The sequence below is a fragment of the Nyctereutes procyonoides genome, unplaced genomic scaffold, assembly GCF_905146905.1.
Source record: "Nyctereutes procyonoides isolate TBG_1078 unplaced genomic scaffold, NYPRO_anot_genome, whole genome shotgun sequence".
In the NCBI taxonomy this organism is placed as follows: Eukaryota; Metazoa; Chordata; class Mammalia; order Carnivora; family Canidae; genus Nyctereutes; species Nyctereutes procyonoides.
Genome location: NW_026575036.1, coordinates 19,538,663 through 20,115,378, shown reverse-complemented (window position 1 = coordinate 20,115,378; position 576,716 = coordinate 19,538,663). Strand labels below are relative to the sequence as shown.

The 576,716-nt window shown below is 37.1% G+C and overlaps 1 protein-coding gene across 1 annotated transcript; it reads right to left on the bottom strand.

Moving 5' to 3' along the window:
- Window positions 1-137,070: 137,070 nt before the first annotated feature.
- PDZRN4 (PDZ domain containing ring finger 4) lies at window positions 137,071-492,577 on the bottom strand. Its single transcript, XM_055318726.1, has 10 exons — window positions 491,942-492,577; window positions 489,075-489,161; window positions 487,099-487,206; window positions 199,626-199,882; window positions 196,245-196,347; window positions 157,720-157,818; window positions 155,213-155,275; window positions 147,554-147,655; window positions 142,439-142,555; window positions 137,071-138,846 (listed from the first exon to the last, which is right to left on the bottom strand). The coding sequence occupies exons 1-10, from the start codon at window positions 492,575-492,577 to the stop codon at window positions 137,317-137,319; spliced, it is 3,102 nt and encodes a 1,033-aa protein (XP_055174701.1). The 3' UTR covers window positions 137,071-137,316.
- Between the last annotated feature and the right edge of the window lie 84,139 nt (window positions 492,578-576,716).

Here is a 576,716-nt window from a genome sequence, read left to right as displayed (position 1 = left end):
CCATTATCCTGACTTCAGTATCCTCTGTGATGACCTATTTAACAACTGAACATCTCAGTTCCTTAAAATAATCTCTTCTAGGGAGGCCTGAGTGGCTTAGCCAGTTAAGCATTTGCTTTTGGCTCAGGTCATGATCTCAGGGTCCTGGGATCAAGCCCTGGGCTCCTTGCTCAGTGGGGACAAGGGGAGCTCCTCCTGCTTGTGTGCACGTTCGATCTCTCTCTCTCACTGTCTTTCTCAAATAAATAAATAAAATCTTTTAAAAATTTCTTTCACCTTTGGGGTGGCTCAGCTGGTGAAGCGTCTGCCTTTGGCTCAGGTCATGATCCAAGGACCCTGGGATCGCGCCCCATGTTGGGCTCCCTTTTCAATAAGGAGCGTGCTCCTTCCTCTGCCTCTGCTGTTCCCCCCACTTGTGTGTGTTATCTGTCAAGTAGATAAATAAAATCTTCAAAAAAAAAAAAAACAAAAACAAAAAACCCCTTCCACCTTTTTTTCACATTAATGAATTCGTTTCATCACAAAGGGCCATACGGTGGGCCTTGCCACATATAAAACTACTCAGTGTTTGAAGTCCTCAATCTGGAAGTCCCTTTCTGCTTTCTTTTGCTCATTGCAACCAGTTCTGTAGCCTCATTTGCCATGAGTCCTTGCTATTCCCGAAATCTATCTTCCCTCCTACCTGCACCCATTTGGATCCATGAGAAAACACCTACATGACGCACTCACTGGTATCCCAGGTCCCGTGACCCTTCACTTCTCAGGTGCGCCTGCTTTCTTTGTCCTGCACTCAAGATACACCTCCAATCTTTGGTTGGCTTGTTACCCTTGTTCAAGACAACAGAACATGTTAGTGAAGAGTCACATAACTGGGGTCTTTGAATTACAGACATATGGTTTCAAATTCAGGTGATTCCATAACAATTTCCTCCTCTCCATTCTCTCTGTTTCTTTCCTTGTTCCTCCCTCCTGGCTGGATTCTTAAAACCACCTCACTGTTCTCCTTTAGTCTGCAATCTCTACTTCTGATACTATCTTTTTTCTAGACATACTTTTCCAAAATACAAATACTTCCCTGCTTAAAAAATCCCTGAGAGCAGTGTAAGATCTAAAATATCAAGTAGAAACTTCTTTGTATTTCACTTAAGAATCAGGACCCTCCATGATTTGGGCCCAGCCTGCCTGTCTAGTTGTATTTCTCTGCACTTCCAGCACTCCTTCACTTATTTTCCCACCCTGCACATAGCCCTTAGCCAGACTCTGGCTTTCCCCCAACATACCCTGTACTCACCATCATGCTGTTCCTCCTCCCTGGAATGAAAGCCTCTTTCTTCTCCTTATCTGTAAAGCTCTGTTTTCTAAGCTGCCACTTAAATGCTGCCTCACCTGAGAAGTCTCCTTGGCACATCTGTGCTTCCAGGTAAAAACTCCTCCCTTTGTGTGTCCACGTGCCTCCGCATGCCACTAGATCTGTGCTCACGGTGCTTGTTAGGTTTATGGACTTGTCTCATCTGCTCTGCTGCTATGCTGTGAGCTTCTTGAGCTTAGGGACAGTATGTTTATTAGCTTTGTATTCCCGAGGGTTTACAAACACGGTGGGTGTATAGGGGCTACTTGATAAATATTTATTAACTGAATGATGAAAAAATATATATGTGGCACTTTTTAACTTTTGGTGAAGGTAGCAGGATTTAAGAACATGGCTCCTGACTTCAAAATACTAAGATAACAGAGAGTCTAGATCCATTTCTAAAATACCTAAGAATATAAGGCAGACTATGGTACAGCCAAAGAAACAATGCAAAACAAGACAATGGCTCCAGGAGGACCTCAAAGGAAGAGAAGGCATCTTAGTCTGCTAAGTCTGCTTGGGCTCCCATACCATATAGTAATTGGCTTAAACAATAAAAAATAGAATTATCATATTCTTGAGGCTGGAAGTCTGAGATCAGGGTGTCATTATGGTTGGGTTCTGTGACAGCCTTCTTCCTGGCTTGCAGATGCCTGTCTTCTCACTGTGTCCTCACATGGTGAAGGATGGGGAGAGGGGTGGGCTTGAGTGCAAGCTTGCTGGTGTCTCTTCCTATAAGGGTACTGATTCCATGATGAGGACCTCAACCTTATGAACTGATCAAACCCTACTTCCCTCCCAGGGGCCCCCATCTCCAAATATCATAACATTAGAAGTTAAGTCTTCAATATAAGTCTGGGGGGGACACAATTCACTCCAAAGCAGGTGAGCTTCTAACAGTGCCAATTTGGGAACAACAACCTAGCCCTATAATGCCCTTTATTCCCGACAGACCCCATGAAAGACATCCTTTCCTGTGCTACCTCATTTCCCAGAATTACATGGAGGAAGAATTACAAGGTAGCCTCTGTAGACACCCCGGAGGAAAAGCTTTCGTAAATCAAAGTCTCCACCTCACTTCTCAAGGAATGCTTATTTCTATCACTTTGAGATTTGAATGTGAGCTGTGAAACAGGTATCTGTAAAAGGACTAAACATAGGAGCTGCATTTAAATGGCTTTTGGATTTCGGACTTCTTTTTTTTTTTTTTTCAGTTTAGCAGTTTCCCCCTCCACACTTGGGAAGGAGAAAGTGTGGCTGCTGCCCGTAGCTGGGTGAAATATTGAGAAATGTCACTTTCCACATGGCTGTCTCTAAAACTCTCAAAACCAGAAGCAGGGCTGGCCTTGCAAGAGAAGGGAGCTGGGGTTCGTGGCTGGAACCACAGTCCCCCCAAGTAACCAACTTCTTCCCTATCTTGTCCATATGTACCTGCTGCTTGCTTTAATTTTTCTAACACATTCCTTTGGGCCATTCCCATGTTAAATATTTCATTTGTGATGAAACCAACACTTGTTTTGTTTTTTTTTATTATAAAAGGAATAATTACTATTTTCAGAAAATTCAGAAAATGTAGAGGAACAAAAAGAAAAAGAAAAATGACTCACCACTCTATCTTCCAGAGGTTATTGGTATCCTTGTAGTCTTTTAACTCTGTGAGTACATACATGTTCTTTTTTTTTTTTTTGGTCTGAAAATAAAAATGGGGGATCAAACTATATATATATATACATACTATATATGTATATAGTATGTATATATATATATATATAATAGTATATATATATATACTATTGTGTATTCCACTTTTAGATTCTTTCAATGGCCTCCCCAATGCCCACAGAAGGAATTTCCCCTTGGTTTATACTCAAAGCCTTCAGAACTCTCTCCATCTGGCTTTTCTGGCCTCACTCAAACTCTCTTCCACTGCCAGATAAGTTGACTTATTTGGACCTTCCTGTGCTCCATGGCTAGTTATATTGCTGTTCTCCCAGCAATGCCCTTTTTCCTCCCAAATCCCAGAGACCAGTCATCTTTCTAAGCCTAGCCACCCTGCACCTCCCAGTGAGGTTTCCCTGGAAGCTAAGTCCTGGGTGATTACCACAGCCCACTCCCTTTGCCTGGCTCTCTTTCCCCACAGGTGGACATCTTCACATCTTGCAAGTCTTTGCCTCTTGAAACAAACTTCTTGAGAATTTGCAACTCCAATCGTATCCCAACAGGCCTGTTTCCCTTTCCTGCCTTCTCTGCCTTTGGAGCACTTATCATTACTTGATATTTAGCATGTTTTAAATTTTATTTTTTGATTGCCACCAAACTGTATGCTCCATGAAATCAGGTGTGATCTGTTTCCCTATTTCACTCACTGCTCTATCCCTAGCACCTAGCAGTGTGTGCCACATTGGTGTTCCATAAATATTTAAGAGAAGGAAGAAATAAGTCAGTGTTTATAATTTGGAGTTTAGGATAAATCACCCTATTTTTTGTGAATGTGTACCTTACCTCCTATTAAGAACACGTGTACACAGTATCTATTATCAAGAATGTAAACTTTTCTAAGGCAAAGACTTATTTCTATTTTTTGGTACATATGATGTCCTCTAAGACTTTATTATTTATTTATGTTTTAAAAGACTTTATTTATTTATTTGAGAGAGAGAGAGAGAATGAGCAAGGGAGGGGCAGAGGGAAAGGGAGAAGCAGGCATCCCACTGAGCTGGGAGCCCAATGCCAGGACCCTGGGATCATGACCTGAGCCAAAGCAGACACTTAACAGACTGAACCACCAGGCACCCCTCATGTCTGTTAAGTCTTTAGCACAGTACTTGGCATATAGAAGGAATTCCAGAATGTATACTTCACAAGGACAGGGATCTTTCTTATTGTCACTGATGTGTGTAGCCCAAGTGCCTAGAACAATGCTCACTACATAGTAGGCCCTCAAGACTACTTGCTAAATGACTATGCCTGAGTAATGAGCTGATGCTTTTTTTTTTTTTTTTTTTAACAAAGGCTCTTCCCTCCTCACTGGTTTCAAACATCTCCACAAAGGAACTCTGCTTAAAATTCCATTATAAAGTCATTCTCTTCAGTCTTCTTCTAGGGAAACATTTTCAAATGCAAGTGCCCTAAGTTTCTTTCGCAATGGGACTACGGCAATAGTTCTGAATCTTTTTCAGCCCTTGGAAGTCACCTAGAGCAACAAGAACGGTACAAAAATAAAATGCACAACCTACATTTTCAGTGAGACCAGAAGTCAGGGAAAATCCCATAAACTCCCTCTTAAGAATCAGTTTTACCAAAGAGTCAGGGGTGAAAACTGGGCAAGAAGTTGCAGCTATAGACTAGTGTTAAGGAAAGCAACTAAAGCACAAAAGAATATGGGTAGCGAGCCACCTTTCCTATAAGAAAGAAGTGGGTGTAAGGACATACTCAGTTATTTGCTTATACTTGTCAAAGCAGAATCAGGAAAGAGAAACCTGAAACTGAAGAAACTGGTTACCTACAGGGCAGGAGGGAACAAGGTGAGAAAGAAAGGAAATTGGGAAGAGGGTGGCTGGGATGTAGGGGAATGATACTCCTTGAGATGTCCTTCTGTACAGCTCCAGCTCTTAGAACCATAGCAATATTTCACACGCTTCCAGAGTGAACGAATGATGAAAACCAGCCAGGATCTGGGGGTGGGGAGGGAGCCCAAGGTGGAACACAAATGCTAACAAACCTGCCCATTCCGAAGGAGTAGCACACCCACATGGAGAGTGGTGAGAAGGAAGAGAGCTGATCTAAGTAACTATAGGAAACAGTGTCCTGGACCAGATCCTTGAGGCTAAAGCACAGAGAACTGTACTGTGTGGGCTGCAATCTCGTTAGTAAAAGTAGGGAGGTTCCCCATCCCCAGGGGAGGGGCTCGCAATTCTGAGGCTCTTTTATGCATGTCCCCGAATTGAATGAATGAATAAATAGATATGAGATAATGAAAGATGGGGTTCTCTCTACTAGAGAAAATGTTATGAATAAAGAAATTGGAAGGCTCAAATGAACCTTGGGGTGTGGGATTGGAATCAAAGATATCGGTATGCACCTGTGGTTTTTAATATACATCCAGATAAATAAATATATAAATATAGATGTGTGTGGGGGGGGGGGATGAGAATACATACATGTATTTCCTAGCTCTGTTAACTGAGAAGATCTTGGTTCTCCCATAAAAGGAGCCAGGGCTCCTTGGAGTCGTGGCTGATTCCAAGGCAATGCAGGGAAAATATGAACTGAGCCTGGGGTTGTCTTGTGGTGCCAGCAAGTATGGAAATGATCAAAAACAGATGGGGGGGGTTGCTTGTTCAAAGAACACGGGAGCCAACCTAAGAGAGCTCCTAATGACCAAAACTGAAACAGTTGGAGCAACAAAATGAATGATAATAATAGGAGGTCCTAATCCGTAGGATTAACTAACAAAGAGCCATGAGTTGGTGAGTCATTATTTACAATGAATGGACTAACTAATCCCATGGTGCGACTCTTTACTTTTGCCGTCTTGAGCAAGTCTTTTTAATCTCTCATTTGATCATTTATTTAATGTTTATCATGATATATTTATCATTTTTTTTTTGCTTTTGCTTGCGCATTCCCTACAGAGCCCACTCTCATATTTTTCACACGGTAGGTGCTCAATAATTATCACCGAGCAGGAGAGGGATGTCTCAACTTGGACTTGTAGAGGAAATAATGGGAAGTTTAACTGCTTAAAATCTCACTTCAGGCATTCTCATATCTTCTCTCCCTCCCCTCCTTTCTCTCTTTGGCCAGGGGACTTCTCTACTTGCAGCCTAGAGCAGTGACCTCTTTATAAAAATGCGGAAGGCCAAGTGTATTTTCTGATGACTCATATCTGGGGTAAGAGGGGTAAAGGTAAACCTTGGAATATCAATGAACTTTCAGTGGATGATCCCTGAAACGGTTTCATCTGGAGGGGTTAAGTTTCCTCTGACGATGCTACTCATGCCAACTATGCCTGCCAAATGCTGTACTGTCTCATTTGAAAATCTTACCTTTGATTTTAAAACACAGCATGAGGGATTTGTTTATACTCCTTTGCCCTCCTGTGGATTATCTGACTGCAGTGGGCTGCCTCATGCCACGAGGCCTGGCTTGGACTCCATGGGGTTGAGGATGATCAGAGCTGTTCTCGCTCTGTGAACCACACAGGGAGTGGTTTAAAAGCCCTCAAAATAGTGTCTTCCAAAGTCTCTTGTCTCCTAGGGTTCTTCTTTCATCTTTCCTCATCATATAGGAGTGAATACTCCAGATCCGACCGCTGGGGAGACTTCTGTGAAGACCATTTAAATACCCATCACCAGTTAGACTCCATTCTGAGAGGGGCATGTGAAGCCACGTCTGGAGATATGTGATATGTGAAATCTCACCTTTGAAATGGGATGAGCAGGACATCGTCCAGGCTCTCTTGCTGGTGCAAGCCATTAGCTATTGATTGGCTGGACACCTTGGAGTTTGCCAGTTTCAGGTGGTATTAGGTTTTATAAATGTGACTTTGAAAAAAACTTTTACACAATTTTAAGGGGTGATGCATTTTTCTTGGTAAAACAGCCAAACACTCTCAAAGAGTGATAAATCATCTGAGAGCATTAGCAGGTTTGAAAAGAAACATTTATTAGCTAACGCTGCCATTTCTTTTCCCACCCAGATTTCCTTTCAAAGAAAATTTATTGCTATGTCTCTCTGACGGAAATCTCTCCCATAACACAACTGGCTCGAAAATATAGTCAATCTATTGTTTTTTGCCTGTCTTAATAACGAAATTGAATTGACCATATTGTTGATCTCATGGATTGTGAAGAAGTCTTTTAAGTTGGCCGGAAAGACAAAACAAAACAATTAAGCTGAAAACCATCTGAGTCAGTGACCACATAAAAACATGACTTGGGTTCTTTGCAGACGGTCTGTCTTTATCGGTGTATCTAATTTGGAATGATATTTCTTTTTTCTTTTTTCTTTTTTTTTTTTTTTTGCCCTGAGACAGGCAAATACTTTAATGACAACAATGTTCTTTATTTCTGTGAAAGTTTTTGTAGTCTTTTGGATCCAGATTCTGGGTCACAGAATTTGTGATTTTTTTAAACTTTCCTTTCCAAATAAAAAGGCTGTATTAATTTTTGATTGGGGAAAAATGAAACTTTCTGATTCTAGCATAGGAATAGGATACATCAACTGCTGGCATTTTAAATCATTGAATTGCATTCTGCTGAAGCCTTAAGATTTTTTCCTAACCATTTATTTTTTTGCATGGTGCAGTTGAACGTCTGCTCCTGGCACTAGGAAGATTACTGGAGATTCAGGTAATCAAAGGCTAGATTCCTTGGACATTTCTGTTTCAAGGTAAAGAGAGAAGAAAATTTTGCTTATTATGAAATACACCAAGAAATGGTTTCAAATCAATTAAAATCATAGTTCTTAAGCTAGGCATAATAATGGATCTGACTCCATTTTTGATGGTTGTCCACTGTTGGTTTCCAAACCCCATGCCTCTTTCTTCTCTTCTTGCCTCGCATCTGGGCAAGCCAGTAAGAAAGCTCGAGTACTCCTTCCTATGGTGCTACTTTGGCTCTATTCTCTATCCATAGTAAAAATCAGACACTTCTCCCTTTATTCAAGCCATTCAGGACCAGCTTGGGTGTCTGCCCTGCTGTCCCCAGAAGTCCATATTATATGGATAAAGAATCTTGTGTATCTTCTTCCTGCAAGTGCTACATCAACAGTTTTGACATCAGAACCAGTTCTGGGGGAGACGGATTATTTCTACAATCTGGCAACCACAAAATGATTGGTATTATGAGCAGGATGGTCTGAATGGTGCCTCCCCCCCACTTGGGGGTCTTCTCTTGCTTTTGGCTTGCTGACTGGCCCTGCTGCCCACTGGCAAGCAAGCACACTGAGCTGCTGCCTGCTGGCTTGTGTGTGCTTTGAGCTGTGTTACTTTATGCTGCATTTGCCAAGTTCTACCAATCCTCTGTTACAGATTTCAGGGACCCATGTTAAAAGTTTTGGTAACTGGTACCTAAGGACAGGATTATAAGATGGGAGCCTTTCTCAAAGTGGCCCCAGGCTATGTGTTTTGGCCAAGACCTGTGTATGAGTCTTGGGATAAGCTATGTGTCTTGACTTCAGCTGGACTCTGGGATGACTTACCCTGTGATTGTGGGTTATATGTCTCAAGTAGGCATTGGCCTTTGTTCTGTAGACTGCTCAGGGGGGATAACCCTACTCTTGGCAGTATATGGCCCATCAGGTGATCACTCACATGAGGAAGAACGGTTATTACGTGGTGTTGAGGTCTACACTCCGAAAAGATGATGGCTTATTAGGACTCTATGAATGCTTCTTATGCTGCTGCTGCTTATGCCATTTTCACGAGAAAAGATGGTGATCCTCAGGATTTTTGGGGAATACACCTATTACCCACACTTTCTGAAAGGCAACTCTAGGTGCTTCACCCCAAGTCCTTTAAAGGGCCCAAAGACCATTGCTCTATGAAACAAATGCCAAATGGCCTGACAAAAGACTCTGGGTTCTATTGAGTGCTCTATCTTTTTTTTTTTAATTTAAAATTTTTTTAATTTTTATTTATTTATGATAGTCAGAGAGAGAGAGAGAGAGAGAGAGAGAGAGGCAGAGACACAGGCAGAGGGAGAAGCAGGCTCCATGCACCGGGAGCCCGATGTGGGATTCACTCCCTGGTCTCCTTGATCGCGCCCTGGGCCAAAGGCAGGCGCCAAACTGCTGCGCCACCCAGGGATCCCCTTGAGTGCTCTATCTTATCAACATAACAAAGGATTAATTCAAACTGAACTTAAACCCCAAATTCCTAAATTTAGTAAAGCACTGATTTCCATAGAAACTATTATCTTGCTTAAATTCCCTATGGTCATACTGCCCAATGTTCTAGAGTATCCCATAGTGGACATGGATGATTTGATCCAATGAGTAGTAAACTGAAATAAAATTATCTTTAACACTGACAATTAACTTGACAAAATGAGAGACCAAAGATCTTCCCCTGTTGTCCCCTTACCCTATTAAAATAGTGACTATGGCCCATTAAAGGTTGAAACAAGGAGTGCCTGGGTGGCTCAGGTGGTTAAGTGTCTGAGTCTTGGTTTCAGCTCAGGTCATGATCTCATGGGTCTTGAGGGAAGTAGGGAGTCTGTTTGAAAGTTCTCTCCCTCTGCTTCTCTCCCATTCCCCACTCTCTCTTATAAATAAATAAATCTTTTTTTTTTTTTAAATAGAGGTTGAAACAAGAACCACAGGAATTAAGACCCATCATTCAAAATCTACTGAGGAAAGGAGCCGTTGTTCCTACTGCCATCTCCTTTAATTGCCCAATTAGGCCAATGCTCAAACCTGGTAGGAATGAATGGCACCCAACATGGATTACTGTAACCTTAATGCCGTGGTACCCTATTAAGATCCCCACACCCAGTATTATCAAAATGATGACTCCATCCAATCAGCAACTAGAAAATATTTACTATTGTAGATTTGACTAGTATTTTCTATTCAGCACCAATTTAAACAGGCTTTCAGCTATAGGTTGACTTCATGTATGAAGGGACACAAGAGGGCATCTCAACAGCCTTGCAGTGCACACAATTTTTGCAGGCAAGAGTTCAGGCACATTCAGATTTCCCTAGGAACACAGGTAAGACATCATACTGATGACATTCTCCAAGGAGAGCCGTTGCACACACTCTTTAGGGACCTACAAATACTCACAAAAGAGCTCTCACAAAAGTGGATAAGCCATTCCTCACACAAAGTATACGATCTAGACACCTCAGTAAAATTCCTGCTAATTGTTTGGTCATGCCTGACATGTTCTATCACTGAAACTGTTGAGGAACAGCTATTGTTTTAATAGTTTCAGAATAATTTGAGTATATTTGGGTTCCTCTGTCCTTAAATCATAGTTTAGGGTTGGGTAGAGAGCAGAAAATAGGAGATGACTTTTATTTTGGTTTGTCCTTAAAAGGAACTCTTCTGTGTGAATAATCTAAGCTTAATAAAAATACCACCATCTCTGTGCTAGTGGCATCTCCAGAAAAAAAATTAAAAGGAGCTATTGTTGTTATCATCACTCCCAATGTTAAGAAAAACCCAATATCTTTTAGGCTTTTTGCAATTCTAGGAGCTACATATTTCTCATTTTAAAGGTTTACTTAAGCCCATTTATACTATCTCTCAAATCAGCTCATTTTGAGTGGGACCTTTTGCAACAACATTGATTTTGTATTAAGCAAGAAATTTTAGTGTGAAACAGGAGACTTCAAAGCAACTGGTGTCCTCAGGCCTCTTTGGGAACAGGTTCACCCTCTGCCATTAGAATTACTTCAAGGGGAAAGACTAAGATGTGCTGGTTCAAGATAATTTGGCTTCAAACCCAAGGTTGGATAATCAAGTAAGATCAGAGTCAGACTCTTCCAGAGGCAATGCCTCATAACCTGCATCATAAAAATTGACTGGCTTCTCTGGGCAGACAGGCCATCTTGGGTAATATCCACATTAAGAACAAGTTTAAACATGTATTTAAATATCAATTATGTCCATATGTACAGGGATTAAAATATTCTGGAGATTTCCATCCAAATAAAATCAATTTCGCTTCTTCTCTTTTTTAATATTAGTGTTTCATCAAAGATTCATAATAATTTGTTGAAGATCCTTGGATGACTGCTCCAGGAAATCTGCGTGCATGCATGTGTGTATATGTGTATGTGTGTGTGTTTAGAGAAAGAGATGGAGATTTAAAGTGGTTGAACTGAGATGAGAACAATTCCTGTGTTTTATTATCGGACACAAAGAATACATCTATGAGGCTGCATTGTTGCAAACTAAGCCAGAAACTTTTAGAATACGTTTTATCTTTTCAAAAGTCACTTTTTATGATATTTGCCTTTTTTAAAAAAATATTTTATTTATTTATTCATGAGAACACACAGAGAGGGTTGAGAGAGAGAGGCAGAGACACAGGCAGAGGGAGAAGCAGGCTCCATGCAGGGAGCCTGATGTGGGACTCGATCCCGGGTGTCCAGGATCATGACCTGGGCAGAAGGTGGCGCTAAACCGCTGAGCCACCCAGACTGCCCTGATATATGTCTTTCTGAATGCTTGACTGTAACCGGATTCATGGTAGAAAAGTAGACTTTAGAAGAGCCCTCAGGGAGCTGTAGAATCATGCTGAAGGAAGAAGCCCTGCTCTGCTGAGCACAGAGTTCCAACCTTGAGGAACTCACCATGAAGGCAGAGCCATTGTAGACAGTTTACACCAATGCTTAGGGTTGAAAGAGATGTCCCCAACCAGCATGGCATGCATTTTCTACTCCTATCCTCCCAACATATTTATCATTTCTTTAGAACACTCACTCTGCCACTGTCCCACTCCAGGCCTGATGGGAAATGGGATGAAGATGAGAGGAAATTTGGAGATGGGTTATGGAATCCCTTCAAATGACTCAGGCTTTTTTTTTTTTTTTTTTTTTAATTCTTACTAAGTGCAGCAAGTTTCCCTCTCATGAGCCACCTCAAATACCACTTGCGGTATGTCTTTTCCTGATCATCCAAACTTCAGCTTACAAAACTGTTTCCTTTGTGCTTTTGAGTGATTCTTAGCTATGCCATTCACCTAGTAATTGGTCATGCCTTCTTGAGTGACACTTAAATGTTTTGTATCCTTCACCTTATCAGATTTTAAACTTGATATCTCCATTCTGAATGAAGCCTTACTGAAGGCAGGGACAACATCTTAAGATTCTTTTCGTCCTCCATAAAACCAACCTGAATGATTTCAAACAGCAGTAGCTCTATAAGGGTATGTTGAATGAATAAATGTTAATTAATTTTTGACTAATTGGATATTTGCGAAAGGAGACTTGAGTTTCAGGAACCCCTCCAGCGAGTACCAGTGAGTGAGTTTGACTACACAAGACCATTTGTATGTAAAGGATGCACGTATGTATAGCTAATTCAATCCGAAATATATTTATTGAATGATTACTACATGCCAGGTACTAAAGTAGGTTTGAATAATGCAAAGATCACTAAGAAATGGCACAATGTCAACAATCTCACAATGTAATATGGAGACAGAGACACAAATAGATGACACTATACCATGGCATGAGTTCTAAGACAGAAGTACATACACAGGGATTTACAAACAAAAGAAAACCTTTGAAAGAGAGTTCAGGTAAGGTTTGTTTCTATCATTAAAACGACTGACAAAATCAAAAGATTCAACCAAACTAATTACTAGACAGATGACAGATTATGTTTTCCATCAATTTTTCACTCTGTATCCCAACCCTTTACTGTTGTTTATAGATTCAGTCTCCCCCAACTACTGCAGAGGACCAGGGACACAAATAAAGCTTGACTTCTTCTTCTTTCCCTGAGTGATTTTAACTAATCACTTATGGAATGCCATAGAAAAATAAGAACAAAATGAGAAAAACAGCTTTAAAAATCAAGCAAGTGGCATCCCCTTTTTATCTTTCAATTCCAGTGGTATAAAGTTGAATGCTTTCGCAGAAAATCTGTGCTAATAAGGAAGAACAGTTGTAGATTTTTTTTCCCTACCTTGATTTACTGTGTTTGAGATATGTTTAGATTGACTGTTTGGGGAATTCCCTTGACATATGACTCTGGTAATTAAGTGAGACATCTGGTTCTCAAAAGATCAGCTTCCGTGTGAGGGTGTTAACATGAAGCATCACCAATTGCTAAGTCCATTTATTGATTATATTGGGTTGTACATGGACTAATACTGTTTGCATCGAGGATGAGATGACCGTGGTTAAGCAGAACAAAGGGTACACAGGTACATCTTTGTTTTGTGACCCGTGATTAATTTTTAGAAGGACGCTGAGCAAATTGCTGCCAGTGTTCTTTTCATAAGGGAGGGGCCCTAGCCCCGCCATTTTGTTGTTTTTATACCCAATATTATTATTATTACAGTGCAAGGGTGCTTATGTGGAAGAAACTGCTGGTTTGGTAGGGGGAGCATATGTTTTAAAAAATAAGGCCTATGCATTTTTTATTAAAAATTGCTTTCACAACAGCAGCATAATCTGCAGATGGAGCAGCTGATATGGCCATCTTGCTGGTTGTTAAAGAGTTTATTCTACATTAAATTGACTCCCGAGGGCTGCATTTTTCAGGGCTGTTACGACCACCAACCTTTCTTATTGAGAAGGTCAATAGGCCTGATATGAAGTCTTGTAAATCATCAACTCACTCTTTCTGTAATATCTAATGTGTCCCAGTTCACATGCCTTAAAAATTATAAACCACAGCACATACTGTATATCAACCAAATAAATCAGCTGCTATAAATATAGGTTTTCTTTTGGTTCTGGACAGATTCATCCCATTGCATTTCACAGGTTTTAAATGCTTTTAGCTCAAAATACAGCATCTCTTTTAGTATTCAGGTATTAGGGAGTTGGAATATAATCTGTTTTAAATACTTTACGTGTGTAATTGACCCCAGAGCATTAAAAACAGTTCCCTGAAATTCTAAAGTATATAGGATACTTTCATAGATGTTTTGTTAACCACCATGTTATTAGCTGATGAAAAATGCTAAAGCTTTATTTTGATTAGAGAAAAAGGGAGACAACATACTATGAGTAAAAGTGCTTTGGCTTTGCGGCATGTAGTATGTACAAGTGTGTAACATATGGATTTTTTTATATGTGGTGTGAAGGGGAACCACAGTCCACCAGCCTTTTTTCTGGATGGGCTTAGGGAATTTCTGGTCAATTCGCTCCCTTTCTGCTAGGAGAACTTGTTCCATGTGTGTATCTTCTACTAATAGATCAGAAGAAACTAGACACTTTGAGAAATAGGGGTCAGTGATTGGGCTAGTGGCATTAATTCATTCATGCTTCTTTGCAATTTCTTTGTTATATTCTTTTTAAAATTTTTTTAAAGATTTTATTTATTCATGAGAGACACACACACACACAGAGCCAGAGACACAGGCAGAGGGAGAAGCAGGCTCCCTGTGGGATGCCCGATGTGGGACTCAATTCTGAGCCAAGGCAGACACTCAACCACTGAGCCCCCCTGGCGTCCCTCTTTGTTATATCCTTGACTGAACAGTGAAAAAGTTTGCATAAACTTGTAGCACTCTGGATAGCTTTCTACACGCTTTCCCAGCCAGTGCATCTTGGATGACTTTCTTTTGTTTCTGTTTTTCGTTTTTCAGAGTAATTTTGAGTTATAAATTAAGATAGAAACATATCCCTGCTTTTTTGGTCCTACAAGATGCAATAAAAAAAGAAGAGAGGATCTAGATGAGAGGACCTAAATTATGAAGGGCAGACAACAGCATGGAAACAGAAGGCAGAGATTCTGTTCCTAATTCTGTCACTGACAAAATGTGTCAATATGGACATTTGATTTCTTAGATATTGTAGATCTTCACTATTTGCAGATTCCATATTTGCAAATTCACTTACCTGATAAAATGTATTTGTAATGCCCAAATCAATACTCATAGTGCTTTTATTTTTAAAAGAATTTTAAAAAGTATTTATTTATTAGGAGGAGAGAATCTCAAGCAGACTCTCCACTGAGCACAGAGCCCAACCCACAGCTCAACTTCACAACCTGTGAGATCATGACCCGAGCGGAAATAATGAGTCAAATGCTTATGGGACTGAGCCACCCAGGCATCCCTACTCACAGTGCACTTATGGTTATTTGTGGACACGCACAGAACGATGTAAATTTTGAATCACCCTAAGTGCACGTTTCCAGCTGAGACCCAACAAGGTGACACTCTGCCTTCTTGTTCCAGCTGTTATCATGGAAACAAATGTCCTTTTGTAGTCTATTAGTGCCAATTTTTTTTCATTTTTGTTGGTGATTTTGCTATTTTAAATGACTCTCAAGTATAACGCTGAAGTCTAGTGTTCCTAAAGTCTAGAAGGCTGTGATGTGCTTTCTGGAGAAAAATGGTGGGTCAGTTAAGTTTCATTCAGGCTTGAGTTGTAGTGCTGCTAGCCAGGAGTTCGATGTTAATTAAGCGACAATATATGTTAAATAAGGTGTCTCTAAACAGAAACACACACAAAACAAAGTACTATATATTGATTAGTCGATGAAAACGGTCTTGGTCATAACCAAGGCTCACTGAACAATGGTTCAGTATTCACAAACTCAGTGTTTGTGATGACTTTATAGAACATAACTATCATGAGCAATGTGATTAGATTATATAATTGTTTTGTGAAGGAAGATGATAACATTACCACCTCACAATGTTATGGTAGTTCGTCTCAGAATTTTGAGATGTAAAGGTTCAGTCAGGAAAACATCAGCCACTTTAAGTATTTCAAATACAAAAAAATTAATAAGGAAATTAAAGTTTCAAGCAATGTTTAGGAAGACTGTGGGAATAAAGGTCAAGGAATTTTCCAGCAAGATTATCAGTCTGAAGCATTAAAGAGGGGGATCTTAAAAGCTTCCTTGAAAGCTGCTTAGAGAAGCTCAAACCTGTTTGCAGCTGTCTCTGGAGAATAGTGGCTTTTCCCTTCCTACCTTTCAAATCCGTATCTTCAAGTATCTCTTGTAAGTAGATGCTAAACTGAGAACCATACAGGAAGGGATATTGGAAAATGTGGCTCCTGGCTCCTCCACTGAGATCTTACAAGAAAGTGGTGGTGATTCTGGGTTGCCAGAAAACCATCTAGAACAAGTAGGACTGGTGGTAGTAGTGATAGTGGTAATTGTCTAGCAAGACTAATAACATTATTAAGATACAATAGCGTCTAATTGGGTCTTCTGTTATAGCTACTTGGCACAGACTCAGTGACCATTTACGGAAATTCTTCTCTGTTCAAGTACATAGAACCTTCAGGACCATAGCCACACCCTGCTTCAGAGCACAGGGCAAGATTTACCAGAACCCAGATGGTTTTCCTTCTAGTTTCTCACATGAGGGTCTGGTGATATATCTTTTTAGATCCGCAGAACAAAAAAGATTTGATTGTAACATCTCCCTCAGACAATGGAGCTCCTTGGGTCACCTTCCTGATGGCAGCCATTCTCAATGCTTTCAAGAGGGGCAGACACCCACTTTTTGGAGACAATAGCCCTCAATTACCTCAGGGATGATTTGTTCTCCTCAGAGTGACCAGGTATAACAATGGATGGTAGCCTAATAAATTCTTTATTCCAGATACTTCTTCATATTTTAACGTGGAAAAAATTTTAAGATCTTTTGTGGGGATGTTTGGAGGGAGGGTCCTTGTAGTAGACTGAGAAAGTATTAGTCTGGGAATGATCAGATCTGAGTTTTAGTTTCAGGGCCTTGACAGCTAACTAATGTAAAAGCCATCGTATGTTTTAAACACAGGATCTGAAGTCCTGATATATGTCCTCTTGGGGCTTTTGAATATTACTTCTGAAAGGTCACTTGAACTCATGGTTTGATTGCAATTTATAATGGTATAATTCTCTTAAATACAAAAAAGAGGGCTTTGGTATAAAGACCTAGATGACTCCCTCAAAGTAAGTGATGGGGTGGGATTTTTTTCTTTTTTTGTCTTTAGAGTTTAGTAGCAAGGCTATGGAATCTGGAATAAACAAAATCTTATTCAAATTTTGATTTTTTTTTAAATTATTACTTGTTTTTTTCCTAGATCAGTGAGTGACTACAGGTAGTTTACCTTGAGATTTGCTCACTTAACCTCAAATCATTTCAGAATTTAGAAGGTTACTTTATGTCAAATGTTTTGGTTGCATTGTAGGGTCAAAATATCTGCAAATGAGATCTGCTCACATGGAGAAGTGCTGGGTTTGTAACGGAGCCTCTTTCTTACGATCTTTCGGTGTGAGAAAGCCACTGGTTCCAGTTGTTTCCATTATAGGACCATAACTGGTTTCCTCTCATGGCTGATTACATTTTTATAGTTACCATCTCTATATATGTATGTAAATCCCTGTTCCTAGAAAGTCTCAGCTCAGCTGATAAAAAGCAGTCAGTTTGATTTCCAACCTTTTATGAGAGAATGATAAAAGCAAGCCTAGGAAGTGTTGATTATTCAAGTGAAACAGTAGCTCTAAATTCTTTGACTTTCCAGGCTTGTCCTTTAATAGAAAATAATGCTGTAAATAGAAGTGAGCCCGTTAGCTAGAAACAATTCAGGGATTGAATTCAATAAAAACTCCCCTGGGTTTCTGCATGAAAGCTATTGAATTTGGCTGCAAATGAGCACAAAGCACCTTCAAAAAATTTTTTTTCTCATCCTTTCTTATTGTTGAGTACTGGATTTAGTTTATTTGACGATACTGGATCTCCATTGACCTACCTAACTGGTCTATTGAAATACTTACTTCATTTAAAAATAGGTATTCAAATACCTATTTCATTAAAAAGTATGTTGAGAAAGAATGAAATAGCTTGTTCAACCATCCTTCTTAACAGCTCCTTTGGAGTCTCTCTGTGCTCTCAACTAAATCCAAACTTGCGGAATTTCATTATGAAAGAATATTGAGTCAATTCAATTACCCTTGGAATTTGTGGTGGTCTGTCATATTAGAGTTCCACTCGAGGGAACTGCATAGTGCATTCATTTTAATTTTGCTAAACCCACACGAGGCTATCCTGATTGAGGAAGTTTGGGCAGTGGGTCCTGATCATTTTTACTTTTGAAAACTGAAGCATACCATATACATAGTAATAAGTAGAAAGTGCACTGATTGTATATATATAGCTCAGTGGATTTTTACATACGTATACACCGGTTGTGACCACCCTGATGAAGACAGGAAATATTTTCTGCGTGCCAGAAGTTTCCCTGTGCTGCTTCCCAGGCAATACTCCCACTCCAAGAGGTAACCACTAGCTGAGTTTCCATAACCATTGATTAGTTTTGCCTCTTCTTCAGCTTCATGAAGTGAGTCCTAAGTGAACCCTGTACTATATGCTCTTTTGTGTTTTGTTTCTTTCATTCAATATAATGTCTGTGAGACTCATCCACGTTGTTGCATGTAATAGCTTATTCTGTTTTACTGTTAATATACCATTATGTGAATATACCAATGCTTATTTATCCATTCTCTTGTTGGGTGTTTGGGCTGTTTCCAGTTTGGAAATCTCGTGAATGAAACTGCTATGAATATTCTTGAGTATATCTTTTGGTGGATCTTTGCATTCATTTCTTCTGAATACATACTTTGGTACAGAAATGCTGGGTCATACGGCAGGCATATGATTAGTTTTCATAAATACCGCCAAGTAATTTTCCAGAGTGATTGTTCCAGTGTACATTCCAACTAGTAGTATAAAAGATTCAGCATGCTCCATATCCTTACCACCATTTGGTACTATCAGTCTTTAAAAAAAGTTACTATTCTGGTGAAAGATTGATGATATATTCCTAAATTCCACTTCGGAGACATTTCCCTGTTGAGTATTATTTAGCACCTTTTCATATGTTTATTGGTCTTGTATGTGTGTGTGCATAAAGTGTCCATCTGTCCAGTACTCACTTTGTTTTTTAAAAAGATTTATTTATTTATTCATGAGAGACACACACGGAGAGAGGCAGACACATAGGCAGAGGGAGAAGCAGGCTCCTTGCAGGGAGCCCGATGTGGGACTCGATCCTTGATCCTGGGATCACGCCCTGAGCCGAAGGCAGATGCTCAACTGCTGAGCCACCCAGGCATCCCTCTAGTACCCACTTTGAAAAACTTTTTTATTTAATCTCCTTCTCATTGGTGTGTGAAGTTCTCTCTATATTCCGAATGCAAGTCCTTTGTCAGCTGTGTGTATCACAATTTTTTTCCTAATCTGTGGCCTATCTTTCTACTCATTTAATAATTTCTTTTGATGATGAAAGCTATTTAAGAAAATCAAATTTATCACTTTTTTGTGGTAGTGCTTTTTGCATCCTATTTAATAAATCCTTGCCCATTATACGATGGAATTAGTTTTTTGATTGTGGCTTTGTGGATGCTTTGTAAGTTGCATTTAGGAACAAGCAACCTGAGTGGCTAATTCTCAAAACCCTATTCAAAGAATCAATTCCTTCATTTAATTATGGGGAGAGAGTTTTTATGTTTTGTTTTATATTTTTATTGACAATTTCGGTGCTGTGGATTGTTCTTACTCCTTTCCCAAAAGGGTATAGTGATTGTGTTTATTGCAGATTCTACTCATTTGCAGTGCATTAAAATCACTTCAATCCTTAAAATGGACTGATATGTCCTTTAACTTGATATTCAGAGCTGAATGAACTTTTCTGTACCCTGAGATGAACTAATAGAAACATCTCAGAATGTATATAAGAGAAGAGGGAAGGAAAATATGTCCATAACTAGATGACAGAAGGATTGTTGAGAAGGTATTGAAAACTAAAATAATTTCGGAAAAAAAATAAAAAAATAAAAATAAAATAAAATAAAATAAAATAATTTTGGACCCAAACTTTAGTAATAAAGAAGACTTTAGAGTTTGCCAGTGAGCCCTTTGTTGGAAAGATAGGTTAAGGAATAATCCTAATTCTTTCTAGCCTACCATGTGGGCCAATAGAATAGAGATAGTTCATAGAATAGAAGCCAATCTAGGGGCACAGATGTGGCACCAACTGTCTCTCCTCTGATTTCTTACCCCTGAAAGTAGAAATGTCTCAGGACAAGTTAGACCTTGGATTGGATGTGGCCAGTAATGGGTGCAATGACAGTGACTCTTTCTGGACCTTAACTTCACAGCGCTGGACCACTTGTCTTAGGTTCTCTGTCAAACAGCAAAGCTAAGGAGTAAAGTTGCGTCAACTTATCATCCATGCTGTCTATCTTCCATTTGCCTTTCCAGATCTACTCTCTACCTTTTCCCCACTGTTTCTTGTACAGTTTCTCTCTTGTTCTCTGGCTTTGGGTTGAGTTTGGCCAGTAGGTACCACTATCAAGAGATCAATGGGGTGAAAGAGGATAAGGTAAAGGTAATTATTCCCTTCCTTCAAAATTGAAGCAAGTTGGCCAGATCTCAGACCCTGAGGCCACAGCTCCTTTCAGCTGACTCTTTCCACAGAGCCCTTGTTCCAGATTCTGGTAACTGTTCTTTCCCTTGATGCTTCAGGCTTCGGGTACTTATAGCCTCCAACCGTTAGCTGTCCTAGAGCACTGCACTATCCCTGTGATTTCCCTATATATGGTCTTTATGAGTCCCTGCACATCGTCCCATTATTAATTTCTACTCCAATGACCAACTCATAGAGGAAAGAAATTAAAGTTGTCTGAGAGGATATGGGCATGAAGATTGCACTTTGATTAATACTTCATCTGAGAAAGCATAATGCACACTCTGGAAGTCCTACTCAACAAGCAGTTCCCATTCTATTACTATTTCTGCTCCTCCTAGCCTCAAAATTGGGCTTAATACTTTCTGACATGTTTCTTCCCTTTTCTTTTCACCTGACTCCATATTTTTCAATTCTCAGCTTGAATTTTTACTCCAAAGTTACCTGGAGAGGGTTATATAGTACTCATTCTTAGCAAGGAAAAATTTAGAGAATAGAGGTTAAAAGTTGAAATATTGGTGCTTTTTTTATATATATATACTCCTTCCCTATCATGTGAGATTTGTTCTGTTTTATTTACCATTGTAATACTATCACCTACCATAGTATTTGGTACTTTTGTGAGTGCCCAATAAATATTTGTTGAATAAATTAATGATTCATAAACAACTGAATAATAGCATTCAGCTGCACTGAATCTTTGCCAACAAATCGATCAGGTATTATTAAAAAAATCATTTAACTTTGGGATAAGAGAAAAATAACAGCAAAGGAAACAGAAAAGAAAAGCATTAACCAAAGTAAATCACCCAAAGTATCAAATCTTTATTTTTTTCTATTCTTTGCCAGTCTTCATCTTTCTTTGCACACAATTTGTGAAAAACTGCTACCATAGATACGATTTTGCTTTATCTTTGCATTTACAATGTTGTGTAAACATCCTCTCTATTGCTAAACAGTCTGAGTAGTTACCGTTTTTAACAGCTTCATATAATTGCATGGAGGTGTCATACCGCAATTGCTCTTCGCCCTGTTGTCTGACATTTAGGTTGTTTTCAGTATTTTACTATTATGAATCTAACCTAAATGAATTGCTTCATGACACTACTGTACAAGAAAGGTCACATTTCTTTGTTTTTCTAAATCAAATGATATCTGGCTAGGGCTCCCACCTGTGAAGGTTAATGAGAAATCCAATCTCAGTCATTTTTGAAACAGCTTCTGTGTCTTTCATTGGTTTTACCAGAAACCTAGGGCTAATGTGCCTCAAGAAAGTTGGGGAAGGCCTCTTCATCCTCAGTCCCCTTGGTTCCCTTTGGTTTTCATCACAATCCAAATGTGGAGAGTGAGTCCTCACTGTCTTGCAGTTAGGCAGGCTTTGAATGACAGCAGGGATGTATGTCTATTCTCAGAAGCCCAGCCCTTTAGTGGCAGTTGATAGGCAAACACCTTCCTTCTCCTTCTCCCAAGTTCTTGGCCCCTCTTGGAACACTGTACTCAATCACAGACATGGTTTCACACACAAAAATCCACAAACCCAAAAGTGTCTTTGTAGTCTTCCTCCATTTACTCTTCTGGTTGTTCCTGCTTCCATTTCCATCCTCTGTCAGACAATTGTAATTTCTTTCCTCTCTAAAATCAGACGTCTCAAACCAAGACCTCAGTGAGAGATTTCTATAGGGCAGCCTTCTGAAATTAAAACACAAACACCCTCCCCCCCCAGAAAAAAGAGCTGGTTAAGTTTCTTGGAACTCCACCCCAAGAAGAGCCTAGAACTTGTAATACAAATGCATACGTATCCTTTGTGTGAAGGAGGGAAGGGAAAAATATGTTACTCTTTTAAGCCCTCTGAGAATTAGGCTCACATTTGTACCTCAGTAGATTTTCCTGCTATGTATGTAATGTTACATATTATAGAGCATACTATTTTTTTCAAGAAATAGGATTAGTAGGTCAAATTTTCTGAGTCAATCTGAAAGTTAAACTGTTGTGATAAAGGGTTCCAAAAAGATAGACAAGGTGGCTTCTACCGCCATAAACTGGTAAGAAATAATTTAGGAAATTCATCCACTGAAGACAAGAAGAGACCAGGGAGCTCATGTGGTTAAGGAAAATTGGGGAAGGACACCTCATCCTCACCTTCTACTGTCACTGATGTTGCAGTGATGTTTTCTGCTTAAGAGTCTGCAAGACTGCTGCCTCCCCCCGTCCCCACCGATGCTGGGCTCAGAAGCTCTAAAGGGCAACAGAAATGTTCTCTATGAAGACGTCAGAGAGCCATCAAGAGGGCAGAGTTAAGTCAGACTAGAACCTAGGACAGAAACCCAAGGAAGTGAATTCTCTGTTCGTGACTGCTTTCCTTGGAAGGAGATAAGTTGTTGGTCCTAGAGAAAAGAAATAAGTGGCTGAGAGCCTGACTGCTGGTCTTGAAAGCTTTAAGAGGAAATATGAATTGCACTTCAGGGCTGGAAAGAGGGCAAATGGCCCTGGTGAAAATGTCTGGCTTTCGCACAGACTCCAGAGAGATCCAGCAGGAGAGGAGAGAAGCAATTAAACAGGAGTAATATTTAAAAAGATAATGTCAGTTTTCTCTAAACCTGACAAATCCAAAAATTTAAAGCAGTTAAGCAACACAAAACAAAACACAACAGATTGCTTTTAGTGGAGCAACATTCGGATTGATAATTATTGAGTGGAATCAATGGGAAGCAGAAAATAATGGAGTAATGTCTACAAATGCTGAAAGAATTCTATATGCAAAACCCTTAATAACAAAAACCAGTCAGCCAGCCAACTAACCAAGCACACTAAAAAAACAGAAACAAAAACAAACAAACAAACAAAAAAAAACCCCACACCCTCCAAGAAAGAAGGTGAAATAAAGGTATTTTTAGGCAAATAAATATGAAGCAGTATTATTTGACAGTAGATACATACTGCAAAAAGTAATAAAGAGTGTTCTTTAGGCAAAATGAAAATAATTTTATGGGGTGCCTGGGTAGTCATTGGGTTAAGCATCTGCCTTCAGCTCAGGTCATGATCCCAGGGTCCTGAGATCGAGCCCCATGTCAGGCTCCCTGATCAGCAGGGAGTCTGCTTCTCCTTCTCCCTCTGCCCTTCCCCCTTCTCTGTCTCTCTCCAAATGAATAAATAATATCTTAAAAAAAGAATAAAAATAATTTTAGATGGAGTATTGGAGTGATAGAAGGAGTATAAAGCAAATATGTGGGACTTTCCTTAAATCAGTTAAAAAATTAGCAAGGATACTAAATATCTGAATAAGATTATGAGAAAAGCTGACGTATATAAAAAAACTCACAAAATGTGAAGATTTCACATTCTTATAAAGTATATGTAGAATACTTATAAAATATGCTTATGATTTGAGCCATAAATTACATTTAAATATACTTAAGGCTCAATATCAAAGAGAAAATGTCCCCTGACCGTAATGATGTTAAACTAGAAACAACCAATAAAAGAAAATGAAAAAAAATCCCTATATTTTTTGCAAATTAAAAAATACAGTTATAAATAACCCGAGAGTTAAAGAAGAAATTAGAGTGGAAATTCGAAAATATTTTGGACAAAATGAAAAAAATATACTGCATATTAAAACTTCTTAAAGGAAAACATATATCCAAAGATGTAGAAAAAACACTAAAAGTAAGCTAAGATTTCAGACAAGAAATCAGGGGAAGAATATCATATATAACCAAAGAAAGTAGAAGAGGTAGAAAAAAAAAGGATAAAAGTAGGAATTTTTAGAGGCACTTGGCTTGTTCAATTGGAAGAGTGTGTGACTCTTAATCTCAGAGTTGTGTGAGTTCGAGCCTCATGTTGGGGTGTAGAGAGGACTTAAATAAATAAAACTTAAACAAAAGTGGAAAGTTTTAGAATAGACAGCATATACAACAAAGGAAAAATACAGCTCAAAGTTGGCTCTTTTTAGAAACTAATCAAATTCATAACCCTCTACTTCACTGATCAAGTAAAGAACAGCAATGGAACAAATAATAATAGAAATAAAAAATAAAAAGGACATTACTATAGATATTACCAAAATTATTAATATTCTAGTTAGATATTATGAACAATATTTTACCAATAAATTAGAAAATTTTAATAAAATAAATTTCTAAAAAATACAACTTAGAAAACTGGTACAAGAAAAAAATAGAAGATTAGAAGAGATTAGATCAGAAGATTATAGTAATTAAAGATTTGATTTTGGCTAGATAGTTTCAGTGGCTAATTTTAACAAGTATTGAAGAAAATATAACACCAACATTATACAAATGGTCCCAGAGAACAGAAAGAAGGAGCAATCCCTAATCACTTTGTGAGACTACCATATTCTTGATATCAAAACCCCTAACAATGACATTATAAGAAAGGAAATTACAGGCCAATTTTATTTGCAAACATAGATGTAAAAATTCTAAGCAACATGTAGTCAGATTGAAAACAGATCTACAGGGATCCCTGGGTGGCGCAGTGGTTTAGTGCCTGTCTTTGGCCCAGGGCACGATCCTGGAGACCCGGGATCGAATCCCACGTCGGGCTCCCGGTGCATGGAGCCTGCTTCTCCCTCTGCCTGTGTCTCTGCCTCTCTCTCTCTATGTGACTATCATAAATAAATAAAAATTAAAAAAAATAAATAAATAAATAGAAATCTTTAAAAAAAAAAAAAAAAGAAAACAGATCTACATACATGAAAAGTACATCAGGACCAAGTTGGGTTTGCTAAAAAAATTTAAGTTCAGTTTAACATGAAAAAAATCAATATAATTCCCAATATTAGAAAGAAATTAGTATATAGAAAATATATACGGAAATTATAGAAATATACAGGAGAAAATAATTTAAAGGTTGCTATTTATAATAAGATTTTTAAAATATCAAATACCTATGAATCAAACTATAAGATATCGCAGAAAGCTATAAAATATTATTGAGATAAAGTATCTATTTTATTTTTAATTAAGAAATTTTTTGAGATAAATAAAAGATCTTAAATAAATTGAGCATTTAGTGTTTGGGAGACTCCATATGTTAGGGCTATTAGTTCTCACATTGATCTAACGAATGAATGTAATTCCAATGAAAATCTCACATTTAGTTTTTTTCCTGTGTAGTACTTGACAAACTGATTTTTATAATTAGGTGAAAACGTAAAAGGCATTTCTCTGTTTATAGTTTGTCCTTTCAATATTCTCAATGGTATATTTTGAAGAATAGAACATTTTAATTCAATCCAGTCTTCACACTATACAGAAAAAATTAACTTGAAATGGACAGTAGGTCTAAGTGTAAAAACTAAAACTATAAACACAGCTAGAAGATTATATAGAAGAGATAGGTGGTTTTGGCTAGACAAAGGTTTCACAGATGTGACACGAAAAGCACAATCCCTAAAGAGAAAGCAATTAACAAATTGTGCAGTCCTATTTAAAATACACTTGTGTTCTTAGCTGGAGTCAGTCTGCGTTTCCCACACTCACTTATGCCGTTTAAAATTCACTTGCAATATAAAATTATTGTTCCATTTTGTATTATTTAAGATGATGAAATATGAGTGTGGAGAGGGATTTCTATAAAAACTAAGTTGAATGCTTCAGCAAGAATAAAGATTAATTGCTAAGTGAAAAATACCTTTGAATTTAGAGTGAGATATAACATTACAACATATGGAAAGATATTATAAACATTGAGAAGGATTTTTACTCTAATATTTAAAACAATTCTTATTTATAGAAAAATACCCTGAAAATCATTGTAGATGCATTGTGGCTGTGGTTTCTGCAAGAAGATGAACATGGAACTCCTATCCATGGGTGAATATGCAAAATGAAAGAGGTGATTCTATAACAAAAGATTCCTGAACAAGCACAGCTACAAGTTTTAAATTCAGCTGAAATACTTATGTACTTATGAATAATTTGAACCTGAACCTTTTGATGATCTCACTACTGTTCCAATGCCTCAGATAAGAGGATTTCTTTTATATACTAAATTATACCTATACTCTTTTGTATATTAGCAAGATGCATTTTTGCAGTGTTTTCATTTTTATTATTATAATAATTTACACTATGTGGATATTTAATGTCCATAGAATTTAATCTTTTAGTATTTTCCTTGTGATATATTTTTATCACTCCAATAGTTCACCAAGTTATTAATATGCATTTGTGATGAACACACAACACTGGGTTATATATATTTTAGTTTAATACTTTATATACCCAACCGATTTTTATGTATTTTAGTTTAAATGTTATTTAGTAGATATGTAGTTTGTTTGGTGATCTATTTTTTTCTTAAATTGCTTATCAGTGACTTCTGTTATCAATCATTGATTTTTTTCCTAACCCATTTTTGAGTGTAATTGTTGTGCATATCTTTAAAAGTTGAAATTCTTAGAAGACTTTTTTTTATTTTCCAAAGGAAGCAAGGTAAATTAGCATCCTTTTCCACTGAAAGAAAGAAGGAAGGAAAAAAAAGAAAAGAAGAAAGAAAGAAAATAAAAAGGAAGAAAGGAAAAAAAGTTGCAATGAATTACAACCTATTTCTGTAGAGTGAGCAGAGACTAACCAGGGGCCACTTTGTCCTCTAGGAGACATTTGGCAGATTGGGGCTATTTGTGATTCTCATACTCAGGAGTGCTTCTGCTGTTGAGTAGAGGCCAGAGATGCCACTGAACATCCTACAATACGTAGGACAGCCTCCGTAACAAAGGATTTATGTGACCCAAAATGTCAATCATGCTGAATTGAAAAAAAATTCTTGTTGCAAACAAGTAAATGGAATGCCTTGAGAAAACCAGAGACACACAAAAAACACTCAGAATTTAAGAATGTTTGAAGGAGGAAGGCACCAGCAAGTTTTCTATGGAAAAGAAGAGAATATATACAACATTGTTACCAGATAATTTCATAGGTTTAGAAAATGAACATGGTTATGTGCACTGAACTGCCCTCTACGCTTGCTCATTAAAAGGTCTGTCTGTGGGATATTAAGAGGATCTTGCTGCTGGAGAATTGTCATATTGATTGAGTAAAATAGTCTTTGGGGAAATTTCTCAGATGTTTGATACAAATGGCAGTTCCCAGGGCATGGGAAACATCTTGCAATATTTCCTTCAAGGGGAAGTCAGACCTTAATTATGCCAATGATCTACTCAAAGATATATAATCCATACTCTTCACTCTATGGTGCTCAGAAAATAATTCCTAACATTAGTTTTGCATGGTATTAGAGTTACTGGATTTAACAAATAAAAATACAAGATGTCCAGGTAGGGTATTCTTTGTTTAGCTGAAATTCAAAGTGAATTGACCGTTCTGAATTTTATCTGGTAAACCTAAGATGCATTTTAATTACCTAAGTTGCTTTTAACACAAAAAATATTTTTTGTTTAATTTTTTTCCAGCCTCTTTACAGTATCCTTCTTTAAAGAAAAGCCTTAAAGCATCTTTCTACCCCTCCATCTCTTTGCCTTCTCTACCTTACAAATTCCTTGTAATTAACATGGAATCAAAATTCTTGATCCACTAATTTTCTCTATATATTGGTTTTATGGGAATGATTTTAAGACTTAGTCCAAATATCAATTCTGAACTTAGTATATTAGTATTTCCCTATAAGAAGTTTGAATTCAGGGGCACCTGGGTGGTTGAGCATCTGCCTTTGGCTCAGGTCATGATCCTGGGGTCCTGGGATTGAGTCCTGCATCGGGCTCCCCATGGGAAGCCTGCTTCTCCCTGTGCCTATGTCTCTGCCTCTCTCTCTCTCTCTCTGTGTGTGTCTCTCGTGAATAAATAAACAAAATATTTTTAAAAAGGTTGAATTCAGCTATGGTACTGGGACAGTGAGATGTGTAGACTTAATAAAAAACAAACAAAATACTTACTATCAAAGAAAATCCACAGAGGAAAGAAGAGGAGAAAACCAAACCTGTCCTCAGGCCTGTCACCTGATATGGAACAATGTCTCTCAAGATACTATCTCTGGACCATTTTCTTTCAGAATCACATATGACATTTAGATGGGATTCCTGGGCCTGAATCAGAATCTACATTTTTAACAAACATCCCAGGTGAATCTTTTTTTTTTATTAATTTTTATTTACTTCTGATAGGCACACAGTGAGAGAGAGAGGCAGAGACACAGGCAGAGGGAGAAGCAGGCTCCATGCACCGGGAGCCCGACGTGGGATTCGATCCCAGATCTCCAGGATCGTGCCCTGGGCCAAAGGCAGGCGCTAAACCGCTGCACCACCCAGGGATCCCCCCAGGTGAATCTTAATGCAAATTAAAATTTGCAGCATCGCTAGGCTAGAATTTTCAATTGTGCAGTCGTGCCCGGTATTGGAAAGTGTTAAAAACTGATGGTTTCAACAATTTTATTTTAATTTTCTTTTTGTTTCATTAATTTTAGACTTCATTTGAAAAGATGGTTTTTGTTTGGCAAAACATTCTGGATCCACATTCATGAATTCCAATTTCTTCTTCATAGCCCATATAAACTCACCTCCGAATAACATTTATTTTTGTTCATTCATTCATTCATTCATTCAACAAACATTGACAGGTACAAGCCTCTGTGACTACTTTAAATGGAAATGTTATAAATATAAACCTTATCATTATCCTCCTGAAGGACAATGTCTTCATATTTTACATTTCTGTCTTTTTCTACATTGTTGGCAGCCAAAAAAAAAAAAATACAGCTTTATTTTACTTATTTGTTTTCCTGTCACCTGTGGCAAATATTTAATTTGTTACTAAATGACATTTATGGTCTTGAACTTGCTTGTTTCTGTGTCCTCCACACACACTGGGGTCCCAGTATGCATTGACAATATGTGTGTATGCTTATCAAAGTGCCCTTAGGAAATGAAATAACATGTGAAACTCATTTTTTATTTTCCAGCAAACTTCATAACATTCTCCTTGGTTCTATCCTTTGGATAGATTTCTAGTTTATCTTATATGTGAGAAATGACCTTATAACCTGTGTGTGACAGTTGTTTGGGTTTTATTAAGTGCCTTGCTAGCTGGCGATATAGGGGCATTACTCATAGATATTTGTTTGCTACCCCAGTAAGCCAAGAAAATTTATTTTTATATATTTAACTACAGTGTCTTTCTTCTCCTGCATGTCATTTAAAAATAGTTCATGGAATAAGGAGAATACGGCCAAGTCTAGGTTTAGATGTGAGAAGGAGATGGATTGCCATCATGGGTCCCAGAGGTGAAAGTTGGTAATATTCACATCTAGGACAAAGTGAGCTTGATGAAAATTAAATATAAATTCAAACCAAGAGGAGTTTCTAATTTTTTTCTATACACAGAGGAACAATCAACTCACCACCCCTTCTTCCACCCCCAAAGCATCCGTGGGAAAGGTCCTGAAGAATGCTTCCATCACGCCATCTGAGGGGGCATGCCCTACAAGAAAGCAAGCCACTGCCATATAGTGGGGAGGGCTTTTATTGCTGTTTTTAAAACAGTGACATCTTAGTGGCCACTTCAAAGTTCTGTCTAATTTCTGTCATGTGTGTATAGTCTATACAGCAAGGAAATTCATTAGGACTTAAAAAGCAAATTCTTAATCATACGCTCTTTTCCTATGCTGTACGGAGACTCAGATCAGATATTTTATTGATGATCTCACACTATCAAATAGGGTCAAACTTTAATAAAGCCGTATTATTTCAATGTGACTCTGTGCACTGATCCCAAAGCAAATATGATCATTATCCATTCTCACAAAAGATTTGAGTATTACACTCCACTTCTCTGGCAGTTAGATATGGCATTTTGGTTAAGCAAATGTGTGGATGTGTAATGAATGATCTTGTGTGTTAGGATGTGGCTGGGTAGGAGCAGAGGTTCAGCTAGTTCTGGCTGTAAGTTTCACCTTGGCCCTCTTCACATCCATTTGGATCTGAACATGCAAGTGGAGCCTTGCTCTTCTTCTCTTGTTTATTTGTTTGTTCTTGTTCACAAAGATACCCGGAAACAATACAATACAGAAAAGGTCAATGAAGGGGTGATGGGGATGCCTAAGAGGCACTGTACTTAGAAATTAACAGTAAAATTTAGGCTTCAGATCCCTCAATAAACTGAGGCAAATGACTCAGTTTCTCTGAATCTTGGTTTCATAATGTTAAAACAGATGGAATAATATCCTAGGTGTGTTGTGATATTTGAAATAAAAACAAAAGTGTTTGTGACAACCAAAATTTGGCAACAACACAGATGCATATTCATAGGGGTCTGAGCACCTAATGGGGCATTCTAGGCATAACTAAAGTAAGCCTTCCATGCGAATACAAACTGTCACAAATGAACCTACCTCTAAGCCAGCCTGGAAACATAACCGTACCCAGAGAAAAGACTGATTTCAAATGACTTTAGAACTCTGCTTACATTTACTGGTATATAGTCTAAGGACAATAAAACCTATGAAAAATGTTAAACATCGGTCAGTTTTATTTTTAGTATTAACAATGTTGGTATTGGGGCAGCCCGGGTGGCTCAGCGGTTTAGGGCCACCTTCGGCCCAGGGCATAATCCTGGAGACCCAAGATCAAGTCCCACATCGAGCTCCCTGCATGGAGCCTGCTTCTCCCTCTGCCTGTGTCTCTGCCTCTCTCTCTCTCTCTCTCTCTCTCTCTCAGTGTGTGTCTCTCATGAATAAATAAAATCTTGAAAAAAATAATGTTGGTATTGTTATTTTGAAATTATTTTTGTTGATGCCGTAGGATAAAGCAAGAATAAGATATTAAGGTTAGCAGGAAAGAGAATTTTAAGTATAAGTGAAAAGAGATACAAGTATAGAATCAAAGAAATGAAGTAAAAACTCTGAAATGTTACATTTGGATGGGAAATATCAATATGAACTTATGATGTTAAAAAAATATATATTTTCTAGCTTTTTCCCCTGAGAAAGCCTAGAGTCACGGATATCGCAGGAGCGATGAAAATCTTGGTGACTTCATGGTGGATTTTTCAAAAAAGATTTTATTTATTTATTTGAGACAGAGAGACAGAGAGAGAGAGAGATAGTGAGAGAGAGCAGGAGCAGGGGGAGAAGGAGAAGCAGGCTCCCGGGAGCCTGACAATGGGCTCGATCCCAGAACCCTAGGTTCATGACCTGAGCCCAAGGCACATGCTTAACTCACTGAGCCAGCCAGATGCCCCTTAACAGTGGTTTCTAAACACATATAGTATGAAAAATTCTTGGAAAAATAGCTGTTTCCAGGTTTAAGATATTTTGTACCAGAAAATAAGAAAGTAAGCAAAGAAATCATGTCAAAAGGATATGGGAACCAATTTGAAAGGACTCCAGCTGATCAAATTTAATCATCATAAATAATAAAATTGACTGAAATTTATTAAATATATAAAAATTTCATGAGTCTATATTGATACTAGCAACAACAATAAAACAGAAGGCTAAGCCCTCATTTGTCCCCATTGGCAAGTACAATTAAATTCACTCCTTACTTTGGAAGTTGGTAATTAAAAGGAAAGTATTAAACATTTATCTTACCTTTTGGCTAGGATCACAGTTCAGGGTAAGCAAATAGCTTCAGTTGAAATTCTCTCAGGAAGCTAACAGAACAATGCCAGCTGAAGTGCAGAAGGCATGATGCAATTTAAAATATCATTTTTAAACTCCTAATAAAATATTTGATTCAAACAAGCATTATTACTTGATGCTAAACCATTCGGCAGAAGATATCATATGATGCCAAAGTGTCACACTGTCCATAGCTGGCTAATCACACAGGGAGAAACTTATCTTGGTAATGGAGAGATCCAAATGTCACCACCTTCACCCTGTGATCAAACTTTCAGTGCTGCTGGGGAAAAGCAAACATCATGGCCCTTCCAGGGTGATGTAGTATGAAGTACATAGCATCCCTCCGAAAATACTTTTGCCAAACATAGTTAACTCGAATCCACACCTTATGTACAGAAAATATAGGGGCAATGAGTAAATGACATCAGAGGAAACAGTTGAACACGAATGGACTGTGGGACATTCATAAGACAAGTGGCCTGATGTCAACTTCCTGATGCCTAAACAGGTGTGATCTCACAGTTTCAGTGACTGGAGTACCCCTATAAACACAATCTCATTTGAATTCCCAGGTTTATGTATCTTGGGCTTATGTCCTGGGACACACTGGCATATAAAATGCATAGTCAGAGAACCTAAAATACTCCAAAATGGACCTAACACTAAGCCTTTCCTTTCTTAAAAATCAATAAAAAATATACTAAATATACTAAATCCTAACGCTACATCTTCTTTCTTCCTTTCTTCCTTCCTTCCTTCCTTCCTTCCTTCCTTCCTTCCTTCCTTCCTTCCTTTCTTCTTTCTTTCTTTCTTTCTTTCTTTCTTTCTTTCTTCCTTCCTTCCTTCCTTCCTTCCTTCCTTCCTTCCTTCCTTCCTTCCTTCCTTTTTTCTTTCTTTCTTTCTTTCTTTCTTTCTTTCTTTCTCTCTTTCTTTCTTTGAATGGTGCTATTTTGGTTAACATAATGACAGTTCAGAAATAGTTATAGAAGAGTAATAATTATGTAATCAAAACATGTTTAAACATACATCAATATCTTAATTTATATGTTGGTAAGACATTAAAAATGTAAAACATTTTTTATGTTTATAATTCTGAGAATGTTAAGTTTTGTGTCATGATTACAATAGAAGGGCTTTAATAAAGTTAGACTTTGTCTCCATATTCTTTCTTAACATTTTACTTTCTTTTATAATGTAATAAAAATATACAATATAATAAGTTTTGTATTTTTTATCATAAGATGTACACGTGTGCATTATTACTTCTAATGTATTTTAGATCCTTTTTCATGTGGGAATATTTCCACTAACCCTTTAAAAATTTAAAATTCAATCTTCTGAGTTGTCCAAGTATCAGTAACCTTTCCTTTGTATGTCTGTGTATTTGAGGCTTATTTTGTTAATTTAAAAATTTGTTCTTGAGGGCAGCAAAACCTCTGAGCACCAAAAATTGAAGTTATAAATAAATTTCTAAGGATAGATGTCTGAACAATCAATATAGTTTTAAATGAAGCCTAACTAATAGAAACCATTATGATTTCAAATGAGTTGAATATAAAAGGAGACAGGACAATAAATGAGATCCCTATTAATAAACATATAGTGATAAGGCTACTATTGCAAACACAAAGTCAACTTCATTCAGATCAAGCTTGCAGCTAATTTATATTTCATGCCTTTTATTAACTGATATCTAATGAGAATTACATTTTTCACAGTATCACATCAAACTCTCCTAATAAAACTCTGCTCTGTTTTGCATGTGAGTTGCATCATTTCATAAAATTTTCAGCAGTCTTTGACTCGCTAAATAAAGTTGTCACTTAAACCTCATTTCCTGTCTGAGCACAGGGAAGCTGAATGGACACTGCATTAATCCTGCATATTGTCTCCGCTTGATGAGGTCTCCAAGAGATCTTTGTCCTGTCACCTTTAATGGACTCTGTCTAATGGACTCATTAGTGAATTTCTTATCATTTTTAGGAGAAAGATGCAATCTTACAATGCTGTCCGTTTGGAAATTATTATAATTTATTCCTTCAACACTTATTCAAAAATTAAGAATGAGGAGAATCTACTTTATTTGGGTACCATAATATTGTAACAATGACATGCTGATTACAATGAGGGGTCTAAGAATACTATTTCATGCTGATTACTCATGTTATATTCAAAACTAGTCGTTAAAGCGGACAACACTCTTCAACTCAGGAGCTTAATATTATACCATACTCAGAAAATTTGCAGCTGGGAAATGGAGATTTTCTTGGCTTCATTTATCTATGAGTGCAGAAAACTAATAATAAATGACTTCTTGATATCATGCAAATCTCTCTAAGTTCATGCTAAGGCGATTTAAATTTTAATATTATTTTGCATTGCATTCCAATAATGAACATTCATGTTTGTTATCTCACACCACACTCTTCCTTCTCTGTCTCTTCCCCTCAGCTTCTCATGTTATTTCGGTTGATAAAATTCATATAGATGGATGGTGGAGGGGTGGTGGAGAAGGTGGATAAGATGGATATTGGCAAATATTTCATTCTGAAAAAATCGGAACCATTTACTATTTTTATTGTTCTTGAGTATGTTCTTATACCCTCAATTATCTTGTTTTTTCCCCCTCAATTAATTTGTAAAAACTTGCCACTCATAGGCTTATCACTTGAGAAAATATGCTAAAGTTTCATTATCTGGTTTTCTTTCAACTCCAACATTTAAATGGCTATTGTCTTTATATTTAATAAGAAAAATATCCATGTTAATGCTTTTGATAATTTAAACACATTCTCCCTTTGCTTGGAAACATGGTTTGACTTTTTATTGTTAATTACCTGACTCCATTCTCTGATGACTGAAGGCTGTGGAGAGTCAGCAGGTTACTGTTACAGAACCCCAGGGGAGGTGTGTGTGTGTGTGTGTGTGTGTGTGTGTGTGTGTGTGTGTGTGTGTGTGTCATGGGTGAGGTAGTAAGAGGAGGCATAAAGAACTGGAAGGGATAAACCCAAAGTCAAGTTCTGAAGAGAGATAAGCATGCAGACTGAGTAATCAGACCATGCAGGATGTCTTCTATAGAAGACAGTCTGAATGAGGGAAGTGGTAAATGTTTGGGCTCTCCTGGGTCCTGGAACAATTATCTGGGCAGGGTAATGGTTAGTTAGATAATGGTTTGGAGAAACTCCACACAAAATGCAAATCTTGCAGTGTTTATTTTTGTTTGTTTTAATATTTTTTAGCACACCATTGACTGAACGAACTTTCTAAAAGGGACTTGAGATGACCGTCATTGTTGGAATAAGTCCTTCACCAACTTGCCCTTATAATCTCTCCACGTGTTACAGAATTTTTGAACTTTTCACTGTTCATGAAAGAAACTGAGTCCTTCTCATTTGTTTGTTTTCTGAGTCTTGAATGAAGTGTTTTCTCTGATTAGAATGTTATTCCCCTTTTTACGTGTCTGATAAACTCTGATTCTTCCTTCATGATGCAACTCAAGTGTCACCTGTTCCATGAAGCTTTCCTTGAGAAAATCCTACACAAGTCCAAGCACAGAGTTACTCATTCTGGTATATTAAGCATTCTGTTAAAGTACTTAACTTTCTTTCTTAAAATGATACCACTTAAAAAAATGTTATCACTTATTATCATTGAAGAAGTCAGTAGGGTTAACCAAGTCTCTTATGACAACCAGCATATTTAATAATCTTGCTACATTTCCAACATCCTTGGTTTTTCTACTAATATGAAGGTGGGAGGAGGTACAAAAAATAAAATGTGAAGTGATGTTGCTAACTTTAGCCCTGTTAATTGTTATTTTTATTTTAATATTTCTTTTGTTGCATTGATACATCTGTGCTGCCTTTCCTAGATTGAGCTAACTCTGCCATAAATTTTAGAACAATTTTTGAACAGCTGAAATGTTTATTGCATTCAATGTTTATGCGGTGCACAGTGTAGAGAGTGTGAATGCAAAGAAGGAAAGGAGCAAACCACCATCTGGTAGGTATAAATGTCTGTGATAAGAGGTTAGTTAGTAGAAGCAACGTCTGAAAATGAGGAAGAATGGAATAGTGTACTTTGGGACTGTTGAGAAGTAACTGTGGGTGAATTAATGATCGTGGTTGCTTTCAAGCTGGTAGTAGAAGCAGATATTTCTATTTGGTGAAAATAAGGAAGCTCTAGTAGAGAGATCTATGTGCAGCTCATATTTCAACTAGATCTCTTTAGTCCTTCCTATAGAAATTTCTGTTCTTTTCCCAAGAGTGCTGAAAATTACTGAAGGAAGAAAAAAGATATTCTTATGATCAGTTTGGCTTTGATTATCTGCCTCCACTGAATCCTTGTTTTCTTCTATGTCTTCTGGTTATTTCTTTTTCCCTGTGTTGGTATTATGCCAAATATAGGGCTTAGACTCTAATTCATCTCATTGGAAAAACAAAATACTTTCAAGAGACAGGTAAGCAGCAGGTTTTACTGAGGGCTGGGGAAACAGCAGATTTACTTTTCTTTCATTAATGCAAAGAACTTAAAATGTTAGTCACTCTTGACCTTGAATGTTATTTAAACACTATTACACTCCTAGTTATTCCATCTCTCCGTTGTCCCCTCTTCTATTCCTTCTCCTTTCAAAATCCACCCTTGAATTCCTTGGTCATTGGTAACAGAAAGCAGTTTTACTGTTTCTATTATTGCATTGTCTCCTGTTAACTCATGCCTGTGAGTCTCATCATCTATCCTTAATGCTAACAAAGATAGTTCCAACCCTAAGGGGAATTTTGACCCTGGCATTATGGAATATTCATTTTTGCTCCAGAGTGAATGAAAAGATAACTAGGTAACTGAGCTTTATTCTTTTCTTTTATGGTCTTTATTTGAACAAATATTTTAGTCCTCATGATGAGTTAGCAATGGTGCTAGGTGATAGAGATACAAAAATGGAAAATAGAAAGAACATATTCCTTGACATTATGAACACCCAAAAAAGACAGAATTCATAATGTTTGGCATCCAATAAACAGTTGTCAAGCTTGTAAAGAAGCAGAAAAAATATAACACATAGTGAAAAGAAAAACCAATCAAACTGATGCAAAAATGAAAGAGATGAGACTCTTGATAAGATCATTAAAGAATTTTAACGTCATTTTATATATTTAGGAAATTAGACAAAAGGTTGAGCATGAAGATGGAATATATTCACTAGAGACATGGGAGATAGAGAACATACTCATGTCAACATTTTATTTTTTATTTTATTTTTAAAAGGATTTTATTCATTTATTTGACAGAGAGCATGTGAACCAGAGAACAAGCACAAGTGGGAGGGGAGATCACAGGGAGAGAGAGAGAATCAGGCTCCCCACTAAGCAGGGAGCCCCATGCAGCACTCTAACCCAGGACCCTGGGATCGTGACCTGAGCAGAAAGTAGATGCTTAACTGACTGAGATACCGAGGTGCCCCCCACCAAGTCAAAATTTTAGAGCTGAAAACAATAATATCTGATATGAAATATATACCTAGTGGTGCATGGCAGATTAGACATTCAAGAAAAAAAGATTAGTGAACTTGAGGAAATAACAAGAAACTATCCAAAATGAAACACAGAGAGAAAAGAGAAGGAGCAGGATTAACAGAGCATCAGTGAACTGTGAGAGAACTTCAGGCAGTCACATACCCATGTATTTAGAGAATCCAAAGGAGGTGAGTGAGAAATATGAAGGAAGAAAACATTTGAGGAAATAATAATGGCTCACACTTTCCAAATTTGATGAAAAGTATAAACTAACAGATGGAGGAAACCCACCAAACCTGAAGCACAAGAAACACGAAGGAAGCTAGGCTGACACTTCAAAATCAAATTGCTTGAAACCAGCGATAGAAATTAGTAGAAGCCGCCAAAGGAGGGAAAAGGGCACTTTACGTAGATAGTAACAAAGACCAGGATGAGAGCAGATTTTTCATGTGAAAGAAGATGAGCTAGAAGGCAGTGGTCACAACGTCATTAAATCAACCAAAGCCAAAACCCCCCAAGCTGTCAAACCAGAATCTTTACCCAGTAAAGATACCTTTCATTAATGAAGGTAACACTCCTAAAGGAAATAACCCATTTGTCAACACATAAATATGTGCCCAAATGTTCATAGGAACATTCTTTGTAATCACCAAAACCTGCAAACAACCTAAATGCTCATCAGCTGGTGAATGGAAAAGTGAAATGCAGTAGTATTTCCATATAATGAAATAATACTTAGCAATGAAAAGGCATGAGCTACTTCTACATAATGCAAATGATGAACCACAGAAACATTATCCCATATGAAGGTAGGCAGATACAAAAGACTGTATTGTAGCATTCCATTTTTATTGAGAAGGGACAAATTTAAGAGTGAAAGCAGATTGGTAGTGTTTAAGGCTGAAGATTAGGGCAGGGCTTAAAGGGGAATGATGGAGGTTTTTGGATGACAGAAATGTTTGAAACTGGATTTTAGAACAGTGGTGCAACTTTATAAATGAACTGAATTATAAAAAAACAACAACAATCCTATAATGATATAGCACTACTCATTTATTGGAATATCTAAAATTGAAAAGATTATACCAAGTTGTCAAGAATGATGTAACTAGAACTCTAATACCCTGTGTGTGAATAGAAAATGATGTAGCCATTTTGAAAAATAGTTGGGCGGTTACCTAAAGAGTTAAACATACACAGATCATATGGCCCAGCCATTCCACACCTAGGTATCTACTCATGAGAAATGAAGGTATATGTCCATACAAAGACTTATGCATTAATTTTTATTTGTAATAGCTAAAAATTGGGGTATAAGACCCTAAATGCTCATCAACAGGTAAATGGGTAAACTATTTTGGGCTATCCATGCAATGGAATACCATTCAGCAATAAAGAAGATTGAATTCCAATAGAATCTACAACAAAAGATAAATTTCAAAAGTTATGCTGAAAGAAATAGGCTAGACAAAGAAAGAGACATTGTATGATTTATTTTGTATATAAAATTCTAGAAAATGTAACCAATTTTGTATCTTCCGATTTTCATCTGCTTTTTGTAACAGAAAACAGATCAGTGCTTTCCTGGGTATGGAGTAGGGATCGTAATGCAGCAGGAAGGAATTACAAGGGACAGTGAAACTTTGTTAGTGATGGATATCTTCATTATTTTAATTGTGGTGATTATTTTATGGTTGTATACATGTCAAAACTTAACTGATATACTTTAAACATGTTCAACTTATTGTATCTTAATTATATCTCCACAAAGCTACCAATAAAACAAACATGGTGAATTATAACTCTACACCCACTAGAATGACAGTTTCATAAAATGCTAAAAGTATTATTATCATTTGACCTAGTGATTTCATTCCAGAGAAATAAAAACATATATCCATGAGACTTGTGATGCAAGTGTTCATAGGAAATGCATCCCTAATAGACAAAAAATGAAAACAATTCAATGTTCATCAACAGGCAAAGAGATAAAATGTATATTTGTACAAATACTACTCAATGATAAAAACGAAGAAAGACTATTCCATGCAAAAACATGGAAAAACCTAAAAATCACACTAAGTGAAAAAAAATCTAGACACAAAATACTTTGTTTTGTATCCTCCAATTTAAAGTTTCTAGAAAATGCAAAACTGTAAGAACAGAAAGCAGACTGATATTTGCCTGGGACCAGGAGAGGAAATGGAACTGACTACAAATGAGCATGATAGAACTTTTGGGGATGATAGAAATGTTCTAAATCTGTAATGCAATGATAGTTGTGTCACTATGTAAATTTACTAAAAATCATTCTGTATATTTTAAATGGGTGAATTTTGTGATCTATCCATGTATGCCTCAAAAAAACATTAAAAATCTCCCCCTAAAAAATGAGCACCTACCATGTGCCACAGATTGGGAGATACAAAGAAAGATATGATAATTGAAAAAATAAAAAGTTGGGTCAGTGGTTAACTAACTTCCTTCCTCTTCTCCCTAACTGAAATCATTGTTAGACAACTGAGATTTGAAGACAGGGTGCTGGGCACAAGGCTCCATGCTGTTGCTTGTTCTTAGCTCATTCAATAAATAAATGTCTTCCTTTTTGTCCTGCCAAAGGTATTTTTTTCCCTAATTCTAAAAAAGACATGGTGCTGCAGTTATTCCTGACTTGCATTGGCATCGGATGGATTTAGTAGATGACAGTCATAAAACACTCTGAGGTATTCAGAGAAAGGGGCTCGATACAGTCTATACAGATTTAATGACTGTCTGTCTGCTACTTCCCAACTGTCGCCCCTTCCCTGAGTTCATTAGGTTGTCTACTGTAAATGCAACCAGTCACATCAATGAGCCAGTGAGTAAACTCACAGATTTCAAAACTGCCAATTAAACCGAAGACAAGTTCAATTTCTTTGGGGAGAAATAATAAAGTTAGTACCATATTCCTGCCTGTTTTTTAAAAAATGTAATTAAAGAGGTTGTGCTCTTCCCCCCTCCCCTCAACATACCATTCTCTGAGAAGTCCTGTTTCTTCCCAGCACTTTAAAGTGCTTGATTTAGAAAGCTGTGAAACATTCCCAAGCCATATTTGTGCAGATCATTGTTATAAGTTGAAGAATACTGGTTTAAAAACTGGCTAATCTGATGTATCAGGGTGATGATCAAAATGACTTAAATCATTTCTCTTGGATAAATACCCAGGGAGGGAGTGGTTGAGACATATGGTAGGGATACATCTAACTTTATAGGAAACTTCTAAACAGTTTCCCAAAGTGATTGTACCATTTTACATTCCCATCAGCAGTGTATGACGGATCCAGTTATTAGAGCAAATGGCATGAGAGCTCTGAACAGTCAAATGTTATAACTAGAGGTACACACACACACACATACACACACACACTTATCACAGGAAGAATGACTTAAAAATCCAACTTTTTATATAATGTTATATGTCATGTACCTGAGTCACTTAGGGACTGCTGGCTTAGCTAATTGGAACACAGAATCCAGTGACCAGTTAGGTAATTAGCAACAGCATATGTGGAAACTAATGAGAATTTGAACTAAGAGAGCTGGGCCAAGAATGATCAAGAAGAAAGAAATAGGAGGCTGCATTCACAGCCTGCGGGATGAACTAGTTTGATGTGGAGGGTCAAGGAAGGGAAAAAAAGAACAATCATTGGGGTCTGCAATACCTAGAAAAGGTGTTTATAATGTAAAGAATTATCAAGAGAAGATTACTTGGGGGAAAGATACATATTGCTCAGATATGTTATTTTCATAAAGATTTCTAGAATGCAGATCTGGGATTTGAAGAAAATACAGGATTAGAATGCAGATTTAGGGAGTTGCATCTAGAGCATTATTCTTGAAGAGGTGAGGAATTGTTGAGACAGCAGAGGGAAAAATGTGGATTGCTGAGCTCTAGGCAGAACAGTGAACGGCTCTTATATAAATGAAACTGGAGAAAGAGGGATCACAGCAAGAGAGAAAAAAGATTAGGATCGTGAATTCCTTGGGAAGCTAAGGAAGAGAGAAACCAAACCAACCCAATGCTTTAGAAACCTGTTTTTAGTATACTTTGCAGAATAATTTGATAGAAAAAAAATACAATTCATGAATTTTATGTTCAGAAAGCTTTCTTATTTATTTATTTATTTAATTTTATTTTTTTAGATTATTTGAGAGAGAGCCAGCACACAAGCAGTGGGAAGCAGCAGAAGGAGAGGGAGCAGCAGGTTCCCTGCTGAGCAGGGATTCCCCACAGATACTGACACCAGGGCTCGACCCCAGGACCCTGAGATCATGACCTGAGCTAAAAGCAGACGCTTAACCAGCTGAGCCACCCAGGCTCCCCAGAAAGCTTTTCTTAAGAGTTAGATTCAAAGAAACTGATTATAGCTAAGTGATCTGTTTCTCAGCATTTTGCTCTGGAGTTATTTACAATTTACCAACCTAGGAAGGGTTTCAAACAAACATGGGGTCATGGCTGACTGAGACTGTGTAGCCAACCTTGGGAAAAAACCCACATGGCTGAAGAATGAAGCCTTTTATCAAAGTAAGATAACAGCGCCACATGGTTAAGAGACTTTTGTTGTTCCCAGCATTTTGATTAGTAATTATAAATAGAGTTGACAAAACCATAGTCTCAAATAATAAAATAAAACCATAGTCTCCAAGGTAGTGGTATCACCTACTGATGAAAATATTTGCTGAATCAGGCCTTATCACCCTCAGTGCGTGCTAGAGGATTGCCAGCAGGCTGCATTTCACCTCAAACTGTGTCGTCCCTAATTTAAGATGTTAATGCTTATGTCATCAGATGTTCTTATTTACTGACTGCGACCCTGTTAATTTGTAATCCGTGATTATAGTCATAATTTCTATTAGTTCATTTCATGAACACATAGCTTCCTTGCATTCCTTGTTTGTTGGTATCTTCACAGGATGATTTGACCAGTAGTCTTCCCTAAGCTTTAGAAAAATCTGTCCTGGAAACAGCTAAAGATGATCTGGGATAAACATATGGAACATATCTGAAAGTGTTACCCTTTTCAGAAGACTTTTGGATTAAATTTATTCATGTCTTATCCGTTTACCTTGTTCACCCCCAAAATACTGTTGAGCACCATGTGCCTGTCATTATGCTCATCAGGCATATGCAGATTGCCGGATGTGTGTGAAGACGAAGAAAGCAGTTTCTGACCTTTGAGATATTCCTAGAATAGCAGTTTGCAAAGTTATCTAATACAATATATATTTTTTTCCCACAATTTCACTTGAGGCAGTTGTTCAGAACTGCGAATGTAGTTTGCCATATAAATAGGACCTAAAGATTGTTAATGCAACAAGTCAGCCACAATCCTATATAACCTGTGACATATGCTGTTACTGGATCTAATCCTTCTGTGAAATAATATGTTTTTAAGGAAAATGCACTCGGAGGTGCCACTCAGAATGCCAAGATCACTCCTTTGCAGTAATAGAAAACTGGCTCTTCTTCTACTCCCCTTATCTTTTGAGAGAGGAGAGGGAAAATCACAGCTCCAAGAGGCTGGTGGGAATCCAGCTGGGTGAGCACTGGGCTGAGTTAGGGCCGTTGGTAGGAGAATCACGCGAGGGGAGAGCTGTGTACTCTCCGTGGGTAGGTTGCCTTAGCTTTTGAAAAGAAAGGGGGTAGTCTATCTCTCTTTCCATTGTCTCCAAAAAGAGTCAAATATCGGTAATGCCAAGGCAATATATTCTGATTTACACAGTACTGGATCTGTCAAGGAAATGTCCTTTAAGGCTAACCTGGCTAAATTTAGACAGAGCCTATTCAGTTTTCTCAGATTCCAGGAGCTCAAACCACTTATTAAAAACCTCTCAGTTGGAAATAAGACCGTAGATCTGTCGGCCTTTAGCTGAACCATTAAGCCATAGATACCGCTTTTACTGAGTAGGATATAACTTCAGTTGTTGAGAAGGAGATTATTTGCAGTGGTACATATCACCATAGTAACTGGATTTTTCAAGCAGGGCTGTCGAAATGGAACTTAAAAGTCACACAGAAACAGGTCTACCTTGCACTGGCTTCAAAAGGATCATGTTGGAGAGAGGCAGAGATTCATAGACTACATGCCATTTGATCTCTGATTACTCAAAGGCACAGAGGAAGAGGTAGGCAATATGCATGTTCCTATTAATGTGTTGCAACATTAAGACAAAAATAACATGTATCCCACCAGTGACTTGCTGTAAGCAAACAATCCGATGAACAGCCTCTTCTCTCATAACGTTGTGTCTTGAGTTAATGCAGCCTTGGTGAACACAAAACACAAAATGACATTAGATTGGCTTCTTTCAAAAATTTGAACTAGCATTCTAGAACGTACCTTAAAACAGCAAATATTTATTGTGCCCTACCATGTACCGTGTAGTCATTGTAGGTGAGAGCGTGCTTGATACTAAAGGTACGAGATATGTGTAGTAGTACTTTAGTGGGAAAATCAGGATCAAATTTTAGAATTAAAAGGAAATGTAGAGTTTAGGGTTCTTAAATCTTACATATGAGCGGGGTTTTAAGAGAGATCATTCGCAAGGTCTCTAATTGTCAAATGAGGAAGCAGAGTGCCACAGCAATTGAGCAACTTGATGAAGGTTATAGAGTTTGTTTTAGGTGGAATTGAAGCTAGAAGCCAAATATTCTGACTTTTGAGAGAATATTTTCTTTTTCTTTTTTCTTTTGGGAGAGAGAGACAATGTGCACATAAGCACATGCAGATGAGGAGGGGCAAAGGGAGAGGGAGAGAGAGAATCCCAAGCAGGCTGTGCTGAGCACGGAGCCCAACACGGGGCTGCATCCCATGACCCTGAGATCATGACCTGAGCCAAAAATCAAGAGGCCATTGCTTAACCAACTGGGCCTAGATGTTCCAAATATTCTGACGTTTGAATTAGGAGATTAGAAGAAACATGACAAATTAAAGATGGAGAGATTCTACCCAAGTTACAATTTAAAGAAAAAAATTAAATACACATGAAACAACAAGAACATAAATATGAGAGTGGCAAGTGTTTAGAGTTAAGGGTGAGGATGTTCCTATGGAATTTCTTTTTAAATTCCTTACGAATTTTTAAGGCACATGGCTTCTAAAAATACAGGTTGCAGAGACACCTGGGTGGCTTAGTCAGTTAATATCTGATTATTGATTTTGGCTCAGGTCATAATCTGGGGGTCATGGTATCAAGCCCAGGATTGGGCTCTGTGCTAGCATGGAGTCTGATTCTTCCTCTCCCTCTGCTCCTCCCCATGCCTGTGCTGCCTTTCTCTTTAAAATAAATAAATAAAATATTTTTAAAAATCAACAGTTGCAGTTTGTAAGGTTGCAGTTTTTTTAAAAAGGTAAACAATATAGAAGAATGTAAGGATGTTTATAAAAGACAGACATGGCCTAATTAACTGAGACTTGGTAACTTTTTTTCGTTTTTTCAAATCTTTTCTTCCCTCCCCTTTCCCCTCCACTCCTTTTTTGTTCTGTTCTTTCTTTCTAAATAAGAGGAGTATTATATTACAGATGAAATTGATAACCCTTGTTTCTCACTCCCTATCTAATTTCTCTCCCAGACACACTTCAAAGGCAACCACTATCCTAAACACATTTTTCAGTAAATATCTATGGATCTGCTACTATATGTCAGGTAGTGTTCAAGATGCTAGAGATACATCAGTTTAAAAGAAAAAAGAAACATTTCTGATCAAGAATATTTTTTTCATTTTAGAGGAAGAGTTTGATGTATATCCAATTTTAATTTGGGGGCCTATAAATATATGTATGCAGGAATAACATGTAATTTCTATTCTTGTTTTTAAATGCATGCAATTTGTATCCCACTCTGTGTATTAATCTGAAGCTGCCTCTTGCTTTCTCCACTCAGCACTGTTTTTGAGATGTACTAATGTACTAATGTTAGATAGAGATCAAGTTTATTATCAACTGCTTTAAAGTATTGATATATTTTATCTCTTCATTCCTCTATAGAAAGTCATTCAGAAAATATCAAGTGTCACCATTGGAATAATAATAATAAGTGTCTCCCATGCACATATGTAAGTTCCTTCAAGGTATTTTACCTAGATATGGGGTTGCTGGGGCTTCTGGTAAATTCATTTTCACTTTTCTAGATACTACTGAATTATTTATTCTAGTGGTCATACTATTTGATTCTCCTATCGGCAGTGATTTTCATCTAGAAAATGTCGATAGTCCACAGTCATTTAATCTTTTTTTTTTTTGACATACATCAGAATTGCATGTTTGTTTGTTTTTTTTCCAGGGAGGAGAGTATTTATGTGAAGAGCACTTTGAGAAATGTAAATCTGCAGTTATTGCTGAGTTAGTAAGGAATGACTTAAGATCAATATCCTAGAAAGTGGCTAGGAAAGTCATTTTTATGTAATGTGACAAAAACGTTAACTCCTAGTCTTAATAACTAGGAAAAACCTGGGCTCAGTCTTTAGTAGGTTAGTTAGCTGAAATAAAGCCAACTTTTAAAGAAGCAAAAGCATGGTTGATACAAAAATATTAGAAATAATACACTACCAGTGAGGGTGCAAGTTTATGTGAGAAACCTAAAATTGCAAGAAAATTATCTAAAAATTAGATTCCAGAAAGTATTTTCCAAGATGTTTTATAAAACTGACTTCTATAATTAAAACCATCTACCATGAAAAAAAAAAAAGGATTTCTTCTAAATAGTGGCAAACAGCTTTTACTAAGGAGTTTGAGAACAGATTTCAAAAAACAATTTTTTAAAAAATAACATGCTTTCTCCAATTAAGTAAGCACAATTCATATTTAAGTGGAAATTATTTGTATTTCAGAGAAAATTATCTATACAATTGCTAGTTACTAAGCTAGGACTATCTGATAACAAAATTAGTTGAAAGCTAAATTATATAAATTATGGTCTTCTATAGTCTTTTTATATGATCTAGTAAATCCTTGAATCAACTAATGATTTTTGGAATTCTGAGAGAGACAAAAGTTTGACAGAGGACTTTTTTGAGTGTTAATGCCTTTCATCTTTCCCATACCCAAATTTATTGACAAATATAATTGACAAGTATAATCATGTATATTTAAAGTAGACAATGTGATGACTTGATATACACACACATTATGAAATGATTACATAATGCCTTTTTTTTTGAGAGGCAGATTTTATTTATTTATTCATGAGAGACACAGAGAGAGGCAGAGACACAGGCAGAGGGAGAAGCAGGCTCCATGCAGGGAGCCTGATGTGGGACTCGATTCCAGGACCAAGGGATCAAGCCCTGAGTCAAAGGCAAACGCTCAGCCACTGAACCACCCAGGCATCCCTATAGCACCTTTTCTTTTCAATCTCAGAATCCATGGCTGTAGAGTATTCATGGTTAAGAATTTTTCCCATAAACATTGTTTTAAGAGAAGAGTCATGCAATGTCCCCTACCCTCAGGATACAAGTTCCACAGAGAGAAACTATGGGGCAGATCTTGACCAAGATCTTGACTAGCTTAGATGCTAGTGAATACCTTGGAAGAACTCAGTGTTTTCCTAGGTACAAGAAAATTAATAATGGATGTGTGCTATGAGGGTCTTGAGTATACAATGAATTTATAGTTATTAAAGAACAGTACCCAGTACCCTGAGGGCTGATACTTCCCAGCCATCACTCAGCCTCCCCACACTAATGCAGCCTGCTGTAAGCACATTCCTGAACTAGTCTTGGTGGAAGAAGAGTCAATTACCCAGATATCCTACAGAGTCACACTAAGACTGACCTAAGTCAAAGGGCTAACCCTTCATGTATCTGGTCAAAGAAGGATGGAGATAGCCTGGTGTGTTTCTCTTGTACCTGGAGGATTTTTGAGGAGCACCTGAATATTTTCCATGCTTCAGAGAGGGATATAGCAACAGTTGAGAAAGGTTTTGTAGACTGAGTAACATTGACTTTTTTAAGGAGAATAATACAACAGCTAGATGCCTGCAATCTGTGATTGGAGAGTGGATGAGGAATTAGATGTCCTCCAGATTCCAAACTCTGAAGACTATCCAGGTTCAAGAGCAGCTGGAGGAGCTAGCATGAGTAAGAGTCAATTGTGTGAACCTTCTCAAAACTATACCACAGGAACTGCAAGGGAAACAAGAATTGATTGAGAAAACTCTGAATTTTTCTTTTTTTTACTCTGAATCGACCAAAATTAAGTTACTATCATTGGGTAGAATGGAGGTTCAAGATAGAAAGTAAGCACAATTGTAGAAAATAAATTGACATGATTTGCACATTTGAGTTCATAGCCTGAGAAATTTGTATTCATCTCAGAATTTTAACTCTGAGAGCTTAATATTCTTGGTAATATATATTTATATGATAGGACTAAGAAAGATAAAAGAGTTGAAAGCACTGATTAGCTTTTGAAATGCTACTGAACTGAGTCTACTTAAAATTTTAATTTCCTAATTCCTACAGGTTAAAGGATAACATGAGCTAATACATTATTATGTGTTCTAAAGTCTAATAGCAGAAGACTGTAAAAATTCCAAATCAGTTCCAGTGAGTCACATTTTGGAAATGTGAATTTTTTATTGATTTTTTGAGAGGCTAGAAAACCTGATTTGCAAATATATAAGATGACTTAGAAATCCCAAAATATGCAACAACTTATTTTATAATGAATTTAAAATGGCTATGAGTTCCTTTTTATGCTCATTTATTATTCATTTTCACAATTATAAAGCAAGAATAGGAGTATATTTTTCTATTACTTGTATTGTTTTATCAATGTAAGTATAACAAATTGCAATACTTGTCTCTTTTTCTGAAACTATGTGCTCTTGATTTTACATAGCTGATAACATATCCATTTGGGAGCTTGGCTTATTATGATCATAATTTGAAAAATTCAATGGAGACTGTCAAAACTTGAAATTCAAAACAATATATATATAGATACCATCAGGAGAAACACTGCTTCCCTACTCCCTGCCCCTTAGTTCTTGTGATTCAGTTTCTGAGGCAAATACTCTTAGTTGCTTATGCGTTTTCATTATTCCCTTCTTTTGTCCTGAGGAACCCCAAGTTTGCATCTCCTATAAATCCACCAAATACAACACTAAGAATTGACATTTTAAGAAAATTTCCCGAAAAAAAAAAAAAAGAAAAGAAAAAAGAAAATTTCCCTGAAGACTTGAGGTTTCCAAAATAGGGTCATGCAACAGAACATGAAAATTCAGAGTTCTATGAGAAAAATCAGCACTCTCAGAGTTCATCCACTTTGGCCCTTCTAATGTTAAGAGTTACTGCAGACCAGCTTCTCAGCTTCAGGCCTCCGGATGTATGACTGTGGCCTATTCAATTCCCTGGGACTTGGCCTCTTCAAACATGTCCTCTCAACCTGGACTCCACAGTCCCTTGGCCCCTGGTTCCAGATCTTTATCAATCATATAGTTGTCATTCATTTTCTTCAAGGGAAACTGTCTTGCTCCTTTCACAGGATCTGACCAGGCCTCCAGTCTCCCACAAAGTATATCTCTACTATTTAGGAATGAGAACATAAAATGTTGTGCCATGGAATGGAAACCAAAAAGTTTTGACCAAAATGGATATGATATCTTTGTAGCATTTTTAAATATTAGCATTATTAAAAAAATAATTAGCATTATTTTCTCCCTAAAAACACATATTTAAAGTATATTCAATTTAATTTTTTTTAATTTAATGTAAGTTTAGAAATTTCATTATTAGGAAGGTCTGTACCTGTAAGTGTCGGTAACTAGTTGATAAGATTGAGAAAGGAAATTTGAAAAATAAAACCTAGATAGTCTCACTTCAAAAATGTCTAAAATGCCTGGTTTTATAATTTTAAGGAGCACTTTTATTAAAACCCTTAGTTTGAAATATCTCTAACCAAAGAAGATTAATAGTTGAGCTTTTATATTTATGTAAATACCATTTTGATATCAGAGATTCTTTTTTCAATGGCTCTAAGTAGTCTTCTGAAATGTGATTTGATTTGTGACTTGGTCTTTGAGTGCTTTGTGCAACGATGGGCATCAGTTATCCTTCCACAGAGACCTTCCATTAAAAGTAGTAAACGAGATTTTGGGTTTATAAATCAGATTCTCAAGAGTTCAGTTACTGAGAATCCATTTTCCAGAGTCTGATCACCTCTTGGTCAAGTTATTCAACCTCTTTGAGTTTCAGCACCCTATCTGTGAAATGTCAATTTGAAATACCATCTATTTTATTTATATCTTGCCTCATTTGAGAAAAAATTGAAAAACACTTCTAAAAGAGCAAATATTAAAAATAATAAAAATATAAACACTAAAAGAAAATATATATTAGGGAATTCAGGAGTACACATAGAGATCAGTCCCTGGAAAAGGAATAATACAGTAGACCTCCCCTTATTGACAGAGAATACATTCTAAGACCCCCAGTGGATGCCTGTAAGCACAGATATAGAACCCTATATACACTGTTTTTTTTTCCTATATGTACATGCCTTTGATAAAGTTTAATATATAATTTAGACACAGTAAAGGTTAACAACAATAACAAATAATAATAAAAAAAATAAAAAAATAAAAAATAAAATAACAAATAATAAAATAGAACAATTCTAACAATGTACTATAATAATAATAGTTATGTGAGCGTGGTCTCTCAAAAGATCTTATTGTACTGCATTCACACGTCTTGTGATGGTGCAAGATGACAAAATTTCCTGGTGAGGAGATGAAGTGGGGTGAATGATGTAGGCATTGCGATGTAGTGTTAGGCCACAATTGACCCTCTAATGATTTGTTAGGAGGATGATTTGCTTCTGGACTGTGATTGACCACAGGGAACTGAGATTGCAGAAATTGGGACTATGGATAAGAGGGGGACTACTGTATAGTCAATCTCTGAGTGTAAAATGATAAAACTGACTATTCCCTCTGTTTAAAGAGGCATAACGGTACCTGTTCTGTAGGGTTGATGAGAAGATTGAGCGATGTGATCTATGTCACATCCCTGGCACATGGCAGGGTTCATCAAATATAAGTTGCCTTCCTCCTGGGAAATTGAGAAGTGAGTTTGTCTTAGAACCTTGGACCTGTGGTGATATTAAAACACGGACCTTGGTGGGAGGCAGGGAAGGATAGTTCTACCACTAAAAGGATAAAAGGGGAGATAATGTATAAGAGCACAGTATATATGTTTGTGTAAATATTTGTTCAATGCATTAATCTGAGAAAGAAAGGAACACAGAACTGAGCAGAACAGTCATTAGGCTATGTGATCCTAAGAGGGAAGAAGAGGTCCAATGAGAAGAAGCTATAGGAGACTGATTTCAGCTAAGGATAAGGAAGACTTTCCTGGCATATAAAGTTCACCAAATGTGGCATATGATGCTTTAGGTAACAGGGAATATCTCATCCTGGGAGGTGTTTACATGTAATTCCCATTGGTTGGAATGCTGTTGAAAGAATTTGAGGAGTAGATGGCTGGATGAACAACTTAAAATACCTTGTTATCATGGTTCTGTGATTTTTCTGAAGAGACTCATTGAATAAAGTGAATTTTAAACAAGTTTTAATGTCAGGAATGAACATAGATCAATGGAGAACAGGAATAGGCATTATTACTGAACTCTGTGCTAGTCCTAATATTTATCCTGGCTTGTCATTCTTATCTGCTTGGAAACTCCCTATCTGTCCTGTTACTTTAACGTGCAATTTCTCCATTATCTCTGACTCCTTACAATTACCATTCTCTCCTCAAATGAATCTGGCTGACAAATTCAGATGTTGTTTCTTTATAACATGTCAGAATTGATTTGTAGGTTGCTTTTCTGGCTTCCAAGACTCTTACATAACTTTCTCTTTGATACATGCAAAATATAGCTATCCCAATCAGGATTTTATATAGTTTTCTGAAGTAGAGTCTTTAGTTTTATCTTTTTTATTTCTCAGTTGCCTTCAAGAACTTCTTTTCCAAATGCATGAAAAAACAAAAACAGTTTGCCAAGACTTCTTTTTGTAGTCTGGGTTCTATTTTTCTGTTTTGTTCTCTAAGCTTCTTGGGTCACCACATTGCTTCTTTCCTCACTTCATGACATTCTCTGGAGTCTTTCAATTTTGAAATAAGTAGATTTAATACCTACAAAGCCACCAATGACTTTTCTTTCAGGTTCCTGCTGAAATCTTATTCTTAAGACTTTTATTTTCTTGAAATTCTCTAAGGAAGAAAGGTCAGTTAAAATAAATACTAGTAGCAAATAGAATAATGAGTGAGTTCTCACGTGAGAGATATAATGACTGTCCTGCTGAAACTGGCGCTTGAAAATGGAGTTGATATTTTATTGTGGATGTCTTAGTGTTTGGAAATGATAGAGTTCATGATTTTGATTTTTAATATCAAAAACCTATAGAATATTTTATGTTTAAACATCTTTTTCTTTTTTTTTTTCTGTTTTTAATGCTTTATAATCTCTTGGTATGTTCACCATAAACCAAAGGGATGGGTGAAGCAGGTGTTATTAATCCCATTGACCAGATTAGATCACTGATGTTTAAAGAGATGAAGGGATTTTATGAAGACTGCAAGATTACACGCTACATCCACAACTCATATTCAAGTATCCTGTCCTCTAGCCCAGGAGTCCTAAAAATTTCAATATCATTTCATCCCAGTTCAGGCAGACCATTTTCTCTGTAATCGTTTTAAAATGTAAATCGTTTTCTCTGTAATCATTCTTAGGGTCACCTGGGTGGCTCAGTGGTTGAGTGTCTGCCTTTGGCTCAGGGTGTTATCCTGGAGTTTCAGGATCCAGTGCTGCATCAGGCTCCCTAGAGGGAGCCTATTTCTCCCTCTGCCTGGGTCTCTGCTTCTCTCTCTGTGTTTCTCATGAATAAATAAATAAAATATTTTAAAAAATAAAATAAAATGTGTTCTTAGAATTTATTTCTCTTGCCAATGTCTTTGAGTAAAAACCTATTATTAATTGCCATTTGTGGAAATCTTAAATGAAAAAAATCTGATGATCTCTAAATCTAGAGCACTTAATTTGATTACGAGTACAGTTTTATGTCACCTGCTTCTAGTTGTTTAACTGACTATCTGCAGCAGAGGGCCAGTTGATGGACTCTTGGGAGGAGTTCCTTAGTTTCAGTATTTCGTACACACTCATTTGCTGAAAGCATTGAGGGAGGTACACATTTTAGCTGACTGAGTGTTTAGGAGTGGAAAAGAGTAGCTCCAATCATAATTCTTTTTTCTATTTTAATTTCCACGTGCTGAGGAAGCTTGTCTATTTATCACCTATCTCAGACAAACAACCTTTCTACTTAAAGGATGTTTAACTTCTGAGAACCTGATGACTAATAAATCACTGTAAAGTTATTCCAACATGGAAAAGAAACATTCTTTATAACTCTGCAATACTTTTAACTTAACCCCAAGGTTCCCCCTTAATGAAATAGCAATTTTTTTCTTTTTTTTTTTTGAAATAGCAATTTTTTATAGGACTCAGAGAAGTTAGTAAGATTCGAGTGAAAATCAGAGTTGGAAGTTGACATATTTTCATGCTGACTATTGAACTAAAAACTGCAAACACAACTTCACTTTCTTTGTGTGAAACAAATACATAGCTTTTTTTAAAAAAAGAAAACTGAATATTGTGGTCCCCATGGAAAAAATAACAGCTTTGCCCTAATATTGTAAGTAAGGAGTTTCTGAACAATAACAGAATAAAATGTATTAAGAAAAAACACAAAAAGCTTTTACTCCAGGCTATTATAATGAAGAAAAAGTGTTCCAAATGTGAACTAATGAAGTACAAAGTAATGAATATTTAATTTGTATAATTTACCAAAGTGCTTTTAGAAATCAGAGCTACATTCTTCATAAACATAATGTTCATTAGGCCTTAACTGTAGCTTGCATGCAATTACCATATCGCTCCTGTACAACTTCAGCATCATGTGGCATTGAGTAAAACCCCTTTGAGACTCTCCTAGGGCAAAGAGAAAAAAGGAGCAGGAAAACTGTTGTGGCTGTGAAATTTGAATAGCTTACCTTTGCCATGGAAAATTTAGAAGATTTTGCATACCTGAAGGGTAGGCGGCTAGTACTTTCCACCTGGGCTCCCTACCCTTTGGGCAATAGCATTTTGTTTACCAAAACACAAGAATAGTTTGATGGCTCAGTAGGACTCATTATCACATTCTTAAAAGTAAGAGGAATGCTACTTAAAATCTGACTGATAACATATTAGTTCCAGCCGAGCAGTTTTCAGTAGAAACAAACCCACGATGGGATATGAATTTTAATATGACCACTAATGTAGCTCGCATAGACATTAGGGCCTGAAAACCTGCTCTCCTTGTCTATTATTATAATGGGAGATGACTTGTTTTTCTCTTGAAGCACATCTCCCCTTCCTCTCTATTATTTTATCAATTTCACAACAAAATGGCCCCTGCCATTAAGGGGTGAGGTAAAAATTTTAATTAAAAAATTTTCTGGAAATATCTAAAGAAAAATCAGTAAAATGAATGACTTTCCAATGTTTTTAAAGTCTGGAAATCACTTGAAATAAAGTAAATTTGACAAAAGAGATTTGATAACTTTGAAAACTCTTTCCTCACTCCCTTTGCTTTGTAATGTTTCTCTTCAATTATTCTGCCTCTACATAATTCAACATGCAAGAAGTCATTAAAAATCATTCCATAGTCAGTCTGGTCTATTATTACTAATTTCAGCACAAGCCATCCAAAGAGAGTCACAGAGCACTTTTAAATGTAACAGAGATATCCTCTTCCTTGGAAAATGGTCTACTTACGTGATTTATAATAAAAGAATAATGGCATTACCTTAGAGACATAGAGAGTTTGGGGATAAAAAAGAAGAATTGAGTACTGAATTAATATGGAAATCATTAGTGCATAGGCCTGCCAAAGATTTCCATTAAAATGTTTGGAGAAAAATGATTTTGACAAATTATGTATTTTATGAGCAAAAATATGCAACCTGCTGCATTTGGCACTTTGTCCTTCCATCCCCGAAAGAAAGGTAAATTGCCTTTGCTATGAGACACAGTAATTGGATTCCAATTCCTCCAACAGCACTGTCGATTAGCGGAGATGCCCACCTGGCAGCATTAGGTGACAGCTGGCAGGTATGGTCTTCAGGGAGCTCATGCCTATTGGACTTAGATCCTGTCCGAGTGAAGTGAGAATCTCCCAGGAGAGGATTTTGGCAACTTGAGGTTATCATTTAAGAAATCTATTGGCAAGGATCTTTCATTTAGCTTGTCATTTGGAGAAGCAGGGAAATTCAAGTTTCACTTTAGAGTAGGAATAAGCTCATAATTGAGATGGCCAAAGCGAATGCATTCTGGGACTAAGTCCTGCAGGAAGAATTTCATAGGGTGTTCAGCTCTACACAATGAAAGGATTATGGAGTTTTTGTGCCAGATATAGAAACAAACCAACCAACCAACCTTTTACCTATCTTGACTGGAATAAATGAGTTGGAGAATAAAGACAACCATTCAGATGATTTTATGGACCCACAGCATTTTATAGAATTAGAAGGACACTTAAAGAATTTAAAGATGTTGAGTTTAAAGCCTAAACAAAAAAAATCTAATTGAAGACACTCAGTGGTCAGATGACAACATAGGAGGGAAATATAGAAGTGAGACTTGTGTGCTGTTATCATGTAGGAATGAGATTGCCAAGGAGAAACAGAGAGGGGGGAAACCCTGAGGGAAGAGAAAAGTGAGGCAGTTGGAGGAATGATAGGTATGGTGGTTGAGTTCAGAAGACAATTCATACTGTATGGTCTTTATTTTCTCAAGGAGGAGGCAAGAATTCCATTTGCTGAGAGTGAAGGAGATGCACATGGATTTGGGAACATTTTGAGAGCAGGAAGAAAGTAGTATAACAAAAATTGCATGAAGTTAGAGTCAACTAGAGAGAAATAACTGCACAGCAATCTAGGTAGGCCAGCAGAGGTTGGACAATATGGCTTTGTTATAATGGCAGCTGGCATGATTATGTGCTTTTCCTATAACGTTCAACAGTCAATAGTAAGAGAGGAGTGATCTGATGATTGACATTACCCAAGGCTGGAAGTGGCTATGGTGGATATTTTCAGATTTGAATGACCTTTACAACACCAGATAGCAGGGGTGCCTGGCTGGCTCCATAGGTGAAGCATGTGACTCTTGATCTTGAAGTAGTGGGTTTGGGTCCCATATTAAGTATAGAGACTACTTTAAAAAAAAAAAAAAGACAAAAAAAAAAAAAAAAACCACACCAAATAGCAAGAATTGACATATGCGTAGGATGTACAGGGAAAAAAGATGCCCTTAGGCAAAATCCAACTGTCCTCACAAACAGTTCTGACAGTCATGTGTCTCATTTGCTTGACTTGTTTATTTTATGATCTTACACAGTAGAATTACCCTTAACTGATGTTATCGGGACAGTCATTTGATGGGGTAGTTGAAAAAAATTCTGTTAAAGTGAAAAATCATAACATGATGAAAGTATATAGTTTTTATTGTGTCTTTAAACATCTTCATTAACTCTTCAAAAGTTTAGTGTAGAACTCAGATATTTTTGAAGGGAAGTATAAACATAATCATCCTAAAAAGATCCTTTATTCTCTCTTTCACATAAGCCACACACATAACACATTATTTATAATTTCCATATACTAGATTTAGATTTAAATTCAGAATTCTTTCAGAATTTTCCAATTTTTAAAACAGATTTTATTTATTTATTCATGAGGAACACACAGAGAGAGGCAGACACATAGGCAGAGGGAGAAGCAGGTCCTGTGTGGGGAGCCCGATGGAGGATTTGATCCTGGGACCATGCCCTGAGCCAAAGGTAGATGCTCAACTGCTTAGCCACCCAGGCTTCCCCAGAATTTTCTAATTTTTACATAAATGCCACAATGATGTTGTAACGGTTAATTTTATGTGTCAATTTGATTGGACTATGGGGTGTCCAGATAGATGTCCAAATGTTACTCTTGCTGTGTTTGTGAGACTGCTACTGAAATAAACCTAGAAAGAAATGTTCATAGGATCCAAGCTAGAGATGGGGGGTGGGTGTACAACGGACTTAACAAAAAGGGAAGGGCCACGGGTTTTGTAAATGAAAGGAAAAGGTGATGAGGAGAAATTATGGTCTGAAAAGGATATTACCCTTTGAGACAGGAGAATAAATAATTTTCAGTGATGATGAGGACTGTAGGATGGATGCAGAAGCAATACTTGGAAAACATATTTGAAACATATTTGAAACACAAGGCCAAGGATTTGTGAGGCCAGTGTGTTTAATATTTCCACATGATGAACTTATTTCTGATTAAAAATTTCAGTCACTTTTGGGACCCCTGGGTGGCTCAGTGGTTGAGCATCTGCCTTTGGCTCAGATCGTGATACTGGGGTCCTGGGATCGAGTTGCGATCAGGGTTCCTGCAGGGAGCCTTCTTCTCCCTCTGCTGATATGTCTGACTCTCTCTATGTGTCTCTCATGAATAAATAAATAAAAATAAAAAAATAAATCTTTAAAAAATCAGTTACTTTTTATGCTAATTCTTTCAGTAGCAGAAAATATTTTCATCAAAATGTATCTGAAGATTTTAGATTTCTGGATCATCACCTCAGATCTCTATGACTAGCCTATTTGGAAGCCCAAACAAAATACATAAACAAAAAAAAGAAAGACAAAATGCCCAGAAGTGTTCATTTATTGTGAATTGCTAATCTAGGAAGAATATAAAGCATGATGCTTGAATTCACCTAATTGACCAGACAGCCCAAAGTTAGACCACTTGGAATGACATTCAAGAGAGGACTTTTAAGAGGGACGAGGAGGAGTTATTTTCAAATTAGTAATCTTTTAGTTATTCCCACACAATTCTTGTTCGTGGGTGATAAACAAGTGCAATCTATGATGTAAATGTACTAAATGTAGGGTTTGAATTACCTATTAAGGATATCGAGTCGCAAATATCTATTTCCCTCTTGCAGCAAATATATTGGTAATTAGTTAATGATGGTATAGAAAAGAATGAAGCCATTGTTAAAGAATAGTAAATAAAGCATCTGCATAATTGTCTTTAGGACCAAGCTTTTCTCCCATGGGGATCAGTACTAGGAAGGTGGCAGGAAATGCGAGAGGTCAATAGAATCTCCAACCTGGAAATCCTGAGAGCACAGGAGGACCAACCAACTAGTGATTTTAGTTGGTCAAATAGGCTGATTTTGTTTCTGGGACACTGGCACTTCCACCAAGCTAGGAACAACTTTCTTCCCAGTCTATCTCACAGCCTTAATGATATAATCAAAGACCTTCTTTTAGAGATACTAAGTCACCAATGCCCAAATATGACTTTACTTCCCGAATAAACCTGGTTCTGGTAGCTATAGAAAAGTGTAAAATTGCACTCTGATAATAATAAAAATCATCAACTAAACCTGCTGCTCACCTAATTAGCTCTCTTCTTGACACTGCAACTCTTGATAGAGTTGGCAGTTAGTCAGACAGGAGCCCGAGGCAAAGGTGGTGATAACTAGGTGACACATGAGAAGCCTAAGGGCACAACATCCTGACTTTGTGGGTTTTAACATCCTGGTTTTAGGCTTCCTAGACCCAGGGCTGCTGACAGACCAAGAACCACAGCGGGGCACTCTCCTCTTCAACCTCTGCCCGGGGTAACCTGTAGTTTCATTATAAGAGATTTACCTTGTGGTTATTGACCCTCCACCCCTACACACACACACACACACACACACACACACACACACACAGCCAGTAGAAGGAGTCCCTTAGATGACTGGAAACAACCTCATTCAGAGACTGCCCAAGTGATGATCCATTACCCTCGGAAACAGAAAGAAAAGATACCCCCTAATCCAGATGTGGTTGCCACCTCTGGACTTGCCTGGTCTCTCACCTTGAGACTGTACTGTTCTTAGTAAATTGCTTTGTTCTTGCTACTTTCTCTCTCTACATTCTATTCATGTGTGGATCCTCCTGTAAATCTTTCATGGGGAATCCAAGAATGGAGATTTCCATTCACATGACACAGACTCTCCCAGTGGTAACACTCACACTCACCTGCTGCCTCTGTTGACTCTCACTTTGTATACCCAGGGTGTATTGAAAATAGAGAATTTGAGGTGCTCTGGCTCCCAGACCAAAGCTTCAATAAAAACAATGCTCCATCATGCAGTCGAAACTTCTTTCTTTTGAAAGATACTTTTGAGAGTCAGGATCTTGGATCTGGATTTATCCCAGTTAAATGAAGAGGAGGAAGAAAACCACAAACACACACACACACGCACACACACACACACACACTCAAAAGGAAACATATCTGTATAATTGCTTTAAACTCCTACGTTATTGTACCAATATAAAAGACAGACCTGGTTTACATTTACCAACTTATAAAATAGAAGGGATAAAGTATTTATTCCCCTAACTGCCTTAAATCATAGCTAATGATAAGTAATTACAAGTAATCTCTCAAGATGAAAAACATCATTTAAGAACATAATTTTTATGACTTAAATTTTTCATTGCTCTAAAGAAGGTGCAAAAATGCACCTTACATCACTGCCGGGAAATCACCTTCCCTTAGATCACTCTGGTTAGAATGAATTTTGTCTCAAGCTAGTTTGAGAAAAGTTCAGCTACTACTGGAAGCTTTGACTGTTACTGTCTTTGTGTCTCTCAGAGAACTGCAGGAATTAAAGGCCAGTAGTACTTGCTCTGTGTCACAAAGTATTCATGGAACCTTTGTCATTAGTCTAACAACAAAATGAAGCTAGACCATATTTTGGAGAGGCAATAGTATATAATAGAGTTTAAGAGCACAGGCTTTGGAGTCAGATAGACTTTACTACCATAGAACACTGTATACTATTCCAAAATATCTGCCCCCTACAGACTTTTCCCTATGAGCCATGACTGTGGGGAGGCAAAGCCCAACATCCATGTTACTTTCTTCATCAGTGGAACGTGAGTGAAAATGGCAAAGCTTTAAGATCCATTTTATGGTCAGCCACACAAGCTCTTTTTCCCCTATTATGAGACCAACAATATAAAGGCTACTCTTTAGCTCAGATCCCTGGAGGGGATGTGAAGCAGGGCCAAAGTCCCCCTGCAGCCAACACTAACATAAGTGAAATAAACTTAAATAAATTTGGTTAGTGTAATCCATTGAGATTTTGGGATATACTTACCATCAAACTATCCTATTCAGAGTGAAACAGAAATTGTCTTGAAAGTAGAGTTCTCTGATGTGAAAAATAAAGAAAATCAAAAACTTCTAAAATATGTGAATTGTTTTGGGGTTGGCCAGGAGACAACAAAGAAACTGTTATTGCAGGCAGGAAGCCACTGAAGGACTAGTGAAAATTTTGCAATACCCCTTGCCCACAGTAGCTTGGAAAGCAGGTAATGTATTTAATTAACTTGTGGCTTTATGTGAAGGGATTGGAAAATAGGATGTTTGTAGAATAAATTGTTCACTGTAAGTTGTATTTGACAAGTTACAGAGACAAGCTTAGGAAAGAATTGACTATTTTGCAAGAAGTAAAAAGGAATGGAGAGAGTCCAGAAATTCTGGGATCTGTTGTGTTAAAAAAAAAAAAAAAAGATAAAGCTGAAAAAAATCTTTGAGCTACAAAGACTGATTAAACCCAGTTTTTTGGCAAAAACCAAACCAAGGGTATGGCTGCCATGTTCTTTGCTGAAATCTCTGAATCAATTCAGCTGGTGTCCAGGAAATCTTTTGAAATAGAAAACATGGCTCAGAGTAAAGAGACTTTCAGGCTCTCCCACAGGAGCCTGATCGGCTAGAATTATTAGCAATTAAAGAGGGGTATATGACTGGAAAAGAGCTGGAGGTGTGGCTGTTGGCATACGGAACTGACTGGGATTTGTTTAAATAGATACAGAACCAATTTCCTACGGGTAAGAAGCAGGCTACACAGCCACACCACTTCCAAGGAGGGCAGTGTCCAATGGGTATTTTAATCTTCTTTTTTTTTTTTAAGATTTTATTTATTTATTTGAGAGAGAGACAGAGAGATAGAGAGACAGAGATAGTGACAGAGATAGTGAGTGAGAGAGAGCACAAGTGGGGAGGAGAGAGAAGACCTGGGGCTCAATCCTAGGACCCTGAGATCAAGACCTAAGCCCAAGGCAGACACTTAAGCCATTTAGCCACCTAAGAGTCCCATCCAATGTATATTATAGATATAGCCAAGGGGAAAACAAAAACAAAGGATTACCCAGAGGGCAGAGGCAAGGTCACTGAGAACAGTAAGAACAGTAACCACAGCAGCTACTTCCAAGGTACTGAAGTAGTTAATAAAGGAATGATCCCCACCTGTGGGGCAGGCCGCTCTTGCAACAACTGCCCACTGTCATTCCCAGAATTCTTGTGGGTCAATGAGTGCTATGTGGTTTCCATTTGTCTTCTTTCCAAATAGCAGAATTTATTATCGTTATTCTGCTCCTATGTCACCAAAATATGCCAAATATACAGTGATATGTTGGTAAATGTATAACTCCCTCTAAGGAAAAAAGCCATGATTTATAGTATTTGCCCATTTCTGTGGTGTAAATAATTTCAGCCTTGGCCAACTTTAAGCTACTGATGTGACGTATGCAAAATTCCTGAAACAGTTGACCTACCTAAGGAGACACAAGTCAGCTCCTGCATAACACTGGTCTATACATGATCCAGACTTAATTTTGTGTATGATTGATTGGCTGTTCATGGGTCTCGAGGCATATCCAGACCAAATATAGAGACCCACAAAATCCTAGACTTTTAGTCTGGTCTTACATTAGGATAAAACTTTGGGGTTGATTCCAGTAAAGGAAGAAGTGAATATCTGTAATCCCATTATAGACTTTGGTGAAGTGTGAAGTGATAGTGTCCAAACTATGTGCTGCCTCTCTGTGCTCTCTCTGTATGGGGAGATGATATATCCTTATTCCACTCGGGTCTGACTCGCTCAGGTGGGTTGCTGTGGGCTGTGAGCGGAAGGCATATGAGTTTCTCAGATGAACCACGCAGTCCATTATAGTCTCTGCCATGATACCAGCAATGATCCAGGGAGGGATGCATTGATAGGTTGGATCCTGGAATGAGTAGGGCAGGAAGCAGAGCCAGCAAGTAATAAATGCACCATGAAGTTAAAAACCACAGAGGGTTTATTGTTTGTTTTTAACTTCTGATATAGTTACTTAATAGTGTTGTTAAGAAATTACTTCTCCTGGGGCGTCTGGGTGGCTCAGTTGGTTAAGTATCTGACTCCTGATTTTGGCTCAGGTCATGATCTCAGGGGTCCTGAGATGGGCGCTGCATGGGGCTCCTCATTGAGCATGGAGTCTGCTTAAGATTCTCTTTTCCTCTTTCTCTCTGCCCACCTCCACTCATGTGTGTGAGCTCGTGCGCACGCTCTCTCTCTCAAAAAAAAAAAAAAAAAGAGAGAGAAAAAGATAATTAATTCTCTCAGGCTCTTCTGTAGGAAGTGGGATAATGATACTTACCTCATTAGGGTTCCTGTGATGACTGAAAAAGCTAATATTTGAAAATGTCTGACGGAGGAGCCCATCATTGGCACTAATTGATACTCATGAGCTGGAGATGAAGGTGAAGATGATGTCCTATCATTAGAATTTCATACTGTGAGATGTTGTAGCATGAGTAGTTATGCAGGATGAAGCATTCATCTTCAGGAAAAATTCCAGGAGAGCTTTCTGTTTAATGAAATAATTGTTCATAAAAGCCTTCGGATAATAAACATCTTATCAATATTAAGTCTGGATGAAATCATAAGACCCGAGCTAGAGCCTAATATTATCCCTTAAAATCCACATAACCTCGGACACACAGCTTGACCTTTTTGAGCCTCTGTCTCTTTCATTAAATGAGCATGATAATATCTGCCCCTACCCAACTCAAGGATCACTCACAAAATGCATGGATTTTATCAGAAAGCACTGAATCAACTCTCAAGTGCTATAGTAATGTAAGAGCTTATGAATATTTTATAACTTACTATCTACTTAGTTTTCCCTATTTATGTTCTTTATTTCTTAACACCTCGCCATTTCCTGCTTTCCGAAGGGAAAGACTGCCTTTTCTCGACTTGTGAGTGTATGCAAAGAAAAATGCAATTTTGCCTCTGTTAGCTGAAAATATTACTCTAAATGCCCCAGAACAGGGATTTGGAGAGTGTACAGTGAATAGACAAGGCCGGGTTCCACGGTGCGCATTACACGATGATTCAGGCCCAGAGTGAATACTCCAACTTTTTGGTGAGAAAATTGCAGCCTTCGAAGCAGGCTAGTAACCACTGCTGACACTTTCCTGTGAGCTTCTGAGAGGCACAAGTTAAGTGGTACAAGCAAGTTTAGGAGCGAAAATAGGGAAATATTTTCAAATTGTGCACAAATTGTACCAATATATATCTGACGTTTAATGGGTGTGCAGTTTCGTTATCAGACTTAATACTATTCCGTACATTTTAAGAGGATTTTTTTTATAAAGAAAAAATGAATTTTAAGAAATGGTCTATTTGTAGAAGTCTAGAGTCAGACTGACTTGAATTTAAATCCTTTCTAGGCTGTGTGATCTTGTGCAAGTTACTTCCCCTCTCTGAACTTCTATCTCTACCTGTAAATTAGGAATAATAATAGGATCTATCTCATTGAATTATATGAGTATTAATGAGCAAGACAAAGTATTTAGCACATGCCTGGGTTTTATGGTTAGAGTTCAGTATAAATTCTGTTACACTTTACTGAGTGACTTGGCTTTGCTTATGCAGACTTGAGACAAGCATCCTTTTTAGACTTTCACCTCTTATTTGCTTCACTCATTCCTTTTTTCAAAAAAGCCATTTCTTCCTAGTTACTATTACTTGTACTCACAGCCACTAACTGGCCTAAACTGTTTTGTGAATAGACAACACTCCAGGCTGGGTCTTTCCTATTCTTAATTGTGTGATGAGACTCAGAAACACGCACTACTCACCCACACCAATGAGAATCTATAGAGAATGCATTAGAAAAATTTTCTTTCATTTTTGTCAATTGCTGCTCCCTGTTTATGTATTCATTTTATAGGTTGATTCGTCTTTATTGTTAATTAAACCCTTAAATTACCATCCAAATTGGAATTAAAGGAAAATGTCAAAGGCATTTACATTTCAAAACTAGATGTTCCACGAGTACAATTAATCTCAGAGCATGGAAAAGAAAAGAAAATCATATTAGTGTTAAAATCCTAGACCCAGCAAGAAAAGTAGCTTGTTAAATAAGCTATTTATGTGGTAGCAAACGTTAGCCAGGGCATGAAGCAAAAAGTTCTACCTATGGAGAGACCGTTGGAGGTCCCCTGCTGAATGAATGGGGCGTGAGAAAATAAATAAGGTTGAAGCAAATAATGAAAATGAAGCATTCCTCCCCACTTCATTTCCAGACCAATTATAAATTGTCTTTAATCATAATCTCCGGTATTAGAAATTTCATCAGTTTATTTTTTATCATGTGCTAGCATATTCTTGCTCCTTCCTGGGAATAAATGATCTGTTTTGGCCCAAGCCTTTTCATTTTGCAAAATTACTATTCCTTTTGCATCTCTCCTGCTGCTCCACATGACTACAGAATATTTGTTAAGTACAGGAAAAATTCATGTTTTCCCCCTGCTTGTCAGGTCTAATGTGGAGGAAGGACTAATGAAAACCATTTTTCATGCTTATTCAACAGAAGCTGGTAAAATGAAATGAATGAAATGCTTTTTGCTTAAATTGAAACCTGCCCAAATGTTTCTGTAGAGAATCTCTCTCTCTCTCTCTCTCTTTCTCTCTCTTAAACGACATAAGCTGACCTCCTATTTGTTTGGATAACAATTTCTCACATTTCCCCAGAAGCAAGTTACTCGGGATGGTAAACTCAACATGTTGACTAGGCCTTCACAGCAGTGTTAACCATCTGGACTGGGAAAGAATTGGTCCAATTTGAGGTAAGGAGCGCAGACTCTGTGATGCAGTCTGGCACCCCCATGTCACTCACGCTCCAAACTGCCTCTGAACTGGCTTGGCATGCAGCAGTAAGGCAGAGGAGGCTTCGAAAGCAGAGTGATAAGATGGGGTCCTGAAACCTCCAGCTTCTTCCCTTAGTGGGGGTCAATTCGTTCTGACTTTAACAGAGGATGGTTCTCTGTGGTAGGACTCTTGGCTCAAATTCATATCCTGAGCTCCCTGAATGAGAGTATGAGCCAGACTGTGGGGGTGGGGGGAATGGGGGGCTGCAGACATGGTTTAATGTGAAGACAGTGGGAGAGGCAGAGAAGTGGGAAGCTGGCTCAAGAGCCTGCTGATCTTGCACCCGAGAATAATTGGAACCGTGTCCTTCAAAGGTGAAGTGGGAAGGAGGTGGGCCCTAAGGCGGAACCTGGTATAGATAACAGGTTTGGAACCAAAGGAGTGAGAGTGAGTGAATTTAGACTAAATGGAAGGCAAAAAATTTAGTGATTCACCAACCTCAGGAGCATCTGTGAGAAAGGATACAGTCAAAATAATCGAGAATATTAACGCCAAGACTGTGATCAATGAAAGTGAGACTCCTTAAAACCCAATTTTCTTCCAATTTCACATTTGGCCCAGTCGCTGCTCAGCTCATCACGGCCTGGGAGAAGCAGGCAGGTGTGCTGACTGGTCTGACATTAAGCAGTCCCTCAGAAGAGTCTGGAAATCACATTCACTCATCTACAACTCTAGGTGAAAAGTCATCACCTTTTCTTTCTCCGAACCTTTCATCCTCATTCTAGTTGTTGACTTTATTTCCCTGAGAAAGTAGAAACACTCTGAAGAATGTCCCACATGTTCCCCAGCAGCATATCTTCCCACCTGCCTGCATTTGTAGCCTCACACTTTGGTATCTTTCCACTTCCATGGATGAAACCGTGATACTCCTCTCAGAGACAAACACTCTCCCCAGTGCATCACACAATCTTCCTTTTGAGTCGTTTGAGCAGGATTTACCCGCTCCCCCGTGTATGCATCCATTCTCACTCTGCTAGATCATCTCATCAGCATGAAGCCATGCTGAGTTTCCCTCACATCCCACTCCAACTACCACGTTTCTCTGCTCCTACAGAACTCCAGTTGGCTTTTGTCCTCACCATTCCACAAAATGGCACCTGTCAAGGTGAGTAACGGCCTCCACGTTGCTAAACCAAAGGCCATTTTTTAGCTCTTACTTAGCTTGGGCTATTGGGAAGATTTGACAGTGTTGATAACTTTCTCCTTGCAACACCCTTTTTACGTAGTTTCTGGGACACTACACACAGCTGATTTTCCTCCTAATTCATAGCTGCTACTTCCTAAGCTCCTTTGTCCCACTCATTTACCAAACTTACAAATATTGGAGTGCCTTGGACTGAGCTCTTCTCCATCTAGCTCACCCTTTAGGTATCTATCTTCTCAATCTATGTTCTCCCTTTAGGGATCTATCTCTCTTGTGTCAGATTCCTAAATTTATCTCTCTCCCGAACTCCAGACACATACATTCAACTGACTATTCAACATCTCAGTTTGGATGTCCCATGGAAAATTTATTGATTCAAAAATAAATTCTTTTTTTCTTTCAAATTTTTATTTAAATTCTAGTTGGTTAACATACAATGTGATATTGTTTTCAGAAGTAGAATTTAGTGATTCATCACTTACATATAATGGCCAGTGCTCATCATAGCAAGTGCCTCCTTAATACTCATCACCCATTTAGCCCATCCCTTCACCCACTTCCCTCCATCAACCTTGACTTTGTTCTCAGTCACTAAGAGTCTTTTATGGTGTTTCCCTCTCTCCCTCCCCCCAACATATGTTCATCTGTTTTGCTTTCTAAATTGCACATATGAGTGAAATCATATGATATTTGTCTTTCTCTGACTGACTTGTTTTGCTTGACATAATATACTCTAGCTCCATCACATCATTGCAAAAGGCAATATTTCATTCTTTTTGATGGCTGAGTCATATTCCACCATATATATATATATATATATATATATATATATATATATATATATTCTTATATGGATATATGGACATATTGGAATATATGGATATATTCTTTATCCATTCATCTGTCAGTGGACATCTGGCATCTTTCCCTAGTTTAGCTACTGTTGATAATGCTGCTGTGAACATCGAGGTTCATGTAGCCCTTTGGATCTGTATTTTTGTATCCTTTGGGTAAATATCTATTACCGCAATTGCTAAGTCACAGGGTAATTCTATTTTTAACTTTTTGAGGAACATCCATGCTGTTTTCCAGAGTGGCTGCACCAGTTTGCATTCCCACTAACAGTGTCAGAGGGTTCCCCTTTTTCCTCATCCTTGCCAACATCTGTTGCTTCCTATGTTAGTTTTAGCCATTCTGACAGGTCTTAAGTGTTATCTCATTGTGGTTTTGATTTGTTTTTCCCTATGATGAGTGATGTTGAGCATATCTTCATGTGTCTCTTGGCCATCTGGATATCTTCTTTGGAGAAATGTCATTGATGCCATCTGCCATTTCTTAACCAGATTGTTTTTTTGGGTGTTGAGTTTGATAGGTTTTGGGTACTAACTCTTTATCGTATATGTTGTTAGCAAATATCTTCTCCCATTCTGTAAGCTACCTTTTAGTTTTGTTGACTGTTTCCTTTGCGTGCAGAAGCTTCTTTTCTTGAAGTCCCAATAGTTTATTTTTGCTCTTGTTTTCCTTCCCTCCAGTGACATGTCTAGTAAGAAGTTGCTGCAGCTGAAGTTAAAGAGATTGCCGCCTGTGTTCTTCTCTAGGATTTTGATGGTTTCCTGGCTCACATTTAGGTCTTTCATCTATTTTTGAATTTATTTTTGAGTATGGTGTAAGAGAGTAGTCCAGTTTCATTCTTTTGCATGTTGTTGTCCAGTTTTCCCAACACCATTTGTGGAAAAGACTGTATTCTTTCCATTAGATATTCTTTCCTGCTTTATCAAGGATTAGTTGACCATGGAGTTGTGGGTCCAATTCTGGTTTTCATTTTTGTTCCATTGATTTCTGTGTCTGTTTTTGTGAGAATACCTACTGTCTTGAGAACTGGAGCTTTGTAATATAGCTTGAATCATGATGCCTCCAACTTGGCTTTTTCAAGATGGCTTTGGCTCTTTGGAGTCTTTTGTGGTTCCACACAAATTTTAGGGTTATTTGTTCTAGCTCTGTGGAAAATGCTGTTGGTATTTGGGTAGGGATTACATTAAATGTGTAGTTTGCTTTGGATAGTATAAACGTTTTAACGATATTTGTTCTTCCAATCCATGAGCATGGAATGTTTTTTGCATTTCTTTCTGTCCTCTTCAATTTCCTTCATAATTTTTCAGAGTACATATCTTTTACCTCTTTGGTTAGGTTTATTCCTAGGTATCTTATGGTTTTCGTGCAGTTGTAAATTGGATCCATTCCCTGATTTCTCTTTCTGTTGCTTCATTATTGGTGTATAGAAATGCAACAGATTTCTGTGCATTGATTTTATATCCTGTGACGTTGCTGACTTCCTGTATCAGTTCTAGCAATTTTTTGGTGGATATCTTTCAGGTTTTCTAGATAGAGTATCATGTCATCTGCAGATAGTGAAAGTTTAACTTCTTCCTTGCTGATTTGGATGCCTTTTATTTCTTTCTGTTTTCTGATTGTGGAGGCGAAGATCATAGAGAAAATGCTCTTAGTTTTTCCCCATGGAGGATGATATTAGCTGTGGGTCTTTTGCATATAGTTTTTATGATGTTGAGGTATGTTTCATCTATTCCTACTTTGTTGAGGGTTTTTGTCAAGAATGGATGCTGTACTTCATCAAATGCTTTTTCTTCATCTATTGAGAGGACCATATGGTTCTTATCCTTTCTTTTATTAATGTGATGTATCATGTTGATTGATTTGTGAGTATTGAACCACCCCTGCAGCTCAGGAATAAATCCCGTATGATTGTGGTGAATGATTCTTTTAATGTACTGTTGGATTTGATTTCATATCTTGTTGAGAATTTTTGCATCCATGTTCATCAGTGATATTGGCCTGTAATTCTCCTTTTCAGTAGGGTCTTTGTCAGGTTTTGGAATCAAGGTAATGCTGGCCCCATAGAGTGAATTTGGAAGTTTTCCTTCCATTTCTATTTTTTGGAAAAGTTTGAGAAGAATAGGTATTAACTCTTTGAATGTCTGATAGAATTCTCCTGGAAGCCATTTGGCCCTGGACTTCTGTTTGTTGGGAGATTTTTGATTACTGATTCAATTTCTTTGCTGGTTATGGGTCTGTTCAAATTTCTGTTTCTTCCAGTCAAAACCAAACTCTTGCTATTACCCCTGGAACATGTAACTTCTGAAGTCTTCTCCAATCAGTAGATGGCCACTCCATTCTCACAGTGTGCCTCCTCTCTACAATCCCTCATTCAATACATTAGACTATCTTACTGTTCCTACCTTCAAAATGCACCCAGAATCTGACTCCTGCTCCCAGCATGGTTCAAGCAGCTGTCATCTCTTTTTTCTGGATCTTTGTAATGTTCTTTTACCTGGCTTTGCTCTTTCTACACTTGCCCCCAGTAGTAAACATTACTACTGCTCATTGGAATCAGGTTTCTTTCCTTCCTAGGAGGACTGCATTTCCTGGGGCTTCTGACTAGTTTTTGGCAATGGAGTGTGAGTAGGAGCACAAGTCCCCTGTGGACCTTCCAGGTCACTTTCCCCCTGTCAGTGAAGATGTCAGCTGAGTGTTGAAATAATAAAGCCACAAATAGAAGTAGCCTGGATCATGAATCACTTATGCAGAAGACAGCTGCCTGGAGTATCACTGGACTGCTATCAAATTTTGAATGAATGTAAGTCAAATCATGTGTTTGTATTTCACTCAGAGTAAAACCCAAAGTCCTTAGAACAGCCTGCAAGAACCCTATATAATATTCACTATTACCTCTCTGTCTTTAACTTCTATTACTTTCCCCTTTGTTCACTCCACTCCTTCTGGGCTAGCCTTAGGACACAAAGGATATTTCTGCTTTGGGGTCTTTGTACTTCTTGTTTCCTCTGCCTGCCATGTTCCCAAGGTATCTATGTGGCTGCTCCTTCACCTTCCTTGGATCTATGCAAGGAATGATACTACTAACTTATTACCAGTTTTAACAGTTTATGTGCCCTTGGAACTCACCAGCTTTTTCTGTACCTTTGTTTCCTCTTAGTATGTATCGCCATCTGACATATTATATATTTCACTTGTTTGGTTATTTATTGTCTGTCTTCCCCAATTAGAATGGATGTCTCATGACAGCAGAGATATTTATGTTTTTTGTTGTTGCTCCCCCACCGCTCTATTGTCAGTGCCTCAAACAATGCCTCATATGTAGTAGGCAAGCAATAAATGTTTGCAGAATGGATGAGTTAATGAATGAAATTTCCTTTCTCCAACTGCAACATCAGAAGATGACAAATGCTTATTAATGTGCCATGAATGGAATGTGTCTGACATAACTTCAGAAATTCACAGGCTAGACTACCTAAAAAGCCAAAGTAATGCACAAAGAGTTGCCAGTGGGAATCAGAGCCCATACACAGCTTAGCTCTAACCCAAAGAGTGCATGTAAATTTTTAACTACTTACAATTAAAATAAACAGCGGTAGGCAAGGACTTGATTTTTTTCTATAATTGAATCTATTCATTTTTATAAAATACCTACAATGAAATCTGGGAAGGATATTACACAGCCCATTAGTATATAATAATCGATGCAGAAAATATATTGCACAATAAATAGAGTAGTGAATGAGGCGGAGATTATGTGTGTGGTGTGTGTGTATGTAAGTGGGAGGTCAATAAGTGATTATGAATGTCCACTTCATATTAAAGTTGTTACCCACTTGCAGTTATTTGCTATTCACATGTAGAGCTCTTTCATATCCAAAGTTCAATCAGAAAAGTTGAAGACTTTAATGTAAAAAAAAAATGACCCAAAAAAGAAAAGTTCTTAGAATACAACACGCCCCAAGTGCAAACTTACATCAAGTATTCTTAAATGAAAATAAATAAATAAATAAATAATAAAATTTAACTTGCCATTTTCTTAAAAATACTTAATAAATTTAGAACAATCTGCTAAAGGGTTTCTGTCAATATGAACAGGCTGCCATAACTAACCACTGGGAAAACCTGCTTGAACATTTTTCTTGGGTTTTGTTTGGATTCAGAATCTGAGTGGTAAAAATATGCATTTGAGTTGCATAGAAAATCAAACAGACAGCATAAGGCCTTCTGCATAGGAAATGAGACTGGATTTCTGTGGTCTACAACCCCAGAATTTACTTTTGACCAGCACTGCCTTTGTATTCACAGACCAATTTTCAGCTGAATTTTTCAGGTTGTGTGGACTGTGAAATTGAGATATGCCCTCGGGACCTTGTAAGTATGAGTTATTTTCCAGTCAAAAAAGACAATGCCTGTTTTTTAGAAAGTTAGCTATAAGGCAGTGTGGGAACAGTAGAAGGACACCTGGGTTCTAGAACTTGCTCTACAATGGGCAAAAATGATCACTCTTCTGACACTGTTTTGTCACTGAACAGAATGCAATGGCTACTCTGAAGTAACTGCTGGGTATTTAGTGAGCTCCAAATAAGGTAACGAATATCAAGGCTGTAAACAAATCTCTAGAAAAATCTGAAAACATAATATGTATTATTATATATGGTTGAAGATTTCAGTGATCCAGTTACTTTCCAGAGTAAACTTTCCCTCCAAACCTAGGCAGAGTTTCATCACCTTTACTCCACACACAAAATTTTGTTTGATGATTTGGGAGGACTGAGAGTTCATTTAAGAACATAAATTAGAAAGTAGTATTCATTAGCATCCCTTGAATTCAGGACAGATATGATTTCCAAGAACAAATGAAACCTTACAACACTTTGTATATTTATATGAGCAAATTTATGATTTGTTTTTTTTTTTTTCTTCATTTCTTGTTGGCTCTAATTATGGCTACTTGTTGAGTAATCATTAAGATCCTTGCTTGGTTATTCTGATGTGGTCATTCAATGTCGAAATGCATCAATTGGTTTCATACACGAACATTATCAGGTTTTTACATGTAAAGAAGACGTAAGGTTATAATTGGAAAACACTTGCCCGATGAGGGAGAGTATAACCTCCAATATGTCACATGAAAGTATTCAAGAGAAGAGTTGCTGGAGAGTTTAGAACCTATATTATTCCACAGATTTTTGTGTATAAGACCAGATAATTAGAGGAAAGTTTCTCTGCAGAGAATTTGCATCTAGTCTTGGCAATTTACCTATTTTCTGAAGCCTTTGGAAGAGGAGTAAATAAAAGAATTACCTCCCTAACTGTAAGAAAGATTATTTATTTATTTATTATTTATTTTTATTTTTTTTAAGAAAGATTATTTAAACTTACCCCTCCTCATTTCTCCCATTTGTTCTTTAACCTGTCCTAACTCTTCCCTGTTCTTTCTGCTTTATTATTTTCTTCCTCAGAAAGCTTTTTGCCTTTTCTAACATACGAATTCCTGGCTTTTCTGGACTTCTTTCTTTCTCCTCAGATCAATATGACAAAAGGTTCCAAAAGCAAAGAGCCAAGCTTACACAGTAACATCCAGGATAGCAGGGGAAGTCCCTCCATTCCCTAGACAATGGCCCTTCTGCAATTGGAAGTCTATAAACAAATACAGATTAATTTTTTTATCCTTGCTATATTTGTAAAAGACACAGAAAGCCTGAGAATTTTCCACTGTGGGCCTCACACCAGGCCTAGTTACCTGCCACTGCTCTTCATCTGCAAGTTGATCTGCACGTGATCTTAGTCACTATTTGTTTCCATCCCTCCAGGTAAAGGCCATACTGTGCAAACAATGGCACTAATCTACAGGAGCAATTCTTTCTCTATAAAGCACCATTTTTGACTGACAATTCCCAAAGCTAATTGTACTTCAACTGAGGCTTCCTCCTTCAGCCCTATTTAAAGTTACACCCCTTCCAAGTTAGAATATTCCTTTAAAGTCTTTTCGAGACTAACATTTTTGAATACAGGTTTATGGCAATGGTGCTTTGCTTGATTTTCTTTTGCATACCTATCTAAATACAATGGGAGCTGTGAGAAGCAGTGCAGGTGCCATGATGAGTACGGTAGGCTGAATGACAGCCCCAAAAGATATTGAAGTCCTAATCCTTGGCAAAAGAGAGTTTGCTGATGTATTAGGTTAAAGATCTTGAGGTGGGGACTTGGATAATCTGGGTGGATCCAGTATAATCAGAATAATTATTTTAAGAGTGAGACAATTTACAGGAAGAGGAGAAGGCAATGTGAACCCCAGAAGTGGTGTAACCAAGATCCAAGGACTGCTGGCAGCCACTGGAAGCTTGTAGAGGCCAGTAGCTTCTTCTCCCCTAGAGCCTCCCAAGGGTGTATGGCTCTGTTGACACCTTGAATTTGACCCAGTAAAACTGATTTTGGACTTCTGACATCCAGAACTATAAGAGCATAGATGTTATTTTAAGCCACCAGATTTGTGGAGATTTGTTGCAGCACCCATAAGAAACTCATTTATAGAAAGCCCTATTAAGTGGCAAACTACATATTTTGGAGATTGCATATTTATAAAACCAACTGTACGTAGCTAGGGACATTGTTTAGTATTTAATTACATTTTTATTTCCTTCCATGTTAGTCTATGTGGAATTATTTGTCATCGACAAGAAAAAAAAAGCTTTGCATTTCATGTTTTGTACAACATAGTCTGAAAAAAATATTCTCACACATCAAATGCCCAGCTTGTTATGTAAAGAGAAAGTAGTAGATTGTATCACTAATCTCCAATATCCATCCCCTTGAGCTCAGGCAGGGCCAGGTGACTTCTTTGACTAATGAAATGTGACAGGAGGTCCCATGTGTCCTTTCCATGTGGAAGCTTTAAGAGACAATGTGTCCTAAGAGGCAAAGTGTGCTTTCCCCTTCTCTTTTTTCTTCTACAAGAGTCAAGTATCAGCAATGTTGCTGTCCCTGAAGGAGGCAGGCAGTGAGGAGCAGAGACCCAGCTGACCACCACGGGCCTGTAGTGTGAGTGGGAACTACAAACAACAGTAACAACAAAAACAACATTGGTATTTTGAGCATAGGAGATTTGGGGACTGTTGCTGTAGCATAATTTAGAGGACCTCAACTGATATGCAGAAATAGCCTTTCTGTCCCCAAATCCACCTCCCTAGTTGTTAATTTTAGAATCATCTCAAGCATTCATATATATTAGAAAGCCCTGTTCCTGTTTCTTCCATAATATCTGGAGAAATACCCTTCCCTAGCCATGACCACTGCCAACAGCTGTGTTCAGCAACTTCTCTCTTTTTTTTTTTTTTTAGCAACTTCTCATTTTACTCCTGAGCCACTACGTTTGTTCTTGAAGTATGCCCCGACACTCAGACCCTTCTCTGTACAGTCTCTCCCACCGACAGGTAGCAATCACGCTTCAGAAAATGCTTCCCTAAGCAAAATCCATAGTGGTGCGCCATACTGAATGTTCGTTACCCCCCCCCAGCCCACCCCCTACCCAAATCTATATGTTGACCCCCTGCTCCCCCATCCCCCCAAATGTGATGGCATTAGGCAGTAGAACCTTCGGAGGGCAACTGTAAGGATGAGGCCCTCATGAATGGTATTAGGGCCCTTACAAGAGTCAGGAGAGCCCTTGCTGCTTCTCTCTGCTCTGTGACATGTGAGGATACAGTAAGTTGGCAGTCCACACTCCCGAGGAGGGTTCTCACCAGAATCTAGCCACGTGGGCATCTTCATCTCAGACTTCCTCAGGACTGTGAGAAATAAATTTCTGTTATTCATAAGCCACTCTTCTCTGGTACTTTGTTGTAGCAGCCCACACTGATGGGAAGGGAGACCCTCACTGTTTATAGATTAGATACTTCATCCTTACCTCCTCATACTATAGGCACAGCTTTCTGTTCTGATTTTATCAACCTTTTTACCTATCATTTCCTCCCACTGCAGCCAGGCAAGTCTCCTCCCTCTCGAAGAAATGTGTCATATGCCTTCAGTTTTCAGTTCTGTCCTTTGAATGTTTGTTATCTTGTTGTGTTTCATCCTAGTAATGGTGCATCACCTAGCTCTGGTGATATTATAAAGTTCGTTAGAAATATTAAGGAAAGCTTTTCTAGTTAAGCAGTTAATGTTGTTGCCTGAATGAGAAAGAAAAGAGAACTGGTCGGCAGATCAAACCCTTTGTGGGCTTGGAGCAATTTATCAGCCTTATGTGTGATGGTCCTCTCATTTCATGTAATCACAGTGCATATATATATGATTTATCAGAGCTGCCACAAATTACCGCTATGCTTAATTTATTCAGAATCTAGTTCCCTATTTATGTATCTAAATGACAAATACTAAACACGAGGAAGGAAAAAAAAATCTGTGTTCAATAAATTGAAACATGATTTGTTATAGACCTCATGAAGTTTACTGCCCTTTAGCTAAAGAGTCTATTTTTGATTGAATAAAGGCTTTAATTATTATAACCAACACCATTTCAACATTATCTTCCCTTTGAAAGATTGCAGTTAAAATTTTCAGTCCAAGCAATCAATTATTTGTAAAAAAAAAAAAAAATTGGCTACCTTTGAGGCTTGAATTAAAGATGATAAAATTATCCATCTAAAACCATTTCAATTTTATGAAAAATAAAATGGAGTGCAATGTTTCGGCTTGAAAGCTCAGATGATCTTTAGGGAAAATTAGTGATGTTGCTAATAGCGGTTCCAATTTACATGGCACTGGAAGGAAGCAATCAAAGAGGTGAAAACAAGATAAATAATCCTTAAAATGGATCAATTAAATAAATATCATTTATGACAAAATCACAAGATAACATTCCCAGACTTTGAAAAGCAATGTCTTTCTTTTTGTTAATTAGAGATAATCTGTATTTTGCAACATGTAACTATTTACCAGGTGATGGTGTGTTTTCTGTTGATACAAAAATGGATGTATTTCCAGATAGACTTCTATTCAATGGGGAAGGTGGCTAAGGTGATAATTTCTCATTTCTTTAGGTATAACTTTGATAATCTCTAGGCTCTCCATCATTTTCTTCTTCAAAATTAAACTACGTATATAAACCATGTGCATCAAAACTCAAACTAGTGCAATATATTTTTTCATTTGGTACAGATATTAAAATACCTGCTTATTTACACATATAGCTGAGTGTAAATATGAAATGAAAAATGTCACACGGGGTTCTCTCAGGCAGGTATTCCCCTTCATAATCCTCCTGCCTGTATTTCAAACCTCATGAAATGAATATTATACACTGTGAGTTTAACAGATGCTAAATGTGTTGCTGTTACCTCATTTACATACACAGATTAGACTGGTTCACTTTGTTATGCACTAGCTTGATCTCTTAATTTTGATGATCTCAAACTGTTTTTATTAGGTTTACAAGAAAAAAATAGTCAATTATTTCATAAAGAAATTTATCCACATAATGTGCATCTATTCATACATAGAATAAATTTTAAATGTATATATTACTTTACTCTCTGTCCCATTACAGAGTCAGAATGATGATGTTAGAGCTTTCTTGATTCATATTGCTTTAAAATTCATGCAAATGGGCATAAATACTGGTTTTGCACTTTTGTTTAGCATTTTCATGCATATTTATTCCCACATAAGTAAATATTTCTCACTTTCAAATTCCTTTTCTTCTTTCTGAGAAATTAGCAGGCCAGGAAATCAAACTGTAAGCAAAATAAATTTCTCGGCTCCGCCACATTTTCTTTATTGGGAAATAAAGTATTGCTTTCTGGTATAACCTGCTTTTCCCAGGATATAACAGCTATGAGAAAAACAATAAAGGCTTCACTTAAAACACTTGGCTCCAGATGGTCTTCAGTTTGTACCTAGCACGCCAGCACTCCCGGAGCCCTCCCCATCCCTGTCCCTGTCCCTGTCCCTATCTCCCTGGCTGGTTCCTGATATGAGGTCTTGAAGATACACACTTTATCCTCCATTCTTCTTCCTCACTTGTAGCCAGCAGGTGCTTTGTTTTGGATAGACCCCCGAAATCTTACAAGCAGAAGGAAATATTTCCAGATTTTACGAGGGCTCTTTCAAACATTCTTTGACTGCCTGGCCTTTTCAAAACTCCAGAAGGTATTTCTTCAGCTTTTAACTCCATTTAAAACAACACATACCAAATCCCCATGAGAAGCAGGTTGAACTGCAGCAAGGGTTAATTGTGAGACTCAACCCTGTATGATAGTCTTTGACTTAAAAATTGCCAAGGTGTGATTAAGGTGTCTCCACATATATTTTCTTCCTGAGAGAGTGCTTCCTGCCCTTTAGGCAGGGAATTGTCTTTCTCCTTGAAGATTTTTTCCTTTCTCTTTCTTATTTTAAAAGTCTTAATTCCAGAGAGACCTTTGTCTCCCTTGTACACCAGGGAGGTACTGGGAAAATTGTTCTACACTAAAACCTCACATGCCCCAGCAGTCACTTCCTACCCTTCCCTTCCCAGAATCTTTAGTCACATGCATTTAGGTCTTCAAGTTATTTTATCATGACAATCACTGATTGAGTTTCCTCTAGGAAGAAGGCACTAAGTTAAAAGACAGAGCTCTTAAGTAGATAATAATCTAAAGGGGAAGGAGGAAATACATGCTGACAAATACAAAAAACAAGGTTAGCATAGTCTATCTTATATATCAGAGGCTTGATGAAGACAATTAATGTGGCTGCTATTTAGAGGAACAAGAGGTCAACAGGGGCAGGAATGATTTTTTGATGAATTCTTAGGAAAATATGTATTTAACTGGAATTTTAAAGGAGAGATAACTTTTAAATAGGTCTAGTGAAGGTGGAATGCTTCTTCAGACCATGAAAAGTTGGAGAGAAAATGTGCTTAAGTAGAGGCCATATGTTTGGGAAACAAAGAATAATATGAATCCTGGTACGGCTGGAGGATTAGTCTGGTAGAAAACAACACTGAAGATATAGATGGGGGGACATATCATAGAAGACTTCACCTTCCAAGCATTTACACTATTAAGTCAGACTGTGTTCTAGTCCACTTGTGTTCCAGTCCCATGAGATCATAAATAATGATCCTCCCAAAAAGGTTCTAGAGCCAAAAATGTTTAAAAAACACTCAGTTACTTCTCTGTGTAGTCGCAGTACAGTTAAGCACAATAAAACCTCTGAGAAGTGCTGCAGTAAAGGAATCTGTTAGACATTGTTTAATGCAGAATTTCTCCAACTTATTTCCATGAGACCCACTTTTTTTTTCACAAAACAGTTTTTGCCTCTAGCAAAGCCATCATCCTAAGGACCAAAGCTGCTTTTGGCACTATGTGGATTTTGCAGGAATTTGAGGGAAAAACTATTTCCTTATACCAATCAAGATCCACAGAGAGGGATTCCAGCATAATCCTGGGACCATTTGACAGAGCAGCCATTTTTTAAAAAGTATTTTCTTTACAGAAAATCAGAGTCTAAATATTAAGGAATCAAGACATACTTATGACAAAACTTTCATGCACAAAGCAGTGGATCTAGGTGTATGTGGAACACACATATAAATAAGAATCAGTCACTACCCATAATGTAGTTATCAGCAATTGAGGCAGAAAAGACAAGTTTGTAAATAACTATTATACGAGAAAATAAAGTTACAATAGAGTGCTATGGGCTGAAGCTGTGGCAGAGGAGATGGACTTTCTCAAGAGTAGCCTTTGGAATGAGAATATGACTCACAGAGGAGCCAGGAGATACACTGGTGGAAAAGGTGTCTGTGAAGAAAGAATCTGGTTCTGACCGCAAATGTGACAAACCAGCAACCCAAATCTCACACTCAGAGGTATTGTCTGACCTACAGAGTGTTGCCAACATTTAAAAATTCAGAGATTTACAAAAAAATTTGAGTTCTAGCATCTATTGCAAATAACAAGACTTGGGAATGATAGATAAGCCAGAGCTGAATAGAAACTTCCCCTTCAGATAAGGTATGTGGGCTGTTGTTGGCCACAGTCTCCACTGTAACCCATTGTCCTGGAACCAAGTTGCTGGTACTATTTATCATCTACTTAAGCAGGTGACAGCTGCTTTTCTTACATTATAAGTAAGAAGAAAGCAAAATATTTCTTATATCCATGTTTACATCAAAAGTGGGAAAACAGAAAGAAGGCACGTGTGCCACATGTTTCAAGAACAATGGGAAAGACCACATTACTTGTGAAAGACAAGAATATTCTTAGATGTTTGTTAAAGGTATAAAATGTATCTGTGGTAAAGGAATTTAACATGAGACCATTAATTTATGTCATGGGCTTGGCCACTGTAGGCATTTGAGTTTTGACTCATGAGAGAACAAGGAGAGAGTTTCCTTATATATAAAAAGGATCATCCAGAAAGGTCAAGTCGGTTAAGAACTGAAAAGCAGCCATTGGACTTGAGTAGAGGCCATTTGTGTAAACTTAACGGTAGAAGTTTTAGTGGGATACGTGGGATGATTGAGGAATATGAAAGAGATGGAGGAACTAGACCCCATTCGAATTGCTTAATGTAGGGTTGTTTGTTTTTTGTTTTGATTATTTGTTTTAATTGATTAATTCATTAATCTTCCTGGCATTCCTCTTCCATCTCCCTTCCTTGCATTCCCTGACAAGGGATCTCATGGACAAAGAATGTGGTCAAATGGTAAAAGTATTGTTGTTTTTTTTTTTTTTTATTAATCTGAGTAAACTTCTCTGCCTTTAGTGCTGAGCTTTGATAAAAAATATATTACAGAATACAATTTAGGTCTAATGCCATATTTGAGCTTGCTATGTTTTGTTCCTTGTATCTATGCCTATTGCACATCTCAAACTTGAGGATGAGCTCTTGCCATTGCATTGCTACGAAAGGTGAATGTGAGTTTTATCTACTACATCAAAAGTAAAAGGGATCAGATAGCAAAAGACTAATCAATTTGCTCCAGTGCCTGGAACTGAGAGGTTGTAGGCTGCTTAGTCTATGTTTTGTAAATAGCCAAAAATAGTCTATATTTATCGGGAGGCTGCTTTTGAGAGATCAGAGAGGAGATAACCTATATATTTCCCTTAAAGGGAAAAAAGACTAGAGTCTTCTTGCCAGTCCTTGAGCTAAAAGTAAAAAGAGGAAGCAGGTATAGAAGGAGAAATAGCCTCATTTTAAACATTAGTACTATCACTTCATCCACTAGTAATACATAGCCTAGTGAATGTTTGGATCTGGGCAGGGGTTTGTCCCCATAAAAATGACTTGTATTCCATGTACATGACACTCCCTACCCCTCGTGACACTTCAAAAAAAAAATACCAGTATGTCCTTATTGAAAGGCAGTATGCTAAATGAAAGAAGCCAGTCACACAATGACAAATATTGCAGGATCCCACTTATAAGGTCTAAAATATTCAAATTCATAGAAGCAAATAGTGGAATGGTGGTTTCCAGGGTCTGGGAGAAGAGAGAATAAAATTTCAGTTAAGCAAGATAAATAATCTCTAGGGATCTGCTGTACAACACTGTGCATAGAGTCAACAATAATTTACTGCACATTTAAAAATTTAAGAGGGTAGATCTTATGTTAAGTGTTCTCTCCACAATAAATAAAATAAAATAAATAAAATAAAATAAAATAAAATAAAATAAAGAGACTGTGGAAAGACAGTATATTGTAGAGGCATGAGTAGAGCTCTAATAAGCAGCTGATTGCAGTTCTACACCTCAGGAGCTGTGCAGCTTGGCAAGCTCCCTAATGTCTCGAGGCGTCTGGCATCTACATTGAAAGACAGTCACGAGGATTAAATCTAACAATATATGTAAAGCATTTAATACAGTGGTTAGCACATAGTAGATATTCAATAAATTACACACATATGCATGCATATTTATATATGTTTTTTATAAACCTAAAGAGTGGGATTCCCCAAGCCCTATTCTATTTAAATCATTTATGGTAAGTTTATCTGAGAAAAATGGTTTCCGTTGTGGGAAACCCTGTGTTTCACTGGGGGAGGAAACTGAGGTTGAGAGAGACTAAACAACTAAATCAAAACCTGTAATTAATAAATGGCCGTGACGGAATTTGTAGTTAGAGCAGGGGTTCGCAAATTCCCATCTGTTGGCCAAATCCAGCCAACCATCTGTTTTGTAAATAAAGTCTTATTGGAACACACTCGTAATGACTATCTAGGGCTGGTTCCACACTACAGTGCCTCGGTGGAGTACTTGCTACAGAGACAGTATCATTTTCAAAGCCTAAAATATTTACTATCTAACCTTTTCAGAAAAAGTTTGCCTATCCCTTGTCTAGACCTGAAGTTTGTCTATCCCTGGTCTAGACTAGAGTAGCAACAAGGTATAGTGGACATTGGACTAAGACCTACTGCTACCAATTTTCTGAGAGAGTTCTAGTAATTCAACTGTTCTATATCTCCCCTTCTCATGTTAAAAAAAATCCAACCTTGAATTTTAACTTGGTTAACCACTGTGGTACATAGACGCGTATTTATATGCTCAGTAGGTATCTGAGTATTATGCCCTCAGAAGCAAAACTTTACACTGAATTGGAGTGGTTATAATAATTCATTTTCAGTTTCTGCTTTACTATTCAGTTCTACAAGTATTTTACTGCTGGCTCATATCTTGAAAGTCCTCTTGGGTACCACAATTATGTTGAAGATGCTTCCAAACATCATCATTCCTCCTCCTGAGACCCCGTTAGGATTGAGCCACCAGCCTTCTTTGTTTGTAGCTTTCTCTGAAGACTCCGTATCAAGGAGGGCACAGGGTGATCGGAGCGATGCATTATCACAAAGTCAAATCAGATCCGAGGCAAATGAAGAGTGAAAGAGATTAATGGACTCACTACTTAGAGCACATGATAACCCGGTGATTTGCAGTTTCCATTCAAAGGGGAAAAGTCGAGCTTGGAAGACTCCACGTAGCCTTGTGATAATTTTGCTATGGAAAAGATTTACTGTTCTGCCTTTTGCTTTTTTTTTTTTTTCTGGACAAATGGGATTGCATGTTACATGCTTGATTTAAGACTATTTAAATTTTCTGAATTTAGGACTATCTCCCCTTCCTTCACAATTCCTTATAAATAAATTTGCACAAAATCAAGGGCAGGCGCAGATTGATTTAGATCATTTGTTTCTTCGAAATAAAATAAAACTGCTCCTCCTTCCCAGAACTTCAGATAAAAGACACCTGTCTCTGATGGCTTTTGCCTGGCTGCCACATTAGGGGAGAGAAACTGAGTCCCAGGCCCATCACATACCAATGGTGAGACCTTAGTCAAGTTACTGTGCTTCTCTCAATTTCCTTATAAGAGGGCAATAAAAACAGTAGCTTTCTCATATCCTTGTTTTAAGAATTAAATGCAACAATGCGTGGAAGGTGCTTGGCACAATGTCGACCACAGAGGAGACACTCAATAACTTTACACTGGTACTTGCTTTCTCAATTCTTTGAAGGCTTGGCATAGCTGAGATGACTGAAATAATTTTTTTTTGAAATAATTTTCTTTCCATATAAAATTCAACTGGGAAAAGGTGCTGGGCAATTTATCCTTGGTTAATACAGGAAGATTAGGGACTGGAGCCCTATTTTTTTAACCAACAAAATCCAAACTGAAATGACCTTTGTCTTTGCTGCCATTACAGTGGTATATGTTTGTCCTCTCCTTCTTTACTGCATTAATACTTGAAAAAGTCAAGTGTACAGTATCAGAAAAGGTAATTGCTTTACATAATTTAACAAGAATTTTCAAAAGCCTTTACCTCAGAATTTCTTAACCTGGGCTCCCACAGAATAGCTTTCTGGGGATCCATGAAAGTCCTGGAGTTTTATGTAACATTCTCTGTTTAAGTTCATTTTATCATGAGAAGTTTCATAGCTTTAATAAGATTCTCACCATGGTCTTTGATCTGTAGATCAAAGATAAAATTCTAAGTAGTATCAAAGGGCCAAGAAACCTTTAGGAATTTTGGAATTTTGTGAGTAAAATGCCTTATCTAAGAACACCACAGTGTACAGTAATTTAACTTTTTTTTTTCAGGTCAAACTAATGAAAAAGCACTTTGTAATGTGTAAAAGGCAACACAACTGCTTAATAAAATAAATAATTACACATTTGTGGCACTGACGAGCCAGCTAAGTACATTCAGGTGACACTTCTGTGGAATGAAAGCTAATTCACGATAATTTAACAGCACTTTACAATAGATGCTTAACAAACCAGGTAATAAAACATAATCAGTAGAAGCCTTTTAGAAGCTAATGTCAAATATTACAAAAAAATGACTCATATTATTTAATGATTGTCTATTCTATTCAATTCACTGCTGCCACTCTTACGGAGAGGCCTCAGGAATATGTCAGCCCTCAACATTTTGCTCACGTGTCCATTATTTTTAGTTGAGTTCACCACACACACGTGCAGTCTGGTGTGAGAAGGTGCCTTGTCCCCTACTCTGAAGGAAGTTCCCTGCTTACTGAGGGTGTGCTGGAGGGGTAGGCGAGGGGCGGGCTGGGGAGGGAGTAGTAGCCAGAGAACTGATCTCCTATCTCCTCATCTACTGTGGTCCTGGAGAGATGGTTGGAGGGCCATTGCCTTTCTGGGACAGTCTTCCCCAGACCGAACTTCCTGTTATCCAGGTGTACAAAGCTGTGTTCTTAAGCTGTGGCAGCTCTCAAAAAAGCAACACAGCGTGTGGGGAGGACAGAGGGTGTGACCTAGTCTAGTTTAGTCATACTTGTGAACTTATATAAGGGACGGGTTCGTGGGTGGCTTTGGGCTTCTAGGAAGAGAATATTCCATATGCCCCCTTGTTTGGCCTCTTTCAGGTCTCCTAGCTGGGAGACCTGGGTTCCTTTCTGGGAAACTCCCCAGTAGCATGCAGGAAGATGTTCATCCTTCTTTGGCCCCATTTTGTGTCCCACAAAACCGAGTTTCAGATGTGAAGGTGTCAGTGGTGTGAGAGCGGGTGCTCTTATTCCTGTTCCAGCTCCCCCATGGAGAGCACTGCAGCTGGTTGCCTCATTAGTTTTCCTAAAAAGCCAGTACATTTTGCCATGTTTCTATTTATTTTCTCATTATATGAAGAAGGGTAGAGGTCCTGTGATTCTGCTTTTGACCTTGCCCCTAGCAAAACAATAGTATCACCATTATTGTGCTAATAGCGTAGAGGAGTGTCGTGCCCCAAACCCCTTCCCTCCCCTGCCCCATTTATTTTGTCACAAAAGGTCTATTTTCTGAGACCTGGAAACATTCGAAGAACAAGAACTATCACTGTCACAATTCACACGGGAACAGACTGAGGGATTATAAGTAGCTGTTATTTACTTTAAGTAGTCTCAGAGATCCAGAGTCTGAACTTACTCTAGAACCGCCTAACAATATTTTCTACTAAACTGTATTTGGAGACACGACACACACTATTAATCCCAATAAGAATTTTTTCTTTGAATTCAAAAGTCTTAGAAGGAAACTCTGTTCCTGTCTCTAAATTTTAATTTTCTGGTTAATACAGAAATGTGTTATAATGCGGCCAGAAGAGCAGTAGTTTGGTAGCCACACAGTCTTGGATTTAGACGTTGCTGGATGACAGAGGGGCTGTGACCTTGGTCAGGTTACTTACTTAATCTATCTGGAGTCTCAGTGACCCCCAGCTACCATGCTGATGATAGTATCTAGTAAAAGATGATTAAATGAAGTAACTGCTGAAAGTCGTGGGCACCCGATGCGCATTGCATAAATGTCATCCGATTCAATTATTATTATTATTATTATTTTTTTAAGAAAGGTTAGTGTCCAGCCTCTGTTGTTGCTGACATGGCCACAAGGCTAAGTCAAGGCCAATAGCACACGGTAGGAGACACGTGTACCACTCCTGGGTCCTGGCATTAAAAGGATTGTGACGTCCTTTCCTCACTTCTTGATGCCTAGGAGATGATGTGGACTAGAGTAACAACCAGGGGCACGCAAGCTGAAGCCATGTAGGAGAAGACAGAGCCATGTTACCAGATCCCTGTCAACTATGGACTGTTGAGTGATAAAGAAATAAACTCCCATCTAGGTTAAGCCACTGTATTGTCTTGTCTGTCTTTTATTTTCTCTCCCTCCCACTACCTCTACCTCTCCTTCACCGTTTCCTTCCTCCCTCCCTCTATCTTACTAGTAGCTTAGGCTGTACTCTATTACAAAGTCCAAACACCAGGTATAAGGAAGAGTAGTCAGGGAAGGTTCAGTTTTTCTTTTCTTAATGAGCTCACTTATTACCGAGACATCAAAAATACTTATTAAGAGTATGAAGCAGGGCAGCCCCAGTGGCCCAGCGGTTTAGTGCCACCTTCAGCCCAGGGCATGATCCTGGAGTCCCGGGATCGAGTCCTGCGTCGGGCTCCTGGCATGGAGCCTGCTTCTCCCTCTGCCTGTGTCTCTGCCTCTCTCTCTCTCTCTCTCTCTGTCTGTCTATCATAAATAAATAAAAATAAATCTTTAAAAAAATAAAGGTTATGTTGGGAAGAATACTTAATAGTAGAGAGGAAAGCTTGATGGTATACATGAAGTTAAAAAAAACAAGTTAAAAAGCATTCATATAGTACAACTTCAAATATATAAAATGTATATGGAAACAAGCTTACCTTCAGATAGCATCTGGGATTCTATATCAATATACAGAAACTGGATTCACACTAATTCCAAGACTTGTGGAGCTGAAATAAATTGACAGTTGATAGTGACACATGCATTGTCATTTCAAGGAGAGTAAATTTGCTATCCTAAATGATGATAAAGGTGTTACAAAATTAGCATAAAATTTGTATGTATCATAAGTGTACTTTAAGGGAATCCATCAACTTATTAATGTTAATTATCTCTTATTGGAGGCATGTTATGTGATTTTTATTTCCTTTTTTATGCTTTTTCTATATTTTCTAAATCTTTGCAGATTCAGACTTATTACCTTTATAATCAGGAAAATAAAAAAATTTTAAAAAGGAATCATAGTGCTATATAGTTCAAGAGAGGCAGATTCAAGTCATGGATGTTGGCTACCTGCTGATTTTTTAAAAAAAGATAAAACAATTCAACAATTCAATTTAAGCACTTGTATAACATGTACATGAGATAGACTATGAGTCATTTTTCTAAAATTTGGAGATAGATTTTCAAGAGTATATTCTCATTCTCTCACACTTCACTATTTAGTTGAAAAAACTGAAGCATAAATTAAAAAAAAATGTATGTATGTGGGCACAGGGACAGAGTCAGGAATGATTGATCCTGTCTTGGAGGGCCATGGAAAACTATAGAGAGAAGTAGCAGCATTTGAATTATCCTCGAAAAATAATGGGATTTGCTTGATAGAATGAATGAGATTCCATTCAATGGAATGACACTGTCATTTCAGTCAGAGACAACCCCATGAGCAAAGGCACAAGGTGAGTTTGGGGAATAGGAAGGTCCCTGGTGAAGCTGTACAATTTAGTACCAGGAGTGGGCAGTTCTGGTTGGTTAAAGAGAAAGAGAAGGTGGATGTTCAATAAGAAAAGCTGAATCCCATTCTAAGGTGTGGTACGTTCTCCAATAGGCTTTATACTGTAGGTGGGCAGGTGTGTGGAACGTTGTTGAAATAGCACAGTCGTGATGTCATGAAGGCCAGATCTGAGGAACTGAGGGTGGAATGAAAAGGAGGGAAGAGAAGCCAGGTGGTTTCTGAGGCAAAACTAGAAGTTCATCCATGGAGTGAGAGGAGTGACAAAATGAAGGAATCAAGGATGCTTCTGAAACCTCATCTGGGCAATTGAGTGGATGACCATGCCATAGGCAAACAAGTAAGGCAGGGGAAAAAGTCAAAGTTTGGGCCCCATGTGAAATTATGTGCCTCTAAAAATGCTGAGGCCCATGGCTCATCTTCACTATCTATGTATTGACCTTGACTCTGAATCCCAGTCCAGGCCCACCACTGCCCTATGGAGCCAGACTCACCATATGTGACACCAACAGTCTGCTTGTCTGTTTCTTTACTGAACATTTTTCGGGCATTTTCACCACTTACCTGTACCCACCAACTTCGTATCATGGCATCCTAGAATGCTCTGAATGAGCATGAAGATCAGCCCAATTCAGTGTAATAGAGAAAAACAAAAAACAGAGACATAGGAGCGATCAACAAAAAATCAACAGCTTTCATAAACACACATGGGAATTAAAATCAGCACAAAAGGCTAAGAAAAACCTTTAGTGTAAGCCCAGCATAATCCTATCCAATTAAAACGGACAAGAAACAAGCCAGCCCTATCAGCTGAATCTGCTATTCAAGGGAGGAAACACTTCATAGGGAGAGTTACAGATAAAGCCCCCCACAATTGAATTTCTTGAGGCCAGACGTAAGCACGTTTTATTGCGTGTAAGGGAGAAGTGACCCATTAGAAAATAGACATAGCAGGATCTTTTCCCTCTGGCCTCCCACAAATACAATTTCACACTAACAGCTACAAAAGACTTACGCAAAGTACCTCGTGACTTGGATGATCAGGCTATGTGGGGCTGCTCTCCAAGGTGCTAAGCCTTGTCGCAAGACATGACGTCGTGTAATCCTCACAGGGATGGCATGAACTAAGTGTAGTTAATGCTGCCATTCTAGAGATAGTGGCCTGAAGCTGAAAGGTTAAGCTTGTCCAAGACTGCACGCACACCTGACTATGAGGTCCCTAGCAAGAAATAGACAGTGAGCTCTTCCAGGGGGAGAGACAATGCCTTTCATCCTCCCACTTAGACTCCCAGTACAATACCTGGGACTCGCTCTTGAGAAAAGAACAAGTGCATAAAGGACTTAATTAAGGGCAAAAAGAAACTGTCCCCAAACGTGCACATATTTTTACCACAGGATGCTACTTCTTAAAAGAGAATGAGATAGTTTTAGTCAGGATGCTAACTTTGGACATTTTGTATTGCTTAAGGGAAAAATAAAAGGTTTCTTTTCATCTGTAGATGCCTTCACATTATCCTATCAAGGTCACATTTTCCCTTTCCACATCACTCAGTGCTTTTTTGGTTTTATATTAGCTTTGTGCTGAAAATTGAAATTGGAATATTAGAACTCAGTCGGGGAGCACACTAATTTAATTAAATATTAAAAGCCAGCTGGTTTTATGTTATGTGGGCAAATTAGAGAATTAATGATTTGGTACACTTTCTTGTTCCTGTCAGGCTACAAGAACATGAAGAATAGCTCATTCTTACCCAGTTACAAAAGGTGAGATTGAAAAATTAGGTCTGCGTTATTAAAGTGTTTCCATCTAGAGTCTTTTGAGAATAGGCTAACTTACTTATTTATAAAATGCCTCAGAAGGCACGAGCCCTGGGCCAGTGTGAAAGAACCTGACAGACCTTAGTATTAGGCACCTCTAGTAAAGCCTCACCTGAGAAATCTAATCCACTTGAGAATCTTGAAATACTATCATTTTGTGCAGCTTAGAGTCAACTGGGGTGCCTGTTGATGTCAGTTGATTCTGTTGGTTGATCTACTCCTATATGTCTTGAAAAATATTTTCTCAGAAACATGTAGTGTGAAATGAGGTAATGAGAGTAACATGCAGTTGGTAAAAATGACTTTTGGTCATTAATAGTTATCTACTGTACTACCGATTTCCCAGATTTCTTAGTCCCGTGAGTGTACACATATGTACATGGTATACAATGTAATACAATAAGAGCATAGATAACTCTCTTTACCCCAAGGACAGATGCCAGACTATGTGTCCAGAGTGCTCAGTTTTTAGGTTTATGATTGCTCTTATTCCATATCTTTTCCATTTTCCTCTTCCATTCCTTTCTTCTTGTCACTTTTTACACTAGAAAATTGAGAAGAGGGCCTTTTGAGTGGCTTTTGATGCTGTAGAACTCAAAACAAGTTCCCTATTCTGTTTCTCAGTTTTCATACCTGACACAAAATAAACGGGACTAAATAATAATAAGGTAATTATTATTGGACTAAATAATGAAAATTATTAATTATTATTATTACTTCTACCTCTTAAAGGATCATGATAAGTGCTTCAGTTATATATTGCTGTACAACAAAACTTTGTGGCCTCAAACAACAAACATTTTATTTGTGACAATTCTGCAACCTATGCTGGGCTCGGTAGCATGGTTCTTCAGATGATTTTTCCAATGGTCACTCTTGTGGCTGCATTTGGTTGTGGGCCATCCGGGGTTAGGTTTGGCTAGGCTGGTGGAATGGTTGGGACTCTCTTCCTGTAATCTCAGGACCTTATCTCCAGGCAGCCTCTCCACAGGGTCTATCTATTATGATCCCTTAAATAGAGTAGTTAGACATCTTGTGAGGTGACTAAGAACTGCAGACACAGAGGCTGTAAGTTCCAGAACTCACATAGCAATATGTTTGCTAAATTCTCTTGGTTAAAGCAAACCATAGTTTCCTTTCAAATAGAAGAGAAGGAGACTATATAAGGATGTGAACATGGAGGGGCTATGGTTCACCAGGGGCCAATGTAACCAATTACTTTAGTAAATTTAGAAAACATTCTGCTAGTTTAATATCTATATCTTCTACAAGTAGTGTTATTTCCAAAATCATATATTGAAAAGCTGTATTTTTTTAAAATGATCAACACTGACAAAAAGTTAAATTATTGGGCCTGGAGGTTGTGTGTTATGGTGTTTCCATTCATTAAGAAAACTCTTTTATAATATTTTCCCACATACTATAATAGTTTTTGCTTAAATTGACTATTTTAGATGGATAAAGCTTTGGAGAATTTTTAATTGGTAGTCTTAACTTTATTTAACTGAGGGATAAAGCTCCATGCATAAGAGCACATATCTTTTACATGACTCAAAGAACTCATTGTTAGAGCATAGGCAAACCTAGCATGACTTATTGACTTCTCTAAATAGCCAGTCATTTAAAAAATTTGTATATCTGATTATATTACTTCTCATAGCTTCTCATTTCTTGTGGATAAAGCCCATATCTTTTAAGATGGTTTCTATCACTACCCATGAGCTCCCCTCTCCTCTTTCATTTCTGTCTTTAAAAAAAAAAACAGAGAGAAAGACAAGGCACATGTACCCCTGTGGAGTAGTAGAGGAGAGGAACAGAGGGAGGGAGAGAATCATAAGCAGCCTCCATGACATGAGGCTCTATCTCATGACCCTGTGATCATGATCTGAGCCAAAATAGTCAGATGCTTAACTGACTGAGCCACCCAGGCACCCTCCCCTCCCTCTATATCCTTCTCTTTGACTAAAATATTTCTGATTTAATTCTCAAGTCTTAGCTTATACAATGTTTATTCTAGGAAACTCTCCCTGACTCTCAGTCATATGACATGCCTCTCATATGTACCCATAGAATCCTAAACTTCCCCTATACAAGCATTTAAGCACCCTATACTCTAACATTCTGTATATCCTCTGTACCTTTCTCCCCAACTCAGGACAGACACCATGTTTATTTTGTTCTTGCATTTATAACATTTAATATGAGTAGAGGAATACCATAAATACTTGTTGAGTGAATGAATGAATGAATACATCTTAGAACTACAGCATCAGCGACACAGTGTCTTTAACTCCTCTTACTCAAGTCTGCAATATGGAAATAATATTTGGTTTTCCTGTTGACTTTAACTTCTCACTCCCAAACCTCAAATCTCTCTTTTCAGTGCCAATGGTGTGAATAGTAAAGGATAGAAACCCTTTCAGGATATTTATTTTTAAAAAGAGAGTGCTTTGGAATCCACACAAATCTCTGGTTGGTAGATTTAGACAGTATAATAAAGGATAGTTTTAAAAAATCAGACAATGCCCAAAAGTTAAGGAGAAAGCATTTGGAGGGAATCTATTTGGCATATCGGATTAGAGTCTACCCTAATGACCGTATTCTAACTTGGGCAAGGAGTCTTCTCAGACCATTTAATTTTATCCAAAAGGTGTGTTCTTTATTGTCTATGTGCTGGTCTGTCCCAAGCTGCATCCTTTTCCCCTGACATGTACTCTTTACTATCATGGCATCACTAGGTTGTGGTCACCATGGAAGTCATTTGCATATAGATTCAAGAGATATTTTGTTTCTTGTGATCCTTTAGACCAACTTTCCAGATAGGAAAATCTATGTCATGGTAATGGACATTATTAATGATCATCCCAGGTGTATTCATGTACCAGGGCTGTTATTACAAAGTCCTACAAACTGAGTTATTCGACAATAGTCTATCATCTTGTAGGCTAGAAGTATGAGATCCAGGTGTCAGCCCATGTGGTACCTTCTGAGGACCTGGAAACAGAATTTGTTCTATACCTCTCTCGTCATTCTTTTGATGTTTTGCTGGCAATGTGTGGTGTTCTTTGGCTTCTAGAAGCATCACCCCAATCTTCCCCTTTATCTTCACATGATGTTCTTCCTGTACATAAGTCTGTCTCCAATTTTCTTTTTTTTTAAAGATCGATTTATTTATTTATTTATTTATTTATTTATTTATTTATTTATTTATTGAGACACACACACAGAGAGAGGCAGAGACACAGGCAAAGGGAGAAGCAGGCTCCATGCAGGGAGCCTGACATGGGACTCCATCCCAGGTCTCCAGGATCACACCCTAGGCTGAAGGTGGCGCTAAACTGAGCCATCGGGGCTGCCCTCCAACTTGTTTCTTAATAAGAACACCAATCGTATTGGACTAGAGTCCACGCTAATGACCACATTTTAACTTGATTACCTCTGAAAGACCCTATCTCCAAATACAGTCATATTCTGAGCTACTGGGGTTAGGGCTCCATCATACAAATTTGGTGGGAATGCAATTCAATCCATACCACCACGGACAGTTTCTTTTCATGCTGTCCTACTCATATAGAATCATGTCTACTCCTATGAACCTCTCCCACACAGATCATTAATTTGATTAATCTATAGGCCCATATTCTAAACCACAGTGGGCTTGAACCTGTCAGAGTTTGGCATTATTTTGAACACATATTGGTTGCACATTGATATGACCATGTGGCAAGAGATTTACTGACATTTGTGGGAAAGAAGTTTCCTAGTTCTCAAGAAAGAGCCACAAAAATAGCTGAAAGGCAAACTTTTCCTATAAAGGGGCAGGCAGAAAATATTTTAGGTTTGTGGGCTATGCATAATTATCCAACTTTGCTCTTACAGTGTGTGACAGTCATAGGCAAAATGTAAATGAATGAGAGTATGATCCAATATAAATTTCCTTATAAAAACATGTGACAAGCTGCATTTAGCATGTGGATTGTAGTTTGTAACCCTTATCCTGACTTAAGAGTATAAGAAGATGCTTTTCCTTCATTCTGAGGTTGAAACGGACATCCGTTTCCTATCCAGAGGAAGACGGGGATTATGAAAACAGAGAAGCTGCACTCCACTCAAGTCAAACCTGACTATAACTCTAACTCTGGACTTTTCCAGTTAGTCAATAGATGCTTTTTATTTTTTAATCCAGTTTGGAATGGATTTTTTTTTTTATATTTGCAACCCAAAGCACTCTAACTGATAAAGGAATCCAGCAAGTCCAAAATAACATGCAAAATCAAGGGCAAACATGAAAGCATAAGCTCGTATCCTGGGGCTCATAGACTCTTCCTAAAACGAGAATTTTCAGGTTGAACCTGAGACAAACTGAAATATGCATAGATTCAGAGAGGTTGGTACTTGAAAAAAAAATGTGGCAACATGTGAATTACTGGCATAATCATTTGGGCCCAAGTTCTTTGAAATAAACAAAAGCAGAAAACATCCATAAACACACGTTGGAGTTCCATTTCTTCCATATAATCACAGGAGATAGGCCAGGACCCAAAATAGAATCTCAATGTATACTTGGTGATGATTGATTTCTTGCTTCAAAATCTCCTTTGTATTTTGAAGTGAGGTTAAAAATATTTTTGCTACATATGATAAAAAGAGATATTCACTTTTATGTTACTGGATATAAAGAAAGTAAAGCAGACATCTTTACACCAAGATATATCATAGGTCAGAGAGAATATTTTTGCTTTTAAGATTATTGCCAGCATATAGCTGTATTTTAGGAGTTACTGCAAAAGAAAAATATAAGCAGAATACAAGCTTTTGATGTTTGAAAGACAAAGGAACTTAGAGGGAAAATAGAAAATATATATAATGTTAAGGTGATCATCTAAAAGCTGTGATGAGGATAATTGGATGACATTTTAAAATGAAAAGAGAAATCTAAGTCTTCTGGACAAGCATATTCTCAGCACTCAAGACGAAGAAAGCATTTTTTAAAAAAGATTTTATTTATTTATTCATGAGACACACACACACAGAGGCAGAGACATGGGCAGAGGGAAAAGCAGGCTCCATGCAGGGGGCCCGATGTGGGATTCGATCCCGGGTCTCCAGGATCATGCCCTGGGCTGAAGTTGGCACTAAACCACTGAGCCACCCAGGCTGCCTGAAGAAAGCATTTTTAAAAAGACTTTATTTTTATTTACTTATTTGAAAGAGAGCATGAACCAGGGGAGATGCAGAGAGGAAGGGAGAGAGAGAGAATCCCAAGCAGACTCCTTACTGAGTATTGAGCCTGGACCTGGACTTGATCTCATGACCCTGAGATCATGACTTGAGCGTCAACAGAGTTGGACACGTAACCAACTGAGCCACCCAGGTGCCTCCGAAGAAAACATTTTAGCTGGAAGTTACTCAAGAAACCCACATCATAAGAAGAGATACCCTACCTGACAATAAAAGAAAGTAGCCCACAAAACACCAAATTGTAGCAGTTTTTCTTTTAGACGTTGGGTTTTATCTTGAAGGGTTTAAGTAAAATCAGTGCAGAAGGGATTTGAAAAGTCAGTGATTCTGAAAAAACAAACAAAATCTGATTTGAGGAGGTGATTGTAATTCAAAGAGAAGTTCCACAGGTCTTCAGTAAGAGCTAGCTGGTGAGTTATTGGTAAAAGCTCCTTTTGCAGGGAGCTGCTTGCCAATCTGAGTCTGGCCACGGAGCTAGCCTCAACATCCCCTTCATGTCATGATCTTGGCATGGCTTTTTTTCCAAGGGGCCACAGAGCGACAGCCTCCTTTAATAATGCATTAACAGTAAGTCTTGGTTGGAGAAACCAGCTGTGCACATGAGCATCATAAGACAAGGCTTTGCAACTGTAGTCTTTAAGACTGAGCAGAATTATTAATTGAAGAAATTAAAGATACAGTAAGAAAAAATGTAATCATGCCTGGAGGATTCAGGCTTTAGCTGTAGTGTTTGTTGGAATAAAGCCACTGATGAAAATGTTTGAGTGGTGCACCTGTTGGGCACTGTTTCTCTCCATTTTCTGCTTTCTTGCCAAAAAAACAAAAAACAAAAAACCACCACCCAAAAAACCAACAACACCTGAATTCGGCTGTCATTTGGGAAATGTAGGGAAAGTGTCCATGTGTTTAATCGATTTATATTTTTGCACATGTATTAATTGCTGGGATCTCTGGAGTGTCTGCTCCGTTAGAAATCGCAGGTGTAGTCTACTTCACATTGTGAGCTGGGCTAGGCTAGCAAATTGTTAACTAATCTGAAAAAACTGGGTGCCCATAATGCACTTGTAAAATAATGATTTCCCTCATTATTCTTCCCAGTTCTCCTCCCCTCCTTACTTCCTATTGTTTTGCCTTCCTCCGGCTCTCCTTTTCTTCCTAAAACAGCCGTGTTGCTGAATACAAATGAGGCAATTTTTGGCCCTACCCCATTCATTTATTTTCAGGCAATTAATTCAACTTTCTAACATCTAGCCAGAATGTTATGCAGGTAATTTGTGGGTCTGCTTAATTTCTCAGGACCCTGTGGTTATCAGCCAGGAAAGCTCATTGTGTAGATGAGATAATCCAGCTGGTAGGCAAGTTTGATTTCCACTGGTAATACCATCCCTTCATTAAAGCCACTGAGTCCTTGAGCTTGGCAAGAATCCCTTGTTGCATACTTCACTTTCTGATTACAAATGGTTTGCAGCTTCTACATGTTTGCCTCAAGAGCTCATTTTCTCCCCTGAAGGACATCGGGCCTGATGGCATCATTAGCAGTTTTTCAACATAAAATTTCACAGGGCTGTGATAGCCCTTGCCAGCTCTCAGATGTTGTGTATTTGTGACCACGGCAAACCAGCGCATGCACTCATCCATCCTGAAAGCATATGGAAAACAGCATAATAGGTTCTTCGGGAGGCTGGGGGAAGAGGGGAAAATAAAAGGGAAAAAACAATTCCTGCTCTCGAGGAATCTGCTGTGACCTTGAAGCGGTGACCTATCTTGCTCTTTGCAAGCCATGTTAATAATAGGTGCTCATTAAATCTGTGTTGTTATTTCCTCTTGTGAATGAATGAGTCAGTTTGTGGGGTGGGAGAAAATAAAACATTTACATGTGAATTGTCTTAGAGAGTAATTAGGGAACAATGTATGATTTGTGGCAAGAAAATAGACCTTTAAAACATTTGCTGAGGGCAATTAAATGATGATGTGGGGGTAGTCAGGAACTCTTGAAGAATTTGGCAAAGATGAGCTGGGAAGAAGAGAATCTTTAAGGACAAGAAATGATTTGAGAAGACATGTAATGGAGGAACGAATGAAGTCAAATTTAAAAGACTTCAAGGAATTTAGAAGTTACAAATACAGAGAGAGGCAGAGAGGCTGGGTTTGAATAATTCCATCTTAGCCGTTTACTGGATGACTGATCATAGGAAGCTTAATTGCTTCTTTGGCCTCAGTTTTCTCATTTGTAAAGTGGGGATCAATCTATGTCACAGGACTGCTGTCATGATTAAGCAGAAGCAATAAGAGATACGTTAGCATATGCCTAAAATATAATAAACAATAAATAGCAGGTATAATTTTTATTAGTTTGGAATGAAAGGAGATTTTTAAAACATGAAGATGGAAAAGGATATTTAGGATAGTCATGAATTTTGAGGCATTGGGAACAAATATAATAGAAAGATGGGAAACCGCTGAATATTTCTGACCAGAGGCAGGAAACATATTTAAAGATAGTATTACTAAAAGACGCCAGGCTTACTTTACGTAGGCAGGGAAACCAGATAATAGGATGCAGTGATTGGTGGAAAGGAGAAAACAAGGCTAAAGAAACGAGAAAGAGAAGGTGAATGTGGAAGCTATTATAGAGGAAACATTCAGTAATTGATTGCAAATGAGATGGTGATGACCGAGTATGTAAGAAAAAGAGAAGTCAAAGATAGGGAGATAATGATTATCCGAATTACAAGAAAGGTGGTTCCACTGATAGTGATGGATTAATTAGTTAAGAGTTTATTTAGGGACAAAATAAGGCAAATGGAAATAAACGATGAAATACAAAGTAAGGTGAAATTCTTTTAAACTAGATCTCTGTGGATTTATTTTTAATTTGCTCCTATCAGAAAGCTTCTATATGTTTTGAAATATTCAGAGTCCTATCACTACTACTACAAACTCACCGCCCCCAAATCCCCTCATCCTGCCTTTTAGCTGTCGACACCTCTCCCCAACTTAACCTCTGGCAACAAGTGGTTGTCTCTGTCTTCATACAGTTGAACCTTTGCAAGATGGAACACAGAAGAGCCTTTTGAAAGTCTTTTTTCATCATACATGAGGCATTTCAGATCCATCTGTGTTGTACCATCAATTCCTTCCTTACTATTACTGAGTAGTTTGTTTATCCATTCACTGGCTGAAGAATTTTAGGGTGGTTTCCACTTTTAAGGCTATATGTAAGGTTGTTATAAACATCTGCATACAGGTTTTGTGTGACCATAATTTTATTTTTTCTTGGGTGAATATCTAGGAGGGGAGTTTCTGTGTCGAACAGTAAGTAAATATCTAACTTTGTAAGAAACCAACAAATCAAATTGCGAAGTGGTCATACCATTTTGCGTTTCTCCCAGCAATGTATGAGTGTTCCAATTGCTTTGCATCTTCATTAGCATTTGGAATTGTCAGTTTTGTTTCTTTTAGTCATTCTTTTAGTCAATAGATGTGCAGTAATATTTAATTGTGTTTTTAATTTGTATTTCTCTAATGATGAATTCTGTTGAGCATCTTTCATGTGCTTAATTGTCATCCTTGTATCTTCTTTGGTGAAATGTCTGTTCGAATCATTTCTACTTTTTTTTTTTCATTTCTACTTTTTAAAGGAGTTTCTTTTTGCAGAGTTTTGAGAGTTCTTTCTATACTCTTCTAATAAATCCTTTGTCAGATGTGCAGATTGCAAACACTTTCTTCCAGTATGTGGCTTGTCTCTTCATTTCCACAACAGTGTCTATCTAGAGCCAAAGTTTTAAATTTTGATGATGACCACCAGTCTATCAATGCTTTTATGGGTAATGATTTTGGAATGTTTAAGAAGTCTCATTGTTCTAATATCACTTGCTGCAAAGCATATCCTCTTATACATTTTAGTTGCCTTTGTACATTTGTCAAAAATCAATTGGCCATATTTGTATGCATCTATCTCTAGACTCGATTCTGTTCCATTGATCTATGTGTGTTTCCTTTCATCAATACCATGCTATGTTTAATGCTATAGCTTTAAAGTAAGTCTTGATATCAGGTGGTGTAAGCCCTCTAACTTTCAACATGTTCTGTTTTAAGGTTCTTTGCATTTTGATAAAAAAAATTTAGACTAGCTTATATGTAACAACAAAACATTCTGATGGGAGTTTGAATGGGATTACATTATATTTACAGGATAGTTTTTTGGAGATTGACATCTTAATACTATTAAGTCTTTTAACCTATAAACAAAGTATGTATATATATATAATACACATATATATAATACATACATATATATCCCTTTATTTGTTTAATCAACATTTTCCAGTTTTCAGCAGACAGGGCCTGAATATATTTTGTTAGATTCATATCTATGTATTTTTTGGTGCTATTTTAAAAAATATTATTTTGTAATTTTGATTTCCAATTCACATAACCTTGCTATACTCATGAATTCTAGAGGACTTTTTGTAGATTTTTTAAAAATATTTTATTTATATATTCATGAGAGACAGAGAGAGAGAGAGAGAGAGAGAGAGAGAGAGTGGCAGAGACACAGGCAGAGGGAGAAGCTCTCCATGCACTGGGAGCCCGACGTGGGATTTGATCCTGGGTCTCCAGGATCACGCCCTGGGCAGAAGGCAGTGCTAAACCACTGAGCCACCCAGGCTGCCCACTTTTTGTAGATTCTTTAGAATTTTCTACAGAGACAATCATGCCATCTGCAACTGAGATGGCTTCATTTTTTTCTTTCTCATATGTGTGGTTTTTCTTTCTTTTTATTGCCTTATTGCACTAACTAGCACTTTCGGTACAGTATTGAGTAGAAGTGATAAGAATGGACACCCTTGCCTTGTCCCAACCTCAGAGGGAAAGCATTTACATTTTCACCATTAGATATAGAGTTAGATGTAGATTTATGTAGATGCTATTGATCAGGATGAGGAAGCTTCCTATTATTCTTAGTTTACTGAGAGTATTCTATTCTTTTGTTATGAATGAATGTTGTCGTTATCAAATGTTTTTATTGCATATAGTGAGATGATCATATGGTTTTTCTTCTTTAAACTGTTAATATCCTGAACTAGGTTGATTTCTGAACATTGAACCAGCTTGCATTCTCAGCATAAAGCCCACTTTGTTGTAATGTATCATCCTTTTTACATATCGGTAAAGTCAATTTTGATAACATTTTGCTCAAGATTTTTTGCCCATTTTCATGAGGAATATTGATCAGTAGTATTCTCTCCTTGTAATATTTTTGTCTGGCTTTGGTATCAAGGTAATGCTGGCCTCACAAGATGAGCTGGTAAGTATTCCCTCCTCTTCTATTCTCTGAAAAAAATTGTTTAAAATTCATATGAACTCTTCTTTAAATGTTCAATATTTTCCAGTAAAATCATCTGGGCATGGAGTTTTCTTTGTTGGGAGGCTTTTAACTACAAAATCAATTGCTTTAATCGATTTGGGACAATTTGAGTAACCTATTTCTTCTTGAGTAAGTTTTGGTAGTTTGTGTCTTTTGAGGGGTTCATCCATTTTATCTAAGTTGTTGAACTTATGGGTATAGAGTTATTAACATTCTCTTATTATCTATCCTCTTATATTGTAATATTTATGAAGATATATCCTCTTTAATTTCTGATATTGGTAATTTATGTGTTCATTCTCGTTTTCTTGGCCACTCCAAGTAGAGATTAATAAATTTTATTGCTCTTTTCAAAGGACCACATTTTTTGCTTCATTTATTTCTCTATTTTCCTGGTTCTAGTTTTCATTTTTTTTCCCACTGTAACATTTATTATTTCCTTTCTCCTACTGGTTTTGAGTTTAATTTGCTCTTCTTCTAATTAATGTGTAAATTTAAGTTACTGATTTGGGAGTTTTCTTTTTCAATATAAGCCTTCATGCTAGGTGAAAATACAGCAGAGAATATTTGAATTGTCAGTATTACACAGTCAAACCTAAGCATATAGATATGGATTTCATTTAATCCTAATAAGAGTCTCCTTCAGTTAAGTGTTTCCCATAGTTTCAATTATACAAAAGCAGCACAGAATCATGTGAATTATATTCAAAAATTAATTCAAGTGCTTTCTTGAATATGAAAATAAGATTATCAGTTTGGAAAGAGACAAGAGAAATGAATCCCAGACACCTCAGTTGTGTCCACTAGACACAAAAACAGGCTCCTAAGGACATTTTCAGGATCAATTGAATCCTGAGGTTAAAAAACTTAAAACTGCAGTAATATGAAACTTATAAAAAATGATACACTTCATCTAGACTGTAGAATCAACAAGAATTTAATAAAGTTAATCAAATAATTGTAGTTCAATTGCACATAAATTTGAATTGTTTTCCCATTAAAGAGTGCTTGTCTTTAAATTATTGCAGGGAAAGCCATTTTCAAGTTAATGTTTCTACCATTAGAAAATACAAAGGGCATTTTCATTAATTAGACAGAGCTCTCTTTCCTCCTAGTTTATCATTACCTTTTGCTAGGTGGAATCAGTTTAGTACTCAAATTTATTGACATGTGTGATTCAATGACACTATTTGTTTAGAGTTCATCATATACCTGGTGGAATAAACTCATTAAGTATAAATGAATAGTTATGTAGTCATCATCTAAAATGAGTCAGTGCTGTTCTCCAGAGTCATTATAATGAATGTGAACACAGCTGGAATAAAAGTCTCTGTGAAGGTTACAGGCTTTATTCTGAAATATTTAAGCCTGTAGCTTTCTTCCTATTATTTGAAGTTCTCTTGTTCAGGAAAAAGAACTTGACCTCTTTTAAAGAGATTATTACATGCATTTACTTGCCATTTTATCAAAGCTACACACATTCTTCTGTGGCATACTCAGAAAGTATGGGAGCATGGAAAAGCTAGGATTAGACTGATTGTTTTTGTTTGGTAAATTTTCTGTATTTAAGAAAAGGTCTGGAGAAGAATGACCTTTGTAGGTTCTAATGGCTACTAAGTAATTGACATTGTCAGGATGCAAGATTCCTCTGTCTTTATCACTGTTCCTTAAGAATGAGGAATGGTGTGCAGCATGAGAGAATTTCACCTTTTTAATTTCAAGACTTACAGTCCAGAATGGAATTTGGTTCTTTTTTTTTTAAGATTTAATTTATTTATTCATGAGAGAGAGAGTTAATTTATTCATGAGAGAGAGAGAAAGAGAGAAGCACAGACACAGGCAGAGGGAGAAGCAGGCTCCAAGCAGGGAGCCCGACGTGGGACTCGATCCTAGGTCTCCAAGATCAGGCCCTGTGCTGAAGGCGGCGCTAAACCACTGAGCCACCCGGGCTGCCCGGAATTTGGTTCTACAATGCTTTTTAGTAGCTAAGTGTAGACGGGGGTATGACTAAGTATGTAAAAAAGAGTGGAGACTATTGTACACTAGTGAATAGAACTAGTGTCCTATAACTCTGCTTTGGAATTATGCAAATACAAACAGTATTCCAGAACCTTGCCTTTTGAACCAATGGTCATCAATATGTTGTTATGATGTGTGTGTTCCATACCAATTAAAGGAATGTTTTAGATCAGGAATTAAATCAATAATAAAATGAACTGCATTTCATCTGTACACAAATCTAGTCCATTTTTCCCAGAATTTGACAGCAGAGTAGCCCATTTCACAGGTAACACCAACGAGGAAGTGTCAGGAGTGAGATGAGAGTTCAACAGCTGATTCAGTATCATTTTGTTATGTGTTCTGTAACTGTACCACGCAGATCAAATTCTGGTTAAGAACGTGATGAAATGCTGTGGTTTGAAGAATTTCCTGGGATGCAGGATGACTTTCCCTTTCCTCCCCTTTCCCCTACCTTTCAAGCCATCTGACATAATTTGCTAGGCCATTTTTCAGAATACAGTGACAATCCGTTTATTAAGTAAGAAGGAAATAAAGTCAAGGTGTGAAGCTTCATTTAGGTAATGTTTTTCTTCTTCATGTTATGAAAAGCACGGACATTGTGTATCAAGCAAGTGAATGATTTATGCGTTTTGAATATTTGTTATTAAATATTATTTATTCAAGTGGTAATACTTCATTAGGCATAAAAATTAAACATTGAACTGAATAGAAATTAAATGTAAATAATTCCATCTATTAATGAAACAAATCAAGGAAAGGAAGGAGGTGAAGAATAGATCCTATAAGCAATTATTTTCTTTTATAAAAAGATTGTGATGTCGTGTTACCTGTATTCACTCTCACTGATGCCTTTAGTCTCTGTTCCCCTCCTTTCTCCCTCCTTTCTAGTTTTCCCTTCTTCCCACTCCCTAGGCCTGGTTCTTGTTGTCAAATACAGCTACAGATTAGTGCCTCTGTCCTCTCCTGAGACTTTCCACAATGCTCTTATCTTCCATGAGGGGATGAAAACTGCACCGATTACACTGTAAATATTCATGTATTTGATAAGTCATAGTTTTAGTGAGCTGAGTATTGAGTCTGTTGCTTAAAAAAATCAAACTGAAATACAAGAGAAGCTTTTCACGTGAATAGTCAGGTGGTAATGCACAGGGCAGAGGACCATTCATTGCTCATGATTCATTCATTCATTCATTCATTCAATAAATGTGTATGTTCATGGCACTGTGTGTTTAGCAGATGCAAAGTACTGGGGATGTAAAGAGAAATAAGGCTCAGTGGAAGATTACAGTGAGTTTTATAGTTCATTTTTCTTTGAGAAATCAGGACAAGCTTAAGAACAAACAGGTTGAAAATGCAATGAATGAATAGCCTGAAAGGACGTAAGTGTGGTTTCCAAAGTGAAATGTCCATTGTGGTCTCTCCTCTCTCCACAACACTTATTCAGAAGGTGTAAGGGGAGGAGAGTTGAGTTGGTTAAAGCCCTCAGGTGCTCCAGTCACTGGTGTATCCAAGTCCCAGTTCCTCATTTACTACCCACAAAATGGTAGGATTCCTAAGGGTGAGGATTTTTGTCTGTTTGGTTCACTAATATAGCCTAAGTGCCTGAAAAAGTAGGTGCTCAATAAATGTGCAAAGGATATTTGATGAATGGACGGACCTTGGGTTGTAACTTCACTTCTCTTTCTCCATTTCCTTATCTGTAAGTAAGGTTAATAATAGCAACTACCTAGTAGAGTTTGAGCATGATAGAAAGATGTAAAGCTCAGACAAGTGTCTGGCACAGCCTCAGGGCTCAACAACTGTGAGCTATGTGGCTCTTCAACAACTTTTTATTGTGCACCTACCAGGCATTATGATGGACATACCCAATATGGACATACTCCATATCCAAAAGGAATAGGGATGCATGGGTAGAGGTCCAAAGCAATAAAGAGATTGGTGTATTCAGGAAGGGGCACTATGTCTGTGGACTATGTATCTCCAGACTTTTTAAAATTTCTTTAAAAATTTTATTTATTTATTCATGAGAGACACAGAAGAGAGGCAGAGACATAGGCAGAGGGAGAAGCAGGCTCCCTGTAGGGGGCCTGATATGTGACTCCATCCCATGACCTGAGCCAAAGGAAGACACTCAACCACTGAGCCACTTAGGTGTCCCTCTCCAGACTTTTATATGAAAGAAAGACTCCTTTCTGATTAAGAATGCTGTTTTTGGGGGATCCCTGGGTGGCTCGGCCGTTCAGCACCTGCCTTTGGCCTGGGACGTGATCCTGGAGTCCTGGGATCGAGCCTCGCATCGGGCTCCCTGCATGGGGCCTGCTCCTCCCTCTGCCTGTGTCTCTGCCTCTCTCTCTCTCTTTCTCTCTCTCTCTCTCTCTCTCTCTATCATGAATAAATAAAATCTTTTTTAGAAAAATAGAAAGGACCTATATATATATATATATATAAAGAATACTGCTTTTGTTGTGTTGTGGTTATTAGCTGCCAAACTTAATACATAATTACTCTGCATGCACTTCCCCCACCTAGCCCCCAGGTTTTAACATCTTTAAAGTTTGGATGCCTCTTACAGTTAATTAATTAATGCATCTTACAACTATAATTATGGTGTTCTTATCTTTCTTGGTGGAACATATAATTATGTAACTTATTTTAATTGATGACAACTTCTATTTGATGAAATAGGGTGACACTGTAACTTATAATACCAAACATTGTAAAATGACACAAAGGTCAAAATAAATCTTGATGTAGAGAAAGTAAATATTTAAGTAAGTCAATTTAATATTTATTAGTGGCATAAACTTATTAGGTCTTATATTTGGAGAGAGCAAGTTGGTTAAGTATGTTTAATTATTTAAAAAATTTTATTTATGACTTATGATCATTTTAAATTTAAATTCAGTTTCTTTAAGTACTTGGTCTTATGTCATATTTGAGAAAGATACCTCACAAGGGTCTGTACATTTCAACTGAAAACATTCAAGATGGGCTGCACTTACTAAAGTGCAATACTCATTATTCTATCCCAGCCAACAGTTAAGCTAATATTTTTGCTTAAAGCCAACTCATAAATTTTCATCTTCCCTTATGTCAATCAGTTGTTTCTGGCAAACTAAACAGAAGATATTGAATTTTTACGTTGCTTTAAATTCAATATAATTCTATTTAGAAGGTTTTTTTTCGATGTTAGAAATTTGTTTCCAAGAGTTTTAAATATCTGCAAGTTTTTATAGAAGACAAACTTACATTATTATTGTCAACAAAAACTCAATCTATGTAAACATTTCCAGACATCCATTTTCAACATGCTGGCTTCATAACATAACTCTCTTTTGAAAAGCAGCTATATTTTTCATTTGTTGGCTGCCTTCTCTTCAGATTTGGTGAGATTGTCATTGTTTTCCCCTTGTAATGTGGCTATGAGCTCTTATCAGATGTTAAGAGAAGGATTAGCTCTGCCATTTTCTTGTTCACTTGGGCTGCATTTTAAATCCTCTATCTGATGTGCATGCGTGTGTGTGTGAGTGTGTGTACATGTGTATGTGCTCATGTGCATACCTGTGGACATTCTTGCTCAGGAATCACTTAAAACCTCTCATCCAATTTGGGAATATTATTTTAATTAAAATAACATAATAATGCAGATTTTTTAAAAAATAAAGCTTGCCTATATTTCAATACCCGGTGTGTATGAACACAGCCACTTGAATTATGGTTTTCCCTGCTACATACCTGAGTTGTAACCTGACAAGCAGATGAAGTGAGGGAGCAGCTGTCTATTTGAGTATTAAATATTAGTAAATCAAATTCCTTTATTTCTCAATAAAAATTAAATATAAATGAGTTATAAAATTTTCTTCCCACATCCTAGTGGATTGATTGCCTAACATATCCCTTGGGGTCAAGACACTCTAGTTTGGAAATTCTTATTTATTTATTTATTTATTTATTTATTTATTTATTTATTATTTATTTGAGAGAAGGAGAGTGCATATGAGTGGGGCAGGGAGGAGCAAAAGGAGGAGTAGGAGCATCTTTCCTCATCCCAGGACCCTGGGATCATGAAGCCAGAATGCTTAACTGACTGAGCCATCCAGGCACCCCTGGAAGTCCTGACTTACAAGATCAATTCCTTAGCTTTGAATTTATGGCCTTTCTCAAAGTATTTCCCACCCATGTTTCCATGTTTATTCTTCATTTCTCTCTTTCACAAACCTCCAGAATTCTTTAACTCATCTTCTTACTGTTATACAGGATACATCACAAAATAATAGTGCTGTGCTTCTCCAATTGATGTGTGTACAAATCACCTGAGGATCTAGTTACTGTGCAGCTTTGGAATCAGTAGGTCTGGGGTGGGGTCCGAGATTGTGAATCTTGTATAAGCTTCTAGGTGCTGCTGCTGCTGCTGCTGGCCCATAGATGACTCTGAGTGAAAAAGGAATAGAAAACACTGTCAGAAATACATGGTACTCATTCCTTAATTTGAGAAAGCCACACTTTGAGCCTCAGGTTTTTCATACCTCTTCTACAATGCTCACTCATTCAATAACTCCTTCATTCAATAGATATTTATTGAGCATCTAACATTACCAGCCATCATGCCAGTTGCTGACAAGGAGATGGTTTCAGGTATCGAAGAGCTCAACCAAGTGGACTGTGGATGAATTAAAAGACTTATACCGTAAACAGAAGTACATATCAATATATTTACATGCACGTATGAATTTAAGTAACATGGATGCACACATATGTGGGTGCATTTTCATAACATGCACACACATGTGCATGAACAGACACACATACACACGCACTCCTACCTGAGGCCTGTGGTTCATATCATCCCTTCAGCCTGCAGTACCCTCTAGCAATCTCTCTGCATGTGTAATCCTACTGACTTTTCTGTACCCAGCCCTTCCCTTCCCCTCTTCACTGAGCAAATGCTCTTTCTTCTTAGCTTTTATACCTGTTATGATGTGCATCACTCATTTGGCACATAACCAATGCTAAAAAGGCTATTATTTCTTTTTTCGATAGTAACGTCTGATTCCTAATCTCTTTAAGGAGAGGGATCATGTCTCATTCTCTTGAAATACAGTTCATTACATTTAGAAGCAGCTCAGTCAATATTTATCGACAATGGTCGTATTTAATGTTGTATGTTTAAATGTTATATAATGCAATGTCTTACACTAACTGTGATTTCTTTTATTATTCTTTATTATTTCTTGTCTTATTCACTAATTTTCAGTTAAGTGGTATTTTTGCTCACAAGTTAGAGTATTTACAGAATGAGTTGAATTCATAGAAACAGAAGGTAGAATGGTGGTTGCCAGGGGCTGATGGTGGGGAGAGAGGGAGAGGTTGGTAAAAAGGTATAAACTTTCAGTTATAAGATGAATAAAGTCTGAGTATCCAATGTAGAACATGGAGACTATAGTGGTGATATTGTATTGTACAACTGAAGTTTGCTAAGAGAATAGATCTTAAGTGTTCTTACCAAGGAGAAAAAGTAAATATGTGAGGTGATGGATGAGGTTTTCGGTTATTCCACTGTGGGATCCTCCTCACAATGTAAATGTACATCAAGTCATCATGTTACACACTTTCAATATATACTTTATTTACTGATAATACCCCAATAAAACTGAAAAGAAAGCTGAAAAAAAAAACAACTATAGATTACAAACAACAAATATTCCAGAAACTGCAATAAAGAGACTTTAAGGTATTGTTTTAATGGTTATGCATTCAATTCATTGTCCTATCACTGTTTCTTGATGATAAAGACCATATTTTATACTCTGAATAATTCAGTGTTCATTCCCCTCTATGTGGTAATCACTCAAGCCAATTATTAAAGAGTAAATATTAGAGGCTAACTTTTTTAAATCCCTCAAAATAAGGAGTTTTAGGCAATCCACACAGTTGCATCAGATCACTAAATTCAAATAATTAAAACTTGCATTCTTTCTACCTCTTTTAATTTGTCATATGTAAAAATCATACTATCACGATGATAGCACAGCCAAAAAGTCATACAAATTCAAGGTACGCCTCTTTAAAGTGTGTCTCACAAATTCTGTTTGGCTGAGGTGGGAATGGAGGCATGACAGGACTCTTTCCTCCTAACACACACCTTTATCACTAGAAGATTATCTTAAAATTCCACATAGAGGCTGGTCTGTATCTTTCTTGGTTTAGAATCACACTAGGTAGCTGGTTTAGATGTAGTTGGTTCCTATCTTGAGAGTTAGTGAATGCAAGGCTCATTTATTCTTTTAAAGATAATGATACCTAAAAATTGGTGATACCTGAACTTCATTAAAAAAAAAATAAGTGAGAGGATTCTGTAGTCCCTCTCAGTCCATCTTGATCCATACCAACCAAAATTCATACCCCAGGATAATCCTTGATGTCAGTCCTATGTATTCTTCTGTATCAGCTAGCTCTTGATACATAACAAATCATCCCAAACCCAGTCACTTAAAATAGTAAGTACCTTTGTTTTATGAATTGGCTGGGCAGTTTTCTAGTCTTGCCTGGGCCCGTTCATGTGTCTGTGGTTAGGGGGTTGTTTAGGCCATATGGCTGGCTTGTGATGACCTGGTGGGGATGAGTTGGATGTCAAGAATCTCCAATGTAGAGTCTTCTCATTCAGCAGGCTAAATTGGACTTGGTCTTATGGTGGTGATGACCAGAGTCTAAAAGAAAGAGAACAGAAGCACAGGACTCATGAGGCATGCGTTCTGAACTAGCAACCTGTCGCTTCTATCACATTCTAATATGTAAGGCCAGCTCAGATTTAAGGGGTGAGAGGATCACTCATCTCAATGGGAGGAACTGCAAAATCATTGTTAAAGCGGAGATACAGTGGGGATGAAGGATCAGAGACGCTTTTGTTATCAGTTCAGTCTACCTTTGAACTCTATATTATGTATATTAAATATATACATTTCTGCATGTAGGTATTTTTTCTTTCGTCTTTTTTCCTTTGCTTTAAATATTAACAAATTAATATTTATTAAGCACATGGTGCCAGGCAGTATTTTAGGCACTTTTCTTATGCTAATTGATTTAATCCTTCCAAAAACTCTAGAAGACAAATATTTATTCCCATTGAACAAGTAAAGATAAGGAAATGTTAAGTAACTTGCTGGAGGTCACCCAGATGGCAGAAGTTGGAGCCAGGATTCATTCAAGCAGACTAACATGACAACTTGAATTCTTAGCACTGTGGTCTTCTGCTTTCTGTGAACCTGATGCTGTGTAATACCATCCTTTACACATTATTCTGCACCTTGCTCTATTCACTTGGAAATAGATCTTTCAGTTTGTTAGGTAAGGTTTCTTCATTAGTTTCAATGAGTATACTATATTTGTATCGATATATATATAAATCATTTATCCAATCCCTTATTTATGGACCTTCACTTTATCTCAGATTTTTTCCAGTTACAAACTATATCTCATTAAATATCCCAGTATATTGGCTTATTAAATGAGACCAGAGGATCAGTTTTACTGTTGAAGATGCAGCTACCATGAATATTTACATTCTGAATAACATAGTATTGACATTTAAAAGCAAAAGCTAAGGTAATTATAGGATAAAGAATGGACAGAAATATGATAGCATTAGAAGCTTTCACAGAGTGTGCTTAGTTATTTTCACATAAAATGCTTACAGAATAATTAAGGAGAACATGGATGATCTGAATGATAGCTAACTTGTTTAAATTTATATTCATCAACTTTCAACTTTATACTATACAAACATCAAATACATTTTATTTCAAGTATCCACTTGGTCAGATATTAGAAAATACTCTGAACTGTATTCCATTAAAACTGAAAAAAACTAGTAGGAATATAAACAGAGAAAAACCTGAGTCTTTGGAAAACATTATCCTAACAAATTCTTAGGTAAAGGAGGAATTCAAAACTGCTTAAAATATAGGATATCTAGGAAAATAATTAGGAGATACAACCACGGCAGAAAATTCATAGTATTTAATGAGGAAAAATTATGAATTGTTATTCTACTCAAGAAATTATAAAAAAGAAGAAAAATATATCTATGCAGATCAAGTAGAATAATTAATGAACATAAAAGCAGAAATGAATTCATAAATAAAGAACATGAGCAGTAAAAAGCAAATTTAAGAGTAGTCTGTTTGATAAAACAGTTCTTTGAAGAACCATAAAAAAGATAACAACAACAACAACAAAAAACCCACATAAGAGACATAAAATACTAGTGAAACCAATCAAGTGAGAAAAGAAAAAAACAACCCAAAAGTAGAATAAAATAAGCATTAGAAATTAGAAATAACTGCAGATGTCAGGATTAGATAAATTATAAAGATATGTTTTTGTTGTATTTATGGTAACATATTTGAAAATTTGGATGGAATATCTAAGAAAATATAGATGACAAGATTTAATAATATCATGAGAGAGATTGCTAGAGTGATCCAGAGGATCTTCTTTAAAAATGTGCTGGTCAATACATACAGCTCCAAAGTGAAGTTGTTTTTTTTTTTGTTTTGTTTTTTTTTTTACAGTCATGTTGTTCTGTTGGCTCACATACTGAGCTATTTCAAATCACATTTTACTTCGCCTTGTCTTCCTATCCTGTATTTTTATACTCTTTTTTCTCTTTTTTTTTAAATTTCTTTTTTTTTTATCATAAGTGTATACTTTAATACCCTTCACCTATTTCCCCCATCCCTATCACCTGTCTCCTCTCTGGTAACCATCTGTTTGTTCTCTATAGTTAACAATCTGTTTCTTGATTTGTCTCTCTCTCTCTCTCTTTTTTTCCTGTGCTCATTTGTTTTCTTTCTTAAATTCACAAATGAGTGAAATTATATGGTATTTGTCTTTCTCTGACTTATTTCTCTTACCATTATACTTTCTAGCTCTATCTATGTTGTTGTAAATGGCAAGATTTCATTCTTTTTTATGGTGAATAATGTATTCACTTCTTTATCCATTTGTCTGTTGATGGACACCTGGGTTGCTTCCATAGTTTGGCTATTGTAAATAATGCTGCAATAAGCATAGGGGTGAATATATCCCTTTGAATTAGTGTTTTTGTATTTTTTGGGTAAATACCCAGTAGTGCAATTACTGAGGAACCTCCATACTGTTTTCCACAGTGGCTGTAACAGTTTGAATTCCCACCAGCAGTGCAAAAGGGTTTATTTTCTCCATGTGTTGGCCAACACATGTTTCTTGTTTTTTTTTTTTTTTATGTTAGCCATTCTGACACATATGAGGTAATATCTCATTGTAGTTTTGCTTTGCATTTCCCTGATGATAAGTGATTTCAAGTATCTTTTCATTTACCTTTGGCCATCTTGATGTCTTCTTTGGAGAAATGTCTGTTCATGTCTTCTGCCCATTTTTTAATTGGATTATTTTTTTATCAGTTCTTTATATATCTTGGATACTAAACCTTTATCAGATATGTCATTTTCAAATATCTTCTCTCATTCAGTAGATTGTCTTTTAGTTTTGTTGATGGTTTCCTTTGCTGTGTAGAAGGTTCTTATTTTGATGTAGTCCCAATAGTTTATTTTTGCTTTTATTTCCCTTGCTTCAAGAGACATATCTAGAAAAATGTTGCTCTGGCCAATGTCTGAAAGATTACTGCCTGTGTTCTTTTCAAGGATTTTTATGGTTTCAGGTCTCACATTTAGATCTTTAATCCATTTTGAGTTTATTTTTGTGTATGGTGAAAGAAAATGGTCCAGTTTTATTCTTTGCATGTGGCAGTCCTATTTTCCCAACACCATTTGTTGAAGAGAATTTTTCCCATTGTATATTTATTTTGCCTTTGTTGAAGATTAATTAACCATATAATAGTGGGCTTATTTCTGGGTTTTCTGTTTTATTCCATTGAACTATGTATCTATTTTTATGCCAGGACATTACTGTTTTAATTACCACTCCTTTGTAATATAACTTGAAATCTGAAATTGTGATACTTCCAATATTGTTTTTCTTTTTCAAGGTTGCTTTGGCTATTTGGAGTCTTTTGTGGTTCCATGCAAATTTTAGGACTGTTTGTTCTAGTGCTGTGAAAAAAGCTGTTGGTAAAGTTTTTTAAATCTCAAGGAACAGATTATTTTTACACTACCATAGATCCTTGACTCTCAGAATCAAGCCTCTCACAGTTCCATGGAACTGAAATCAGGACACATGTATAGCATATAATGCTACATTTAATGTTGTATTATTTTGATGTTTATATAAAATCACCTGTTAAATTAATAATGCATTGTATAATGAGTAAAGTCATAGAAGTTGAGTATGCTACTAAATAGAGATGCCAACAAATAATCCTGCTCCCTTCCCTCACCAACATGCACACTTCATATAAACTTACCTACCCCAAAGAAACTTTAAGAATAGTTGTTTCATAAATAACTGTATATTTTTTTCCCAGTAGACTGGAAATCTCCTTAGGTGGGGAACTGTGCCTTTTACTCCAATGTTTACCCACCATAGAACAAAAATAACATTTGGACAAATATGATACATGCTTTTAAGACAATGAATGTCAGAGGCAGTATAGTACAGGAAAATTTCATCCTAAAACCTGTTTGGAATTCTAGTTCTACCACTATATATCTGTAGAGTTAGGACAAATCACTTCACTTCTAAGCTTTAGTTATGTGTGCAACAACAATAATAATAACCTACAGGGAAAGTATTAATCATGATAATTGAAATATGTAATAGGAAAGCATTTGGTACAGTGGCGAGCATATAGTAAGAGCTCAATAAATGATCATGAAGATGGTGATGGACTCTTTATAATTTCATATTTACATCCCCTTAGATGGGAATCTCCATGAGGGCAGGGGAATTTATCTTGCTCATTGTTTTATCAGTGGTGCTTAAAGTAGTGGATATCACATAGCAGGGATCACATACACACCTGTTGAATGAATCAATAAATTTCCTGTGTTTGCCAAGCATAATTTGCCTAGTCTGTCTTAAAATAACTCACCAGTAAGTGTTTTCATCATTACAAAACTAAACAAGATTTTATTTCTTCCACTGTTAATAAAGGTTTGGTTTAAGAGGATTTGATAAGCACACATTTATCTTTTATATGGGCCATACCTTTAGTTCTTCTGGCAGTTTTTCTCATTTGGTGTCAAAAAGAAAATATGTGTTGGGGAAATTTTTCTATCAATATTTTGTAGTAATAAAAGAAGCTGAATGAAATACGCTGGAGACTGACAGAAGAAAAAATACAGCCCCGCATCTGGGTAGTGTGATTAATTTTTTTAACACAAATTTGTTCATTTAGTGTGTGCCTACATTCGTCTTCCATTACTCCACTCTAATAATATCAAAGATGGAAATAATTATTTCACCAAAAATATAATTTAGTGGAGGTGCCATATTAGTTTTAAAAAGGCACAAGCTATCATTTGCTTGAAATTGTCATCAAATTCCTTCAATTTAATGGTCATTTAAAAAGCTACCCTCCCTCCATTCACTCAGGATGAATGTGAATGTGCACATCCAGGGAGAGTACCAATCAATTTGGTAGTTAATGATTATTGTTTCCATTTCAGAGTGTTTACATTTTCCTTCAGCTTTTCCTAACGCGGTATTGTACCACTTACTGGCAAAGGCACCGCTCTCTCAGCACTGTGACATATGTGAGCATTTCTTTGCTTATTCTTCATGGAGGCATTTAGTTAGAATTTAACAGAGGAATGACAACAACTGGAAAGAACTTTGCCCACCCCAGTGAACACAAGAACGGAATCTCAGAGAGTCTGCGCTAACGCAAGACTGTGCACAATGCAAATATGGCATAAAGTCTATACATTTATTTGCAAATGTGTACAGATATGCTTCATATAAATTAATCCTCCATTTCATTATAAGGAAAGAATTACGTCTGTGGTCAAAAGTGATGGCAGAGGGGGAGAGTTAATCTGATTTAGCGCAGCATGTGAAAAATTAATTGGAAGTCAGAACTCCATAGTGTTTATTATAAAGTAATTTCACACCAGCTCAGGATTAGCATGGTAACGGGTGACAATAGGTCATCACTATGTTAATTGAAAGACAGCATGCTTTGTAAAGAAGGAGGGAGAAAGAGAAAGAGATAGAGAGGGAGACAGAGAGAGAGAGAGAGAGAGAAAGAGAGATGGATTGATTGATTTAGAGATTCAGGCTGTAATATGAGTTGGTGGTGGTTTGGGACAAGAGGTATAGGAAGGAAAGGACCTCACTGCAAAAGATAGCCTTTTGCAAACTCAGGTGGGTAGGCTAAGCAAACACTAAGTCTGGTGACAGGAAACTCTGACGTCCCTGAAGATTGAAATGTTTTCCAGTTGCTGCATCTTTTAGACAGCTGTCTTGTAACTGAAGACACTGCCCTGCTGTCTGGTGCAGATGCTGGAGCCAGAGAAAGGGAAAAGCCCAGGCCTGGGGTCCGGGGCTTTAAGTTCTCCTCATCTTTTGTTCTCCCAGGACACAGCTTGGCTCTCAGAGGCTCTGCACTCTCACCTGGAAAGATTAGTGCAATAGAATTAGTGCTAAAGTGAGGGCGTCTCTCATTTACCAGCCTTAGCGTTAATAAAGCCAACATTGGCAGACAAGGAACAGAAAATAACCTGTCATTTGGACATCATGCTGACTAAGCAGCCAAGTCAGGCTCAGCCTTCTAGTTGAGGGCAGGATCCACTGAACCTCTACCTGTGTGGCCACCTGTGGCCCAGCCCACTCCAGGATCCCATCCATGCTCTGCGGCCTGGTGTGGGCAGCATGGGCCCTCCACAGCCTGCAGTCCAGTGGCCGAAATAGGAAAGTACTTTTCCTGTGGTATTTGCATAATGGAGGGAGGTGTTAAAGAGGTTTTATGGCTTGAAAATCATACCACAGGCACAGATCTCATGTGACATGGTAAGTGAGAACTGTTATTAATCAGTCATCGCTGAAGTCCAGGCTAGTGTTTCGCTAGGGTTTAAATATGCATTTCCATCTAAACAGACAAAATGTAGAATGATGTGACATGTTTTTAATTGAGCTAGAAACCGACCCCAGCAAATGGAATTCACAGAATCAGAGGGAAGAGAAACTAGCTGTGGACTGTGGGGTAAGTGGTGCGTGTGGAAGTCTTGTGTATGGGCAGGAGGGGGGTGGTGGCTGGAGTGAGAGGAGTCAGTGACTTTTATGTGTAAAGGGAAGAAATCATCTTTTAGGATTCTGCAATTCTCTGTGGTATAAGCTGATGAGTGTGACCTTTCGGCCTACCCTTTTTTGTGGAAAGTTTGCAACCCAGGCTGACACAAGCTGTTGTAATATGTTAATTTTGACCCAGCTCTGCTACAAATACTAACGGTGATCTCTAAGACATTTTCAGTAAGAAATATGGTCCTTTGGGCATAACTTTCAGCGCTAAGTATCCCAATGAAGGGTACTAACCTTTCTAGTGAAGGTCAAAATTAAGAAAACAAAAAATAAAATGAAGAAAAAAATAAGTGGTTTGGAGAAATGGGAACACCACCGAGGTTGTCATCCCTGAGGTGAGCAGTCCAGACACAGTCCTTCATCCTGCATTCTTTCAGGAAGCTTTGTTCCTTGGAAGAGCATGGTGGGAGGTCAGCTGGAATTTATCTAGAAAAAATTGAGTGGAGATGAATTCAGACAGGATGGGATGAGTTTGGAAACTCCTGTCAAAGAGCTAGGTGTAATTTTAGAGGCAGGACAGAAATGGGCAAGACAGGCTTGCCCAGCAGAGAGTGTTCTGTGACACTGGGTCACCATTCATTTATTCCAGGGCTGACCACCGTGGGTCACATGCTCCAGTGCCTACTGGGGCCAGCCATGTACTAGAAATGCATGAAACAGTGAAGCCCGTGCTTCTGAGGATTGCAGTGACCTGGGAAAACAAATAGTGGCTACTCAGCCCCTCTTGATTAGTTGCTACTTCATTGTGGGCCAACTATGTCTGTGTCTTTTGACTGTTTAAGAGGAGACAGAAAAAATACTTTTACATGACATTTTCCAATTTTGAAGTGTACAACTAATTCCACACATAAAAACATATGTGTGGACTGAAGAAGAACTCTCTATGAGTGAGACACAGCTTTCTGCTCATAGTTGCCCCTGACCCACCTATTCTTCCTTGAAATCCGCTTGCCAGAAGGTGTGTTCCTGCTTTAGTGCACATGCTTGCAGAGTTAATGTTTATTATTATTATATATCATCACATCTTAAAATCTAAAGGTTAAATGAGTTTTTTCCCCTCTCTCTGACCAGTGACTCTCAATCGTCAATTCTCTGGTAAAATAAAAGGCAAATATGGAAAATGGGTTCTGTGATACATGTGATTGAAAGTGTCAAATAAGAAAGTATTTGATGAAACTCCAATGTTGTATGTTTTTGTTCATTCTTAAAGATAAAGAATAAATGTTCCTTGTCCTAGATTAGGAATTTCTTTCGTTTCTCATTTATTATTGAGGCATGATTGACATACAATGTTTATTATTTTCAGGTACATAACATATTGATTAGATAATTCTATACATTACTCAGTGCTCACCATGATAAATGTGGTCACCATATAATGTTATTATACTATTTTTGACTATATTCCCTATGCTGTATTTTCATCTCTGTGAATTACTTATTTTATAACTGGAAATTTGTACCTCTTAATACCCTCCATCTATTTTGTCCATCTCTCCCCTCACTTCCCTTTTGGAGTAGGAATTCTTAATACTGGGTTCACTCATGAACTTCAGTTGGGCTCTAAGATCTTTGAAATGGTACCCATAATGTTGAATGTAAATGTGGGTTGTATCCTTCTCTTTTTGGAGGCAGAGTTAATAGCCTTTCTCTGGCTTCAAAAAAGGAGTCCAAAATATTAGTATCTACTGTTCTAGACTCTATTGATGATCTTTAACTACTCATATTCCAGAAAAAAAAATGTGCATTTTCTCTGTTTCCACTGTAGCACTTGAGGTTCACAGTTAGGAAAATAAAAATGACAAAGAAATCTATAATTACCATAAAATTTAGAGTCATGTATTTGACAAATGTGTAAGGTCATCAAGACAGTCATTGGTAAGTTATTTCTGAACAGATCAGATTAGTTTTTATACATTTAACTAGATATATACTTAAGACTTGGTAAAATGCATACTTTATAGATTTTAGATAATATACTAGGTGAGCATTTGTCATTCATTTTAGCTGCCTAGAATCAGAACCCTCTTAGATTTTAAGAATCCATAGAATTAATTGAAGGACTTTATTTAAACTCCTAGTGCATAGAGTATAAGCAGTAAAGGACTCAGCCTTGCATCAGCTTAATCCATAATTATATTAAAGTAGTCTTACTGGCACTAAGTTTCTTTAAGAAGCTAAAGTAAATGTTCCCTGGAGCCATTATCTAGAACCTCAAGTTCTTTTGTAGTTTTTCACAAAAAATACATATAATCCAGAATTGAAAACAAGATAAAATAGGTAGAAATTGCCGAGAAGCCAAGAGAAAGAAAACCACACAAACTATTGAAAAAGGTCCACGGAAAATATAGGTTTTGGAATAGTCTTGAAATGAATGTTATTAATATAAGTTCTAGAAATTACATAACAAGGTGAAGAGTCTAAGAAGAGAGTAGAAATATACCCCCCAAGAATCAAATGGAAAATATATAACTGACAAATAAATACCCCAAATTAAGAGGTCAATGGGTGTGCTTAACTGCAGGTTGGAGTCAGCAGGAAAGAGAATTATTCAAGTGAAATACAGGTCAGAAAAAACATATCTTGACTAAAGTGGAGACAATAGACGGGAAAGTTCAGGAAAGAGCATTAGAGGCATATGAGATGCTAAGAAAAAGTCCAACATATATGTAATTGGAATAGAAAGAAGAGGTAGAGGGACAAAGTGAGGAAGAAAGAATGAATGGAGAAAAAAATTATTGGAGGGATTAATGTCAGAAAATTGTGCAAATGAAAGACATTAAGCAACAGATTCAATGTTACAATATGGATGAATTTTAAAGAAAATTAAGTGAAAGAAACCAGACCCCAAAACTGCATGTTGTAGGATTCAATTTATTTATTTATTTTAAATTATAAATTTATTTTTTATTGGTGTTCAATTTGCCAACATATAGAATAACACCCAGTGCTCATCCCATCAAGTGCCCCCCTCAGTGCCCATCACCCAGTCACCCCCACCCCCCACCCACCTCCCTTTCTACCACCCCTAGTTCGTTTCCCAGAGTTAGGATAGTAGGATTCAATTTATCTGAAATGTCCAAAATAGGCAAATCTATAGAGATAGAAAGTAAATTAGTTTGTTGCCTAGAGATGGGAAGACTTGGGGAAATTGCAGACTAATTTTTTTTCCTTCAGAGATGAAAATATTCTAAAACTAATATGGTTGGACAACTCTGTGTATACACTAAAAACCATTGAATTGTGTACCTTAAATAAATTGTGAGTTAAAAAAATATATTTATTTTATTTATTTATATTTATGAGAGACACAGAGAGAGAGGCAGAGACATAGGCAGCAGGAGAAACAGGCTCCCTGTAGGGGAGCCTAATGTGGGACTTGATCCCAGGACCCTGGGATCACGACCAGAACCAAAGGCAGACCTCAACCACTGAGCAATCCAGGTGCCCCAAACTGTGTATTTTATCTTAATAAAAATTGTCATTTTTAAAAAAGACAACCCAGTTTCCACCTGGTTCTCTTAGGAGAACAAGTTCCAACTTGCTCTTGGAACCCAACTGCCTTGTTGCAGGGAAGCCCAAACTAGCCACAAGGAGAGGCCACATGTAGGTGTGACAACTAACAGCTGTGGTTGAGGTCCCAAGTGACAGCATGCATCAACTTCCAGACTTGTGACTGCATCTCCTTCAAATTTTTAAGCCTCAGTCTAGAGTCTTCACAGTGACACTCCAGACTTTGGGCAGCAGAGAAGTCATCCCCGCTGTGCCCTGTCTGAATTCCTGACCTGCATAATCAGGGAGCATAAGAAAAAGGGTTTTTGTATGCCACACACAAAGAAAAAACAAGGGAATAATCATATGGCTTCACTTATATGTGGGTATAATAAATAGAGAAAGGGGCCGTAAGTGAAGGGGGGAAACTGAGTGGGGAAAAATTAGAGAAGAAGACAAACTATGAGAGACTCCTAGCTCTGGGAAACAAACAAAAGGTTGCAGAAGGGGAGAAGGGTATGGGGTTGGGGTAGCTTATATATATATATATATATATATATATATATATATATATATAGAGAGAGAGAGAGAGAGAGAGAGAGAGAGAGAGAGGGCAAAAGCATCTGTAGCCAAAAACTCTAAGAACTAATGATCCAAATAACATCTCAAAGATTACTATGTGACAAAGGCAAAGACATTTCAAATTAGTGGGAAAAGAATAAAGTATTTACTCTTGTTGGGAAAAAAAAAGAAAAAATGAGGGAAAAGAAAACCAATGTATAATAGAGATGATCAAGAATGACAAATTTGGTTTCTCAAAAAGAATAATAAAATTGATAAATTCCTGGCAAGACGGATGAAGAATAAAATGAGAGAAATTCCAAATTATCAAATGAGAAACATGAAAGGGAATATTGCAATAGATCTGACAGACATTAAGAAAGATAATAAGATGTTTTGATGCTCTTCAAACAAATATATTTGAAAATTTAATTGAAGTAGACAAATTCTTAGAAAAACAGTTTACACATACTGAAGAAATAATCCTATATTTATTAAAGAAATTGAATCTATAAATAAAAGCTTTACCACAGTGAGAACTCTAAGTCCCACTGTGTTCACTGTTGAATTCTAATAAACATTTAAGAAAGAAATAATGCCAGTTTTAGATGAAAATATTCCAGAGAACAAAAAATGTGCCAACAGTTCTCAACTCATTTTATGGAGGTAGCATAACTTTCATACCAAAATCCCATAACTAATGTCATAAGAAGAGACAATTACAGATGAATCTTTTTAATACACATAGATACAAACCTCCCCATAAAATATAAAACCAAGTCCAGAGAGGATAATACTCAAGACTATGTTAAGATTCTTTCAAGATTTCAAGAATGTAATTTTTCTTTAACTTTTGAAAATCACTTGATGTAACATGTTAATAGAGTGAGAAAAAAGGTTATTATTTCAATATATGCAGTATAAGCATTTGATAAAATTAAACATCTATTTATAATTAAGAACTTAGTAAAATAGGAATAGAAGCAAACATTCCTATATGGTTAAGATTACCCTAAAAAAGCAAAATTTGTAGCAAGCACATTACTTAATACTGAGATATTAAAAACTTTCCCTGTAGGTTGGGAACAATGAAGGGATGACCACAATTATTTCTGTTCAGCATATACTAGAGGTTTTATTTGGTGCAAAAACTAAGAAATGAATAAAGGGTGTAAGAGATGAAGAGTAAGATAAAAAAATGGTATTATTTATAAGCATCAAAATTATATACATAGAAAATCCAAAATAATCTACAATTAAATTATTATAATTAACAAATGTAGCAAGATCACCGGACAAAAGAACAAAATACAAAAATAAATCAGTTTTGCCATTATAAGCAAAATGCCTTCCAAAAAAATGAAATAAAATAATGATATACAAAGGCACTGAAAAGATTAAATACCTAGGATAAATCCAATTAAAGCTTGTGAAAAAGGACTATAAATATCATGTTCATGAATTGGAAAGTCAGATATCATAAAGAGGTCAAGTCATTACAAAGTGACAGATTCAATGCAATTCCAATAAATCATGATTTTTTTTTCCCTTTGTCAGAAAATAACAAGCTGATGGTAACTTTTCTTGTGAAAATGCAGATGGGCAAATCAAGGAGTATCGTGAAGAATGAAAGCCAAATTGTAAAACTATATCTACTAGATATAAATATGTACAAAGCTACATTATCAAGATAGTGTAATCTTGGTACAAGGATAGACAAGTGGGCAATAGAAAAGAATAGAGTCCCCTCCCCCCAAAAAGAATAGAGTTCAGAAACTGATCCACATGTAAAAAGCAGCATTTCAGGGTAAGAAAAGTATATTCATTTCAATAAATAATGATCAATCATTCAGATATCTTCAGGGAAAAAAATCCTTGTTCCTTACCTCACACTATATAGACAAATAATACCAGGTAGACTGCAGATCCAAATGTAAAAGCTAAAAAAATAAGATTCTGGAAGATAATGTAGAATATGACTTGATTTCAACAGCACTGATAAATTACACTAATTACAAAGAAAAGGATTGATTATATTATATTATATTATTACATTATATTACATACAACTGGAGCTTATATTTATCAAAAGACACTATGTTTTTGTTGTTGCCTGGCACATCCTAATGAATGCAAAACAGAGCAAGGTATAGATATACTCTGATTGACACAATAGACCTGATCCTGAAATTAAAGTGACTAACCAAGTCACCCTGTTCATGCTGGCTGAGTGCAACTACTGAGTGCAAAACCTGGGTATTATTTGAAATTACCCTGCCTATGTTTACACACAATTGACTCAATATCCTCCTATGTTTTTAAAATCCAGTTCCTGCCCTAATATTTCATAAGTTCCCAGAAGTTTGCATTCTTAAGCTCATTTCTGGGTCTGGGTTTCTGCTTCCATTGAACTCTTGATCTTATTCACATTGCACAATTCCCCAGGAATGTTCTCCTCCTTCTGTTGCTTATGAAACTAGATGTGGTCACCTGCTTTAATCTCCCCTAGTCAATGTGTGTGATAGACCTTACTGATGTTGGTTAAGGTTCACTGAGGATTTGAAGGCATAGAAAAGCAAACGTCTTAAAACTTGTTGAGATCCTTATTCTCAAAAGTCCTTCAGTCCTTTGATCACTAAGAATTTTTTCATTGGCCACTTGTCAAAGGTTCCTACTTGCTAGCATAATGGCTCCACTTATTCCCTCCCTCCCTCCCTTTTTTTTATAGCTTCTCTGTCTTCATTCCACATTTCCTGTTTTTATTCTATGGAGGGGGGTTTAGTTATCACCTGTCTGTTTCTATCTATGACCTAGGATCTCACCTTCTATTCTTCAAGGGCTTACTGAGCTCTGTTCTAAACAAATTCCTCTCTTCTGTTTTTATTTTTTCTATTAGCCAACAAGTACTTACTGAATATCTCCCATGTGCCAGTCATTTTGGTATCTATTTGACTTTTTATCTGGGTTGTTGCTCTGTGCCATTGCGACTTTCTCCCGTCTCTCCTTCCTATCCCTAATAGTTTTGCGTCCACATACAAAGGCTGTCACTTAAAAATCTTTTTCATAGAATGCAACACCTTTTCTTGGGATATAACTAAGAAATGTATCTCAAGATGGAAAAAATGTGTAGTCACAACGTTCCCTGTGTACAATATTAAATCTTTCTAAACATGCAATAGCTCAAGTGTTTCAACTTAACCATTTCATAGTTGCTATTGTAGCAATTATGTTCTTGGCCATAAGACTGAGGAAAGTGTTTTATGTTTATTACTTTATCCGATCTTCAATACCATGTACTCACATAGAAAGAGAAGAAGACAAATCACTTCTTTCCAGCTCTTGTCTTTCTCACCTCTATAAAAAAATAATCACAAAGTTATCTTCCTACAACCACTCTCATTTTGTGGTGTAGAAATGTATTCTTCAGAATGTGTGTGATATTCATTCTTTAACTCACCAAACATACGCTGAGTCCTACCGGGACTATGGCAGGTAACAGATCATAAAATCAGTCAGTAATGGTTTGTGTTGCGGGTTTGTGGCTTCTCCCCTTTCAGGATGGTTCTTTCACTAGTTTTGGATGATCTTTCATCACTGAAACAAATGACAAGGTTCAAATCAAACAATGTATCTACACATTTGATTGATAATAGCTTCAACTGAGAAAATTTTCACTTAGAAGATTGATGCCTCTATGACCAAAATATTCCTTTTTACATGACTATCTGTTGTTAAGTTGTTTGTATATTTCAGAATTCCCTAAAAGACCTACCAGAAGTAAAGACCATCATGTTAGACTGAGCTTTACTCCATGAGAAGGGAGCATCTACGAGCTAAATTCTCTTCCAGGCTAATGAAATTTCATGTGAGGCATTTGGTGTTCTGGGATTCAAAAAGGTTATCAGCCAAGCATTTATAATAAAAGTCCTCCCTGCTTTTCCCTTGCATGCACTGGGAAGGTGGGAGTGCTATCAGTTTGACATTTCTGTCAGAACTGGTATTTGAACCACTGGATGATTCTGACAAATGCCACTGCTGTCATTGACTCAGTTTTAATTATACCTGACTGAAGCTTTCAATGGCAGCAGCAGAAAACTTAATTAGTTGGAGTCTAGAGTGTGAGATGGCTGGAGGATTCCCAAACAGTATATAGGCTTTCAGTGGAGAAGTGACCCCACCCTTGGCAGGGAGCAGTCCCGGACGGACAGTTTTCAAAGCCTCTAAAAGTTATTGATCCATTTAGATTGATTTTGAGAACACATTACATTTATGTATTTGTTTTTCAAGGAAATTAGTAGTGTATGAGAGTAGGGTAAACAAGCAAATACAAAAAGAACAACAATAAAAAAAAAACCCAGCCTATTTAGAAAACAACTGTATCTCCGTGAGGACTGAAGAAAGGTGTGTGTGTGTGTGTGTGTGTGTGTGTGTGTGTGTGTGTAAGTGGAAGCTCTCTTGAAGAAGACAACAAAGCAGAATGGGATGACTGCCTCTAATATATCTTACCTGCTTAATATTTGCTTACAAGGTGTAAATGTGAGTATATTTTTTCCTTAACATTCGTGTAAAAACATGAATTGTGTTGGGGGTTTGTGGCTTCTCCCCTTTCACCCTTTCAGGATGGTTCTTTCTTGATGCTGTGACGTCAAACTGCTAATATGCTGCAATTAAAAGTGAGCATAACTCTTGCCCGCTGGTCAGAGAAAGGTTTCATTTCATTAGGAGAAGTGCTTTCTCAGAATCGCTGTTCTTCTGTACAGTGTTACTGAGATCCTGTTGGAGGCTACTACAACTCACTGTGCAACTCAGGGCCAGTTTACTCTTCAATTACATGTGGGTTTGAGGCTCCTCATTTGTCTTCACTCACACAGTCTAAGAGGTGCAGAAGAAGTTGTGCTGAATATTGAGTTTTGTCAAACGTAAAGGATGATATTCTGCTTCATTTTATAAATAAAATATGACAATGCTTGACAAGGATGACTGAACTTTTGTCTTGATGACTCAGCCAAGACTCAGGATCTCCCACTCTTGTCAGCTGTCTGGTTTGATTCTGCTGCCACTGTCACTGCTGCCTGTAAATCCAGTGACGCCTCTGGAACAGAACATTATTGGATACTGATTGACTACTTGGGTAAAATAACAGCCTAAGGGGAATTCTGCTTCTGAAGAAAGGCATGGCAGTGTCTGGCTTTGAAGTTTTCTCAAAAGGGTTCCTAAGGGAATAGCTGTAAATTTCTCACTTTCAGGAATACAAAGATCCTGCTCTTTGGCCTAAGTTATCCTTATTGCACACTGGTGTCATTGACCTTTGGACAATATCTGAGTGGAGTCTATTCTCAATATTTTTAGCAACGCTAAATAAAATAAATCTTAGGCTTGGTTGTTAAGTCTAGAAATATTAATTTCCAGGAGTGAAATTACTACTGAGTTAGGTCTCTTAATATTTAGCAACATGGGAGCTAGCTTTAAGCATTGTGCTTTCTTCATGGGTACATTGTATTGGAATGCGTGTGTGTGTGTGTGTGTGTGTGTCTGTGTGTGTGTGTGTGTGTGAGAGAGAGAGAGAGAGAGAGAGTAGGTGGAAGCTCTCTTGAAGAAGACAACAAAGCAGAATGGGATATCTTTTTGAAGGCTGATGTGATGAAGTACTTAATCTTGAAGTTTTCAAAGGACTGGCTCCTGTACCCCCATTTTCTGGACGCTGATGAACTAAAGTAGGAAATAAAGCTGATGGTGTCCTTTTTCATCATCTCTTTGAAAATGGAATGGAATTAAAATTGGTACTTAAAATTAAATGAGGTGAGGTTCCACGTATCAGGTAAATATAAAGTATTTAAAAGAAAATGCTACAGATGACAGAAAAGCACAAAAACTGTTCCTGACATGAATAATTCACTAATTCTTGGATGGTATAAGTCACCTACTAATGTGCGTTACTTGCCATTTAATGGTGGCTGTATCTGAAGAAATATGGAAATTGGAATATTTTAATAACTTTCTATATGAAAGATGATGAGACTGCCTAAATGATTAAGAGGAAGATATGTTATAATGAACTAAAGCCACTCGAGTGTAAGGTAATTTTAATTCAAATCTCCATCTGCTTATGTATAATTAAGACTCATTTAACAAGTTAATGCCTAACAGAGAGAACTGATAAGTTTGGTATTAAAGATCTTAAGAGAAGTAAATTAAACTGTCTGGGTTGAACTGGTCCTTAGTTTTAATTTCTTACACCTGAAACTTGGTATGAATTTCAGGGTCCACTTCTTTACCCTCACTATTCATTTAGCCATGGAGTCAAAGAAAAAAGGGGAGGGGAAATGGAATTATCCTTTTTATATTTTAATTTGGGAGATTCCATCCTGTCCAAGATGTGACAGCATCTTGACTGATATGAATATTTATAAACTTCATATTGCTCACTGTATAGCATCTATATGCCATTAAGATGGTGTTTTCAAAGCCACAAAAATATTTATGCACAGTTGAGACTGGCAGCAAGGTTAAATAACCTCAGAAAATAAGAGGAAAGCCTTTAAAGTGCCAAAAGGGACTGTTTTGATCTCTAGTGAATTTCATGAGCTTGTTGACTGCTCAACTTCCTACTTAATTTTTTTTCTGCAGTTTCTGCCAAAGAAAGTCCAGCCGTCATAAATATGGTGTCAACCTTTTTGTCTTCCAGCATAAAAAATTAATTCCCAGTGTATGACTCCTCATTTAGGAAGAAGATGAATGGATCTTCTATTTACATGCTTTTTAACATTTTCAGGACTAAATTCAAACGGCAGTCTTGAAGATTCACTCAGCCTTCTTGACAGGATTCTCACTGAGAAGTCATCATTTCTCAGCAATGCCCGGGTAATGCCAATGCCATGATGGAACCACAGAACTGAGCCTCAGTCTTCTTGTTGATTGTCAGCCATCACAGATAGCTTTTGTCAGGTCACCTAGAAGACAACTTAAGTCATAAGTTTCACAGATCGCAAATTAAATCACTGGAACTTTTTAAGTCCTTTCAAGAAATTCACAGCTCTAATCTCCTTTCAATATGCCTGATTCATTTCTTAGGACTATATCCTATTGCTTGGTTCTTTTATTTTATTGACCCTTTAACGGTCAAGTAATTTGCTCAAGTTCACAAAGTTTGTAGGGAGCTGAGTCTAGTATTTCGAAGATTAATTCAGTATACTTGCCAGACTTTCACCCTGCCTCTTAGAGCTACCAAATATACACTCTTTATTTCAAACACATATACTATATATACAAATATTTATCTCTTTTTTTCTCTCTCTGTGTGCATGTATATGTATATATAGGTATATCTGATATGTGTATATATATATATATATATATATATATATACTCACACAATTAAAATATCCCTCTATTAACAATGCCTTATTTTATCTTCCATTACTTAGAAATATATTTTGGAAGGAAAGTAAACATTTGTTAGAACTTCCAAACTATATATGAAAGCAAAACTGACATAAGAAAGTCTGATTACCCCTCTGGAGTTGTATACTATTTTTTGCTAAAAAGTATGTAGAAAGCAGTGTCTATAGCAAGTTTTCATCCATCTGATTATTGAAAATTTGACCACCCACTTAGCATGTTCATGTTCAATAGACCCATTTACCTCCAAATTGCTCCTGCAGTAATAGGCCTCCCTTGGCATATGTAGTTACTGCAACTGGAGATATTCCTCATAGTTAGTGAGATCCTAAGCAAATAATTATTTATTCTTGATACAACTGTACACTTTCATGCATTGTTGAGAAAGCAATTGTTAATAACTTTCTGGAGGATATTTTAAGAATATAATTCAAAAGTCTTATAGGTGACATCATTCTTTAACAAACTTACTCCTGGTTATTTATCCAATGGAAATAATCAAATTAGTATGGGTAGATATATGAAAAAGTGTGTTTATTGAATCGTTATATATTATACCAGCAGCAAAAAAACGAGAAAAAGGGGGAAAAAGGGCAACTGTTAAATAAATTATGGTTAATCCATGTAATAGATACTCTAAACACTGAAAATGCTACATATACACATTTATTGTTATAGACAGATATTTAAAATATATCAAATCAAACAATCAGGACATAAACAGTTTGTATTATATGATATAATTTTATTAAAAATCATACATATGCATAGAAAGAGGTTTATTTTATTTTATTTTTTTAACGGTTTATTTTATTTTTTTTAAATACTTTTATTTATGGGAATCCCTGGGTGGCGCAGCGGTTTAGCGCCTGTCTTTAGGCCCAGGGCGCGATCCTGGAGAAAAAAAAAAAAAAAAAAAAAAAAAAAAAAAAAAAAAAAAAAAAAAAAAAAAAAAAAAAAGGAAAAAAAAAAAAAAAAAAAAAAAAAAAAAAAAAAAAAAAAAAAAAAAAAGAATCCTGGATCCCTTTTACTCATTTTGTGTGTGTGTTGTGGGGTGGGGTGTGTTTTTTTTTTTTTTTGTTTGTGTTTTGTTTGGGTGGGTGTCCCCTTATCCCTTTTACTCTTTCTTATATTCCCCATATAAGTGGAACCATATGATGATTGTCCTTCTCTGATTGACTTACTTCACTCAGCATGATACCCAACTTTCACATTTCCCCTCATGTCACATTTCCCCCCTCATGTCATGTTGATGGAATGGCCATGGGCATTTTGGAGCTCAGACTACATTGATATTTGAGGCACAGACCAAAGAGGTGGATTACAAATTACACAATTACTTATGTATATACTTAAACACACACACAAAAGAGAAGGGCTAGAGCACACAGTTGTTGTAAATTTGTCCTACACTTCCTGGCAGGAAAAGCATATGGGTAACAGAGGAAAAACACGCTTTAAAATATAGTTAGAAGCAGGGACCCCTGTGTGGCTCAATGTTTGAGCATCTGCCTTTGGTTCAGGGCATGATCCTGGTGCCCAGGGATCGAGTCCCACATTGGGCTCCCTGCAGGGAGTCTGCTTCTCCCTTTGCCTATGTCTCTGTGTCTCTCATGAATAAATAAATAAAATATTTAAAAAATAAAGTAAAATATAGTTAGAAGAAAATTTAGGGTAAAATTTTCAAAGTTTTTTAGCTCATATATGAAACAAACTTGGAAAGTTTGGAGAAAAACTTGTTTTTCCAAATTTCACAATCCTAAAAATTCATTACCAATATAGGCTCAGAAGATGAAATGTTTTTAACTTTCAGAAATCAAATTTTGATCAACTATGCTAAAGAAAAGATTGAATTATCCTTCTATTCTCTCTATACAAATAATCACAAAACAATTGTCATGTAAAGAGGTATCTGGAGCATCTGAGTAGCTCAGTTGGTAAAGTGTCATCTGCCTTTGGTTTGGGTCATGATCCCAGAGTCCTGGGATCAAGCCCCACATCAAACTCTCTGCTCATTGGGGAGTCTGCTTCTCTCTCTCCCTCTGCTTGTGACTCCCGCTGCTTGTGCACTCTCTCTCTCTCTCTGTGTCAAATAAATAAATAAAATCTTTAAAAAAAAGAGGTGATATAATTGTAGGTATCCCAAAATACAAGAAGAATAGATATTAAACTTATGTGTTTGACAGATAATAAAATCTTAATTTAAAACGTTTGTGATGTTTGTAAGCTTCACAAAAATTTGTAGTTGTTCATATTTTCTTTTTACATTCTAATGAATATTTACTTTTATGCCTAATTTTGAGCTCATAATTTTTAAAAAAGATTTATTTATTTATTTTAGAGAGTGATCATGTGCACACATCGCACAAGTGGGGGAGGGGCAGAGGGATGTGCCCTGATGTGGGGCACAGGGATGTGCCCTGATGTGGGGCTGATGTGTGTACACTGAAGTGGGGCTCAATCCCATGACCCATGAGATCATGACATAAACCAAGGGTTGGGTGCTCCACTGACTGAGCCACCTAGGCATCTCTTGAACTCATAGTTTTTATTTTTTGTTTATTGTTTTAAAGACTATTTTTAAAAATATTTATTTATTTATGTATTTATGTATTTATTTATTTATTTATTTATTTATTTATTTGAGAGAGAGAGAGAGGCAGAGACACAGGCAGATGGAGAAGCAGGCCCCATGCAGGGAGGCCGATGTGGGACTTGATCCTGGGACTCCAGGATCATGCTCTGGGCCGAAGGCAGATAGATGCTAAACCACAGAGCCACCCAGGGATCCCCAAACTCATAGTTTTTAAATTTATTTTTTTAATTAGAACCTCTGAATTTTGAAGTCCCACAAAACCTAGATATTTTCCTGGAAGAGGGAAAATGCCATGGCTTTCCCTTCCCTTCCTTCTGCTCTCCTTTCTCCTGTCATTGCTTACATTGACCAAATCCAGCTGACATGAAAGCTTGGACATTTAGTCCAAAGGCATCTGCAGAGTATGGGAAGGGAAATGCATGAGGAGGCAAACTGGCCCAAAATGTCACAGCAAGGAAGGCCGGAAAATCGGTCCTTTTATATTCTGCTGGTAGGAATTGAAATTGTGCCACCTTTGTGGGGCAGTAGTATTTATGAGGGTAGCCATCAAAATCATAAATGTACCTACCCTTCGACTCTGCAACTCCACTTTTAGAAGCTTATCTGAGATGTACTCACTCATGCAGGAAATGATATAAGATTATTAATGAAGGCATCGATTGCAATAGTTAAAGATTAGAGACAATCAAAATATACTTAAATGGGTGATAGATGAATGCATTTATGGTATATCAATACAATGTAATACTATTCCCTTTAAAAAGGAGGAGAACAAACAAAAGAAAGGAAGCTCTTTATGGATTAATATGGAATTGTATGAAGTAAAAAGCGTTTGTTCCGTTATGCTATCACTGATGTAAGTTCATAATCCTTTAACTGAACTTCGAAAATTCATAAATCTCTGACTACCAAATATTTTTTTCCATAGATAATTGGGTTGTAAAATCTGATTTGAAGTTGCATGGGGTTATTTATAGTTTAAAGGCTCTTATGTTTCGATGAAGAAGATGAAGTTAATAAAAAAAAAAAAGAGAAGATGAAGTTAAGCATTGGGTTAGGGGTGTTTCCCCAGATTCTACTGGGAATGTTTCTAAAACCCATTCTCCAGACTTGAAAGTGGCTCCAGAGGAGCTGAGAGGACATGTGAATGGGATGTGCTTGCCTTCTACTTTTAATGAAGCAGAGATGTGACATTTGCAAACCACCCCCCCGTTCCCCAGGTAACAAGAGGAAGAAGGACAATGAAAACTTGATATATCCCTTACTTCCGTGACACTAGGTTTCTGTTCATTCCTCCTCTCTGGTAACCAGCCCTTTGTGGCCATAGAGAAAAGAAAGGAAACCAGTGGATGGTATGATTGGTGCCCCTAGAACACATTCCTCCAGTCCCTGCCTCCTACTCTGAATTTCGTATCTGCTTTTTCAATTGCCCATTAGACATTTCTTTTCAGATTGTTTTACTGGCACCTTAAAATCAACATACCTAAAACTGAATTGTTTACCTTTTCTTCCAGAGCATCTTTCTCAGGCTAAGTATGTTTTACTGGGTGGTACCGTCATTCACTTGGTAACATAACCAGAAACCTGCACAATAGGCTCAACTTCTTCCTCCCTCTGCTGATCTCCTATTCTATGTCCTGTTATTTCCCAAGACCTGGTTATTCTACTTTCCTAATAGGTTTGCCAGACAAATTACAGGATGTCTGATTCAATGAAAATTTCAGATGAACTGTAATTATTAATTTAAGTATGAATACTTACATTTGAAATGAATACTTACATTTAAAAAATTATTCACTGATTTTCTGAAATACAAATTTAACTGGGGTTCTGTATTTTACTTGCATCTCTAATCTGCATCCAAATCTGCATTTCTAGTTCCCATCATCTGTCAAATCCTCTTATTGTCTCCTTGTTCAGTTCTCTCTTCTCTCCCATGTCAGTGGAACAGCCTCCTAACTGGTTGTCCTTCCTCCAAATGTTTCTGCACCCAATACAAAGGCTAAGTTGCTAATAGACAAATCTTTCTAAAACATAAATCTGATCACTTTAACTACCCCCCAACTCTCTCATCCTTCTCATAACTTACATTCCAGCCATATGTTGTGTTAGAAACTAGCCAGTGAGTCTGCTGGTTGACCCACACTGGCTTCCTCCCAAGCAGCCCCACAAGCTTCCTCATGTCACCAGGGCTGTACCCTCACCTGCAAAGCCAAGAATTCTCCCAATGGTGCATGAGCCTGTCCACTTCCCATCTTCTCTATAAATATACAAGATTCCGAAGATCTAGGTCTCTCTTCTAAATCCCGACTCCTTGATGTTCTAGAGTGTGCTGTGCATATATAGTCTTTCAGAAGGTGGCAGCCACCATGCAAACTGGTTTAAAAAAATTTTTTTTTGGTGAATAATGGAAGGAATAGGTGGGCATTATTTTATAGCAATATATTGCTTTTTATTTTTCCTCTTGAAAATGTCCTTATTTGCTTCAGAGGCAAATGATGAAATTTACCTAAGATAACTCCATAACAAACTGTGGTATAGGTGCAACACAAGGAAATTTGGAGTAGAATGTTTTATTATTTGTTGCCAATTTTTAGAATGTTAGAAATAAAATGGGCTTTGGAGATCATTTATTCCAATATTAGCACTCTACAGATGAGAAAATAAAGACTCAAAGAAGGGAAATAACTTGCTTAAGATCATAGAAATGATGAGAACTGTCCCGTGGGTAAATCATCATTCAGAGCTATGAGGGCAGAGAAAGCTTTCCCTAAGGTGATAGCAGCCTGTAGGAAGAAGCCCTCACCTCTCTTAGCCCTCTTGTGTTCCTCATGGACTCCATGATTCTGTGCTGACTTCTCAATACAGTCAGATTTCAGGTGCTCATACTTCATTGCCTCAAGACAAGAAGTTTATTAATGATCCATGTAAGGCACCTAACACATTAACATTGTAGGCTCCCAAACATATTTCCTTCTCTTGTGTTTTATACCATTTCTATTTTTTTGTGTCCTCTATCCGATTGATTTTCCTGATTAGTGTCCTTTGTTTCAAACAAAGAAGTCAGACTAAATTAAATGGGCACAATTGAAATTCTACACTATATTTGCTGACCCTACCAAAATGATAACATCAGAATAGGGCTGGTGTATGGAAACATTTGAGTAGGTTTTGCTTCCTAGAGTGCCTCACAAATATTCCAGAATATGCTGGGCAGTTGCATCCCATTGAAGCTATTCTTATCGCCACAGCAGAGGTGAAGTTAAATAAATGTCTTGGTTTATTAATTTTTTTTGTTCAAACACATTTTAGGTTTGAATAGGTAGCATTGACTATGCTTCCTATTAAAATACCAGGCTGTAAAGACTAGTGACAGTTCTGTAAATGGATATCCAAGAGGTTCTTTACAACAATGGCACATTTCTGATTGTGGACGTGGCAAGCCACACAGTAGAAAGGGGTGATAATAAACTTGAAGCAGAATGTAGCTTTGTACTGGTTAGCCGAAACAAAAACACAACCTACCATCATAATTCCCCACCACAGACAACATGCAATTAAAAAAAGTAGGCTGACTGGTAAAGTAGAACCAAACGAGGAAAAGTCAGCATATTTGATGACACAAAGAAAATGGTGTCAAGTGTCTGGACTCCCATTTGAAGCAGAACTTACAGAGCTTAGGGAACAAGTTGCTTTTACCTCTAATGTCCATTCTTAATTAATGGGGAGGATGGAGGTAGTGGAAGGAAGAGAAACTTTGGGGACAGACTATCTTGAGGCTGAATCTGGAATCTATGGCTTAGTAGCTGTGCAACTCATGGCATATCAGCCACAGGTGATACACATCACCTATAAGCCAAAATAATAGTTAATAGTGCCCACTCTGTGCTAGTACTTATCTAGCTTCTTTATGTGGATTAACCCATTTAATTCTCAACCTATGAAAAAGGTTATAATTATGTCCACTGTACTAAGTAGCAGCAAGCTTAAGTAACTTGCCTGAGCCATATAAACCTAGTAAGTGGCAGAGTAGGGAGGCAGAAGATAAATAGTGGATATTAGTAAGTTAAAAACATGTAGTGGCATAATGAGTAACAAGCAGGACTCTAGCTTATAAATGGCCCATGAACCCAGAAGCAATGTTTTTTTTTTTTGCAATATAACACCATTGACTAGGATGTGTAAAAAATGCATGACACCCAAAATCCAGAGCAGCTGTTGTTTGGTAAAACAGAAGAAATGCCAGAAGGACATATGTGGCAATGGTTAGTAACTGTGCAACACACTATACTCATGACAGACACGTTATAGGAAAAAAAAAACATTAGACACTACTAGGTAGAAAGCCAAGTGAGTGTTTTTTTTTTTAAGATTTATTTATTTATATATTCAGGAGAGACACAGAGAGGCAGAAACATAGGCAGAGGGAGAAGCAGGCTCCATGCAGGGAGCTGGATGTGGGACTCCATCCTGGGTCTCCAGGATCACAACCTGGGCTTAAGGTGGCGCTAAACTGCTGAGCCACCTGGGCTGCCCAAGCCAAGTGAGTGTTAAGACAATAACATCTATGAGTCTCTAGAAATAAGAGTGGCTGCTAACAAGAGTTAGGGCAAATCTCCTGGAGAGATGGGAAGATAGGAAATAAACAGCGATGGAGAGATGGGCAAGAAGAAAAGAGAAGGTTTTGTCTAACATGCAAAACACAAGCGAAGAGTGGTGTTGGAAGTGAAAATGGTGTGTTTGAAAAACTGGAGGGAGGCATGTTTGACTAAAGTAGAAGCATAGTGGAGCTTCCATGTAAACTTGACTCTGCTTTGGCTGAAAAGGGGAGCCATCTTGGGTGGAAATAGCAAAAAACAAACAAACAAACAAAAAACCCAGAACAAAAAAATCTCAAAGTTCTCAGGAGGTGACTATTTCGGTCATTTATTTTTGTCAGTGCCTTCCTGTAGGCGGTATTCCCTGAAATTCTGAAACCATTTCATGCATATTTATAGGAAGAAATGGTTTGTTCTATCTAAAATCTAAGTCTGGGACCCCTGGGTGGCTCGGCAGTTGAGCATCTGCCTTTGGCTCAGTACTGGGCTCCCTGCATGGAGCCAGCTTCTCCCTCCGCCTCTCTCTGTGTGTCTCTCATGAATAAATAAATAAATAAACAAACAAATAAATAAAGTCTTAAAAAATAAAGTCTAAGTAGTCTAAGTCCTTTAATGTACTTCCAAAGACATGTATTTTGAAAAATGGTGATAGAAAACTGAAAACAGAACAAAACTTCCAATAAGTAAGAAAGAATTTGCTGGGGGAAACTTTTAACTGTTTTTCTTTTAGAAGTGAATCAGTCAAAAAAAAAAAAATAGAAGTAAGCCAGTCAGTGAACCTGTTACAGTGTTCAACTTTACTAATTGGAAAATAATAAAAATTATTTAATAATTGTTATGCTGTTATATTACACTGATTAATGATTATTAATAGAAGTAGAAAAATAATGGATATTAATAATAGAGTCTAATAAATTGTTAGAAAATAAATTTAATGAGAATTTAAAGAATATTGGTTTGAAGGAGCCTCAAATTATTCGTCTAGCACAGGTTTCCTGGGGTCTGAGTTAGACGTCCCTCCTGGAGAGAAGAGGTATGAGATCAGGTGGAGAAACAGGTTGAGGTTAAATTATGGAAGTCCTTAGATAAGTCTCAGGCACTCAGATTGTATCCCATGTTCAGGAAAAGACTCTTGAAGGTATCTAAGCACCATAAGGAAAGTGCCATTTAGGACGCTGCGTATTGCCACGAGATGTTGTAGGGGAGGTGGGAAAGGGCACACAGGGAGACCTGCTGAAGTAATTAGGCACAAAACCGTGACGGTGTTGCCAAAAGGTGATTTAGGGTACTGAAGATAACTTGACACATTTTAAAGAAAAAATAACACTGCTTTGTGACTGACCTGATAAAAAGGAAATTTGAGCAGACTTTGGGGATAAGCCTGAAAGAGCAGGTGAACAATGGCACCCATCACAAAACAAGGGATTTGAAGCAGAGAGGAGAAGCTCATTGGAGGGATAAAAAGAATGTGTGCAGGTGGAAGATCTAGACACACCACTAAGACATGGATTAAATCAGGATGGAGCTGTGGAAAGGCTAGGTCAGAGGAGTCCTCCCTCAGCCCACGTTATGTCTTCATAGAAGGATACTCTGCACAAAATAAGATGGCAACAATAGCCTTCTTCATGGCATGCAGCGAAGAGACGCCCATCAAATAGACATTGTTTTCCAACCCCCATGTCATTCACATGTGGATCCTCCCACCAATTTCTGTCATATCTTGAGTATAGAAAGCAATAAAAATACGGAATTTCAAAAGGTAAGCCCAAGGAAAATACTTTTCTTCTTTACATTCACATATTTCTTCTGAGCTGCAATAAAATATCCCACATATAACCAATTATTTTTCTTTGCTGAGCAACAGATTTATTATTCATTTACTTAAAAAAAACATGTTTAGCACAAAGATACGTTACGTAGAAAGATAAAAACATAACACTTTCAGATTTTCACTGATTTTTGAAAAAGACATATCTCAACTCTTAGAATGTATAAACACAGACATGAAAAATACCAACATCACATTTTTAAAAAATTGGCAAGAATATTTGGCCTTAACAAAAATAAAATTAAACTGGTAACTTCAGAAAGACTGCATTCTGTGAGATGTGTCCATGTTTCTTCTGGAAAAATCTACATGTTGGTTCCAAATCACATTTATCTATAGGAGTAATTTGAATTCAGTGAGTATTTAAACCCAGTTATGTCAAGAGGATAAACAATAGCCACAGGCATTAGGTCAGGAAAGAACTGAGCGTTTAAGATAGACATTTTAAAAACTCCAGGTGTATTCAGAGTAGTCTTATTGATTGTATTAACAATGGCTAAAGTTGGAAGTGATGAAATTTTCAGTTGCTTTAGATTGCTATTACTATCACTTATCTTAAAATTTCTGAGTCCAGCTTTTCATTGTATGTAATTAAGATTCATTTTCCCCCACCTACGTAACAGCCCTTCAGGAAATAAGAACTTGGAAAGGTAGAAGAGTAAGGAAAACAGTAACAAAAGGACCAATAGGTAGAGGAGAGAGATAAACAAATATAATAATTTAATTCCACTAGCATTCATTATTATTCAAATGGAATTCTATAGAGGTTTGCAAAGACAGAGGGGGACACGAGGGCCCAACTTCATGATCTTAAAAATCCATACAGGGAGACAATAAATTCTACACACGTGATTCAAATAACAGGATTTTTTTTTTTTAAAGAAAGGTAAAACAATACTGCAGATGCATCAAAGTACATGGCAAAATGCTGAGAAAATCTAGTGTCATCAAAACAGTCTCCAAAGAGAAAATGTATACACGATTACATCCTAAGGGAAGTGTAGAGTTTGGCACAGGCCCCAGACAGGAGAATAGTCTAAGGTAACTAGAGTGGAAATGGGAAGCCAGGAATAAATTCAGAGATCTAAAAAAGAGGAGCAATAGGCAAAGTGGGCAAGTGAATGAAAGACCTAGAATATAAGGCCAAGGCATCAGAGTCTGATTCAAGAGCTAATAAGAAGCCACTGTTTCCTGTTAAACAGGAAAGTAGCTTCAGAAATATTCAGATGTTGTGTCTCCAGCAATCTCTTGGGTTTGAATGAAAATTTGATCAAACTCATGTTTGCCTGTACATGGCCAATTTGGCCTTTACTCTGGAGGCATCACAAGAGGCATATCTATGGTTTTTATGATGAAAAGCGGTATTTCAAGAACCTATCTGATAATCTAGGAATCTCACTTTTTCATAAACTGACATGTAGGGCATTTATAGTGGACCACAATGGAGATTATTAAAAAGACGATTCCTCCAAATTTATTTTCAAATGATCAATTAAATAAACGCATGTAGTGCTGTGGAGTGAACCATGTTCCCCTAAAATTCATATTTTGAAAAAGTTCTAACCTCCAATATGATGGTATTTGGAGATGGGGCCTTTGGGAAATAATTAGGTTTAGATGGAGTCATGAAGGTGGAGCTCTTATGAGAGTTTCAGTGCCCATGTAAGAAGAGACAGCAGACAGCTTCCTTTCTGTCTCTCTGATAAGACAGAGGGAGAGGGTGACCATCAGCAAGACAGGAACAGAGCTCTCGCCAAGTTGCTGAATTTGCCAGGACATTGATCTTGGACTTCCCAGCCTCCAGAGCTGTGAGAAATAAATTCCTGTTATTTAGGCGACCCAGTCTGGGGTGTTTTGTTATGGCAGCCCAAGCCCACTAATACACCTAGTGTCATTATAAACATTTTCAGACACTTCACTGATCCTCTCTCCGTGTCCTTCCCTAAATTTTTCCTGGCTTTGCCTTTCACAGGTGGCAGGCAAGGGGAGATAAACTCCTACTTATTGGATGTTTAGTTGGCATCTGCTAGATGCTCTACATATATTATCTAATTTAATCCTGGTAAGAATATGTGACACAATGATCTATGGGAAATATCTCAAGACAATTTTATTGGAAAAAAGTGATAGAAAATGTACATATTTTATAATCCACAATTGGGAGTCTTCTAAATAGTATCCATATGTGACTAATTTTAAATCTGGTAACCACAGTGGACAATGAAAATAAAACACTCCTTGATAACTTTTCTTAAGGATAATCAATAATTTATTTTTTTATTGTCACAATTACCACAGTTATCTAGCTAACATGACCAATGTCACTACATACCACAGGAAGATTGTCCACCTACACTTTACTGACAAAGACAACGGCCACTTAGGTGCTAAATGTACAACGGGATGTTAAAAAGAGGTGGTTTTTATGTATAAGACAAGATGTGGCACAGGATTTATTAACAGGGTTGATTTAATACGGATTATGCCAAGAAGCAAGCATAGAAATGTTTTGGCATTGAGTTGTTCTCAAAGTAGAAAATAAGTAAACTAGAGAAATCCGGATCTTACCTTACATTAGGTACATTAAAATAGGAAATTAATCGGCTCCTCAGTATTTTTTGTTCAAGTTTTTTGTTTTCTTTCCTTTTTTTTAATATATATATATATATATATAAATGAGCAATAGGAATATATCACAAGTCAAAGAAAGATCTCGGCCAAAAAAGAAGGTACCGGTATATGAAAAACAAATGGAAAATTACCAGGTATTTTTGCTTACAAAAAATTTAAACTATAAAGAGTCGCAAAATATATATAAAAACGCCACATTGAACGAGGCAATCATACTCTACCCAAACTGGTAGCACCCTCCTAAAAATCCGTTGCGTCCCATTCATTCGGTCATACGGTGGTGACTGACAAAAAGGCATTATGAACTCGTGTGCCATCCGGAGACTTGGCCCCGTGGGTCATCAGTTCTTGGATTGTCATCCAGTTGTCCAAGATTTTCTTGTTTCTTTTTTTCATCATCTTCTTGTGGCTCAGTTCAAGGATGCTGAGCTCTTTCTTGCCCTCGCTGCCACTCTGGGGACTCTCCTTGAGACACTCCAAGCGGCTCCGCATCATGAACTCCCGGCGCCGACGCTGCTCTTTGGCCCGAACCAGGTGCTGCTTCCTCTCCTCTCTGCTCCAGTAGCGGCCCATCTTCATCTCGCTCATGGTGTCGTCGTCCGTGGTCATGCCACTGCGCTCCTCCTTGATCTTTAAGGCACGTTCCCGCAGAATCCGGTCTCGCACTGGCCTCTTCGTTATGTACCGCGTCCCGTCGCTGCGGATCTTCACCTTCCATTCCATCTTGGGCTCCGAGCCCTTCTGGGGCTCCTTGCACATACTCACGAGGCTCAGCTGACTCTGGGCATACTCGACGGCAGATTTCTGCTGAATCAACTGCATGTAGCTCTGATAATGCCGGGCATGCGCTGGGATGTTTGCACACCTGTAGGAGGAGCTGTGATAAGGAGACAGGTAAGGGATGCGCTGCTCACCGCTGGGCCTGTCCTGGTCGGAAAGCCTGCTGCAGCTCCCCGACGCCTTCTCCTTGGCCTCCACGCTGCTGCAGCCTTGTTCTGCCGTGTTGGCTCTGCTGGAGGTCGACTCTTTGCTGCTGGCTCCCGAAGAAGGCCGGCTGGCCCCTGCTGTGCTTCTCAGGTTTTTCTTATTGGTGAGGTTGATCACTCGTGGAAGGGAACTGTCGGGGGACCGGTCCACGGTGAGCGGGGTGCTTCTGCAGCTCTCCGCCGTGTTGTAAGCACTGGAACTGTCCTTGTCCGACTTTTCTGGGTGTTCGAGGATGTCATCTAGTTTTCCCCTCGGCACATCCACGCTGGTGTTATAATTCCGGAATCCTCCGTCGTGCAAGGCCCAGATGTCTCCATACTGGTCTGTCACTTTCTGGAGCCTGTGAGCCTGCATGATATTTTGGCACTCGAGCTCAATGCTGCGCAGTTCTTCGTTAAGCAGCTGGAGCTCGTGCTCCACGCCCATCCCTTGGTGGCATTCTATTGTGCTGCTCGAGTAATACAGGTCATACTCTCCGTGGTTTCGAATCTTGCACTTGAGCTCCAGGAGCTGTCGGAACCTTTCACACTCTTCCTCTGCGTGGCCCACGCAGTCGGAGTCCATGTAGTCGCCAGACACCAAGCTCTCATTGCACTGAAGTTCCACGCTTCCTAGGGTGTCCTGGCTCTGCCCCAGCCCTCTCGTGCTCCTCAAGGATGCGCCCTTGGGATCCTCAGCTGCATTCTCCTGCTCCGAGCTCTCATCATTCCGCAGGCTTTCATCCGTGCGCCCCACCCCACTGTCCTTCTCATGGTTATTGGAGGAGGATGTGGCCGTGTCCGTGGTGCCTTCCTCTTCTTCTTGTTTTTTGGGCTGAGGAAATAAAGTTGAGAGATCAAAGAAAATCGTTTATTCTGAAAAAAAAAAAAAAAACCAAAAAAAAAACAACACCGACTGTTGCAGAACTTGCAGGAAAAAACGGTTGCTTGCTTGGCAAAAGGTGCGGTTCCCAGAAAGCTGTTCCAGGGTTAGTCTCCTTAACAATTTTAGAAATACAGGCAGTCAGCTCAAGGCAGCTTGTTAGGACTGGAAATCAAGAAAATCAAGCTGCTTAGATACCTGATTTGGGGATAAATAAAGTGGGACACATTCAATTAAATGATTCTTACCCGAAGGTTCTCTCTTACTTGGGGAATTGGCATGAAGGTGTGCAAATGAGGTGACTTTTTGAGTCCCTGAGGTGGTAACATGCAAAAGGATAAGTGAGACAGGTGATTCAAGTGGTCTTCTGCAGTATGGAGGCCTGGAGTTCTGAAGCCATGTCACCTGATTAGGATGATTTCTTTTCCTGAACTCTAAGTTCAGAAGAAACTTTGCTGAGCTAGTAACACCCTGGTAATGATAAGCCAAACAGCACAGTATTTCAGGAATAGACTAGTCCTAGAGACTCAGTCCTTCTTTCTAGCGACAAGGAACTTGAATCTCAGATGGATTCAGCTTATTAGTGACACAGAGAGAGGTAGAAAAGGAGTGCCATCCTGCAGAGTTGGGATCTCTTCTGTGTCCAGGATGTCACATTCCTGCCTAGATGTGTCCTGACCTCAGTGCATCTCCAAATCACATCACTCAGAAGCAACAATGTCATCTTAGGACTCGTTTGGGTTACTTAAAAATATGTTTCTACTGTCAGCCCATAATTTCCTTCACAGGTGAATTTTATTCTACTCGGAGTAAAGTGACAGTCCTCATGAAAATCAGAGTGGCACTGACTGCCAGACGTGAACATAATGTCAAAAAATATAGTTTTGATGTATTTGTGAATACACACTCATATGTAAACCTTATTCCTTGGTAGCGTTTGGCTTCCATGCAGAACAATTAACTGTTTTTGTACTAAGAGGAAGTATATGTAGTTTTTTTTTTTTTTTTGTGAATAGGGTAGTTATTTTTCCCTCCATCACTTATCCTAAACTAGTCTACATGGCAGTTTCTACATTGTATGTCCTTTATGTGTAAGTTTACTCCCCACTATATATATATTTTTTTTCCTCTAGCAAGTGTAATTATACAATTAAATATAATTAAGCCTGTTAGTGTTTAAAAAAGGACAGAATGCATGAGAAAAAACATCCTAAAACAGATTTGAAAGAGTCTCTTAAGAAAATTGTTTTATTTTCTTCCACAGAAGCATAACAAAATGTAACATAAACTGTAGAGGAGAGAAGATGACCATGTATAGTGTTATTTTAGGATTCCTGGTCTTTTCCTAAAATAGTTCTCCTCATTTGTTGAAAATATACTGAGATTTTTCAATGTCCTATTGAAAAAGAACAATGTTATAAACAAGTACTTGTAAGTAACAGTGGAGCACGTAGTCCATCAGTGTATTCCTTTCTATAAGCTGACAATAGTGTCCAACGTGGTGACATTGACATGTGCCATAAAACCCCCAGAGATTGCTATGGATATTGGACATCTGATTAATAATACCACATTATTTATATTTTTTCATATCTTTAATGAGCTTAAAAATACAAGAAGGCTAGTTTTTTTTTTTTAAATCTTATTTTTACGTGGCATGCCAAGGATACAGACAAATTATGCTATGGGAGATGTTCCACAGTGTGTCAACAGCAGCCCTAAGATCAAGAATATTATGTAAAGTGAAACTTTAGCGTGTATATGTATTTTCATTTTGAGGCACGGATATAGATTTTTTTTAATCAAAATTTTTTTCTTTAGTCACCGGTTTATGAGCAAATGTGAAAATATAAAGGATTTTCCATTCTCAAACCTAGAATTCCTAGTTTCTAATGTATTGCCATTCTGTCATTTATCATTTCCCTATGGAATTATTACAGTGACAGGCAATGCTTCTACCAAGACATTTCTAATGTAGTATTATTGTTTATAAGGGCAAAGGACTTTTAAAGGTTTCTGTAATTCTTAATCATTTTTCAGTCTCATGGTGAAGAAAAATTTCCACACAATGAGAATCTGACCTCAGGGACATCTAGTGTTACCTCAAAAGAACTAGCATTTGTATTACCTCTGATGAGTAGGCAGGATTTGACACCATATCACTTCACCTGGACAGGATTTCTCCCTTCTTGCTTTATTCCAACATCCTCCTGTCAATTCTGTATCAGGTCACATTTTGTATCTAAGAGAGGAAAAAGCCTCGAGCAAGGACTTTCTTGCTTTTAACCAGCAGCTGCCACCAAAAAATATCTTTATTTGTGGCCAGCGTTGAAGTCATACATAAAAATTTCAATCTGTCCTACCTATATTGAAAAGCAATCACCACAGTAGCAGCATCACTCTTGAGCATGAACTACTGTTTGTGAAGTGGCCAATGAGGATCCATGCTCAGCACAGAGTACAGCGCACTCAACTATGGTGACACCGGAGTCTGCAATATAACGATTTATTTAATATACGGGCATGTGCCCATACACACACATACATCTCTGTTATGGAATGCTAGCATGTCAATATATTCCATCATTCAGCTTGGTAAAGTGATAGGATGTTTGTGCTTCACGTCCCTAAGCCTAACTGTCCAGCTGTTTGGGGTTTTTTAAAAACTATCTTTCAGGATGTGTTAAGACTTACTGTTGGCAATAGGGTGATAATTAAACAAATCAATAAACTGACAGCAGAAGTGTTAACAAAATTATATCAGGCAGATGAATGACATGAATTCAACATAAAAAAAAATCTAGGATAGATTGATCCCATTTTTATCCCATAGGAACAATAACAGTCACAAAAGAATCCCAAGATTTCAGTTTGCCACAAGCCCCTCTGGAATCTGTCATGAGCGGCGAATTAATTAAGAGCTTAAACTTTGCTCATTTTCATTTGTATGCTCAGGATCAAGTGTGGTACTTGGGACATATTAGGAGCTCAGCATTTTTGGTTGAATGATGATGTGACCCTAAGGCAAGATGATATCAATGATCTCAAATAGAGCTTACTCCTGTTGGGGAGTACAGAGGTAGAACCAAGATTCCAAAAACATAAATAAGATTGATGGCTTACCTCATGTCATCGTCATCTTACAGTTGCCTAAATATTCAAATAGACACATGAATATTTTAAATTATAAAATTAATGTTGGGGAGAGGCATTATCTCATGAGATATAGTTTGTCTCCAGCTGGCATATTGAAAAGCAATGCGTATTTTCGCTATTAAATTTCTGAATTAAGTTGAACATTTGAATACTACTGTACTCTGTCAACAATGATCCCAAAGCTTTTCAAACTAGAAAGATCTTAATAGAAAAAATTGTATTTATTCCCTGGGCTTCATTTGAGGTGCCCATCTGCTCTAAAAAAATTACCATTACAGAGAGGTTTGATCAAACTCTTTGATTTTGTTTTTTACTCCATTTATGGTTATATATTCAGAAAAGAAACTAGCAACATTTCAAATGATGTAGTTCAAATCGTTGGCCCTACCTGCTCCACCTCATTGGCAGTGCACTGCATTGCTTCATTATGCTGTTCTTCCAGCATCTCCAAGTTTAACTCCTCTAAGAATTCATTCCTTTCATCTTCCAACCAGCCTTCATCCAGCTGCAAAAGAATACATTAGTACATTATATTAGGTTAGTGGGAACTCATGCTAAAATAGGGTAAACTTAAATGGCGATGCCTGACCGGTTCCTTTTATCATAATGATTCTCTTCAGAATACCAGCCTCTCACAAGTTCACCTCTCAGAAGGAAGAAAAGGTGATTAAAAAAAAAAATTGGACTCCTATGCCTTTTATCCTTTCCTGAAACACAGCTACAGATTTTCTCTCATAACCAAGTAGATCTCACAGCATAGAACATCACCATCTTTCAAAATGTATTAAAAGCATATTGCATAATCCACAGCTGTCACGCTCATTACCTCCAACAGTCCCTGTGTTAAAGAACTGCAATGGTACTAATAGGGCCATGAGACAATTGGGCTTTTTTCTTTCACAACAACCCCCAATGAGACCAATGAGTGTTCCCCACCCCTTTCACACACTGATGCTACCCCTCATCCTGCTTTTTTATTTTTAGGCAGATGGCTTCCCAAGTTAACAAGATGGCTGCTTGCCACAAATACAGACATTTATTTTATCTGGGGGGAAGAAAAGAAAAAAATCTAAGTTATTCTTTTCATAAAAAAAGGTGATGCTGTGCCATGTCTATTTTGATTAATTTTTCAGGCCCAATTGCAATATATATATATATATATTATATATATATATTATCTATCTATCTATCTATCTATCTATCTATCTATCTATCTATCCAGTTATCTATCTATCTATCTATCTATCTATCCATCCATCCATCCATCCATCCCTGAAACATTGCATTTAAGGGGGAGTGGAGCGGTGTGGAACATGCAGGGTTTTGTTTGTGAGCTCAGGATGCAAGTATTCTGGTGGGACTCTTACACAAATTAAACTGAATAAATCCTTCTGGCTCCTCAATACAAAGTGAAGAGGGAAACCTTGCTAATATGATGAGTGTTGACAGTCAATACAGATAATTTGCCTCAAAGTGGATTTCTGGAGCTGGATTACATAAATTAGCTGTCTATGCTGATTAAATTAACTGAATTATTGTCCATGCTCTGTTTTACTCTCTGTTAAAAGAAACAGCAGCTTTCTAATGAGCCAAAATTGACAATACAGTTGACCCCTGAACAACAGGGGTTTGAACTGCGTGGGTCCACTTATATGTGGATTTTTTATATATATATAAATACAGTACTCTATTTTCTCTTCCTTATACTTAATAACATTTTCTTTTCTCTAGCTTACTATGTCTTAAGGGTAGTATATAATACATGTAACATATAAAATAAGTGTTAATCGAGTAGTAAGGCTTCTATTTTTTTTTTTTATTTATGATAGTCATACATAGAGAGAGAGAGAGAGAGGTAGAGACACAGGCAGAGGGAGAAGCAGGCTCCATGCACCAGGAGCCTGACGTGGGATTCGATCCCGGGTCTCCAGGATCGCGCCCTGAGCCAAAGGCAGGCGCCCAACCGCTGTGCCACTCAGGGATCCTGAGTAGTAAGGCTTCTAACCAGGAGTTGGCTATTAGTAAAGTTTTTGGGGAGTCGGAAGCTACATGCAGATTTTTGACTGGGTGGGGGTGTTGGCTCTCCTAATCACTACATTGCTCAAGGGTCAGCCAGAATTTGAGGTGTTTTCACCACTCAACAATAGCAAAGTAAGCTCTTAAATCTTAAAGGTAACTGAAACTGTAAAACTTGAAACAGAACAAACTCTGAAAGGACACTAGGTTGCGCCAGAAAAGGCATTAGCATATATGTATCATATTCATTAATATGAAGGCAGTTGTAGGTTTCTTGATATTTATTAAAGGCTACATCGAACTTACATTACTTCAAATCTGACTGAGGCCAAAAGTGTAGACAGATTTATTCATCCTCATTTATCTTAATGTAGCCTGAATAACTTGACCAAGTTCTACCTCGCTGACTTTGATATGCAGATGAACTATGAAAATTAGGCTGACTAAAAATTCAAGTTCAATTTATAATTGTCTAAGTTTTACATTCTGTAATCCTTTTTAAGTTTCACAAAGCTGCAAACTCCAGACTCCAAAAGAAATTACGGAGAGCGAGGAGTGTTTCCTTTTTCTAAGCACACCACAGCATTTTTCTTTAATCAGGTCAAAGCAAAATATTTGCTTGCGCTGATGTAGTGGATGATGGCACAGTCTTCTGAAATTTAAATGAAGGGGTGGGAAAGATAAGGAGAACAAACAGTGGGAATTAATGATTCCCTATAACTCTTTTCTTATTAGCTAACCCCACACAGATCCTTGAGTCGCCATCTGTAGGCAGTGTACGTCTCCTTTGACCAGACTTTGGTCTAGGCTGGAGGTACACCCCGCACGGTGAGGGAAGAGAGCTTCTTGCTCACTGCCCTTCCCTTTCCACCTAACTGTATTCATGGCAGTTTGAGTTCTAAGCTATACCATGGACAGACTTCTCCCTTGAGCTGAGCTGCAGGAAAGGAGGACTCTCTGAAACAGGGATCTGTCAGCACAGTATGGGACAGATGTGGCATTTCAGAGAACGGAACCTGCATTGTCTCAGAAGAAGTGTTTACAAGTTCTCACGTGAGCCCTCTCTGCCCCAATGTCCCAAGGGGAAATAGGACAGAATAGCAATATCTTTAATGGTCTGAGGAAGAAAATGGTCAGAAAATGAAAGAAAGTTGACAGGGAATGAGAGAAATGAGTTATTTAAAAATATTGCACAGATGTACAATACTGCCCCCAGCAAGTCTGTAGATCATTTCCAAGAATGTACAGGGTATTTGAAATACTAAAAAAGAAAAAAAAAAAAGAAAGAGGCTAGAAAAAAGCACACAAGAAACTTCCACATTTTTCTCTGAATAAGATTCATTTGTAAATAATGCGATATTTTTAAATGTATAAGCTACATTGAAATTGATGAAAATTGTAGGTGATACAAAGGAGAGAGGGTTTATTTTATTTTATTTTTATAAATTTATTTTTTATTGGTGTTCAACTTGCCAACATATAGAATAACACCCAGTGCTCATCCCGTCAAGTGCCCACCTCAGTGCCCGTCACCCAGAGGAGAGAGGGTCTAAAAATTTTTTTCTTGCCATTTTATAGCATATACTCCTTACATCACAATTTAAAAATATGAGGTTAAGATGCATTTTCTTTCTTTCTTTCTTTCTTTCTTTCTTTCTTTCTTTCTTTCTTTCTTTCTCTTTCTTTCTTCTTTTTCTTTCTTTCTTTCTTTTTCTAGTGCCCATCACCCAGAGGAGAGAGGGTCTAAAAATTTTTTTTCTTGCCATTTTATAGCATATACTCCTTACATCACAATTTAAAAATATGAGGTTAAGATGCATTTTCTTTCTTTCTTTCTTTCTTTTTCTTTCTTTCTTTCTTTCTTTCTTTCTTTCTTTCTTTCTTTCTTTTTCTTTCTTTCTTTCTTTTTTCTAGGAATCTGATTTACTAAAGGCAATTAGTTCTCTTTCAGTGGCATGAGGCTTCTTTAGGAGCAAGGAGCTAAAGCATTTCTTGATTTTGTGGTATCCTGTGGTGAGATGACCATCTTTTCTCAACTGTGGAAAGGAAGTCTTGTTTGGAAACTCATCCTCCAACATCAATTCTACTAGGTCAGGAGTGTAGTCAGATATCTGAAAATGCCACCAGTTCTACCAAGCATATGTATTCTATCAACGATTAACAGGATCTAGTCTTATGTCATTAATTTCTATTCTTTGCACATCCATTATGGTCATTCTATGGCATAGTTTAAGGAAATGCTTTAATTCTAATTAATGAGGTTCCCTAGAAGTTCTGTGGAAAGGGCAAGGAAACCACATTATAACATCAAAATATCTTTTCTATAACAGAGACAACCACTGCGCTCTCTTCATATGAATTTCACTAACATGTGTTTAGCTTCTTTATTCTGTTCTTTTTCAAGAAAGTGGGATCCATGGGACTAACTGGTTTGCAAAATTTCCAGATAATTAGTGAAATTTTATATGTACTTTATATTTTTAAGGTCATTCCTAAATAGGCAGGTCAGCCAGTCGTGCAGGCTCCCTTTCCCAGTCCTGAGACCTCAGGTGTGTAACTTTACTCTGCCTTGGGCTATAGCAGGCTTTATGGGAACCATTTAGAATGGTCAAGGGCATAAAGGGAATATATGCGGAAAGGGTGATCTTTTATAACCACTATATTCAAGTCAGGACTTGGTCTGACACTGAAATACACTTACTCAATGTAATTTATAGATAGTATGCAGTTACTGAGTTTGAAAAATATCAGATCAATAACCTGGGAGACAAATGGTGATATAACCAACTTCACTCAAACTGCTGACAGATGGATAGAACGGTGACAGTGTGCTGTCCTTTCTGCATTGTGGTGGGGTGTAAAAAGGATATAAAAAGAAGGACCAATAGCACTTTTCTTCCACCATTTCCTCTCCTTTACTTTCATGACATCTCCCTCTGTTAAAGGTATATAAAAAAAAAACAATCCCTCTAGAAGCTATCGGGTTGTTTTTGGCTGGACAGGTGTTTTTGTCCCTCTAAACCTGGAAAAAATTCCTTTACTATACATGGAGCTACACCACGCTATCAGCTACTTTATTCGATAAGGTTACTCTAAAAAGATTTAAGTCGATAGCAGGATATGCTAATTTTTCTCTCATTAGAAATTCTTTCAAGATACCTTAATATGCCAATTAAGTATTTTTAGACAGAAACCTAAAGGAAGCCTCTATACAGGATTAAAAATCATATAAAGTCAACCATTTTTCATTTATTAATTCACTCGAATACTGGCAAGTGGAAGGAGAGAATAATGGTTCCATCCTGTGTGCTTTTTTTCCTTCTTTTTCGAAAAAGATAAGGTTGATATGGCTGGTAAGTTAGGAAAGATGACACTTAATTATGTTTTGCATACTTGGCTGTACAATTACCCATGGTACTGATTTGATAGAGGATAGCAAATAATGGACAGAAAGTTCAGTCTCAAGATTTTTGATCTCTGCTCTGACCTGAATCTCTGGCCTTGCAACGAGCAGCACGATTCTCTTGCACTCATCGCTAGACAGCAATGCCACTGCTTCTTCTCGATTCTGGACATCTTCCCCATTTATCTAGAAAACAAATGAAAGTGGCACATTAGTTTCCATTTCCACAATGCTGCACACAATAAATGGCAAATATCAGCTCATTTATGGTGAATGTATGGACAATGAAGCTCACACAATGGGCTCATCTTCAGCCCCTCAGTGGTAAGTGCCTTCACTCAATTACGCGCTTACTGTAAGAGCCATATCGATCCCTGAAGGATGGCGGGCATCAGAGGAAGCAGTTATGTTCATAAATGTCCAACCTGCGCCCTGGCAACATACATCTAGCAACACAATTAACCAGCCCCTGACAGGTGACGTTCATCTTTCTCCGCTCAGAGTAATGGAAGTGTCACTCTGAGATAATAGTGCTGGGGGAAGCGGACCTGGCAATCCCACAACTGAAATCCGTCATCCTGCATGCCTGCTACGAGCCAATTAGAGAGCTACAGTATTATCTCTCACCAGGCAATGCTCCCAGGCCACCGCTGATTGCATTTTCATTTAATCATCTCATATTTGTGTGGGTCTGACTCAGTTGTCCCAATCACTCTGAGGATAGCTTTCAGTGCTTAACTAATCAAACAAAGGACGGTTCATCAGTAACCTCCTTATCAATACTCCAGTTCTTTCTAAGATTTATCCATTTCTTCAAACAACAAAACTAATGAAATATCTTAAGGCTCATCTCTTAACTGTACTGAATTAAAAAAAATAGCATAGAGTAAGACTGGCTTTTTGCAAAAAACCCACGCTCGAATAAACTTTTGATTAAAAGACTCCGATGGAATTCAAAATGTACCTTTTTCCCTTTTTCTAAATTCTACAGGCAGAGCAAATGAAGTTTCTGAAGTTTGTATTTTAAGCTACATTTTCATGTTCAAATGTATTTAGCTCTGAGTTTACTGAACTTCTTTCTTTGGATATTTTATATTTATTTTATTTTTATTGATTGCTCAATTCCATGGAGACAATGAGAGTTTTGATCATAGCACATATTCAAAATATGCAGAGAGAAATTTCAATTGGAGAAATCAAGTAATTATATCTAAAATAAGTATCAATTATTTCAACAGATTAAATAGAAAATGTGGCTGTACTGACCAATTTTTCAATGTAGTCTGCGTAAAGTAGACTACTGAGATTTTCTTTTTTCAGATATTTGGGATTCTAGTTGACATATGGGGGAAGATACAATTATTGAAACAAGAAGATATAATTATTGAAACAAGTCCAGGAATCTCAACCTTGGGCCACAATAAATAATCCTGATTCCTAGATTCTTATCATACATATGGAACACAAAGAAAGCAGACAACACATAATAGTCAAGGGGGGGGGAATCATACAACCATATATTGTATTTTCTTACTCTGATCAAATGAATATCACCTTTGTTTTTCACCTGTCTATGTCTATTCAGCTTTTACAAGCTTCAAGCGCATTTCCTTTTTTGGCAACTCACAATAAAATTCATCAAATTAGAAAACAGAAGCTATTATTCCAAAACAGGAACTAATAATTGGGAAGGGTATTTTGTGGTTTTTCATAAATATACATCTGAAAAGCTATTTCTGTACCGAATCCAAGGCTTTTTCTCAAATAAAGATAAATTGGCAGTGGTGGATTCCACTACACCTCCCCCATCCCCAACGAAGTGTAGTTTGAAAATAATGACTTGAAAATGTTTACTTTCTTTGAGCTTTAGGGGTTTATGTCCATTTCATAGTAATTCTTTTTTTTTTTTTAATTTATGATAGTCATACATAGAGAGAGAGAGAGAGGCAGAGACACAGGCAGAGGGAGAAGCAGGCTCCATGCACCGGGAGCCTGACGTGGGATTCGATCCCGGGTCTCCAGGATCGCGTCCTGAGCCAAAGGCAGGCGCCCAACCGCTGCGCCATTCAGGGATCCCTCATAGTAATTCTTAATAGTATATCTGCGATGCATCGATTTGTCCATTCATTACGGATCTAATTGTTCATCCTCCCTCCACTATTGGTGCGTTGGATCCTAGGGAGATTAAGTTGGATGCTCTCCGACAGCTTCTCTTCACCTTTTCTGTGTGAAACCTAATGCTCACTGCTTTTTTTCACTCAAGTATATACATCTAAATTCTTCATTTAAATTTCACTTACCATTAACATAAATACTCTTCATTCATTTTTATTTAATGTTACTATTAGGTTTCCTATATTAAAGTGCAGATAATAGTACCTTTCTCAGAGTATTGTTGTAAGGGTTAAATTAGTTATTACATGTCTAGGGTTTGTTTGTTTTTAGATTTTATTTATTCATTTGAGAGAGAGAGTGATCAAGAGAGCACTGAGCAGGAAGCCTGATGCAGCCTCAATCCCAGGACCCTGGGACCATGACCTGAGCCAAAGGCAGACGCTTAACCAATTGAGACACCCAGGCACCCCAGTATATGTCTAGGGTTTAAACAAGTGCCCGATATCCAGGAAGTGCTCTAGATTGGCACATAGTACTCTTTTTTTTAAAGATTTTTATTTATTTATTCATGAGAAACACACACACACACAGAGAGAGAGAGAGAGAGAGAGAGAGAGAGAGAGAGGCAGAGACACAGGCAGAGGGAAAAGCAGGCTCCATGCAGGGAACCCGACATGGGACTTGATCCAGGGTCCCCAGGATCACACCTTGGGCTGAAGGTAGCGCTGAACTGCTGAGCCACACGGGCTGCCTGGCACATAGTACTCTTGATATTTTTGTTGTTGTTAGCATTATTATTATTATTACTGCTACTACTGCTATCATTATTTATTCTATTCTAATCTAAATATCTAAATTTATTCTATTTTAATCCTCAGTAAAGATTCGGTTCTTTTAAATAAGGCAAATTTATTAAAATTCATGCACAACAATTAAATCCATAGTAGTAAACATGGTAGTAAACATGGTTCCACTTGAAATGACATCTATCTTATATGTATTTTTAACTCTTAGAGAACCATCAAGAAACAATGCGGTGTGTTTGATCTGCAGTGCCATTACAGTTGGTATTTGTCTCTCTCCTCTGGGAACTCCACATGACCAGAGCTACGGTCTCCAGTCCTGGCATTATGTCCTTGCCCTGGAAGGATAGAGCCTATGTTGGAGAAACACACTTCCATTCAGAATCCTATGTGGAATGAGATGAATTCACCATAGAAATCTGGTGGTGAAATGTAATCTATTGGTTCTTTTTCAAAGAAAGACCATTTTAGCCAACTGGTTGGTGGATCCTATTGAACTCAGGATATTTGTTTGATACCCAAAGTGATATTGGGACAAGAAATGCAGCTGTGGGTTTCAGCAAAGAATGAAGAGGCTTGAGGAATAGAATCAGATAGCGCTTTCAACCTTCATTTGCTCTTGTTCCTGAAGGATGGCTCATAGCTACAGGATTGCTTGTGGGATTGCTGTGCCTGAAAATACCAGGCAGGCAGAAGGTGAAGGATCCACAATCACAGGGAGGAGACAAATGAGAGAGTGCATCACTACGGTGTAAGGAAGACTTTTGCTTTAAGAAGAGAGAGGGGAAAAAGAACCAGGAGAAAGGCAACATGTAACTTTGTTGTAAATGAGGGAACACTATGCTGGAGAATATGTCTTGTCTCATTTTCTGAGTGTGACCCTATGTAAATTTTGATTTCGAAGCAGAGGTTGCCTTGGCATAGAAAAGATTTGTATCATTACAAAGATAAATCAGCCAAATTTCATTTTCGGCCCAATCTCCTCCATGTGCATATGAGTATGTATATATGTGTGTGTGCACACATGTGTGCAGACCCTAAAAGCCTAGAAATGGTTTAATATAGCTTTTTTTTTTTTGGCTTGAATGTGCCACTTTTTAGATTTCTTATGTTAATGTGCCAGAGATGGGTGGGTAACTAAAATTCTTGGCATCTAACCACCTATGCAATGTATTTGAAAACCCAGGAATCCAAGGCAAAAGAGGCACAATCTATTTTAAGTGTGCTCATATTTTAGTGTGGAGGGAAGGTGAATAATGTACAGAGATACAGAGGTAGAAAGAAATGGGAGGAAAACAGTTATCCAAAGGGAGGAAAATAAAAGTATGGGAACAAATGTTGGGGACAAGTTTATGTGTAGGGCAGAGAAAGAGAGAGAAAGCTCATTAGGGGTCTTACTGTCCTACTGCTTGCGTTTTTGCAGGGTTTTGTCAGGGAGTAATCCTTAGGAACATGACTGACTTTTTTGGCCAACATGAGATTAGGCTGCTGACATGGAAGACTATATGCTTACTAATCCCAAGGAGGAAGTAAGAATTTAGCCCTCTGATCATGTATGTGGTCTTTAATTCTTCCTCCGTGAGGCTCAGAAATACCTTTCTTCATTCAGCTTTGTAATTTTGTGAGAGAACTTCCCCATATTAATTCCTGAGGACACATCTGATACCACAAGCTTGTAGCAAATGGCACAGCACATAGAACTGTTGAGCTCTTGAAGAGAAAAAACACACAAGAGTTAGAATATGTTCTCATGAATTGGTTATGGTTTTTCTTCTACAGTCTCTACCTTGGGCCAATCTCATGTGAGTATTGGTGTGTGGGTGGTATCACTGGGGGATTTCGTTAACAGAGCCTCGATGTACTACTTTTAGAAAATTTTAGCTACACAATGAGGACAAGACCATGGAAGTACTCTACTTAGGTCATCATGAACAGGAAATTAAAACCACAATTGCTCTAAAGAGATTCATTTAAATAAAAGCCAGCCAGGAAACTCTAAGGATAAGAAGTAAATCCTCTCTTTCTCCCCCTCTCATCTCCCTGAGACAGGAGTCATTAATTGTTCATTACAGGGTATCCCATAATCTCCTCATCAGCCATATGGGAGCTATTTGTCTAGGGCTACAATTTTGTCACAGTTTTATTTAATATAATTTCACCATCACCCTTAAGACTCTTTGTTTCCTGTGTGTGCAAATAGATTTGAATTCTAGGCTTTTTAATGTGACATGTATTTGTTCATTAAGTGTGACATATTTGTCATTGAATATAAAGTAATCAGACGGACAACGGCATTTTGTCAATCCTGCTCTTGTTTCTTCAATGAACCAACTCCATTAAGGAATGCCTTATTATCCTGCAAATATTTTATCTGAAAACTTTATCTGCCTCCAATATAGCCGAGAATAAGGAAGTGTCAAAACATACCGTATGCATATATGAAAATACATATACTTTATTTCTATCTACCTCTACTCATAGAATTAATAGATGTAATTTTAATAACCAGCTAGATATTTGTGTATCTAGCTTATGGGAAAGTGGTTAGCTGGAAATTAGGAAGGGAGCCAGTGCGGTTGCAGTAGAAGGTGTCAAATGTGGAGAGTAGATGGTGAGAGAAAGAAGTAGCAGCTGGAATCAGCAAGAGAAAATGACAAAAAATAGACCCAACACATCAGAAAATATGGCCAACTACAGTGATTTCATATTGGGAACGCAAAATCTTCCAGACCTTTTTTAACCATTGAGTATTTTATTGTATTATAGGATTGTGTAATGATTGCTGGCACAACATGACCTTGAGCATCAAAAGAAGGTTACAGTCTTTTCAATTGAGTATATTCAACTGTAGATGTTAACAAAGTGAACACATTTATAACTGTTTCCAAATCAAAATAATAATAATAATAAAATATACTTGAAGCTTTCATTATCTGGATGATACACAAAAATGGTACCCTTATTTTTTAACGAGGCTTTATCAGTAAATCTTTACTACAGATTTTTTTAAATTTATTTGTTTATGATAGTCACAGAGAGAGAGGGAGAGAGGCAGAGACACAGGCAGAGGGAGAAGCAGGATCCATGCACCGGGAGCCCAATGTGGGATTCGATCCCGGGTCTCCAGGATCGCGCCCTGGGCCAAAGGCAGGCGCCAAACCGCTGCGCTACCCAGGGATCCCTTTACTACAGATTTTATTCATCTCTCATTCTCTCCACTGAATACCTTTATTTCATTCATTCATTTATTCATGTGTAATTGAGAAAAATATTGAAAATATGGTAGCAAACAAGACTACACTCTGGTTTCCTGGCTCACTTTCCTTTTCCTTGATAGAGCCAATGGCATATTGGGAAAGTGTTTTACTACAGGTCACCACTTAAGGAGCTATAGGAATAGAAGTTATACATTCCTGAAGTTTTCTAAAAATTAGTAGGGCCATGAGTGACCACTAATTCATACTTTTATTCTTTCCTAATCGGAGTCTTAGAGGGTCCTTGATGAAAAAGGAGTTCTGTAGCATCTCGCTTGAGAAGAGAAAGGGTATGAAGAAGTAGTGTGAATCAAGAGTGGTACATTGAAGAAAGGAAGAGTAACAGAAAGTGGGGCAGGATAAGGTTGTGGTATGTACCCCAGGCAGTGTGGGCACACCTTCATCATGACGATGTCACACCACATCATCATCTGTGTACGCAGCTGTCTTCCTGTTGTCACAGGGAGTGCCCAAATGCTGAGGTAGCATCTAACAATTTTCAAAGTCCCGGTTCTAGACAGTATTGAATCCACTGATGCTGAACACAAAGCAACATTCATCACGCTTTCACATCAAGTAAGGAGAAATGGGAACCGTAGGTCTGTCACAAAGGCTAAAAGTTCTGCAAAGTGTTTTAATAGTTGATAATTTCCTTAATTCGTCTTCTGAGTCACCTTCCCTGCTTTGTAGTTGTGATCTGCAGTGACACTCAATCCTGAGGGCCTCTGATCTTATTTTGGATTAATCTAGATACAGAAGCTGGGGAGCTATGTGTCTGTCTGCAGGATTCTGTATGGGAAAAGACTTGGAGGGGATAGAGGGGGTTGATGTGGGTTTAGGACAGGAACTTTGGCATTCAAGGTCATTCCTAATCTGGCCTGAAATTCTTCCAGCTCCACACCCCCCTTATATTCTGCTCATCATTTTGCTTACTAACGTGCAATGTAGTCAGGGTCTGCCTTTTCATATTTCCATGTGGAAAAGAAAGCATTTTCCTCCACCTGTCCCCAGCAACTCACCTGTAAATAAATAAGATTTCTTCAGACTTCTAGACTTTCAGATGGTAATGGAATGTAGGAATCCATGCTTACCTAATTTATTCTGGAAAAGGCAGCAGTAACCGCTTCTAGTAATACTAGAAGTTAATGTTTGTTACTTACCGTGTAGTGTGCTAAGCCTACCACAGGCATAATCACATTTAACCTTTACAACAATAGTTTTATTACTGTTTTTTTAAGATGAGGAAACAGGCTTACTATAAGAGGTTAAATAATGTGCCAGAGTAAGTGGTGGAACTGGAAGCTGAAGCTGAGTTATCCAAGTCCAGAGATGATGCCTTAATCACTAATTATTAGCCAATAATTCTTAATGAATAGTACCATTCTTATTTACACTTTTTTAAATTTATTTTTTTACTTACACTTATTTTTTTAAATGATTGCTTTTTGTTTTGAGGATGTTACTGTCTAGAAAAGACAAATTCTTTTCTCTAAGATCTTATAAACAACTAAATAAAATTAAAACTATTGAACAAATGGTAGGAAACTAAAGGAAACGACCATTCCACATACTTGTAAAATCCGATCCCCTTCTCGAATTCGGCCATCTTTGGCAGCAATGCTATTTGGATCTACCTGTAATGGAGAAAGCACACATCTTCAATTGGATATGCAATATTCCCCCCAGGAACTTAAAAATATAACCTAGTTCAAAATTCTCTAGTATGTTATAGAATGCATGCCAAATTTTTCTCTCAAAAATCACTGATTCTAAAAATATAAGTGGACTGTTTAAAAATTAATAATAATAAAATTAAAGAGAACTAGAGCAGAAGTTAATTTGAAGGCCTTTTTTTCTCTCTCCCTCCCTTTTTACCTTTCTCTTTTCTCCTTCTCCTTCTTCTTCTTCCTCTTTTTTTTTTTTTAATATCCATTCACTCATTTCTGTATCCAAACTGTCAGACATGGTCCTCAGCTGACATGATCTTCAGTAGATCTTAATTCTATGATTCTCTAGACCCAGGAAATTTGCTTTCTACTAGAGTGATCTTTAAACACTGGTTTAGCTGTTTTAGAAAAGCTGATGACTATGCTGTACGTTCATATTTATTAAGCAAATTTCTGTCTCATGAGCAGATTACTTTATAAAGAGGTTTATAACCGATGTTGCTCAAAAAATAAAAAATCTTATCCAAGTAGAGTATTACTAGGCTCTACTTTACATTACATGGTGGTCTATTAACTATACGTTATTTTAGAATAAATAGGTATTTAACACTTTATTAGGAGTTTACCAACATTTTAATAGGCCAGACTCGAGTGATGACTTAGAGTTCACTAGGGGTAATTCCATCTATCACATTTTGAATGATGCCTCTAAGCCATTTATTTGAGCTTATTCCATCAAAGCTTTTATTTTAAGCAAAGTTATTTCAAGTGTAGCATGAAGTTGATCCATCCTATCCAGATGTTAGGTATTATTTTCTTATTAGGCGGTGACACCTAACAAGTGAATTTTAAGTGATCAATCAAGAACAAAGACACTAATAATAAAAAAAAAAGAACAAAGACACTATAATCACATCTAAGAAATATAAGGAAAATATTCTTTCCAAGTAAAACGCTCAGTTCCTGTGGCTTCTTTTTTGTGCCTAGAAAGTTCATCTACAAAGCTGGCATATTTAAATGGTAAATAGAGACTTACTAGAAGGAAGGGAGGTATGATTAATCAATTGCATCCTATTGAGAAGCTGTTCACAATTTAAAACTTTGCCTACAGAACTGTAATCAAGCTAATGCCAAACTTTGACATTTATAGCTTTGTGTCTATTACAAAAGACAATTCTGCAGGTATTTCCTTCTACTTCCTCACCATAATTGGAGGGATTAACATAGCTGTTCATTTAAAAGAAGAGGTGTATACAGTCAAACATTCTCTGGAGATTTTTCCATTGCAAGAGCCAGTCAGTAAATTCTTCCGTAGAGTGATAAAGAGTAACAGTTACATTTATAGAGCTGGGTAGTTTTCTTAAGTGCATTAATTACATTACTTTTTCCATATTCTAAACACCTTCGTAAAAGCAATAAGATAAGCAATATTGTATCAAGTTTCTAGTTAAGGAAGCTGAAGCTCAGTGAGTCAGGTAATGATGTTAATGGCCAAGAATACTTGGAACAGCATGGGACATTAATTAATATCTAGCTTGTCTAACTTCTTTTTCACATATATACATATATACATACATACAGAGTTTCACACAGATATGTGTGTGCATACACACATACATACATGGCGGAATTAGACAATACACATACATCTCCGTACATATGTATTTGCATATGTATATACATATATAATTTCAGTCATATATACATATAATTAAATTATACCTACTATTTTTCACAAAATGATTCCTTTGGGAGTCTTAAAAAATCACCTATAATAGTGAATTTTGTTTCACATTGTTTTCAAAGCAATTAGCACTAAGAGTGTTTTACACTTAGGTACCTCACTTTCTGACAGTGATTACAGTGATTACAGTGATTTCTGACAGTGATTACAGATAAGAGTGTTTTACACTTAGGTACCTCACTTTCTTCTGACAGTGATTTTTTGAATAAAACAAACTCATGGATACATTCCTTGCATATTCAAATGTATCAATACTTCCAGCAGAGTAAATCATGTGATATTTGTAATATTAGATTTAAAACAATTAGTCAATGCTCTTGTTAACAGCACTGATAAAAAGGAATGGAGGGACGAAATGCTTGCTTGTCAGAAATTTTGCTGGACTTTCTGTATACACGGGGGAATTTATTCAAATTTAGGCAATGTTCCTGCCCACTTTTACACTTTTCCTTACTGGGAGTCTGTGGTGAAAGCATCCACATTAAACAAGCTGATAATAATTACATTACTTGGGCAACATAATTTACTTTCCTAATTGAAACTGACAAGTCCTGGAACATGGCCAATTCTTCACATTCAAGCCTCCCAAGGATTTTCTCATCCTGAGTCATTTGACTCCATTCCTCGCTGTCTCCTCCCCCTCCCTTCCCTCATAGGCATTTCTTACCTCGCTGACATAAATGCCCATGTCTTCTTCATCATCCGTTCGGTAACAGACTGTCAGGCCCAGCTTCTCTTGACTGCTAACACGACACAGCTCGACCTCCTGAGAGAAAAACACACACAGAACGACATTTATCTCAGAAAGAAATCCCACAGCAGAACGGAGAGCTCACTAATACTCTCTGGGTCACCCTGGGAGGGTTTCATAATTACTGCCCAACATTTGAAATTAAGCTTATGTTACCAAAATCACCCAAATTTACCTTCATTATGTATTGCTCTATATTCAAGCCAGTGTTTCAAATTTTCATTTTACGGTTGAAAGTGCAATTCTTTTGTATTGAATCATAAACCTAAAGCTTAAAAATTAGACCATAAAGTATAAAATATGCAGAAGTCAATAAGATACTTGAGGCTGTCAAAGTAGGTAGAAAAATGTTCATAGCAATGTTGGGAGTCACTGTGATTTTATTTGTATTTTAATAAAGCAACAGAGTTCAAACAAAAGAAAACTATAGTGAATTCTGTATCAACTCTTCTTTTGAGTTCTATACAATATGATAATAAGCATGTGTTTTGTGTAGCTCAGGCCAAGGCTTTCCATTATTTTGCAGAAGCTCTCACTCTTGGAATGAAATGGGTTCATCCAGGCTGAAGGGAGAGACATCAACAGTCATATGGGCAGAGGCAATGATTCAAAATGTAGCAGTAAATGAACATGGAAACACATTTACTGAAACACATGGCTAAGGGGCTTGAAATGTCAGTCCTTAGGTAATGTATATTGAATCTATTTCCTGATTTATGTTCAGTAAAATAATAATAAATTTCAGTGTATTTCATTTTTATATAATGAAATAGACTTGTACTACTCTCAGAAACAGATGACTTTAGGATAAATCGCATAATTCCAAGCACTAGAAGACAAATTGGTATTCTCATCATGGAGAACTTGTTCCTTTTGGATGAAGAATATAAGGTCCTTTAGTAAATAATCAGATGAGATAAAATAGAGTAAATTTAAATGGGAAGAGAAGTCTGGATTAAGTTTCTGGAACTCGGGCTCTGTGAGAGTTGCAAATTTGTCTTGTTTAATGCTTTTTCTCCAGGTCCTAGAACAGGGCTCTCGGTAAATCCTGGCTGAAGGGTGACTGCTTTTATTACTCCAAATATTTCCTGGTGTCTGTAAGTTTTGGTAAAACAATAATTAAGTAGTCTTTCCTCTTTAATGGAAGATAGATTTTGCATGTGTGTATGTGTGTGTACGCATGTGTATATGTAAATGAAAAGAAGATTAGGAAGTTTGATTATAATAAGCATCCATTTAACTGTGTATTATCTGAACTAGTTACCAGGACTAAATAAAGAAAAACTCACTTTACTTCAAACAAGAGGATGTTTTCCAGTACACCCTGTTGCATTTGAAGAAGGATCCTCCTTTTCAATTTTATATCTCAGTGCAGGCCTTGTCATTGGAAAATAACCATTTATTTTAATGCCATGCCATAAAGCATAGGAAAATCCTTAGCAAGGGTAGACTGTCATAAGCTCTAGTGACCAATAACTTCATAGCTGATAGCAAATTAAAATTGAAATCCTCTATCCTGAGATATGTCCTATAAACTGGTGAACTCCAGGAAACTATGCAGAATGACTTTGTAACTGGCTGGCAAAGATACTCTAAATTCCATCACAGTGGTTAAAAAGGGCATGGCGTATGCTAAACAGTGAAGAAAAAATGGGGAAAGCCCTTTCACCTTGAGGAAGAACAGGAAAGAATGGCATGATTTGGCACCGGAGGTAAAAAAAATATGTACCCAGTAAGGGTATTTTCAAAGTGGCAATCATTAATGCCTCCAGAGGGAAAGAATACTTGACTGAAACTGTAACATTAGGAAGAAATTACAGCAACAAAAGAGCTTCAATTACGGCGATGTAGTATATGGTTAAGGAGTAGAGAAGCTTATGATTCCTAAGAGGCCTACAAGGAAACCTAAACACTCCATAAAGAACTGAGATTGGGATCTTTAAATAAAGCAAATGAGGAGCTGTAGTCAAAGCTGAAATGCACTGACTTTCAGTGTCCTTGTGATAGCAGGGGAGAAAGTCCCTGTGCTGTGGGAAGACACTTCCAGAGGGAGCTTTGTTTGTAAGTGTTTTCTCAACATTCTCAATGGCTTTGGTGTTTGTTTAGGAGATGCACAGTGAAATATTCTGCAATAAGACGGAGCCAATCTACTGAGATACAAAGGACAGAATCCATCTATAAGACTTCAATATTGCAAATCAAAGCATCTACTCGAGACTCAACAAGGGAAGGAAGACTAAGATCCTGAGGTCAACATAATTTTTCAATATTGTCATCATATTGGACCTAAGCAAACCTGTAGAATAGGTCTTGAACTTACCTATGACATCTTTGTTTTTAATATCCCATTTTTAAGACACCTGGTACCCTCATATTTCCTTCCAACTGCCTGGAGTTCCTAGAGATCTGCCTGTGTAGACAGCCAGGTTTGCCATCTTACCTATCCCCTAGCAAAGTTGGACAATTAGTGTTCTTTCTGTTTTCTTACAAGCAGCTCTTAGTATATAAAGAAAAGTGATAAATATTTCTTAAAGAGGTCATCATTAGTAATTATTTTTTAAAAAGTTTTAAACTTTATTTCCAGTAGTGTTAACATACAGTATTCTATTAGTTTTGGGTGTACAACACAGTGTGATCCAGCACTTCGATACCAGTGATAAATGTACTTTTAATCCCATCACCTATTTTACCCATCCATCCCCACCACCTCCCTTATGGTTACCATCTGTTCATTCTCTATAGTTAAGAGTCTGCTTCTTGGATTAATAATTATTTTAAATGTTGCCCACTTAGGGTTTGGCTCCTATTAATAAAAATTGAAAATACAAAGCCTTAATTCAAACAACTTGTGGTAGTAGGATTCAAGGCTCTGATGGAGATGCAGGTGAGATTTCCTGGATCCCACAAACCACCCAACACCAGTCCCAAGTGTGGACTTGCCATTCTTTCTTTGGTTGAGAATGTTTCAGACACTGCATATTTCATATTAGTATACAGAAGCATACATTTTAGAATCAAAGTTCCTTTAATTCTATGATAAAATAACTTCTAAGCAGCTACCTGTAGAGCATTTTGTTTGGATGAGGCAAAGGTGGCTTTGTAAAGCCTGATTATCTGAAAGAAATTCTCTAGTACAGGTTTAATTTAGTATTCCTTTCACAAAGCACACAAGCCTCCGACTTCTGAAGAAACAACCTCCTGGTAATAGAGAATGTTTTCCCTAACAACTTTCATACCTTTCCCTCTGTCACTAGGAAGCTGTTTGATGGAAAACATAAAAGTGAAATGCTACCTCTGTACATTTTCTCCACAGAGACAATTCACAGGTGTATACGAATCAAAGCCAAGCGTGCACGATGGCACTGCTAACCATCCTTAAGTCATCTGTGACTGGAGCTGAAGAATTACTTCATATACATGGTAAAACTGCATTTGTTTGGCTTAAATGTCCTTTAAAATGCTATGTTCTGGGAACATGTATAAAGTCCCTTTAAAAAAATAAAATCATAGTGCCTAACCCGGTGTGAAACTGACTGCATGGAGATTGAGGGTGGAGTAGAAGGTTAAAGTTAGTAAAGCTCGCCATGAAACATCCTTCCAATCAAGGAAAGAAAGGGATCTATACATAAACCAGTTGCCCTACCATATTGTGAAATTTTTATATATTTTATGATTGAATCTGAAGAACGGAAACTTAAAAAGAAAAAAAAAACAACCAAATGCTTGCTTTCTAGATAGGATTCTGTTGCTGGAAGAAGAACAGGCTTGCAAGTATTTACAATGGCTTTTTAGGCAAATTGTTTCCAAACCCAAGTGAGCTCTGAGGCCCATGCCAAAAGGAGAAAATTCAGAGACAGTCAGTACCACGCAAGTCTGAAGACAACCCAGGGCCAGAAGGATGGTCATTGATGCTAATCGACCATCACAGGAAACAAGGGTCCATATCGTCCTTTGTTTTATTTGTGTTCCTGGTTTATATTTATTAGACAACAGATGCATTACTATACAAGCTTAATATTAATCATATACCATTGTCTTACATTTTGTAATGTTGATCAGTAACTAGTATAATGTCATGCCGAGTTATTCTAACAAAATATCTATTTCAAAAAAAGAAAAGAATTACTGGGAAGTATAAAAACTTTAACTCCCACAGCTAAGGGATGCTAGATAGTCTACTCTGAAAATATTGCTTCAATATCATCATCTCCTCAATAGTGAAAACCAGGTAAAACACTTAATAAGAAATAATTAATAAAATCCTGGAACACCCAACATTCTGACAACATCAGATTCACACACTCCATCTCCAAACATCCATAACAAGCTGCTGCAACTCGTAACTAAATCGTGTTACTGTAGAGACAGTAGAGTAAAAGCCAAAGCAGACGGTCACGTCTTTCCACTAACATTCTTAACCTCAGGTCCTTACTCAATGACTTTTTCTTTCTCAATGATGTTGTGAAATGCATGCAGCTTTTAATACTCCAATTTCCTTCTCTTAGGAACTCTCTGGATTCTTTGGGAAATAAAGAAGTCACATTTTTCTAGGCCCAAATTGCTGCTTATTGGGGGCTTTGAATCACTTTAGGAAGTCATAAATTGCTCATTTTGAATGGATTTTATACCTTAACAAAGAAATACTAATTTTGTTTATATTGTTAATCAGAGCAGGGTAGATTCATGATACCAGTAATCAGTATTTGATGTCATAAATGCTGCACCAGGAATACAAATTGGTGACTTAAGTTGAAGGTACATGAGAAGTGATACTCCAATTCTGTATTGCCACTTCTACTGTGTCAACTAGGGAATCATGCCAACTGCATGGGAAGCTGTTCTTTGATGGGCTCTCATCCAATCCTGCTCTGTCTAAAAGAAAGAACGATGGCATGTGAAACTAGGGGGAAAGCTTCTGTTTCTATCAGTTATTCTTTTGTCGCATCTTTTGGGGAAACTGCAGTTGCTTTTAGGTATTGGATCATGTGGTTTCCCTTGGTAAAAATCATGAAATCCAGGATTATTCATGGCTGACTCTTGAGTTTTGAACAAATATGAAAATAGTCATTTATTGGCTTACTAATGGCATCGCTAAATGCCTACCAGTCAAATTGTGGCTGGATTTTCTGTTTTATAGGTTAGTTCTTAGCAGGGGATCTTCATCAAAATTGTTCAACATGCTACAGACATAAACAATATGTAGAAAAGACTATTCATAAAATGTCATTGCCATAGTTGCTTTTCTTTTAAAATATCCATTTCTAGTGCTCCACTGTTTGGTCAGCACAGATCCTCTAGTATTCCTGCTCCAGAATGTATGCTCTTTCACTGGACCTTGAACCTACTGATTCTTCCACTTTTCACATTCAATAATTCGCTCATGTCCTCCCCTCTCTCCTTGCACAGCTCAGAATCACAGTTACCCATGATAATCTTTCATAAAAATCTACAACTCTCTTGTTGTTCTCTGTTTCCACCATATCACCCAGCAAAAAGTCAATCATGGGTAAACCCAGATATAACTTCCCTGTGTTCCTACCTGAGCAGCTACATGGCCCTGGAGGAAAATACACAACCATGCTGCTCACACTGACTCTTTCACTGTAAATTCATTACTACAGATCTCAAACGTATCATCACTGCTGCCCAACAATCACATTATACTTTCCTTGTCAAGCTGTACCTCTTTTCTTAAATGTCCAACAGGACCTACCCATGTTCAGTTGATGACCTTGCCTCAGAACCCATTGGGTGCTAGATTATTATTACCTCAAACTTCCACTCAACCAGACATAATATTTTATACCCCTTTTGTCTGCAATTCTGCTATAGTATCTTCTCTCTGTTCACTTTTAGGCAATATCCTATGTTATGCTTCATGAAGGAAAAAGAAACTATGAAATAGAAACTGCTGCTTCTTCTGCTCAGTATATCAACCTAAATATACCTGTATCTATCCTGTGGGATATTCCTCTATTACAATGAAAGGGAGAGGTCCAACTCTCTCAAAGGCCAATGTTTCCACTCAAGTTCTGCAAACCACTCTCTTTTTTCCCCAAGACTTTTTCTCTTTAAATTATTCCCTTTCTCCTGTATTATCAGTTTCTCTTTCCTTAGCAGATTATTCCCATTGCCATACCACACCCAGGAAGCATTATTATCAACTACATGGGGTGGGGCAAGAGGAAATCCAATACATATGGTATGGTGGTCAGCTCTAGGTTGGAGCCTGCTGGAAGAACCTAAAAAAAGTTCATTGGAAGAGCTTATAGAGGTGATCCTGGTGTTCACCAAGACCAAATTTCCAAGCAGATTACAGAGACAGGAAACAGCATGTCATGTTACAGGAGCTTTAAGTAGTTAATGTATATAAATTTAAGGGTTTAACACTGGAGTAGGTGAGGGGTCATGGTGAAAAATAAAACTGGAGAGGTAGACAAGGGCTATATCATGGAAGGATGGCCACACCATACTAAGTAATTTGGATTTTGCAAGAAGTAAAGAGGAATCATTGTAAAGGAAGTAACACAATCTGATTTGCAGTGTGGAAAAATGGTGTTAGCAGTAGCATAATGGGTTAAGAGTCAGGAAGGCTAGCAGGGAATGTTATCAGTTTTGCAAGAGGAGATAAAAGCTTGGATAAAGTAGTGTCTTATCAGTCTTTAACACAGTTACTATTATTTTCATTTTATTGATGAAGAGAATGAGGCATAGAGAGGTTAAGTAACCTGCCTAAAGTCACACAGAAAGTCAGAGGCAGAGCTGGGATTCAAGTTCTAGCTAAAAGGCCAAGCCGGAATTCTTAATAGCTCCTTCCTCTGGTTCCATACAAAGTTCTTTCTCATTTTGAATTCTCAACTTAAATGATATTTTCTAGATGGATACTTCCTAGCTGTAGTGATTTAGATGGTATCCCTCTCTATCCCTCTTTCTTATGTTGGGACCCCTAAATTCTATATCAGAATTTTAACTGATTCTTACTAACTTCTTGAAAATTATTATCACTTAATCTTTTTTTTATTAGCAAATTTGTATCTTATGAAGTTGCTTACTTTTAAAAAAAAGTTTTTTTATATAAACAGGTCTTTGCTATGTTTGTTGTTGTATCCTACAATCCTTAGACGTGAAACAAAGAAATCCAGGTCTTGAGGATGGTGCTATGCCATCTTGTTTACATTCCTGGCACCAACATAGTCTGGAAACTTGAGTGAAGCCATATATTCATTTATTGGGTGAGTTAACTGCTCTACTGGGTTGGGATGTGGGCTAAAATCACTTCTTCTATATTTGTATCTGGATTGCTTCTCTATATTTCCTATATTTGTATAATTGTATGATTCAGTAGGATACATTCAGAAAGCTGTAAAAATAATAGATGTGACTTAATCTCTTACAATCTCTGCCAACAAGAAAACTAACCAGACTTAACTAAAGTTAAGCAAAATTATCTATAAATTACTCATTCTAAGAATTCTTCTAGCAGATTCAGTCTTTACTTATTTTACTTTATTCACTGACATTTTCTTAGCACCTGCTATATGCCAAGAATTACATTCAGCATTAGAAACTTTTATGTATCATTGTGTTTCTGTATCAACATTATTCAGGAGGGTCTTACAAATAATATTTCATTTAGTTTTGTAAAAATATGACAAAGTTGTACATTGAATAGGAATTTCTGGCCCACCCAACATTCACTTCCTCTCTTTTTGGAAACATGATCCTAAATTTCTTGTACAGAATTATATTTTTCTCTTTCCTATTCTATAGCTTTTCAGGGCTTAGTTCAGCTCCAGGGCGAGGCATGTGACCTAGATATTAGCCAATCAGTGTTTTATTTCCTTAGCTCTAACGATTTAGGCATGGGTATTTGATCCAGTTCAAGCTCATCAAAATCAGGCCCAAGACTTTTGTTGAAACTATAGGGAAAGGAACATTTCTCTTTCCTGTTGTAATTAAGCTGCAAGAATATAGATCAAGAGCATATCAAAGCTTTATCTTACCATAATATACAGAGTCTGAGGACAGATTCTATAAAGAAAAGATAAAAGCCAAAAGATGGAGAAAGACTGAAATTTGGTGGCATCATTTAAGCTCTCAGACCAAGTTATGCCTGAAAGAGCAAACTCTGGGCACTTTCAGTTTGGTATACTACTACATCTCTCTTTCTTTAAGCATCTGTTTTGTGTCTTCTGTCTCCTGGATCAGAATTCTTGTTAATTTTAGAAGACATAATTTCATTTTATAGATGAGAAAATTCAGGGACAGCATTAAGTAATTTACCCAAAGTCACCTAGTAACTATGTTTCTAAATCAGAAATTGAACACAGGTTTTTGTTTTGTTTTGTTTACTTGAAAGCTAGCTTTTTTTTTTTTAATTAATAGACTTTTCTAGTCCAATGATCAGTTAAGGCTCATTGTTGAGACTGAGGCATAAGAATAAAAGAACTCACATGTGGTAAGCGGAAGGTTTGCAGTTTTTAAATAGGATTGTCAGGGTGAGCTTCATCAAGGAGAAGGTACTGGAACAGAATCAGGAAAAGGATGAGGTCTTGTCATGTGGTCATGTAGGCAACCCAGGTTAAGCAACCCAGGCGGGTGCATCCAGTGGAAATGCCAGGAGTGTGCCTGGCAGGTTGGAGGAAGAGAAAGATGGCAATCGCTCTAGGGCTGAGGGAGTGGGGAGCAGATAGGAGATCAGATCACAGAGGTGAAGGGGCTCCAGAGTACACAGGACCCAACAGGCCTTAAATAGACTTTGGCTTTACTCCAAGTAATGTGGGAAGCCTTCTGCAGAGGATGACTGATCTTGCAACACTAAGTGTCTTGGCACTCATCAGATGTGTGATAGCTACTTTTTTCTTAAATTTTGTATTTTTTCTAGAGCCACACTCCCTTTATTTTTAACTCTGGGAATTACAGCAACGACTAACATTTGCTGTATTGGGTAAATTGCCAGTCACTGTACATTGATTACCCCCTGTTGACTGCTGCAACTTTAAGCAGGAGATATTATTACTATTGCCACTTTCTATGTAAGGAAGCTGAGACTAGTGAACATAAATGACTTATCAAAGGACTTTAGACCACACAAGTAGCAGAGCCAATATTCAAGCCCAGGCAGTTTGTCTCCAGACTCCTAACCCTTAAACACAGTGGTAAAACACACATGCCCCCCACCCCTCACAAATGAGAAAAGCCATGAATCAAGAGATGAGCAAAAGGAGGGAAAGTTTCAGAGAGAAGCTACCCCTTACATGGCGAGTGAGTTCAGTGTGGTTATAGCCAAATGTACTCAGGGGGATTAATGAGATGATTCTAGAAAGGTGTGTTAGGTGTGACCAATTCTGCAATGTCTAATAATGGAAGTCCTGGGCAGACATGGGAGGTCAGAATGAAAAATGTGAGGCTTTCGTTTCTACATAAACCATGAACAGTTATGAAATTATTTGTAAGGGGTTTTAGCCACAGTTTAACTTGCCCTCCAATGGTCATCTCGCTGGTTCTTCTATTATTCTTTAAGTCATTCTCTCCTGGGACAGGGGGTTGGCGGGGTGGGGAGTGTGTGTGCAGGGAGAAGAGTGTGTTGTGAGGCCAAAATCGTGGTGGGGCATGAAAGAAGCTGACTAAAGTGCCTTATACAGGTGGGATGTGTAGAAGTGGGAAACAGGTTGAGCCACTGACATGAGCTGCAGCATCCACTGAATCAGGCGGATGAATATGGGACTCTAGGAGAGGAAGGCTTGAGGTTGAATTTCTTTTAGTATTCTTTCATCCCTTCATGTTCAGGAAATTTAAAAAGAAGGAACAGCGCACTAACTTTTATATAAAGTACTGTGCATTTGCTGAGAAGCTCAAACACGTGTTCTCATTTAGATAATGCTGCTTTTCACCCGGTCCTGCAATCCTTCTTGTATCTCCACACTCCTGGTGTTTCTAAGTGATCTTTTCTTTGAGTTACTGAAAAATCAGTTATTCAAAGGAAAATGTTAACAGCATTTCTTTGATATTAGCCATGTGCTTTCTGCAAAGTAAATAGTGGAAAAGGACAGGGTGACTCTTTGTGTTTGGTAGTCCCTCATTCAATGCCTGTACTTCTTATTACGCTTTTGAGCTGGCCATGTTTTCAGGAAAGGAGATCAGTTAAAGAGATATCATCTACTGTTTGGGATACCGTTTTAAAGTAAAAAAAAAATCATTTTGAAGAGGCAGGCGTTTACTTGAAGAATGTAAAATGTCTTTTACCAAAATAGAAGGGTCTGTATAATCCATCGCTGCCTGAGGTGACGGAATGAGCATGGAAAGGAATAAAAGCAAAATCTAAACATTCATAAAAGGATCACCAAGAGCATCTTCTAGGGAAATTAGTAAACTAGGACTGAAATAGGTTATAAATACCAACTTCAGATGACACGCTATCGTGGTTATCACTGCTTTGTCTTAATGGGAAATGATGTCATCAGCAATCAACATTTTGGAATATCGGAAACCCTGTTCAATATGTGGCACAGGGGGTGAGATGTTGCCTACCCTTTGAGAGATAAGATATATGGGTAAGGACGAGGTAGTGAAGAAGGCAGAAAGGAAAGGTACAGAGCTGTAATGTAAGATAAACCCAAGAAGGAGTGTGTTTAGGTTTGGCAGGACTGAAAGACTTCTCCAAAGGACAGAGAGTTTGTAGATGATGATAGACTTACTGTGAACTTGGGCTAAAGGTCAATGAAAGGAAAATGTCTAGGACATAGTAACAAAAATGACTTTTCGAACTTGCATGGAGATATTAATCTAAATCTATCAGCAAATATTCCATTTATCATGTTTTATGTTCTGTCGATATGTGAGACAGAACACAATGACTTTTTTTGGTGGAAAATAGTGCGAACCTACTGCTTCCTTTATAGGTGGGGCAGATTAATTGTAAAAGTTGCACAGAAAGTACAAAGATTTTATATTCTAAAACCTATTATAGAATGAATTTTTTTCTGGAAGCGGATCAAAGTAAGGGGTCTTTTCATATTATCATATTTTTATGCCCAATGTTTAAGACACAATTTAAAAATATGATCAAATAGTAAATAAAAATCTTTTTATTATGAAAATCCAAAATATTGCCTGCTCTACTATGATCACAAAAATATGGTACTTTATTCCAGCATTTGACGATCAGAAATAAATTGGATCCACAAGATTAATTATTAAAAGGTGCTTCAAATTCCACATCTCTAGATTAGTACCATATGTGTCATAACAAATTTGGGGGTAAAAATACATATTTATTAATTGTAGGCAACAGCTGATCCTGAATTCATGCATTATTTCCTATTTGCTAGGTTCTACATTTTTGCCCCTGGTCATGACCCCAGTGTCCAAAGAACTCATCTGATAGCACCACTTCTAGAATTTTCCTTTCCTATCCCTTCTTTCTGGAGCCAACTCTCCTAGTTATTTTTTAATGCCAGTCTATTATGATACATGAAATGCACTGTGTCTTTATTGTATTGGCAATAAAATTCTAATAACATGCATTAAAACCAATTAGTAGACCTGAATATCTCCTGATCTGATGAATGAGAAAAGGAGGGTCTACATTTATCTTTTTCAGATATTATACATTGAGTTCCAGACTGGGAGACGCCCGTGTCTATGTTGACACAACAGAAATTTGTCAATCCTTCTCAGAACTTCTTTTTATTTGAAAAGCATTCAGGAACTTTTCCTGTATGTGTTATTAAGGAAACATAAAAGGAAGATTAGCAAAGCAAAAGAAGAATGGGAAATAAATAAACCTGTTGACAAGATGAACTTTATTTCCATCAGCTGGTTACCGAAGCAGGAAATACAGGCTTTTCTAATGAGGTACTGGGCTATTACTGCAAGTCTTTTCTAAGCTATTTTATAGTGGGACTGGGAGCTTTTCCCATGGTCATGATAACAGGAAAAGGTACAAGACTTTTAAACCTGTCAAGATCCCATAAATATCATAATAATTCTTTTTCAGTTTTTTTTTCTGTTCTTGTTTAGCAAAGTGGTATTTTCATATAACTAATGTGTCCATTTATCTCTATAGATACTTCTCCTCTAACCAAGGAAATGAAACTCTAAAAATAGGTCTATTCCAAAATATAACAACAGATCACAAAATATTGAAGTTAAAGCTTTGTGCTTCACTCAACATTTTACCTTTTCTCCAAAAAACTTAAGTTATTTGATGAATTTTTTTTAAATCAAGAAGCAAGGTATGAATTTTAACATTCATTCTTGGGAGAGAATTAATTTTGGGGAGGTATGCACATCCTTAAATACTGGAGGAGCTCCCACAAAATGTGTATAACATTATTTAATGGCATAATTTCATATACACCTATTTTCTCTTTTGCTTCTTTTTTTCTTTCAAGCTTTTATTTAAATACAATATAATATTGGTTTCAGTATAATTCAGTGATTCATCGCTTAAGTACATCATGCAGTGCTCATTACAAGTGCCCTCCTTTTTTTGATTTTCTTTTTTATAAATTTATTGTTTATTGGTGTTCAATTTGTCAACATATAGAATAACACCCAGTGCTCATCCCGTCAAGTGCCCACCTCAGTGCCCGTCACCCAGTCACCCCCACCCCCCGCCGACCTCCCCTAGTTTGTTTCCCAGAGTTAGGAGTCTCTCATGTTCTGTCTCCCTTTCTGATATTTCCCACTCATTTTTTCTCCTTTCCCTTTTATTCCCTTTCACTATTTTTTATATTCCCCAAATGAATGAGACCATATAATGTTTGTCCTTTTCCGATTGACTTATTTCACTCAGCATAATACCCTCCAGTTCCATGCACCTCGAAGCAAAAGGTGGGTATTTGTTGTTTCTAATGGCTGAGTAATATTCCATTGTATACATAAACCACATCTTCTTTACAAGTGCCCTCCTTAATCCCCATCACCTATCTAGCCCATTCCCCATTCACCCCCCTCCAGCAACCCTCAGTTTAGAGTCTCTTATGTTTGCTTCCTATCTCCTTTATCCCCCTTCTCATATGTTCATCTGTTTTGTTTCCCATATACACATATTTTCTAAATTTACTCACAGTTCCTTATCTGTCCCCATAGGACTCATAATTAACAGTGAATTATAATAGTTAATGCTGATATTATCTTACCATCTATTTTCAAAACTGGAAAATGAATGCTGTTATAGACTTTTCGTGAGCCGGTAAATTTTCATAAGAATGTATGTATTCTCACACGTATGTATTGATTTTTATTCTACATGGTATAATTCTCCCAGTGATGGATACATACATTTAATTGTATGTTTGTATAATCATGATGCCAATTTGAATAATTTTCAAGGAAACTGAGTAATATTTTATGACTTTGGATAGACAAAATAAATGATTGGGTTAATTTTAAATGTTTTATTTATTTAAAATATTATTAAAATTATTTTATGGTTATTTGCCCAATTGCTTTATGAAACTGCTTTTTCCTTGGGCCTTTGAAGAGTAGGCATGTTTTTCTATTTGTTGTTAATGAGATTAATCTGATCATTCTGGCCACTTGAAAATTAACTTCAATCATTGCATTATGTACTCTGTAGTCTGGTTTGGTAACTACATACAAAAACATCATCAAAATTAACCTGAAGTATATCAGCATCTGTTCACTACTGCATAATTTATAATAGCAAAATATCGTAAATGTCCACAATATGAGAATCCTTAAATAAAGGAATACCTAAACAATGGAATATTGACTCTAAAGAACTTTTATGAAATGGGAAATGATCATGATAAATACTGGCAAGAACAAACTTGCACTTTCTGCCTGAAGAAACCTAGGCCCCAAAAGGCCCAGAGATGAAGTTAGAATAAAAATAAACTTGCAGTCAAATTTCATAAAATATATAAGAAACAATGCACTAAGAGTGAGGTTCAACAGGAGGAAAAATATTAGACAGGCATCATATTTGGAAGACATTGCAAATCTATATAGGGAGATTTAAGATAACGAAAAAAATAAGATAAAGAATTGCAGATATGAGTAAGGAGTGGGTATAAAAATAACCAAAAAAGGAATAAATTATAGAAATAACTACAATAATTGAAATTAAAATTTAATGGATGTTTAAAAGCAGATTAGACATATCTGAGGAATTACTCAATTAAAAATTAGTGAGCTAGTAGGTGGATTTGACAAAATTATCTAAAATGCACACACAGAGACAAATAAATGAAAAATACGAAATCGAAGTTAAAAAACACAGAGATAAAGGCTGAGAATATTCCCAAACTGGTGAAAACCATTAATCCACTGATTTAGGAATCAGTATCTTTATATCTGTATTGCGTATGAGTAAAGATACAGAAGGATGGTATTTTCATTGTGCTAAAGCAAACATCTGCTGATTTAGAGTTCTACGCCCAGGGAAAATATCTTTTTAGAACAAATGTAAAATAAAGATATTTTCAGATAAACAAACCCCCCCCATATTTTCCAACAGCACACTCTTACTATAGCGTATTTCAAGGTCAGGAGGCAAACTCAGGTGTAAGGTCTGAGATGCAAAAAGAGATGAAAAGAAAAATAATCTAAACAAATATGGAGTATATATAATGAGCTATATTGTGTATAATGGCTTAAAGAGTTAAAATAAGGCCAGAAAAGATTGAAATGTTTATAAAGGTAACATATAAATCAGGAGGGACCTGCTTAGAATTTAAGTGTTCTTGAGTCCCTGTATTCCTATTTAGAAGGAGGGTAAAAACATTGTTTAATTATAAAAATAGATAAATTAAGATTTCTAAGACAAGAACTAAAAGAACAGAAATAGTGTATATACTTATTCAGTGGAAAGGAAAACATGAATGAGAAAAATATCAAGTTACATAAAAGATAAAAAAGAGAATAAGAAACGAGGGAAAACAAATGAGATGTAATATAACATAATGAAATTAAGTCCAAATTTATAAATAATTCTAATAAATATAAGTAGACCAAATGATACAGTTAAAAGACATGAAATGGCAAAATAGAAATGCAAATAAGCTACCACCACCACTAGGGCAAAAGGGTAAAAATCCAGCTATACAAAAAATCATAGAAGAACACATAACAAGAGGTTGTAAAAAACACATGTAAAAAATAACAGTTCAGAAAAGTTGAAACTAAAAGTGGCAAAAGGTATGTCATGAAATACTAAAAGAAAGCTGGTACAGCTATGTTAGCAATGTAATAAAATATATTGTAGAACAAAGATCATCATAGAAATAGAGTCACTACATAATTTTTTAAAGAAAAATTAAATTGACCGGGAAGAAATAAAATTCTGTACTTGGAGGCACCTCAAATTATAACTTCAAGTTGTAGAAAGCAAAAATGATAGAATTCGAGATAGAATTTTGAAAAGCTATCACTGTAATGGTGACTGAGAGATAAGTCAGGCAATATAGTTTAAGGATATAGAATATTTGAACAATATGCTTAACAAGCTTGATCTATTGTATAGCTATAGAATATCATTCCCAATAGATGCAAAATATATATATTATTTTCAAGTGTGAATTAATCACTTAGGAAAAGATTCTCCTTAACAATAAGAGCAAACACATTAAATTTAATTTGTGCTAGGCAGTGCTTTAAGCACTTTATGGTACATTTAATTCTCATAATTCTAAAGGTTTGGTATGTAAATATCCCCATTTTACATGAGAAAATTGAGACACAAAGAGGTTGAGTGATTTTTCTCAAGGTAACAAAACTAGGGAACGGAAAAACTGGATTACAGAGTCTGTGCTCTTGTCCACTATGTAACATTGCAGAAAAAAAGAGCAATTGTTAAGAATAAAGCTAATAAAAAGAAGTGTAAGCACCTTATGGAGAAAATTATAAAATCTATTGAAAGATATTAAAGACCTAGAGAAAAAGAGAGCTCACATCCATGCAGTGGATGTGAATCAATACCATAAGGAGTTCATTCTTTTCAAATTGATGAATAAATTCAAAATCCCTATAACAATGTTATGGATTTGCACAGCTAATTAAAAAATTTTTATGAACTGCAAAGGACAAAGCATACTGAAGACACTTGTGAAGAATAAGGTAAGAGGATTATCCAGCCAGCTACCAGGACTTCTAATAAAGCTACAGTACAATTTAAGGCAATATAGTATGGCATACAGATTGACAAACTAACCAATGGAACAGACAGGAGAAACCAAAAACAGACTTACACCCATACAGAAACTTGGCTTATGCTGGAATTGTACTTACATATCAAGCAAAATGTGAACTTTCAATTAGTAGTACTAAGAGAACATATAATCCATATTGAAAAAAATTAAATTGGTCCTCAAGCTCCAACCATAATAAAAAAAAAGTCTCTGTATAGGGGTGGGGGGTGATGAGTAAAATAGGTGATGGGGATTAAGGAGTGCACTTGTCATGATGAGCATCAAGTGGTGTATGCAAGTGTTGAATCACTACATAGTACACTGGAAACTAATATAACACTGTATGTTAACTAACTGGAATTAAAATAAAAACTTAAAAAGCCAAAAAAAATTAGCTTCCCTCCTTTTTATACTTCCCCTCATCTGTTCATTTTTTTTGAGATTCCTTTATTCATTCATTCATGCCACAGCAACATTAAAAATAACAAAAATATGAAAGAAGTTTCTGTGTGAATCAAAGTTTAAAGTGAAGAGCAAAATTATTTTTAAACATTTAGAATACAAAATAAAAGCAGGAGGATTTTTTTAAACCAGATATAAGAAGTGTAAACCATAGAGAAGCATATTTACATATTTTATGATATTAAAATTAGGATTTTTTTTTTTTAGCATAAGGTACCATGAAAAAGTGAAAAGACAAGTCACAAACCAGGAAGTAATATTTGTAATACAAATAAAGGACTGATTTCACAACTTGTTGTATTAAGAATTTTAAAAGAATCAATCAATAAAAACCCAGTATAGAAATGAGCAAATACTAAAATGGCATTATGCAGAAGAAGAAAACTGAACAGGCCAATTACGTATGAGAAGATGCTCAACCTTGTGAATAATCAGTAGAAAGTAGATTTTATTTTAATTTTTTAAGGAGAAATCAGGTTTTAACCCAAAATATGATACCTGGAGAAAACTAATTATCACAATATGATAACTGAAGGAAATTATGTCTGGAGAAAAACATAAGTCTAAAAATGCCAAATATTTTTGGGAAAGTGGTGCCTAGAAGCACCTTCCTGCTGTTGGTAGGAGTTAAACTAGGCTCAGGCTCTCACTGCTTAGTAAGTGTGCATATCCTATACCCAGGAGTTCCCCTGGAAAGCTCTAATATGCACTAGTCTATACAGGAAAGAATATTCATAGCAATATTGTAGTACTATAAAGCTAAAAACAAACAATTCAAATATCCACTGAGTACATAAACTATGCCATTTTCATAAATGTTAATCCTATAATAGTAGTGAATTACAGCTATACGTGACAACCTGGATCACCTAGGAACTAGGCTCTTAATTCTGAATAAAAATGTAGGTTTATGAAGAATACATCCAGTATGGTTGCAAAAATATTTAAAGATGTAAAGTTAAAGAACATATTATTTAGAGCTACAAGGCTTATGTCACAAAATTAAATAAGCAAGATAATGACAAGCATAAAATTCAGGATAGTGGTTACTCCTAGAAAGAAGGTAAAGAGACAGGATTATTAGAAGCATACACAGGGCTGCAATGTCTTGGTAATGGTTTTTTTTTTTTTTTTTCCCTACAGTTGGGTATTGACTAGCCTGGTGTTTATTGCGTCTCTGTTTGGAGGCAAGTTGATGCTGTAGCATAGCATTATTGAAACTATTTTTAGACCTGCCATGACAGATTTATGCCATTCTCCTAAAAATACAATAGAGAACAAGTGAATATAGAAGACATATCTTAGCTCTTTATGACATTGAAAGCATAAAGACAAGCAACCATTACTTCTCCTTGAGGTAACTCTTGCAACACAGCATGGTGTGTATGCAGTCATCTGAGCAACCTGCCTGGGCCAATCCAAAATGGAGAGAGGGAAAGAGAGTGAATATTAGGAATCAGGAATATTAGGTCCAGTAGAGGATATGACCATCATAGATGAAGCCAAATAGGAAAGCCAATGTCAGATTTTATTGGGTATCAACAAGGCAGTTTGAGAGCACATATGAGACCTACCCTGAGGATTCTCAGAAGCTTCTGGAAGGATTTTGAGATGTATCATAAAGAACCCAAACAACTGGGGGAGAGAATACAGCCAAACCTCCCCCGTTTTTTGTTTTGTTTTGTTTTGTTTGTGTTTCATCTAAACATAGGCATTCTCTCTCTAGAAAACTTGTAATTCTTATCTGGGCACTTAAAGTGAATAATAGATGTTGATTTATTGAAGGCAGGGATTTTATTTTTATTTTATTTTATATTTTTTAAAGATTTTATTTATTCATGAGAGGAGAGAGAGAGAGAGAGAGAGAGAGGCAGAGACACAGGCAGAGGGTGAAGCAGGCTCCATGCAGGGAGCCGGACATGGGACTTGATCCTGGGTCTCCATGATCACGCCCTGGGCTGAATGCAGCGCTAAATCGCTGAGCCACCCGGGCTGCCCTGTATTTTTATTTTATACACATTTCTTTTATACTCTCCCACATGCTGTAAAAAATAAACATTCCATGAATGAATGCAAAATCCCAATACAACTCCTATAAAACAATTTTAAGTGTGTCTGATACTAAATAGTGGGGATACCATTTTTACAAACAAATGAAGACACAGGGCACATGACTTCCTGTAGCACTAAAGTGCTGTTCTGCTAGTCTTCTAATACCATTAGGCATACCCGGATTTAACTCAATATCTAATCTAGGACAAGTAAGTATATGGGAAAGGGCCTGCACAAGCATGTGTATCCATGAATTTATTAAGGGGGACAAGAAACATGTGTAATATAGAGAGACAGTAATTTAGGTACACATGGAAATTCAGAAATACACACACTCCTCTGGAACATGCACCAGCCCTTGGGCTCTGTCCTTTCCAGCTTGGCAATGCCACCAGTATCTAGCGCCCCAGGCAGATACTCCCTCTGAATGTTCCTGGCTAAAATGCAGAAATTCTGCAAATTACTTCTATAATGGGCAATGGAGAGGAAACACTGGATGTAATTCAACATAGGGAAAGCCAATTTGAGTAGTATAAAATGTTTTCTAATGATGGAGTCTATTAGGTCTTGGAATAAGCTCAGCAGGAGAATGTGAAGGCCGTATCATAGGAAGGATTTTCAAAAACCTGAATGAAAAATTGAATTTCAACAGTCAGTTGCTCAAATATCTGCAACAGAGGAAAGGACAAACCTCTAGAACATTGCTAGGGTGATAAAAATAGTTGAAACCTTGTGTGACAGAGAAAACCCCGCAATCCACTGCCGTGTGCTGGAAGGTATAGATCATTGTAGTTTCAAAGAATCATTAGGTGCTTTCTAGAGAAAAAAAAAAAAAGATCAGTTTAATCTTCAAAATCCTATCCTAAAGTAAATAATGTGAAGCAGGATGGTCAGGCAACGAGAAGTAGTGGATGCCTGCCATAATTAGAGTTTCTTTAGCTGCTGCAAACATCTCATTTAAAGAAAATGTTCATGTTAAGTTTTGCGTTTCCACTGTGAATGCAAGTTTTGTTAATGACCACACCATGGGCAGACCGAAATCCTGCCGTTGCTCTATTTAGACTTTAGGCTCTTTCCATCTTAGATTTTGCAAGCAATGTGTTCATGTACAATCCCATTAGTAAAGAGAAGAGAAAGAAAAAGTTTATTGTACAGAACTGCTCTGTGGACTTCTCATCAGTGCCGGGGTGAGCCTCTGAGGCTCTCATTTCTTTCCATCACAAAAGCAGAAGACGAAGTGCCTTCCTGTGTATTTAATTTTAAGACACCAGCCACTCTATTGTTCAGAACTAAGTTCTTCTTAATAAAAAAAAATATGGCTCCTTATTCCTCAGATACCTTCCATGCATGAGGTAATGAGTATTTTAGGATTTTAGAAGTACACTGCATAGTTATCCCTTGGGCTTTTCTATTTCACAGAATTTACTACCTATTTTGCTAAATGCCTATAGAGAATTGGTCAAGTTCATGCTTTCCCTTTTAAAGATATTGAAACTCTTCAGTTGTGAAACAGCCTAATGAAGGTAGCCTCTTTATCCTCCTTCCACATTTGCAGACTACTCGGGAATGAATATCTTGCAAAGGTAGGCATGGCCTCAATGCATTTTTTGGGGTATTTGGGTGGAAATAGAAAAGTCTTGGAGCGAGACAGACCAGTCTAGAGGTAAACAGGCTGCAAGTGCTGGCAGCTGTGCCCTTACAAATAAGACTGCAGTCCCTGCTGCTGCCTCACTTATCAATTTTGACAGGTGACTGTCTTGACTCCCTGGAACATTTATCAAAGAGGACAGATCATGCCGGATGTCAAGTTTGCCAGAATGACTTTGGTTAGTAGCTGGCTATAAAGAAAATAGGGCTCATAACCACTTGTCATGCAGGGGAAAGGTAATGGTCCACCTATATGATTTTTGCTTATTTACAAAAACATACTATTTATTGGATTCTATACTCTACCATTGCCACTACCTTGGTTCCAATCATCTTCATTTCATACCTGATCCATAGAAATTGACCCCTAATTTGTGTCTCATCTTTGGGTTTTGCTCCTCCCAATTCGTCTTACACATTCCTACAAAACTGGGTCTATTTGGAACACCAATCTGATTCCATCATGGCTCTTCTAACATGAACTGTTTTCCATTGCCTAGAGTATAAAGTCCAACTTATTCATTATGATATAAAAGGTTTTTGGGGGCACCTGGGTGGCTCACTCGGATAGGCATTGATTGGCTCAGGTCATGATCTCAGGGTCCTGGGATTGGGCCCTGTGTTGGGCTCCCCGCTCAGCAGAGGGCCTGCTTCTCCCATTTCTTCTCCCTCTCCCTCTGCCTCTCTGCTGGCTCGTGCTGTCTCTGTCTCTTTCTCAAGTAAATAAATAAAATCTTTTGTTTAGAAAAGGCATTTCCTTATCTAGGCCCTGCATACTTGTTGAGCCTTATTCTGTATCTTTCTTTACTTCTCAAAACTTGCTCTCCAGTGAGACTGAACTATTTGTGGTTCCTTGAACCAGCTGTGCTTGTTGATTGCCTTCAGAGGTTTGTACTTGCTCTTGCCTTAAATGTCTGCTTGTTCAAAATTCTTCTCAGGTGCCATTTCCTCTCTGACCATTCCTCAAAGAATTAGTCACTGGCATCTCTGTACCACTTCTGCATATTATTGCGCATGTCTCACAGTAGTGTAATTATATATGACTTTCTGTTTCCACATCTGACTGTGAGCTCCTTGACGGAAGTCAGTGTCTTATTTATTTTTGGCTCTCACGGCTCACATAGAATCTGAAATATCATATTACTCAAAAGTATTTCTGAACTTAACTGGGTCAGACAGATAAAAGGAAAACATCTTCATTTCACAGTAGAAGTGGAAGTCATTTCAAAATCTTTTGGTCTAAAAGCCAAATTTAATGGAATATGAAAAATAAAATGTAAAAATCCTGCATGTTTAATCACATATGATGGGAACACCATGATCAACCATGATCAGTATTTGCATGCAGAAGGATTGAGAACTTAGAGTGCAATTTTATTTTTTTTCTTAGCTTTCTAAATTTTTAATATCCTTCTCAATAAAGCTGTACAATATGATGATTTGTGTATATTGTGAAATAATTACCACAACAAGGTTCTTAAGATCCCCATTCCCTCACACATAATTGCCTTTTTTTTTTTTTGGTGGGGAGAACATTTAAAATCTACTCTTTTAACAATTTTCAAGTATATAATACAGTACTGTTAATTATCATCAACATTACACCCCCTAGAATTTATTCCTATTATAGCTGGAAGTTAATATGCTTTAACCCAAATCTTCTCATCTCCCCCCAACCCACAGTCCCTGGAAGTCACCATTCTACTTTCTATGTCTTTGAATTTGGCTTTTTAGATTCTACATATAAGTGAGCACACACAGTATTTGTCTTTGTTCGACTTATCTCACTGAGCAAAATGCCTTCTAGGTATTTTCTTCTTTTTTTAAGACTGGACATTATTCCATCATATGCATATACCACATTTATCCATTCATCCAATCATGCATGCTTAGATTGTTTCCAAGATTATCTCTTTGAGATAGTGATTTCATTTTCTTTGGATATATACCCAGAAGTGGGACTGCTGGATCATAGGGTAGTTCTATTTTTAACTTCTTGAAAACTCTATACTATTTTCCAAAGTGGCTGCACCAATTTATACTCTCACCCAGTTATTAGGGTACGATTTTAATTCATTGACTACAACATGCATGGAATTATAAAATTAAGGTCTGAGATGAGTTTCTGATGTAGGGTATAGATGATACTTAAGTTATGATACATTTTTACTCCATTAGTAAATATTGGCAAGAATTTCTTTTATTTGCAGTAATTTATGTTCAATAAGAACATCTTCTATTGTTCCAGGCCTTTCCTTAATCCTCTCCATTCCGATAGTTATCAAGGCTTCAAGTTTGCCTCTTCAAGTTTGCTTCAGATCCATCCCTATCTTTTATTTTCCACTGTTACTACTACTAGTGTTGCCCTTACTCTAGACTAAAAAGAAAATTAATATTTAATTCATCTTACTTTAAAAAAAATTAAAAAGCCATTCAACAGAAAAATACTGAATACATGCAAATTTGAGAGACATGCAAATTTGGAAGGAGCCAAAAGTTGAAAGAGTAACATACGTTGATCCTAACATTGGCTGTCATTTCCTCTCCTGCTCCCAAACCCAGGAATGTAGAAGAAAAAATCACAACCATGCTTTAAAAAAAGAAAAAGGACACTTGCTGGATTGGGAACTGTAAGAAATCTCTGGAAGATGAATGGCAGAAGAATCACATTAAAGCCTAAAGCTCAAACAAAGAATGAGAGCCAAGGAGTTGATTCTAAAGCAATACTCAACCAGCAAGGTTCTGAGCTTGGAGTGTCTGGGTACACAAGAGAGTGTTGGTGTCATGCACGCTGAGGATCCCACAAGCCCCATTCTCACCACTAGTCCAGAACACCAAGAGCTGAAGGTCAGCCTGCTAGACCCTCCCCATGGCCCTTAGAGATAAGGTTGAAGTAGCCCCAAACTTAGATAGGCGAAGCTGAATTAAATCTGAGGAGAGCTGTCATAGGATTAGAAATGAAAAGGTAAGGCAGGGTGGGATTATGGAGGCAAAGCAAGAAGAGCATTTCAAGAAGATGCAGATGGCCAATAGCATCAAATGCTGTGGAAAGTTAATTAAGTAGAAGGTACAGCTAGCTTTGGTCATTCCACTGGTACTTGTCATCCACAAATCACACTTTAATGGGTTGAGAAATTAATGAGATTTTTAAATAGCAGCAGTCGAACTACTTTTCTAAGATGTTCAGGAAAAGAATAAAGAAGATAGAAGTCACAGATCAAAATAGGCTTCATTTGAGGGCTTTTTGCTTGTTTGTTTTTTTTAATGAAGGACACGAGTATATTTGGGTCTGCTGTGGCACTCAGTATTATTTCTTGTGTGTAGCTCACGATTCACCTTTCAAGTGCTTGCTTAGATCCTATCATCCATATGTCATTTCTCTTCTGAAGTTCATTTTCTTCATTCTCCTTAAATATTCTCCACTCATAGTGAGGAAATGGAGATTTACAATGGTTAAGTGGTAAAATATCTATCTTTTTTATATCTATCACTAATCTCCATCCCAACTATTGTACTAAATGTTCTCACATAGTATCTCACTTAATTTCAAATACTTATTATTGGGCCACTTGTCTGGCTTAGATAGTAGAGCATGTGACTCTTGATTCCAGAGTCATGAGTTCAAGGCCCACATTGGGCTTAAAGCTTACTTAAAAAACTTTATCATTAATACTTTCTTCTTTGCACAGATGAGGAACATGATGCTCAGAGAGGTCACATAGGTACTGTGCAGGGAAGTTCGACTTAAGCCCATTTCAGGCTGATTCCAAATACCTAAAGATAATTTTCCTCTGATCAGAGTGATACAACCAGGCCTTGATTTGTTGGGAATAAAATTTTTGAGGGGTTTTCTTGCAAATCAATGGTAGGTTATTTATAGGGGAAAATAAGGAGGACTTAATGAAGGTAATTTATTTTATGTAGTTGGAATATAAGCAAAATAATTTGGATGTCAGAAAATGTTCTAGAGCCTTTTTTCAGGTGATTAATCTGATTTCCATCAGGTATAGATCAGCTTGCATTATTATATTACAGAAGTCTACACTTTGTTTTATGGCTACTAGGCAGTTATGCATATGTTCAAGATCATTAAGAAAAATGACAGGAAATGACCCTAAAAATAATGTCTCTGCACTTGAGAAAAGTCCTTGAGAGACTGTATGGCTTTCTCTGTTTTTGACACACATAAAGAATAGAAAACCGTAACCTGGAATAGCCAGTCTGGTTTTGAAAAGGGGATAATAATCATTTCCTTCTATGAGAGTCAGACAGTAAAACTAATTGAATATTCACATGTGCTGTCAACTCTATGAATTACTCCAGGTCTTTGACCTTGTTTACCCATCCAACATCAGGTTTTGTTACATGAGATTTCGTTAATAAAAATATTTAAGGTTGGAAAATTCTAATCACAGCATTTGGAAAATTTAGGCCTTCAGGTTAACACAGAAGAAAGTAAGTAATAGGAACTCTGGGTTATCTGAAGGAGAGAAGCCAGAGTTTGGAGTCCCCTTCACTTTCATCTTGGAGAAGGAGATTGTATTAATTTCTGTACAAAGCAGGCAGGAAGCCATTAAATCTTTCCCAACTAGAAACAGTGATATCTCCAGTCAGAGAATCACAGTTTTCTTTTAAATTTCCCATATAAATTGCTCACATGTTCCTAAAGCATATTTAAAACTTTTGCTTAAAAGGATTCCCAACTGTCTTTATTTGGCAGGTATTCATGTATAAGTCAAAGGAAGGGAAAATTCTTAAGGATTATGAACTTCCTGGCTGCAAAGAGGCTCAGCAGCTGTCCATGGATCCTTTAGTTACTCATAAACATCCTCTGGAAAACACACTAGCCTTCCAATGGTTATTTAGGAGTTTTAGACCTCTATCCTAAGATAAATCACAGGTAATCACACTTTATAGGATATGTTAGTTTTAGTTTGTTTATAAAAGGAGATGAAATATTATATACTCTTGACAATTATAGACTCTAGGAAAGAACACATATTCAGTTACATGCCAAGGGAGAATTTGAATAAGGAAATAAAATAATGAACATCTACTATTTTTACAATCATACTTTTTTTTTCTTTTATGAAAAAGAAGAAATTATTGTTCAGTATCTGCTACCAACTAGCAGGTGAGTCTTTAACCTTCATGGGCTTCATTTCCTTTGTGAAGTAATCAGGCGTGCTTCTAGGGTCTTCCTGTGGTTCAAATTCCACCATGTCAAAGTTCTCTTAATTTTAATTCTCTTTTGTCCAAATGCTACTTATTTACTCTTTATCTAAATGTGTTTATCCATTTTTATTTTAAAGTTTTGCCTCTAGTATCTTTTATTATGACCTGCATATAAACATCCCTTTAGATGTGAAAGAAGAGTTCTTATGATTTTCCTTTTTAAAGTATGCACTTCTTAAAAATAAGCTATTTATAGCAATCCCCCTTTTGTTACTGCTTCCTATAGAAGCCATTATACTGGGGTAGAATCGGCAACTTTAAAACCTGGTCTCAGGAAAGGGAAAAAGCCAATGGTTTCAATGTGCTTTACAGAACAAAGAAAAAAATTTACAGATTTAACTTTTAAGGTTTTACTACTGAAAAACAAATAGAAATATGAAAAGGGAATAGTACGAGAGAGCATGAACAATGAAATAAAACCACAGGTAAGATATTTGTAGGACTAGTCAAATTTTAACTTTGGCTGATAAATAATTTCTGCTGTAGGACTCCAGCTCACAATTAGTCTTGGATTTTGAAACAATGGATTTTATAACTTACATCGACCATGTACAAACACACAAGGCCTTAAGTGTCCTAAGAGATAAAATGTGGTCATTTAAAATCCAATGATATAGTTAAGTGTCATATTTCAGTTCAATAAAAGTGATACTGACTTTGTGCCATTCATTTTTGCATTCTCTCAATCTATTTCATTTATGATGATTATGGGTGTGGATATTTTTGTTGTGTTTAAAAATACTGCTGTTCAGTGCTTCATCTGTAAACATCATTATTATAATTGACATTTTTCTCTGGGTTTAAAATGAGCCAAAATATTTATTTGCTTTATCACCACATTCTAAATACCCTACCAGCCAATTAAGAGACAGAGTCAGAGGCTTTGTGATGTGTGTGTGTGTGTGTGTGTGTGTGTGTGTGTGTGATATGATTAGGTATGCTTACTAGGACAGTAAATAGTTCCAATTCTAACTAGAAAAATTACATTTTCCTTAATATTTCATTTGAGTAATGAAACAAATATATGAAAACATCTAAAGAGCTATAGCACTAAACCTCCTTAATGATATAAACCTTAGATTTGCTACCTGAAAGTATATTTTTTAGTTATGGTTTCAATAATTGCACTATGTGCCTGATACCTGGAAGAAAAAGATGTATAAGACAAGGTCCTCCACACTGAAGAAGCTCAGAAATTAATGGGGGAGCCCAAAGTGGGAACAAGTAATTATGTTTTTCAAACATTAGCTAAGAAACATTTTTGTCTCTTCTTATGTCCACCTCCATCACGAAGTCAATTCATCAATTCACAAAAGAAGACAGTAAGGGAGGAAGAAGGAACAAGTGAACTACAAAACAGTCAGAATACAATTAATAAAATGGCATTACTAAGTCCTTACCTACCCATAATTACTCTAAATGTAAATGGCTTAAATTCTCCAATCCAAAGCCACCGAGTGCCTGGCTAGATTAAAAAACAAAAGATCCAACTATATGCTGCCTACAAGAGACTCACTTCAGCTTTCAGGACACACTTAGACAAAGAGTAAAGGATGAAAAAAGGTATTTTATGCTACTGGAAACTAAAAGAGATTAGGAATAGCTGTACTTATATCTCATAAAATGGACTTTATGTCAAGATCTGCAACAATAGACAAAGAAGGTCATTATATAATAATAAAGCAGTCAAATCATCAAAAGGATATGACAATTGTAAATTTAACATGTACTCAGCAATAGGGCACCTAAAGATATTAAGCAAATGCTTACACAACTGAGGGGAGAAACAGATTACAATATAGTAATAATAGAGGACTTCAACACCCTACTTTTGACAGTAAGTAGATCATTAATAAGAAATCAATAAGGAAATATTGAAAATCAGTAAGGAAATACTGAAAAATTGAAGACCAGTAAAGAAACATTTGACATGAAATATACTTTAGGTGAAATGGACCTAACACACATATATAAAACATTCAATTTAACAGCAGGAGAATATACTTTCTCCTCAAACATAAGACAGAACGTTCCCCAGGATAGATCATATATTAGTTTAAAAAACAAGTTTAGAAAATTTAGAAGACTGACATCATATCAAGTATCTTTTCTGACCACAATTGTATGAAACTAGAGATTAATAACAAAAGGAAAGCTGGAAAGTTCACACATATGTGGAAATTTAAACAACACACTGCTGAATAACCCATGATCTAAGATGAAATCAAAAGGAAAATAAAAAACTTATTAAAAAAAAAAGAAAATGAAGATACAACATGCCAAAACTCATGGGATGCAACAAAAGCAGTCCTAAGAAGGAAGTTATGGTGATGAATGCCAACATTAAAAAAAAGAAAGAATTCAAATACACAATCCAATTTCACGCCTCAAGGTACTAGAAAAAGAAGAAAAACAGACTAAGAGCAAAGTTAGCAAGAAAATAAAGATTAGAGCAGAAGTAGAGATCAGAAAAACAATAGAAATAATAGATGAAAGTAAGAGCTGAGTTTTTAAGATGAGGAAAATTGGTAAACCTTTAGCTAGACTAAGAAAGAAAGAGAGAAGATTCAGACAAATAAAATCAGAAATGAAAGAGGAAACATTATAATTGAAACCACAGATATACAAAGGATCATGAGACTGCTAATTACACACCAACAAATTGAATAACCTAGAAGACACATGAATAACTTCCGAGAAACATACAACCTAACAAGCGTGTTAGTGAGGGAGTGGAGAAAAGGAAACCCTAGTGCACTGTTGGTAGGGATGGAAACTGCTACAGTCATTATGGAAAACATATGGAGGTTCCTCAAAAAATTAAAAAGAGAACTACTGTATAATCCAGCAATATAATCTGGGTTTATATATCCAAAGGAAACAAATACAAGAAACTGAAGAGATACCATGTTCACTGCAGTATTATTCACATTAGCCAAGACACAGAAACAGCCTAAGCATCAACTGATGGATGAATGGATAAAGAAAATGTGGTATATATATTTATATACCATGGAGTATTATTCAGCCCATAAAAAGAAGGAAATCCTGTCATTTGAAACAAGATGTGTGAACCTTGAGGGCATTATGCTAAGTAAAATAAACCAGATGAAGAAACACAAATACTGTGTTCTCATTCACAGGTGTAATCTAAAAAATTTAAACTCAAAAAACAGAGTAGAGCCACGGTTGCCAGGGACTAGAGAGTGGCAAAAATGGGAAGTGTTGGTCAAAACATAAAAATTTCCAGCTATAAGATGAATAAGTTCTGAGAATCTCTTACGCAGCATAATGACTTTGATTAACAACATTCTATTATATTTTTGAAAGTTGCTAAGGGAGTAGATCTTAAATGTTCTCACTATACATGCAAAAAAGATAATTATGTGAGAGGTAGAGATGTTAACTAACCTTATCCTGTTAACTAATCTTATTGTGGCAATAATTTTACAATATATACGTATATTAAGTCATCATATTGTATACTTTAAATTTATACAATGTATGTCAACTATATCTCAATAAAACAGGAAAAATGCAGATAAAGGTCACTATAGCTCCTTATAGCTAAGAAACCCTGGTGGAGGGGAATGGAAGTACCCAGATGAAATTTTATAGGAAAAATAATGTACACAGGTAAGAGAGCAACACAAAGTGTTAACTATGGTTACCTTGAATTGTACAACTGCCCATGATAGTACTTAAAATTTTTATTTTGGATATCAAATACATATATTGGATTTACTATAATCTTTGGCTCATAACACACCATCCATATTGATCATACGAGAGTCTCTTTTATTCATATTAAGTTTGATTATTTAATACATAGTGAACACCAGTGGACTCACTATGTAATTATGAACTAGAGCATTACTGAGAGCTTAAGTCTAAAGGAGAAAAGGGATAACTGTCATGCAAATATAAAATACTTCCTCTTTAAAGATTTCAGTATTTTTTCCAAGGCAATAATTTGGTGGAAAAGAAATCCCAAATGGGGTTATTTTTAGTATTTTTTCTAATTAAAAAAATAAACAGTTTTAAATAAAGCAATTTGTATTGCCTACAGCCCGCATTTGCCAGTTCTTCTTGGAAAATATTTATAGGTTAGCTTGTACTTTTTTTATCATTTTTATTTTATTTTATTTTTTTTAATAAATTAATTTTTATTGGTGTTCGATTTACCAACATACAGAATAACACCCAGTGCTCATCCCGTCAAGTGTCTCCTTCAGTGCCCGTCACCCATTCACCCCCACCCCCCGCCCTCCTCCCCTTCCACCACCCCTAGCTCATTTCCCAGAGTTAGGAGTCTTTATGTTCTGTCTCCCTTTCTGATATTCTTAACACCAAAGTTAAAGTCCGAGATAATTTAGAGAGGTGTGCTACTTTCTACCCATTGGTAAAGTACAGTACTAGACACAGACCAATGTGTGGCCTTGGACCAATGTGTATACTTTTTATAAAAACCTCTAAAATGGGGTTGATATGTTTGAAATATTAAAATATTTGTAAAATTTTAACGATCTGACTATGTGTTTGTCTTATTTTGCTCAAGTGAGTTACGTGGGAGAACCAGATGAGACAAATCATTCCAAGTAACTTTGGCATCCCCACGGAGCTCACATGTGAGGATGCTATGATTCAGGAGGTAAGTGGTCCCTTTAAGAGACAGACCTAGAACTGGGACCATATTCCTTGTTTGGACTTTTTCAACTGGATTATATTGCCTCTGGAAGGAACACTGGAATCCTTATCTGGTATTTGCTTTATAGTGAAACGACAGCTCTCCTTTTTATGCCTCCATGAAAACAATTCTTTGAAAGCAGAATAGGAGATATTGGGGAAAATGACTTGATATGCAAATATTCACCCTAAATACGACCTCCAACACCTTTCAGTAATGCAAACCATCATCTAAATGTGTATCATGAGTATCTTTGAAAAAAAAGTAGATGTCAGGATTTTGATAAAATTCATATAAGCAGTAGATGGAATCTTCATTTTATATCTAGATTCTGAGTAAAATAAGTGTGCCCTTATTCCAACCAATTTGGAAGGTGAAATTTGATTTTCATTGTTTTCTTAGGAAATAGTTTAGTGTTGTCATAATCAGTGGGGTGAATGATAGGCTTCATACTTATTTTATGAAATTATATGAACAAATTAACAATGATACAATCTCATTTCTTCCAGTAAGAAATCAAAAAGAATTACAATAATTTTGACAACTACTTCTAATTCTACAGCATTTTCTTTCTAGTCACTTCTTAAGGAGAACTTTTTCTAAAAACAGAAAATCACAACTTAGGAAAATCATTCAATTTCATAAACACAGGTTTTCAAATTAAGAAATTCTGAGTTCTGCTTGGAGTATTAGGATTATATAAAATGTGATCTAAAAGTCTCAGCCTCAACTAAAGTTTAAGTATGGAAACTAGGTCAATGTAGTATTTGCCTAGGACATTTTTGAAAATGAAAGAAGGTGCTATTCATAATTAAAGTGGAACCCTAAGCCAAACATGGGGACAAGTTAGGGCACATGAGGATGTATGGTTATCATAATAGGGGCTGAATTCTGGTCATTTTTTACCTATGTAAATTAGCTTGTCTATTTACTAGGATTCTCCAGCTTCTAAGTGTGAGGTTAAACATGCACATCTTCCTTGTTAGGATGGCAACAACAAAAAATCCAAATTTTCTTCTTCTACAATCTGGCACAAGTGTATGCTTAAATTCATTTACTCTAATCATTAGACTGTTAATTGAATTATGAGAAAAAAACAGTTTCCCACTTTATTTGAAATTTCTATTTTCCATCAGCTCTCTTCTCCTCCCTCCCCCACCATTTAACATTTTGTGTTTATGTTCAGGACATGTACAAAATAAGAACAGTAGCAGCAATGGTCAGTAATTTATCACTCCTCAAGCAAATGCTGCTGAATGCCCGCTGTGTGCTAAGGGATGAGCTACATAGGCTTTCCTGGAGATATAAAGATAATTAGAAGTGGTCATTTCTATTAAAAAGATAAACTATTTAGAAGAAAAAGGTAAGTACGTAAATAACCATAACCCAAGGCATAATGCAAAAAAAAATATAGAATGTGACATGGGAGTTCAGTGGTGGGAAAGTGTGAGGAAGTCATCTGAGGGGCAGAAATTCTCAATAAGTAAAGGTGCAGAGGAAGGATAGCACACAGCTTTCTCTGAGTATTGCCATGCTGCAGAGTTTGACCCCACTATGCCTTGAAAAGTAGGGTGGTGACAGAGGACAAAGGACCTTCAATGCCAGGCAGAGAAATTTAGAGTTAATTCAAAGAGTCGATGCACACAAGATGATGAACTGGGGAGTGATCCAGTGAGAACTCCATTTCAGAAGGGCTGGTCTGGCAGTGAGTGGTGAATAGATGAACTGCAGAGGCTGAGGATTGGCCCCAGGGAACCAAGAAAGAGCCTAGAGATAATGTCCTACACAAGGGAGGAAGCAGTGGTGATATGAAGGAGAAACGTACCACAGAGAGTCTGGAAATACAAGCTCCACTACATGACTGCTTCTCGGTTGGCCTCCGTGGTTAAGATTTTAATCTGATATAATTTGAGAAAATAGTGGTGTCATGAATAGACACTTCAATGAACCAACTCTGATAGAATATCATCTTATCCTAAATGTTCAAGTAATAAAAATATTTTCACACTTCATCTAGATCAGTTTTCAATTCAATAAATTTCCCACAAGAATGGAACTTATAAAGGTGATGTTTTTAAATGGATGATTTTATTGCTTCAGTGGTAAGTGGTATCAAATTATTTTAGATATTTCATTAATAATTCAAAATGTGACTAACAAGTGGAATAAAAAGGACTGGTGAAATATAAAGTATTCAGTGAATCAAAGCAATTCTGAAAATTCTACACTTGCACATTCTGCACACTATTTTCCCTTTTCCCTAATATCCATTGCACAGAAGGATATCACCTCTTTGTAAGTTATGTCTCATGCCCAAACATTTTCTTTCCATCACTGGTTTTCAAACTCCTTGACACATTTCCCAGAGACTCTTAGAGTCAGAATTGGCTACTTGGGAAGGCACTCAGTTCTCTGCCCATTGTTGTGTTTCACAAATTTGCTGGATGATCCCTTGGTGAGGAAGTTATAAATGAAGTACAGGGGTGGATTAGGGGATATATCAAATTCACACCAAGTATGAGATTCTTACCAGATGATAATCAACAGGGATGCATTTGCATGGAGACTATTAACATTCTATTTCATTACTCCTCTCTCCTCATCACCCCACATTTTGGCCCTTCCTTTAGAAGTATTTAACTGAAACAAAAATGATGGTTGGATTAGAACCCCGACATAAAAAACAAAATCTCTAATCACAACAGCCAAGATATGGAAACAACTTAAGTGTCTGTCAGTGGATGAATAAATAAAGCACATGTGGTTTATGTGTGTGTAGGGGTATATGTGTGTGTGTATAATGGAATATTATTCAGCCATGGGAAAGAAGGAAATTCTGCTATTTGCTACAACAGCGATGGATCTTAAGAGCATTTTGCTAAGTGAAATAAGTCAGAGAAATACAAATTTGTATAGTATCATTATATGTGGAATCTCAAAAAAGAAAAAAAAAACAAGTGCAACTCATACAGAGTCAAAAGATGATTACCAGGGACAGGAGGGTGCGGCAAATAGGGAAACATTGCAGAAGGATACAAACTTTATAAAAAAGGAACAAATACCTATTAGAAAGGGAGAGGATACCTTTTGTTACTGCATGGTGGTCCCAGGTTCTTTTCCAATTCCCCTGTATGAAAACGTACAAAGGGATTGCACTGCTCAAAAGCTGGTCCATGCAGACAGCAATGGAGATCCTCCTTCACTCATTCATCCACTATGAGCACCCAGAGTGTAGCGGTTGATGTGATGCAAAGATAAACAGGCAGGTAAGGCCTCTACCCTCACAGCCTAGAAAGAAGCGACCAAGTTCTGCAAGCACACTAGATTTTTCTCTAAGTTCATTTCACGAAGCCGCTCACAAAGATATGACTGAAATCTAGTTAATACTTATCCTCTTGCCATTTTTTTGAATGAACATCTCCTTTGATTCATAATTCTCTTTTCTTTAGCTATGTAAGAGATAGATTATCTACTTAAATTGTCACAAATTTACTGCACGTAGTCACAGGGATCCAGGAAAATACATTTCGCAAAATGACACTTCTCAGCATAGTACATGGGTTTACTTATGCTTTGCATAAGAATTGCCAAGAAGGAAAAAAAAAAGAATTGCCAAGAAGAACCTAATTAATATGCTAAGTGCTCTTTCCTATTTATAGATAACCCAAATTTCATTTTCGGGTGACATGTACATAGAACTCTGACATATACCTGTCCTCTCCTTTTTACCTACACCTCTTTAAGCCAACTTCTAACTTTCTTCTCATTTTGATGACCATGTATCCAGAAGGGGAACTTGAGGCACACTTAATTCAGGCTATTGGGTAAGCCTAATCTTAGGAGGGAGGAGTAGAAATTATCTGGAATGGCATTTTTAGGTGATGAAAACCACCAGACTTAGAGTGTGTTGCTTAAATTATTTGCTTGTCTTGGCTAACCTAATGTTTTATACTATCAAAATGTTGGACTTCAATATTAGTCCAATATTACTTCTCCATCAGCACTGACTTTTGAGAGTTAATGGCAAATGCTGCAGAAAATTCAGCATCTTCCTTGCACTCAGGCAGGGGCAAACATATCTTTATTAGGGATTGGATGAAAGGGCTCTATATTTCTTGAAGCCTTTCCCTTTAAATTATTTCTGGTAGAGGTTGGATTTGAGATCTGTCTCTGACTTGCTAAGGGCTATTTATGATTTATTTCAACCTTTAGCTCGCTCTGGAAAAAAAAAACCCACAAAGTTGAAAATAAAGAGGAAAAGATGCTTAATCCTCAGTGGTATTTCAGTGGCATGGAGCACCCTGACTCTTATGATGAGTATATTATTTAAATTTTGATATTTTTATTCTTTCTCTAAAAGATAAAATTAAAATCCTTTATCATATTTAATTAGAGGACAAGTGCCATCATTTTTAACAGAGAACACATTTAAAGCTGTGAGTCTTTTAATGCAGGCTGGTCCTCTGAGACTTTTCTGAAGCACTGTGAGGAAATTTTAAAGCCAGTCAAATAATTTTCCTAGGCAAAGTGGTGATAGGCCATGGTGAGATACGGGTGTCATTAAAATTTCATAGAGGTGCCTAACACACCAGAGTCACCATAACATTGACACGCTGACTACAGTATCTCCAAAGAAACATTTGCTGCCTATCATGGCTCTGAAGGGAGCTGTTACAGTCTATCAATGCAATAATCTGCATGTTAAAAAGTCCCTAAATATGTATTTACAAGATAGTCAGATCTGTTTTGGTCTATTGGGTCAATAATCCATGCACTAGAAGTCCCTAAATATGTATGCATAAGATAGATCAGCTTTGGTTCACTGAGTCAATAGTAAGTAGGCCTTTAAAAAGGGGCCTTTATAGTTGCACAGTTGGCGTTTTAGCAAGTTCAGAAATGCAGTTCTGTGCACTTCCTGTCTTTTAAAGAGTGGATTTATTATGCGAGTTTCAGTGGATGCCAGAAACTGTGTTTCCCTTTGGCCCATGATATTTTGCTTTTAAAAAGTCAGAAGAAAAACCACTGCAGCCCAAACTATATTACAGCTTGGAGGCAAATAATGGAAACGCGGGCCTCTAGGCAAAGACGCACTGAGCTGGGTACTGCCCTTCCTGACCAAGCCTCAGCTTCAACATCCTGGTGCATCCACCTCTCCTCTCAGCTTGCCTGACTTCGCTGCTGCGTGCAGCCTTTGCTTCCCCGTCACTCATTCTGGTGGCCAGAGGGATCTTGTGAGGGCTTCAACTCCTCTGCAGCAACTTTCCATCCTCACCGTAAAAGTGAAAGGTGCCTCAAGATAAGCCCCTCCTCCCTCTGGCTTCCCCTCCTACCACTCTGGTCCTCTTCCTTGCTGCTGGAGAACACTGGCTTCTGCTGTTCCTTAAACAGGCCAAGCATGCTTCCGCTTCAGGTCCTTTGTACTCCACCAGGAACTCTCTCCCCCTCAGAAAGCCACGTGGCTGGCTCTTACTTTCTCTAAGGTTCCTATGAGAGAGGCCTTCCCTGACCCGCCCTGTACAAGACAGCAACACTCTGTCCCAACACCACACATTTCCTTTCTCCATCACCCATGCTATTGTTCTCCATTAGCACTTACCGTCATCTAATGCATCACATCTTTACTGATTTGTTTATTATTCACCTTTCTCCCCCACAGGTTAAGCTGTCCCTGTAGGGGCTTCATCAGTCCCAGACTGAAATATGAGCCTGGTCTATTTTAAGTGTTCATTAAATATTGAAGGTAGAAGTGAAGGGAGGCAGATGGAAAGAGAATCTTCCTCTACTTCTCCGATTGCCTGTTGATGTGTGTTTGTGTTTAGGTTGAGGAGAAACAAGTATCTTTTTCTATGTATGTATGTATGTATGTATGTATGTATGTATATATGTAGGAGAGACACAGAGAGAGAGGCAGAGACAGAGACATAGGCAGAGGGAGAAGGAGAAGGAGGCTCTTCACAGAGAGCCCAATATGGGATTCCCTGAACTGGGATCACGCCCTGAGCCAAAGGCAGACGCTCAACCGCTGAGCCACCCAGGTGTCCCAACAAGTATCCTTTTCTGAGACAAAGTCCTTTCTTTGGCTATTGGACTTGTTTTCTGTAATATTCTCTAAGTGGCACAGAAGCAGTCCTTCTGGAAGGTACTCATCCATTGCATCCTCCGAGCTCCTGGAGCAGCTGAGGTCACCTCAGTTGGTCACAGAAGCACTTGACCAGTGTGCTGCTAAGTACAATAGTGCAGAAGGTGGGACTGTCGTTTCTAAATCTCCCCACTTACTGTGGCATCTACGATCGGCTCTGCCGACAGCAGTGACTAGATTTTACTGTCTAATCTAACACAGCCAGGAGGGATGGTGTAGGCCACTCTGCCCCATAACCCTAACAGACTGAGGAGTGCTAGGTAGAACCATTATTCTCTCTGGAACCTGGTAAATTATCCTTGGGATATTTCCCCCACGCCTCCACCCCCATATTTAACCATGTATGATGCTTTCAAATGCATCCTTTCTCATGATTGAAGCCTGTCACAGTAACTTCTTCCTTATTTAAATTTCACAGGAACATTCTTATTTCAATCACTCAGAAAGATGCCTTTGGCAAGAGAATCACAGCTGACAGCAAATTAATGACTATGATGCTGTGATTAGTTGAGATTAAAGGCTACAGAGGACCTGTCTGAGCATTTACCACTGTCATCATACTGATGCTGGCATCTATTTGGGATTTATATTGTTCAAAAAAGAGGATGTGGTTCAGTTATAGTAAGTCTTATAGAAAGGTAAGGAAATCTGTCTGTATTGGAATATTCAATAATATGCTAATTAATTAACATAATTTTTACTGTTCACCTGTTAGCCTAAGCAAGTCTTTCTTCCATGTCCTCCCCCTGAGCACAGATTTATTTTAATAAAACTTGAAGGCACAAACTAGATAGAAAGCTGAAGTGATTTAGATAATTCCAGTCCCTAAACCCAAAGTATTCATTAACTGAAAGAAAAACATCATTTAATCTTGAATTATTTGGGTAAGTGACTGACTTAATTTTGTAATCTATTTTTCAGGAGAAGACAAAACTTAATGGATATTTCAGTACATACCAGTCCTTGAATGGATTTATAAAATAAAACTTCTCAATCAACTTAATGAAGAAGGGATAAAAAATTAGCAGGAACAACAACACCCAAACCATCTACTCAGATACTAAGTAGCATTGCACATCTTTCCATATTCTAGCCAAAAAGAAATAATGATTTCTGTAATCCCCAGCAATGACTTTTGCAGGGGGAAGATTTCAAATAAATGTCTATTTGCTTTAGGTAAGCTTCACTGAATCAGCCTTATTTGATTTCAGATCCTCCTAAGGGAAGAGATTTCAGGATTTCCTGGTTGTAAAACGGAAAAGAACATTTTGCTGAACTTGTATGACATCATCTAAAGCATTAAAAGGGCAGATAATCATGGGTTCTCTACCTGTTTACCAAAGCTTCTTTACCTCTTCAATCTACTTTATTTCCAAATGTCAGACTGGTTTGAAACCTTTCAAAGATTTATAGACTGCAGCAGCAGAGGAAATATTAGGATAAATCCTTTAACTTTTGTGAAAGCTTTTAAATAATTAATCGATGGGCTTTTGGAATTGTTATATATCACAGTACATATACTCTAGCGTATACTATGTGAAAGTAAACAACAAAGAGCATTAGGCTATTCTCTCTCTAGGAAGTCAGTGAAACTACTTTTTATGGTATATACTTGAGTCACAACTAAAGAGAATATTGAGTAAGTGAAAGAAAACATAGCATATAAAACAATTTAGTTTATCAATTAAAATCAAAATGCTGTACACTGAATGAAAATAGCAAGCACAGTCTTGGTTTTAAATATAATTTCTTTTTTAAGCACTACTTGAAAATTATCTTATATTACAGAAGGATGAAAACATGTAGCTTCCATAATATTATTCATAAAAGTTAACAAAAATGCAAGCAAATTATTTTCAAGTTTATATTATAAAAATGTTTTCCAATACATTTAAAATAATAGACCAAACAGCTTAAACAAATAATACTTAACAGAACTTACCCTAGATATGTAATAGACAAAATATTTCCCACAGTAATGAATTAATTTTTTCTTTGTTGTGTATAACCCCACAATGATAATATCGTGAAGAAATGTGAAGAGGTTTGAAAATGATCTTACCTCATATTCAAAGTCCTCTGCTCTGTCTACATCAGCAGGCAAGCTGGAAAGGTACTCATTGTCCTCATAAAATTCATGCTCCATCGGATGAAGAGAATGGCAGCTATGGGGAATGTAGCAATATGATAGAAATGGATCAAAAGGGTCAAGATTAACACTGATTTTAGAATTTCACTTGTTTTCTCTGCTTTGCAATAAGACCTGTAGCAAGCCAGCCTTCAAGTGAACTAGAAGCTCAGAAAGAGCAATTGCTTTTCTTTCTCCCCTACACGAGGTCCATCAATTTGATTTTCTGAGAGAACACCAAAAATAAGGGCCCATGGCCAGAACTGTACTCCAAAGAGTCTGATGTGACATCTCTGACAGACCATCATGCTTGATACTCTCTGGCTTGCTTCCATTCCACCAATTGTGATTTGCTCCATCCATGGGTGTGTGGCCTTTGAGACTGAAGTCTACCCAAAGGGGGAATTTGTAACAAAGTACTACCAATTTCATAATACACAGCCCCAAACTGTTTTTTGAAATCTGTTTTCAAAGCACATATTTTTCAGATTGTAAAACACACTTACATTGTCCTCATTCCTTCATATCTCTTTCCTTGTTCTGTCTTGTAACCCACATTTTCCCCCTCTTTGATAGAGGGCCTGTGCACAAATATTAATCAGCATTCATGGTGATACCTCACTGGAAATTCCTATAGGCCATAGGGTTTCATAATCCCGACAATTCAGAGAGGATTAAAGGAAATGAGAGGGATTTGAGGCATTGTACATGACTTTTTATATGCCTTACTTTGGAAAAAAAAAAGTTTTTTTTTTAATTATTTATTTATTTGAGAGAGAGAGAGAGAGAGAGAGAGAGAGAGAGAGAGAGAGAGCACACAAGCAGGATGAGGAGCAGAGGGAGAAGCAGACTACCCACTGAGCAGAGAGCTCACGTGATCCTGTGACTCCAGGATCGTGACCTGAGCCAAAGATAGGCTTTTAACCGACTGAGCCACCCAGGTGCCCCTGGAAAAATATTTTAAATAAATTACAGAAATGCTATAAAATTACTGTATGTTGTGATATGGATCTTATACATTACACCATATGAAGGCTAAGTACAGTTTAACAGCAAAGGGCATGAGGGCATCTCTATTTCTAGAAGTCAGTGAAAAAGAGTCAGTGCAATTAACCAAGTTGATGGCAGGTGAGACTTCTCTAAGCCTCGTCAGGGTGGACATTACTGAAAAACTGGAGTTAGTAGTATAAACTAGCTTCCATATCTCTAGCTCAAAGGTGAGAAAGAGAGACGCAATGCTCCTGGTGCCCTCACACAGTCAATGTAAATATTCTACTAGTCCCTTCTCACTGCGACTTATGGCTGTCATCTCCATATAGGGTTAATCGACGTGAGCCCTGATAGCAAAAGCAGTATATGCAGCGTCTTGCCTGCTGATCTAACAGGTAAACTGTCCTCGCTTAAATTTGGACTGGCTCTGAAAACCCATTTGGGTTGGTAAACCATTAAGCTCGCTGCTTTGGGCATCTGATGCATTTCTCTTGTCTTTCAGTTGTTAAGAAGGGAGCCTTATTCATTCATTCAATAAACATTTATTGTCTACCAGATGCCAGGCCCTATGCCAAGTGCTGGAAATCTATTGGTATACCAAATCCAATTCTTGCCCTATTAATTGAGTAGAGCAGTAAAGTGGGAATGTTAATATAATGTGATACTTCAGGGGAAATATGGAATCTGAGAGCAGATTGGGGTGGGGGGGGGTGTCCCTATTGCAGTTCTAGGAAGCTTGCAAGAAGAGGTTGCATTTAAGCTGAGATCTTCAGGACTTATGGAGAGCAATACCAGATACTGGTTAAGAGAGTGGGTACTGGGGTCAGACCCCTCAGGCTCAGAAGCCTAAGTAAGTGGCCCTATCACTTTCTTGCTATGTGACCTTGGACAATTTACTTAACATCTTCCCTCATCTGTGATGGTAATAATACAGTGCACTACCTCAAAAGATTGTTGTGAGTACTAAATGAGTTAATAAATGTAAAACACTTGGAATATTACCTAAAACATGTCAGATTAGCTAATAAATTTTAGATATTATTCATTCAAGAGAATGTTTATTGGAAAGCTACTCTGTGTCAGGCTGTACTCATAAATATTATATACTTGTTTGCCTGTGTATTCTCCATCTCCTTCTCTAGAAGGTAGGCACTGACTTTATTTTTGTTCCCAGTTTTATGCCTGGCACCTAGTTCCAGTGCCTGATAAAGAGGGCTACTTAATGAGTAGTGGTTGCATAGATAGAGTCCTAAGCAGATAAGCAGGGCCCCTATTCTCCTAGAGCTTGAAGTCTCAAGGAGTTGTTTCCAAAACATGCCTGTACATTAAAATTGCCTACGGAGATTTTTGAAAAATTTTCAGACTTGAGCCTCACTCTAAAAATGCCTTTCTAATTGGCCTGACATGGGATTCAGGCATTGTATTGACACTGCTTTTCAAAATTCCCTGGCGATTCTAATGTATGCATGTAAACCACTGAAATGAACCTAATGAAAGCCACTAGAGTGGCTTGATCAGATCTGTGTTTTATGAAGTGCAGGATGGGTTGTAGTTTAAAGAGACTATTGTTCTTATAAATCAAACTCTCAATAATATTTGAATATTTGCTTTAAAATTCCCAGAACATAATGTATGGGACAAAACATACTTCCTCATAAAACAAAACTGTACAAGTAGGATTATTGGAATAAAATATCTCCAGCTGCCTTTAAATGAGATAAAAATAGGGAAGAAATATTCCTTTAGTAGATCCTTATTTCACAGCTCCACACTTACTCACTGAGAGCCAGGATCTTTTGTTTACATCTCAATATATTGGATAATTTCTTTCTTTGGAGAATTGCACTTTAATTAAATTAATTTCCTCACTTTTCCTTTAAAGAAGAGAAAAGCAAGAGTGAAAGAGAGAGCGGTGACCCACAGAGGAGAATATAGTGCCAACATGCCACTTCTGTGTCAGGCTTAATAAGGTTTTTGGCAGCTTTGGTGAGAAAAGCTATTTCCCTGACCAGTGCTCATGAGTAGCATGAGGCTTTTGATGGCTGGAAATATGAAGACGAACTCATCAGAGCCAGAATTTTTCATTGCTCCTCAGCAAGCATGATTCCTAAAGTGAAGCAACTGTGTAGGTCAGGGAATATAGCTAGCAGGGCCAGCTGAGAACTAATTGGACTTAGACACAGTGGAGACATTTTCCAAACAGAACTGAGAGTCCTGTCTCTGTAATTGTCAACTTGCTAGCATGACTGTTTCTCTCCAACACCTCCCTGAAACACTGAATGCAAACAAATAGGGCTTTGGGAAAAATGACAGAAAAAAAAATACCTGTCTGAGAGCAGGAATGGACAGACGTCTGGCACTGGAGGGGTAGGTGGCCTCAGTTTGGCCAGAGCCATGATGTGTTCGAAGGTGATGTCTGTCTGAGTGCTGGCGTTCATGAGCTGCACTTCTGGGGCCGTTCCATAGGCTGGTTTACTGAGAGGTGTTCGTCTTAGCACCTGGACCACAATGGGCTCCTTGGCATTTCGAAAAGCTTCCACTGCCTCTTCATGGGTGGCCTTTGAGAGATCCTTCCCATTGACCTGTGAAGATAAAAAGACATTGCTCATCTTAGAGGAAAGAACAGAGAGGTTGTCATCATAGATTAATAAAAGGTGGGGAGGGTAAGTTTAAGCCAGCTCTGATATGAATTCTGTAAAGCAATATTTAATCAGACACTGACATTTATTGAACTCTTCACCAATGCGTGGAAGTGAAGAAGACTAGGAAAACAATTGCTTCCTGTTTCATTAGGAAGTATGCTATCAGGATCATTAGTAAAGATTTAAAAGTTTAAATCACACATTTGGTGAGAAAATGCTCACCCAAATATTCAGATAGGTAGAAATGGTAAGTATATCTTCTTTTTTTTAATTTTTTATTTATTTATGATAGTCACACAGAGAGAGAGAGGGGCAGAGACACAGGCAGAGGGAGATGCACCGGGAGCCCGATGTGGGATTCGATCCTGGATCTCCAGGATCGCGCCCTGGGCCAAAGGCAGGTGCCAAACCGCTGCGCCACCCAGGGATCCCTAAGTATATCTTCCTAAAAAATGTTTTATCCACCTCCTGGTGGGATTTTTTAAAAAAATTATTTATTTATTCATGAGAGACACAGAGAGAAAGAGGCAGAGACATAGGCAGAGGGAGAAGCAGGCCCCCTCAAGGACCCCGATGCGGGACTCAATCCTGGACCCCGGGATCATGCCCTGAACCGAAGGCAGACGCTCAAACCTTGAGCCACCCAGGCGTCCCTCTTGGTGGGATTTTCAATATTTAATCCAAGCCTTACCAGCCTGAAATCTAATTCTTTGGGTATTGTTGAATTTCTTTCATATTCATAATTTTTTTAAAATCCAAGACAGTGTTATTGTCATGTACATTTTATCCTAAATCCTTGCTGTTCAAAGTGTGGTCTGCGGACCAGCAGCATAAGCATGGCATTAGAGATTATTAGAAATGTAGTATCCTGCCCCTATCCCAGACCCACTGAATCAGAATTGGCATATTAACAAGATACCAACTGATTTATATGCTCTTCAAAGGAGCACTGCTCTAAAACATCTCTGAGTATGCTACGTTCTTTGGATCCTCACCTGTTTTAATTTATAACAATTTATGACTCTCCAAGGTAGCCCTGGACATAACAGGGAAGAGGGAACGTTTGCCTTTGCCCTCTATCATGGCTTCTCAGCAGGGCCAAACCACTGGCATCTGGGAGAGAGAAATTTCTTTTTGTGAGACTCTCCCATGCCTAATTATCAAGAGCCAGGGCTGTTTGCTAGCCTTTGTGGTACTCCAAACACTCACACACTTTTCTAAACACCCTTTCCAGTGGCAGTACAGACTGCTCTCAAATAGCTGTCAATTTATTTCCCTAAAACAGGTCCTGATAACAGAGTCCCTTCGTGGAAGTTGTGTTTTAATAAAGGACTACAGCATGCTGAAATAGCTTCACAGTTCCCACCCTAGATGAATCAATAATGTTGGCTTTTGAAAATAGGAAGAGATACTTGGGGGCATAATACTGTGCTTAAAATCCCTGAAATTATACCATTTCTAGACAACTAAGCCATCTGCCTGTTGGGGAGGCTCTGATAACTGCTATGCACCAGCAAATCCTTAGAGATCCCTGGGTGCCTTAAAAAGAAGCAAAGGGAGTTGCTGAGTTGCAGTCATAGAGCGCTTGCTGACATCCAAATGAGCACATTCTCTCTCCCTGAGTAGACAAAGAATATGTGTGTGCTCAGAGCAAGTGAGGGGTGTTTGGGGGTAAATGACACAATGCTAGGTAGAAATTGTCATGTCATGTAGAGACAGGCTTAATGACCTGGAGGAGCTAATTTACTCAATGGGCCCTGAAAGAGTTAATGTGCCTTCAAAAATCAAGCAATTAAGTTTCCTCACCAGCAAAACATGTCCCAGTAGTTCTTGGATCACTTAGTATGAAACTCCAGTAGAAGATACGAATGGTTACCTACCTGTGTGCACACACTCATGAATCTATACGTTCTCACTCTGATTCTTTCCTCCATGGACTAACATTGAATATTATTTGTGAATTCTTACACAACCTTGGAATGTCTGGATGGCTCTGGGCATATGGGAATATGTGAACAAGGGACATCGATGGACATAGTCTTTCATTCCTTGAGCTGTTGGACTACAGCACATTTGGAAAGGGGCCACCACTGTCACCCTAAGGATGTGTAATAAGTGGGTGGCAAGTGAAGTCCAAGAATGGAAAACCACAACCTAAAATCTATCCTCTCACGTTGGATGGTGTCATTCTTTATGTTTCCTCCTGCGGTCAGTATTTATAAACTCCGGGGTTGTAGAAGATGGTCCAGTGGTAGGTCAGATTGTTCTGCCAAAATCTGTGTGGTAGGGAGAAATTGTCCTTTGTCTCCAGGCTTCTGCTTTATGGTGCCCCTTCAGTTTAGTGACTATCCACTCCTGCAAAGTCTTATATCCTTCCCATTCTGCAAAGAATTCTTGGTCATAATCCATTATTGACTACTTAAAACCTACGGGAACATGTCAATATGTTCCCTTTTCCTACACGCCTGGCATTTAAAGTAACCTCTCATAGAAGTAGAATGAAAGAAGACAGTGCCCTTTTTGAAGGACTTCAAGCAATATACGAGGGTAAAAGGAAAAATAATTTGTGGCCAGCGTGTCTTCCAGTCACACATTAAATCCTTCTAATGCATAAATTGTGTGTCATTAAGTAGTGAGCAGACTAATACCATTATTCTATTTCCTCCCCAAGGTGGCTTAGCACCTTGCCTACCACGTAGTCTTGGTATTCCATTGTTTCTTACTTGTTTTAGTGATTTTTCAAAGCAAGAATAATTTTTAAAAAGTGAGTTCCTTACTGATTATTTCTGCAAAATCCAGAAAAGTATAACAATTTCTGCAGAAACATAAAAATTACTGAAGAGTATTGTAAGCTGTAAAATAATTAGTTCTTATTATAATGCTTAGTATATGCAGACAATATTAGCGTTCCTACAGCAAGATCAATAGCTATTGATTCTAAGACCTATACATTCATTCATTTACAATTATAGCATTTATATGCAAATTTCTTTCTTTCTTTCTTTCTTTCTTTCTTTCTTTTTTTTTTTTTTTTTTTTGCTTTAAGGACAATCAAATACAATCTTAAAAAAAGGACAGTCAATATAATTTCAAATATCTTACTTCCCCATTGGGAATGCTCTTTTCTTCCAGTTATCATGCAGCTGACCTCTATTTTCATAAGCTATTTAATATCTCTCAAAGTAAAGAAGTCTATGACCTTTAAAGGCTCTACTGTCCCACGTGATCCCTTAGAAAATGTAAGCACTGATGATACAAAACACTTTTTTTTTTCACTTCACTTGAAGTTCATCAACATACTGTTAGCCTACCAAAAAGGTCACCATTTTATAAATTATGCCTTTCACAACAACAAAAAAGAATAGCTTAATTGGGGTTTTCTGGCAATTCCTTTGCTCAGCTATCATCAGTTACAGCTAGGAAGAAGAACATTGGGAGAATATCTGAGGTTTTAATCCTATAGAAAAAAAGTCTGTGGTAAATTAATAAATAAATTAATAGCCAAACCTCATTTTTTTCCAAGTGGCTAGATCCTAAACCAACAACACAGTATCTGGTACTCATGGTGCCATATTCTTATCATTCTATTTCTTTCCCATCATATTCTTTCCCTCCTTTCCTTCCCTTGCTTCCTTCTCCCACCCCTCCTTTCTTCTCTCTGTGTCCCAACCTTGCTTTTGTACAACCTACATATCATTTTTATTTGTTTTGTGAAATGAGACAGGAGATAGAGAAGCCCTCTCTTAAAGGTGTTCCATCTAATATAGGCAGTCATGGGTATAGGCCCAAAATGTTCTAGGTGCCTACTAAAAGGAGAGAAGCAAAAGTGCCAAAAGAGTAACAGGGACATTAATGTTCAGGAGGAAAAACTGGATAAAAAGGGTTGGGAGCAACACTGATGGGGAGAGAGGAGAAATAACTTGAAAATTAAAGGAGAAATATGGAAAATGGGGTTTGAGTTTGAAGTTGGCAGAGGGTTTCAAAAAGGCTGACAATTTGATTTAAGCATGGCATAGAGAAAGACACTTTTTTATTTTATTTTTTATTTTTATTTATTTATGATAGTCACACACACACACACACACACAGAGAGAGAGAGAGAGAGAGAGAGAGAGAGAGAGAGAGGCAGAGACATAGGCCGAGGGAGAAGCAGGCTCCATGCACGGGGAGCCTGACGTGGGACTCGATCCCAGGTCTCCAGGATCGCACCCTGGGCCAAAGGCAGGCGCCAAACCGCTGTGCCACCCAGGGATCCCAGACACTTTTTTAAAAAAGATTTTATTTATTCATGAGAGACACAGAGAGAGAGGCAGAGACGTAGGCAGAGGGAGAAGCAGGCTCCAGTGGGGAGCCTGATGTGGGACTTGATCCCAGGACCCTGGGATCATGACCTGAGCCATAGGCAGATGCTGAACCACTGAGCCACCCTGATGCCCCAAGAAAGAGACTTTTTAGTGAAGCTGTTGTTGAATGGTGCAGGTAAGCGGTTAGATGTCATAATAAACACGGAAGTCTATGATATGATTCCCTCTATCAATCTAACATATGGCATTTTAGTAACTGGTCAAAACTGATTTGGTTCTGCTACTACCGAGCAACAAGAGTATAGCAGCTAGAGTATAACTGCAAAGACTCATGGGCTCACTATTTGACCAGGGGCTAGCAGTCCCAAAGTGGGATGACTAGACTCTCCAAAGGTGACCGAGCCACCGATTTGAGATAAATGAGAAACCAGAGCATTATGCACCTCAAGAGGTTATCAGAATTGGCCACAGCATAAGAAAGGAAATGAAGATGCCAATGGTAAAAGTTCTAGGATAAATAGGTTGTCCTCCTAACAACTAAATTTGGAACCGGAAGCAAGTGGAAGGAGTAGCCTTAATCATGTCAAACTTGAAGCATTTTTAAGTCACTCAGATGAACTAATGAACGGATGACTGGTGACTAAATGAAAAACTGATCATAGGAAACTATCCTCTGGGAAGGATTCCCTCTTACCCCAGCACTTACAGGTTGATAAGTTGAAAACTATACAGATATGGAAAAACCAGTGTCTTGTTTCTAAAAAGTTATTTTCTGTTTTATCGATAGGGATAAGTGGATAGGAGGAAAGTAGTCATTTTTCAGCAATCAATGCAAAAGAAGTACGAATACATTTGTTGTGGCAGATGGGCTAATTAATCCATAAGCAACTTGTGAATGTTAAGTAAAGAATATAGCTTTTCATATGTAAACCATATCACGGCAATGTTTGATGAGGCTTCTGTTTAACGAACAATCTACCCTTTTGGATAAACTGCAAAATCTGGGCCACTTGTCAGCAACCTCCCCAGAGTGAATGGTGGCCTCAGCTTGGATATGAGCTACGCTCCTTTGATTATTCCTCCAAATCCAGCCACATGCGAAATTTTCTTGAGTATCAGAAAACAAACAGGCTTTTCTTTTTTTTTCCTTTTGAAGTGCAAACAAGTGCACGAATAACCAAGTCACCCTGGTGAGTTGCCATTTCTGGAGTCAGCTGTTTGGGAATGATGAGGGTTTCCAAACCTCTGTTTCCTCTTATGAAAAGGCCTTTTATGCATCTGTGCCTTTCATAGGAGAAGACATAGAAAAATACTCAATAGAAGTATAGAATACCAAAGACTATGTGCAATCGATATGGCCCAATTTCAAGTTGAAAAGAAGTATAAAGTACTTGAATATTATTTGTTTTTATGCTTACAAAATTTTTATTCATTCATTCATCATTCATTCTCAGCTTTACTGAGGTATAGATGACAAGGAAAATTGTAAGATATTTAACATCTACATCATGTTGATTTGATAAATGTATATATCATTAAATGATTCTGACCATCTACTTAACATATCCATCATTTTACATATTGATTAATTAGTTTTTTTGGTAAGAACATTTAAGTTCTACTCTCTTTGCAAATTCCAAGGATATAATACAGGGTTATCAACTATAGTCACCATGATTTACATTTAGATCTCAAGAGCCGAGCAGTATAATTCTGGTTGGGCATGGCAGTTTATAAGATCTACCCCTTTCACCAATAAATACGGGATTAATTTTGACTAAAGTCCCCAAAAGGATGCCGGTCAAATTCTCTACCTGATAATTAGGGAGGTGTTGTAAAAACATGTTTTAGCAACATTTTATAGAAGGAGGAAACGATATTTAAATTACTGCTAAAATGTTTGGTACGGAAGAAATTTAAAAAATCTAAACCCTAGAGACATTAAATCACTTGTCATATATAATTTATAAATACATGTTAAGGATTTTAAGCAAAAAAATTTCTAAACTTGGTATGTTTGCTTCCATTGGACATCTGTCATATAAATTAAGAATAGCACAGTATAAAAATATTTATAGTGAAAAGAACACAGAGAATAAGAACTATGCAAAATCATATGAAGAAAACCTAGTAAGAGATTGACTTAAATTAGTTTTGACCTCTTTTTAATGTTATTAATGAGCAAAATAATCACTGGCAGGTTTATGATAATTATGTAATTTCAGAGGATAAGAATACAAAAGAATGTTAGATTGCCTTAAACCAAAAGTCTGTGTAGTACAGTGTTCTGTTTTGAAAGTGCTAATACTGGATTTTTGGAAGAGAATAAATATGTAATTATCACATCTGATATAATGAGCAGAGTTACCAAGAGTGATCCTAGGGCTCCTTTTGGCTTATTTGGATCATGAGGGACTGGTAGCTTCATTGTCCTGGTGTGTGGGTGTTACAGATTTCCTTGAGCTCCAAAGCCCCCCAAAGGCTGGGCAACTGGCTTTCCCAGCCAAATGGGAGTAACTACCTTCTAACCCAGACATTCTTCACCTCTTATAGTCTGTTTCCTTACAAATAATGTTCCCAAGAGAAGAGAGAGCAGCAGTAGCGGAGGACAGGAGGGGAGGCGGGAATCCTCCACTGGAATACAGACCTAATGCATGTTCAGCGGTATGGGGCCTCTGCATGACTCCCTGTGCTGCTCACTCCTGACTTGTATGTTTTCCTAATAAAGACTGTTGCCTACCTATACAACTTGTGACATTGTAGGATTTGCCCTTAATAACCTTTGTGTGACATGATACACATTTACAACCTAAAAAATTGAATATATCAAAAATGCTTATATATGTAGTAATGAATTGCAGACCCCCAGTAACCAAAGGAGGTATTTAGAAAGTCTGTTGTTATGTATAACTGATTGTGACACTGACGTCACTACAGTAGGGCAGTATGCTAGTTCCTGATCCTTTTTACAGCATACTTTGATGGAGAGGTGTTCCTGAATGCAAGCAAGACTCATCTTCAACTTTTCTAATTAAGATATTATAGACTCATTCTTTGTGAATTTATCTTTTTTAAAAAAGATTTTATTTGTTTATTCATGAGAGAGAGAGAGAGAGGCAGAAACACAGGCAGAAGGAGAAGCAGGCTCCATGCAGGGAGCCCGATGTGGGACTTGATCCCGGGTCTCCATCCCAGAACTCCAAGATTACGCCCTAGGCTGAAGGCAGGCGCTAAACTGCTGAGCCACCCAGGGATCCCCTATCAGAACTATTCTTGACCAAATTTATAAACTTGGTTATCGGAAATCTTGGGGATGCATCATTCATAATTGCTTTTTCCTTTATCTTTTTTTAAATTTTTTAAAAGATTTTATTTATTTATTCATGAGACACACACACACACACACACACAGAGGCAGAGACACAGGCAGCAGGAGAAACAGGCTCCATGCAGGGAGCCCAACGTAGGTTTCGACCCTGAGACTACAGGATCAGGCCCTGGGCTGAAAGCGGCGCTAAACCGCTGAGCCACCTGGGCTGCCCTATCTTTTTTTTTTTTTTTTTTTTTAAGATTTTATTTATTTATTCATGAGAGACACAGGCAGAGGGAGAAGCAGGCCCCATGCAGGAAGCATGTGGGACTCATCCAGGGTCTCCAGGATCAGGCCCTGGGCTGAAGGCGGTGCTAAACTGCTGAGCCACCTGAGCTGCCCACCTTTGATTATCTTTTGTTTCATTTTTTTTGTATCCCCTTTTTCTGTATCTTCTGTTTCTTTCATGATGCTCATTGCTACCTCCTTCTCTTAGTCTAAGCTTTCCCATTTGGAAGTGTTTATTTATATAAATTTATTCCTGTTATTAAAGAACAGGTCATATGTTTTGATTCTTACTGAAGGAAATAAATTGAAATACATACAACATAGTTTTATTCACCTCTTTATAAATAAATTTATTTTCCTTCATGTGAATGAAAGAAATGGAGGTACTCTTTGGCACATGAGCTGGTGGTTCTTGGTTTGTCTATCAGATGCACGGTCTACTCTTCTTTGCCCAGTTCAGAGCTCTGAGACGCTGACCACTGTGTACTGCATCACTAGGCTCCCTGCTTTATGTATTTTGTTTGGTTCAGTTAATGGTAAGAGAGCTGGTAGTCTGTGTCTTTATCCAGGCCCCTGGCTTTCAGGACACCGATCTTGCTAGGTTGTGTTCACATCTCTTGTTCACTTTCCCCTTTCAAGTCTATGGGCAGTAAGGACTTCTCTTTCTATTGCAATTCTCTACATTTTTTTTTCCACTCTGCTCACACCTCCTGTAAGTTGCTACCTCATTAAACTCACTTCAATTAAATCCTTCGAATGCATCTTCCATTTCCTTCTGGGACCCTGCCTAATGCAACAAGACATAAATTCTTCTGATTTTAAAAATAACAACAAAAATAAGGCAAAAGCTGAAACTTATCATCTTTGCAAAGTAAGTTCACTACCAAAATTAGTTGCATCAAAGATATAATACCTAATTTTTTGGATTTAGCAGAAACTTCATTTTTAAGGGAGAATGAAAGTACAACTTTTATTGATATCACAGAGCAATTTTAAAGTATTCACATATTTGATGTGCATGGTGCATAGAATATCCTGGGATCCCTGGGTGGCGCAGTGGTTTGGCGCCTGCCTTTGGCCCAGGGCGCGATCCTGGAGACCCGGGATCGAGTCCCACGTCGGGCTCCCGGTGCATGGAGCCTGCTTCTCCCTCTGCCTGTGTCTCTGCCTCTCTGCCTCTCTGTCTCTCTCTGTGTGACTATCATGAATAAATAAATAAAATCTTTTTTTTTAAAAAAAGAATATCCTTCAGTTGGTCTTTGTCTAGTGTTTGGTTTTGTATTTTTTGGCCTAAAAGTGGCATTGTGTCTTTCTCAGTCTATCCTATTAGGAAGCACGTAATATGGATTTGTCTTTACTGGTGAGGTTAACCTTGAGGACTTCACGAAAATGAGAGGGTGAGGGGTGGTGGAAGGGAGAGAATGAATCTAAACCAAATGTAACATAATGTTAAAAATTGGGGAACCCAGATGAATGGTATTTGGGAATTCTTTGTACTATTCTTGCAACTTTTTGATAAGCCTGAAATTATGCTGAAATAAATGTTTCAAAATCTTGTTGTATTTGTTATTAGCTAAAAACAGTCACGCTGGAATCAGAGTTAAAAATATAAGGAATTGTTGGACACAGAGCTTCTTCAGAGTTTGTTTCTAGATTTGCATATTGTTAGAGAAACAAATTCCCCCTCTGCACCGAACGTCTTTTTTTCTTGTGCATGTGCATGCACGCACACACAGACATACACACACATCCCTACAGCAAAAAACACAGATTGGTATCACCAACTTTATCATTGTCATAACAATTCATCTACTGAATATCACCTGAAATCCTGTTCTCCTCCAAGCTGAGCTATTTAAAAAGATAGATGGTTGCCTTCTGGCTAATTGTGGGAGCTCTTTCATTACTATAAAAAGACTTTTTATATCTCAAGTGACTCTATAAGCAGTGAATAATGACTTGAAGTCTTTGGAGAAGAGTCCACTGATAAAATGGTAGGATAACAACTACTTACTGACCTTTTACTTCCTAAGATAATACTAAGCCGATGTAGCTGATTATTAATAAACCTATCCATTGAGTTTTGACATATCAGATCCAAGTATGTTAAACTTAATGAGAAATTCTCATGCAGACATAAAATTTTCTGCAATGGGCCTAAGGGTGTAAAGACAAGGCATATATAGGGCAAATGTTTTTAAAATGAACTTAAATTATTTCATTGGGAAAAACTTCACTGTAATTAAATGACTCAGATTTTCTTTTAAAAAATTACTATCAACAGCATCAGTAACTGAGGACTGAGCAGTTCATCTTTTAAGTCCACTGAAAAAGAGGAAATGTGCTCTTAGCCTCTGGATCCAAGATCTCTTGGTCCCATTTTTGTTTGTTTGTTATTAGAGCATATTTGGATATCAAGAATATTACCTTGGGTCTCGGTCACACTAGCAAGATGCCAAAGAAGTACCAAAAATAACCATTTGTTAAATGAAATGAATAAAAGTGTTCCACACAGTTACTAATAAGGGACTAAGGTGACAGTGGGTTATTGTAACACGGTATCTGTCATAAGAACATCAAAGATGCCAACAACATCTTCACCAGAGTTTTGCTGTACCCTATCTATAAAAGCGATCCCTATTTAAATGCTTCCATGTAGAAGAACATTGAGCGACAAGAAACCAACAGTTTTGTTCAATGCTATAGTTTAAAGGCCTCAAAACATGCTTGGTACATACTCGATACTCAATAAACATGTTAAATTTTCAAATATTTCTCTATCAAAATCCACATTAAAGCAAATGTGATTGTATTTGTCATTAAAGTTATCTGTGTTTACATGCAAACTGCTTTCCTTTCACTCCCACCTCCATTCTGTAGCCCAGTTACCCATATTATTCCATTTACTTAAATATATTGTATAAATTGAGTAGCATACAAAGGCAAGCCTCACTCATAAGCTCTGCTCACAAGCCCCACGCATCTGCCAAAGTTGTAGTACCTAAGAACATGATGCAGGGTGCATGCAGACCTGGGACCTAAACAATCTTCAATATGAGCTGTGTCACTTTGTGTAAGTTATTTAAACTCTCTGAACCTCAGTTTCTTCATCTAGAAGAGGAGATGCTAATGCCCCTCACAGAGTTGTGGAGAGAATCAAATCAATAATACAGCAAAGGCAGCTAACAGAGTGCTATCATGTTGAGCCTTCCTTCCCTTTCCTTCCTTCCTTCCTTCCTTCCTTCCTTCCTTCCTTCCTTCCTTCCTTCCTTCCAACTCTTAAGTAATGGAGACTAGGTGATTCTCTGGGGATACAAGTTAATACCTGTGCTTAGAGTCCTGGCAGTGGCAACAACAATAATATCAGTTAGCACTGAGTGAGAATTCATAATGTGCGGAACAGGGTGAGGCACTTGGCTTATATGTTCTCAATCACACCAAGGAACAGTCATGTAAGGTAAGGATTTTCTCCCTATTTGACAGTTGTGGAAGCTGAGGTCAGAAGGTGTAATAGGCTGAGCAAGGGAAGGCACCTGCCCTTCACAACTTGTTAGAGAAAAACAATATATCTATATCTATATCTGTATCTATCTATATCTATATCTATATCTGTCTATATCTATCTATATAACTGCAAGAAAACTTGGAAAGAGGTGAAATAAAGGTATTCACAGTGTTCTGGGGGAGAACAAAGAGCTGACTATGTCCAGGAGTAGAGAGATCTAATATTTGACTTGGGTCTTAAAAGATGAAGAGTTTCATAAGTTGCAAAGATGGGAGAAAAGCAAGGAAACTCAGGGTAAAGGCATGAAAGAGCAAGTCTGCTGAGAACCAAAGATAGATTTGGTGTGACTGAGTATGGGGGATTTGAGTAAATGTCTGGCAAAGAGGTGGGAAAGAAGGTGCTGACAGAGATCCCAATGTCTTCAATGGGTCAGGGTAAAGTACTTGTTTTAAACAACTGCTTTCATTGGAAAAGTAGCAAAATCTCATTTTTGTTTCGGGAAGATAACTCTGAAGGCTCTGGTAGAATGCAACTGAGTGGAAGTAGGGAAACCATTTAGGAAGTTACCAGGAAATCAGTATCTGGATTAAGACCAGGAGAGCATGGACAGTCCAACTGGAAGAGGATGGACAGAGTTATAAAACAGTGTTCTGATCCTTTCAATGATACCTATTCCAATGAAACCTATCAGATTAGCAGATTGTCTACCACAGCCTAGCCTTGGTTTCTATTCCAATTAATTAAATCCACACTGTAAGGAAATACCAGTTGTAGAAGTTGAATTTAAAGTAGAAAGCCATAAAGATATCCCAAGTAGATATCACCTGTCCCCTATAGACCTATATTTTCTTAGAGCTCAAAAACGACCTCTTCCAATGTTCTGAAACTCTTTCTGGCTAGAATCCACCCAGCCAAGTGGGTAACTGTCTTACCACGCACACACACACACACACACACACACACACACTCACACTCACAAACTCAAGCCCAAACACCTTTATATTTCCTAGGGTCTTCTACCTGAAGCATTGATAGCTTTGCGTGGAAGAAAACCTTAGAAAGATACTTTACCCACGTGAATACACAGGAATTTTAGAAGATAGGGATTAAGATTTTATTTATTTATTTATGATAGTCACACACACAGAGAGAGAGAGGCAGAGACACAGGCAGAGGGAGAAGCAGGCTCCATGTTGGGAGCCCGATGTGGGACTCGATCCCAGGACTCCAGGATCGCACCCTGGGCCAAAGGCAGGCACTAAACCACTGAGCCACCCAGGGATCTCCATGAAGATAGGGATTGACAGAAGAAAGTAGAACTTGCATGATATATAACATTCTCTTTCAATATCAGCATCTCTCACTTAGTGCCTGGAACATGAAAGGTATTTTATACCAGTTTGAAAGGACAGGACAAAATCTGAACAAAGCCGTCAAGCGAGGAGAAGCAGGGGGTTTAAATCATTTTCAACAATCAATTCTGCCATTTGAATTCATTCTGACACTTGTTGAGCTCAGTCAATGACATGAAACTACAGGAAAAAGGCCAGATCCCCAGGGAAATTTGCAAGCTTCTACATCCGCAAATAAAGCCACCTGAACTTGTGCCCATAACCTTTCTAACACCATGCTTCCAACTTCCTCAAATTTATAGGCTTTGAAAAGAAATATTTTGTTGAATATTAACAATAAAAAGTTGCTGCCTAAGGCAAAAGATGAAATAAATGTATTTAAAATAGTAACCGATGCTATTTTATATCAAATAGGTGGAATCTGCACCAGGCATTTTCCTGACATGGTTGTCTCGAAGTCGCACCTTGAAATGAATAATAAAGACCACTGCAGTAATGACAATTTGTTGAATGCTTACTATTTACCGCATACTGTACTCAGTACTACCTGCTACTGGAGGTGGAAAAATATTATCATACTCATCCTATAGATAAAGAAACTAAACCTTAACAGGTTGGGGCACGTGGGTGGCTCATGGGTTGAGTGTCTGCCTTTGGCTCAGGTTGTGATCCTGGGGTCCTCGGATCAAGTCTTGCATCGGGCTCCCCAACAGGGAGCCTGCCTCTCCCTCTGCCTATGTCTCTGCTTCTCTCTCTGTGTCTCTCATGAATGACATTTTAAAAAATCTTAAAAAAAAACCTTAACAGGTTAAGCAATTTGTTCAAGATTATGATGAATATTAAGTTAAAAAAAGAAGAATTTTCTACAAATTCCTATTAATTATTTTTAAACATCGATGGGAGTGTTAGCATAGAAGCTCTAAAAATTGGACAAGAAGATTGGTTGGAAATTTGTTCTATTTTGTTTTAGTAAATAGCTCATAAGATTCAAATTAAGTAGTGAATGATCTGCAGGCATGCATGATTATGGATAACTGTCTTAACTTATGTCCCCTGGACAAGAAAACTCCAGGTGAAAAGTGAAATAAGAGTTTCTGCAAAATGAGTAGGCTGGAGAGGATGCTATCCAATGACTTCCTCAGTTCTAAAAAATCTATAAACTGCATTCATGAACATGAATAAGCACTATTCCTTATACAATCCCGGATGTTACTTAAAACTTTGGTAAAAAGAATCCCCCTTCTTTTTTTTCTGTAAGTGAATCAGGTAAAGCTCAGACAAGGAGGTGACTCCAGAGCATGTCAATCTGTTACTGAACTTTTAAGAAACCATAAGGGACTCTTAACTCTAGGAACAACTGAGGGTTGCTGGATGGGAGGTGGGTGGGGGAGATGGGGTAACTGGGTGATGGGAATTAAGGAAGCACGTGATGTAATGAGCACTGTGTGTTATATGCAAGTGATGAATCACTAAATTACACCTCTGAGACTAGTACTACACTGTATGTTAACTAACTTGAATTTAAATCTTGAAAGAAAAAAAAAAAGATCTCCAGTGTAAGGCCCACTGTTGCTCACGTGCAATGTGATACTGTTAATGCCTCACAACAGTTCAGCAGCCTCTGAGTAGTGGACACAATCACAAGTGATTCAAACAGAAAGAACTGCAAAATAGTAGCTGGGCTAGTAGGGGGAGTGGGAACCAACTCCAGGCCTTAGGGCTGAGTCATGTATGAAAAATTAGACGATAGTATTTGGGGACAATTTTTGAAAACTGTTTCACGTGGCTCTATGTCTTCTTCTGGAAGCAAATAAGACAGAGAAATAGAGTGAATGTAACTCTGCAGATAGAGTCATCAGATTTTTAAATGTAAATTGCCACAAACATTTTTCTACACTAGTACTGTTGACTTTATTTCCCTTTGTTTAGAAGAGTGGAGAAGAGGGGCAAATTTTTATAAATTTAGTTCCTTCAAACAATTAACATCTGTATGCTTTTGAAATAATTTTCAGCAAATAAAACAATCCTGCAAAGTCCCAGTAAAAGCTCTCCATTGTTCCATGTCTGCACAAATTACCTTGCATCTCCGATGATTTTATGTACATTTAATCACTAAAGATTAATTACATGGCATACGGAAATCAGTGAAACACTGAAGAGATAACTTCAGTTTAAGTGCACATGCAGCTAACTTGTGGCTTTTTAAAACAATTTTAATTAAAAGTACTAGAAGAATCATCGGGCTGAAAATATTAGGAGCTCTGGGATGGATGAGCTTAGCATAGCTAATTAATTGTATATTTAATCAAAGCAGCCTTTGGCTGTAATTAATAATCTATTTTCCTCTGGTAATAAATATTGTAGTTCTGTAAAACAGAATTTATAATTTCCAGAATGCCATATGCACAGAAGAGTGGGACAGAAAACAAGCATTTCCACACTAGCTTTCAAGCCGAGGCTGATTTTGTTTATTTAGAGAGGATGTTGTCTATATCTCTTTCATTTGTTTTAAATGTCATCTCACGGTGGCAGCTTACAAATTGCAATCCCAGAGTGACTTGGACATTTCAAAGGGGTAAAGAATAATTCAAAAAGAGTCTCTAGTAGAATTCTAAGTGAAATTTGATTTTTCTTGCTCCACAAAGATCTCATACTTCAGAGGATCTTAAGTAGCTCTATCTGAATATGAATGCTAGGATGGTACGTCTCAAGTCTCTTGGCTTTAAACAGTTCCTTCCTTCATTTCCTTTTCAATGGCAGAGAATCAGATTTCTACCACCTGCAACCTGGTAATATGCACAAATCACAGAGCCAAGTTGGAATACCTTCTTCCTTATGATAGTGCCTTATGAGTACCAACACACACACACACACACATACGACACACACATACACACACACACATCCTCTCGGCTCTTCAAGATTCCATAGTATATTTTTGTTCTTAGGACACTTTCATTGATTTCTGAGAGAAACTCTCTAACAAGAGGTAGTCATCTGCTTTTCATATGATCTAAGATTGCTTTCTTCCTATAAGCAAGATTTAAATTCCAAGAGTTTTGCACATAAAGGAGATACCATAATAAATCAACAGATAACACATTAAATTAATGTAGGTTTTTCCTATCTTTTAAGGATGTTTGAGTATGTGAAAATTAACTATTAGTTTGCCATTGCTGTTTTTTATGTTTAAGATTTTCACAGCATGAAGGAGTTATAGGTTGCTGAATGAGGTCTTTAACTCAAAATACATTTTTAAGATCATAGAGAACACATTCTTGTATGCATCTGATACAATTGCTTGATGTACTAATCAATTCATAGCATACATTCCATTTTTCTGGAGTTATGTGGTCTTCATATGAATATGTATGAAAGAAATATATGCATTAGGTTATTAAAATTATATCAAGCAAAAATATTTTATTCAGACTATACTGGGCATTAATAAATGTCTGGGAACCAGATAAAGAAGAGAATATAACACAGAGATAAAAAATTGCCACTATTGATATTATATGATCAAAAGTAGTTTTTATTAAATAGATAATGACATCTGCAAGGCTTAATCAGTGTATAATATAACATGCAATTTCCAATGAGAACAGAAGTGTTAAGGACAATTTTTTAAAAAGATAAGATAGCTTTTTCTTGGGGTGCCTGGGTGGTTCAGTTGGTTAAGTGTCTGCCTTCGGCTCAAGTCATGATCTCAGGGTCCTGGGATTAAGCCCACACCAGGCTCCCTGCTCAGCAGGGAGTCTGCTTCTCCCTCTCCCTCTGCCCTTCCTTCTGCTCCTGTTCTCTCTCTTCCTCAAATAAATAAAGTCTTTAAAAAAAAGATAGTTTTTTTCTTTTTAGAATTGTGACTAGTTAGTAACTCCTGACACAGGCCTTCTCTATGTCCTACTAAAATTATCTATGAAGGCACAGGGAAGAAAAGTACACCTGGACAGTGAAAGACAGCATCCACAGCTCCTTTACTTGCTCTAATTTTCACAGAACTTTTCATTTGCTGCTTGAACCAAACTAACAATTTAGACAACTCTCTCTGATGATGTATATGGTACTGGGATGACATGGGCATGCAGGTGTGTGTTGATTTAATAGTCATCCACTGGTTTCACGGAAAAGTAAAGTGGCAGACATGCTGCTCACTCTGTAGGGAAATCTCAAAGACCCTGGCAGTGCCCATACTTGTCCTGAAACATTCTGTGCCATTCATAGTACAAAAGCCCCCCCTACTCTATCCTTCTGGGACCCTCAGAAGGTTATTCTAATAACTTAGACCTGAGGTATATCCTGTTGGGGCTGAGAAGATGGATTCTGAGAGGTGTGATCCCACCAATAGATAGGTGGTGGGGATTTCTTGAAATGTGTGGGGGACATATACACAGCAGAAGTTCCAAGTAGAGGATCTTAGAGGTGGTACATTCCTGAAGAAAGGAGACTCCAGTGATTCAGGTGAACTAAAGAGATGATGTGGGGCCGGAACATATGGACTACAGCTGTGAACCCAGAGAAGGTACTATTTTGAGAGTCTGGGATGCTTAAACAGCATATGAAAAGATATTGATTGATACACCATTATAATACACAAAGGCAGAGTAAAACATAAAGGGAAAGTATGAATGCTCAGCCCCGGGTTTGATTCCAAGCTCTACTTCTTAGCAGCTGTGTGACTTCAGATTGATCACCTGACTTTCCCGAACATTGATTTCTTCATCTAATGTTGGTGACAATAATGTTCTACAACAACTCTAAAAGTTGTTATGACAAAGTGATGAAAAAATATATAAAAAATAATCAATATGTGAGATAGAGTAGGAATTCAACAAAAATATGGAAACTAAAAATATGGAAACTATATACAATACTTTATTATCAACATGGCATTTAAAAGAGTTCTTTAGGGATGCCTGGGTGGCTTAGCAGTTGAGCGTCTGCCTTTGGCTCAGAGCGTGATACTGGAGTCCTAGGATCAAGTCCCGCATCAGTCTCCCTGCATGGAGCCTGCTTCTCCCACTGCCTATGTCTCTGCCTCTCTCTGGGTCTCTCATGAATAAATCAATAAAATCTTTAAAAAAATGATTTTATTTATTTTGAGAGGAGAGAGAGAGACAGAGAGAGCACAAGTGGGGGAGGGGAAGATCAGAGAGAGTGGGAGAAGCAGACTCCCCACTGAGCAGGGGACTCCCCATTGTCACAGGGCTCAATCCCAGGACCCTGAGACCATGACCTGAGCCAAAGGCAGATGCTTAACTGACTGAGTCACCCAGATTCCCCAATGTAGTGCTTTTAGAATGGATTCAAAATTATGTTTCTCTCTGTGTTTCTCATAAATAAATAAAAATCTTAAAAAAAATAAAATAAAATAGTTGTTTATCCAGTGTTTATCAGTGAGTGATAATTACAGCGTATTTAGACTTGTTGGGAAAGCATGCTTGTGAGATTTAGGGATGGAACAAATTTGAAAAGTAAAATCTATACACAATATGAGCATTGGATTAGTTGTCAGAGAACTTAAAAAATCCTCATTCTAGACTATTTGTTACCACTATAGACTTGCAGAGTCACGTAAGCTCTGGAAACAAACTTTAGTTCATAATAAGTTTCTTTTTTTTTTCATAATAAGTTTCAAACACATGTGAAGTCATTACAGACGAGGGGGGTTAGTGCTTGATATTCACAATCTATTTAGCAATTTATAAATCGATTGCCTCAGCAACATTTATCTCACTGCTCACAGAGTTTTAAGTATTACTCACATCTTAAATAAGAGGTAAATATTGGTTTAATTGATTTTTACCAAGGTCATACCACAAATGTTAAATCTGGGATTAGAAGCCTTGACTGGCTCTCGGAATTCTTATTATACCACCATGAAACATCTCTCCGTTTTCATCTTATTGCCTGGATTAATTAACCACTGTATAGGATACAGAAAATGGCTGTCAATTTAAATTCAAATACTATGTTCTCAGCAAAAATATGTATCAAAGAAGGCAATAATAACAAGATGGAGTCTATTATTGAGTCTCAAGTTCTGATAAGTATTGTTGAGTTAACTGGAAACCAGAGTATACAACTATTGGCTGAACTTGGCCCTTGCAAAATATTCAATCTGGTAATTTTTTTTAAAGCTGAGGATTATGGGTAATTGATGTCACTGTGAAACTTTCACTAATGTCCTAGACTTATCGAATGGCAGCTTCACAAAGTAAGAGTTCTATGTTGAAGAGGAAGAATGTTAGTAAATTATCCAAAATTTATGAAGTCTCAGACTTTCAAAATAAAACAAAATAATACATTTAGGCAATGGTGAGGTGACTTCCTCTCATTGCTTGAATTAGACACTATGTGTAAACTGCTAAGATTCCAATCATGGAGGGAAGTTCTATCCACATCTACTGCTTCCTTACCCCCACAATTACTCTAATACAAGACGCACAGAGAGGGGCAACTGCTGGAAATGATCTCTAAGGTGATCAGATGCTACACAGCACACCTCAGGCTGGGCTTTCTCAACAGTGGATCCCCCAGCATCTGAGGCTGGACATCTCTGTCATGGGGGACCATCTTACGTGTTGACTATATTCAGTAGCCTCCCTGGGTTATACCCTGATCGATGCTGCGAACATCCTCACACACACCACCACCAACTTTTGACAATTTAAAATGTCTTCAGACACTGCCATTCGTATAGAGGGTGAAGTCACGTTCAGCTGAGAACCATCGTTTTAGGGTTCATTTCAGTGGTGTTTTCCTTCATTAAGGTTAAAGAACACTGGATGTCACAGAGACCTGGGTTTATTATGAGAGGAAACATCGCAGGACATAGAACTTGAAGGATGGAAATTAACATCTGTTTCATGGATTATGGATTATTTTTTTCCCTTTTTAACCATATATATAGTCTTACTTTAAGAGCAAAAAAAATGGACCTGGAATATATCTAAATAAAATAGCAAGCAATATTATTTAACAGGGCTCTAATTACATTTGATTTATTCTGCCAGGCAGGAAAAAAAGTGTGATTGTCAGGGTTCTTCACTATGGCTTTGTCCTCACATGGAGACTCCGAAGCTGTCACTTGCCCATCTTTTGCCCTATTCTTTTTTTTTTTTAGATTTTATTTATTTATTCATGAGAGGCAGAGAGAGAGAGAGAGACAGAGAGAGAGAGAGAGAGAGAGAGAGAGGCAGAGACATAGGCAGAGAGAGAAGCAGGCTCCATGCAGGGAGCCCAATGTGGGACTCGATCCTGTGACTCGGGGATCACACCCTGAGCCAAAGGCAAGGCTCAACTGCTGAACCACCCACGTGCACCCCCCATCAGTTATTCTATGTTGGATTTTTAAAGCTGTCATTAAAATGGAATAATCATGCTATATTGGAGATGGCCATACGACAAGGACAGAGAAGACAAGGATCCCTGGATTGCAGAAAACCTGCTGTGTGGTTATTCTAATAAATACTGTGTTTGAATTATTTTCCTGTATCAATCTTATTTTCTATTTTTTATTGAATTTATAATATCCTCTAAATTTACTTAAGTTTTGCATATCGTCCTCAAGTAGGGAGGCCTACCTAGGTTGATAATAGGCACCTGGATAGATAATGGCCTAAGCATTGTTGATATGAATTTAAAAATTGTTTGAAACTCCATACTCTCCTTCTTGAAATGCTCTGCTCCATGTTGATTATCTGAACACTTCACTGCTTAGCTGACTTGGAGCAGGATTTAGAATGCTAGATAAAGGAATGGAGAAAGGATGATGGAATATACTTTTGCAGGACTAAAAGGCTGTGAAACATCACCAGATTAACAATAATACCTTGTAACATTTGTTCTGGAAATAGTACTTAACTATTCGGAGCTTTTGACATGGCTGCATATGGTTATTTTGGATGCTGATAGAAAGAAACACAGCAGACTCATTTCTTATTCATTCATTCACATGTAATATATTTCTTTCTACGTTTCAAAAAGATATATACATATGTATTTTCTAAACGGGTATAAAAGTCAATTACTATGTTTATCCAACAAGGAACTGCTTTCTCAACTTTAGAACTCCCATTTGAGAAAAGTCTCACCTCTTAGCAAGTAGACATTCTCCATCCTACTTCATTAGGGTGGTTGAACATGATACAGTAAAGGCTGATGAAATGTGATGAAACCTGTGCTTTGTCTACACCAGTTGCTTCCATTGAGATTTTATTTGCTAGATACCAGGGCTTCAGATATTTCTACTGGATGTCAAGAGATAAACCTTATGAATTATATTACAGTGTTGGCATATAATCCAATATATAAATATATATTTTGTATAATTAGCTAATTTTTGGAAACCACCACATTCTTAGAGTTCACAACATCAAACATTTTAACACATATAGTTGAGGTGCCCTGCTTATACTATTTCAAGTTCTAGGTCTAGTTAGAGTTGGTTACAGTAGAATAAAAGGCAAATGATGTTATTAAAACTCAAAGCTAACAATTATAATTTAAAATATAATTAGATGTTGAGTCCTTTCTAGTGTGTAATGTTATGCCTCTGTCAAAGCACTGGGAATACTAATTAAAACAAAAAGATTAGAAAATCATTTTCCTGAATCTGAGATTAGTTTCCTCTTCCTTTTCCCCTGCAATTTTCATTCATGAATTAAAAGGAGGGAGGGAGGGAGGGAGAGAGAGAGAGAGAGGAGAGAGAGAGAGGGAGAGGAGAGGAGAGGAGAGGAGGGGAGGGGAGGGGAAAGGAGAGAAGAGGAGAGAGAGAGAGAGAATTGAGCATCAGCCATGTGTGAACAATTTTAGGCTCTGAGATAATATAAGTGAATAAGTCAGACAAAATCCCTGACCTCATGGAGTTTACATTTTAGTGAGGCAAACAGACGATAAATACAGCAAATACTTCATCTACTGGTTAAGTGCTATAGAAAGATAATTATTAAGTGTCATGAAGCAAAGAGAGCAGCATGAGGACTGCGACTAGGGTGGGGGAGTTGCAATTTTTCTCTTTTGTGGTCCATGTAGGTCTCCATCAGAAGATGCCAGACATTTGTGCAGAGATATAATTAAGAGATAAAGAATGTTAATATATCTTTCTGGAGGAACCCAAGGAGAGAAACAGCCATTGCAAAGGCTCACAGAGGAAGCGTTCTGTGTAGTTGTGGAGTGTGGGGGGAGAAGGGACTGAAGGACTGAGAACGGGGAGAGGAGTGATGGATAAACTCACAGCAACTGGACACATACTAGGGCTACTGTATGAACTAGGCTTTGATCCTGAGTTGTCTTTCCCAAGAAGCTTTGCCCACCTCTCTCCCTTTGGTTTCTTTTCTCTATTTTCATTCTCCACTTTTCCATCTTGGTCAGTCTGCCTTCTTCTTTCTCTGCCATCACCCATATTCTCCCAGCTGTTGCCTTTTCACGCTATGGCCATTTCTCTTGCAATCTCTAGATAGACTATCCGCCCAAATAATAAAATCTCATTCACTGAGCTCTTACTCTGGGCTGAGCATGATGCATTGGATACAGTCTTCTCTGTCTTCTTCTGTCTAGCTGCCCCTCAGTATCCAAATCTCCTTTATAGCATCTATGCCAAGTGGTCCTCTAGGCTGTACATGAAGACTTTCAGCAACAAACAGGTGAAATAATGTGAGTTTTTTTTAATAACACTATGTTAAAACATAGGTTCATGATATTCTATTATTCTGCTTTACATAAAACTGGAAACTAAGGGCTGTGAATTTCTGCATAATGTTAAAAGTTGCAGTCACCTTCTGGTTTTCTCTTTTCTCTCTAAATGGTATTTTGTCTTAGTTTATCCCATTGAGCGCTAAACTTTAAATATATTTTGATAGCAAACCTTTACATATATCTCTTGTTAGGTTTTATTTTTGAGATTAAGTTGTAGCAAAGGCAGATGTAGGAATTGTTGAACTGCTTTGTCTTCAATTCTATTTCAAAAGCAAACACACATGGTAACTTAGGGAACAGGTGGCAGTAAGAATAGTAACATGTCTAGTAAGTCCTGGTGTGCTGGAATTTCCGGGCGTGCCATTTTCGCACCGGAATTGCTCCCCAGGGGCAGTCAAGCTTTAGCATCTAGTCATCCTGGGACAAGTAAGGGTTACAGGCTGTCTTTTTTGGCTTACACCAAATAAAATATAATGCAGTTTTGCCCACCCAGAGATAGGCTGCTTCCTGTTCCCTTAATAGCTTCCTCTGCCATGGTACCCATATCCCCTCCCTTCTCCCGTCCCTAACCCCAACTTCATAAAAACAAACAAACAAACCAAAAACAAACCAAACCAAAAAAAAAAAAACAAACAAACCAAAAACCAAAAAACCCTCCACATATCTTCTCTGGGAATAGAAACCTAGTAACATCCACTGCACTTTACTACAGATGAGTAAATCAGGTCAAGTAGTGTCAATGCTAAGACTTTAAGAAATCTGGATCCGGGATCATTTTTCCAGGAGGAGGTTGGGCTGGGGAGAAGGGGTCAGTTTTGAGGCATGAGTTATGTGTTTAGGGAGTCAGACTTGAGAAGCATGGTAGGGACCAGTCTTGGAAGGCCAGAGGGAGGTTAGCCCAGAAAAAGTCACTGGTCAGCTGATGTGTAGGCACACGTGACCTACCACATTCTTTTCTCTGGTGTTTAGTGTCTTATTATGATTTCAGAGTAAAATGCCAATATGCCCACAAAGATTATTTAGACTAAAAACTTCACCTTACAGTTAAGGAGACAGAATCATAGGGATTGAGCGGTCCAAAGTCATAAAGTCAAACTCGTAGCACATCTGGGTAATAGAAATCTACCTGATGCTTGGACTCTGTGGTTTGGTCAGGGTTATATTAAGTGAGATGAAAATGTGGAAAATAATAATTCTAATATCTAATATTTATTTAGCACTTATTATCACATGTTAATTTTTCTTGTATGCAGTCAGCATGTAATTAGTAAAAAAAAGCTCCTCATGGCGGGATGATCTTTCTATTGTATACTTTTTGGGTGGGTGAGAAAAGATTTATCTGTTTCTGTAAGTGATTTATCTCGAGTTACATAGCTAGTTCACAGTGAATTAGGATTTGAACCCAAACTCCTAATTACTGTACTAAAACGAGCAAAGGCACTGAGGTTAACAATATTAAGTTACTTGGTTGTAGTGGAAGAAGTCTGCAAATGTAAATGACCTCTTCAATGCTGCAATTTTGACTAAGGTAGGTTCAAGGTTAAAAATTCACATGGATTTGTCTTGATCTTTTAGGATTATTTGAGTATTTCCAATTATCTCTTCTCATTTTCACATTACAGTAGGGCAAGTAAATCTAGTTATGAGGAATAATACTCCTTCAATTTTGCTATAGGACACTCATATGTTCTCTATATAATACAGATCATTATTCTCTTTCTTTTAAAACTAAGTTGTTAAACTTTTTTGATGGGTCTAACAGAAAGAGCAGGCTCTCACACAGAAACTCTTGAGCTATTTTCATGTATTTAGATACTTTAAAAATGTTTTTTTTTTCCAGAGAAAAATAAAATTTAACAAAGATAAAAAATAAGCACGTGGAAGTTTCTTTGAAAAAAGATGAGCCCCACAAACTTAAATGGTAAGGATATAAGTTCAAATGCCAGACAAAGAGGGCTTTATTCAGATAAATGCAATGTGTGTGATACTGGACTCTGAATAAAGCTCTAAAAGAATTCCTACTTGATTAGTTGTTAATTTTTTTCTTTTGAGAGAGCATATCAGAGCAAAGATTAGATGTTTAATAAGCTGCCCAAGAGCCCTTAAGAGAGGGAAAAAAGACCAACAGTTAGATGCCATAATATAGGGATCCTGACAAGAACCATTAATTGTCACTGTGTTGCTACCATTTGAACTCATACATTCGATTTCTGAGCTCCTGCAAGATCTGGGAGGATCATTAAAGGAAGCTTGAGGCTAAGCACAGATAATAGTAGTATTTTAATATTCTTGATGCTTTTACAAAGGAACAGCATGTCATTCATCAATTCTACACACTGCTCTGAAGCTCTCTAGATGGGGGGTGGGAGGAATCTCAGCCACCCTCTCTTTTCTCCTCCCCAGCTGCTTCAAATAATAATAATAATAATAATAATAATAATAATAAAGAAAAGAAAAGAAAAGAAAAGAAAGAGAATGAGAAAAGAAAAAAAAACACCCCATGATGTTTAGGATGCTGCTCTTCTACAGAAGTCCTAAGGCACCATAAGAATCCAAAGAAATCTCAAAAGAGATACATATTATTTTTCATTCTTTTTGAGATACTTCTCTTTGAAGTCTCATGTAAGCTTACTGAGAGAACGAAAATAAATTGCTATTTTTTGAATAACCTTAAAAGACAAAATTCAAAAATAAAGAAAAATCATAAACCTTGATTATAGAGGACATCTACTATCTATACTTTGTCAAAGAGGACAAAATATAAAATGTTTAGAACAGTTGAAAGCTCAGCCAAAATACAGGTTATTCTTCAGATTCTACATAAATTATATCTCCTGAAAAATTCTATTTCATAGCTGTTTCTCATATATATATATATATTTCTCAAATATTTAGAGCAGCCTCACTGTCAGAAAGCCAATCCAATTGTCCTGTCCTTTGTTCCCCTCTTACTACATACCAGATGTACTTCCCATCCTATTCTGGTTAGGTTTTTTTTACCTTCTCTACCTATCATTAAAATTTTCTGCTTCGGGACTCAGCTGAGGTTCAATAGTAAGCGTCCTAGCCTTGGTCTTATCAGATGGACTTAAATTTCATCTCTCTTACTAGATTTTGGTAACTTCCTAACCCTTCTGAGCCTTAGTTTCTGAAACTGTTAATGGAAAATACTATCAATCTCACAGGATTTCTAGGAGAAATAAATAACTTAATGTATGTGAAAACAGCTAGTATAGATCCTGGCACTGTAGGTACTTCATGATTGTTATTTGACTCTGAATCTTACCTGTTGACAGATACTATTGGTTGCCAACCCAGAACCCATTCCCTTCTTCCTTTCCGTAGAACCCCAGCTCTCATGATTGAGACTAAATATTTCAGATACTCCTTTTCCAGCTTCCTTAAAAGCTAAGAGACAGGTATACAACCCTACACTGTACCAAACTATTCCTGGAGGAATCTATGGCAGTACTTCTAGGTTTTTCATCTTAATAAAAGAGAGAGATGTCAAGGAAAAACATCTCTGTCTTTCCATCTTAGGTTTGAATATATGAGGATGTGATGCTTGGTGCTATGGTAGCCATTTGTGACAATGAAGAGAAAATTAAGATAAAGACAGAGAAGCTAACCTAAGGCCTAGACATCATTAATTCACTGATCTAGGTGAGAAAACTATTCCTAGCACATTTTGATGTGATCAAAATGACCTTGAACTTCTTTATTTAATCTACCTTTGGTGGGATATTTTGTTACTTACAGTCAAAAAGCATAAAAACTGGATAAAATGAAGACACCCTCTCTATTTAAAAGGTATTATTATAATCAACTCATTTCTCTTAATCTGGTAAATTGATTCTTATCATCCACAAACACCTAGAAAGTGATCAATCTAAGTAGGGCAATGTAATAGATACTAGAGAGGTATAGATATAAAATATGATTTTTGTCCTGAGGAGCCTCTTAATTTACTTGGAGAAATAGAACACGCACATGAAAAAGACAAAAATAATGGAATGTAGTGTATTCTAAATGCTAAACTAGTAGTGTAACTAATCAGTGCTATAGGAATTTTAAAAACTCAGGATTACTGAAGATCAAGGGAAACTTCATGGAAACCTTGGTTTGAGTTTCTTGGTAAAGAGAGTTTAAAGAGAATGTTTTAAAATGGAAAATAAAGGAAAAGCTAGGAAAGACAGCCAGATCAATGACACACAGGAAGGAAGACGACGTGATAAGACCAATTTGCCAGACTCAAGTTTTAATATAGAGGTATCAGGGAGAGGTAATAAGGAGTAAGTTGTAAGGATTTATTTAATTTTTAAAAAAGATTTATTTATTTATCTATCTATCTATCTATCTATCTATCTATCTATCTATCTATTTATTTATGATAGAGAGAGAGAGACAGAGACAGAGAGAGGCAGAGACACAGGCAGAGGGAGAAGCAGGCTCCATGCTGGGAGCCCGACGCAGGACTCGATCCTGGGACTCCAGGATCGCGCCCTGGGCCAACGGCAGGCGCTAAACTGCTGAGCCACCCAGGGATCCCCAAGTTGTAAGGATTTAAATGCCAAGTTAGTGAGTTGAGAGTTGGTTGTGTAGGCAACATGGTTTTGAGCAAAGAAGCATAAATTGCTTCATGCTTAAGATTAATTTGCTCATACTCTATATAGGCTATGCTGTCAAGAAGAGAATCTAAAGGTTTTGAGAAATAAGCTGCTGAGCTGAGTGTCTAAATATGGGTAGTTGGATTGAAAGAGAAAGAGATGCCTAGGAGGTACTCCTCCTTTGATGGGGGGCACTGGTAGAAACAAAGATTATGAGTTAGCTCACAGGGAAACAACTGTCATGGGGGAAATATGAGGCAACTGTGGGAAATTGTGGGATAGATATCTTTTGTAGGGTATATGTGCTTGGAGGCATCCTTTCACCACCACATATGTCTTCATGTGCATGGAGAGGAACACAATAAAGATAATTTTGAAATATGACCTACTAGAGAAAAATGTATATCTGTAACTTAAGATTTCATTTTGGTTTTAACATTCTCTTTGCCTGATATCATGAGAATTCTCAGTCTATCAGACAAAATAATTATTTGATCATATTTTGAAATCTCTTATCTTCTCCATTCTATTCCTTACTGAAATTTTATCTGTTCCCTATTCTACAGAATATCAGCATTACCAACCTCGAGTACCCTTTGAGTTGAACAGAGTGTTCCTTTCTACTTTTCCTCTTCTATCTTGCTCTATGTTGACTATCTGGAGAGAATATCTTCTAGGGGAGGACTTAAAAATTATTTAGTATTTACACAGAAGCTTTCTTTTTGGTAATGACCTAATATTGGGAAACAGCTAAGTAGCAAAGTTGTTTTTGTAAGTTTGTTTTTATTACCTTCATTAAAGCTACATTGTGCAGAGGTGCAAAGGTATTGGAAACCTTCACAGAGAGCATCTGGGATATGAAATAAAACCTACTTAACCACAACTTTTAACCTTTGTAGCATGCTATATTTTGACATTCAATTAGGTTGCTCTCAAAAAGACCAAAATCTCAGCAAGATCTGTTACTCCACTAAAAATCTATGTTCTTAGTATAATAGGTAGACATAAAACAGGGAAAGGAGTAAATTTTGCCCAAGAATTCCAAATCTCAATTCCAACTTAGCTTGACTGTCTATGATATCCTAGCCATCTGGTGACTTATCAGTCGGCTAATGTCAGACGGATGTCTTGTGAACAAGATCACAACTAGAATGGGATTGATAAATCAGACTCACCTCGGAAGGACACCAAGGCCACTGAGGCCATAAATAGGCCAGCTGCTTCCTCAACAGGTGGCTGGTGAAAGAGATGGCTATTGTGACTGAGAGAGGAATTGCTGACATATCCAAAATCATGCCCTTGAACTTCTAATCATAATAGTTAATTTAGAGAAGAAAAGTCCTGCACTAATGTATCATGAGCATGAAACATACAGACTTAAAACATACAAAAAATTACATGGCCACAAGAGATGAACTATTTCGGTTCATGGAAATTATAATATGCCATTTGATTTAGTTTAAGAAAGTTATGGATCAGTGATGTTCACTCATGTTTAATAGAAAAGTTAGAGTGGATAAAACAGTCAGGTGGTTCCAATGAGCGGTTTTGAAGATGGAAAATGTGTTTTAATATGTGCAATGTTAATTCCCACATTTTTTACATTTTCTGGACTCTCATTTTCTTTAATGTAAATCTGTTTTTGAAATCTTCAACACAGGGGTATGTCTTTATTTATGTTTCTATAAAGAGATCTATGCAAATGTGTGTTCTGGAATTTCTTTTGTTGAGCCTTTCTGGCATCTAACCGCTTTTCCAGAGAGGATGGGCTTTTCTCTGTGTACAGCTGGAACTCATGTGTAGGGAGGTTTTGGACAGAGGGTGATGTCAATGATTATGATTCCCACGCAACGTAGAGACCAGCAACTTCAATTTAAACAATTTCTTCTTACTCGCTCTTCATGGAAAATGGTGAGCAGCTGGTTAACCTCTTTCATAAAATAATCCCATGCACATGAGAAGTTACTCAATCATTCTTTCAGCCACAGTAGAATTTTGAAGTAATAATGGAACCAAGAAAAAATGGATAGATATATTATCATAATACCTATCCTAAGTATATTCACTGATCTATTAGACTGTAAAAGAAAAGAAAAAATACCATGTCATCTACTTTAGTTTCCTGACAAATCAATACTGCCCCAGTCTGAAGAGGAAGTCAGTTTTCCTTCTGTGCATCAATTGAAAACATATACCAGTGTCCAAGTCAGGATACGATCATATTCTTTTTATCTGCCAGGGTCCCTGACTGTATCTCAGTAAATAATTTGCCATTGGTAAAAGTCATTATTTCTTATTCTGAAATCTTCACATCAACTGAATGTTGAATATTTGATTTTCTATATCAAATATCAAATTCGTCCTATAGCAGAAACAAAAACGTTTCGTATTTTCACAATTGGCTGCTTTTATTTGGAGAAGCAATGTTGGGATTGCTTTGGTCCTTATTTTCTTAACTCATTAGAAACTAAAAACACTATCAACATTCCCTTAGACTTCTGACTTGGAACATCTCTACAAACCGTCAAGCCTTGGCACTGTATGTGTGTTTCTGAGGCAATATGGTATCAACAAAAGTTCATCAAGGTTTAGCATAGCTCCATCAGTTTTGCCAGGAGGCCTTCCTGGATATTATCAATGGTAGATGTCTGTGTGTGTATGTATGTGTGTGTGTGTGTGTGTGTGTGTGTTTGTGTGTGTGTGTAAGGGACCAAACTCATTGTGATTATATAACATTTTTAGCTTTTTTGACCCAATAATTATTGGGTACTTGTTACCACAGTTCTATTTGTTCCTTCATGTTAAGAGGACTTTAGGATTGTGGAGAACATGAAGGGAAGTTTGTGTCTTGCTAGACTTTACTTTTTGTCTTGGCTCCATGTTAATTATCAACAGGTATGAATATTTTAAAAACACATTAACATATAATAGGAAAAGTCTCTGGTCTTTAAGTAGCTTTTCTATTAAATGTGCACTCTTTTGTATAGAATTTTTGTAAAAACCATGCTTCCTAAATAACAGCATAATTCAGATAAACTTATATATGTGCAGGGATCTTTAATTAACATAGTTAGTGGTGCAATATCATTCAAAGAACCCATAGGATGGAATATGTTATTTTGAGGCATAGAGGCAGTGGTCAAGAAAAAAAACCCAGAGCGGTCAGATCTGTCCTCTTATTTATAGTCACGTAGGTTAATTTGCTCACTGATAGGGAAGACAATAAAACGATGAAATAAATTTAATCTCATTCCCACAATGGGTGAACAACATGTCACAAAGCTAAATGTTTAAGGAAAAACTGTCTTTTACTTCAAAAACATGAGAATTGTAAAATAGCATTTCTCCATCAAAATCATTACCACATATAGGGTAAAAGCCCCTGTGGGCTTTGCATATGATGTCACATTTACCTCTAACAGTTTTATTTGACTATTTTATGCAGGGTGGGTGTATTTGTCAAATAACCACCATTTATATTTATGTGCATATTCTACAGCATAGCCATTCTGAACCTACACAAGACAAGCTTACATTTATGTGGTTCTGTAGCACAAGCAACCAATTGCTGATGCTTGAACTCTTTTAAACAAGTAATAAACTTTTTGGAATTAAGCTCCAAAATGAATGCTGCGATCCTCCCATAGCCAAGACCACTTTCCACCATACTTTTCAGCTATCCTTAGCAGACATGTGCCAACATCTCTTCTAGACAATTTCACCTTCAATACTGCTGAGAATCTGCCCACTAATGACCATAATGAAACATGCTTTGTGTGAGAGCCTGTTCATTTATTTTCATTCCCGTGAGTGCCTTCAGAGACCAGAGTTGCAATCACGGCTACTTACTATTTAATTCCCAGCCAAATTTATGGTCAGATTGAAAAATGGAGGCAGGCAGCCTGATGCAGGATGCTTTTGTCTGAAGTGTCCTCATGGAATCATTATACTTGCATTAATCTTTAATCTGCAATTAAACAATCAGTTCTATGTAAAAGATAGCTACAAACAGATCTCCTGCATTGTGTCCTGGATGATACATCTTAATGGGAGCCGTGGGGGAAGGGTGAGAATAAGGTGCAATTAGGACTGAATTCGTCACAGATCCTGCTTCGGTAGGACGTTATTTATGGAGCTGAAAGTTCCTCGTGAAAAATAATTCTGCATATTCAGATGTTGGCCACATCACTTCCCTATCTTGCAAAATCAGGGTACTGTGGGATAACAAAACACAAATGCCAGTGTGAGGGCCAGGGAAGGAAGCTTGGCCATGTCTTGGCAGAAATTGCAACCTGCCTTGCATCTTTAGCTTCCCAGTTAAGAGGCCAGGCCGCCTTTCCAGCTTTCACAGATGCTTAATTGGAGATTGAAGCTGCCAGGCAGGCATGGGCACCACCATCATTAACAGGTAGTCTGAGGACATTAGGTGTTCAGACTTGTCAATTTTCCTTCACTCTCAGAGCTGTCAACAAGTTGCCACCTTCCTGTAAGAGTGAAACACCTGGATAAGAGGCGCTTTTTATAAATAAAGCAAACAAAGCTCTCGGAGTAGACCAAAGGCTTCAGCTATTCTTCGGAGAGGAGCAGTCTAAAGGGGAGGGAGCATAACCCTTTCTGCCTGGCAAGAATTAACACTGGAAGAGGACCGAGTCAGTGAAGCATTGTTAAGTATGAATACCCTCAGAATGGTCCCCTACTTCTATTTTTATAAGGGATGCCACTGAAACACCAGTTCCTTCCAGGTCTCATCCAACAACTTACACTAAGATACAGAACCCCTACTTTTAGTTTCTAATTATGATTTCACTCCTGGTTTGCTAAGCTGGGTCTTTAACACTGAAAATGAATCATTTTGGTCCATTTTGCAAAGAACACCTATTACAAATTTAAAACCAACCTAGTAAAGGGAAACAAATAACTATAGAAACTGTGCTGTGATGACCCCTGAAAAGACTTTGCCTTTCAACCAACCACATTTTCTCCAGGAAATTTTCCTTTCAATAGCTTGTTTCTTTATGTACAATGTTAGTACAATCACAATAATCAACTTACAGGGATAGATCCCATACGAGGTCACAAATCAGGTCTCAACCAATACCAAAGGACTGGAATTATTCCCTGCATATTTTCAGGCCACAATGCTTTGAAACTTGAACTCAATCATAAGAGGAGATTTTGAAGGAATTCAAACAGTTGGACGTTAAAGACCATCTTACTAGAGAATGAATGGGTAGACCAGGAAATTAAAGGATATTAAAAAATTTATGCATACTCATGAAAATGAAAACACAACTGTTCAAACTCTTCGGGATACAGCAAAGGGGGTCCTAAGAGGGAAGTACATTTCAATACAAGCCTCTTAAAAACTAATTAGAAAAATCTCAAGTAATCAACTCAGAGGGGACACTAAAAGAGTATTTTCAAGGCACTTTGGGTGTCAAAAGGCTGTCGACTATTAATGTCACTAGACATGTTCTGTTTGCATGTAGGTGTGTGGTAGATATGGGGCTTGCAGGCAATGAGAATCTTTACAAGCTTGAGACACAGTTTCCTCAAGAAGCTGAAATTCTCTGCCTATGAAAGGATAGCTTAAAATACCAAGTGGCACATACCAAATGAATGGTACAGACAATATATACCCCTGGAGGCCAAAAGATGAAAACAGAGAAAAGACTAATTAAGTAGAAAAGGCTCTGTCAGTATTCTCTGCAAGACTCAGAAATTCCAGGATTCTAACATGTCTCAAACATTAAAAGCATAGAAGAGGAGTCATACTTCTGGTGTTATGTATGAAATAAATAACAAATAAAATTGGAATCACTAATACTATGCTATCAATCTGCTTTTCAGAGTGGTTTATATTCAGGACATCATAGAGTCAAAACACACTGCTATTTATAATCAAGGATTAAGAGTCACTTTCAGTACATGAATGTTCTTCTGAGAGTTTCCTATAATACCATTTGGAGCTGCAAAGAATTTGTTTCTCCACACCACTTACAGCCTCACAATCAAGTACTCTAGATAAACATAATTAAAGACACGAAAGTAATAGGCATGTATCGATTCTAACTACTAAACCATTAGGAGAATTCTAAGGTAATATTTTGTTAAACATCTAGTCATTTATTTACGCTACAATATTATAGGTTGCAAGTCTGAGATTCTATTAGGAAAATATAGAGCTGAGACCACAATCTCTAGAAGAAAGAAATCAGCCATTTAGGTCTCATTTATTTGCAATTTTCTTTAAGGACGCAAGGCCACAGCTTTCATTATTATCTGTACAATCCTTATTCGTTCTATTATATTTATTGAGCATCTACTATGATACAGGTCCAGTGCCAGGCATTGAGGAATCTAAGGGATGGAAGCCTAGAAATCACTTCTAGGGAAGAGAAATAGATCCACAAATACCCTATGGAATACAATATAAGCCCATTAAATATAAAATGGATACTCAGGGTATCTATCTCCTGTGGTTTACTGGATCTTTCTGCTTGGATTTTCCAGCCTAGGCACAAAATCTGATACAAAATGTCTCTTGCAATTTTTTCCTATTTCAGATAGTTGTATCATAATCGTGGCTAGTCAAGCAGACATCCTCAGAATCCTATTTCACTCCTTCACACTTACCTTTCACATCCAATTAGTTCTCACATCTGCTTTTCTCTTCCTTAATAATATTTCTCACTTTTCTTTTTGTCCTAATACTGTCCTAACCTAGGCCCTAACCAATTCAGATTAAAATTATAAATGCAATCTTCCACCTGACCTCCCACTTAAGTATTTAATAATATGTACATGTCACTTTGGTTATGTAATTATCTTGCTCACAACCTTTGATGTCCCTCTATCCCTCAGTTTTATGAGTATTAGCAGAACATATAAGAACACAGACCTCAAAGCAAGGCTTTCTGAATTTGAATCCTGGCTCCACCATTTATAAACACTGAGACTTTCAGCAAGTTACGTAACCCATGGGTACATCATTTAGCTCTAACAGAAGATAAAAACAATAATAATACAAGTACTTGCCTCACTGGGTTGTTGTGTAATTTACAAGAGTTAATTTTTAAAAATATTTATTTATTTATGATAGTCACACACACACACACACACACACACACACACACACACAGAGGCAGAAACACAGGCAGAGGGAGAAGCAGGCTCCATGCACCAGGAACCCGATGTGGGATTCGATTCCGGGTCTCCAGGATCGCGCCCTGGGCCAAAGACAGGCGCTAAACCGCTGCGCCACCCAGGGATCCCCCACAGGAGTTAATTTCTGTTAAGCATTCACACCTGTTCCATAATAAATGCTTTAAAAATGATTAACTGAAAATAATTCTAAAATTTGGCTTTTGATAAGACCCTCATCTCCTCTGGATCTTGGGTTGTTATATCATCTACGTAATTGATTTTTTTTTAATTTGCTACAATTGGAGAAGTCCTATGTCAAATAGCTAACAGGTGCTCAGAATGTGGTGGCTATGAGTGGTTGTGACTCGCCCTCAGCCCAACGCTGAACACTCGACACAAATGGTTTTAATTCATCATTCTCTTCTATCTCTAACTACATGAAACATTCACTCTAGCTGGATGATCTCTTATCCTCTCTGTAGGGCGCAGACCCCTCTGTGCTGTTCTTTTCACTCTACTCTTTCCATAGCCTGAATATCCTTTTACTTTTCCATTCATCCCAAATCTGCCTACCAGTTATTCAAAATTTCATTCAAAGCTTACCCATGTCATTGAAGTTTTCTCTAAATATGCTGATTCTCAAAGACCCTCTCTCCTTTACAGTACAACACTGTTTTCGTCACTTTGAAAGATTTTATTATACAGTATTTATAACGTGACCTCTTGGCAGGATGAATCCTATTAAGGCCTCTTTATGGGTACTGGGGACTGTTCCAGGAATACAGAAGAGAGAGAGATAAAGGTCGGCGGGCTGCTGGCGGATGCACAGAGGTTGAGGGTTGGGGCAGGTCACCAGGGCCTGACCTGGAGTGGGGAAGTGAGGACTGCAGTGGTTAGTGGCAGTGTCAGCCTGAGTCAGGGTGAAAGACTCAAGAGTGTGTGCAGCTACTGCGGGGCCCATAGGCAGAGGCTATGGAAATAAGGCATGAGCACAGAAGTGTTCCTTAAGGAGGCAGTGAAATTATAAGGTCCTTTCTGAAAGGGTGGGAGCTTTTTCCTGCCCTTGTGCCTCTATCAATTTTTTTAAAGATTTATTTATTTATTTATAGAGAGAGAGAAAAAAAGAGAGAGGCAGAGACACAGGCAGAGGGAGAAGCAGGCTCCATGCAGGGAGCCCAACGTGGGACAAGATCCTGGGTCTCCAGGATCCCACCCCGGGCTGCAGGCAGCGCTAAACCGCTGTGCCACAGGGTCTGCCCTGCCTCTATCAGTTTTATAGGGAAAGTTTTCTAGGCTGGGTAGTTGGACGTGATTTCACTCTGTAAGATCTCCTGAGAGCTATCATTTCCATTTATAGGTAAGTAAGTCTTGTTCCCACATCCACATTGTAAGCCTCATGACTAGGACCACCTTTTGCATCTTCGCATCTCTTCATCAATATTTCTGACCCATCATTTAATAGATACTTGGGATATTTAGTTGGCAGTAGTTGAATCATGTGAAATTGTCAATATGTTACGATTTTTGACCCACAAAAATGACAATTTCATATGGTTCGATTGAATATATTTTTAGTAGTATCTAGGACGCTTTAATTAAAAAAACTTTACTATTTTAGTTAGCTCATAAAACTGATTAAAATAACACAACTTTCCCCCATCCCCTCAAGTATTAGCTGCTCTAAGAGTCCTGTAAAAGCAAAAAGCATTTTTCAAATCAAGAAAAATAATGGGTACTATAATTTCTGTTACTTATATGTAGGAATGGAATATATATGCATTCCAAGTGATTAGTAGCTTGGTAGTACTATGCTTACTTAGTGACATTGCAAAAATTATTAAGTAAAAAATACCTTAAAATCAACATTTTGCTTGTTCTGAGTAGAGAGGCAGATTTAGTGGCTCAGAGCAAGATCTCTGGTGTTTAATTTCCTGGGTTCAAATTCTACTCCACCAGTTAGCAGTGTGAAGACTAAGGGCAAGCTATTTAACATTTCCATGCCTCAGTTTCCTCACTGTTACAATGGAAGTGATATTGCCACCATTTCATGTATCTGTTAGGAAGACCACATGAGTTAATATTCTTAAAACTTGGGATCCCTGGGTGGTGCAGCGGTTTGGCGCCTGCCTTTGGCCCAGGGTGTGATCCTGGAGACCCGGGATCGAATCCCACGTTGGGCTTCCGGTGCATGGAGCCTGCTTCTGTCTCTGCCTGTCTCTCTCTCTCTCTCTGTGTGTGACTATCATAAATAAATAAAAAAATAAATAAAAATAAATATTCTTAAAACTCTTAGAGTGACACCTGGTACTTTGTAAAAACTCAATGTTTTAGCTAATGTTAACATAAATCATGGTAAAAAAAAAAAGAGAGACAGAAAGAGGTGATGATCCTGGAATATTTCTTTTTAAAATAATTTCAAAGAAAGTGAATTACTTTTTCATATTGCTGAGAAGGTGAACTGTGCCCTAGCAAAAGAATATCTATCCATGAAAGTCTACTTATCATCTTTTGCCACAGCTGATCAACACATAGCACTGTGTGATACAAAATATTTCAGATAGAATTGGGTCCTTTTAATAAGTATTACAGAATAATAGTTATTAAATGGATGTACTTTTTATTCCTTAAACTGACTTATTGATGATATAATTTGTCACCTATCAATTCTACTGAAGTTTATTAGAAATACAATTAACTATGCTCAAAGGGATCCTAAGTATTATAAAATGAATTCTTAAAAAAGCAAATGGACTTCCATAAAGAAATTTTTATAAAAGCAGCCCATTCTATTTTAAATGAAGTATATTCTTGGGCATATTTTTATCAATGATTTATGTTTATAATCATCACTCTATAATAATCACAATAATGATTATGATGATGATATAGTACATCATAAGAGCTAAAACAATTTCAGCCTGCATTCATTAATCCATATAACTATCTCTGAGTTTCTGTATAAAAAATCATCACAATCATCATCAACATCATCAAAAGGCCTATTTAAATTAATCAAATATTTATTAAATACCTACTATCTAGAAGGCAATGATTCAAAAAACAAAGCAATAGATAAGTCCTCTTCTCTGTCAAAGTAAAGAAAAAATCCTTTCTGAAAGCTAAATTCAGCTACCCTCATATATTTTCAGATGTGGCAACAGAAATAATTCACTCTAGAAACTAAGTTTCACATTTCTCCTTGAATCACCTGTTAGGTATAACAATAAATAGCTAAACCAAATAAACCAATACGTACTTTTAAATAACTTCAGCAAGAGTGAGAAGAAAAAATAGTTTCGAAAACTACTCTTACTCTTTGGCTATTTGCATATTTGAATAACATCTGAGTTGTTTAATTGCAGGCTGCCACATGAGTACATTTTGTTGGTAAGAAAGTTTCTTTGTCACCACAACTCTGCACATGCAGCTTTCTTATCGGGAGAGGGGTCATTGCAAACCATTACTATTCCTGAAAACAGTACTCAGAGGGCGTGATTAATTCAGTCTGAAGGGTTGCTAAATTCGTAATTTGCATGCTGGTAGAGCTAGATGACTTTATTCCACGTACATAGTCTGATCTATTTGTGCATTTTCCCTGAGTCCTAGGTGGTTTATTACCTGTGGCTAAGATGTCTAGCTCTCCACCAGAAAGCTAAAGTCACCCTATCCCAGTGTGGGATGGGGGGGGCAGGGGGGCCTGCTGAACCAGAAACTACACCTTCTGATTCCTCCACCGTGTTGAAATGTGGTCCTATGGCTTGTTGCTGCCAACAGACTAAGAGCAGGAGAGGTCTCTATAATTTCTGGTCAGACTTTTAAGAAGTGGGTTGGGTTTTTTTATTCTCCTATTTTTCTCTTTCTCTTGGCTGGAAACTAAGGATACTGAAGCTGCAGGGGATGACAGAGATATAAGATGGAAGGAGCCTGGGTCCCTGAATTACATGGAGGAAGGTCTCCTGCCAGTAAAAGAGAGTATCCAATCCTAGATTCTTTTTCTTTCCTGCAGAGTGTCTTTATGAAAATAATTTTGACCTTTCATACCACCATTATCACAAGTTGGTTAAGGAGGAGAGTGGATTACTTAATTATGTAACTTGGTGAAAGATTATAAGTAAAGATCTCAATTGTAGCCAAAATCTAGAAGAAATTTGGAAAATTTCAGGCAAATTGATAAAAAGCTCAATGGAGACCCAGAAATAAGTTTGTAAGGATCTTGAAAATATATGTCAGAAACTCCTACTGCCACATGACAAGGCCCGAAGCGAAGTGGAATCTATGAGATCTAACTCTGGGCCAATCTGATCTTATTTTACAGACCAGTTTAATAAGATTTCAACTGATTTTCAAGTCCGTGGCACACAAGAATTAGCAGATACACTACCAGCAGCAAGAGATGGATCTGGACTGATTAATGTGAAGCAAAAAGGAGGAAAAAAAATCCAAATTTAGGCAGAAATTTTTAAAAAATTATGAGAGTCTACCTAGTAGAGGGAACAACAATACAAATCAATGTTGTTTAACTCAACCACTTATGTTCTCACTGATAGGAAATTAGAATTTAGAAAATAATTAATGCATATCTGCAATGAGATGCACATAGAGTAAGCCACTTAGCAAGAAGTTGATATTCTTTGATTTTATACTTTTGGCTAATATCACTAATTAAGGTAGTTCTTTGGTAATTCCTCAACTGTTCTCAGCATACTTTTTCCCCCCAAAGACATTAATCTGTGGCTGGTTATTCAGGTACAATGATGTTACTAAGATATTTAGAAGTAGTTTTACTTCTAAATACTGCCCCCAGTTCCGAGGAGAATTACTTCTTATCTAGTATCCTATTGATGTGAAATTCAGGAAAACTAGTACCACAGTGTCACTAAGGAAAGGACTCAGCCTCAGGCTGGACGACTGACAAAAATCAAAGGCAAAAACAAAAGGGAGCAAAAAGAGATTTACTAGGTTGTTTGTGATAGAATTGATCCTGATTATTTCTAATTAGTCACTGTAGATTAGGGAAAGAGATTATGGAATACATTTAGTTTGTAATGTATTTATGCAAAGCCTACATTATAATTAGTGTAATTTTACATTTGTGGGAAGAAAATACCAAGAAAGTTAGAAAATGATAATCACAGTTCCTACATTACAAAAGGAAGAAACAGGATAATAATTTATTAGGAAAGTGTGACTATTATTTAAGAATAATACATTTATAGGAGATAAGTGGGAGCAAGCAAAGAAAGTACACGTTTAGCAAAGGAAATGGACATGTGAGTCTTTCTGGTGGTTTCCTTTGTAGTTCAAGTTCAGTCAAGAATACCTGTCTTTGTTGATAAGTCAGTTCATATTCAACTCAATGTTTTTTGGCCTGGTATACAGAAGGCAACAATACTTTGGAATCTCTCTCTTTTTTTTTTTAAAGATTTTATTTATTTATTCAGGAGAAACAGAGAGAGAGGCAGAGACACAGGCAGAGGGAGAAGCAGGCTCCATGCAGGGAGCCCGACGCGGAACTCGATCCCAGGACTCCAGGATCAGGCCCTGGGCTGAAGGCGGCGCTAAACCGCTGAGCCACCCGGCTGCCCTACTTTGGAATCTTTTAAAGGGAAAATACTCCCTTATTTCTATAGGTTAAAAATAGTTTCCTTCTAAGGCACATCTAAGTCTATGGAAGATTTTTCCAAATATTTTCTGATCAATGACTCTACCCAAGGGAAAGGTACTTAAGTTGGGAAGTCTTTCTAAATATTCACAGATTCATTTTTAGATTCCACATTTCTGGGGATCAGCTGCATATTCTCTGAAATCACCCCTTTCTTCTCTGTGCTCTCATAGTACTTGGCCATACTTCAATTATAGCATCCCTTACGTTAGGTTGTAACTATCCTCCTCCACTAGAGGAGGGATGTCATCTTGATTTTTCCATCAGTGAAATACAATATGTGGCACTTGGTAGGTGTCCATATGTATTTGTTGACTGAATGTTAGGTCATCAAAAGTTATAGAAAGTATACACTACTTAAGTAATTTAAAAGGGAAAAGAAACTTTCAGTCAGAATAGCAACTAATTCACCCACAAAAAAAAGGGAACTCATGATGAATTAGGAATGACTTGTGCAATAAGTGATTTCTCACCCTATATTCATTTCTACTTGGGCAGAAAATGCTGAGCTCCCCAGGGCTTTTTGTATTATGACTTAGGAACTACCCATTATTGCCAGGCAGTACATCAAAACTGGGGGTGAAGCTGCAGCTCGTGGTTGGCTGAGGGTCACAGTTTTATATTTCTGGTTTGTGGTGGGAGAAGAGTGGATAAAGTCAACTTGCAAATCACTCCTGTGTTCTGGGCAAATGGCTAAAACCACATCATAGTGAAAAATATACGCAACGGTTTCCTCTGGAAGAGTTTAGAACCCCCATAGTCCCCCTTCAACCTCGTACACTCAAAACCTCCTTTCATTTTGTCCTATTGGGCAGGATAGGAATAAAGTGAGGAGAAACAGCACATCTGCAGCACGGAGGCAAACAGTTCAACTGTGGATCGTCCCTTAACACCTTTATGGAAAGGACACATGGGCTATTAATTTCAACTCTAACGGCTTTTGAAAGAAGACATTATTATTGCAAATATCTTCTTCAAACCCAGAAAAACTCATTTGTTTTTGAGTCCCACAACATTAAAAAAACATTGTTTTCTGGGTCAATATTTTCTACACTATTAGAACATAATAAAGGAAAACTTCCCCCCTGCCAAACTCTCACCCTGCCCACTATTGCCCTTATATGCCATTGAAGGATACAAATAATATTTGTGGTTAGGTGTGCCACTCTGCCGTCAGGAGCAGGGCTATTTTTCGCTGTAATGCAAATGACTGCATTCATCAAATGAGCTTTGTTAGTTATTCATTGTGTTCCTTATCGTTCCTTTCCCAAAGCCCAGTGATTCGGCAACACGCACAGAGGTGCGTCAACAGCAGCATCAGCCACTGTCAAAGGTATCCTTATCAGAAGAAGCAGGGTGCACTGGGAATGACCCTGCCAAGCCGCTGCATCCCCTTGTCTTCCTACTCCTTTGTGCATAGTGGGATTCTTTGTCCTCATTCTACGATTTGCTTTTCGAAGCGTGGTTCCTGGTGTGAGACCCACAAACACATCTGGAAAAACACACTGGAGATACAAAGGATTTGTGAAAACACTGGGCTCTTTTCTTCTTCTTTTTGTACGAAATGGATTACTTCGTCCAGCCTTCCCACATGGATACGCTTAGTTGTTTTCTGCCCCACCCCCCCTTATTTTTAAAGCACAAACATAATTATTTAAGGATGCCAGGAGACTCAGGGTAGCCTTGTAGGAGTGGAAAGAGGGAAAGCCCAAAAGGGATATTGACAAGTTGAGAAGGGGTCATCTCACGTCTCCGACAGAGGCAGGCACAGGGGGCTCTTTTTCATTACATCTAACACAGCTTAACTGAGTTCAACATAGCCTCTTCTGTCCTCTAGGGGAAGGTTTTCTTTTTGGACGGGCACTAGAGATTAATCCGTCTGTAATTTCTCCTGCTTTTCTAACTGTCAGGGGATTTGTGTTGGAGATAATGGCGGTATTAATGCCTAACCTAGGTGTAGAAATTGCCTTAATATAACAGGGATCATGAGGAGCACACCAATAATTGCCCCTGAGTGATAGCCCTTAAAGTAAATGGTAATATAGGAGGGCCCACATCCAGCGGTCTTTAATGAAGTTTGGGGCTTTTCTGATGAGATTCTCTACACAATAGGCAGAGAATCAAGGCTGCCTCATGAGTTTTAACCTCTAGCCTGGATTTAATATGGCCTTATTAAAGATCCTGGCCAGGTTCATTCTGGCATGAAATGTAATAAAACAAGGCACAAAATGTGCTGTAATTAAAGCAGTTTGGATAGTATTATCAGATACTTAATAATTAAGGATTTTATCAGACAGTCGTGCTGGATGGACAGTGAAACAAACAATCCACTGATAATGAACTGATAGTGGCATTGAAATCAAGGCTATTTTTAAAAGAACACTAAGAAGACTCATGCATGTATTTAGTGAAAACACTGTGGCTTTGTCACTTAAGCTATATTTAAGTATCACTGGGCGAGATTCTAAAAATAAACAGTAGGCAGGAAATTGAAATTGTCGTAAGTAAACATTTCTCACATTCTTCTCTTCTTCATCACCAATTCCACAGTGAACTGGAGGCAGGGAGAAACACTAGTTAGCACTATAATTGTCCAGACACAGAGCAAGATGATGGCAGTGGGATAAAGACAAGGAAGAACAGGGGTTATGTTAAGAGGAACACTGCTCAAACACAAAAAGATAATGATGTTATTATTATTATATTAATCTGACCATAAGCAAATGAGCATATTTGGTCTTTCGCAACATAGCTTTCCATTTCTAATTTTGTTCACATTGTATCTCTTCATAGCTTTTCTGTGGTTACCCAATTTTTCAGAAGGGTGCATTTTTTTTTTATAAGTCCCTTGGTTTACAAAAATTTTAGAAAAAAAGGAAAATAAGTTGTCAGGTACATAGTAAGTTAGAAGTGAAATCTCTGTGGTTATTTATTGATGTGCTTGGATGTCATAATTTAAACATATTTTTTTCTACGCTGATCCAAAATATGGTCCTTCCTCCCCTCACAACATAGAGAACGAATGATATAAGCAGATACTTAAAGATCACTCTCATGCCTTTAAAAAGAAAGAAGTATCGCTTGAGAATAATACAGTTGTCTATTGACATTCACTATCTTAGCAGATAGAAAGTAAGAGACACCTAACATTCATTCACTCATTTAACGATGAAATGCAACTTAAATGGGTCTAAATAGGCTCTGGTTATCATATAGGATCTTCATTATTACACGCCGACTTTATTCTTTGTAAGATGGGGGTGAATTCATCAGATGAGTGAATTTAAGAGAAAAACATGTAAGTTAGTACTTGGCTGGTTTTACTTATAGATTCTTATATTTAAACCCTACAGTAAAATATGTCTTTAATTCAGAAGGGAAAAAGGAACAATGTATACTAACAAAAAGCTTAAGGAAAAAAAACCCATGACAGCGATAATTTCAGAATGCATATTAATTGTGCATATAATTTTCTAAGTATTCTGATCCCATGTCTACGGGTGCTTCCCCACTCATTGCTGAATGAATGGCTCCACCGAACAACATCGTAACAGAAATGGTGAGTAGGCATAGGTGGCTGTTCTGTTCACTTGCATTTGAGTTCTTCCATTTTATAGAACTGACCAACATATGAGAGCCACATTCAATTTTTTCTGGAAGCCAGTGCAGTGAAAGCCCAGAACTGGGCTAATTCTCTTGGCATACAGCTGGATTTCTGCAGAGAGCCAGTTGTATCATCTGTTGACCGTGTTTTGCTCCTCTCTTCATTCAAGACTATGTTGGCATATAAGCACTTGACTATTCTAGTTGAACATGGCTGGTGCTATGGAGTGTGGAGGACAAAGAAGCCACTTCTGGAAGTAATTGAATTCTATTCCCATGGTGTCCTTGGTGATGCAAATCCAACCTTCACAATAGATTCACTGTGGAGGTCAGGAGTGTCCTGGCTGTCCTCTGTGCCCCAGAGCAGTGGTGCCTTCTCTAGGGTAGCAGAGCTCCCAGCGTCCCCCTTACATTTGGCCAGCTTGGAGCCTCCTTTTAGATGGAAATGGCTAATCTATATCTTACTGATGTGAGATCTTTAAATATTGGAAGGAAAGTATATTGTCCTCCAACTTATCAGAGACTATATCTAAATCCAGGTGCTTTCTGGTGATCAATTCAACAGGAATAGTAAAAAAAAAAAAAGAAAAAAAAAGAAACTTGTTTAATGCCAAAAAAGTGTGAGTAACCTGCAATTTCTACTTAAAAATTATATATATAATAGTGAACCCTACTATCTGATTTATCAAGGGAGTCATGTGTTGGATATAAATATGGTGATCACCATGTAACATTCCATTCTCTGGTTCTCTTCACCTGCTGTGTATATTGTGTCCTCCAAGAGGCTGTGTGTTCTCATTTGTTTACTTAGGATTGTGTGGTTTATATCCACAGTGAATAAGACACTGTACTAGATATTGTGGAAAGAAAGGAATCCAAGACAGGGTTCCTTTCAAAGAGACTAAAAGGAAAAGCCCCATCCCCACCCCAAATCTGAATAACACTAACGTGTGTGAAGAACTTCATTATTAGAACTGCATTATACTATACATTATAGTAGTGGGGACTCTGAGGAAGTATAGGTGGGGAACTCAGAAAAGGCTTCAGGGCTGGGGAGGCATTACCCCAGGTTGAAAAAAATGTTTGGGCAGAGACCACGGAAGGGGCAACATGCAAAATAACATCTGAAGTTAGTTGCCCATCCCGGCATTCATGTATTTGAGGAAATAGAGAAACATGGCTTAAGGGGAAGGTGGATTTGATCAAAGCACTGAAATCTTAAAACACTTGCTAATCATAACTGTTCTTGCAATGTTATAGACAACAGGTATCTAGTAAAGATTTTTGAGCACGGAATGATGGAGTTAGCTATTCTTTAGGAATATGTATTTGGCAGTAGGGTGGCAAGAAATCATGGGCTGTGCCTATTAACTAGAAGTGATCTCAGGGTACATGACCCCATCCTGGCTGCGAGTAACTGGGATGTGCCCAGGATCTGGAGTAGCCTGACCCCAGTCCTTCTACACTCAGTCAATTGCTCTTGTTAACATCATTGTTGAATTATTATAATTCTTGTGTTTCCTTATAAGACTATTTTTAAAAGGACAGAGTTACTAACACATAATTGTGTTCATCAATTTTTATGACATATTCTACATATTGCAAAAAATTTCATTGATTTTTTTTACTTGATTAGGCAAAGTTTGACAATATTTCTGCCTTTTCCTTACAGATGGGCCAGGAAATAATGGAATCTAGGCAGGGGTCATTGTATGCATATCCTTAAATATAGTCTAGGAATTCTTCTGAAGGAATGACTAAGTGATGGCCAATTTTTTACCTGGGTAGTTTCATTTGCTTTACTCAGGTAGAGAGATTAGCAGCATCTTGTGACTAATGATCAATGACTTCTAAACCATGTCAATACCTTTTTAGAGTTAAAGCATAATGAAAACTTAATGAAGTCTTCCTGGTACATTAACTTTCTATGAGAAATATACATAAGAAATGCATGCTCAGCAGTTGAGAGGCTCCATGTGAGTTTTATAGGTATTCCTGACTTAACAATTTAGTTCCATAAACACTGAATATCTATTTTGTTAAAAGCCCTGTATTAAGCAACTCCGTGGGATAGAAAAATGATATATGAAGTGGCTATTTCCCTCAAGGACCTTGTGGTATAGAAGTTAATTTACTTGTATTTAATCCCGAATACATTTGAAAATCAAGTTTAGAGGCCTACCTCCACTGCTGGTTAGCAGAAAAGACATACATGGCATAGGCATATGAGACTGAAAGTAATCCGTGCTATGGCTAAACCTCAGAAGCACAGTGTGAGGTTAATGTTGAATGTGAACATGAATGACATTTTACTGAACATCTACTGTAGGCAAAATATGCTTCTACGTGATTTGGGGTGGCCTGGGCAAGTGAAGCAAATATCAAATAGACAGGTCCTGCTCTAGAGGACAAAGATGACACACATTCAGGTAAAATACAGAGCACCTGTTAAAAGTTCAATAATATGGGCCCAGACAATATTATGGAGTTTTGAAGAAGAATCCATTTATTCTACTTAAGGCTCTGAGAACACATCATGAAGCAGGTGGCATTTAAATTGGGTCTTGAAGGTAAGACAGGGTTTTATAAAGGTAAGGAAATAAGGGAAGGGCCATTTCAATCTCATTCCCTGTTTTTATATGGGTAAAATCTAGCTAACACATATCTATATTAAATGTCCAGTGGGATAAGTGATTACTTGGCAATTAGAGTTGTGGTTGTTGGGAGCCTCCTGTCTGATCTCTTTAGGGAGGTTGTGCCCATATAGTTCAGTGGCTGCTTTTGTACTACTTGTCTCTGTCTGGCTGGCATATACTGTCTCCCTAGAGCCTGAGGCAAATGACTAGGGTGTCTCCAAAGAATGAGGCTCAGGGAAAGTGTCCACTTTATGACCCGGGAAACAACCTTGCCCAGCAGAGAGGAGATGCTCCACAGCTGTGCCTGAGAAGAACCGCCACAGGAGTCGTAGAGAACCCCAAAGATGAAGGGATCAGGCTGGACAATCTGAGACTCCAAAGAACCCTCAAGATCCACTTTGTTGTTCCTCAGTCCAGCAACTTGGACGTGTCTACTCATGCCAGGCAGACACATTCCCATGAACCCGCCCGTCTAGGGTTACATGTGCATTTTACAGCAAGGCATAACTCTCCTCTTTTCTTTCCCACTCAAGAAAGCATAGCAGAATGCAAGGGAGCAGCAGTGCAGCTATTGGATAACATTTCTCCCGCTCCCTTCCTCTTTCTCCACCCCCACTCCCACATCCACATTTATACAATTACTAGTAACATGGTTCTTCAAAATACTAGACAATTTCTACGACACACTTGGATATTTAGAAAATGTATCCAAGAAGGCTTTAAGAAGACTAGTACAGACAGCCTGCTTCCAATTTTTTTCTCAAAATAAAATCCAAGTGAATTCATCTGTGAACAATTTACTTTCTCCAGGCTAGCTTTGTTCAGATGGAACAAGAAAAAAGTTTTGTTTAGGAAATGCCTCTCTATTAAGCTTCATTTCCAGCATATTAAAATTTATGCATTAGAAAGTTTGATATCAGTTAAATATAAGTTTATTTTCATTCACTGAAAACTTACACCTGCTAAAGACTTTACATTCAACATGTAACATCATAAAAAGTAGCAAGTGTACACTTTTACCTATTCCTAATACTTATTTAAGGAGGAGCATATTTGTTCAAGTGAACAAATTGTCAAGGCTGCAGCCAATATATAAATTAAAAGGCAACAGTACAAACATGTGCTAGGCAGGCTATATTTATGGTAGCCTGACAGAAAATGTATAAAGAGGGAAAATTCACCACTCATTCACAAGAGCCTAATGAAGCAGAACTAAGATTTCACGTACACTATCCGTCAGGTTGGGAATAGATGCAATTTCTCAATTTCATGCAAAATAGCATTGTTCAAGTCACATCTTTTGGAACAAAGGTCATTTTTCCCACTTCAGTCAAAACAGTAAAACTGTAATCGTCCAAGAAGTTTTCATTTTTCTTAAGTTAATGTTAATTTAATGGCTATTTTTTTTCCATACCACTGAATGTAGGTAAAACTGAGCTGTGCTGTCTACAGAATCAATCTGGTCCATGTATTATATTGATGTTTATTGCAGTGCAAGATGATTTATAGTGTCTAATAAGCATTCACAATTTAGAGGCTTGTTGTTCATAAGAGCTTCTGAAATAACAGAATCTGTTCATAAAGGCTATTAAAAACATTGCATCTCTTTGGCTATGGAATCTGATTCAGCTTTAGACAGGATGAATAATCCAGCACCAGCTAAATGCTTCTGTACTTAAGTCTGGTAATGGCTAATTGAAAGGTTGCAGCATGTAGGCAGGCTTAAATATGGCCCAGATTTTAGACAAAGGCACGCTTCCAACTTCTGAATGTTCATTTATATTTCCGCAGGCTGCATTACTATGTTGGCCAAAAGAGGCATATGGAGTTTCAACTACTCTCTAAACTGCACATTTTTAACTTGCCCATGAAAACACATTTTAACATTTGTTACATCAGCCTGGATCATATGCCAGGTGTCAAGCCTCTCCTCTAGAACCTTCTCAAGTTGTTTTGAAATGTTCGTATAAAAGATCAGGCTAACAAAGCTCCAGGATATGCTAAAGAAACAAAAAAGTAATAAATACAAACAAACCACCTTACTTAAACCTGGACTGTGCTGTGCTGACATGATTTTGGGTAACCAGATATTTAACACCTTCAAATCAGTGAGCGGAGCTGCCACCATTCGTCTGAATTTTTGACACCCACTATTCTACAAAGCCTTGGAACTTGGGTCCCATGCACAATTCTTCCTTTATTCCTGAACACCTGCTATTCTGTCTCCTGTGTTTCGATCTTTAGTGCCACTGCCCTCTTCCCAGTTCCATCAGAAACTTTTCTGCCCCCTTTCTCTCTCTAATCTCCTCCATTGGAATCAGTTACTGAATCACGGCACTCTGGCCTGGGTCCGTCTCACAGTCCACCCTTTCCAGGGCATTCCTGGCCCCTATTCTCAGTTTTCTTGATTCTTCTGTTAACCTCTGGTCTCCTAACCATTCCCTCCTGTAAGAGCCTCAGGAGGCCCCCGTGCGGCATGCACCATCCACTCTCCTCAACTTCTCAGACTCAGCCAGGCAACTCTGTTTTATGCATTAAAGTTCCATATTTTGTTTGGCGGGGGGGGGAGGGGGGGGATGGTTCTACTCCTAAAAACTAGCACGGACGTCATACCTACCTTGCTAATAGTAACCTTCACTAATTTTAGCTAGCCATAGATCTGATCTTGCCATCCCTTTCTCAAAAAACAAAATCATGTGGCGGTTTCTAACCATACATAAAAGAAAACTCACTCTCTTCAAGCTGTCACAGTCTCCCACAACCTACTCCTCTTGCCTTCCCCAAAGTCCCTTATGTCCCACCCACACCAGACTCACATACTTTAGATTCCCCAAACTCTGATCCTTCACTTGTACTCTCTTCATGGCCAGAATGCCACACCCCGATCTGGTTGTGCACTATTCAGCTCACATGGCATGTTCTTTATGGGGTTTTGCTTTTGCTTTTGTGTGTGGTGTGACTCCCTTAGCTACAATTCCCCTCCTTTTCCTGGTCATCGGTTGCATTATGTCTCACTATCATGACTTATCTTAAAAATGTTTAGCCCTGTAACCTGGAGGGTACAGGTCCTGTATTATTTACCTCTGGAGCCCCACTATATTAGCAGCCTTGGATCTAGAATGCACTCAAAATCTGTGTGGAATTTAATTGGATGGTCATTATCAAACACTGGGTTAATTTACTACTCATAATACCAAAAAGTCACTAATACATCCAATTATTTATAAGAGCTACATTTGAACATATGCCATGTTTTTGATATTGGTACAATGAAAATAAGCATTAATGGATAAAGTCTTAGTTCCCTAGGGATTGTAAATATAACCACATGATTCAATTTTTTTTAAATTTTTATTTATTTATGATAGTCACAGAGAGAGAGAGAGAGGCAGAGACACAGGCAGAGGGAGAAGCAGGCTCCATGCACCGGGAGCCCGATGTGGGACTCGATCCCGGGTCTCCAGGATCGCGTCCTGGGCCAAAGGCAGGCGCCAAACCGCTGCGCCACCCAGGGATCCCTAACCACATGATTCAAATGCATACACAATAATCCAGCCATTCTATTGTATTATAGCTTAAAATGTGTGGTGGGGGAGAGAAAGAGATTATTCATTGCTCCATGACTTGAAAGTTTTTTTTTTTTATAAAGGTAGAGGAAGTTTATTTGTTTATTTTTAAAAAAAATATTTTATTTATTTATTTGAGAGAGAGAGAGAGAGAGAGAGAGAGAGAGAGAGAGAATGAGCAGGTCGGGGGAGGGTGCAGAGAAGGAGAAGCAGACACCCTGCTGAGCAGGGCTTGATTCCAGGGCCTCCAGATTATGACCTGAGCCCAAGGCAGATGCTCAACTGACTGAGCCACCCAGGTGCCTCAATGTAGAGAACGTTTAAATGATTATCTTAGAATTCCCTAAAAATTTTGAAAAAAAAATCTTTAAAATTCAAGCAGCTTTTCCACTATGAAGAAGTTAGTCCTGCTTATTGCACTTCTATTCTGCTTTTAAAAGCATCATAGCAAAATGCATTTTGGAAAACTGCAGCCAGTACTTTTGAGATGAGCTGCTTTTCTGAAAAATAGTAACTACAGTTGTACAACTTGTGCCTAAGTTAAACTTTCATGAAGGATGCAGGATAATTTAATTACATGGTGTTTATGTCATATTCAAATTAATCAATTTCCACACTACTTGGAGTGTCTTCCTTTTGCCTGGAAGTGGACAAGGTGCCATGGGAACAATAGAGATTTAAAAGATAAAGGAAAACAACATTTTTGCCCGTGAATAATTAGACACGGATCCCATAAAGAGAATGAGACAATATACAGTATGTATAATCAAACGCCAAAGGGTTTAGCACAGATAAAGGCTCATCTGTATTCAAGAGAACCAACTCCTCCCTTAGGCTTCTCTCTTTCTGGAATGGGCACCATACTTGGCCACACACCATAGCTCTGCCTCTACTTTGGCCCTCGCATTCAATTAGTATCAAGAAATAATAATTCTTAATTCTTTCTTTAAAATTTCTCCAATTTTTTTCTATTTTGGGTCCCACTATCCTACTGTCCTACTGTCTGCAGCGTGCATCTCATCGCTTCTATATACCTTCCTAGTTGTCCTCTCAAATTTGCCTGTGCCCCTCCTGCTCACATGACCCAATGACTGTTCACTGACTAGTTAATCCAGTCCAAACACCAGCCATCATATTCAGAAGAGCCTTAGCAACGTGTCTGCATTCATTCATTCATTCATTCATTCAATCAATCAACATTTATTTTTTTACACTTATTCTATGCCAGGCTTTCTCCTAGGCACTAGCAATATTATGATTATTTTCTACTGACACATTTATGTTATTAATACGGAATGAATCCAGAAATTGGATCACTTACTGGCTGTGTAATCTTGGGTTATTCTCTTGCCCCTCCAACCTGAGCTGGTTTCCTTTTTTACATAATGGGAACATAATTTCTACCTGTCTTATTTAGATCACAGAATTTATGGGAAACTTAAAGATACTGGGTGGGGTAGAGGTGGGGGGATTTTGAAAACCTTTTGCAATCTCTGAAGTCCTGAAAAGAAATCGGTTAACTAACATAGGGAAGAGAAGCTTGTTCCAACTGAGGTGACTGTGGACAGCTTTCAGGATTCAGTGTTCTCTGAGCTAGGTGGTGGGCCTGGTCATGTATATGGTGGGAAATCTGTCTCTAGAGACTTCTGAGCAAAGAAGCCAGAACAATGTACTATCAGTAGGGTAGGGGATGACTTTAGGTAGAGAGACCAGAAGCAAGGAGACAGGTCAAGAGTGGAAAGAAAATGTGGATTCAATAAATCCAGAAGATTGGTAGTAGAGGAAAGGAGGGGTAGAGGTAAAAGAAATATGGCAGGGGAGAGATACCAAGATTTGACAGCTCAGATGTGGTGGCTGGGAGAACAGGATGAGGGGCACAGATGAATAGACAGTGACTCACAACTTAGGATTTGAAGGAAATGCCCAGCTTGTGATCCCTTTACCAGGGAAAAGAGCACATTTATATCCTAAGGGGATGGGTTTACTATTGAATGGTGAGTATGAATTGCACATATATTGGGATAAATATTGAATATGTATGAAATGATAATCACATAAAGTATTATTAGAACCAAAATGGACTAATTAGGACTTTGAAGAAATAGTACCTCATAAATATTTCTCAGATTAATGTCTGTGATTTATGGGTAGAATCCTACGATTTGAGGAAAAGTGTGAAAGGAGGTTCAGTATAAAGTGCTTCCCTAATATTATTTTATTATTTTATTTACCTTTGCTTAGTTATAGTTGAAAGGGAACTGTTTTTTTTTCCCAGAATGCCCCAATTGATTACAATTTTTTGAGGTCTAGAAATGCATTTCTTTTGTATTTGGATGAAAATGAATTCATTCTTTATTCCCACTGCTACAGTATAATGACCCAGATTCAAGCTTTCGTGGTCTGTAAGTTATAAAACAGCAAAGTTGTGTTTTTTTTCTATGAAATTTTAGTGCTAAGAATATTTACTGAACACTTATGTAAGGGGGTTCCTTTAGTGTTCCAGTTTCTAAGACTCCTCTTTGTAGACTATTCCACACAATTTGTATTTTTATGCTTGTTTTCTGAACTTATATTTTATTCCAGTTCTTAAGCATTTCATATTTAAACAAAATATGAAAAATCCACAAGGGATTTAATAAATGCTAGCAAAGAATAAAAATGGATATGATTCAGGGAACTTGGGTGGCTTAGTTAGTTAGGTGTCTGCCTTCAGCTCAAGTCATGACCCCAGGATCCTGGGATTGAGCCCCACATTGGGCTCCCTGCTCTGCTGGGAGTCGGCTTCTTCCTCTCCCTCTGCCTCTTCCCGCTACCCCTCACCCATGCTCTCTTTCTCTCAAATAAATAAATAAAACCTTTAAAAAATAAAAAAAAATATATTTGATTCCTTAAGAATTTCTACACCTGCATTATTCAATACAATAGTCACTAGCTAAATGTGACTATTAAAATTTAAATTAGGTAAAATTAATAAAATCAGAAATTCATTTCCTGAGTTATACTAGCCACATTCCAACCAATCAATACCCACATGTGGCTAGTCGTTAGTGTACTCAATAACACAGATATAGAATATTTCCATCAACATAGAAATTTCTATTGGGTAATGTTAGTCGAGATCATTGTTTACATAAATGAAAGACATGATTGCGGTCTGATTAGCTCTGTTTGCTCCACAGTTGGTCCAACCCTTTGTATAGCACATGATAATTAATACTGCTGAAAATGGAGATCAGTGAGGCCACATCCAATTTGACAGCTGTTTACAGATATACTCCTGTGGTCAAAGTCCCAGAATATCTCCTGCCATTCTTGTGACCAAGTCAGTACAGAAGAATTTTTTTTTTTTACTTTACTGTCTCTAATGGAACCATATTATTCATAGCATCCAAATTATTCTTTAAAGCTGTGGGCAATCAGATTCTCTCAAGACACTTCCAGCATAACTTATTTTTTATTTGGTAAAATTTATTTCATTTTTAATCTTATTTAAAAAATGTGAGGGACACCTGGATGGCTTGGTGGTTGAGTGTGTGTGAGTTTGGCTCAGGTCGTGATCTTGGGGTCCTGGGATTGAGTCCTGCATCAGTCCCCCTGCAGGGAGCCTGCTTTTCCCTCTGCCTATGTCTCTGCCATTCTCTCTCTGTATCTCCTATGAATAAATAATATCTTTTGAAAAAATGTGAATCTCTCCTATATTTTAAGAAGTAAGACTGTGTCCTCTCACTCAAACACAGGATCATGAGGGGGAATGAGGTATAGGGGCCAAAGCCTGGTAACTGCCAGTGGGCCAGTTTCTCCCTCTCGCCACATTAAATATTGTAATTAAACAAATGTTTTGTGAGCACTGCAGAAATATTTTGCTGTTCTGTAATTTGTTGAACACCAAGATAACATTCAACAGATCCAAGAAAAACCTAAAAAGATTGGGCCTTCCAAAATCTCTATGGTTTTGGCTTCAGTTTATAATAATGGTCAATTTAATTATTGACTATCACAGAACATAAAATGAGCCATTATGATAGCTTATTAGAAGGCAAAAAAAAAAAAAATCTGACATGGAAGGCCTCTAATCTAATTGATTCTAGTACTGAGAATTCACCAAAATAATTCCTGACTATAAACAATGATAAGGCCATTAAATTCATCTTAAAAAGATCAAACATTTCAGAAGGAGGTTGAATTTTAAAGCACACTGAATAATGGGCTCTTATAAATAGGAGACTCTGTTTAGTAAACCTAGCTAATTAAAGCACTTAATAAATGGGGGAAAATCCACCATTCTAAATCTCTTGTTGGTACTAGAGAATTCTCATTTGCTCTTTCAGAGAAGTAATCAATTGAAGGGCACATTTTTCTTCTCTTTGTTCTTTTCCATCAATTTTAATGGGTACAGAACATCACTCACACAAAATGTAATGGGACAAGAAGATGGATGAGTACATTTGAAGCCACTAGTCACAGGACAGAAAACATCCTGATGAGGTGACCGTGGCAGCGCAGAGTTCAACAATATGGCCTGGGCAATATTTAGTAAGTGAAACTATGTTGCTACATGATTTGATATTAGCACTCAGCAAAATCAATCTCCAGACACAATTTATCACATTTCTATAGGTCAGACTTTCAAAGTCACATTCTCAAAATATGCTTCAATGACACTCTTAATTCCAGAAAATGATTTAATCTAGCAACAAAGTGGATAAAGAGGAGAAGAACAATCTAACTTTAAGGAACCTGACCTTGTCTTAAAAGTGATTAAAATTCCTTTGAAGAGAGAGTTTTATTAGAGCCTAGAAATTATGTCCACATATCATAAGACAAATTGGTGGATGCGGTGGATGCTTGCTGCACGCTGAAATGCCCCCTTCAGGCACTCACTCTCTCCCAGCCCCCTGGGGACATGGGGTGCTGCAGCCCTATAGCTTTTTTTTTTTTTTTTTTCTGTTCTGGGAACTGCACTCAGCTAAAGCAAATTGCCTTGTGCAAGCTACACCCGCTCCCCGTTGGCTATCCAAAGATTTGCCAATATAGGAACACAAAGGCTGGGTGGCTTTGCCTCACTTGAGAACAACTCCCAAGGGCCATCCTAGCTTCCTGCCAGCCCCTGCCATCAGCTGAGGTCTCTGTTAAGATAGTACCACAGGCTTTTCCTCTGCCTTCACTTCCACACAGGTGGGGCTAGGGAGGCAACTGACTCTCCCAGCATCTCTTATGTAAATGTCTTTCTCAGAACCCGTTTCCCAGGCTACAAAACCTACCACAGGCTATATATAATCAAAGAGCCATTTTTCTTTTTAGAGAATTAATATAATTTAAATATTGGCCGAATGAAGTAACTATACATATTGAGGTTCACAATTGGTAAGTGACATACTATTACTTTATTAGGACTGACACAAAAAATGCTTTTTAATATAGCCTAAAATTTAAAACATTACATTTAATAATTTAAATGCAGTTTGATTCTAGTGGGCCTCTATATCCTCATATAATCCAAAAACTAGTCAAAGTATATTAATGCACTCAGGAGCTAAGATACTCTTTGCTTGGCCTGCCAGTTTTCTTTTTAAGGAATTCAAGGCAACATTAGGCATCATATGACTGCCCATTGGTCCACACTTATGAATACTATGATACTACTAATAAAATGTAAGAAGATATTTCCCTAAGGTCCTGTTAGCCATTTGTCTCATATGCACCTTGTAAAAGCAATAATTTATAACAGGATATTAAAAAAAAGGAAACTAAACCTAGTTGAAAAATATCAACAGAAGATTCGACATCTCAAATTAATAAGTGTTTTTCCCTCTCTCAGGATTTTCTGTGATCTATGAAACAGAGATAATACTGGCCGGAAAGCTGTGAATACTTCAAAGCCATCAAAGCACACTTCAAAGTGAGGGACCAGTTTTAAAATGATTTTCTGGTTGTTGTGCAAGGTGAGAACCAGATATTTATGGTGGGAAGAAGAAGAGGAAAGCACTGGGGAACCATCGTTAGCATGTTGATAATATTGTTGCTGGGTGCTCTCAATGACACAATAGGCCATGTCCATCAGACATGACAAAGTGTCAATTGGTGACAAAGTGTCAATTGGTCAGAAAATGATAATCCATCAAGATGATCATTTCATGAATGTGATCTTACATGGAAATTACTGGGGAGGCTCTTTATCTCTACCCATTGCTCTAAATGCTTTTATCACTATTGTTTTTAAATAGTTATGAAATCACAATTTCATTTTCTTGAAATCTAGGACTTCAAGGGCTGAAATGACAATATAAAAGATGTGTAAGATCACTTCTTTATATCAATATTTAGGGCAGCCCAGGTGGCTCAGTGGTTTAGCACTGCCTTCAGCCCAGGGCCTGATCCTGGAGACCCGGGATCGAGTCCCACGTCGGGCTCCCTGCATGGAGCCTGCTTCTCCCTCTGCCTGTGTCTCTGCCTGTCTCTCTCTCTGTGTCTCTATGAATAAATAAATAAAATCTTTAAAAACAATGAATCTGTACTTTTTATACATTTGCTAAGGTTATGGATATTTATTGGTGACATTATATTTTGGAAGATAGAAATGGAAAAGACTAAAGTCATCTAGTCTACACGTTCAAGAGGAGATCTTCCTAAGACATTTTGGTCTCGATTTCACATCCTGTGAAATATAACTATATTAAATGGAATATTGTTACTTCTTTTTCTCTCAATTCTGCTAATTGGATTAAATGTAATATGGTGCAATTCTGAAAAGCTTCAGAATTTTTCCTTAATTTTTACAAATTCCTGAAGGTTGAATGATTGACCCTCAGGTAGAGACACCACTCTTATATATAATTCTTAAATGGCTGTCATAGAAGGACAGTAACATTTGCCCCCTTCTTGCCTCCCTCTTCAAATTACCCTAGAAACTGGATAAGATTCTAACTGACATGGAATGCTGGAGCATTTCTGTCATGGTTCAGGATGAATTTTATGGGGAGAGGAAATTAATCCTGGGAAAAGAACTTTTTCAAATTCAAAAACTTAACTTCTCCCCTCTCTGAGTTTCCTATCTCCAGAAACCTGTAGGCCACTGAGTTAGATAGTTCCTTGAAAAGCCTCACCTTTTGAATTACCTTTACTCTCATTATATTCCTCAATGGCTCTAAGACTATCTTAGCTTTTATAAATAATAATGAATAATGTGTAAAGTAAATATGGTTTGTGAATTACTAGGAAAAATATTTTTAGTGTATTATTAAATTGTGCTAGGTTTTATTTAGAGCTTAAAGTTTTTAAAATGATTTTTATGTTTTTCTTAGGCTACTCTTTGCTCTATATAACCTTAATTGGGATATCTACACTTGGAGAAATTTTCATCTTAGTGCTAGAGTAATTATGAAACCCAAAGACATCATCATCAGAGAAAATTCAAAGCATTTTCCATTATACTTTATAGTCGTCACCTTGAATTCTTTTTATATGAAGGAGGAACATATGTAAAATGAATAGTTTAATAATTTTGCCATACTTTCCTATTTCAGTGATGACTATAAATCATGTAAAACAAGTATGTATTCAGCCATTTTTACATAAAATAGCGAATTCAATTTTACAGCATAGAAGGCAGCAAATTAAGAAACATGACTATTACCAAATCAATAATCAATTCATTTGATCACACAGAACACTGTTTTGCTTTATACAATGTATATATAACATTCCACTTTAAGCACTTTAATTTTCATCTACGTTATAGCAAATCATCACCACTATGACATCTCATGATACTTTGTTCTTCTCTCTCAACTAATATTGCACCTTGCACTATAGATATTTGGGAATAAGTATATTGCTGAAGCCTGCCAGACAGTAAACACCTTGAGGGTAGAGATTCCACATTATTCAGCTTTTATGTAGTGTTCATCATATCGCCCTAGACACAGAATTCATTTAGTGTTTAGCCATTCATCTTTTATTCAAGAAACATCCCTATGGGCACTGGATTAGATTGAAGACAGGGTTTTTGCCCACCAGAGAGGTTCCAAGACCAATGAAAATCCTAAGCAAGTTAAGAAATAACACCATTTGGTACGCGCTATGACAGAGATAAGCACTGGGTACCTTGGGAAGACAAAAAAAAAGGGTCTATTCAAGTTCAGGGACTCTGGGAAGATGGGAAAGGTAATACCTGACCTAAGCTTTGAAGAGGGCTACAACTTAAATGAGCTGAAGAACAATGGGGAAATTCTAGGAAGCAACAATAGTTAGGTATTATTGGCTGCTCTGACAGCTGAGAAATGAAAATTCTATCATTATCCATCATGACTGGAGACTTTGAGATAAGAACTTGATATGCTGGTAATAAAATCTTCAGATTGGTGGAAGGGGTCAAGGAATAGGAGTACAGGAGGGGTGCAGTAAGGACCAATAGTATTTGTTTGTTTTGAGAAAAGCAATGACCAAATTTCCGCAGTCCTAAGACACAAAGTTCTCCCCCCATATCTTCTTTTTTTCTGAACGTGGGAGGCAGCTTGCAATCAATATGCATATTAAAGGTGGTAGCTTGTCAACCCTGCATGCCCTCAGCTGTTCTTAAGTTTAATGATTAGTCTTACAATTAACAATACCTTAAAATAGATGACAACTTCAAAATCCAGAAAATGCAGAACATGTAGTCTCTTGAATTATCTTGTTTTCAAAGAGAACTCAGTGAATACTGGAGACAATAATAAATTGAGATTTCTTTTGTGAATGGAGTTGCAGCTAAATCCCCACTCCCACACACCCCCACCTCACTCTTATTCAATTTGCATTAAATATCTGCTCTGAGCCAGGCACTGTAGAATATGATAGAATCATGGAGATGCAGAAAAGCTAAATATAAACCCAGAAGCATTTTACTGTATTTCAAATTGTGAATCACCAGTGAATAAGAGCATTGGAAAGAGTGACTTCCCTTGTCTTGGGTCCAGAGAGCACTTCCCAAAGTAACAAACCCTAATTTGAGTCACTGGGGATTAAGGTCTTAATATGCATAGGGATGTGCAAAGCACTCTAGGCAAAAAAGACATTACATCAAAAGGCAAATAGATGGGAAAAGCCACATTGTTTTCATATAAAAAATTATAGTGTGGTTTGGCTAAAACTTGGACTGTTAGGAGAGTAGGAGGACAGAGAGAAGATTGAGAAAGATTTTTCCTGCCAGGAAAGGATTTATGGAAAAATGAGGGAAGACTTTCAAGCTCTCAAAAGTGGGAATGACAAGCCACTTTCCCATACTGATGAGCTCTCATAGGTGAGATAATTTGATTTAAGTGGAAAAGAGGTAGTAGGAGGACCTGTTTCTCTTCCTTACAATAAGAAAAGGGCATCTCTGTGAACCCTTGCAAGAAGAAATATAAATAGCATCTCTTATTTTCCTTCCTTTCTCTTTCCTTTCCTCCCTCTCTTCCACTTCTTCCTTTGTCAGGTATTTATTGAGTGACTACTCTGGGCTAGGCGCTCAATATTTATAGATCAGCTTAGTGGATAAATATGGAAAGCTCAAGGGGAGAGATATTTGGTATTTGTAACAGAATGAACATGGACTTTGGCATTAGGCAGGTCCTGATTTGAATTCCAGGTCCTTTACTTGCTGATGATATGAATCTGTCTCTTGGTTACTTTGTACCTCAATCTTCTGATTTGTAAAATGGAGACTATATTACCTATTTCACAAGGTCACTGTTGGACTCATAATCTCAAAAATTATCATTTATGGCATTCCTGTAATGGGTTACGCCCTTTGAATATATGACCTCATTTAAGCCTCAGCAATGAACTGCAAGATTAAGGCTAATCAATTAAACAAAGATCCAAGGAAATTATTGGGATAGAAGTGGTGTTCTTGCTTGATTCCAAAGCACGTGTTCTTTCTTCTGTGCACTGTGCCTCTCCTATGTACCACATTGTGCTTGGTATTTAGCATACACTCATCAAACAGTAACACCCCATGTGCCAACTGAGTAAAATGTTTTCACTATTTTTCATGTTGTCTTAACACTGAGATTCAGTTGCATCGGCAAAACCAACTTCAAACATTATAAATATGAGTCACTAAGGAAACACGGAGCATACTTAGGGAAAGTGGCAAAATCTATCCACTGTGCATCAACTCAACAAGGCTGTGCTCTTTTTTTCTAATTATATTGATATATATTTATAAAAAACATTTAAAAACCATATATGAGCTTTTAAATTAACATATTCAATAACAAGTCTCAGGAGTTATGCAAATTTTTAAGTCACATTGAGTGTAAACAATATTTCTAGATATCTATAAACAACTATGTTATATAATATATGCAATTTCTAATTGAGGTATAGTTGATGTGTACAATGCTACATTAATTTGAAGGTGTACAAATTAATGATTTCACAAGTCTATGCTTTATGCTATGCTCACAGCAAACATAGCCACCATTAGTCACCAACAACACCACTGACCATATTCCTGATGCTGTACCTTTGATACTTAGGACTTATTCATTCCATAAGCGGAAGCCTATAGATCTCCCACTCTCCTTCACTCAGTTTGCCCATCCCCCACCCACATCCCCGACAAATTAGCAACCATCAGTTTGTTTTCTGTATTTATTTGTCTGTTTCTGTTTTTCGTTTATTTTTTTTTAAATTCCATACTATAAGTGAAATCATGGCTGTGCTCTATTAAATAAAATGCCAAGCAAACAATACTTACACATATTCTGTTATTTAAGTTGACTTCAGACATTCTATTTGATAGTATCCTTCCGGTATATAATGCCCTGCAGTGAAGATGGCACCAAGCCCATTCATTTTTGTTTGGAGATTGAGACACTCAACTATCCTCATCCCATATCCTGCTTTAGCCAGGCTGTTCTTTCCATTTTCCCCTAAATATGTCTGATTAGTCACATTCTATGACTTTGCTTTTACAATGCATCCTGGACACCAAACATACTACCTTTGACTGAATGAGTATATGATAATTTTGCTGAATATGAAGATGAACTTTGACTCCTAACCTAGGCCATTCAAAGTAAGAATTACTGTTAAGCTGTTTCATGAAGACTCTTAGATTATCTTTACCTACACAGAACTGTCCTTTCTCTGCAATGTCCACAGTGCTAGGGTCATAAATTTCAATATTTGTTTTCTAATTGCTTCATGATAATACATCTTGAAGACTGGCTTCTTATGCTTCTTTTGTCTCCTCTCATGCTATCTAGCAGTCTTGAGCACAAAGTAGGTCCAAAGTAATTACTTGTGGTTATTCAATGAGAAATATTCTTTCCCAAACTTTCCTTTGCTTTAAAAAAATTAATATCTGAATTTTACCATGCTTCAATTATGGGAAAAATTACTATCACTGATTACAACAGTGGTCTTTCATCTGTAGATTTATTACTTTTAAAACAACAGTAGGTATTTTAGAAATTCTCTTTGTTTACACACCCTTGAAAGAGTTGTTTTGTTTTAATAAAGGTACCTGAGGCAGATGCTTAAGAGGCTTGGAAGTGAAGTGCGAAGTTAGTTCAGAAAAATCTAATTTCCACTGAGATGAGAGCAAGTTTCTAAAAAAAATTTCCTACAGTATTTCTAAAAAGCTACATAAAATAGGTTTGTGTGTGCACGTGCGTTCGTGCGTGTGCGTGTGTGTGTGTGTGTGTGTGTGTGTGTAGGAATGCTTCACTAGGACCCAAACAACCATAAAGCAAGATTTACAGCTTGTTACAGAATGGCACAAATTAGCAATTAGATGTTATATGTTGAAACACAGGAGAATATGCGGCTGCTACCTTTTAAGCTTTTTGTTGAAGGAAACAATGAACTTTTCATAATAACCCTTTTAAAGCCGTTATTCTGCATTGAGATTGATAGAAGTAAGAAAGAAGAAATGAATACAGCTGGAAGGGAGATGGAGATGGGACAGGTTATATTGATGACTTTGGAAATGTTGCATTTAGATATGAAAATCACAGCTGCACTCGAATTATCTAGACTTCTAAGTCTGAAGACAAAATTACTACCCTATGATACCTAAATCCTTATGAGCCACAAGAAGGCATTTATTAAGAGTAACACCTAAAATTCTTATAAATGTCTGCCCTAGGATGGATAATGGGAGAAAACAGTGTCTACAAAAGACTAGATTTTTATTTTTATTTTTAAAAGACTAGATTTTTGAGGCAGATTCTGTTCTGGATACCCTGCTCACCTTTTCTCCACAAAACATAAATGTTTCCAAGACAGGGATCCTTCCCAGAACCACAACCACTTCTTGAGTACCTAGGGATTTAATTTTTGTGCCTTCCTTAATATTTAACAAGATTAATTGAATATCTATTAAGTGACTTGTGAAAATTCAATATATGAAAATCCACTTATATAAAATGAATGTACCAGACAGTGACTGGTTGTCATGGAAGGATTTTTCACTATCAATCTTCAGAAACAGTTCCTCCTGTAAAGTTCAGGAACCACTGTTTGCTGAAGATATGTGGTTCACTTGTTACTATCTAACATGATTGGAAGTGAATAACAAGTGTGCATATGTTAAGTAATTATGTAAATAAGATCATGTATTTTAGAATTTTCAACAAAAATAGAAATTAAAGACTTTGTTAATCAGATTATCCTACGTAACTAGCAAAGTGAGTTGAAGAGTCAAATATCTCCGCCTATCTATTAGCTATGTTTTCAGCAACATGTGCCCTGGCATATAACATAGAGTCAGTGAAAATATTTTTCTACAGCATTTCATCTAAATATAAAGATAGGCAATTAGAGATGGTTGACCTTTTCCTAGGTCTAGATCAATTCAATAAGTGATGAGAATATAGAGAAATTAAATGTAGACATTTTAATATATGATATTCTGATCCTTCCAGTAGGGAAAGGCACTTCCTTACTAAAATTGCCTACATTAATTATAATCACTAAAACTATTTACTATAACAGGCCTTTAATACATTGAAAACACTCTAACATCTAAGGTTTTCTTTAAAAGTCTTGGATAAGGGAGAGTCTAGCTAATTGCACATGTTTTATTTCTTAATCACTAGATTATCACTACTATCTGAATAACATCGCTTAGTATGTGATATCAATTGATCTTACTTGTGAAAGTAAGAGTGAAGATGACTTCCATTTTTAACATTCACAATTTTAAGTAATTTTATATATATTTTAAAAAGGCTAAGAAAATCTATACTCCAATGTTAGCAGTGATGCCTTTTTTCATCATCTGCCTCATCTCAGAGAAACTTCTTGAGGGTACAGTAGACTTTGAAAGAAGAGTTGGATTCTTTGAAAGAAGAGTTGGATTTTGTCCATGTTTCTGTCCTGCAATGGTCTGTAACCAGCATCACTGACCTCTGTCCAGGTTAGGTTCTCCAGGAAGCCAGCTCTGAGATAGGAGCTTAGATGGCGTGAGATGCTATACACCTGCATTGGTTTGTCACTGGAGAGGAGCTTTCTGGGAGGGGAGAAATTTCGGTGAGGAGCTCTCTGCAGCTACGACAATCCTGAAGGGGCTGATAGTTGAAGATTTTCATTGACAGCACTCTGAGCAGCTACAGTAACAAGCACTTCCTGAAGAGGGACCTGGGTAGCACATGATGGGTTTTCAAATCCCAAGAGGCAGCAGTTCTCATGCACTCTCATGTGTTTGACCACGGGGCCTGCTCCCTTCTAGAACTCTCTCCTCTTGGCTTCTCTCACAACTTTCTGCTCAATCCTCTTCTCGCTCTACAACAATTTCACTTTTTCTCCTTTCCTTCTCCCTTCCCTGTTTCTCAATATTGCGTCCTTGGCTCACAACATTCCTCACTTTTTAGTTTTGCTCTTGACTTTTTACATCCTTCTGAGTCATCTCATGCAACACACATGTATGTGCCAAGTTTTTGTTTTGCACATTTGCTGTGTGCCAGACATTGCAAGATATCCGGTAAAGGGACACAACAGCCTCCTCTTCTCTCCCTTTCCCATGACTCTCTTCTCTTTTGTCTTCTCTAGGTAAATTTTGCTATACCTACCCAGTCTCACAAGCCAGAAAGTTACTGAAATTTCCCTCCTCACGGTCTCAATTTTTTCCTCCCTTTTACATTCTTTCTATCACTAACACACATCTGCAACAGCCTTCACATTGGTCTCCTTTATAGTCTTGCTGTAAAGCACCATTCTCAACTCAAGTTCAACTGCCCCCAGACAACACACCACGACCAAATGCACATGCCTATTATTGGAATGATCTCTCCTTTAACAACAAAAAGAAATAGAAAATCTACTCTCTAGGGCTTTGGTCTTATCCTTGGAGCCTGCATCTGGTTTAAGGTGAACACAGAGTGTAATCCTTCTACGCCAAGTCCATTCACCCCTATCACCTGTTTGCCACCTTCTTTACCCTTCCATCTTTTGGGTTCCCTTTCCTTTTCTTCCCCAACTTCTCAAGCCCCCAACATGTCAAGCACCTCTGTCCCCCTACAGCAGTCTGGCAACATCTCTGTTGATTCAGTACTTCACTTATCACATCACATGAAAATTCTCTACTTTTGTGTCTTTCGTCTGCTACAGAGAGTGCATTTCTCAAAAGCAAGGAGTGTCAATTTGTCTCTGCATTCCATGACAAAGATCAGGATTGGCACGTATCAGGCAATCAGAGCTTCCTGAAAGTTTATTGAACTGAACTGTGTGTCTAGAGTTTCAGGCACGTGCTAGGTGGCTGACAAAAGCAAGATGGTATTGTGATGTGTCCTCATTTGTTCTTCTGATTGTATGGAACAGACACCCATTTAAATAAATAAAACATGGATTTGTTAAAGGAATGTATTAGAACTGAAAAAATGAAGCCATTCTGAGGACCTATTTATTCTTTATTCTTCTCTCGTGATCCATGTGTTTTATTTCTCACGTGTCTAATTCTCTTGTAGATCTGAGCCTCACAGACCCCAAGCTCCACAACCTGCTTACAGCCTCCTCTCTCTGCAATCCTTCCAGCCCAATCTCATTACTAATGCTTGTTTCCCAGTATAAATTTCTGAGACTGAAACAACCTAATGGAATCCTCAACCTCATGCACCAGGTGACTGGCCTGGGTTTAACCCGCTGTTAGGCATGGGGTGGAGACGAAGGCTGAATTAGATATAGTCCTTCACCAGAAGCTATGATTGGGGTAGTTTACTCTAAAGAGGCTGTGGAGATGAAAAATATGGTGGCTGACCCCAGTGAGCATCTGCTGGCAGGAGGAGGTCAAAGGACAGACAGACAAGTACCTGACCTGCCTTCAAGGAACTCACAATCTAGTCATAAGGAATTGGTTTTAATACTAGATGAATGACCATAAGAAAGGAACCCTAAGAAAAGGCAAAATAAGAGTTATAAGAGTTATAAGGTGGAAAGATACACATTTTAAAAAAATCAATTAATTGCAAATAGCTCCTGGCCTGAAGAGACGTTTGAGCCAAACGGGCAGAGTTTGTGTAACTAGTGATGGAAGAAAACAGTGGCTATAGGGGGAGTGGCATAGAAGCTGAAGAAAAAGACCTGAGAAGGATCCAAGCTGGAAAGATGACTCAAAGAGAAAGCGAAAAGACTGGTCTGGGGGTATTATAAATTGCATTATGGGAAGACCAGGTAGAGAGGAAGATGGAATGGAACCTCGGGTAGGCTCAAGGGGTATTTGAATATACTGGAATAAAAAGTTCTACTTTGGGAGCCACTGGGTACTTTCTAGGAATATTATTCCAGCAATAGCAGTCAGAGTGGACTAGCATACTGACAAATTCTAAGTGGGAAAGTTCTTACCATGATATTAGAGAGAGTCAATAGAAAGGACTGTGATTATGGGAAGGCTGGATTTGATGCTGGGGAATGTGCAAAAGTAAAATAACCAGAAAGTCACTGTGTAGATAAAGAAGACAGAAGTAACCATTTTAATTTAGTGTTTTTGTGTATCATTGATCACAAGGACAGTGAGACCTCCACTAGTGCTATGGTATGTGGGGAAAGGATGATGTTTGGGGAAAGAAGTTAAGACCTTCTGAGTTGTGTTTACATGGCATGTGACAAAAGACATTTTTGAGGAATACAGGGCAGTAACTAGAAAAGAGAGACTGAGTGAGGTTTAGGACACTCGGTGAAGGGTAAAGGGGACTTTAACATATTCAAAAATTATGGGAAGTGGTCCTGTAAGTCCTTATCGGGTTGTTTTGGTGAAGATGAAATAAGACAATGCTTAGGGCAAGAGTGCTTAGCAGAGAGCAGAGAATATCATAAATACTCACTATCAGCCACTTGTCAATGTTGTCATTGTTACTTTCCACACCGGGGGGGGGGGTTGTTTCAGTTCATGTTGTTAATTCATGGATGTGGGCTGTGGGGAGGCCTTTGAAGAGCCAATGAGTAAGCCAACTGGGTATCATGCAACAGTACCCACGTGGAAGGACACAGCCTGGATAGCTAGCACTATTCTACAGTGGTTTTGCCAAGACCGAAGGCAATTTCCTTTCTCTAATTTGGCAAGCGAGTACGAGGAGAATCTTGCATACCACATTAGAAGATCTTAATGGAATCTTATAAAAATCAGCGCAAACAGCAATATGCGCTTTAAATATTTGTCCCTGTTTTGAACGGGTCACTCAACACCAATTAACACCCCACTGATAATTTCTATTATCAAAGAGTTACATTTGATTTATGTATGAAAAATCAAGGTAAGAAGTCAATAGATTTAGGTATTATCCTACAATCTCACGCAGAAATAAATCCATCATGAGCTCAGAAATGACTGACAAGCGGTTGAAGCTCTCTTGGTCTGGGAGCGCTGTTTAATCAGATTAATATGAAACAGGTAATTCGGTTCATGTCCATGGAAGGGCATTTTTTATTAATTCTTTAGAGGTTAATAAATAACCTATTTTGAAAAAAATAAATCACTGCAGGTAACAATTATGTCCCAAGCACATATAAAAGTTGATAGATGCATGAAAACTCCGTGGTGTGATGACTGGATCTACCCAAACCCTAGATTCTTCCCATTTGTGTTCATACTTGAGTCTGATTGGCCCAATCCAGCCGAAAATAATTTTCTTGAAACAACATTCCCACTCTTCTGCCAATTGAAAGTCTTAGATCCTCTAGGAGCAAAAAATATCAACAAAATACAAACTTGACCTCATTTCACACCTAAACACAGCATTGTGATCATTTTTCTTGACTCCTCAGTGAGCACATTTGCTTGTGTTTACCACAGTTATAAACCTCAAACTATTCTATGTGGCCCATATTATCAGGTCACTAAATATTGAAAGAAAATGTGAAAAAGTGCAATCTCATAATGATTCCACTGCTGAGAACCACATAATCTGCTCGTAGCCATGTGTTTAGGATGCACTGCGAATCTTAAATTTTCACATGCCCCGCCAAACTTTAATTTGCCTTAGCCTTTGCGAAATAAGAACAAAAGAAACAAAAAGATAGGTGACCTGAGAATTACAAGTCTATAAATAAATATGACTTGGAGAGCCAGGTGTTAATGTGTGTGTGAGCTAATTTGTTTTAATATACCAGCTAGAAATACTCAGGCTTCCAATCCCAAGTCACTTTTGTAAATAGTAACCCCTCTTTTGGGGGCAACCATGTGCCCTCCTGAACACCTGGTTAAGAACATGCTCACTTTGATGTGTGCTCCGAGCTGCCTCTCCTCCAAATAAAAATAGAAACTAGTTTGCTGCACCACACGGGGCTCCAGTGTATTATATGAGCCTATCACTGGTTTCCTTTGATATCTTATCTATTCCATTAACTCAATAAAATAGAACGCAAAGCTGGGGACAAACTGTGGGAGGGCTCCCCCTGGAAAACACAGGCAAGACCTTTAAGCTGGGGTTTTAACTTATCTAATAAAAGCCAGTTAAATGGAAGCTAATACTTCATTTTTCACCTCCTTTATTAAAGATCGTAAGTACTGCAACTCAGGAGTAGAGAAAATAAAATAAATGTATGGAGAAGTATAGGTAGAGGCAATAAAGAGTACAGCTTATCTATTTTCTCAAGATTTAGGAAGCACTTAAAGGCAAAACTCACAGACAAGCATTTTAAAAATCCACAACAAAGACTCTTGCTCCTTAACAAATACAGAAGTCCTTCCTGGATGCAGCGACCCTGCCTGATTTCTTAGCAGAATGTAAACAGCTTAACCTAAGCATAATCAGGGAGGATGCCCCCTACCACTTCCTCCATATTATACTTTTATAACAATTTAGTCATTCACAGGAAAAAAAAAACAGATTGATTAATCCACTCCTCTGCTCTTCTACCCCCCCCCAAGAAAATCAACACTAGAACTCAAACTCCAACAAACCAAACTAAAGGAAAGTGTTCCACCTAGAGACTGTTTTCATGAGTCAAAGTGGATGAGAGCTTATCTAGGAAATGAAAATTATTTTAGCCAATCCTTGCAAGTTTGTAGCAAAAAAAAAAAAAATTAAGCAAAAGGTATTGCCCCTAGTGTAATGAACAATGTTAATCTTCTTTTTCCTCTCTATGGTGATAAAGGAGTCATTTTTATATTTAATTAATGCAGAGGATCATTTTGGAAACTGGCTAATGAGCCTCTGATCACATTACCATGAAAATGTGCATTAACATTGCAACTGAGGAGGCTGTTTCATGTGTAGCAAATCCACTTTGTAATTAGCCCACTGTGAAATGAATCACGTCAGGGGGAAATCTGAAGGAACCAGTAGGCAGTGGGCACTTGGCTACTGCTGTGCCCACAGACCACCAACATCCCAAACATTGTCTTTCATCAGCAATATTGTCTCAAAACAAAAGTGGCAGAGTGTCACATCTGGGACAAACTGGAAAAAGGAAGGAATAAACTTTATTTTGCCACGCCACAAATTTGGACTTGAACATACACCCCAGGGAAACCTGCTTAAATAAAATGGGTGAATTAATAGAATTCTGTGAAAACTATGAAGGCTAGGGATACAGTTTTTCTTATTTTTATTCTGAAAAGCCCACAGATCTACATTAAAGGACACCTGGATTTTCACACTTTTCCCTAAGACACACACAGATACTGTAATAAGCTCCTGAAATTAATTTCTAGTACCAAAAAGCCAAAAAAAATATAGAGAGAAAGGATCTAAGAACAGGTGATAAGAAAATCCCTTTATCTCCTTTTTAAGACAAGACATATATATATTTTTTTTTTCTCATGTAATACAAATATACCAAGTCCTGCTCTTAAATCAAAGCAAAAATCCCCGATTAATCAAATAATTCCTCTGGCTGACAAGATCTGGCAAGAAACTTTTCCTGTCTATTCAAAATAACTGAGATCACAGACCTATTAAAGCCCAATATTAATGTAGCAATGATACATTTGATTTTCAAATGTCAACACTATTCCAAGATGAAGGAGGTGTCTCAAAATATTACAATGTTACTCCTTTTACTTGACTGACATCTTGGCAGTAGATACAAAAAAATGTTAAAAAGAATCCCACAGGAAGTCATCTGAAGGGGGAGTGGCAAGGAAGCTGAAAACTGCCACCCCAAACCCAAATAAAAAAGCCCCCAGCCAGCAAGTCTGCCCTCAATGCTGAAATCTGCTGAAAGCAAAAAAATAAAAATAAAAAATAATAAAAAATAAAAAAAAAATAAAGCTAGCCACAATTCATTTACCATCTTTCAGACAAACACAAAGCCTGGCTGTTTAGCTGCTGGTATCAGACCCTGCACTCACCTGGGAAACTTCATACAGCAGTTTGTAGTGTTCCTCTCTTTTCTGAAAAGTGCACAAATTGCAGCCCATTCTAAGCAGCAGAGAGAGAGAGCAAATCTTCTAATTTCCCCAGAACTGCAAGGCAAGTGAACTGCAAGGGAATCACCCTCCAGACTTGACTACTGTTTTTCATCAGTCACTTCAGTCCAGAAACACAGACAAACCGCTGTTAGCTGGAAGCACAGCCAGGGTGGTGTGTAGCAGCATGCTCTTCTTCGCTTCCCCTAAGTATCTTGCACTCACCGCTACACACACAGAGTTTCCAGTCAGTTCATGGCAACACTCCCCCTGTCTCCGCATCAGTGCACATGACTACACAGATTCCAGCTCATGAATATTAATAGTGCCTCATTGATTATTTATGACAGAACATGTTAGCAGGGAGGGGTGTCATAGCTGCTGCTGATGACAGATGAATATTCACTAATTAAGAAGCAAATGTAGTGTGGTTAAACAAAATTCACTTGTGTCAATACCATCTCTGTTTATGAAGGATAGAGGGGGTGAGCACAGGGCATTTCAAAAAAGAGCATACACTTAATTTCTCTGTTGATGTAAGGTTTTAATATGGGAGTGAGAAATTTAGAAACAGAAATATACTTAGTTCACATCTCCACGTTTTACAACAATTAGAAGAAATATTTTCAGCATTGCTAAGTCTAGGGGAAGATGAATAGGAGCAATTATTTAAATTTACAAAATAAACACAGAAGCAAAGGAAAATTTGGGGAGTGATGTGGGCAAGGAACAGAAGATGGGGGCTATCATGCAGTTTTAATTCTGAGCCCATAAAAGAAACCCCGAATAGTTCCTGTGTAAAGACCAATACCTCCCAGAGAGGAAATATAACATATTTTCCTGGTCTAAATAAAGAACATTAAAGCAAGTGTGAAGAGATAACACTTGTACAGATAATAAATATTTTAATTAGATAATAAGGGCAGACCTATTGAATATGAATTCGCAGCACTATAGTGCATGTAGTTGTATATTTAAAAATCAGATAAATACAATGCCTTTTCTGAGAAAAATTTCAAATGCATATAGTATTTATGCTAATTTTATTAAAGTCATATATAATATTTCAGAAAGCTGACATTGGCAATATTTAAATTCTAATGTAATGCACAATGACTCCATTCATGATTCTATATTTAGGGTTCATAATGTACAAAGGTGAACACAGACTTAAAAACTAAGCTTAGATGTTTAGATAATAGAAGTGATGCATTTAATTTCACACTCTCAGAAATACATATATTGTATTGCAAGCTGGCAATTTTTGTCCTTTACAGATTTACTACAAACAGCGAAAGCAGATAATAAAAGAAAATTCCTTTTGTTCCTATTCTGACTTAACCACAACCTCTGCTAATTAAGAAGTATGTCCTTGTTCCAGCACATCTTTAAACTGGACAGGATAGCAGGTGGGTTCCAAAGCAAAAATAATTACTTGGAAACTGATGACTGTGGTTTGGAATTACATTGGATCTTGAAGATTTTTAATTGCCCATCACTTAAATATAGCTACTTTTTGGGGTCCAATTTCCTAAAAGTGCTTTGTCAAATGTTTAGAATCGATAACAGGAAATGATTCTAATGAGTACTAATTGTTAACAAATTGGCTTTGCAACTAGTAACACCTCAACACCAGCAAGTAGCAAGGAGATGAGCAATCATCTGCTGCTTATCAGTCGTTTCCCTTGGGATGTAATAATCCGATTTTCTGGGCCTAATTTCACCTAACAGCCTGGATGAAAGCCAAGCTGAGAGACCTACATGAAAGTGGTATCATAATTGGGAATACTCTGTGTGACCAAAGTTCATTAGGACTTCCTACAAATTAGAAACCACTTGTAGTAGATATTAATTATTTTGATTCCTTTACGGAAAGAATGTTTTCAAGGAGGTATCTGAAAGGACCTTTATGGGAATCAATGGTGGTGATAAGCAGAAGCAATCTTCCTTAGGTGCAGTGGTAAAATATACATGTCTGATGCTTTAAAAAATGTTAAATGTTTTCTCTCTGAGTCTCGAGCACCACTTCTAGGAAGTGTTCTTATGCTAGAGTCCACATCCTTAAAGTGAGTATTGCTTATTTCTTTGAAGGATTCTGTATTGCTGAGCTGTGAAAGAGTTAATGATTTTTAGATGTTTAACTTCTGTACTTGAAAAGGAATTAGAATGCAGTAAGGCAAGGATGGTTCACTCATCCATCAATGGAAATGTTTGCTTCCTCTACTTACAAAACTTCTTTATGAGACAGGTTTTGAAAGCTAAGTAGGAATCCTAATTATTAAAGCTATTGCTGCTTATTGGAGCTTCTTCTCAGAATATTTTGCAGTTAGCTTTTATTTTTTTTTATTTTATTTAATTTATGATAGGCACACACAGAGAGAGAGGCAGAGACATAGGCAGAGGGAGAAGCAGGCTCCATGCACCAGGAGCCTGACGTGGGACTCGATCCGGCGTCTCCAGGATCGCGCCCTGAGCCAAAGGCAGGCGCTAAACCGCTGCGCCACCCAGGGATCCCTGCAGTTAGCTTTTAAATAAAAAGGAAACAATTATAACTTAAAAAATATTTTCTTAGTCATCAGAAAGTAAAGAATGCACATTGTGGTGAAGTCAGCAATTTCAAATTGAAGTTATTCACTCAGCAATTTCTCTTGGCTGTTTGCTTTATTCATTACTAGTGCCCCTATTCTTTTGTTCCTGTTTCAGGAAGCAGGGGCAGCTTCTCTAATCATTTATCAGATGCTGCCTATGGCCCATATACTCTGGAAGGATTCCATCTTCTTCTACTAACAGGCTCATCCCATTGAATTGAAGGGTGTTTGGAAAAAGGGAATGCATAATTCCAAAGTTCTCTAAATTTCATTAGAATATGAGGCTTTAGGTTTTCCAGTAACTAAACTGCAAAATCTTGTGTTGAACTCTCAAGTCTGAAGTGGATAGGGGCAAATGAGTTAATTTTAAATATTTTTAAAAACACAAATGGATTAGATACTATTTGGGTGGTAGTAATTTGGGATAATATGGTTTGAAAATAAGTAGAGGGGTGCCTGGGTGGCTTACTGGGTGGAGCACCCAACTCCTTATTTTGGGCCTTGATCTCAGGGTTGTGGGTTCAAGCCTGTGTTGGGCATGGAGCCTACTCTAAAAATTAATTAATTAAATGCTAAAAATATAAATAAAATAAGCAGAAAATAGATGACTACCTTTATAAGTATCCATGCCAAAAAAAACTCACCAAAGTGCAGGAGCGTTTGTTGGGTATGTATTTCAAAATATACCTATATCTTTTTATTGCCTTTAATTTGTGTTAGTTTATTCCCCAAAGTACAATGGCATTCAAAATTAGACATTTGTTCATCAAGATCTAGAATGGCATGTAAGAAGGCTAAACCAGAGGTAATTGAAAGGAAGGAATCCAGCATTTATCTTGCTTTTCTTATATAAATGGTAACCCTGAGTAACTAGAGTAGATGAGGAGTTTCTCTTTGTAAAATTATTCCAGCAAATAAATGAAGAAGGAATGATAGAACATGCCCATGCCAGAAGGAGGGTTTCCAAAGGTGAGCAAATTAGAGGGAATGCAGAGAACAGAGAAGTATATTAAACTATAGATGGAGATGCAATCAGCCAAATTCAGACGTGAGCAACTTGACATAGATACATATTCCAGTTTTGGAGAGGGAGAGAGAAAAGGAGATATGACAGAGAAGAAGTCTACAGACTAAAGGAGGCTTTAATCACATTTTTAAAATGGCATTACTAAACTATATTTTTAGGTATGCACATCATTTTGGGTGATAAAGGTCCTGCACTGATTTTAGAGAATACTTGGGAACTTTTGAGTAGACACTTAGCTGCCTAACATTGTCTAAGGTTTATTTTATTTTATTTTGTCTAAGGTTTAATATCTTATATGCAATCACAAAGATGAAGAGCTGAGGCTCAGAGAGACAGTGACTTTCCCCAGGTCAAACTGAGTATACAGGTCTGAACTCAGTTCTCCAATGACAAATTCTGTGGTTGAATTCAATAGCTAAGTTGTTGAGCAATCTCTTGCAGAGGAAGCTAGAGCCACATCAATATGCCTTTACCTGATCCTGATGACTGAGGACATGGAGAGTAATATTTCAAAGTAATGGGTAGAGAGAGAGAGAGAGAGAAAGAGAGAGAGAGAGAGAGAGAGAGAGAGAGAGAGAGAATAAGAATGAGAGAGATTTTAAAAAGACAGTCTAAAACAAGGGAAGTGATTATTTCTGGTTAAAAAAATCACTTGACAAAAAAAATCACTTTACTATGACTTAGATAAATAACTGAAATTAAATTTTATCAAATTACTGACTTCTTTTTATAGGCCACAGCTAAATACCTTGCTTACTCATATGTCTTGATAATCAATCAGAGTGCATACTAGGAATGCCCAACTCATTCTGTAAGTCCTGGGTCTTAGCACCCAAAATTCCATATCCCAGAACTCCTCGGTCCAGGCAAATTGGTCACTTGAGTGCACACTTCTATTTTCAAGCTCCAGCAAAGCTGAACTGCTGTGTGCAGGTCCCCATCTTCCTACCTTTGCTACAGACTATACCTCATGCTGCATATTCTTCAGAAACCCCACAAATCAATTGGTTGACACTGTGTGGTCCAATTTAAAAGTTTTCTCCTCCCTGGCCTCATGAAGTTGAAGCAGTGATCTCTTCACTGCTGAACTTCTGAATGCTCGGTGCATTTTATCCATACCCATCTTGAGATACACATCATTTCTACTTTGTATCATTTTTATATACATGATTTACCCTTCTAGTTAGACTATAAGACATCTGAGGGCAGTAGTTACGTAAGTTCTGGGCAAACTGGGATGAAGTGTTCAATTGACCTCCGACTTACTAAAACTCCTAGCATGGTGTCTCTCATGTCTTCAGTAGAGGCATGTTGAATGAATGAATGTGGCTGGGAGGTTAAAACAGACCTGATTCTGACAAAGTGACATAATTTTATGTTTGTGTTTCTATACCTCATTGCTAGGTAATATGTTTTTCCCCATTAGGGCTGCTTCAAGAATATTAAATCAAAGGACTGAAGAATATTAAGCATAAGATATTTAATTTGGTTTAATTCTATAAATATCAAATTGAAAGTTTATGGAATAAAAGTTTCTGTGGCAGCTATACAAATAAATGAGGTATAATCACATGTTTTTATCAATTATTTGTGTATTTAAACATATATATTATATATACCTTTAAAGTTCTATTCTGTTCCACATGGATCATACATTCATTTCTTGATTACACAAGTATTTATTGGGCTCTGATCATATATGCCTGGTGGTATAGCAATGCCAGGCATCTGGAATTATATATCCTTGGGTTTTTACAATGTCTCTGAGGATGTTAGACATTATCCTTTATTTATTAATGAAGAAATCATTAGGTGCTGAAATTTCCAATGCCAGGAGACCTAGAGCTCTTGCCCTTTGATTTCATCTTTGTTTATTCAAAACACTGTACAATATCAACTACTCTTATGAATTTACAAAAATGCTCCTGCCGATAGTGTCCATGTGTCATCCATTTGCTTGGTCATAACTCAACATATCAGTGTATAACCCAGCATCCTTTTCACGTTGTATTCACTAGCTGACCACGTTCATTTTGTATCTACAATTGTGGCTTGCAGAACATGAATTCCCAGGAATTGTCAAGTTAGTAGATGAGATTCCAACAGAAAGAAAAGGTATGGATCACAAGGAAGATGACTAGGGTTCCCATTTGAGATTTGTCACTATTATCTGTATGGCTTTGTGCAACTTATTCACTCTGACATAATACTTGCCTTGCAGGCTGATTGTGAAAATGAAATGCAATAAAATCCAGGAAAAGGGACTTATAAATTATGAAGTATCTTGTCCAAATTGGTGTGCTGGTTCAGCATGGGTTCTAGGGGCAGTCTGCCCTGGAAGTTCGAAATACCCCTAATTTCTCTTCATGTGATATTGGGTAAGTTATTATTTTTGTTTATCTTCCCTGTTTCTTGGTTTCTCATCTTTAAGATCATAATAATAATAGCACCTACCAAACAATTATTGTAAGGGATACAGTTGTTGTGATGATCCTGTGTCCAGTACACCTGACACACAGTATGTGCACAATAATATACTGGCTACTAGTAATCATACAAGTAGCATGATAATGATAATAATGAGTACTATTTTAGTTTTTAAAAATATTTTTATGAGAGAGAGAGAGAATAGCAGGGGGAGGGGAAGAGGCAGAAACAGACTCCCTGCTGAGCAGGAAGCCCAATGTGGGGTTCGATCCCAGGACCCTCAGATCATGACCTGAGCTGAAGGCAGATACTTTTACCAAATGAACTGCCCAGGTGCCCCTAATGATTGCTCTTTTATTATTTTTTAAAAGATTTTATTTATTTATTCACGACGGACACAGAGAGAGAGAGAGAGAGAGAGGCAGAGACACAGGCAGAGGGAGAAGCAGGCTCCATGCAGGGAGCCTGACGTGGGACTGGATCCCCAGTCTCCAGGATCACACCCCAGGCTGAAGGTGGCGCTAAACTCCTGGGCCACTGGGGCTGCCCATGATTGCTATTTTAGATTTCCAGGTTATCTCTTTATAGTTTTTTTCGGTCAAAATAAATCACTATTACATGATTTGAAATTCACTTTATTGAAACTTTATAGTCATATTCTATCCACATCGTTTGCTAACATACACTTATGTTGGTCATTCACCAACTTCTCAAAGATTGTTTGTTTCCCCACCCTTTATATAAAAGAAATTGGCAAAGAAGTACCTATTTTGTAAATGTGATACACACATACCCATTTCTTTCCCATGTAAATGTAATGTAATCTATTTAGAGTCATAATCCTGATGTTCTATTTATTTATTTTAATGGATAATGTATAAATAATGTGGAAATAAGTGCACAAGAAGCCAATGATAGCATCTGAGGCAAGAGTCATACAATTATGAAATAGGCAGTCCCATATTATTTCTTTAAGCAATTTTAATGACTACTAATCTATCACAGAATAATACTAGCTTTTTTTTTTTCATTTGGTCCTTTATAGGCCAATTGGCATACACTTGGCCAAAGAATCATGTTTTAGTAATATCATACTGCTGAGCAACATCATAGGCAGTTTTTAGGGTTTCCCTACAACACTACCATCACCATTTTCAGTTTTACAAAAGTAGTCTAGAAAATTCTCTGTAAATACTTTCATTTAGCCAATATTTATTAAATGGTATTGAGTAGGGCATGGTAATAATTACCAAATATTTTTGAAAATAAGAGCTAACATTTATTTAGTATTTTTTCTATACCAGGCATTGTTCTAGCACCATACATTATTAATTTCATTGAGTCTTCGTATCAACCCTCTGAGATAGGTACTATCAATATCTCCTCTTAACATGGGTTGTAGATGGGTTACATGAGTAGTAAATTATGGAACCAGGACTTAAACCAAGCAGTCTGGATCCACTGTTTAAACAGTATTTTTTATTGCCTGTCACTCGGAGATAGTCATCATTATGACAAATTCCTAGATGGCTAGAAGAAGGCATTCTGGTGATGCCTGTAGCACACTGAGACATTAAGAATTTCCCTGAGGACCAGGAGTGGAGTCTAAAATTAACTCCCAGGTTCCAAGTTGCGTCCTCAAGCATGGCTGCATAAAATAGATTGAATAAATCTAAGCAATTTCATAACCTTACTCCACTCCACTGGTGATGGGGTATGGCTGCACTATGTTCCGATAACTGTAGAATATTTTTCCTTCTGAATATTTGTTATAGTAGGGAATATATGCATTGATAGTAGGGCACTCATATCTCCATACTAAGGAATAATCATCAACAGTCTCACAAGACAGGTAAATTTGGAGATTTTAAGAAAGGTGAAGGTAGAAACTTGCTGATGGCTCCCATATTTAAATCTCTAGATTTAATTTCTCTCCCAAGCTTCAGACCTACTTATTCATTGACTACTACATTAACACTTGGCCCAGCCATAGCACATTAAATGCAACTTACCAAAATGTATGTCATAATGCTCTTCCACCAAGACTGCTGTACATGTGCTCCCTATCAAAGAATGGGCTATCCCCAGGTACTCAAGTCTGCCTTGGCTCTTCCCTTTCATCCAATGGCCAAGCACTATCATTCAGAACTGCTCAATCTCTTCTTTCCCCCTTCCCAGACCACTCTCCTACATTAGGTTACTGTTTATACTCAGCTTGATCCCTCATTCACTCATGAGTATTTAGAATTTATAATGGTATAACAGGAACTGACTGTTGGGTTCTTGCTTTTCTCTGTCTACAAACATACATTTGTAAGCCCACTTTCCTGGCCCCTAACCTATTGCCTCTGTCTCTCTCCAACACAGACACATGTATAAGCAAAAGAGAAAATAATACACCTACTCTAGGTGCAGAGATCACAATTCTTCTAACACCACTTTTTATGTCTTTTGGTATATTTCTCTCTCTCTTTCTCTCTTTTAAAGGTTTTATTTTTAAGTAATCTTTACACTCAACATGGGGTTTGAACTCACAACCCTAAGAGTCACATGCTCTACTGACTGAGCCAGCCAGGCACCCCTATTTCTCTCTTTTTTTTACCCTAACAGTTTCCAGACTCTACTTTTCTATCTGGTATTGTGATACATGATCATTTCTGTCTCATGTTTGAACTTTACTCACCTGTTCAGTCATTATCATGATATTCAAGATATACAAAGTCCCAGATCTCATGGAGAAAATTTTGGTGAGAGAAAGCAGTAAATAGATAAATAGATCATTATTACATAAACTCTCCAGGCAATGGTAGGGGTTATGCAGGGAATTAATACAAGCTGGTATGATAGGGAGTAGCAACTGGCTCATCTTTCTTGGATATTCTAGAGCCTAGATTATATATCCTTTCCTTGCATGCTTACTTATGTGCATATATAACCAAGTAAATATAAGGATAAATAAGGCAGGTAAGTAGATAGAAAATAAAGATATGAGCTATTCTAGTACACTGTTAAAGGTCTGAAGTTTTTGCCACCTTCAGGGTCCTAGAAACTCACTTGTGGTCCTGGTGTCTTCAGACCTACCCCATTCCATTGCCACATTTTTCTATCATGGAAATGGCCCTAATATGATTGTCTGAAACATTGACACTACAAATCAATATGTTAATATCACATTGGTTTAACTAATAACATAGAACGTGTGAATATATACAAATTCTAGCCCACAACACCACAATCATCAGAATGTGAGCGCCTGTGTTCTCTTTTGACTTTGAACTCACCTAGGCATGTCTATGAATGTCACTCTAAAATTTTTTCTGATGAACTTGAACAAGTTACATATCCTTTATAAGCCTCCATTTTCTCACTGAGAAATTGGAATATTCGCAGTACCTATCACAGAGGGATTTTGAGAGCATGTGCTTTACCTGGAATTTGCTCCATGTAGATGCTCAACAAATATTAGCTGATATTATTACAGTGTACAATACAGTATTGCTGAAGTATCTAAATTCTATAGTTGTGAAGCTATTTTAAAAAGCAAGCAGCTATATTACTGTTTTGCCTACATTTCTGCCAATGGCTGGATGAACACTTTGAAACAACACTCTTTCTTTGGGAAGGGTTGGATTCCTCTCAGATAAACAATAATTGATATCATAGGGATTGGCAGGCAGAAGAAGTAGAAGTTTTATCATTATGGGGGCGGGGGGTAGGAACTGGGCCAAGATATGGACTGCCTGAGTTCCGTAGATGTTTGTTGAGCACTTCCTCTTTATAGTCCTTGTGCCAGCCTCTAGAGTGGTACTTAACCAGGGGTGTGCATCTGAATTATTCATGAAGCTTGTTTTCAAGTCATACATGCACAGGCCCTATTTCCCAAGGCCAACAAATTGGAATGAGGCCTGAGACTATGCATTTTCAAATAATCCACAGAAAATCTATAAATTCATCCCTTTTTCTCCTCCAAATTGAGATGCAATATGTTAAACCAGACACTCTTAAATGCCCCCCATCACTAAAATTTCTGATACGGTTACTTAGATGATTATGAAGATCAGTGGGTCTGCATTACAAGTTTTAAAAGGGAAGTAACATTTACAAAGCGCCTACTATATCAACAGTGCTGTAAGTCTCACAAAATTTTATGAGATCTAGGGATGCCTGGGTGGCTCAGTGGTTGAGCACCTATCTACCTTTGGCTCAGGGTGTAATCCTAGGATCTAGGATCGAGTCCCACATTGGGCTCCCTGCATGGAGCTTGCTTCTCCCTCTGCCTGTTGTCTCTGTCTCTCTCTCTGTGTGTCTCTCATGAATAAATAAATAAAATCTAAAAAAAAATGATATCTATGTGTTCTTTTTTTCACGTAAAAACTCAAGTTCAGAATACTACATAATCTGACCAAAGTCACATAGCTAGCTAAGTGGGACAGTTGAAATTTAAATTGAAATGGGCTTACCTCTTCGTAGAGGTAAGCTTCATTCACCTCTTCTGCCTTTTCTGAAAAGATACACTACCTCTCTCAGGGAGTAAGGCAACAGAACCCACTTCAGATAGTACAGTGTCTTTAGTCCCGTGTCACAAATGAATGAAATTTGTGAGAGGGTCAGGCTTGGATCAGAGTCATTGCCTCCTTTTGCAGTTCACCAGACTTATCCTACCTGTAGGCTGCACCAATGAGCAAATTTTTACTAGATCTGTGGGAAGGATGACTTTCCACTTCTGGGATCAGGTATATGAGGAAGCATGAAGAATCTGCCATCATGGGACAATGAGTGTTCCAAGTTCTAGGTGTTGCCACCAGGCTTATTGGATTTTCTGTTAATGAGACAATTTTCTATAATGCACTATAATTGATCTGAGTAAGAGTATAAATCCATCTACTCTTCTAGGAGATACGATTCTTTGATTTTCAGTATCTTCAGACACAAAGTTCAACTTGGCTGGAGCTGAGTTTTGCCATTTGAAGTCTGTTTGACAAGAAGCATGAGTAGTGATGATAAAGCATGTAGGGGAACTGAGGTCATAAAGCTTATGATATCAAAGGAGTGGTAATAGAGGGTAAACCTAAGAAGCTGTGGCTTCAAGTTGGAATTTTTAAAATTATTGTTTTTAATCCAGCTATATGTAAGCCTTCTTCTTTGTTAGGCTGACTAGACCCATAAATCTGATGGTTAAATCTGGTAGGAAAGCAAAAAGATATCAGTATATTGGAGTCACATGGTAAAAATAGCCTAGATCTCTGATTCATTACTTGGAGAAAGTCATTCAGATGAGCTTACAGACTTGCATTCAACTCTGTATGAAGGAGAAATGCTCCATTACTTCATAAGCCACTAAGAATTTGAAAACTGTTACCTCAGCATAGCTTACCATGACTAAGACTCAAAGATGACACTTCTGAGTTCATGTATTTAAACAAATACAGTTAGCACGAAAGAGCTCAACTCATCATGACTTAATAACAGGTCATGATGGCTTCTAGGGACTGCTCAAGCAAATCTGGGCAAAGAAATATAGTGACATTACCTAGCATAATTAAATGAATACTTAGAAATATTAGTATAAATTGTCAAGTTTGCCTAGAAGCCATTCAAATTTTCATCAGATCATTTGTTTAGCTATAAGACAAACAGCAATTTTTTTTTCAATGAAGGGAGAATAGATCCAACATAAAGACAATTTTACAAAAGCAGTCTAAGTATATATGCATGGTATGATCATATAGAGCTAATTATCCCTTAGAGCAAAAAACTATGCCCATTCCAGAAATTCTGAGGCTCAGAGGGGTTTTGCATCTTAATTGGTGAAGATATCAAATCTGTAGCAAACAAAAATAGCATAAGTAGGTTAAGCTGATTTCTAATCAAGTGATGAATTATTTTTAAATAAAGAAAAGTAGGGCCTGAAGGAAACCAGTCACAGGATGGAATAGTTTTAGTGCGGTTTAGAAAATAGGTATTTCTAGAGCATGAGAAACTTCTCAACAAAGAGTAATGGAACAATATGGGCTTCAAACTCAAAAAGTCATGGTGTAGGGATCCCTGGTGGCGCAGCGGTTTGGCGCCTGCCTTTGGCCCAGGGCACGATCCTGGAGACCCGGGATCGAATCCCACATCGGGCTCCCAGTGCATGGAGCCTGCTTCTCCCTCTGCCTATGTCTCTGCCTCTCTCTGTGTGACTATCATAAAAAAAAAAAAAAAGTCATGGGGTTAAGTTGTAGCTCTACTATTTGAGCTATAAAACCATGCTTAACTTTGAGTCTTTGCTTCTCGTTTGTGAAATGGAGTGAACAGCTTCTGCCTCATGGCACTCTTGATGGGATTATGTGAAATGACTGTTCCTCATAGAAGACCATCTTTTCCTAGCCCAGCTCCCAAGGACTTACCACTTTCTGAAAGATTTGACCAGTTTACAATTACTAACTTTCAAAGTCTTAACACCTAACAATGCTCCTAGCTACTTTTTAGCTGCTGCAGGGGTGGGAATCCAATAGCAAGGTAAAGAGAAAACTGATCTCTTGTGAGTATGGAACTAATACTAGAAATTGGGCAAATTTTCATAGCAGTATGTCTGGTAAGCATACAATATCATATGCAAAAGTTCAGAGGGACAGGATTACACAGATTAAGCAGAATTTGGGGGAAAATTGTCCTAGTTGAATGAAGCTTAAAGATGTATTTAACTTTGCTAAGAAGTGCAAAAGAACAACAAAAAAACATTACAAAAACAGTTGAACTTATGTTGCCAGTTTTTAAGCAGCAAAGAGGAGCTGCTGAACAAATGAAATCAGGATATAATAGTTCAGGAAAACCAGAATAGCCATAGATGAAAGGGAGTAAGATACTGGAAGATAGAAACGTGGCTAATCATATTGTAAATGTCTTGGATAAATGTCATATTAACAAATGAAATTTCCATTGTGTGTATGTGTGTGCATAAATAAAATATTTGTTTATTTTGTGTGTGTATATATTTACATATATGTGTATATTTATAAAATCTTAGACACCAGTAATGATTTCTAATGCAGTTTATTATCAGAAATTTATTACAATAATGATAATCAGCAAAAGTTCATTAAAGAGCCAGACAATCTGCTAGGTACCTATGAAACACACCTCATTTGACCGAGAATATATTTTATAATTTCTGTCATGTAACAGTAGATACACAATGCTCTCTTCTAATAACAATTAGTAATATGAACATGAGTTATGTTTGTGTTGACTCCTCAGTTTTTGCTTGAATGACAAACCTGTTTAACTATTTTCATAGGTATAGCATATAAAATGGCATACAAATTAGTGAGGATAAAATTACAAATAAAAATAAAATTGATAACTCTGTCAGGCCCAAGAAATACCAAGGTAATGAGCCAAGAGATTCTAATTAAAAACAATCAGTTAAATTCATCTATTCATTCAACAAGTATTTATTGATACACATGGGTACTCAGCTAACCTTAAATAATTAAATAAATAAATCATCCAAACAGAATTCTCGGTAGGGAAATAGTATACTAATCACTGTGGGATATTAGCTAGTTGAGAGATCTACTTTACATATCATTTACTTATAAAGATGTGATACATGTATGTGTATCTTACTGTTGGTAAATTTTTGACCCTTTCTCGGAAAAATATCACAGGATATCTTCAGCAGGTGGCCACGGCAAGTTGAAGAAAAATTGTTAGAGGGAGGAATAGTGAAAAAAAGATAAATACTTAAGAAAGCATGAGGACATTAATGGGATAGTGTAGTAGTGAGTGTGCAGGGTGAAGTGTAGAACCCTCTCAGGAGAAATGAACGTGACCTTTGTAGGTGAAGAGTCTTGAGGGTCTGTATTTGCTTTTTCTGCAATGGGGAATGGACAGCTACTGGAGATTTCTTTGCAAGGATGTGCCAGTATCTAGGTCATTATTTTAATTTCTCAAGAGTTCTGAATTAGAAGAAACAGAGGGATCTACTAACAGTATTAATAATAGTGAAATAATAATATTATTAATAATAATAGTGTGTGAGTGGTCTTGGAAAAGAGAAACGGAAAGAAGGGATATATAGAGGAAATGAGAGAAATGCTACAGAGATGTGAACAAGTTGTTCCATTAAATGGCTGGACAGGGGCAGGAAGAAATCAATAGTGCACACATTTGCAAGACCGGATGTCTGGGCTAAATAATAGAAATGAGTTCATTTCTATTATCATTTCTAAATAATAGAAATGTCTGGGTCATTAATAGAAATGAGGAAGTCGGGGGGTCTGGGTGGCTCAGTCAGTTAAGCGTCTGACTTCAGCTCAGGTCATGATCCCGGGATCCTGGGATTGAGCCCCAGGTGGGACTCCCTGCTCAGCGGAGAGTCTGCTTCACCTGGTCTCTCTGGTACCCTCCCTGCTCGTGCTCTCTCTCTCAAATAAATACATGAAATCTTTAAAAAGGGAGGGGGGCAACCGAGTGGCTCAGAGATTGAGTGTCTGCCTTTGGCTCAGGTCATGATCCCAGGGTACTAGGATCGAATACCGCATCAGGCTCCCCACAGGGAACCTGCTTCTCCCTCTGCCTGTGTCTCTGCCTCTCTCTCTGTATCTCTCATGAATAAATAAATAAAATCTTAAAAAAAAGAAAGAAGGAAGTCATGAGGAAAAGACACCATGTAAAGAGATTGGAGTTGAGTAAGACAACCGAAACACTTCTAACAATAAGTGTATCTTTCATAGAGTTGAAGTTTTTATTAAAACAAGGATACTAATATGAATATGAAAATCACTAATATGTATTTGAAACAGAGGTAGTGAGCTGGGCATTCAGAGAAGACATGGAGAAAACCAAAAAAAACCCAAACCCAAACCGAAAACTCTGACCATATCCCTTGGTAAAGAAATTAGAAGAGGAATGGCCAGAGAAGACAAGAGTCAAGGGAGTCGAGAAGCCACAGAAGTACAGTGTCAAAAATGGGCTCAAAGGTAGGATCAAATGTGGCTGAGAATGCCAGGCAGGGGTGCTGTGTAGGAAATGCTGGGTTTATTGTCTGGGATCCACCTTGTGCTTGAAGGGAGTTGCCAAGACTAAGGCAGGGCAGGAGGCACAGGGGAAATTACCATGGGATAAGGGATGAGTGCTGGCAGCAAATAAAGGCCATTCTTTCAGGAGGCCATTCTTTCAGAAAGTTAGGAAGGCAAGAAGAGGCAGCTAAAATGACGTTGTAGGAAGATAGCAGGATCAAGGAAGGGCTTGTTTGTTTGTTTGTGTTTTAAAATACAAGTGAATCCAGGCAAGAAGAGTCTGAAGATGCAGAGGGGAGAGGAACACAAGTGTAGAAGAACCAAGAGTGAACAGGATGAGAGGCACAGGAAGGCAACAGGCATTGATTGGAGAAAGAAGTTTTTCTTTTCCTCAAGCAGAAGACAAAGATAAGTAAAGACATGTACAACTTAAACTTGTGGGCAGGAAGAAGAGTTGAGTGAGCTCACATCAGATGTCCCTGCATATGGTGAGGTAGGAAGTAAGGTTATGGCTTTCTTCAGGTTAAATGTTTAAACAGCGGGTACTCAAAAAATAGCCATAATTTCAAGTATTTCAATGCTGAGGAAAACCAAATTTGCACAGGGACACGGAAATCACCTCTTAAAAGTGTCAACTTGCTCTGCCTTTGTCATGATAAAACTTACATCAAGCACAATGCAAGACAATTGAGGTTCCAAGCAATGATTTAAAAACATGATAAATGTAAGAGAAACACCAAATATTACCAAAAAAAAAAAAAGAGTCCTGTGTGCTGGATGCATCTGACAGCTGGCTAGTTTGATTTAAAATTACAATTTGAACAGATATAAACTCTTATTTCTTGACAGTCATTAACCGCAAGCCATAAAAGTGCCATTAATTCTGCAGTAGTCAGCAAAATGCTTTGTAATGATCTAACACTAATGTACCCCACTCCTATAAACCCCCACGGCAGCAAAGGTTTACTCTGTAATACTAGTTGGGTTTTCATAAGCTTAAAATCTCTGCCAATGCACCTGCTTTCCAGAAGAACATTAGGTAAAAATCCCAAGGCAGCACAATCAACCTGGCTTCGGTTACCTTACCGTCTGCTAGAGACGAAAATTAATGTTATTCCACGAGTCTCTCTCCCAAGATTGGCTAGTGTATAGTTACTGGGCCAGCTGTCTAAGGGGTCTTAGGTCTGACCCGGCCCATTGTCTGCATGGATCCTAGGTCCCAACATAGCCAACTAACACACCGACTGCAGCCTGCACCAGCTGTTCTACTATTGTACAGGTACTTAACAGGATTACAGCACACGGAACCACGAGCTTGGCAGCCAGTATTTTGTAGTCCAACCACAGCTTTATGGTGACTCTCACAGAAGCCATGCTTTTTAAAAAAGCATAAAACCAAAACAACAGATATAAAACCGGCATTCAAGACAAGAAGACAAGGAGAAAAAGGAAGGCTCCTAATACAGGGTTATTGCTAAACCCCATTTAACAAAGGATTTCTCTTTTATTCTCATTTCCTATGGAAAATAATACAAATTAGCATAGAAAATCCTGCTTTATCTCTGAATGGAGTTACATAGCCTTAATCTGAAATCTGCTTTTCTTCTGGCTCCAAGAAGTCAAGCAGGGCATCCTATCAAATTGCAAGGGGAGATTTGTCACATTTGACTGGTTTTCAGACTGTGGGTCGTCCGCTGGATGCTGATCTGAGACAGCAGTCACCCCACGACTGACACCTACACCCTACACTGGGTCACCCAACTATTCTTCTCCAGCCAAGCCCTCTTCCCTTGGCTGCTGCTGTATCCACTCAGGGAAGCGGCAATAGATCAATGCTTCCTTCATACATCAGAGCTGTCCTCCAAGGAGGACTGCAGTGAAATTGCTTTGTTTTACATAACAGCCAACTCCGAAATTTCATGCTAGAAAAGTACCCATAGGCAAGATGCAGTGAATCTCACAGAATCTCCAGTTTAACCATTTAAAATAGGACAAAGTCGTGACTATTTACAAAGAGGCAGCTTGCTTTTGGAATCTCCAGTTTAACCATTTAAAATAGGACAAAGTCGTGACTATTTACAAAGAGGCAGCTTGCTTTTGGATTTACATGATCTCACAATTTTTAAAAGTCAGATATTTTTTTACTAGGAATAAAATTCCTTAAGGGCAATTTTTAAAGTTGGTATCTATCTATATATAGTAACTACGATTACTTCCTAGTTCTGATGTAAGCTAGAATGCCTTTGTTAGTGTTTGAAAATGTGTATCACAGTATCTCTCTTCCAGTTACTCTTTCCAGATAATGTACCAGCAGAAACGATACCAATGATTCATTTAGGGTGACATTTTGCTTTCAATTAATGTTCCATAGAATGAAAGCAATGTTTCCAAGTTTTTCAATTTAGATTTTAAAGCATGTTTCTATTTAAAAAGAGTGAATACGTACAAGCATCAATGTATTTTTGTTGTTTGTCAATGTCACTTATAAATTCAAATAAATGATAACCCGCTGCAGAAGAGTGCTCACAGAAACAGGAAAAAAAAAAAAAACAGCCCTATTAGAACTGCATAAATTCTACTTTGTCATTCAATGTTCAGTTTTTTTTTAAAGTATACAAATCTGTAATTACACAAGTTATATGCTACATATATATAAGGTAAAGACTATTATCTGTAGCAAGGATAATTAGGAAATTAATGGATTGGGGTTTGTGTTACATGCCTATCAAGAGAGTTAGCATGTTGAACTGATTGTCATCTTTTTTATATATGTGTTTTATGATATTGTAATATGTACATGTCATAATATATGCACATATATCAGTATGTTTATCAGTACTTACACGTATATAATATGAAAGTATGGCTAATAAGACCCACACAATATGATTTACAGCTTCACACTTCAACTTAGTCTACTCAGCCAACAAACACTGTATAGTCTTCCTTTTCTACAACATTCTCATGCACTTGTGCACCTTTTAACTCTGTATACTTTTCATGGTGTTATTTCTTCTACTTTGAAAATCATTATCCAAGAATTCAAATTTTACTCCTTCTGTGAGCTTAGCTTTTCTTTCAAAGCAAAACCAGTGCCTCTTTTTCTGTACCTGCACTCCCCTTTGTGATTATTACTATTATAGGAATTCTGACATCATATCCTCATTGCCTGCTGACTGTCATATCTTGGAGGATAAGCACTTTCTCTGCCTTTCTGGTATCTTGAATACTGCCTGGCACATAACAGATATTCAATAAGTACTAATGGATGATTGAATGAGATATATGAAATTAAAATAGTGGCCAAATTAAGGAAGAACATCATACATAAATCTCTTAAACCGTTAGCTGCGTCAATGGTTGTGCCAATTGTTCCTCCAGCCCTGAAAGTTCCTAATGCTGTTTGGCTTGTGTTGACAATGGTGCATACCAAATTTCCTCTGGCCAAAAACACATTGCCTATAAAATCACCATAAATTTAATATCAGCTTTTGTGAGGGGGAGAGAAAAAAATACTACAGCATTAAAGATGCGTATGAATTACAAGCTTTTTCTTCTCAAAAGACATTAAAATATTTTTTTAATGTATTTCTTTAGAATTGAGGAAATATGGCAATTTCCCTTCCAAGTAAGACTATTCGGAAATCATTCGTCAGATTGTAGCGTTCAATCTCAATATTTCAACTCTGAAAGGGATAAACAGAGGGTACATCTTTGTTTTATTAGACACCAAAATCAGGCTATCATAAAGGAAGTCAAATTTCGATCTCTTTAAGAACATGTTCTTTAGATGATGCTATAGATCAATTGCTTGTGTTCCCCCTAGATCCATGTTGAAACTAATCCCAATGTGTTAGAACTTGGTGATGGGGCCCTTTGGGAGGTGATTAGGTCATGACAGTAGAATTCTTATGAAAGTGATTAGTACCTTCATAGAAGAGACCCCAGAAAGCTCCCTTGCCTCTTCTGCCAAGTGAGGAAACAGTGAAAAAGATAGCCACCTATGACCCCGGAAGTGGGCCCTCATGAGATGCTGCATCAGCCAGTGCCTTAATCTTGAACTTCCTTGTCTCTAGAACCATGAGAAATAAAGTCTTACTGTATGCAGGCCACCAAATTTATGATACTCTGTTACAGCAATCAGAGCTAAGAGAGATGATTTCATCACTGAGTTTAAACATCAAGGCATATGAAGATTTTAAGCAAGGGCATTATGATAGTGTTTTGGGAGAAGTTTACATATATTTGGATTCAACTAGAGCACCTTGCTGCAATATAAAAGAACAGGCATCATCTGACACACACTTTCAGATCAACTTAAACAAAAGTAGAGAACATCTACCTGGCGGGGGAGGGCAGATTTATTCTAGGTCTTGTAGCCATCTCCTGTGGCTAAATCTGTCCAAACTTCTAACTGCATATAAAAATACATGTTGAGAAAAATGTTTTTAATCAGAAAGACAGTCCCTCTTTTGCCATTCTTGTTCTTAAGAAGAAAAAAATTATTTTATCTACAACAGGATAAAAATGAGTGGGAAATATCAGTGAAGGTGACAGAACATGAGAGACTCCTAACTCTGGGAAATGAACAAGAGGTAGTGGAAAGGGAGGTGGGTGGGGGGTGGGGGTGATTGGGGTGATGGGCACTGAGGGGGGCACTTGGCGGGATGAACACTGGGTGTTATGCTATATGTTGGCAAATGGAACTCCAATAAAAAATTAAGAAAAAAGAAAATATCATCTATGTCAACCTTAAAGTGACATAATAAAGCTATATTTGCATCCAAAAAAAATGGTATCTCTAAATAAAAATTTAGTTACCAGAACTTTAAACTTCAGTAGATACATAAGTACATTGGGAAAATAGTAATAACTATGAAAACAAGTTTAATACATTTGCTCACATTTTAATTCAAATCCTCTTTTCCAATTTATACTATATTTAAATTCTCAAACTTTAATGGCTCAGTTTAGAAAAAAATAGGTGTCAATCTCAGAGGAAATATTTGGGTCTCCATCAGTCACACAGTTGTAAAGTCATGGAAGCAAACTGAAATATGGGTTTGCTTCTAGGTCCTCTGTGTGCTAGCTAGACTTAGTTGGCTTCAATCTGTTTAAAATTTAAAATGAGTATCAAGTATACACATATTATATTTGCAAGCATGAAAATAGACAAAACTGAGAATAATTCTATTTTGAGAGTCAGGATCTTGATTATCTAACTAAATAAGCAGATAGTAAAATGTGACATATTCAGCACATTCTTCTGATGATAAATTACCCTCTGTAAAACTGAAAGACATACTGTAACTCAATGTTAAGGTTGCTATGGTAAAGCATGCCTTCTGGACACAATTCCTTGTTTCCAAATAATTATATTTTACCTACCATAAGGTAGCCAATTTCTTCCTTTAAATACAGAAGAAAAATATTTCTGTATTTAACTTCAATACTTTCCCAAAGTTAAGATTTCACCAAAAATGTTGGATGCCTTACAACAAAGGCTATTAATTTTATAAATATGATGGTAATCACTATTTTTCTATTTATAGGCTAATTATTCATTCATTCAACTTTTATTTATATATAGGCAGTATATACTGCTAGACCTTAGGAAGGAAAAGCAAAGTTCTAAACCAGTAACTGAATGTGTGTATATATATTATATATATATTATATACATACATATATAATATATATATACATCTATGAAAGTCCCATTGACTTTTCCTTCTATATAGAAGTTATATTCACAAGTCTACATTTTTTACTGCAACCAGTCGAGATGAAATTAGTATCATCTCTTATGTGAACTATACAAAACCGGTCTCATTGCATATGTCTTGCCCCCTCCAACGCCTCCCACAAGTTTTCTATAGTTCATCCAGACTAGAGGTATACTTTTAAATACACACTGAATCATACCATATTCTTGTTTTCAGGCTTCAGTGAATTCCTGATATCTTAAGGCTAAATATCTAAATCCATAATACTGTTTGCAAGGCCTAGCTAAATCACGGCTAGCTCATACTCTTTGCCCATTTTCCTCATCCTGACTTTCTCCTTTCTGTTGTCTTCCCAGTGGAATAAAGTGGACATGATGGCTGGAGGTGACAGTCATTTGGACAATGAAGTGACTTTGGGATGGAGGTGGCTATGCCCATATATATGCTTCAGGGTGGTTTGTGATCACTATTACACATAAAATTGTATTTTTATATATCCAGATATGATGGGAAAAATCTATAGGAATTATAGGATTTTTAGTGAGCGGATCTTGAACCAAAGATATTAGTTAAAGTTGATTTAATTCAATCTCCTTATTTTACATCTAAAGAAAGCTGCCCCAGAGAGGTAGCTTGTCTTACCTAAAGTCTTATAGGAAGGAACAGGAGATATCCAACAAGCCTGAGATCTTAGTCTCTTGGCCTTCTTTTCTAACTTTTTTTCTGGATTTGTCTCCTGTTAACAAGCAGAACTCTTCTTAGCTATTATAGCCTGGGAGAAAAAAGATGCTGATCACATTAAGAACTGAAGTTAATAGGGGAAGGAAGAGAAAAGAGAACATAGCTGTTCTATTTTGTTTACCTATAGGGTCTGGTAAAGAATTAACTAGGTTTAAATGAAATGTCTTTTGATATCTTTTACTTGAAACAGCATTCTTGCTTCAATTAAGCAGTGCCCAATGAAAAAATAACCCAATGGGATACAATGAGCCGGAATCTGCTTATCCTCTAAGTTCTTTAGCAGGCTAAAAAGTCAAACCCAAGATGCAATGTTTGTGCTTTTGTTGATGAGTGCCCAATAAACAAAGAATCCTGTATCAATTGATTTTTTTGTCTTCTACCTACCAAGAGAAGTCAGTCTGATCAATGTTATTTCTCAGTCACAAGGTACATGTTTGACTGCTCCAATGCATGACTAAAGATAGAGAAACACCAGGGAAGGTAGTGTATCTCTAATGTGGCACATGGGGACTTCCATCTTCCACTTCCTGTTCACATTCTATTTTAAATGAGAAGATGAAGGCAGTGGTGTTAGAAAGGTGGACACTGCAAATAGAATAGCTGTGCTTATAGTTGCGGGTCACACTGGTTCTGTTTATTCTCACATTGGAAGACATTAGGTTTTGCAAACCAAAGCTCCACTTGCTACAAACTCCCAACTGGATTTGACCAATCCTTTTCTAGGTAGCTGATCTGTGCCCAGCCAGGAAAAAGGCCCTTTCTCATGTTATGTTAATAGGTCCTGACAATAGCCTTTTCATTTTTAAAGATGAGGAAATTAAGGCCAGGACACACACTCAACAGTCAGAACCATTAAGACAAAACAGGATTCCAAATTAAATCTGTCTTCCTTTACATCTCACTGCACCATTTTTCCCCTTACATAGGGCAACAGAATATACTTTCCAACATTCTAAATGCTAAAGAAAAGACTACATCATTTAAATTATGAATATGACAATATTTTAGCATTTCACTTCAGGAGGTGCCAGGACAATATCAAAAGGTGCAATAGTAAAATGGTATAGCTGGTAGATACGTTAATTACAGAACTGCCCAGGATAAAGAATCTCAAATAGTGGCCTGTGTTTAAAGGCTGAATTATCAGGCAAAAATTTCAAAATAGCCATTTTTATCTTTGCAATTGTGACTGTGTTTCCAGTATATCAGAATATAGAGGATTTTTAGGAATTCTTTATGCCTGTGGGTTTAAAACCAAAGTATTAAAGAAGGCTCCACATTACCACGTCCAATAAAAAATGAAATAAAGGGTGTTAGGATTCCTAGTGTCCTTATAAGAAAACAGAGGTAGAGTCTGGAATGATGTTGCCACAAGCTAAGGAACACCTGAGGCTCCCAGAAGCTAGAAGAGGCAAGGAGGTTCCTTCCCCCGAGAGGCTTCTATGAGAACAAGGCCCAGCCAACACCCTGATTTTGGATTTCTGGGCTTGCAGACTGGGAGGCTATGACAAATTTCTGTTGTTTGAAACCACCCAATCCGTGGTCTTTTGTTCAGATAGCCTACAGAATTAATACCTATGCCAATACTAGTCTCCGAATTTCACTGAGAATACTGAAAAATATCTTTTTTTAACATCTGAATTTTAGGGATTCCTGGGTGGCTCAGCAGTTGAGCATCTGTCTTTAGCTCAGGGTGTGATCCCAGTTCGGGAATCAAGTCCCACATCGGATTCCCTGTGAGGAGCCTGCTTCTCCCTCTGACCATGTCTCTGCCTCTCTCTGTGTCTCTACTGAATAAATAAATAAAATATATATTTTTTAAAAGTCTGAATTTTATTGAGAATACAGAGAATTTTTCACTTGTTGGTATTTCTGCACCTCATTTATAAGGTGGTAAATAATTGAAATGCCAAAAATATATCGTCAGAAATGATCTCCTATCAGTAAATTCCAAAATAAGGGGGAAAATGCATCTAAGAATGATAGATAAAATACTTCTCCTCAGTGCTCCCATAGCACACTGTGAATCCTTCTGTCTACCTGTCTTTTCCCCCAATAGCCTGACGAGTACTTGAGGATACAAGTCTGGTCTTTTTGTAACTTCTACACTCAGCAGAGAGTCTGGGGCCCTGATGAAGACTCAATAAATATATGTAGTAAACACATGAATAAAGGAATAACAGAATAGCATAGATTTTTAAATTTTAAGAAAATAAGAAGTGTTTTTTTTAAAAAGAAGTATTTAAGACTTGTTTCCTAAAACAAAAGTAGGGTAAATCCCTTTATATAAATACTAGAGATGATTTTTTAAAAGAATTTTTTATCATTTTCAACTTTTTCAATTTTTAAACCTCTATTGTTAAAAATATAATCAATACTCTCTTTTAAAATTAAAACTATGTGGAGTCAAAATTCACTCCATAACAGAAATAGTTTTGCCTTTGATATCACTTGGATTCCACTTAGGCAGTCAAGTAGTTTGGAACATTTGCAGAAAATCTAAAACTAAAACTATTAAAAGTTTTCATTTTTCATTCAAGCAAGCATTAATAATAGAAATCGGTATCCTATAGTCCTAAAAGTACTGAGAAGAAAGAGAAGAGATGAAAAGAAAGGAAGAAGAAAGTCCCAAAGAGAGAAGAAAAAGAGAAATAAACAGTAAATTTGCTCAACCAGATCTTTGAAAAGTCAACAAGAATACCATAGTGTTTACTAGAAACAAAATGCGCTTAATTCTGACTTGAGAAGCCTTCAGTTAAGCTCAGGTTTTAGACTAAGAGGGGACATATAATCTTCCCATTTAATAAACTCACATTCAGCACAGCTTTTTAAAGAACTATTCTTCCTTTGGATAAAATACCATTTTCACTTTAGAAGAAGACTTCATCTCTTATACTGAAAAAGGTGATATTTTAACCATCTCCCAGACTTCCACTTGAACAAAACTTGAACTCTGTAAACTTCTAGAAATACAACTCCTTTACTTTATATGCTAGTACATCACCAGGAGTGGCTTAAAATAAAAACCTGTTGTGTTGAAAGAAAAGCAATTTACAAATATCTTTATTTTTCAAAATACTTCTAAATTGAAAACAATAAGCTTTTTATAATGTATGAATCAGTATTTTCTAGATGTTTCCATGAAGGTGAAATATCCCTTTCTTTATAGAATGCAAAATGCTTAATTTTCTCTTCTACCCACTTTATGCTCTCAGTTCATCATGCTTTCTTATTTATAATACCCATTTACAGAAATTATTCCTGACATTTTTTCCAGTTGATAAAAACTGTCAAGGTAATTATTAAGTGTATATTTCTCTACTCAGCTAACTTGCCTTATTATTAAACCTCACACTCTAAAAACTAATTGTATGTAAAGTCAACGGGCTGCATGTTTAAGAATTTTAATTACTTTCTTATGATCACTTTATATTCTATACATAACATCCAGGTAACACAGCTTCTACAATGATAAGCAGTTTAATTAGAAAGCGAAGATAAGAAAAATGCCTTTTACGTTACCATATTTGTACATGCCAGTCACGTGAAAACTTGGACTGGTCTTTTCCTGCAGAATTTTAAAATGCGAAATGTTAATATTAGGTGAAGCTTACTTCTTAACAGTCTAGCAAATGCTTTATTAATATGCCATTTGGTTCTTTCTCTTTTGTACATGTAAACACTACAGTTGTAATTAGATTGCAAAACTGAACCTGCCTTTAATCTTTGTGCCAGTCCAAACAAGTTCTTTCTCACACTCCTAACCTGGCACAAGAATCACAACACATAGACGCAAATGTAAGCTGTGCGCTGCCAATAGCATGCCTGCCCTTTCCACAAACTGTCTCAGAGGATAGCCATTGATTTCCTAGTTATTATGAACATGAAATTATTGAATGACAGATGATAGAGTGTTAGGTTCTACAAGTATTTTCCCAAATGGGTTATCTAGCCAGGGTTGCCATGGTAACTATGCTGTTTGACAGACCTTCCCACAAAGAACCCTTTGCTCAGAATTCAGCATCAAATAGCTCTCTGCTTACTACAGGCTCATGCTAAATCACAGAACTTAGAAGCTTTCTTATAAAGGAAAGGGTTTTCAGAGTGAGTCCATTCTGGTACCCAAAGTACTAACCTGAAATGACATTGAGATGTATTAGGTCAGTATTTTCCCCAAGTGGATGAGGACTTTGCCGAGGGCTGGACCCCGTACTATTAACAAAGGCAGTGTTAATTCATAAAAGATAAATTAATAGTTCTGAGAGTGCAGGGTCCATGGGGAATATAAGTTCTGCTTCACAACACACAACTCATTAGGAGGAACGATGCTCACAAATCAGGCATTTCTTGAATGACTAAAGGTTGTAGCATTTGTCAGTGCTCACACTGTGAGGATGGAGTATGGAGTTGCGATTGCATATTTTTTTGGTATTGTCACACACATATGTGTGTATACATATATATATATATATATGATGTTTTCAAATTAAAATTTCTAAATAAAATATATTAAAGGAATTTTTCCAATGACAAGTCTCTTCCTAACTTTGGCTTCACACTCAGCAGAATTTTCTAAGGTGGTCTCATTAAAATGAGTTGTCTTGGATGAATGTAGAACAATAATATCATGTCAAAACAAACTAAGAACATCATAATAGCCTGGTCAAGAAGAAGGGGGTCATCTTGCTGCCTACAAGTAGGCTGTGATTTTTTTACTTCTTTTTCCTTTTGAAGGACTCCATTCCCTTTTTTTTCTTCTTGCTAAATATTTTTGCTCTTAAAAACATTCTAGAAACCAAGAGCTTTAGTATTCCTCTAAAGAATACTTTGTTTTCTTACTAAGTATTTAGTATTTCATATTCTTACCAAGAATAATTTGTTAGACTTATCTAATACTTATAATTTAGTCTTTCTGCAGAATGTATCTTTACTCAAAGAGAACAGAAAATGGATTGAATTTTGCATCCATTCAATGCTTTACAGAAGAAATCGTATAGATACGAAAGATCATATTCTTCACTTGAAGTAGCAACTCATCTTCAAGTTTCTATCCAATTCTCCAGTGACTATTATAGGTCAGAGATACCCAGCCCTAGTTTTATGATATTGTATTATCTTAAGGGGAGGGATCCAAAATTGATTTTAATTCATTTTAAATGAAAAAACCATAGGCACTCAACATTTCTTATTACTTAGAGGAGGGAGACATATCAAGTAAATTCAGGCAAATAGTGATACTATGTCATAGGTCCAATCATGTACTAATTAGTTTTAACCAAGCTTAACTATTAGGATCACTCTAGGGTAAAGATTTAAAATAAAATAGAAGTTTAAATAAGCCACAACTTCGGCAAAGTTTTTGCTATTCCAAATTTCATTAACCTGAACCATGGGAAATTCAGTTTTCCCTTTGTATACACCCATAACAGACAAATCTATACCCCGCAGATTTCTATCAAGAGCTCCAAATGTATATAGCCAAAGGTCTACTGGACATTTCTATTGGGATGGCCAAAGACCCTTTGAATTAATATTTTTAATCTTAAACTCATTGAATTCCTTCTCCATGCACACAACCATTTCCCCAAGCCAACTACTGTCTTCTGTATTAAAAAAATGTAACACCATTTACTCAACTGCCCATGCTAGAAACTAGAGGGTTATCTGTGTTACTTCACCCTGCCTCACTCATTCAGTCACTAAGAGCTATTAATCTTATTTAATTAAAATCTTTTATGTTTCTCTATTTTTCTATACTAGTCCAAGGCTATCTAATGATCCTTCTTAGCTTATAGCAAAAGACTTTGTCTTCTTGCATTCAGTCATTGTCCTATACAGACTCTATAAGGCAACCAAATTAATCTTTATAAAACATAAATTTGGGTGGGTTATTTTCCTACTTTAAATTTTCTAATGCCTCTTCATTACCCTCAAAATACAGTTTAATCATCTTACAGAGCATTCAAGGCCCTTCATAATCCAAACTTCACTGTTTGTCTTTCTAGTCTTATTTTTGGACACTTCATTTCCTCAAAACTCTGACCATACTGAATTATTTTTGGGTCCTGATCAGTACATGAATCATTTCATTTCTAGGTCTTTTCTTACGTTTTCTTTATGGTGCAGGATATTTTAAAATATCAGTGTTGAGTTTCTGTATACCCCAATCCTTTGCACCTCTTTGTTACCCCCACCTTTTAATTAATGTGGGAGTTCCCTCCTTTTTTAAAGATTTTATTTATTTATTCATGAGAGACACACAGAGAGAGGCAGAGACACAGGCAGAAGGAGAAGCAGGCTCCATGCAGGGAGCCTGACTTGGGACTCAATCCCGGGTCTCCAGGATCACTCCCTGGGCTGAAGGCGGTGCTAAACTGCTGAGCCACCCGGGGCTGCCCAAGTTCCCCCTTTTCTAACACTAAGAAGGAATGAAACAATAGATCAAGAAGTTGAAAAAAATTTTAAAGACTAAATTCTTGGCATTTGAATTTCAAAAGCTTAAACCTTAAATAAATAAAAATTAAAAAAAAATTTAAAAGGGATCCCTGGGTGGCGCAGCGGTTTGGCGCCTGCCTTTGGCCCAGGGCGCGATCCTGGAGACCCGGGATCGAATCCCACATCGGGCTCCCGGTGCATGGAGCCTGCTTCTCCCTCTGCCTATGTCTCTGCCTCTCTTTCTCTCTCTCTGTGACTATCATAAATAAATAAAAATTAAAAAAAAATTTAAAAAAAAAAACAAAAGCTTAAACCTGGGGATGTGGTGGACAGTACATAGAAGGGAAAAAAATCCCAGAAACTAGACGATGTATTTTAAGAGAATTCATTGAAGAGCAGCAGGGAAATAAATGAAACAGCTACAACTGAAATGGCCTATCATGTTGAATGAGGATATTTTCAACAATGACTTACCTGAACTGTCACCTGAAAACCAGATTAGAATGAGGATTTTTCAGTAGGTGACAGGTAGATAGGAGAAGACATGGAAGATCAGACACCCATTTATTTTCTTTTTTTTTTCAGCTTTATTGAAATATAATTGACAAAATCGTAAGATACTTAAAGTATACAACTTGATGATTTGAAATGTGTATAAATTTTGAAAGGATTCCTCGCCCCAATCAGGTTAACCTATCCATCATTTCACATGTTCACCTTTTAAAAAAGTTTTTTTTTGGGGGGAGAACATATTTCTACTTTAACAAATTTCAATTATATAAAAAATAAAAGTGTTATCAACTATAGTTACCATGTTATACATTGGATTCTCAGATCTTATTCATCTTATATCTGAAATTTTGTACCCTTTTACCAACCTCTCTCCATTTCGGCCACTCTCCTGCCCTAGGCAATCATTTTTCTACTTTCTGCTTATGAGTTTGACTTTCGTTTTTAGATTCCACGTATGTGATACCATGCACTATTTGTCTTTCTCTATTTGGTTTATTTCAATTAGCATCATGTCCTCCAGGTTTATCTATGTTGTCGAAAATGAGAGGGTTTCCTTCATTTTTGAGGCTAAATAACATTCCACTGTGTAGATACATCACATTTTCTAGATTCATTCATCCACTGATGGACGCTTAGGCTGTTTCCATTTCTTAGCTAATGTGAATGATGCTGTAATGAACACGGGAGTATAACTAATTCCTGGAGATAATGCTTTTCTTTCCCTTAGATATACTCATAAGCAGATTGCTGGATCATATGATTGTTCTAGTTTTAATGTTTTCCATACCGTTTTCCACAGTGGCTACCTAAGTTTACATCCAGAATAACAGTGTACAAGAATTTCCATTTTTTCCATATCCTCACTAGCATTTGTTAGCATGAATCATTTTGATAATAGCCATTCTAACAGGTGTAAGGTGATTTTTTTGATTTGCCTTTCCTGATGATTAGTCATGTTGAGCACCCTTCCATGTATCTGTTGTCCTTTTGTCTCTCTTTGGGAAAATGTCTGTCTATTCAGGCTATCTGTTCATTTTTTGAGTGGATTATTTGTTTTATTTATTTTTATTTTTTTGCTATTGAGCTGCAAGAGTTTAGATATTAACCCTTATCAGATACATAGTTTGCAAATATTTTCTCCCATCCATAGGTCACCTTTTCATTTTGCTGATGGTTTCCTTTGTTAGGGAGAAGTGAGTTTGAAATAGTCTCACTTCTTTATTTTTCCTTTTCTTGCCTTTGCTTTTTGTGTCAAATCCAAAATATCATTGACAAGACTAACAGCAAGAAGCTTTACTCTCTGATTTCTTCTAGGAATCTTATGGTTTTCAGTTCTACATTCAAGTCTGTAATCCATTTTGAGTTGATTTTCGTAAATGGTATAATGCAAGGGTTCACTTTTATTCTTCGGCATGTGGCAATTCAGTTTTCCCAATATACCATTTATAGAAGAGACTATTGTTTCCCCATTGTATATTCCTGGTTCTGTTCTCAAAAATTAAGTGATAATATATGAGTGAGTTTATTTCTGGTTTTTTAATCCGTCCCATTGATATGTCTGTTTTTATGCCAATACCATTTTCTTTTTGATTATCATAGCTTTGCAATATAGTTTGCAATCAGGAAGTGTGGTGCCTCTAGCTTTGTTTTTCATTCTCAAGATTGTTTTGGCTATCTGGGATATTTTATGATTTCATACAAATTGTAGGATATTTTTTTCTATTTCTGTGAGAAAAAAAACCATGGGAAGTTTGAAAGAAATTGCATAAAATCTGTAGATAGCTTTGAATAATGTAGACATTTTAACATCATTAATTTTTCCAATCCATAAGCATGGAATAGCTTTCCGTTTTTGTCTGTCTTCAAGAATTTTTTTCATCAAAGTCTTATAGTTTTCAGTGTATAGATATTTCACTTCCTTCAGATATCATTTCTGATGCCTTATACTAATAGGAGCTCCAATATAGAACAAAATCTTGAGAAAGTGGGACAGAGCCCTTAACTGACTGAGATTAAGTTTCCAACATACATTAAAAAAAAAAAAAAGCTGTGTAGGATGCCTGGGTGGCTCAGTCAGTTGAGCACTGAGTGTCTGACTAGGTTTCTGCTTACCTCAGCATTACGGGATCAAGCCCTGCATTGGGCTCGATGCTCAGCACAAAATCTGCTTGAGATTCTGTCTCTCTCTCTCTCTCTCTGGTTCTACCCCCTTTCATACTCGCACACTCTCTCTCTAAAGTAAAAAATAAATCTTAAAAACAAAAGGAGTGCTAAGTAGAAATTAATTGGACTCAAAGGCAAGAAACTCACGAGTTTGTGTACTGATATTTGTACCTGTCAAGTCCTAGATTGTCTTCCCTTTAACCCCCTCTCTGCCTTTTTACAGTGAATTCCAAAACTGACAGTACATCTGAGTCACCAGGAGAGTTTTTCTTCTTCTTTTTTTCCAAATACTAATTATTTTAGAATACTTCAAGCATGCATAAAAATAAAGAAAAGAGTCCAATGAGTTCTTTATACCTAGTACTCGTCTATAGCAATCATTGATCATAGATTGGGAAACTAAAAAAAAAAAAAAAAAGCCAAAATGATAAATTGAAAAAAAAAAGTCAGTATTACCAAACATTTATGGAACCAGATTTTCATAGGTGGGGTCCAGGAACCTGACTTGTTTTAAAGCTCATCAAGTGATATGGACTGACAGCCAGAGTTGACAGTTATTGGAACAATGTATACAATTTAACTCCTTATACAGTAAGACAGGGTATCACAGAGATGCCACACTATCCACATCTCTGAACCTGATTACTCCCTTCATGCATGGCTTATTGCAGATTATCTTTCTAGTTGTCCACTTCTGGGGTTTATATTTTATTTAGTGTTGCATTTTTGGTGACTGTCACTATGCCTGGCACATATAAAGTAGTTAACAAAAGTGTTTTTTATGAACTATATGGCAGTATTAAGTAAAATTTACCTAACATTTCAGAAGACTCTAGTAAAGACTCTCTTTCTCTCTCTGAGTTATTATCAGAAAAACAACCTCATGGACTGTTCTGATTGAAATTTTAAGTGAAAGTTTTCATTGATATTTGTGAACATAGTTATTCTCTACTTCTTGTCATTCCCACTTCCCACCATAACCAACTTTATATTTCTAGTACATTTATCTACTTATCACATCAAGAAGAACTCTTAGAATCTTAAATAGTTTTTTTTTAAGATTTTATTTATTTATTCACGAGAGACACACACAGAGAGAGGCAGAGACATAGGCAGAAGGAGAAGCAGGCCCGATGCAGGAAGCCTGATATGGGACTCGATCCCAGGATTCCAGGATCATGCCCTGAGCTGAAGGCAGACGCTTAACTGCTGAGCCACCCAGGTTTCCCTGAAATAGATTTTATCATAAAATGGGACTATCCTTTTACAATGGTTTTAAACCTTGAAGCTAGGGACATGTGTGATTTTTTAATTTGTGACTGATTTATATTTTTTCCAAAATAACCAAATATTCTCTTCCCTCTTCCTCATGTTCCTGATGGAACTATCTCATATTTGACAAGCATTTAAGAGAACAGAATATGATTCAAATCCCCAGATTTAATTCTGCTGTTAAAAATGGCAGTCCCAGTTCACAACTAATCTTTAAAAATGAAATCATGATACAGTGAGATGATAGAAATAAAATGAAAATAAGGGTGGTGAAAAGACAACCAAACAAATAAGGGCAGATATTTTCCCAAAGATTCATCCTGAGGTTTACCAGCTGTTGCTTTTCAGTATCAAGTGTGCTGGGATCATAAGTTCTTGTGACATGACTAGATGGCTATATGCTTCCTGTCACCAACAAGCTGAGTTTAGTTCAACTGAATGAGCAAAATGGAGAAGATATGTCATCAATTTAAAAAATTTTAAAACTTCTTAAAAAAATAAATAAAACTTCTTATAGCTTTCCTTTTTAGACTTTTTGATATAGGAACAATTATGACTTGACTTAAGTAATAAGTGTCATTCAATAATAAGACCCAAGTTGACATGGAAGATATCAATCCCTTAAACCTGATGACCTAACAGTAGCTTCTTTCCATGTAGCATACGTTATACGCAAAACACTACTCAAGGTTCTGTGTGGGAAGACATAAATAATACATAGGACACTGGCTTTGCCTTCAAAGGGCTTAATATGTTCTTTTGATTTTTTTTTTACACAGAATAGAAAATCTTTTAATATCTGATCAAACTTTGATGATCAAAAATCATGGTTGATTCTGATTTTTTAAAAGATTTTATTTATTTATTCAGGAGAGACACAGAGAGGCAGAGACATAGGCAGAGGGAGAAGCAGGTTCCCTATGGGGAGTGTGATTTGGGACTCGATCACAGGACCCCAGGATCATGACCTGAGTCAAAGGCAGAAGCTCAACCATGAGCCACCCAGGTGCCCCTGATTCTGATTTTTGAGAGAGTATTATTACTCACCAAAACCTGCCCTGCAGGTGGGAAGAATGGGAAGAAGTTAGGACCGCAGTAAGGGAGGGGCTCACAGACTGGGCACAAAACTTGTCTGCTGTTCTCAAAGAATGGATAGTTTTTACATAGAGAGAAAAGAGGAAGAGGCCCTGTAGATGAAAAGCACAGAATGTGCAAGGTCCCCAAGGAATTCACAGGTTCACAAAATTAAGAGAAGGAACTGTATCTGGCTAATGAAGAGTTTGGGAAGAACTGTAGGAGATTAGATTTAGGATGAAGATCAAAAACAGACTGTAAAGTCTTTTTGTGATATTCTCTGGACTTTGAACTTCATCTTGTAGACAATGTAGTTGGTATCAAGGGAAGTAGTATGTTTGAGTTTTTTCTGGAAAGGAGAAATTCTGGCAATACTGAAGAGATTGGACTGAATTGCCCATAAAGAGGCCATTACAACAAATTAGACCCAGTAGGAAGCAGGAATGGCAAAGAGGGGATGGATCCAAAAAGCTATGGAGGCTGAAACAAAGGAGACAGAAAGTGGGCGAGATTGTGATCAGAAGACTAGATCACAAATGGACAGTAGATACACAGGAAGACAACATTTTATAAATCACACATTCATAATAAAATGATTAAATCTAGCATAGGACACAGTACCAGAACAAGCTAAAAGAACTGAAACATGTTGATTAGGGATGTGATGTGAGAGAAACTGCTGTAATTACCATGAGCTACTGGAGAGAAACTTCAATTTTGAATAGCTCCCCTTCATTCTCAGTAGACATTCATGAAATGTTTTCTGAGGGAAATGGTATATTTATTTGTTTGGCTACAGTCAGGTAAAGTGCTAAGTGGGTGACAATTTGTGGCTTCGTAAATATTTTAAACTTATCTAGCATGCAGATCAAAGGAATTAGAAGGAGAAATTTTTACCATTTACACAGAACATTTGAATTGCAAATAAGGTTTTTTAAAGATTTGTTTGCTTTTTTTTTTTTACGCTACATGAAGCACATTATGGTTAGCCACCTATTTATAATGTATATATTTTAGTCATTAGGGAAAAATTTTAAAACACTAAAATCCTAAATACATGTGAAAGACAACTCTATTATACAATCTAGAATCACAAGAAGAAACAGAAAAGACTAACAACAATTAAGTTCAGATTTACCTCAAAAATACTAAGGATACAAGTACTGATAAAGGGAGGTCTCACTGCCCAAGGTGGCTACATTTCTCCAGAACTATTTTAGCTTCTTGGACATATTTATAGAAAGATATTTTTATACTACTTACAAAGGCACTTTTATAAAATAGGTCTTAATGAAATTATCTTTCGGTGAGAATTAGATTAGATCCCACTGTAACAAAAGGTAAAATGAAGCACTGGGGCAGTTTTATGTAGTTGTTTTCCCCTGAGTACATCTCCTCACTCACTCCTTCTTTCTTGTCCTGGATGAAAGTTGTAAACATTTTAGGGCTGACAATCCCAGAACAAAACAGAACGTATGTCGTATATTTTCAAACAGAAAGGAAAAAAAAAACAAAAACAAAACAACAACCCACAAGGTCCTAATTTCTAAACTATGCCTTCTGCCCAAAATGCATCCTTGATGGGGCCTCAAATGTGTTGCAAATCACTTAACACAGATTATTCAAATTTAGATCAATCTGAAGCCCCAACAGAAGAGCATTAGTTGACTATTTCACATGGAGGCCATTTACAGGTTTTCTGTATCAGTCCCTGACTACCCACTAAAATTTTGCTGATATTAGCCTATCCAAAATGCCTTTCTGGGACTTGAGTACCAGTAGTGACTATTACAAAATTTATCCATGGTTTATGTCAGATTTAAGTTAAATGCACAACAGGGAGAAAAAAAGCTGCTCGGAAACTGCAGATTCAGTAGATACAGAAACAAAGAGAATGTATTTATGTATTGCTCTCAGTCTTGCAGCCAGAACCTGAGTTATCTGATAACTGCTTCATAACTGAAGGCTGTTCCAATATCCCTTTAGAAAAGTTGCACAATAGCCCGAGTTTCAAAGAGACCTCCATTTTACATAGGAAGCTGCCACAGAGGGCCAGGACATTCATTCTCTTCCTTTGCCAGCCTACTCCTTTCTGCACTGCCCTTTGCAGGATGTAGGGAGTCTTCATTATCAGGCAGAGGAGTAGAAGCATCTACCTAATTAGGAGTAATAGGATTTTACCTTACAATGAAAGGCCCATGAAATAATTAAGAAAAAAAATATGACAGGACATGATTGCTTTTCTTTCTGTTGACGTCAATGTCATATGTCACTATGGGTTGAAATAATTAAAAAACCCGTAGTTCTGAGGGTCCCTGAGGGGCTCAGTTGGTTAAGCATCTGCCTTTGGCTTGGGTCATGATCTCGGGTTCCTGGGATGGAGCTCCATGTAGGACAGTGGGGAGCCTGCCTCGCCTTCTCCTGCACGCCCTCCCCCTGCTCATGCTTTATCTCTCACTCTCTCTCAAATAAATAAAATCTTAAAAAACCCATACTTCTGTAAAAATTTAAGTGTAGTGTATAGAGAACAACAACAACAAAAAAAACCCCTTGGAAAATAACTGTCACAGGTTGGTAAAACAGGTAAATGAAATAAGGAACAAGATAAAGGAACACAGTTTGCCACATGAATTTTAACATTCTTGTTTATGTGAGCCCACGTGGTTATTTATGCAAATAACATCTGTTAATGGTGATTTTAAAAATAACTATAAACTTTTTCTTCTTTTCATATACTTTGGTCATTTGTATTTTTGACAATATGTCTTATTTGTGTAACAAAAAATTATTGAATTTTAGTGAATCAAATAAAATATCAGTATTCCCGAATTGCACATGCTGGTACGTAAAATAAATGCTATATTTTTAGGCCTTCCCAGCTTTGTAATTTTTCCTAAGACCCGATGACCCAAATCCTTAAAAATAATGTAAAAAATTGTCTTTGTAATTGCTTGTTTTACAACTGAGAATGTTTCATGGATAAATTTGTGCAGATGAGACGAAAATAGTTTCTTTAAATTTAATAGAATAATATTACCTTAGAATTAGTACACTAAGGAAAGATGCTCAAATTAATTAAGTCAATATTTGGGCAACCAAAAAAAAATACTGAGCCCCTACTATGTCAGTCACTGTTATAATTTCTTGAGTAAATACCTTCATCATATAATTTATTTATACTAGGTATAGAAAAATGGGGAGGATAATTTAGATCTTTGAATTTCTACCCCCTGGGAAATTGACTACACTTCAATTTCAATATGAATTAAAATTGTATAACATTTAATTGTATAACATTCAAAGCCCAAAAGTTTACTAAGTGGAAGTTACACAGTAGTTATAAGCTTGGCATTTATAAGTCATTAGAATTCTTGGTTCAAATTAGAACAGCTAAAGTCATCACCACGTATCTTCTGGTTATAATTTGATGTGTTCATTTCAAGGGATGGCCTATGATTTTCTAAGTAAAGGGACAACATATCAGGGTCCTTCCCTTCCTATTTCTCTTTGCTTCTTTCTCAAATTTGAACTAGTTGATTTTCCCTAATCACTGACTTCCTAAAACTTTATTTTCCCAGGGTCCCCTCCTTCAATGACACCTACTGAAAGCCCCATAGTTTCCCAGTCACTTTTGTTATTAAAAATTCTAAGAGTGCCTGGGTGGTTTAGTCAGTTAAGCATCCTACTCTTGGTTTGGGCTCAGGTCATGATCTCAGGGATGCAGGATCAAGCCCTGCATGGGGCTCCACATTCAGCACGGAGTCTGTTTCAGGTTCTTTCTCCCTCTCCCACTGTCCCTCCAGCTAGTGCTTTCTCTCGATCTCTCTGCAATAAATAAATAAAACTAAAAAAAAAAATTCTATTGAAGCTAATTTAAAGCTTCAGTTTCACGACTGCTTAACCTATTCACTCTCAATGCCAGCTGGATTTGTGACCTTGTGACCTGGACTCAGAGGAGACGGGGTCAGTCAATGTGGCTGTATTTTATTTTTTTAAAGATTTTATTTATTTATTTATTTATTTATTTATTTATTTATTTATTTATTTATTCATTCATTCATTCATGAGAGACACACACACACACACACACACAGAGAGAGAGAGAGAGAGAGAGAGAGAGAGAGTCAGAGACTTAGGCAGAGGGAGAAGCAGACTCCCTGAAGGGAGCCTGATGCAGGACTTGATCCCAGGACCCCAGGATCACGATCTGAGCAAAAGGCAGATGCTCAACCATTGAGCCATCCAGGCATCCCAATGTGGCTGTATTTTAAAATGTAGTATGATGTTGAGAAAAGAGTAGCAACAGCAAGATTTATAGGCCATATCTTATGTACCAGGTACTTTACCAGAAGCATTACATATTTATATCTCCACTCTTCACATCATCTCAGACACAGACATGGTTATTAATAACATGTCCAAGGTTACCCAGCTAGTAGGCAACTGAGTCAGGATTTGAACTTGAGTACTTATGGCTCTAAAGCCTGTAGCTGTTTTTCTTTTCTTTTCTTTTTTTTTAAACTGCATTACCGCTCTTTTCTATAAGTGGCAATCTTGTGTACATTCTACCAAAGGATATAGTCCCAAGGGGCAAAATAACTTACTTTCATGAAATAGAAGAGTAAAAAGAGAACATAACTGGTGTATAAAACACACTACCACTTTCTAGTAACAGTCTAAGCTCTATAAGGGCATAGACACTAATATATAACAGCACAATTTAGGAGTTGTTTTGATTTTTAAGAGAGTAGAGAAAAACAAAATGTGGGTTCTCCAAATTTCTCTGCAACCTTCTCAAAATGGAATCTATTTTAAAAAATGCCGAATTCTAAAAGCAATTAAATACAGCATTTTGTTCTCCAATTTGACTTGTCAATCCTATTAGACCGAACTCTAATTAAGAGTGGAAAAGTGATTATTTTATCTGCCAAATGAAAATAATTTAGTGCAAGTTAATAAGGGTTGGCTTATTACAGATTGGCCATTTTGATTCCAGCTTGTTATAACAGTAGAAACTGCTTTCAAAAGATACACCCGTTTTGCCAGTCATTTACAAGCATGGGACAAAGAAAGAATCCTTTGTTGAGCGTATTTTTGGACTGAAAATAGGATGAAGATATAGTAGAGCATGAAACTATACATGCCTTTAGAAGTCACGTCTCTATCTAAAGTGAAGGAAGAGGGAAGTTAATAAAGTAATTCCAATATTTCATTAGTGTTTTATTTTAACACAAAGTCTTTAAATTAATAAAATCAAGTATGAGAGTGATTTAACAGTAGAACTTGCAAAAAGAGATACTTTAAAACAAGCATTTAATGCTTATTAGAATGTATATAACCACCAAATCACATATGCTACTTTAAAACTGCATCACATGAGCAAAAGAATTAAAAAGTAATTATTATTAAAAAAACTCTATTTGGAAAGTTTTTATTTATATTACACTGTAATGATTTCTAATTAGGATGTTTCATCATAAAATAACAGCTAGTCAGATTGGCCCTAAAATTTGCTTTTGAATACCTTTCTCACTGTGCTCTCATAGAATGCTTTGTAATTTTCTTAAAATAAGTTCTAAATCTTCTAGCTAAAAGACAGCATCTAAATAGACAATGGAAAATGTCATGGACATAAAGAGCTATGTAATGTGAGCTGGGAAGTAAATCTTCCCCAGGATAGCTTTCTGATGAGACTGTGGCCCCTTCTACTCCATCAGCATAACCTTTCAACAGACTCTGGGACAGAAGACAGCATCCTAGTTTGCTTCTTAATTCCTAATGCACCAAGATTTCAAAGAATTTGAAAATTCTTACCATTTCCATATGGCACATGATACTAAAATGAAGACATGCCTTCTGAGAAAAGATGAAATCTAGGATACTGCCAAGAAAACATGGCCCAAAGATGAAGCTCAGGGTACACATGTGAGAGGTGCCATGGAGATCTCAGAAAGATCTAAGGTGATATCTCAGCACACTAGTCAGACAAACAAAAGGCCTCTCGGGAGATCAGAAGTGTTCTCAATCTTCGAACTCAACAATTATACCTCTAGAAAGACTAAGCATATTTCTTGTTCTTCCGTGCTCACTGCTGAAAGATATATTTTGAGTGTAGCCTTTGTTTAATAGAGTAGATAGACACCAATAAGACTCATAGGAGACTCACAGTTTTAAAGGAATTATATTATGTGGACCCATCATCGGCTTGGACTGAAAGGGACAGAAATAGCACATAAGAAATGTGTCTTTGAAATGTCCACAGTTCGACGTGCTGGAAGCAGGCAAAGAAAACTATCAGCTGCAAATGCATGCCGACTTTCTTGAAAAATAAAGAATGACTTGGAGTCGCAAAGTAGGGCTGAGAGCTACGAAGTATCATTCTCAGATCTGGAGACTTAATCAAGAAACTTCACCATCACTTTGGACCAGTCATTCCTTTATATCTCTTGTTTCCTCCATTTTTGGAACAAGGATGTCTCTATTAGCCATCTAGTACCTGTGTTTCATTGTATTTTGGGTGTGTGGGGAGCAGATAACTTGCCTCTTCAGTTTCATGGATCTACATATTAGGAGGAACAGTACTCAAGGTTTATTTAAGGACCTACAGCTAAAGAAACTAATCCATACCTCAATCTGATTTCGATAATAAGGTTTTGGATTTAGACCTCATGCTGTGATGCATGAGATTTTTGGAGACCTTGGAAAAGGTGAGTATATTTTGCTTGAGGGAGTAATGTGAACAGATTGATGGACAGAAAGTGGAAAGTGGACTGTGTTGGTTACAAAATTTCTTCGATATTCTTCCCTTCAAGAGGTAGCATATGGTGCACCTCCCCTTGGCTGTAGGCTGGACTCACTGATTTGCTTCTAATGAATAAAATACAACAGAAGTTACACTCTGCCGCACCTAAATTCTAAAAAAATCGAAGCTATGGTTTGGGTGCATCCATCTCTCTCTCTCTCTCTCTCTCTCTCTCTCTCTCTCTCTCTCTCTCCCTCCCTCCTCCTCCTCCTCCTCTTCTTCCTCCTCCTCCTCCTCCTCTCTTCCCCATCATTTGCTCTGGGAGAAGCCAGCTGCCAAGTCATGAAGTTACTCAGGGAACCTATGGTGAAGTCCATTTGGTGAGGACCTGAAATCGTTGGTCATCAGTCAGTGAGGAACTAAGGTCGGCTAACAACCATGTAAGTGACATTGGAAGCAAAATCTCCCTATCTGAGTCCTGAAGCGAGACTACAGCCTTGGCCAATAGCTTGACTGCAATCTCAGGAGAAACTCTGAGCCTCCATCAGCCAGCTAAAATGCTGCCAGATTCCTGACTTACAAAAACAGTGAGATCATAACGTTCACAGTTTTAAACTACTACCTTTTGGAGCAATTTTTTAGGCAACAATAGAAAGGTAATACACTATTCTTAGAAAGTGGAGACAGTGTACTCTGGGACTTCTGAGTCAAGATCATACAAAGTCTTACAGCTTCCATTTATCCCTCTTAGACTCACTCATGGAGCATTGTCCTTGGGCACATCACGATAAGCTATATAAGAAATCTGACTACCCTAAGACTGTCATTTTGAGGATGCCACAGGTAGATGGCTGGTTATCAGACCTAGATGATCCCAACCATCCCTATCGAGGCACTAGACATGGGAGTGAAGTGGTCTTGGGTCCTTTTAGATCAGCCCATCTTCTAGCTAAATAGAGAAAGAATATTTACTCTTCAGGCATTGCCTGAATTCTTGCCCCACAAAAATCATGAGATATGATATGATGGTTATTGTATCAAGTCACTAAATTTAGAGAACTTACTATGCAGTGATAGGTGACCAGAATAATTACCATTTGTATTCTAGGATAAACATTCTGTTACAGCAATATGTAACCAGAAAAGCTACCATTTCCATACTTAATTGAAGAGTTATAGACTCTCTCCCGAGTCTGTGAGGCCCTTAGAAGCCCACTTTTTTTTCTTTCTCTTTTTTTTTTTTAAGATTTTATTTATTTATTCATGAGAGACAGAGTGAGAGAGAGACAGAGACATAGGTAAAGGGAGATGCAGGCTCCATGCACGGAGCCTGATGTGGGACTCGATCCTGGGACTCCAGGATCATGCCCTGAGCTGAAGACAGGTGCTTCACCACTGAGCCATCCAGGGGTCCCACCCACTTTTTTTTTTTCATTAGGAGTAGGCATCCTACCACTCAGTTTTCAAATATGTACTTGGTACAATTAACTGGGTTATACAACAGTTACAAATAGCCAGGATCACAAAGTAATCATTTTAAATAAATCCAATAGGTTCATGCATTTACCCAACAAATAATTACTAATCTCAGGCCAAGTATATTGTTATGAGAAAAAAAATCATTGTTACATAATAATTTTTTTTGTGGTAGGTGCTATGTAGTCTAACATGACTGCAAAAGAGGGGAGGGAGGCCTGAGTGTCTCAGTTGGTTAAACATCCAACTCTTGGTTTTGGCTCAGGTCATAATCTCAGGGTCCTGAGATGGAGCCATGCATTGGGCCCAGCATAGAGCTTGCTTAAGATTCTCTCTCTCTCCCTCTCTGTCCCCCCAACCCTGCTTGCATACTCTCTAAAACAAAACAAACCAAAACCAAAAACAACAGCAACCTAAAAGAGGAACCTACTACCTTTAAATACTTACTACATGGTAAATACAAACATCTGGGATGAGCAATCAGTTAAGGAACCAAAGAGTGTAGCTGCAGGATTTAGTGGAACAGATTTTTTTTTTTACTCCACAGGTACTGGTGACACACCGACTACCATCACAGTGTTATCAGAGTAAATACATAATGCCTGGGACATTGCAAGCACACAAGAAATCTTTCTGAATGAATGGATGAATGTTCAATGAATGTGTATAGCATATAGTAGTAGAATACAGTGACTAAGAGCATTGTTTTGATTTTTGCTTCTAGGCTGACTCTAAACTTAGATTAAGCTGTTTTTCTTCATAACCTGGGCTATCTCACTTTGTGGCTTGGTCTTAAGGCTACAGCTAATAAAATGTTCTTTTGCAGCTCTATTGTACACGTAGGTCCATTAGGAACCTTACTGAAAGAAATAGCTCATGATGTTTCCAGGATTCAATAGGTGATAGTTCTCCTTGGACCCTTGTAGGATGATTAGGATTTAGGTAAAAAGGAGGACATTCTGGAAGGAATACTGGCATAAATGTAGGTCCAATGGGAGTAACACACAGCACATTCTGGGAATAAGAAGGCTTTCAGTGCCATGTATTTCAAACAGCTTTTTGTGAACCACTGGTAAGCTGTGTCATCAAATTAGTGTGGTGTAATTGGCCTTTAAATGAAATCTTGAGATACAACAGGAGTATCAAAGTACATCACAGGAAACAAGAATAAGTCTCCTTTGAATAATATTTAAGCTGTGGTTGTGTGTATCTTTGTGTATAGTGAATCCTAGTAAATAATTTTTCTTTCTCTGGGTCATGATCAAAGTAGTAAGAGAACCACTACTGTCCTAGAGGAACATCAGCAAAAGCCACTGGGGGATCCTGAATTATAGGAACCAAAGCCTTTATTTTATTCTTCCAAGAAAGCAAATCCTTTGGGAGACATTCATGATTTAATTCATCCCCAGATGTTGAGTTCTCAAGAATTCTGATATCAGTAAGTTTTATGTGGCCTAATTTTATTAAGAACTACAAAATACAGGTTTATTTATTTCAGTGGACATAACATAAAGCTATACTGTAACTTTCTTGCTTTTTCCATTTTACATATTGTCCCTAAAACCCTGTGCTACTAAAAAATATATAATATAATTTGAAACAAACATCACTCCAGGGCTTCCTCATCTTCATCACTTGTTGGTTTTTGACCTTGACACTTATTCAATTAGAACCGACTTGCCAATCATGCACTCCTTTGCTAAAGTCAGCCTTCTCACACCAGAGGCAGGGATATTCAGTTAGTAAAGATTTTTCAATGAACCCAGGGACAGAAAGAAAAAAAAAATCCTACAATGTTACAGCACATAAACTAGTTATTGGGGGAGGGTCCATTTAGAAGACTTTATCATTTTCCCTAATATTAGGACACTCAAGGAGTTCATGTGTATTAGGAGAGTCCATATGTAATTTGTTGGCAAACTGCTTCAAAATGCCCCAGATTGTGAGGCTATTTAATCTGCTCCTTGATATGTGTGTGTGCCTCAGTAAGTAGGGTGGCTCCAGTTCCTCCCAGTTATCACATTGATATTCTATTGGTCTTAGAGTACAGCTGAATAGAAAGCCCACATCAAATGCTGGCCATATAGTAAGTTTGGGGAGAAAGCAGGACTTGTTAAGATTGTCAAGTACCATTCACAAATTTATGCCTGTGGATTTGTTCCCCTTGGAAGGGAACCAAATAACTCATGCCTTTTGAAAATTGCTTATGACAGCTTTTCAGTCTGCTTTAGGCTGGCTCTCCGAGGTGATTTGTATTTTCATATACTGCTCATACATTAAAAAATTTACACCTGTCAGATATTGACAGAGTGCCTCCATCCCTAACCTTTTTGGAGGGGGGGATGCTTTGCTTCCAGACATTATCCAAATAAGTTTCTATCAAGAGTGAGGGTGACATAACAGGTGGAGGCATAAGAAATATGAAGCATAAAGGCATGGAATTTTAATAAGAAACCGAGTCTTTGGACTTTTTGAAAGGATGGAGGTTGCAATAGTCCCAAGACATTGAAACTGTACATCCACTTAGGAGCTAATAGTGGAGAAAGACCATAACTGCAGCTACATTGTAGAATTCATGATGTTTGTTTTATTGTTCATGATGGAGTCATATTTCCTCACTGCATCTGCAACTTAGGCTCAGAATTAGAAAAAATAAGACTGCTCATGGTATCGTCTTCTTTTTTTTTAAATAAATGGCAATAAATACTACTGCTAAGCTGTTTGCATTAGTTATTTGGTTTTACTCGTTTCTGAAATCACTTGCACCACAGTAGCTTGTAAAATTTAACCTCCCGCAGACCATTGCTACATTATTCTTATCAAATGACCTACTGCAATATGAGAGTATGTCAAATATCGATGTGATAATGACATGTTACTTAGCCCAATTAGAAGGATATGTATGATCTGAGTCCATGAAACATCAGTTTGGAAATATCAAAAAATCTTTTTCTTTTTTTCTTTTTCTTTTCTTTTCTTTTCTTTTTTTTTTTTTTTTTTTTTTGCTCCTAAGTTCTTTCCAATCACCAGGCTACGACAAAAACGCTATTTTGCTTGGAGAGCACAGGGCACAATTCTTTCAGAAAATATCTTCTGGCTCCTTCTCACCACTTGGGAGATAATATGGGTTGTCTGGGGGTTGGGAACAAAGCAAACTAGAACAATGAAAACAAATGAGCAGCCCAAACAACTTGGAAAATGAAATGGTATAGGAAAAGCATCAATGCAAATCTTCTAGTCTGCGTTTAATGAAACAAGAATTAATATTCATTTGAACATAAAAAGTTAATTTTTTTATACTTGTGTCTATAAATAACATTACAGCAACTCTTCTGGCAGTGATACTTAATTGCCCCTACTTTTCAAGTCTAGTAAGTGGTGAGATTATCAGGGTTAAAAATCCACAGTTTGTCCACTGTAAACTAATGCTATTAAAAATATCAGTGTCCTCAACTATAAAAAGGGTTTTAATCTCAGACATCTAACCAAGATTTACTGTCTTTTCTTTACAGCTGACATACAAGTGTTGAATTATTGGCATCTAGGCATTTATTTATCTTTTTTGAAGAATAATGTATCATTTTCAACATTACCTAACATAGGATGCGCCTGAAATCCCCACATGTGCAAGACTGGATTATTTGACTCTGAGTATAATGGCAAATGTGATGATTACATTCTGCGTTTTGTAAAAAGTGACAAAACCCAGAAGTATCTAGAAATGGAAATGTCTAATCATACCTTCAGGTAAATGTCAGCTTCTATTTGACCTCTGTATGGTTGTCACAAAAGGCAATGTCAAAGGAGGGGTGGGTTTTTAAGAATTTACAGGTTGCAGTCCAATACCAAAAAAAGTATATGGAAACTTGTGTCCATGTGACAACAGCAAAGAGAGTTAAGTATCTCACTTGGCAGTCAAATCACTTTATTTCTAAAATTATGCCCACAAGGTTAGAAGATTGAGATAATTGTGTTTGATAATCTCTGAATTCCCTAAAAATTAAGAAAGATGAATTAAAATCAAAACAAAAACAAGGTATCATAGACCAGCAGGCCAGGAACAAGTAGATGTGGGTTTACATCTCCCTTAGCTGTTAATTAGTCATGGGAACTTGGCCAATTCAGTTTGATTCTTTATCTCAGTATCTCACGTGGAAAAATTAAGAGGTAAAAGCAGATACTTTCTAAATGTCCTTTCATTTATAAGTTCTGGATTGTCAGAGAGGAATAGGTATACTTGTTTACATTTAAACACTATCTTTTGTTCTAAATTAGGGCTTCATTTGGTTTCATTTAAGTCTTTAAAAGATTTCTGTAATACAACAAGATGTGTTTTTCATTTTTTAAACATCCATTTAGATTCACTGGTTTTAATTGGATGTTGCTTCACTTAGGAGGGTATTAACTTCCTCATTTACAGTACCTTTTATATAAAATCACCGACCCTTCAAGTATACTACATTTTAGACCTGAGAATTTTAAAGACAGTCAGAATTCTTATTATGAACATTTATTGCTCCTCTGTTTTTCCATATAATTTTAAGTATCTACAGAGATACTTAACAATCCAACAACAAACATCTATGGCTATGACATGTAGAATTATCTCAATCATCATATCCAATTTATGATGAGGTTACTGACAGGCCATACAAAATCAGTCAGTCATCAATAGTTGCTGATTACCACACGGAGAGAAAAGTATCATTAGTGCGCACAGAGAAGAATTAATACACTATTCTTGCTGTTTACATGGAAAATCCATCTGTTCAACTGCTTGGGTCAAAACCTTTGTAGATATCCTTGACCTTCCCTATCTCACATACAACATCTAATCCATATGAATCCTGTTGGCTCTCACAAATATATCCAGCATCTGGACATTTCCCACCATCTCCATTCACTGACACTTGGTAATTTCTCACCTAGGTTGTTGCAATAGTTTCCTAAATGTTCTCTCACTTCCACTTTTGTTTCCCTAGAATCCACTACTTGAAAGAACAATCAGAGAGATAAAAGGTAGAACAGATATACAGCAGAATTGTACAAACTTCCAGTGACTTTTATCTGAATTAAAGTAAAAGCCAAAGTCTTGACAATGGCCTACAAAGCTCCTCACAGTTTGGTCCTGGTGGCTTCCTGGACCTCATTCTCTATTGCATTTTCCCTCTTCACTCTGTTCTGAAACACTAGCCTCCAGATACACCATGCCTATGCCCACTTCATTTTGCACTGATGTTCCCTCTGTGGAATATGCCCTAGACATCTGTGCAGCTAGGGCCCTTGCCTCCTTCATTCCCTCGCTTAAATATCATCTCGTTTACCTAATCTCCCTTTTTAAATGTATAACTCCTCTCTAAATCCCCTTATCTTTTTATGCTTGTTTTGCTTTTCTTCACAGAATTTTTTCATTTTCTACTATAGAATATTATTTTGTTCATGATCTGTCTCCCCTTGGTAGAATATACTTTTCATTTTTTTAACTGCTGTAGGATCAGTGTTTCCAATCTTGTCTGGCATCACATAGGCAGTTTGTTGAAGGAAGGAAGGAAGGAAGGAAGGAAGGAAGGAAGGAAGGAAGGAAGGAAGGAAGGAAGGAAGGAAGGAAGGATAACGATGTTCTCTAATGCAATCAGGTATATGTTGCATAACAGGAGGGCCTCTATCTCCTGAGCTCCTTTAGGTACCTGGCAGGAGTTTAGGTGCTTAGTGTATATCACCTTTAATGCTCTTAAACCCCACTGGAGTTGAGTATTGTGATTTCTTCTAGTATTACAATTTTGTTTTTACAGATGAGGAAATTGGGAGTTTCACTCATAACACAAAGATGATTAGACAGGAGATGCACAATTCTAATCCATATCTGACAACTTTAGCAGTCCCTGTCCTCTTTGCCTTAGACTGTACAATCTTTTAAGCATGAAGGAAAAGCCCCCCAAGTCAAGACATGAGACAACAGTTGTAATAAAGCCACAGCAGGTAGGATATTCACTCCAAGAGCATTAGGACATATGGATCCCTCCAAGACCAAGTTTATACAGTTAGAAAAGCAACTGAAATTAACAACTTAAAATTATCCAGCATTATTAAATTCTCTCTAAAGATAGTATTAATTCTACTTATATTGAGTAAAAAAATAAGTTTGCAAAAGAAAGTTTTTTGGCACTGTTAAATCTAGCTTTGTCAATGGGAGAAAAAAGAGTGTCAGGAGGAGGGTAATAGCATTCTTTATTCTGGTGTGAGTGGCACAAGAAATGCTTGCCATATCTTTCCATGGCCTGGAAGAAATATCCCTTAAGATAGTCCCGACTGTGAAACTGATATTAATCACTTAAAATTCTGGTTCCTTCATCACCACGAAACATTCTGTTCATTAAGGGACTCTTCTAGGCGCGAGTTTGATGACTAGAAATTGAGTATTCCATTCCATGAAAAAGCTTTTCCACACATCTCCAATACTCTTCAGAAAATAAAGTAATATCTTGGTGTATGTATCAGTCTTCTCAGTTGAGCTAGCATAAATCATCTCAGAGGATCTCAAGAGGCAAATTTAACATCTATGAGGAGATATTTATCTATGATACAATGCAAGAAATGTTATACAAACATGTATTATGTACAAAATAATAATGTTGATAAAAGAGTGATTAATTCATGTGAAGAGAGAAAGCTTTATAACGCAGGGGTTATTTGAGCTTATCTTGAAGGAGGAGAAGTTTATCCAGATCCTTTTGGGCTCTAAGGATCTCTGGAATATAGACCTTTGTTAATAATTTGGTGCTTATGAATGTAATCTGAACAGTCACAAATATTTTTTTAATTTGATGCTTTAACCCTAAATATATAAAAGTGTTTATTTCTACCAACTAATTTAAAATGCTGAGAATATCACAATGCTTTTCAGATTCATTTTTTTGGTCCTTTTCCTTCAGAGTCCTTCCATAGAACAGCTTTTCTACAGTCATTTCCTTAGCAGAAAGGAGGCAAATTTCTGGAGCATCTATATGGCAAAAATGAAAGGAATTGCGTACTATGTGCCAAAAGTCCTCCTTTGGTGTGCTAAAGAGCAGAAAGCCATAGAAGGTCATTTTTCATTATGCTAACATATTTGATGACCTAAAGGCATAATCAGATGCCCGTGCCCGAGTGGTCATATTTGAGGCTCAACATATTACATTCAGTACATTACAAAATTATAATATTAAAATGGGATTCACTTAGGTTGCCCTTAAATGAATGCTATATGTTCATTTACTTTCTTTCTGTGTGGAAACCCCTATGGGGAGAGATATAAAGAAAAGGTTACAAATCACTCATTTTGTTTGTATTTAAGATGACAACTGACAAAACAAGATGAGCTTCATTCTGTGAGTAGAAATGCATTTGTTAGCAGAGTACTTTCTTATACTTATTGTTAGCCTCTTCTTAATATACTTTTGTGTATAAAATTACAAATAGAGATATAAATGAAAAGAACAGTTATAGAAAAAATATGATCTATATTAAAAAAAAAGAACAGTGTATTTGTGCTATTTCCCCTATCTTTTGACCCAGCTTTCTACAAAGATGCCAAAGAGTATAATGGAAAAAAATATACCATTGAGAAGCAGAGAGACTGCGAATTTGTTACTTTGCCAAGTAATTTAGAGTCCTTCTATCCTCTTCTGTATAAAGGCTAAGCCTACTTTGCAGGGGAGGCCTCTAAGAAGAATCAAGATTGTGGTGAGAAAATGGGCTGGCCTTTAATAAATATCAGACAAATGATGAATAAAGGCATGAATGAAAGAAACTTCTGTTCCAGCAAAACTCAATGAGGTTCAATTTCCTGAATTGGCAATTCCTTAACCTGGTTGTTCCTTTGCTTGAGACATTCCTTAGTTCAATGCAGAGTAGATAAGACTGTGGGCTTGAGAGCCTCTGCTGCTAACCAGCTGTGCGATCATAATTGAGTTGCTTAACTTCTCTGGTTCTTAACACCTCATTTGTAAAAGATGGATAATACTAGCCAGCTCACAGGATTTTTATATTTAAAGAGTTAGTACATGTAAGGCATCAAGTAGAGAGCTTCGGACATTTGGTTTAAGTTGATATTTTTCTTTAAAATGGTATAAATAGCCCCACATTGGGCTCTCTGCTCAGTGGAGAGTCTGCTTCTCCCTTTCCCTCTGTGCTCTCTCCCTCTCTCAAATAAATAAATAAAATCTTTAAAAATTAAATAAATAAATAAATAAATAAATAAAATGGTATGAATGAATAGAGATTCTAACATTAGATTTAAAATAAATAAGAATCTAGATATATATTGTTTAAAAGATACACACTTAAAAACTTAACGACATAAAAAGTTTGAAAGGAAATGATAAAGGGATATCAGTCTAATGAAAACTGAAAGAAGATCTGATATAATACCATTGATGAATAGACTTTAAAGTAAAATGTTTTAAACAAAATATAGCAATTTTACTTATAAATGAAAGGAACAGTGGAAGAGGAAAAGGTAACCAGCCATATTGAGTATATATGCATTTCACCACATCCCCTCATAAGGCATACAGGAAAAATTTAAGAGAATTATAAAGAATTCATAAATCTATAATCATTTTATAAACTTTTATCATCCCATGCTAAGAAACTGATGACATACAAAAAGTACCATAACTAACACAATTGATCTACCATATGTGTGTGTATGTGAGGGTATATATATATATATATATATATATATATATATATATATATTATGAATGTACATATGGTATATATACATACAAGCATTTATGCTCACATGTACACCAACTGAGATGGAAAAAGAATGAATTTTATACCCACAAATTACAGAAACATTTTTTTTAAACACTAAAAAACCCACAAATGGTTTTGGTATATTATATGACTAAGAGACTACCGATACATATAGAAGAATCAATACAACAAAGATCACATTTTTTGACAAAAATGGAATAAACCTGAATGGATGAAGCCACAATCCATTAGTCTGAGACAGAAGAAACAAACTTCTAAAAAAATTATGATGAAAGAAGGAGTACTCTAACACATATTTATGTGTCATATCAACGACAATTCATATTAAAACTTATGGGATGCAGCTAATGCAGTATATGAAAGGAAATGTATAGTTAAAGGCATATATGGAGAATAGGAAAAAAAACAAAGAATGATTAATAGTTAAGTTACGAATTAGGGAAAACACCAATATAGTAAACTGAAAGAAAGCAGAATGAGGAAAAATAAAGGTGAGAGTAGAAATTATTAAAACAGAAAACAAAGAAATATTCAATAAAAGGAATATGAAAAAACTAGCAAAGCAGACAAATTGTTGGCAATCTTGGACTAGATAAGAAAAAAAATATAGAAAGGAGGAAAGGATGATGAGTACAGTTCTCCACGCAATTGATAAAGTCAGTATTTTATAAATATCAGATCAACAGAGCAAATACTAGATATATTCTTGATGAAATGAGTATATTAATCACACAGATTGGCTTAACAGTAAATATAAGTCTTGACTAAGACTATAAACATGAACAAAATTGAATCACTAGGGAAAAACAAAAACCCACTAAAAAATCAATAGCCACCCTTTTACAGAAGCATTTTTTTTTTTAACCAAACTTGGTAATTTCTATCTTTAGCAAATTAGTGCAGAAAATAGAAAAAAAAATAGTATACTCTGATGTTAAAAGCAAGCCTGGAAATGTATAAGAAATTGTAGATTATTAACAAGGAATGTTTACCCTAGAGATGCAAAACTGTTTTAGCATTAGAATAATCTTTTAATAACATACCTCATTAACAAATCGAATGAATATTAATGAATGAATATTAAAAATTCTTTAAAATCAACATTTATTTATATTAAAAATATTTTAAAAAGAGGAAGAAAATTCAGTTCCTCATCTGTGAAAATATACAGAACATATCATTCTTAGAATTAAATGTTGAAAAGTGAAAGTTTTTTCTTTTTTGTGTGAAAGAATAAGAGATTTATTGTTTAATACATTCATTGGTACACAGGTACACACACTGTACACACTTATTTTTCCTGGGAAACGAATGATGGACATTCTGCCCATAAAACACGGGCAGTATTCTGGGTCACACTGTAAAGAAGCCCAGGAAATCCTTCCTACCATCAGTTAACTGTCCATTAGAACACGTTTTCATGTTCTCTCCATTGACTTGCACCAATCCCTGACATCTACTGTGGCAGAAATCTGAATTCTTAGTCTGCTGAAATGTACAGGTCATCTTTCAGAAAATTCTCTTTAGAACATGGCACTATCTTTGGAGTGCCTGTAAAATTTTGTTATAATCAATTAGATAGACTCTTTATCTAAGATGTTCTTTGGGTACTCATTGTCCTTTATGATGTTCATTTTTTTCTTTTTTCTTAATTTTTAAAATTCAATTAATCAACATATAGTGTATCATTAGTTTCAGAGGTAGAGTTCAGCTATTCATCAGTTGCATATAATACCCAGTGTTCATTATATCACGTGCCCTCCTTAACACTCACCACCCAGTTGCCCCATTCTCTCGCCCACCCCTCCCCTCCAGCTGAGAGCTTTTTCTTAAAAAATCAAGAATAGGGGGTGCCCAGGTGGTTCAGTCTGTTAAGCATCTGACTCTTGATTTCAGCTCAGGTCATGATCTCAGGGCCCTGGGATTGAGCCCCAGGTTGGGTTCTGCACTCAGAGGTGAGTTTACTTGGAGATTCTATCTCTCCCCTTTCCCCCCCTGCTCCCAGGCAATCTTTCTCTCTAAAATAAATAAAGAAATCTTTAAAACAATAAAAATAAAACTAAAATCAAGGATAAGACAGGAATTTTCGCCATTACTTTTTGTAATAGCAATGTTTAAACACTACATTAGAAGCTCTAGTCAGTGCCATATATGTGTGTGTCTGTGTGTGTGTGTATATGCCATATATGTGTGTGTATATGTATATACATACAATGCCATATACTTTGTACACATAAAATATATAAAATAAGAGCTAAAAGAATTGGAAAGGGAAAAATAAAAATCTTATTTGCAGACAGTATAATTGTATAACTGAAAAATCTAGGAGAATCTACAGATTTATACATTTAAAGATTTCAGCAAATTCATTGTATAGGAAATCCAACTCTTAAAATCATTCAATGATTAAATGTTTGAGTTCTAGTTTCCATATGTGCAAGCCACATGACTTCTAGGTATATAACATAAGCTCTTTGAACATGGATTCCTAACCTGAAACATGGGGATAAGACTACTTCCCTTGAAGGCTGTGCAGATAAAATGAGGTACTGTTTATAATATCTAGAAACATTATTTTCTCTCTCTACAAAGTTCATTTCATGGTCATAATAGAATCATTAGATTACTCAATACCTTTTTTCTATGATAAATTAGTTATAAAGTTTAACTATAAGAAAAGAAAATTATGTTCCCAGAAAATCTTCTCATACCAGGAAGTGGATACAATGTGGATAACACTTTTTAGCAAGAGAAACTGACACTTAAAGAGAGGCAAACCAAGAAAGAGACTCTCAAGTATAGAGAACTGATGGTTGCCAGAGGAGAGGAGGGTGGGGGCAATGGGGTAAATGTGTGATGGGGATTAAAGAGGGGACTTGTGATGACCACCAAGTGTCGTATTGAAGCGTTGAACCACTACATTTTACCTCTGAAACTAATACCACACTGTATGTTAAAATGGAATTGAAATAAAACTTAAGAAAAATAAAAAGTAAATAAAAAAGGGATGTTGACACACAAAAAGAGTTGACACTGGTTTTCTTTAAAGTAAAAGTGGAAAGTTACCTTAAAGATTGCTTCTGCAATTGAATCCTGAGTAATCTCCCTCGGTTATATAGATATAAAACCAGGAGGCTGTCATGTTCTCTAGGTGTCTTACTCAGGTGTGTGTGGTTGGGGCTTTACATTCTTGGCAAGAGTAGCCCCTTATTCCCACCTGTACTGCTAGTCCCTAGGAAGAAGATGAGGGCATACGGGAGCACCTGGATGGAAAAGATCAAGATCCCAACCTCCCTTGTAAGGACGAATAGCATGGGAATCTTGTGAAAATGGATTGAGAGATTATCTATTGAAATCTGCTGACAAGATGTCATAGGCTCCAAAGGGAACCCTACAGGTAAGGGAAGAGAGAAGGCAGGTCTATGCCCTGTGCTCAGGATCAAAGTGGTCTTATATTGAGTTATCTGAAGAGTAATAATGATAATAACATAGCCAGCAGCCTCTGTTGGAAGAGTGTGTGTATATCATTTAGTAGACCTTACCAAATACTCATCTTCACACAACTCAATGAGGAAGGCCCAGTAATCTAGGTCTCTCCCAGAATGACACCGTTTTCTCCAGGAAAACCACTGTGTCCTGCATCAGGATTCTGGACCAGAAAGAACTTTAATCCCAGTGGCGGACTGGGAGGAAACAAACTGGGAGGCAACAAACTGTGCAGGTCAGGGTTTCAACAGCGACACCTTGTGGCCGATGGAAGTAAAGTGGTGAGGATGGATCTGATTTTTCTCTTCACCTTGATTTTTGAAAACAAGATTGATTTTTTTTACTCTTTTTCCCCACCCAAAACGAGTGAGAAAAAGAGGGAAACCAAGAGTCTTGCTCATCAAGTCTTGAGGTAACTTAGGTGCTTCCAGCGAACATTAGAATATTATATTAGAAATAGAGGACAGGATACTTTTTTTCCTACACTATGATGCATACAAGTTTCTTGTGTTGTCTTAGCAGGCACAAAACCAGATTGTCAAACTCAGTGCCAATTATGGTAAAATATTTCTCTCAAGAGCCTGATAGTAATCACTCCTTCTGCCTCCTGAAAGTGGTTCTGGCATTTTCTTTTTTTTTTTGTTTTCATTTGTTTTTAATAATTAAATAAGAGATTTCATATTATGATTTAATTTAAGTTTAGGTTTCTCAAATCTTCTTGAAAATAGGCTGGGGAGACACTGGAAATAGTAAACTATTTTTATTTTTCCAGAGCTATAATCCAAAATGGAACACATATATTCCTTCCAAGCTATTTTATGCCAATAACAGCAAGTTCTCAGTTCTTTTGTCAAACTGTTCAGGGAAGACAAATAGGAAGAAGGAAAATGCACTGATAAGACACTGTGGGCATTTAATGCAGGTTTGCCAGTGAACATAACATTGTTTTTTTACCAATAAATTCAAGATTCAGATCTTATGCAATGATGTACTTAATTCTTCCTTATTTAAGACTCACACAATTACATGTACTCAGGGAAATAGGGCAAAAGTGTACATAGAAACAGAGAGGTGATTTGTGTGTATCTACACTCTGTCTCCCATAATCTCACTGAGCTAAGCTTGCATGCCCTCTAACCTGGGGAGAGATGGAGCTCAAACAGCTCCCCCCAGGTCTAAATCACCTTTTCTAGTACCACTCAAGCTCGACGTCACCCCATCTTGGTGTTACTGCATTCTGACCCATGCAGGCATATTTTAGATAATTCAGACTTCTGCTGGAACAATTTACAAAGCATATCCATTTCAAAAGCAATTCACTATTTTCCAATATCATGAAAAAAGATACATATTATTGTAATAATTACAATATAATTAAAATTTTCTAGTAAATTTTAAGGTAATTTTCTTCTGGTAGTAAATACTGAGAGGACTTATTGTCCTATGTGGATTTTTAGAATTTACCTTTCTTTGTCTGTCTTTTGTCCCCTGTCAAAGCCAGTAATATCCATTTTATCACTAAAAGTCTAAGGAAACAGGTTACCTCTAAAAGGAAACATTATGGTATATTCCATTAAACACAGCAAAACTTAAAATTTCACATAAAAATAGGTTATCCAATTACATGGTAAATGTGTCATTTGTTCATTGTCCAGTACACAATATATTTACAGGAAAATTACCAGGAACTTCTCAGCTGTATCAGATCTCAACCTTATATTTAGATGCAGTCATATATTACTGCTGATAATGTGATGTCAGTGAATAGATTGGAATTTTTCACTGTCCTTTATCAAGATAAATTGTTCTGTCAATAGCAAATGGCTGGCAAGTATTAACACTCTGCACACTATATGACTTTTCATTCCCTGCAAAAATTGTATTTAATGCTTTTGCACAAAATCTATGGCCGTGACTATCCTTATTACCTATTTAACTACCTTTTAAAAGGAGGATTTATTTCTGCAAATTAGGACCTGGGTAACAAGATGGTATCATGCATCATAAACTTTAAGTCAATACAAGGCAGGACACTTGCAGTTTGAATGGGAAAATACCTTGCTCTCATCTCTTGGTCATCCAATAGTATTAGCAATCTGTGGTGGGAGCAGCTGCTCAAGGCAGAACTTTATCTTGGCCTCCTTCCATCTACACTGCCACGGTGTCCCACAGTAGCAATTTGCTCATTGGCCTATTACTTTCAATAGGTATTCCAGTAATTGGCTATTTCACACTTGTAAGGCTTGAACTGGCAGAGAGCAAAGGCCAGGCAACCAGCCTGTCAGGGTCTAGCAAGCTGGTCGTTCATCAATTATAATCAGCTTTTACAAGAGTGAGTGAATCCTCGAAACCTTGTTTGCTCTGATCAGCTTTGCTACTAGTATAATTCGACCCCAAACTGAGCTGAGTCCTTATCTGGAGAATGTAGAAGTTGTCCTACGGTGACAAGCATGTTTGTTTATTCAGACCCCTGGAGAGGCTGCTTTGGACTCTAAAGGGGGATGGGAAAATTTTAATCTCGAGATTTCTGCCTGTGTTCTTTCTGCCTTTGTAGCCACTTGCTGTCCGTCCCACAATACACTTCCTTTCGCCAAAAAGTACACAAGCAGAGGGCAACAAAATAATTTATCTCCCAATAATAGATTATTCGAGAGGGTCTCGCCAAATTCAGAATTGATTCCTCTGAGGTGAGAGTCCCTCTGGCCAGAGAGGTTTGGAGTCTTTTGCAATCATGTAGATTATTTTAGAAACACCTTATTAGAGTAAACGTGCAATTAAAATAAAATACACTGTAACGCCAGAAACGATGGTATGTGCTCACGTTCTCAATGACCTGATTTAACATGATCCAGGATAAGATGGAAAACCAGTTTGCTAGAAACTTTGGGTCCGTAGAGTAAATCTCTTGTTAGCCATTCCCCAGTATCTTCTATTATTTCTCCTGTTACTGAACTCTAAAGAAAACAGAAACTTTGGACGCAAATTTAAGTTTTCAAGTAAAAAATAGGTGAGTCAGAGATATTGTAAAATTCTAATCAACTGTGACTGCCCTCACAATTTTAGGGCCTGGGGGCCTGGGTACCTGGGGCATTGCTAATTTATGGACTTTATCCAAGGGGGCTAGAAAAACTTGATTTGGCTAATTTAGAAACAGGGCCCTCTTTAACATACTTTTACACATCCACAATTTATATTTTTCTCCCCTTTGGCATCTCTTTTGAAAAACAGATATGCCAATGCCTACTTGGAATGCACATATACAAGATTTCTATTGGAAACAACTGTTCTTTATTACGGCGTCTATGATCTATCATCGACCAGCACCTATGATTCCTGCACGACAGTCCTCTGCTCTCTCTTCCCGAAGGCCCATTCGGTCTGGTGACCAGCTGGTGACAAGGTGATCTGTCATCCCAGCAACTGCCTTGAGCACAAATAAAATATACAACCAAATATTTAACCTGTTTCGTAAAGATCTCCCCAAAATTCCAACTTAAAAAAAACATAAAGGTAGGTGATTTAGAAAGCTGCTAGAGATGCTCAAAAATCAATTCTAAATTTTGAAAAGGCATGAGTAAAGCTCTTAATAAATCTTCCTTCAAAGAGTTATGCACTCGTACTAGTTGAATAAATGAAGTGACACTCACGCATATCTAATTGTAATACATCACAAGATAATCTGTCAGGCCCCAAGTGCTCAGGCCCTGTCACCCCTCTTCATCCATTATTTATGTACAACCTTCATTGCCAGCAAAATCCCTATGAAGTATGTAGTATGACATCAAAGGCTGTGGTTCCGCCACTTAGCAAAAACTTTCAGAAAGCATATCGTGGATAGTAATCATTCAGCACTGTGTAATTCTTTCTGGGGGCAAAACACCAAAACACTTAGAAAGCACCAGGATTATCGCAGGCAAAATCATTTATTTCATCCGGCTGGGCAATATGCTGCTGGTTCCATACTAACAGAGCTCCCTTGCGTGAAACTCTAAGGCCCAAAATGCCTTCTCCTTGTCAGAGAGCGATCAACTCTCCAGGGTCTTCCTTGTATCCTGATAGGGACGGGAAGATCACAAAGAAATGTGATCCTAAACTTGTAACAACATCTACTACCGGCCCCCATAGAGTTATTTTGGTTTTTTCTTCTCTCTTCTTTCTTTTTTAAATGGCTAAGTTGATGAGAAAGTTGGAAGAAGGAGGAGATGGGCATGTTTACTACTTTGTTGATGTCGAAAGCCTGCCCCTGGCAGCTCCTGGGAGCTCTTCCGCCTGCCTTTCTATCTGGACCACAGCTCTTTTCCACCTCCCTTTGCTGGGGACAGGGACTGAGGAAAGCTTCCTGGACAAATGCATCCTGGCTTTACAATCAGGATCCCATGGTGCTTTGTGTGTGTGTGTGTGTGTGTGTTTTTAAGGAATCAGTATCATATTTCATTGTAAGCATTTTTTTTCAAATATGCTCTTAAATAATGAAGGAAAAAAATATACATTTTAAACCATTTTAACAGTTCAGCCAGATACTCTGATTTAGTCATGAGGGGGTGATAAGAACAAAAAGCTGCTTCAGGCATTTAGTAGCAGAAAATTAAGGTTCCTGTAAATTAGGTGGCTATAGTCCTCTCCCAGTCCAATTACTAGCTTTATTATTTGTCAATAAAATACCATATAAAAGACTAGTCTCTAGATAAGGCAGCTGTTGCCATTTGGACCCTGTGATACTTTATGTTCTCAAACTGTGGTGTGGAAGTTGCTGATAATGCCTTTGCATCACTAACAGGTGCCCTAAGGCCCAAATCTATATACTTTCCTCTGGAAAGAAAAATCATAATAAAAGAACAGAACATACACATCATACACAAGGTAAGATTAGGCAAGTTGCTGTTTTATGGCCCTGCAACATTTGAACTGGAGTTTTGAAACATCCTTTGTGATTAATAAAAGTCACAATTAACACAGGAATATGAGAGCTAGGAGCAATTCTGGTTAGATGCAGCAACTAAACCTCTAGCCATAACCTCACACAATTCCTTTTAGCCAGGGCCCAGCTTGTCCTAGAACAGCTGCTTCCCATCACTTCCCTGGACAGAAGGGCAGCGGATTACACGCCTTCGCTATGGAGACCCATGCGTCTCTTTGACAATGTGCTAGAAATCCCACCATGTGGAAAAGACAAGTTTGCTTCTTCCCTTTGAAGATGTATGCTAAACTTAGAGGATCATTAGGCGACCCTGTGAAAGAATAGATTTTCTTTCTTCCTTTTAAGACTTTACTTCCCTTTAAGAAAAAAAAAGTAGCCTCCATCTCTATGGCTTTTAGAAGAGTACCAAGGACATAAATTCAAGCTTGCTCATTTGGGTTCTTGCATTTGGAGAGGTATTGTTGTTGATATTATTATTATTGTTACTAAAATCAGGAGCTGGCTTTGGTCTTTGAAATCCAGATTCTCTTCCCTAATATGGACCCAAATAAATTCACCAAAACGGAGAGGCCTACAGGAAGTTGCAGGCAATATAATTTTAAGTTTATTCCCATTCTGTGGGGGTGTGGGGGGGTCTGGGTTCTCTTTGATTGTGGCAGTACTAACAATTAATTTAGGATGATGGTGCACATGAAAATAAAACTTCTTTTGATTGAATTTCAAGGACTCTTCTGTTTAACTAGCTTCAAGAGTCCTTTTTTGATCATAATAAAATTATTTGCCATATGGTTCAGATGCTTGTGATCTCTTCTCAATGAGAGGATTATGCATGAGATAGAATGCCTACTGTAGCTGCAGCCAAGCACACAGCTGGCTCTGATAATGCCAACAAATGGCTCCATCTATCTCAATGTCACGTAGGGGCTGGTGAGATGCGAGTCAGCCCCGAGTACAATTAAAATCTACATCATCTGTGAGAAAGGTGATGGAGGTTCTGACATCAGAGCCGAATCAGATTCATCCTCTTCCCAGACTAACAGAAGCAGCGTGTTGCCCCTTTCACCCTGTTACACTAATGATGCGTCCTGCATATCCCTTCCTCCGTGCATTAAAAGCATTAAATCAAGAGTCCTTCTATTTAAAAGCATCACCTTTATATGACATTCAGTAACAAGACATACAGTTTCTAAACTTAAGTTGTGTGTTCCTTGCCTCCCCCCCTTTTATCCCTGATGAGATAATGTCATTTGTGTCCACCAGTGAAATATAAATAGAAAAGTTTATGATCCGTATGGCCTCAAATTGTGGCAATATGCAGAAATTTCCTTGTTTTAGTTCCACAATGTTCAACCACACTAATAAAATCAGGTTTGAACATCCATTTGTTCCAGAAAGCCAAATTTTATTGCTAAAACATCCATAACTCATAACAAGCAAGCTCGATACCAATTCACAGTCAGGCCTCCTCCTCTGCATGTTTTGAGTAAAAATCAAAAGTGAGGCTTGTGCAGGGATTTTGCTCTTTTGACACATGATATTCAAAGGAAACCTTATGAATATATTTCATTAGCATGTCCAATGACGTTCCATTACAATCAAATGGAATAACGTCTAAATTTTTCAAAAGGTTACTGAAAGTTAATTTTGTATTAAGTTTGTGATTTATATACGTTCTATACTTTCCCCCTTCTGAGTTATTATTATTGACTATAAACTGTATGCTGACATGCAAATCTATAAACTAGCATGCAGATTTCTTTTTTTTTTTTTAAAGATTTTATTTATTCCTTCATGAGAGACACACAGAGAGAGAGAGGCAGAGATGCAGGCAGAGGGAGAAGCAGGCTCCCTGCAGGGAGCCTTACCTGGGATTCAGTCCCAGACTAGGGATCACACTCAACCACTGAGCCTCCCAGGCATCCCACAAATTTCTCATGCAACTGGAACAGGAAAGTATCCATACCAAATAAAATACCTTATGCTTTAGAGTCAAAGAAAAACCTGTATCATAAAGTTCCTTAATACATACATAAGTGTGTTTGTATATATTATATATGTGTAGATATAAATTTTATATATATCCATATGCATATGTATGTTATTATATATATATATATATATATATATATATATATATATATATATCTTTGGAACAATTGGGCTTTTTTTGTTTTTGTTTTTCTGTTTTGTTTATTTCCTAATCCTGCAGTTACATAGAAAACCTTGTGCAACAGAAGGGAGATAATTGTCAGGGGACATTAGATATTTCAGAATGCCAACTTTTGCATGCTCTCCCTGTCTTATTGTCTATTATATGCACAAGGGTAATTTTTTTAAAGATTCATTTATTTGAGAGAGAGCGAGCCCAGCATGGAGAGTGATGGGGGGCTCCATCTCACAACCCTGAGATCATGCCTGAGCTAAAATCAAGAGTCAGACACCTAACCAACTGAGTCACCCAGACACCCCAGCACAAGGGTAATTTTTAATCAAGCATTTTTCAAGTAGTCTACTAATGTAACAATTATGCCTTTACTCTTTTTAGTTTATGAGAAATAAAAAGCTAGCATTATTCATTACTTTTTTAACCAAATAGACCACAGAACTCTACATAATGTCCTACTTTGTGGGACATCTTAATAACCTTTAGAGAGCTGGTTAAACTAAACTAGTGGTTTTCATCTTTGTACCATAGTATCACTTGTGATATTTTTGAAGATTTATTTATTTGACAGAGAGAGAGAGAGAGAAAGAGAGCAGAGGGATATAGAGGAGAGAATCTCGAGCAGACTCTTCCCCACACCCCACTGAGTGTGGAGCCTGATGCAAGGCTTAATCCCATGATCACAACCTGAGATAAAATCTAATTGGACGCTTAACCAATTGAGCACCAGGTGTCCCCACTTGTGTTTTTAAACTGAAGATGCCTGCATCTTATGCCCTCTCCCAATATGCTGGAAGTGAGTCTCTGAGGGTGAGGCCCCCACTTCCGTATAAGGTTCCCCAGGTGATAGTTAATGTGTTATGAAGGAAAAGGCTCTCAATATAAGCATTGCCTAAAAGGTATTTTAAATACCTTTATATATATATAATTTAGCACTTAAATGAAATATATGGCACCATTATAATGACTGCATTTACAGATATTTCTTCCTTTAAAATAAATCAACATTTCTGACATACGTGTATGCAATTCTCTAAATATTTATTATAATGTTACAAATGTTCAGCTCTACGCTAGGTATTGTGGAGAAATACAACAGTACAAGGCATAGCTTCTAAGTTCATAGAGCTAATCAAATATTGTTATTAGAATTGCCATACTGAATGATGCTTACCATAAATACCAAAAGGTAGCAGAATTAGAAATTACCAGCATGCAAGCGTATGTTGATTATCCCCTATGGAAACCTTCATCAAGTATTCCTTTGAATAGAAGAATCCACTGCTGCTTCTTAGAAATGATTACAAAAAGAAAAATAACTGTCACCCAAAACTTCTATAAGAAAGCTACCACACAAAGCAAGATACCTTATTTATTGGACTGTTCATCTTAATTTACAGTGGGTCTTAGCCTGGCAAGGGTTTAGTTTATTAACCCTAAATGAGAATTGCCTATTCCAGATGGTCTTTGTGAGAGAAAGCTACAAGTTATTAGGCGAGCAAATCAGTAAATATATTAATGTCGAAATTGGACTATAGAATGGTCCTGTTTCTAACCTAAAGTACCTAGTTACTAGATTTCTAGTCTTTCAACTTCATTTCCAAACTCTACCATGATACGGTTAACCAGGCCCACGCTTTAAAGAATTTTTAAAAATATTTTAGAGATTTGGTGATTGAAAGTACTTTTGAAGAAAGTAGCAGGAACATTATTTTTTTTAAAGATTTTATTTATTTATTTGAGAAAGAGAGAGATCACAGAGGCAGGGGAAGAGGAAGAAACAGGTTTCCCACTGGGCAGGGAGCCTGATGTGGGGACCTAGTCCTAGGACCCTGAGATCATGACCTGGGCTGAAGGCAGATGCTTAACCAACTTAGCCACCCTGTTGGCTCTCCCCAGTCTCCCAGTTAGGAATAAATATATATAAGAATTACAGGGTCAGAAGAGGTCTTAAATAGTTCATTAGGTCACCACCATGTAGTTCATTAATCTAACCTTTCTTAGACTGATCAGTCACAGACCCTCAATTATTTAATAAATTTATTTTTTATTGGTGTTCAAGACCTGGCAGGCCAGAAAGGCCTGGCAGGATATATACAGGGTCCTAAATAAGCAGACCCTCAATTATTAAGTTAAATAATTTAAATAAATCAAATAATTAAAGGCTTAGTTATTTCTGAAATGATAAGTAATGAAGCTCAAAAAAAAAAAAAAACATTCTCTAATAAGTAAAAGACAAAAGTATAACCAAAAGTATAACGGAGCTTTGGCATGGACTCAAAATCTGTAAATTAGCATGTGAAACCCTCAAGCAACTGGGAGATAAAGACATCTATACAAAATAGGCTAATCTGTGGATCTGTGCTTTAGAATTAAAAAACAACCTAAGACACATTGAAAGTCCTTAAATCCATGCAAGTTCCATATATGGTTGACCTACAGGAGCTGGAGCAGGACAGCCTTTATGTGACTCAGATTAGTTCAAGGTAAGCAGCTTTGAAGTCAGATGGACCTAAATTCTGATAGTCTGCCCCTTACCATCTGCGGAACACTGACAAGTCAATTAACTCTTTTAAACTGCAGTTTCCTCATCTGTACAATGAAGAAAAGTAAGTGTGAGGATTAAGTGTAAGGGAATTTCACAGGACATTATCCGGCACATTGCAAAATCTCAATAAGAGACACAATGATTGGGGTGCCTGGGTAGCTCAGTCAGTTAAATGTCTGCCTTTGGCTCAGGTCATGATTCCAAGGTCCTGGAATCAAGCTCTGAGTTGGGCTTTCTGCCCAGAGGGGAGTTTGCTTCTCCCTCTCCCTGCCTTTCCCACTATGCTCATGCTCTCTCTCAAATAAAACCTTTAAAAAAGAGAGAGAGAGACAAAATAATAATAATGGTGACATTAATAAGAGGAAAAGCTGGGAAAATTTTTGGTTAAACATCAGAATATAAAGTTTAATCAGAATACTCTCCTTCTATGCCAGGGAACTGTATGAGTTCCACCAATCCTGAGCATAATTATTCTATTCAGCATATATAACTAGATGGGAGTGTTGCTGGTCTACAGGTTCCTGGTATACAAATGGCTATGATCTTGAAGCTGTGCTTTTTGCCTATTTTGTGCTATTTCCCACACTCATATTTCCAATATCAAAGCCTATTAAGGGAACAAACTCCCTTTAGGCATTATGACAAATTGGCAAGTTCACTTTGTTCACAATGGAACTTTTTTCAGATCTGCTAGTTGTCTTGTGTTTCCCATTTTCCCTGGCTCACTCCTGATTTTCCCCTCAGATACAAGTCAGAGTACATAGAGTATCACTCTTTTTTTGGGGGGGGGGAGTGAAAGGCATCAAAACTTTCCTTTTAGGTTTCATGTAGCCTACTCTTTTACTTACCAGGAGGAACTGGCTAGGGTATTCCACCCTTTGTGAGTGGCTAGGTGGGCTGCAGATGGTTAGAAAACAGGGAAATCCCAAGATCAACTCAGAAGCTGATCCTGCATGTCTCATGGGTGGGTTCTGAAACATTCTGTGGCTGTATAGCAATTGCTGCTTCCCAAATAGCTAGCCAAGGCTTACATGGCCACCAGAGACAACTCAACGCACTGCCTCCTGACACAATTCAAAAAGTTCCCAGCATTATTGCAAGCCTCAGCCACAGCACTGAAGACCACACAGAGCATATGCTTAGGGCAAAAGTCTATGAATGCGCCGACATTGCTCATTGATATATGATCAATTCATAAGGAGAGAACTAACCACATATTGTCAACTCCATGAGTTGAGGGACTCTGTCCATTTTGCTCACCTTTTGTATTCCTAGCCCTTGGGAAAGTCTAAGACTTTCAAATGAATGAATGAATATAACACCCTACTGGTTAAGAGAGTCGCGGTTTTAGAATAAGACACAAATAGATTTAACGTCTGGTCCTGCTACCTATAAACATGATTTATAGTCAACCTTTTCTGGCTTCAGTTTCCTCTTATGTATGATGTATATAGGAATGTATAGTTGGTTTTGGGCATGAACAAATGGTTTATTCACAGTAAGTGAACTACAGCACATAGTAAGTGCTCTAAATGATGTTATTTTAGATTATAGTCTCCATGTTGTGTGGGGGTCAGGGAGGGGAGAGGGAGTGAATGAGGGAGAGAAAGAGAATGCAGGTGGGAAGAAAGAAAATGAATGTATACCTTTCTAGATATGGGAATAAGGATAAAGAATTCTGAATTGAAAACTGCTTGAGAGTTTATATCTAGCTCTGATTCCCTAAGGTATCCCGTGGCTTTGCGGTGGTAAACCTAAGTACTTGAAATGAATCTCAAAATTACTCAACAATGAGGTGTCCCAACAGAAGTATTTTCTTCTGGCTAGAATGACACTTGTTACTCATCGTTCCCTTTAGCTGTTCAAAGATAAAACTGACTCAGTGAAAGTGTCAGAGCCAACTCTCTCCCAGATGAAATGGGTTCTAAAAGGTCATAATAAAATTAGTAAAGGCAGATGGAAAATGTGCAGATAACAGCTGGTAGCCCCCAAAAGTGTGCACATTGGTATAATTATGATACCAGACATTGCTCTTGCATCTCTCTTCCTTCTCTGCATGCATTCTTTAATTTCCAGGGATACAATTATCTTGGTGGTTGAAATTCAATAATATACATTACAGACTGACAGTGGGGAGGACATTAGATTCTTAGCCAATACAGAGATCTACTTGTCAATATATGCTATCAATGAGTAAGCATGAATAGAATCCCAGCTTGTTAAATATAGCTTAGGGCCTTGGGTATAGATTCTAAAGCCTATCACCTCCCAATATTGTTATTAACCAACAAAATCTTTCTTCATTTCCTTCCATTAATGTTAAAAGCCAGAATATACAAATTATATTTCAATCAGGTTTTTTTTTGCCATTCAACTTCAATAAATTCAAATTTCTAAACATATTCTAAAATATATTCCTGTCATTTTTCAATTGGATTCCGTTTAATCTAGTCAGCATTTTATATTTCAGAGACCTTTAATATCTAAATTATAAGTATATTTCATATATGTTTATTCTTCTATGTTGGTCTTACACGCATTGCTGAAACCACTGATGCATCAGATATTGGCCAGAGCAACTTCAGAGTATGCTTTTTTTGTCAATTCATTTCTCAGAATCAAATAGAAACAAAGCAAAAGGGAATATTTGAATTTTCACATGTAATTTTTCTTCTCACGTTTATATTTTTGAAAGTCTTTGGAGTCAAGAATCTATTTATAAAGACACAGCAGGGTGATTGTTGCTGTATTGAATAATGGGATGGTTGTAATGCAGGCATTCATTTGTCAAGCACCAAGTAACCACTCTTTCCCGGTTAGTTTTTTCTTCCCTCTTGGAGAAGTATGAATGAAACGAAAGTTTAATTCTCTGAACAAGCTCCAGAAAACTTGGAGGCACTAATACTTTTTGATCACTGTCTTCCATTTCCATTTTTCATTTTGTGGGACCCAGCTGTCTGCTTCCAAGACTACAAAGATTTTGTTTAATACAGTATCAATGTTCTTGGTTTACCATTGACAGATTTGAAAAGGTTGCTGAAAACCGAATGCATATATGCAAATGTTTTGTTATTAAATGGAAACATTCCAGGAACTCAAATGATCCATGTGAAATTTTAATTATAACTTAACAGCTGCTTGAGCTAATTGAAGGATATCAGAAAGGTGATTTCCTTCTCATTGTAATTAAAGAGTTAAGCCTAATTTGCTGTTGTCAGAACAAGACTAAATACCAATCTGGTCTGCCTAATTATATTAAAAGGTAAACAGATAACTGCTAGAAAAGGGTAGGGCCCACCCTAGACAAAGACAACAGGTTCTCAATGTGCCATCACCACCCCATTCCTATTGGAACATGAGTAATGACCTTTAAGGAAAGTAGCAACTGTTCTCAACTTCTGCTGTGAAGGCTGTAATTTCATCTTGCAGCATCATCATCTGTTCATTCCCTCCCATAGCCAATTTTATTTTCCCCCGAACCATAGCTTCAATTTCTCAATTTCTTCACCAGGGGCCCTCAATAATCTCTTCACTTAGAGAAGGAAACTGAGGCAGAGATGGGGCAAGAAAATCTTCAAGGCAAAACAAGGCTCTAGACTAAACAGTATGGCGTTTTTTTCCCCTACAGCTCTGCACTTTGCATCTGCTAACGTGGAATTTACCTCGCTTTCATTTTACTACATTACCATAATGGGAGAAAACATCTTAAAATCTTTTAGCAATACGATATGACTTGCCCTTTGTTCTAGAAGATCCAGAAAGTTGTGGTTTTAAACGTTTTCATAAGACTGTCAGGGAAGAGTGTCCTGAATGAGCAATGTCATTCTTTCATATCCTAACTGAATGTTAGCTCTTATTTGGTCGTGCCATGATTTTAGATCTAAAATACAGGAATCACTTTAGCTAAGCCTGGTAGCCAGTATTTGCTTCTATCCTTTTTGTATTTTGTTTTGTTTTGTTTCTTGCCTTCTAGACAAGAGACTCCTGGGTAAATGCATTTGGAGTGAGGTAGGGCACTGGAGAAGAGGGGACTTATTCAATAATCTTTGGATCCTGCTCAGGAGACGTTTACTTTCTTCCCCCAGATGCAAATAGATGTTGTAAGTGAAGCAAGGCTAAGAACAGAGAATCACCATCAGAATGAACCACTGGGCCTATGTGTGGTCCATGTGTTAGCACTCAGGCATGTGAGGGCAGATTACATAGAAGCCCAATGCTCTACAATTCTTCACCAGAGCAATAATCCTTTGCCTAGAACAGCTGACCCTGCCAACATACCCACCTTTTTTTTTAAAAAGAATTTATTTAAAAAAATAAATAAAAGAATTCATTTATTTACTCATGAGGGACACAGAGAGAGGCAGGGACATAGGCAGAGGGAGAAGCAGGCTCCCCACAGGGAGTCCCATGTGGTACCCAGGAAGCTGAAGGCAGTCGCTCAACTGCTGAACCACCCAGGTGTCCCCATATCCACCTTATTATTAAAGTTTTCACTCTCTCTTCTTCAACCTATGCCCAATCCCAGACTATTGCCTAATTATATATTGGTTGCATCTACTCCAACTCAACTTGTCTAACTGCTTCTGCAAACAAGCTCCCTGGTTAATATGACCTGACTCTCCACTATCATTGTTTCAGCCATAGTCCTCAAATTATTTGTTCCACATAATAATGACATGGGTTTTCATAAAGCTTCCCCTAGGTAATGTTCTCCTGCTCTAAACACTTTAATACTGAGAACTTCTGATAGATTAAGGTTGAAACGCCTCATATTGACATTAAAAGCTCTCATCATCTCACCCTAAACTTGTTCCCTTGTCACAACTCTAAGTTTCAAGCAGCAGAAAACAATTCTAATCAGTTAAAACAGAAAGGGCATTTGTCGAAAAAAATTATGGAGTTGCTCAGAATCATTGGGGAGAGAACCTGGCTGAGCTGAAGGCAGATGCTTAACTGACTGAGCCATCCAGAGATTCCTGAAATTTCTGGTTGATAAGGAGCACTTTGTCCAATTTTCCTGTGGTTTTAAGAGAGAGAGCCCACGTACCTGGTGGAGAGGGGTAGAGGGAGAGAGAGAGAATCTTAAGCAGGCTCCATGCCCAGCACAGAGCCTCACTTGGGGCTTGACCTCATAAACCCCAATATCATGACCTGAGATGAAATCAAGAGTTGGAGGCTCACCAACTGAGCCACCTAGGCACCCCTTTATTGAATAGTTTCTTAACTACTCTTCCTACCTTCCAACTCCATGTCTGTCTTTTACATTATAATGAAAGTGAGTGTTCTATAAAAAAAAAAAAAAAAAAAGAAGGGAAACCAGGAAGGCCAAATCATATCCAAATCATGCTGCTGAGCTATCTGAGGAGGACACTGCTTCCTCCACCACTGACCACTGCATGCCACAGTTTGCTATCTCCTGCCACCAACACTGCTAGATATTGATATTGGGTGCACTGCCATTGCCACCAGACTGAATGGGTGTGTCTACCTCCACTGCCAGAATGGATGCCTCATTTACAAAGGCAGTTAGCTCCTGATTCCAAGTCTCAGACAAGTTTTCTGCTTGGTCAAAGCTGTTTGTGCCCTATCTTTTGTTGCAAGAGGAATGGGAAGTAAGTATCTGGACTTTTCAACTTGTATAGAGAGAAGCAAGGTCTGCCCCCTTCAATATTCTTATGTTCCCCAAACATGGGAAGGGAATTCAGATGCCAAGGAGAACAACAACAACAAAAATACACACACACACACACACACACACACACACACATACACACACATGCCCACAAGCACTCACAAGAGAGCATTTTGTCTGATTAATGTCCAAACCATTAGCCCATCAATCTCTATGGTGCATTCAATCATCTGAAGTAAATCCTATTCTTCTTCATCTTCACACATCATTAAATTATGATTATGCATATTAAAACACCTAGTATATCACCAACAAATGGTAGTCTCTAATTCATGTTCATGAGTAAGTACTATTTCCATTCCAGTTAAAATGCTTTTCTTTTCTTTTTTTTTAAAGATTTTATTTATGCATTTCAGACAGAGAGAGAGGGAGAGGAAGAAGCAGACACTCCTCTGAGCTGGATGCCTGATGAGAGGCTTGATCCCAGGACCCTGAGATCATGACCTGAGCCAAAGGCAGATGCTTAATATACTGAGCTACCCAGGCACCCCTTAAAATGTTTTTCTATCTCTAAATCCAAGGATCCATATCCAACCTAAGTATTTGCTAAATTCCACTTTGCCCAAGGTGTTATCTCTGAAGAACCCAACCCAGTGTTAGCCATCTTTTCCAAATTCCTTTCCATTTAATCTATATCATTCATTTTACTGTTTATCATTTATATTGCCACACCATTAGCTATCATTTCATGTAGTTTCCTATCCTCAGATTGCAACCTTCATGACAATAAAGACCATGTGCTATAATTCTTTGTATCAACTCTAACACATATCATCCTATCTTTGGGAGTAAGCACATAATAAATGGTTACTGATTGTTCTGCCCCTGAAGTAGGCTTTAAATTAAATTCCTAATCACTCATGCCCACATACTTCTTCATTCATATAAAAGGAAAAGTGTAGACAAAAATTGGGGTTCTTAAATTGGCTGATTTTCCTGTTAATTGAGGTATTACCCTAATAAGCTTCTAGAATAATTTTGTTCTCAAATAATTTTTTTATTTTAGTTTAAACCATGTAACAGAAGCGCTGTAAGACATAAAGTGAAAGAATTGACAACAATAAGTTTGTCAGGGCCAGGAGTGCCATGATAAATAAAAAGAACTCAAGGTCTCTTATCCTGAGTAGAATAGGAGTTGCCAGTCACCCAAATAAATCACCCACCACTCCCTTGCCACTGGCTTTTACACTGTTAGCTTCTGACATGCATAAGTCTGTCCCATCTAAATCAACAAAAGCACTTTCTTGACAGTTCTGTCCTTTTGCAGGATGACATTCTCCCTCACTCACCTTTCTTTCACAGCCATGATTTTTAAAAGTGGAGCCCATGCTCATTGTCTTTGCATTCTCAAATCTATATAGGAGCTATCACCACTGCTCCTTGGGCCTGTCAATATGGAGTTCACCAGGTAGCTTTCATTTGCTAAATCCAGTGCACCGTTTCAGAATTTATCTAATTGGAACTACTAGGTATAATCAGATATAAAGGTCATACCGACCTTTTTTTTTTTTTTTTTTTAGATTTACTTATTTATTTTGGAGGAGAGGTGGTGGCAGAGGGGGAGCGAGGGAGAGGCGTAAGCTGACTCCTTGACTCCTTGCTGAGCACAGGGCCTGAAGTGAGGCTCCATCTCACCACCCTGAGATCATGATCTGGGTGGGAACCCAGAATCCTGTGCTTACCCTACTGCACCATCCAGGTGCCTCCACCACACTTACTTTTTTAAAAAAAAGCCTCCTCCTTAGCTTCCATATCATTTCTTTCCCAGCTCTCTTTCCTCATCTCTATTCCTTTAAAAATTTTAAAAGTCTTCCTCTACTTTAATCCACCTGTATAATATTGGATATTCTCCATACTGTACATTAGAAGTTGATAATCTGATATATGTAACAAATCAATACATTGTATACCTGAAACTTATACAATGTTACACATCAATTATATTTCAACAATGCTGAAAAAAATAATTGGATGCTCTCCAAATGATTGACTTGTGCCTTATTCTCCTCTTACTTTTCTACCTATTTATATATTTGAATCCCCCACTCGCTTATAGCTTCTTTTTAGCAGCTCCTAGCTGCTTTGCCTAGGAGAGCTACTGCTACCTAACATAGAAACAAGTAAAGTGCATTTGTATTTCCTCTGGAGTCCTGTTATTTTTGTCACTGTGTAGCATTTTTTCTTCTTCTTGTTTTTAAAAACTCTATTCATTTATTTTAGAGAGATAGAGCTCAGGCTGTGGGGGAGGGGCAGCAGGAAAGGTAGAGAGAGAATCTCAAGCAGACTCCTCACTGAGTGCAGAGCCCAAAGTAGGGCTCGATTTCAGGACCCTGAAATCATGACCTGAGTTGAAATAAAAAAATTGGATGCTTAATCAACTGAGCCACCCAGATGCCTCTGTAGCATTTTTTCCTAATGAAGTTTATCAAGTTTGTAAGGTTTTATAACTAACAAGGTTATTTTACACCCTTGAAAGTATCTTTTTAAATCTACTTTGAGCACTTTAACAGCTTTTCATCTAGTTTGCCTGTAAACATCAAAATTAGTTACAAGCATTTCTTATGTCCTGTGCTATCTTGTCGAGGCACCAGAATGAGAGCTGTTACAGGTTTATTGACACGATGACTATTAGCACAGTTTGGTGGTGCTGTCTTGATTTATGCTAATGCATGCTGGCTTTACCCACCATTGCTTCTGCATAACCAGCACAATGTCAATACAATGAAAAAGGCAAATAATATCTGAATATTATTAGGATAATTGTCATAACCTAGCAGACTACCTGTAACCATCTCAGGGACTTTCAGTGCTCTGCCAATAGCGTTTGTAGAACTGTGCTCTCTGGCACAAAATCCTGAGAGTCTGCTATCCTGACCACTCCAGAAACCACAATGCAAGTGCAACTAATCAGTGATGGTCAAGGTCTTCAACAAAGCCGGGAAAGTTTGCCATACCATGATTTTTAGTTAGAGATCAAATCAAGCATGAATAATATCATTTCCCACAACTACAGATGATCTTTCTTCCTGATTTCCCAGGATACATATTCCAATTTTTTCATGTTATCCTCATCAAATTTTTCCCTTATATGTTAGTTACTTGTGTTATATCTGTTGCTTTGTATTAGACAAGTTCCTTCAGTGCAGACTTATCTGGTTCTAGGAAAGCATCTTCACGAGGTTTCTTAAACAATCATTCACAAATGACTCACTTTGGTGAGTACTTTTAATTTTTTTTTTATTTATGATAGGCACACAGTGAGAGAGAGAGGCATAGACATAGGCAGAGAGGGAGCAGGCTCCATGCACTGGGAGCCCGACATGGGATTCGATCCCGGGTCCCCAGGATCACGCCCTGGGCCAAAGGCAGGCACCAAACCACTGCGCCATCCAGGGATCCCTGGTGAGTACTTTTGAATTGACTTACATAATTGGCAAAACAAACAAACAAAAAATCAGGTCTATATCACAATTAGTCCTTTATAGGGTTTCTCAAATACAATTTAATAATGTACATAAAAGCTAAAACTACTTGGAACAAAACATAGGAATATGTCTTTGTGACCCTGAGTTAGGTCATCATTTCCTACATAAAATTAAAAGCACAAGCAGCAAAATATAATACAATGGTCTACATCCACATTAAGACTTTTTGTGCTGCAAACCATACCAATAAGAAAATGAATCCATAATACGAGAGAAATATTTACAAAGCATATATGAGATAAGGTACTCATATATCTAAAATATGTAAAGAACTCTTACATCTCAACAAGAAAAAGACAACCTAATCTAAAAATATGCTCAGGATTTCAATTGGCATTTTTCAAAAGAAGATAAACAAATGGCAAAGAAACACATGAAAAAAGTGTTCAATGTTTTAGGAAAATGAAAATCAAGCCTACAACGAGGTACCACTTTGTACCCACTAGGATGCCTATAATAAAACACACATACAGATAATAACAGCTGTTGGTAAAGATGTGGAGAAACTGGAACCCCATACACTGCTGGGAGAATGTAAACTGGTGCAGTTGCTATGGCAAACAGGTTAGTGGTTGCTCAAAAGGTTAAATACAGAGTTACCATATGACCAGAAATTCCATTCCTAGGTCATTTTCATTTCAAGAGAAATGAAAGCAAATGCCTACACAAAAACTTGTGCACAGAAATTTACTGTAGCACAATTCATAATAGCCAAAAGTAGAAATAATCCAAATGTTTATCAACTGATAAAAAACATGTGATATATCCACACAACAGAATACTATGCGGCAATTTAAGAAATGAAGTACTAAGAGGTGAGAGAAAATAAACTGGGGATACCTGGGTGGCTCAGCGGTTAAGCGTCTGCCTTCAGCCCAGGGCCGTGATCCTGAAGACCTGAGATCGAGTTCTGCATCGGGCTCCCTGCAGGGAGCCTGCTTCTCCCTCTGCCTGTGTCTCTACCTCTCTCTGTGTGTGTGTCTCTCATGAATAAATAAATAAAATCTTAAAAAAAAGAAAAGAAAAGTAATGAAACTTGAAAGCATTATGCTAAGTGAAGGAAGCCACATATAATCCTTTATATATTGTATGAGTTTTATGATTCCATTTATATGAAATGCCCAGGATAAACCAACCCGTAGAGATAGGAAATAGGTGAGTAGGAGGAAATTGAGGAAAATGGGGAGTAGTTACAAATAGCATGGGGCTGCTTTTATAGGAACAAAAATGTCCTGCGTAATCCTATAAAAATACTAAAAAACCCCAAAACATCCACTGAATTGTACACTTAAAAATATTATTCAGGGCAGCCCCGGTGGCACAGAAGTTTGGCGCCGCCTGCAGCCCAGGGTGTGATCCTGGAGACCCAGGATCGAGGCCCATGTCAGGCTCCCTGCATGGAGCCTGCTTCTCCCTCTGCCTGTGTCTCTGCCCCCTCTCTCTCTCTCTCTGTTGCTCATAAATAAATAAATAAAATCTTTAAAAAATATTATTCAGTGCTCATCAAGCTTTTGATTAGATGGATTACATCAATAAATATCAAATAAATATAGTAATATCTATATCTATTAGTATTTACTGTATTAGAAACAAATTAAGAACATCAAAAAATACATAAAGGAATTTTCAGGAATAGTTATTTTTGTAGAACTTAAAAAGAAGCAAAATTTGATTTATTTTCATTTATAAACCAAATATATAATTTCTTTTTTTTATTTATTTATGATAGTCACAGAGAGAGAGAGAGAGAGGCAGAGACACAGGCAGAGGGAGAAGCAGGCTCCATGCACCAGGAGCCCGATGTGGGATTCGATTCCGGGTCTCCAGGATCGCGCCCTGGGCCAAAGGCAGGCGCCAAACCGCTGTGCCACCCAGGGATCCCCCCAAATATATAATTTCAAGAGGCAGGTTCAAGATCTACTCTGACTATATAAGACGGGGCAAGTTATTTAACCTTCCTCTGCCTCAGTGTCCTCATCTGTACAACTGGAATTCTGTTCTCTTCAAGAGTCAATGTGAAAACAGTAAGTTTTAGCACAGGATATTTTCTTCCAGATATATACATGTAATGATATATTTTGACAACTCTAAACATTTGGTGATCACAGGCATATCTTTCACAACCAAACAAAAATATATGACACATAATCCAACTGGAAACGACTGATCATGCTCAGAACCCACTTTTTCATTTTAATATCTGCACTGCCTTTTCTTAAATTCCAGGAAGAATTCCAATGCAAACATTTTGGGCGAGAGGAAGAGAATTATATCCACTCCTATTCTTCCTTGCTTCGTGCTAAGGAAACTGTCTAACACAAATTTTTTTAGGCCTTGTCTCTCCTCATCCTAACAAAAGTAAGTTTAAAGGAATTGAGAAGATAAATGGTCCCTCATATCAGTGGGGAAAGAAAACTAATTTGGGAAAACAAAACATTCATTTGTCATCACTACATTGGGGTATCCTGGAAAATGACCAGAACCTCATTATAGAGTAGGACTAGAAGAACCACTGCCTGTTTTCTGAGCCTTCCTTTGTCAACCCCGTCCTCCTGCTGCTTTGGTTCATTTTCACTGAAGGTGATTACCAATATTAACCTCTCCGTGGTAGTCAAGTCAAGTCAGGGGCCCGGAAGAAGGCATAGGGGCAGGTAGGGAGCTGAGGGAGGGAGGGGAAAGGCACCCAGGCTAGGAGGGGGAGGGTGAGTCATGAATTTGTAAGAACTAATTTGTCTAATATTCGGCAACAAAAGGAACACGTCTGTGTCGTGCATTAATGCAGCATCAATCACTGAGTAACTGCTCGACACACATAATGAGAATATTCTCTGGCCAGCTCCATGGTCTGTACAGACAGCTGGGGAGATAATAACCCAAATGGAATTTTTATTTTAATGCAACTCCCATCCTTTAAACACAAAAATGAAACAAATTAAAGTTGGTAAAAATGTAACAGCCTTTCATAAAGGCTTAGTGTGATAACGTATTTATTCCAGCAGTAATGCCTAAAGAGCCTGAAACATCTCCACTTGATTGTTGGGATTCTCCAGTTTAATGGCCCTTTTCTTTTAATTCATTATGAGTTGCTTTGGTCTTTCCAGTGGTTGTGTCTAATAATGTTGGCTCATCTGATTATATTTCAGTCATGTTTCTCCCCCACTTTTTTTATTTTTCTCTCTCTTTTTAAAAGGATGCTTGGAAAGCTTTACTTTATTCAGAATAATTTATTTTCAAATCAAAATTATACCCACATTGATACTTATGTGAAATATTTAAAGTATATATTTACATCCACATTGCATATACAATCATTGAAAAATAAATTACTACAAAAATCCACAGAAGCAGGTGTTATATTTAAAAACAAATCAGCTTCATTGCCACAGAAATTTAGGTCATGCGTTAGAGAAAAAAATTTCCCCACTTACTATTTATTTTCCCACTCTAAAAAAACAAAATCTAGGCAAAAATGTGGGATTTTTTTCATTCTTCTAGACTATAGCAACCCCTCTCCTTAAAGACGGTTTAAAAACAAATTTGAAAATAAGCAGGAAAATAGCTTTTGACATTTAATGATTTTTCTAAAATATAATCAGCAACTAGGAAATCTACCTGAATTTTTCTAAATGTAGGTCATAAGGCACAATGAAATCAGTGTATTAGGGCATTCAATGTGTTGTCACTATCAGAAATAATGAACTCTCCATGCCAGAGTTATTTCTAAAGGACAATTTTAAAATGGTAAAGAGGCCAAGAGGAAATATGAAATATAGTGAGCCTAACAATGACAAACAGAAGGAAAAGAATTTAATGAGGTCAAGTTGAAAATATAATTTAAGATAAAAAGCCTCATTGAACTCTGCTTGCTGTTCTACTACAACGGAATGATATGATCAGCTTCCCCGATATCTGGTACAGATTCCAACTCAAGGAAGCTGCTTTAGCATCAAGAAATTAAATATAAAATTCCTGTTCTAATAATAAGTAGGAGTACATTATTTTATAATATTTGCCGTATTGTTTTAGGGCTGAAATAATTAAATTCTATAATAATATAATTTATTATTCATTTTTAGATTTATGTACCATCAGGCTGCCAGAAATCCTTAATATCTTTACATGAATTGATACAGACGTTTTGGCTATTTTTTTTCTTAATCTGGAAACAAATCTGTGTTAATCAAAGAACTATGAAACACATGGGCTGATTTCACTGAGATTAACTGGAGTAATTGCTAATGGGTCTAATAATTGGTCTATATTTTCATGACAGGTTTCTAATTTTGTTTTAAAGTAGTTTCAGTAGTAAAAAAAAGTCATGCTCCTTACAACAAAATACCATCCCCAATACAGACACTGAAATTGTGAGTCTACTTTTACCTTTAAAGAATCACTCATACACATGTACTTGTATCCCCACAACCAAAGAAATAATGGTTACATTTAGTTTTCTGTTTAAAAAGTTTTATGTTCAAAAAGCAGCATCTTCTTACATCAAAATATAAAATTCACTATAATACTGAACATGCTAGAGAACATGCTCTTTACTTCCTCATCCTCTTTTGAAAATCACTGCTTTAAAGAGAGATAGTTGGTCAGACTTTTCCAAAAAAAACAGCTTGAAACTGAATCAGAAACTTTTGATCCCAGCCTATAATATGGCCCCCAAGGGTCCCTGCCTCTTGGCATCCCTTCCCACACTGGACCAGGGTTGTCAGTGTTGATAACAGAATATGGCGGGGTGCCTGGGTGGCTCAATGGTTGAGCATCTGCCTTCAGCTCAGACCGTGATCCTGGAGTCCCGGGATCAAGCCCCGCATTGGGCTCCCTGCAAGGAGCCTGCTTCTCCCTCTGCCTATGTCTCTGCCTCTCCCTCTCTCTCTCTCTCTGTGTCTCATGAATAAATAAAATCTTTAAAAAATTAATAGAATATGACAGAAGCGACCATATATTATTTCTGAGAAGAGTTATAAAGACACTGTAGCTTTGTCTTAGTGCACTTGCTTTCTCTCTTAGGCCATTTACTCTGGGAAAAGTCAGCTTCCATGTGGTGAAAGCAGCCCTATGGAGAGGCCCATGTGGCAAGAAACGAAGGCCTCCAACCAACAGTCAGCAAGAAACTAAGCCTTCTGCCAAGAGCCATGTGAATGAGGTACAAAACAGATTCTTTAGCCCCAGTCAAGCTTTCAGATGACTGTAGCCTTAGACTATTAAAAGACAACCTCATAAGAGACACTGGAGGTGAATTACCCAACTAAGCTGCCCCCAGATTCCTCACCCTAGGAATCAGTGTGAGATAATGTGTTTTCTATTTTAATTTGCTAGGATATAAGGTGACTGGTCACTAACACAGTTCCTACTAGCATCCTGTAACCAAGAAGACCTGGTATAGTACTAAAGAGGGTGCCACATTTTCATTGCTAATAGACATGGTATTTGTCTTGGGGACTGGAATTGGTCCAATCTGGTTAATATAGCCATTATCTAATCATGAGTATGGATGATTTTTTTTTCCCCTTTCTCAATGCAGGGCTATGCCAGCATAGGCTATCTACTGAAAACTAAACCAAAGAAAAATAGTCATTTTTTGTGACCATTGTATTTTTACTGCATATACTTTATAAAGAATCATTTAACTATTATGAAAAATGGAAAAATAATGGCTAAAAGTGTTTTACATTAACCTTTACATTCTGCTTAAGTTCATAATGCTAATCTTCATACATTGCTTGGAGACTCCACTAATTTTGAGATTCACGAGAATTGGAATGGTTGGGACCAGATACATACTAGATAAATGAACAAATTAAGGAATTCACTGGACTCCTAGGTTATATTTTACTATTGAAGTGGGATGCTAAAATAAAAGATCAGAACAAATATCAATGTTTTCTAAATAATCAAATTACACACACACAAACACACGCACACTGTACTCCCATATCTCGATGTGATGTTTTCCAAAAGAACAAGGTTATAGAAAATTTTCTCTCCATTTATTTTCTAATTATACACAGTGAGCTCTGTTACATTAGCAAGAAACTATAAAGACCAAGCATAGGAAGAGAATGAATCTTGAGGTTTCTATGAAGTCATCTATGTTGGTAGCCCAGCATCCTTCATAGTCTCGGTATGGTATATTCCAGGAGAAGACTGGGTCAAAGATGGGTTTAACTCTATTACGGATTCCAAGGAATTGACTTCATTCTCGTCCTGGAAGTTAACTAAGGAAACTGAATTCTGGGATCACAGTCATCTGGTAAGTCGTCATGAGAATAAAAGGCATGGCTCAAACAAAAAAATAGAGACAACAAAAACTGAGATGAGATGATAATTATTGTATGATAACTGGACAGGCTATGAAACTGCTCTGAGGTTCCTCTGAGGAATCCACACATAAAATAAAAACCCAGAGGCAAGGCTCCATTGTACCTCCTGCTTGTTCATTCTTGGACTTCTGAATGCCATATGCCATCCCTAAATCCACAAGTCCGTGGTGAGGGCTGAGACAGGGCAAAGTTGAAGGACTCATACTGTTTGGCATTAGGTAGTTCAGTGACCTTACACATTTTTTGGTGATACTGCCCTTCTTCTTTGAGGGATACAGATCTGACCTGGACAGATTCTACTTTGGGTACTATTTAAGAAACTGGAAAGAATGGGCACAAATTTACAAATTCTTAAATACTCTCAGAGTCAGATTTGCGTATATAAGAAGAGATGATGTTCTGGATATATCAGTGACATGACTATTATGTTCAATTCTCCTTGGCCAACAGTTCCCTGTACACTGTCCAATTTTCTGGGAAAGAGTTCCAGGCTAGTCTTTGCACCAAGTTAGCCATGGATTGGACTGGATTGGTGTGCAAAAGGCAGTATCTGATTCAGAGGTAACCAATCCCTGAGCTGGCCTGTGACCTATAATGGTCACCATAAGAGCAGTGCATTATTCTTCTTTCCCAAAGCTTTAATTTATCAGCTCTTCTTTCTTCCTGCTTTCTGTATCTATCAAAACGAACCAACCCATAGTAGACACACATTATTCAAGGGGATACTTTGTAGAATTTAGTGTTGTTGGCCATATTTGTTAAATTTAAGGGCAATGGATTATATCTTTGCATAGATATGCTATAAATACTTCTGAATGAGAATTATTAAATTAGAGGAGTATCTCCTTCCTCCTTAATTAGCATATTATATATACACCTTAGAATAGCTATGATTCTTTTTAAAAGAATACATCTTCTAGTCTTATCCTAAAAGTAGTTGTTATGTAGACCAAAATGCTACCTCTGAAAGGAACTCTTTTATTTCTTTATTAAAGTTTTATTTATTTATTTGAATGGGGAGCACACGTGAAGGGGGGGGAGGGCAGAGGAAGAGGGAGAGAAGGTCCCAAGCAGGCTCCATGCTGATCACAGAGTCTGGTCTGGGGTTCAGTCTCACAACCCTGAGATCACGACCTAAGCTGAAACCAGACACTTAAGAGTCAGACACTTAACTGACTGTGCTACCCAGGCACCCTGGAACTCTTTTATATCTATTCACATTTCAATAGATCATCAGTGTCTTATTTTAACTAAAATTCTCTGCAAAAATGAACATAAGAGTAAAAATACAAAACGATGATATTTGATATTTAGGTAAAGCTACCACATGGGTTTGGTTAGGATATCAAGAGTCATGTTCATAGTTTACTTCTCCAGGAAAATAAGTAAGTATACATATTGGACATGTTAGCTCCATGTGTTTTGCTGAATATTATGACTTTCTCACCATTGAGCAAAGAGAGATACATAAAGTAATATTAGCCTCTGTTTTCAGTGTTGCAACCCAGTGAAAAAACTAATATCCTCGGCAAACATTATAAATATGTCTTATTGTATACCAAGGAGTGTCTGTATATCTTAAGATCTTCAATACCTTCCTTCAGCAGTGAAACAAATCAGGTCAGGCCTCACTAATTAGCTTTTCAAAAACTCAATAATTAACCTAGCTAAGAATTATTGCTCCTTTTATCAGATTATTTTAATATGTTATATGGAATACAACATTTGTGACATACAATAACATAAAATGGTGAACAGGCATAGTTATTATTATGACGGTTCTGTCTCTAGCACCTTCTTTGTCAATATACAAAGCTGCTTTAGATGTGTAAATGAATCCTCTGCTGTCATCATTCAGAGTACTGTATAAACAGTAGACCTTCACACAAAATACCTTTATATTTAATACTTCATGTTTTCATTCTTACCTATCCAGGTTTTTTTTTTTTTCAAGAATGCTCTATCAAGATCATTAATGCTCATTTTTATTTTAAAATGTTAGGATAAGAATTCCAAAGCACATCAAAACCACGTTGCTGTTTTTCAAAGAAAAGATTGTCACACAGGCACAGGATTGAAAGAGTCACATCTATGGGCTTATAAATACATGTAGTTTGAAAAAATCTTATTAAAATGGTAGTTTCTCTTAGGGATGCTGACAAATTTAAACTGATCTAGAACACAAGGTTACAGTTTCAGTGACAGGTGAATTAAAGGAAAATCAGATATTCTATAATCAATGATTTATCTTTTCTCCTCTTCTTTAACCAAAGAATTAAATCCAGCCCCAGTTAGTCTAGTTATCTATGATGTGCAAGGCAGACATGATCCATTGTGTGCCCACTGTGAGTGACAGCATGAATGACAGCCTTTGCCAGTCAAAGCCGTGATAAGGACTGGGTTCTGAGAGAAGCTCCTACTTGAGAGCCATCTGCATTGTCCCAGCCATCACTTCTGGCAGGGAGGCTGATTCCGAGATAAGAAGGTGATGGTGCTGAGCTTATTTCACAGAAGGATCTCGGCAAACTAATCAGCGCCATCTGCATTTAGAACAACAGTCATTAATTTGGCTTCTTTCTCTCTTCCTCTCTCTTTCTTTTTTTAAAAACTTTTCACCGAATGCTTCCCAAGCTTCTTTACATTTAGTGTGCTACCAAAGACAGACTCTTGGTATTCAAGAGCAAACAAAGCCACAGACAAAAACACCAAAAAGATCTGAGAATAATGAAAGGGCGCAGCAAGAGAGCCTGTGAAAGATTCTATTCTGACTGAGTCCAATTGGTGAGATGCTAGCAAAGGCCCTGTTGTAGGCTCCCACAGATTCAAATGTGAATTAGGAGGCAAAGGTTCGATGGAGTCTTCTAGAGAAAAGGATGGCCTTTGCCCAGGAGGTGTGCATAAGTGAAAACCATAATTAAAAAAAACTACCAGTAGAATAGAAGATACACAGCCCGTAGTACGGGTCCCTGTCAGCATCATGAAAGCCCAGTGGATTTAGAAAGACAGGGAAATTTCACTTCGAACAAGAGTTGTGGAATGTTAGTTGTACAGATTCTCAGTTTGTTAGTGCCTGACACAATGATAACTAGGTATGTTACATGTATCCTGGTGGAGCCAACCAAGATTCTTTGGGAACCTTGACACTTAGATCAAAGCAAAGCAAAATATGATAAACCAGATTTTGATACTTTCCTTCTCATATCTCTTCATAAATATGTTCTCTTTAATAGGACTTGGAAACAGTGAATGCTCAATCGTTAATGAGAACTACAGAGAGCAGAGCTCTCCCCAGTCACAAAATAGCAGTGTGTTCCATCGTCTGGCAAAGCAGAGGTCCAGATGGGGTCCTACTCAGGTTCAGGGTGGTGGAGAAGGAGTGAAAGGTAGAAAGAAGCTGCTATGCTGGCACATGTAGCTCTCAACAAAGAAGGGTTTACAGGAAGACCTGTCCTGCCGTTCCATGCCTGCAGCATGAATCCCTGAGACCCATGCTTTCCTATCTCAGAGCCTTAGTCCACTGATACTAAATGGATCCAGAGTAATCTGAAATCCAGTGAACATATCCTCCTGTAGAAGTACTGGTTCTCTTAATTTTGAGTTAAGGACAACGGCAGCCCTGTAGCAGGTTTAGTTAGAGGCAATGGCTTTGAAGTCCATTTGTCAGGATTTGACTCCACTTTGATTTGAACACCACTTTCTAGCTATGTGACTTTGGCAAAGTTACTTACATTATTGTCACCTCAGTTTACTAAAATGGGGGTATTGTTAATAGCACTTAATTCTCAGAGGGTTACTGTAATGATTAGATGGGTGAATCAAGGTAAAGCATTTGAGCCAGTAACTTGGCTTATGGTAACTTCTCAATGGCTATTTCACTATGTGGTAGTGATGGTTATTATTATTATTATTATTATTATTATTATTATTATTATATTGTTATTATTATTATTTCATGTACTTTAGATCAAGGAGTTAGAGAAACTGTCCTTCCTGGTTCTCCCTGACCCCAATTTCCACTTCCAGAGAAGTTCTTTATCTGCCTCTTACAAAACTTGCTCTTCTGCCCTCACTACCTCTTTGGAGCTACTGTTCCCCTTTTCTTGGTCACTTCTCCTGAATCACAGATGATTTTAGCTCTAGACCCGGTCTTCCACATCGTACAAAGTCTAGACAGATTTGACAACTTCATCATCAATTAGGATAACCCTTCCAATTTAACACACCCTCAGGGTTTTGACCTCCTTATCTCAGACAATCCTGTCCTTCCCAACACCTCAAGTACCCTTTCTCCTGATCACAGAAGAGACTTCATCATCATCAGAATCTGCACCATCTCCAAATCTGAAATGTAGACATTCCACCCTGGGATTTGTTTCCTATCCTTTCCTCTTCCTCATTCAAACAGTACTCTTCTCAGAACATTAGATCCTCAGGGTATTGGACCTGCTGAGTTTTCATCTTCCCTCACCTTCCTCCTGTCTTCATTTCTTCTGCAACTTACGAGTAAAAGTCCACTATTATAATCATAGCCTCAACTACATTCTTTCTCTCCTCCTCATTGTACTCTCCTTGCAAAACTCAAATTCCAGATGAGCACAACCATCTGGCTTCTAACTGTGCATTCCTGAGTAGTTGCATGTAGATGGAGAAAATTATACAACCAGGCACACTGTTTTTACTTCAACTTAATGACCTTATGTCTCAAATGGGCTCTTAACACAACTCAACAATTATTCCATGTTTCTTCATTAAACTCAGTTCCCAATATCTGAATGACTGTTTCATATGTTATACTCTCTCTTGTCCTACACTCTTTGACTCACTTATAGCTGAGAGTCCCACCTCACTTTTTACTATAAACTATAAAAACAGACATCACCCGATGCCGAGTTCCTTATAACCTGATCTACAAACTTAACTTATATAACCACAGATCTTCTCTTTTTCCTTCCTTTTATATTTAAGAAATGTAAATATCAGTAACTTCAAAGTGCTTAGATTCCATTTTGGCTTAAATTTTAAGCCCTTTACTCCCATTTCTAATTTAGATCCACAAGTCCACAAATATTTAGTGGGGCATGTATAATTGTTTCTGGGTTTAATATACTCGATATACTTGTATATAGGCATGTACATCTGTAAATGGCCTGATAGTGCTACTGAAGTACAGGAATGATTGAGAACATTTAACACTTCTAAAACTGTGAGACAGAACTTCCTAAAGGAAAATAAATGAAATAGGGCCTGAACATAACTGCTGCTTCTCTGCTTTTCACATCATCAAGGTCAAGTTCTCAACGTTTAAGTATCCCCTATACTCACTGTGATTGGTTCACTGCACTGAATATATTTCTCAAAGCAGTTGGGGTAATTTGCAATTTATGATGTTAATTGGTCTTTTCCAAACCTGGTTCATTTTTCAGATGTGTTAAGCTTAAATTCACCTTAGGAATTCCCTCAGGTTTTGGTTTTTGTTTTGTCTCAGTTGTGATGGAAGTAAATAGCTACATTAAAACTGCACAATATATTATGATTTAAAGCTGGATACTGAAAACATTTTAATGACATAGGCAAAAGGCAGTATCAAAAATATTTGGGGGCTGATTTCTTGAAAGATTCTTGCAATGAATACGTATCAAGTCATGCGGATGCACAACAAAACAAAACATTTCTTTTTTCAGAAATGCAAATAAGGACTTTTAGTTATTCTGACTTTGAGAAATGTAAGAAAAGAATTTATTATTAATTACTTTGGGCTGTTGGATTCTACTGCCCTGAATGTATTTCTTTCATTCCCAGAATGACAAAACGGTTCTTGGCTTTTATTATTCTAATAATAAGAATATTAGCTAAAATTTACAAACACTCACTCAAGCCTATTTATCATTATGCTAGGGGTTTATATGCATTCGTCCTTTTAATTCTCTCATCAAACCTATAAAATAGGTACTAGGTCAAACTATAGGAAATTGCTTAAAAAAAACCCACAACTGTATTTGACCTATAGACATGCAATTTTATATGATTTAACCTAATTTTAATATCCCCATTTTACAGATGAGGATTCTAAGGTACAGAAAGGTGAAGTTAATTATACAAGGTCATATCCAGTTCTGTATGGCTCAGGAGCTGAAAAATTTAAATCCAGAATGTTATCTCAGTAACACTTGAAATGTCAAGGTAACTTTCTTTCTTATAATGAGAAAGTTTGATCAATGATAACTCTTGAGTTCTGCAACATTGGGTTATCAATGGTTCAATTCATTCAGATTTTATCAGATAATTCTTTGTACTCTGTCATTCTGAGTAATACACATTATGCTAACTTAGAAGCATGGAGGGGAAATGGTTCTTTAAACAATACATAATAAACCTAAATTATTCATTGTTACTGAAAAAAAATCACATAACAAAGGATTTTTAAATGGTCTAGCTTATCTCCTGAGAAAACCTGAAAAATCACATTATATCTCTGTATAACATAATTCTAAGATTAATCAAAGTTCTGGTCTCCAGGCAAAGACTGGTCCATTGCTATCAGGAGAAAATCAGGTATAAGAGATTACAGGGGAGGATTTAGGGCTCATCTCCAGGAGTCAGGTCTGAGCAACTCAAGTAAAAACACTGACTTGAGTGATAGTTTAATCTACTAAAGTATTTTCTTTGCACAATGGTTTTATATGTTTTATTTTCTCGTCAGTTTAATGGGGTTGGATTTGTATAAGCAATGCCAGATGAAACAGCATTTACTTAAAGAACCAAGAAGGAATTTAATCAGCAATTAAGAATCTCATTTTGCCTGTTCTTAATAGTCATTATTTTAGCATTATTCTATGATTATCTTAAAGCAAAAAGTCCACATTAACACTACATTACTATACACACACCAAAAATGACAAGAGATATATTTATTGTTGTGAACAGCATGCTGAACCGACTTTTAAAAACAAGATTAAGGGATTGATTAAAAGTGACTAAGATGGCTGAATTAACTACACAGAAGAAAAATTCACTAGCTACCCTGGGATTTGTAAACACATGCTCTGACAAATATATGCTCTTTGATGAACTTTCCTTTTTAAAAACATAATGTGGAAAAACATCTTAGTGTATTAGCATACATAAAGTATTAGAATATAATGTATAGGTATTAAAGTTGGCTTCAGCCATTGAAAACACATTCCCCTATTAAATACAGTCCCAATTTCTTTGGGAGAATGAGGATGTAGGCAGACTACAGGCACACTAGGATTGCTTGAAGGGAGGTTCCTATGTCTGATGCCTCCCTAATGAATGAACATCAACCCAAACTACCAAGTAACTAGCAGAGGATCCTGTCAAGAATATGCAGTATGGTTCCATTAATTTTCTTAGAGATGTAGAACTTTGAAGCTAAAATGGAGGTAAGGAGCAAGTCTGATATCAAAAAGGAAAATAATCATCTCAACTTCATCACGTTGGTTCCATTCTGTTTTACTCAGTCCAAATTTGCTCAAATTATAAAACCCATTAGCAGACTCTGTGAATGTGGCTCCCTAGAGAACTGCTGATAATATTGTAATTCTTCACCTTCTGGCAAAATACGGTAACAAATCAGAAAAGCCTCACTTCTGGTCACAAAATAAAATCCACTTGGCTCTGAGTAAGTGTTCCCCATGATGGGGTTCCTGTCTTGCTGGGTCTCATAAGACTCATCAGATTTGTCTTCTTTAAATCCTCAGATACATTTTACCCTTCCCTAAAACAATACACTTACATGGAAATAGTAAGTCTATCAATGAAAGCAGCACCATTCTCTACGCTGGTAAATTCTCAGGAACAACTCAGGCAGACCTTTCTAGATAAGACCAAGGCAGATATAAGCAGAATTTTGACAACTTATTTTTTAAATAAAGTTGAACTTCTTTATAACAAACTCCCCAAACTGTGGTACTTAAAATACATATATTACACACACACACACACACACACACACACACATACTTAAAATGAGGTATAAGAGGTATGAATAAATATATATGAATATATATATAAATATATATATATAATATAAAGCTTTTTCTGCACACATTTCAGCTAGTATGCAAGCATCAGATATCAAGGAACAAAAAACAATCTTACTGTGCATTTTGTACAACATTAAATAGTTCTGATAAAATACTTGAAACAACCGTATTTATCACTGGAATTAGATTTTGCTTTTAGATTTATTTTCCACGTTCTTTTTAAATGCATAGTTAATACAGTTGGATAAACCTTCTTCCTGTCCTCTGAATCAGATTAAATGCAGTTTGGATTCATAATCATATTTACCAGATTCTTTTCATATTTGACTCAGTATAGTTTTGTTAATATCAACCATGCCCTTGCATAGGTAGAAAATAAAACACCTGTGATTTCAATAAATTTAAACAAATACATCTGAATACAAAACTGTGTATGGAATAGTAAATATGTAAGGCATCTCATATATACCCAGGCATATATGTATATTCATGCTGTATACACACACACATACACACAATATAGAGCAGTTTAACATTCTTTTATACCCTAGCTACATACCATATGATTTTCATTTTCAAAGATGATACCATTGAGAGGTAGTAGTTGCTGAAGTGATTCTGAGTTCTGTACCCACAAGGAGCTAGAAGAAATTGTAGCCATTTTAACTTTAAGCCCCTGGCCTTATCCACTGGTTGAGTGATGGGCTGAGAACTCACAGGCTTTTCACTGTTTACCCCTCTCCTTTACAAACTGCACAAAGGTTTTATTCAAATTGAACAGGCCTCTCAGTTTGATTGATGTTCACAGCTACAACCACTTCCCCAAAATTAAAGCAGAAGAAATGAAGTAGCACACTGTAACAGTGATAAGAGTTACTCTTTAAATTTCAACAAATAAGGTACAGTTCAGGTGTCTTGGGTACAGAGGGAAAAGATTTAGCAAAGAGAAACATCAAAAGTGCAGAGAGAGGCCTATGCTTTAGCATCATGGATTAACTGCAAAAGGAAAGCCCCTTAAGGAATAGCCTGTAGGAGGTTATGTGCAAGCATTCTTCCAATCATCACTAGCTGAAGAAAGAAAGGGATGCTAGGAATAGAAATTTGAAAATGGCCTGAATGATGCAAGAGGCGTGCTGCACCTACCAACTCAGTTTAACAAAGTAGGATATGTACTAAAATTGGAAAGAAAAACAAACTAGAATATGCACTAAAATTGAAAAGAAATAAAAAGCCTTTTCCTTAGTGGGAGAAAAACAGGGAAAATAAAAGGTAAAGTGGGATTGTACCATCAAGAGAAACAGAAATTGTAAATGACCATATTCCATTGGAGAGGAACTGACTGAAAAGATAGGGAAAGAAATAATTCAATTTAGTACTCAGGACCAAATAATACATCATTCAGCCTTGACTGTTTCCATTTTCCTGCTTATATACAGAATTTAATCAAAGCTATTTGTCCATGTACTTTACTAGTATCTGAATATCCTAAGTTGTATATTATACAACACCATTCATTTTAGCAAATGATTATTTTCTTATCTTTTTTTCAAAATTTCAAGTAGAGTCATCTTTTTGTGAGGAGAGATTCTTTGCATTGTCATTTTATAACCCTAAAGATGGAACCATGTTGTTGGATCTGGTGCATCCAGTTAGGGCTGTTTTGGTTTCACAGAGGAAAATGTACTGAGGAGAAGGTAACTACATCACAATTACACTTGGCTCTAATCACAGGTGCTTGGTGCTCAGGGAGCCTCCCTATCTCCTGGCCCTTGCTGTCCATAGGGTATATTGATACCAAACCTTTGACTTGCTTTTGATCCTTTGTTGTTCAAATCTTCAAGCTGGACCTGTTGATGGACTTACTGCCTGGCATCTACATAGAACATTATTTTTTGTTTGTTTTTTTTCAAGTTGAGAGATTTTTTTTTTGTCTTGTTTTAAAAAGGCTGGCTAAGGAGAGATTTCATCACAATTACCATGCAAAACCACTCCTTTCAGACACTGGCATTGTATTCCTATGATAGGAATTTAGATCAAGATTCACCGGACCAAAATGAAAAAAAAAAAATCTATGTAGACACTGGCATTCGAATGCCAAATTAAGAGATTGCCAATGTAGCACAGCCCACATCCAGATGAAGGAGACCTAGAACAGCACTCCGGAATTACACATGGAATGCCATTTCACCAAAAGTACAGCCAAGGTGGCCCACGGTTTTCCCAGAATGTGACCCAGTCAGCTCACCAACTGAGGGCCAGGAATTCTGAGGCATGTGGGAGCATGTGTTCTGTATGCACATCCACAATAACCCTTGCCATAAATCTGCTAAAATCTGAATTGTATACTCACTGGTTATTTTTCTTAACATTACTCACACTCATCCAGTGTTTATGAAATCACTGGATGAACAAAGCCACAACTGAATGACCAACACACAAACTGGGAAGTTGTCGGGCAAGGGTCCCTTGGTCTGGTTTTCCCATAAAATGAGGGTCATCATCTACATAGAATCGTGGGTTTTTTTTTCAAGTTGGAGGATGTTTTAAATTAATGGTTGTAAGTTGTGGTTGCAAGGGAAATTCAGTGGATCATAACCAGAACATGAAATTGAGTGACTAAATGGAAAATATCAAAGTCCATCAGCTGTAGTCACGGTAAATACGGTTGGGTAAACTGTGTGTGCATGTGTTGTGATCTGAATGTATTGTTGCTGGTCATGGTCAGAAACCTTTAAAGGTCATTACCCGTAGAACACTTATCCAAAACATACAAAAATCAAAAACATACAAAATGGAATTATCCTAGAAAGCTTTTTAAATTTATTTGATAATATATTTACCACACTCAATTTATTTGATAATATATTTACCACACTCAATTGCTCTAAGGTACATACACTTTAAATATTCTGATAACTTTTTTTTTAAGATTTTATTTATTTATTCGAGAGAGGGGCAGAGACACTGGCAGAGGGAGAAGTAGGCTCACTGTAGGGAGCCTGATGTGGGACTCAATCCCAGAATCCTGGGATCATGACCTGCACCAAAGGCTGAGCCACCCAGGCACCCCAAATCTCTTTATTTCTTATATAGTCTCTGTCCCATCTTAGGAGTGATGACATTGGCTAAAATATCTTTTTTTGGATCACTTTTTGTATTCACAGTATCTAAATAAAGATAACATGAACTGAGACAGATCAATGATTAGACTCTTGTAAATGGTCTTTGGCAGAGTCTCTAATTGTCTTGAATACTGCACAACAACGAAGTTTAGCTGATTTCTTTACAAGAGGCCTCTCTCTTCCCTGGCTTGGCATGGTCATCAACCTCCTCCCTGCTAACAGGAAGGAGTTTGTCGAGCTGACCTATCAAGTCCTGGTCCCCTTCTACAAACAGGCCATCTCATCTTATTTCCTCAGAAACTCAGTAATATGTTTTTAAAATCAGTTATTACAGTGTTTCTAAGGATTCAGTTAAAGAATATAATATGCATGGAGATACTGTAATTGTAATCATTGATGCATACAAACTAATTTTGGTTTATTCTATTTTCAAGAAAATCTTCAAAGTATATCATGCTAAACACACCGGTACAAACACCTCATACAGAAGTATTAATTTCTAACAAGGTTTTCTAATTTTTTAAAGTAAAGATTCAAATGGAATCTTCAAACTCAACTAAATGGAATTCAAATACCACTGAATTATCACATAATGATACAGCATATAAATAAAGCCCAAGCATTAAAATATTTATTTTTAAGATGACTATATAGTAGAGAAACAACAGTAATGATCATGCTAAAATATGTGAAATATTATTTTGCAAATATTAATAAAGTAAATTTAAATATCTCCACAGCTATCTTTATTGCTCTACTATGTTAACTTATAAAATTGATACACTGAATGTGAGTATTTAGACCAGTGTTAGTTCCACAAAAATAATATGAGCACAGATGAGAGCCACATATGTAATTTCAAATGCTAAATATTCAGGTTTCCACATTAAAAAAGGTAAAGAGGAATACATGGAGCTAATTCTAATAATATATTTAACCCCAAATATTCTCATATCAACATGTAATTGAATATAAAAATTAATGAGGTATTATTATACTAAGTCTTTGAGATATAGCAAATCTCAATTCAGATTTGTACTTTTTAAATTAGTCAAATAGCCATATGTAGCTAGTGTCTACTATTGGAAAGCACAGATCAGAAAGGTAACTATTTGGGTTTATAGGAATTGTTACCATAAAGTTCTTTTAAGCCAGTTGAGGAATGCAGGTATGAAAATTGATGGATGTGTTATAGTAATCTGTATCTACAATGGAAACATCATAGTATCTTTTTGGATTATAAGACAAAAAGTATAGTTAATGGATGAAATGTTTTCCAATTAAAACGTGTTCTTCAAATATTTGTAAAATTTCGACTCTTTCATAATGCTTCACAAAATACCACTGGAATACCCAGTTATTTTAATAGCTCAATAAGCTGAACAATTACTGATTAAAATAGTAACCTCTTTCCTGAATTTAAAATATGGCTTAATTTTCAAAAAATGTTTTGCATACAAATGTGCACAGATTTTTTTTAATAAAATACATTTATAAAATGAGATATAAATAGTACAATAAAGAAATATTTAAGAACTTGCTGATACTAGCAAAGTATCATGCAGAGGTATGAAACAAGAAAAAAAAATAGATCATTTTTATTTAGACACAACTTTTATTTAAACAACCATTCTATGTTATGGTATGTTCTGACCTCATATTAAAAACATTAGCTGTTATAAAAAAATCATTTTCTCATATATTATTTAAGTTGTAGTCTTGTAAATAAATGCTTCATGAAAGTTCAATTACAAGGATATGAATATCTAAAATAGTTAAATACATAGAATTAAAAAGAAATAAACCGTAGCCTTTTTTTTTTGAGTTATATAGCTAAATTTTTGGACAATGTCTTTACAACATACTTTCTGTTTGAGATTAGTGTTATAATATACAACCCAGGGACGCCGGGGTGGCTCAGCGGTTAACTGTCTGACTTCGGCTCAGGGCATGATCTGGAGTCCCAGATCGAGTCCCACATTGGGCCCCCTGCATGGAGTCTGCTTCTCCCTCTATGTCTTTGCTTCTCTATGTCTCTGTGTCTCTCATGAATAAATAAATAAAATCTTAAAAAAAAATAAACCACCCCAGGTTAACTTGTCACTTCATGTATTATCTTTAAAATCTTAGAAAATTAATGTAAATCACATCTCTATGGGACATTTTTATAGCCAGATTTATTAATAAAGTGAAACTAATTTGTATCACTAAAAACATGAATATAATGTTTAGATATTTTTAGGACTCATTACAAGAAAAGAGAAATTTAAACATTTAAACTACAGCATTTGTTACTGTATTAGTACATATTTTTGGTAATAAATAATTTTATGACTGATTTAAAATATATTATCATTTCAATTTATATGAAAATTTATCTTACTTTTCTTATTCTACAGCATGGCTCTGATTATTTCTTGCTTTTATTTGCCTGAACAATACAATAAGAAAGCCTATCTCTTCATCTGGCAAAAAATATTACTTTTTCATCTTCTGTTTACCTTAGGAGCATTCAATTTCAATAGCTTCATTACTTTTATACTTTATTCTATTTTATTGTTCCTTTATCACATGCATTTTAAAATGCCTATCAAACTCAACTAAAGGTCTTATGTAAATTTCAAGAATGGGCTCAATATTTTCATATAATACTAAGAAGCTAAAATATTTTTATTTTAAAAATTGACTTTGATCTTTCATTCCAATAACAATGAGGAATTATTTTATTTAGATGTTTCCTTTAAGTCATACTCTATCCATAGAAGATTGTTCCAACACAGTCCTCCTGTCAATTTAAAGCTGCAACTAAGATACAAACCTTGGGGGCAGAGCTTTATCCTTCTGGACTTAAAAGAAATGCAATATTGTGATAAGATCCAGAAAGTCCAAAACAAAAGTAATACAACCACTAATCTAGCCATCTTCATCACCAGTCAGATGGAGTTGAATGGGGAAATACATTTCTTTGCCAGATTGGCCTTATTTGCCCTCTGCCATATTTTTCAGTATGCTAACAATGCAAGGAGAGAACTATTTTCAAGATTCATAAAAATATAAAAAGAAAATGATAAGATGTGGGTGGGGTTCCTTTAAGTAAAGATGTTTCTAATGATTTTAATAGAGTCAACATTTCCAACATTAGTTTTTATTCAACATTTCACAAATGCATTTATTGTATAGAATGAGCTTCAGCTATACAGTTTGGAGTATGTTGCTGTATGAGTCTAAAACTTCCCAAACGGCAATCCTCAATGTCTAGGTACAAAAAGCTTTGATGAATGACATCATTGGTGGACTAACCCCTGAGGTGTGCTATGAAGAACTAGTTTTAAACATGTAAGTTCAGATACTCTTGTGGGATGAAAAGGCATTACAGCCATATCCACCCACATGAAGGTAAAATTATAAATAAGCTTTCCAACCAGCAACCCCAATATATTTATTCAAATTAGAAAATTATAATAATACTAAAATATTCTTGGTGATGTGATGATCATCTCTGTTAAACTGAAGATTAATGTCACATTTATACATGTGATCACCGTCTTGTTACATATTTATCTACTAAGAAAATATGGCAGTCTATTTATTTAAATTACAGTGATCAAAACAGATTAGATTCCATTCAAAGAACCAAAACCAAAACAAGCAAAGGGGCAAAGAAAGCAAAGGAGAAGGTGCTATTAGTTAAATGAATATACAGATTACTAAGTGAGCAGTGAATCTGACTTAAATTTCTAGGAATTAAAGCATAGGAGGTTTGGATTAGGTAGCTTTATTTTTGCCATAAGAAAGTACACACAAAATCTGTGTATGGAAACAAACTGTTTCCTGGAAATAATGTCACAAATGAGATTTTTTAATATAAGGCTGTGTATAAAGAACAAGGAGTCTGGGCAATATTTTAAGTCATGGTATTAACACTGGACTCAGAGACATTGTTATAATGATTCTATGGTTAGAAGCAGAAAATACACCACTAAATCAGAACTCAGTGAAAGTGTTTCTGTGCTCCTGAGGTGAGGTGGTCCAGGCACATGGCTTTCTGATGATTGACCTAATTTAGTAAGAGAGCAGATAGGAAACTCAAACTCTGGAGGGCAATTTATTGTTTATCTGCATAGTCCGGCACTTGTGACATAGATAGCCAACTCTTGATTTTTAACAGTGCACATCAGAGTTTTTCATCTGTTGTGTTTAGCTTATATTGAATTTTCTAGTATGTAAGAAAAATTTTGGAAAGACATACTGAAAAGTGAATATTTTTTTTATTCTTAGGTATTTTGGGGGTATGATTATGTAAACTTGTAAAAATTATAAGATATATTTATTTTTTATTATACAAGTTATATATATTTATTGTAGAAGTGCTAGACAGTGCAAACAAAAAAAATAAAAAGTTACATATGTTTGCATCCCCTAGAGATAACCATTAATTTTTTAGATGAGATCTTGACAATTCTATAGTTTTACAGTCATTTATCCTAATGAACTTTATTCATGTAGTCTAATGAATTTTTTTTCACAGATTGTCATTCAAAGGGAGAGATGAGATTCCTCCTTTGTGTTCTCAATTTCTACTTAATGAAATTTTTGCATGTTCAATCTGTAAAAACTATACAGAGTCCACGATCTCACTGTTGACATCTGCTTGTCTCTGATTATTGCAGGCCAGCCTGAGGTCTGCTGGAAACATGCACTGCTCCCTTCTAACCATGTTCCCAGTTACTGGTCGCTAAAGGAAAGCAATGAGTAATAAGGAGACACTTCAAGATGACACAAATGGTGTTTCTGCCTAACTGATACCCTCCATTCCCCAATATCCTGGATAACAAAGCTTCTCCTTAATATTTAAGATAAAAAAAACTGATAAGCATATCTGAGTTCTCAGCAACAAGAAATTTGAACATTCATAGACAGATGGAATGAGAAAAAACAGAATCTACTGAGTCAGCACACATTATGGGAGGTGAAATGACAGTGTAGTGTCAGCACTCTATCTGATTTTGCTCCATTGACCCAGCTAAGAAAAGTGTAGCATGCCCCAGGTCTGGGGTTCCTGTGGCCTCTGAATTTCCTTTGAGCCACAGGAAATGTGAGGTGGTATGGCAAGCCCACCAGTGAGTACCTGGAACTCAGCCAAGGCCCTAGTGCTGAAATTATGTTCTCTCTACCTCCGCCCGCAGGTGGGATGGTGCTGAAGATGGCTAACAGCAGGCACCAGGATGGCAGCTGTTCAACAAGCAAGAGCGGGAGGCTGCAAGCCCAGGAGGCAGAGTAAATGCCTAAGGATGTGCAGGAGCACAGTCTAAAGCCATGCTGCACAGTTGCTGGCTACTGGAAAGCAACAGGAGGGGCCAACTCAGAGAAGCATTAGAGATGGAGAGGCTCTTTTTGCAGAAAAGGGCATGGCCACTGTAAGATTAAAAAGCAGGGCCCCGACTATTTCTACAAATGAGCTGCAGGGTTGCAACTGAGGTGAATGTGTTGTTTCTACCTTTATGCATATTTCATAATTAAGGTCAGCCTCAGTTTCTGTCTCTGAATGAACAAGTGTATCCTGAGGGGAAAAAAAAAAGAACAGAAATGTAAACCCTAGCTAACTGTGGAACTGATGGGCTGGTGATTCATGGGAGGGTCTGTATGCTAGTGGGCTTTTGCCTCTGGATGGAAGCAAGAGGAAAGAGGTTTGTGCTATAGCTTTGAGGAAAGACAGTAGATGTGGGAATGGAGGAGGCTCATCGGCTAGTTTTGAGTGGCTCTAGAGCAAGCAGTTTGTGTAGAATGAGGGGGAGGAACTGTATTCACATGGGACTGTGAGACTATGGCCACAGACACAATGAACCCAGGTCTAGGCGATCTAGCTCATCACCGAGTGACAGTAGATCACAGGCTCCCCTTCTCTTCCTCCACTCTGCAAAAGCCAATCTGCCCGTCAATGGGAACACTCTGGGTGTTCGCTATGATAGCCTCCACAGGGGGGTACACATATTTCCACAGAAGGCATCAAAGACACCTGGAAGAGCAGAACATGAATAAAACTTCCAACATCCCTCTGTAGAGTTGTAGAAGAACCAGGACAACTTTGAATTGTCTGTGAATGAGTGCTGCTGGAAGAAGGTATTAATGTGACTGTGGTCTCATTTGCACTCATAGAATGGTGAAGTCTAGGGTATTCAATTTACACATAAAAATCCATATGCTTATTCTTGGCCATCATTGTTCTCAGAAAGTAATCACATAACATAAATGAGCGGGCCCAAACCAGGTCCTGGCATGAAGAAGTTACTTAATATTTTCCAAGAAGCACTGTGCAAAGAACTTTACATGCATTTCCATGTCAATTCTCACAAGCCATTTTATAAATTGTTAAGTTAAGTAATGACTGTGGACATAAACTTCAGGAAGGTAATCATCTACTCAGCATCACAAAGTTTGAAGTGATAGAACCAGAACAATAAAAGACTTCCCCATTAGAGGTTTCCCTATTTTTCTGATATGTTTTTCCTACCAAAGCTTGTAATCCTCAAATAGAAGCAAGAGGGGAGGTGATGGAAAGAGTCATCAGAATCTGGGCACGCACAGTTTGAGAAAGCATAATCAATACCTCTGCTGTTTTTGTTACACAAAGTACAGAAAGGAAAACTTGATACCAATTTCCTGGCTGGTGGGGAAAGGGAGAGGTTGAGAACACTGTGGGGTTATGTGGCTACTGAGTCCCTGCATCACACCACAGTGACTTACTGGGAGACTTGGCATATATAGCAGCTCAAGGAGGACATCAAAGCGTTAATACTGATTTCTCTTTGGGTCTTAGGATCATGGATGGTTTTAATTTTCTTTGTCATTTTCCCTTTATTTATTTTTTTAAGTAGTCTTCATCCCCAGGGTGGAACCCAACATCCAGCTTGGAGCCCAATGCGGGGCTTGATCTCAAGACCATGAGACCATGATCTGAGCTGAAACCAAGAGTCGGTTGCTTAACTGACTGAGCCACCCAGGCATCCTTCCCCTTTCATGATAAGCTTGTGTCCTTCCTAATCATGACAGTAGCTATTAAATGTTGATTTGATTTTTAAATTTAATGTTTATTATAATTTGAAAATGATTCTTTATTGAGTAACCATGGTGAAAGCATACTATATAGAAGTGTATATATGGGTTATCACATAAGCAAGTCTATAGGAAAAAACAATGAAGGTGCCACCTGGGTGGCTCAGTCGGTTAAGCATCTGACTCTTGATCTCAGCTCAGGTTATGATCTCTGGGTTGTGGGAGTGAGCCGTGCTTTGGGCTCTACACTCAGTGGGGAGTCTGCCTGAGGTTCTCTCTCCCCCTGCTCCTGCACTCACTCATGTGTGCTTTTTCTCTCTCTCAAATAAAGAAAATCTCTAAAAGAAAAGGAAAAAACAATGAAGAAAAATACACTAAACTCCAGCTTATTTTGGTTATTCTTTGAAAACTACCCCTGGTACCCAAATCTAGGCAATTAATAAGCCACCTAAAAATGGTTTTCCTGTAATTATCTTAACTTTAAAAAATTGTTTTTAAATGTTTTCTCCAATAAATATTTATTTGGTAAGCATTTTCATGAAAAATACATAAGTGACTAAACCACTTGTTGCTTTAAGGGAGAGGGCAAAGAGCAGGGTAAAGGGTTATACCTGGTCTCCTTGGGGAACATCAAAATTAACCTGTAGAGTTTTTTAAGCCCACAAACCTATGGGAACCTCTTGCACCCACCTGCCTCTATCTTCTTCCAGTTTTAGATAAATGAGTGGTTGAAAATGGTGAACATGGTTGAAAATCTGATAGTAAGATATTGTTCCTAATGTTAATGTTTGATTCTCTCAATATGTGGAATCAGAGAAGAGAGAAGAAGCACTAGCCCAGACCCTATAGATAGCTGTTTAAAAGTGTCACAAGGAAAACACTAGACAAACATTGTACTGTCCAACTAAGGACAATAGGATAACTCTCACAGGTATTTTTGTTTGTTCTGCTTTGCTTTTGCTTCTCAAAAGAAAATCTCCACTCTCCCTACTCCCACCCTCTAGTCCCTAAATAAAAAATGAAATGATATTGGGCATCGGATGATTAAAATTTTCCACTAGTAAGATGATCACTGCTTCTGTTTTGGCTCTTAGATGTTGGAGGAAGAGAGCACACAATAAAGAAAGACTGAAGAGAATTAGCACCAGGTGGAACCTGGTGCTTCTGGCAAATGAATGAATCTTCACGAATGACTGAAGGAACCAGAATTTAAAATGACACTACCAAACTTGGATCCCTGGGTGCCATGAGGAGTAAGATTTCAATCTCTTTTATAGGACCCAACCAGATTAAATTGTTTAAAAGTACTAACAACTTAAATAAAGGTAGAGTATTAGAGATCTTATGAGCCATACAAATATAGGTGCTCTTTTGACTGAATCACTTTCATTGATGTCCTACAGTTGAAATACTCTTGAAATTGACATTCGAATTACTTCCATAGGTTAAAATGAATATTATTCACATATAGTCTCTCCTTCCAGGGAATTTACCGTCCTGGACTACAGTTTCTATTTTTTACCTTTTTCCTCCAGTAATCATACCAACCTCCAGAACTTCTCATTAGAAATGTTTCCTATATTATTTCCTCATGGTAACTACTATGTATTCAATAAAAGCACCATTCAAACTATTAAGAAGAAGGGAGGCTCTTTTACTTGTTGCTTCTTTTAATTTTAATTCACACTTCAGTCTTACCTCAAATTCTTTATTTATATTGACTTGTCCTCTAAACCAGAGAGGTCAATAAATGAAAAATGGAAACACTATAATAATGGATTATGAACATTAGGCATGAATATTGGAAGAAAGGGAAAGCATTCAAATCTGAGTAAACAGCTTATGAAAAAGGAAATGGGTTAGAGCTCTACCTATTTTAGGGCTCCAAGAAAGAAAATAGATTATTTTGAGACTCATTTCTGAAGGATTTGCCTCTCTCCCTGGACACCTCACCCTACCTCACTTCATAAGTCACATGCTGTCTAGACCAGATTCAAGGTTCACTGTGAAAAGATTACATTCACAGGGTCACTGGGAGTGAAGGTGGGGGCAGGAGCTTTCAGACTGGGGAATGGAGCTTTGATTTATGTTGGGTTGCAAATTTAAGTTCTGACCAGGACTTTTCTACCTTTCAAATCCAAAAAGCAAGAACGATGACAAAAGAAAAACAATTAAAAAAAAAAGAAAAACAATTTGTAATGCAATATAAATGAGTACGATATCTTGATATGAGGGCAAGCTACCTAAATAGTTCTTCATATGGTTTCAGAATAATCTCTGTGTTGTACAACTCTTACACAGTATTGTAATAAAGTCTATCACCAGATGATCCCTAATTTTCCCAGTGCTAAAAACTTATTCATGTCAAAACTTCATTTACAATTTATTAAATGAAGAATAGCACAAGAATTATAGTTCTTCATTAACTAAGTTGAAATATCAAATGATGATAAATAATATTGAAATCTTTATGTTTATGTCATTGTTTCATTTTACTTCAAATAAAGGGTCATAATTTCCATTTGCTCCTCTATCTTTCGTACACATCTTCATTTAACTCAAAGGTCAGATGCCAGTGGTGTGGATCAAATATAATAAACAAGAGTGGAAAAAAATCAAATGTCATTTGGCTTTTTCACTATCATGATAGTGACAGTAGAAAGAATAAACTAAACGAAATTTTATATACTGGTTGGCAGAAGAGGTTTTCATTGTTATGTAGTAGGCATGCATGAGAACAAGGACACATAGAGTTCATAAAGTGTCACTTCACAATGAAATATATGCTCACTTGTTTCCTGTAGGTTTGGCTTCACATGCTTTCAGATTGAAAATATGGATAATATAACAGAGTGAAGTTCAGAATGGAGTGAAAAACCATGTACCAATGAATTCTCCTGAATGCTCAGGAGTACAGCCCAGGTTTGGTGTATACCACTGTATACCAAGCCAATGAGAGTCACAGTTTCTCCCATGTGACCTCTGCCTGCATGCACTACCATTCTTAAAGACTTAAAGTTAGTTTTCAAATTTTTTTTTTCATGTAATATCTAAACTCTAAAATCTCCCAAGAAGCACTTTATTCCTTTCCAGAAGACTCAGGCTGGACTAGTACCACAGGAAACTTAGATAAAATGTGAAAGAAACACACACACACACACACACACACACATGCAATAAAGAGTCTGGATGTCTCAATATTGGGAGAATCCGAATGGAGAAAATATAAACAAAAATAATCTTACTCAGGAAAAAGAAAAGTAAAATAAGGATAAACAAGACCTTTACGAAACACAGCATCATAGCCACACAAGCTTTCAGTCTTCCCCAAATGTTCCACATTCTTTTGGAAGTTGAAATCCTTGTTTATGTATGGAACATCATTTGCCTTCTTTTTACTTGGAATATTCACATTCAACATTGAAGATTTAGTTAAAATGTCACTTCTTGGGTGAAAGAAAGTCCCTCACTACTCAAGAGATAATTAATCACTTCCTTGACTATGTTAACACAGCATTTTCTACAGCCTTAAATTGTACAATTTATGCTGTATGGTGATTCGTTATCATGATTTTCCTGATTCTAAGGCCTCAATTTAGAGGAAAACAGATGGTGATTTCTGGGACAAGAAGTAAGAAGTGGGCTCAAAGTACTTTTTCTAATAAATAAGGACAAACAGAGAGAGTAAAACAGAAGAAGCCTTTTCAGCATATGGAACAGAATGAGCAAAGGTCCAGGTGGAGTCAAAAATACACATAGGTCTTGCCAGTATTAAAGATGGACCTATGAGCAAGACCAGCTCAGGAGTTGGAACATTGCCTAAGGTACTAAGGACTCTTTAATTTAAGCAAGGTAATCACCAAAGTACATCTACATTTTATAATGATCATTATAGGGGGTTGTTAGGGTGGAACACTGGAGTTGGGAAGGAAAATTTTGAATCTTTTATACCAGATGAAGGCTGCTGATGGGGGGAATTAATATAAAAACACAATGGGAATGAATGAAGAAAGGACAGACTTAAGAAAGGTTCAGGAGTCAATGTTGAATGAGATGGGGGATAAAACTGGCATTTAAGGATTGGGATCCTTAACCAATAGGATTTATGATTTGGAGGTGGGTGTGACTGGTATGGTTCACCTAAATGGATAACATAAGAGAAAGGAAAAGTCTGGAATGTAAGTTTCATCTTCAATAGCCTGAATTTATTTTGACTATGGAATGTCCACTTGGAGATGCCAAATGGGCAGTCAGGATTTCTGGATCTAACACTAAGGAAAGCAGTGTGATTTGGCACTAAAAGACACTGGAGTCACAGCATCTAGAGGCCGTAGGAGTAAAATTGTTCAAGAATAGAATACAGAGATGAAAAGAAGGAGGCCACATGCCTGGCCTGAGGCATAGAGTATGCACAGGCAGGCAACATATTTATAGGCAGGCAGATAAAAATGCTACAAGACCTGGATTTGCTAAAAGAATAAACCCAACCTTTGCCAAGTTCAGTGGAGTAATTTGGAGGTTCTTTTTTTTGCCACAGAGAAATGTAAAACGTGCATGTTTTTTCCATAAAAGCATTTGGCATAAGAGGAACACTGCCTATAGATATGAAACTACTCAGAAAAAGTTTTAAAAAGCAAATGAAATATCATATTCATGAAGATACTTTGAACAAATGAAATTCACTGTACGAATGTATTTAAAGTAATACTATTTACATTTTTAGTATCTGGACATGGTAGAAAGAGAACCCTAACACTGATCGAGGGAAATCTGATTTCAGTATCAAGAGCAACCCACGCTTTTCTTCTCACTTAGCTGACTGGTGGCCATAAAAAGCATGAAGCCAAATCAGCGGCAGTAAATGTTTTCTTTAAAATAAAATAAAAATGGCTTTTTTTTTTCAAATAAAATATTTCTATATGTACTGTGTTTAAAAGAAAATGCAATAGCTTTTTATAGAGCTAAATATTCCTCTGTAATGAACATAATCATTTTATAATAGATTTTCTTTTAAATTCTACTCTATACCTTTGAGTCTGTCAAATGAGCAAACGTGTATACTTAGTACAAATCTTCTGTTTCTATAGATATTAATAAGCCATATAACAAGCACAACAAATCAAGGAATGACTCATCCATATTGTAATATCTGAATGTTGGTTGTACTCAATTCCAAGGAACACTGAATTCTGACATTTTATGAGGATATCTCGTTTTCGATAAACAAGGCAGTAAACTGGGGGGTCAACCCTGAAGTGCTAAAGGCTTGATGTATATCATTCTAATTCCTTCACAGTGATACCTAATATTTCAGTCTTCATATACTTGAAGGAAGTAGTTCTCAACCCAACGTACACATCAGAATCGCCTTGTGGACCTTTAAAATTACAGGCCCACCCGACCTTACTGAAGCCAGACAAGTTTTCTTATATCCTGAAATTTCCAGCACACACTACTGCCCTACCCCCCTATGCCGAACAAGCATAATATCCTCTGTATTGCTAATTACTTTTCACAGGCAAGAATATAATTTCCCCATGTAACAAGGGTCTTGCCTTGCCTTTTTTTTTCTTTTTTTCAAATCCCTCCTTGCCTACAGCATAGTACATCAGACTTAGTATACATATTTGTTGCCTGGTGTGATTTTTCACAGATTCACTGAACCCAGATTAAGCTATACAATGATAGGGTACTGCAGTGTTAGTTTTTGAGTAAAATCATATAGCATCCTAAATTGTTGACAAGGATATTCAAACTGTTCGATGCTTTCATCTATTTTTGATGATTCAGTGCAATAAGAAATTTTGCAGTTATGAAAAGATTTTTTAATAGTTGTTATGCATGCTGAACTAAATATATTATTAGCGGGAGGCCTAATTTACATTCCAGATCAGAGGAAGTTGGTAGCAGAACAGTCATATGCTCATGAGATTCAACATTAGATCTGTATATTTCCCCTAATCCTATATGAACTCTATGAACATGCAAAAGACCCTTTTATGTTTGTTAGAATCCTTTGCCCTAAATGAAAATGGTTTCCAAGGTAAAGTTACCAAAGAAAGTGACTGAACACTTTTAAGAATGTGTCTCATGAATAAAATATTAAAACATGGTAGTGTTTTAGAAATAGGATGCAGTGGAAAAAAGGTATCCTTTGCTTTTTCATAAAGCTTTCCTTTTATCTAAAGAAATATTTTGTCCTTCATCCTCAAGAGCAACAATTGACACTGATTACTTAGCAACCATATAAAGCCCGGCATGGTCAAGCTGTGATAATGGAACCATCAATGCAGTTATAATGCACTTAGGTCCTGGGGATGGTGGTTGCAAATGTAACTATGATCCAGGCTAAATACTCACTGCAAGTCTGGAAGGGTTAAGAGCGACTGAATAGAGCTCTTTAATACAGCAAGTCACAAGGTGAGGAAAAGGAAGATGAGGTTAAGAGCATGACATGATCTTTAAAAAATTCTAGGTACTGTTAACATGTAAAGCCCATCATCACTTTATTATTTTTAATCCACAGGTAGACATTTATGATACTCAAGTTTTAATAATATATCTAACACACATGCTTATATGGAAATTCCTCATAGTCTCTCAAATAATGAAAAGAGAAAGCTGATTTTATCTTTCCATCTTCAACCATGTTGAATATTGTCATTCTTTTTCATTTTTGTTGGCTGGATAACTAATAATTTGCATTTATTTTATCATTAGTATGAGAGTTTTTAAAAATATGTTTACCATCATTCACTATTATCTGATCTAGCCTTGGCTTATTTTTCAATGGGATTGTTCAGCTTTTCAATATTTATTTGTATCAGATCTTTGCCTATTAGGTACACTAACCTTATATGTTACTTATGTTGCCAATATTTCAATTACATATATTTTTTCTTTCAATTATACTTTTTACTTTAATTTTGCTTATTTTTTTCATTTTCAAACTTTAAATTGGATTTCTTATGGTGCTTAAGGAGGACTTCTCTATTCAAAGACGTAAAACATCATACCCCATGTTTCCTTCTAGTACTTAGATAGTATTGTTTTTAAGAAGAGTGTTGCATTTAAATTTAGTTGTTTAATCTATCTGGATTTTTATGTACAGTTTAAACAAAAAAGATTTTCTTTTTCCAAACTGAAATATGAACATAAAATACCTTGAAATACTTCATTATAACCCTACCCATGGGTGTGATAAGTCACATTCTGTATAACAGTATTTTTAGGACCCAAATAATGAATAGAGTTCTTTATTCCCAGGATATTGTATGAAGTATAAAAAGGAAGAGAATATGAATCTAATTTCACCAGGTAAACTCTCTTTGAAAATAGTTTCTACAGCAAAGAAACAAACAATCCAATCATGAAATGGGCAAAAGACATGAAGAGAAATCTCACAGAGGAAGACATAGACATGGCCAACACGCACATGAGACAATGCTCCGCATCACTTGCCATCAGGGAAATACAAATCAAAACCACAATGAGATCCCACCTCACACCAGTGAGAATGGGGAAAATTAACAAGGCAGGAAACCACAAATGTTGGAGAGGATGCGGAGAAAAGGGAACCCTCCTGCACTGTTGGTGGGAATGTGAACTGGTGCAGCCACTCTGGAAAACTGTGTGGAGGTTCCTCAGAGAGTTAAAAATAGACCTGCCCTACGACCCAGCAATTGCACTGTTGGGGATTTACCCCAAAGATTCAGATGCAATGAAACGCCGGGACACCTGCACCCCGATGTTTCTAGCAGCCATGTCCACAATAGCCAAACTGTGGCAGGAGCCTCGGTGTCCATCGAAAGATGATGGATAAAGAAGATGTGGTTTATGTATACAATGGAATATTCCTCAGCCATTGGAAACGACAAATACCCACCATTTGCTTCAACGTGGATGGAACTGGAGGGTATTATGCTGAGTGAAGTAAGTCAATCGGAGAAGGACAAACAGTGTATGTTCTCATTCATTTGGGGAATATGAATAATAGTGAAAGGGAATATAAGGGAAGGGAGAAGAAATGTGTGGGAAATATCAGAAAGGGAGACAGAACATAAAGACTCCTAACTTGGGAAACGAACTAGGGGTGGTGGAGGGGGAGGAAGGCGGGGGGTGGGGGTGAATGGGTGACGGGCACTGAGGGGGACACTTGACGGGATGAGCACTGGGTGTTATTCTGTATGTTGGTAAATTGAACACCAATAAAAATTAATTTATTAAAAAAAAGGAAATAGTTTCTAGAATATTTGTCACTTAAATAATCAAATATAAGCACATGATCTTCTTAGGACACCAACATCCACCCTCAAGCTTTTAAAATCACATATGAGGGATCCCTGGGTGGCGCAGTGGTTTAGCGCCGCTCTTTGGCCCAGGGCGCGATCCTGGAGACCCGGGATCGAATCCCACGTCAGGCTCCCGGTGCATGGAGCCTGCTTCTCCCTCTGCCTGTGTCTCTGCCTCTCTCTCTCTCTCTCTCTCTCTCTCTCTGTGACTGTCATAAATAAAATAAATAAATAAATAAAAATAAAAAAAATAAAAATAAAAAAATAAAATAAAATCACATATGAATCTGATCTGTTCTCAGATTATTTGTGGTTTGACATTATCTAAGCCTCGGCTTTCCCGCATTTATAAGGACAAATTGACAATATGGGATTCATTTCTTGTTCTTGTGTTGGAATTTAAGATTGCCTCAGGATTTCACCTTTGATATTGCTTCCTGAGATTTCTTGTTTCTGACATTATAATCTAATTCACAAATGATTCACTGTTTTGAACTGCTAGTGCTAACGGTAAGCAATTTTCTCTTGTACATAGAAATACTATGATACACAAGAAATGTGAATTACAAATCTTCAAGTCTCAGGTTCCTCATCTGACATGTGATAGCCCATTGCTGAGGATGAAATAGAAGTTCATGGGAGAGGACCCCAGCTTAGGGTTTGGCACATAGCAGTCGGACAATCAATATTAATGCCTTACTTTTTCCATTCTCCTAAAGTATATACATTACACATGGGCCAGGAATAATCTTGAATTCTAGCTTAAAGAAAGGTAAACCGAAATCATGATTTTAATATTTAAAAAAATTGGGGAATACTGTCCATTTTTAAGCAAAAAACTCCTTTTAAGAAATGTCGTTAAGAATTGCTATCGCCTCAGTGTTTGTGTCCCTTCTGTGTTCGTAAGGTGAAGTCCTAATTCCCAACATGATTACAAGTGAGGCCTTTGGGAGGCAATTAGGTCACAATTGTTATTTTATTTTTATTTATTAGTATAACTACAAATTGACCAATGATATTGTCATATGTAACCAGGAGAGGATCTGTAAGGTATTATGAAAAGGCTGTTGTGGAAGAAATGTGACATAAAGGACAACGTATGTGAGTTCCCAGACTGTGTGAGGCTGATATGGTACAATACAATTTGTTTGTTTTTACAATTTAATTTATTTATTTTTATAGAGAATGTATGAGGGGTGGTGGCAGAGGAAGAGGAAGAGAGAATCTCAAGCAGACTCTCCACCAGGCAGAGCTCGACTTGGGGCTCTATCTCACAACCCTGAGATCATGACCTGATCTGAAATCAAGAGTTAGATACCTAACTGACTGACCACCCAGGTGCCCACAATACAATTGTTTTTTAATCTGCCCTGACACCCGCCCCTTCCTGCCTTACGTTAAGAATCTCATCTTGTTTTGCTCTAACTTGGCTTCTTAGCTGTTCCCATTAAATAATAGCTAATAATAATGCCTTTTCTATGTCAGAAACTGTCCTAGTGCTTTAATTTATTTACGTTCCCAAATCTTCCAAAATTTTCTTCCAAAACCGTTTCTGGTTTATTAATGGCATATTTCCAGGTTTCCAATGATGCAGCAAGGTTTTGAGTGTATATGCAATTTCAATAGGATTTTGGCAGGAGGGAGAATAGAGAAACTTGCTGGCTTTCCTCAGCCACCTTGAACAGGGAAGTGAAACACCCATGTGATCTTTTTTTTTTAAATATTTATTTATTTACTCATGAGAAACACCAGAGAGAGAGAGAGAGAGAGAGAGAGAGAGAGAGAGAGAGAGAGAGAGGCAGAGACACAGGCAAAGGGAGAAGAAGGCTCCATGCAGGGAGCCTGACGTGGGACTTGATCCCAGGTCTCCAGGATCAGGCCCTGGACTGAAGACAGCGCTAAACCGCTGGGCCACCCGGGTTGCCCCCATGTGATCTTCTTAAGACACAAAACTGATCATGTCACCCTTCCACTGCTTCCACAACAAAGTTTTGGCTCCCAGTTTATAACATGGTCCCAACACATCTCAAGCCCTCCCCTCCTTAGTTTTCTCAGACCTTGGAACTGGCCATGTTGTTTCACTGCCCTTTTGTCTTTCAATATATGGTTCTTGATGGTCTGCAATGCCCTTCTTCATTTTTCTACTTATAGTCACATTCTCATACTACTAGCCCTAACCATGATGGGAGTTGATGAAGTCTCTTCTACTCACTCGCATCCAAAGCTGAAGACAGCCTCTTTTGTGCTGTCACTGGACTTTGTATATTCTTCTGTTGTTGCATTCACTACTCTCCACTGATATTATCTGTTGGCTTATACTTCTTACCCATTAGTTATTGAGGTGACTCAGAGAAAGGACCACATCCTATTTATTTTTATATTTTGAGCACTTAGTGGACTATTTCTAAGGCATGCATGTGCTGTGGGGAAAGTAGTGGGGTAGGTAGCAAAGGGGGCAAAACTTCATCCCTTGGGAAAAGATGAAAAAACTCTTAGCTGTTACAATGGTTTGTGGTCCTCCAAAGAGCCACAGTACCAAACAGAAATGCAGTATATCTGACATATTAGGATTTCCTAGAGAGAGGGCAATTAGGAAAAGCCCAAAAAGTATCCTTTGGTGGAGTGATAGTGAAAAATGTTTGAGAAATACTGCTTTGAAGTTAGCAACTAATGTTTTTTTTTCTTTCTTTTGATATCTAATAAATGGTTTTGAGCAAATGAAGGAATTAGTTCATTCAAATTCTAGTTCTGACACTTATTATCTAGGTGACTCTGCATAAATCATTTAACTTCTCTTGATGTAATACTTGTCATGCAAGGCTGGTGAAATATTAAAGCATTCAATGTACTGGAAAATATTTTGTAAACTCAAAAACAATATCAATAGCATACTCTCCCATGCTTCAGGACGATGCTATCAGGATTACTTTCCTCATCTTCTTGACTCAGCAAGTCCTTAAGATGGAACTTTTCCCTTTTGGTGAAGTATGCTCTGATTTTTTAAAAGAAAATTGTTTTTCTGTAAATATCTCTACTCTAATATCTTTATAGGTCTATGGTCCTTACTTAGAGCATAAGAATTTTGAGTGCCAAGTTTGAGTCCCACCGATAATAGGTGCCAAAATGAGAGAATGTGAAAGTAGGCACTTGCATGTCTGTGGTAATACAGCCTCCCAAGTCCTCTGTCACTTCTATAGTTAGACTGATAATAAAGAATCTGCCACCTAACTTATCCAGAACTCCAAGTTTCCTACAAGCTAATCTGGAAAAGCAAAAGCACATCCTCTTGCCTTTGGTGTACGTGCAGGACCCTAGATGTGTGTCATAGCTTTGAAACAATATTTTAAATCAAATGTTTACATATAGTCAGTATTAGCATTATTGTCAACTAAGCAGGATGATGACAAATTAGCCATGGTTCCTCTAACACCTAAATAAATAATAATATATTGAGTGATTAGCTAGATCAAATCTTACTGAAACCTAATTGAATGTGAGATTTCCAGAGGAAACAGGTGGGTTCTTCACTATTTTTATTTATAAGCAGCATTTTTTATAATTGGTTGTATGCAGTCATTGCCTTAATATAAAAATTTCAAAATAAAGTCCACAGATAAAGGAAGCCTGGAGGAAGGAGATTCATGTATGGCCATGATCAAATCATAGACCAGCAGAAAAAAAACCCCGTTGGCACTTAGCACAAAGGACTCTGGGGAGTGTTCTCTAAAAATCTCCTTTGTAATTATGCCGTATCATATTTTGCCAAGGGCATGGTCTGACTGGTGGTTTTACTGATTTACTGGCCAATGCTGACAACATTATGAAAATAGAAGTCTTGGAGCTATAATTGTACCTGCCATGGAGGTCTCCCTGAAGACCGTCTTTATCCCACCATGGGTTCATGTGCTTCCAGTGGATAATTCCTCAGATCACATGTATCATGGCTCACTGACTTTCAGTACTAAGGCCAATGTCATGGGCTAAATGCATGTAGCTTTTAAATTTTCAACAAACAAAATTATCTGCATGTTGTACTGATCCACATAAATAAGCCAGGGCCTATAACTAAATCAACACAGACCTAAAATGGCACCCTCTTGAGAGGAAAATTTATAAGGTATTCTAAACATGTGGCTTATTCTTTAGGATACACATGAAGGTTCACTAGGATCAGTTGCACCTGATATCATCCATTATAGATAGGAGGAGGGTAAAATGAACAACTGATAAACTAAGAGTTAGAAAAGTCTGTAGACAGGAAATAGTTCTATAAGGCTGCTTTATCTCACTGAATCTATAAGCAACTTTTAACTTCATAAAGGAACTTTTTTCAAAACCCACTGTGCAAAAATCAGCAGGAGTGAAATAGATTTAACTTCCTTTCGGGATTATTAAACTGATCCTATAAAAACACAACCTATAGGATAATTTCAGTGTCTATAAGAGGTGTGTAGAGATTACATAATTTTCAATAGCATCCCTTCATTTTTAAATATTTCCTTTAAAAAGAACTGCATACAAATCATCCTCAAAATACCATTAATGTAATACTTTGAAAACCAGGGTATTTACCCTTTCCTTTGGATATATACATTGGTAAACAAAAGACACAAGAAACCACAAAATAAATATTGAGTATCTGTGGGAGTAAACATTTTTACTTTAAAATGTGGTGAGTATAAAGGTCTTATTTTAATAGGATCTTTCTCTTCATTTCCACCTCTCTTTTTTCTCTTTGAAAGCAAACACATAGCCAAACATCCCCAATAACCTCCTGGGTGTACAAGTTTGGGAGTTATTTTCCCCACAATCATCTATAAGCTAATAACTGTCAAAGGACAGAGATGATATCAAAAATAAGGTCAACATTTAGAATTGGAAACAAAAATAATCTATACTGATAAGAAATTCCTCTTCCAGATAATTCAATACTTTAAAAATAACAACAACCCCTTTCACCTTGGCAGCTTTCCTGCAGATAAACAGAAGCCATAACACAGAACTTGTGTTTTGATAACCTTGATCTCTTGAGTCCACTGTCATTTCAAGTTCTGAGTCTAGAAAGACATATTTATTTTCCCTGAAGCTTTCAATAAAGCACAAGGAAGTCTTAGAAGATATAATGGCTCTGAAGGATCACAAAGTTATACTGTAAAACTACATGAAGTTTTCATAATGATCTCTGTGCACAGCTGACCAGTAAGGGAAAGGCCCTAGGGATGTTTGACAAATATCTTATGGATATAATAGGGAAGGGAGAACTCTTGAGGTTTTTATTTCCTTAATGTACACGTATCCTGGGGCCAAATGAATATCTTTATTAGAGGCCATTTCTCAAAGAAGAGATAATGATCACAAGGGAAAAAATAAAACCTACATATTGTGAAATATTTCTAATATATGTTTGATTTTAATTGGGGGCATTTCTGGATGTGCCAGGCAGCTTATTGAACCATTTCACATAAAAATATTATAGAGGCACACACACACATGTGCATGTGCACACACACATACACACACACACATCTTCAAAGGGAACTGTTAAAGTTATTTTAATCCTACTTTTGACAATCTGCACTTGAAATATTATTGAATTGTGATTCAGGAAAACTGTATGTTAATTTTAGCACTGAATTTATCAGAATTTGTGACTTTGGCATATCATTTATTGCTACCATATCCCAGTCTTTTTAAAACAAATGTACAGGATTATAAATCTTATTTCAAAAGGTTTTAAGAAGATAAAAGAAAATATATATCCAAACAGTAGTTAAGAGCCATGCAAAAGCAATGTAACATTGCTTTTATTTTATATAGTACTTGTCTTTTTAGACTATATTAGCAATGTATATATAAAGATATAATAACATATAATACATAAAACATGATACAAGTAAATGAATATATAAATTAGTAAATGATGTATGCTTTCTCTTGAAATAATGCTGGCAGCGGTTACTCAGAGGTCAAAATAGATATAACAATTAAATAACAACATATACATACGTCCATTTTTAATAGGGTATGGTGACATGCACCAATTTTTGAAAGATACTTTTGTTTATGAAAGCATCACATCATATAATAGTATTATCTATCAAATATGATTTTGCTTTATAGACATGAAAAATATAAATTGTGCAAGATCTCAATATATAAATATACTTAAATGGCTTTCAGCAGCTAAATTTGCTGAGTCTGTTATCATGAAACACAAATATACAGTGAAATATGCTTTGAAAACAAACTCAATTTGAAAATGCAAAAGCACAGTAGGATTATTTATAGTTGTTTCCCATAAGATTAAATAATTTTATTACTTGGAAATACACTCTGAAAGTCCTACTCTTTAAGAACATGTAAAAGAGTATAGCAATTCTGTTACTGAATAATGAAGCATAATTTGCTATTAGGAAAGATTATAAGGATACCATCTAAGCCTCAGAAACCCAAGGATTATAAAATAAATTAATTCTGGGATAGAAAATATCTAGAATCAATTTGGATCTGAAGTCAAAACCAATAATTAAAATATCTTCACAAATTAAATATGTGTCCAACTGGAGCACTCTGAGATTCAACAAATCTTAATGATTTAACAGTCTACATAAGAGAATAAAAATCTGACTCCCATGCAAAAATTTGAGAAATGGGAGTCCAGATAAAAAGCCTTTTAACTGCAGAAAATTTTGGTGTTCCTTTTTTTTAAACTTTCCACTGTGAAACCAAGTATAGGAACAGTTCAGAAAAAGGTTTAGGTTAGTTATATTCAAAAGTTAAAGTAGGTGAGAAATGGCTAGCTCTGTTTATCTATTTTTAATAGTCATTTACCCTAGAGTATTATATTATATAGAATGAAGAACTCCTCCAAGGACCCAGAGTCACTCCCTGTTTATTCCCTACTGAAGGATGATGCATGGAGCATCTGGCACTAGCCTTTGAGAGAATCTACTTGGATGCTGTCAGAGAAAAAAACAAAACAAAACAACAAAGCAAAACTGCAGAACATGAGGAATTTGAAAACAAGGTGGAGGGGCTGCTGCCTGATTATACAACAGACTGGGAGGGCTTGAACAGGAATGAGGAATGGGTCCTAAGAGAACGGAGTTTCACTAACCCAGTTCAAAGGAGAGAGGAGTATTGATTGCCTTCCCCCCCTCCCACCACCCAAAAAAGAAATACCCCCCCAATCTGATCTAATTGATAAATAAAAGAAATTCAAACATGAATTATAATCTGACATATTTATTCCCCTTCTGAAAGATACTGTGCTAGTCTATTTCACCCATTTGGCTCATTTTAATGCTTTTAAATCTCATTCTAATTTATATTCTAGCTCTATTAGATACCATTTCTCATCCAATTCTTATCAGGTAATTTGTAAAGAAATGTATGACAAAAAGCATAGCATCATTAAAAAAATAACAAGGCAACAAACAAATTTAACTTAAAAATGAATACAACAATTATCATAAGATATGAAATCCATGCAAATGCCAAATAAAAACACTAAGTTGGCAATGCAGCTCTGACATCGTTAAACCTTCAAATTATTAACTCCAGATTATTCAAACAGAATAGCACATCCTTAGGAAAACAAGACAAGAATGTATAATTTGCAAATAGTAAAGTTTGTGACTACACAAGACAAGACTTCAAGCTCTAAACTGTCACCGGGAACAATCCTGCAATTCAATTCTTAAAATTATTTAAATACATCTGTTAAAAATATTTCTCTCTAGGGTGGGATTATTGGGAATTTTAATTTCTTCCATTATTTCTATTATATAAAAATTATCATTAAAGTTTAAAAAATATATTTGAACCAGAAACTAGGCATTGATTCCTCTAATTTATAGGGCAGGCTAGGAATGGGTCTAAGTGGGATGCCGAAAAACAGTAACAAATACACTTTAGGGGATTGCAAAGATGTCACTGTCTCATTACAGCACTAAATCTAAAGTGGGTGATCCTCCAGGTTGCTTAGAAGTTGCTTCATAGATTTGCCTTCCCATCTGGATTCCTGACTCTTAAAGGTTGACTATAATTAAATATCACATTTTCCTTTTTCACCTGTCAATTTAGTTGAAACCTTTTTGTTATTTTAGCCCACAAAGTGACTGAGTGTCTGGGTATCATATGATCATGACATGGGGCCCAAGTTATAGCCACACTGCTTTCTGCTGAGGTTGGCTTGAGAAAGAATTTCAACAGAGAAGAAATCTCTCCTCTCCACTGAAGAGGAATATTTTGTGCGTCCCACAATGGCATTAGGTATACATTCTCCATTTTAACAAACCATTTTTCCAATGTTGTACTGCCTGTTAAGCCAGCCAGCATTAGTTTATTGTTCTCCCCAAATTTTAATGGTGTGAGAACTAGTAGAAACAAGCTCTAGAGAACAGGCTTTAGTTTGTACATTACCTGGGAAAATGTCACAACAACCAGAGCATTATTATGAACCTCACAACGCTGACGCTGGGGTGAAGGGCAAGACCACAACCAGAACACACTGGAATATGTTGTCTCCTAGGTTAAGGATTTCATTTTTTCATTCTGATTTTTTTTCTTACACTTCAAGGTTATTACCTAGGTGCTATTTAAAGTTAAAATATTCTTTTAAGATTATTTACTCATTCATGAGAGAAACGCAGAGAGAGGCAAGACATAGGCAGAGGGAGAAGCTCCCCATGGGGAGCCCAATGAGGAACTAGATCCCAGGAAATCATGCCCTCAGCCGAAGGCAGACGCTCAAGCACTGAGTCACCCAGGTGCCTCTAAAATTCAAATATTCTTTTTTTTTAAGATTTTATTTATTTACTCATGAGAGACAGAGAGAAAGAGAGAGGCAGAGGGAGAAGCAGGCTCCATGTATGGAGCTTGACATGAGACTCGATCCCGGGTCTCCAGGATCATGCCCTGGGCTGAAGGCAGCGCAAAACTGCTGAGCCACCAGAGCTGCCCAAATTCAAATATTCTAACATAAAATTTGTTTCTCTTATATTCCATCAACTGTTCAAAAGCATGTTTACACATGTTTTTAAAACATGTTTATTTAGAGAGAGTCATGCTTTGTTATAGACCTTGAGGATCTTGTTTTGTTTTTGAGAGGTGTAGGAATAGCACATTTCTGTTTATTTATTCCTTGGCTTTTTTTTTTTTTTTTTTTTTTTTTTGGCTTTCCTAAGTGACTTTCTTTTGTTTTGTTGAGGAAAAAAATGTATGTCTTCACAGTTAACAGCTTCTAGCTTGAATTGAATTGAACAGCTTCATCTTTGAATTGAATCAATTTCTACTCTGTCCTCCTCTGTTCTATGCTTTGTTTGGCTTGAGGGCTATTTTTGACTTATGGATGACAATATGGGAATTTTTGTAATTGAACTCAACAGATTGGTTCCAATGTTTCTTATATTTCAAATTTCACTTCTTGGTTTTCATGACTGCTTGACTGGAGCACATCTTGAGGTAACTTCCTCAGGAAGAATGAGTAGAAGATAAGTTTTTGAGTTCTTGCATTTCTGCAATTACTTCACAGTTTACCAAAAGTTTGCATGTGTAATTCTACTTTCAAAGTCACTACCTTTCAGAATAAAGGGACTGTTCCATGGTCTTTGCAGTGCTACTACTAAGAGATGAGATGCTTCTGTGATTCTTACACCTGTCTGATGGCCACTTCTAAGTTTCTGAAAAACTTTATGAAACCGAGGATGATTCATGTCTCTATACTGAAGTAGGGAGTTTTATTCCATCAGTTCTTTATAATTTGGTAGGAGACTTGAAAAAAATAAGATAGATCTTATAAGAGACCTAAAAATGGTTTTTGTTATCCTGGTTTTCTTCTGTTGTTGTTATCCTATTTTTAATATACAAGGGTTCTGTTTCAATTTCTTAAGTTTTCCTCCTCTTGAAGTGTGATTCTTTGAGTCAGGCTTTAAAAGGAGATAATATTTCAGTTAATCAAATTTGGAGCATCTCTATCTCAATAAAGAAATTTAGTGCAAAATCACCCTATTTAATATCATGATATTTTAAATAATTTTTAAAAGATTTATTTATTTTAGAAATAGAGATAAAAAGAGAGGGAGTGAGCAAGTAGGGAGACTTGAAGAGGGAAAGAGACAAGTAGACTCTGTGCTGAGTGCAGAGCCCAACACAGGGCCTGATTTTAGGACCTGTGAGATCTTGACCTGAGTCAAAAATCGACTGAGCCACCCAGGCACTGCTAAATAAAATAATTTTACATGTTAAATATTTATCATGAACTAATTCTTCATGGCATTTAGTAATCTTCATAAAGTAATAACAATCCTCACACTGTTTTTATTTATATTTTTATTCTTTGAAAGCAATCTTGTTATTTATAATTCATATAAAATTATTAGTAGAAATTAATCATTTTTTAAATAGAGAGGCAAATCAGCATGCTGAATGAAGGTTTTGTTGATATCACTCAGTGTAATATACACAAACTTTTGAGTTATATTTTACAAATGGGAAGCAGTCTGAGCGCTGGCAAGTAGTCTGCGCATCAAATGTGATAAAGCCAGGACTTGCACTAAGGTTTGTCTGGTTCCAAAAGCTCATGCCTCTCCCATAACACTACACTGCAAAGAATTCAGAAGTTTCAATGGCATGAAAGATTAAGGTGAATATTTTGCCTGGGAAACACACATTCTTGTAATACAAACAAACTGTAGTGGGAAAGAGAACTATAAAAGTCAGCATATTTATGCAAACATCTTCAAATTAATCCAAGCAATGCCATTGTTTATTGCATGGCACGTCTTTGTAGAATACTTATGAAAAGGGAAGACAGATCCTTGCTTATTTGTAATGGTCATATTTTCCAGCTTCAATATTTAGCATTAGAAACTTGTTTTATTGGCTTTATTTTGCAGTACTGTATCATTCTCCATGACATCCAGAATGAATAATTAAACAGGTAACTGTGAAACACTACAGAAATTAATTTTAAGAGGACAAATGGGATCAGAGAACACAGCATACACTGCATTTTACTGAAAACACCTTCAGCCATTACACTAAATAATCCATGTCACATCCTCTGGTAATTTCCAGGGTGATTTCCTTTTGCCAGAATGAATTATTTTTGCCACTATTTGGAGTAACAGCGTACAAGGGATATGCATTAATGGTGAGTTTACTTTTTCAAATAGGAGGGGAATAGTCAGGATTCTAAGGAAATCTCCCAAATGATGGCACCTTGCCATGACATTTATTCTAAAAAGCAGCTGAGAGAGAGGGGAACAGCCCCTGGCTTTATAGACATATAGGGCGACAGTTCCAGATATCCTTAAAGCAGAAGCACAGATGGAAGGAGAGAAATTATAGATGGGAATGGGGAATGAACAAGAGCCCAGTTACTTGAATGAAGCTGGTTAAACTGGCAGTTACGGTAACATGAGTGTCCCAAACCAAATTGTTTTCTTTGACGGCACCAAGAAGCATACATTTCCTAGGATAGTTTGCATCCATGTAGGAACCTCATGGCTAGCTTCTGCATGATGGAATGTGGAGGAAGATCATGAATGCTTTCCTTAGGCCTTGCTATACAGTGGATTAATTTTCCATTCTCTCCTGCCTTTCCCATCTCCCACTCACCTCCACTCCACTCAGACTGAACAGCTGTAAGCAAGGGACTCCAAGATGGCAGTGGAGCCACAAAATGCAAGGACCCTAGAGTTTTGATCCGTATCTCAGAAAAGAGCCAACCAGGAGAGCTGTTTGACCAGGATCATTCCCATGAGACTTTTCATGAACACAAAATATAGATTCACTGCGTTAAGTCACAAAGAGAGGTTGTTTAGTTCAACCCTTAGCCAATCTTGTCAAATACAGAGCCTAAAGCGTTTCTCACACTGGTCTAATGTACAACTCTCTGGGACATATTTTCCATGGTTGCAGAACCCTATTAAAATGCACACTTAATGTGCCACATTCTTCTTCAAAGTCCCTCAGTATAAAGGTAACAGATTTGTCTTGTGCTTCAGCATACTTAGGAAGTCATCTTAACAACTGAAAAGGAGTCTCATGCTTCCAGTGATGCCCAAGATGCTATCACTTATATTTCAAAAGAGAATTTCTGGGCCATTTGGGGTTTGAAGCACTCAGTCTCTTTAAAGTAGTAGCAAAAGGAAGCACAAACCCAGTCCGAGGGCATCCTGAGATGTAATAATCAAATCAGGAAAAAAATCCCAGGAGACAGTCTCAGAAATATAGTGAAAAGTTGTAAGGGAACATTGCTTACTAGGCTATTTACGGTTTCCTTCTTGGACCTATGTGTGCTTGCTATTTCCATGGCCTCTCCTCCCTGCCCACACGTGCTCTTCTGTCTGCAACACGGAACTAGTTCTTTGTGCATATATAATCCCTAGGAAGCCCCAGATCTGGAACAGTTTTTTGCCCCTTAGGTAAAGGGTTTTTGAGCCTAATTATGGGAATTAAAAGTTCTCTAGAGCTGGTTCTGTAAATATGTTGTTTTGCATATTTTTTCTGCCCTCTATTCACTGTAATTCATTATTTAATAGTTACAACTATGGATGACATCTCTTCCTTGCCTAGGAACCATTACACCTGACCTACTTTTTTCTCTCATCCTGAATAATCATCTTTTGATTTCTGCATGTTTGTCTGCTGATTAATTGCTTCGCATATGCTATAGACCCTCTTTGTCCTTCTTCCCTAATGCCAGCAGATTTCTGACTGTCCCACTCCTGTCTTCCTCCCATGTTTGGTATTCAGGGTTCCCATGAGGAGATTCTTGGAGCTAATGGACTATAATTAAAATATAAAATATAAATCATACAGTATTTGTCAATTTGCTATAATTGGGAGTCTCCATGGGGAAGGACTAATTGCAGTATTTGCCTACTTTTGCAATAGACCTTCCTCATGGCGTACACAAAGTTGTCTAACTCCTTATTCACCTCACAACCCCTGTTCACACAAACCAAGATTTATATTGTTCTGGTCTCACTCAAGAACTGTAAACATTATCTGACTAAAGTATAATAAACACATGTTTTATGTAAGGGTTTACTCTTGGCTTTGACAGGATTGGGATGAATTATGTTTGAAATTCTATAACACATTTAAAAAAGAATATTTCCTGAGCACTTTGAAATCTTACAGAAATTCAATTCTTTGTTATTTCCAATTTACAAAGAATGAAGCAGATTCAGAGTGGTTAAGTAATACATCCAAGTTTACATAGCTACTAAATGAAAAAATTGAGGATTAAACTTGGTTCCACCTATATCTGACAAACGCTGCAATAATTCAAGAAATCCTTCACATTTGTAAAGATAAGGCAAGGCTATGACATTTTTTGTTTCTTCCACCTAAACTTATGCTTTAGAAATACTGTCTAGTGATCCTGGGTGGCTTAGTGGTTGAGTGTCTACCTTTGTCTCAGGTCGTGATCCCTGGGTCCTGGGATGGAGTTCCACATCAGGCTTCCCCCAGGGAGCCTGCTTCTCCCTCTGCCTATGTCTCTGCCTCTCTCTGTGTGTCTCTCATGAATAAATAAATAAAATATTTTTTAAAAAAGAAAGAAATATTATCTATCAGAACTATAGTGCTGCTGATCAACAATACCTCAGAAATTAGTCAATGCTTTTAATTTCAGTAATGTTCCTAATAACCAAGTAAAATGGAATTTTAAAGTCTTTATATTAGAATGGTACAAAAAACATTTATAATCCAACAATAGCAGTATTTGGATATTTTAGAAATAGATATATTTTTTAAATATTTATTTATTTATTTATTCATGAGAGAGGCAGAGACACAGGCAGAGGGGAGAAGCAGACTCCTCACAGGAAGCCCGATGTGGGACTCAAACCCCGGACCTGGGATCACACCCTGAGCTGAAGGCAGATGCTCAACTACTGAGCCACCCCAATGTCCCTAGAAATATATGTATTTTTAATGTTTCAAGTTTTTATTTAAATTCTAGTTAATCTACGTATAGTGTTATATTAGTTTCAGGAGAATTCAGTGATCCATCACTTACATATAACACCCAGTGCTCATCATAAGTGCCTTCTTCAATACCCGTCACCCATTTGGCCCACCCCCCACCCACCTTCTCTCTATAGTTAAGAGTCTCATGTTTTACCGCCCTCTCTTTTTTTCTTTACGCTATGTTCATATTATGTCTTCTTTAGAAAAATGTCTATTCATATCTTCTGCCCATTTCTTAACTGAACTACTTGTTTTTTGGGTGTGGAGTTTCATAAGTTCTTTTATAGATTTTGGATACTAACCCTTTATCAGATATGCAAATATCTTCTCCCATTCTGAAGGCTGCCTTTTAGTTTTATTGATTGTTTCCTTCACTGTGCAGAAACTTTCTATTTTGATGAAGTGCCAACAGTTCATTTTTGCCTTTATTTCCCTTGCCTCCAGAGACGTGCCTAGTAAGAAGTTGCTGCAGTCAAGTCAAAGAGGTTGCTGCCTATATTTATTCTCCTCCAGGATTTTCATGGATTTCTGTCTCTTATTTAGGCCATTCATTCATTTTAAATTTATTTTTGTGTTTGGTATAAGAGTGATTCAGTTTCATTCTTCTACTTGTGGCTGTCCAGTTTTTTCCTCAACACCATTTGTTGAAGATGCTATCTTTTTTTTCCATCGGATATTCTTTCCAGCTTTGTCAAAGATTAGTTGACCATATAGCCGTGGGTTCTCTATCTTGTTCCATTGATCTATGTGTCTGTTTTCGTGTCTGTATATAGCTTTGTAATACAGCTTTGAGGTCCAGAATTTGATGTCTCCAGCTCTGCTTTTCTTTTTTTTTTTTTATAAATTAATTTTTATTGGTGTTCAATTTACCAACATACAGAATAACACCCAGTGCTCATCCCATCAAGTGTACCCCTCAGTGCCCGTCACCCATTCACCCCCACCCCCCACCCTCCTCCCCCTCCACCACCCCTAGTTCATTTCCCAGAGTTAGAAGTCTTTATGTTCTGTCTCCCTTTCTGATATTTCTCACACATTTCTTCTCCCTTCCCTTATATTCCCTTTCGCTATTATTCATATTCCCCAAATGAATGAGAACATACACTGTTTGTCCTTCTCCGGTTACTGTGGCCAAGTTCAAAAAGGGTGTTGCCTGAGTTCTTCTCTGGGATTTTGATGGAATCTTGTCTCACATTTAGATCTTTCATCCATTTTGAGTTTATCTTTGTGTATGGTGCATGAGAGTGGTCCAGTTTCATTCTTCTGCATGTGGATGTCCAATTTTCCCAGCACCATTTATTGAAGAGACTGTCTTTCTTCTAGTGGATCGTCTTTCCTCCTTTATCGTATATTAGTTGAGCATAAAGTTCAGGGTCCACTTCTGGGTTCTCTATTCTGTTCCATTGATCTATGCTTTTCTTTTTCAAGATTGCTCTGGCTATTCAGTGTCTTTTATAGTTCCATAAACTTTAGGATTATTTGTTCTAGCTCTGTGAAAAATGCTGATGGTAGGGATAACATTAAATGTGCAGACTGCTTTAGGTAGTATAGATAATTTAGCTATCTATTCTTTTTTTTAAGATTTTATTTATTCATGAAAGACACAAAGAGAGGCAGAGATATGGGCAGAGGGAGAAGCAGGCTCCATATAGGGATCTGATGCAGGACTTGATCCCAGGACCATGACCTGAGCCAAAGGCAGACACTCAACCACTGAGCACCTAGGTGCCCCCATGATCTTTGTTCTTCCAATCCATGAACATGGAATGCATTTCTATTTCTTTGTATCCTCTTTAATTTCTTTTATCAGTACTTTATAGTTCTCAGAGTATATATCTTTTACCTCTTTGGTTAGGTTTATTCCTAGGTATCTTAGGGATTTGGGTGTAACTGTATATGGAATTGATTCCTTATTTCTCGTTCTGCTGCTTCATTATTGGTGTATAGAAATGCAACAGATTTCTGTATGTTGACTTTATATCCTGTGACTGTACTGAATTCATGTATCACTTCTAGCAACTTCTTGGTAGAGTCTTTCAGGTTTTCTACATAGAGTATCAATGTTGTCTGCAAATAGTGAAAGTCTGACTTCTTTCTTGCCAGTTTGGATGCCTTTTATTTCTTTGTGTTGTCTGATTGCTGAGACTAGGATTTCCAGTACTCTGTTAAATAACAATGGTTAGAGTGGACATCCCTATCTTGTTCCTGACTGTAGAGGAAACGCTCTCAGTTTTCCTTCACTGAAGATTATATTAACTGTGGGTCTTTCATGTATGGCCTTTGTGATATTGAGGTATGTTCCCTCTATCCCTACTTTTTTGAGTTTTTTTTTTTTTAAACCAAGAATGGATGATGCTCTACTTTGTCAAATGCTTTTTCTGCATCTATTGAGAGGATCATATAGTTTTTATCCTTTCTTTTATTAATGTAGTATATCATGTTGATTGATTTGCAAATATTGAACCACCTTTGAAGCTTAGGAATAAGACCCATTTGATCGTGGTGAATGATTCTTTTAATGTACTGTCGGATTCAATTTGTTAGTATTTTGTTGAGAACTTTTGCACCCATGTTCATCAGGGACATTGGCCTATAATTCTCCATTTTAGTGGGGTCTTTGTCTGGTTTGGGGACCAAGATAATACTAGCCTCACAGAATGAGTTTGGAAGTTTTCCTTCCATTTCTATTTTTGGAACAGTTTGAGAAGAATAGGTGTTAAGACTTCTTTAAATGTTTGCTAGAAATCCCCCGGGAAGCCATTTGGCCTTGGACTCTGTTTGTTAGGAGATTTTTGATTACTGATTTAACTTCTTTGCTCGTTATAGGTCTGTTAAAATTTTTTATATTTTCCTGTTTCAGTTTTGGTAGTTTATATGTTTCTAGGAATTTATCCATTTCTTCCAGATTGCCCAATTTTCTGGCATATGATGTTTCATAATACTCTCTTAAAATTGTACTTCTGTGGTGTTGTGATGTCTCCTCACTCGTTTGTGATTTATTTGGGCCTTTTCTCTTTTCTTTTTGATAAGTCTGTCTAGGGGCTTATAAATTTTATTAATTCTTTCAGAGAACCAGCTCTTAGTTTTATTGATCGGCTCTGGTTTTTTTTTGTTGTTGTTGTTGTTTCTATATTGTTTATTTCTGTTCTAATCTTCATTATTTCTCTTCTTCTGATGGCTGTAGGCTTCATTTGTGGTTGCTTTTCCTAACTCCTTTAGATGTAAGTTTAGGTTGTGTATTTGATATTTTTCTTGCTTCTTAAGGTAGGCCTGTATTGCTATATACTTCCCTTTTTGGACTGCTTTTGCAGCATCCCAAAGGTTTTGGACCATCATGTTTTCATTTTCATTTGTTTGTATGGTGTTGTTTAATTTCTTATTTATTGATTAACCCATTCATTCTTTAGTAAGATATTATTTAAGATCCATGCATTTGTGGTCTTTTTCATTTTTTTCTTGTGGATGACTTCAAGTTTCATAGCATTGTGGGCAAAGTATGCATGGTATGAATCTCAATCTTTTTGTATTTGTTGAGGTCTGATTTGTGACCCACTATATGATCTATTCTGGAGAATGTTCCATGCACATTTGAAAAGAATGTGTATTCTGCTGTTATAGGATGAAATGTTCTTAATCTATCTGTTAACTCAATTTATCTAGTGTGTCATTCAAAACCATGTTTCCTTGTTGATTTTCTGCTTAGATTATCTGTCCATTGCTGTGAGTAGGGTTAAAGTTCCTTCGAATCAATTGTTTGTTACTGTTTTTTATATTTGGGTGCTCCCAAGTTGGTGCTCCCATAAATATTTAAAATTGTTAGGTCTTCTTGTTTGATAGACCCCTTTCTTATGATATAGTGCTCTTCTTCATCTCTTTCTACCATCTTTGGTTTAAAACCTAGTTCATCTAATATTAGGATAGCTACTGGAGCTTTCCTTCGATGTTCATTAGCATGACAAATTGTTCTTTATCTCCTCATTTTCAATCTGCAGATGTCTTTAGGTCTAAAATGAGACTCTTGTAGATAGCATATAAATGGATCTTTTTTAAAGATTTTATTTATTTATTCATGAGAGACAGAGTGAGAGCGAGAGCAGAGACATACACAGAGGGAGAAGCACAGGCTCCTGAGGGGAGCCTGATGTAGAACTTGATCCCAGGACCCCGGGATCACAACCTGAGCCAAAGGCTCAACCACTGAGCCAGCCAGGTGCCCTGGATCTTGTTTTTTTATTCATTCTGTGTCTTTTTATTGCAGCATTTAGTCCATTTACAGAGTGATTACATTTGATTGAAATGATTACATTTCAGAGTGGTTTATTGACAAATATGAATTTAGTGCCGTTGTATTTCTAGAGATTTCCTCTGTTCCTTTCTAGTCTTTGTCACTTTTGGTCTTTCTTTCCCACTCAGAGTCTCTTTTAATATTTCTTTCGGGGCTGGTTTAGTGGCCATGAACTACTTTTTTTTTTAAGGATTTTTTTAAATTTTTATTTATTTATGATAGTCACACACAGAGAGAGAGAGAGAGGCAGAGACACAGGCAGAGGGAGAAGCAGGCTCCATGCACCGGGAGCCCGACGTGGGATTCGATCCCGGGTCTCCAGGATCGCACCCTGGGCCAAAGGCAGGCGCTAAACTGCTGTGCCACCCAGAGATCCTGGCCATGAACTACTTTAGCTTTTGTTTGTCTTGGAAACTATTTATGTCTGTCTCCTTGTATTCTGAATGACAGACTTGCTAGGTAAAGTATTTTTGGCTGCATATTTTTCCCATTCAGCATGTTGAATATATCATGCCACTTTCTTCTGGCCTGTCAAGTTTCTGTGGAGACATCTGCTGCTAACCTTATTTCTCCCCCTTGTAAGTTAAGAATTTCTTTTCCATTGCTGCATTTAGGATTTTTTTCCTTGTCTCTGTATTTTGCAAGTTTTACTATGATATGTCTTGGTGTTGGCTTGCTTTTGTTGATTTTGATGGGAGTTTTCTGTGCCTCCTGGATTTGGATATATGTTTCCTTCCCCAGATTAGGGAAGTTTTCAGCTATAATAAATAAAAAAATGCTTAAATAAACTTTCTCTCCTTTTTTACCCCTCTCTGGGGTATTTCTGAAATTCCTATGATACAAATGTGATTATGCTTCATGGAGTCATTGAGTTCTCCAAATCTTCATGATCTACTATTTTTCTTTCCCTCTCATTTTCAGCTTCATTATGTTCCATATTTTTATCTTCTATATCACTTGTTTCTCTGCTTCTCCCATCCTTATAGTTTTTACATTCAGTTAGTTTTGCATCTCAGTTAGCATTTTTTTTTTTAATTTCCCCCTGACTAGTGTTTAGGCCCTTTATCTCTGTGGTAATGGCTACCTGGCATCTTCTATGCTTTTCTCAAGTCCAGCTAGTATCTTTATGGTTGTTGTTTTAAATTCTGGGTCAGGCGTGTTACCTTATATGCTTTAATTAGATCTCAGGCCATGATTTTTTCTTGTTCTTTCTTTAAGATGAATTTTGTCTATGTCTCCATCTTCTTTTGTGTGTTTGGAAAACCTGTTATCTTTTCTACTCCTGAGAGTAATGGTTTTATTAAGAAGAGGTCCTGTACAGTTCAGGGCCTAGAGCTTCAGGGAATGTTTTTGGTATATTGTATGTATTCTGCTGCTGTGTTTTAGCTATTCTTTCCCTCAGATCAGTCATCTGCAGAGTTTCTTCTTACATGCAGTGAGGAGTGTTTGGACCTTGTCCAGTATGTAGCATTTTAACTAGGTGTGCTCCAGTCGTCTTGTTGGAAGAGACCTGATGCTACTTCTACTAAAGCTGAAGCTTTGCAGCATTCGTAGTCAGTAGACTTGGTGCATGCAGGATTTTGTGCTGGGCTTCTAGGGAAGGAACCTGCTGCTGTTCTGGCTCTCAGGCATACCTGCCCTAGTATAAGAAGCACCTGCAGAGTGCAGGGGGGTGGGGCTTGGCGTAAATGTCTCAGGCCTCCACTGTGGGCACTGTGCTGCTCACTGAAGTCCACCTCCCTCCCTCTCTGTCTCTCTCTCTTCTCTCTGTGATCAGGGCAACTTTCCTTTGGCAGCACCCATGATTTTTTCCTCCCCTAATCACGCCTCCACACTTCCTACCTCCCATCATCTCCCTCTAGTTGTACAGTTTGTTCTCTCAGTCCTCAGATCAATTTCTTGAGTGTTCAGAGTTATTTGATATTTATCTAGCCATGTCTGAAGGATGAGGCAAGCCTAGGATCCTCCCTTATTCTGTCATCTCAACTCTCCTCAGGTATCTTAGAAATATTTTATAAATTCTAACTCAGAATTTACATCATTCAAAGTTAAGAGGATAAAAAGCAACTTCGGAAACAAGCATAACATACCCCATTTCTTTAAGAAGTCTCTTCTTCTGTCATTTAAACTAATGCTGTATCCAATTTAGAGAGAAATAGAGAATTCAAAAAATACTTAAGTGAATCAAATTTTTTTAGAATTAGAAAATTATACACTTTTAGAAATGAAGGAGGAAAGTCTGAAAGCATAAGCAGAAGTATGCTTGCTAGACCCAGGAAAATAATTCCTGGTAAGACTGTGAAGAATGACAGGTTATTCTATATTTGAAAGGTTTCTGAATGTCTATTTTCCTGGGATTAGGGTAAATATATGAAATTCTTCCTCATGATCTACTTCAGAATTATTATTCCATGAAAGTTCACAAAGTAATACTAATACTGGATTTTGTATTTTTCTAGATCTTTTCCCAAGTTAAAGTGCTTGCATATATAAGCTAAAATATGGGTACACTCTAGAACACATGTATATGAAGTATATGTTTTTTCCTGAGGGTGATTTTTTTCAGATATATATATATTTTGAAGGAATTTTCTGTTTTTTTTTTTAATATTTTCCCAAACAAAATGGCAAAAAGGGATTTCACAGAAAAATGCGATAAAACAGTGACCTTTTAAGGCTTGTTTTAAGGTATCATAAAATAGAACAACCAGCTGTAGAATTTCTATTTTCCAAACAAAATATGTCTTTGAATAAAAGCAGTTTAAGAAAAGCCTCCATCCAAGAATGTATTAAATTCTCTATCAAAGCATATTTGATATTTTTCTTTGAAATTTTTTTATTTAGAAAAAGTCTCTCATAAGTAGAAGCAATGCATGTTAGCCAACCACAGCACTTAAATCATCTTTCAACTGAGCTTAAGGTAGGGATGCTAAGAGGATTCTATTCCAAAGCACAATGGATCTCAACCATCAAATAAATCCCCAGCTACATATGAATCCCAAGGAAAAGGCCCATCATCAGCATTTACTATGAATCACAGTGGCTTTTCACAACTAAGTAGATACTCTCAGGCTTAATATTTGAAGGCATGCACTATTTGGTGTCAAAATTTCCAACTATTTTATAACAATCACTGGAAACTCAGTTTCCATAATGCAGTCAGAATTCTTCTTCTCTAGGGTACACTCACAAGGCAAAAAGAAGGGGTAAGTTGATGGAAACTTGCACAGCTATTTTCTTCACTATCTCCAATCTGGTTACAGATAGAAGACATCTGTCTTCAAAATTGCTGTCACCACAGTGTTCCATGCTTTCCTAATCCCTATATTGGACTGCAGCAATCTTCTGTGGGAGCCAGCTCTGGGGACCCGCTGGTGCAGAACAGAGGCCACACAAACCATTTGAAATGTGAAAGAGCCATGCCGTGCTTTGCGAGCTGTACCAGTTACATATTTGCTTCCAAATGAAGTTGAGCTGATGTGTTCTAAAAGGCCCTGTATTACATAAATTCTAGTTTTCTTAGAAATTGGCCATCTTTATGCAGTTCAGCTGGTGTGCTGCTGCTAAAAGTCTCTGCATTTCTATTTCAGGGACCTGAAGGAGCAGTGGGCCTGAACTGTTATCTCACACCTGTTTCAATCCAAATATTCTTCAGCACCAGATCAGGATCTTTTGTATGAAAAGTATGCACCCTCCCACAATGGGAAATAAACCAGTGGATTAAAACATTCTGGTATTATAGTTTCATGACTCTATTTAGTTTGAATGTTCAAAATGGGCTTAAGTTATAAACCACGCTATTACCCTGCAGTGAATGCTATGTGGATGCTTCAGATCACTATTTTCTTAACTGTTCACGGATCAGCATGAATTTAATGTATGAATACTTAAATCAAGATAGCAGAGGCTTGATAAGTAATCTTACACATCAAAAAGGACTAACATACTTTTCAGAATTAGTTTACATAGTTATTACATAGGAAAATAATGAGAAAATGCATATATGTTTCACCTCCTTCAGAAGAGCTGTTGATTTCCATCCAGTACTTCTTATAATTTTTTTCAGATCTTTGTTACCATTATGAGAAAACTGTGATGTGCTTTAAACAAAAGCCATGTATTCTAAGTCAAAAGAATGATTTTAAATTATACCTTCTCTGCATATACAACCACATTGCCCTTACTGCTACTCTAGGAAAAATTAATACACACAGAGAGCTTGAGATGCTAACCAAGTTTATACAAAGATGATTCTTTCAATCACAGACCATCGATTGAGGTTTGCTACAAACTAGGTTGTACTGTTATCTTTCAAAACACATGAAGTAATGATGAACTAATGGCCATCACAGCTCTAAGAAAAACAGTTCCTTTCCTATAAGGGTATCTATATTTCTTAAGAGGATAAATAAGAACAGAAAGAACTTATTGATTTCTTTTCCATGAAAAGATAACTGAGAGGCAGGGTGATATCACTTAGAGCAGTTGCATAGTATTACAGATCAACTTTTATTTTTTAAAGAAACACAGCACCATATTGCAAATAGAGACACTGAGAAAGACTACAGTTCCAATTAGGACAAAATCAGCCACTCCAGGCAGTAAAACAACAGGAGGCATCACAATATCAATACCTGAGAAATACTGCCACTTGTTATCTAACCATATCGCTCACTCAAAACATTACCCAGGAGAATCAGAGCCAGTCTAAACACTTCAGAAACCATCCAGAGCCGTATGGCACACTATTCTTTCAGACCTCAGGAGTAAAAGTTAGCCAGAGCCTACTGACATACTAAAATGATTTATTATCATAGGGCTGAACTAATGCATTCTGCTTTACAACTCTCCTGGCAGTCCAGGGGAGAGGCTTCGTTTATTACCTACAGTACATAATGCCCGCTGAAGAGCTCTGTTTTATTCATAAGACTGCCTTTTTGGTGCCATCATAATGCTGATAAATTATGAAAAAATGCATATTTTATTTCAATTTATAACATATTGTTGTATACATATCAATATATCACATTGCAGCAGGCGGAGCAAGTATTATTGCTGACAGCTGTTGACACGCTTCAATAAAACCCAAACAAAGGGGCTTCACCAATAATCCTAAGTCACAACTAGCATTCCAAATAAAAAGCCACTTCTTTCTCTCACAATATTTAGAAGGGATCTGCAGGAATGTCAGGGCTACATAAGGGAGAAACTGGTGAAAAACTCAAGTGGTATTTGTGATTTTCTACCCAGTTCACTGAGTAGGGGCACAGGGGGTCTTCTATGCTAAATAGAAGTCTTCTGTAGGAAATGTAGGTCCCTCAAATAAAGAACAGAAAGTCTAGTTTATCGAGGAGACTTCCTGGTAGAGTTTGCTATTATTTTATCTGGTTTCTTTCTCTTCCTATTCTTGGCTTAGATGGCAAAGTGCTAAATACTAAAACATTCTGAGAAGAAGGTCCTTGAAAAAGACTAGAGATTTTCCATTAGCTCAGAGTTCCTTGGCAGTTTGCAATTTTTCACATCAGTCAGGCTGCATAATAGCCAACCAGTGTTTGGGTCTTTGCAAGTAAATTTAGTAATTTCCTTTTTGTATTCCATGTGTGAAGGAATAGTTTAAATGTAATAAATAAAAGTTAATTTGGAGTAATTGATACTTTTAATAAGGGCAAGTTTCTTTTAGACATCAAGAATTCAACTGATGAGATTTTAAGCTGAAAATTATCTTAGAGCTCATGAGTTTAACTACTTCATTTTATAAATCAGAAACCTGAGCTCATAAGTCAAGTGACTGCTCTAGGTTATGCCTCTAGCAGAGCCATGGTTAGAATGCAGGTTTGTTTAATTTAGTCTATTATTCCAAGTGGCCTTTCTGGAATTTAAAATACTATTTTACACATATAAAACGATTTAAATAATGTTTGACTAGAATGACTTCTGCCTATCACAGCATGGAAAGATGCTGCAGAAGCTAGCTAGCATGGGAAGGCTACAGCAGATACCTGGGATTTGTTTTTATGTCTAAGTAAGGAAAAATTACTGATCAGAAAAAAAAAAAAGCATTACTTTCAAACCTAAGTAACACATAGACTACAAAAATAACATAAAGACTGAAATATTAAATGATGAACATGGAACAGTATGCCGTATGTTTAAAACGTAAATGGCCATCACTTTGTGTATATGGGGTGTCTCCTTACATGCAATTCCAGCTCATACACCCCGTGATCTCCCCTGCTCCCACAGTGCTCCCTCACTGCCCTGTGCGTCTCCTGCTAACAGCAAGACCCAGAACAAAGACTTCCAGTGAACACCCTGGTATTTACTCTTTTCGGAGTTGACACATCCATGTACACATCCAGCTACTTGTGCCTCCCAGGGCAGTGAGAGAAACAGAAACTTTGTTTAAACAGAGCCTGCTTTCATTTAATGAAATGAGATTCTCCAACAGCCATTGTGCATTCACTGCTTCACAGACCTTTGATTTGTGCCCTGTTTATCATGCAGACCTGGGCAGGGATGAGCTGGGGAATTTTCGGGGGGTAGAGGGGGGAAGAGAAAGAGAGCATCTCTAAAGGGGTTGGGGAGGGAGGGGCAACTCTCTCATGGCTGCTGAAGTTTGCAGTCAGCTTCCACCAAACAAAATATTACCTCTAAAGGAGAAAGGGAAACTTCTCAGTTCTCAACATCCTTTTTTAGTATCAACCTAGAACCCAAGTCAGACTTTGTGCTGTTGCTTTTCTACACAACAGGATAGGTCTGCAGAGTAATAGAGGAAGTCTTTAAATTAAAAGAAAAAAAAAAACTTTGTATGTGCCTTGCAAGTGCCCTTTTTATTAACCGTTATAGTATTAATCACTGTAGTCTCCCTGCACTCTATGCTGAATACTATTATAATTATCTTCAACTCTACTTCTTTGTCTCAACAAATCTCATTTTCCTCCATTAAAAGCATTAGTGTTCCCATGTAAATGGTAATATGTTTGACTTCCACATTTTCAGTTTTAAAAATTCACACTTCACACAGACTGGATCCAAGTTCAATTAATATTCTCACCTGAGAACATAGAGACTTAAGTAAAAAAAAAAAAAAAATATATATATATATATATATATATATATATATATATATATATAAAAGCTTTCTCTAGAGAAACCCAAATAGAACTTAATGAACTCAATAATAGTTGCTCCTACCTATTACTGGGAATTAGCTCTTATCTTTAACCACCACCACTGTCATTTTTTGTACAATGATTAGCTGCTTCTCATTTAGGTTCATAAATTATATGAAGGTGTTTTAGCTTTTTTAGGTTTTAATAATACCTGCCTCGTATAAGTATAATCAAAGCTGAGATAACTAGACATAATAATTGCCAATTTTATTTTTTTTTTATTGTTTGAGTTGTCATTCTTAAATAATTTGGAGCTGCAGGGAATCCTGAGTATCCCCCTAGCTCATCTTTCTTACACTATAAATAAGATGACATATGTCAAAATGTTTGACTTGCTTAGAGCATGAGAAGAGAAGTGGTTCTCAAAGGCAATCATCCCAAACATGGAGAAACAGTGTGTACCCAAGCCCTGCTATGACTCTGACTTCCCACTGGCCTTTCAGATCTACTAAACAAGAAGTTTAGAATGTTGCTACTTTCACATTATGCGGCCTAATTTTTAATGTCTTAGAAACCCTCCGGAGTTACTAATGTGACAGGATGTTGCAACAGGACTTGTTTTCTTTTCCTCCATTTTTGGCTGATGGCCCAAAGGCTCAGAGAAGTGTCATCACCCTCACAACCTGAGTGGTTGCTAGATCACCAGGCAGGACTTGCCAAGACGATGTCCAAAAAACATAAATACTGAGACCTTTCATTCAATCTGTACTCTGAAGATCTTCAAAAATGAGAGGAGCCAGGGAAGGGGGCGGTTTGGGACAGAATGTCTTTGGTGGGAGCTGCTGCAGGCTCGGTGTCCTCCTATATCCTGTACCTTCCAGCTGAGGAAGCTGTAAGGGAAGTACTGGAGGCGCATTAACCAGGAGCGAAGGGGTATTTTGATTATTAAGAGCTGTTTTGTAATCAGAAGTGACTGAAGCTACGGGACTGTTTTGACATTTCGTCAGAGGCATGGGTGTAAGTGGCCCACCACAGGGTTTTAGGGACAGCAAAGGAAAAACACTGCTTTCTACTGCACTCTATTGAGTTCTGCTCTTTCAAAGTAATCGTTACACAAAGTAACCTTTTGTAAAGTCAATAAACCTGTTGATTTAACAGACTGCTGAGGTTAACTAATGCCCGTACATTAACCCATCTCAACGATTAACCTTCTACACAGAAGAAATTAAAAAACCCTCTTGCATTTGGTGAAAAGCATCATCCTGGGAAACAACTTTTCTCCTCACTGCGTCTTGTGTCTGCTTTTTCCTTCTGTGGCTTCTGATATGGAGAACATATCCAATCAGAGCCTTATGAAAAGCATCCACTGCATTCAGCCCTGTTACCTTACAGATCATGCATATATCAAAGGGTAAAAATGATTTTAACTTTGAATACAGCCAGGGGATGGGAGGAAAAGAATCACCCAAGTGTCCATGCAAACATATTGAGTGCCAAAGGTCTGTGCTGACTTATGGCCACAGCTTTTACATCTACGAGAGCCATTAGCATAATTGGCTTTTGGATCAGATGGAGACCATTAGCCTTAAATTCTTTGCTGAGGCCTAAAATGTCTAACTATCCCTTTTATTCTACATTACCTTTCGTTTGCTCACATAAATTATCTTCCTTTCTCCCAGACATAAGGGGAAAAGAAATCATCTTCATCCATACAGAACCTCTGCGTGAATTCCATCCGTGGCTGCTAATCTACCAAAGAGAAATTGATTTCCTCTAACAAACACTGCTTTTCCTTCACACCAAAGACCAGTCTCCTCAGTCGTGGCAACCAGAGCCATTCCCCAACCTCACTGCAGTTGGAGGTACACTTTCGTTCAAGCAGTTACTCTAGATTAGTGTTGGCACAGCTGGAGATCACTGATTAGTCCAGCTCTTCCAGTCTAGGGAGTCCATTACCCACTCACCTGCACCAGGTGAGAAATCGCCAGAGTGAGCATAAGGCCAGGAAGAGACTGGGACAAGAAGGCTCGCCATCTGTTTGTGGACACCATACCTGGGCTGTGAATAAGCACCTGAGTTCACAGCACTCACAATCAAAGCCGCCTTTTCCCTCAACAGGGATCCATCAACGCAGGGTCTCTGAGCTAAAGTACCCACCCCACACTCATGCCCATTCTATTTGCAGCACCAGCCCTGTATTTAGAGACAACAGGATTTTATATTTTTAGCATTGTAAATTAGATCAAACTCCATGAAAAACGAAAATGCTTCATTTGACGGGAAGCAGGGTTTTAGGCCCAAATTCAGACGCTTGGGTACTCTGCCATCTGCTGGCTTATGTATAGAATGTTTAAAATTTCTGTGTACTCTTGGGTTTTGAGGGTGTTGGTTTTTTTTGTTTTTGACATTTTCATTGTTCAGCAGAATTTATGAAGCTGATATATTTTTTTTTTTGCAAGTTAAAACAACATACCCAATTCACTGCTAGAAATGAATCTTTTTCAAAATAAGTTTTGTTTTGGAATAGATTTAGAAAAAAAATTGTGAACATAGTACAAAGAGTTCCCATATACCCATAACCGGTTTTCCCTGTCGTTAACATCTTACATTAGTGCAGTACATTTATCACATTAACAATATTGAGGCATTGTTATTAACCAAAGTAGAAATAGATCCTTGAAAATAACAAATCCTGCTGCCTCTGGTTATCCAAGCAAATGTAAGGATCCGAACCACAAGTGAGTCATCTGAGCAGCTAACATTCCTGCTTGGCGCTGTGCTTATTGCTTTACATATATTATCCCATGTAATTCTCTCACCAGCCTACTAAATAGGTATTACTATCTTGTTATCCCCATTCTCCCAATTAGGAAAACAGGGTTCATAGCGATCCTGGCCCTAACACTGTAACATTTGACCTTGGGCAAATTTTATTCAAAGAACCTCTCATAAATTTATTGCAAGGCTTTAATCGATGAATACACAGGAAGCATTTAGAGGTGTCTAGGGCATATAGTAAGCATAAAATAATCTCGAGATCTATCTAAGGACAGAGTCTACTCCTTAAGCCACTATAAAATTCTCAGGGGAGTTCTTAAAACACTGTAGAACAGCCAGTTGGCTTTTCCTTTGTATAAATTATTTTCTTATGGTTTCTACTCTTTTACTCTCTTGAATTGCCTGTGCTTTTCTCTTTTTTTTTTCATTAAGATCCCCCCCTTTGCACTTCCCCATGAAATTTTAGCACCACAGATATACTGCACATATGTTTATATACCATGGTCCTTTGGAGGACCACAAACCTATGTAATATCTAGGGGCGGGGGGAAGGAATTGCCTTCCAAGAATCAATTTTACCCCTTTGGGGCTGATAGTCATCTCCACTGAGAATACTCTAGGCTTATCAAACGACTCACCCTTCCTCTTAATAACACGAAATTGCTGCTAGTTAACTACATCTACTAATATAGAAATACATAAATCTGAAACCTCTCCCAACCCTGTGACCCTTACCCAACTCTAAAACTCACAAGGATTCTCACATCTTCACTATTCTCACATCCCCCCGAGTCACCTTCATTCTTCATATCAAGAATTACCTTTGTCCTGAATGATTTTCTTAGACTCAACTGTGCTCCATTTTTTTCAACAAACCCCCTTTACACATTCATTGTGATCCTTACAGTCAGGTATTAAAAAGCTCTTTTCTAGTCTTATAGCCAGCCATGTCGGAGTTTTAGTCCTATCTCCTTCACTTACTACATATCTTTTGCCTTATATGTAATACAATAATCCCTTAGATTCTTTTTTAGATGTCTACAACACACTCACATAAAATTTTAGAGGAGATAAAATAACACTAACCTAGCATAGACCCTAGCATGCAATGGGTAAGGATGGGTATCACAGGGAATCTATCTCCTGCTTCCCCACCATGTTACTCCATGAGCTTGCTTTTTCTAAGCTGATTGTTCAATCTACTGCAAAGCTCGTGTCAATGACTTGGCCATTCAACTACTTGATGGGAAAGAACTGAATGCTTGAATTTTTGGCAATTTAAACTAAAAAAAAAAATGGTTGGGACTTACATTCTAGTGGAGGGATATTTCCAGGAGACAAATATATAACATACCAAGTGATGATAAGTATTCCAGTGAAAATAAAGCAGGTAGACACTTATGATAGGGGATAACGCTAATTTGTGTAAAGTGATTAGAAAGAGTTTATCTGAAATATGGACTTTCTATCAGACATAAATAAAATGAGAACATGAGCCACACAGTTCTCTGGTAGAATATCATTAAGCACATCAACTCTCCCTCTCAGAGCTGCCTCTAAAGTCAATTTAATTATGTCAATCAAGGTCCTCAGCTCAGTCATGAATTCAGATGTTGAGTATCTTAGTCTAAAGACAGATCGATGCAGCATGCAAGCTACATGGATACTTCAACTCTACAGGCTGACACTGGCCATCCATTAGTTAGTCTCTAGTTATGAATTTACTTAACTGTGCTGTCAGCCAGTACTCTTCTGTCTACGATAATTCAGTGAGAGACTTTGCTCCTATTTGGCTGAATTAAAACTTTTTTTTGTCTACCACATTTCTCTGGTTTCGAATCAGTCTAGTGATCTAGTAGAAATAGAAAGAAACTCATTCTTAACTGTTTGCAGATATTTAAAGGGCTCATATCATATGCCCCCAGCAGGCAGAGATTTAGCAGAAAACTCTGGTTGCAGGCAGACAGATTTAGAATAATACAACGAAGAATGGTCTAATCTGAAGAAGCCATCTGAGGAAGATGTCTTAAGAGGACTGCACTCCACCACTGACTTGGGTGCTTCAGTGAGGTATGAGGATCTAACAGGCAGAGATAGCACTGATGCCATATAGACTTGGGATGGTGTTCAGAGGATGATCTCTAATACCCCTGACAGTCTATGGTATTTTATTTGCTTCCAAAGTATAGTTGTCCCCACTTGTCCACTTTTTGCTTTCCATGGGTTCAGTTACCTGCTGTCAACCATGGTCTAGACATAGATGATCCTCCTTCAGAAAGTCAACAGTGGCCTAACACTATGTCAAAATTCCTACACCACTCACCTCACTTCATCTCATCATATGGGTATTTTATCATTTCATATTATCACAAGAGGAGTGCAGTACAATAAGATATTTTGAGAGAGAGACCACATTCACTTAACTTTTACTATACTATTTGATCATAATTGTTCTATCTTATTAGCAGTATTATTGTTAATCTCTGTGCCTAAGTTATAAATTATATCAGAGGTATGTATGCATGGGAAAAAACAGCAAACCATATAGGATTCGGTACTACCCTCACTTTCAGGCATCCCCTGGGGGTCTTGGAGTGTATCTATCCCCTCGGATAAGAGAAGTCTGCTGTATTCCAGACCTTTTACTAACTCAGGGTAATCCTTCTTTCTTTTTATTTTCAACTAGAAAGCATTCACTAACACAGAAACAAGGTTAAAACCTCAGCACTTAAAATGTTTTCCATTCACAGCTACCAAATCTACATATTCAATTTTAATTGTACCTTGATGTTATGTCAATTTTTAAAGGATTGATTATTTTAAAGAATGTTTGGCATTGAAGAAGTTATAAAGTCAATAATTTTAACTACACATACATAAAGCAGCTATTAATAAAATATATTCCTGTTCTGTGAAAAAACAAAACTGTCATTTCCTTTAGGAAAATACCAGTTTTTTACATAAAAAATATTTTTAAAAAATTTAAAAAAAAAGGAAAATACCAGTTTTACCCACACTCATTAGGATGACCTACTTTTTGACATGTGGTTACAATTTATTCTACCACTTACTGGTGATGTAGTTATCCTAGTTCAAAATGAAAAAAAAAATAATGTACTCACTTAAAAGGTTGTATGAACTTAACTTAAATGTCACATCCCATGTATAAGAAGGCAAGACCCCTTTTATAACAAAAGGAAGGAAAGCAAAGTAAACCCCATATTTCTAGGGTTGCTGACCAAGCTTGCCTTCATGGACTTACACTTTAGGTCTTGATGCATTAAGAAAAATGATAAATGATAATGGGATGACATTAAGGCATAATTGCTGAACTAGTTCTTTGACATCTGCTGCAGTGAAGGTAAATTTAATGATAAATTGCATTCATTTGGTGGTTTTCTCCCACAACGAAACATGTCTTAAAGTCAGCCACACTTTTTGCTGATGGAACTAACAAAATATTTTATCAAAAATATGTTCTATATTGCCTTTTTGTCGGTATCCTCCAAATTCCTAAAATTACAACTTCTCATTAAATATACTTTTACTTCAGGGAAATACCTCATTTATCTGTTTCTGTGTCACTTTTAGAATAACATGTAAACTCTCAAGCTCCTTACTAACTTCATGCCTTTCATTTCCTCCATCTCTGCTTCATGTCTTAGGTTTCATATGTAGTTAAGGCTACTTGTCTTCCTCTACCATGCCACGTTTTATTCTTTCTGTGTTCTGAATTCAATATTTCTTCTTCTCCCAAGATCCCTTTTCTCCATATGTCAGGGGAACTGCATTTTTAGGGGTTATGTCTTTCATGACACCTGCCCATCAGGTTTGATCTTTCTTTCACTTGTTAGCACTGTCTTGTGCACATTTCCATGGTTACACTTACCATCTGGATTATAACTCATTTTCCTGACACAAATACTTCCCCTCTAAGAATATTTGGAAAGCAGAAACTCAGTCTCTTCAATATTTTTATCTCCTGCCCCTAACACACTGCCTCATAAAATACATATTTTTGCGGAATTAAATTAATCCAGTGGACACTCAGCACTTTATTAATTTTCCATGCTCATTATTATAAATATAACATGAAAAGACTACTAAATGGGGTCCAGACAAGTCTAAGCAAAATGCCAAGAGAGGAAGGCTCTCAGGAACTCCCAAGACAATAATTCTCATTGGTTGCAGAAGTTAATTTCCTCCTACATGTCTTAGATAGAAGGACTTTAACTTTAATGTAACTTCTGGAAATTCAGGTTAACACTCAACAGTACCTTATTTTGCTGTTCTCTCACATGTATAACAATTTAACCAAGTCTTCCTGTGTCCACTCCAGATGCCTTCAAGGGACAATTTGGCTGCCACAAAGGAGAATGAAAACAAAGTATTTCCTAAGTAAATATGTTAAGATAGAAACCTAATCCAAGTACGATAAATAATTTTATAACTTGCCGAATGGTAATGAACTTTGTAAAAATTTCTCTGGTAGTACTGGTACATGTGCTTTAAACAGATCCATTTTTTACCAGAAATGTAGGTTATACTTACAGAATATTGTAGAACTTTTCCCTTTTGCAGAGAGGGGAATAACTGTTGGTATAGGTATATATTTTGTGAGGTGATTGGATCTATGACCCTTTAAAAAAAGTGTTAAGTAGTTGTAAAGATTTAATACTCATTTAATACAATGAATGGACCATTATAATTACGATGCTTTAAAATTAATATGTCAAGATATCACTCTTGGAATCAATACATATGGTCTGTGAATTATATTTTAGATGTAAGCCACTTAGGAATATTTTATGTGAGGGTCCAGATATACAAGTTCCTAATAGGTCAAAACTTTTGTAGTCAAAGAGAGCAAACTACTTTCACCAGATACTTTCAAGTTATTCATCATGTATCATTGGCAATTTGGCTTTTAAAAGGGTTATTTATTCTAAATTTGGTGTTCTTAAAGTTTATCCTGGTAGAGAAAAAAAGCAATGCAAATAATTCATTGAATGAAAATTTAAAAATTCTTGACTTTTATTGTTCATGTGCATTAAGAAAACAAGTTTATTTTTTTAATTTTTTTTTTATTTATGATAGTCACAGAGAGAGAGAGAGACAGACAGAGACACAGGCAGAGGGAGAAGCAGGCTCCATGCACCGGGAGCCCGACGTGGGATTCGATCCGAGGTCTCCAGGATCGCGCCCAGGGCCAAAGGCAGGTGCCAAACCGCTGCACCACCCAGGGATCCCTTTTTTTTTTAATTTTTTTTTTTATGATAGAAGAAAACAAGTTTAAATGTCTCATTGACACCCTTTCATAGTAAGATAATTATGCACTCATTATTTGGTAGGGAAAGAAGCTGCCTTTTTGAGATTTTTGGTATGATAGAGGCTTATGTAGACACTGAAATGATGTTTCAAGATCATTTGGTGCCCATGCTGTATTGAAATATAAACATCTTTTACGAGATCAAAATAATGAAAACAGGTCTGGGCAGCATATGTTTTATTTCTGTATTTCGGATATTCCCTAATGATAACTACAAGGTTCTCTGAGGGGCATGCATTTGTTTTCAATGCAATTGTAATAGAATGAAGGGAAGCTTTAGCTTACTAACATACTGCATTTCTAATAATTCTTTCCATCCTCTTGCAAATGTGGATTGTCACCCCTGATTTATGTTCATTAATCAAAATGGCAAATGCATGTGGAGTGCAGAATCAGGGTCCAGGATGTTGTCTGAAAATGTGATCAATCATCACTGATTGGCATTTTGGGTTAAACTATACAAGAATGTGGAAAAACAGATGCTTGCTGGGAACACGGGAAAGGAAGTCAAGGCCAAGAGGCTAGCATTTTAATTGGCAAGAGGCAAAATGTTTAAAACAGAATAGGCTAAAAAATCTGAATTTTGGAAGAAAATAATTATGAAAAATACAAGGAAGAGTGATTTTTTAAAAGCCCACATTTATGTGAAAGATATTTTTTTTGTGAAAGATATTTATTTTGTGAAAGATATTTTTAAAACAATGCCATGGATACTTAAAGACGTTACCTGTGTTGTGATTTAATAAGGCCATGAAAATAGGACTTGACCCATATTTTTTGTACCTAAGGGAGAAAAGCTAAGTATAATGAGAATCAGCTATTCATAAAACAATAAACTGGAAGATATTTGATGCATCCTGTCTCTACCTTCTGTTTGTTGTGTGCGGGGTGAATTTATTAAATCAGTTATATATTAAATGCAAGAGGAAAAACAGTATAAAAACAAATTCTATAAGTCAATGAGAATTATTCGTAATCCCAAAAAAACATATGATGCCAGAAAACTTCGTATTTCAGACTTCTAAAATAATAATTTTAACCTATAATGAACAAAGCTTTGGCCTTTTAATGATTGATTTTACTATCTTGTCTTATTTTTAAATACAAAGTTGTACTAAATCTAAAGATAGATATGAGACACACTTCAGGAAAAAGCCTTTCTCATTCAAAAACCTTACTTCCAATCGGAGAAAGACAAACAGTGTATGTTCTCATTCATTTGGGGAATATGAATAATAGTGAAGGGAATATAAGGGAAGGGAGAAGAAATGTGTGGGAAATATCAGAAAGGGAGACAGAACATAAAGACTCCTAACTCTGGGAAACGAACTAGGGGTGGTGGAAGGGGAGGAGGGCGGGGGGTGGGGGTGAATGGGTGACGGGCACTGAGGGGGACACTTGATGGGATGAGCACTGGGTGTTATTCTGTATGTTGGTAAATTGAACACCAATAAAAATTAATTTATTAAAAAAAAACCTTACTTCCTCACTGCATACATTGAGTTTTTATACTCTCAGTCTGATATTTTCAGATTTTGGACTCACTGAACAAATGAATGAAAGAATTATGAGATTTGCACAGAATCTGTATCACTTATTCTAATTGGATAGATCTCTGTTCTATCCTATTAGGGTTTAAAATATCAAGAAATAGTACAAGAGTAAATAAGTTTATTATGAGGTTGATCATTTAGTCTGGAATGATAGTCAATTCTTAAATTGCAATGATAATAAGATGGGAGCAAATGAAAATATTCTAATCTTGTATCTTCATTAAAAACACACAGCAATTTTGAGAAAGTCAAAAATTCTAGGACACAATTCCTTTAAAAAAATTAAAGAAACAAACCTTTAGTTAGGCATCTCATTTACCTGCTTTTGTGACATTTCTGCTTACAATTAAATTAAAGAATTAGGTTATCTCTAACAACTCCTTCCAGCTGTAAAATTTACTGAGTCTAAATTTTATAAATTTCTTCAATTATGCCCAAGTTATATGCACTGAAAACCTAATTCTAAACATATATACTCTCACACAAACAATAGTTAAAATCCAAATATTAACCTGATAATAGCAAAGTTAACTGAGCAACAGGCATTGTTACATCTATGAGCTCATTTAATTTGTAATAATCTTGGGGATGGGCAAATAAATAATCACTACTTTAGAAATGAGCGACTGACTCATTCATGGCTATTAAATGGGCAAAACATGAAACCTGAATTCAAATCCAGTTCTGTGCGTCACCTAACTGTTTCCATTCTACAATAGCGCCCCATCAGAAGTTACTCAAAAAACCAGAATGAGACTGGAGATGGCAGGGAGAGAGAGAAAGAAAAAAAAATGCTTTTTTAGAGCACTTATTTAATGCTATACAAATTTTATAGAAACGTAGTGTGTGTGTGTCTTTATCAGAATGCTTATTGTAGTTCAAAACCTAATGTTGACTGATGTCTTCCTTAAGGACAATCTGTGGGTCTATGCATAACAAGCCCTTACAATTATACTCTTAATCTTTCTACCTAGTGCCTTAAATAAGGTTTGACTTTGCATTTTTTCTTTGGAACCCTCTGGAAACAATAGTCTGATGCAGAGGGCCACAGGTTCCGGAGCAAATGAGGCCCTGAACTCCAGCACACTGGGATGTAACACAGAGGAACTTGACATTATCTGTTTTGTAACATTAAGGCTCTGGCATTGTTGAAACAAATAGAAAACACATCTTTTAGAAAAAGCCTATTTTGAATAATTTGATTTAGATCAGTGGTATTTTCTGTCTTCTTGTTTTCTTTTCTTGTAAAAAAGATTCTCATAAAACCAATCAGTCCTCTGTGATTGGAAATGCATCAGAAGCTGTATAATGCACACTCTGGTAATAAAAGTTCTGCTGGAATCAATTATGTTGGACTGCAAGAAACTATCTGCTTCCTGCAGGATGCATAACATCCAGTTTAAGTATCAACATTAATAAGCTGCTCTTAAGTTTCTATATAGCTTTCTCTGGGGAGAATTTGTTACTGCCAGTCAGCTGTCAAATGCTTATAGCATGATTAATGAGTCATATTTATATGATTGACAATGAAAGTCTACTTTATAGAACGTGTCAATCATTTTTATAGTCGTTTTCCATTTTCATGGACATTAGCAATACTGTTCTTAGCTTAAGAACCATTATAACCCAACTCTGCTGAAGGCCACTAACTACAAAGAGATCTGGGGATGGTTTATTCCATTTCTTTTTATGTTGCTCTAGGCTAAACCCAAATATCCCTGTTTGCTCTCTCCAAGCTCAAGGCAAGCAGCGAGGTGAAGCAGACAATACATTTTAAGAGAAAAGTTAATGATTGAGGATGACTATACAGAATCATATTATCCAGTTGATAATTTATAAGGCAGGGTGCAAAATGGAATGCCTGGGTTTGAATAAAGCAGTTTTCCCTGTTTTTATCCTTCACTGATTCATTTGAAGTGTCCTTATGTTCATTCCTCCAATTCAATTTGAATTTTTAAAAAATACCTCAACATCTTCAAAGGAAGGGTGGCTCCATTAAAATAATATTAACATTAAATTATTAAGGTATTTTAATATTAATGATTAATGTTAACATTTTAAGATTGTATTTCAACAACTATTATTAACATTTTAACACTGTTAAAAGTTTCAGATCTGGAAATAATTAAAGACTATAAGTAATGAGATCAGAATAGTCAAGCACCGGTAACTGATTTTTTTTTTCTTCCTTTACCTTTAGCCTTTGGAAGTTTGTGTGGTTTGGCAAGGAAATGATGTATATGAGCAGGAGGCAAAAGCATGCCATCTCTGCTCATTCACTGTTTCAGTGAATCCAGAGATATGTAAACACACAAGTACAATGATCTCATTGGCCATGTAAGGCAACACAGTGTAAAAAAGAATTTTTGTGCAAGGTCTGGCCTCACTTGGTAACTGTTTGACTTTTGGCAACTGGCTCCATGTCTTCCAAGTCTCCTATCTGTAAAGTTGACATGGCACTGCTTGGGCCCAAGGGTGATTGGGACTTAACTAAAGTAACAAATGTTAATGACTTGGCGTGGTGCCTTGCCCATCAATAGGAACTAAATTTTTAAAAACTTCTTTCTTGAATTTACCATAGAACCTAGAATAGTAAGGAACCTATGTGTATTATGCATAATTACCACTTAACAAATACATGTTGAAATTAATTTAATAAAGTCAATCCAGAATAGAGGTTTTCAGCTTCCCTGGGGTCACCAGGGTAGCAAAGGCAGCCATGGAAACTGGCTACTCTGTGTAGGATTCTTTTTCTATGGTGAAAGGGATTACCTTTGTCATTCAGAATTCAATCAGAATTAACTTTGTCATTCATTCCTTATCCTTCCCTTTGCTTCAAGTCCAATTTTTATCACCAGCACACAGAAATAACGTTTCTAACTTCTGATTCACTGAGAAACCCTGATTCTCCCCTCTGTTTCTTCTGTTTCATATCCGTGCTTTGGCCTTTTTGTTCCCCTCTCCCTCCAAATACAGGAATGGCACCAAGTTTCAAGTAACATGCTTGTTCAAGGTTGGTAATGGCTGTCTAGAGATGCATTCTGATCAGGTTCAGTAGAAGTATCAATTAGCAATGTCTGCTATAGGCACAGGAGGGGGCAAATAAATTGTGTGCCAAGTATTTGCCATCTCTATCTAAATCCCACTACAGTTATATTTCTGCTTCATTATATGCTGAAGGTCATAAGCAGTTTTTACATAACCTACATAAGATGACAGTCAAAGTCTGGGTAGGTATGTCTCAGAGAATTCATAGACCAGCACTGAATTATTTTTAATTAACAGCTTATCTGGCACCTGAGCTGAAGAGTTCCATGAACATACAATGCTTTGTTGGAAATGATAGGCTGGTTGTCTACTATATGGATGGACAGACTAACAGAAAAAATGTTGGAAAAAAGCAACACAAAACTTGTGAATAAACTGGAAAGAAAACTTGGCTTTGTGGTATTATATTAAAAACTCTTGGGATCCCTGGGTGGCTCAGTGGTTTAGCACCTGCCTTCGGTCCAGGACGTAATCCTGGAGATCCGGGATCGAATCCCACATCAGGCTCCCTGCATGGAGCCTGCTTCTCCCTCTGTGTCTCGCCTCTCTCTCTTTCTCTCTCTCTCATGAATAAATAAATAAAATCTTAAGAAAAAAAAACTCTTAAGCTACTAACTGATGTATTGTTATTAAAAGATAGCATGATACAAGATTTGGACACATTCCCCCCAAAAATATTTTACTATTTTTGAACAAGAAGCTCCCCCTTTCCAGTGAATAAACCAACAAATGTCTGGATATTTACCCAGATGATGCCAATGAAAAGATCTGAGCAGTCTAAGGTTGTGAGTGGCCTGGATGAAGAAAATGGAGATGTCACAGGGACCACACAGCACCTACACCGCTATTCTCGCCAGCATCAATCTTTGCACCCTTTCTTTCTGATTCACATCTTTCCAATGCTCCCCATGGTCTCTGGTTCTGTGTTTTCCAAATGTGAACATGCATGCCAGTAAAATAACTTCAGATGATGCATGGATAAATATTTGTCCTGCTGAGATTGCTAATCAGGCTGGAGGGGACATTTTTCTCCTTGGATCTTAGGCTGGTAACCTTAGTTGTGGTGGATTCACACACAGGATGGTGATGGGAACACACAGATTTTTAGGATTTGTTGTGTATCGGACCATGCAGAGAACAAAGGAGTGCTAGGTTAGGTACATGCACTCCTCCGCTCAGGGGATTTTTCCACTTTGGCACAGAATGGGAAAGTGAAAGGGAACCTGTATAATTTCAGAATCTTCTCAAAATACCTTTTTCTGAAATGGGCACCTCACCTACATCAAATCATAGCCTGAGATCTCATTTCCTGCTTCATATCTGCTTCCTCCTGCTCAAAGAACCTCTCACTGTCCTTAAGAAAAGTATAAACTGCAAACTAGCTCAGTATCTAACTAGGTACATATGTGAAATGGTATTCTCACTTCCAGTAAATAACAACACACACACAAAAGGGAATTATATTCTTGATTTTAAAATCTCATCTTACATCACAAACTAAGGAGCACTGGGCCCAAATAAATCCCTTTATTATGGACTGATAATAAAAAGATCTATGCATTGAATAATTTATTTTCAGCTATGTATTTTTATATAAACATTGGATCCATTGTGATTTATTTTTATTATTTAGTTTCATTTTTTAGATTTAATGCATTTTTCTTGTATTTATTTTTATTGTTACCTGATATTTATGGCATATCATCTTGATTTATGGTAATTTATGGTAATCTACAATACACTGGTTTAAATTTAAAAAGTGACCCAATGAAGTAAATAATAGTACAAGCAGTATATGTATACAGCAAAAAATTTGATGTCCTTCATAAAGGATGATCCTGGCAGCAGCTACTCCTGTGCTGAGAAACAATCCAAAACTGACTCATTACAGTTTCAGAGGAAAACAGAAGTCCTAATACAGTTCTTTAATGCCCAGTGTTTTCTTTAAATTCTACTGTTGTTGTGACTCTCCTTTAATCTGTGAGACTTAAGACAAGGTTGAGCTAAGTCCCTTCAGTGCCCTGGTATCACAGAGAACAGTTTTCTTTAAAGTAAATTCATATTCATGGAATATTTATCCTTAGTATTTTTCAATTAAGTAAAACTAAAAGATAAATTATGTAAACTAGTATGTTATGTGAGTTAAGGTTGTAGTCTCAAACTTGCAAATATAACTTGGCTTGATGACTGAGTACAAGTCTTAACTTTTTTATAAGCCATATATATATATATATATATATATATATATATATATATATATATATATATAAAACATATGTCCTTTAATATAAACAATCAAGGTTCCTTAAAAAAAAGTACAGAATTTCATATATCTAGAGAGAGATGAATAGGGATATATATTCACTGAATTTGTAAATTCCAAACAAGCTTTCTACTCATTTTTTAAGGAACTTTTCTATTATATTGTAAGAAGATCTTTTAAAACTTGAGGACATTTACTGTACTACAGCTATTGCATCTATCAAATTAAAAATACATATGCAGATAGAAATCCAAATTTAGAATATTACCTTTCTAACTCAAAATTCTTTTTAAAAAGCTGAAAATTCAGCTGAAGGTTTGTGTTTCAGAAAAAAATCAAACACTAACAAAGGAAGACTAAAACTAAAATCATTTATTTTGTTATTTAGAAGCCCATTTTCAAAACGCACACATAGAGAGGCAGGGTTGTTCTGTACATCCTTTCAACCAGTACATGTTCTCAGCTACAGAGCAATATTATATTGCCCTCTAATGGATTTTCTGAACCACTACAAACCACTACATAGATAATAAGAAAATGGCAAAAAGAATGTATTTCAGGGGTGATACATAACTTTTCAAGACCTATGGTTGGTCTTAATTCCTGTTGGTGTGACACTTTACTCGTGATGCTTACAAAGGCAATTAATATAATTATCTTGTATATTGTATACACTCACTTTGAGGTTTACTGTTGTAAAGGCCATGGCCATTTGATCTTCTTTGCCATTAGATATCACAATTAGTCTTGCCAATAAAATCCTTTCTTTGTTTTATCATATAAAAAACTTATTGTGTTCACTGTACCTGTAGCCTTGAGTATTTATATAGCAGAAAAATAACAATTTAAATAAGATTTTTTTCTCTTCATTTAAATGGGGATATTCATAAGTATGTACATATTCTTAATTGTAATTCTTTGTTTTAAAATAGTTCTGAGAATTCAAAGGATTAGGAGACTAGGACAAAGGTGTGGGATGTATGGAGGCTATTATTTTCTTTGGCCACAGCTTCATTTGTCATCAAGGGTAGTCCTTGATCACACATATAACAGCATTGTTTATGGAATTGATTCAATCTATTACCATACAGGGGTAAGGGAGGAGTTTCCTTCATGTATGTTAAGATTTGGATTTATATATTGCTAATTTTTTTGTTGCATAATTTGAAGAGTTTTTATTTTTTATGCTTTTTTGAGTTGTAGAATTTAACATAAGCACAAAAAAAGTCTATGAGTGCTAATTCTTCCCCACCAGCATTTTGCTTTTGCCTAGTTGCTGTACTCTAGAGCTTGCTTTTGAGAGTCACTATAGGAATTGATAATAATTTTGAGGAGTAATTAAAGTGAATGAATTCAACCCTTCCATGATTTTCATTACCCAATATACACAAAGAACCATGGTCCCTTGTAATTTATCATTGTAGCACGAGTTAATCTTCTAATACTGTGCATATTTCACCTAAATAGTATACACTGTGTGGCTAAGAATTTTAACATGTACATTGTGCTTTTTATCTCTGCTTCAAAAATCAGTCTAAAGATAGCAACTCAACTGAATTATTAATTTTTAAGATTTGTCTTAATTTAATTCTAAACACCCGGACAACTTAATTTACCTTATTTTAGTGATCTACATTTACCTTGTACCAGTTTCACTTAGAATCAATCTAAAATGAGCTTTGATTACTAAAATACTCTAGCCTATGCTGGGGAAAGCGACCTACAGGTTGGCTTTGTGCATATATAGGTGACTGCTTATCTCAAGGCAGGATGGAGTGTGGCAATGGTCCTTCTGCAGGCAGAGCCATAGTAATTGTTACATCTTCTAATATTATGTCCTCAGTGAAAAATTTACCGAAGTCTGGATGTTAGAGAAGACATTAATTTAAGGAACTGGATGCAACCTCCCAGAGCCTTGAAGGAATCCAAGTGGAATCATGGGATGGGATGATGAGAGGATGAAGATGGGAAAAGAAAATGCAATCCCAGGATTAATATCCAGATTTCAATGAGGAGCCCTTCAGTCTATCTCCAGTACTCAAGTCTGCCCCTTCCTTACCATTATGCCCTATTACCCTTGCCCACCATTGTAAGCAAAGCTCTCCCCATTTTCACGTTCTCTGCCGTGGATCTGCTAATGCAAGAGTGTGTTTCTCTTTCTCATATTATAGTTCACTGCAAATTGTTGAGTTTGGTCAAATTGAGAAGATTCTAAAACAATAAAAAAGGAAATAAAACTAATTTGGCTGCTCTTATAGAAGAATAGAATCTGACTGCTTTCATTCCTAAATCTTGATTAAGCCTGTGACTTCTGATGTGGCATGATTCATTTATCACAAGTTATTAGGTTTCCAACAAGCCATATGGGATGAGATCTGCCCATTTGCCCTTAGGTGTTTTCTAAAGAAAGCTGTATCTTCCTCACTAAGTACTACATCTTTATATTCCTCACAAGTATACCACATGCATTTTTTTCAAAATCTAACAAAAGTTAATGACAAAAAATCTATATAAATTCATATGAGGAATCCTAAAGAATTCCTGCAACCCTACATACTTGGCACATCTCTGATGAGTTAACAGGATAGAGAATTCTTCATCTTTTCAAACTGGGTGATGCCATGGAATTCATGAAGCAACAAAATAAACAGCATATCTTTCTGGATCATCAGTTTTACTTAATAAAAACATGTTGCTTTTGTAATTGAAAGGGAAAGATATATCATGGAGTTTAATTTAAAAACTCCACAAGATTTTTTTTTAAATTATCTTGATTGCAGGGGTTACTCTGCAGTAAATTGGCAGAACCCTGAGGTGAGAAGCTCATTATTTTTTGTCATTAGAAGTATTTCCAGTGGAAAAGTGTGAGAAATACTAATGCTTCACGGTGGGTAAAGCAAAGGAAAAGCAGACTACAGAAGACAAACTTATGACAGACAATTCCACAGAGGTTCATGTAAGACTATTTGTGCTTACTTTTTAAAAATATAAGGGCATCACCTTGCCTAACTTCACAGTGGATATAACAGGATCTCAATTAAATTTTGATGAACTAATATATTGACTATTTCCTCCTATTTGTTGATAATGTAGCGGAACAGTAATTTTTATTGTCAAGGAATGTTTTTACTACTAATAATTACATAAGATAACATTGGCTACACAATGCTATTATACAACAGAAAAACACAATCTTACATGAACGCCTGTATAATTGGAGTCATAACTTAGATCTGCTACATTCTGAATTTCTTTAAAGCTTGAGTTTATTTTATTCTCAAAATAAAATAAACTATGATACTTGAACTCAATAGCACCAGCTTGTTTAATCAAAGACCACCCAGAATATGACATCTCTTACAGCCTTTCTTTAAAGGGAATCAAGACTAAATTTTTCATATAAATTTTTACCAAAATGAACACACACTCCTTGTCTCTGCTGTCATGCTGGAAATTATACCAAAGTACTACTAGAAAATATGGTATGTTTAATAGTATTGTTCCTTCTCTAAAATTTAAGTCAAAACAAAACATTACAAACAAATTTTCCTAAAAACATTATCCAAAGAGTTGGCCAAAAACAAGAAAAAAGGCTGTCTAAAAGACTTTATATTTAAAATGAAAATTTATTTGCTATCAATATTTTTTTACAGAAAATGCATTTGATTCTTTTTCATTAATAAATTACAGAAAAATTTCAAAGATTCTTTTCAGATATTCTGAACAGATCAGTTCACTGGCAGTATTCTGAAATAAAGTAGAAAGTGACCTAATACAACTCTAAGCTATTCCTTCAAGGTCAGTTTTCTCTGAATCTTATCAGAAATATAGATGAAAAAGACATATATAACTGGCAGTTCGATTTCTGTAGATTTACTTGCAAAATAAATAGAATTTATAATCCTAGTAAATGCAATAGTTACCGATAAAGCTATCAAAAGAAAAAGCTAAGACTAAGCTGATTAGCTCAAAACAGTAGTCCTCTAGCCTAAGTTCATTTGTGATGTAATTAAACAGTATAAAACAATCAGTTTGGCCAACATATTCCTTTTTTAAGGTTTCATTTTTAATTTTTAATATAAATACTTTTAAGAGTTGTCTCTGTGATGTCTTGGGATTTTTTGTTTACATATATAATGAATGTCTACAGAAAAGACCAAGAGAGAACCAGAGCAGGAGTATGACCCAGATTTGACTTCCTGTTTTAATTCTATTTATCAGATCCACCTCTCAGAGTAGGTTCATCCAACACAAATAATTTTCCAGTACTAATATTTCTATGCTGTTCTGTTAAAATGCAGAATTATAATCGTCAGTGGCTGTATGTTAAAGGCTATAACATGGAGAACTGTGTGAGCAGATTTACATACATGTCCCTCCTTTTCTCTGCATCTCTTTTTCTCAATATGAAGAATATTTCTGTGTATTTAAATTTTAAATCTATTTTTAACTGTGTTTCTGTTTCTTCTCTCTATTTTCTTCTTTCTCTTTCTACTCTGCCTTTTTTTTTTAACAGGCATACTATAGCAATATTTAAATGCCATTTTCTTTTTAGAGAATTATACACTGTAGAACTATTTTTAAATGCTTTAAGTATAAAATAAAAATAAAAACCAGCCAGTGATGGCCAATGTTACCATTTTGGTGTTGGCTTCCAGTCTCTTATATGTATGTATGTATTTATTTATTTATTTTTAAAGATTTTAATTATCTATTCATGATAGAGAGAGAGAGAGAGAGAGAGAGAGAGAGAGAGAGAGGCAGAGACACAGGCAGAGGCAGAAGCAGGCTCCATGCAGGGAGCCTGACACGGGACTCGATCCCAGGTCTCCAGGATCGCACTCTGGGCCAAAGGCAGGCGCGAAACCGCTGAGCCACCCAGGGATCCCCTCTTGTGTGTATTTAAATGTGTATCTAAATATATAAAATTATTTTAAAATTTGATGCTTCAACTGGTAGTAAATGAGAGAGCTCACTGCAGTACCCCCTCCATATATCACTTGTTAATGTCTTTACCAACATGAGAGCCAAAAAATAACCCAAAGTCTGTATTCTTACACCATCATCATGGCCTTCATCTGGTAACATTAACTGGACATCACCACCATTGTTTCCTTTTCACCTTATCCTGCTTTCTTATTGTGGCATATGACACCACCCGACATACTACATACCTGTTTTCTTATTAATTTACTGCCTATCTTTCCCACTGGAATAGAAGACCCACAAAAGCAGGAAATTTTCTACATCCCTAGTACTAGAAAAGTGGCTAAGTAAATGGTATGCACTCCATAAACGATTTTAAAATGAATAAATTAACTAGTTTCATATTTCATGACAATTTTAAGAGTAATATTTATATTTTTCATCAAACATTTTATGTTTTACAAATCATATTTATTATAGAATTTCTGTTTTTCTCCACCTTGGGTTGTGATCTTCTGATGTGGAGAAGGAATCTTTCGTCTTCCTTACCCATACAAAGAGGATTTCTAGTGCCAGGACCCCTATTCTGAATTATGTATAAAATAAGGCATTTCATTTCTCGTATATGGTTTCCCTACTTCCCCTACTCCATATTTTTCTTTTTCTCCTTCCCTCACTCTATTTACCAGAATAAAAACATTGAGACTGTAGATATTATTAACTCAAAGGACCCAAAATAAATAGGATAGAGATGTTTCCCATTGGGTACTAAACAAAGGAACAGCAAGACAGCAGGTATAATTTACAACACGATACAAACAACTTGGGTTTTAGAAAATACCAGATGTCTGGTATAATCTCTGCCAGCTTCACATTAGGACACATGGTGAAGGAGTAACCCTCAGTTAGCAATTATTGCCTAGGGAGTAGCTCACTGTATCTGAATCCAGGCTCTGTCACTTGCTGTACATATGATCATGCTCAAGTTATTCAAGTTCTCTGTTACTCTCTTCATTTATAAAAAGGATAATACTATCTATCCCACAGTTTATCGAAAGGATTAAATAACAATGCATTCATTACTAAATTTTAGTAATGAATTACCTCTGAAACTAATTTAGTAATGAATTACCTCTGAAACTAATAATACAGTATATGTTAATTGAATTTAAATTTTAAAATTTTTAAAATAACGATGCATTTCAAGCACTTAGCACGGGCACATAATAAGCACTGAATGGATGTTAGTTTCTAAAATAACTATTAAATTTACAAACATAGGCTGTTTCTAAGCCACTTACAGTTTTTCTACTCATGGGTCCCACTCACAGAAAGATGAAATGAGTAAACAGAAAGCGACGAAGAATCATAGTTGCCTTCCATTTGAGAACACTGTCTCCAACTGCAGTTATAGTGAAATCAGTTCAAAATAAACATAGATGTAATACAACTGAAAAATTCAATCTCTTAGCATAGCATTTGTTAAATTACGTATTACTGTACTTCCGTGGTTTTACTCCTTCTCTGGCCATTTCTTGTCTTCAAAGTTTCTTTCTCCTTCACCTGGTCATTAAATACTAAATTTCCCAAGGACTCTCTTCTTTTCCTTCTAATGTCTATTCCAAGGGATTCTTAACTCTTCCCTCATAGATCATTCACACTCAAAGCTTTAGTTAACCTCCTCTATGCATCGGACTTACACACACATATTGCTAGACCATAACTCTCTCTAGACTTTCATATCAACTACCTACTTAACTATTCCTTTGTATGCCTCATACCTTTCTGACAGTCTATAACAATCTTCTGAAATTTTCTACCAACTCTGTCATCTGCCTAAATCAGGTAATTGCATGACCATTTAGCCAGTTAAGCAAACCACACAGTCATCTGTGATCAATTCCTCTCTCTTAACTCTCCTATTCTGTCATTATATTTCATTGCTTTCACCTCCTAAATATTTCTAGAATCCACTCACTTCTCTTCACAACCTTCAACCCAGTCTAGGCTAATCACTTGGACTGTGCCTCTTAAATGGTCTACTTATATTCACTTCTTCTCTCCACCCCCAACTAATGTATTCTCCAAATTGCAGCCAATGTGATGTTTTTCAAAGGTAAATATAAATACACTCCTAAAAACCCCACAGTGACCTGTCTTTGCTCCTAGGATATAATCATAATGACAGCATTGTCAACAAAATTCTGTGAGATTCAGCTCTTACCCACCTTGTGTGTAGAGAGATTGATGTATTACTATAGGTTCTCATAACACATTTTAGACATTGTGTATCTATTTGTTGAATACTCAAATTAATTAAGACAAAACAGAGTATTAAAGTATTTTACCACTTCTCTGACAAGTCTTTTAAATCAAGAAACAATCTTAAATATTTTCCTTTATAATATACAGCATTATCAAAATTTGACTCTAGGGTAGCAGGGCCTTAGAAACTGCTTAAGAAATAAATCTTTATTTTAAAATGTTGTTTTAGAAAAACTATTTTCTCTTTGATTTTTCAGGCATTTTTATTTAGACTATTTGCTAAAAATCACTTTTACATGACTAGGAAAGAAATTAAAATCATAAATGATTTATTTTTCAAATTATCTTTACGTTCTTGGCATTAATGTCTTAAAAATATTCACCATTTTTTTAACTATTTCTTGAGGGATTGTAATTTCCATTGAGAATGCAACAATTTAAAAGGCATCATATATATATACTCGAGGAAGTTAAAATGTACTAAAGGTCCCTTCAACCCCCTCCCTAAAACATATTGACAGAAATGATGCAAGGATGAATTTAGTCATTTTACTTCTCTACTTAAAACCCTCCAATTATGCCTATTATCCCTAAACCCCAAATTTCTTCCAAGGCTTGCAGAATAACTACTGGTCATGGCCAGCCCCAATATAGATCTGCTGCATTGGCATAATTATTAATGGTGCTCCTTTCTCTCTCATGTATTCTGGTTTGGAAGACAAATTATACATGCTTTACTGGCAAGTTCTACATGACCCAGCCCCTGCTGATCCCTTCAACTTTCTTTCTCTCCACTTCCTCCTTCTGCACTCCAGCACCACTAAACCTTCCTGAACTTTTCTCTCCTCTAGCCTTCCCCATAAATCTCTCTAGAGCATTACTCTGCTCCTCTTCCCACATCCAGAGAGCAAAGTCACAAATCTATCAGCTCTTACTCAGATATCACCACTTCCAAAGAGATGGTTGCCTATGCAATGTGGTCTTTGAGCACTGGGATTTCCTTCTTGCATTGTATTTCAACTTCTTTGTTTTACTATCCACATCTTTAAACTCACAACATCAGGTAATCTGTAATATTCCCAGTATGTAGCACAATTTCTGGCACATAGTAGATAGTCAAATATTTATGGACTAATGTGCATGGGCACAACGGTTTATTTTCTAGGTTCTAACATGTATTTATAGATCTTATTTGAATAATCCTAAATAATAGTATTTCCATAATTGTGTATTAAGTTTGATTCAGGAAGAGTTAGTACAGTGTAATTGGTAAGCATTTATATTTTTCATTCAGAAAAAAAAATATTTTTCATTCAGTCTAATTCAAATCCTAGCATGGCAACTCATTGGCCATGTGACCCTCAGTACTGTACTTGGTCTCCCTAAACTTTTTTTATTTTTTTTACAACATACCTAATGGAGGTTTAGAAAGAAGCAAACAATATTAGGCTTATTAAGTGCTTACTATAATGTTTATACTGTGCTAAAAAATCGTTTTGCTGTTTCTGATCTTTCCAACAGTATAGAAGAAAATATTGACTGCTACATTTTTTATCTCAATCAATACTATTTTGATTCAAAACAATTTCAAGTCTTACTCTTCTAGGGGTATTACCTCCTATCATGGAATACTACTGCATGTCTTCCACCACACACTCCTTTGTTCCAAACACTCAATATTCTATTCTTTCAATATCGACTTGAGATAAAATTTATAACACACTCATATGAAGTATATAGTTTGACGAGTCTGTCAAATGTATACACTCCTGTACCCACCCTTAATATTAAGATCTAAAATATTTCCTGCACCCCACAAAGCTCTCTTATACTCCTTTGCAGTAAACTCTTTCTACCCCTTTCCTAGTCGCAGGTAATCACTCATCTGGTTTCTGTTATTATAAATTTGTTTTGCTTGTTTAAGTGTTTCATACAAACAAAACTTGTGTGTCTGCCTTCTTTCACTCATGCCTGTTTCAGTGACTCTCTTTTATTGTTGAGTAGTATTTTGCTGTTTGGACATAACAAAATTTGTTTATCCATTCACCTACTGGTGGGCAATTTGGGTTACTTCAAGATTTTTGCTATATAAAATTAACTCCTCAACTTGTGTTTTCATTTCTTTCTAATAAATACCTAGGGGTGGAATTACTGGTCAGACAGTAAAGTATGTTTAACTTTGCAAGACATTGCTAAAGTTTCCAAAGTGGTTGATCTGTAATTCTTGTTTAAATATAAAATATTTATAATTTCTTTGTTTCCTAAATTTTATAGTTTCCATTAAGGATTTATTGATCTATTTTGTAATGTGACCATGCAAGATAGGTATGAATAGTTCAGGTAAGGGGTAAATGGAGCGCCAAGTGATTTACCATTGAGCATTCATATAAAAATAAAATGAGATAATAGAATAATCAAGAAATAGATAATAGAATAATCAAGATATTTCTTATATATTTTAAGCATGTATTTCAAATAGAGACTTCTGGTTTTCCTGAAACTGTTTTCTGGAGGTGAACGAATAACCAAGGCTATACAAGTAACAACTGTCTTTCCTACCCCCTACAACTGTTTCATTAAAAACCAGTTGTTCATCTTTGTTGAGTGAGCCAGAGGTAGAGCCTAGTTACAAAAAAAAAAAAAATCTTGGAGGATCTAGAGTGGCTCAAGGGTGTTTTACAATGCATCTATAATAATCTATCTGAACACCTAAGTCAAAATCAAGTAAGTAAAGACACAAGTTACCCTACTGATTTTCTGCATTGTCATCTATATCATCTAGATGAATTTTATAAGAAATCAATCTAAACAAAATTCTCCTTAAGTGAAATTCATCTCTCATAACCCTGCTTGCTGGGGTAAACTAGGGGGGGGGGGGAATTTGATTGATGACTCATAAAACTTGGTAAAAAAGTTTATACACACATGCACACACATATACACACACAAACAAATACACACATACTTTTCTTATAAGAAAGAAAAGACTTCAATTACCAAATACAAGCACCATACCAATGAGTGATCTCGGCTTTGTCGTTACCTCCTTACCACCTTGTGCTTGCTATTCTTAGCTTTGTGCAAAGTAAATAGAACACATCAAAAAGTGAGAAATCTTAACAGCCAAGGAAGACTGCATAGTACTTTTGGCAAGTTAAGTGCAAAGCACTCTCAGATGGTAGTGAGTCCATTGCTATGCTTCCTAAATAACTAAGGATGAAAGCAACCTGGATTGGCATGGATGTGTTCAGAGAATCATAATTATTTTTCTACTATTGACTTCTCTCTAGCCTCTCTCTTCTTAACCCAAATCCCCATAATTCAGTAATACTAACGACCATACTGCCAGGGGCATTCAATGGGTATGAAAGTTCCCATGTACAGATTTGTTTTCCCCCAAAAAACTTATTTTGACATGTTATATGTAATCTTTACAAGTTGCCCTCAAAGCAGAAATGCTTCCTTACCAGGTAATAAAGTACTTCCTCATGAAGCTTGTCTAATATTCACCATACTAACAATGTAATTATACTTTTTGTGATACAACACTTTCCATGGCACTTTTTTCATACCTACCTCCATGTCCAGACATTGAATCTTACAAAATATTTATTCTTTTTTGGAAATTACTCTGTATTTGTGTACATGCATGTATAATCTAGATCGTATAGTCACTTTTATTGCATAAAAACCAAGAAATTATTACTTGAGAAATTTAAAACAAATTTTGAGGAATTGGTAATGCCCACAAATTTGCCTAAGAGCAATGCATATATGGTTCATATCCTAACCATGGCATCTAAATGTTTCCTGATTATTATCAAACAAATACTGCTATGCAATCTGGGTTGTGGTGACTGTTGACATTATATATACATTGCTTTGTGGGAAATGATCTTGTAGTGAGTAAATTATCTGTTTCAGTTTATTTATAAAATGCTGTTTTATAATGCATAATGCAACTGTTTATTCAAGGTATCTTCCATATGGTGTGTGTGTGTGTGTGTGTGTATATATATATATATATATATATATATATATATATATATTTAAATTTATATCACTTCTTCCAAGATTTCAGGCAGACTACTTTCCAGATGTTTGCATTTTTGGTTAATTGTTATATATGAAATATGTTAGGGCTCACAGTAAATGTCAAAAACTGCATACTGCAATCATTAACATAAGTGACCTGAACTCTTTTTTGACAGCTCACCATAATGATTAATCACTGCCATTCTAAACACAATTTCACACTGGATTTCTGAGCAGGAGGATAAAATCTCAGTTATTACTGTCTATTATATACTAACTTACTGGATTTAGCTATTGAATGTTAAGTAAACTTCTTTCTAAGCAATTAAAATGTTATTTTTCTTGTCATTTGCATTAAGTCTCCATTTTCAGCATATCACATGCAATTAATAAGACCTGGGATGGATCTGCATGATGGCAAAATCTCAGTTAAGGCCAAAAATTTCTGTTTCCCTTATAGAAACTCTCGATAATTCAAAATTTAGGCTTGTGGATTTTATCTGGTTTTCTTAGCAAAATGTCTCCTGAAGCATATATACATAATCTTCACAAACTAATATTTGTTGAAGCAAGACAAACAAACAAACAAAAACCAGTACCATTGCTAACCTTCTGGGCAGTATCACTTTAAAAGTATTATAACAAGTTGGTGAAGTAAATCTACAAGAACTAGCACCATTTCAACTCATTGCAGCCTGCTGTGTGTAGGTCATTTCCTGTTTCACCCTGACTGCCAAAAACAACAGTCCAGTGAATTTCACATCTATTAACTCCCCCAGCACATGGCCTAATGCCAGTGCTTTCTGTAGTTGAAATGCCTGATGACTGTACAAATATCTTCATCATTTTTATATAAACCTGCATCTTCTAAAATCTTAGTTTGAGGCTAGATCTTTTAAAAAACAGTTTCCAAATATCAGTCTTCTAAATTGGCTACCTTGAGCACTAAGGTTATTTTTTTAAATCTTCTAAAATAATTTATATACATTTTATTTTTTTTATACAAAATATTTTAAAATGTTAATTATATGACCTTTTTAAAAAAATTCTATTACTTTAGTAAAGCATCAGTTTACTTTCTTTTATCCAAACCTACGATGCCAAGAAACATGTACTAATCAGATTTATTATATATTCTAAGCTAGTCATAGTCAATGGCACGCTCAAGGCAGCAGTGAAGCAAAAGGAAGCACTCAGTGAATTCTACTGCGCAGGAAGGACATCTGCTCTTTATACAAAATATTTGAAAGGAATCTACTCTCCTCCTCTCAAAAAAATCAACAATCAATCTACTTATATTGAGTAACTGCAATGTACTAGCATGTGTAAAACTCAGCTTGTTAAAACGGATTGTATGGCTGCACTTTCAAAGACTGTAATTGATTCAGTGCATCTGGTTGGGGCCTGAAAATTTGCACATCTAGCAAGTTCTCACAGAATGCTGATTCTTCCAGGACACATATTACACTTGGAAGATGAGATACTAGCATTTTCTTTCTATAGCTCTCAACCAGACGTGATACATCATTTCTCTGTAATCTCCAAACATTGTTACTTAATCATATTCTATGTTGGACCATAATTATTTCAGTATATGTAACCCCTTTATTAAATTTTAAATTCTTGGGATGTCTGAGTGGCTCAGTGGTTGAGCATCTGCCTTTGGCTCAGGGCATGATCCTGGAGTCCAGGGATCGAGTCCTGCATCGGGCTCCCTGATTCTCCCTCTGCCTGTGTCTCTGCCTGTCTCTCTGTGTCTCTCATGAATAAATAAATAACATATTTTTAAATAAATAAATAAATTTTTAAATTCTCTGTGGCTAGGGTTTCACCAGCATTATATTCCTCATTAGCACTTTGCACAGAACATTAGGTATTTTGGATCATAATATGTTGGTTGAATTAAAAACAATTAGGAAGGAACATATGAAGGACATATTCTTGAAGGATTAAAAAAAGTGAGGCAAAATAGCCTAGCTAAAGACTCAATATAGAATAATTATCTAATGTTTCAGAGTAAAAGTGAAAAAAAGGTGTGGGATCTCTATACAGAGCAAAGCTTTTAGTTTCCTATGCAATTTAAAGGTCACTATCTTCACTATATTTCACAATGAATAGCATAATAAGACTGAATATGCCAAGGTCCCAAAGCATTAAGAATAATAGGGTTGAAGTCAAACTTGCTGCTTTACAGCTCTACTGAATGTAAGGTCTAGAGGATAAAGAAAATGAGGATAGAGAGAAGTGCTGTAGTGAAAACTGGTTGTGACTCCAATCCCTTGAAGCTGAGCTCATCAACTGCCTGCATCTTTTTACTGGATCTGCTCCTTCAGCCAACCACACACAAACTGGAAAGCTTAGACAGAGTTATGACATCATAAAATATAGCGAGGCAACATGTCCCAAACATTTGGTTGAAAACTTCCTTTAAAACTCAACAGCACAATAGTAACAATTTCCTCAAGAATGTCAGCTTTAAATCAATACCTGTCTATATCTACTCACACAACATAACCTCTTTGCAAAAATTTATCATGTAATCAGTTTTTCAACTAGGGTGAATTTTTAAATACACCATCATTTATATGATTATTTTAAAACTTTGACTTGGACAGGATGACAAAGTATTTATTATTCAAAAAAAAAAACCTTCTGTAGACAGAACTTATATCAAGGGTTGTAATGAAACAGACAACACTAAAAACAAATCATCAAGAAGACATTCTATTAGTTAGAGAAATCTCTCTGCACTTGGCAAAATGTCTCCTGGGTACATTTTGCTGCACGGTGTGTATGTTATTAGAGTTACCAACCTAAATTTTGAAGTTTAAAAATTTCAGCTGGTTTTTGATGCCCTACAAAATAATTTCATATCCCTTCATTTTGCAAACAAGGTCACTGACTATTTTCCTCCAAGACTATTTTTGTTTGGGATCCCTGGGTGGCGCAGCGGTTTGGCACCTGCCTTTGGCCCAGGGCGCGATCCTGGAGACCCAGGATCGAATCCCACATCGGGCTCCTGGTGCATGGAGCCTGCTTCTCCCTCTGCCTATGTCTTTGCCTCTCTCTCTCCCTCTGTATCATAAATAAATAAAAACTAAAATAAAAAAAAGACTATTTTCGTTATTCACCTTATCCCCTTGTTTGATTTGAGCCACACCCAAAAATATCAAGTCCTCGCATTCTTTTCTTCTGTGGGGCAGATGGTGACAGGGCTGCTAGATTGCTCACCACTTTACAGAGCTGTTGCCTCAGCTCTTTTAGGAACCAGCCTAAATCCCATTTTTTCTATGAATGTTCCCTGTGCCCATAGGGAAAAGTTTCTATTTCATGCATTGTATCACTAAAGGATTTTTAAAGCATGTTTTGTTATGGAAAATGTCAAATATTATTAAAAGTAGGGAAGACAATATAACGAATCCCTATGTATCCATCACTGGCTTTATCATTTATTAACCTTTTGTTCCATATATAAATTATACCATTCCTTCATACTATTTTGAAGCTAGTCTTAGATTTCCTAGCATGTCATCCATAAATATCTCAGTGTGTACAAAACTTTTTCTCAGGCTCTATCTCAGCACTCATCACATCATGCTCTTTCTTTAAAAATATATGCAATTTTTATTTGCTCAAAATAAATAAAAATAAAAAAGAATAAAACATTACAAATTCAAGTCCCCTGAATTTTCTTCAAATTATATTCTTTCACCCTTCCACCTTCTCAGTGCAGACCACTTAGGTTTTGGTATTTGACATTTGGTACTCATCACTTACATACATGTCTTATTTAGTTTACTGATATGTAAAATTCCTAAATAGGTTAATATAACCTTATGCAACTTGTTTTTCACTACGCAATATGTTCATCATCTTATTCTAAGTGATCTGTTGCCTATGTATTGTTCCCATTTGAAAGCAGAGCCCATGTTTATTCATATTTGAGTCCCCAGTAATTGAAATAGTGCTAGGCATGTAGTCAGTATGTGTTGGTTGACAAAATAATGCAATCTGGTCTTTCATTCACTCAACAAATTTTTATTAAATGCCTAAGGGGGCAGCACTGTTCAGGATTCTGGAGATAGTAGTGAGCAAACAGGCAAAATTCCTGCACTCAGAAATCTCCTCTAATGTGGAGAGGTGTAATAAATTGATAAACATAGAATATGTGAGTTGTTAGGGATGGTATAAAATACAGTAACACACTGCTGTGAGGCTAGAGTGCCAGAGGTGGAAAGTAAGGATGCTCTTTATATAGGATCATCCAGGAAGACTTGTCTGTTACAGAGACTGAGACCAGAGACCAGAATGAAGTGAGGGCCAAGTCAAAGGTACTTGTAGGGGGAAGGCCCTTCAGAGCAAAGAACTGCATAACTCTGAGACAGGAGTTGGTTTGATCTGCTGAAAGAACAGGAAAGCTGCTGGTTTGGTAAAGGCAGAGTAAGCAGAGGGCAGAAGAGTAGGTGGGAGAGGCAACAGAGTGGGGGATTACATGGCCAGGGCCAGGGCCATGGAATGAATGTGAGATTAATGAGTGCAATGGAATTGTTGAAGAACTTTGAGCAGACGAGTCTCATGATCCTCTGACATCCAGAGAACACACTGTAGTGGTGCAGAAGAGGAGGGAGAGAGGCTAGTGAGAAGGCTACTACAATGCTCTAGAAGACAGATACAGCGGCCTTAGTGCAGATGGCAAGACACTTTCATAAGGTGTGGAAAAAGGAGACAAGGGTGATTCCGAGGGTTTGACCTCAGCAAGTAGAAGAACAGAATTGCCATTTATTGAGATGGCTTGGGGCCAGGAGTTGGAATTCAAAAATTTGTTTTGAGACACAGAATATTTGCCTAGAAGATGTCCAACTGGAAATGCTGGGAAAGCAGTTGGGGTTCAGGTTAGAGCTCAGAACTACATATAAAATGTTAGGAGCCCTTAAGGCTCCTTGGGTCTTAGGTCTGGCTGAGATGATAGTAATACAAAAGGTAGTAAATACAAAAGATCACATTACTGAGCCTCGGGGCACATTTACAGACTGGGAATATGAGAAAGAAATGAGTGATGTTTGAGTGAATATTTTTGGTAAGGTTAAAAAATAGGAACTTTAGATCCTTTCTTTTTTATTAATTATAGGGCTATGTCCTCTACATGTGAAATCCTATATCTAATCTATTATAATTAGAAATTTATTCTACTGTTTTGAGCCAAATGAGACAATGATATCCCATACAGAAAATTAAAAGTACTACATTCATGGGGCGCCTGGGTTGCTCAGTAGGTTGAGCCTCTGACTTCAGCTCAGATCATGATCTCAGGGTCTGGGATGAGCCCTGCCTCCAGCTTCCTGCCCAGTGGAGAGTCGGCTTCTCCCACTTTCCCTCCCACAACTTGTGCTGCTTGCAAATAAATAAATCTTTCTCTAATAAATAAATAAAATCTTGTTTTTTAGAAAGTACTACATTCACAACACATAGTAACAAAAAGCATCCCCCCAAATTACAGTCTGAGAGACAGTTTTACTTTGATTGCAGTTGTAAATACTAAGTGGCTTCAGTAAATCCATTTAGCTTTAAATTGAACTAAGTCGTTTTAATTTGCTTATCTGTTGTCAGGTAACTTACTTGAATGATTTTTTGTTTGTTTGTTTGTTTGTTTTTACTCTTCAACCAGTTGCTTTGTCATTATTTTGTCACAACTCATGAGACATGGCCATAACTTAAAACATCTTAAGATCTTTATTTTTCCTTGTTTTACCAAAAACTGCACTAATTTTTAAAATTATAATTATTCACTACAGTATGATAATAATAAGCCAAATCCAACTCAGATTAAAACAAATCTAGGAAGTAATATCTGTTCAATGGGTAAAATTGGAATTAATTTCTCTAATTAAATTTTTTTATTTACAAAAATCTGACTTTGACCATGTCTCTAAATCCCACTATGGTTTTTACTTCATGTAGAATCTGCTGGAGGTAGCAGGAACATTCCATAGGCATGGTAGAGGTATGAAAGGATCTAGGGGAAAATTCTTCCCTCCACACTAAAAGAGTTTATGACTCAAAAGATATGTGAAGCAGAAGTAACAGGAGGAACAGATGCAAAGGAAACTGCTGGAAAGAATCTTATCTAGTATCAGATATGACAAAAGCACTTTTAGAAGAAGCACTGTAATTAAATGAAAACAAGAGCCAGGAATCTATTAAGAAGATGATGCTCTGCCAATTTCATTCACCCACAGACAAGAGCTACCCTGAGTATGAAGCAGCAAGGCTTAGCACTCCTTTGCCAAGCACATGCGCTCTACATCAGTAGAGACTGAGACCAGGTGACAGCTGCTCTCTGTCCTCAAGGATAATTTGTGAAAATTCATGTTTTCCACCAGAGGTTTGGTCTAACAAATTTTCTAAAAGAAGCAAGATAAGCATAAAAATGTTAAAGATTCAGCAAAGATATTTTTAAAAGTAACAATGTTAAGGATTCCTGGGACCCCACAGAAAGTAAAATATTGTATAAAAAGAAACTTAGAAAAGAATCAAGATCTTAAGGACTCCCTAGACCCAACTGAGAATAAAATGTCAGATGGATTTCTAGTTTCTAGTTCTATTTCCAAACACTTAATGGATATGCTAAAACCAAAGGAAACTTTTCAGGTTGGGGAAGGGAATTTCAAATGCAATGCTAAAACAAAGAGTAATGTAATTAAACGTCTCATGATTTGAACATCTACAAAATGAATTTCAATAACTTAGGTTAACGTGTGTACCTTTCAAGGTTAAGTACCAGATTTGCTGCTAAGGATAATTCATCAATTGCACAACTGTCCACATAATCTAGATGACCGCTGATGGAAGTATTTGACAGATGAGCTCTGAAACTATTCAGGACCAACATGAAGCACTCTTTGCCCCAAACTATAGTGCAAAATGATTAAGAACTCTTAAGGTCAGAGATCCTTTTATTCTTGTTCTTATGGACATGCACACACACACACACACACACACACACACAGACACATACACCTGATTTGGATTTCAATAAAGACAGATATTTATTTGTCTTTGGACCAAGCATGTTTTTATTTTTTTATCTGGGTGTAAATATGTATGATTTTCACATTATCACACAAAAGTTTGAGGGAATGCACAATGTGATTTTGATCCTATATTTAAGTTTTACTCTTGAAATATTTATCAAAATGTACAATTACCTGCATTGGTAAATCCATGACGTGATCTTTTTCTATCTGTGGTGTTTCTCAGTAGGTTGTGGGAGTACATATATTTAGGGCACTATGGCTGTGTCTTCTTAGAGATTTCAAATTCTAAGATGGCAGTGACCAAATCTTACCCTCTAACTCAACTGGCTCTTAATTAATACTTGCTAAATGAGTAAATTAATAAGTGTGAAATTACTCTGGGTGTCAATCAGAGAGCGATCCCAGTAGCAGTCTCTGTAGTCCCAGTCAACCTAGATTTATTCAACAGGATGGGCACTGCCAGTAGACAAAGTGGCAACCATACTGTCAAGGGAAAAATTCAAAATTATTGAGTAGAGCCAGTTCCATCCACAAATATTTACCGAATGAATGAATGAGATGAAAAGAACAAGGGTCTTCAACCCTTACTGAAAGAGGACTGAGGTTTTATTTTATATTAGTTTGAGATAAATATAAGAAACCATAGTGTCAAAAAAAAAGAAACCATAGTGTCTACTGGACAAGTCTCCCAATGCTATGTTTGAGACTAGGTCTGGAAAGTTCTGGGGAATAACAGTCTGTTACCTTCTAGTGAATGCATAATGTGTATGTGTACGTGCTACCTTTTGTAGGACATAGACACATGTCTTTATATTGAAAAATGGAGGATTGCCTGGGTAGCTCAACAGATGAGCATCTGCCTTCAGCTCAGGGCGTGATCCCAGGGTCCAGGATTGAGTCCCACATCGGGCTCCCTGCAGGGAGCCTGCTTCTCCCTCTGCCTATGTCTCTGCCTTTCTCATGAATAAGTAAATAAATTTAAAAAAAATAAGGAAAAATGGAGATTTTATATTTGATAGGTATATCAATCAGGGTTTGGGCAAAAAGCATAAACAGTGGGAAAAATAAAGAATTTGGAGTGTATTATAGAGATTAGGCCTTAGGCAACCATGGGCACTGGTTAAACAATTTATGTTTGTGTCATGTTTATGGCCCCCATGTCTGATGCTGGGCCTGATGTCAACAGGACAAGCAGCAGGGAAGGCGATGTGGACTGAAGAAGGGAAAGACAAAGATGAGCTGGGACACATAAGAATGAACTAGATCCTTCATTGTTTTCTCATTTCCTCCCAGCTTCCAACTTTGATGCTGCAGGTAGTCAATGGGAGAAGCTGGCACTGTCATCGCAGAGTATGACAACTCTGACCCTCTGGTAAACATACTCTTGACCCAGAAGTTAGAGAAGCTACAAGATCTGGCAGGAGCCAGAGAAGCTGTGATGAGCTACTGCCCCAGGAAAGTCTCCCAGGAGCTGCAGGAACTCCAGGGCCAGCTGCAGCATCACACCATGGTGTGCCAACAGATCTGTGACTGTGTGTGCATCAGCTGTAACAACAATGGACCACACTCTGTAATTCCAAGAGTAGAACAAGGCTGCTGTTTCACTTCTACCTTCCAAATGTTGCTCATTTTAGCCCAGAATTATAAAGGTAAAGCATTCTGAGAGGCATAGTTCCAGCTTAACTTAGCTAAACAGTGAAGGCTGTCAAATTTTAAGAGCAGCTGAGACTATCATCAACTCAGGATGGTCCAAGTAAGTGCTTAGTGACCATAATAAAAGACTGAATGCTAATAAACACTATTTTCATTTGCCTTAAGAAACATAAAGTCATATCACCAATGGTTTGTAAGGGAAGAGTAGAAAAAAAATTCTGGAACCTCTATTATAATATGTCCTGAACTATACTGTTTTATCATTACACCACTTAATCCTCAAAACAACACTGCAATGTGGTTATTATTTTCATTTTATAGTTGAAGAAACTGAGACTCAGAGAAGATAACTTGCCCATTACTACTAGACTACTATGTAGTAGAATCAAATGATCATTCAAGCTAATCTGCTAACAAAAGCTCATTCTCTTCCCATTAGGCATTAATTTGAATATATTTTAGGAGTAGTTTGTTTAACACCTTTAAAAAATCCAAATTTGAAATGCCCAATAGAAGCAACAGGTGGCATAATAAAAAATATTTACTTGGTCTTTGTCCTGGTTCCTGACAAAGTTTCTAACCTCTTGGAATCTGATAAGAATAACAGGAGCATAATCTGTTATTCATAACAAGCTCTTTTCAACCATCTGACTCTATGCTAATAAGTTGACTCTTGGGAGGGAGAGTTTTAGAGTAGGGATTGGTTGCCAGAGGAATTCTCAGTCCCACTCCCAAGGATCTCTGGGGAGGGGAAACGGCCAAGCGCTTGACTTCGTCACCAATGGCTAATAATTTCATAAACCGTGTCTACATAATGAAACTATCAAACACCCAAAATGATGAGCAACGTCAAAGCTGATAAACACATCAAGGTGTTGGGAGGGTGGCACACCCAGAAGAGGCATGGGAGCTCTGTTCCTGCTCCCCAACCCCACACACTTTGCCAAATACATCTCTTCTTTTTGACTGTTTCTGAGTTGTATCTTGTATAATAAACCAGTAATGGTAAATAAAATGCTTTCCTGAGTTCTGTGAGACATTCTGTAAATTACTGAATCTGAGGCAAGGGGGGGATTGTGAGAATCCCCCAAGACATTATGGTTGGTCAGATGTACTGGTGGCCTGGTCTTGCAACTGGCATCTGAAATGGAAGCAGGGTTGTAGGACTGAGCATTTAACTAGTAAGGTCTGAGCTAACTCTAGACAGTGTCAGAACTGTTTTGAGTCACAGGACACCAGTTGGGGTCCAAAGAGTTAAAGAATTGGTTGGTGTGAGGAAAAACCGACACATTTGGTATCAGGCATACTGTGAGTAAAAACAGATCATAAAAACCAGATATACGACAGCTCCAAATCTCTATCCTTGATACCATCTCTGTAACATAAAAGAAAGTGGGAATAATATGGTATAGACACTGAATTTTGTCTATTTTAAGGCTGCATAATCTATACAGCGTTAGTAGATCAGCAAACAGTTTGTTGACTTGGCAGCCAGTTTGAATCCCTTTGTTGATATTTTTACTGTCTTTATTATAACTACATCCACCTGGCAGCCTAAGCAAATATAATCAACATGTGAATGAGTTGGCTCTGCAGCCACTTCCAGTTAGTGCATTTCAAAATTTAGATTTTAGCTTTTTACTCTTTGGTGTGGTATTGACCAACTACAGTTATTATACCCCTTACATTCTGAGACAGGACCTGTGTGGACCTTGGATGCACATGTGAGAACTGCATCTTGATTATGTTGTTGATGGGGAAAACGAGAAGCAAATATTTAGGAATGATCACCCACAAAAATACTTCTGGCAACCATAAGCTAGAAATTTGTCAGATGCTTATTATTAATTTGAATACAACTATAACAGTAAAACTTACAAAGTCAAATTTTCAAAGTGAACTGAGTAATACAATCTACCACATTGCCAGCAATACAAAATGCTGCAGATTTCCAGTTGTAATGTAGTCCATCTTGCCCAAATGTGCAGTATCAGCCTTTTCTCAAATATACACATTAGAGTTCCTTAAAAGGAAAAAAATGATTCCTATAATGGATGTTTTGGGGTTTAAAATACTATTGGATAGATGTATCTTTTCTTCTGGAAACTGTAAAGCTCAACCTTCTTTATGGTTTTTGTTAAGAATGTCTTTTAAAAAAATGTCTTCAGGGGCACCTGGGTGTCTCAGTGGTTGAGCATCTGTCTTTGGCTCAGGGTGTGATCCTGGGGTCCTGGGATCAAGTCCTGCATCAGGCTCCCCCGGAGGGGGGAACCTCCTTCTCCCTCTGCCTATGTCTCTGCCTCTGTGTCTCTCATGAATAAATAAATAAATAAAATCTTTTTTTAAAAAAGGTCTTCAGGGAAGCCCAGGTAGCTCAGCGGTTTAACACCGCCTTCAGCCCGGGGCGTGATCCTGGAGACCCAGGATCGAGTCCCACGTCAGACTCCCTGCATGGAGCCTGATTCTCCCTCTGCCTGTGTCTCTGCCTCTCTCTCTCTCTCTCTCTCTCTCTCTCTCTCTCTCTCTCTCTGTGGGTCTCTCACAAATAAATAAATAAATAAAATCTTAAAAAAAAAGGTCTTCATAGTCTTCAAAAATCTAATTACATAACTTTCATTTCATTTCTCTAACTCTTTCAGAACACCTGCTGCCCAGTGAATCAGCCGAAAATATAAAGCTGTAAGAAAAGCTAACTTGGCTTTCCAAAGCGTCAAAGAAAACCAAAATTCTTGAAAATGGTTTATTTGATATTTCTCTTGCCACCTTTCTGACCCCAATAGCATGTAACAGCTTTCATCTAGAGAGGTGTTCGATTAATTTTTGGTGTGTGCCTTGAGTAAAGAAAGCATTTAATTTCTCTATTACACTATTTCAAAATGGAGAAAGAGAGCAGGTGACAGTTTTGTGTCCTGAAGCACTGAATTAAATTATCTCACCACACGTTAGAAAGCAACACATACTAGTAATAGTAATAAAATTATGAAATATTTTAGTTGGGACATTTATCTGAACATCTATAGCAATTAAAATGGCCAAATGAGAATATGATCATAAAGATATCTGCTCTAAATATGATGTCTATCTTTAGTGATCTTAATTTTACCAGATGTTTCATGCTTCCATCTCATAAGGAAAAAACAGGAAATAGATTTTTTGAAGGTATTATGAATAATTCTCTCATCAGCCACCTCTGGATTGCACATTCCGTTCATCTGAAAGGTCTTGATTTCCATTTTCCTAAGTGCCTTCAAGGGGACACTATCACCAAAAAGGTATGATAATTAAAAAATGATGTGCCTAACTATGTTTTCATTTTTATGTTTCATTTCTCCAACAAGGCAAGTTAGTTTGGGAATTCTAATCCTCCTCATCTCTGCTTTTGTGATTTGTTCTCATTTATTATAACTTTTACCTGTGTATGCATCTGAAATCACATCAGTCCTCTACCTTTGGAGCATATAATAAAAACAGAACAAACATTTTCTATCTTTTTCTGTTCCTTCTTCCTCAATCAATCCCATTTATAAAAGAAAATAAACCCAGAAGCTGAAAAATAGAAACTGTTTTTGACTATGTAGGAAAATCCAAATATGTATTGTCTTTTCATTTCCTTTTTATTATGTTGGTTATGCTGAAATTCAGAGAGAATGATGAGCCAATAGAGAATACAAAAACCAAGATCTAGGTCAAATTATTTCACTCACATTGTTGGCAAGAAAGAAAAGACATTCCCTGGACTGTCATCTAGTATGAACTGAAATGCATCATCTCTCAAGCCCCGCTTGCCCCCACAGCTCAAGCTTCATTTTCTGTTGTCCACACTATTGAAATCACCTTCTAAGTGATTTCAGTCACTTTCCTTCAACTCTCCTAATCCATGTTTCACTGCATATCAGCATTCGCTTGTAAAACAGAGACTGTACCTATTAAAAACCCTCACATCAATTTTTTCTATCTACATAATAAAATACCCCAACATGCCAATATGATGCCCAAGGCTCTCTGCAATCCTGTCCAGCTTAGCCTGCCACCTCACCTCCGCACTGGTCCCTCCGTGCTCCAGGCATGCCAGACCATCTACCATTGCTCAGCCGAGGACTTGGGTACCATTTCCTGCCTCCCAAATTCTGCAGTGTCTCAGTCTTTCAGACACAGGATGTCTCAATCTTTGATCTCTGCAAAGACTCAATTTTCCCTTCCTTTGTACTATGAAGACACAAAGGAAATCATTTTTCTCTTTCTCATGACATTTGTACATTTGCTTTTATCTGCCTTATATTAAAGCTGGTCTTTCTCATCTACTGGATTGCAAACTACTTTGGTTAGGGACTGTGTTTTAATCACCTCTTCAATGTCCTTTAATGTGGAGACTCAATAAATGTGAGCGAATCACATTGTGAAACCATCTTTCAAATTAATTTACAGTTTATTTTCATTAAGATGAATGTTGATTCCTGATACTTGGCTAAGTTAGTAACTTACACAGCTGAATATATCTAATGTAGTTTAATTTGACTTTTAAAGGTTCAATAATGAAAAAACGAGTGTTCTGCATCTGAAAATGAGATCTCGAAACTCTGATGCCTGGTTATAATCAACTTAGTTAAACAACTATTTTTTGGAGTGCCTACTATACACAAAGCCTGAAGTTTGTGTGAATTTACACCTTTGATTAGAAGTTGCAAACTGGTGGCCTGAGGGCCAAATAGCCCTTGAAACTATTTATAGATATGGTTTGGCCCATAGAGGTGTTTTTTTTTTTTTAATTTTGAACTAACGCTTAAAAATTATGTTAAACATACAAGTTTATATTTCTTTCTCGAAAAAAACAGAAGTCTAGCATATCTGGGTCCATATACCTCTAAAACGTGGCAATTAAAAAAGGGAAACCTCGCTGAAGTGGAGTCAGGAGGCTAGCTAGGGGAGCATACCACTCAACATCAATTACAGAAGAGCCGTCAATTACAAACCCCAACAGAACAATAACCAACAGGAAAGAATGGTCAATTAGAGGCAACAGGGAAAAGATGTAAGTTGCATCTCATAAAAATTTGACTACCACTAGACTCAGCCAATGAGAAACCATCCCGGAATTCTTGCTTTTTCTCCAAAGGACTTTCAACTTTCATTCAAAACCACCCCTGCCAACTTCCTCCTCCTTCTCCACAAAACAATGTTCCTCTCCTTTGTTTATGGGACTTGCCTATGGCCTTGCTGTAGCTTGCATGTCCTGAATTACAATTCTGTTATTTCCAAATAAACCCATTTTGCTGGTAAAATAATTGAGTTTTATTTTTAAGAAAAGTGACATGTGTGTTCCCACAATCCTCACCATTCACATGCAGGGTGTGTGCAAAGGAATTTATTCCCCTGGTAGCATCTTTCTGGCCCTTCTAAGCAGTTTGAATTTGGGGCCCCAGTTAACACAATTGTTCCTCATCTTCATTGGTTTAGTATTTTTATGAAATTTTATAACTTATTAAACTGGATGTTGAACCCACATTGTTCTCAATTTCACTTCATTATTTGGCCTTTACTTATTTTCCCAGGAGGTGAATATTGTTGGAAGAAGAACAAAATGGCACATTAAGACTTCAGATGAGAAGGTGGTAGGGCATGAAATATCACCATTGTTGTCAGGTCAAAGTGTTACTCTTTGGTTGTACTACACTAAAAGCTTGTATCTGAACAACATAAAATTATCATGATCATCTTAAAAAGGAATATTCCTAAATGCTTATTTTATAATTGATAAGATAGACCAGATATATTTAGAGATACCACTGCCTAAAGGTGTTTCTAATAGACTTATAAAGGACTATGTGTTTAGGTAACCTTCCAACCCCTTCTGGGGTAGGTTAGTGGGGTCACTTACACAGACTGGTGGCTGGCTTCAAAGCTGGAGTCTGCAGAGTGCCAGGAATGCATCCTTCCTCAGTGTCTCTGTCAGTTCACTTCAATTAGTCCCTTATTTACTCACTTGTGCTCATTCACATTTCATCTTTGAAGGCTGAGACAGGCTGTCTCCATCTGTCATAGGGTTAAATAACCATCTCCAATTTCAGGAGATTCAATGAGCTAGAAAATACAGCTCTGATCCAATCAACTTTTAAAGGGCACATTTATATAACTAAAGAGCAACCCAAAAGAAAACATTGTCCATTAGGATATTTGTGGCTGTAATTATTCAATCTCCTAAGAGACAGGAATACACATACAGGTAAACCTCGAAGGCTTCCTATGTATTCCTCATCCCAGAAATCCAAAACCACTATTAAACTCTCTTTCTTGTAAGAGGCTTATGCTTTTCAAATAAAAAGGAACTTCAGTATTTTCCACAAGAATTCTTCCACACTATGGTTACAAAAGTCCTTCTTCATAAATGGTATACACTCATACCCTATGCCTAGGACCTGGAATTCTCTACCTTGAAGATACTAAACTTTCCAAAGATGTTTTTTCTGACCAAAGATTTTGAATTGTGTCTTAGTCCTGGATTCTTTTTTTTTTTTAGTCCTGGATTCTTATATTCATAGTTTACATGAGAGTATCAACTGTATATTTTCAGAGAAGTAACTCTCTTTCTATATCTTTTGAAAGTAAAGATTACAGGTCTCAGTAATTGCCAGACTAATTTTGTAAAATAAGATGGCATTATTAGTCACCCAAATTATATAATTATTACATCAATATGACATATTACATGTTAATATAATTAAACAAATGTTTTAAATGTGTTAAAATATTTATTTCATTATTAAATTATAGAAAGCCCTATAACTGGAGTTTTAAAAGAAAAATGTCAAATATATTACTAAGCAAATGCTTTCCTAGGGTGCACAATATTTGGCTTCTTGAGGATTCATTAATTAAGGAGTAGCATTTCTCTACAGTGGAGTCCAATCAGAGAAGGGGTTCTTTGCTAGTTCTTGATATACATTTATTTGCTATGCATCTCCCCCATGTGTCAAACATGTAGGAATAGGAGTATCTTCATCTAGAAGCTAAAAAACTGTACAATGACTTGTTAAATTCTAGGACTTAATGATACAGCTAATGAAGACTCCCTTACATATTCAAAAATGGCATATGGAAAAATAATAAAGGGGTCTTTTTCAGATTTCACATCCAGGGCAAAGTGAACCAGGGGTGTATAGTAATATATTTTCCCTCTTTATCATCCTATACAAAGGGACATGTAAGGCTACCTGGGCATCAATTTATATCTGCTTTGTTATGAAAGTTAATATTCAGCAATAGTATATGAAGAGAGCACTTCATTAAACCTAGGCATGTAATTTGAACACATGCTTATTAACAACATGCAGTTCCCTGATTAATCTGTAATCTGTAGCAGGTTTGTTGCTACAGATGGCGTTCTGTAACACACCTCTGTATTTCTCTAAAAACAGCCTTTTAGGAATAGAATGTTTATGACTGTGTTAAGAAACAAATAATAGGGCAGCCCAGGTGGCTCAGAGGTTTAGCGCCGCCTTCAGCCCAGGGCCTGATCCTGGAGACCCAGGATCGAGTCCCGCATCGGGCTCCCTGCATGGAGCCTGCTTCTCCCTCTGCTTTTGTCTCTGCCTCTCTCTCTCTCTCTCTGTGTGTGTCTCTCATGAATAAATAAATAAAATCTAAAAAAAGAAACAAATAATATATATTCCCTTACTAAAACAATTATAATTCATTGATTTTTTTAAATTTAAGTTCTTTAACTTTTTTATAAGCAATATTTTGAAAATGTTTCTTTATCCTGCCTGTCTCAGCGTAATTTCAATGCTAAGACTTTTCAGTTTGCTTTCCTTGGAATCAAAAATTTCAGCTCTAGATTGACCAAAATTCAAAATCTAGTCAAGAAACTAAAACTGACAAACAAGGAAATCACAGCTCAGAAAGTATGAGAATTGATCACTGTCATGTAGCAAAGCTAGGGCTAGAACCCATGGAATCATAGCTTCAGGCTTTTCTGTCATACAGTATTCAAGAAAAAAAAAAGAAATAAACCAAAAAAAAAAAAAAACTAAATTAATACAATTTTTGAACAGCAGAAGTGACTAAGTCAATTCTTATAAAGTCTAAAAAAAATATGCCATACCTTACAGTATGAGATTAGGAAAAAACCATCACTCTGAAATAATTGTACCTCCAGGGAAACCTATTTGCATGCTACCATCACTCTGACATCACAGGAGTCAAATTAAATAGATCAGCAAGTTAGCTATCTTATCTTGCACCTTTTTTTTTTCCTGTTATATTTAGGTCAGAACAGAGCAAGTCCAATCCTTTCTGCAACAAATGGTGTCATTGGGAAATTAGGCAATGCAAATGCCAACAAATGAGTTTTTAAAGCTGACAACACAAAGGCAATTTCAACATCCATATATTTTTCCCCAATAAAAACCCTGAAAAAAGCAATTGAGAAATTTACACAATCCATTAATGATAATAGAGCCGTCTAGTTTCTCAAGGTCTTATCAAATCCAAATCAGCTCCTAACTCTCTGTATCTGCTCAGCTCTAATCAGTGTTTTTCATTTAAGATGAATGTGCAACTAATGGAAGCAATGTGAGCCCATGAATGGATTTCTGTTCTATGTCCCCTCAATATTTCTTCTTGAAAACACACGTACAATACATAAGCACCTACACACTCCATTAAATCGCAAAGGAGGTGACAGGAATTATTTTACATTAATCTCACACTGGAGAAATTAGACAGCTCAAAGACAAAACAAAGAGTATATTGTTATTTTTTAATGTTGCTGAAATACAAATTTTCCTGTCTCCTGGGTAAAAGATTAGCTATGTGTTAAAATAACAGAACTACCATATCTGACTGTGATGAATAAAACCAGGTACACAAGTTGGAAATGAAAGACAAAAATCTACTTTTCTGAAAACGTGTAAAATAATAAGAGCAATTTAAATACAAACAGCTTTGAAAAAGATAAGAGAGCTTTGGGGGGCACCTGGGTGGCTCAGTGGTTGAGCTTCTGGCCTTTGGCTCAGTGGTGTGAAGCTGTGGTCTTGGGATCAGTCTGCATTGGGCTCCCCACAGGGAGCCTGCTCCTCCCTCTGCCTTTATCTCTGCCTCTCTGTGTCTCTCATGAATAAATAAATAAATTTTTTTTAAAAAATTGAGTTTTCAAGTCCATTGATACAAATGAAATACACTTTACTTAGAATCTACCATTTCCAAGGATGGCAGACTGGGACATTGTTTTTCCCCCCTATTGTAACAATGTGCCATCCTTTTAAAAACAAAAACAAACAAAAAAACTGCCTGCATTTATAACTTATCAGTAATGATACATTTTTTTTTAGCTGTCACTAGAGAAAACAAGAAGGAAAAATAATCCAGGAAAGCAGTAACCTAGAAATCACAAATAACCCATTGGAAATACACTGTATGATTTTAATTTTAAATTTTATGGAGAAGATGTACTCTCCTATTATGGGTTTTTCAGGCCAATTAATATTCATTACAGTTTTCTTGCCTGGGCACAATCCAATGATGAGGAGAGGTTCTGACATGGCAGGCAGGGTAAAAAAAATTGCAATTGATAAAATCTTAGATATAAGTAGCTACTAATACAGTATGGCATAAAGCTCCCTATCTGCACATGGGATAGGCTATCCCTCACCCAGAACTAGAAGAGAATGTTCTTTACCTGGTCAGCTTAAAGCAGAGGGTTCTCACTTTAAGCTGTGCTGACACAGAGCTTTCCCCAGCAGTAATGTCTACTCTGTTCAAAAATAGGATCGGGTTTGTGATTTCTGGCCTTCAGGAGATACAAGGGATGATTTTGGAAATCAATTACTGTTGAGTTGTAGTTAACTGTAGTCAAATTGTATTGCTGACAGAGCAATAAAAACCAGGTCACAAACTGTTTCTGCCAAAAACCACTTGTGGAAACTTGTTTAAAATCACGAAGCGCACCAATTTTGTGCATAACCAAAATTATTATACCTTTAAAAAATGTAAAGTTGGATCATGCCTGAGCTTCCAGCTTGAAAAAAAAAAGGGGTTATCCTCTTAGTGAGAAATGTAGAGAAAGTCACTGGCCTCACCCAGGACTCTGAAGAAAAGTTTTTGATAAAATGGGAAGTGTATCAGGTCTCAAGCTCTGAAATTCCCAAGGCTTCTGAAGCTCAGCCCAAGAGGGTTACGAATGAAAATCTCAAGGTGACAATGGTGCTAGTGGACATGGTTCTTTTAGAGAATAATGTGAAACTAGATGAAAGTGGATACCAGAACTGCATCTTTACCTGCACTTTGATGTAGCAGATAGGGAATAAGACATGGAAAAGGTCATAGTCTAAACACTGCCTAGTTCTGGCAATTTTCACATCATGTACAAATGTAACAGGTTCCTCACACTTACTTGAAAAGAATTATCTGCTCTGAAATAAGAAGGCTGATATCATAGACATAATAAAGCACCAGGAACTCTGGTCCTGATCCTGAATCTGACATTTGTGGTTATATAACTTTTGAAGAATCCTATTTGGTAGTCTGTGTTTCATTTGTGATTGTGAGCTTTTTCAGTCTTTCCCTGAACAAATTTCTGGGTGTCTTCCGATGCCCACTTCAGTGAACAAAATAGGCACAATAACGCACTTTATCCATCTCAGTTTATCAGGGTAAACGGTAGAGGAGATCATGTGGGGGGAGGCAGAAAGCACTGCATCATGTGGGATTTGGCTGAGGTAACAGGTTCACTTCCAATTCAGGGGAAAAATTTCTATTGCTGGAAAAGAGAAGAATGTCATGCTGAATTGTTCAGGACTCTTTAAGGTTTGAAATATTAGGTCCTGTCCAGCTGATGCTCCAGCAGAATGCTCCTTCTTCCTAATTTTTTAACTCTGTGACATTATCTCCATGGAAATAATTCATTTGCTCTACATGTAAACACGTGTAAACACATGCTAAGAAAAATCACTTCGTTTCATTTGATATATTGGCTTTCATAGAAATAGTTCAATGAAGTGTTAAGGGACAGCAGTCCCTGAAGGTACTCAAAAGGAGCTCAACCAACTTTGTTTTCTCTTTAAGAAAACTCATGCTTATACTTGTCAATGATATTACTGTTGTCTGATTCATAAAAATCAGAGCGTCATAGCGCTTTGAGTGTACAGATCTCAACAAAAGTAGTTTTTATTTAGGAAGATGATAAAATTCTCCTGGGATTTTCCCCTTAATTAACACTCTAACCCACTGCACCTTCTTCTCCTTTTCTGGCAAAAGGCCTTTCAAAATTCAAGACTAGAGTTACGTTTTTGTTTTGGGCTTTTTTTTTTTTTTTTTTGACCTATTATATCCAAGTTAAACAGACTATTCATTTAACACTAATGCTGTTATGAACCTTTTTGAATACTCACAGATTCTCAGAGCAGTACAAAAATTACTCTGTAGTCAGAAAGTCTGACTTATGCCCCAATACTTAATTAAAATTAACCTTTAGCCTAAAGAAACCCTTATGCATTTCCCTTCTGTGCTTTAAGATAATTATGATGACATAATGGTGAAGTACTGATGAATGGCTACCCCTGTTCATCTGATTAGAGAAACACTTGAAAACATCTTCATTGGTCGCTGGCAGATTCTGAAGAGGGTTGTTCATAACTTTTGGTAATATGTAGATATAGAGTTCAGTCTTTTTGGTTCCAAATTAGTTTTAATTTAGATGATTATTTTTCCTTCATACTATTTTTTTTCTATCATGGATAATATCAAAGACCTTTTCTTTTACAGTTCAATCTGTCATCAAAATAGTAGTAGTAAATATCTTCTCTGAAAACTACTCTATTTTCAGTGTATAATACATAGAATCAACTCTTGTGATATATACGTGATATGATATGTTATATTTATATGTATATATGTGTAGATTTTTATTTAAGACGTGATTTTTGGTTTTCCTATCTCTACTTCTGGCCCTGTTGTTTCTCATTATCATATTTTGCATAGAAGAGAAGTTTACAGTTCTTTAAACACCACCCAGCATATACATATATCAGATAGCACACACACACACACACACACACACACACACACACACAAAATAGATCCTGATGGCTTTCATATCTCAGTTTGCAGCTGGAGAAGTCATCTGCAAATTACTTACTGGTCCTGGCAAAACAAGAAGAAGCAAGAAGCAGCCATGGAGTTATTCAAAATCACTTGGGATCCTAGTACTTTGATCTAAGACAAACAGAATAAATCTCAGACCAAATCAGAATTATTCTTGACTACCACTTGACTGAACAAAATTCTTTTTGGAATATAATGAAAGTCATGTGCCCCCATAATTCATTGTTACTTCAACAAAATATCAAACAGCTACTTGGTATCAGTCCCTGTTCCAAATTCTGGAATTCTTAGCATTGGATAAGAAACAAAGCTAAACAAACAAAAATATGCCCTCAAGGAACTTTTGATTCAGTAGGGAGTAGATGAAAAATAAATAGCCAAGAACACTGTGCAGTATATTAGGAGGTGCTAGAGCTATGGAAAGAAACAGTAGGTAGAGGGAACAGGGAATATGTGGTGAGGTAGAGAGATACAATTAAAGAAGTGGTTAGGCAAATGGTGACCAAGAACCTTGAGAAAAGCCATGAGGTCGGTGAGTGGATCAAAGAAAAGTCGGTGTCATGATGTCTACATAACAGCATATGACCTATAGCATTGTTCAAAAAATGTCAAAGTCTTAATGTTAAGAAACAATGTCAAACGATGCTCAAATATTAAGGCAGCATTTAACCAGGTCCGAAGAGAAAGGGACCCAGAAGAGGTAAAGTGAGGACCAGCAGGAATGCCCAGAGGGATAACAGTAGTAGGAAAAGAAGCCAAGTGGAGGCAGGAGTAGGCTGTTGACACAGGTTACCTGCCCCTCGGGTGACTAGCTCTGTTATAGCCCAGTAGGAAAAGGCATGAGGTAAGTAAAATTCTGAGATCTCAAATCCTATAATACCTTAGTAGCTCTTACATTTAATATTCATAACCAGATAAGAAAATGGATATAGTAAAATCGATGAGAGGAGTGGCAAGGGTTTGAACTGGGAGATAAGGGGTAAAGTTTCTAGGTCCCTCACCTCCACACTGTTCTTTCTCAACACCTTACAGCAAGGGATCATCCATGTTGATCCAGAAATAAAAGACAGGGAAATTTGTTTTATTTTGATTTGTGGTTCTTTCATTTAACTAAATTAAAAGTATTGCAAAAGCTGGGGATCCCTGGGTGGCTCAGTGGTCTAGCGCCTGCCTTCAGCCCCGGGCATGATCCTGGGGTCCTGGGATCAAGACCCACGTCGGGCTCCTTGCATGGAGCCTGCTTCTCCCTCTGCCTGTGTCTCTGCCTCCCTCGCTCTCTCTCTCTTTCTCTCTCTCTCTGTCTCTCATGAATAAATAAATAAAATCTTTTAAAAAGTATTACAAAAGCATTTGAATATACTTAATTGTAATACAAATTTCCATGATTAAAAGTGTTTTATTTAAAGGTAATGCAGGGGTGCCAGGATGGCACAGTTGGTTGAGTGTCTAACTCTTGGTTTCTGCTCAGGTCATGATCTCAGGGTTATGAGACTGAGCCCTGAGTAGGGCTCCAAGCTCAGTGAGGAATCTGCTGGAAATTCTCTTTTCCTTTCTGTCTGCCCCTCCCTGTACTTGCTCTCTCTCTCTCAATTAACGAATCTTTAAAAAATAATAATAAAGGTAATATATATGGTGTCAGAAAATCACAATATAAAATGAATCATAGCCCCAAATCTGAACCCCAAAATTCTTTGCACATCATTGCTTTCAGAGCTCTTGTTTTTAGCTTTCTTCCTCTCAATTTATTGCACAATCACCCAGAGATTAAAGCATTAAGATGCTATTCTTCCTGTTTATAGTCTGAAATCACAACTGTCTTTATTTAGCTTTAAAACTTAAAATGATAAATGCCTCTGAAAAATACGGTAGTAAAAATTCATCAGACTGACAACATAAGTTCAAAGATTAATTGATGCACTATTTCTTGATTAAAAAGGAATACATATATTTTTATATTATTTTCCCTCAAAACAATAGCATGACTTTTTTACATACTGGAAAAGGGAGCAATGAACAGTCAAAAGGATTGCATGGATAAGTAAGATTTGTCCCTATTTATTTCCCTAAGTATTATGGTGCTATTCTTCAGACCACGTGTCCTGAATTATGCATAAGAAAAACAGAATCTCCAGTATTCCCATATTATAAGAACAGTATGAAGGTATTTTTGTGTAGTGGCTGGAGTTGGTCTGCCCAAGTTCAAATTCTGATCAAGTTTCTGGTCTCCAAGTGTGAGTTTCCTCTTCTCATCTGACGTTGGAATAACAGCAGACCCACTGCTATTGCATTTGTTCTACAGTAAAATGTGAACTGAACTAAAAATCGGGAATTCTGACTTCTTGTCCCATCTCTACTATTAGTTAGATGTAGTGCACTAAGAAACAAACTCAAATTCTCTTCACCCATAGTATAAAATGGGACGATTTCCAAGACCTTAAGAGATTGGTGATTCTGCGCTTCTGGGAACAGAAATTCTCTTGACTTAACCTTGCCTTGTTCTTTAGCCCACTGGAAGCATGGCCTCTTGTCACTTCCTCACTAAAACCATTTGAACCTTTAATTTTATCAAATGTCCATGCATACAAAGAGTTCACCCATTACCACATTCCAGCAAATAACTGACCCAGTAATCGTGACATTGGTATTTAACACAAGAAACTTGGAAGGCTGTAACCAAAACTAATGTTATGAATATGTAACATGGCACACTTTAGCTGACAGATCTGATAGCACAGATCTACTGGGCAAGTAACATAATCTTTCAGAAAATCAGGTAACCAATCTATAAAATGGAGTAAATAATTAGCCCAGACTCATGAGCTTTTCTGGGAAATGAATGCCACAAAGTCTCGCACACAATGAGCTCCTGAAGGAATCAGCTTGAAGCCACAATCTCATATGTCATCTTTCAGGTCCAACCACAGGTAACTGCAAAGCTTTGCCTTGGCAGGTCTCCTGGGGAGGATCGCATCAGAACCAGGAGTTTTCCTTAGTCTTCCTCCCACTAACCTGTGGGCCAGCTGGGTTTATATGGAAATCTGCATTCCTAGCCCAGGCACCTCCATACAGAGACCTCCTTAGTGGAGGTCCATGGCTAAGGCCTTTTTACTATTTTGACTCAGTATCTTTTCACTCCTAGCCTTCCCCCTCTCCTAGCCCTGGACCCTGGTCCATAAAGAGTCAGGGGTCTTATCTGAACTCCTCAATAGTGAGCAATTCTCCCCACCTGTGCTGTACCCACCTGACACCCACTCAGTGCCATCCTGTGGGGACAAATGGGACCCTGGAGAGCAAGTAGCTCTTTTGCCTCTTGTTTGCACTGTTGCAGGAAATGAATAAAGGCTTAATCATTCCTCTGGCTCACTGCCCTAAATGACCATCTCTGTACCTAATTGCTCAACAATTCCCAGCATCATTATTATTTTATTTATAACATTTACTTTAACAAAAAGGGATTCTGATTTGGAATCTGCTATGTGGAATACAAAATAATTATACTTTAAAAAAGTAGAGTACTGTCAGTCTACCATATTCTAGGACTAAAGGTTGAGCTTTTAGAGAAGAGATGTATGTTATTTACCCATTTCTCCTATGTGACTGGTTGAATTAAATGTACACAGGCAGAGAAAAAGAGACAGAGAAAGAAACACACACATATACACAAAGGTGGAGGGGGAGAGACTGGGGAGGAAAAAGAATCTGCTTCTTAAGACTAATTTTTTGCTTCATATACACATATATAAGCTATCATATTAATAATTTTGTTATTACAGTCTAAATATTGATGGTAATGCTCTGGATACAAATAAAACTATCAAGTCTGTACTATGGGTTCCTTTATGGTATTGGTTAGTAAAGACTCTGAGAAGATGCAAGCAAATCTTATAAAATCTATTTATCATGAAAGCTTTATCCATTCTGCACAGTTAGAGCAATACTGAAATTTTAAAAATCTAATTTGGTTACCAAAAATGAGCTACTAAAAATGCATAGTCACAGCCAAGTTAGGAATCTACCAAAAACAAAAAACCACCTTAGGACATATACTAGAGGAGGTATATTAGAAGCAATCTAAGAGGCCATTTACTATAAAACTCCAGTTCACAATATTTCTATAAGAGTTATAAATACCCCATTACCTTTTGGATAAATTCTATCAGTGAAACGTGATGGAATTTAATATAAACAAATCTACAAACTCATCCCTGCGTGACCTACAATACATAAGCAATCTGTTCTTTCTCAAACTACACATCATGGTTGCCTAAGGACATCTGACTGCCATCAGCATTCCAAGTAAGCAAGGTAGATGGGGGAGGGGGTGATGCCAAAAGGACATCCTGATATTTACACAAGCACAATAAAATACTAGTAGGCATTGACCAGTAGATGAAATGACTATTTCTGGCAAAAAATACCGTGTGGCCCATGATGTACGATGCATGTAGCTTATAGGGGACTACATGGTAGACCACATGATCCATGGGGAAAGGGCAACAGAGCATGCATTGGGCTTTAGTCACACACAAAGGTGCCAACCCACCACCACAGCCATCAGTATTTATTTATTTATTTATTTATTTATTTATTTATTTATTTATTTATTTATTTTTTTTTTTTTTATGGTCTACTTTTTTTTTATTTTTTTTTATAAATTAATTTTTATTGGTGTTCAATTTACCAACATACAGAATAACACCCAGTGCTCATCCCGTCAAGTGTACCCCTCAGTGCCCGTCACCCATTCACCCCCACCCCCCACCCTCCTCCCCCTCCACCACCCCTAGTTCATTTCCCAGAGTTAGAAGTCTTTATGTTCTGTCTCCCTTTCTGATATTTCTCACACATTTCTTCTCCCTTCCCTTATATTCCCTTTCGCTATTATTCATATTCCCCAAATGAATGAGAACATACACTGTTTGTCCTTCTCCGGTTACTGTGGCCAAGTTCAAAAAGGGTGTTGCCTGAGTTCTTCTCTGGGATTTTGATGGAATCTTGTCTCACATTTAGATCTTTCATCCATTTTGAGTTTATCTTTGTGTATGGTGCATGAGAGTGGTCCAGTTTCATTCTTCTGCATGTGGATGTCCAATTTTCCCAGCACCATTTATTGAAGAGACTGTCTTTCTTCTAGTGGATCGTCTTTCCTCCTTTATTGTATATTAGTTGAGCATAAAGTTCAGGGTCCACTTCTGGGTTCTCTGTTCTGTTCCATTGATCTATATGTCTGTTTTTGTGCCAGTACCACACTGTCTTGATGAACACAGCTTTGTAGTACAACCTGAAATCTGGCATTGTGATGCCCCCAGATATGGTTTTCTTTTTTTAAAATTCCCCTGGCTGTTTGGGATCTTTCCTGATTCCACACAAATCTTAAAATAATTTGTTCTAACTCTCTGAAGAAAGTCCATGGTATTTTGATAGGGATTGCATTATACGTGTAAATTGCCCTGGGTAACATTGACATTTTCACAATATTAATTCTGCCAATCCATGAGCATGGAATATTTTTCCATCTCTTTGTGTCTTCCTCAATTTCTTTCAGAAGTGTTCTGTAGTTTTTAGGGTATATTTTGAGAACCATTTGAATGGTAAATGGTTCTCCAACCTTTTATTTTCAGGTTGTAGGTGTCCTTCTGTCTAAAATGAGTCTCTTGTAGACAGCAAATAGATGGGTCCTGTTTTTTTATCCAGTCTGAAACTCTGCGCCTTTTGATGGGGTCATTAAGCCCATTCACGTTCAGAGTTACTTGAACTTCTTCTTAAAGGGGAGTTTTAAGAGTCCCCCTTAAAATTTCTTGCAGAGCTGGTTTGGAGGTCACATATTCTTTCAGTTCCTGCCTGTCTTGGAAGCTCTTTATCTCTCCTTCCATTTTGAATGAGAGCCTTGCTGGATAAAGTATTCTTGGTTGCATGTTCTTCTCATTTAGGACCCTGAATATATCCTGCCAGCCCTTTCTGGCCTGCCAGGTCTCTGTGGAGAGGTCTGCTGTTACCCTAATATTCCTCCCCATGAAAGTCAGGGACTTCTTGTCTCTTGCTGCTTTAAGGATCTTCTCTTTATCTTTGGAATTTGCAAGCTTCACTATTAGATGTCGAGGTGTTGAACGGTTTTTATTGATTTTAGGGGGGGATCTCTCTATTTCCTGGATCTGAATGCCTGTTTCCCTTCCCAGATTGGGAAAGTTTTCAGCTAGGATTTGTTCAAATACATATTCTGGCCCTCTGTCCCTTTCGGCGCCCTCGGGAACCCCAATTAAACGTAGGTTTTTCTTCCTTAGAGTGTCATTTATTTGCCTTAATCTGTCTTCATGGTCCTTTAATTGTTTGTCTCTTTTTTCCTCAGTTTCCCTCTTTGCCATTAACTTGTCTTCTATGTCACTCACTCGTTCTTCCACCTCGTTAACCCTCGTCGTTAGGACTTCTAGTTTGGATTGCATCTCATTCAATTGATTTTTAATTTCTGCCTGATTGGATCTAAATTCTGCAGTCATGAAGTCTCGTGAGGCCTTAATGCTTTTTTCTAGAGCCACCAGTAGCTGTATAATGGTGCTTCTGAATTGGCTTTCTGACATTGAAGTGTAATCCAGATTTTGTAACTCTGTGGGAGAGAGGGCTGTTTCTGATTCTTTCTTTTGAGGTGAGGTTTTCCTTCTAGTCATTTTGCTCAGTGCAGAGTGGCCAAAAACAAGTTGTATTGGAACACGGGGGAGTATCACTGGTCCGTCCAGCTGGTCTTCTGGGGGAGGGGCCTGCTGTGCTGATTTTCAGGTGTTAGCACTTGGGGGAGCTGCTCTGCCCCTGCCTGCTGCCGGGCTCAGCGGGGGTTGTTTACCCCGTGGGGCCCCAGGAGGATCAGCCGCAGTTGCTATGGCAACTCTGGAAGCCTGGATTCAGCCTCCGCAGGAACTACGGGGCTCGGGCTCTCGGTCTCCGTCGCAGGGCCTGGAGGCTCCGGGGCGGGGCCGCTGATCTGCTCACTCGGGGCAGGAGCGTCCTCGCTGTCCTGGGCCCTCCCGGCCTCTGCCTGTCCCGGGGGAGGCCGGATCCTGGGCTGTGTCCCGGCGCCCTGTGCTCCGGGGCCTGCGCTGTGGGATTCGCGCTCCCGCCCCGCAGCCCCCTCCGCGGAGCCGCCGCCCGAGCCCCTCCGAGCTGCTCCGGTCGGTCCCGCCGTGCGCGCTGCAGCCCTTAGGGAGCTCGGCGCACTCTCCCGGGGCGCAGGTGTCTGTTAGTGTCCCCGGGAGCCCGAGGGCATCCCCGCCCTCCTGGGTCCTGCTCCAACTCCCTGCGAGCCCCTTTCCGCCCGCCCGGGAAGGTTGGTGCAGCTCCTGCTCCTCCGGGACGGGGCTCTCCTGTCCTGGGGACACTCGCCCCGGCCTCAGCCCGGCTCCTCGCGGGGCCCCTCCCCCTCGGAGGCCTTTTGTTCCTTTATTTCTTTTTCCCCGTCTTCCTACCTTGATAGAAGCGCGGACTCTTCTCACTGTAGCGTTCCAGCTGGTCTCTCTTTACATCTCAGGCTGAATTCGTAGATTTTCAGGATGGTTTGAAGGTTATCTAGGTAACTTGGTGGGGACAGGCGATTTGGGGACCCTGCTCTTCCGCCATCTTGCCCCTCCCCCCTCAGCCATCAGTATTTAAAGGCATAATTTGTGAGCGCCTGATGTCTCCAGTTCCTTTTACCACACCTTCTCCTAGAAGTGCTATACTATTTCTATCAAAATCATCAGTTTATCATCACCACTGGCATTTAGTGATATAAATGATATAGCTGATTTTGTTAAGTACATAATGTTTTTCTCTACAGTTGTATGCTATAAATACAGAATTTTTTTTTCTTTTTTTTAATTGGATTCCGATCCCATTCTTTGGAAGAAACTCTCTTCTCCTTTGTTCTCCCTAACCCCACTTTTAACCTTTGAGAGACTCTCCTGGTCCAGCATTTCGTTTGCCAAAAGGTAAGGTTGTCTTGATGAGTATCCCCTGTTGGGGACTGTGTATTTAGCTATTCAAGAAAAGTTAGGGACCCAACACTCTCCATTCTTTCCCTGTGCCACTTTCTAATAATTTAACTTACTTGAAGCCAACTAAAGGCTATCACACTCGGGTGGGAAGGCCACACATAAACCCTTAATCTGACTGTTGCTCTTGAGGCATGTAATTTGATCTCTAACTGCTTAAGATCTAGAATCAGCTGACTTTTCCAAACGTGTAGAGCCTCAAATTTCTATACTTTATCCTTAATCATTTTTGCCACAAACCAGAAATTATTTTCCTAGTTCATCTCTTTCTTTTCATTTTCTTCCCAAATACAGCTAATCAGAACCAACACAGATCAATAAACTTATGTTTTTCAACCTTCTAGAGATGTTGATAACCTTTTCTGCCTCCCAAATGGAGGGCAATGTTTTGCCCCTCACTAATACTATGACCATCTCTCAGCCTTGGCTATCAGCTTCCAATCTATGTCCCCTGACCACTAAGTGGATGCAAAATATTTATGTTATTGTGGAACATCATTCCAAAGTACCAATTTCTGTATTAGGATGCATTTATGTTTAATAAACAACCCTCAAATCTCAGAAGCTTGACATTATAAAGGTTTGTTTCTTGATCTTGTAAAGTCTGAAGTGGAGTTCCTGGTCCAAAATCCCTCCTGAGCAGCTCTTCTCCAAGGAGTGACTCTGGGATCTGACCTCCTTCTAGTATATGGTTCACCATTTTGTTATTCTTTGCTTTCTGGCATATATACAGGTAAGAAAAAGAGAGACAGTGAGCTTGCACACAAGGATAATTGCATGGATGGTTTTTGGCCAGGTTTCTAAGTATTATTACTTCCATTTGTATTCCCTTGGCTAGAACTCAGTCATATAGTCCATATATATGCCAGGGCAATGGAGAAATGTGGTCTTTTAGCGTGCCCAGAAGGAAAACAATGTGGAAATGCATCATACCGCCTCAGCTATAATTAGCTTTGCAGGCAGAGTATGCAGGAGGATGGACCCTCTGGGTGAGCAGGTGCTTTTCTCTACAGCATTTTGTTTCCTTCCAAGTTACAGTTTAGTATCAAGACTAAGACATCTAGTATGAATAGACCTTCTTGACTTATGCCCAACTTCTTTCTGAACTGCCTCGTCTTTTCTACTACCTTCTCCTCATTCTATTCTCTTACCTCCAGGGAGTACAGAACTGAATGCCCATGTAATATGTATTTCCTTGCCATAGTTGTGTTTATAATCTAAGTAAGCTTCTGATATTAGCTTCTAATTATTCTTTCAAACATTCATTCATTTATTGAGTGCTGCCATATGTCTTATACTTGCCCTACACATTGAGGATTCTTTATTGGTTGAATGTGTCCCCCATCAAATTCATATTGGAGCCCTGGGCCACAGCATCTCAGAATATGAATGCATTTGAAGATGGAGCCTTCAAAGAAATAAATGAGGTTTTTAGGGTGGGCCCTTATTCAAATAACTGGCATCCCTCTAAGAAGAAGAGATCATGGCACAAACACACCCAGAAGAAAGACTACATGAAGACACGGAAGGATGATGGCCATTTAAAGCCAAGAGGAGAGACCCTCAGAAAAAAAAATTAAATAACAACAACAAAACCCTGTTCACACATTGATATTGGACTTCTAGCCTCCACAACTATAAGAAAATAAAATCTGTTGTTTAAGCCACCCAGTCTGTGGTACTTTGTTATGGAAGCTGTAGCAAACTAACACAGATATCACAGAGGAAAATGAAACAAAAAAAAAAAACAGATAAAAATCCAGGTAAGAAGCCTGGAGTTTGACTTCTAGGCTTTCCTTTTTTTTACCAATCTGCCGCTGATCCCTAAGAGTCTACTGTATATTTGCAGCATTTACAGAAAGCACCCACACTGGTTTATCCTCTCTGAGAACAAATTCAGACAGGTCTCTAAGCCAAACTGACACAGAAGAATCTCTAAAATTTTCCCAGGCAATGTTATAGATTATATTACTAGCAAGCCACAGTATCTAAAAATGTGCTAAAATACATGGAATTTCTAATACAATTTTTGGAAGGTATAGGATAGCTCTAAAATATTCATTTAAAGAAAAAAGATTCCATTTTCTGCAAAACCAGCAAACACCCACAGCTAATTTGTTACCATGTCAAGGTCACTTTTTGACTAGTACACTCATGAAACATTACTGCATGTCATATCAACAGTAAACTTTCTCTCTCCCCAAGGCAAGTTCAGGCTTGTTAGTTAGTAGCTTAAATACCCCACCTAACATATAATCCAATTTCTTTGAAGTCTTTGCACCATTTAAAATTCAGATTACCAAAGCTATAAATGACTAGCAAAGATTTTATGCTTATCCCACTGTTAAGAATCCCAAATTTCAACTTCTAGAGCTTATCACTAAATTATTTCTTCTCCTTGATCTCTACTTTAATAGTAAAATATCTACAAAGAGATAACATTTGGAATAAGTTTGATTCACCTAGTTTTCTTCGCCTTGCCACTCCCCATCTCTATTCTTGACCAAACTCCTTAACTCAGTCATCAAAATATAGGTGGGCAGTCACATCCTTCATGGACTCTCCTCTGACTTCTCCTGGCTTCGTTCCACCATCTCCAGCCAGAACTTTGGCTTGCATCTAAGACCCAGTGCTTGAATTCCTGAAAGACAGGGGCTGTGTCTCTGCACATACAGAGAACAGCCTCTAACAATGTATGCTGAGTGAGGCAACACTTCCACCCATCAGAATATTATTATTCCTAGACACCTGCTTAAGGTTTTAGAAGTATTTCTACAGTTAACTTAAGCTTTATTTGCTTTTAGCCAAATATGTGAATTTGCCACAGAGGAGTAGGAATTAAATTAAAATGTGGAAGGAGCAGCAGATAGAAAATATTTGAACATAATTCAACCTTTACAAGTGATACATATTTGCTGGAAATGAACTGTGGTTCATGACAAAAGTAAATTTATTCTAGATTATTTTATTTCAGCAGATGCAACCAAATTATTTGAGAGCCTTCCTTGAGGAGTCACTTCCAGCTTCCAATAACCATTATTGAAAGAACATAACATCCCTATAGAGGATCAGATTTTTATACTATAAGCATTTTTTTAGCCCTTCAAAAATACGCTGAAACAAATGCACCTGATAACAAGGCATCCATCAGAAGTGTGCGTCACACCTGTAACTAGGCAAATTTACAGTACGGAACAACTTTCCACCTTCAACATTTCCAAAATCAGTGCTCAGGTCTGCTCTGAATTAGTACTCCTGTTCTTCAGCCTCTGATATGTTTTCATTTTAGAACAGATTCCTCTATGGGTCCCATCTACTTTATCCTACCATCCCCTGGCTAAGGGGAGAAGCATCTGCTCAAATGCCAATCAAATGAAGCAATGAGCAAGGAGAGTAGCACATACTCCTACAACACACGGAAATTTTACTTTAATTATCCCTACAATTCAGACACAAGAAAGACTTTTCTGAAAACTGAATTCATCTTTTCATTACGTTCATTATGACAGAGAGACAAATTGAATTGTGGGAAGATATGGCAGTTTCTAAAAACCACCCCTATCCAAAGTTTCGATTTGGGGAAGGAATTCATTTTTGCAGCGTTTCAGCAATTTGCTACCTGACTCATCCAAGTCCTTTTGCATCTGGTCTGGGAATGTGGTGCTCTGTGGGCAGTTTTTAGGAGTCACCTGGGGTCTCTCTTCGTTATTTCTTCATTGAAATTATGGATGGGATTTAGCAGGGTCCTGAGGGTGCAGAGAGGAGCTCAGCAAGCTGGGCAGAGGCTCAATGCACAGCACTCTGTCTCACTGGCCGCACATACTAAGAAAGCCCAGGATGGGGGTGCCTGCCTGCCTGCGTGTGTCATTGAAGAGAAGTAAACAAACAGGAGAAGAGGGACTTTGGAGTTAGTGTGAGAAAATGGTCTTGGTTTCATACAGAGAACAGTTTTCATTCAGGCTGCCAAAAGCACTTGCTGAACTGATTTTTAAAAAGCAAACCTACCTATATCTTCCTTGACTATTTCAAACAAACTTTTCTTTGAATTACAATGTTCTGGGGAAAATCTGGTGTTCCAACTAAGTGGTACTCCAAAAATCTGCTAATTTTTTTCCTCACATTGGTGGGGCGGGGGGGGGGGCTTGGGTGGCTTAGTAGGTTAAACATCTGACTCTTGGTTTTGGCTCAGGTCATGATGTCAGGATTGTGAGAGAGAACCCTGAGTCAGGCTCCACGGTCAGCAGGCAGTCTGCTGGAGATTCTCTTTCCCTCTCCATCTGCCCCTCCCCCTCCCTTTCTTGCTCAATAAATAAGTAAATAAATGAATAAATAAATAAATTCTTTTTTAAAAAAATGACAGCACTTGTTTATGCTTTTCTTCCTATTTTGAGATGCCTCCACAGTAAAGGTCGACTGGTTACATAATCTGGGGTGGGGGAGGGGTGGGGGGCATGTTCCTTGTTCAAAAATTATTAAGAATCTCAATATGATGAGGGTAGAACACTGAAAGAAGCACAGGGCCCTCTAAGTCCAGGGCCTGTGTGACTGCAACAGGTGCATGTCCATGCAGCCAGTCCCACCTGAGATGCTGTTGGATCTCTGTATGGACCTTAAATAAGGACGAAGTCGATTCAGTCAACTGCTCTGATGTGGGACAGTGACCTCTACTCCCAGGGCTACTTGAGCCTAAACTGAAAGTGGAGACACAGTAATACTCTCGCCTCATCTGCTATTGAAACCAGCTTCAGAACTACAGGTTTTCTTTATGTATGTGAGGAAGGAAAATAAAAGAATCATTCATAGTGCAGGGAAGAAACTGAAATTACCCTATTTGCTCTGAGAAGGATATGATATTCAGGAGTTGATTTTCTCATGAGACAAATACAGATTTCTGTATGAATAGGTTCTCTTCTATGCAAAGCACATACAATAATTGTTAGGCAGGTGACTCCCTTTTAAAAATAAAAGTGCATCAGTTTAAACATAACTCAGTTATATTTTAAAAAATTTAATGCTTGAAGATGCCATATTTCCTAAAGCAAAGGATACATGATAGATACCTCGTTCTATGCTCTGAGATAAATTATAAATAAAGCAGATGAGATCAACAGATTCAGAATGATTACTCAATTATTACCCACTGTAGAAAAATCCAATGGGACATAGAACATAAATATAATATTCTTAAATGTAGGCTTTCTGATCGAGTGATATGTATTTTTTTAATAAAAGATGACAAACGAGAAAGGTACTCAAATTTTTTCCTGGTTTCAAATCTCAACATTTTCCAGCTAAAATATACTTAAGAAATTACTTCTACCTTGTATTCAAGTCAAACTCTTTCTGAGACAAGTTTCTGTAAATCCAGCCATTTTTCAAGGTCCTTGTGGAGGCATCTGTGAATCTTTTAAACTACATCTTTTATTTTTCCCATAAAAACTCCCACTCTTGGCAGTTTTTATATCAATACTGGCACTGATTATATAGTAACTTGCATTATAGTTGTCTGTATTTCTTGTTTTCTTTTTGAAAATCTGTACAACAATTTTGAGAACTACATTTTAATTTCTCATTGCTTCTCCAGAATGTCCAGATCATTGCATATACTAGATGATTAAAAATTATTAGTTGTACTGGGGCCCCTCTGTGACTCAGTTGGTTAAGTGCCAGACTCTTGATTTCGGCTCAGGTCATGACCTCAGCTCAGGTCATGAACTCAGGGTCTTGAGACTGAGTGCTGTGTGGGGCTCTGGGCTGGGCATGGAGCCTGCTTAGATTCTCTCTCTGCCCCTCCCCTGCATCTCCTATAGGCATACATGCCTTCTGTATCTTTCCTAAAAAAATTATTAGTTGTACCTAACTAATCCAAATTTTGCCCATGGAAATGGATCTTACTGATTAGTACCAGAGATGAAATTTTATTTAAAATAATTGAATTTGTTATGCCAAGAAATTTGACAAACTAGAAGATATGGATAAATTCCTAGAAACATACAACCTTCCAAGACTGAATCAAGAAGAAATAGAATATGTACAGACTTATTAACTACTTGTAAGAAGACTGCATTAGTAATTAAAACTTGCCAACAAACAGAAGTCCAGGATGGTTTCACTAATGAATTCCACCAAACACACAAAGAAACATTAATACCAATCCTTTTCAAACTTTCTTTAAAAAAAAGAGGGAATACTTCTAAATTCATTTCATGGGGCTAATATCACCCTGATACTTTTGTTAACTAAGTATAATTGAGACCACAGTTCTGAGAGAGAAATAATAGAAGGAATAACTGCAACAGGACCAGAAGAAGTATCAAGAATTTTCAGGGTCTTAAGCAGTAACAGTAGTTGGCATTTGTATGATACAATTCATAGAATGTTTTCAGGTAAATTATCTAATTAAATCCTCACAGCAACATGGATTTAGAAGAACAGGGTGTTAAATTCGAGGGTGAGAGATTTTTTAAAAGGAGAAGCTGTTTATGAAACTTGTTCAAAATCAAGCCTTGCTCAAAGAAGGTAAATTGCAGATTCCAAGCATTCTAATAGAGGAGAACTATGGGAGAACAGTGGGAAAAAACAAAATTAGGCCAAGAGGTATAATGATAGCTCTATATAGTCTTTGCCTCAGGTGAAAACTATGTGCTTCAAATGGATATATTAGGTATCTGCAAAAACAATTCCTGAACCTATTTGTATTATCATGGCAGACAAACCAGTTGAAACTTCAAAAAACTACTAGGTACACAGTCTTTGAACTATTAGCCAAAACACAAATTAAACTGAAGTAATATCATTTGCTTTAATATTCTGAGTTGAAATAGGACTGCACAGATTTGGCTTATTACAAACTTTTTAAACACCACTGATGATAATAAATGTGATACTCAGCATCCAAACAGGACCACCAAGGAGGCAATGGTCCTCCTTTGCACCCTCAGTGACACCTTTTCATTCATTTCTGTGCATTAACCACCGGCATGAGTGGTTCTCAAAGTCTGACATACAGATGTCTAACTTGAGGAGTTTATGACACAGATCTAGGGCTTCTAAAGACAGGTAAATAGAGAAAAATAGAAGATTTGAAGAGTCTATAGCTCAGAGACGATTTCAGTGGATCCTGGACTGGGCTCTGGAGTTTGAGTTTCTAATAAGTTCTTCAAGAATCCAACATAGTTGGGACGCCTGGGTGGCTCAGTGGTTGAGCATCTGCCTTCAGCTCAGGGCATGATCCCGGGATCCAGGATCACGGGGCTCCCTGTGTCTAAGTCTGCCTGTCTCTCTTTCTGTTTCTCATGAATAAATAAATAAAATCTTTAAAAAAAATCCAACATAGTGATTTCTATGCCATAATTTTAGAAACTCTTCCTAGAAGTTCTTAGATAATACAGTCTTAGATTCAGATGGCTCCATCTGAATTTTCATTTTACTAAGAGGTTACTTAACAAAAAGAAATCCTCAAGATTTTAATGCATCTTTAATGGTGGAAGTTCAAGCTGTGTAATAGGTAAAAAGGGAAATATTTCAGTCAGGGCAGCGGGGCCATCATTCTCCATATCACAGAAGCAATGTGATTCTCCATATCACATATCTAACTGTGTTTCCAACTAGCTATATTTGAAGGCTGTTTTTCCATCCTAAAAAAATGCATACACCTCCCATAAGTCTCTTTAATTTCACAAATACATCTCCCAGCTTTTTAAAGTACTGAAAACCATCTAGAGAATGAGAGCATTAGATTTTACTAGGTGTAAAACTCTACCTTCAACATTCAAAGCCTTTTAGACATTTTTTTCTCTCAAAAAGCGAAGTAACTTAATTTTTTTTTAATTCTAATTTCTCCATCTCTACCGCAAAAGAATGTGTTTTTCAAAGGCCATTTATAAGAGCTTTCAACTCTAACATTCTGTAAATACAGATCTAATTCTAGGCTGAAATGGAAAAAGCATTCTCAAATTGCCTGAAGAAATTAAGCCTACAAACATTTCTCTTTCAAAAATGTAACCTTTTTTCAATCTTATTCCAGCCAGGATTCTAGTCCAGTTCAGACCTAGATAATTATTTATTATTTATATTTAAGGGACTTATCAGTTACAAACAGATAACGCACATAGTCAAGCTATATAAGATATTTAGAGCAAAAATTATCCCACTAACCCTCTGATCAAACTATACTATAAAGCACAAGACAATCCATTTTTAATTATTTAACAAAGGATTATTTAATCCTTTAACAAAACAAGGATTACTATGTACCTGGAAATTCTTCAAGTTTTTTATAAATATTAGCACATTTAATCTTGATAACAACTCTATGAGGTGGACACTGTTATTATGCTCATATTAGAAACAAGGATCCAGAGATGGTCAGTGACTCTCCCCTAATATTTTCAACAGGTGGCAGAGCTAAAATTCCGACCGAGGCCCTCTGATTCCAAACCAACCAATGCCCTGCACTATTTTGCAAGATCAACTATTGACAGCGACGCTTTCTAAAAGTTTACTGTAGGTTATTCAGGAGACAGGATGCTGATAAAAGAGAGCCCCTTATATGTCCTCAGAAGTCAGCTGAAATGTCATTTCAGTGTGGGCACTGCATGCCTCTATGAATTTCTACTGAAATGAAGAAAGGGAGTGCTTTGGCTAAACCTGCTGTGTATGAGCTTCTTGAGTCTGCCCTTGAAACACATGTTGAGTCCACAAATTTTCTTTGTCTCCAATGCTAAACCCCTAATTCAAATCACTAACATCTGGCATCTGATCTACCACACTGCTGACTACCTGGTCTCCCATCTCCATCATAATTTTTCAACTCTACACAACTTCGCATCTAGAATGATTTTCTTTAAAAAGCTAATTTAATCCAGTCATTCCACTGCTGAAATTCTTTAACGGATTCCCATTTTTCTTAGGATATTAAAAAAAAAACTAATTTATAAGTAGGGTGACTATATAGTTGAACTTCAAATTGAAGGATTTTTGATACTAGGGGCAGTATGAATCATTTTGCCAGATCAACAAGGCTTCCCATGGCAACCCAGATGTATGGTCATCCTACTTGTGAGATATTACATGAATCAGTTGCTTCAAAATGTTCCAACCCTTGCTAAGAATCATTCTTCTACCCAGATTTCCTTCAATTCCTATAATACACTGAGCCTTTCCCACCTCAGAGCTCTTGCACATACCCACCTGTCTGTTTAAAAACTCTGTCCCCAAATATCTGCCTAATGACTATTCATATTTCAAGTTATGCTATAAATAACACTCCTCAAAGAAGACTCCCTGATCTTCCAAATACAAATCGCCTTCACCTCACCACCCTTATTTCTTCAAACAACACCTACAATTTTTCTTTCAAATATTTGCTACAATTTGTAATTTTCTATCTGCTTAATTTCTGTCTCTATCATTTTACCATAATTACAACTCCTTGGGTATAGTACAACTAGCACTTACCACAGTAGCTAGTTTATAGGAGAAGCTAGGTTAATGCTTATTGAATAACTGAGAAAGTGAAATTTTCTTATTTTTTAAAAAGGTTTAGAGAATAAGCACACTGTTGCAGAAAGTATTGTTTTGATTTCAGACAACTCTTCCTACATAAAATACATTAAAAATAACATGAGAATTTCAATCTACCCATACTTAAAGATACTATACTTAGAATGACATAAATTAAATAAGAATACTAGGAAAAAAATCCACCCACCCAGACAAGAACTTTCTTGTATGATTCCCAGTTCTCTCTCACACAAACACAAGCAAAACCACTAAAAACAGGTGGAAGAAAAATACTGGATCAGTATCAGAATGTCTAAAATAGCAGTATTTTAGTCTGGACAAAACAAATGCTTAAATATCTATATGGGAGTTTATGTTCCCATAACAACTGTATAATCTAGTTGTAGCCCCCACAAAGATATTGGAACATGTACTAGTATAAAGCAAGACTGAATTAACGCCAGAATGGGCTTCTCCCACCATTAGGCTGACTGGTACAGTGCCCAGTTAAAGGTTTATTCTAGTCTACAGTAATATGCAAGAAAATAGAAAAATGCAAATCAAGGTTCCTTTACATAGACTTAAGACATATATTTACCTATTTTATTTACCTATTTTATTTACCTATATTATTTACCTATTTTACCTATTTTAGGAATATATTTACCTATTTTAGGAATCAGATAGAAAGGAACCTGGTATATAAAAGGATTAATCAAAAGAGAGACCCTGAGGGAAGAACATCTAGAAGTGAATGAACAATTAATGTCATTGTTATGGTTTCCTGATCTTGTTTAAAAAAAAAAAAAAAACTATACCCCTGAATCTATGTTTTGATTTTGATTTTGGCTGAAATAAGTGGCTTTAAGTCTGCCTAAACTGATCTTCAGACAGCTCACTGATTTTTAACTGCATTTTCCCACATCCACGCTTGTGTGTCTCCTGCCTGAGCCATCCAATTATCAAATCAGCAGAAAGTATCTACTGGTGGCCTTCTTCCAGCATCTCTTAATTTTGTTAGGGTTGCATTTTCAGGGTAATAGTTTTCTGATTATATCTTTCTGTTTAAGTGATTAGCACTTCTCATGCTAATGGATTACATTAGCACCTCTGTGTGAAAGTTCTTCAGTAATACAGGCAAGACTAGAGGAAAACAGAGCTATCCAAAAGGGTTTGAAAAAAAAAAAGAGAAATAGAAACAGACCAAGACAAAAGAGATAAGCACCTTCGCTTGCTTATATTCTACAGCAGATTTTCTCCTAAAACAACAGAATCTGAAATAGCCTTCCGAGAACAGTCCCACTAGTGGGTTGGTTTCTGAGAATTAAATCCTAATCTGGAATCCAGGAATCTTTCTTCACTCATGATTTTTCCCCCTCAGGGACAATAGGAATACTGACAATTCTTTCAATAAATGACTATTTGTAAAGTACCCCACTATGATAACTCTGGCAGCTGGGACTATTGACAATGACATAACACCTTCAATTATATGTATTTGCTGAGGGAATAAAATACTAGATCTTTCTAAATTTATGAATTATTTGTGTTCCTTGACATTCCTCTACAATGTACAGACATAATTTGTCTATAAAACTAACAATGTTTTAGAGATTATATCTGACTACCGCTTGACATGGAAAGAAGAGCTATAAATAAACAGAAATAGATTTTAATGTTTTGGAATGAAAATGAGTTAACTATTTTCAGACTCTAGTTTCTTTTGAAAAAAGCAGTATAAGTCTTAGAAATTATTTGAGCAGTGCTAGGACCTGAAACCTCCAGCAAAATCCATATGTACCAATCAATACCAGGATTTACACAAAGAACAAAGTAAGCCAGAACTTATATTTTGAGCACTTTGTAAGCTCACCCTTATACCTGGCCATCAGAATTTCCAAGAATACTCCCTCAAAAGAAAAAGAAATTTTATATGACAAGTTTACACAATAGCTTTCCTATCAACAACTATACACAAAGTAATTTAAAATGTTTTTATATTTTAAAAACATCCACCAGTTGCTGAAAAAGAGCAATAGGTGCAAAATATGATGCTTCCATTTTGTAAGATTTTAAGTATATTTTAACATTTACCCTCCAAAAGATACCAATAATATTAAAAAAAAGATACCAAAAATGTGAAGCAATTAATATTCATGTTTCCTAAATACTTCCAATAGAGAACTTGCTAGTAATATTGTGCTTATTGATAAAGTGAGGTAGCATTTTAAGATGTCTCCATCTGTATCTAAATGACCTTTGTTAGAAGCCTAACAAAGTAAATGTTGATTTTTATTTCTTAGCTCATTTCTACTCAAAATAAGCCACTTCTAAAGGTTCATGAACTCTAGCCACTCATTTGTATCTCAGAATACAAATTTCCAAAATAAGGTTAAAAAAGGATCCTTTTATCAAAGTGATGACACATTACTTTCAGACTTGGCAAAGAGAAGAAATACGCAGACACACACATACATGCAGGCACAAATACACATACTTACAAAAATTCACAAGATTTATGCCCTTCCTTAGCCTCCTATAACTTAACCTGCACACTCCTAAAAACTCCTAGAACATGAAAAAATGAAGGTAAAGAATTCATTACCTTGTACATATAAACCTTCTGGAAAATATTCCCCTCCCCTCATAATATTCTTAAACAAAACAAAACTCCACAAAGAACAAGAAAAATATTTGTAAAAATAAACATTTTTGCTTTCTTTCCTATATGGCTTCTTCTCCAGAGAATAAACAATAAGCATATTACTATCAAATTCTTTTCAAGGTGATAAAAAGACTACAGAATATGTTTCCTACAGATTCAAGTTTCAGATTTTTATTAAACAAAATATTTCATATAAAAGTCACCCCCATGTCAAGAATTAATCTGAATATGGTAAAGATGATAAATGAGTGCATTAAGTTGTGATCTTCCTAAGAGATCAAATTTCATCAAGTGCCCCTGGTTAAGTGACAAAAATCAGAAGCTGAATACCTAAAATGACATATACAAATATTGCTGATATGCATAGTACAAATCTCTTAGAAAAAAAAGTGGTCCTGACTATATAAATTGGGATGGAGATTTCTTTAGTGAAAAAGTTGGATATGGAAAGATATCCGGAACATTAAAATTTTGGTAATCATACTCTCAAAGCAGAAAACTCTCTTCTTCAAGTTATTCCTAGAATGGAATTTAAAAATTTCCCAAACCAATAATTAAATCTCTATCATAAAGCTTACACTTAAAGACATCTATTTCAGCACGCTAGACATTTCCAGGACATCAGGAATCAGGATTTATCAGTTACACTCTGAGAATAAAGGAGGAAGTAGACACCAGGTTAATGTGTATCAAGCTTAAAACTGACAAAGAACAGGAAATTCAGAGCTAAGGACCCAACCATCTGTAACCTGCTCCACTAAGCATTTCAGGATCTTTTTAAAAGTTTTTTTTTAATTTAAATTCAATTTAATTAACAGAGTGTATTATTAGTTTCAGAGGCAGAGTTCAACGACTCATCAGTTGCATATAACACCCAGTGCTCATTACATCATGTTCCCTCCTTAATCCGCCTCACCCAGTTACCCCATCCCCCCACCCACCCCACTTCCAGCAACCCTCAGTTTGTTTCCTATCGTTAAGTCTCATGGTTTGTCTCCCTCTTTGTTTTCATTATATTTTATTTCTCCTTCCCTTCCCCTATATTCATCTGTTTGGCTTCTTGAATTCCACATGAGTGAAATCATATGGTATTTGTCTTTTTCTGACTTATTTCTTTTAGCATAATATCCTCCAGTTCTATCCATGTTTTTGCAAATGGCAAGATTTCATTCTTTTTTATGGCTGAGTAATATTCCATTATACACACATACACAAACACAAACACACCCCATATCTTTATCCATTTCTCTGTGGATGGATATCTGATCTCTTTCCATATTTTGGCTATTATGGACATTGCTGCCATAAACATTGGGGTGCAGGTGCCCCTTCACATTTTGGGATCTTTGAATAGTGAAAGCTATTATAAACTCTAAATGCTACAAGAAAAGACATAATGACCACTGTATTTCCTTGATTTTTTTTATTAAGCAGTAACCTTGATTAATACTATGATTAATTTGAACTTTACTTCCTCGTTTAAAGAGCTGTTAGAACACAGGTCTCCATTATGTGTTAGTTCATGGTTACTATTCCTCCAATAAACTGACCCAAATTTTCTCACTGGACATAATAAAGTTGATAATGATGAAATTGAACCTTATCAAGTTTAAGATGTTGTTATTCACTGACATCCTTTAGTGGCAATATATTTATTATATATAACTCAGTAGAATGTTTGGCACACAGTAAAGATCCATAAATATTAGCTATTGTTAGCCTTTATAACCATTGTTGTCTTCATTATTACAATGAATATAAATAGCCATTTTGTACATGATTTATATATGTATTAAAATATATTTTATGAATTCTCTCTATTGGACATATATGTATTGGTTACAGTCAGAGACTTTATTTGGTAGCTCATGATGCTACATTACAAAATATTCAGTTATGTGAAATATTGCTAGAATATTCAGTGTTTCTTTTCACTTTTATATGAAAATCATTTTTCAATTGTTTCCTTGGATAACAATTTTCAGTCAACCAATTCTTTGAGCTCTAAGATTCTATCTTACCATGTGTATGCCTGGGAATCTACTTTTATCTTCGGGCTGCCTTAGTATACCTCAATGACCTAATTCTGAATCAGCAGGATCTGACATTACTAGAGTTCTAATTTTAATCCAAAGAAAAATTACATCTAAGAGGAGATAATGCATTATAAAGTTCTGGGTTATAAAAAAAAATTTCTAAGTGAAAGTTCAGGTAAGAAGAAAAGCAGACTTTTTCTTTGATCATTCTTATCTCTTGGAAAGAATTATGCCTCTGAAAAAAACACTCACATTCAGTAAGCTGAAGATCATTGTAACACAGTGTATCTAGGCCAGGAATATTTGTTTAGGGATCACATTAATCTCTGTGACATTATAACAAAGAATTGTAAAAGGATATATACAGATCAGACTGGCCTTACAAAGACAGGAATATTAAAAATTGAGCATGCCAATATGATCAAGTGTGATAATGTCAAAAAAACACAAAATCACTTTTTCCTTGAGAGAAAACTGGGTACGAATGGAAGACTATAATTGCGTTGTGATAGATATATGTTTAAAGGAAACTTAGGAAAGCTATTTACATCCGTTTAGTACATATTTATTGCACACTTCATCTATGTCAAGCAGAGGGTTTTAACATGATGCTAGATTTGTTTTATCATTCTAGTCTTGTATGTACTAATTCATTCATCAAACAGCTGAGTACCCACTCTGCGTCAGGCAGTGTGCTAGGTGTTGAAGGTACAGAGAAAGGTAAGATTTTTGCATGTTCGCCATGGAGTGAACAGAAAAGGACACTGAAATGGACAATAAACATATAAACTTGTGTAACTTCAGTAGACATCAAGGAATTATGTATATACCACTTTCCTAGATGGCTTAAATTTGTAAAGACAACACAATAGCAAGTCTTTGCAAGAATGTGGAGCAATTGGAACCATGACACTGCTGGTAAGCATGTAAACTGCTACATCCATTTTAACAAATTTGTTTGGCGGTCATTACTAAAGTTGAACATGTATATATCCTATGATTCTGCAATGTACAAAATGTGCTCCTAGTGTGTCAGAAAAGCATGCACATATTCACCAAAAGATGCATGCAAAAATTTGCAGATTACTGTTACTGTGATAAACCAGAATCAGCAGTCCTGCTGATTGTAAAAGTGACCACTAAATTGTGGTATAATCATATAGTGAAATGTTACACAGCTATGAGAAAGAGAACAAACTACAGTTAGATGCAACAATTTCAGTGAATGATACCAATATTATGTCAAATAAAAGAAGCCATACTCTAAAGAACACCTACTGCATGATGATATATATATATATATCACATATATCATAGATAGATCATATATATAATATATATCTATATACACAAAAAAAAATTCAAAAATAGGCAAAACTGGGAGAAAAGTAATGATGGAACAGGGAATACTGGAGACTCCTAGAGTGCTCATAATGATTTGTTTCTGGATCTGGATGCTGGCTACATGGATGGCTTCACTCTGATCATTCCTTACACAGACACTAGTGATTTGTAACTCTCCTGTAAAAATTTACTTAGAAATAAGCACTGAGTACCATTCTTGAGCTAAGGCAAACATACTGTAGGAAAGCAAAGACAAGGGAAAACAGCAGAAGTGTGATGAATAAAGTAACTAGGCTGTCACTACCTACTGACAGTTTTCTACTTTATTTGCTATGGTTCCTCATTACCTGATATATGGACAACTGTGGTGATCACCCACTAGTGTCCCTGTCTCACGTACCTTCACTTTTTGATTTGTTTACACATTCCAGTGAAATCTATTTTTCTTATAATTTTTAATCACTGCTTAACCCATGTCATTCCCTTGCTCAGATCTGATCACTGACCCCTCACTGCCTATACTATAATAACCAAACTCTTTAGCCAAACATATAATGCTTTCCATTAATACAATCAAAATCTGACTTCGACTGACCTATCATACATTATCTATCTTGAACCACCCGTATAATTCAATAATATGTAGTATCAAGGGATGGTTAAGGGCACAAACCCAAGAACTCTTATTCTGTGACCTTGGCAAATTACTAGATACCCCTGTGCCTCAGTTTTCTAATCAGTAAAATGGGGATACTACTAGTAGCTATAACACCAACCTCAGAGAGTTGTGTGGGGATGAGGTAATACCTATAAGAGTGTGTGACCTTACTGATATGAACTGGCTATTATTTTTTTTCATTATGTTAATCAGCAAAAGCAAGATCCAGTATTGCCTTGTCACTTGGTTCAAGGCATTCTTCCTAAATATGGAAGGCTCTTGTTCCATCTTTAATCTATCCCTCATCTTTCTTTTAAAGACCTTTTCAAGTACCATTTCATTAAAGCCATGATAATACAGGGAAGTCTATTCGGTGGCACCCCTGTGCCAGTCATGCATCATGTGTTTGATTTTATTTACTCTGTTTAATGCACACCTATCTCCTGTCTTAATTTTAAGTTAGCTGAGGCACGTACAATCACTAAAAGGGCTTTCTACCTCCAGCAACAAAAGCCTATTATCATTCAGTTGTGTTTATTTACTTAAGTAAATTATGTGTGTAGTTAACTATCTTTTTTTCAGCATTATTGAAGTATAACTGACAAATAAAACTGTAAGATACTTCAAGTGTAATCTGTGGTGACCTGATACACACATACATTGTGAAGGAAGTCCTATCAACTACTTAATTAACAGATCCATCACCTCACTTATTTATTTATTTATTTTAGTGAGAACACTTAAGTTCTACTCTGAAACAAATTTCAATTACTAAACACAATGTTATCAACCATAATTATCAGGTTTTACATTATATCTTCATACCTTAATCATTTTATAGATAAAAGTATCTTGTATCCTTTCATGAACCTCTCCCAATTTCTACCAAGACAAAGCAATAAACAAACACCAGTTGCATTTCTATACACAGTAAACTATCAGAAAAATAAATTAAGAAAATAATCCTATTTATAATTGCATAAAAATAATTAAATACTAAAAATAAATTATAAAATCCTTAGGAATAAACTTAAAATAAGTAAAGATAGGTATGCTGAAAATTATAAGGCATTGATAAAAGAAATTGAAGCAGACATAAATGGAAAGATAATTTATACTTATGGCTTAGAATAACACATATTATTAAAATGTCCATACTACCCAAAGAAATCTGCAGATTCAATGAAATCCCTATCTAACTTCTAATGGCATTTTTTACAGAAACACAAAAAACAATTCTAAAATCTGTATGGAATGATAAAAGATATCTGAATAGCCAAAACAATCTTGAGAAAGAAGAACCAAGGTAGAGGCATCACATTTCCTGATTTCAAACTATATTACCAAGCTATAGTAATCAAAAGAGTATTGGCATAAAAAGATATATTCGTTTACAAAACAAAACAAGATCCCAGAGATAAACTCATGTACATATGATCAATTGTATGTATGACCAAGGAGACAAGAGTGGTGAAAGGTGAAATGATGAAAGGACAGTCTCTTTAACAAATGGTGTTGGGAAAACTGGACAGCCACATGCAAGATAATGAAACTGGACCTCTACCTTAAACACTCACAAAAATCAACTTAAAATGGATCAAAGACCTGAACGTAATACCTGAAATCCTAAAATTCGTAGAAAAAAAACCTAGGAGATAAGATCTTTGACATCAGTTTTGACAATGATTTTTTGGATTTGACACCAAAAGTAAAAAAAAAAAAAAACAAACAAAAGCAAAAGTAAAGGGTAGGACTACATTGAACTAAAACTTCTGCACAGCAAAGGAAATCATCGACAAAATTATAAGGCTATAATTAGAATCTATGACATGGAAGAAAACATTTCCAAATCATGAAGAGATTAACATCTAAAATATATAAAGAACTTTTACAACCCAATAGCAAAAAAAAAATAATCTTTTTTTAAATATTTTATTCATTTATTCATGAGAGACACACACAGAGAGAGGCAGAGACACAGGCAGAGGGAGAAGCAAGCTCCACGCAGGGAGCCTGACGTGGGACTCGATCCCGGGACTCTAGGATCAAGCCATGGGCCGAAGGCAGGCGCTAAACCACTGAGCCACCCATGGATCCCCCAAAATAAACAATCTAAGTTAAAAAACGAAAGAAGAACTAAATAGACACTTATTCCAAAGAAAATATTCAAATAGCCAATAGATAGATAAAAAGGTACTCCTCACTAATCATCAAGAAAATGGAAATCAAAACTACAATGAAATATCATCTCATACCTGTGAGAACAGCTATCACCAATAAGATAAAGATAGCAAGGGCTGTTGAGGATGTAGAGAAAAGGGAGCTCCTATGTACTGCTGGTGGGAATGTTAGTTGGTGTAGACATTTGGAAAACAATATGGAAGTTCCTCAAAAAAAAAAAAAAAAAAAAAAAACCACAGGGCAGCCCGGGTGGCTCAGCGGTTTAGCTTCACCTTCAGCCCAGGGTGTGATCCTGGAGACCTGGGATTGAGTCCCACATCAGGCTCCCTGCATGGAGCCTGCTTCTCCCTCTACCTGTGTCTCTGCCTCTCTCTCTCTCTCTCTCTCTCTCTCTCTCTCTCTCTCTCTGTCTCTCATGAATAATAAATAAATAAAATCCTAAAAAAAAAAAAAGAATGTTCTTTAAACACACACACACACAAACATATGATCCAACAATGTCATTTCTGGGCATATATCCAACCCACCTTAACCAAAAAAAAAAAAAAAGAAAAAAGAAAAAAGAAAAGAAAGCAAGCAGGATATTGAAATATCTGCTCTCCCATGTTCAGCGCAGCATTACCCATAATAGCCAATATACAGGTAAAATCTAAGTGTCCACCAACAGATGACTGGATAAAGAAGTGGTATATAATACAATAGAATATTATTCAGCCATGAGAGAGAAGGATATCCTGCCATTTGCAACAATATGGATGAACCTCAAGAACATTACACTAAGTGAAACAAGTCAGATTAAGAAAAATACTGCATGGTATCACTTATTTACGGAAAATTAAAAAGAAGTCCAGCACATAGAAACAGAGTAGAGGGACTCCTGGGTGGCTGAGCATCTGCCTTTGGCTCAGGTCGTGATCCTGGGTCCTGGGATCAAGTCCCACATCAGGCTCCCTGGAGGGAGCCTGATTCTCCCTCTACCTATGTCTCTCCCTCTCTCTGTCTCTCATGAATAAATAAATAAAATCTTAAAAAAAAAAAAAGAAATGGAGTAGAAAGCTACATATCTTTTATATGCTAGCACATTTTTATTAATTCATAATTTCTTTTCCACATATTATTTCATACGGTAAATTTATTGTTTCCTTTTACTTCATTGATAGGTTATGTGAAAATATCAAATTACTTAATTTTACATAAAATACTTTTTTTCATAAAATACTTTGAAAATTTAGTTTAACTTTACATATTTTTACAGCCATTCAGTTCTAAGTTTTATCCTAGTCTATTTTATGAAAGAAAAATTTCCCTAAAGAGTGAGCAGCAGAGTCAACCGCTCATCTAATTTTATGAGTTGAAGATTTATTCCTGTACCTTTTACTGCAACATAGAGTTCTTTAAAATGTTTTTAGCCACATAATGACTGTCTATTCTTGGGGCATTTTTTATTTGAAAATAATAATGAATCACCCCTGAGATGCTGATTATAAAAAGAGTAATAAGCTCTTCTTAAGAAAACTGTTACCTGCTTAAAAAAAGAAGAGAGGAGCTGATTAAAGACACGGCCCATAAAGCGTTTGGACTGTGATATGGTTAGGGTACCAGGTACCACATCCATCCAACACATGTCAGTTGCCCTTTCTCATTTGTCACACTTTTTCAAGGCAGTGGGAAGAACAATGTTTGAAACAAGAATGGAGAAATTTCTATTCATGTCTGTTAAAAAAAAAAACAGAATCTAATAGGAATACAACAGCATGTATTCTATGAAAACACATTCTTTTAAAACTTGCCTCACAAAGTTCCAAGCACAAGTTGAGTGAGTTGCCTCTTAAGCTTCTACAGAATGCCCCACAGCTGGGGCTACTGTTAATTATTCCAAGCAGCTCTCATCATGAGCACTTCAAAGAGTCTCCCAGCCACTTTCCAGCTCTAGGAAGCTTCTATCTTTTTCACCAAACCATTTACAAGGCTTGGAAACATTGGAAACATCTTTCAGTTCGTCTGTGGTTCATCATGTTTGTGTTCAATTCCATGTTCAATCCAGTGCCGTTTTCTGCAAATCTGCTTTGCAGGCAGGCATGTGAATACAGTCAGCTTCACCGTGTGTAGTTCAGTAATGAAAAACCTGTGTTAGGGTGAAGGCAAACACATATCTTCCAATCCAATTCATGCAGTTATATAAACTGAATTTGACACACCATGTTGCAGACTTGGGTTCTTTCTTATTTACAGGATAGAAGGGAGAGTCTATAGAAATACAATTGTTTCAGTCCATTATTACGAGTTCTTAGAGATTTTGAAACTTAAGAAGCAGTAAGTCTTCTAACTTCTGATTGACTTTGTGATAAAGATGCAAAGAAAGGGAATAGAAGGTAACAGAGAGCCTTCAGGGACAGCCTACTAGGCATCTGAAAAACCCTTACATCTAGACTCTGAGCTAGAAATTCTGAGCTCAAGGTCTATCCATTCACTTATTCCATTATTCAAAGAAAATTAACAGAATGCCTGTAGTTTGCCTGGCACAACGCTAGGAGCAGGAAGGGTGCTGGAGGTATTAAGTTCAAGAAAATCCCAAACCACTTTTTTAAGAAATCCATACATTTTTGCGAGGGGAACACCATGAGAGAATAAACACATAGCAGAGCACAGGAAAAATGTTATGGAAATGAGAGGTATAGAAATGCACTGGCCACAGAAATAAATCCACAGATGGATGGAGTGTGAAGGATTCTTGAGAATATCAGAAACTTGCCAGCTATAGAAGAGATGTAGGGGAGGAGTGAGAACACCAAAAGAAAAGAAGGAATAAGAAAGGGGAGGAGTTTCATGTGACTACAGAAGGTCTAAAAGCAAAAACTTAAAAAAAAAATAAAAGGCCTGAAGGTCCATTTTTGCCTAACAAATTTGGATTTTATCCTATTGCTAATAAAATGCTAATGAAGGGCTTTAAACAAAGAAGTAAAATAGTGACAATCCTGACAGTAGCAGGCCAGCTGAGCTGCAAATGGTAGAGACTGGGTGAAGGGAAAGTTCACCGAAGAAGCATTGTGTTCAAGATGAAAATGGCAAAAGCTCAAGAATCATTGAGTTATTACTTCCATGTAAAGTTCAGATATCATGAATGGGACACACTTTTGTCATTCAAATATCTATTGGTATAAGTGAATTTAAAGACGTTCTTCCCAAAAGACAAATGCTGCTAAGAAATCAGACCATGAGCAAGAAGGTGCCAGATGACCAGGATGATGGAGGGAAAAGGAGAGCAAAAGGCAGTGACGTATGGCTCACTTCAAAATTTTACTTAAAATCAAGTCTGGATCTCAATTTACAATAAATCTCAATAATGTTATAGGGAAGTTCTGCCTCAGGATGGCAATGTAATAAGATCCTAAACTCACCTCCTCCCATGAAAACCAGTGGGATTTGCATCCATAAGAACCGCAAAGCTATGGCAAACCGAGAAACAAATCTCAAAGGGGTCACGGGGAGATTCTCACACTCCAGAACCTCTCAAAGAAGCAGACTTTTGTAGAGTGCCTAGGCATTATGTTGAAGAAGTTTCTTTGCTAATTTTGGTCTGAGGGGCAGGGGCATACTAGGATACTCCCTGGGATAGAGGCTGATGGGTCCCATCTTTCTGCTCTCCCTCTGCCTTGCTAAAGCCAGCAGGTACTACATTTTTCCCTCAGAGGGGTGTGTGTGCCATTTTTATGCTCTAACAGGCAGGTGTCATCTTCCACCCTGGCCCTCCGCCTTGCTGATGCTGGCAGGCACCATATTTCTCTTTCTTTCTTATGTCTTTTCTCTCTTTCTCTTTTTTCATTTTCTCTTTTTCTTTTTTTCTTTTTCCTTTTTCCCAGAGGATGGCAGCTTTGCACTCTCCCTCTGGCACATTCCTGAAGGGAAGCTTCCATATACACCTGGTGCCCTGTTTTTTTAGGTCTTGTGGCTCCGTTTTTGTGGCTGCCACCCTTTGAGTGCCTGGCTCTGGAGGCCAGAGCTGCTGACGCTCATAGGTCCCTTGGGACTCCAACAATTGGAGAGACAGTTCTTGGCAGATTACCACGCTTACTCCCAGGGAACTGTGCAAAAAGCTGCTGAAACACACCCACAGTCTTTCTGAGAAAGACCTCCTTGTCCTGGAGCTTTGGCCTTAGGAGCAGGTTTAGATTTGGCACTCATCTAGAGGTTATGGAGGTGCTCTCAGGGAATATAGGCCAAGGGATGCCATATTTGCACTCTCCATCTGCCTCACTACAATGACCAGTATCCCCCACCTGGACCCCTGATTTTTTTCAACTGCCACCAGAGCACACATCTAGATGGCCTGTTCCAGTGGCAAGACTGACACTTGTGGTCCTACACCACTGGATATATTTGCATACTTAAAAAGCTGCTGCCTATGGACTGGCTCCAATCAGCTTAAATCTAGTTGTTAAGATCCTTCCCTTTGGGGGATCCCAGGGTGGCACAGCGGTTTGGCGCCTGCCTTTGGTCCAGGGCGCGATCCTGGAGACCCGGGATCGAATCCCACGTCAGGCTCCCGGTGCATGGAGCCTGCTTCTCCCTCTGCCTGTGTCTCTGCCTCTCTCTCTCTCTCTCTCTCTCTCTGTGACTATCATAAATAAATAAAAATTAAAAAAAATTAAAAAAATAAAAAAATAAAAAAGATCCTTCCCTTTGGGACACTGATCAGTTCTGGCACACATTCAACTACTGAAAGCTATTAAAAATAAAGCAGGCTACTTGAACAATCACAAAGGTTCAAGAGACAACCAAGAGCTAGGGCAAGGTTGAACAGTAACTTTCATCTCCAACACAAAGACAACTTCTTCAAGATAGGGAGTGGCAGTTATTTCAACTAACACATATAAATGAACATTTGGAATCAGGGAAAAATGAAACAGAGAAATATGTTCCAAATAAGGGATAAGATAAAACCCCAAGAGGGAGGGAACTTAATGAGACAGACATAAGTAATTTACCTAATAAAGAGTTCAAAGTAACAGCCGTAAAGATGGTCCCAAACTTGGGAGAAGAATTGATGAACACAGGGAAAATGTCAACAAAGAGACAGAAGCTGTAAAAAAAAAATTATCAAACAGAAATCAGAGAGTAGAAGAATACATTAACTGAACTGAAAAATCATCAGAAGAGTTCAACAGTAGACTAGATGAGGGAGAAGAAAAGATCAGTGAAGAGGCAGTGGAACTCACCCAATCAGAGCAACAAAACAAAAACAGAAACAAAGTGAAAATAGCTTAGTAGGCTTAAAAGAGGGAAGACTCAAATAAATAAAGTCAGAAATGAAAGAGGTGACATTACAAAAGACACACAAAAAATACAAAAGATTAAGAGATTATTATGAACAATTATATGGCAACAAATTGGATAACCTAAAAGAAATGGATAAATTCCTCGAAGCATACAAGCTCCCAAGACTGAATCATGAAGAAATAGAAAAACTGAACAAACCAATTACCAGTAAGGAAATTGAATCAGTAATCAAAAGCTTGCCAATAAACAAGAGCCCACGACCACACAGTTTCTCTGGTGAATTCTACCAAACATTCAGATAAGAATTAATACCAATTCTTCTCATAATCTTCCAAAAAATAAAACACAGGGACTACTTTCAAATTCATTTTACATAGCTAGCATTACCTTGATACCAAACCAAACAAGGACATCACACACAAAAATTATAGACCAATGCTTCTGATGAAAATAGACACAAAAAAATCTCCAACAAAATATTAGCAAACTGCATACAACAACACATTAAAAGAATCACATACCATGATAAAATGGGATTTGTTCTAGGAATGCAAAGATAGTTCAATATCCACAAATTGACCAATGTGATATGCCACATTAATAAAATAAAACTTAAATATGATCATCTCAATATAAGCAGGAAAAGCATTTGAGAAAATTCAACATCTATTTATGATAAAAACTCAGCTAAATGGATACAGAGAAAACATACCTCAACAAATAAAGGTCATATATGACAACCTACAGCTTGTATCACACCCAATGTGAAAGCTGAAAGCTTTTCCTGTAAGCTCAGGAACATTTTCACCACTTTTATTCAACTTTTATTTTAGCATTGGAAGTCCTAGCCAGAGTAATTGTGTAAGAAAAAGAATTAAAGGCATCCAAATTAAAAAGAAATACAACTGTCACTATTTGCAGATGGCATATTACACACAAGAAACCCTTAAGACTCTACCAAAAAAACTGTGAGAATGAATGAATGAATTCAATAAAGTTGCAGGATACTAAATCAATACAGAGAAATCTGTTGCATTTCCAATACTACATAAGTGTCCACACTACACAAAGCAATCTGTAGATTCAATGCAAACTAAATCAAAATTCCAATGGCATTTTCGACACAACACAAAAATCACTCCTAAAATTTGTATGGAACTACAAAAGACCCTGAATAGCCAAAGCAATGTTGAGAAGAGGAACAAAACAGGAGGCATCACACTCCCTGATTTCAAACTATATTATAAAACTATACTAATCAAAACAGTATAGTACTGACATAAAAACAAATAGATCAATGGGATGGAACAGAGAGCCCAGAAATAAACCCATGAATATATCGTCAATTAATTTAAGAAAAAAGATCCAAGAATACTCAATGAGGTTAAAAAATCTCTTCAGTAAGTGGTGTTGGGAAAACTAGACAGCCACATGCAAAAGAATGAAACTGGACCACTTTTTCACACCATACACTAAAATTACTTGAGAGGGGATTAAAAGCGTGAGCATAAGACCTGAAACCATAATACTCTTGGGAGAAAACATAGGTGGTAATTTCCATGACTTTGGTCTTGACAATAATTTTTTGGATTTGATAGCAAAAGCAATGACCACAAAAGCAAAAACAAACAGGCAGAACTACAGCAAACCAACAAGCTTCTGCACAGCAGAGGAAACCATCAACAGAATTGTAAGGCAATCTATGGAATGGGAGAAAATATTTGCAAATCATATATCTTTAAGGGGTTAATATCCAAAATATATAAAGAACTCATACAATTCAATAACAATAAATAAACAGTTGGATTAAAAATGGGCAGGAGATCTGAATAGACCTTTTGGATTTTCCAAAGAAGACATACAAATGGCCAACAGGTACATGAAAAGATGCTCAAAATTACTAACCACCAGGGGAATGCAAATCCAAACTATAATGAGATCTCATCTCACACCTGTTAGAATAGCTGTTATCAAAATGACAAGAGATATAACACAAGCAGGTGAGATTATAGAGAAAGGGGAACACTAGTGCACTGCTGGTGGGAATGTAAATTGGTGCTGCAGCTACTATGGAAAACCATATGGAGGTTCCTCAAAATCTATCCATCAATTCCATTTCTGGGTATTTATCTGAAGAAAATGAAAATACTCAAAACCTATACGCACCCTCATCTTCACTGCAGGATTATTTATAATAGCCAAGATATTAAAACAACCTAAGTCTCCATCAATGGATGAATGGATAAAGAAATTATGATATTCATATATATAATGGATAAAGAAATCACGATATGCATATATATAATGCATGCACACACACAGCAGAATATTATTCAGCCATAAAAAAATGAAATCCTGCTACTTGCAAATACATGGATGGATCCTGAAGGCATTGTGCTAACTGAAATGAATGAGACAGAGCTAGACAGATACTGTAGAGTTCTCAAAAACAAACAAAACATAGATACAGAGAACAGATGGGTGGTGACTAGAAGTTGGGCAAAATGGTTGAAGGGAGTCAAAAGGTACAAAATTCTACTTTAAAAAATAAATAAGTCATAGGTTTGTAATGAACTGCATGGTAACTATAGTTAATAGTACTGTATTGCATATTTGAAAGCTGCTAAGAGACCGGATCTTAAAAGTTCTCATCATAAGAGAAAAAAAGAAATCTATAGCAATGTATCTTGATGATGTCAACTAGATTTATTGTGGTGTTCATTTTGCAATAGACACAAATATTGCATCACTATGTTGTACACCTGAAACTAACATAAGATTGTATGTATGCAATTTATCTTAATAAAAAATAATGTTATCAGTGCTCTGATGAGGTTTTTTGTAGTACAAAATGATGAGGAGAATGGGAACCACTGCCAGACCTTCTGACAGGGACACCATGTGAAGTGTGAAAACTGCAGTCATGTGTGGTGGTCCTGTTTCCTTGCTCAGAAGCTTAGCACTCAAAAAAAAAAAAAATCAAACTCAAGTTCATACCTTATAAATTTAAAACAGATAAAATAGTGCTTAACACATTAAATCCTGAATATAAAGACCATTCCAGTCTTTTCCTTGTAGGTTAAAATAAAACTGTACCATTCATAATGGAAATTCAGTAGAATGGCAAAACAGTATGATCATCTAGATAGAAGTTCTGAGGGGCTAGCTATTTCTACCCTCATAGTTACAGGAAAGAAATTGAGAATAAGAAAGTTTGAAAAATCTTTGTGAGATAACCCAGTATAAATTTAAAGCAAAGAACCCAGTTCAAAGCCCATGCCCCTTCCTGAATATACAATGTTGTCTTACATTCACATTACTACTTTACTATCCCTACATCATAATTTCTTAAAACGAGTTGAACTACTCCTGGAAGAAGGGGAAAACTAGGATAAACCCTCAGTGTCATTCCACTAAGATATGCTGGTAAGGTCCATTTAAGTTCATAACAACTGAAGGAACAGCTTCCCCCGAGGGCCCACTTTGCCTTGTATAGGCAGAAAATGGAATCTGTACACCACAAGATACTAGAGGGCAGAGACCCCATCATTTGGATGAGTAAATGTAGGAAGTTTGAACTCACACATTTTCATATATTCATATGGACAATGGTTCTTATTGCTCTTTATTTCCATAATACAGAGATGTTGCCTGGGACATATATGCAATTAATAAATATTTATTGAATGATTAAGTCATAAGTGCACAAAGTTTCCACCACAGTCCTTCTTGCATCTAAGTGTCCATATGAATATATGAAAATGTATGAGTTCAAACTTCCTACATTTACTCATCTAAATGGTGAGGTCTATAGAAATGAGAATGACTAAAAGTTGAGGAGAGTGATCTAGATTCTCCAAGAAAGGAAAACAGCCCTGCCCCCATTTCTCTGTGTTCTGGAGAATGAACTACTTGCGTAAGCTGAGAGACAGATCAGGCTTGTGATACTGGGTTCTAAGAACCTACCTTGTGTCAGGCAATTTGCATATACAATAAACATGAATGGCATAGAAACTGGGGTACAACCACTGGCTTGCTCAAGGTCACATGCGCTTACAGAGGCAGGACAGAAATTCCAACCAGATTTCCTTGATTCCAGGATTCATGCTTTTCCCACTGCAGCACAACACTTTTCAAGATAACTATATCCTGTTAAAACCGCAGTCAATTTAAGTAGCATTTAATCATGATTACAAATCTCATATAATGTCATTCTTTACTTGCACTGACATGATTGCTTTCAGTTCTTCCCTAATTCTTTCAGATGATCAGTCAATGTTACTTGGACAGTTAAAAAACACTTTTAAAATGAGGGATGATAATAATATGTTATTGAAGATTTCAGTGATGTCTTCAAATTAAACAGCAATTTCTCAAAAAACTAACTGCCCACCAGATTTACAAGTGCCCTTCTAAAACTCATAAATGCTTCCTAAGCATACGGCTGCTTTATGAGGTAGTAAGGTGCACTGTGCCATCAAGCACACACAGAGGTAGCATGCTGTAGATCCAATGCAACAGGATTCCTAAATGTTTAGCTCTGATCTGCATTTACAGCTCCTGTGTTAACACCTGTAAACAAACTGTGCAGAGACTTAAGCAAATAAACATGATAACCCCCAAAGATTTTTAATTTAGCAGCACAGTTTTAGAGAATGCAAAAGAAACACCATTACAGAACTAAAAGATGGTGTGGCTGGCGTCCCGACTAGTTAAGTTCTCCTTGAGACATTGCATTGGTAAAGTTCCTTCTGCTAGTACTACACTCAGCACTCTGCAGAAAGTGCTACGTTGACATTGCTCAATGTGGGAACTGTTTCTACAGTACAAAAAAAAAAATGCCTTGTGTGCTGCATTTCATTATGAATTTCAAGCTAGGTAAATAGAAGAGACTTTAATGCATACACTAGAGAAAATTCTGCTTTCCACTCCAAACTGCTCTTCGCATAGACTTCACAGACCTCCACCCCTACTCCCTGGTCTCCAGAAGCTAGAAGCGAGGACTTTGCAGTTACCCAGCACTGGCTAAGAGCTGGCAGGGGCTAAGAGGGGAGGTAGAAAGTGGGAACAAAGAGCCATAAATGACTCTGCACCCTTCTATTCACTTTCCCACTCTGGGGTTAAGGTTGTACTGCCTGCTAACAGCATCACAGGAATAATAACAGACGAATAACTGCTGACAGCAGCAGTGAACTTTGATTCTTAACTCCCACGTACCCCACAGGCATCCCAACATGATGATCGTCACAGCAATGGCACTGCTGCCCTCTTAAAGAATTGTGCTCAAGCCTCTGATGGTATCAAGACTCTTCTGTGGTGCCTTTGAGTCTTGAAAGGGTGTAAAACAGCATGCAAAAGAGGCTTTTATTTGGATGTATGCTCTGGTGAATTCCTGGTCAATGTGAACTCTTGCCATGTCTCAGAATGCCTTTAGTAATGTCTTCTGCCTTTTTGGTCCCTAGTGATCTCTGACACCTAATACTGTAACTAACACAATGGATTTCTCTTCTGAATGTACACCAAAAAATGTTTTAGCAAATATGGATGTGTAAATACCTAGAAACTACTAAATGTAATCTTGCTCAAGCAGACTCCAAAAATGAATTTTCTTTGTATTATGTGAAAACTATGATACAGATTTACACTAATACTATGATTTTTTTTTCTTTTGTGATTCTGGATTTTGATCTGCTTCAGTGGAATGCAAACTATTTAAAAAATAATACTGTTAGACTTGTTGGCTTTTGTTAAACTTTGGCAAATTAGTAAAATCTTTAATTACCTATAGAACTAGACCTTTAACATATGTTCTTTCTCCTCCAAATGAATGATTTAAGAAAATTTTGTTATTTTATAAGAACAATTCATAAATCTATTATATGTGCTTTAAGCAATTAACTAGACAAAATATTTTCAGTATGTCGGGACTATAAGGAAAAAAAAAAGGATTGCTTAACCGTTTCTCTTATCCCATATGGAGAGTTTCATAATATATGAACTACTGTGTACTTTATACTGCTAAGAAATTTGTGGCACCACATATAAATCAGCATAGCCATTTCAGATTCAAAAGTAGAAAAAAACGTTGCATTAAATTAGTTCAATAAACAAATCACTGAGCACAAAAAATGGAAAATGAATTACTCTATTTTAAAATCTATTTTGTCTTTGCACATTTTAAATTAATCATATATATTTCATATTGGTTTCCTGTTACTATAAAATGTGTAAAGTTGGGACACCTGAGAGGTTCAGCAGTTGAGCGTCTGCCTTTGGCTCAGGGTGTGATCATCGGATCTGGGATCAAGTCCCACATATGGCTCCCTGAGGGGAGCCTGCTTCTCCCTCTGCCTATGTCTCTGCCTCTCTCTATGTGTCTTTCATGAATAAATAAATAAATCTTTTAAAAAAGTGTGTAAAGTTGACTGATACAATGGCAGATTAACTAAAATAATCGACAGGAATCAAATATTTCTAAATTAATTGTTACATAGGATTTTTTACACATATATACACACAAAACTAGCATGCTACTTGTGTGTGTGTATACACAACTATCCATTTTAAAAGCTGATGGCATCAGTGAACAACTGAATATGAGAGATTTCTAATAATATTCCTTTTAAAATACTTATGTTATTTAACAGACAATATTCCAAAAATATGAATATCATCTAACTCATCTTCAACTGCAAATGTGTTCACATGAATCCATTTGAGGATAACAAAAATATGCCTATTACAATGTACCCTGGCATAAAAGATGCACCAATAAATTTCTATAATTGAGGCAAATTTCAAGATCATCAACTGATAATATATGCACATCAAGGTGAAATAATAACAATACTGCAACTACTTATAAATTGCAATTTAGATTTACATGGTTGATCCTTGCTCTCTATATGATTTAAATAAGGTGATTCTGACATATACTAGTAAGAATATTAGCTAATATGTCTAGATGACCTTGACTTACCACCACCATTTTTATCAAATTATCTTTTCACATTAAAAAAATGAATTTTTAACAAAAGTACTATATCACAATATAAAAAATAAATTATTCTTCCTCCTTTTTAATGCAACATTAATGGAGCATATATAACACTGTTACCTAGCTAAATTGTTTTTTAAATCCTCATTACATGTTTCTGTGTGCATATATGTGAGTGTGTGCTAATTAGATACATGTATTCAGTTCCATTAGCCCTTCTAAGACTATCAAATGTAGGCATTCATTTTCCATTTAACAATAAAAATCAAAATGCTTTAGAGATAAGGCAGAAAGTAACAAGGATAATTTATTGTCATTTAGGTTATTTACCCTTTAAATCATATTGCACAAACACGAGTAGAAACAGAAAATTTCTAACTATACAAACTGTAGCATGTAAATATTTCCACTGGGCAAACTGTCAAGACAAACTGGATAGCCTCAATGAAAATAAGTCTGTACTTTTCTTTCTTGGCTACACAAATGGAAGGAGAAAATCTTAATAAAAGGGACCTCTTCAGATAAAACCCACTTTTTCAGCCAAAGGCCACCTCCTCTCCCTTCCCCAAAGCACTTAGCCTATTTCTAGATATTATGAGTTTTTTTCTGAAACAAAACCACTATTGGCTCTTCTATGTTCTTTACTCTTGTCCAAGGTCAAATTATTCAAAATTCAACTTTTTTAATGCAAAAAAGAGGTATGAATATCTAAAATTTTATTCAAAATTTACTTTTAAAAAATCGCCATCCAGAAATTTTATACAGATATTCAGAAAGACAGCACTAATGAAAAAAAAAAAAAAGACAGCACTAATGATTACATAACCTAGAATAAACAGAATATTTCCAAAATAGTGAGGTCAAATAAACTTTCCAAATTCCTACTTATGCCTTTACAAATGCATTGGAAGTAACTCCACTGATAAAAGTAATCTAATCATTTTTGTAATACCAGTTAAAACTTCAAAAACTCCATTATCACAGCCCAAATTTCACTAACTTATATGTATTTACTTTGTCAACCCCCAATTTAAAAATATAGCTACAATGCACAATAGAGAAAATGAAGAGTTCCCACCAGGTGTTTCCAACAGGAAAAAACAAATCTGCTTTTTTCCCCCCATGGAAAAATACACGAACAAGATAACCATATTAAACTAAGGAATGTTAAAAGTTTTGCATAAATAATTCCAAACTCCCCATGTAATATACTAATCACATCTCAAAGACAGTAATATTTCCTCATCAAAAATGTTTTTAGCTGAGATTTATCATCTTTTGAAATGTCATACAAAATTTATCCCTTAATAATCACACAACTAACTTCATAGTTCATGGGGAGAGCAATTTATTAAAAAGGAGATATTAATTAACACACTTGGAAACTTCAGGTGACTTTTTTCTTTTATCTAAAGATCTAATCATTGATATAAATTAGATAAATATTCTAGATAGATATGTACTCTAGTTATATACTCTGGCAAATACCACACCAAGGTAAAACAGTAAGTCTGGAAATTTAAAACGTCCAAATATTTCTTTCACAGCTCATATTGGTGTTTTATTATTGTCTTACCTCAATGATTTTGTCATGAATCTCCAGGCCATCTGCTCTGTCAGCAGGTCCATTTTCCAAAATTTTTGAAACATAAATTCCTTCTGCTGATGCTTCTTCCTTATTATTCTATAAAAAGTATAACCATTAGCAGTAAGAAAGATGTAAGCAAAATTTTAGTTGGATAAAGGACAATTTAGTAAATGTAATATTGCCAATCTTCCCTAAACATGCATCTCTCTCTAGTAGCTGGGGATTTGGCACTGAATTTTAACTTCCTTAATACCAAATAGTCATTAATCAAGATGGCAGCTTTAATGAATGAGTCCAGCATCTCTGACAAGATTATCCATTTACTTCACGTTTTTGAATATACATAAAAAGCTATGTGGAAAGGGTATGTACAAGGTAATATTGACTGTCTCTTAAGTATTATTTATGAAATATCTTACTTCTAAAGAGATAAAGTATTTAAAAAGGGTTACAAGAAAACAAAAAAGTATATCCAGCCTCACAATATATTTGGTCTGAGATATGGTCATAGTTTTGAAAATATAATTTGGCCTCATGATATGACAGATTTGGAAATGTGGTTCTGACTGTATTCACAGGGGAGACTAGGAGCTTGCTCAAGTGTAAAATCCCCAAAGTTCAACTGTAACTGCAAGAGAACCCATTCAAGGCTAATCGGTACACATTTCCAGGTGCAATGAGCCTAATGATTAGTTAAACCTCAACCATATTATAACTGATACAATACAAATAGGACCTTTTAGCCAGTCATGGGAAAACAATTATGTTGCAAAACTTATCTAGGTAAAATGCCCAACATACTATAATAATAATTTCAAATGTCATTTTACTTCATGGCAGTTTAAATACAATTATTTCTCCTTAATTAACCTTCCTTAACATGAATCTGAAGAGCCTCTTAAAAATGTCCAGTGTGCTCTAAATGTCAAACACCTGAGTAGCATTTTATAAAAATATTCCTTAGGGGAAAAGAAAACAAAAAAAAAAGATACGATGAGAAGACTTCTATCCTTTCATAATAAATAGAGACTGTTCTAGAAACAGAAGCACAGCAGTCATTAGTTGCTAGGTTTTCAAAATACTAAACAGTAAGGGGGAAATATGTCATTGCCATCCTGACCTAAACACAGCATATGGCCAACAACTCTAAGACAGTTTCCTTGGACAACATCTGCAATGCAAGATGCAAGAATTTCACGGCAGTTTATTGAGAAAATTAAAGAACATGCTTCTTTTTTTTTTTAACTTTACCACTTTGTTCTAGTTATGGTGAAAATTAAATTGATGTAGTATTTGAAGGATATAAAAGAACTCTGCAACTACAGTAACTGGTTTGAGTTTACAACTCATGTATTTTGAAAACAATTGGCATCAATAAACAAAATATTATTCATTAAATTAAATTAAGGATTTGATTTGGGGAGCCAACAATATTGCAAATCAATTATCTTTAACATGGTATTTCTTATATCATTGCGAAAACAATTATCCCTTATTTCAATTTATTTTAACTGTTCATTCCATCAACGTGCATTATAAACTGCCTGGTCTGTGTTAGCACCTAAAAACTAACAAACTGACTTTAATAATTAGAGGGTATAATCAGGCAATATAGTTATCTAATATTATCAAGTAGAAATTGCCTATTCATATTACTGTGAAATAGGTTTAAGAAGTTTACCAATGGGGCTATACAATGTAAATAAAATGTGAAACAAACTCTCCTTTTTTTCTAAAGTAGGAAAGAGGGATGAATTTGTTAGCTGTTGGGTTTTTTTGTTTTGTTTTTTTCAAAAAAACGTAATTATGTACTGAGAATTTGCATTAAGGAATCTGATATTTGATCATAAGCATGCTATTAAAGATTAAATCACTTGTTTTCCTTATTCAAAATCTACAAATGGAAGCTATCTTCTATTATTTTACAAGCAAAGAGTGAGTTACGCATGAACAAAGTAGGTTACCTGATTTGGTCGACCTCCTATAATATTGAATCCCAATGTGTCATTTTCTCTTTCTAACACAATGGTGAATGGCTTATGTTCTCCATCCTAGACAAAAAGAGAGAAAATAGTTTAAAAAAAAAAAAGGAAAGAAAAATAAATGTTGTCACATACCTTAAAAAAAAAACTGTCCATAAATTTACATCTGAAAAGAAAAAAATTTAACATTAAAGATGGCTGAATCTGGGAGATTAATTTCTTCCTAAATTCACCATGAAAATATGTATTTTTGGGACACCTGGGTGGCTCAGCAGTTTAGGGCCTGCCTTTGACCCAGGGTGTGATCCTGGAGACCTGGGATCAAGTCCCACATCAGGCTCCCTGCATGGAACCTGCTTCTCCCTTTGCCTCTGTCTCTGCCTCTCTTTCTGTGTCTCTCGTGAATAAATAAACAAAATTTAAAAAAAAAAGGAAAGAAAATATGTATTTTTTAAATAGTGCTTTTGAGAAAAATTTTTTTTCAAAAATGTCTAAAGGGCTTCGTATTTTCATCAGTCTCTTATCCTAATACATCATCTAATTCTGGCTTCATTGTAATTTACGACAGATTTCTGGTAACCCTAAAGGTATCCTTATTTTTCTTCTTTTACAGTAGAGTAAAACAAAGAATCTCATAATTATTTTATATAAAAATTTCACTTTGGAAAGTCTTGAGGGATTGAAGTAATAGTGAGTCATCGATAAAATTCCTTCGGCAGTAATACCTGGATCGTTATTGTAAAGCAGGATCTGAGTTACAGTAATCCTAATTTTGAACAGTATTCTTATTTGGTTTTGCATAATTCTTCCAGAATTTTCAAAGGAAAGAATTTGTGTTAAATAAAACTGTACTTCTTCTGCTGGCAACCAGATAATAGTAAAATAAATAGTAATTATATCTACAACCTGTTTATTAACAAAGACCAGTTTAAATACAAGATGAAATCATGTCAGACTGGGTAAGGCTTATTCATGTCTGTGGCTATTATTAACTGTCCTAGGAAATTACATTTGGCAGTTAATGGTAAAATTCCATGAGCACCATCAGCACCAGTATCACCATCACCCCCTCTTCCTAGGAGTTTCTCCCAGGCAGTGCACACAGCAACCCCTACTGGTAATGGGAACGCATTTCTGAGGAGCATAGAGAAGCCTGACAGTCTGCAAATCATGAGCAGCTTTCCCCTCACTTCTCGAATCATAGCTTGACTTGTTGCATGGACTTCTCGGTCATAGAATTCTAGCTGCTGCTCCTTTCCATCAACCATTGCTTCCCTACGACCTTGTAACATGACCTGATAACACAGAGCACATTTCTGTGCTCCTCTCTGGGTCTTCCCATTTTGCAAATGTACCTGGCTAGGAACAGGATACAGAAAGGATGAGGGGTAGCATCCAGTTTTTTAACAAGCAGTGTGCCTCCCTTTAAGGGGAAACGTTTTAGCTACTCACACTTCAGTTTTTTGGGGTTTGGTTTTTTTTTTTGTTTGTTTGTTTGGTTGGTTGGTTGGTTTGGTTTGGTTTGGTTTGGTTTGGTTTGGTTTGGAAGGTTCCAGGACAGAAGCTTCTAAACTCCATGCCTGGGCTGGAGGCAGTGCAAAGCAGTCCCAAATGGGAATCATCCCGTGTTGCTCCTCCCCAGGGCGCTGAAGAATGAAAACAGCTCCTTGAATGGAGTGCAAGTTCTGCGAAATCCCTGCTCACCATGGCAGCGACCAACAATGTCAAACAGTGCGCAGAGGTCCTCCAGAAGAGAAGGAACAGCTTTATAAACAAGCCTCTTCACACTGGGGTGCTGCAAAGAGGCTTGTTTATTCAGTCTGAAAGCGGGCAGTCCCCCAGCACAGTTCGGGGCCAGAAGCTTCGACAAAGAAGGGAAACAGCCGCTGCCCAGGGGCTCACAGGGCTAGTCTGACCGCAGATGGATGTGGCTGCTCCCAGACCTGGTTCCCCAAGCACCCCCCACAACACACACACACACACACACACACACACACACCACCACCACCACCACCAGCACCACCACCACCAGCACCACCAGCACCACCACCACCAGCAGCACCAGCACCAGCACCACCACCACCGCCAGGGATGAAATCCCAAGGCAGTAAAAGGATTCTTCAGGGACGGTCAGGCTAATGAAAACTCTGCAGGTCCAAGAAATCCCATCTGTTAACCTCTCAACACAAGGTCTTCCTGGTTTCCACATCCCGGACAGTCCCTGCACTGAGTCGAAAGGGGCCCATATGGGTAGCCTGGCAGGGAAACTAAGTCATCGGGAGCTAAAGGTGTATGACAAGGCCTCAGGGATGATGCTGGGGCTTCAGCAGTGGGGGAGGCAGGGTCGGAGAAGTCCTCACCTCCCGGCTTTGGTTTCTGATTGGCTTCAGGCACAGGGCAAGGGGAAAAAAAAAAAAGAAGAAAGAAAAGAAAGAAAGAAGAAAGAAAGAAAGAAAAGAAAGAAAGAAAGAAAGAAAGAAAGAAAGAAAGAAAGAAAGAAAGAAAGAAAGAAAGAAATCGCAGAGAGAGGGTAGGACAGGAGATGGGGAGCGAGGGTCGGGGTGGAAAAGTGAGTTTTCCTAATCCTTCCTTCTCCACCGAAAAATTGGGACCGATCCTCCTTAATCCGACCCAACCCTAATTCAAGCGGAAAGAGCGCAATCCTTGGCAAGTGCGGTGCTAAGGCAGCGGCAGGTACCGGTCAGGGCGGGTGCGCGCCTCCCCCCGCGCGGCGGCCAGGAGGGCAGCTCGGGAGCTCCCCGGGCGCCGGGCGGAGCGGTCTTCCCTCTTCCACCCCACACCCCCCCCCCCCCGCCCGCCCTCCAGGAGCCGGATCCCTCTGCGCTTACCCGGCCGCGGCCGCCGCCCAGCTCCCCGGCGAAGTTGCGGACGTGAGCCATGTACTGCGCGAACTTCTCCCGGTACCCGCGGGCCGCGAGCTGCACCTCGCCCTGCAGCGCCCGGAGCTGCGCCCGCAGAGCCCTCTCGCGCCGCCTCCAGGCCAGGACTCGCGCCCCGGGCCCCCGCCCGCGCCCGCTCCCGCCCGGCGGCCCCCCGCGCGCGCCCCCGCCCCGGCCGGGCCCCGGCCCCGGCCCCGGCCCCGGCGCCGCGCCGCAGCCCCCCCGCGCGGGCAGGTCCCCGCCGCCGCGGCCGCCGGGCCCCGAGACGCAGTCCCGCGGGCGGCGCCGGGCCCCGCGCTCGACGTGCGCCGCCAGCTCGTGCAGCCGGGCCGAGCGGCCGCAGCCCTGGACGCGCGGCTGCTGCACGAGGCTGCGCGCAGGCGGCGCCCGGTGCAGCTCGCCCGGCGCCGGGGGCTGGCGCTGCCGCGGGCCCCGGCGCCGCCGCGCCACCCAGGGCAGCAGGCAGCCGGCGCAGAAGACGTGCCCGCAGGGCGTGCACAGCGGCTCCCCCGGCACCTGGCCGCACAGTTTGCACTTGGAGTCCGGGCCCTCCGCTGCGGCGAAGCGCTCCAGGGCAAAGCCCATAGTCGGGAGGGGGAGGAGGAGCAGCGAATCCGAGGCCACTTTCTCGGAGCCCCCAGGCTCCCCCGGGCTCCCCCTGGGACGCCTTTCCCGCGGCAGGGGTCAGGCTCGGAGGGGAGGAGGAGGAGGGGGGGGGCGGCGATCCTGGAGTTTGGCTTGAAGTTTGCGGGCTCCGGCTGGGTCCCCTGGCTCGGCCGTATTGATGCTAATAGACGCCACCCCGGGGACACGCGCGCGCGCGCTCACACGCACCGCCTCCGCCTCTTTTGCGGCTCTGCAGTTTATATTCTTTCCAGTTTTGTCCTCAAGGAGCTGAGACCTGCTGACAACGGCCCCGTCGTCAAGGCAGAGCTGATGACGGGCGCGGCGCGGAGGTCCAGAGACAACTTTTCACTCCATCCGCGCGTCAGCTCGCGGGGAGCAAGGCCGCTGTCCGTCGGTTTTCCGCTAAAACGCGCGTCGCCCCGCATCCCGCGGAGCTCCCGTAAACGTGTTTGAAATCCACGCAGTTCCGTCCTCTCAAATCAGCTTAAACCCCTGAATCGGCAGCTAAGGGGCTGCGACCTTAGGGGAGCGCGGTGAGGGATCTCCAGGGCCAGGCTTCGCGAATCACGATCCAGAAACCAGGTGAGCGTAGCGAGGCGGAGGGATGCCCGACAGCGGGGATGGGGGAAAGGCCGGGGGGCTCGCCCTAGGACACCTCCCTCGCGGAACTCGAACCGCCCTTCGAGGCCCCCTACCGCGGAGGACGCCCCAGTCTGCTCCTCGCGGTCAGCCTCCAGGGTCTACTCAGCACCATCCCTCTTCTAATTCCGCAGGTATTTTACCTCTGGGAATGGGAATGTGACCCTTTGGGCACCTGGAAGGAAGAATTAGAGGATTGCGAAGGAAAGCGGGGAAATGGCAATATCTTACTTACCCTGAATATATGCAGTTTAGATCAAAACTACCCCTTCCTCCATTTGACTCCTCCAAGTATGTAGATGCCAGGCCCTGCTGAAAGCATGCACGCCCTCCTTCCGCAGCTTCCTTCCCCGTCTTCTGAACCTGAGGGATGCACAGCCACCCTGTCACCTGGATGCACACCACTTACTGCCATTATCCTGAAGCTCACTCCCCTTGCTTAGGATGGGCTTCCTAAATTAATCACTGATGATTCCTCGCTGCCAGGTGAGCGTTGTTTCCAGAAAGCTGTGTGCCTTTGTATTGTATGGCACCGAAGGCATCAGTTAAAACGCATGAACAAGGCTCCAGATTTTGTCCTTTAAATCCTTGGTGCTCACCGAAGAATTGGCAAATAATAATAATGATTATTATTATTATTTATTTATTTAGTAGCCGCCAGTAATAGAGGCTACTACTAAGAACCTTCTGAGGCTTCTTTCTAGATGAAAGATGAGATTTCATTAGAGCCTTTCAATAGTGAGTGAGGATCCTGGAGTGACTTGCCAGATACTTGATATGCTTTTAAATGTGTTTAAAAATAAGATGCTATGTTTTGTATTTTATACATGCAGATATATAATAAAGTAACAGTTGCCACAATGCTCCAAACTTCCTCCTCCCCTTTGGCCTATCGTTTGCCAGGTAAATAAACAAATGATAAATTCCTGAATAACTAAGAAATTTAACATTAACAGTGTGAACATATTCTTGTGAATTGCATAGACCAGGTAAAGCAGAATGTTATGGAACTTATTCAGATAATTCTGGGCAGAAGGGATCTATTCCATCTTTTTTTTTTAGCTATGGAAAAAGCTATGACTTATAGCTATGATTTCATAGCTAGGGCTTGACATTTATTGTTTCTCGATAAACATGATGGCATTTGAAAAAGAAAGTAAGAGATGGAGTCTAAAAAGTATTCTATTGAGGTATGAAGAAAATGAGGCTTGCAGCTACTTGAAAAGAAAAAAATAAAACAATAGTTAATATGATGTCCTTGATCCACCCACGTAACTCTCGCAGCAAAAGTAAGGAACATGAGCAGATTGTGGTTTGCGTAATTCCAGAATGTATGACATTTTGATTGTGGAAGAGAAGATGGATGTCAAAAACCTTGTCCACAGAGAATAGCAAGTTTAAAAAATGAGAACATGTGAAGTGAGGCCAAGTAATGAAGTAGGCCAAAAAGGAGCTTAGGAAAATCTTTTACATGAGAAAATGCAAGCTTCAGCACTTCCAAAATAGTGATGTACCAGGAGAAAAACATTATAGAAGTCCAACACTAAGGGATGGATACGCCCAAGTGAGACTCATGGACTCTTCCCATATGAAAATTTTGTGCATGATAAATCTGTGATAGCCCTTGAGCCAAATGGTATTTCACTTCCCAGACTATAAAGAGCATTCTATATATTAGGAAATTTGTGATAGCTTGGAAAAGTTAGAATGAGAGGAGAACATGGAACCTAATTAGATTGAGTTAATTAGCTTAGGTAAGCAAAGAAAGCACTTGGAATAAGTTTAAAATATGCCCACGTATTTCAGGAAAGCAGATCTAGTAACATTCAAATGTCTTTTGGCAAATGAGACAAATTAGCACGTTGCATCATAAGCTTGAGCATATCCTTATGTTTTTCCCTGATGATAATTTTCTTTTAAGAATCCCTGGCTAGTGAAATAGCACCACGAGGAAAAGCAGAAAGGTAAGCTCTGTCTTCCTTCTTGTTGGGCAACACCAACTTCTAGCTGTCCTGCAGATTGGGGCCAACACCAGGCCTGTCACTTTGCTTCGGAATGGATCTGAGCAAATGCTTTTGCCAATCAAGAGACAAGGGAAAGAATACATATCCTTAGCTCATCCCAAAGCCAAGGACCATGGCATAAACTCAAAATATCTATAAGTAGTATTTGGTTGAGTATTTTCAGCATAGAAACTAGTTTTTACTTGGATCCACTGTCATATATATGTGAAAACAGATAAAAAAAACTAACTTGCAATATTCCTTGAGCCAATTCCTAGCAATAATGAAACTAGAGTGCCTGTGGGAGTTGCCAGTGAGAGGAGGCAGCATTCCAACCTAGCTCTGAGTCATCCCTACTTCCAAGATGAATAGGGAATCTGAGAGCTACTGATTGTTAAGTCAAACGCTAACAGATCTGGTATTGAAATGTTATATTCCAAGACTCGGAAAGGATTAGAGAGGTGAAAAAGGAGAAAGAGATCATTTTTTCCCATCCCACATATAGATAATACTTCAGAAACCCATTTGTAATTTTTTTCATGTTGTCTCATGCTTTTAAGAATCATAAAATCAAGAAGAAATTTAGGGAAATTCTGAAGAAATTCAAAGAAATTCTTGAATAAATAATTTTATTTCATACATGTTCATATAATATAGCATAAGTTGGTGCTCTTAACATGAGAATAATTTTTAAATCTTCTAAGAACTTGAAATCTCATCATTTATATATTTTTTCCCCTGAATCTCTGGTCATATATCATGAATTAGTATTATAATCTATAATTATGTAGATTATATTAGTATAATATTATACATTTTTCCAAAGTGACCTAAATTTAAGCTATAGTGAAATAAGATTATTCTAGTAGAAGAGGCAGAAATATGCAGCTAGTTCAGGCCAAAATAGTGACTACGGGATACATTTCTGTGTGTTATTGAAGTTAACATTCATTTTTGTTCTTATCATGATACATTTTTATGTCATAATCTAGGATCAGAATTGAAACTAGTAGCATAAATAAATATGTTCATAAAGCATGAGATAATAACAGGCTCAGCTTGAGAATATTTAAACATTCTGAACTTGATAAAAAGAGTAAGAGATGCTAAGTTGACCCTTGAACAACACAGGAGTTAGGGGTTCCAACCCCCACACAGTTGCAAATCCACATATAGCTTTTGACTCCCAAATACTTAACTATTAGGAGCCTGCTATTGACAGGAAGCTTTACCCGTACTATAAACAGTTGATTAACACAGACTTACAAAAAGTAAAATAGAGAAAATAAAATGTTATTCAGAAAATCATAAGGAAGAGAAACTACGTTTACAGTCCAATAGAAAATTCACATATAAGTGGACCCATGCAGCTCAAACCAGTGTTGTTCAAGGATCAACTGTATTTGAAAACTTATTAAAACAAGACAGTTATTTTTACAAAATAAACCGATATCATGCCAGAGAAAGACATAATATGGGTTTGGTTCTAGGTTTTACTTTTTGGAAAATGTGCAGTTAAACCCAGAGAACATAGAGCAACGCCCATCCTTAATAATCCCTGTTTGCTGACACGGAATCCATTAGGAATTGTTTGCTATTAGTTTGCTTTTCAATGATTTTTGGCAAAATGGAGAAGGGGCAGCACAACAGTACCAAATGCCATTTTTTTTCCAAATGCCATTTTTAAGAGGAATAAAATAATGTGAACAGAACTATTATGTACATCAAAATACAGTGTTTTATAGTAATTATACAGTGTCTGTGGGAATGAATTATCTGACAAAGCCCAAGGAAGACTCTGAAGAAAACCAAGTTAAAATGAGATATTAAATTAAAAATTGTGGCAACTTTCACATCTACAACAGACTGACTGTCTAGAGTCCCTAAGACAATACTTGGGGTAACATTACTATCCTACTTAAGAGAGGCCTGTTGTGAAAGATGCTTTGTATAGGAGGACACATTAAATCCTGCATTTAATTAACCCTGATTTTGTGCTATATCTTTGTGGATCACAGTCACTGACAATGAGGGAAAGGATCAAGAACAGCTATAATAGCTAATACGTAATAGCTCTTTCTATGTGACAGACACATCAGTATGCTCTTTACATGTACAATATATTCAATTCTCCAATGATCATCTTGGGTAGTTATTATTATCCCCACAATTTGCCCAAGTTTACACAAATAGAAAGAGGCAGAACCGTGGATTAAACCAAAATCTGCCTCATTAAGGAACTCTCACTCTTAAACAGTACTCTATCAAGAGCTTTTCCCCTGCATCTACATTGAATTATTTTAAAATAAAATGCACCATGGAAACTGATAATGTGAATGAAAACTACAATTGTGTCTATTTGAATTCCACTGTTTAAAGGCTACCACTTTTTTGTTATCCTTACTCTAAGGAGGAAAGTTCTAGGATCATATTTATTAGAAGTCTTTGAGTAATTGATATGAATGTGAATATTGACCTTATTATTCTTTGTAATGCCAATGGAGTTATATTTTTAGATCATTTTGTCCTAGATAACCGATCTCAAATAGCAGAGAGGGCTTTTTCTTTTTCTTTTTTTTTTTTTCAAGCAGTTGAGAGTTTTCTGTATAATAGACAAACTGCCTTAATTTCTTGAATCCTGGCTTAATAAATCAATCACTGTATATTTTGGTTGAAACCTTATTTTGTGTTTGGGTCTTCAATGAAGATTTTACATGATTTTAATATCTTCCAGATATTTCTCAAAGCTTCTGGAGATTTTTTTTTAAGATTTTATTGATTTATTCATAGAGACACACACACACAGAGAGAGAGAGAGAGAGAGAGAGAGAGAGAGAGAGAGAGAAAGAGAGAGGTAGAGACACAGGCAGAGGGAGAAGCTGGCTCCATGCAGGGAGCCCGATGTGGGACTCAATCCTGGGTCTCCAGGATCACACCCCGGGCTGCAAGCGGTGCTAAACCACTGAGCCACTGGGGCTGCCTTTTTTTTTTTTTTTTTTTAAGATTTTATTTAGCTTCTGGAGATTTCAACAAAATTTTGAATATGGTAAGTTTATTAAATCAATTTGTAGCTTAGTGAAAACTCCCAAAATATTGGTCAAAATATCTACAGTATGTTTTGAATGTCTTAATAACCATTTATAATTATAGCACAATATGATTGTATACTACAGCATAAAATGTTAAGCAAGTTTAAATTCTAAGTTCCCAAATTCAGAGTGTCCTCAACTTTATTAAGTGTAAAGCAAATCCCAGCATTGCCACCAAATGGCTGCTTAGTCTTGACAAGTTTAGTTAACCTTTTAGCCACTTAGTTTCTCATCACCTGTAAAATGAGAATAATGATTACTCCTCCCACATTGGATTGTTGTGAAATTGAGGTAATAAATGTGACATAGAACCTGGAAGCACAGTTAATATTATGTGTTTGCCCTCGTTGTTGCACTCCAGAAATATTTTATCAAATTATACATAGCAGTGTATGAGTACACATGTCCCACCACACTGAATGTCCTCCCTCCAAAAAACAAAACAAAACAAAACAAACAAACAAAAAAAAAAGAAACCTCATCATGTTATTTTAATCTGCACTTCTTTGTTTACCAGTGAAATTGGATGTTTTTTAATGTTTATTAACTACAGGTTATTAACTACAGGTATTCCCTCATGGGATTTACTCTTCACATTTTTTAAAAATATTTTATTTATTTATTAGAGACACACACACACACAGAGAGAGAGAGAGAGAGAGAGGCAGAGACACAGGCAGAGGGAGAAGCAAGCTCCATGCAGGGAGCCTGACGTGGGACTCGATCACGGGACTCCACGGTCACACCCTGGGCTGAAGGCAGCGCTAAACCGCTGAGCCACTGGGGCTGCCCACTCTTCACATTTTAATCATAATATTTGAGGGTTTTTTGCAACTGATATGTTAGCCTTTATCTATTAAGTATACTAATTTTTATCAGCCTATATAACATTGTTAAGTTCTGTTTTTAACGATCTATCTTTGAAAGTTGAAGAAGAGTATATTTTATTCTTTGCAAGAGGATTTGAAAACATAGGTGATCGGTTATCACTCTTATTGAGAAGAGAAGAAATGAGTCTTTGTTTTGTACAAAGCCCACCACATCCATTAAATAAATATGTATTCTTGTTTTGTGCTAAAGAGAAGAATGTTCCATTGAATCCAACTTTGAACATGAACTAGGGAAACCACTTTCTTCCTTCTAGAAATTTCCATCTGGTTTATTGAAACCCCCAAGAAAAATCTTTCATTCATTTTGAAAATCTTGTTCACCAGTTCTGTGATATCACTTACCTTTATTTGCTATGTGCTGTGCTAAAATTGTACTTTTCACGAAGAACATTTTTTTACGCAACTTTGTATTCACAATGCAGTATTCAGCAAATGCTTATTTAATGTCAAATAAATACGATAGTTTAAATTATGTGCAATTTTGGTTCATAGTTAAGGTTATGATTAAAGTATTCATTTGCAGAGTCATTCCACAACTGCACACCACGTTTCTGATTGTAATAGAGAGGTTGATTAATTCCACTCGTGCTTCTTGTCCACCTCCTTACTCCATGTTGCTTGCTCCCATTAGATCCATAATTGCCATTCAAGTTACGAGCCCTTTGGAGTAACTGTTTTCCCTCAATCCTTTCAGACTCAGTTCCTTTCTTTTAAAAATAATTTTGATCATAATTGCTTATCGTCTTAGCCCTACTTTCAGCTGTTTTCACAATGTCCTCCTATGTAATCCCTCTCCTATTTCCAAGAATCCTTATCATACATACAAATGTTCCTAGGGGGATCCCTGGGTGGTGCAGCGGTTTGGCGCCTGCCTTTGGCCCAGGGCGCGATCCTGGAGACCGGGGATCGAATCCCACATCGGGCTCCCGGTGCATGGAGCCTGCTTCTCCCTCTGCCTGTGTCTCTGCCTCTCTCTCTCTCTCTCTCTCTGTGTGTGACTATCATAAATAAATAAAAATTAAAAAAATAAAAAATAAAATAAATGTTCCTAGGAAAACTTTTTAGCCTCTGTCATTCCAAGTTAACCTGATTTTCCTGTGGCAACTGAATTCTCCCTCAGGAAACTCAGGAAAAACAAAGTCATTCATCCTCCTAATCACTAAAATCTTAGAACTAGAAAAAGGGATGATACTAATTCAAGGTCTGTTTTCAGACACATGAATACAACTTTCAGCAATCCACCCCACCAAAAATTCTATTCGGACTGGTCTAAACAATGAGTTGGGGTCTAGAACTGGGTTATGCTTGGGTTCATCCAGTGGCTTCAGGATGCCCCCAGTGACTTAGATTGTGCCCTATTATGACCTTGGCTGGCTTCTGAGGCTGGTTCTCCTATGGCTGAAGGATGGGTGCCACTAACTTTCAGTGCTTTGTGCTTCCTCATACATGTTGAATGGTCAGGGAGGTAGTTTTCCCAGAAAAAACAAGCAAAGAACTTCTCCAGAATCCGTATCCCAACCCTATCCCCTACCCCCAAACCTTAATTTCCATTGTCCATAATTGCACATTAGAGCATTCCAGAACCAGTCCCCAACAAAAGTCATTTCATTACGTTGATGGAGTCAAACTGATCAAGACCCACATCTGAAGCTGGGATGTACTCAGCTTCTGGGTAAATCAGGTTTTGACAGAGAGAAACAAATATCTGAACAAAAGTATAGTCCTCTTTGGTAAAAGAATAGGTTATAATTAATTGCTTACAATGTCCCAAAAGCTGTTCTAAGCTTTAAATGTATAGGGGCACCTGAGTGGCTCAGCCGGTTAAGTTTCTCCCTTTGGCTCACATTATAGTCTCAGGGTCCTGGGATTGAGGTCCCAAGGGAAATCTGCTTGTCCCTCTGCCCCTTCACTCGTGCTCCCTTTTTCTCTCAAACAAATAAAATCTTTTTAAAAATGTATTTTAGTCTTTTACAAGTCAAAACAACTCTAGGATGCAGATATTATTATTGTCATCATCTTTGCTTTACAGACAAGGAGACCTAGAGAGTTTGGGTGACTTGCTCAAGATTTCAGAGTTCTTAAGAGACAACATTGGGATTCTTACTTGGACATTAGCTTTAGAGACTCTGTTCTTAACCACTAAGCCAAACTATCGTTATGCTATCTACCACACCATCTTTTTTTCTTTTTCTTTTTTTTTGGAAGTCCCATGTGAAGACTAAGACTTTGTACTTAATGCTTAATGTAGTCCCTGAACTGAATCCTAGCTCCTTTTCTCTACCAGTTATGCAATCTTGTGGGAAATGATTTCACCTTTCCAAACATTAATTTTTGTACCTGTAGAATGGGCAGATAATAACTCTATACAGTGATTGTGTGAAGAATAATAAAATAATAAAAATAGTGCCAATTTCTCAGACACATAGGAGGTATTTAATAAAGTGGCAGCTCTTGTTGTTTTCTCTGGGGAAACAATTTATGTTAGGGCATTTGTAAGTGTAAAATGTAACATAATCATAAAATTTTTGAGGTATTCTATAAATCATACAATATCTAATCCCTGTTAAAATGCTATGAAATAAAATTCATTTAAGATGTTTTTCCTAAAATCTGACCCACATCAATAAATACAGATAAAACTAAATACTGCATGTATCATTTCTCAAAACTGCCATTTTTAGTTAGTCTCAAAGAACATTGTATATAAAAGCACCTTAAACATTAGATTTCTTCTTGACTTTGCTCACTGTTATAAAATGTAACCTGCCCCTAAATGTTGGTACAAAACCAGATTTTCAAATTAACATGGGTCTTACCAAAATACTAAGCAATACAAGCCAAAAATTCTGGAGAACAATCTGGTAACACTTATGCCCCAGCAAACCTCCCTCCTAGGAGCCTCTTCCACAGGTTGATCCTGGAGGTTTGGTGCAGCTTTGTCTGGGGGCCAGGGAGTTATGGGAAACCTAGGTGTTCATCTCTAGGAGAGAGATGAAAAGTGTGGTAGGAATCGCCTATGGGCTAGGCAGTAGGCAAAAGCAATGATCTACATATACCTATAGCACACAGTTGGGCCCAACACCACACACTGAGGTGAAAATAATTAGAAGAATATCTCTAGCAGAGTACCATTTTTTACAAATTAAAACCAGGTACATTCATAAAATAATGTACATTTTTCAAGGATGCACACATATATATCCAAAAACATATATTAAATGCATTAGAGCAAGTGACTATGGAAGGAAAGAAATGGCAGTGGGGAGTGGGAATTAAAACAACAACAAAGGAGGAGGAGAAAACAAAAAAGGGAATTGCACAGACTAATGATGGTAGTGTATCATGAACTGAGGACTATGATTAATTCAATTCTCTGTTTCCAATGAAAAGAGAAAAAAGAAAAGAAAAACAAGAAATGAAGAGAAGGGGAAGGACAGGAGAGGAGGGAAAAGGAAGGAAAGAACCACAGGGAGGTCTCACTTCATTCATATCCATTTAACAACTTCTCTTTTAATCTTTTCATAGTAGTTCTAATTCAATTTGTATGCCTGCATATCACCAAAGCATATTTCCCAAAGATGACTGCATTAATTATACCTACTTACAGTAGATTCATATAATGACTACAGAGACATTTAGGTATTAAATTGATTGTTTTAATCCATACTTAAATGAAAACCAGGAAAAACAAATAGGCTCTCCACCTGACTTCGTCCTCTATTAAGTCTGCTGAACATTCTCTATGAGAGAATAGTTTCTATAGCTATTTATCAGTTCTATTTTCTATAGCCACAGAGAGCTCCTAAATAATACAAGTTACAGTACCTTTATGTGTGCATACTTGTAGTGGTACACAAAAATTATACAAATTACTTCACTTTCTAATTTTCCACTATGGGTAGTCTAGCTACATAAAGGCATACATAAAATATTAAGAGAAGCTGAGAAAGAAAGAACACAGACATACAGGACATCCCTTTGGGCTGTGGAGATACCCTAAGCCTCCAAGATCCAGGGCAGAGTCTGGAAGATTTGGGGGAGAAGCGTTAAAGTAGAGAGAATTGACAAGGTAGGGAATTGGCTTCCACACAAATATTGCAAGAGTTAACATTGACCCAAGACTACCCAAATTATCTAACCCTGGTATCCAGCACAGATATTGGGAAAGAAGTAGAGTATAAGCATACTTCATTTTATTGTGCTTCACAGATAGTGTGTTTTCTACTGATTAAAGGTCTGTGGTAACCCTGGGTCAATCAAATCTATTGGTGCCATTTTTCCAATAATATTTGCTCACCTCATGTTTCTGCATCACATTTTGATTATCCTCCCATATTTCAAACTTTTTCATTATTACTATATTTGTCATCATGATCTGTGACCATTGATTATCACTCGCGGGAAGCTCAGATGATGGTTAGCATTTTTTGGGCAATAAATGGCAATTTGGCTTCTTTAAATTAAGACACGTACATTATTCTTTAGATGTAATGGTATTGTACACATACTAGACTACAGTATATTGTAAACATAATTTTTATATGCACTGTTAAATAAAAATTTTATTTGACTTGTTTTGTCTTAACATTCCCTTTATGGCAGTGATCTGAAACCAAACCCGTAATATCTCCAAGGTATGTGTGTATTCAGTAAAGGATGTTAGTAAAATCACTTGCATATTTGGAACAAAATACATTTCAATTTTAACCAATCTCCACTTGCCTGGATGAGTCCCACATGTATTAAATAATTAACTATTGAAATTTCTGGAAATCAATCTGAAGAGACTAGAAAAAAATCTCAGTAGGTTTGGCTACATTACTTTTTAAAGTTCTGGATATTAACAATAAAATAGAATCAAAAATAAGTAATATGCAGGTTATATCTTTAGGAAAATAACTAAATTTCTAACAAAGAAGCATTTACAGGAAAGACATATGGATAACTAAGAAATAAAGGTTGATTTCATTAAGTCAAAGACATGCTAAATAGAGGAGCAACAAGGGAACAATATTTACCTAATGAATTAACAAAGGTTAACTTGTGATTGAAAGAAAATAAATGTCTAGATACCTGTGTTTGTATGTTCACAGGTCTATATCTCTTTCACGTATCTGTTGTTCATTAGTGGATTTTACATACCCTGTTGTGGGAAAATATTACCTTTTTTGAGGATATAAGAATCACTTTTATAATTCTAATTTCTATCCAAAATTTTATGTAGACAACACACACACAAAGAGAATATAATCAACCTACACATATATGGTCATGTGATTTGTCACAAAGTTTACACTACAGAACAATGTGAAAGGGTAGTCTTTTTTACTAGATCATTCTGGGCCATTTCGGTAGAAATATGGAAAAATATCATGATCTCTATCTTATACCATACACAGTGTTTTAAGTGTGAAAGTGTTCTAAAGATAAATGGTATTCTACATATAAAAGATAAAACAATAAAGATCACAGGGAAAAAATGTAGAAGAATATCTCATTATTTTGGAACTGGCTAAAATTTATTAAATGATATAAAAAGTGATAAGTATAAAATTTGAAATTTGGCAAACTGGGTGATCCCTGGAAGGGTATGTGGATTCATAGGTTTTGCTTCAAAATTAGATAATCTAAAGCATGTTTGTATATTGATTAGTATGCTCTATTGGATATGGAGAATGTGATGATATAGGAGAAAGAAAGCACTGAAGAAGTGGGTATTCATGTCCTTGAGTGTTGGCGTGTTGGCTGCTCTAGAGATTGCTTCTAAGCAATAGAATATGACAAAGTTGCTAGGTTGTCACTTACATGATTACGTTACATAATACTGTGACTTCTGTTTTGCTAGCAGACTCTCTGGCTGTGGCTCTGATAGAGCAAGCACCATACTGAGGAGACCCCTGTGGCTGGGATCTGAGGATGGATTTTGTCCATGAGTCAGCAAGGAACTGAGTCTTGCAGTCTGACAGCCCTAAAGGAACTCATTCCTGCCATTATCAGGATCTTGGAAAAAGTCACCTTGGAAACACATCCTTTCCCAGTTGAGTCTTCAGATGAGAACCCAACCCTAGATGACACCTTAATTATAGCTTTGGGAAAGACCCTGAAGCAGAGACCATCCCAGTTGGGACATGCCTGGATATCTGATGCACAGAAACTATGAGATAATAAATGTGTACTGTTATAAGCTGCTAAGTTTGGGAGCAATTTTCAAATAACATAAGAAGAAAAAATTTAAAAATATGGTACAACACAAGTTGTTCAGTAAATTTGGAAATAGAACCATAAGAGGGCTCCTATTTGACTATGTTTTCTAAATAAAATATTCAGCAATGTGATCTAATGACAGTAACGATAAGAGGGCAGGTATATACCAGTTTGAGGAGCAAAGGGGTGGTTTGCAATAGTGATTTTGGAGAATGGAGAAGCAAATATCCTGGGCAAGAGTAATAGTCTCAAAAGCTAGGAACTGCCCTTTGAGATTCTGCATAGCATGGGGTTTGAGAACACAGACTATAGAACCAGACCACTATATTAGTATTCTAGGACTGTCCCAAGAAACTACCATAAACTGGGTAACTTACAATGGAAATGTATTCTCTCATAGTTCTGGAGATCAGAGTTCTGAAATCAAAGTGTCAGTAGGGCCATCTCCCTCTGAAGTCTCTAAGGAAGTTTTCTTCCTTGCCTCTTCCAGGGTCCAGAGACTTCAGACAATTCTGGGCTGTGACTTTGTCACACCAACCTCTGCCTCCATGGTCATATTGCCTCCTCCTTTTCTCTGTCCTCTGTGTGTCTCTTATAAGGACACTTGTCATTGGGATTAGGGCCCACCTAAATAATCTAGATAGTCTCATTTCAAGAGGTGTGTGTGTGTGTATGTGTGTGTGTGTGTGTGGTGTTATGAATATCATTTATTTGAAATACATGAACAAAGTATAGTGGAACTTTTAGAAATGTTCAGAGCAGTGAATTTATTTCAAATATCTAGCTTTATAGAGTAACTTTGGACCTAATTTCTAGGAAATTTTTCATCTTTTAACAATAAGATATTAAACAAATTATAAAAATCATAGTATAAAAAATAATTATGGTTTTCAAAGCATTCCTCAATATCATATATATATATGTACCATTATTGTTATTTTTATTGCTTTCTCAATGTTATGTAGTATATCAGAATTGGGATTCTTTAATGTATTTTTTATGTTTCAAGTTTTTATTTAAATTCTAGTTATAACATGTAGTGTAATATTAGTTTCAGGAATAAAATCTAGCAATTCATTACTTATATACACCACCCAGTGCTCTCCTCACAAGTGCCCTCCTTAATGCCGATCACCACTTAGCTCACCCCCATCATCTTCCCTCATCTCAAAATCCTTAATTTAAGTACTTCTGTAAAAACTTTTTTTTTAAAGATTTTATTTATTTATTCATAGAGACAGAGAGAGAGAGAGAAGCAGAGACACAGGCAGAGGGAGAAGCAGGCTCCATGCAGGGAGCCTGACGTGGGACTCGATCCAGGGTCTCCAGGATCACGCCCTGGGCTGCAGGTGGCGCTAAACCGCTGCACCACCGGGGCTACCCCTGTAAAAACTCTTTAAAAAAAAATAAGGTCATATTCATAGGTTCTAGGTGTTAGGATGTGGATATCTATCTATCTGTCTATATCTACATAGATAAATACATAAATATATAAAAATATATACTATAAATATATAAACATATGTTATATATATATATAGATATAGATATAGATATTTAAGACATTCAACAACTATACCACCTATTTTTAAATCATGGTTCAGCCATCACCTAAGTGTGTCCTTGAGCATGTTACTTCACTTCCATATGACTTATTTTGTTCATATGTAACACAGAAGTTTGTGAGAGGGATATTAGATGTGTTAATAGTTAATATATACATAAAGTATCTGGCTAATTGTTCATGTTATATAAATATTAGTTATTACTGAGTTGTGACAAGAGATGTGGACACTACAAGGGGAAAATGATATAGGAGGGCAAGGTATTACTAAAATACACTTTTCCTTTCTTTTACAATGGTTTACCTGGACCTCTGAGGACAAACATATCAAACTCGGGGACTTGGTCACAGTAAAACATTCTCGAAGAGATGTGGTCGTACATCAGCAAAGCATGTAGTTTTTGTTTTGTAATTTAGAAAGCACTATTATAAAATCCTTCCTTCTCAAAAAGTGTTCCTCATCAAATAGATAATCTGAGGATTATCATACATTTGTTTTATTTTACCAGAGCAACAACAACAGAACTCTCCAGTAAACACCCAAAAGAAAGAAAAAGAGGAGCGGAAAGACATATTTGTAAAGAAGCATAATATTTACAAACATTAAGTATTTTGTCCCAATCGAAATCTGACTTCTATCATTTAAGCTCTACCATGTGGTTTATCATCTGGGGAAAAGTTTATCATCCAAGGAAAAAATGGAGTGGGAATATTTTCAAATTCCCTTCGAAATACTCAGGGCTTGAAACAGCAACCTCTCCTCCCTATTTTTCCTCTGCTCCTGTGCAGCATGAAATGGATTTAGAAGTTGTCAGGTGCTCCAGGTAGTACCTCACAGAAAAAAAGATAAGTAGAGAGAGTAGTGGTTGACATGGAGGAGGAATAAGCGACCCTGAAACAGAAACTATAGGTCAGACAGCCCAAACACGGGGTGAGGTACATCAAGAAGAACAGTTCTATTTGTAAGGCTAAAAAGAGTGGAGCAAAGGGGAAGAACATCAAGCCTGAGGATGATCAATTGGCTGGGTTTGCCTGGGACCAAGCACATTCAGTTTTAAAACTGGGACAACCCTAAAAACCCCAGAATGAGTTGGTCACCCTACAAGGCCTTAACCATGCTAAAATTAGGCCATAAGTTCCACAGACTCAAATTTCAGTGGCAAGTACCAGCACGATACCCAGTGGGTACCTATGATCTGAGGCTGACACCCTGCTCTAGTTTTACTTGATCTTATAAACTTGGTCTCATGTGGAGACACCATCCTGGCTAAAAGGAGGAGTGAAAGGAACAAGTCCTGGGTAGGGATGAGTTGATGAAGAAACTCTTAAACACCAACCATTTACCTAAATGACATTAATTTTACCACCCCCCAAAAAAGACAGTGTAAACCAAAGGAAAGTGCTTTTAAATGATAAGCTTATGTCCTTCCTCCTTTCAGCATGGTGTGATCCAGGCTCAGGAGCAAGAAGAGGTCTGTTGTAGAACATGGAGGAGCTATAATCTTACCCACCTCTACTATAGAGTGTATACAGCTTTAACACTGCTGCACCAGTGTGGTGGCTTCATAATGTGTCCATTCAGCTAGGCTGGATTAATGTTTTGAGAATTCCTTTCCCTGTGAGGGTTTGGAGTAGGATAGGCCACAAGTGTAACTCGTGCGAACTTCAGAAGGCAGTCATATTTATGCCGGGAAGTTTCATGTAGGCTCAGATGCTGGTGCAGCTCACACATGGTGTCCTAGGTCTGCTGGCTCAGCTTCTTCACAATAATAGCTCAGAGCCAACAGCTCCTGCAGCTCTCACTGGATCCCCTACTGGAGTCTCCAGTTCTGGGCTGGTTTCATGTGCAGCACGATGGCAGCATCTGCTCAACATCTTCAAAGTTGGAGGTTTAGAGACAGTGAGACATGGATACAAGTGCCAGCAAAAGACAGAAGTGGGGCCCATTGTGGCCTCATGGACTCCAGTTCAATTCCATGGGCTCCAGTTTGTCTTTGCTCCTCACATTTCATGTTTATCTTCCCTTTGCTGCTGGCCTTGCCACTACAGGCACATCTCCTGATAAAGAAGCAACGCACTTAAACAGACTGCCCAACCAGCTCCCACCATCCCCCGAGGTGTAATCCTTGTAGTACATGTGTTACGTCCCTCAGAGTGGTTCAGCCTCTGTGATGGAATCCATAGGATCCCCCATATGTAGTAACCTTTTTCTTATCTTAATTTTTCAGTTGAAGGCACTAGAACTAAAAGAAGATAATTGACCTTAAATCATATAGCTCCTAAGTGGCAATCTGGGATTTAAACCCAGGTTTCCTAGGCTACATGGCTCTCTTTCTTTCTGTATTGGCTTTTATCAATCATTTATATCCCTGGGCAATCACTTTATCATGTTCCTCATTGCCTATCACATCTCTGGAAGAATAAAGCAGAAGGCAGGGAACTTAGAAGGGTGGAGAATGAGACCCTCTAGAGAGCACAGGCCAGCTGGAGAGCCATGAAGAGGGAGTTCTGGTTGCCTTAGCTTGAAGGCCCTAGTACTAACACTTATGCTAATGGGTTATGATACTTACCCAGTGTCAGGCTTTTCCTAAATGCTTTACACTTATTACATCATTTAATCTTTATGGTATTTGTAACAGGTAGGTTTTATTATTAATCCCATTTTACAGATGGACAATATTACTCAGTTACTCTTGGCAGAGAGTAAGAGTCATACTCAGACAGCTGGCCTGACCAAATTGGATTTTCTGAACAAAATGGGATACCAAAGGTTGACGCTGAGGTTCCTTTTGGAGAATTAGGGTTTCACTGAAGAGTAACTTTATCTACCTCACAGTTTTGTTGAGTTAACAACCCATTTCAGAAAAATAAAAGATTGTCTTTTTCTTTCTTTTCTTTTTTTTTTTTTCTTTTTCTTTTTAGAGAGAGAGAGAGAGCATGAGTGGAGGTGGAGAAGAGGTTGGGAGACAGGAAGAATCTGAAGCAGGCTCTATGCACAGTCTGGAGTCCAATGCACAGCTCAATTTCATGACCCTAAGATCATGACCTGAGCTGAAATCAAAGACTCAAATGCTTAACTGACTGAGCCACGTAGGCACCCCAAAGCTTGTCATTTTTTTAAAAAAGATAACAACAAAAAAAGATAACAGAAAATAGACAACAAAGTAAAACTTAAGGATTTTCTGCAGCTAACTTATCAATCTCACACTGTTTATAAGACATTAAATTGCTAACAAAAACAAAATTGAGCAATTAAATACTGAAACCACCATTATTATTAAACATTAAAGTAATTTTATTAAAGTGAAATTTCAGGAGAATGGCCAATTTGCTTAAACTGTGGATTGTCAGAAATTCCCCAAGGGTCTACAGAAAACTTTTCCACTACAATAGGATTTTTGTTTAGTGGCTTTCTGTCATAAATGATTGATTTCCACACCTTTCAGTAAATCTGTAAATGATAATTTACATAATGTAAATCAGTAAATGATAATTAATTTTGAAAAATTGTATCTATAAGAATAAAAGAAAGGTCCTTAATGTTCATCTAATATCATTAACAGGAAGGAAAAGTGAAGCATGAAGTATTAACAGGAAGCAGCTATAAACAGAAAGAAAGAAATATGAGGGAGAAAAAAAAAAGAAAGTACCTCAGAGGATTTCCAGAGTGTTTACTTTAATTCTTGGAATTAGGACTTTGAAATGAAATTTAAATATCATTCCATTAGAATGCAATTGGCTCACCCCAAAGCTAAGCCAAGCATCCTAAAAGATCTGTGAAGAGAATTACAATAAGTGTTGCTGCTTGACATAGGCACAAGATGTCTTCCTAAAAGTCCGGGGAAATGGTCCGACATTTTTATGAAAAGCAAAATAGAAAAGGAAGTTAAAAACCAATAAATAGGTCTGAATGACAAAAATTAATTTGAATTCATTTTGCTATTATTATTATAATATATTATTATTATATTTTTTTTGTCTTCTGTCAACACAGGGGTCACATTAGAAGTAAATGAGGAAGTGAAAAAAGCTTAAAAGACAGATATGTGTAATACCAGACTCAAAATGAATAAATTGCTCTTGTTATATTATACTCCATAGTATTTAATAGATTTGAACAACGATTTTTTTTCTTTAGGACTTTAGTGTTTCTAAAAACATATTCACATCTTTTATGTCTTTGATCTTCTCTTACACCAATTCCCCAAGGAAGAACAGGCATTATTATCAGTACTGTACAGATGAAAATCCTGAGTCTCAGACCTTTAAATGTCCAAAGTCACAGGCTAGAATACTAACCTTGGTCAACTATTTGAGGATTAATGTGGATTTTTTTCTACATTTAAACTATTTAGCTCTTGCTCTTCTTAGTTTTGAAAACATTAGCACCAAGAATTGTTGCCTTTTACTTCTTAAATAATTTTTCAAACTTGAGATTAAACACAAAATAGCTATATTTTCAATCACACTTGAAAATAAATGGACCCTACATAAATGTCAACTGGATGATTAAAATCCTTTTTTTACCCCACCATAATATTTTTAAAAACCTCTTCCTTAGGTTGAACAGAAACATCCAGTTCTCTCTAATATCAGTGCTATGAAAAAAAAAAAAAAAGAAAAAAAGAAAGAAAGAAAGAAAGAAAGAAAATGTCAACTCAATAGGATAGAAAATTTCAGTGAGAAAATAATTAGCTTTTCCTAGGATTAATTCAGAAACAAGTTACCTACAATTCTCCCGCCAATCATTTTTAGACTCTTTCTACAGAAATTCAGATTCAGGTAGAAAGTAAATAAAGAGCATAGCGTTCTATTTAGTAAAAATATTTGTATTTTGGCCTGTGAGAATCTTGATCTTTAAAAAACCTTTTGTTTCCTAGAGTATACATTTTCTTAATTTAACTCACTCTGTAAGACCCTCCATGAAGGTGGAAATTTTTGTCTAGGTTTTGCTCACTGTTGTAACTCTGATGCCCAAAGCAACCTACAAATATTTGTTGAATGAATAAAGAAAATGTTCTACAAATATTTGCTGAATGAATAAAGGATATTAAAAACAACATTTTAATGGAAAAATCAGTTTTCCATCTCCTTTTAAATAACAGGGATATGTAGGTAGCATTTGAATCCCCAGTATAGTTTATATAAAATTGATTCCTCCTTTTATTCTTCACCCCAACCTTCAACTTTAATGTCTCTACTTATTTCAAATGATCCTACCATCTGCATACTCAGTGATGTAGGCAAAGTGAGAACAAAGGGTTAAAGACAGTGAAGCAGTCTGGGATGGAATCCCACCTTTTCCATAGTCTTTCATCTTTTATTTAACTTCCATCTATGTCTTTCTTCACTTCCAATTTTAACTGTCCTCCATTAATCCAATAAATCTACCACTGGGACCTTGTTGACTGCACACTTACTCTATTGCCTTCTATAACCAGTTGAAGCTCTAACAGGCACATTATCTCTAGAACAGCTGTTGATAAAAGTTAGCGGCAGTCTTGAGAAGATTGCAAGGAAATTATCTAAATAAATATTAAACTATCCTATAATTTGAAAATGAAAAAGATTGTGTAATAAAATATCAATCACAACAAAATACCTATGACTAAACTTCTTGTCAACATTCTTTGCTAGTTGTTAGTAATCCCACTTTACTTAAATATATCCAGCAAATTGTTGAAAATTAACTCTGTTTTTCTGAAAAATTCTGTTCTTGTTTGTATGTTAAAGCCTGCTCTCTGATGATCTTTGGTGTCTAAGTCTCCAGAGGTCTTATTCTGATAAATTATAGATATGCACTTCTCCAATTTAGTGTTTCCTTAGTTTTCTCCAATGTCTAAGTGAATTATGGAAATTCATCAGAGAAAGAAACTGATTAAATAGTCACATTAAAATATGCATTTTAAACCTTTTTGGGTGAACATAGTTTATATATCTTAACATTCAGAAAATAATCCACTAGAATGGTTTTAATAGGATCGTTTTTTTGTCTATTGATTTATAAAATTTCACAAACTTAATTGTTCTGTGTTATTATGGTTGACTATGTTCAGCCTGATTAGAGCCTAATCTAAAAACACTATCTGATGTAGATTTACAACAAAGAACCTTTTGAAGAGAGATCTTACTACCTCCTTTTTCTCAAATAGACTGTTTTGATGTAATCAATAACACACTTTTTCTGTGTTGGCAATAAATAGTACTTAAATTTCTACGACTGATGAAAATAAAAACAAAATATCAACATCAATATCTATTTAAAAATACATTCCTTTGCTTTTTCTCAAGTTCCGGCATGAACCTTCTTTTCTCTGCCCATGACCTCTGGGTTTTGCATCTTTCTCCACCTGCCATATCTGACCATGTATCCCAGGAGCCAGATATCATGACCTCAGCTGAAATCAAGAGTTGGCTGCTCAACCAACTGAGACCACTAAGGCACCCCTATCCCTTTTACTTTTTAAAAGGAGTCATTGCTTCCTATGTTTCAGTAGACTATTTTCATAACAAAGTCATTAATTTTCTCCATTTCTAAAATTCCATTTTACATTTTTTTTAATCAGCCTTGCTAATAACCCTCAATAAATCACATCTCAGCAACGTCAAAATTCATCATGTCACCTTTCCTTCCCATATACCTACCTCTTCAGTAGAAAAAAAAATCACAGGAATTTTCTGTTTAAAATAAAATTTAAAAGATACTAATTTAAAAGCATGTGAACCTAAACTTATTAGTTACAGTGAACAAAAGCTTTAAATATTGCTCTCTATAGATTTCTTTATATACAAACATTTCTTGGATTTTATACAAATTAGTTTAGTTTCTGAAGAATCCAAAATAACTTTTAATATAATAGTTTTACACTCATGAGGTCATCTATAGAATGTACTTTGAGGGTATAGTAGAATGAACTTCTGTGTTCTTCTAGTTCTGAACCTATCAATGTTAAAACTGCCACTAAAGTAGTCTACTCAAATGTAAAGGTCAGAGTCTAGCTAAAAATTTGGTTCTCTAGAAAAGGGTTGGCAAATTATGGCCTATGGCCCTCTCTTGACCTGCCACCAATATTATAAATATGGTTTTATTGGAATCAAGCTCTGCTTATTTGTTTATGTATTATCTATAGTTGTTTTGCAATGGAAACAAAAAATGTCTGGACCATAGGTCTAAGATATTTACTATCTATGGGCCCTCTAAAACCTTGTATAATTACAGTAAGACCACCACGTACCTCATCACCCCTGTCAGAAGATTCTATGTTCAAATCTTTATAACCTACTGATACTTTATAGATTAATTTGTACTATTTTTGTCAGCCACACAGTTTAGTACAATAAACAGTACACAAAAAAATTTTACGATTTTTTTAAAGGTGGCATCAGTATTTCTTAAAGCCAAGAAAATCAATCCAATGTCCATGATATGTCGTATTGCAGAAATAAAATTTCAGATATCTGTCAGATGTAAAATAGCCAAGTGAGGGAAATTGTAGAGGAGTATTTCAGTCTAGTTGAAGAAATGACACAATGAGAAAGCCAGCCTTATAAATAGGAGTTTTTATTTCTTTACTAAACAAGTAAAAAAAAATTTTTTGGAGTAAAATGAAATACAAGTAACTTTAAATGTGTAAACTATTAATCATGACAAAGAACCAGGTAAAATATTTTCTTAAATTCAAGATCTAACATTAAATGCTTCTTTAACTATGTTATGTTTTCAATATGCCAATGTCAATTCAAGAAAAATCTGAATCATATTTAATCATGGAGTTTTATTATTTTAAAACCATCTTATAATGGAATTTGTTGTCACTACTGGCTTTAGGGAAGTCATGATATTAACATCTTTCAATTATTAGATGCTAGCACTGTGGTAAATACCTTAATATACATTTTTCTCCCTTTTTCCAGATGAGGAAATTTACCATCAAGTCCCATTTACTACCAGTATTTTACACTCCTATATTAAAAATAACATGGACTCTTAAAGAGAGTTGAGGCTGGAATTTGAAATAAAACCTTTCTGCTTCAATATTGCTCATTATCATGAAATATCTCATTTTGTTATAATGTTTCTGAGGGTAAGATAAGATATATATATCATTTAATCTTATATTTTAAAAAGTGAGCAATGTATACAGGAGAGGTACAATAATTAGGTGAAATAGAGAAAATTTGTATTTCAATATTGTTGCTAAAGCAGTAAAATTTTGTATCTCAAGTTATTTAAATGGGGATCTTGCTTATTCTATTTGAAGTAATTGGGCTAACTCATAATCTAGATGAATAAATTGAATTCACTACAAATCAATTACTAAAAAGATAAATTGAGGAGACTTTGTTAATCAATTCTCATTCTTCATCTTTGTTTGGCTTATCAGCAGCATTTAACTCAGAAGTTAGCTATCCCCTTTTTTCTCTTTATTTTTTGGCTCCCAGGACCACACATGGACCTAATTTTCTTTCAACCTCTCAATCTACTCTGTTGGTTCCTTCTTTTCTTCCTGATTTCTGTGGTGGAGTACCCCAGGTCTCAATGCTTTAAATGCCATCAACCTGCCAAAGATTGCCACATTTACATCTCCAGGCTGTCTCTCCTTCCATCTCCAACATCTACAAGTGGCTATCTGATGGATTTTTCAAACTTATATCAGAACTGAGTTTCTTATTTTCTCACCCAAATCTGCTCTACTCCCAACCTTCAACGTCATTCTTCTAGTTACTCAGGCTAAAAACCATATAGTCATTCTTGATCTCTACTTTTTCTCATACTCAATTTTAAATTCTTCAGAAACCCTGCTGTGTATTATATACAAATATATTCATAATCAACCATTTCTCATTATTGCCACAGTTGCCAGTCTGATTTGAGCCCCATCACCTCTCATCTGAATTGCTTATGCTTCTTCTGATTACAGCATAAGTACATAAACTTATTCCACATAAGTGCTATTCAGTTCATCATTTTTTGCCTAATGGCTCTTGAAAAGTTATAACAATTTTTGGACAATAGTTCCACATATACTTTTTCTTTTGCTCTCAAACACATACTAAAAATGTTATATGTTATGTCCACCATTTAACATAAAACAAAGACTGTCATTTGGAACAAATTTGGATTGTATGTCATATTTCAATGAACCTAAAATGTTTTACTCAGAAAATATACACTAGCAAACGAGATGAAGAGAGATCATCTTCTACAACTCCTCAGTCTTTTTGGCTGTGTGCTATATTCATGTGTTTCAAAAGGCCTTCACGTTTAGCTTAGGGTTATCAAGCACATAGACCTGATATTGAAGACCTGCTGAGAAGTCAGTTACTTGAGTTTCTACCATTTTCTGAAGGATGACTCTTTTGTAACTCTCTTTTATGAATTACACCAACCTTAGACCACTACCAAGTATTCTTTTCTTTGGGGAATAGAATAAAACTCAATTACCTTATATTTTTATGTATAAAATGCATTATTCACATTTAAATTTAGTATAACATATACATGTGTTATCATTCAATTGACACATTATACTATCTATGCAAACTGTTTGAGTATCTTGTGTGGGATGGGATATCTACTGACTTTTTTCCCATTAGAATTAATGAGAATTAGTTTTTCATTTAATAAATTTTTACCTAGCAGAAGAATTTTCAGGAATAAGTTAAAATTAGTAAGCAAAAGATAGGTGTACCTGTATACAGGACTTATTTGGAAATAAATGCATAAAAAGGTGTTCACATCATTCTTACATGTTACTCCCTAGTCTGGTTTCCCACTGCTGTTTACAGTTGTTCAACTTTAATTTAGAATTTGAACATGGATATAATTCATATAATTCAGAAAAATGAACTTTTTTTTTCAAATTACATGGAATGTTTTGGTTTTCATTGCACATTATACTCATTATTCCTTACGGACTGTATTATATTCTATAAATTCATGTATGACCATGCATTGGGTCTATGCCTGGATTACCGATAAAAATGCAGGTACAAAAAAAAATGCAGGTACATCTATAGCCATAGCAAAGGGAGCTACTGAAAGGGGTGAATCTTAGATAGTGTGTTAATATTTATTACTTGGCTACGTGTGTGTTAAGAAGTAAAGGTTAATGATAATAAAGCCCAACTGTCTATAAAATGTGTTCACTTATATAGAAATCATTAATTATAGCAACAAAATAGATTTTGTAAATCTGGCTTTAAGCCTTAATCTTATTTTCTTATCAGTTAGTTTAGGAATTTTAAAAATAATGACTCCTTAGATAAGAACTTTTGGAATTTGCTATTCACCCAGTATGCTTTAGATTCCATCAAAAAAGCTCTTCCCTCTTCCTGCATACTTCTATATGTATGTTTGTTTTTTTTTTTTTGAAGCTGGGGATATGTTCTTTCTACTCTACAAATCCATATTGAATTTATATTTCCCCATACCAACTGACAGTTTGGTACAGATAAAAAAGATGTTGGTGGGACGCCTCGGTGGCTCAGTGGTTGAGCTTCTGCCTTTGGCTCCAGGCGTCTGGGATTGAGTCCTGCATCGGGCTCCTTACAGGGAGCATGCTTCTACCTCTGCCTATGTCTCTGCCTCTCTCTCTGTGTCTCTCATGAATAAATGAATAAAATCTTAAAAAAAAAAAGAAGTTGGATAAATGGAAAATCTCTAAAATTCTTAACTTTAGAGGAAATGCCGTTAATGCAAATGATCTTAACAGTCTAATTCCAAAGTAGATGATTCTTCATATTGATTACATGTTAATTATAAGTTACTTAGAACACTGAAAACTAAGTTAACCTCTTAGACTTTTTGAGTTACTTCTATGCCAATGTAATATTAGTCAATCAACATTACAGAGTATGGCCTTTTACTATTATGTGATCATAAAAGTTATTGATGAATGTATGCCTAGAATAGCAATATCAATTGTGATTTCAATCATATATAAAGGGAAGACTATGTCTATGTTACTGGTAGAGCAATAGTTGGAAATCAAAGTTGGGAATGAAAAAGACTGAAAATTGAAAATTAGATTGGTCCCTAATGAGATACATACTGTTTTAGTATGAATTATTCAGGATCTATGTTTTTCATTTATTAAATTTTGAGAAGTGGCCACCATATTGTACTTGGCATATAGTAGATATTAAATAAATATTTTTTCCTTTTTTTAGTATTTGGGATAAAAGCATTGAGGTCTGAATTCACTTCAGTAGAATCTGTTTCAGAAAAAGGGGAAAAAGAAGCTAACTTAGCAACTCTGGTTTGGCAATGTGAATGCTCCTGGAACCTTGGTATGGAGACAAGGATATTTGACTCTAATTCAAAAGTTTTAGGGAAGAAATGAAGCATCAAATAGCTAGATTAAAAGTTGATAATAAAAATAAATTAATTCTAAATGCTAGATAGAAATACTACCAAGATGGCCATGTATGCATGCCTAAAAAATGTAGTTAACCATGTGGATATTTAAAAAAAAATTAAAGCTTTAAAGAATTATTTTTTATCTAGTGTTCTTACTACAGATGACTTGTGGCAATGAGCAACTATCATTTCCTTCTCTCCTTCTCCCAGCTTGCATGGAAAAACAAATTGCTTGCTATATAAAATAGAGGTTATCAGCAGTATTGCTAATTGATGGTGTAGCTGCCAAACGCCAAGTCACATTCTGACAAAGAATATGACCTAACGTTTCTTAATAACATTTCATCAATCATAAGTCAGAAAATAACCAGCAGTCAGTATTTTCTTTGGCTCAGTCATGCAACTTTATAGTGGCAGTTAGCATAATTAAAGGCCAGTAACCAGATTAAAAACTCTTAGTTTGTAATTTTTTTACTAAGAAAGGATATGTATTAAATGATGTTTGAATTGAATCCAAAGTATGGGGAAATTCCACCAATATGATTAAAAAGTTTTCGATGAGTATTTAATGAGTACCTACCCAGTGCCCAGTGCAGGACACTCATGGGGATATAATGGTAGAGGACACAATTTTTTCTGCCAGTGAATTTACAATATGATTGGGTAAAGAAAGTGAGCAGATTTAAGACAAAAAGCAAAAGCTAAATGGCTAAAAATGAAATGCTATAGGAAATCTGAGGATAAGAACTATGTGATTTGGAATGATCAGAAAATAATATTTCAGAGAAGGTAAAATTTGAGAGGATGTGCAAAAGAAAGGCATTTTAGTGGTCTCTCTTGTTCTTAAAGCTAATTTCCATACACATGTAGCTAAATAGGCACATAAAAAGACAACTGTACACCCCACCAATTGTTTAGAACACTGAAAAGTAATACTAGGTAGTCATCCATTTTTCAGCCATTGGCACTCAAATGAAGTTAAAATCATGAACATGCAGAAATTTGAATTGGATTTAGAGGTAGAAACAAAGAACCAAAGATGGAGTCATATATAAAGTACAATAATTGACTTTAGAGATACAAGACAATTATTAATCTTAGACACTAAGAATAGTGAATGAGTAGTTAACAATATCAAGACAGGCTGAGGGAGATAGGAAATAACATTGGATTAGCACGAAGTAAGTCACTGGCACCATTTGAGAAAAGAAAGCAAAGACCAGAATAAGTGGATTTGTTGAATAAAAAGCATCATCAATCTTTGGAAAAGTTGGATAGTGAAAAAGAGAGAGAGTTTGCATGTTATCTTGAACACTCTGAAAGCTCTCAGATAGCAGTCATAGTCTTTTTAAAAAAATGACATTTGCAAATATGGCTTTGGTGACTATTTTGATGTATCACAATAGAGGAAAAAACCTTTAAAAATTAGAATTATTTCTTCTCCTGTTAAAAAGTAAAATTGAGGGCAGACCGGATGGCTCAGCGGTTTAGCGCCACCTTCAGCCCAGGATGTGATCCTGGAGACCCTGGATCGAGTCCCACATCAGACACCCTGCATGGAGCCTGCTTCTACCTCTGCCTGTGTCTCTGCCTCTCTCTCTTTCTCTGTCTCTCATGAATAAATAAATAATAATTTTTAAAAAAAAGTAAAGTTGAAAACTCAATGTGGATAATGGTAAACTGGCCATTCATCATTGTATAGGCCAAAAACACAGATTCTAATAATGTTCTTTCATACCAGAAGATGGTGTGATGGAAGACTAATCTATTTGTCAGAAAAGAGCAGCTCTTCAATGTTAAAAAGAAGATTGTTTTACTGTAATATTTCTGCATGCAGTCAAACATTACTTATTCCCCTTGCTAACTTTGTTCTAAAATGAAATGTTAAAGTTACTTATAATATTTTGAATAAAGTTGATTTCTAATTTAACTCTGTCATACAAATCATTTCAAGAAATGATGAAGCTCTAATTTCTAGAATATGTATGCATTGCTAGAGCAATCTCCCTGCAGCTAGCTTGAAAAGAGTACAAAGGCATTGTACATAATTACATACACACAAATAAAGTATTCAATAAATGAGATTAAAAGGTAGGCTATCTTCTGGACATCTACCTAGCATCCTTGTTCCCTGATCCCTAATGGGAGCCTCTCTGATTAACAGAATGCAAACTCCTCTATCAGCTCCATGGGATTCTTTTCTATGATGGTCAGGGGGACAGTTTGCAGCAGGCTGCTGAAGTATGTGTCAAGGGGATGAGATGCAACAGTAAATCTGCTAATACTGGATTTACTCATCATGCTACCACCTATAGAGATTAAAGGGAACGCACCTGTGAGAGACCTTGAGCAAGCCTCCTTGCTGCTGTTTTAAGTGACAGGCATCCAATCAGGACATGTTTAAAAGAGAAAGTGGGTGCTATTTAACTACACTGGGGCAACTGGTATCAACCAAGACTGTTGGGCCTATTGGAAAGTGTGGTTATGTCATCGTGGTCCCACCTAGGCTTCATCTGGTGGTTCAAGAACTCAGGAAATCAATATCTCATGGTGCATCTGAGGTCTATTTGCAGCCCTTAACTGGAAAGTTCAACTCTTATACTGAAACAGAGAAATTTGGCAAAAGGCGAAAATTAATGGTTAAGCTTTAAGTAGAGTGCAGTTCAACATACACACCAATCTAGCAGGTTACCTCCTGACTCTTCCAACATATGGTGGTAATAGCCAGCACACAACTCATTTTCCAATAAACCTATCCATCGATAAGTTTTATCCCGATACACACAGAACTTTCAACTACTTTTTTAGTGCCCACTTCTTAAATGTTTTGAGTAGATGGGGAGAGATTGTTAGACATTTATGAAGAGATTTTCATATGAAATATAGAAAGCAAAACAAGAAGAGAATATTAGAAGAAACATAAATAATCCAGGTGGCAGAAGAAAAAAACCACCCACTATAGATAATATCGCCAGGAAAATAAGAAAATCCTTTGTATACTTGAAACAAGAGCATGATACCTAAAAAGGGGTCTTGAAGTGAGAAGGGAACATGCAGAAACCAGCAAGAGCTTTGCTAAAAATAGGATCTCAGGAATAAAATGTCAGTGCAAGTGCTGAAAAATAAAGCAGAAGAAATCAGAAAGAACAAGAAATGGGACAGACATGGAAAAACGGTTGAAAAAAGAAGACAACCAGATATTAAATGAGTATGTTCCACAGCTTTAATAAAATATAAAAGAGTTCCAGAAAGAGAGAGAAGAGAAACTTCTACAAAATAAATGATATATGAAAATGTCCTAGAACGGACAAATGTGAGTCTGGAGATATCATTGAAAGTACAATGCATGAGAAACAATGATACCAGGGGCATCATGAAGAATTTCAGAAAACTAGGAAAAAAAAGTCTTAACCCTAAAATCTTCCAGAGGGGCACCTGGGTGGTTCAGTGTCTGAACACCTGCCTTTGGCTCATGTCATGATCCCAGGGTCCTGGGATTGAGTCCACATCAGGCTTACTGCAGAAAGCTTGCTTCTCCTTCTGCCTGTGTTTCTGCCTTTTCTCTGTGTGTCTCTCATGAATAAATAAGTAAAATCTTTGTAAATTTATATATATATATATATATATATATATATATATATATATGTACATATATGTATATATGTAAATGCGAGCTCCCAGAGAGAGAACAAAATCTAGTTACCTTGACAGGATTGGGAATTAGCTTGGCATTGGGCTCCCCACAATACTAGAAGCTTAAAGATCATAGAATAATGCTTTCACAATTCAGAGAGAAAATTATTGCTGAGCTAGAATTGTATACATACATGTTGGGATAGGATGAAGATTTTTCAGACTATTGATGTTCTCAAAGAATTTGTCTTCCATATGCACATTCTTTAGAAGCTACTGTAGGATGCACCCCCATCAAAATCAGGGAATGAACAGAGAACTGTTTGTTCTCTATTACAGGTTGCAATAAAGGCAACAGCCATCAGTATACAAGAGAAGCCCAGGCAGGTCTCCAGGCAGCAGTGTATTTGAACTCCAGAAAGAATATCTTTATTTAAAACAACAACAACAAACTGGGACTGTGCAGAATGTAGTGCTTAGGGGGTCTGAGAATGCTCTTTGGAATTTCTGAAGAATGGATATTAAGGGGACAAAAATAAACATAGACAATTGTTAAATCCAGAAAAGGTGCTGGTGCACAAGAAAGATGTGTCTCTTGGCTTCACAATAAATAACATTAACATCAACTGAGAGGATTATATGGTTTTTGTCCTTTCTTTTATTAATATGATATATCATGTTGATTGATTTGTGGAAGCTGAACCACCCTTGCAGCCCAGAAAAAAATCCCACTTGTTTGTGGTGAATGATCCTTTGAGTGTACTGTTGGATCCTACTGGCTAGTATGTTGATGAGAATTTTGGGCATCCATGTTCATCAGGGATATTGGTCTGTAATTTCCCTTTTTGGTGGGGTCTTTGGTCTTGGGATCAAGGTATTGCTGGCCTCATAGAACGAGTTTGGAAGTTTTCCTTCTATTTCTATTTTTTTTTTGAAACAACTTCAGAAGATTAGGTATTAATTTTTCTTTAAATATTTGATAGATGAGTGAAATAAGTCAATCGGAGAAGGACAAACATTATATGGTCTCATTCATTTGGGGAATATAAATAATAGTGAAAGGGAATAGAGGGGAAGGGAGAAGAAATGGGTAGCAAATATCAGAAAGGGAGACAGAACATGGAAGACTCCTAACCCTGGGAAACAAACTAGGGGTGGTGGAAGGGGAAGAGGGCGGGGGGTGGGGGTGACTGGTTGGCGAGCACTGAGGGGGGCACTTGACGGGGTGAGCACTGGGTGTTATTCTGTATGTTGGCAAATTGAACACCAATAAAAAATAAATTTATTATTAAAAAAAAGTTTGATAGAATTCCCCTGGGAAGCTGTCTGACCCTGGACTCTTACCTAGTCTTCAACACAGCAGGGAAGAATATCCAATGGAAGGAAAAAAAAAGAAAAACAGTCTCTTCAAAAAATGGTGTTGGGAAAATTGGACAGCCACATGCAGAAGAATGAAACTAGACTATTTTCTTACACCATACACAAAGATTAACTCAAAATGGATGAAAGACTTACATATGAGACAGGAATCCATCAAAATCCTAGGGAACACAGAAAACACCCTCTGTGACCTCAGCCACCCCAACTTCATGCTAGACATGTCTCCATAGGCAAGGAAAAAAAGCAAAACAGAACTACTGAGACTTCATCAAGATCTATTGCACAGCTAAGGAAACAGTGGACAAAACCAAGGACAACCAACAGAATAGGAGAAGATATTTGCAAATGTCGCAAATGTCTTATCAAATAAAGGGCTAGTATCCAAGATCTATAAAGAACTTATCAAACTCAGCAGCCAAAAAAAGTAATCCAGTTGAGAAATGGCAGAAGACATGTACAGAGACATTTCGCCAAAGAAGATATACAAATGGCCAACAGACACATGAAAAACTGCTCAACCTCACAGGGCAATAGGGAAATACAAATCAAAACCACAGTGAGACACCACTTCACACTAGTCAGAATGGCTAAAATTGAGTCAGGAAACAACAAATATTGGCATAAAGAGGAGAAAGAGGAACCTTCTTTCACGGTTGCTGGGAATGCAAGCTGTACAGCCATTCTTGAAAACACTACGAAGTTCCTCAAGAAGTTAAAAATAGAGCTACCCTACAACCCGGCAATTGTAAGACTAGGTGTTTATCCAAAAGATACAAATGTTTGGATCCAAAGGGTCACCTGCATCCCAATGTTTATAGCAGCAATGTCCAAAATAGCCAAACTATGGAAAGACCCAGATGTCCATCAACAGACAAATGGATAAAGAAGATGTGATCTAGCTAGCTAGCTGTATAATGGAATCTTACTCAGCCATCAAAAAGGATGAGTTACATTGATATGGATAGAACCAAAAGTATTTCACTGAGCAAAATAAGTCAATCAGAGAAAGACAATTATCATACAGTTTCACTCATATGTAGAATTTAAGAAACAAAACAGGATCATGGGGAAGGAAGAGAAGAATAAAATTAGACAAAATCAGAGACAAACCATAAGAGAATCTTAACTATAGGAAACAAACTGAGGGAAGCCCAGGTGGCTCAGCGGTTTAGCGCCTGCCTTCAGTCCAGGGCGTGATCCTGGAGACCTGGGATCAAGTCCCACATTGGGCTCTCTGCATGGAGCCTGCTTCTCCCTCTGTCTGTGTCTCTGCCTTTCTGTGTGTGTGTGTCTCTATGAATAAATAAATAAAATCTTAAAAAAAAAAAAGGAAACAAACTGAGAGTTGCTGGAGAGTTGCTGGAGATTTAGGATTCAGTCTAACACGGGATGACCTCATCTGAACTTGATTACATCTAGTAGGGTTGTAACTAGGTAATGGATATTAAGGAGGGCATGTGATATAATGAGCACTGGGTGTTATATGCAAATGATGAATTACTGAACTCTACATGAAACTAATGATACACTATATGTTAACTAATTGAATTAAAATAAAGTAAGTTAATGATAAAAATAAATAACGTTAACTTTAGTAGGTTATATCCTGAATATTGAGTTAACCTAAAAAGGCGGGAGAGTAAAAGGAGAGAAAATTGGGGAAGAAGAATGTAAAAATACTGAATTCATCTACTCTTTTTTATTTATTTATTTTTTATTTTATTTATTTTTTCATGAGAGACACACACAGAGAGAGGCAGAGACACAGGCAGAGGGAGAAACAGGATCCACCCAGGGAGCCGGACGTGGGACTCCATCTGAGGTCTCCAGGATCATGCCCTGGGCTGAAGGTGGCACTAAACCACTGAGCCACCTGGGCTGCCCTCATCTACTCTTTATAAGGTCAGTAGATAATATCTGAGATAGAGTTTGTATAAATATCTTATTTAAACTTTAGAAGGGATGAAGAAGAAAGATCTAAAGAATTTAAAAGCATTGTGTTTAGGGTGTAGGATTTGATAATGCTGTGATGGGGGTTCCTGTAATTTATTATACGTTTTCCAACAAGATTTCATTTTTTAAATTAAGAACTTATGGTATTTTGATACAAATAAAAGCAATCCCCATGAATATGGAAGTCATTAGATGGTTATGAATGGGGCAGTATTGTGATTTTATGTCTGGTTTATATTTTAAACATCAATATATTAAGTAGGAATAAAAATCAGCCCATAAAAGCATATGTACAGAAAGATCTCTGTGAGGATATACAAAAATTTGTAGTTTACAATAGTTATCTCTGGGTGATAGAATTTTGAGTGATTTAAAAAATAATTAATTGTAGTTTGTAATTTTTCTGTACTGATCTTTTGTTACTTATCAAATGCCTGGAAGAAAATGCCTGGAAATCAGAGGCACCCAGACAGGAACTGAACAAACATTGCTTAAGTTTTGGGGTCTCCTACTTGCCTTGAGCAGGCATTTTGATTCATAATTTTGTTTTCTTTTGTTTAAATAACCCCTATCTCTACACACTGTATAAACTGTCATCCCTATAAGACCTAGTTCTGCCTGTAGACGTAGGTTCAAATTCCAGCCCTGCTCCTTATTACCGTGTGATCTCAGGCAGCTCGGTTTATAGCTTAGGCAATTTCTTTATAATCTCCTTATTTGGAAAATGAACATGCTACATTTCTGTTTCAGTCATTGCAAGGATTAGATTACATGCTAAAAATAAAGTGACTTTTACTGGACTTGGCATATCATAGAAACTATGAATGTTAGTTCCTCTTTTTTAACATAAGTTAAAATATTACAATTTTAAGGTGAATTGTATATTACTTATGATTTTAGAGCTAGCATCAAGTTGCTGCTGAATGTAAAATCAATGTTTTTTCCTGTCCTTGCAGAAGTCTTTAGCATAGCCACTCTAGCATGTTTCTATGGATGGCCTCATGGTCCATTTATGGTTCACTTATAATTATATATATTTTGCTTGTTTGTTTTGACCGAATTCATGTACTTGGCCTTCTTCATCCATGAATGAGAAAAATCGGGTCATCTGTGCAAACCTTACGTAACTATATTGTTTCCTTAGGCTGCTTTAACAAAGTACCACAAAGTGTGGACCTATAAACACTGGAATTGATTCTCTCAGTTCTGGAGGTCTGAAGTCCTGTCAGCAGGGCAGTGCTCTCTCTGAAGGCTCTTGGGAAAAATCTTGTCTTGCTTCCTCCAAGCTCCCGGTGGCAGGGGCCATCCTTGGCATGCCATGGCTTGTAGCTATCATTCTAGTCTCTCCCTCCATGGTCATCACGTGACCTTTTCCCCTGTGGGTGTGTGCCTGTATCCAAATTTCTCTCTCTCTCTCTCTCTCTCTCTCTCTCTTTTCCAAAGAAACCAGTCAGATTTAGGATTCAGTCTAACATGGGATGACCTCATCTGAACTTGATTACATCTGCAAAAACCCTATATTTGCTATAAGTTCACATTCACAGGTGCCTGGTATTAGGACTTCAATATATCTTTTGAGGCTATACAATTCACCCACAACACATACCAACCATTTTAACCATATAATAGACCTTAAATTAGAAGTGCAAATGCTTCTTATGTGACGTTATGCTGTTACACTGAAGACAGTCCCTTATCTAACTCAAGAATATTTTGTTCCAGATTATCTAAGTAATTGCCTTCTGCTTTATAACTGTGCTTTACTCTTTAGAGCCTCAAAGGAAGAATAGATATATTTGTGCATATATTATTTGATTTTTTTTAATTTTATATGCAATAACTGCTAAGTGTATGCTTCAAGAACTTGTATTTTTACTTTTTATCTGTTAAAACACTAAATAACTCCTAGTTACCAAATTGAGACATTTTAGTATTGATATATTTGGTTGCTCTTTCCAGAGCTTTCTTTTTTAAGATTTTTTAAACTTTTTCATGAAAGACACAGAGAGAGGCGGGCACATAGGCAGAGGCAGAAGCAGTTTGCCTGCAGGGAGTCTGATCTGATGCAGGACTCGGTCCCAGAACCCCGGGATCACGACCTAAGCCAAGGCAGACGCTCAACCACTAAGCCACCCAGGTGCCCTACAGAGCTTTCATGTTGGATATTTTTGCATTTAAAAATATGGCCCTTGGGACGCCTCAGTGGCTCAGTGGTTGAGCCTCTGCCTTCAGCTCAGGGTGTGATCCCGGGGTCCTGGGATAGAGTTCCACATCAGGCTCCCCACAGGGAGCCTGCTTCTCCCTCTTCCTATCTCTCTGCTTCTCTCTCTCTCTCTCTCTCTGTCTCTCATGAATAAATAGATTATATATATATAATGTTATATTATTATGGTGTGCATATATATATATATTAGCCTTTAACCTTTACTTTGCTTTGAGTGCCAAGTATAAGTTAGGATTTTCACAAGAATGCTTTAAGTTCCTTGACAGCAGGCACTGCAACCTATTTTACCATGTCTTAGTGCTGAGCATAGTTTGGCACATAGTAGGTGGTTGGTAAATGTTTCTTGGTTGAAGGCATGACCCTCGCATGGTGATAATGGAATGTTTGCCTGCAGCTACAAAACACCCTCTTACTTCTATGAGTTTAGGGTAGAGGTGGGGAGTGGAGGATCTATCTTCTGAGGCATCTATGACTTCTTCAGAAATGCCCTTGGCATGACTTTTAAACCCAGAGGCACCTAGGTACTATAATACTTTAAATAAGAAACATTTCTATTTCAGTCAGGGTCCAGGCAGGAAACAAATGGTACAATCACATGAGGTGAATTGGGAGAGTTTCCTGCAGAAAGTACCTAGAAAGGTGTGGACAGAGTTGGAAGAATGAAACAAGGCATTGTGGCTGGGGGTGAGGAGAGGACCACTTCTGCCTCTAGGCCTCAAGGTGCAGAGGGAAGCAGCAGTCACAGAAACCTCCGAAAGCTTTCCAGGGAGGAGCATGGCCGCTTCAATCAGTGCCCAAAGGGACAGAGTCAGAGAGTCAGGTGAACAAATCCCTGGTCTCCTGTTCCTCCTAGCTTTGGATCCCCTGTGGGTGCTTTTATGGGCCAGACCCAAGTGGAAGCCAGAGGACAAGCAACCAACAAAAGGTCACATAAGATGGTGAAAAGGGGAAGAAAGTGAACCTGGAGGGACAGATGATAAATATCTAGCAGGGTTTTCTTCTTCATTTTATTGTTTGACATATAGATGAAACAAAAGGATAAAGAAGTTAGGCACTGGGTACAGGGTATTTATTTAGTGAGCATAGTAAAATATAGTGCAAGAGACAACTTAGATATTTTCTAGCCTAAAACATGTAGCATCAGTATTCTGAGTAATCCGTCCACTCACTATTTCTGTGGACAGTGCTCTGCTGGTGGTAAGAAGACAGACAAGATCCACAGGACACTGTGTCTGGAAAGCTCACATTTTAGAGAGGTTGTAGACAATAATAACCCTACAAAAAGCAGGAGAATTACAGGTTACGAATATCACAAAGCAAAGAAATAAGGAAGAAAAAGAGAGAGTAACTGAGCCACTTTAGAAGACAACAGGGAAACCTGTGAGACACCAAGAGAAAAAGCAGAAGCCAATCCAGTCTATTCAAATACGGGGTAGTTTACAAGTGTTCAAACATTTGTAAAAGTGATTTAGTGTGTCCAAAATAGCATTCATTCTCTTTGTAGAGAGGTAGGTTACGACCGGCCAGAGAACATCGTAAGTACTAAGTGCGAGTGTTGCTTTTGTGAAATTGCTTTTAGTTACATATGTGTGTGCCAGGTATGTGTGCTGGGACTTCATGTAAAATATATTCCCGATGTGGCTCACAACCTAACGCTGCAGAGGCTGATGGGACCCAATCTGTCACCCATCTCCACCCTCCCCATCTCTTCCATTGTGTCCTTGGGAACATGTAGTAGATCAGTAGCTGACTCCCCTCTAACAGTAACTTTTTTCTGAACATTCCTTCCCTTTCTTATTCCCCCCCCCCCCTTTCTTATTCTACAGGAAGGCTGGCCATCTCCTGCTGCCAGGCAACACGCAGGAGTGGAAAGTGTTTGTCTTCCCTCCACAGACCTCTGGGCTCAGCAAAGGGGAAAGAGGAGTGTCTTTCTTGCTCCTCCAATGCTGCTTCCAAACTGTCTCCACCCTCACCGAAGTCCACCAGGACCTTTGAAGTGTATCCAACAAACATCATCAATTGCTGCCCCTCCTTCTGAGTGTCCTGAGCCACCTCTGGCCACTCCACTTCCGTTCATGACTTGAGTAGCTGCTCCCTTTTTTCTTCACCACATTTACTCTGGGACAATTCTTGCTGACTCCATATCTGCTGTATTCTCTCTCATACCTTGGCTTCTTAGTTCTTTACTTACATTTTTTTCTTTCACCTCATCTTGTTTACCAACACCCACGGTCTTACCTTTGACATTTACAGTCATCAAAAACTCAAACGCTGCCACAATTTCTGTATCCATCTTCAGACCCAACCACCACCTCCTACCCATTTAGCCTACTTATTCTAGTTCTCTCACTCCACTAATTCTTTGCCCTCTTTGAGATCTCTAAATCTTAACTGTTTTTTTTCTATATCAACCCTATCCCTCTAATTCTCATTGCTATTGTTATACAGCTTAGATTTCACAGCTAGTATGTAAAATCACTTCCTTTAGAAAACAAGACACAAACAACAACAAAAAAACCCACCTTAACTATTATGTATCTCTCTCCTTCCTTCAATTCCTACTCAGAAAGGCTCCCCAAGACTGGTACTTTCTGGAAATATCCCAGATACTTCCCTATTAATACTTGAGCAAAAAAATGTTGCTGGAAAAAACACAGCTGTACCAACTGGTCTCACCTTATATTCATGACCACAAGTCTCAAGCGAAGATTCATCTTGGCCAGGAATCCCACATACTACCCTAGGATGTTTGTTCTGCTATTCTCTGAAACAATGATTTCAAACTGCCTCCCTTTCTTGGAGCTCCAACACTCCACTTCATTTCCTTACTCTTAGCTCATGACCTCAAGGAAAAAAAAAATAGGGTCAGGCAGGAACTCCCACACTTTCATAACAACCCCAAATCTACCATTCTCCTGGCATCTATACCAGCACCCTGTCTGGTTGTCCTGCCACAATAGATGAGGTGCCCCCACTCAATCCAGGATTACTCCTTCCCTCCCTGCTCCCATTTCCTAGCCCTGTCTCTAGCACCTCACTCCTACTCCACACCTACAACCATCTCCTGTCTCTCCTGCTTCAGTGGTCACACTGTCTGTAGTGTTTCACTATTTCCTTCTCCTGGGTGCACAGTCACAATCACACTGTAGGAATTTGCTCCCTCAGCTCCACACCAGCCTGTTTCTGGTCTTTTTAACAACATAATCTTTTTTTTTTAATTTTGTATTTATTTATGATAGTCACAGAGAGAGAGAGAGAGAGAGAGAGAGAGGCAGAGACACAGGCAGAGAGAGAAGCAGGCTCCATGCACCGGGAGCCCGACGTGGGATTCGATCCCGGGTCTCCAGGATCGCGCCCTGGGCCAAAGGCAGGCGCTAAACCGCTTCACCACCCAGGGATCCCCTAACAACATAATCTTGAAAGAGTTATAACAATCTAATTCCTTCACCAAATCACTTATTTTTGCCTTAACTTGTTCCAAATAGGGTTTCTGTCTCTATCACCCTCCTAGCTCTGACACTGGCAATATATCAAAGTCTCCCTCCTTGCCAAACCCAGTGGCTGTCCCTGTGTCCTCATCTTGCTTGACTTCCCAAACTATACTACATTGTTAAACACTCCCTCCTCCTTGATAACTTTTCTTCTCGTGGCTTTTGAAATGTCACACTCTAGTGTTTTCTTTCTACCACACTTTCTCAGTTTTTGTTTTTTTCTGACTTTTCACCTTGTCCTAATCTTTAACTGCCCAGAGCTTCTCCTTCTGTCTCTGCTTTTATCTAGGTAGTATCTTGCAGCTCAAAACTTAACACCTATAGGATGATTACCACCAAATTTATATCTTGGTAATCATCAGCGTAATCACCAGATTGCCCTCCAGGACTGCAGACTCAACTACCTAACTGCCCACATGACATATCCACCTGGATTTCTAATAGGCATCTCAAGTTCAGAATAGTCCAAACAGAAGCTCCAAATTCACTCCACACTTGTTTTGCTAACAGTCATACCCATCTCAGAAAATTGCACCTTTATCTACTTAATCCCTTAATCACCAAAACCAGAAATCATCCTTGCTTTCTCTTTTTTTCTTCATCATCTATCTGATCTATTAGCAAGTCTTTCTCTACCTCCAAATGTTTTCTTACATCAACATTATCACTAGCCTGGCAGTAAAAGTTTCTGTCTTCTCTACTTTGAGCTATTTCAGGTTATCAGTGACCTGGTTTCCTCACTTCCTTCTTTTCTCACTACTACCTATTTTGCAAGTGAAAGTGATTTTTCAACACTTAAATCAGAGAATATCATTGGCTTACTTAAGAAACTTTAGTGGCTTATGACTGAATTTAAAATAAAATCCCAAATCCTTAACCTGACATTAAGGTTCTATTTCATCTGGTCCCAGCTTCCCTCCCTATACAGGCCTCTTACTACTCTTGCCCTCTCTCATTAAGCCCCTGACCTTTCCGGGCCTTTGACATGCTAAATGTATTTCCTTCTTCAAGTTCAGCTTGAAAGTTTCCTCCCATTATCTCCACCAAGTTTTTCTTGTCATTAAGGTCTTAGCTTAGTTGCTATTTCCTTATAGAGCCCTTCTCTGAACCCCAATCCAAATTAGTCCCCAAGACATCCTTTTACCACAGCCCTTTGATTTACTGCACTACTGTCTAACCACTATTTGATGTCTTCTTGTTTGTTTTTGTTGTCTATCCTCTGTGTTGAGCTGTTGGCTTCATGAAAACAGCCTGCATTTTTATTCCTTACCCTTGAGCTCTCTGAACCTTCACATATGCCTCCCATGTTGTAATCCTGTAGTGCATTTTGATATATCAATGAATGGGTCAGTACTCCCTCTGTTCAGTCTTTTCCATTGTTCTTTTCATGGCTTTCTTTGCTTCTTCCACGTAGCAGGTGTACTAGAGAAACTCCCAAGTAGAGATCCAATGGCTAGAAATCTCTTGTTCTATTTCTCTCTTTCTCATTTCAGTCAAATTCTAAACTGGTGGATGGGATGTTTCTTTGTTCAACTTGAATCAGGTAAGCACTCTGGTCTACTGAACCATAATCAGGAGTGCAGTTATGGACGTATTGCTTATGGCTTCCAGGGGACTGACTACTATGGATAGAACTGTTAAGAAAGGGAGATGTTGCTAAAGCTCTTTCATTGTGTGTCAGGTAGGCATTTCAAAAGTATCTTTGTGATCCAAGGTAAATTCCTTCATGCCTTATGTCTTTGTTTTTTTTTTTGTTTTGTTTTTGTTTTTTTAAGATTTAAAAAAAAATTTATTTGGTAAAGAGAGAAAGAACACAAGAAGGGGGAGTGGCAGGGAGAGGGTGAGGGAGAAGCAGGCTCCCCTCTGAGCAGAAAGCTTGATGGAGCTCTATCAGAGGACCCGGAGATCATGACTTTAGCCTAAGGAAGATGCTTAACTGACTGAGCCACACCACTGCCCCTGCCTCCTGTCTTTGTGCCTATTGTTTTATATGTTTGGCTTGCCTCTGTTGGACCACCCCTTCCTCTCAACTATGTCTCTACGACCTTATCTGTCTTTGATGACTGATTTCTCACATTCCCCCTGAGTTTTTTTTGTGTGTGTGTGTGTGTGTGTGTTAGTTGCTCCTATATCTGGGCCTCCATTTGTAAGTTGTGTATACCTATATCATAAGACTAATGACTTTGCTGCAGAATTTTGTTAACATGCCTGTCTTCCCAAATAAACACATTGCTCTTTAAGGCTAAAGGTCACATCATAATTTTTGCAGATCCATGGCTGGGCGGAGTGGAAGGCCCTAGTTAGTACAATTTCTTCACGTGTGGCAGAGCAAGGAGGCAGGCAGAAAATTAAATTCCATGTAAGTGTGGTAGCAGTGAATGAAAGAGTAGAACCAAGGACGGTGAAAAAAAGGAAGTTTTTGATTTATACATGAAAAGATTTGGGGAGCATAGCATTGGAACAGAGACTTTGTGAGCCGAAGAGAGAAAGAATAAGCTGGATTTATTGAGAAAAGAAAGGGGCATACTGGGGACACGGAAATCTTTCACTGCCTAGCAATTCTGTTTCAACATCTCCCCAAAACAGCTGCAAAAAAAAAAACAAAAACAAAAAAAACAAACCAGAAATATGATCGATTTATAAAAAGCACATGAAATCAGTAATACACATTGTGAATTATGTTATTGTTTTACTTGTTCTTTTGATTGGAAATAGTTCTAAATTATCAAGTTATATATGCAACAATGTTCTCATAGTTGCTCTCAGTTTTTGCTACTGACAAGGGACAAACTTCCATTTGAAATTTAATGGAAGATGTATTAGAATAAAAAGAAAGATATGTTAATTAAAATACAAACAAATAAAAAAATAAAAATCAATGAAAAAGGAAAAAGAGGGTGATCTTCATGAAGACCAGCCCCACATGGTCCAGTCTTTTAATGCTTTGGCATCATGTTTAAGAGAACCCCAGTCTGACTATGTGGATTTGGATCTGGCTGTGACACTTCGTATGTGTGAACTGGGATCATTTGCTCAACATCTCCAAGGCTGTCATGTGTAAAATTAAGGTTTTGAGAGGATTGAGAAAAATTCTAAACCTAAACACTTGTATTAATCAAATCTTTTGGGTTACAAGAAATCTAACAAAAATTAACCCTGTTAAAAAAGAAACAAGAACATACTGACTCATGTAACTAGGAAGCCCGCAGAGTTAGACACAGGAACTCAAATAATATTATGTAGGTTTTCCTATGGGCTTATGTCTTAGGCAACCTTTTTCATGTGTGCACAGAGAGGGGGATGCTGATAGCCTCCAACCTGTATTCTCATATCTTATAACCCAAAGGGAGCTGAGATCCTCTCTTGTAGTTTTCAGAAAGACTGATTTCTTCAGCTCAGGTCATATGCCTGTCCCTATACTAATCACTATTTCCTGAGGAGCAGGGAACTACAGGTGAAGGGTGGTCTTACAATATCTCTAGGAATGGTGGGAACATCATCATTGGCAGTCCCATGTGGAACACATGGAGATAGAAAAGACAGTTTCCTACAGGAAGGAATAAGGGTAGACAAAAGCACAACATTCACCACTCAATTAATTGTTAGTAAAGAAAGATATATATTAAGTAGACAGAAAATATAATCATTCTTTTCTCCCCCCTCTTCCCCTTCTCTTCTTTCCTTTCTTCCCTCTACCTACTCTCGGAATGTTCTCTTGATAACTTGAGTCAAACAGCATTTCACTTAGAAATCATTTTAATTCTGCATCTCTTGGTGGCTTAAACTGTACAGGGACCCTAATTACAAAGTTATTTGGTCTAAAAGAAAAAAAATAAGCAAAACGGAAGCAGAAACTTGTTCTCTCCTTACTGGCCTAACAGCATGCTGTCGGAATTAAGCTAGGCACCATCAGTGGGGGACCCCCACTGGTGGAGTATTAACTGAGAACTTTTTAAACCAAGCAGTAAACTTCCCATTGCACACCCTTCAACCTGTAATTTTAAATCTTTGTAATATGAACATATATGATAATATTAAAACATGTTGCTCACAGTGTTCCTTTCAAGACAGATTCCCATCGTGTTTTATAAACACTAGCTCATTAACTTTCACAAAAGCCCTTTGAGGTATGCTTTCACATTTTTTTTTCTTTGTCACTCCAACTTCAAGAAAGTCTACGTTTTGCCCCAAACTTAAAGAGCATTGTTTATATTTTTTTGTAGAGATTTTTGGAATGAAATATCCCTAAAGTAGACCTTTTAATACAATAAGATGGTAGATGTAGAATTATTTCCTGTTAAATGTAGGCAAGCTTTGGGTATTTTAAATAATCGGCAGGGAGTTTCTTCTGATATCTAAAGAGAAAATATTGGCAGTTAATGGAGGAAGGAATTCTAGCTTAGATTTATGTGTGTAGCTGGATGGGACTGGAGTTGGTGGAGGTACAAATGTGTTATATATGACCAGGTGAGCATGCCGATTTCTTTCTCTGAACGTCCTCCTTAAAAATATAGATACTGGCAGCCACAAGAAAGAGCCTCAAAATTGAAGTTATGCCAGTGAGAAATTACATATTTGATTTTTATTTGCAAATTCTTCCCCATTCTCTTGATTCAGCTGGGGAACTAGGGAAAAAAAATGAAAGAGGATCATCTCACTTTCTTCTTTGGGCAATCTTCACAAAACCTTGTCAGTCAGGGTTTGTGCAAATAAAACCTCCCTGGGACAAGGTCGGGAGTACAATATTTTAATATAGGAATATTATCAATCTAAAAATGTGGCACAAAGGTATATGAAAAATTCTGACATTTTAAAAGCAATAACAAAAATAACAAAATAACAATATAAAATAACAAAATAACAAAAATAAAAGCAGATGATACAATGATAAATAATTTAATTAAAAATGCATGTGACTAGAAGATATAAACTGGGTAAATCTGGCTAGCAGGTTTTTAACTCAGCGAGTGAAGGCAAACACCTGTGGCTGTCTTTTTCTGCAAAGTAAGTTGGTAGCTGCCATGATCTGCCAGTATCTACTGCCAGTATCTACTCTAGCTTCAACACGGGCGGGCAAGTACCAGTGGGTAAATGACTTAGTCCATGTTCTGCTTCCTCAGTTGTGGAATGGAAGCCTGAACTGCCTTAAGTGTCTAATAATTATTATACAATCAAATAGAGTTATCCAAATGAACACCCTTTACAAATTAGAAATCTGATCAAATTTAAGTTATCATTATTATTAAAGATGAGGGAAGTAGATAATTACTCAGAGGATCACATGCTTGTCTTAGAATGTGTAAGAAATCCGTCATTTGGAACATCATAGAGAGTTTCAGCAACATTCTATCACTATTGCTTTATCTGTTTGCTCTTAAATTTATCCTTAGTGCTTCCTAACCAGCTGTAGCCTGTACTCTACTGCCCATTCCTTCACTTTTTATTGTTACCTATTAAATATTCACTCATTCATTTTTTAAAAGCCCATACATAGCACTTTCTGTGTCCCAGGTAGTATATCCTTTTGTATAGTTTGCATCTATATAAAGTTTTATGTGTGATACTTAATCTCTGCCAAGTGTTTGCCATATTCACACATTCAAATTTCCACTCTTTCTTCTAATTTTCCATAATTTATGCTTTTGTGCTCAAGCTATTCTCAACAGAGACTATCATTTTTCCTTTTCATGAGCTTTCCCTTCATTTCTTTTTTTTTTACTTTGATTCCTTATGTCTCTTACTTGTAATCCACTAGGTAGATCAAAATATATTTACTGAGCAACCTACTAAAAGCCTAGGCAAGTGGTAAGTGCTGGGATGAGAATCCTTGGAGAGCTTACCCTTTTTTACTCCCTTTAGAGAGCTTACTGGAGATCAGTAAGACGATTCTGATCTGTAGCAAAACATAGCCAGGATTTGATAGAGGTATACTTGAGGTATAATAGAAGCATAATGGAGAGTCAACTCAATCAGGCAGACAGATGAAAAGTCCTGAAGACAGATACAGAAGCTTAAGTTTGAAGGTTGACTAGCTTTTGGCTAAATAACATTGATGGTAAAGGCATTCTAGGAAAGAGCAAGTAAAGGCAAAGAAGAGTGTAATTCCTTTGAAGGCTATACTAGTCGATTGATTTATATTGCTGCCAAAAAATAGTCTCCATTTAGGGGAGAAATGGGATATGAGTTTCTGGGTACAAAAACAGCTGGCTTCTTGTGTCCTCACCTAGTCTTTCTCGGGGCACTTACAGACAGAGAGAAAATGAGCTCTGGTGCCTCTTCTTCTCATAAGAATACCAGCCCAACCAGATTAGGGCTCCATCCTTCTAAGCCAACCTACCTCAATTACTCCTTTAAAGATCTTTTTTTTTCCAAATATCATCACAGTGGGGTTTAGGGCTTCAATATGCAAATTCGAAGTTCATCATTCAATCATTAACACAGAAGACAAAATTAATAGCGCCAAATAAATTAAAATGATGTAGTTACAGTAATTTCCCAATTCATTAGAAATGTGGCTCTACTCTGCTCTGCCACATTCAAAAGGGAAGGAAATTCCAAAGATAATGCTTTATACTGGAAAATCTTTGGGATCGCACTGAGGTCCCCGTATCAATTGGAGGCCCATGGCTGACTGTTGGAAGACTGGTAGTCACACCCCAGCAGAAAAAAGCTGGTAGAATTTCACTTGCCACCACTCTACTTCATGAGTTTTTTTCATCTGTTACTTTTTTTTTTTTTTTTGCCATTACTAAGGGAGCTCTCTGATCATTATACTCGCAAGAGTAGTGATTCCTACTTTGCCTATTCTGATGAAGGTTAAGCACAACAATCACCATACCATAAACCACACCAAAATTCTAAGGCTCCAACTGAGGCAACTTAGAGACCTCCACCTCAAACTTCTACACTCACTGGAAGCTCAGATTTATTTCTTCTACAGCACTTGCTTTATCCACTAAGCATTTTCACGGAGATTATCATTTGAAGGTCATATTATTTCTGTGATATATGTAGAAAAATATTCCAATTTTTTCAAAGAACAAAGAACTTTCCTAATCAGTGGAAGCAGAATCTAAACCAATTTCTTCTAATTACAACACCAGTACTTCTTAGAACTCACTTACGAATATCTTACTGATGTTTCTTCATTCAGAAGCTTGTTGGTTCTCAGTTTCTTTTGACTTTCTACCCAACTTGAAGAAAAATAATAATAAAAAAAAAACACCAGAGAGTTTTTTTAAAGTTATTTTTAAAAAATAATTGTTATTTCTTTTCTAGAAGACAAAGGGATTACCAAAATTGAAATCTAGAATTCAGCCAGTCTTCAAGGAGGCTTAATATTCTCTGACATATTTCATAGTAAGCTTTATAAAAATTCAGGCTTATGGAAATTCTCTGCTTTACATACTCCCGTGTTTATCTTATATATACATCTAGAATAGAATTCATTCTTATTAGAATGCTAAGCAAAATGTGACTTTGTCTACCTCTCAAGCTTTGCCACTTTTGTTATCTAACTCTCATGTTCTTCAAAGCCAACAGACTTTTTTATATCCCGACACCTATTCATCCTTCAAGAATCAATTCTAACATTGCCTTCATTTGAGAAATTTATCCTTGGGTACTTCAAAACAATAGAATTGTGTTTTCCACCCTACCCATTTAGCATTTTTTTCCCTTCTCTCATCATGTGGAAAGGCCCAAAAGGCTACACATTCTGTTCTACGAATTTTTATATTCTAACACCTTACTTTAGATACTTAATGATGTTCGTTAAACAAAGGAATGAATGAACTGAACACAGTACTGCGAGTTGGGTGTACAGAAGCAACATATTGTCAAGATGTAAAAGAACGGGCCAAAACAAAACAAAACAAAACAAAACGGAACAGGCCTTAAAATCAGCTCTAGACTTGAATCCCACTTTTGACACTCATTAGCTAGTATTAACCATGGAAAAATGACCTTACCTCTCTCCATTTCAAAATCTATATAATATAGATAAGTTACGGAATCTAAAATGCTGAGCACTATGCTGAGTATATTAAATATCCATCATATGTCAGGCACTGTTTTAACTTTAATAACATTGATTTATTGAGAGAATAGCTAGTAGAGAATAATTGGTATACAGAAACTCTAAACAAGGAGGATAGACCAAAGACTTTCCTTAAGAAATAGAGAAGGAAGTTTCACATGGTGTGCCATACTACAACCCTTTGGGAAACTGCTATCCCAGCAGGCGACCCAGGCTTTATGATGGATGAGGCGGCTGCAAAAGGACCTGGAGTGAAACCAGGCAGCAAATGAAACTGGTTTTGGGAAAAAAAGAAAGAAAAAAAAGCAGCTATTAATCAACTCTAATCCAAATCTAAGGGAGATCTGAACGGGATAGAATTGTAGTTACCGGTCACCTAATGAGCTTTGTAGTTACAACTGCCCACAGAGCTAGTGATTACAGCTAGTTTAATTATTTTAAACACAAAATATATAGAATATTTATTTAAGTTCTCCCCACCCATTCTTTATCATCACCCCCTTATCCACAAAAACCAGTCATTAAGCCTCTATCTGTGGGGTTATGAGGAGGATTGTGCCCTTTATTAAAGCATAAGATATTTTTGGAAAACCTCTGAAAGGATATGGAGACATTCCTTTGTGTTTGTCTTTTCTCACTTCTGTTTTACAGAATTAAAATTGTTGCTATCAATGCTAAGTAATGTCTTTTGCAGTGTTTAAATGTTAGCAATGTAAATATAGCACAACTGCCATACACTTTGTAGTGATTTATCTTATGATTGTAGTTTTTTACTTAGCATTTTACTCTTAAAAAAGTATTTGCTAACAAATTAATACTATAAATCAAATATCAGGTTGGAAGTTGGACATATTTAAGAGACTATTCACTAAAGAAAATTTAAAATATTCACTCATGTATGCTGTGTAGTCAGGGCCGATAAACCCCATCACCATCATAATCAGTCTTTGATGACTTTTTGTTCAACTTAAAAATATTATTAGACAAACACATCGAGTTAATAACCAATCTTGGAAGAACAAAACACACAATTGTACACCCAAAACACATGAAATAATTTTTGTACGTTTCAAGATTCTCAGAAAAAAAAAAACCCAAAACTAAAGTGAATGCTTCCATTTTTATTTAGTTATTTATTTTTATTGAAGAATAGTTTATACACAATCTTACATTAGTTTTAGGTGTACAACATAGTGATTCTACAACTTTATACGTTGTCCTATGCTCACCAGAAGTAATTTTAAATTATTTGTAGCAGAAATACGTTTTAGAGGGCAAATGGTGTGAAAAAAGAAAGAGAAAAGAAAAGCAAGCAAGGAAAAAAAATTGATTTCTTGACTAGCTTTAAATAAACATCTACCCCATTGAAACTGTGCAAAATGGATGTTTAGTCCCTATTAGAGGCACTATCTAAGGTTTTCCTGTTCCCCCCCCCCCCACCCTCAATCAGGGAAAGTGTTCCTAACTGCACTCCCAACATGGAATCATTTCCCAAGGGGACAAAATCTCTGGTCTGAGGGACTCTGTCATTCAGTAGTCGATGCTGGGGACAGGCCTGGCTGGGGGTCCTTAGTGCTTTGCTTGGGTACCCTATGGCCCTAGAAGTCAATTTGCCTCAAGACCTCCCCTCTCTTTGTCCATGGAAGTGGCTCCTGACTGTCTCTCTTGTCTGCACAAGCAGGTAGGTGTATGTGTGTAGCTGGGGGATGGGGGTTCTCATCTCCTGTCCCAACTTCTTTGGTGCCCTAAGACCAAAACAGTTTTCAGCTCCAGCATATTCCCCACAGGACCTCTTACACAGCCAGGCCACATGCTTGTGCTCAGAACTTGTACTGGTGCTGGGGAGCACGAGGAGGGGGGAGGGTGCGGAGGGGGGCAAGCAAGGTGGAAGGAAAGAGATGGATGTACAGTACAGTGAGAATCAGCCTGGGTTACGGTGTCTGCCTGGTTGCCAGTCGCGTTTTAGAACTAAGTGAAAAGACAGCGATGAGTTTTGAGATAAGGCTTCAATAATTGGAATAAATTAGAAATCACTGAGTGTTTCTTTAAAAAGGCAAACGACAGCAATAAATCAAGCTTAGAGGGAGAGGAGGGGGTACAAAGAGAAAATTAATTCTGATTTGTAGCTCATCTGAAGCTTCAAAAACTGTCAGTGTAAATACTATTTTGCTTTTCAAAATATTTAAGTAGGAGTTACTATATAAGAAATTAGTGTTCACTATATTTCTTTTGAAATGAAGATCTCCCTGGGGTTATAGAGGGCTCATTGGGGAGGGGAGTGGTGGACTGGGGGCTGAAGGCTGGGGGAAGCTGGACTCGCAAGACTCCGTCTTACTGCAGTCAGAGCAACTCCACTTAGATATTTTCTATAATGAACTTTGCAGTACATTTCTGAAGAACAGACTGCACAAAATAAAAAAAGAATGGGTGCAAAACTACTAAAAGTGTTAGAGAAATGACTTAGGTTAAATGAAAAGGTAGACCCTACTATACATTTAAAAAAGCCTACAAAGCTACAGAAAGGACTAAGACAAAATTCATAAAATTAGCAATCCAGGGGCCTTATTAACACCATAAAGGGATCTATATTTGTGGTATTTTGATAGCATAACATTTCATGGTTAAGCATCTTTTAAATAAGCAATTCAGAGTTATCTCGGTAGGTAGATAGTTCAGTATTTGAAGATTTTGGGGGAAAATGGGATTACAAATTATTATTCCTTTTATATATCCAGGGGTATATTTCTACACTTGATCTTTAACCACAATGGTGTCCTTAAAGAGAGAAGTGCACTTTATTTACAACTTAAAATGTTCATACCTAAGCCATACTCAAATTCTAATTATTATTTTTAATAAGAATGTTATTAAAATTATAAAGAAAATGAAGGTGAGAAGATATGCATTTTAGAGAAAAGAATTATCTACTAAAAAAAAAATCATCTGTGGCGTAGGAAGCAGCTCTGTTGGAAGTCCTATTTTCCCCACCTAATGTGTTGTACGACTTCACTGAAATTCAGGTTCTTCATCCATGAACTGAGGTTAGTGATAACCTTTAATATGAATGCCAGGTACTTTTCTAAGCACATAGTATTTATTAATTCAACTCTCACACAACCCTATGAGTTGGTTGTTATTATTACCTCTAGTGTTACTGGAGGCCCTGGCAATTAAATACCTCATCCAAATTCACACAGCTAATGAATGGAAAAACTAGGATCTGAGCCAAACAGCCTGACTCCAAGACCACACACTCGTCTCCTTGGGATGTTGAGTCCACACATTAGCACTACAGAATCTTTCCTCTTATCTAATCATTCATTCTCCAGATATTTATTTGCATCTATTATGTGTCAGCTACTCTCCTAAGCAATGAAGATAGAGTGGGAAGAAAATAAAAAGCAAGCAAAATGGTTACTCTCATGATGCTTCTGCTATAGTAGGGGGTGAGGGGGTGGGGAGAGACAAAATAATATATATATTTTTTAATAAAATCTTTATAATAGGATTGGGGATAATAAGTGCCAAGAAGAAAAATAACTTAGGGAAAGGAGACTAGGATGATAGGAGCAGTTCCTATTTAGACATATTTATGTAGATAAGGCCTTCATCTAGAAGGCTTTCTTGACATGGTGATGTTTGAACAGAGGAAGGAGTAAAATCAGTAAATTATCTGGAGGAGTTATGCAGAGTGCACGAGACAAATGTAAAATACTAAAGACAGTGCCAGTCACATAATAGAGACTGGTTAAAACATACCACCACCAACCCCCACCCCCCGCCCCAGAGTTAAGAGAAATTGAGAGAAGGAAACTGAGCCTAATAGGGAAGACAAAGTGTTGAGGAGGAACTTGTTTCTTCAGAAAATCTTTAACAACGAAAAAAGTATACAAGATCATAAGTTCCTACATTTTCTTGGGCATTCAAACTTATAAAAACAAAGGTATTGCAAATGGAGGCAAGAAGTATCCACCCCTTTGCAAGAGAGGAAAGACACAGAGAACCAATGTAAAAGGAAAAAAGAAAAGTTGATAGGGACATTTGAAGGTTTCAGCAGAAAGTGCTGACAGACTTCGGAGCATTTCAGAGCATGAAGCTTCTAATGTGCTAATAAATAATGTTTCTGGCAGGTTCAAATTCAGAACTTCTGTGCAGAGATGGGAAGATGAGTATTTGACACCTCTGGATTCCATCCAGCTCAATTAATGCCATATATATCATATGGCTCACCCAGATCCATAAATCACAGGAACAACTACCATTATTTTTTTTAATGGCGCCATGCCTATCACAGTGCCATGGAGAGAAACTGATTCCTTTGGAAACGTTATGTGAACACTAAATTTTATAATGACTAACTGGAGAATAAACATGGAAATAGAATAGCTCTAAACTTCTTTTGATAATATATGACTATAGCTATCATATCAAAGCATCTAACTTGCCTGACTCCACATAGTACATTCAGGGAGACTTTATTTGGGGATTCAATTTACATAAAATTTATATAAAAGTCCACCTGAAATTTAATACCAAGTCCAGGTGCAGGGAGTGTAAAATGGTCCTCATTTTGGAGTTCTTGGCATAGACAGGTGGATCGGATCAAGTTAGTGTTACCTTATGTTACACCACTGCTGTTCTACTTTGCAGCCACTTGCTGATATTCACACCCATCATATTTAATCTGTAAACATGCAGTCAACAGATATAATGCAGCAAGGTTTGAGTGATGGAAGTTGATGGATACAAATGTGCTTTTTGTTTTTCAAATGATAACAAAAGTGCTTTGTAGGAGGAGACAACTAGGAAAGTCTAATCCTGTAGACTGCTGGCTGTTCCATTTCCCTCAGATCTTGATGAAGCTTCTGGCTTCCCCAGTGGAGCTTCTTGCCAGGAAATGGGGGGCTGCAGGGAGACCGGCACCCTCTGAGGCCCTCCTTCCTCTCCTCTGCCTTCCTGGCCTTTCCTTCATCCAATACTGTCAGGCTCGCTTTTGCAAACCTTCTCATGTCATGTGCTCCAGCCCAAGCTGATGCACCGTTCCAGACTGCTGCTCAGATTATTTTATCTAGGGAACAAAACCCCTCAAGTTTGAAGGCATACGGCGTGCGACATTTCAGTTGCATACGAAATCTTTCTAGTCTGACTTCCTGCCAAGGACCCCCTTTCACTTAGATCAGATTCAGGTTGTAACACCAGACACTGTCAGGAGCCATGTGACACTCCTTTCAGTGCTGAAGCTTCTAGTCTTGATTTCTGAGATTTCTCCAGAGAAACCAGGCCTACATTTGTTTTGAAAGAGGTGGTAAATACATCATCATAAATAGTATTTTGCATAATTACAGAATAGATTCCTTTTTTTTTTTTGAAGCATGGTATCATTTTACTTAATAGGTTAGTAGCAAATTAACATATGAATAATAAACACAGTCCCTCAAATCAAGCTCTTTAGAAGGGATAATTTCTCTGAGAATAGGTCTCGCCAGATCTATTTCCAAAAGACTAGATTCCGTGAAACTGTAAAGCAACATGTCTTTCTCATTAACAGAGAAAGCATAGTAGATGTAGTTGCTTTATTCTAAAAGGTATTATTTGGCTTTACCTGAATTTCATATTTCAGTAACCAAAATAAAAAATATAGTGGCTTAGTCCACCGTGCATGATAAGGGTAATGGTATTGTAACCATAGAAACAACTTTGATCAAAAATATTGTTGAGACGCAGACCTTTCCACGAGCCTTGCATTCTGTGTTCACACCCTTTCTAGGTGTGGTATAACATTTTTTCAATCCTGAAAAATCTAAATACTAAATATAAATAATGCATACTATGCACATACCACATAGTTTACACTGCAACAGATGGATAGTTTGAATTTCAGGAAGCCACACTTCTGATTTTAGAGCTGTGGATCATATCTTAACCCTCAAAGGAAACTTAAGGAACATCCTATCATAAAAATCAAAAGGGACAATTTATTATTCTAAATAATTCTTTCCCTTACCATGGTGGCTTAAGCCTACAAATTTGATTCAAGTAAAGTTTATCTCCACTGATATTCATTATAATCTTGCAGGTATGATCCTAAATCTCATAGGCTTTTTTCAAGGGAGATACTGGGCCAGTCTGTGAATTTGAATGTTCAATAGAGGTGACTTTGTTGTATTTTCAGACTCGGAATCACTTTCTAGATTCCTTCCCAATCAGTTAATATAACAGTCAGGATGTATTTTGAGGTATCTACCATGCATAGGAAAAGCAAAACTCCCTATGCCCAATGGTAATCTAATTGGGCCATCTTGAAATATAAAATATATGTGACAAAATATAATCAAGTGCTAAGTGGCATGATATAATTGGAAAGGGCTAAATGGATTCATAGGAGTAAACAGGCTGCAAAAATTGGCAGAGATATTGAGACATCATGCCCTTGATGACTAAGCAAAGGATAAAGAGGGAGGAAGAAAAGAAAGACATTTTAGGAGAAAGAGACTGAGCTTGGAGGAGAGATAGACTGGTTGAGCATATTCTCCAGAAATGGAAGAGATTACCCTGACCAGAATAATGGAAAATAAATTTAGATTGTTTCAGTGGGAGTAGATAATAAAGGGTGTTGAAATTTGCAGCTTCTCATAGTAAGTTTTTGTAGAACTTTTGGCAGATATATGGAAACTGAGAGATTTGGACATGATGGATCAGAATAGAGAGAAAGTGAGGCCATGGACCTTAAATCACGTAAAAGATTGTTTCCTCTAATTTTCAGACAATAATTATAGCAAGCAATTAGCTGTCTGTGGACAAATGAGTTTAAGAAGCCATCAAAGGAAGAGATGGTTATTCTGAACTAATAGTTACAGACTAGTGGAAACATTAAAATGTCTGTAAAGTTTATTGGACCAGCCAGAGAGATGTACCATTTGTTTCCCAGCTGTGGCCTACCTGCTTCTTACTGCTACACTGAGGATCCACAGCTGAGCATTATTCTGTCTGAAATCCACTTCTTCTTCCTTGCTAACTATAACAAAAGCACCTGATATTGACAGAGCATTTCATACTTATGACTTTGTGAAAAGGTTAACTTTGTTGCAAGGATGGGATCAGAATTAAATTTAAAAAGATAAAAATTAAAACAAAATACAGATGGGACCAGAAGAAAGCAATCTGTCCGTCACATAGTCTGAAATAAAATACATGTCATTTAATATAGCCTTTGGGGTCTCACACTTCTACAAAAAGTAGCCTTTTGTGAACCAAAAGAAACTATAAAATATAGAGCTCAACCATGAAATGATTGCTAGGACTTGCTGTTGGACATTGGTAGCTATTCTTAGGTTGACGTGACAACCTATCAAATTAGGGAGGAAGCACAGTTGAATCTTCATCCTTTTGTTCAGTCTTCTCTTCAAGGTAGATTTATGAACTTTACCTTACACCTTCCCACTGTAAATTGATAGAGAATTCACCTATTTCCTCTTTGGCTCTCTGCTTAAAGACAAACACAGTTGAATGGCCTCTCAGAGGGTCTAAAATTTGGCTTGAATCTGTATTGTTTGCACACAGATTCTGTTTTCTAGGCAGAATGCCCAGTTTCATTTACATTTTTGTTTATTATTTGTTCAGCATCCCACATGCTTTTTAGCTGGTTGCTTTGTGAATACGATCACATTTGGCTTGCTCTTCTGTAAACGGCACAGTGTCAATTTAAGACAGGGCATGGATCTGTATCTGCAATGGGATAAAATTTGTAATTCTGAGCCTTTTATGCTATGCCATTCATTTGCTTTACAAGAACATTTCCTGATGTCTGTCAGGTTACCCTGAGGAAAGGGGCCTTTCTAAGGTTCATACAGGCTGTCTTGACAACAGCTTGGGATAACAAAAATATGGGAAAAATAAGAAATGGATGTAGGGGCAAGCAGAACAATAAGTCAGATAACTAACCAGGTTTTAGTTCAAGTGATTTTTCAATAATTTGTTGGTAGTGAAATTTGGGGCATGTTTACATTCTGCTAATACGTTTCATGTAATAATGGGACTAAGGTATTATGTGTGTTGTGTGTGTAAGAGAGAGAGAGAGAGAGAGAGAGAGAGAGAGAGAAGGGGTTTTTTCTTTCCATGGCTGGATATAAGTTACCTAAATAAAAATATGTATTCAGTCCTAACTGAATAGGGAAAATATGCTGGAACAGTCCTACTTCGACAAATGTGCCCTCTCCATCATCATGAAGCACCACAAAGTGGGACATTAATCTGATTCTTTATTTCAATTCAATCTTATCACAATTTCTTTATTTAGGACACTATGAGAGATACTCCTTTGGATGCCAAGATGAGTAAAATTTCAGTCAGTTCAATTGGGGCAAAGGAGAGCAGCCTGGGTGGCCCAGGGCCTGATCCTGGAGACCTGGGATCGAGTCCCCTGTCCAACCCCCGACATGGAGCCTGCATCTCCCTCTGCCTGTGTCTCTGCCTCTCTCTCTCTCTTTCTGTGTGTGTGTCTCTCATGAATAAATAAAATCTTAAAAAAAATTGGAGCAAAGGAGAAGGGGAGTGACAGTCATAGTGAGCTAGCTCTAAACTCATATGGACTGTCATTAAAGCTACATGCCCTGGGGAGTGGGATCTCATGCTTGTGTGGAACAGTGGAGAATGGAGAGAGCAGACACTGGTGAAGGTCATGAGGGGACACAGGCAAAGGAGCATATTGTATGGTATTTAAAGACATTTAGAAAGCATTCTGGTCCGTTCTCTGTGGGGGTATTATGGAATGAATGTGTCCCCCCCGCCATTCATATGCTGAAATTCTGCACCTCTTCTGATGGTATTAGGACATGTGGACTTTGTGAGGTAACTGGGATGAGATGAGGCAGTGCAGGCCTCCTGAGTGGGATGAACGCTCTATGGGGCTCATGAGAGAGCCTGCTCCTCTCTCTGCTCTCGCCACATGAGGATACAAGTGAGAAGTCGGCAGTCTGCAACCTTGAAGGGGGCTCTCCCCAGAACAGAAGCACCCTGGCACCCTAAGTGGGGACTCTCAGCCTCCAAAACTGTGAGAAATACATTTCTGTTGTTTATAAGCCACACGGTCTAAAGTGCTTTGTTGTAGCAGCCTGAACTAAGAAATTGGGATCAAGAAGTGGGAGTGATGGTGTAACAAATACCTAAATATGTGGGAGCAGCTCATATTTAGGTAAGGGACAGAGGCTAGAAGTGTTTTGAGGTGCATGCTAGGAAAAGCTGATATTGCCATGAATGAAGCTGTAAGAGAGATTCAGAAAGAAAAGAGGAGAGCTGCAGAGAAAGCCTCCTCCTTCTTAGAGAATCTCTAAGTAATCCAAATAGAATATTGGCAGAAATATGGATACTGAAGGCCACGCTCATGAGATTTTAGATAGACATGAGGAACAGGTTGTTGGAAACAGGAGGAAAGGAGAGCCTTGTTATAAGGTGGCGGAGAACTTGACTGAACTGTGGTCAAGTTCCAGTGTTTTGTAGAAGGTCACACTTGTGAGCAAAGAAATTGGAAATTTAGATGAAATTTCTACAAGTGTTACAGGTGTAGTTTGGCTTCTGACGACTTATAGTAAAATGCAAGAAGAAAGGGTTTACAGAAGGGATTGTTAGGCAAGAAGAAAGCAGAACTAGAAGGTTTGGGTAATTCTCAGCAGACCCCTATCGCCTAAAATGAGAATGTATCTTCAGAAAAGAACACTACAGGTGTGGCCAGGTATCTATTTGATAAGGAGATTCCTATGCACCAGGGTGGGGGTGGGGTGGGGGATGACAATGGACTTAATGTGCCACTCCAACAGGAAACTGCTGGTTTGAACTACAGAGAGACACAGGAGTGTATGAAGGAAGGCTGTTGGATTCCTTGGAGTTCCCTGAACAAGTTCTTGCAGCTATCCCCCCTGAACTTGCACTATTCTTCAAGACAATGGAAGAATGACCCTGAAGGCAATTGAGAGACCAGCAGGGCTCCTCCTTGGTTTCAAAATAGGGAAATTGTTGCCTTGATGTCAATAAGCCTTGGGGGCATGGCCACCTGACAGACCCCGGAGTGGGGGGGGGGGAGCATCATACACCTGCCAGGATGGTACAGCAACTCCAGTGAGCCTGGAAGGCAGAGCATGAAACCCAAGACAATTATTTCTGATAGGTCTAGTTAGGTCTAATGTCGTTTGCCCTGCTCAGTTTTGGGCTGGCTTGAGACCTGTCTCCCCTTCCTGCTTTCCTGCTCCTCCTCTTTGGAATGAGAATGTCTATCCTAATTTATTCTAACACAAGTTTACTGCAGATAGCTTTTTTTTTTTTTTTTTTTTGAGAGAGCATACTCACACACACACACACACACACACACACACACACACACGAGGCCTTGGTGGGAAGGGGCAGGGGGGGGCCCAATGGGGGGCTTGATCTCATGACCCTAGGTCATGAGCTCAGCTGAAATCAAGAGTTGGATACTTAACCAACTAAATGATCCAGATGCCCCTACTGCAGAAATGTTTTGATAAAATTGTTTACTGGAAGTATCAAGAAGTAGCCAGCACATGACCACATTCTGACTTTTCCCCCACTTACTTACCTAAGGCTATTGTCTTGCCTGGCACTTGAACCACCTTCCAACATACCAGGAGGCAACATTTTGACCAAATACTTTGCCATTTCTTAACAAGAATTACTGGGTTTCAAAAGTCCAATATCTAGGTCCTCTCCACCTCTAAGTCATTGCTACATTCAGTTATGTTATTCATTACATTCTACTCCTACCTACCAAATTTTAAATAAATATAAGTAAAAATTATCCTATACTAAACTAATAAATAAATACTTGGAAAATGTTCAGTTTTGTCAATTTTCAAAGATATTTTTAATACAATGAAACATCTTTCAAATTAGAAAAAACTTTAAAACTCAATAATAAATGATAAACATGGAGTAAAGCTTATACTCTCATACAAGCATGGGGCAAAACCATGCTTTAGTTTAATTGGACAATAGAGATCAAGACTGAAATTCAATATATTTTTATATGGTAATAATGTGCATGAAAATTATCTTAATAGTAAACAAAATAAAAATTATGTACATGATGTGCATTATATGTAGGAAGCAATCTAAATGTTAAAAGAAAAGACGGATGAGAAAATTAGGATCAATCTATTCAATGGTATATCATGTAATGAAATAATTATGAAGATTATGTTGCACATAAAGCTCATTATATAATATTCAGTACAAAATGTCAAAATATAAAATTATATGTGTATAATGATTGCAAACAAGTTAAGTAATGTATGGAAAATTATTAGATGGGATTATAACAAGATGATTATAGTTGTTCTATTGGGTGGTGAGATCATATTGTTCTCCTACAATTTCCAACTTTTTGTCCAGGAAAAATACCTAAAGATTTGTGGTCAATGACCTGACATAACTTACCTTTAAAACATAATAAAGTGAATATGTTATTAAATAGATTAAAATGGGCATATTACTGCAATTTAGTGGGTGAAGCTACGTGTGACATACTATTTTGTTTGTCTTGGGTATTATGCTACTTATAGAACAGCTGTCTTTATTCTGTAATTGTTTTCTATGATTTGTTTACTTAGACTTTTACACAAACTGTCAATAATTCATTAAAGAGAGGTTTCTCGAATTAAATCTTACCAAATCTCCTCTGTAAGTGTTCAGAATACAGTTTAAAATTATGTTCTTTAAAGGTACACACAGACAACCCACAAACTTCTTATAAAATGATTTTCCGTTTTTTTATTCTTATTCTTTATTTTTCTTATGCTAGACTGCTTCCATTTCCTTAATTCTGCCAAACTACATCTGGAATACCTAAAACACCTTTTTTTTTTCTTTTTTTTTTTTTTAGCATGTTCACAAAATGGCTTTTTATAGGTAATGAGAGAGAATGTCAATGTAAATTTTATAGGTAGAAGATCAAAAGGAGAGTGGATAAAAAAAAAAGAGGCATGCTTGAAATCTACATATTAGTAAATTCTCCTATTTTGAGATCTTGTTATCTGAGTTAGTTGTGTCCACAGTCTTATTATTTTTTCCCCTATGGACCTTCTGATATCTACTACATGAGTCTATTCTTCACCATCTTCATGCTTTAATAAAAATAGTTGTAATTTTTTATGGTGAAGCTCATGTGCCACAAATATTTTTCCTTCCAGCCATGTACCTCAAGATATTTTCTTTTCCTTTGAATGACTTATATTACCTTTCCTGAAGGAAGCATGCATTTAGAAATTTTGCATGGTAGATTTCAGATTATTTTCTAATAGTTCTTGTAGCTTCCTCAGGAATAGCTATAATATTTGAGTTCATCTGTAATTTTCTTCTCTCCACTTAGAGAGCTTGTTATCTGTCTTCTAGCCACTGATTTTCTATTTTGCTTGTTTTCTTAGTTTGTTTTGTTTATAAATTTCTTCATCCCACTTACATCTATCACCTCTATATTCTTTTATCTGTAACTTTACCACCTATACCCACTTTTATAATGGTTTCTGCTTCTTGGTCATGGTCCTTTTTTCTTAGATTGGGGTGTCAATTTCCTAAAATTTTCATCAGATTTAAACACTGTTATTGCTCTGAATCTTTGGGATACTGGTCCTTTTTTACTTGTGCTGCAATATTGCAGGGTCATTATGTGTCTTTTTTTTTTTTTAAAACTCAGTTTTGGCTTCATAGAGATCATCAAAGACCATAATATAGGTAAATAGCTACAGTTGGTGATTTGTTCTATTTGGTTGAGGGCTCTTGTATCCCTTAGGTGATGATCACAACTACTCAGATATGTTGCTTCTTGATGTGTACAGCTCCAACCCCAAAATCAATATCTAATTCAGATCTGAGGATGGACATGGGAACATCTTATAATTTCTCAGCTTGTTACTTTGACATGAAAGTTAAGAAAAAAAATATTTTTAAAAACTACCTACTCATTTAAAACATTTCCATATTTTTCTGACATCCACTCTACCCACATAATTTACTTTGAGGATTCTATTTCCAAAGTTGCACTGTGACATCACCAATAGCCTTCCTTCCTACTGTTCTCCCTTCAATAACATCGTGTTTCTCCAAACTCTCAGCTCAGTCCCCACCACTCCATTCCACCACATGCTTTCTATCACATACTTTTTGGGATTTTAAATCCCCGACTAGATTTAGCAGGAAAAGGGAACGTTTAAGGGATAGAGGAAATATAGTTCTCAAGAATTAACACTCAAGAAAACAAAGGTTGTACCTTACTTTTCTAGTTTATTCACTCTATCATTTTTCCCCTTTATTCAGCAAATATTTATTAAGCTCTTCTACATGCCATGAGCTAAGGGGTGGAAATACAGTGGTGACAAAGGCCAAACAAATAAATAAAAACTATGATCTTTGTGTTCATGAACTTCACAGTCTAGGGAGATAAATGTGAATAATCAACATCAATTTTTATATTTCTCTGGCTTTCTTTCTTCTTTCTTTCTTTCTTTCTTTCTTTCTTTCTTTCTTTCTTTCTTTCTTTCTTTTTAAAGATTTTACTTATTTATTCATAGAGACACACAAAGAGAGAGAGAGACACAGGCAGAGGGAGAAGCAGGCCCAATGCAGGGAGCCTGATGGGGGACTGGATCCCTGATCTTCAGGATCACGCCCTGGACTGCAGGCGGCGCTAAACCACTGAGCCACCCGTGCTGCCCTCTGGCTCTTTTTTTATCTTTAAAGATAAATTGTGGTAAATGTGATGAAGGGAAAGTATTAAGTAACTTCAGAAAATCGAGTGTTATACAGATTCTCTGCATACTGAAGAGTAAAAAGGAGTTAAACATGTGATAAGTATATATGTGATTGTCAGGTGGGAGAAGGTTGGTGAGCAGGAAGCGAAAACACAGCCTGCCAATATCCTGATAGAAAAGAACCTGGCACAGATCTCGTGTCTGAAACAGAAACCACACAGTGAAAGAGCTGTGAAGCCTGTCTTTCTCTGTAAATTAAACTGATACACATTGGTGCCCATCTTTTCTATTGTTTAATTTTGTGGCTTCTATTTCAACAGGTAGGCTGTAGGTTCTTTTTAAAAATGTTATCAATGAATTTTTAATCTATAACAGCATATTTTTATTTATTTTTTATTTATTTATTTATTTATTTATTTTTTGGTGGCTGCTGGTGGAATTTGCTAACCAGCTGACATTTTAAGAATCTATCAAGTGGTGAAACATTCCCTAAACCGCAGCATAGTGGTAACATGACCACAAGTACGAGTACAGCAATTGCTAGATTGTCTTGCCACCTTTTCATAGATATGGGCAGTAAAGAGTCAATAATCTCAAATAGATTCAGTTTACAATTTATGCAAAAGCAAAGATCAACATGGTGCTAGCACCCCACATCCCTAGTCCCATATTATAACACTAAACCAGGAGGGTCAGATGACCGATGATAGGTGAAAGGTCACTGTGTCATTGAGGAGCAGCCTCTAAACCACAACTAAACAGTTTTATAAACCCACATAGAAACCTGAAGCTGTACTCTAATGGATGAGGTGAGTTAGAAAGTCCTGTGCTCAACTGAAATGAGGGAGATGGATGGGAATCAGCTTTGTGGTACTCTTCCACAAGACTGGGATGAGAAACTGCCTCATGGAAATTTCTTACAAGGCTTATTTCTCCTTGCTCCAAAAGGAGCCACCAGAATCTCCTTGACCTAAACTATGGTCAGGGCCTATGGAAGGCACATAAGATCACCAGGGCACCAGGACAGAGCCATTTCTCCATAGAATCCCCATCTATTTTTAATGCTGCTCTAAAATGTGTTCCTGAGTCCTTTAAATCATCAAAAGAATCTATAGAAAGGACTTAGAGGAAAATAGTGTAAACCAACATTATACTAGGCTAAAATGTCAACTCCCTCTTTCTATAAATAAGCATATATAGGAGGAATTTGCCCTAAGTGCTGGTGAGTTAGGGACAAATGAGGCTAGGCAGGGCTAGGTTAGGGGCCATGGAATTAGCCTCACAAAATTCCAAAAATGTGGAGATGAAAGTAAACCAGAGATAAATAAACCAGACCATCCTGTCCCAGGTGCCAGCGGTGGGGTCTTGTTATAATAGCTACTTGTGACCAACAAAGAAATTACCTATCCTAAAAAGGAAGTAAGCCATTAAAGATGTTATCACTAGTCCTTACTCAATGATATCAATAGATATGTTAAAAGATTTAGGTTCCGGTTGGTTTTCAATAAAAGACCAACCCTACAAGCCCTCAGTGGCAACCCTGTCAGGACCCCTCTCACACCTGAGCGCTTTCTCTGTATCTTTGGTTAATAAACTTCTATCCCTTTACTCAATCTCCTGTGTCTGAGAGATTCATTCTTTGACTCTGTGAGACAAGAACCAAGCTCTCCTGTATAATTTGTTATTTAAGAGGATTAATACGGATCTCTGTCCTCTTATTAGGGAGATGGGAATAATGCCTAAATAATTTTAAGGCTACAGAGTAATACACAGGCAGTAATTATTGAAGTTTTATACAATACCCATAGCCCGGAGAAGAGAGTCCTTAGAGCTGCTTGAGGGACTCAGTAAAGGCTTCTAGAAAAACATGTGAAGAATAGACAAATAGATCAAAATAGTAAAATAGACAACCCAGAGAGAGACCCACATAAATACAGTCACTTGATTTGTGCAAAAGTTAGCACTTTAGAGAAATAGGAGAAAGAATGGTCTTTTTGATAAAGAGTGTTGAGTCAATTGTGTAGCTATATGGGGGGAAAGTGACTTCATCATACCTTATTAAAACACATTTTTTTCCAGATAGATTTAGCTTTTAGACATAAATATGAAAGGAAAAACAAAGATAAAGATAACATAGGAGAATATCTTTGTGACTACTGATTAGAAAATCACTTTTAAAAATAAAACATAAAAGCTTTAATCATAAATTTGTTAAGCAACTTTAAAATTAAGTACTCAAAAAAAATAAAATTAAGTACTCTATCAAAATATAGCATGTAGGAAAGCAAAAAAGCAAGCTGTGGAGTGGGAGAAGTATTTATATCATCTATAACAGCATCTAGAAATAATATAAAAGCCTCCTACCAATTAATAATAAAAAGACAGATATTCCAGCATGGGAAAAAAGGCAAGAGACTTGAATGAGCACTTCACAAAGGAATCTCAAGGGTCAATAAACATGTCAAAGACTATTGGTACCATCAAGGCTCTGCATAGGAAAACAGAAGCCACATTATGCGTCTTAGGTATGAGGGGCTTTAGGATGGTGAATTAGAAACTTCTACAAACATGTAAACAGCTGGAAGAGTAAAGCTCAGAGGAGCTCCCACCATCTCTCAGGCTGCATCAGTATAGCAGGTGGTGCTCAAGAACCAAGGAACTGCTGACAGTACATATCTGTCAGTCTGGCTACAATCTTCTAGAGAATATGGCCTTTCCTTCTCTTCTTAGAACTACCTCTCAATGTCAGACCCTAACCTAGAATCAGACAGAAATTCTTGAAAAAGTATTTGGCTTCTCTGTGATTCAGAAAATATCTTGGTAGTAATGCCAGGTTGACAAGAGATAGTGTAGAACAATGTCCAACATCGTTCCCTCCAAATCAGGAAAATAAAACTTAAATTTGCAAATAAGTTTACTAAATAACTGCCAGATGGCTAGAAATAAAAAGCCTGGCAATTCTTAGTGTCAGAGAGTATGTGGAGTGACAGCAGTTTTCATACATTGCATGGGAAATTGGCAAAACCACATTGGAAAAACCATTTGGCATTGTTTGTGAAGTTGAGCATATGCATATCATGTGACTCATTCTACTTCTAAGTAGAATGAGTTTTCACACACTTATGTGAAAGTGTTTTCACACACTTATGTGATATGAAAGGGCCATATCCAATAATTTCTACAGGTGTATTATTTGTAGTGGACCAAAGCTGGAAACAATTTCATTGCGTATAAATAGTAGCATGGCTAAATGATAGTCCACTCAAATACAAACTACAAAATGCTATATAAAGTAAAACAAATAAACTATACCTGTTTATTTTTTTATATTATATTTTATATTTATATTTTTCTTGTCACATATATTTATATATGTGACAAGAGGGTAAATTTCACAAATGTTATGTCATTTTATGTCGCTATGAAATGTTATGTTCTCTAAAAGAAAGCAGAGAAACTACATATGCTATCATTTTGTTCATGTAATTTATAAAAGTAGGCTTGGGTAAACTTTTGTGTTAGGAGTCAGGATATGGGTTATCCTTCAGAAAGAGCAAGGGATAATAATCACAACGAGGAGGAAGAGTATTTCTGGCTCCTGAAAATCATCTATTCTGGGGTAAAATTATTCACATGGCAATAAATCAATGAGTTGTACAATTACATTTGGGTTGTTTCCTCATGCCTTATACATCATAATAAAGGTAAAAATCAAAGAGCAGAAAATGTAAACAAACCAACAAAACATAAAATTAGGAAAAAAAAAAAAAACCTCTCCAGCAGAAGGGTACAATTTACTATCATTTTTCAAAATGTAATAAAAAGAAATAAAATTCTCCCCCATGACTTAGTACAGTTTCTAAACTTATGTACATTGCCACCCCTCCAACGTGGTATCAGAAGTCTGAGAAAACTGATAATTTTTCCTTATACTCTACAATTTGAAGAGAAGTGGCATCAGGAGGAAAGTAGGCAGCCAGGAGGAAAATCAGTGAAAAACACATCAGTGCAGAAGTTCATACTTACCATTGCTGCATACTAGCAGAGACAGAGAAATGTCACTCAGGCTCAATATTTTCTAGCATTTCATCCTGAATGTGAGGAAACAAAGAGAAAACAGAAAAGAAAAATCCAATTAATGACCTAAGGAAAAGCTTGAAGGTCTTGAAAACACAAGTAGACAAATAGGCCTCCAATAAATACTTGTTTGTATTTTTTTGAAGCAGAAAAATTCTAAAATAAAATAAAGCAGAAGATATTAAAAATTCATTGGTATAAGATTGGAATTCACTTCCTAAAGGTTTATAGAGATATTGGAAATATCAAGATGTGTCTAAGTTTGAACCTCAAAGATAAGTAATTTTTTAGGCTTGAAAGGAGACACCAAGCTGCTCTCCGGTGGTAGCTGATATCAGAAGATAACAGATCATGTTAACCAAGTCTTGATGGAAAGAATATCATGTCCAGCCATTTTACCATTCAGTGAACAAATGTTTTTCAAACATGCTTTAAAACCACAAAGAATGTGTCATTCATGATCCATTCCTTCATCAAAGAAAACCCAATGACTGAAAGATTAAATCCAGCAAATCAGAAGGCAATGGGGAAACTGGCAACAACAAGAGCTGTGTAATATCTAGAAAGGAGAGGTCTACAGCTTTCTGATAAAGAATATTGGAAGCCAATCATTGTTTACCCAGTTATGAGACAAGTTTCTCAAGCTTGCAGCAGTTCAGGAATACAGCTCTTCCAAAACCTTTTTGCTGGAAGGAAAGATTCTCACTTCTTATTGAAACCTGTGGTAGGTGGAATTCTAAGATGGCTCCTGGCTTCCCAGCCTCTGCTAGGCACACACCTGCACTCAGTTACTCAATTAAACGCCAGTCTAGGTACTTCCCTGAAGAGCTTTTGCAGACATGAGTACATTTCCAAATCAGTTGATCTTAAAAGGGGGAAATTACTCAGCTAGGCCAGGCCTAATCCTTTAAAAACAGCATTTTCCCAAACTGATTGCAAAATTTAAAAAGTCAGAGATGAATAATAGTGAAGGGGAATATAAGGGAAGGGGGAAGAAATGTGTGGGAGATATCAGAAAGGGACACAGAACATAAAGACTTCTAACTCTGGGAAATGAACTAGGGGTGGTGGAAGGGGAGGAGGGCGGGGGGTGGGGGTGAATGGGTGACGGGCACGGAGGGGGACACTTGACGGGATGAGCACTGGGTGTTATTCTGTATGTTGGTAAATTGAACACCAATAAAAATTAATTTATAAAAAAAAAAAAAAGTCAGAGATGTGTAGCATGAAAAGAATTTGGTGTGGCTCAGTGGTTGAGCGTCTGTCTTTGGCTCAGGGTGTGATCCCAGTTGGGTGATCGAGTCTCACATCAGGCTCCCTGCATGGAACCTGCTTCTCCCTCCTTCTTCCTGTGTCTCTGCCCCTCTCTCTGTGTGTCTCTCATGAATAAATAAAATATTAAAAAAAAATTTGGTGCAACCGTGCTGGTTTGCAGATGGAAGGGGCCATGTCACAAGGAAGGCAAGCAACCTCCAGCTAATATTCAGCAAGTAAACAGGAACCTAAGCCCTACAACTGTAGGTATATGAATAGAAGGGCTTGAGGAAGGTTCGGAGCCTCTGGATGAGACCTCAACCTGTCTGACATCTTTATTTCAGCTCTGTGCTACCCTGGGCATAGAACCCAGGCACATCGTGCGTGTGTTCTGATCTATGGAACTCTGACTCAAGAGATGGGTGTTGTGTTGAGCAAGGAAGTTTGTGGTAATTTGTTATACAGTAATAGAAAATAAATGCAAAATCTAACCAGACAAAAAACAATTCACAATCAAGAGCTGAACAAAGTAGAAGCAATAGTGTTCAAATGGATCAGTGAATTTCTATAAACAGAAATTCTATAAATAACCATTGACAAAAACACAAAGAGACTAATAGCAATTAGTCACTTACTTTTTTTTTTAAACGAATATCAAGCATCTATGCGACAGCTACTGTTCTAGGTATTGAAGGTAAGAATAATGAACAAAACAGGCAAATTTCCCTCTCCCTGTGGAGTTTCCATTCTAATGGGAAAGGGAAAAGAAATAAACGAGTAAAATGTGTATTATGTTATTGGTGATAAGTGCTATGGAGAAAAGTAAACCAAGGAAGGTGGAGAGAATGTTTGGAGGGAGGAGTGAAATTTAAATAGTGTGGCAGGAAAGGCTGCCTAATGAAGGGGAGAGAGCCAGTCAGAGATCTTGAAGCAAAGTGATTGTGGGCTAAGGAAACATCAAGTAGGGGAGCCATGAGGTAGGTTCCTGGTCCACGTGAGGAGGCCAATTCAGGGGGAGATAAGGTAAAGTAACAGAGTGAGATTGTGCAGGGCGTTGAGGCCTGTGGTTAAAATTTTTAAGACTTTCCCTCAAAATGTTGACAGAACTATGTGTGTGGATTTTTTTGTTTGTTTGTTTCTTTTGAGATTTATTTGTTTTAGAGAGAGATAAAAAGTGCAGGTGGAAGGGGATAACCTCAAGTGGACTCTGCACTGAGCGTGGAGCCCCAGGGGGGCTCGATTTCACCACACTAAGATCAGGATCTGAGTGGATACCAAGACTCAGATGCTTAACAGACTGGGCCACCCAGGAGCCCCAGAACTGTATTGTTTTTATCAAAGGATCATTCCCACTCCTGTGTTGAGAATTGACTGAGGAGGACAAGGGCCAAACTGGCAGATAAAGGAGGCTTTGCAAAGGTACAGGTGAGGCTGATGATGACTTGCACCAGAGTGATGGTGTGAAGATGGGCAGGTTCTGGACTTGTTTAGAAAGCGAAGCCCTCAAGATTTATTAATAGTCTGAATGTGCACTGAAGGAGAACGAGAGAGCTCAGAAAGACTCCAAGTTTCATGGGCTAAGCAACTGGAATTCTAGAGTTGCCCATAACCAACAGGGACAATAATGCAGGAAGAACAGGCTTTTAGCTCCTGGAGAGCTGGGTGTTGGCTGTATGGAGTTTGAGAGGTTTATTAGGAATTGAAATAGTTACAGAATAGAGTATAAGTGATATAAATCTTTATAACATAATAAAAACAAAAACAAACAAAACCCACAAACATATAATGTGTTTAGCTATATGGAAGAACAGGAGGCTGGTGGTACGAGAAGTAATTTGAATGTTCCTTTCCTTATCTTTGTATAAGTACTCAGCTACTACTGCCTGCAACTGAGCTATTTAGGTTTTTTTAAAAAATATATATTGATTTATTTGTTTTAAAGAGAGAGCAGGAGGGGCAGAGGCAAAAGGAGAGAGAAAACTTCACAGACTTTGAGAGAAGTGTGGAGCCCAATGTGGAGCTCTCTCTCAAGACCCTAAGATCATGATCTGAGCCCAAACCCCCAGAGTCAGCCAGTAATGGACTGAGCGACGCCCTAGGGCCCCTGGAGCTATTTAGTTTAAGCAATGCTATAACCCCTGTAAATTTTCATGACTATTTAAAATTGAGATTGGAAAGATATTTTAGGTTATCGTAACTGTTTTGATGAAGAAACAATGACCAAATCTTCAACAACCCATTTAGTTTCTTTTTTTCCAATCCAGATTTTTAAAAATAATTAAAATAAAACAGCGTGTAATAATTTTGAAAATAAAAGAAATCATTGCATTTCCACTTTAATGCTATTATTTTGGTCTCAGGGAAGGTATCCATACTGCCATGTATATATATGAATAAAGAAATGTCTGGAATTCAGGTCACTGAAATTTTAATAATGATTATTTCTAGGTGATGAAATAGGTGTTTTTTCAAACTTTATTTTTAGATCAAAATGCTTGGATATTTTTTAAACATGCAAATTTTATAATCAAATAAATATACATGAGTTACTCTATTAAAAGTAATAAAGTACAAATTATGAAAGTGTTTTGTATTTCTTTTATGTTAACAAAAAATTTCATAATAACAAATGTCTGGAAGTACCTCAGGGAAACTCAGATCCAAATCAGACTCATGACCAGGCATGCCTATATGTACCATGTTGATGGTGGTAACCTTATAAATAAACACCTCTAAGATGATTAACATATTTTTTGTTTGAGAAAGTAAGAAGTGAATATAATCATTGTTATGGACCAGTAGATTATCAAATTTCAAAATGAGAGTATTCATTAGAAGAACATTTGACATCAAAAAACATCCACAGATAAGACATAAAATGACCAACTAGTTGTCCATTTTGGGATCACTTAATCTAGTATCTTTATTCATTCTGACCTAGAGGAGCTGAGTTGCTTCAACTAAGTTTCATTGTTTCTCCTTTATTTATTTTTTTAAAGATTTTATTTATTTATTCATGATAGACATAGAGAGAGAGAGAGAGAGAGAGAGAGAGGGCCAGAGACACAGACAGAGGGAGAAGCAGGCTCCATGCCAGGAGCCTGACCTGGGACTCGATCCCGAGACTCCAGGATCACGCCCTGGGCCAAACACAGTTGCTAAACTGCTGAGCCACCCAGGGATCCCCTTGTTTCTCCTTCATAATTGCCAAATAATTAGTGGCCCTTTGGCTATTTGAATAGGTAGTCTACAGCTTTGAGCTGTGATGTCCAACATAGTAGCCCCCAGTCACATGAAATTATTTAAATTTAAATTTATTAAAATTAAATAAAACAAACAGTTTCTCTTTGCACGGTCACATTTCAAGTGCTCAATGGCTAGCAGGTACCCTTTTGTACAGTGCAGACATAGAATATTTCCATTGTCTAAAGGACAGGGCTAGTCTAAAGCTAATTTGCTCCATGAAGAAAGTTTTTCGTGATGCTTCTCAAAAACATTTGTATTATCTATCTTTGTGTCTCTAAATCAGTTTTTAAAGTCACCTTTTCAAAAAAACAAGATGAATTATGCATTATCCAGTGATTTAATTACTTTAAGAATGTAGATCAAAATATAAAAAATAACTTCTTTGCGTTAGAATGAAAGTCAACTTTCAAATGATGAGGTCATTGTAGAAGACCTCTGGTCTCAGAGCTAACAAGGATCTGGACTGATCTTCAAATCTTACTTTCAATAAACAAGTATCAGCTATAATTTAGTTTATAGAGTTAGTTTTGCAACAAAGAATCATGTAAGTTCCAATTCAGTACAAGTGTTAAATCTTCTTTATTACTTAGATTTGTTTATGAGGCATTTTACAGAACTTCCAAAAATATTTATTGAACATGTTAGAAATTCATTCTCAGATATATTTGCTTAATTTTTCTATTCCTGGGAATTTATTTTATTATTATCATTATTATTTTTTATTCCTGGGAATTTATTTTTTATTTTTTATTATTATTATTTTTTTTTATTCCTGGGAATTTAAATGGTATTCTGCATCAACTACATTTATGGTACCAGGGAAAATGACTTTTTCTTAGAACAAACTTTGTCCTTCAGCAACCTAGAATCTGAGCTAATAATGGCATTGAGCCAACCAATCTCATGGATTAGTTTAAAATATCTCTTGCCTACTAAGCCAAATGTCAAGGCTCTAGATATTAGAGTTTACTTAATTTAATTTCCTCTGCCTAAGAATAATCAACACCACCTCCCATAACTGGGGAAAAAGCATTTATATTAATGAGTTACTCTGTTGACACCCATTTAATACCACTGGTTTATATTAATTGCTTTTCAAAAATAATAGTATTTGTGGTTTCTAGTACCACATGCAAATCTTATTCAACAGCACTTAAAATGGATTATTGTGTGAACTTGGAATTGTTTTCTCCAAACATTCCATGACTTTGTCATGCAATTGATATTGCAAGTGGCTATGCTTTTATACATTTTGATTCAGAATGATTCCCCCCCTCTTTTTTTTTTTATTCCTTCTTTTCCATGTTATTTCAAGTATTTGGTTCCATAACTTTACCAAGTTTTATAATATGTGATTGCAAACAGATCCTCTTCTTGAGGCATGGAGGATAAAAGGAAATTTTTATGTCGTATGAATGGAAATAAACTCTTCTAAGTCATATTTCTGAAGTTAAGAATTTTCTTATGTGTCTTATGGTTTATAGATTAAACAAACCAATTATAAAAATTTAAAAAATAAAATTAGTGTGTGTTAAAAATGAGTATTTTCAATTACTGTGTCAAAATATTTGGTTGAATGAATATTGGTCTTGTTTTCTGAATTACAAAGTACACATTTCCCACCTCTGTTAGTATTTCTGAATATTTAATAAATAATGCTTGGCATAAATATTACACATATAATTATCACTTAGGTGCTGAGGTAGAAATTTAGAACAGAAAGAAAAAAAATCAAGATTTTTTTTTTTACAAGATTTTGTTTATTTATTCATGAGACACAGAGAGAGAGGCAGAGACACAGGCAGAGGGAGAAGCAGGCTCCATGCAGGGATCCCGACATTGGACTTGATCCTCTGTCTCCAGGATCACACCCTGGGCTGAAGATGGTGCTAAACCACTGAGCCACTTGGGCTGCCCAAATATCAAGATTTCTTAGAGGTCAATGTTCCACATAGTTATGATCCTCTTTTTCTAAAGATGTTGTGGAAATCGTGGAGTAAAGTCAATGTTAGACAAGGGTGTTTGCAAGAGCATATGGATTGTTTAACCTTGATAGGATTCACGTGTTCTTGACATTTGGGGGTCCCCAAGGATCAGTAGTGACTTAGTGGTGAACGTTTTCTGTGAATTGTTACCTCCAACAAGGCCTAAGGGAAGAAGGAGCTGAAGGCCTGAAGGCCCAGAGTCTTACAGGGGACTTGCTCCTCTGTTGATGTCTTAGGGGGAGTCTCTGACTCTTAGTCCTCTGAATGATGTCCATACCACATTCGAGTATCTGTCTTCATTCTCTAGCCACCCCAAAACTAATGACACTGGCTGCTTTCAGAAGAACCTATTCTGCTGAGCTTAACTGCCTTTTCTTTACAGGTTGGGAGATCTAAATGCTTGACAACAATCGTTATTATCTGTATGAAGAAGCAAGCACCTTGTAAGCAAAGCTAAAAATAAAATAATAGGCTAAAAATATATATGTGACAACTTATAAGAAAAAACAAATACACAGAATATTCCATCACGTCTATAAGGAAATCACATAAATACAACAGAAAAATAGGCAAAATTTTTAACATCTGCAAAGAGAAAATGCAAATAACCAAAAACATGTAAAGGAAGTTTACCTTAACTCTGAAGCAGCAGAATGCAAATGAAAACAACTAAGAAATACCTTTTTGATTTCATCAGATTGAGAAAAGTTTAGTCATATCTAGTGCTGATGAAGAGCCTGAGAAATGAATATTCTCAGAACTGTTGGTTAATTCAAATTGCTTCAGTTCTCTTAAACATCCTGTCAGTATTGTAGTTATAAATAATAATGCATATTATTAAATATAAATAATAAATATCAATATAAATAAAATCCTGGTATTCCAGGACGCCTGGATGGCTCAGCTGTTGAGCGTCTGCCTTTGACTCAGGGCGTGATCCAGGTGTCCGGGATCGAGTCCCACATTGGACTCCTACAGAGAGCCTGCTTCTCCCTCTGCTGTGTCTCTGCTTCTCTTGCTCTCATGAATAAATAAATAAAATCTTAAAAATTTTTTCTTAGGTATTCCTTTGGGAATCTACCCCATTTTCATTGGATTATGTCCTGTCGAAATACCAAAGTGCCCACCCTTTTCAAGAGCAGAATTAGCATGTGACTTAAATAAGGCAGGTCAGTGCCCTTCTTGGAATTTGAATATCAAGTAAAAGTACATCAGAACCTAAAAACAATGGCATGCTAAGGAAATTATCCATTTCTAGATTTGATCAGTCTAAAATGCCAGCCAGCAAGATACATCATTACCGCATGCATCACTTTTAAACAGGTACTCAATTCACAGCTAATGCTTTCTTTCCACTTAGAGTTTTTTAGATTTAGTAAATTAGCTGCTTTACATGTACTACAAATATAGTTTTATCACATATCACTCTTGCACTTACAAAGAAAAGCTTAAGTAAAACAAATTGGCTAAGGTATACTTAAATCATCTTTATTTTATGAACTGCTTTTGACTCAGAACCCTCTTGTAAATCACATTTTGGCTCAGAGTTCTTAGTGTTCTTGAGTCTCCAGGCTATAAAGAGGGTAATTGATGGAGCGCTCTGTAGTCTCAGATGTTTTCTTCCCAGGTGCTGATATCCATTCAGCAAATTGTGGTGCTTACGGTGGTTTCTTCATCAATGAATGTTAACTTCACTAATACAAAATTTATGCACTGCTGCTGCTTTCATGTCTTTTTGCATGCCCAGTAAGTTCTAAATAAGTACCAATTCATAGTATAATCAAGATATTTAAATGTAATTAAACCAAACATGTGTGGGGCCAGCCATGTTCATTACTTAACTGCAGTGAGGACAACATTAACCTCACAGCTAAGCTCTCACATGCTCAGACAAGGTCATCTAAAAATCCCTCTGGCCAACCACAACTGTAAGACTCCATTTTAGAGGCATCAAATTATGAAAAAAAAATTGCACAGCTTAGAAATTATTAAATATGATTATTCAAACATAGATATCTAGTGATGTCATAGCTCCTACAATTTCTGAGACCTGATTATTCAGGTCTTTCTTTATCTAGCACTTACTATATGTTCAGACACTCTCCTAAGTGCCTTACCTGGATTACCTAATTGGATTTGATGACACACCACATAAGGTAACTACTCTGTGTGGGTGTGTGTGTTGTATAATAGTACATATAAAATATATAAAGAATATGTACTTATTATATAAAAGCATGTGCAAGATCATATGTAATAAAAATTTAGGAACAATCTAAATATGTTTTAGTAAAAGTTAAGATTTTTTTTAAGGATTTTTATTTATTTATTTATTTATTTATTTATTTATTTATTTATTTATTCATGAGACACACAGAGAGAGGCAGAGACATAGGCAGAGGGAGAAGCAGGCTCCCGGCGGGGAGCCTGATGTGGGATTCGATCCCATGAGCCCAGGATCGTGATGCCCAAAGGCTGATGCCCAGGCACCCCTAGTAAAAGTTAAGATTAAACAACTTTTGGCATATTAAAAAACTATAATGAGCTACAGTGTTTAAAGTTGCTTATATAAGTCAAGATCTTTACAGAGAAGCTTACCTTAGTATAAGGTAATGGGCAGCCTGGGGAAAGTGTGTAAAACAGGGATAGTATCAACAAATGCATCCAGGAGCAGGAACCTGGTTAGTCACTAAGAATATGGGGTGATAGCAACCTTACCATCTGCATAGTGCTGAAGTCTTCTAGAAAGGGAGGCTGTTTTCAACTCTAGCTGATAATTTCCATATAATCTATGACCCATTGTTTCCAGATATGTCACATTTTCAAGAAACACCTTAAATCTAGTATTTTACATGGAATTAATTGACAAATAAAAGGTCAAACAATGCTGGTCAAACAAACTTTAGATGTAGGCCAACTTTGGGGTTGGGTAAGGCAGTAAAAGGTAAGATAAAACGTGAAGCCTTGGGACACCTGGGTGGCTCAGTGGTTGGGTGCCTGCCTTTGGCCCAGGTCTTGATCCTGGAGTCCTGGGATCTTGTCCCACATCGGGCTCCCTGTGGGGAGCCTGCTTCTCCCTCTGCCTGTGTCTCTCATGAATAAGTAAAATAAAAATCTTTAAAAAAACCCCAAAAATCCATGAGGCCTTGGCCTTCATTTTAGAGTACATGGCCCTCTAAGGAAAAAAGACATTTATCAGCTTCTCTAGGAAGAAGGTGAATTTTCATCATCTAGTAGATTTCAGGGAACTTCATTAAAAACAGCCGGGGGCACCTGAGTGGCTTAGTCAGTTAAGTATCTGACTCTTGATTTCAGCTCAGGTCATGATCTCAGAGTCCTGAAACTGAGTGCTGCTTAGCTCCCACACTGGGCACGGAGTCTGCTTAGGATTCTCCCTCTCTCCTTGCCACCTCCCCACCCCACCTTGATACATGCTCTTGTGCTTAAACAAACAAACAAATAAATAAACAAAAAAACAGCTGGAGCATGCCCTTGGCCTCTTCTTTTTTGCTCCTTTATCCATTCTACTGCCTGGAATGCTTTTGGACCTAGAAATGAAGGGTCACACCATGGGGATAGCAGACCGACGAACTGGGAGGAGCCTAAACTCTTAGACTTTGTGGAACAAACATTATTAAAGCAGCCTTCCTCTGCTAACCTTCAGATTTTTCAGGAGGAGGAATATATTCTATATTGTTTAAACCAATGATATCTCTGGCTAAAGTTAATCCTATTTTGGGAAACTAAATTGGAAAATCCTAAGTTAGAAAACTAAGAAACTTGTTAAAGGCTTTAGCAGAGCAGCTCATTAAGCTGCTGCCTGTAGCATCACATACAAAGTGCCTGCAAAACTTTATGTTACTGAGTAGGAAAATGTCAAAATGAAGTAAAATGTTGGCCACTTCTTAGGTTTTTCAGGGTGATATGTTCAAGAAAGAGACATCCCTTATTCTAAGCTGTTATAGGGGAAAATAGAAAAGAAAGAGCATATGTCCTTAGTAACACATTATTTTAGCCTATGGCCAAAAACTCAAAAAAGATGAAGCTCAGATAATCCTGTTACTCATTTTTGTGAATTGCAAGAAGAAAATTATTTTGCTCGTGAAGATTTCAGTTAGCAAAAGGAGAGAGATGAGAACAGTGGTGGTAAAGCCTAAAAATAGAAATTAGGACAAACTGTAGGAACTATGTACTGTGTATAGGAAATGAACTTTAAATATAAAGATGCAAATTGGTAAAAATAATAAAATAATTCAAGAGATTACACTATGCAAGCACTAATCAAGAGAACTGAAGTGGCTATATGAGTATGAGACAGTATAAACATTAAACAAGAAATATTTCCAGAGATATGAAGAATATTTTATAAACTCAAAAAGACTAAGCTGCCAAGGATATGTAACAATCCTTATTGTATGCACCCAATAACTGAGCTTCCAAACATACACATAAAAACTAATAGAATTGAAAGAAGTTACCTTAATTCATAATTATAATCAAATATTTCAACTCTTCTCTCTCAGCAAATCACAGAGCAAGAAAGAACAATGGTATGAAGCTAGAAGACCAGACCAAGACAATCAACCAACTTGTTCTGTGACATCTATACCAAAACAGCACAATACACGTTTATGTCAAGTGCACATAGAATATTCACCAAGTTGGACTACATGCTAGATTGTCAAATAAGTCTCAATAAATTTAGGAAGATTGAAATCAACAGAGACAACCGCAATTACAAATTAACATTGATTTTTAAAAGATACCTAAAAACTCTTTGCAAATTTGGAAATTGAACAAAACATTTTTAAATAACTTATGGTTCAGAAAAAAATCACAACGCAAGTTAGAAATATTTAATCTAAATGATAGTGAAAGTTTTTTCTCTTTTTTATGCTTCTTGAAATTCAGCTGTTGTCTTACTCTGTATGGTGTTTTGGAGAAGCCTGATGCTAGTCTTGTTCTCATCTCTTGTATATTAATTTCTCAAGTGGCAGTGCTGAGGATTGTTTTCTTCACCTATAAAGTTTAATATATTTTACCATATTATGTCCTAGGGTCAGTCATTCCTAGTCATTTTCTGTATACTCTGTGCTTTCAATGTGAAGGTTCAGATTTTCTTTTATTTCTGAAAACTTTTTATTAATTTACATATTAATTCTATTATACTGTTTTAGTTTTCTCTTCAGAGACACTAGTTGTATATATGTTGAATATTCTTTGTTTTCCATTTTAATCACTTCTTCTCTGCACTACTTTTCTTCTCATTCCTTTTATTTTTTTTCTTCATCTCATTTGCATTCTCTTGGTTATTTTTCTGCTTTCCTTCCTATTACCTCTATTACCTCTACTTATTCATAATTTTTAGTAGACTCTGTTCTATCTTTGCCCCATTTTGTAATTTATTCTTCACCTATGATATGACCTTTTCATTTTCTTTTATTTCTTTGCTACGTTTAATCGAGTCTCATTTCATTTCTTCCTGTTTTTTTTGTCGGTATCTCCTCTTAATGTTGGTATTCTGATTCAAGGTACTTTTCTATATCCTCAAAAATCTGTCTGAAGATACAGAATTAAGTTTGGAGTGTTTTGTTACCATTGTCTCCAGTTTCGTGATTTGGGGAGGAGGTGAGGTAAAATTTCAACAGAAGTATTTTGATGTATATTTTCTAATTATTTAAACTAGTTTTATGTGTATGTGACTTGCTTTTTCCTATTCCCATATATTTTGTGAATAGTGTCCTTACTTTGAGAGCACCTTTTGCTGTTGGCCCAGCACTTATCAGTTGTGGGTTTTTGTTGTTGTTGTTGTTGTTGTTGTTGTTGTTGTTGTTTGTTTTTTTAAGGTTTTATTTTATTTAGAGAGAGAGTGTGTGCATGTGCGTGCAGGTGAAGGGAGGGGCACTGGGAGAGGGAGAGAAAGAATCTCAAGCAGACTCTGTACCAAGCACAGAGCTCCAGGTGGGGCTCGATCTTGTGATCCTGAGATCATAACCTGACCCGAAATCAAGAGTTGGATAGTCAACTGAATGAGCCGCCAAGCCATCCCCACAGCTGTGGTTATTTAAGGGGCAGGCATGGTGTCTTTTTCTTTTTCATTTCTGTAATATCCTTCATTTTTTTCTGTCATGTCATAGCTTCATTTCTCAGGACTGGTAGATTTTTCTATATATCTGATGCTACCCCAGAAACAATGCTCCCATTCCAGTCATACACACATTCAAGCCTCTCCCTCTAGCCAGCCCTGTGAACCACCAACTTCTGACCTGTCTTAATATCTTGGCTTTTAATGCTGACCTTCCAAGGGAGATAACTTGGTCCTTGCTTCATCTAAGTCCTTTACTCCCTTCTACCCTTTTTAATGGAATCTCTAAGCCACTCCTTCTCCATTGTCCTCATTGTAGAACAGCAAAAGAAAGAGGATCACAAATCTTGCATACAAGTTCCAATAAGAGATAAATTATCAGTGGTAGCAGGTGATAGGAATGCATTTTCAGACTGATGGTATCCAGAAAATTCCCAGATTTATAATCCACCTGCCTAATGTTTAATGTAGATTATAAGTGGAATTGTTTCATTAAATAGATACTCAATGAAGGGTAAAGTTTTATACTTTATTTCTCTTATGTTCAGGAGAACTAGGAAAGAAAGTGGGGATAAAATAGTCCTTGAGGTTGATTACCTGGCGAAATTTAGGTTGCAAATATAATGATTCAGGAGTGAAATAAATGTTAACAATTTTGCAAAACCACATCTCTAGGAAACATCTTTTCAAAAACAGTTTTAAAGCCTAACAAACAATTTCTAGTATGGTATATAGCATTTTAAAGTTTTTGTTATTCTAAATGTTAACATAAAATGTTAACTATATTAGACCTAAATTGCTAATGGAGATTTATTTATTGGAATCATCACTCCAAGAGGAGAAACATAAATTGAAGCACAGATGGTTTTTGTAGTAGCTGAATAGTGGTCCCCGAGGATTCAGATTCTAACCTGTATAATCCAAATTTACATCTGTAAATGTTAATTTATGTGGCAAAGACTTTACGGATATGATTAAGGATTTTGAGATGGGGAAATTATCCTGGATTATTGGAATGGGCCCTCAGTTCAATCACATGTGTATCCTTATAAGATGAAGGTAAAATTGATTAAACAAAGAAGAGGAAAAAGTGGGATCCCTGGGTTGCTTCGGCCCAGAGCGTGATCATGGAGTCCCAGGATTGAGTCCCACGTTAGTCTCTCTGCATGAGGCCTGCTTCTCCCTCTGCCTATGTCTCTGCCTCTCTCTCTCTGTGTCTCTCATGAATGAATGAATGAATGAAATGGAGTAAATAAATAAATAAATAAATAAATAAAGGAAGAGGAAAAAGTGATGTGACTGTTGGAGGCAGAGACTGGAATGATATGGAAAAAAGCCAAGGATTGCAATCAGCAACCAAACTGGAAAGGCAAGAACAATTCTCTCTTAGAGCCACCAGAGAGTGTCTAGCCCTGGCAGTGCTGTGATTTCAGTTCACTGATATTGATTTGGGACTTCTGGCCTCCAGAATTGTGAGAGAATAAATTTCTATTCTTTTAAGCCACCAAGCTTCTGGTAATTTGTTATAGCAGCCACAGGAAAATAATACAGTTATCAAAGGGAATGATGGTATTTTCTGAAACAATATCAATATTGTCACCTCTGAAATTATGCATTGGAAGTTATACGTTGAGCTATTATGTTATACGTTGCTCATACACAAGTGTTCATTTCCTGGATACCACTGGTTGTGGGAGAAGTTAAACAGAAATTCACTATGAAATCTCAAGTAAGTCTATATTTATATCTGTTCTAAACCTGTTGAATTACCTTCTCGGAGATAATGACAAAAAATCCAACCAAATCAAATCAAATCTGGTAGGCTTCTTAAATATTTATGAGAAAATATATTTTAATGGTGTTAAAAGGGTCTCCACTACAATATTTAAGTGTCACCAGGTGCCCTTCAGTTCATGAGAAGTGCTTGGTTTCTATTACTTATCTCTCCACCCTCATCTGATTTTATGGATCTACTTCTTCGTTAGCCAGAATAGTCTAAACTCCCATCTTTTAAAATTTCTTTTATATAGCAATTGCAGAATTTTTTGTTGTTTCGTTTGTTTTTAAGTGGCTGTATATTTAAATAACATATTTGCAATCATAGAAACCCCATTGGAACTCTCCAGAACCCCAAATTCTTTAGAAGTATTATCAGAAGCAATCCAAGAAATGATTGACAAGATGAGGTTTTCCATAGCAGATTCTAAAGAATGAGCAAAAAAAGATTAGCTCAGGAACCCAACCTGAAGGAGAACCTGATCTCCAGGCTGGAGATCAGAGAGCTTTCTTTTGCTATTTTGGGGACAGAAGTCTGAAGCAACTCTGATTTTTTTTTTTAAGATTTTATTTATTTTTTCACAAGAGACACACAGAGAGAGGCAGAGACACAGGCAAAGAGCTTCTCCCAGGGAGCCCGGTGCAGAACTTGATCCCTGAATCTGGGATCATGATCTGAGCTGAAGGCAGACGCTCAACTGATGAGCCACCAGCATCTCTTGGATTTGTCCACCCAGATGGCATGTTGTGTCTCTTTAGCATGGCCTCTCAAATGGAGATTTTCTGAGTGCCTGACAACAGAGTATGTCATGGGAAGAAAAGGAGATCTAACCATGTTGGTTCTATTTGTTTTGAAGAGTCATCACTGGTACAAACATTGTTAGGTTAATTGGAAGTAAAAAAAAAAAAAAAAAAAAAGGAATAAGGGAGGGAAGAGAAAGGAAGAAAAAAAAAAAAAAACAAGAAACCCAAACAGATACTTAGTAAGAAAATATGTTAGGGCCTTGGAAAGGTCATATTCTTTATATGATCCTTAGTGAACCGAGATTTTTGTACAGTTCTGCAGTAGCCTTGAGGTCCAATTTCTCTGGCTGAGGAGTGCTTAATTATGCTAAATAAACAGAAAAATACATTCATTGAAAAGTCCTGGGGTGGCTTCTTTTCTTGAGAGTGGCAATAAGAAAGATCAGAATGTTTTTTTCAAAGGCTGGAATAATAAAAACAATATTGTAAAAATAGGGTGTATTTTTCTTGCATTCTGCAACTGAAGCCCAAAGTAGCTTGTTAGTCAATTAGGACTTGGCACACAGACTGTTGGCAGCAAGCACACATTTAGGGTGAGATGGAAGTACTCTTTATATGATACGTGTGAGAGCCAGCTGAATAATTAAAGGGAGAAATAATGTATTTCTCTTTTTGTTTAATATTAATACTGCAGATGTTTAAGATGCAGATTGGAGGAAATTTCTTCATCTGTGTGATTTAGTGATACCGAGTAGTTGAGCTAGTGATTATTTGTACCAACTCCTTCCTATTACGGTGAATAAAATTTAAACCCATAGGACTCATATAGCCAACTCAATATCACTAGATCTGACACTCAAATTTATGGCTTAAGGCTCCTAGTAAATTATTTTTTTTTCAAAAAGCTACTATATTTCCCAAGATTTTCACATGGTAAAATCCTTCCCAAACTGAATTGCTTAGAATATTCCATTGCATAGCAGATTAGCCATTTCTAAAATATACATTCCATAATAGAATTATTTAAAGAAAAATTAAGTATTTCTACTCAAATCAGAGAAATTCCTGAGTGTGCAGAATCAATAGTATCTCATATGCCTAAAATGCCAATCAGTAAATCTTTTTTGAGAGCTGGTTTGTCTCAGTTAACAGGGTAAACAGTCTCTCTGGAGACTGGAACTGTTTTTTTGAAATCTGCCTCCTTTAACTCCCAGGCACATAGCTGAATTGAATAGAATAAAACTGCATCTATAATATTTAGAAATGCCACAAACAAAAATGTTTTAAGTATTCAAATTGTGCTTTCTATTTTTCATCCAACCCTTTTTTAATCTTTTCATTTTTTTCTCCTGTCTCACAGCCACTTTGGACGGTTACCTGGTGCCTTTTAATACTTTCAAAGGCTTCCTATCACGACTACAAATGCTTTAGTATGACCATTTCCCAAGCCCTTAACTCCAGCTAAAGAGGATTGTCTTTCCATCGCTTCAAAGCTGTAGTAAGCTTCTCAGATTATTTCGAGTTAGGGTGTAAAAAAATTTGGTCTGCTCTTCTTTGCACATAATATTTGCATTTAACTCTTGCCTCTCAAGTCTTAATTCAGTTTCTCAATCTGAGTCTGTTCAAAGAAACTGCTTCTTACAAATTCTCAGAATTCTCAAGGACAACTTAAAACTTTTGGTCATTTGATGATTATCTTTGGATGATATCTTAAAAAAATAAGGGAAGCATGTTCTGACCTTCTGAATGATCACTGAAGAGCTTAATATTTCCTGTCATCTTAGTCCTGGAGTTCCTATTTACAACTGTATTGTTGCCAAGTAGCACTATTTTTTAATTTCTGGCTAATAAGAAATAAACCGACGTGCACTTAATGGTAAATGATGAGTGTTCACTAAGTTATGATGCCCAAATGTCAGCACCACTTACCAAAAGGTTTCATAGTAATTAGAATTGAGAAACGATAGGAGAATTCAGTCATCTGGTACAGAGCTGTGAGTGGCAAATTAATTTCGGTAAAACAACGTTCGTTATTAATTTCAATATTGCTAGCCTCATAGCTTTGCCTAATTTTTAAGCTTGCTTTGGTATGAGTTATAAGGATGAGAAATTTATAATTGATTTTATGTTTTATGTATTTAGGTAACATCTTAATAATTATAGTCAACGTGGATAACTTGTGATTGTGTGGCTGATTTGTTTGGTTTCAGCTGTGCTTTCCTTGAGCTTAAGGGATACAAGGCCAAAAGAGATAATAACATAAACATCTAAAATCTGTCAGACAGATGGTCCTTCTGGCAATTCTCAAATCACATGGTATGGGAAGTTGTCTTCTCAATATTTGACTTTGGAAATGGCAAATATGTAAGTAGTTAATCAATAGGTCAATGTTTTGAGCACAGCAGAGTAAGTGGGAAAGGGAATGTTGATTTATTCTATTAAGACATATCTATGTGACCATGTTCTCAAAAGGGATCTGAAGTCTCATCATTTATAGATCACAAAAAAATAGAGAAACTATTGAACGGTCTGAATTATTTCTGTTCCTTAAGCAAATCATTTTAGCCTTATGAAGCTATATGATTTTTATTTTACTTCAAAAGGCTATCATGCATTAAGCCATCCTCCTCTAGATATTTTGTCATATTTTCCAGTCAGGGATATGGACAATATAAGCACAATATACATGCTTTTATTATGAAAATCCAGTGAAAATATCTAAAAACACTCAAAACCATTTCTGGAGCCATTTGAAAGCACCTGTTAATTTCTAAGAAAAACAGCTAAACCTGAAACCAGTAAATACTACTTCTTTCATTTCATCTACTCATCATATCCAATAAAATCATGAGTTCTCTTAATTTGGTCTATTAAATACCTTCAAAGTCAGTGCACTTTCTTATTTTCTCCACCACAAGAGGATTTCGGGCCCCCATCCTTTCTCACCTGGATTTTTTTCTATGTCTCTTTGCTGACTGGTCTCCCTCAAGCCGGAACTAGATAACTGAAGGATGAGGGAAGAGTGGGGCAAGGCCAATCTGTAACAGCTGATAGCTGACTCTCAACCACCTGAGAAAGCCCAGTTTATATTAGCAAAGTCACATACCTGACCCTCTGCTGACCCAGATGTGTGAACAATTAATATTTATTGCCATATGTTGCTGAAGTGTTGTGGTTGTATTTCTGTCGCATTATTGTGGCTTAGTTCACTTAAAATTATGTGTGTGTCTTTAGCACTTTATTACGGCAAGCCCCTTCCCAGATGAATTAGAATGATTCATTTTCCGATAAAGTTCTGAAATCCCTTCAAAATGTACACCTAGAAGGGCTCCTGGGTGGCTCAGTCAGTTAAGCATCTGCCTTTGGCTGGGCTGAGGTCATGATCCCAGGGTCCTGGGATCGAGTCCTGCATCAGGCTCCCTGCTAAGCAGAGAGCCTGCTTTTCCCTCTCCTTCTGCCCTCCCCACTCTTCCCCACCCCCCGCCTCTGCTTTCTCTCTCTCTCTCAAATAAATAAATAAATAAAATCTTTACAAAAAAAGTGCACCTAGCTACACACAGCATTCTTTCTCAGAAATAATGAAAAAAAGGTGAGACCTTCTGATAGTGGCGACCCTTCATCATCATCACTGGGAATGGTATACATTTCAAGTGTAATAAAAGGAAGATTTCAGTACCAATGGACCTTTCTCTTATTCTTTTACATTCTGATATTGTGCTCAGTTCAGCTAAATCAACCCTACTCAACTCAAGGAAGAACTAACTTTGAGCTGTGTGTGCGAAACTCTGTGCTCAGTATAAACAGATAAAGGTCCCCTGACCCAGGAGTTTTAGGAGCCCTCAATCCCAAACAGCATGTATCTATTGAAAACTAATAGTGGGAATGGAGACTTAAGATGTGTTGGGGATTTATTAAACGTCTGGCATTTTAACTCTGTTTATTATCTTTTCTAATTTGTATAAATTGTATAGAACTTTAGGAGGAAGAAGTGGAGAATTTTTTTTTTTACCAGCCCCACATTCCCCTGTTAGTAGCACCTGGTGGCCCTTCTTCACTGCACGTGGTCTTGGACCCCAACTTGTGTCACAGTGTATTTGCCATCTTTTCATTATCCAGAAGGTTGTCCCAAGATGGCTAAATAAAATACACCAAACCCTTTGGGATAGTCTGAATCTTTAATAAGATTTGGAAATGTCAGAGTCTCTATTCCTTTTGGACCACTGATGTGGAGGATGTAAACTGTCAGCACCCATGATTTCTATCACGAGATTAGCCTGCCTGAGAATGAGAGAAGCAGAATCAACAGATGGAAACAGAATGTTCCCTGGGAACATTATTTAGGGCCTTATAGCAAGTCCATTTTGTAGATCACTTTATTTGAGCCAATAAATTCCTTTTCCTCCTTTTAGTTTATTTGAATGGAGTGTCTATCACTTGTAATTGAAAGAATTAGGAATGATTGAGGAGTGTGATCCTCACTTTATGGAAGAGGAAACTTACCTACACATGCCACATTACTTGTCCAAGGTCTCACAAATAATAACAGATAGATTTAGAATAGGATCATAAGTCTATCCAATGCCATGATCCTTTCATAACCACATTTTTTTTAAATGTCCATACTATAAAACTTATTCAGTGGCTGTAGTTTTATGTGTTTTGACAAATGCATAGATTGGGTCCCTGCCATTAGTTCCATTACCTTT

Bases quoted from the DNA above. Each gene is read 5' to 3' on its own strand.
- PDZRN4 (XM_055318726.1), bottom strand. From the start codon at position 492,577: ATGGGCTTTGCCCTGGAGCGCTTCGCCGCAGCGGAGGGCCCGGACTCC. The intron at 489,162-491,941 runs GTAAGCGCAGAG...CTTTTTGTCTAG, and splicing joins TGGGCGGCGGCCGCGGCCGG to GATGGAGAACATAAGCCATT. The intron at 199,883-487,098 runs GTAAGACAATAA...TTATCTTCACAG, and splicing joins TTCATGACAAAATCATTGAG to GTCAATGGGAAGGATCTCTC.